The sequence below is a fragment of the Camelus bactrianus genome, chromosome 16 (assembly GCF_048773025.1).
Source record: "Camelus bactrianus isolate YW-2024 breed Bactrian camel chromosome 16, ASM4877302v1, whole genome shotgun sequence".
Lineage (NCBI taxonomy): Eukaryota > Metazoa > Chordata > Mammalia > Artiodactyla > Camelidae > Camelus > Camelus bactrianus.
The window spans coordinates 34016427-34481188 of NC_133554.1; the positions used below are offsets into that span (position 1 = coordinate 34016427).

Genomic DNA, 464762 nt, shown 5'->3' on the forward strand with positions numbered 1-464762 from the left:
ACCCACCTAGAAATGTAGACACAGAGAATAAAATGTGTAATGAGGAGTCCGAGCCCATTTTTTTTGATATTTGACTGCTGACACCTTTGAAACCATCCCCTCTCCCTCTTGCCCTTGGGCCCCGCACCTGGACAAGCTGATGAGAAAGCCTGATTCCCTCCTTTGGCGTCCACGGGAAATTCGAACCGTGGAAACCCCTTTCTGCACAAATACTTATTCAGCCTCACTCCCTCACCACAGTGAAAACACAAGCCAGTCTCCTTTCCTTGCTCTCTCAGGCCATTTGGACCTGCTTGAGGTGGGGGGGGGGCGCCCCACTCCTCTAGAGACCTCAGTTATGTAAATAATGAGCCTTCTCATACCCTCTTGGTGTGTGTTTGACATCATCAGTCGTGACCTTGAACCAAACGTTGGATGGGGTCCATCTGCCTCTATGGGTGACCATAACAACATACAAACTGTAGGTTCTGCTGTAGGGTCAGGGAGGCTCCCTGGAGGAGGGGTACCTGGATAAGTGAGAAGAAAGGGACTAGCAAGAGGGAGCCTTGGGAAAGAAAGCAGAACAGTTGGAGCCTAGTTTGCAGTGCAGTTTCCCAGTTGCAACATGACAACGTCTGTAAAGTTACCCTCCATTTATCCTGTGCTTGCTGTGTTCACACCAGCCTTCCTCTGTGCCCCCTTCCCCCCCACGCTCTCCCAGAGCCCCACCCGGACCACACCACTTCCTCACTTACTTCTCACGGGAAGGGCAGCGTGTAGATGGAGAGATAGCGATGGAGTGGAATTGTGGTTCCGTGGGAGTGAATGCAGGCTCTCTTCTGCCCTCTCACCTTGGGCAAATTACTTTCCTCCTCCAGGCCTCAATTTCACCCTCTATGAAATGAAAGTTCTGAAAGAAATCCCTTATTATTCCTCATCAGGCAGCCCTCATATCCCAAGGCTCCTAATATTTGTTGAACTAAGTGGACCCAATCTCAGCTATTGAATTAAGACTCAAGTCTCTATCTCAGACTTGAATTGAAAATGCAAATTACTGGGAGGGAGGGAGGAGCAGTGAAGCGTGAATGGGTTTATCAGATTTCCTTTCTCCTGTGACCCAGATATGGGGGCGGGGCAGGCACCAGGTCCAGAAAACTTCTCTGGCTCAGAATCTGTCAGTCTCAAACATTCATTGACAACTGAACACATGTTGGCACAGAGCTGAGAACCCCCAGGGGTTCAAAGATGGATAAGAGCATCTTCAGGGGGCCAGAGTTTCATCCTGGCCTTCCATTCTCAAAGCTCTCAAATTTAAACAGGCTAAACCCACACTGAGTTATATTTTCGGGCTGGTGATTGTGGAACAATGAGGGATGTTAGAAAGAACATTTTAGCTACACCATGATGTTGGCGTTGCCAGGAGGGACTACGCTGGGGGGCAGGAAGAGGCTGCTGTAATAATTTGGGCAATGGGTGGAGTGGGCTGAGTGGGGGCAGGGGCAGAGGGAGGGAGGGAGGGAGAAGGACCCAGGGCGCGGATTTGACTTGGACTTCAGGTATGGATGTGGTGGGGTGCGTGGCGTGTGGGAGAGGGGAAGACTGGAGGGGTTCCAGGGATAAATGGGCAGTGACCCCCACGGAGGGGCCTGATGAGAGGACCCCAAACATCAGGAAACTTCCCTGCTGGCCAACCCCTTTGTTTTTCTACTTCCTCTGACCTTCTCCATAGGGTCCCCTCACTGCCCTCCATGGCCTGGCCTTGGGGCACATGCCCTGCCGTCAGGGCACATGCCTTGCCCTCCTGGCTGGGAGATTAGGACTCTGGTGGGCTCTAGAGCAGTCCCTACCTCATGCCAAGATGGTCCCTTCAAGTTTGGGAGGCCATGGGGGCCCACCTGGTAGCCCCAGCCAAGCTGAGTCATCAGCCCTCACCAGCCATTTCTTGGGGAGCCGCCTTCTTATTGGCAGGGTTCTGTGCTCAGGTGGGAAATCAGGACAGGTGGGGGACTTCATCCACCTCCCCCCCACACTCCTACTGACTTCCTAGAGATTCTGCTGGGGGTGGAGGGCCATGTGTGGTTGTCCGTGAAGTGCTCCTAGGTATGTGTTGATTGGGACACATGTCTGTGCACCTGGTCCCTTACGCCTTCACACGTGTTTGACTAGGTGACTATGTGTCTCTGAGTGTTTTATGTAAAACTGAATTCAGAAAGGGAGCTAATGTTTACTGAGCACCTACTGTGTGTCCAACTCTTTATGTGTATTTTCTAATAACCTTATAAGATGGAGATGTCACTTACTTTACAACTGAGAATACTGAGATGCCCCGGGTGGAAGAGGCTTGAGTACCTCCACCAGGAACCCCACTACCCTGGCCCCACCCCACCCACAGTCATCGTGGGTAACTTCTATTCTTCCAGGACACTACAGCTTAGACAGAACATCCTCGGAGTGCAGTCACCTGTCTGCTCTCCCCAGAGTAGGGATTCTACCCTCCGGTTACCTTGGTCCCTTCTATTTCTTCAGCCTAGCTTCAGCCCCCTCATCTCATTGAAACCTTACCTCCTTGGGCACCAGCTTCCTCTGATGGGCAAACCCAGCCGTAGTCTTTGATTCTTTGCCACTGACCTCTCTGCAGTGGCAGCAGTGACCCTGCTGACTGCCCTCTGTATTTAAACTCCTCTGTGACCTCTCTTGACCCTCCTTCCTGACTGTCCCTGCCCAGCACCCTCATTCCCTTGCGAGACTCCTCAGCCCACCCTGGGCTTCTGTTTATGGTTCTCATCCCTCTGCCTCCTGGGATCACCCTTGGTACATTAGCATTCTCCTCCATGCTGATGACTCCCACCCAAGCACCTCCTCCAGGCTCCAGCCTTGATGTTCAACACCAGCTGGCCACTTGCAGGGTCCTCAGATTCAGAGTGTCTAGAACAGGTTCAGCATCTCCCCCTTGTCCCCACCACCTGCTCCCTTGTCCCCATGCCTCGCCCCCAGCAGGATTCCATGACACACCAGAGCCAGTCTATGCCACTTGATCTTTGCATATGCTGGTCCCTCTGCCTGCATTGCCCTATACCCCCTTGTCCACTTGGAAAATATCCACTTGTTCTTCAAAATCTTCCATGAGTTTTCACTTTCTTCCCTCACCCCTGCCCCCTGCACCTCTTTGTACACACACACACCCACACACAGAGATGTAATCACTACTGTGTCTCCCAGGACTTGGCACTGACTTAGAGCCTGAGCTTCAGTGTGATTATAGATTATAGACTGACAGGGCTATGACATTGGATAAGTCTCTTCGCCTCTCTTAGTCTCAGTTTCCTCACTATAAATTGGATGTAAAAATACCAGACTCACAGGTTTGTTGAAAAATAGCAGAATTGGGATCCAGAAATCACTCACCAAGAGCTAGCTGGGCTGACTGTTGATTACATCTGTATTTCCAGCACCCACAATGGTCCCTCACACACAGTAGGTCTTCAACCACTGTTGTCTGGCTGGATTCAGGTGGCCACATACTCTTTATGGCCCTAAAAAAGGGAACCCAGTAGAGGTGACTGAGAGGCCAGTTTTGTCTCATAAATATCCTCTTGCTTCCATCCCCTCCCCCACCACAGGATCCTGTTGGGACAAACGTCTTGGCTCAGTGGGTTGAAAAGGAAAGTCAGAATTCTGAGGCATGAATCGCTGTGCCCACTGACTCACTTCCTCCTCCCCGCCCTCCGGACGGGGCAGTCCAGAGCCCTGAGTAACACAGGTTGTTGCCTCCTCCCAGTTCTCATCCCTCATCAGCGGGTACCCCTGACCCTACTCCTTTGCTTCAGACCTCACCCCAAGTGGCTGGCTGTGGCAAGAAGGGCAGTGAGGCCAGTTATTGCTGATTTGAAATCTGCTTGCAAGTTTCAGCGAGCTAAAGAGTAGATTACAGGGCAGACTGAGTGGGGAGGCACAAGCCGGTTCTCAGGACCCAGTCTGATGTACAAGGCAGAGCACCCTGCGGGAGTTTGATCTGGGAGGCAGCAGAAGTTCCTCCTCTTCCTCATGGCTCTCTCCTTCCCTGCCGGGATCACAGAAACTCTCACCATTGGGCAACCTGCGTGTGGCTTAAGGCCCGTCTCCTGAAGTTTCCTATTAAAATGCAGGGATCCTTACCTGGCAGGATAGCATGGGAACTCTCTGGCAGGGATAAGGCAGGATGTTACAGCATCACCCACAGAACCCAGGGCCCTGGGGTATAAATGACTCAGGCAGCCAGGAAGGTGGGGGGAGGGAGGAAAGGGTGGTGGGGGAAGAGCTGGGACAAAGAATGATTTAGTAGGGGTGGGCAGGGTGGGGGCAGGGCAGGCAGGGGTTCCAGACAGGCCCTGGTGCTGCCCTCTCTGGTTAACTGTTAGCATGAGGAGGACAATGATAGAGATTTTACTTTCCTGTAAAAGAATCCCCCAGGGTCTCAGCCTTTTCTCCCTGGGGGACCCCTTCCTCACCTTGTCCTGGACTTCAGGGACTCATCTGAGGGGAGAAGTCGGATGGGGCTTGGGGGATGCAAAGGCCACTTCGTCAAAGGCGGAACTGTTCTGGGTGGCGCCCCTGACAGGTGTAGCTCTGGGGTGGGGTGAGAGCCCAGCCCACCATGGGAACTCAGGGGTCGGTGGTGGGGAGAGGACAGCCAGAATCGTGGGGAGGGGCACACGAGGGCACTGAGATGCAGTAGGGAGGGCAGTGGGCAGCAATCGCAAGCACAGCTGGCTGTGAAGGATACATACGCTCGGAAAGCACTAGGGCCTGGAGTTTGGGCTTCAGCTTGCTGGAACTGAAGGGAACTGATGAGAGTAACTCACGCCTGGGAGTAAGCTGATGATGGCTTTTGTGGATTCAGAAGCTTCCTTTGGTTGGGAATCAAGGAGACCCATTAGGGGCTGATGTGGGGACAGAAATGAGAAGGGATGAGGGGCTGCCTTACTGGGAGATGTAGGTGGACTTGAGAGGTATTTGGGCGATAACTGTGGGTAGGCTGTGGGCTGCAGGGGACACGGGAGGGGTCAGCAGCAAGGACAGCCAGTGAGTCTGTGGGACCTCTAAGGCTTTCTAGATGGAGGCAGAGGTCTGGCTGGCAATCTCCCAGAGGGCTGGGGATAGACAAGGAGGCCAGAGCCCAGGAGGTGCACCCCAAACCCACTGGCAGAGGGAAATTCTTAGAGGCCTCTCCCCAGGAGCACCAGCCTGGGCTTTGGCTTTGATCAGGCTGTGGTCAGCCTGGGCCCATAGCAAGCTCACCCAAGATATCCCCTGGGGCTCCAACTCCCACAGGCCTCTCACGCCTACACCCCAAGCTCCAGCCCCTCAGCTCTGCCCTTCCTTCTAGCCCCCTTGTTGTTCTAGCTCTTTAGTTCCCAGTTGTAACCCCAGGGGCCCCCACCTCATTCATTCCGTGCCCACCTTCCTCTCTGCACCCACAGACACCCTAGGAAGACCTCAGAGCACTGCAACCCACATTTGCTCTGGCCCTACCTCCGGGAGTGGGGTCTCCCACCCCAATGCTGTCAGCCTCTAACCTACCTCTGGTCAGTTCTGAGCCCGAGCTTATTTGCAAAGGGGTGATGATCATGTCCAACTCTAGGGACCGTTGGGAGGTTAACTGAGATCACACATGAGGCACCTGACATCAGGCCACACACCATGCCTTTCCCTTCTCTTCTCCTAGAGAGTTGTCACCTGGCCCCAGGAAGCCCTCATCCTTTTCTCTGATCTGACCTCACTCAAAACACTACCTTGGATGCCTTGCAGAACCCAACCCAAAGCCCATGTCTGGGGGCCTGATGTCCTCCATGACTGTCCTACTTATTTCTGTCCTTGCCTTCCACACTCCCATCCCCCTTCACGTAGTCCCAGCTGCCATGCAGATCTTCGTCCCCTAAATGTCTGCTCACCCCCTTCTTGAGACCTTTGCCTGCAAGCAGGGCTCCAGCTTCCTCCTGTCCATTGACAGTCCCCGTTCCTTCATGGCCAGCTGAAACCCATCATCTTCCCAGGCCCCCTGGGTCTCAGTGGATGCTGTCTGCTCCAGCATAACCCTGTTTCTCCATCTGATAGAGCATTTGTCCCACTTGGCCAGATGTCATTTATTAGCTTGAGCAAAGTTGCTTAAACTCTCTGTGCCTCAGTTTCTATCTCTCTAAAATTAAGTTAAAAATTGTACCCTAACCATAGAGTCATTGTGGAGAGTGAAAGAGAATTGCACAGGCTCTGTCACATAGTAGTAGGTCAATAAGTGTTATTTTTTATTGAGATGGGGATGGAGGTGGAGGTGGAGTTGGCAGTGCCTATTTCTCCCCCAACAGCTCAGTCCTCCAGGAAAAGTAAGCTCAGGCCTGCTTTTTCTCCACCGTGCCAAAAGCTCCTTCCACAGTGCACTGCTCGGAGTGGAGGCCAATGATGTGCATCGAATTGAACTGGTCCATTGAGAAACTCACAAGGCTCCCTGTGGGTCCCCTTCAGCCCCATTCACTATGGGATGTGGACATGCCTATGTCAGGGAAATGGACCCCTGAGAGCTAGTGGAGGTATCTGCACCTGGGCAACCCCATCATAGCACTTCCATCACAAAGGAGCCCAGGGGGCCTTTCCCAAGGCTCAGACTGAGACCCCAACACAGGGATGGGGAGACAGGGTAAAGGGGGCATCCTGGAAGACTTCCTGGAGGAGGAAAATGGGGAGCGCTAGGCTGAGAAAAGGGAAAATATCTTTTATTGGAAGTATCATTGTACCAGGCCCCTTATGTACATTATGTCCTTTATTTTTTATAACAAGCCTATGAGGTTAGTCCCATTATCCCCTTTTCCAGAAGAGGAAACAAAGGCCCAGACTGGCAGTGACATGCCCCAGATCATGTAGCTGGTGGAGGGAGCAGGATTCTCATCTGGGTCTGTTGGGTTTTGAGGGAGGGCCCATCGGAGAGACAGCTGAAACTGAGGATGGTAGGAGATTTCCAGTCCCAGGTCAGCTGCCCACTCAGCCAGGGAGGCTGTGGGCGGGGCGGAAACAGCCAGCAGAAGTCAGTGGCACAGGACAAACAAGGGTGCCAGGAAATGAACTTGACCTGGGGCTCTTCCTTCCGGCCAGTCCTGTGCCCCTGGCCACCTGCCGCCTCCCATTCTCGGCGCTTCTTCCAAGGGAACAGTGAAAGCTGGGTCAGAGCCCAGGGGATGGCCCTTGAAACCTAGGAGGAGCCCTGCTAGGCCTAAGCTCTACTGTCCCCAGGCAGACAGGTAGGGCAGGGTCCCAGGGGTCTTGTTCTGTTTGCCTCAGTTGGAGCTCAGATTGGAGCCCGGCACAGAGAAGGAACTCAGTAAATATGTGTTAAATGGGGGCCGAGCAGACAACACGGTGTCAAAACTGCCTGTGGGAGGCAGAGAGACCTGGTTCTGACATGGTTTCTGCCCCACTTTGTGACCCCGGGTGAGTCACAGGGCCTCCCATCCATCAGATCAGGTTGTTATTTTGGAATGTACCTCACATTCCAGGAAGCTTGAGGCCCTTTCAGCTCCGACAGTGCAGTTCCATTAAGTCTTTTACTCATTTGCTAAGTTGTTATTTCAGCAAAATATGTAGTAGAGCTCAATAAATATATTTTGGTACCAGTGAAGTAGCGGGCAGTGTGGTGGTGATAAGCGAAGGTTGATGGGAGGACAGTGACTTGTTATGAGCAAGGACTCTAGGGTCAGATGGTCTGGGGTCAGATTCTCCCTCCATCACTTGCTAACTGTGTAACCTTGGGCAATTTACTGAACCATGTTGAACTTTGATTCCCTCATCTGTAAAATGGGGATAATAGGAGTATATACATCACAGGGTTAGTGTAAGAATTGAATGAATAAAGTGCTGCAAATAAAGTGCTTAGGAAAATAGTGCATAGCAAGTGCTCAATAACGTTAGCTCTTATCATTCCTTAGAGGATGAGTGAATTTCAGCAGGAAAAGATGGGAGTACGAACGTGGTAGCGGTTGGGGAAAGTGTTGGAGCAGCATATACTAAGGCATGGAGGCAGAAATACCTGGTGCAAGTCTAAGGAACAGCAAGAGGCCAGTCCTGATAAACTGGGAAAAGGCAAATTGGGGGAAGATGGTGAGAGGCCTTGGCCAGGCTAAGATACTTGGACCTGGATTGTGTAGGTCGGTATTTCCCAATTGGTGTTTCCTGAAGTACCGGAGTTCCACGAGATGCTACTGGATGCTTTGTAAATACACATGGTGGCATCAGGGAGGACTGGATAGCCACGTGCAGAAGAATGAGGTTGGATCCCTACCTCAGATCACACGCAAAAATTTACTCAAAATGGATCAAAGACATAAATATAAGAGCTAAATGTATAAAACTCTTGGAAGAAAACATGGGGGTAAATCTTTGTGGTCTTGCATTTGGCAATGGATTCTTAGATATAACACCAAAACCACAAATAACAGAAGAAAAAATAGATAAATTGAATGCTCTGGTCTGGAAGTTTTTGTGCCCCCCTCCCCACTCCAATTCATCTGTTGAAATCCTAATCCCCAAGGTAGTGGTTTTAGGAGGTGGGGCCTTTGGGAGGTTATAAGGCCTTGAGGGCAAAGCCCTCATGACTGAGATTAGAGTCCTTATAAAGGGGCCAGCAGAGCTGCCTAACCCCTTCTGTCATGTGAGCCTGCAACAAGAAGTCTGTGACCCAGAGGAGGGCCCTCACTCCACCATGCTGACACTCTGACCTTGGACTCCCCAGTCTCTAGACCTGTGAGACCTGCATTTGTTGTTTAGAAGCTTCCTAGTCTGCAGTATCTTGCTCTAGCAGCCCAAATGGATTGAGACACTGAACTTAATCAAAATTGTGCTTCCAAGGACATCTTCCAGAAAGCAAAACGTGGGGGGAGGATATAGCAAAGAGTGGTAGAGCACATGCTTAGCAAGTACGAGGTCCTGGGTTCAATCCCCAGTACCTCCACTTAAAAACAAACAAACAAATAAACCTAATCACCCCCTGGGGAAAAAATTAATTAAAAAAAGGATAGTAAAAAAGATAACCCATAGGATGATATTTGTAAATCATATATCTGATAAGGGATTTGTGTCTGGGATATACAAATAACACTTACAACTCAATAATAAAAAGACAAGTAAGCCAGTTTAAAAATGGGCAAAGGGTCCGGATAGACATTCCTCCAAAGAAGATACACAAACAGCCAACAAGCACATGAAAAATGCTCAGCATCACTAATCATTAGGAAGTGCAAATCGAGCCACAATGAGATGCCACTTTGCACCCTCAAGGATGAAAAAAACCAAGAAGGCCTCAGGTAAGTGTTGGCAAAGATGTGGAGAAATTGGAGCCCTCAAACACTGCTGTGGGAATGTAAAAAGATGCACTTGCTTTGAAAAATAATCTGGAATGTCCTCAAATAGTTAAGCATAGAGTTACCATTTGACCCAGCAATTCCACTCCTAAAATTCAAGAGAAATGAAAACATATGTTACCAGAGAAATTTGTACATGAATATTTACAGTCGCATTATTCATCATAGCCCCAAAGTAAAAACAACCCAAATGTCCATCAACTGATGAATGAATAAACAAAAGTTTATCCACATGATGGACTATTATTTGGCCATAAAAAAGAATGAAGTACTGACACACATTACAATATGGGTGACCCATGAAAATATGTTGCTGAGTGAAAGAAGCCAGTCACAAAAGGCTGCATATAGTGTAATTCCATTTATATGAAACGCCCAGAACAAGGCAAATGTAGAGAAAATAGATTCTTAGTTGCCCAGGGTTGAGAGGGAGGAATGAGGTGGGCAGATTGAAAAGTATGGTGTTTCTGTTTGGGGTGATGAACATGTTCTAATATTGATGGTAGTGATGGCCGCACAACTCTGTAACAATACTAAAAACCATTGAATTGAGCAGGGGGAAGGTAGAGCTCATGCTTAGCATGCACAAGGTCCTGGGTTCAGTCCCCAGTACCCCCTCTAAAAATAAATAAACCTAATTACTTCCCCCTGCCAACAAAATAAAAAAATAAATTAAAAATAATAAAAAACCACTGAATTGTACTTTAAGTGAATCAGTTGTATATGTGAATTATATCTCAATAAAGCTGTAAAAAAAAAAAACATACACACAAGGTGGGGGGAGTATGACTGTCATCAAAGTCATCTGGGAAATGCTGGGTTAAGGAGGGGATTGTTTGCTTTGGGACTTCTGGGCCAACATGTGCTGGCAATGGGTTAGAGGATGCAGTATTTCCCAAAACTGGGACTGTAGTTTGATCATTGAACCATCTTCAAAGGAGCCTCTCTTAACCTCTCACAAAACACTTTTCACAGAACACAATTTGGCAAGTTTGGCTGGAAGCAATGGGGAGCCATTAAAGGTTAAAGTGAGAGCGGCACTGAGCAGGAGGACGGGCTGGGCTGGGGAGAATAGAAGCCGGGAGGACAGCCTAGTGGCTTGGTGCCAGCAAGGTGGTTAAAAGCATTTGAATAGACATTTCTCCAAAGAAGATCTACAAATGGCCAATAAGCACTTAAAAAGATGCTCAACATCATTAGTCATCAGGGAAATGCAAATCAAAACCACAATGAGATACCACTTCACACACACTAGGTATGCAGGCAGAGGTGGCAGGGGCCTGAACTCGACCTTTGGGGGTACCACCCTGCTTCCTCCCTCCCTAGCTCCTGGAAAGGGTGCTTCTCCCCTTTCTGGGCTCACTAACCCAAGCCCTAGGAATTCCCTACCTCCCTGACCCAGACAGGAACCCCAACCATCCTGGCGCTTCCGGAGATGATGCTGGGGGCTCTAAATCCATCCCAGCTGTGTTTATGTCCCTCTTCCTGGAAGTGGGATGGGCACCAGCCTGGCAAGGCTGGAAGTGGGTGGGGACGAGTCTCTGGGGACCCACGAGAACCCAGTGGGGAGGGCAACAGTGGGTGGGAGGAAGTTGATTAGCGCCAGGCAGGTCGGAACAGGGGTCTGTCTGGTCCCAAAGTACATTACTTCTTGGGCAACCTTCCTTTCTCCAGACCATGAGAAGCACACCTGAGCTTGGGGAACTTGGCCTTTGAGTCTTGAAAGTCTTAGTCATCATGGTTAACCTTTACTGAGTACTTACTACACACTTTATCCGGGCTAAGCGTCCTGCCTGCATTACCTTATCTGATCCTTTAAATAACCCTGTGAAGTAGGCCCTATTCCAACCCCCATTTCACAGATGAGGAAACTATGCCCTGGAGGCCTGCAGTAACTTGCCCAATATTACATGACAAGACAGAGGACCAAGGGAGTCTCATGGAATGGGGGTAGATACTGAGTTAGACCAAGGGAGGGAGGTTGCACCCCTGACTGCCTCCTTCCCAGCCCTGACTCCCGCCTTCCTGCTCCATCGCCTATCCCGAGGCCCTAGGATGGGGCAGGGGGCACCCGGAGACTACTTCAGCCATCCCCCGCAGCAGGCGGCTGGTGGTTACCTCCAATTCCCAGCTGCCTGATGTGGGAACTGTCACAAGACTTCCTTCAAACGACATCCTTGTTGTCATGATCTGAGGCCACGGGAGAGGGGGAAGTGGAGGGCTGCGTGTTCCCCTCCAGGCTCCCCCTAGGGCAGGGAAGAGGACCCTCAAGCAGTTTGGAGGCACCCACCCAGGGCTGAGCCCTTCCAGACTGGGTGACAGCAGGCAGACAACTTTCCAGGACGGGGCACTGTAGAGCAGGGTGAGGACCACAATGAACTTTCCAAAGGCCAGGGTTCATTTCCACCCCAATATCAAGTAAAAGGGTCTCTGAAGGAGAGAAGCTAGATTTCAGAAAGAACATCCATCAACAAGATGGGGTCACGGGGCTACACTAGACCCTGGCCAGCCTAGAGGCAGAAGGATGGCTGGAGTAGCCCATCATAATGGATGAAGAAGGTGGTGTTCTCTGTGGGCAGACCTGGTTGGGGGCCCAGCAGGCTCCACCCCAAGGTATTGGGTGCTGCTCCCAGCTCGGAGGCAGAAGATGGACACTAAGGATGCCTTCTTCTGCAAGCCTTCTGGGGCTACAGGAGTCAGCTGAATGAGGAGGGGCAGGCACAATTCACTCCCCAAATATTTACAGACAGTGTTCCTAGCACTGGGCTCAGAGCCAAGGCCCTTGGGTCAAACCCTGGCTGCGTCCATTACTCTTGTCTCAGCCGGGCAAGCAGGCCCTGGACACAGGGAGGGGAAGCCGGAGGAGGCAGGAGCCTGGCTCACCCCCTGCAAGGGGGATGGGAGATGCAGAAGAACAGTAGCCTGCCTGCTGGAACTCCCACAGCCCACCCGCTCGCCCTGCGGGAATCTGGCTGCATCCCAAAGGCTGCTCTCAGAGGAGAGGTTGGGAAACTGGGGGCAGGGAGGGGGGCCTCCCAGGCTCCCAGAATGGCGGCAGGAGCAGTGTCTTTTGTCTCCCTAGCTCAGATTATTTGGACCCCTAAGAGTGGGGGCTCCCCCAGGGCCAGGCTGGGTCAGACAAGCTGCTGCCTGCCTTACATCCTGGGCAGGAGGCCTGTCCCTGGAAGGCAGAGCCAACAGGAAAAAATAATCAAGGAGCTTGACAGGGGTAGGGGCGCTGCCTTAGGCCTGTCGGCCTGACAAGCAGCCACCTCCCAGAGCACACTGCCCCATCACGGGGCCAGCCCTTAGACACACGCTCAGAACTACCCTCAGTTTCCTGTGGGGAGGCAGGGGCGGTCCCCCAGAAAGTTAAGATAAATTTCTGGGCAGTCCCCTGTGCAACTCCCTCCCTCTGGGCCAGGACAATGAGCAGCCCTGCCCCACTCCCAGGGCTTCTGCCCAGGTGCCTTCTGGAAACTTCTCCCTTGCCCCCTCCACTGCTTCCATCACACAACTTCTGCCCCTCATCCTGTCTTCCTCTGTCTCTGTCCCCTCTCTCCTCATCTCTCTTCTCTCTGCACAGACAGGCAGGGACAAGAATCTAGGTGCCGCCCACCCGAAAGAGGTTTGGTGGGAGGAGGGGCCAGGTCAGGAGAAGTGGTTGTGGCTCCACATGGCATGCTGAGGGCCTGTCTAGCCCCTCCGTGCCCTGGGAGGTTTGGGGCAGCCACATAGGAACTAAGCATCTCTTTTACCCTTGGTGTAGTTTAAGTACCTAAATTTGAACTTCAGCCAAGCCTTTCCAACCATGTAAACACCTGTGCCCCTACCCCCAAGGCCACCCTTTCCCTGAGATCACCCCTGAGAATGGGGGTGGGCAGAGTTGCCCCACCTGCCTCCTGGGGAGCCCCATTCTGCTCTAGGCGAGTGTGGGGAGGGGCTGTCTGCCTAAGAGACTCCAGGCCCAAGGGTTCCCGTAAAGGATGGGTCCTCTGCTGAGTCACAGCCTCTCCTCCCCTAGACCTGGCATTCCCTGGCTGGGACTGGTCTGGAGGTGGGCTGGTCCTTCCATACTTTTGGGGGGGTTCCCAGCCAGGGCAGCAAAAGGTAGGTCTGGCCTAGAATCAGGGTACAGTAGGACACGTGGTTATCTTAGGAGATCTGAGCCTCTCTTCTTCTCCCCTAATCTCTGGAAGGTCCTCCTGCCTCTTCTGGGCTCCCTCTCCCAGGAAGTCTCCCAGGTGTAACTCTGGTTGACTCAGAAAGTGCTGTGGGCACCCACCCTGTGCAAAGCCCGCGTTGGCAGCTTGGAGGAGCCCCAGAGGAGCCCTTGCCCCTGCTGTTCAGATGTCAGTTAGTGTTTGGTGCAGAGACGGGCAGAGCAGGGACCCCACGGGGTGGGAGGCTAGTGTGCCTATGTTCTGGGAGGGTGAGGGGATGGGGATGAGGATGGGGGCAGCCTGTCTAATGAGGGCATCTGGGAAGGCCTGCTGGAGGAGGTGGCATTTGGAGACAGGATTTGATGAGAAGGTTCTATCTCTCTTGGGGGCTGTGTCCACCACGATACTCCCTCACTCCCACACCAGCCTGGAGCCTCCTTAACCACCAGGAGCAAAGTGGGCTCCTTGCCCTCGGCCAACTCACAGGGCGCGGCCTCTCCTCCACCCCCATGGCTTCCCGGCTGTGCACCTCAGGTCTGGACTGGATCCTCTTGGAGCCTCAGCAGTGCGATAGAAATAGTTCAACACTGCCTCCCGCTGTCCCCCTGCTGATCAACGGGGGTCATGCTAGTGACAGGTCTGTGAGAGGGGAGGCCCTGCACCTCCGTGCAAACACACCAGACCCACGGGAAGCGGCACCTGCAGACTTCAGGGGATCGGGGTTTCCAAATTGTGAGAGGCAACTAAGATATTACAGCAAACATCCTTCTCCCCAGGTGCCCTGGGGGGAGCTGAAGCCCAATGTTCTTCAGTCTCAACTCCCCTGGAGCTGCCCCGATTTGTAGGGCAACAGGTCACCTGCTCCTCAGGGCCCCTGACTGTCCCCTCGGGGCCTTTGGCCTGCATTTAACCCCTGTTTCTTTGAGGGTGGGGGTACTTCCATCCAAGGACTGGCCTGGACCGGGCAGGTGTCAGGGTGGGTTGGGAAGGGGGCCTCCTTTAATCTCCTGGATGTCAGTGAGGTGAATCTCCATGGTCTCCTCCAGCCGTCTTGGCCTTTGACCACTGACATCCTCCACAGTGTCTGTGTCATGTCTGGTGGGAAGGGTCTGACCTGCAGTCCCTCACCAGTGCAGGGAGGGGCTTGGGGCAAGTCAGCTGAGCGGGATAGGCCTAAACCACATCCAATCTCTACTGCCTCGTTCACATGAAACCCAAGGGTCAGTCACCTGGGGAACTCGAGTTTCCACTCACTCTTCCCCTCTTGCATTAAAAATCCTACAGGAACAGCATGAGCCCCCCACCCCGAGGGTGCTGGGACTCCAGTCTCCCTCTAATTTCCAGCTTTTGCTGAGTTCTCTATTTCATCTCTGCCTCTTACCTGTGAGCTGTTGGCTCTGCACTTTGTCAGCCCAGGTATGGAATGCAGCCCCCCTCTCCCTTAATTCCTCCTTGAATACTAGTCACCCAAGGCGGTGAGGGTGGGGGATCATTCCTGAGGGGTGGGGGTGGTGGAGGAGGGAGAGGAGTGATGATCTTCAGATGCCACTGGTCTTCAAGCACCACTGCTGCCCTCCCCTCCCACAGGTGTGTCTTCATCTCACCCTGGTTGCCCACCATCCTGTTGTTTTGGTTCTCAGTCTCTCTCTCTGTCTCTCTGTCCCCTGCTGCCCTGGCCCCACCCACATCTCCCTCCTCAAGAACTCTCTCCTGAAACCCAGAGTGCTCCAGGCTATTAGCTGGGGCCACGGGGCTCTGCCTTTCCTGCCCAGAGAGAGCCCAGCGAGTTATTTCCCAGGCAGAGTCTCCTCTCAGGGGAACTCTGCTGCCGGCTTTTATAATAGCAACTGTGGTTTTGTTTTCCTCCCACTCCACACAGACAGGCAAACTGAGCCCCAGAATAGAAAGCAACTTGCCCAGGGCCTTCCAGAACGAGGAACAAAGCAGGAGTAAGAACCTAGGACTTTTAATGGACTGTCTAAGAGCTGTGTGACTCTGAGCAAGTCCACGGGTCTCTCTGGGCCACCACTTAATTTTGTTGTGATGTGAATGTTTTACTGAAGTGTTACATGCAGACAGAAAAGAGCATGGGTTTTCAAAAAATGAACACAAGTGTGTAACCAAACTGCAGGTCAAAAAATTGAGTATTTCCAGCACCCCTCAAAGCCCCTTGTGTCTCCTCCTAATCTCTCCTTTCCCCAAAGGTAACCACCACCCTGATTTCTACCACCACAGACTAGTTTTGCCTGTTTTTGAACTTTCTATCAATGGCACGGCACGGTATGTGTTCTTCTGTGCCTGGCTTGTTTTTTTGTTTTTGTTTTTTTTGGCTCAGTGTTAAGCTTGTGAGATTCTCCATGTTGTTTCTTCCAGTTGCAGTTTGTTCCTTTGCATTGCTGGATATACACCATCATATGAACGTACCACCCTCTCCTTGTCTGTTCTACTGCTGATGGATGGATATCCAGTTTTTTAAATTTGTGGCTGTTGACAATAGTGCTGTGGTGAACACTCTTGTACCTGACTTTGGGGACATAATAGAAGCTTTTCTGTTGGATACATGCCCAGGTGGGAAGTTGTTAGGTCACAGGGGTTGAATCTATTCAGCTTTAATTGATGCTGCCGTAAAGCTTTCCAAAGTGATCAGCTGGGTGCAGGAGTGCTACATCTTCTCATCCCTGCCAATATTTAATAGTTTGATCTTGTTCATTTTAGCTAATTATGGTGTTTGCACTTCCTTGGTGACTGATGACATTGAACATCTTCCCAGATGTTTACAGGCCATTTGGAAGCCTTATTTGTAAAGTGCCTGTTCAAGCATCTTGCCCATTTTCAGTTGGGTTGTCCACTTATTCCTATTGATATGTAAGAGTTCTTTATATATTCTGGATACAAGCCCTTTGCATTGCAGATATCTTCTCCAACTCTGTAGCTTGCCTTTTCACTTTCTTATTGGTGACTTTTGATAAACAGAACGTCTTAATTTTTAATGGAGAATAATTTATCAAATTTTTTTACTTTATAGTTAGTACTTTTTGTGCCTTGGTTAAGAAATCTCTGCCTGTCCCAAAGGTATGAAGATATTCCATGTTTTCTTCCAGTTGTCTTACCTTTTATATTTAGGTCTAAACTTATCCTGAATTAATTTTTGGTATGGTTGAAAAAGGGATCAAGATATCTTTTTTTTTCTAGATAATAACTAGACTTACTGTGGTGACCATTTTGCAATGTAGATTTATTGTGTTGTACAGCTGAAACTATTATAATGTTATATGTCAATTATGCCTTAATTGAAAAAATATGCTTTTCTTCCATATCACTATCCAATCAACCCAGCACCATTTTGAAAAGACCATTCTTTCCCCAGCATAGCATATCAGTATTATCTATGTCAAAAATCATGTGGCCATACTTATATTGACCTGTTTTGGGGCTCTGTGTTTTGTTCCACTGGTCTATCCTTGCACTAATACCACACTGTCTTAATATCTGGTGCTGGAATTCCTTTGCTTTGCTCTTCTTGAAGAGTGTCATGGCATTTCTTGGTCTTTTGCATTCTACACAAATTTTAGAATTAACTTATCAATTTATACATACAAACTCACACACATACACATTCCTGCTAGGAGTCTAATTGGGATTGCATTGACTCTATAGGTTGATTTGTGGAGGATGAAAACTTTTACAATATCTTCTATCCATGAACATGGTATATTCCTCTGTTAATTTAGATATTTTAAAGTATTTCTCAATAATGTTTTATGGTTTTCTGTGTATTGACTGACCTTGCACTATTTTGGTTAGATTTATTTCTAGGTAGGTATTTGATAATTTTATGGTGTATAAATGGTGTTTTTTTAAAAAAATTCCTTTCCCTAATTGTGCATCAGTAATATATTGAAGAATATTTGGTTTCTTATACTGCTCTTCTATCCAGTAACCTTGCTAAATTCACTTCTTTATCCTAATAGTTTGTATCTTTTTTTTTTTTTTAATTTTCTCTGTGTATGTCATGGTAAAATATTGGTAGTTTTATTTCTTCCTTTATAATTCCTATAAATTCTTTTCTTTGCTGCTCACTGGTCTGCCACCTCATAACTTTTATTTCTTGCCTCATTGCCCTGTCTGAAACTTGCAACTGTAGTGCTAGTCAGAAATGGTGCTAGTGAACTTCTTGTCTGTTTCTGGTCTCAATAGAAAAGCTTTCAGCATTTCACCATTGAGCTTGAAGTTGGCTGTGTGTGTGTGTTTGAAGATACTCTTCAATGGCACTGTTTTTTGGACACATTTTTCTGACAAGAAAATGGCTGGAGGGGTGGGGAACACTTGTGGAGGGGAGCCCCTAGGAGTGGCCTGCTCCTCACCCAAAAAACAAAATGGGGTTGCACCTCCATGATGCAAAGGGGGAACATCTCCATGATGATGCCTCTCTATGTCTTCCACCAAAACTTTAGTTTAGTCTAAGGGAGCTGGATGTTTCCCTTAGGCTCTGGAACATGAGACCACCAGTCCATTCTTCTCATTTCTCAGGGAAACTGAGGCTTAGAGTAGGATATTGACAAGCCTCAGATTAGTAAGTTAATGGCAGAGTCTGAATTAGAACTCGAGGTTCATGGAGCCCAGTCCCCCTTCAGCCACTGCTCTCTGGTCAAGAGTTGGGAGGTGGCCAGAAGGCAGAGGGATGTGTGTGTAAGTGTTTTAGGAAAAGGAAAACTTTGTCCAAATAGCCACAGATGCTGGGTAAATAAGGTGGGCAGGCAGCCCCTCCTTTAGCAAGAGAGGAAGGAGACCTGGGACTGTTGGGGGTGGAAGGCAGGTGGAGGAGCTGGCCCTCACTTCTGGTCCTGTGCATTTGGGAAGGAGGTTTTGGGGGAACTCTCTCTCCAGGGGAAATCTGGGCCATCAGCCTGGGAGAGCCTTAAAGTCCAAAGATTCAGACTCCAGGAGTTTAGCACTCTAAGTTCGGGGGTGGGAGGAGCCCATGGCCCGAGAAGGCAAGTCCTGGACCCAAGACACACAAGGGTGTGGTGCTGAGTTGGGGCCAGATGATAGGTAGAGTTCTTGAATGCCTTGAACAGGGACAAAGGCCCTAGAGAGACCCCTGGCCTGGTCCCCCCACTTTCTACCACAAACTCCAGGGTGACATAGAGGAGAGGACTGAGAGAAGGGAAAGAAAATGGAGGGAAAGGAAGAACAGAACAGACCAGAAAAGGATGAGGAGCTAGATATGGGGTCCAAGACGCAAGGGCCTTGGTGGCACAAGGAGGGGACCTGAGCCCTGGGCAAGGGGTGAGGCATGGGAGGAGAAACAGGAGCAGACAGACACAGGATGTGGAAGTCAAGCAGCATTCTCCTCTTCTGGCCACCCCTCCCCTGCCCACAGGGAATGTTTGGAATGTGATGAGCTGATAAGATCTGGACTCCCACTCCACCTGGCACTGAGGACTGGGGGTAGGGTGCTTTGCTACCCCCACTTTTGACAGGGGATTTTCTTGGGGATAGGGAGGTTTTCTGTGGACATAATTCTAATGGAGGAACTGCATGGAAGGTGTGAGGGAGGGTGCTCCACATGCAGGGCATCGGGCCAGATGCTTTCCAGCTGAGCTCCACCGTGAGTCAGAAGGCACGGGGTTGGGTTAAGGGAGGGGGTTGCCAGTTGCCAGGGAAGCTGGGGCAGGAAGAGAGGGGAGAGAGAAGTGAAGCAGAACAGTGGCTGGCACTCCTCCAGAGGACAGGGCTCCATGGCTGCTGACTGAGGAAGCCATCTGGGGCCCCTGTCCAAAGACTGTGTGGCCCAAGTAGGCACTACCCCACCCCTGCTGGATCTGGAGTTCTGGTGCGTAAGAATCAGAATGGGACGCCTTGGTCCTCATTGAGGTTGGTCAGGGGGTCCTTCGATTCGACTCAAGGCCTTGGAAAATGGACATTCTCAGGTGTGTTCTCAGGATTCAAGCTTACCTCTGCCCACCCTGCCTTCCTGAGGATCCAAGGAGCCTCCCTTGGAAGACCTCAAAGCCTTTACAAAGCTGCATTCTCTCCAATGATCCACACTAGGTGAGACCTACTACGTGTTAGGCACTGTGCGGGGTCCTGGGGCTTGGACAGTGAACAAGTTGAGGTCTCTGCACTTCTGAGGCTGTTCCTCAGGTGGGGGTGGGGTAAAGCACCCAGACGCATGCTTCCAGCACACAGGAGACCAGTGCTCTGGAGGTGACACTGGCCCTGGGAGCGCAGAGCAGGGGGCTGGGCTAGGAGCCAACTTGAGGAAGGCAGAAGGCTTACAGTGACCTCAGGTTACCCAGGACCTGGGTCTGCTCCCAGGGCCCACTTTCTGCTCTCTGGATAGGCATTTCTGAGGAAATTGGCCAGAAAAGAGCAGTGGAAGGGAGGAAGAGGAGGAGGGGATGGGGCTGGTGGTTTGAGGTTGGGCCTGGTGGGAGGAGGAACAGAAATGGAGAAAACCTCAGCCCCAGGGACCGCTGTGCGGCTACACCTGAGACCCACTGCGGGCTACCTGATCCCGGGGTGGGAGGCGGTCCAAACCCCGCTCAGGGCTCTCTGCCCGTTGGCTTTCGCTGCAGAACAGAGGGCAAGGGGCACCATCCCATGCGGCTGCAGTAGGAACCGACCTGGGCAGCAGCCCTGACCCACAGACACCTGGCTGCCGCTGTGGACCCTCCTCCAAGCATCAGAGGGGCTGCTGAGCAGAGAGGAGTCATGCTAGAACAGAAACCTTGTCTTGGCCGCTTTTGTTTCCTCCTTACACCTAGCACAATGCCTGCTGGCACATACGAAGAGTCCAAAGTGCTTGGGGAATAAAAACCATGAATGAATAAATGATGGATGAATAAGCAAATACATCAACCAGTCTGAGTTCCCGGCAGCCAGAGTCCTGGTCGGTGAGCAATGGGCAGGCCTGCCACCTGGTGGCGGTTGCGCTAACTGCGGCCGGCGCTCAGGGCCGAGCGTGCCCTTCTCCAGACCGCAGAACTCTGGGCTGTAACCACTAAGACGGACCCAAGGGCCACCTTGACCCTTCTCCTGCCTCCAGACCACATCACCTTATTTTCCAGCACACTCGGGAAAATTCCTCTTAATTTTTAAAACCTCCAAAGAAAGAGCTTTCTTCCTCACTCTTGCTCCTTGGAAAATCCTACTGATGGACTGACCTTCGTGTTTTCCTCCTATTCCCTCTCCTCAAGGCCGAAAAAGGATGAGAGGATGAGAAGGCTCTCACCCCCTCACCCAGACAGGATGGTCAGCCAGAGGAGGGGCCGGGCCCTGGGCGGGCAGGAATCCTGTCTGTCTGTCTGCCTGTCTCTCCCTTGCTTCTGGATGCATTCAGTTGGTCAGTTTGTGCCAGGATGGGTTGATCTCTCCTGCCTCTTCAATTGTGTGGAAAACTTGGCTTCTCCCTCCTCAGAGGAGGACAGGCAGACACCAGGCTGCTCTGGGGGTGTCTGGCAGCCCCAGTGGGCGCCCAGGGCCCAGAGCCGCACTGCCATTCACCTCCCAGAACAGGACGCCGTGGGGACCCACGAGGGCCTGCGATGAGCTGGGCAGCTCTGAAACGGGGAAATGCCAGGCTTGGGGACAGGAGGCATCGCTGTGCAGCTGTGGGCAGGTCATGGCCCCTCTCTGGGCCTCAGCTTTCCCATCTGTATATTTTGGGGTGCCTCTGCCTCTCCACACCCAGCTGACGTCCGTAGTGCTTCTTCCCTCCTTCCGTCAGCGCAGTTTCCATAGCTGCCTCCACCCTCTCCATTCCTTGTCCTGCTCTCTGCCCTCAGGGTCAGCTGCAGAAAAAGGTGACTTCTCAGATGCCCCCTTCTTTCTGTCCTTGTCAAGAAGCATCCCACTGTGGTGAAATCACGGGTTGCTTGCCCCTGACATCCACTCTTCCCTTTCTCCTTTGTCACAGACCCCACTTTTATTGGGGGCAGCCGAGACCTCTGGAGCCCCCAGAGGGAAAGCCCAAGAAAAAGCACAAACTCGTCCCCAAGCCATGGGTACCCGGCTGCACCCAGGCCGCTCCCCCACTCCAGCCCCCTAAGCTGAGCTCCTTTGCCCACAAGGCAATTTGAAGGGCCCTCGAAGGATGCTCTGGAGAGAACACCAAGGTCCTTCCCAGGGTGCTGTTTCCAGTGCTCCCCAAACTGCCAGCCCCTAGGGTGCCAGAGCGCTGCTCGGTTCAGGCACGTGGGCCCTGCAGCAGCTGTGCTGGGGCTCAGAGGCACGTAGTCTCTTACTTAAATGCTTCTGCCTAACCAGGAGCTCAAACCTAGGCCATGGGGCTGGACGAGGGCGGGTGCCTTGACTGTCATCTTCTCTCTGCCTCCTTCCTATCATAAAACAAAATCTCCCATGCTTTTTCTATACCTGCCCCTCCCCAGTTTTCTGGGCAAGCAACTAATCCTCTCCAAGTGCCCATCTTCCTGGGGACCAGTGCTGCTGATTGACACGCCATGGGCAGGGACCAGGAGGGCCGAGCCTCTAGGGGAAGCCAACTAAAGGCAAGAGAGGCAGGGGCTGACCAGAGAGGAATAGTGCAGGTAAGCTGCTTTGCAAACTTAAAGGGCTTCTGATCAGCTAAGGAAGTCCTATTTATGGTAAATATCTGCTCGGCACTCCTTCTTCCAAAGGGCTAGTCACTGTGTCAACAGGGGAATGATGGGCGTCCCAGTGGCTGGGCAGGAGGAGCTCCAGGGAAAGAAGGAAGGCTGGGTTCTGGTCCACAGATAGCTTTGAACTTGAAGAGGGTGAGGAGGCACTGACCATGGAATGGGGTAAGAGAGTGGGAAGCAGGGTGGAGGAAGGGCCATGGGGGCTGGGCTGAGAAGCGAGGCTGGTCAGAACAGCAAGTAGGTACAGGTCTCATGGGCATGAAGGTGGGACAGAAGTTATCCCCCCAAGCATTCATCCCTGTAGCTCAGGAAGCTACAGGCCACAAGCTAAATCCCGCCTGCTGCCTGATTATGTAAATACAATGTTATTTCCGTTCGTCTGCGGCTGCTTTCTTGTTGTAACAGAGACCATGGGGCCAGCAAAGACTGAAATATTTCCTAGCTGGCCTTTTACAAAGTTTGCCAACATCTGCTGTAGCTGGTCCACCGATCGTTCATTTAACAACTGATGTGCCAACCCTGTGATAAACTCTGGCTGGAGTCCCAGCGATAAGGGACCTTATCCTGCCCTCTGGGCACTTAGAGTCTAGAGGGAGAGACTGGTAAGTAGAAAGATCACCTGTCTAATGGCAGAGGTTTTAACACCGGGAGCCCAACTGCTATCAAGTACAATAGTGGACACACGAGGTAGGGAAGAGAAAAGCATAGAGGGCCTAGGAGCCCAGAGGCAGGGCTCTTAGCTAGGGGACGGGGCTGTGTATCATGGAGGGCTTCTTGGAGGCAAGCTTGGTCTTGGAGTGGAGGGAGTTAGCACCTGAAAAAGGACAGATTCTGGAAGTGTGGTGCTCCCAGAGGACCCCTAGGGAATGCGAGGCTCTCAGCAGGGCTGGAGCACAGGCAGAGCCGGCAGGGCTGACGTGCTGCTGGTGCGGGCTTGAAGGTGGAGGTGAAGCACTGAAGGGCTTTGGACTAGAACGTCCAGAGGAGGGGCAGGCTGAGGGAGGCCTGGTGCAGGACACCTGCTGCATCCTCAGAGGAGGGATGCTGAGGCCTGGGCGGGGCAGCGGGTGGGATGGGGGGCAGGGGAATTAAGAGGTATTTGGGGGCAGGACCAATAAAACTTGGGGAATGCCTGACCGTGGCAGATGAGAGCGTAGTACACTAGTGATTGATGGTGCCGTTGCTGAGAAGGGGAGCAGTGAAGGAGATTGTGTAGGGATGAAGACAGCAAGTTCAATTTCTAACAGATAGTGTTTGAGCTGTCATTTGGGACATCCAAGTTAGAGTGTCCAGAAGATGGTAGAATGCCCAGCTCTAGACTCGGGGGAAGGTCTGTGCCAGAGCTGCAGATTTAGCCATAGGAGTGGAAGAGACTGTGCAAGGCACGTGTGAACTGAGAGCTGAGAGCAGGATCCCGGGGTATTACTGAGCATCTACTATGCGCCTGGCTGAGTGCAAGGCACTGGGGATGGAGCAGGAATCAGATGTGGTCTCTGTCCTTGAGAAAGTCACTGTCCAGTTGGTAAGAGAGACATATTGATAGATCCCTTCAATGTAATATGGTGGTAAAATGGATGCATGTTTGTTTGGCTCCAGGGATCTGGCCAAAAACAACTGAGCAGTAAGCGCTTTGGCTCCCTTCTGACCAGGTAGTGGACAGCCGAGGATGCTTCTGCCTGCACGGCATCTATTCCCTCTTCTGGTAAGAGCCCCTCAGTTTCCCTTTAGGGAACAACTTCTCCACTCCCACAACCTGTGTTTAAGGAGACTGGCTCCCTCCAGCCTCGCTCCCATTTGGATGAGTGCATCCAGGCTTGGCAACTCCCTTTGGACACGGAACAAGTGGTTCAGGGCACCTACTAAAACTCAGTCCCAGGATTCGCCTGGGGACGTGCTCTCCTGGCTAGGACTGCTCGATGAGAGTGATGTAAGTCCAAGCTTGGGAGGTGGGGGGAGGAGGGGACCACAGAAAGTAGACAGACAGACAGAGTGGACCTGGGGACATCATTTGAGCTCTGTGAAATGGGTTCTGCCTGGACCCTAGCTTTCAGAAGGCAGCGAATCCCCTCACCTATGGGTGACCAATTTTTTAGAAGGCCAACCTGGGGCACAGTCATACCAGACAAAAAAAATAAGGGCGTAAAAATATCATATATGATATAGACATGCTTTATGACTTTAACATTAAAATATGAAAAGATTTCTTTGCAATTATATGTTAATTCTCTGTTATTTACTTTTCTGTTCCATGAATGCTGTTAAACAAAACAACAACAGGACTAGTTAAAAGAGGAGATTAGTACTGATTGATAGTAGGACCCATTAAACAAATAATCAGTATGATAAAACTTTAACGATATTTTTATAACATCTCCTTTTGTCCTCATGAAGTTTTACAAATTTATTTTAACTCTTTAAAACACTTTCTTGGATACTAACATTTCATGGGCTTGTTACTGTGTATTCTTAAGATACATACACATAAGGCTTTGAAAAAGGAGAACATAAATATAATAGGACAGACTAAACAGATATTACCCATACTTAATTTTAAAAAGAGCACTGACATGTTTCTTCCTGTCCAGGGCATGGTGGGGTGATTTGACTCTGTTTTCTATTCCAGTAATACTCTTTGAACTGCCTGTGGTCTTTATTTAGGACAGCCTTCTCTTCTTTTGTGAGGTAGTGCGACTCCAGACAGTCAAATGTAAAATTCACTTGGACATACAGCTCTGCCTTTATTAAGCCCACAGTATACTGACTCCTTGTGTCAGTCCAGTGCGGTGACATGGAAGTAAATACCCTCTCAACAAAAAGATGTGAGCATGGAATACGCGGGATTTTACTTACTGGCAGCCGCAGGTTGTAGACTTGCGAAAGTGAGTTTATAGTGCTTGAGAAATGTTCATCTACTTTTGTCTACTGGCTTGTTTTCACAGACCAGCTGTTCATCAGTTGGGTCTTTTGCTTCTAGGAATTCATCATCTAGACCATTCGTATGTAAATTAGCCACCATTTAAAAATACTCAGATGTCATCAGAAGTTTAACTTCCTGCGCAGGGAAAACAGTTCAAAGCACAGAAGTAATTTGAACTTGCAGAATCAAAGTTGGATTCTGCAGTGGTTAATTTTATGTGTTAACTGGATTGGGTCACAGGGTACCCAGATATTTGGTTAAACATTATTCTGAATGTGTCTGGGAGGGTGTGTCTGAATGAGATGGGTAGATTGAGTACATTGAATTGGTAGATTGCCCTTGGCAATGTGGGGGCTCTCATCCAGTCCTTGGAAGGCCTGACTTTCAGACTGGGACTGGATGTACCATCTGTTCTCCTGGCTCTCAGGTCCCAGGACTCAGATTGGAGCTATACCATCAACTCCCCTGGGTCTTCAGCTTGCTGACTTCACATACTGGGACTTCTCAGTCGCCTTAACCACGTGAGCCAAGTCCTTATAATGAATGAATGAATCATTCAATCAATCTACCTATCTATCTCTATATACCTCTCTAATATCCTATTGTTTCTGTTTCTCTGGAGACTCCAGACTAATACAGATTTCAAATAAGTTCAAGTTTTAGTAAAGAAATAGAGAAAGTCTTGAAGCAGTCTTATTTCCAAAGTATGAAGTGGGTTTTTTTTTCTATAACCTTTTTTTTTTTTTTTCACAACCTTCACATGAATGAACAACTCAGAGGCAGTTGGTTCATCCTTTTCTAGGCTCCTTATGGTCTCTCCAAAGGCTGTCAAGCCGTTTTCGGGAAATCACGTATAAATTTGTTTGTAATCCCTTTTTCCATTCTCAGCTTTATTGTGCTTGCAAATTAGGGAAGTACATTCTTTTTATCTCACCCTTTAAATATGTGATTTTACAGCAGGTCATCATTCTAACATCTCTGCCGTGGACGGTGACACTGATAGCTGTCCCAGGCCCATGTCTAAAGAAGCCACCTCCTTTATATAAGGTCAATAAACTCATTAAGTGCTTCTGCACATTTGGAGGAAACTGAAAAGTGACTGAAAACATTCATTATGAAAACCTTAATATGACAGATAAATAAATCACACCCTTCTTAGCAGCACTGTGCATAAGATGTGCGGACCACTTAGCAGGTAAGGTCCTTTCTATTTTGTGGTTTATAGACTGAATGGAATTTGCTAAAGTTTGCCCTGTCCGCTGGATAGCCAAGACAGATGAGCAAGATTAGTTTGTATTTGTATAAGATATCAACAATCTTTTGTTGTGTGTTTTTTGTGGATTTGTTAGAATCAACATAGAAATCAAGATGACCATTTGAAACTCTGTTTTTTGAACCAAAGTACCTAAGATCTAGGGGAGGGACATCTTTTTGTTACCATGTTACCATGATTGATTCGGACTTAATCGGCGTGATAGTGGTGAGATCTGACAAAATCAGGTCTCCACTATCAGAGGCCAAGACATGTGTTATCAAAACTTGCCCTTTTGCACTCCCGCAGGACATTTTAGTTGCACCCTCTGAATCAGGAAATGTGACTTCACTCAGTTCCACAGAGCTACCCAGGGAACAACATTTCTCAACGACAGTGCCTGCTCATTTGTGTGGAATGCCCGAGCCACTATTTGTGACCGAGAACTGCTGTCTTCGGGGAGATGAAAAACTTCTGATTCATTTGGAATTCCTTGCCTGTCTCATCCCGAATGTGTGAGATTCTGTACATGTGAGTCTCCGTACATGTTTCCCAGCCCTTCCTTCATTGTGGGCTTCTTCAAGCCCAAATTCTTTTCTGCATATGGCACAGTTTTGGTTATTTACCTCCCCAGTCCAGCTGTATGTGTCTTTCCATCTGTCCTTAAAATAACACAGTCCATTTACCCGGTTTTCCCTGGTGACGTCATTGGTATTGTATTGTCATCATTCTCATGTTCACTATCCGAACTCTTAAAATACACGGTCACAATATTCACACTGTTAAAAATTAGGCTAGTACTATCTCAATCCGCAGGCCAAGTCAGAGCGGACTGTTAGGGTCACTGAAGGTACACACTTGAGTGCTGTTACTCAGAGCGATGCAGTAACCATGACCCGTTAGCGTGAACCGCAAATCCCAGTTGGCAACACAACATCAGGTAGATTTACACCCACTTTTTCTTTTTTTGGTTAGATTTACACCTATGTGTTTCTTTCTTTTTTCTTTTTTTTTTTAGCAATTATAAATGGTGCTGTATTTTAAATTTCAGATTTCATGTCTTCATTGCCTTCTTCTGTAAAAGAAGATTCATGTCTTCTTCCATAAAAGAATGATTTTTTTTGATATGTTCTTCTTATATCTTGTGACCTTGCTGAACTGACTCATTAGTTCTAGGAGGGTTTTTTTTTTGTAGATTCCTTGGGATTTTCTTTGGAGTACATCATGTCATCTCAAATAGGAATAACTTTATTTCTTCCTTTCTGATCTGTATTTATTTATTTATTATTGAAGTACAGTTAGCTGATTTACAATATTGTGTTAGAATTATATCTCAATAAAGCTGTTATTAAGGGAAAAACAATATTGTGTGAGTTTCTGGTGTAAAGTGATTCAGTTATATATATATATTTTCAGATTATTTTCCATTATACGTTATTATAAGATATGGAATATTGCTCCCTGTGTTATACAGTAATCCTTGTTGTTTATCTACTTTATATATAGTAGATATATCTGTTAATCCCATACTGCTAATTTATCCCTCCCCACCACCCACCTTTCCCCTTTGGTAACCATAAGTTTGTTTTCTATGCCTATGAGTCTGTTTTGTAAATAGATTCATTTGGATTATTTTCTAGATTCCACATATAAGTGATAACATATAATATGTGTCTTTCTCTGTCTGACTTACTTCACTTAGTATGATATTCTCCTGATCCATCCATATTGTTGCAAATGGCAGTGTTTCATTCCTTTTTTATGGCTGAGTCATATTCCATTGTATATATATGTATATGTATATTATGTGTGTGTATATATATATAAAACATCTTCTTTATCCATTAATCTGTTGATAGACACTTAGGTTGCTTCCATGTCTTGGCTGTTGTAAATAGTGCTTCAATGAACATTGGGGGTGCATCTATCTTTTTGAATTAGAGTTTTCATCTTTTCTGGATATATGCCAATGAGTGGGATTGCTAGATCATATGGTAGCTCTATTTTTAGTTTTTTAAGGACCCTCCATATTGTTCTCCATAATGGTTGCACCAATTTACATTCCCACCAACAGTGTAGGATGGTTCCTTTTTCTCTGCACCCTCTCCAGCACTGATTATTTGTAGATTTTTAATGATGGCCATTCTGACTGCTATGAGGTGATACCTCACTGTAGTTTTGATTTGCATTTCTTTAATAACTAATGATGTTGAGCATCTTTTCATGTGCCTATTGGCCATCTATATGTCTTCTTTGGACAAAAGTCTATTTAGGTCTTCTGCTCATTTTTTGTTTGGGTTCTTTTTTTGTTTTTATTGAGTTAAATGAGCTGTTTGTATATTTTGGAAATTAAGCCCTTGTCAATTGCATCATTTGCAAATATGTTCTCCCAGTCTGTAGGTTGTCTTTTCATTTTTTGATGGTTTCCTTTGTTGTGCAAAAGTTTATGTGTTTACTTAGGTTCCATTTGTTTATTTTTCTTTTATTTCTATCATCTTAGAAGACTGCCCTAGGAGAACATTGCTAAGATTTATGTCAGAGAATGTTTTGCTTATGTTTTCTTCTAGGAAGTTTATAATGTCTTGTCTTGTGTTTACATCTTTAAGCCATTTTGAGTTTATTTTTGTGTGTGGTGTGAGGGAGTGTTCCAACTTCATTGATGTACATGTGGCTGTCCAGCTTTCCCAGCAGCACTTCCCGAAGAGACTGTCTTTTCTCCATTGTATATTCTTGCCTCCTTTGTTGAAGATTAATCGGCTGTAGGAATGTGGGTTGATTTCTGGGCTCTCTATTCCATTCCAGTGAGCCATATGTCTCTTTCTGTGCCAATACTATGCTGTTTTGATTACTGTAGCCCTGTAGTATTGTCTGAAGTCTGAGAGGGTTGTTCCTCCAGCTTCATTCTTTTTCTTCAGTATTGCTTCGGCAATTCTCGGTCTTTAGTGATCCCATATAAATGTTAGGATTATTTGCTCTAGTTCTGTGAAAAATGTCATGGGTAATTTGATAGGGATGGCATTAAATTTGTAGATTGCTTTGGGTAGTATGGCCAATTTAACAATACTCTTCCAATCCAAGAGCATGGGATATTTCCATTTCTTTAAATCATCTTTAATTTCCTTTATCAATGTTTTATAGTTCTCAGTGTATGTGTCTTTCACCTCCTTGATCAGGTTTATTCCTAAGTATTTTATTTTTATGTAATTTTAAAAGGGATTTTTTTTTAAACTTTCCTTCTGATATGAAACAGATTTCTGTATGTTCATCTTGTATCCTACTATCTTGCTGGATTCATTTATCAGCTCCTGTAGTTTTTGTATGGAGTCTTTAGGGTTTTCTATATGGAGTATCACATAATCTGCATATAGTGACAATTTTACCTTTCCTCTTCCAATTTGGATCCCTTTTATTTCTTTTCCTTGTCTAATTGCTATGGCTAGGACTTCTAATTCTATGTTAAATAAATCATGGTGGCTTTTATCTTTTCTTCTGTTGATGTGGTATATCACATTGATTGATTTGCATATGTTGAACCATTCTTGCAACTCTGGAATGAATCCAACTTGATCATGGTGTATGAAATGTATTGTCGGATTCTGATCTGTATATTTTAAGTAGGTTTATTATTTTATTTTTATTTATTTATTTTAATGGAGGTATTGGCAATTGAACACAGGACCTCATGCATAGTAATCACCTACTCTACCACTTGAGCTATACTCTCCTCCCCTGTATTTATTTTCAATTCCTTTTCTTGCCTTACTGAGCTGGCTAGAACTTCCAGCATTATGTTGAGTAGCATTGATGGAGTGCACATCCTTGCTTTGTTCATCTTAGGGATAAGGGATTCAGTCTTTTACCATTAAGTATGATGTTAGATTTTTTTTTTTTTTTTTGTAGATGTTCTTTAGCAAGTTTACCTTTGCTCCTAGTGTGCTAATAGTTTTCATTAGGAATGGGTATTGAATTTTGTCAAATGCTTTGTTTCTGCTTTAATTGATATGCTCATGTGATTTTTCTTCTTTAGCCTATAAATATGGTAGATTACATTGACTGATTTTAAAATATTAAATCATCCATTCGTCCCTGGAATAAGTACCATTTTTTCATGGTGTATAATTCTTTTTATATAATGCTGAATAATTTGATAAAGATTTTGTATCTACATTCATTAAAGAGTCATTTTAAAAATTTTTTTTTAATTTATGGCTTATCCTTTCACTGTTTATAAGCACCCCCCCCCCTTTTTAGATGACTAGTAACATCTAATACAGATTTCTCTCCACCTTGCTTTTTTTTTTTTTTTTTGTACTTAATTATGTATCTTGAAGACTGAGCTTCAAAAACAAATCAGGGATGACATCATGGCAAATGGTAGAGTTAGATGCTCCAAGAATCAGCCCTTCCACTGAAGCAACCATTAAGCTGCCAATTGACAGAATCAACTTTTTTGGAACTCTGGAATCTAATGAAAAAATTACAGCTACCAGAGGAGTGCATATAGAAGAAAGGAGCTGCTAAAGGTTGGCATTTAAGATCAAGTCGAAAAAACTAAAATGAAATAAAAAGAGAGGGGTGGGTATAGCTCAATAGTAGAGCACATGCTTAGCATGCATGAGGTCCTGGGTTCAATCCTCAGTAAATCCATTAAAAAACAAAGGCCAAATCACTAACTGATCACTGAGATATTAAAGCAGAAGCTTCAGTGACCACACATGATGAGGAATATAGTCTTTGCAAAGAAACAAAAATACCGTATGATATAACTTATATGTGGGATCTAAAAAAAAAAAAAACAACAAATAAACGTGTTTGCAAAACAGGAACAGACTCTCAGGCATAGAGAACAAACTTGTGGTTACCAGGGGGAAGGGGATAAACTGGGAGTTAGAAATTTGCATATACCTACTGATATATATAGAATAGATAAATAACAAGTTCATGCTGTATAGTGCAGGGAACTATATTGTAGTAACTTATGGTGAAAAAGAATATGAAAATGAATGTATGTATGTTCATGTATGACTTTGTGCTGTACACCAGAAATTGACACAATGTAAACTGACTATGCTTCAATTAAAAAATACACACACACACACACACACACACACACACACACACACACAAATAGAAATTATAAAACAAAACCAAATAGAAAATCTGGAGCAGAGAAATACAATACCTGAAATGAAAAAATGACTAGAGATTTCAACAGTAGATTTGAGCAAGTAGAAGTGTCAGTGAATGAAAGAAAATCAATTGAAATTACCCAGCCTGAAGGACAGAAAGAAAAAAATGAAGAAAAATGAACAGAGCCCAAGACCTGAGGGACACCATCAAGCACACCAACATATGCATTATGGAAGTCCCAGAAGGAGAAGGGGACAGAAAGACTATTTAAAGAAACAACATCCAAAAATGTCCTAAATTTGATGAAAGACATGAATCTACACATCCAAGAAGCTCAAAGAATTCCAAGTAGGATAAGCTTGAAAAGATCCAAACTGAGACACATTCTAACAAAAACAAGTCAGATTCTGTCACTCCTCTGCTCAGAATTTTACAATGGCCTATCATCTCACTTAGAGTAAAATCTGAAGTCCTTACAATATCTTGTGAGATCCTTCATAATCCCACTGTCTCTGCCATACCACCTCTCTGACTCCATCTTCTGGCGCTCTCCCTCACTCTTTCCAGCCACACCGGCCTCTTTGCTGTTGTTAAGCCCATTAGTAATTCAAACTCATTTACTCAAAAAATAAGAATAAACAAACTCAATTACTAATGAATACGTGTTTAAGTCTCCAACTATAATAATGGATTTGTCTATTTCTCCTTACAGTTCAATTGTCTTTTGCCCCATGCATTTTGACACTCTTCTTGGGTGCATATACATTAAGGATTGTGATGTCTTCTTGGAGCAGTAACCCTTTTGTCATTATATAATGCTCCTCTGTATCCCTGATAATTGTTCTTGTTCTGAAGTCTGCTTTGTCTGAAATTAATATAGGTACGCCAGCTTTCTTTTGATTAGGGTTGGCGTGGTATATCTTTCTCCATCCTTTTATTTTTAATCTATTTTACCTTTATATTTAAAGTAGGTTTCTTGTAAACAACATATAGTTAGGTTTTGTTTTGTTTTTTATCTACTCTGTCAGTCCTTATCTTTTATTGGTGTATTTATACTATTCATGGTTAAACGATTATGGCTATAGTTGGATTACTATCTACTGTATTTGTGGCTGTTTTCTATTTATTGCATTTGTTCTCTGTTTCTTTCTTCCTTTTTCTTTAAAATCAGTCTCCTCTTTTTTCTACCAGCTCTGGCTTTAATTAAACATTTTATATGATTCTATTTTCTCTTCTCTCTTAGCATACCAATTATACCTCTTTAAAAAAAAATGTTAGTGGTTGTCCTAGAGTTTGTGATGTACATTTAAAGTGATATAAGTCCATTTTCAAATGACAATACTCTGTTTCACAGCTAGTATAGGTACCTTAACAGAGTATTCTCTAATCCTCCCTCTTGTCCCTTGTAGCTTTGCTGTAATTCGTTTCACTTATCCATAAGCTATAATCACCCAATACATTGTTGCTATTAGTATATGAACAGTTTTTAAGTCACTAGAAATAATAAAAATAAAATATTTTATTTTACCTTCCTTTATTCCTTCTCTGATGTTCTTCCTTTCTTTATATAGAACTGAGTTTTTTTATATATATCATTTTCCTCTCTGAAGAATTTCTTTCACATTTCTTCCCAAGGCAAGTCTACTGGCAACAAATTCCCTCAATTTTTGTTTCAGGAAGTTTTTATTTATTTATGTTCAATTTTGAAGGATAATTTCACAGGATACAAAATTCTGTGTTGTTGTTTCTTTCAACACTTTAAAAAGATTTCACGCCACTCTGATTTTGCTTGCATGGGTTTCTGAGAAGTCTGATGTAACTCTTATATTTGTTCCTCTATAAATAAGATGGTTTTCCTACCTCTGGCTTCATTTAAGATTCTCTCCTTTCCTGCCCCAAACCCCGCAGTTTGAATAAACTCCATCCTCCAGCTCTCCAGTCTCAAGAGAGTTCCCTCCACGACCTCCTTGCTGCCTCCCTCTGACCTCGTGGGGACCCCCCCAGCCTAGATTCTCTTCCAATTTCTGCCAATCACTCCACTCTCCACTTCTTTCCTTGCCTGACTTAAATTCCCCTGGAAACCACCTGAGCAACCCTTGCTAATGTTCCGTGCCTGCCAGACAATCTCCACCCTGGTCAACACAACCATCTGCCCACAGCTGGTGCTGAGCCCAGCGGGAAAGCACCCACTACCTGGGACCCCCATCATGCCTCCTGGGGTCACTGCACCCCTGGACATTCTTCCATACCCCCTGGTTAGTCCTCTCCCTGGTCACCATGGAAGCAGCTACACTTTAGACTTACATTTCTCCAATGTCCTCAAACCTCTGGGAGGTCCCACCACCTTGCCCTCTTCTCAGCTATTAACTTTATGCCTACTTTGCATACACACCCAGGCAGGAACCCCCAAATGTCTTGAATAATTCTGTTTACTCTGAAATGTTTCAAACATCCAGACAAGTACAGAAAATGTACATAACAAACACCTGTGTGTCTAGTACCCAGCTCTATCAAATTACCCTCTGATTCCAAACCTGCCAGCATGCCTGTCCGACTTGCAGAGGTGAAGAGTCAGATTGCCTGGGTTCAGACTGTGAATCCAGCATTTATTTAGCTTCTCTGTGCCTCAGTTTCCCCCTCTGTCAAAAGGTAGAAATGAGAGTGCCCACCTCATAGGGCAGTGGGGGGTAGTGAATGAACTCATATGTGTAGAATGTTTCAAACAGTGCTTGGCACCAGTGCTCAGTGAAAGCCAGCTCTTGTCAGTTCATCTTCTCTCTTGACTCAACGGAAGAGAGAATCTGCTGTCAGGCTAACCCCTTGGGCAGGCATCCAGATCCTTCCCCTCCCACCTACTAAGGGATGGCACTCTTGATTAACTCCTTTCTCCTGGCTGCTATAATTGACATCTAAACAGTCTTGCTCCGATATAAAACACACACACGCCCCTCCCCGTGTGCCAAATGCCCTCCAGCTACCGCTCTCCTCACTCCCTCCTTTTTTCACAGCCAAACTTCACTTGCTCTCTGCGATTCCTCCCTCCCTCCCACTCGCCCCTTGGCTGGCTGTAAACAGCCTTCCCCTCCCCTGAACCCACTCCTCCCTCCCAATATCACCAAATGCTTCCTTGAGGTGTCATCCTGTATACGCATCTCAGTCCTCATCCTGGTTAACCACACATTCACAGCAGGATTCGACCTTGCTGACCACTCCCTCCTCTTTGAAACACTCCCAGCCCCGCTCCGATGCAGGGCCACCTCCCTCTGTATTGCCTCATACCTCTCTAGCTCCTCTCTCACAGGTGTTGCCCTGGGACCCTCTGCCCTCTGTCCTCTCCTCCACCCCTCCCCCGTCCTGGACCACTGGACCCATGCCCATGGCTTCACTTACCACAAAATGCCAAAGACCCCCAATTTACATCTCCAACCCCAGTTTCTTTTCCCAGTTTCTTTACTGATTCTTCAGATCCATGTAGCCAACTGCCTGCTGGACAGCTCCTCCTAAATGTCTCAAAGACACTCAAACTAAACATGATAAAAATGGAGCTGATGGCACCACCACTCTGGAGAACTACTTGGCAGTATCTTCTAAAGCAGAATGCATACCCACTCCGTGGCCCACAATCCCACTCCTCATGCCTAAGAGCAGCATGTACATATATGCACCAAAGGATATGTACAAGAATGCTCACAGCAACACTGTTGACGATGGCCCCAAACCAGAAACTACCTAAATGCCCATCAACAGTAGAACAGATAATTAAATGGGAGTACATTCATATGTTAGAATACCCACTTACAGTACCAAAAATGAACGATCTACAAATACCCAGCAATATGGATAAATCTCACAAACATAATGTTGAGCAAAAGAAGCCAGAAATAAAGGAGTACACACTGTACTCTTCCATTTACATACAAAACTGACCTGTGGTGCTAGGAGTTAAGACATGTTTGCCCAAGGGGAGTAGTAGCTGAAGGCATCATCTCTCAACCTGGTACTCAACCTGGGTGCTAGTTACATGGCTGTGTTTGGTTTGTGCGAATTCATTGATTGTGATTTGTACACTTTTCTGCATAAATTTTATACTCCAGTGAAAAGTTAAAAAAAAAACCAAAAAACAGGACATATCTTCTTCTCCATCAAGCACCCCTTCTCCCTGGTGTTCTCTTTTTCTCAGAGAATGGTCTCAACTTTCTCAGTCAGAAGTTGGGAGTTATTCCCTGCTCTTTCCCTCTCCTTGTCGTTCTCACCCAGGCATTCTCACTGTGCCTTCTAACCATCTCTCAAATCTATCCAATCCTCTCCACCCCCTACTGCCTCTTTCTTAACCCAGATCCAATTCCCCTCTCTCCTGGGCTTCTCCTAGCCTCCACTTGTCTTTCTGGTTCATCCCCACATTGCAGCCAGAGGGACCCTTCTGGAATGAAAATCCATTATCTCACTCCTGGTTAAAATTTTCAGTGGTTTTCCATAGCCTCTAAAGAAAGCCTATTCTGCTGCTCTGGGGATCCAGGGACCCTGTGTTCTGGGGCTCTGACTCCATTCCAGCTTTATTTACCACCCCCCATGCTATGCCCCCAGGCAGTCCCAGTAGCCTTTGCACAAGCTTTTCCCTTGGCTGGGAACCCTCTCCATCTGCTCATTCCTGCTTTCCTGGCCAAGTCCCATACATCCTTCAGTTTTCAGTTCAAATATCCTCTTACCTTCATAAAGGGTTTGGGGCCCCCTGGGCTGTCACAGCAGCATGTGCTACCCGCATCCCAGCACATACCACACTCACGTTAGTGAAAATAGCCACTCAGGTATGCACTTCCCCGCTAAACCTTGGGCTCCATGGGGGAGGCCATTGGCCTGCCTTGTTCACTACTCCATCCCCAGAAACTAGTACAGTAGAAGCTCAGGATAGATTTGTGGGATGGATTAAGGGCTCCTGAAAGATATCCAGACTGCTAAGTGCTGGAGGCCTGGGGTGCATCTCCAAGGGATTTGGGGAGAAGGTAGAGGGGAGATCCCCATTAACAGACAAGAGTCTTAGGATTTAAAATCATAGAACATCAGAGCTTGAAGGGATCTCAGAGGCCATCTAATAATCCACTTTTTGACTTACAAATGAGAAAACTAAGGGAAGGAGCCACTGGCTGGACAAGGATGGGTCGGAGGAGGGAGATGCGGCAGCTGTAATGTAAGGCAAGGTGATGATAAAAAGTGAATATTTAGTGTTGATAGGGCTCCTAAAATAAGTAAAGAGAGCATTCCTTAAAGATATGATGGTGGGCCCTGCATGTGGCCCACTTCCCAGTCTCCAGTGGAGCTGGACGCACCTCTTAGAGTGACCACTAGATGGCGCCAGGTCACCAGGCAACGGAAAGACCAGGGGCGGGCCGGCTCACTCAGTGGTTCCACTACCCCTTTCCTGAGTTCCTCCCCTCAGACTTGGCACTCTTTGAGCCCAGTTGCTGTGGCTGTGTTCAGATGGCATGATACTTAGGCTCCCAGCAACAGCTTGCTTCAACAGGGTATTTGTTCTCCTGCCGGAGAGAGGGTGGGTAATGGACTCCAACCTGGGCATTGGCCAGCACTGCTCCTTGTCCCTCCTGTCAGCCTCCCAGAGGTGCGTGACTGACTGCCCTGCATCACCCTTCCACCAGGGGCAGGATTCTAGCCAGGTGGACACCTGCTCATCTTGTTGGCTCAGGAGAGATGCAGTGGGTGGCACTTGTCCCACTGCATCCTCCAGCAACCTTGCCATCCTGAGCTGGCAGGTGCCCGCCCAGCGTCTGGTGGCTCCAGTCCTGCTGGCCCAACGGGCCCCTTTGGGGCCACATGGCCTCATCTGGGAAGCTGCTCCTGCTCTTACCTTGGAGTGGGACGGCTTGCTGTCAGTGCCTGCTTCATGCTGCCCCTTTTCCTAAGCCTGCAAGCATACCCAGCCAAGATGATTCAGCCCCTCTTCAGTATTAAGGGGTCTCGGTTATTCATTCAACAAACATCTATGGAGCACTGCGGTTGTGTGTGCCAAGGCCTGCCCTAAGTATCTGGAAGGTAGTAGTGCATTGGACAGATACAGTCCCTGGTGTCCCGGAGCACAGAGGGCAATGATGGAGCACAGAGGGCCAGATGTCAACCTCACATTACCAAACAATTGTTTAATTGCTCACCTAAGTCCCCAACGTTGCAGTGTTAACCCATTCTAGAACTCTTAGAATTTCAAAGCAGGATGTAGCCTAGAAATTATTCTAAAGTAACCTACTACCACCACCACCACCACCCTTTCATGAATCCAGAATTCTCGACTCCCAGTCTAGTGCTCCTTCACTTTACTCAGGAGCCGCAGTGAGGAGCCAAAGGATTGTGGCTTCTGTGAGGACCACGTGAGCAAAGTGCAGACTCCTTGCCGTCTCTGAATTTCTCCCTCTCCGTTGATGAATGAATGAACGAACCTCCGAGAAGGGCCTTGCCCCACGCTGGGGGGAGCTGAGTGCTCCAAAGCAGGCTCTGCCAGCCTCCCAGCTTTGGTCCTGGGAGGGGGAGTCGGCCTGCCCAGTGCCCTTCCTGCCCCCAAGGCCGCGGGCTCTCTAGGCGCCCTCTTGGCAACAGAACAGAGGGCCTCCAGAGCGGGTGGTAACTCGCCCCGCCACGGGCTCCGAGAGGCGGGCGATAGGCGCTGGGGGGACGCGGAGATAGACCGACAGATAGCGCTCCCCTTGCCCGCCCCCCGCCCCCACCTTTCCCACGCCTCCGCCTCCTCGGAGCCACTCGGACCTGGCGGGCACTCTGGCCTCTCGGCCCGCGGACTGTGGCCCTCTGTCTCCACCAACTGCAGCTCTCAAAGCCCTTGGAAACCTGGCAGACTGCCCGGGCGGTCTGATTTTGGAAAATGCTACAGAGGCCCCTGCACGCTTTTCTCCCGGAGTCTGCGAAGAAGACCCTTCTAGGGGCTCAGCGAGACTCGGGGAGGCTGCAGAGTCCAGGGCTGACCAGAAGGTGGCGCTGGCACTGCGTGTCCCACGGGACGCCTTAGCCCGGCCTGGCAGGGGAAGGGGACAGGAAGATTGACAGGGAGACCTGTATGAAGGTTGCATTTGGCTAGGAACTGGTATTTGGAGGAGATTCCCCTCTCTTCAAAGAGAGGCGGAGGGCAGAATTGGGGGTGGAATGGAGAAATGGACTACACGCTGGGAACAACTTGGATGACCTAGAGGCCTGGCCTTGTGGGTCAGACAGGACTAGGAGCTGAGGGTTCCCAGGGAGCAGAGCCTCTTCTTCAGGGCCTCCTTGGGGGGACGTTCCCAACTACTGGAGATTGGAAAGGTGCTGTATACAACTACACATTAACTTATAGACCCTCCATCCCACAGCCCTCTACTCACACTGCTTATCCCCCACCATATACACTGATCCACTTTCTCACATGCACGTTCCTGCACTCACATACATCTCTGTAAGTATGTGAACTCTGCACGTACTGTGGAACATGTGAAATCCTCACGTCACACACCTCAAGTAAACCCATCCCCTACACTTGGTCTCTAAAAATGCCCACCTTCCACCAGTGCTGTCCCAAATGCACAGAATCTGCCCCCAAACTTACTGAAGCACACAGAGAGCCAGCCTGTGTCCCACTCATCTTCATGGGGACCCCAGGTCCCCTGCTCCTTCCAGCAAGCCTAGGTGATCTCTGAAACAGCATACACATAGTTTTGGAGATAACCTTAATATCACCACACACAGGCTATACACCTCCACCCTTTCCATAAGTCCCTTGTCCACACATACCTGCCCCCTCCCCAGTCTCTCTCCGACAGGAGCCTCCTTGGGCCCAAGGATGACCTTCATAGGCTCAAGGCACTTTTGCCTGATGGGCCCCTTCCTCCATTAAAAACATGCTTTATTTACTTTTTAAAAATTGAAGTATAGTCAGTTACAATGTGTCGATTTCTGGTGTGCAGTATAATGTAAAAACATACTTTAAAATTACATTTTATGACTACATTGCTGTGAAGACAATATATTAATATATAGTCAAACATTCTCTTCAACCTAAATTTTTTTCCTTTCTTCTGATTTTAAAAGAAATCAGAACTTTTTATGAGCCCTGGGTCCTTCTCAATTTGCTTTGACTGCCTGTCATTTGCTCAACGCATGTGCATGACACCCACCTTGGACCACCTCCCTCCACAAACACCCAATGGGCAAGTTCCCCTCCTTCTATGTCGCACCTGGGCCCACCTTCCACTCCCAGTCAGGGAGACCGACAGACTGACGGATCCTGGGGCTCTGCAGAGCCACTGGGGGTTTAATCTGGGCTGGGGGAGGGATCCACCGAAGAAGGAACAGAGGTGTGTGTGTGTGTGTGTGTGTGTGTGTGTGTGTGTGTGTGTGTGTGTGTGTGTTGGGTAACAGCAAAGAATGGGGGGGGGGGGGAGGAAGAGAGAGAGAACAAAATAGCAATAGCATGTTTTGCCTGGAAGGCAAGACTTGCAGCCAATCAGAACGCTGGGGCCTCCCTCTGCGACTCACTATTGAGTCTATAACCGGCTGGCCGGGCGGAGCTGGCAGCATTTGACTGTGGCTTGGGACGCGACGAGAGGCGCGCCGCCACCGCCCGAAGAAGACCCGCGATGGTCTAAGCGCCCCTCGGCCTCCCCTCCCCAGAGGCGCTGCCAGGCCCTCCCCTCTGCCCTCCGGACATACACCCCCGCCGCGTTTCCTCTGCCTCCCCGGCGCTCCTGACCGCTCCGGCGTTCCGGCCGAGTCCAGACCGGGGGTGGCGCGGCGCCCGCCAGGATGAGTGGCTCCTTCGATCGCAAGCTCAGCAGCATCCTTACGGATATCTCCAGCTCGCTCAGCTGCCATGCGGGTTCTAAAGACTCGCCCACCTTGCCTGAGTCTTCCGTCACTGACCTAGGCTACTACAGCGCTCCCCAGCACGACTACTACTCAGGCCAGCCCTACGGCCAGACCGTGAACCCCTACACCTACCACCACCAGTTCAATCTCAACGGGCTTGCAAGCACCGGGGCTTACTCGCCCAAGTCGGAATATACCTACGGAGCCTCCTACCGGCAATACGGAGCCTACCGGGAGCAGCCGCTGCCCGCCCAGGACCCAGGTGAGGACCACAGGGTCGCAGGAGGGTGGGAGACACTGGAAGGTGCTGAGCGAAAGAAAGCTGAAAATCTAGGAACGCGTGGTAGGTTAGGAATGTACTGTCCGAAGTTAGGGAAGGTGGGCTAGATGACCCCCCAGAGGGGTCAGAAGACCTTCCAGTCCGGAGACTGCGCGCCTTTGGGGCGTGGTGCACGGGGGGCGACGCGGTCCCAGGTGAGGCTCGGGGTGAGCGAGGCGAGGACGGAGGTTGGCCATGGTCAGAGAACCTCCTGATCCAGGTGCTTTCCGGGCACTTCAGCAGGCGGTCCTCTATCGGGCTGCAGAGGACTTGCGGGTAGGCAGCGGGCACTGGAAGCTCCGCGACCCTGCTTTGAATCTGGACTGGGGAGAGGGAGGATGGTGATGGGGCACACGGAGAGAGACCTCCCAGAATTACGGGAACACGGAGGGAAGCAACAACGGAGTGGAGAAACTGAAAAAGAGAAAATTGGAGGCAGCAAAACAGAAATATGGAGAGACAAAGTGGGAGAAAGGACAGAGGAAAAGACGAAGGAAGGAAGGAGGAAAGGAAGGGATTCCATACTGTGCTTGCAGTACAGAATCTAAAAACTATTCTAAAATAAAAAGTTAAAAAGACAAAGAAGAAAGGGGGAAAGAAAAGGAAAGGGCGAGAGAGACGATCGACTGCGAGGTGCGGGTGAGGGGGAGGCCAGCAGGCGGGTGGCGGGGAGCTGTGGGGCCGAGGGGCGAGCGGGAAGCGCGGAGAGCAGAGCGGCGGCCGTGCGCGCCAGGGGTCGCTGGGCCCAGACCTCGCTCCGGGGATGCGGAGCGGGGAGCCGGGAGCGCCGCGTCGTGGGCGGCCGCGGGTCCGGCTTTGCGACCGCGGCTCCCTCCCCAGGCGCCGGCGGCGCGGAGTGCGCAGCCGGGAAGTCCCGGGGCCAGTCAGTGCGCCGGAGGGTGGGGCGTCCCTTGGAGCCCTGGAGGGCACCGGGGTCGCGGGCTGAGGCTGAGCCACCCACCGCCCGTTGCGTTGCCCGCAGTGTCCGTGAAGGAGGAGCCGGAAGCCGAGGTGCGCATGGTGAACGGGAAGCCCAAGAAGGTCCGAAAGCCGCGCACGATCTACTCCAGCTACCAGCTGGCCGCCCTGCAGCGCCGCTTCCAGAAGGCCCAGTATTTGGCGCTGCCCGAGCGCGCCGAGCTGGCCGCGCAGCTGGGCCTCACGCAGACGCAGGTCAGTAGTAGGCGGTCGAAGGCCGCGGGGGTTCAGTGGGGCCGCGCGGGACTCTGGGGCTCCCCAGGCGTCACTGAGCCTGCATGGCCTCTTAAATTCCCGGCAGGCCCTTGAAACCTTTGTGTGTGGGTGGAGGGACCCCCAGATCTCAACCTCTGTTGAAAGTTTGTGAATTAGCACGTGTACAGGCATGTGAGACTGTGTAGGTCTGTCACAAAGAGATGTCCTCCCCCCACCCCAGAATTCCCACCTCCCACAGCCCCCCAATAGTGTGGATCGCTCACTTGATAGGAGTCTGCCTGTGTCTGCCCCCAAGGCTAGTCATGTGTGTGTACATACACGTGTATCTGCATGTATATTTGCACACAGACTAATGGATCTGTGTACCTGTGGGAATGCCCACTTAAGGAGTGAGATCTTTCAAGGGTCATTGTGTTTATAGGGTGGAGGGGCCTAGACACTTGACTGTGCAGGAGGACAGTGAGTGCACGTCCAAAACTGTGTGCTTGTATCAAAACACCACATTCCTGCTCAGCCCCCAAATGCTCCACCTCTTTATGTGGCCGGAGCCAAGAACAGAGGTTCCCCTCTAAGGGGAATAGGGACTCGGAGGTGTGGGCACCCCCTCCTCAGCCTTCCCCTAGAGCCCCCAGCAGCTGTCACTGCTCAAGGGAGGAGTGTCGGTCACCTGGCTCCCTACAGGTGTTGACAGGCGGGCCTGGGTTGCGGCTGCGTGGGGCCCAGTCCGCCGGGAATCTGGGTCACCCGGTGAGGAGCTGATTCATTGTTTGTACCAGTCATGGGGTGGGGAGCGGCAGGGAGAGGGGGAGATACCCCAAGGGAAATTTGGGGAGTCATGGCTCACCTGCTCCGGAGTCCCCAGGTCACCCCCATTAGCCAGCCCTGGAGGGCTCTTCCCTGCCTGAATGTGTGACTGAGGGTACTCATGTTTGTGGGGTGTTTATCTGGGTGTATCTGTATAGTCTGGTGTCTGTGTGAAGCTGTGAGTGGGTACGTTCCTGCACATGGAGATGCTTACGTGGGTGTGTATTTGTCTCCATGTATCTGATTTCCTTTTTAAAAAAAATTTTTTTGAAGGGGGAGGTAATTAGGTTTACTTACTTATTTATTTTTTTAAATGGAGGTACTGGGGATTGAACCCAGGACCTCGTGCATGCTAGTCATGTACTCTGCCACTGAGTTATACCGTCCCCCCTATCTAGTTTCTAATATGAACAAAATGCCACAAACTGCCCATCTCCCACCTGGGCTGCCTTTTACTCAGTGCTTTCTGTATTTCAGTAATATGGCTAGCTGTTCTGAGTACTTTATCTACCTGAACTTATTTGAGCATCATAATGACCCCAAGAGGTAGGTAATTATGCTGCCATGATTTCCATTTTGCAGATGAGAAAGGCAAGAACCAGAAAGATCAAGTAACTTGCCCAAGGTCACGCACTTGGTAGGTGGCAGAGCAGAATTTGGACCTGAGTAGTCAAAAGTTCCCAGCTGCAGTTCTATCCCAGATAGAAAATAGATGCTGGCCTGGGAGTCAGGATGCCTGGGTTTGGCCGGGGTCTTGTGTGACAGTAGGTGCCTGCCTTGTCCTCTCTAGGCTGGGTTCCTCCGTGGGTTTTCACTTAGCATTTTGCGAAGCTAACTAGCTCCCCCTTTTTTTCCCTGGGGCAGGTGAAAATCTGGTTCCAGAACCGCCGCTCCAAATTCAAGAAGCTCTATAAGAATGGCGAGGTGCCCCTGGAGCACAGCCCCAACAACAGTGATTCTATGGCCTGCAACTCACCACCGTCACCTGCCCTCTGGGACACCTCTTCCCATTCCACTCCGGCTCCTGCCCGCAGCCAGCTGCCCCCGCCGCTCCCGTACAGTGCCTCCCCCAGCTACCTGGACGACCCCACCAACTCCTGGTACCACGCACAGAACCTGAGTGGACCCCACTTACAGCAGCAACCGCCTCAGCCAGCCACCCTGCACCATGCTTCCCCCGGGCCCCCGCCCAACCCTGGGGCTGTGTACTGAGCACCCACCTGGCCTGAACCTCTCACGAAGGAACCCCTGGACCAGGCAGGAGGTGCCTCCGTCCGAGCCGCCGACACTCAGGAATCATCGAGGAGCACAGGGGAAAGGGCCCCCCTTTCCCCCTTCCCTTGCCCCTTCCTACAGGGACCCAAGAGCTTCCAGATGAAATTTTCATGGACCAAGGATGCCCCCTGAACCTCCTCCCTGCTGCCTAGACACTGGGGTGCCCCTCCAGATGCTGGGGCATTCCACTCCAGCGGGGACAGCTGTTTCCCTTCTGCTCCAAGAGCCTGGATTGGCTTTAAGTGGCTCATGACCTTCCAGAATCTAAAACTTAGTACTCGTCCCCCAGACTGGAGACCTTGGGGACTAGGGAGACTGTGGAGTGTTCGCAGGTCAGGCCTTGGCTGGGGCACCAGGCACTGTGGATCCCAGGACCTGCTGGGCCTAAGCTCCTCTTCCTAAGCCACCTGTGGCCGCCCCTTTCCTGAGCATCCCCTTTGCCAAAGACATTGGACCTCGAGGATGGGACTCAGGGTGGGGACCTCCACCAGCCCCGCTCTGCACTTCTAGCCCTCATTTCAGATTTGAGGGTTAAACCAAAGAAAAGCCCCCAAGTGAGGGAAGCTTTTAATATGTGTGGCGTTAGAGAGAAGAACTCAAGGAGCACCTCCCCTCCCCTGCTCTGGTCGGAGAGGAGGGGTGGGTCCCAGACATCCTTCCCTGGGACCCATTTCTTCTTCCATGTACAGGACTTTGCACAACTTTGGTTTCAAAAGCTGTTGAAAAATAGGAAGACAAAGGGCATTGTTAACAGATAGGACCAATCTCCCCTGTTCCGGGGCGCCCCGGCTCGCCCCGCCCCCACCCCACCTCTTCCCACCTCTTCCTCTCCTCCAGTAAGTTGTCAGTTTTGGCGCCAAACCCCAAATCTCCAAGGAGACACACCAGGCAAGACAAACCCCAAAACACCCCCTTTCCGGTGGCCTTGCAAACAGATTGTTCCCGCTGAGATGGAGAATGGCTGGTGAGGTGCCCCGAGAGGGTTATAACTTCGTGCCTTTAGGGGTGAGGGGGTGGCTGTCTGAAGGGTTGGTGGCACTGCCTCTTCCTGACCCAGATGTCCCCCCAGAGCTACTTTCTTCCACCCCTGATGTGGTCAAGCATTGAAGAAAAGGAGAGGTCGAAGACTGTAGCTATATATATAGTATGTATTTTTTTAAGAGCGACAGAGAGAAGCAGCCTCCTCCCTACTGCGGTTTCCTATTTATGTGGCCCTTTCCTCCTGGATGTACCTGCCTGTGCGTCGTGAACTGAGAGAAACAGGGATGTGGGCTCCTGCTGGATTTGGGTTTGATGGGAGGTACAGGCGCGAGGAGAGAAATGTGGTGGATCTCAAAGAGTCCCACCCCCAGGGGGACAGGAACGAAGCCAACTCCCACCCCCTCCCAGCCTTCCCATTTCTGCTTTCTTATTGGACCCATCTTTATATATAACATTAATAAAAAAGAAGAAAATAACCACTGGGCTCTTTGAACTGGAGGCTAGAGGCAGACAGCTCTGGGGGGAGGGCAGGGAGTTGGGGGAGGTGTTTGGTAGGGAGGGCCTCTGAGCCTCCAGGGGCTCCTGGGAGAGTCAGAGACTTGGGGACCTACTGCTGGGGCTCTGGGCTCAGGGTTGGACTGGGCCTGGCCCCAGGTGGCAGGTGCTCCTGACCCCATGGCTGTCTCCATGGTCTGGGGAGTAGGACGCTCCCAGCCCTTGGCCTCCCTGACTCCACTTGGCTTGGCAGCTTGGCGTTCCCTGCCAGCCAGCTGCCCGCCGCCACTGCCGCCGCCGCTGGGTCACCTCAAGGCTGCTCTTTGATCTTGGGCTCACACGCAGACATGCTTGCGCACGCGTGTAAACCCCTTGCCTCCACACCCAGGCACTCCTTGGCCCCTCACCCTCCTGTCTATCCTTTTCAGCTTGGAGTGAGGGTGAGGCCTCAGGCAGGGGGAGCATCGCTGCTCCCACAGCTGGCAGGGACCCCAGGCATTGGGATCCAGATTGGACCATGGAAGCAAACAGACGGGAGGGCCCTGTGTTGACCTTCTCAGAGAGGGCTTGGACCCTGACTCAGAGCCTTCTTACTGCTGCCGCTGACTGCCTGGGCCAGCAGTGCTGCCAGCCTCCTCTCCTAGCTGCCCAGCTCCACGGCTCTGGAGACAGAAAGCTGGAGGTGGCAGGATGAATGGGGGTGTGTGAGCAAATATCTCAGCGCAGTTGGGAGACAGCATGAATGCATGCACATGCTTGGGAAGCCACCTCTCTCTCTTAGAGACACACATGAACCAAGACACACATATCTCCATCATCACACACGCACACGGACTCCCACCTAGGGCAAGCGTGCTGTCATCGGCAGCCACACACACAGACACAAATGCACACCTGAAACATGTTAGCATCACACAAACACACAAACCATGCACCCCAAGAGATACACAGATGCACACACGCATCGCTCAGGTCACCCCAGCACATCACACACACATATACACACAGAGGTTGAGACAGCTCCCCATAATGGAAAAAGTCTAGAATGGAGGATCAGCAACTCCACCCAGCAGCCAAGGTGACCCAGCTCAGCCTGGAACCTCCCATTCAGAACCTTAGTTTCCTCATCTGTCAAATGGGGACAGTGGTCCCCACCCTTTCAGCTTCTGGAGCGACTGTGAGGCACAAAGCAGAGTAAGGATGAGAAGGCAGAAGATAGAAGGGCCTTGTGGAACCACAGTCACGGCTCGTGGCCGACGGGTCCTCCGGGCAGGGCTCCAGAATGGTGGGGAACCCACACCCCTCACCTCACCCATCTCCCTCTCAGAAAATAGGCCTGCCCTCCCCCCACGCCCGAGGGAGGCGGAAGGGAGGAGGGCCTCCAGCCCACGGACGCCAGCCGGGCTGGCAAGGGTTAAGTGGCAGCTGCCAGGCGGGGCGAACTGAGTAGTTTGGGTTGAGGGCTGCGTGCCGGCAGGAGCAGCGAGGCGGCAGCCGGGCAGACTTGCTGGAGACACTGCATTTTATTAGGGCTGGGCTGCCAGCAAAGGGAGGGAGAGGGGAAAAAAGAGCAGAAAGAGAGAGGAAGGAAGGAGGGAGGCTGGGCGGGCAGGCTGGCGGGCGGGCTGCAGCGGGATGAAAGGATGTTGTAAGCTCCCTAATTCCTCCCTGCGCATCCCTGCTCTGTCAGGCTGGATTAACTGCCCGGGTGACCTCCCTCAGGGTCAGCCCCACCCCTGACCTCCCCTTCCTCCTCTCCTCACCTCCAGGCCAGGCGTCACCCTCTTCACCAGTGCTAGGGGGCTAAGGGGGCCACGAGGACAGGGGCTTGGGTGGGGGACCTGGCAGAGCACCTGGGTGGGGCAGCTGAGCCCATTTTCTGCCAGGTGCTCCTTGACTACACCTATTGCCTCGTGACAACCTCAGGGGAAGAAGTGGGGATGAGGGAACCCCAGTCTGCCCTGAGGATCACTGTTCTCCAAACCTTAGTAACAGCTGGATTTGCTACCCACCTACTCCGTGCCAGACACTTTGCGTGTGATCCTCACAATGGCCTGGGAGGTGGGTGGTATAGTGCCCATTTTTCAGATGGAGAAACTGAGGCTCAGAGAAGCCCAGTCTCTGTCCAGGTCACATAACTAATACGTGACAGCGCTGGAATCTGAACCCAGGTCTGTCTGGAGAATGGGAGCTCCTAATGGGCTTTTCTGAGACTTAATTTACTAAGACACCCAGGGGAGAGGGTCAAAGAGCTGGGCAGCTCTGCCCACCCCAACCCTCCTGCCCTCCTCCCTGGGTTCTTCCCTGGGAGGAGAAGTGGAGGGGGGAGGGTCCGGGCTTCTTCCCCAGGGCTGATCCTGGGAAAAGCTTATGCTGTGGTCAGGAATGTGCATGCTGGAGTCAGCTGACCTGGAGTGAATCTGGCCTCTACCACTTTCCTGACTGTGTGATCCTGGGCAAGTCACTTAACCTTTCTAAGCCTCAGTTTTCTCACCTGTAACAAGAATAATGCTATGTGCCTAGCAGGTCATTGTTGAGAGGAATAAATGGATAATGTGTGAAAACGTTTCACAAGGTACCCAGCACATGGTGAGTACTGCTCAGTTAATCAAAGTTGCTGTTGACAGGGGACACGGGGGTCGCTGCCCACCTCGCCTCTTACTCACCCCCCTCCCACGCCTCTGATTCAGGCCCCTGGCTGTGCTTGCCTCATTGCTTGATCCGCCCAGCTCTAGGAGTACTCCAAAAAGGAGTAAGTCAACCAATATTTATTGAGCACCTACTATATTCCAGGCACTGTTCTAGGAACTGGTACCATGAATGACTGACGCCTGGGGAAGGGAGGCACAGACCTGGACTAGGAGCTCCAAGGCCAGAAGCAGGGCCCACCCTGGAGATGCCCCCAGCCAGGCAAACCTGACGCAGTCAGGAGACTAGGTGAGTTGTCAGAGGAAAGGGCGGGGGCAGTTGGTGGTGGGTGGGAAGGAAACCTGGAAAGGCTTCATGGGGGAGGTGGCATTTGAATTATGCCTTGAGAAAAGGATAGCAGCATGACAGGCAGCGAGGGGGGTCTGGGAACGTACTCCCTGGAGACCCCACCTGCCAAATAACTCCCCTCCCAGGACTCGTGGGCTGCAGAGGAAGGAGGCTTGTAGGGGAGCCTGAGAGCAGGACCCTCTCAGGTCCTCATGTGTTGGCTAGAGCTGATGCTGAAGGGTGGGGAGGCACGGACCCAGAGGGTCTCTAAACTTTTCCCCGGAGGCTGGGCTCAGGGAAGAGTCAACGTCTGGCAGTTCCCTGCCCCTCAGATGTTCAGGGAGCCACTCTGACACCGAGAGCTTGGAGATAGGGAGCTCCTTGCCCCTCTTCTGCGAGGAGACAGCCCCTGCCCTTCTCCCTTGTGGAAGTGGATAAGGATGGTCTCTACTCCTCCCCCTGAAGCCCCTCCCTTTAAGGTGGTCCCAGGCACTAGGGGATCTTAGAGACCTCACCCCAATTCAGTCTCCGCACACCATCCACCTCAGCAACGCACCGTCACTACCACTTATTCCCCAGCCCAGCAGAGCCCCCACCACTCCGAGGGAAGGGGGACTTCGGCTGAGACAAGACCCTTGATGAGCAACCTCCCAGCCCCTAGGTGAGGGCTCTGGTTGGCTAAGTCAGGCTGAGTTGCATCAACTAAGCCCGGAGGGGATGGAAGAGAGGGGCAGGGGGAGAACAGAGGAGGGAGAAGGGGGAGCCCTCAGCCAGCACCTTGGCCTCTGTTTTTCCAGCTTTAATTGCAGTGTTAATCACCTTAATAAGCTGTTTACCAACCACCCAGCAGCCTGAGACTGGGAGACTTAGAAGCCAAAAAGTGCTTGGAGATGAGTTTCCTCGGCCCCAGGGAATGGGGGGTGGGAGGACAGTGTAGCTGGGGGCCCTGGTGGGGCTTGTGGCAGAGGGGACAGGTAGGGGGCTGGCGGAGAAGGCCAGGGCCAGGGAGTCAGAAAGGCTAGCCTCCAGCTCTTGGCAGCAGCCCAGTCCCCCTCCCCTGGAAGCCCTGGAGTCAGTTCCTCAGGGAAACCTTCCTGGACCTTCAGCCTTGGTCCCCAGCCCCTGCCTTTCTCCTTTGTCACTCAGCTGTGCTGGTCACTGCTAAGTGAGTGACTCTTTCCGGGCCCCCAGTCCTGGCTCTGTGGAGGCAGGACTTGTGTCTCACCTTCATTGTCTCATCCCCAGCTCATGGAACGGGGCATGGACCATGTGGAGTATTTTGTTCACCCTGAAGAGGTTTCTGGGCTGCAAAGCAAGGGGTCTGGGGAAGTCTTTTATACCTGGGTCTTGGGGGCAGAGCTGGGCAGGGTTTGAACTGGGATATCAAGCATGAGGGTAGGGGCTTGGGTGTGTCCACCCCCGTGCGCGTGCGCACGTTGCTCAGGCTGGAGAGCAGGATGCTCAGGGGACAGCAACTGCCCAGGTAAATAAGGGAAGTGGTAGAGAGCTCTTGGGACCTCTCACACAATCCCTCCCACTCCCATCAGATGAGGGACTGTGGGGCTGGGGGCAGGGAATGATAACTGTCCCCCTCTCTCGGCTGTTGGAGGTTAACTGAGATCATGAGAGGAATGCCCAGCACCCAATCGCTGCTTCTGAGCAAGTGCAGTAGCTAACAGTGACTGCACCCTTGCTGGACATCATCTCATCTAATCGTCAGGAAGCGGCTCCAGAGACTGTGTGACTTGCCCAAGGTCACCGAGCAAATGAGAGGCAGTGAATTTAGGAGACTTCCTGGTGGAGGAGAGAATGTGGAATTGGCCTGGTGAGCCCTAGAGTGGGCTGTCTGAGAGAAGGAGAGATTTAGGGTCCCAGGGAAGCTAGGATGGGCACCCCAGAAGGAGGCAAAGCTGAGGAGGGGGCTGGGAGGAGGGTGGGGCCTCAGGAGTCAAATTCTTGGATTGTCTCCTGGAGCGAATCTGAGCAGGCCTGGAGGTGTCTGCTGAGTAAGCGGGGACCAGAGACTCCGCACCTTGGAGAATTATCTGGGGCGGTGCAGGGTTGTGGGAGGGTGTCCCCGCACTCCTGGTAGCTCATCTCACACCTGGCAAACAGCAGTAGGAGCGCGCCTTTCCTTGCACGCTGAGGGCATCCAGACACATCATGCAATGCGTGTGGCATTGTCCCACGCCCAACCCTGGGGCCAGTCAGGCCTGCCCTGAGCTCAGGAATCACCAGTAGGGGAGGGGGTGACATGCCCTCAGTTAAGGGAGGGTAAGGGGGAAACCGAGGGAAGCAGGAGACCAGAGGGAGCAGGAGGCTAGCTGGTAAGGAAGGGAAGCAGGAGATAATTGCTGCCAAGGGCAGACTCAGATCCTCCGAAGGCCTAGGCAGTGAGGATGCTAACTGAGCACCTACTGTGCACCAAGTCCTGTGCCAGAAGCCTTCACAGGCACTGTCTCATCTACTGCTCTCAACTCTCTGGCAAGAGCAGTGCCATTATTTTCCCATTTCACAGGTGGGATAACTGAGGCTCAAGAGGTTCAATAGCTTCCCTTAAAGTCCTCCAGTGAATCTGAAGCAGAGTCCAGCCTTCTGGATCCCTGGCCTGTAGGCCTCTCACCACCCACTGGCCTCTAAGACTGAAATAGAGAGAAGGCAGGGAGGGGGCCAGGCTCAGCCTTCCCCGTTGTTCCCAGACCTGTCCTGTGCCCTTAGAGACACCAGGCCATCATAGATTAGGACACACATGTGCAAACATCCAGGCAAACTTACTGCATATCCTCAGGTAGGTATTTGTCCTGTCTGAAGCTCAATTTTCCTCATCTAGAAAATGGAGCTAACCATATGTATCTTTCAGGAATGCTGAGGGAATTCAATGAAATAACACATATAAAGAGCTTAACACAAAGCTTGGTACAGTGACAGGAGCACAACAAACTAATCTGTCAGTTTTAGATAAAACCAGCCTGTGTGCAGTTAGGATGCTCCTCAGTTGACCTAGGGAGCTCTAGGTACCCTCAATGGGCCCAGCGTTGACCCTTCCTCCTTATGAAGGGAGGGCTCATATAGAATTCCCCCCTCTACTGGGAAAGTGCTTTCTTGATTCCAACCTAAGGCTGCCTTGCTTCAGATGTAACGGAAGGATGGCCACCCAGGACAGAGCCATGCACTGGGTCTTAGCACCAGCAGAAAGGAAGAGGGCAGGGTTTAATATAGGCATACCTTGTTGTTGTTGTTGTTGTTGTTGTATTTTGTTTAATTGAAGTATAGTTGATTTATAATGTGTTAGTTTCTGATGTACAGCATTTCAATTCAGTTATACATATATATTCTCTATCACTTATAGGTTATTACAAGAAATTTTATATAGTTCCCTGTGCTAAACATTAAGACCTTGTTGTTTTTCTATCTTATGTATAGTAGTTAGTATCTGCAAATCCCAGACTCCTTATTTATCACCGCCCCTGACTTGCCCCTGCTGGTAACCATAAGTTTGTTTTCTGTAACTGTGAGTCTCTTTCTATTTTGTAAACAAGTTCATTTGCGCCATTTTTTAAAGATTCCATGTAAGTGATTTCATACGATATTTGTCTTACTCTGTCTGACTTACTTCACTTAGTATGATCATCTCTAAGCCCATCCATGTTGCTGCAAATGGCATTATTTCCTTATTTTTTATGGCTGAATGGTATTCCATTGTGTGTATATGTATATATACATATATATACCACATCTTCTTTATCCAATCATCTGTCGATAGACATTTAGGTTGCTTCCATGTCTTGGCTATTGTAAATAGTGCTGCTATGAACATTGGGGTGCACGTATCCTTTCAAATTAGAATTTTCCCAAGGTATATGCCCAGGAGTGGGATTTCTTGATCATAGGATAAGCCTATTTTCAAGTTTTTAAGGAATCTCCATACTGTTTTCCGTAATGGTTGCACCAAACTACATTCCCACCAACAGTGTAGGAGGGTTCCCTCTTCTCCACACCCTCTCCAGCATTTGTTATTTGTGGTCTTTTTAATGATGACTATTCTGACTGGTGTGAGGTGATACCTCATTGTAGTTTTGATTTGCATTTCTCTGATAATTAGCAATATTAGCATCTTTTCATGTGTCAATTGGTCATCTGTGTGTCTTCATTGGAGAAATGTTTGTTTAGGTCTTCTGCCCATTTTTTGATTGGGGTTGTTTTTTTGTGTGTGTGATTGAGTTGTATGAGCTGTTTGTATATTCTGGAAGTTAAGCCCTTATCAGCTGCATTGTTTATAAATACTTCCTCCCAGTCTGTATGTTGTCTTTTCGTTTTATTTATGATTTCCTTTGCAGGCATACCTTGTTTATTGTGCTTCACTTTACTGCTCTTCACAGATACTGCCTTTTTCACAAATTGAAGGTTTGTTACAATCCCTGGTTGAGCAAGTCTATTGGTGCCATTTTTCCAATGGCATTATTTTTTCTTTAAGGTATGTACATTGTTTTTTTAGACTGAGTATTATTGCACACTTAATAGACCAAAATGTAGTGTAAACAACTACAGTACAGTGTAAACAACTTTCCTATGCACTGGGAAACCAAAAAATTTGTGTGACTCACTTTATTGCAATATTCATTTTTAGTGTAGTAATCTGGAACTGAACCCACAATATCTCTGAGGTATGCCTGTATCTTTCCGTTACTAACCAGGTCAAGAGCTGCTTCTCCACATCTATATACTCAGAGTATTTTATTATTTTGTGTTTCCATTATAACAAGAGTATTTTTCCTTATTTATTGCTAGACTAGAGAACAGCACCCTATGTTTATCTTGTATCCAGCCACTATACCAAAATTTTCTAACTGCCCCTGCCTCCAGGGTCTCTTGACGGTAAAAATTAATTTTTTTTCTCTGCTTTTTTTTTTTTTTTTTTGTGGGGGATCTAGAGGGAGAGCTTCTGGAGTTACAGCGGAGATGATCTTTCATGAATAAAGAATTCAGGGGCCTCATCTGCCTCTGCACTAACTCTGACCCAGGCAGGTACTGGATAGTTTCACCTCTTCAGGCACTTTCCCACCTGGGGTGCCCAGAGGGCTATCCTGGAAGCACAGTCAGAAGTCCTCACTGTTTAGCCAGTGTCCTGCATAACTTCCTCCCATTTTCACAAAGCAGCTTCTCTCTAGCCCACCATTCACACTGGTGGGTGTTTGGGGGAGTCAGGGCTCTGCTCCCAGGTGGAGACTGACAGAGGAACAGGGATGGACAAGACCCCCTCATGGACAGAGAAGGTTTTCCTTGCTTTGTCAGAGATAATACTAACAACAAATCCTTACTGAATCCTTACTGCATTATCGTGCCTTTTGTGTTTTAACTCATTTAGTTCTCACCACTCTAAGAAGCACATGCTATTATTACCTTCATTTTCCAGATGAGGAAGGTAGGGTACAGAGAGGTTCAGAAACTTGCCTAATTTATATAATAAACCAATCTTACCTCAAGAAGGAGGAGGGGGAGGAGGAGGTAACTTTCCCAGGGTCTTAGAGTTGGACTTGAACTCAGGTATCTGGCTCTTTTCTTTATTACTTTGTGTTCCTGGGGATGACTATACTCTGCACCACTATGTGGTAAATTGTGGGTCAGAAGAGAATTTGGGTTGATGCCGGAACCAAGGCAAAGGAATAGGACACCATATCCCCTGGAATACCTGGTGTATTTCACAATATACCAAGGGTGCACTCTCCCTGTCTCCATGACCTTCTGAGATTTCATTTTGATCAGTATCCCCACTACACAGGTGAGGAATAAAGACCCAGAAAGGTAAAGTGACTTGCCCAAGGCCTCTCAGATGTGTGTCTGCATTCCAGAGACTCCATAAAATCTCTCTGGATGAGGAGACACGTTTTATTTTCTGAGGGGCTGGGGGAATAACTCTTATTGTTTAGATGGAGCTGCCAAGGGGCTGGGAGTGGGAGGGAGCCAAAGCCAGGGATGAGTCCCAGGGCAGACTCAGGCTTTGGAGAGGGAGGTAGGAGGACCTGAGGACGTCAGGAGGGATGGAAGTAGCCTGCATTGGTGGATCTAGCTGATCCCCCTGGGCTTGGGGAATGTGACAGGAGCCCAGCAGAGGCATGTCAGCAGCCTCCCGCAGTCTGGCTTCCCCCAGGATCTGTTGGAGCAAAGAATTCCCGGTGGCTCCAGGGCTGGGAGGAGGAGTTTGCAGCAGGCCCCAGCTTGCAGGGACAGAGAAAGCAGCTCCTGGGTCCAACTTGAGAAAAATTGTCTAGTGGCTCTGTAGCAGGCATGGTGGGCAGTGGGGGCAGGGACCTGGGCAAGGGTCCCATGTCCCCACCCACTCTTAGTCCTCTGCCCAACCCCACACACTGAGGCCCTCCACCCCCAAAGAGTGGGCGCACCAGGCTTGGGGAAGGGATGATCAGGCAGAGGAAGGAACCACTGAGAGGGGAGCCCCCCCAGTCCAAGAAGGGAGGCCAGTGCCCTGCTCTCTGGCAACCTCCAGTCTGAGGAAGGAGTACAAATCCTGACAGGTCAGGCAAAACAGGACAGAGAAGATGACCACCCGGATTCCTGAGCCGAGTGGGGAGAGAATGATGCCCCCGTGGTCTGAGTGGGATCATCTGGATGCCCTGCTCCTGGCCTGACGATTTGGCTTGTTTGTTACTCTTCAGCTTGAAGTGAGGCGGGTGAGAGAGTAGGGGCTATAGGCCAGAGTGGAGTTCCTCAGGCTGGCCAAAGGCTCTTCCTTCCATCTGACTCCCAGTTCAACTGAACTCTGAAAGGGTATGGTTCAGATGAAGCTGAGGGGAATGTATTCCACATATATTCCACGGAGAGTGGCACCCTCCCCTGGAAATGAAGTAATCTCTCCATTTTGGGGCCAGAGAGGCTGAAGGCCTGGCACAGTGAGGAGCTGAATCAGAAAACTTGACGTTTAAAGGAAGCTTGAGGCCAACTTCTTTCATTCCTAGGCTGGCCAGACATGTCCCCCAGGACGCCAACGGGGCTGAGCATCTTAAAGACATCAAACTCTGGGGTTGAAAAGAGCTGCAGAAAGCATCCAATCTGATGGAGGAAGCAAAGCCCTGTACTCGGGGAGCCCCAAGTCTGATAGGAGAGACAGACTGCTTTACAATGTCCCAAACTGGAGTGGGAAGTGGTGGTGGATACACATCAATCCCTTACACACCACGCGTGCACACATGCGCACACGGAGAATTTAGGAAGAGAAATTATCTGAGCTTCAGAGAGGATGTGTAACTTGCCTACGGTCAAAGCAAGAAGTAATAGAGCAGAGCTATCCTGACCACCTTGTGATTCCAGGCCCCCTCCTCTCTCCCTGGTGTTGGAATTGCTGTCAGGGTGGTGGAGAAGAAGGATCACTGGAGACATCCAAGAGGACAGCCTTTGGGTTCCTGTGCCAGGGCTGGAGTCTATGGCCACATCTGGAAGTTGGGGGATGTGCCAAGAAGGGCTGGGACAGGAGCTCTTGCTAGAGCTCAGGAAAGGAAGCAGGCAAGGCTTCAGAGAACAAAGAAAATAAATTCATAATAAAATTATCAGGTTCTATGTCCTTTCAGCCTCCCTCCCCAACTGCTTACCAGGGAAATATTCCCAGAAAATAGGAGATGGACCACCAGGAAAAGGGGGTGGGAATGAGAAGGGGTGGGAGAAGAGAGAGAGAGATAGGGACCTGCCCTGCCCTCCTCCCCGCTGCCCATCCCACCCTGTCCTGCACACAGGGAAGACGGTCTGTATTTCTGGGGATGTTCCAGTCCTGGAGCATTTCCTTCTTGGTTCATCCCTCTGTGGCGTGCTTCTCTGTGAGTACACAACCTGTGAGTGTATTTCTCTGTATATGTCTATGTACTTTCATGGAAGGCTTCCTACACCCGTGCCCACGTGTCTCCGTGTGCGGCTCTGCCCACTTGATGTACGCTGGTTTGTGTGTCTGCCTGTCTGTGCGTGCACCTTCTTTTTGGCAACGCGTGTGCACTTATGATGTCCCTGTGCCTGGGTCCTTGCATCTGCCTGTCTCTGTGCATTTGTCTGAGGCCTTTGTATTTTGAGATCTGGGGTAGAAGAACCTTTAATCCACCCCCACCCCAACCAATCTAAGCTGGCCAGGAAAGGCGGAAGGGGAGGCATGAGGAGGCAGTCCCTTTTCTCTATTTTTTCATCTTGGAAGGGAAGAGACAGTAGTCGCCCAGAGACTCACTGACAGAATTTCTCCCTGGCTGCCCCAGGTCCAGCAGCAATGCTACCCAGAGAAAGGAGTCAGGGCAAGGGCTGGAGAGGGGACGGACTAGAGCTGAAGGGCCCCTCCTCTTCACTCCTTCTTGGAAGGGAGACGCCAGGAGACAGACGGAAGAGAAGGGAAGATATGAAAAAGAAATACTTTGGGGTCAGTGAAGTTTTCTTTCCCAGCACCATTGTTAAAACATTACTCACCTCTTGGAATAGGCTCTATTTGCATAGACCCTTAAAAACCAGGTACTTTGAGGACAGGATTTAGAGGAGACTTTGCAGAGGCCTGAAGCCCATCCCCACATGCTGGTCTCAGCCCCTGCCTCCTCCCTTTCGCCGCCAGTGCCCTCTCAGCACCATCACCCCCTCCACCTCTGCCCAGGCCAAATGAGCCCTGGCAAGGAAAGGGTTATCTCAGGTGAACTGGGGGTGGGAAGCACCTGCAGGATGCTTTTCTGAAGGAAGAGGCTTCAGTGGCCCTGAGGTCAGAAAGCTGAGAGGAGATCTGCCACCACTACAAGGGAAAGAGTTGAGGTTGGGTGCCAGGCAGGACTAGAAAGCTGATCAGGGGAGGAGAGAGAGTGGGTGGATCATCACCTCCTTGGAAGCAGGAAGTCAACGTGTGTCTTCTCTGGCCTTTCTCCTCTCTACCCACATCCCTTATAAATTCTGGGGAAGTTCTTGATCTCTCGAAGGCCCTGTCTACCCAGGCCTCAGCTACCCCGGGTAGCATTCCATCAACTCTGGATACAATCCCAGAGGCAAGTTCAGGCATCCAGACTCAAGTGAGGTTTGGAGCTGAGTAATCAGCTGCTAGGGCTATGCAGACATTTTGTCGGGGAACAACCAGCTCCCCGCCCCCACCTTGTAGGGCAGATTTGGGGGTGGGGGAGGAGCAGACTGTCACTCTGTCTTCCCCGCCCCCTCCCACCACCACATGCTCCTTCTTCCCACCTGCAAGTAATTTGGCCAATGGGAGGGCAGTTCAGATGGCAGTGTGGAATCCCTCCAGATCTGTGTGTGCTTGGCGGGGAGGGGGCTAACGCCTCTCCCCCAAGACCCCATGCGCCCTTTCCCTCTTCACAGCGGTAAATTACTTGTAATTATCTCACATTGAAAGACTTTAGGAGCTGCTCCTAAAATTGCTTTAATTGAATTAATTGAATCTCATTTTCTTGGGGGAGTGATGGGGGGACGTGTCTTAAAACAGCACGTGGGGAGAGGGAAGGACAGCCCCAAGTCAGCTTTCCTGTGGCTGAGACCCAGCGGGTGAGAGGTCCCTGACGCTGCCTGTGCCCTGCTCTCAAAGGTGGTGACCAGTGATGCGTGGAGTTTAGTCTCCAGCCCCTTTTTCTCCTCCCTACCCTGAGGAGGCAGAAGGGCCAGAGGCAAGAGGTGAATAGATGGCAGTGGCAGTATGAACTCACCCTCGCTGTGACCCCACCTCTCTGACAATCACAGCTGCTATGAACGCCATTTATTAAGTGCTTACTATGTTCCAGGCACCATGTCAAGCATGTTACGAGCACTGTCTCATTTCATCATCACAACCACACTGGGAAGCAGGTCCTCTTAGTATTCCCATCTTAGTGGGGAGAAAAAGGAGGTTCAGAGAGAGGTTAAGCAACTTTCCAAAAGTCACACAGGCGAGCTGGACTATGGAGGCCACCGGTTCTTAACCATGTGGTAGTGTCCCCGCTCCCTTATCAACCCAGTTTTCCCAGAGAGATATCCTCATAGGAAGAAACCACAGGTTTTCCTCCTACAGCTCAGCTGGGTTGTGGGGAGGGGACAGGGCATCTCTTCTGCGGGAAGTCCAGTCCCATCGGCACTCAGGAGCCCTGGGAAACTGGACCAGCTCCCAAGTGGGAAAGGATTCCCTTTTCCCCTGGAAAGGGAGGATGGGTGGATGGAGGCAGAGAATCAGCTCCGCTGGCCTCTGGCTGGGAGGGTAATTACACTCTTCTGCTACTTAACTTTACAACCTGGGCTGTTGTTTTAACGATGCGACTCGTGTTGGGCTGTCCAATTAATCTCGCCTTTGGAGGCTTTCCGAGATGGGGCGGTAGATCTTATCTCAGGTCTGTGGAAAGAAGAGTGTGCAACCTGCAGTGGGAGGGAACAGCTGCCCTGAGGACCTATGGCCTCAGAGAAGACCCAGAGGAGGAATCTGGGGCCAGGGCCCCTGAGATCCCACGGAGATGGAGCAGGGGAAGTGGGGTGGCTGGGGCAGAAGAAACTGATGGGAAGAGGAAGATCTTTCTTCTCTTGGCATCCTCATTCCTCACCTCCTGGATCTTGACTTTGACCCACCCCATGGCATTTGTCATCCCCAGGAGAACCTCCCACAAGTGTTTTGGGGAGTGGGGGTGGCTAGTAGCACAGAACAGGGCCTAGGAGGGACTGACTGCAGGGCTCCAGAGGTGGGCGCTTCCACTAACTGTTATAAGCCCTGTCCCCTACATAAGACTCCAATCAGAGCTTCTCGGGCTAGCCAGGGTTGGTGCAGGTGCCTGAGCAGGGCTCTTCAGACTGAGATAGCCCCCAGTTTGCTTGGGAACAGGTTTAGGTAGTAAGAGGGAAGCTTGACTTGGGAGTCTTTTGCCTGGAATTAGAGGCCCCACCCCCAAGGCCTCGGGCCAGGCTGGGGTGGATTCCCTGAATTATTTGCTGCCCCTGGCCTCAGTCCCCCTGCCACTGGGTGTGTGTGTGTGTGTGTATGTGCGAGCTAGACTGTGCCCCTCACTGCCCTCTGTACTTCCCCTCACCAGGCACTTACCATACAAGTGGCTGGTCATCTTCTGGCTCCCTGTTAGCTCACAGGGTCTGCCTAGGTCACCTTGATATCCCCAGGATCTAACACAGAGCAGAGGCTCTACAAATGTTTGTTGGATGGAAAAAAAGTCCAGCTCCTTCTTGGGTCTTCCTTCTCCTCCCCCACCCACTCCCTCCTTCCACTAGGTGAGCTGGGGCCATTCCACCCCAAGGAGCACACTTCTCCCAGGGGAGACCCTCACTGGCTCAGTGGGCATGTCCTCTCCCCAGGTGAGCGCTGAAGGTGGGCACAGGGGGCTGTGAAGTGCCAGCTCCCTCCGGAACTGGGCCGGGAGAGAATGTGCTGTGAGGATCACTCACACTTTGGTCATTACCAGTATCAGCATCTTCCGGTTTCACACGGGAGTGTTTGAACATGTGGACGTTATTAGAACATTCCAGAGCTAGAACCAGATAGCTAGTTAGTGGCAGAAGCAACACTAGGATCCAGTGGCTCTAGTTCAGTGCTGGAAGAGTCAGATGGGGGAGAAGAGAAAGCCAAGCAGTCACTCCCAGCCTGGGAAGTCACGAAACCGAACATACCTCACAGCCAGGGCCCAGCTTTCTGTTCAAACTTTAATCCCTGGTAGCTCATGATATGGGGGGATGGTAAGGGCTTGGGGGGCTGCCAGTCGGATTGGTTATAAATATGAGCAGTTGCTTTGGACAGACAGCTGTGAGGAGGGGAATTGCTGGACCCACCCCCACCTATTTGGGGTGTCTCTATGTACACTTATCCACAGAGCCTGTTTGTCCCCATTCTCCCCAAGGTGCTACCCTACTGATGCACCCTCCCCTCCCCTCCCTCACAGTGTGGGCATGTGGATTTGTTACATATTAGGAATGGGTTTAGATTCAATACTCATTGAACTAGATGGATAATTGGATCCATTTTCTATTCAAAGTGGATAGACATGGGACAAGAGGGCTCTTTTAGGAAGAAAGCAAAAATTACCCATAGATCCACAAAACTCCACATTTTCAGTATCCCATTTACCTCCTAGGATGGTGAGTAAGTGTATCAGTTACAGGGGTAATGGGCTGACCTCCAGGAAAAATCAGTGGGTAGGTCTTGATGGTGGTCAACTTGAAGACTCTGGACATGTCCATTGCAATTCTGCGTTCACTCACCAGTGGGGTTGGGCAAGGCCCAAGGCACACAAAGAGAAAAACCCTCAGTGTTTTCTGCTGGCTTGACCCCAGCCTGTCGTGGGACTGCAGTCCTCTCAAGGAAGGGGTGGCTAGACTAGGGATGCTGGAAACAGTCTGGACTCCAGCCAATAATTCTGTCTCCAGAGCCTTTGACCCGCTGGAGGGAAGGTGTCTAGTCCTTGGTCTAGGATTGGGGGTGGGGCAAAGTTTAAGGCTGTTTGGGTTAAGAGGCATGGAGGAGAGAACTCCACCCAGTACTTTTTCTTCTCAAGCTCCTCATCCTCCTGAGGGAACCCATCTGGAACTGGTTTCCTCAGGCCCAGAAGGGGTACAGTTGGGCTGGGTCCTGCCTGGGCTTTGCAGGACGGCTGGGGACCTGACCTGTCCTTTCCTGGACTCACATCATCTGAGGTGGAGCCAGGACATCTGGGGAATGATGCTGATACCAGCCTCCAAAGCTGTTGCCGTAGCCACCGGTGGGCAGGGCCCCTGCCTTGGGTAGATCCCAGAGGGATGGAAGGGGTGGGGAGCAGGGAGACAGGGAGGGGGACCTCCCAGAGAAGTCCCCTTCCTGTCCCCCTGAGTTCTGCTTCAGGAGCTTCTTGTACTTGGAGCGTTTGTTCTGAAACCAGATCTTTACCTATGGGGAGGAAAAGGGGACAGAATGGAAGGTCAGGAGGAGTGTTTGTGTGGAAGGGTATGACTCAGGGAAAGGGATCCAGCAGGAGGAAGTTGTCCCGGGAAAAGGGCAGAGGTTGGGAACACCTGCTCCAGTCCTCCATAGCCCCTAAGTTCCTACCTCTGATTTAGTATCCAGTTCTCTGGGTACCTCCTCTATCCACTGAATCAACCCTCTACCTACCCACCTTACACCTTTTAACACATTCCCCCAATTTACTGGGGGCCAGCTATGAACACCCACCCTGAGAACTGTGAAAATAGGGCTAGGGGACTCATCAGTCATTCACACCTGGGAGTGAGTTTCCAGAGAACACACACGAGGAAGGTTAGCGGGCAGAAAGGATGGGACTGGCCCCACCTGTGTCTGGGTGAGGCCGAGCTGCGCAGCCAGCTGGGCCCTCTCGGGCAGCGCCAGGTACTGCGTGTGCTGGAAACGCTGGTTCAGGTGCTGCAGCTGTAGACTCGAGTAGATGGTCCTCGGCTTGCGGAGCTTCTTGATCGGGGCCTGTGGGCGCCGCTCCGAGGGCTCCGGGGACAGCGGCGGCTTCTCCGATTCTGGGGGCAGCACGAGACGGTGTGTGCACCGTTGAGAGGGGAGGACGCGCCAGCTCAAGGGCTCTTTTGCATCTCGTTTGCATTTTGGCCAAGGGTTAGCAAAAACTCAGGCGCGGGGCTCAGCCCTTCACTATCTTCCGCTCCACCCTCCTCCTTTCAAGCCCCGCGTCCACTGTGAGCAGTTCTTGCCCTCGGGGCGCTCCCACTCTTAACGGTCCTGTGACCCTGGGAGGACAGCAAAGGCCAGAGCGAGGGTAGGGGCGGTGCCCGCGGCGGGGGGCCAGAGTTCAGCCCCGTGCGGTGGCGCCAGCTTGGGGCGGGGCGGGGCAGAAGGGCTGGGACGAGGGCTGGGCTGAGAGGCCTGTAGAGGATGGGGGAAGGGCGTTCCACGCGAAGGGAACTCCAAAGCACAGTTCAGAGGCCCGAGACAGTGTCTGCGTGGCAGCCTCCTTGCTGCCAGTAGTGAGGTGTTCGGAGGGGCCCGGCTGAGTGGGCCTTGAACGCCAGGATGAGCACCCCTCCCAGTATCAGTGGGTGGAAAGTGCCCCAGGGTTTGCCATCGCCTCCCCTATTGTAAGGGCCCCCCTCTCCTGAGGCACACCTTCCAAGACCCGCTGGCTAGAGAAGTCGGCTTCCTGGGGCCCTAGAAGCCCGGTGGGGGCAGGGCAGCCTCCTCCTCCGCCCGGCCGCACTCACAGAGGAGTTCCCAGCTGGCAGGGAAGGTGACCCGGGTTCGGGGATTGCGCAGCGCCGGCCCTCCGGGCGGCTCCTGGATCGCGCGGCGATGCCGCTGCGGGGATCTGGCTACCTCCTGCGTCCGGGCCCAGCCTCTCGAGGAATCTCAGCGGGGGAACGGCCCGGCCGTAGGATGGGGGAGGGAGAGGGGTTCCCTCTTCCGATCCTAGCGGCCCCAACCTGCGCCACTCAGCGGAGACACCTTGGGACTATTCCGTGCAGATGTCAGGGCTGGGGTAGACAGAGCGATCGAGATGCCAGTGGGCTTCGGGCAAGATTCGTCTCATTCCTCGCGGGCCTGCCAGCCGACCTCAGCTGACTGAACGCTCGGCTCGGGTGCCTAGATGCGGTGGGGGTCCGCCTGCGTCCCCCACTCCACCCCCAACCCCGCCTTCTTCCATGGGTCGGGCTCACCCCTCAAGTCAGGTTCTCCGCCCTCCGCCGACCGCACTGACCCGTAGCATTCACCTCCCCCGCATCCCTCACCCGTGGCCCCGGGCCCTGCGGGCTTCTCTGATCCACCCCTGCCGACCCCCACCTCAGCCAATTCCCAGAAAAACTGTTGGGTTTCCGCTGCCGCCCGCGCCTGTCGGGCCTCCCCTGCTTCGACCCTACTGCTCGCCGCCCCGGGCCGCCGCCGAGCAACTACCCGCGCCTTTCTGGCTGCGTGGACTGAGCAAGTCGCAGAGAGCCAGGGAGCCTGCCCTGGCTACTGAACTCTCAAAGCCCTCCGCGCCCTAACTCTCCCAGCGGACCCCTTTCTAAGTTGCTTTCCCGACAGCTGCTTTTCTCCACACCAGTTGCAGCAAGTCATGACTGGATCTGCCCAGGTCGCGATTCTAGAGCCGAAGGGCGTCCCTTGAGGCGGCTCCACGCCTGCCTGCTCATCTGGGTGGTAGCACGCAGCTCACTTGGAGCCAAACCTCTCCCTGAGGCCGGGGTGGACATAGAGTGGGGGCAAAAGGAAGACCCCTGAGCCCTCTCTCACATCCCATCATTTAATGTAGAGTGAGCCAAACCCATTAGTTTCAGCAGAAAATTGCTACAGTCTAGTCTAAGGACGTGTAGTTTTCGCTGGATCGGGGAAAATTCTGTAAAGGAAAGAAACCCTCCACTATCTGATCCTTAGACCAAGAAAAGGAAAGGCAAGAGTGTATAAGACAGGACTGAAAATACCAATCCCAATTGCAGCAATTCTCTTGGATAACCTTGTCCTTAAGAGAATAAGGAATACCACTCCACTAAACAGATACACAGGCACACACTAATGTATCACATTAGCATATATTGAAGAGAAGAGGCCAAGGGATTCGTTTTTTAGAAACTAGATCATTTGTAGTTCTCCTCCCCTCCCCCTAACTGCTCCTCCTCCAGCAACAGACCCAGCAGGGGAAAGAGGCAGCCCCAGTTCTGGCACAAAAGGCAGTTAACTTTTGGGGGCTTTGAGGAAGTTCCCTAAACTCCTATTCTCTGGCCCCAGGCAGTGCAAGTCAACTTGCAAGGGCCTACCCTGGAAAACAGGCTATATTCTCGACCTATGCATACCTTTTCTTTGGACCTCAGTTTGCTCATCTGTACATCAAGAAAGTTGAGCTCCCAGAACTCTAGGGTCACTTCTGGCTCTGACGTTTATGAACTCATATGTCTCAGCAGAGCAACAAGGGAAAAGAGGCGGACATCTTGTCCTGGGCTGACTCCAGCTAAGTTGTCCAGTGAATGTGCATCCTTGGAGGAAATTGTGCCAAAAACAATTGTCGGGGCAATTAGCTGGGGGCTGGGAGTGCAGGGGAATTGAGGTCTAAGCTCAAGCCAGTATAGATGGGTCTATGTATAGTGTTGCATGGGTACTGTTCCTTCAAGGCCCAGGTCCAGGAAGGCACAGCTCCCTGGCTTCTTTGAGGCCTTCCAGTGAGTGCTTTCTCAGGAGCTCAGAGTTGCTCCAGGCAGTGGAACTGGGCCCTAACCTACCCCAAAGGTAAGGGGTGGAGATGACAGGAATGGCCAGTTCCTTTGGCTGGAAGGCTGAGATCCACAATGAGAGAATGCCTGACCCACCTGTGGCTACATTCTTAGAACAATGGGTAGTAGGGTTTTAGCCCCAGTTTCTACCAGGTCAGTTTTCCGATTTGGTCTGACACATCCGACCCGCTGATGAGAAGGGGAGGTGCCCCCGAATAAACCCCCACATCTGCCCTCCGCTGTGACCTAATTTCTAGTTATCAGGCTTTTTGGCTTGAGCACTGCTTTCTGAGACAAGAACACGGAGAGGGGAGACATGGAGAAGGGAAGGAGTGCACGATGGAACGAATCCTCTGGAAGGGGCTAGGCACCTACACCCACATCTGGATTGTTTCAGTTTTCCGTTACAAGTTGGTACACAACTCCTGCTGCTCCAGGGGGTTGGGTAGGGAGCCCTGCCGCCCGGCTTCACACAACTGCAAATCGAAACCAGGTCGGTCTTGAAAGGAGACTTAGATCAACTCGCCCCCGCCCCTCCTTCCCCTCTCCCGCCCCATCCCTTCGCCCTCCCCCCACCCCCAGATCCCGTGGAATCTGAGTAAGGTCTGAATCTCGCCAGCTGCGCCCAACCAGGGGAGGGCGAAGTTTAGGGGCTCACTGGATCAGGACCCCAGAGCTGGGAAGAACCGCTGCGGCCCGACTTACCTGCCTCCCGCTCTTGCTGAGACGGCAGAGACTGCGCCGCGGGTAGCTGGTAGGGCAGGTAGGAGTCTCCGGGGGTCGCTGGCCCGGTGTAGGGATAGGGCAGGAGGTGGCCATATGGCCTGGAATAGGGCAAATCGGGGGCGGCTGCGGTTGTGGGGGACAGGCCGAGCTGGTAGGCAGCCACTACCGATGGGACGGGGGCGATGTCCGGGAAGACGACTTTGGAGGCGTCTGGGCCAGAGAGGGGGCAGGGCAAAGAGGTCATTGCGGCCGGAGCCGAGGCCGAAGGGCCTAGGCCATGGCCCCGCACGGAGTCTGCTCTCTCAGCCAACTCTCTTTTCCGAGCCTCGGGCGTTGGGGCCGGATGAGCCCCCCAACCCAGCCTCCCCCACACTTATCCGGGAGAAAGTGTCTTTCTGAGCCTCTTCTAGCAGAGAGCGCGCGCCTGGGAAAGGGGTTCCGGGGGGTGCCCCCCATGGCTTTTCCCCTCCCCCCTAAATCCATGCCCCCCCAATTCGTTCTTGGGTTCGGTTCCCGGGACCCGACGGGGGTCCCCGCCCACTTGGACGCCGCGGATTGGTTACCATACGCGGTGACCTCACGGAGGCCTGCGGCCGGGGCCCGCCCCCTCAGGGCAGCCTGGGGTAGGGAAATTCAGAACTGGGAGATGGGAGGAGAGCGGTGCGCACGCTCCAGGCCCATCCATCTCGGGTTCCGCTTCTTGAGGGGTGCCGGGGTTGCAAGGAGATTAGGGCAATCTGGCCGAAAAGCGAGGGAGTTGACGTGGCCTCGATGCCCCAGTGGCAAGGGGAGAAGCGCGGTGGCGGAGGCGCTGCGGCTGCAGGGACGCAGGGAACCTGCAGGCGCGCTCTCCGATTCTCAGGGATCCGCCCCGCGGCTGTGATCCCGCCGCCACGGACTTTCAGTCCGTGAGTCGAGACCAGCCCGGCAGCTTATTCAGCGCACCGGAATGCGTCGCAGGCAGTTTGTTGGTAAACAGACGCCAGGGCAAAGGAGGTACCGCCCGGAGCCCAGCCTGCCCCGCACGCGCGCGGCGCGCACGCCCCAGCGGGGCGTCCTCGGCCTGGCATGCGGCGACCGCAGCGACTGCACCTCACCGCCCCCCGTCCTGGCTTCCGCTTCCGGCAGGGGCCCGGGTTTGGTTGCGACACCACAGCTTCTGCAGGCCCCCGAGGCCTCCGGAGGGATCCGGCGTCTGGGCTTCTGCCCGTGCGGCGCCCCGCCTTTCCTGGCGCCGCATGAGGCTGAAGCCCAGCACGAAGCCGGACAAAATCCGGGGGTGGGAGGCAAGTCCAATATGATGGCTCCTCGGAGGGCGCAGGAAATACAGCAAGCCAGGCTCAGTGGCCACACCTTCCAGTCTTTGTGCAGGGCCTGCTTCTAAACATTAGTACCCAAGACCTTGATGCACAGGTATATATATACCACATATACCACTCTTTATGGCGACAGGTACACAAATACATAGAGACTCCATTCAAATACAGCATATACCAACACACAGGTGTCTACACCGATGATCACATTAACATCCTTCCATGAACAGAGGTTCATTTATGGATCTACAAATACAGAATATGGGCTGTGATGTACACACATTTAGACACCCAAAGATGAATAGAAATACCCCTGAATAAAAGCACTAGAGTTGTCTCTTACACAGGCCCGCAACTATACAAGTCAAATTGTCAGCGTATACTCTTGAAAATACAGAAAACCCAAGCATATAAACATTTGTGTACTTGTACCCACCCTATGAGAGACACCAGTCCACACATATCTAAGCTGCTTTATATTAGGGGAGGGACAAACCTACAAGTTCTTACAGATTCCCTAGCATGTCCATATACACACCTTCTCTCACTTGAGTGTGTGGACAATTCATGTTTGTATACACATGTGTTCTCATTATCAGGGTGCAGAGTGAAGGCAGCAGTCTTAAAATGGGAGGGGGTGAGTAGGAGAGGACAAAGATCAGAGAAAGAGGGAAGCTTAGAAGAGTAAGAGAAGGCACTAGGGGGTGGCCAGGAGAGACAGAAAGTTTGATTGGAGTGTGCAGTCAGGTGCCCTGAAGGGAGGAAGAGCAAGTTGGCTTCAAATTGGACTCCCTCATAGAGATGAATTTTTCCAAGAAAACACTCCTCTGGCACCTGGCTCTGAGTTCTCCAGCCTGAAGCCTTGGAGCTTCAGTAGAAGGGGCTTTGCGGGGGACCCCCCTCCTCTGAATAGTTGGAAACCCACTCCCCTGTCATCCAACAGGATATGCACTGTTTGCTTAGTTGAGAAATGCTGTTTCCACATGGGACCACCTTTCCCCCTTTCTTACCCAACTCCAGCCATGCCACCACCTCCTTAGCTGGAGCTAAGAACTTTCAAGGACATATCCTTCCAGACCTTCCTCCCTGTCACACAACAGTACTGTGGTGGGTTCCAAGGACGACATCTCTGCATGCACCAAAGGAAGAGGATGCCCTTCGGGGTGGAGTGGGCTGTCAGGGAAGGTTTCACAAAGGAGGTGCTTTTGAGGTGGAACTTCCTCCCAAGGCCAAGTACCCAGAATCCTTTCCAAGCTAGACCTAGCAAGAAAGGGCAGGGGTGGCTTTACCAGCAGACCCCTGTAACTGTTGACTTTGGGCATCCTCCAAAGGCAGGAGACCCATAGTGAGAGCCTCTTCTAAGTTCTCATGGGGTCCCCGCTGACCTCATGCAGGATCCTCACCTCCATGCAGCAGAAGGAAACATCCTGCAGCCCTTTAGACTTCATGAAACACTCATAACATCCAAGCCCTCTGATCTTTGCTGAAAACCTATGAAGTAGGTACTGTTATTATCCCCAGTTTACAAACAAGGAAACCTCTCCCTCCATCGTCACCTCCCTCTTCAGGGCTCTCTCTCTCCCCACATCCTGGAGAGTGTAGAGCTGGGGCACCTTGCTGGGAAACTTCATGGTCTCCTCAGATGCAGACTCCCCAGGGAGGGTTCGCCTCTGACAGTTGCCACATCTCACCAACCTCGGAGCCTGGGGAGAGAGGAAAGGTGGAAGGGATAGGCATGGGGTTTAGGAAGGGCTGTAAACCTATGTTTGATCAGAAGTGGGAGACTGCTGGCCTGAGAAGTCTGAGGCCTGGGTTCCCATCCCAGCTCAGCCGTGAACTGGCTGGCTGTGATAACCTGAATCAGCCATTTCCAGTCTCTGAGACTCATTTTATCTAGCAAAATGAGGGAGCTACGCTTAAGACCTCCAAGCTGTTGTCATTTAATTTAGAACGACTTAAAAAAAAATCCCCAAAAGTAATAAAACCAAAATGGAGGAGGAGGAGGAGTTGGAGGAGGGGAGGAAGTAAGGTAAGTAGGCAAAATCAAGGGACTCTCTCCTGTCATTACCAATACGACAGCCTTCTGCTTGTCACAAAAGCCAGAGTGACTCTCCCAGTTCTTTCTCACTCAGGTCCTCTCCCTTAGCGGAAGGGGCCCACTTGGAGAACACATGTCAGGGCCTGGGAGCCGCCAGCGGGGTCCCAAGTTGGGGACACGGAGTCGCCAAGGTCTCGGGAATCAACCGTGGCGCGGTGAGTGGACATGAAAGATCCGCGCGGTGCACGGCGGTTTGCACGCTCTTTGCAGTTGCCTTGCTAACACAGTCCCACCGGATCCCGTAAGGATGCTTGGCGCAGAATCAGCGCCCTCAGAGGTGGGAAGTATGCTTCACTCGAAGACACCCGGAGTTCGGACTCTCCCTTGAAATCGGGAACTCCCTCCGAACGAGTGCCCCTTCCCGACTCCAGACACGTGGTGGGTACAGGGCTCACTGCACAGTCCCTGGGCTCGTAGGGGGCGGACAGCGCGCTCCTAAGCAAAGGAGGGTGGGCGTCTGCGACGGAAGCCGGGCGCTGGGGTCTGCAACCAGCTGCAGGCTCTCCACACAGCACCTCTATGGTTCTGCCCTGGGGAGCAGTTTTCACCGTGACCCCGGTCCAAGGTCCTTGGCGGCCATTGCGGGATTATCCGCTCCGTTTCTCTTCTATCCCACCCACGGTTCCTAAACGAAATTTTAGTTTAGTTTCATCTGCTCTCTGTGGAATTTAAGTCCGATTTGGCAGGGCTTTCGTAGTAACTCGGTTTGGGGAAACTTTGTAAATTATTCTGTTTGGTGGAGGTGGGGGGAGGTGAAGAATCCTCACTCCTTTGGGCCGGGAGAGCCGTGGTAAAAGCCCCCCACCTTCGGCGAGGCCGGGGAAGGGGCAGTCTGTAGAGGTCCACGTGCTCTGCCACACGCACACTGGGATTTGACTTTTCCTGAAATGTGGATGGATTATTGCTGCTTTTCTTCTTTGTGATGAAGCAGTGAATGGGCGATGGCGCAGGTGGCGCGGCGGGCTGGTTCCTGAGGTCACTGCCAGCCCCGCCGCGCTCCGGATGAGCTCACCTCCACGCTCCCACAGAGAGCTTTCGCTGTGACTGGCGTTCCCGCCTCATATTCCAGATCACCTGGGAGAAGTTCCCGGGGCGGGGAAGGGGGAGACCTTGAGGTCAGCACCTCCTCGAGATCTGGGCACTGCTCGGCAGGCGGGCTCCCCACGAGGTTCTCCGGTGTGCTCGGTGCTCAGCCACTCTCCCCGCGTCTTTGCTTTATTTCCAAAGTTCACCTCTAGTCTGGGAAAAGTCTTCTATTTGGGCTTGACTGGGACGTTTAAAGTACACACATATATGAGGTCACCAAACACTTTAAAAACAAAACAAAACTACGAACCACTCTTGGACCAAGTAATCCCCACCCCATCGCCCCCTAAAAAGAAAACAGTTAATAAAAAAATTGGGGCGGATTTGAATATGCCTTGGAGGCCCCGCCCTGCGCAGTGAAGGAGCCACGCGGCTGGCCTTGGTCCCGGCCCCGCGCGGGAGCTGGAAACCGGCCGGGTAGGGGGCGCGGGAGTTCTGGACTGGCTTTCCAGCGCTGGACCCGGTGGGCGGACAGACCGCAGGACGGCGCGCCGGGTGCCCTCGGGGAGCACCGAGAGCCGGCAGGAGGCCGAGAGGACAACCCGGCTGCAACGAATTCGCGCGCTCCGAACGAAGGCAGCTCGGCCGGGTGCTCCAAACCTTTCCGGACCCTAGCCCAGAACCTCGGGCGTTCCGCCGACATCTCCATCTCCCGGCCCTGGGGGGAAGCCGCTGGTAGAACGTAGCTGGAGTGGGAATGGCCGTCCAGGGAGCACAAACGGGAAGAAGCGGGTGTGCGCACCAGCACACACAGACACACACTCCTATAACCCAACAGCCGCGTTACACACTCCGTGGGCTACCACGCCACACCCTCAGCACACACACACAACCACACAGGTACACGCACGTTACTGTGTGGTTACTGGTTTCATTTTCTGACTCCCGGACCAGCCCCTTTTGAGATCCTGAATGTTTTTCTTTCACAAGAAAACGGTAGTTCTAGTCCCTGCATCCTAGTCTGGGCCGCGGGGTCGGGGAGAAGGAGAATAGCTTTACCTCTGCTAGGCCGGGCCTGGGAAAATGAGGGGAATGTTGCCTTGGGGAGGCTAGCGGGACCAACACGCGGGCGCACTCCCAAATGGGAGAAATAATCACAAGTACAACCTGCACCCCTCCTGCAACCAAACCCGGCAGCCTTTCCCCATGTGTACCACCGCGTGGGGCTCCGGGGCATCAGGTCTGGAGTAGGGGGAGGGTGGACAAGGAGGGAGAGTGAGAGACAGCTCAGTCCCTCCCCTGCTCTTCCCTTCTCTTCCAAACCCTCCCCCACCAGGCTCAGCTAAGGGGGGCTGGGGGCGCAAAGGCGAGAGGAGGGGCCCTTGAGCGCTTGAGTCTGTTTAAAGAGAGGGAGGTGGCTCGTGCAGCTCCTCCTACCCATCTACCCTCCGTCCTCAATCACCCCCATTAATTACCACTGGAAAAGGATCAAACACAAGAAGTTCATCAACTGCTGCCTGGAAAAGGCTGGAAGACACGGAAGTGGGCAGAGATGGGGGAAGGTTTGTACTTACGGGATGGGGTGGGGGCTGCGCCTCCGAGGGGAGCTGAACTGAGCTGAGTTACCCTTTCAGTCTTCTCAGACCAGTTTGCCCCTCCCCTCCCCTGAAGACCCTTCTCAGCTTGTGCACCCAACCCGCAGCAGTTCTGGCTCTACCTAGGGTGAGGGGCGGCTCCCAAACTCTGGGGGAAACAAGCCCTCCCCAGCCCAAATTCTGGATGTGGAAAGTGCCCCAGAACTAATGGGGAGGGGGAAACTCAGTCCCATCTCCTAACCACCAGCCAACCTAATAGGGGACTGGCTGCCTCAGTCGCTATGCACAGGAGAGAGGTGGGGGAAGGGAGGGTAGTGGTTCCTTGGCTGTGGGATGCACAGGGGGATCCAGGTGGAGGCACTGTTCCTTAAAATACATCTAAGGAACCCTCTGGAACCTTTGGAGGATAAGATGAACTTCAGGTAATCTGAGGCCTTGTGTCTTGTGTAATGCAATAGTGATAATAATTGCTAACACTTATTAAGTGTTTTCTGTGTTCCAGGCACTGTGCTAAGCCTTTCCATGCATCATTTCATTTATCACATAAATTCTATGAGGTAAGTATTCATATTACCCCCACTTTACAGATGAGGAAATGGAAGCACAAAAAGTTTGAGTAACTTGTCCACAAGTTAGAATTGGAACCCAGGTCAGCTTGTCCTCTTAACTACCAAGGGGTTGTCTTACCTGAAGAAACACCACTCAGCAAGGGCAAGAGGAAGGGCTGAGGAAGAGGGGACCCCAGGAGATGAATGCACCAAGGTGGTCAGAGAAATAATACCGATAATGGCCAATATTTATTGTGGGCTTATATGCTATGTTTCACATGCATTTGCTCCTTGAAATCTTCAAGTAACCCTTCAAGGGAGTTCTATTATTATCCCCCATTTTACAGATGAGGAGACTGAGACACAGAAAAGGTGTGAGTAGGGTCTACACACACTTGGTTGGAAGGCAAGGAAGTGGGGAAATTGAGACTGAGCCAGGAGATTCCATACTGTGGAAGACCTCCAATGCCAACCAGGAACTTAGAATGGGGCTGTGGGAAGTGGGGACAACCAGGATGTGATCTGAAGGGCTTCCTTGTAGCAGCTTGTGTTCAAAGTAGGCTGAGAAGGGAAGAGTCAGGTGGCAGAGAGCCCAGTTAGGAGGCTGTTGCAAATAAGTTATGTGTGAAGTGAGAGGGAAAGGACCCAGTGGGTAGGTGGCAGAGGTGATGGGAAGGAGGGGAAGTGTGAGAAGGGTGGCTCTAAGACAAACTTTACTGGGCCTAGTGACTGTACTGGAAGACGAGAGAGGCAAGAATGACTGTAAATTTCCAGGCCTGGGCAACCAGAGGAGCCTGGGGAAGAAGCCATGTGTTTGGCTTTTTCAAAGATTCAGGCATTTGATGGGTGGATAGACCATGGACCAAGATTCTTGGTTCGGGTGCTCCAACAGGCAGCCAGTCACTCTGGTTTCCCTTCATGCCCCTGCACAGGTGTATTTCCCCGGGCCCTGCCAGGGTGCGCGGGTAAAACTTACATATATGCAGATGTATGCAAATGAGAATAACCCAGCCTGGGCCCTGAGCCAAGAGCCAGAGGAGGCCGAGGGCCGCCCTAGCCCTGACTCACCATCTGACATGCCGCCTGGAATGCCACCTCCCCAGCTGGGCTTCCTCCAACTTGGGGAACTTGCTCCTGGAATCACCCTAAGCTCAGGCCCAGAAAATCACAAGCCAAGAAGATTGGAGGTGCTGAGGTTGGGGACTTCCTAAATCAGAGTAAGGCTTTATTCTGAGCCCTCCTTGCCAAATGGCAGTGGGAGGGGAGAAAGAGGACCAACACCTGAGTAATATGACCTTCACACACAGGAGTCCCTAAAGCAGTTTCACATCTATAACTGCTCTGGGGCCTCATAGTAACTTGTGAAGTAGGTGGTTTATTAGCCCCATTTTACAGATGAAGACACTGAGGCCATGGTGTGAAGTGCTTTGCCAGGGAAAACCTGGCTAGTGTGTACAGAGCTGGATTTCCAATCCAGGCCTCTGACTCAGTGCTCTTTGTGCTGCTCTGTGGTTTGGTGCTGAGGGAAAGGGAAGTTAATTCTGGAGTCTGAGGCTTCAGTTTGGGGAACTGCTGACCCTTAGGTATCCAGACAGTCATGGGAAAGACACCTCTAAATCCTCTTGGTCCTCAAGAACTTCTCGTTAACAAACTAACTCCTTAGTAAGTTCTTGTCTCTAGACCTGAGGTCACACCCCTCCTATCCAGCTGGACCACGCACCCTCCTTCCAGGTCCTTCAAAATTTGCTGCAATCCAGTACCCTCTTTTAAGCACTTAGTAGGCACAGTTCTGGATAGGGTGCTGTGGGAGGTCAGCCTAGGTCCCATCCAATAGTGAATTTTTCAATTTCTGTGTATTAAACCTGTGGAAAAAAAATACAAAGGAGAGTGAATTAAAATAAAATACACACATGCACACAGAGTTAAGGACTATTTATAAACTAGGTACCCAGGCAAGAAGTAAGACTCTGCCAGCTCCCCAGGAACCCCACTGAGCGGTCCTTCTGGGCTGTAATCCTTTCCGCCACCTAGGTATTCCAGATTTTATGTTAATCACTTCCCTGCTTTTCCTTAGTTTCATCACGTGTATCTACTTACTTTCACCTGTTTATGAACTTACATGAATGGAATCGTATTGTACATACAATTTTTGCTTCCCTCCCTTGACGGTTCACAGATTCTAAGATATCCTCCTGACTCCCCCATACTGTAGCCACCCCTCTGGGGGCACTGTCCCTCTCAGATGCTCTCGGATGGGTTTGCTGCTTGAGGGCAGGGATGGGGTCTTTCACCGCAGGGAACACAGTATCCAGCACAGGGCTGGTCATGAGATAAATGCTTGGGATCCAGGCACTGAATGAATAGGTGAGGGTGAGTGAAATGGTGCACCTCTGTTTACACTTTTGAGAAATCCTGGGGCAGGGATGATATAGGAAGCCATAGGGTGACATTTAGGAGGCAGGTTCCTGCCAAAGTGTCCCTCGTCCCTCCCTGCATTCCCGCTGCTCCTCAGAGGTGAGAGGCTATAACAGCAGCATCTCCCTAGATCCTGGCCCTTTCCATGGCGCAGCCAGGAGAGCAAACCAGTTTGGGAGCCAGGCAAATCTGAGTTCTAATCCTATCTCCACACCTTATTGACTTGGGCAAATGCTACTTCCCTGTGCCTCAGTTTCTTCACCTGTACAATGGACATAATAATAAGCCCACCCTCACAGTGTTGTGAAGTAAATTACTCTGGTGCATAATAGTTGTTTCATATAAGTTACCTCCTCTTCCTCTTTCTGTTGGTTCCTTTAGCTCACTCACAGGAGATGTGCTTGTCCCCATCACTTAATCTCCCCAGAGGGTACCAGAGCCAACCTGATTATAAAGCTTTTGTTCCTAGAGGACTTGGTGATGGCTGGAGGCATCACTCCCAGGACAGAAAGCTCCTGCAGAGCAGAGACCCTGTCTTCCTCAGCTCCTTGTCCTCATGGAATCTGGTACTGTGTCCTGCGCATCTAGGTGCTTAGGACAATCTTCATTCTCCAGCGAATCCTGGAGCCACCCTCAGCTCCTCCTAAGTACAGGGACACGTGTGAGGGTCTGCCCCTCAGTGGCATGTGGAATACTTTCCCACCGAGGGTCTCAGCTAATCCTCACCACCTGGTCAAGTGGGGCAAGTCTTCCTGTCCCCATTTCACAGATGAAGAAATCGATGCTCTGAATAGCACAGGGCCTTGCCCAGCATTGCACAACCTGTATATGGAAGAGCTGGGATTGAAACCCTTGCCTCCTGACATTGAGGTTCTCTGGATTTTTCCAGAGCAGAGTAGACAGAAGTCAAGCCTTAGAGAGAATTAAGGCAACCAGCCTTATGGAAAGCAGGCAGTGTGACGTGAGAATTGTCTGCAAAAGTGTGGAGGGCTTCGGACTGATTCTGTGTGATTTTTGAGGCCAGCAAGTTGGAGGAATGTATATTTAGGTTTAATATAAGGAAGACACTTTTAATCATTAGAGTTTTCCAAAGGAGGCACATTCTCCACTGTCTTAGGCACCAATTCCTTTTGCCTGTATGGAGTGATTATTTCACATCCTCTGTTGGAATCAGGCACTCTGGAGGGACAGGTTCATCTCTTTGAGCTTTGCCTCTTCCAACTTGCATGTGTACAGTCCGTCCTCAGTAAGTATTTGAGAGTCCTGTGGTTGGAGGCATTGGGGAGAAGTTGGAGGGTGCTCTAAGGTGTGGCTGAGAGCCTGGGCTCCGGAATAGATGGCAGTAGGTTTGAATCCAGTTCTGCTGCTTGGAGAGATGGCTTAGAATTTCTGAGCCTCATTTCTCTCAACTGTAAAATGGGGTTAATAATATCTACCATTAAAACTGTAAGGAGCAAGTGACATCCTGTAAAGTGACTAGCAGAGTGCAGAGCACATGGAAAGCTAATAATGCAGGGTTTTGATGATGTGTATACTTGAGGGGCTGCATCACAGGCTAGAGAAATGGGGCAGGTGCCCACTTATGTCCCTCTGATTCTGACAGCATATGATTCTGTCCTAGAAGCATCAGGAAAGGAGCTGAGTAGAAACCAGGAAGCAAATTGACTTAACGGAAGAAACTGGGTTCAAAATAAAAAGAACCCCCATTTGAAGTCCCCAGGAACTGTCCCATGGGCTTTTCTTACCTTGCACTGCCTGCCTGCTCCTCTTCTTAGGCAAGCCCCCCCCACCCCCCAGGCCTCAGGTTGGGACCTGATTCCTAGAGAATCTGGGCATCGTTATCCCTGGAAAAGGTACCAAGAGTCCCCAAACCACCCAAACCACCCTGGAAGCCTATTCTCAGCCAAGAACCGCGTCCCGAAGTTCTGATTTCGTTGCCACCTGCCCTAACCACAAGCTCTTCACTGGCCCAAGCCTCTAAACAAGCTTGATGATGTGGCCACCTCCTGGAGGGTGGTGGTGACTCCTGCATGCTGGGAACCCCGGGCGAGGTGGGGGCCTCAGCAGCCTCTGGAGTAGCCCTCGGCCTCCAGCACTTAGAGCTGGAAGGCGCCTCAGAGGTCCCCAGAACCAGTGGGTGTCAAATTCTGGGATCAAGAAGGTCTGGACTGGACCTGGAAATCTTCATATTATTAAAAATAATCTCCCTCCCCCATTGCCCACCATGAGAAGCTGATTTGGCCCAACTCCCTTGCCCTCATGTTACACACAGAGAGGCTGAGCACAAGCGGGGACGTGACTGGCCCAAGATGACATCCTAGAGCTGGATGAAAGCCTGGCCCTCTGGACCCCAGTCCAGGGTGTTTTCCAACCCAGCTGCCTGTCAAAGCTCACTCCCCCAGAGAAGGGGAGGGGAAGATCACGCAGAAGTCTGTCCTGAGTCTATCCCACATGCTGCCTTCAGTGATTGTATCAATTACACAATCCTAATTGGAAATGGCCACCAAAATAAATGAGATTGAAGAGTCTTGGACATGCTGGGGGCCTCCCCAAGGCCAAGGCATGGGAGCAAGGATCACGCAGGCAAGTAGTTGGAAATAGCCATTACACTGGTGGAAAATTTTGGTCTGATTTACAATAACCTCTCTATTCACCAGCCCCCAGCACAGCACTTGGCACACAGGGCTGAATGGCGGCGTGTTGAATAAATGGATGATGCTTAATGCTGATTGGACTCAATCATCTCCAAGGCTACATGCCCCTCCCCTTAGTGGCAAGGGGTGTGGAGGCTCAGCAAAGCCTGGAGAATGAAAACAGTTGGGGCTCAGAACAGAGGATGGCCAGGGAGGTGCAGCCGAGAGGAGGGAGGGGGTTAAGCTGGCAGCAGTGAGTCAGACGCTCCCATTCCCACCCAAGGGGCCACCCCCCATAGAGTCTCAGCCCTAGAGGGTCCATGACCAGGATGGGTCTCCATGATGGTGTCTGCAATGTGGGGATGTTGCCTTTGTGACTGTCGGCATGTGACTAGTGTGTAACCGAGACTGCGTGTGTGTGACTCTTTGTGGCTTGGGCGTGGCTCAACGCATTGTGTGGGAGCTGTGTGGTTGTGGGCCACATGTGACCGTAGTGCGGCTGTGTTTGTGAGACTCTGTGTGTAGAAATGGGCATTGCCTGTGCAATGTTGCATGTGCCTCTCGGAGACTGGTTCTGGGAGCGCACGCGGCTGCGGGGCTGGATATGCGTCTCTGGGAGGAGACAGCTGTCGTGGACGTATGCGACTGTGTGGGGCTTTGTGATGTTGTGAGTGTGCCTCCCAGTCTGGCTGTGTGATTGTGCACGTCTATGCAATCGATCGCCTGGTGGGTTACGTGCCCTCAACAGTGTGTCACTGTGTGTCCCTCAGGGACTCAGTTGTGTCACTCACTGCGTGACTGTGACTCTGTGAAACAGCATGCCCCTCAAACCACCTTCCTTGGGTGGCTTTGATGTGGTTGAGTTTCTAGGGGCCATAAGGAAGCCTGCCTCACTCTTGAGGACTTCAAAAGATGGCTTCCTTTCTGCCCAGCTGGGGAAAAACCCATTTCCCCCTCACCCTTACCCTCTCCTCCCGCCTGGAGGAGAAGCCTGTTTGTTTTCCTATTTTTACTGCTTAGGATGAGTTCATGGCCGCAAACTGACTCACCACTCTTTCCAAGAGACTTGGGGAAGGAAATAGGGGTTGCTTGGTTGGGGCCTCTGCCCACTAGCTTGGGGATTTTCAGAGCAGGCCAAGGAGGACATCTGGGTTCATTGTGGGCTGTGTGAGCACCTCAAGCCATTCACCATCCCCAAGTCTGGAAGGTCAAGGAGTCTTCTTTAGTGGTCATGGTCTTGTCCCCAGACTCCTACCCCAAATGAGAGACCTCTTTCTTTATCTGAAAGTTCTGCCCTCCCTTTGACAAGGTCAACTGAAGAGTAAGTCGGCGCTTTGGAGAGGCCTGTGACATCTCCCCTGTCCCTGTCACTGCAGGTGATCCATGCCTGGTCCAGTTCTAGCAGCAGCAAGTATGTCTCTGCTCAGCAACATTGTTTGGGCGCCCCCTATGGGCAGAGGCTGCCCAGGCTGAAAGAGGCGGAGCCAGAGGCCTGCACAGTTTGATGGGAGAGACACAGTTGCTGTCCAGGGAGCCCCCAGTCTTTTGTGAGAAATCAGAACCCCCCCAATACACAGGATTAAAACTGTTACTCATTGGGCTAAGAGGAGAGTCCTGTTATCAGTTTGAGGCAGAATTAGAGAGGTCTTCTGAAAGGGGCTGCGGGGACTTGGTGCAGGCTGGGAGGGAGAGCGCATCCTGGAGGCTGGACAACTGGGAGGACCTGGGAACAAACACAGGAGTTGAGGAGAGGTGGGAAGACTGGAGGGGCATAATCCTCATGCGAGGTGATGAGGGAGGGCTTGGACTGGACCCTGTCCACGTGGCAGAGGAGCTCTGTCTAAAGAGAGAATCTGTGGATAGGAAGTCCCCTCTGGTGTCTACCTGGAGTCCCTCCAGCTGTCTACCTGGAGTCCCTCCAGCTGTAGCCAGCATACAGCCACCCAAGTCTGGTTGCCCAGGAGGGAGCTCTGAGGCTGGGCCCTTGCCCCTTTCCCCTGCCGTAGCCCAGGGAGCCAGCACCCTAACCATAGCCCCAGCCATCTTGCCCAGCCTGCAGGCCGTCCTGCTCCGACAGCCCTGAAGGTGCCCCTGTCAGGATCTTCCCAGCCAGTGGCTGAAGCCATGCAAACTTACCTCCATTCCTTCCCTCCAGGTCTGCTGCCTTGGAGGCTCCTTCTAGCTTCTGTGACTGGCTAACTCATCAGAACCTATCCCTCTACTATCTGACCCTGGCCTGAAACTCCCCCACTTCAAATTTAGGGGTGTTTGGGCCACCCTCTTGGAGAAATTGAGAAGAGTTTCAGACTCGGGATTCAGGAGATTGGGCTTTGGGGGACTCACGGCACAAGGCATTTAGCCTCAGTTTCTCCATCTGCAAAATGGGGCTAGTGGCACCTACCCTGCCGGGTTCCCAGGGTGGGTGGGGAAGGCACCAGTGAGCTCATGGGCGTGAAGGCCCTGGTGAGCCGTAAATAGTCCAATGCTCGTGGGAGGGAGGGAGGGAAGATGTGTTATTCCAGCTGGGCCTGGCTGCCTGCATGGAGGGCATGGCCTGTGGGGAGCTGGGGACTCTGAGTATCTATTGCCAAGTACTGGAAACTAGAGAATTCAAGACCAGAACTCTAGTGAGAGCTGGGGCTAGGGAAGGCTCAGCAGAGGCCATATCAAGGGCAAGTGCTAAGGTGACAGCAGTAGGGACTGTGATATGACAGCTTTGGGCAAGTCCCTTGAACAAGTGACTCTGGAGAAACTGCTTTGGGAAGACGGGTGAGAAACCTGAGGTCACCAGTGACATCACTCTCAAGCCTCCCTGACATCCCTGCCTCTGCAAGGAGGGGGCCAAGATGCCATCTTCTCTGCCCCTCTGTCCCTAAGAAGCTCTGGGGACAGGAGGCTGAGTACATTAGCTAGCAGGGACTCAAGGGATTAGCTGTGGCTTTTTATGATAAGGGAAATTCTGGAGCCGCAACCAGTTTTTCAGGAGGGTCTTGCTGTATCTTTCTCTAGTCTGTCAGAGAGATGTTTCAGAACTTCCTCTTCCAAAAGCAAACCAGGACCTTGCCCCATGTACCCTCGCCTCCTCAGGCCATCTGCCTACTCTCTGTACGGACTCACCTCGGTCTTCCCTCTCCCAGCCTTTGAACGGGCTGTGCACCCCCACCCCCAAAAATGTCCTCCCCCAGAACACACCCTCCTCAGCCTCAGATCAAGTCCTGCCCCTGCCAATTTCTAGCCAGGTGACCCGGGTCAAGTCACCAAACCACTTTGAACCACAGTCTTCTCACCTGTAAAATGGGCTAAGTAGCAGGATTGTGGAGGAGACAGAGAATGGTCCCAGCAGGAGTGGTTCGAAGGGACTTCCTAGAGAAGGAGGCCTTGCAGGACAAGCAGACAGAGCGGGCAAGAAAGACGGTGTAAACAGAGGGCATAGGAGAAGAATGACCCTGTTGTGCTCACTGGGGATACAGGAGAAAAGAGAGTGTGGGAAATCTTGGGAGTGAAGACTGAATCAAGGTCAGGCCAGAAGCTGGAAATCCTTAAGAGCCAAGTAGAGGACCTTAGATCAGACATAGTAGGAAATAGGGAGCCGCAGCAGAGGGTCCTCAATCAAGAGAGTCAGGCTGGAAGGGAAGGGGTGGGCTTCCCATTTATTAAGCATCAACTGTATTCCAGATTTTTGCTAGATATTTATTATCTGTTTTCCTTCTTAATCACCAAGCAACCTGGTGAAATATACATTATCTCCATTTTATAGATGGTGAAACTGAGACTTGGGAGAAGTCACTTCCCCAAGGTCATAGGATTAAGAAAGAAGTAAGACAACTGAAATCTGCCTAACTCCAGAGTTCATGCACTTGCCAGCTAAACCCAGTTTCCCCCAAAGAGGATGGGGGTCAGAAGTGGGCAGGATCCTTCTTCCCCTCCCCGCCCCCACCAAGGCTTTGGTGGCATTTGTTTCAGAGGCTGGGAGCATTTCGGGGCCAGTGGAGATGAACCTGCCTCAGCAGGTTGGTTAGAACCTGGAAGCTGCTTATGGGATGCAGACAACATGGGGCCTTTGGTCTCTGGTCACCACATAGAGAGGAGTCTGAAGGGCCTGGCGTGAGTGAGAGGGAGCAGTTGGAGGTGACTCTGGGCTTCTGAGTCTGCCTGCCCGGGAGGAGCGGGAGGTTGTTGACAGAACTGGGAAAGCCAGGACAAGTTCAGGAAGGATGAGGAGTCCGGTTTGGAACCCGCTGAGCCTGACGCATTGGGCCGAGCAGAGACAGCTCCAGCTTTGGAAACCCAGGCTCAGAGCTCAGTGGAGAGGCCTGACCTTGGGGATTTTACAAGCACTCTTTTCTATCCCCTCCAGACTGGGGATGCCCAGGGAATGGGGACTGTGGTGCATTCTTCCTTGGTCTCCCCGCTGGCACTCAGAGTCGGGTCTGGGGGGCAATCTAGGAAGGTGGTAACTGGCAACCCCCACCCCTTACCATGTCCCCTCCTTCCTCCCCTTTTTCCCTCAGCCTGTTGAGGCCTGGGAACCAAAGGACAGGCCTCCTCCCCTACAGTCCTACACATCCATGGTCCTTACTTGGACCGACCCCACCAGCACTTGGGTTATTTCAGTGTGTGTCTCTCCCCAGGTCATTCATTTTATTCAACAGATATCTCTTGAGCACCTACTATGCCAGGACTTGTGCTGGGCCTTAAGGACACAGTCATCCTCAGAGAGCTTACATTCTAGTGGGGGAGACAGACAATAACCAAGGCATTAGAGAAACTCATTTCAGCTAATGATCATGCTATGAGGAAGAATAAAGCTGAGTTGTGGAGACAGAGGGGACAGGGCTGCCACGAGATATGGGAACATAATTTTAGATCGGGTCATCCGGGAAGGCCTTTAGGAAGAGGTCTCTTGAGCTCTGAATGACAAAAATAAGGAAAGATGTAGGGAAGAGCATTATAGTTGGAAGGACCAGTGCAAAGGCCCTGAGGCCGGGGTGGGAGGTAAAACTGAGGCAGGTGTTTCTGTGGGAGAAACGGCAAGAAGTCTCGTCAGCCTGGAGTGGAGTGAATGAGGGGAAAGGCAAAGATGGGACTCAAGAGGTGGGAAGGGTCCAGGTGGTGTAGGGCCTTGTAGAGTTTCCATATTGATTTGAATGAGATGAGAGGCCCTTGGAGGGTTTGAGGCAGAAGAAGGATATGCTCTGGTTGACATTTATAAAGATCCATGTGGCTGAGGGGGCGAGTGCTGAGATCACTCAGGGCCACTTCTCTCCCTTCCCTTCTAGAATCTCGATGCCCTGTCGCACCCAGACTCCTCTGCACATCTGGACACAGGTTCTAGGGTAATTTCCAGTGGTGCTGCCTTTATTTACTCCCTCATAATGATAAAGTTTCTGGGAGAGATTTGGGGAGACCCCAAGGGAGTGGCTACTGTGGAAGTAACGCCTTGTTTGCCCCTTGGGGTCTCTCTGTCCTCAGCCTGGTGCAGGGGTGCCTCTGTGTCAGGGGCTCTGTGAAGAGGATGGCTCCTGACCAGGGCCCTCACCGACACCTAGAAAGAAATCTCAGGTCTGGAGAAACTGAGTGGCGAGAGATGGAAGGGACATGGTAGGACAAGTGACCCAGCAGGTGACCTTTGTCCTCTGCTATCCCCTCAAATCCTGCTGGAGGCCCTGGCTGCCCAACCAGGGTTGGGGGTGGCCTCTTTCTGGGTTGAGCCTGCGGAATCTGGCGGCCTCCTGGGGCTGACCCTGGGACTGGACACTCAGCAGCATTGGGAAGGGACTGAGTCAGATCCGGAGAGCAGCACAGGGCGGCCCGGCTGAGGTCACGGTCTGGTGGCTGGAGGTGGCTTCCCAACCCGAGTCCTCCACCCCCAGCTGGTGTTTGTCCAGAGGGCCCTCCAACGTGTGCCAAGCGCCTTCTCAGCCTCAGGGTTAGCACTCCTGGGACACAAGATGCTCAGAGCCAAGACGAGGCCATGGCTGGGCTCCAATCTCTGCCTCACCATGGGTTGAAATTGACAGAGGCACGACCCTGCCCTAAGAAGCCCCTAGACTGAGGGGATACCAAAACCCACTTAAAGAACACAGAGATGGAGATTCCCAAGGAAGCGCTCCAACTGGATCAAGATGAGTGGAGGATGGTAAAGGGTTGCGGAGAGAAGCGCTGTGCGCTCGGAGCCTAGGCAGGCACCTTCCTGATGTGAGGGTGACAATGCCCGGTGCCCACATGGGTCAGCTCACTCCCGGTTCCTTCATCCAGAAGCTTGGCCCCTGACACCCTCATACCCACAGTACACCTGGCAGGGAGTTGTGCAAGGGTGAGGGAGCAAGGCGGCAGGCTGGCTGGGGAAGGGAGATTCCTGTCTCCCTCTGACTCCCCGAGGCCTGCCCTCCTGCAGCCTGGCCTGTGTGTGCAGCAAGCGCCCTCCTCCGCTGTTGTCGGCTGTCAGGCCTTCTGTCAGAGCTTGTTTGGCCTGAGGGTTCTCACCCCTGCGCCTCCTCCCCCTCACCTTCCTGCCCAAGAACAGCGGCCAGAGGCCTGAGGCAGCAGGAAAGCCAGGGGCTAGAGCTGGGCCAGGGCACGGCTGAGTCTCCAAGACGCTCTGTCAAGTGTCCCTGGACAGAGCCTCTCACTGGGAGGTTTCCAGCCTGATTTGGGCATCAGTGAGCCCCCAGCAGGTGAGGCAGGACTTAGCCCCAGACTTGGAGACATAGCAAGGTGGAATCTAGATTTAAGACCCTGAAAATCGGGAGAGTCCTGAGGACAGATGTGGATGAGTGGTTTTATAACAGTCCCGGCCACCTCCATGTGGCACTGCCTGCCTTGGGAGGGAGTGAGCTGCCCATCAGGGAGGCATTCAAGTAGAGGCTACAAAAGTTAATCATCCTCTCACTGAATGTTCACTGAGCACCTTCTGTAGGTGGCCCAATCCAGGGAGGAAGTGGGGAGGTGGGGGTTGAATCACATGGTAGTTTAAAGTCCCTTCCAGCTCAGAGATCTGAGACAGTGTCAATCTGGGCAGGGTTCTCAGAGGAGGCGGCAGACAAAAAAGAAATGGCTTCTAAGAGGGGCTGGCCTGAGGCTCTGGAGCCTGCGCAAGCCTGAGGCAAGCTGCTGCTAGACACTAGTCCCCGCCCCAGGGGGTGTAGGGGCTTAGGTCCTGGGGGTGCAGGGCGGGAAGGGGAGCCAGACAGCTTCTTAGAAAGTGGCAGGCAGGTGAGTGGGGCTCCCCAGTGATAATTAAGGAACAAAGGTGCCGAGGAGCAGGGAGCCTGCGCAGGCCTCTGGGGCAGGCAGGCTAATGGCAGCCTGGAGGAGAGGTAATAACAAGCGGAGAACCGAGCAGACAGCCCGGCGTCGCTACGCCCACAAGCCGCCCCCTCGCCCTCCTGCGCCAGAACAATAACTGAGCACCCAGCTGGGGGTGAAAACATATGGATAATACACAGGCGAGCGAGCTGTTCTGGGCAGGCGCTGCAATGAGGTGGCTGCGGGGTTGTGGCTCTGCAGGAAGAGAGGGCCTGGGGGAGGCAGAGGGTGGCCGGCGAGGTCAGGATGGGGGCAGGTATGGGAGTAGAGATGGTGGACATTGGCCTGGGGTGGGTGCCTGGGAGGAGATGCTCAAAGGGAGCCGTGTCCTCCACAGCTGTGTTCTGGTGATGCTTCTCTCCAGATGCTGGAGGTGGCCACCGAGGCAAGAGTGCTGGGCTCAGAGACAGGAAACCTGGGCTCTGGTTCTGTTTTGGATAGTGCTGTGACCCTCGGCACTGTTCTGGGATCCTGGGCTTCCTCACCTGTTGAAATGGAAGCAGTATGTACCACGCATGGTGGTAGAACAGTTCAGTGGGCTGGTGTGCCAGAAAGCCCCCGGCTCGTGCAGACCTTCAATATAGGTATCCCCAGACTGGATGGATATCAGACTCTCACCTGGAGCCACACACCAGGTTAGTCCTCTGCCCAAGTCTGTGTGAACAAAATTCACTCACAGAGCCTCACACAGTATTTGGACGTCCCTGATCCTTCCCCTCTCCCCCGACACCTGTGTGTCACACCTGTGGCAGCAGAATCCCTGAACTCTTCTTTTAATACACTCCAACAGGGGCATCCCCAAATAAAGCCCACAAAGCCACTTCAACACCAAGCCACTCTGCAGTGTGCATTCCTGCTCACCGTACAGAGCACTCATGATAACCAGTGTTAACTAGTAGAGACTCATGGTTGCCCAAGTGTGCGTGCACACCCACGTCTACTCCTGCACTTGCCTGAATCTTTGGAAACAGGGCTGAGAGACTGTCTAGGTCAGCCCCTGATTTAAGGCTAGACACCATTCAACACTCTCACAACAGACAGTTGTCTAGTCATGGGAGATTTCTGCTCACACACACATCACATACGTGTGTTCACATGCACACACACCCATTGCTGCGTTTGGCTAGTGCAGTAATTGGTCTCCTCCCCTCCACATCCCTCCTTATTCCAATCTGGTCTGGCATAGTGCTGTCCGACTCATCTTCCCAAGACTCAGCTTTCTCATGTCTCCCCATTGCTAAGACACCCTACCTGGCTCCCCATTGCCCTCTAAGATAAAGTCCAAGTGCTTTCACGCTACCATCCTCCCTCTTGTTCTTTAGTGGCTTCCCCAACTTCATAGGGCCCCAGTAATCTTAGAGGACATCAGAACTGTCCTCCGATCTAGTCCGTGAATCCCTTTCATAAGCTGTTGTCAAGCCTTCCTTCCTTTGAGGTTCCGGTGATGAAAACTCACTACCTTCAGAGCTAGCCCACTTCATTTCATTACAGACAAGCTGTGGTTATTTGCCTTAATCTAGTGAAGGCAATCCAGCCTGATTCAACTTCTGCTGCCTCCTGGAAATCTTCTGTAACCTCTTGCTCTGTGGTTCTCCCTCGAGCATTCCCTGCTTTCATGCTGGCTATTGTTTCATGCTTTCTCTTCTTTGCCAGGAGACTCGGAGCCTCTTGGGGACAGGGTGCTTGAAATATCACGGATGCTCAGTAATTGGGCAACCGCCCACATGCACATACATGTCCAGCTCAGCATGTGCCCAACGTGTGTGCAGGCCTGTCCCCCGGCATTCTGGGTACACACAGCACAGAAACTGCTGGTTCTAACACATGTGGGCATCAGAGATCATTTCCCACTGGCCTGAGACTCCAGATTCCCCAGTTCCATTCCATCTCCCGCCAGGGGAGTTGGCACAGTGGAAAGAGGGATCAAAGATCTCTTCTCTGCTCTCCTGGAGCCCCCAGATGGCCACAGCACCAATTAGATTTAAATTTTTTTTCTTTTCCATTATAGTTTATTGTAGGATATTGAGTATAGTTCCCTGTGCTATACAGTAGGACCTTGTTGTTTATCAATTTTACACATAGTAGTTTGTATCTGCTAATCCTAAACTCCTAATTTATCCCTCCCCACTCCCTTTCTCCTTTGGTAACCATAAGTTTGTTTTCTATATATGTGAGTCTCTTTCTATTTTGTAAATAAGTTCATTTGTGTCATATTTTGGATTTTACATATAAGTGCTATCATATGGTATTTGTCTTTTTCTTTCTTACTTCACTTAGTATGATAATATCTAGGTCCATTTATGTTGCTGCAAATGGAATTATTTCATTCCTTTTTATGGCTGAGTAGTATTCCATTGTGTATATATACCACATCATCTTTATCCATTCATCTGCCGATGGACGTTTAGATTATTTCTATGCATTGGCTGTTATAAATAGTGCGCCTATGAACATTCGGATGCATTATTCTTTTGAATTAGAATTTTCTCAGATATATGCTCAGGAGTGGGATGGATCATATGGTAAGTCTTTTTTTAGTTTTTTAAGGAATCTTCATACTGTTTTCCATAGTGAATACACCAATTTACATTCCCACCAACAGTGTAGGAGGGTTCCTTTTTCTCCACACCCTCTCCAGCATTTGTTATTTGTAGACTATTCAACTATGGCCATTGTGACTGGTGTGAGGACAGTACCAACTAGTTTTGTGGTGTAATTGCAGCCACGTTCCCACTCTCTGACCCCCTCCCTGTGCTTATTTCCCACAGCATGCATCCCCTTCTACAGGCCATATCACTTGCTTATTTCTTTTAATTACTTTGTTTCCCTTTTCTGGAAAGTGAGCTCTTTAAGGGCAGGAATTTGGGACTGTTCTCTTCATTTCTGTATCCCCAGTGCCTAGACTAGCACACCTGGCACCTGGGACACAGAAGTCATCATCTATTGAATGAATGAAGGTAATAGATTTCTTTTCCATCACCACCTCTGGACAGTGAGTTCTCGGGGAAATAGTCCACGCCTGGGTCTGTCTGCTTGGTACCCAGTGCGGTGCGGGATGCAAGAGAAGCTCAAGTCCATGTCTGTTGGTTGAATGAGCAGGATCATCAGCAGAGTGTCTGTCCATCCCTGACATATCCGGAGCCACCTGCTGGCACAGCAGGGGCAGGATGTGCGAGAGGACAGAGGCTGAGAGGAGGAAATCTGGTCCCCTCTCTGGCGGGTCTGCACACACCCAGCCCCCTGCCAGCCTTGCTGGCTGACCATGCTGCAGTCTCAGGATGTGGACATGGGGGTAGGGGTCCTGGCAGGCTCCTCAGGGGTTCCTGGGGAAGCAGGAGGAGCACCTGGCCATGGCTCAGAGGTCCTGGAGATAGGGTGGATCTTCTGGGCTTTGTGCTCTTCTCATGGATCATGGGGTCTGCCCCTTTGTCACTTTCTAATGGGACACCTTTGGGCCTCACTCAGTCTCTCTGCCCTCAGTTTTTCCAGCTGAAAAATAATAATAGTACTCCCTCATAAGCTGAGCCACTAGTATAGAGTAAGCACTGAAATGTTATCTGTCATTGTTGTGAGAATGCTGATGACAATTATCATGATCATGACAAAAATAAATAGGGTGAAACAAAGGACCCAGCCTTTCACTTGCTAGTTCTGGGGCTTGTCTCAGACTCCTCTTCTGGCCTTTGGGTTAAAGAAAGCAGATCCCAGGCAGCTGCGCCTTAGGGGAGCTAAAGGCTGGATGGGGACTCAGGAACCCAGAGAGGCGATGGCTGGGCCAGTGGGAGGCAAGGCCCATGGAGGCCAGGCTCTTGGGTCCACAGGAGGAAGGGGAAGTGAGGCGAGACGGAGCCACTCTAGTTCCCTTGCTGCTTTGCATTGTGGACCAGCAGAGGTGGGGTGGGCAGGGTACAGAAGATGGCAGCATTGGAAAGTTCTTCCACGGGGCCCGCTACCATACTGGGGACTTGTGATGTGTTCTCGGAGCTGTGGGCTCCGTGGGCTCTGGGCAGAGAACATCCTTGTCCTGGAAGTCCCAGGGAGAGTGAGAGAGCACCCTGGGCAAAGAGTCAGAAGACCCAAACTCCCACCCAGGCTCTGTCTCTCACTCCCCATGCGGCAAGTCACTCCCTCTCTCTGAGCCTCAGTTTCCTCCTCTGTCAAATGGGAGGATTGGACTGGATGTCCTCTAATGCCTCCCTGATGGACAAGCTGTGGTTCTCCAGGGAAAGTGAGGGGAAGCACTTCAGTAGGTGCTCCATCAGTGTTGGGGCTCCAACATGTTGGAAGGCATCCTCTGAGGAGAGAAGGCAGGGCTACCCTCATCTCCCACCTGCCCCCCCAACTTCTGCCAACAGGGGAGCCAGAGACTATGATGAGGGTATCAATAGGCCTCCTCAACTGGCCCTTGCCTCTTCCCAGCCTCCACCCTACCCCTCACTCTGGCTACCTCCTGACACCCTGTCTCCCCCTTTCCCTCCCTCATCCATAGCTACAGGGCAGCTGCCGGGGGGTGGGGGACAATAGGGCTTTCCAGCCACCTGCCCACAGACAGGCCTTGGCTCTCTGCGTCCTACTCAGGTGGTTTAGACCTGGGCACAGACCAAGCAGTCTCAGCTAGGTGTCCCTAGAACGTTTAGTTTCTGCAGGGTCCAGACTTGAGACATATCAAAGCATCCATGGTCCTAGCACTGAGGGCCAGAACTGAGCTCTGGTCCCCTTTCCATCAAGGCCCCTGCCTCCTCCCAGAGCCCCCCCTCATCCCTGCCCGCAAGAAGGTCCTGATCCAGGGGGAGGCAGCCTACAAACCTCACATGATGGTGTAAGAACTACCTTAACAGATGCCTTCCAGACAGAGTGGGGCATCTGCAAAGGCACCCATCTGCCTGCTGAGACCAGGGGAGGGCACGTGCGGGCTGAGACTAGAAGTATGGCATTTGCCCATCAGACAATGGCAAAGGAAGAGAGGTCATCTCAGGCCCGGGGCACGCGCAGTGTGTTCTGGGAACCCCCCTGTCCAGGGCTGCAGGAAGTCATCCAGCGGATGGGACTGGAAGAGCAAGCAGAAGCCAGGCCATGGAGGCCTCTGTGGATCACGTGGAGGAGTCCAGCAGAAAATGGGTAGCAATGAAACGGACCACCCCTAAAATGTACAGGGCCCAGGACAAGAGTACTAACGGAGACCCACAAATCGAGATACCAACCTGCTAAATAAAATATGTTCTTCTTGCCTTCCTTGATAATAAGCCTTCATAGTAATAAAACTTAAATTTGTATAAAGCCATGGGTTTTATATGGCTGAATATTAATGTGACTAAAATATTCTAATATAACAATTAATATTAAAAGGCAAAATACAAATTATAGCTAATGGACATCAAAGCAGTAAATTAGAATTATTGAAGTGAATCTAATGTTTAGTTTAAGATTTTGTAAATTTAATTAAAAATATGAGATTTTTTATAAAATACAGTGCTTTGTAATTCCAAGATTCATTGCCCATCAAATTGCCAATATAAAGATTCACTATCAAATTTCATGTATGGTACATCTAGACCTCCATTTATACAAATCGAGTTGTATGAATTATTTAGTACAGTAAAATGTTTCTCACCTGCAATGTGCATCTATTTTGAATGCTATGCTAATTTGTGTGTACTTCAGGAACTCAAAGAGAAGCAAGAGCATGGGTGCTTGGAAATTTTATTATTTAAGAATCCAGGGGAAGAGTATAGCTCAGTGGTCAAGTATGTGCTTAGTATGCATGAAGTCCTGGGTTCAATAAATAAATAAATAATAAATAAAACCTTAGTTACCTCCCCCCACCAAAAAAGACTCCATGGCATTATTCTTGAATGTTTTTTTAAAGTAACCTATTGCATGTATGCTATCTGCAAGGAAGGATTTAAAAAGTATACCCATTTATTTTTTATTTCACCCACCCACTTTGCACAATGTTCGTTGGTGTCACTGACTGAGGTGTACTCTGACAGCATACAGACACCGCTGCTTTTAGTTTCAAGAACTTAGAGCGAGAGGATCCTGATGTGATCAATTGTTAATCGCAAGAGCAGATGTGGAGAGTTATCGGCGGGCCATGCAGCACTCGGTACTAGATCCAAGGCACTTTAACAAATGTAGCACCCGTGCTGTATTTGCGTTTTGACGTGTCTGGAGCAGGGGGCCTTCTTGCTGGCTCCAAGGGCGGTCCCGCATTGAAGGCTGTTGAGCAGGGAAGTGATATGGTTAGAGTCTCACGTTAGCAAGACCACCGTGGAAGCTCTGGGGAATGGATTAGAGGGAAATGAGGAGTCTGGGGGACTCTCAGAGGGAGCTGTTGAAGCAATATCTGGGTGAGAAACAGCCTGGACAGAGAAGTGGGTATGGGTAGAGAACAGTGAAGAGACATTAAGAGAGATTTAGGAAACAAAAATTTTTTTTCTCCTTTTCTCCATGGTCTCTAGAACCTTCTTTCCAAGGTGGGGTACAGGGACACCGACAAATAATTATGCAGCTAAAGTAAGAGAAATTCAGAATCAAGGGCAAAAGGTGACTACAATGGAAGCAGCCCTGGGCCATCTGATGTACTCCAGCAGTTAGCAAGTGACGAACGAGAAGCCAAGGCTAGCAGACCCTCCCCACAGAGGGCAGTGCCTGTAAGTGCAAAGAGAAGGCTCACAGTTAGACTTCAGGCAGGACTGCTCGGACGGGTGCTAGGTGGAGCACAGGCTGGGGCCAGGGAGGAGCATCCAGCCCCAGAAGCCATCTCCAGGCAGGGCCTGCTTGGTTGGGGCTGAGTGCCTGGAGGCATCAGGCTGGTCAAGATGACCTCACAGGGAACCATTCCAACTCCAGGCTCTCTGCCCTGATCCCAAGGGCTAGAACTCCACCCGCGTCCTCCACACTCCGCCATGTCTCCACCTGGCAGGCCTCGCAGATGGTTATCTCTGCTCCCCGCAGCCCGCGCCTCCACCCGCCCGCCTGTCCGTCTGCCAACAGCCCCACTCCTGGCCTTTCATCTCGTGCCACAGCAGCCGGGCTGATGCTGCAACCCCCGCCCCCCGGGCTGTCCAGCTCCACAGCTTCCTCCAGGCTTGGGGCCCACAGGGCCGGAGACCTGGGTTTCCCCAGGGCTTTAGCTTCTTGCTTCAGACTCTGCCCAGGAGGGCCTGGGGGACCCGCTCCTCCCTACCTTGCAAACATGGGCACACACCTGAGACAGACCCCACTGTCCTTTCCTCCCCGGGCAACCTCCCCTCCACCAGTCCTCACCCCCTGGAACCCTCCTGTCTCCAGAGCCCTTCTCCTGCCCTGTCCTCTCTGACTTGAAGGCCTGGGCAGCCAGGAGGAGGCTGTAAGACCGTGGGAGAAGGCCTGACGATGGGAGGAACAGATGTTAGCCGCCATTTTCTTCACCCAAATTTCCTTCTTTGCCTGAGTTTGGCGGAGGCAGGCACAGTGCTGAGGCAGGGAGATGGATGAGCTGACCAGTGGCCAGTCAGGCTGATCAGCTCCTCAGGTGGGTGGGTTGCCACCACAGGCATCAGCTCCTTTCCAGCCCCAAGCCCCCGCCCAGGGCCTTGGGAGAAAGTGTTGAGTGAGGCCGACTGGCACAGGTGGGACACGGTAAGTCCTCCGTGATACTGGTGAGTGGCAGCAGCCTGCCAGGAGGCTGGGAGGGAAGCAGACGATGCTTTGATGGGGGCAGGTAGGCTGAGGTAATAGTTCCCAGTTGACCTCTAGGGCTTGCTGTGGACCGAGGTCTGGATGAGCCTGGAAAGGCTGGGATACAGCCTCCTCCTCTGGCTGGGGTGAGTTGAGGCCAAGACACATCTTGGCCATTCCCCTGCCTCCAGCAGAAAAGAACAGAAGCCACGTCCAGCAGAGGGAAGGCAGAGGTTTATCCACAAGCCCCCACCCCTATTCAGCCTTGAGCACCCTCTGGGGACAGACCGGTGGGCCTGGCCTGAGCTCTGTGGGCCACAGTCACTCAGGAGCCAGGCCAGGATGTGTGGGTGCCTCCTGCACAGGCTGGGGGGGGGGGCCCTGAGGTCAGACATTGGGTCTTCTACCTTCCTATCTGCTCCACCACAGTGTGGAGGGCACTGCCCACTGTCACTTAACATCCAGGCGACATTCCTGAAGACCTGGTTCCCCTCTGCCTCGTTACCTAGTACCTCCTGTATTCTGAGAGCTGTACAAGAAACAGCAGGGTGTGGGGAGCTCTGTCATCACCCATGACTGTTTGCTGGTCAAGAGGAGGGAGACATAGGCGTTGAGTGGATAGTGAGAGAAAGGGATGCTGGGAGCTCCTTAAAGCCACCTGGAAGCAGCCTGGCTCAAGCAGAGCTTCGAGGAATGGGCAGGAATTGGGGAGGACAGCATTCCCTGCAGCAGGGGAGAGGGTGGGCAAGAACCACTGTCATCTGGTCACTCAGAAGATGAGGGCGAGCAGCGTGCTGACTGCCAGAGCTCAAGACCCACTCTCTGGTGAAAAGGGGTAGGAAGAAGGTGTCTACATAGAATGGGGCATGAGGAATTACCCCTGGGATGGGAGGACCTGGAAGGAAGGGGTGAAGGGAGATCCTTATTATACGTTGAATTTCTAATGCTGTTGTGGAATTTTTAAAAATATAATAAATGGTGAAATGGGAATAAAGTGTTGGGTTTAGTTAATAGAAATGTTTGATTCTTGGCTGGGACAAAGTTACCCTGGTAATAGGTTGTTAACAACAGGGGAAACTGAGTGTATGGCAACTTTCTGTTTAATCTTTTCAACTTTACTATACATCTAAAATTATTCTCTGGGGGAGGGTATAGCTCAGTGGTAGAGTGTGTACCTTGCATGCATGAGGTCCCGGGTTCAATCCCCAGTAGCTCTACTAAGCAAATAAATAAACCTAATTGCCTGACCCCCTCAAAAAAAAATTCTTGAAAAAGAACAAATTAGAGTGTGTGCTTAGCATGCACGAGGTCCTGGGTTCAATCCCCAGTACCTCCATTTAAAAACAAAAACAAAAAATATAAAATAATAATAGAATTATTCTCAAACAAAAAAGAAATAGGTGTTAAAAATATAATAAAGACCAAAAAGAAAGACAAATGCCTTACTCAGACAAAGAGCTGACACTAAGAAAGTCCATCTGGTCATTCTGCCACACCAGTGGCCGACATGGGCCTGATTGGGAGGCTGGGGGTGGGGGCCGGCGACCGAACTGTAGGAGAGGTCTGGGGGTATTTCACTGAGCACTTCTCGTTGGGGAGGCTCTGAGCGCTTGATCAGTGGGCATCAGGAAGGCTTGTCTTGATGAGTCAAAGAACTCCCAGATTAATGGCAAGCCAGACAGATAATCAGGCAATCCAGCATGGTGTGATGGGTTATGGTGGCAAAATGCGGGAGCTATGGAGCATGAAACCCACACATGAGGGAGGTAACATCTCATGCCTGAAGGATAAGCGGGAGACAGACGGACAGAGTGGAGGAGAGCTTCCTAAACAGGAGACCTGCATGCAGCTCCTTCTGGCATGGGCGAGGGGTGGACGGGGATGGCAGCTCAGGGTCACAGCCAGAATGTGGAGTCCAGTATGGAGTCCAGACTCCTTACTCATTGTGTCCCTGGGCAAGTCACTTAAACTCTTGGGGCCTCAGTTTCCTCATCCATAAAATGGAGATTATCATTCTATCTGCCCTGCCTGCCTCCCGCAGTTGTTGTAAGCATCACATAAGACACTCACTGTGGAAAGGCCCGGCATGGAGCACAATCACTCTGGAAAAATGAACACTGAGTCCACAGTGAGTGGAAGGGTAGGTTCTGCCTCTCCACCCAGTCCCAAAATCAGTTCTAGCCACGCTCAGCCTTGGATGCTGACCTTGGAGGGGCTCCTCCTCTGTCCACGGCAGGACCCTCCCCAAGAGCCAGTGTCCTCCCCACCACTGCTGAGGGCAGGTGCCAGGCCCTTCCTGGGCCCCCAGGAGATAGCCAGAGTCCCCCACGGTGGGTGGGGGCGGGCATCGGGGGCCTGGGAGAGTGGGCTGCCAGGGCTGGGAAGATGCTGAGGGGAGATGGAGGTATCTGTGAGGGCCCAAGCCCAGGGGGGAAAAAATTCTTGCTGGAGCTGTATAATTAAAATCCTATTAAGCGGCGCCTGGCAGTCTCCCATCAACCCCCACCGAGGCTCCACGCTGAACCCTCACAGCAGCTGCGGCACCCTGCTCTCCGGGCACCGGCTCGGCCTGGCTCTGCTTGGGGAGAGCTGGGGGCCAGGATGCGGCTGGCCTTGGGCAGAGCCAGGGTGGGCCAGGATGGGCACCAGGGAGGGGGAGTGCGGTCAGGGCTCTGGGCCAGGCCTGCCTCTGGGCCCCTGCATCCTTTCCATCCTTCCTGCTGCCCTGTGAGGACTCAGCGACCTCCCTCCACCCCTCAGCCCCTCTGCCCAGGACTGAGGCACCACCTTCCTGGCTCCCCACCCTCTCCCCTCCTCTTCTCTCCTGGGCTCTCTGCTGTCCTTTGGGCAGCTCCTTGGAGCCCTGCACTGTCCTCCCTCAGCTCCCATCCTCCTCGGCTCCAGATTCTCATCCCCCTGCACTCTCCCCTCCTCCTAAGCCTTCCCCACTCTGAGGCAATACCCCTTTCTGCTGCCCTCCTTGGTTCCAGGCTCCTTTCCCCCTGCACCCTCCACCGGGCAGTCTGCTGAGACTTCCTACCCAGATTCTATTCACCCTTTCCTCTGTGCCCCAGCCCTTCAGTATTCACTTTGTCTACACTCTGCTGTCTTTCCCTGGAACTATATGCTGAGTACATTGGTGTCTTACCTCCCCCATCAGATTGATCACTGTCTCCCCCGTCACTCTGGAGGGCTCCCTGCGAGCAGAATGCAAAGCCTGTGAATAGGATAAGCTCGGGGATTGATTGTTCTCCCCTCACAAGGGGCTCCATCCAGACAGCCATGGTGTCCAGTCAAAGAGACAGAGTGCTGGGCAAGAAAAGAGGAGCTCGGACCTAGGGGTTCCCTACGCATCCCCTCTGAGTGGCCTAGAGAAGCTCCATAAGCAGGGCCAGCACAATGGGGTGGGAGTATGGGATGTAGAGGCTCACTGGGCCTGGCCTCATCCCCTGAAGAACGCATCCCAGTATCTTTCCGGACCCACACCCGCAGTTTCAGAACCTGCCCCTTAGCTTTCCCCCTTGGGCCACCAATGGGGGTGAAGGCTCTAATTCCTTGAGATGGAGGGGGAGCCTGAAGTAACTCAGTCCCCCAGCCCTCCCCCAGGGGCCAGCCCTCGGTGACCAAGGTGGGTAGGAGCGGCATGAGTGGAGGCAGGCCGCCTGGAATGCCAGCTGCTGGAGGTGGTCTGGCCCTGTGTGCCCCTCTCCCTGTTTCCTGGACTCCCTCCTGGATCACAGGGCTGGGGACATTCTGAGTGGTCCCCTGTTACCACACTAGGCTGATCTCACCAGGCTTCCTCTGATTCTCCAAGACCTCTTGGGCAGCGGATTTCACCTTCAGAACCCCTCACAGATCCCAAAGGAATGTCAGGACGATGCTGCCCTTTCACGTTTTCCAACTAGATTCTGCATCTTCCACAGGCAGGTCTCTGGCTCATTGTAACTGGAAAACTGAACTACTTAGGGGAAAGATGAAACCAGAAATCAAAGCAAAGGCAGCTCAACAGAAAAACAGACATTGTTAGATACTCCTGCAGATTTATGCAAATAGGTATGCAAACGAATGAAAGAAGGGTGGGGTAGTTTGTGGGACCAAAGGAGTTTCTGAACATAGATTTTAATGTAATGTTCAAACTGGAAGGGTCATTGGAGATGGTCTGGTGAAACAGGCCCAGGGCTCTAGTGAAGGCCTGGAGCACATAGGTTGACATCAGAACCAGGGCCAGAGCTCTGTCCACCAGACCAAATGGAAGAAGCTAGGCCTTCTAGGGGGAAGTCTCCAAACTCCCGCAGGGTGGGGACAGCCAAGAGAGTTGTGACAGCCCAGAACACATGAGACTCAGCCTCTGCCATATTTACACCTGAGCCAGCCAACCAGTCCCAGAGAAACCAGTCCCTGCCTTGAAGGTCTTATATTCTAGAAGGGTGGTGGGCAGTAATATAAGACACAGAAGCCATGTTCCAGGGAAAACTTGAGCTTCTGCTGATGAGGGCTGAGGAGGGAGAGGATTTCCCCAGGGGAGGGGACACAGACTCTGGAACTGAGCATATTGGCTGAGAGCGGGCCCATGCCAGACCCCACCCTTGATTTACCCTCAACAAGTCTGCTTAACTCTGCCTCCCAGATTGTCCTTCTATGCAGGATTTGACAACGTGGAATCTTTTACCTCTGTAAAGGCCACTGTTCAGGTCCTAGCCCTTCATTTGAAAACAGAAGGGACTGAGCTCAGAGAAGCTATGACACCCCCACTGAGGCACACAGAGCCAGGAGCCCTGACCTCTCTCCTCCCCAAGTCACTGCATCCAGTCCTCACCGTTAACAAGGAGTCACCAAGCCAAAGGACCCTGAAGAGACACATCCTGGGCTGGAAAGTCCTGTCAGGGAGACGGGTGAGGACACACGGGAGGAGGGGAGCCAGGCTGTTCGATTCTGGTTCCTTCTGCTTCCTGATTATGCCTCTTCCCACAGCTGCCCCACGAGACCGCAGCTGAGACCCTTGCAGCTGCAGGTGCAAAGGCTCAGCAAGGGGCAGCCACACACCTGGTCCAAAGCTGCAGTGACGTCACTTCTAGTTTTCCCAGACGTGGGATCTTCCCATGATGACAGACAAAGCCCATGCGCCTTTCACTGCATGGTGAGGACAGTGTGGAGGGGGACGCCTGTGGAGTGGATGCCAGAGGCATCCCCCCACCCTCACCCCAGAGAATAACCCAGGGTACCAGACAGGGCAGAGTGCCGCCTCCTATGTTAGGCACTTATCTCAGAGGCTCTCATCCCCAAAAGTACAAAGTTCTCCCTGAAATCTGCCCTCCATCTCTCTTGCTGCAGTTTAAACCCCTGAGCATTCATGGAGTCATTAGCACTGAAAAACTCAGCTACTGAGCAGATATGTGTTTATCTTCTGCCAGAGGCCCACCATGCTGGCTGTCCAAAGGAGCCATGAAAGAAATGTACCATGAATCCCAGCACTGGAGAAGGTGACAGCTTTGTGAGCAATGCTTTTTCCCCTTACGGCCCCCATACTTCTCATCCACTCCCCACTCCTGGCCTTCACTTTTCCCTCAGGAGCCCTGCTCTCATTTACTGTATCCTCCATGGTCTGCTCCACACTGTGCAGTTCCAGTTAGACAAATCACTCCCCTCTCTGGACCTCAGTCTCCCTGTCTGTCAAAAGGATGGCCTTGTCCTCCTCTGTTGGGGGGAGTCTCAAAGATCTCGCAGCCCACTAGGCCCCAGTTGGCTGAGTCAAACAGGCTCAAGGAGCTGGCCGCACTCCCAGACCACGGAGGGAGCCTCTGCCTTCCCCAGGAGGGCTGAAATGCAGGCTTCCTCTCTCATCCCTGAGGGCAGGGCCATCCCAGCTGACAGCATCAGCGCAGTGCCCTCCGAAGTCCTGCCAGTGTCAGCACCCTCCCTGATCCCACCCCACCTCATCCCACCCAGCCCCACCCAGCCCAGCTCCATTCAGGGTGACAGCATCGCCAACCTCTTCCCATAGTGGGGGGTGGGGGGGCCTCTGGCAAGCTGATGAGCAGGAAGGTGGGGGGTCCCTCCACTCCCCAGGTCCTATTACCTAAAGTGCCACCGCCCTGACTCTATAATAATTGGAGGGCTCATTTGCATTTTGCATCTGTGAGCTTTCAGAGAGGCTCCCTGCCCACCTCATCCCAGGGGCTCCACAGCTGTCAGCTCAAACCCACAGCTGGCTTCATGGGAAGGAGAGAAGGGCTAGGGAAAGGCAGGAAGTGGGAGCTAGAATGGGCACTGGGCCCTGGGCTTCTCCAAGGAAGGGGAGTCTTGGCTGGGTCCCCAGACCTTGTGCCAGTCCTGACTCAGGGGCTAGGGTGGGGATAGAGGTGGGTGACGTCCTCCACCTCCTTAGTCTCAGTTTCCTCATCTGTAAACTGGGGCTAATGACACTTAACAAGCGAGGGGGGTGGGGGGCATGTAATTAGCTCCTGCTGGCTCTGGGCTTTGAAGTGGGATGAAGGAGGGGGCCGGCTGGGCGGGGTGCATGCAGGACAGAGCTGGAGGCCTGAGTGCTCTGGTCTGCAGGGTGGGGGAAAGTGCAAATCCCAGGGCCCTTCTCCCATCTGGGGGAAATCAAAAAGCTGAGATCACACACCTAAGGGAGGCCCTTGAGGGCATGGGGTAGAGAGCAGATCAGAGAGGCCTCAGTGTGCACCAAGAATGCCCCAGTCACCTAAGAAATGTGGGTGGCCCATCATCTGCTAAAGGTGAGGAGAGGGGACACAGGATCCAGACCAGGGCCTCTCACACTGTGCTTCTTTGGTTTCATGAGCCACGGTGGCCTGGCACATCCCAGGCACAGAAGGCATGTGTCCACAGGCAAAGGCAATGGCCCTGAGCTCACGGGCTCATGGGAAACTCACGAGGAGGTGAGAGGGTAGGGATGGTGGGAGGGAAGGAGGTTATGGGGACTGAGCCCAGGGAGGTGAGGACAGGAGGGAGGGAGCAACCACCTCCCACGCCCTCAGCCTTTCCGCTCGCCCCACGACGTCAGGGCTGAGTCACTGGGAGAGGCCGCTGTCCAGCAGGGGTGGGAGGACCCTGGGGACCAAGTCTGGACACTATCCCAGGCCAGGCAGTGCGTGGGGCACCTTTGGCCGGGTTGGCGCACACCAAGGATGCAGGCTCCAGCCAACCATCCACAGTCCAGCCACCCACGCCTGGTGGGCAGAGCCTTGACTGGGCCTGGGAGGCCCCAGAGGACCATCTGGGAGGATCAAGAAGTCATCTTGGGCATCCCCCTGCCTCTGGACACATCAATAATGAAACCATCCAAGATTCACCAAAATATATTGCGAAGTCCTTCTTGATGTCAAACCATGAGTCTTCTTGCTACAAGCTACACCCACTGCACCTTCATCAGGGGTAAAGACCAGGTAGTCACTTTTCTTCCTGGGACTCCTCTCTGCCCCACTGTGCTTTCTGTCTCCAGCTCCTTTTATGTTTCCAATAGGTGGTACCTGGAAGTAGGTGGGTTTAACCAATGGATGGAGCATGTGTGCTCCCCCTTTCTACTGTGCAAAGCCTCAGACCCGAGGATTAACAACCCAATGATTTGTTTGGTGGAGCCTTAGAGCCACAAAATACAAGTGCTATTTTGGTCTCCTGAATAGAAAGAAGAACTGTTCATTTGTTCCACAAATGTTATTGATACCTACTAGGTACTGGGCATAGTTCTAGGCATGGGGCTACAGCAGGGAGGGAAACAGGCAGGGGCCCTGCCCTGGAAGGCCCAGCTCGAGCCTGATCAGGAGTGCGGTGAGAGGGCCAGAGCCCATCAGAGGGATGTGGGGGCTGTTTCTAGAAGAGTCCTCAGAGGGGAAGGAGGATTTGGGCTGTCCAGGGAAACTCTGGGTAGAGACTCCACCCACCATAAATCCTGGAGACCCATAAATCCCAGAGGCTCCCTCAGACTGGGACACCGCTTTGTCGCTGGCACCCGTGGCCCTGCCTGAGCCTGGGACTTGCCGGCTGGGACATCTGGAAGAACTGATGTGGTGGGTCACTCACTCATCATCTTGGGGAGGGTGGCAGGTGAGATTTATGGGATGCCGGCTGTGTGGCTTTATAAACCTCCTTGAAATGGAGGATTTTTCTGTTTTCTGTGTTGACGGTCCTCAGATGTCCAAGCAAGAAGAAGCTTTCCCAGGTACCTGGGAGCCTGCCCAGAAGCTGAGACTTGGGGATCTGACCTTCAAAGCACTTTCAAAACGGAGTCCCTGAGAAAGTGGAAGCACCTTGTCCCTGGAGGACTGAGGGGTCCAGGCCTGGGCTGTCCTCTTGTGCTCTCAAGGTCAGCTGAGAGAAGAGCCAGGAAATTCTGACCTGCTGGGGACTCCTGGGATCCCCCCACCTGCATGGTCACCTCCACCCACCTCGGCATCTTGCCTTTCTGGCCCGCTGGCTCTGCATAGCTCTGTCACTATTTCTCTCTTCTCTGTAGCTCTGTGACCTCCTGGGTTCCTGTGAACTGTAGGGGGAAGAAAATCCTGGGAAGGATATTATTAGCTCAACTGAATTAAGTCCAATCAAAATTGGGACATGGAAATGTGGATGGTAGACTAGACAAAATATTGTATCGATGCAAATTAATGAAACTGATAGCTGTAGTGTGGTTAAGGAAGAGACTACCCCTGTTCTTAGGAAACACATGCTGAAATATTTAGAGATAAAGGGCCACAATGTATTAACTTACCCTCCAATTGTTCAGGGAAAAATACATACAGTTATAGAGAGAAATAAAGAATGATAAAGCAAATCGGATCAAATATTAACAATAGGTTGATCTGAGTGAAATGTATAAGGGCACACTCTTTGTACTAGTTTTACTTGTGAAACTTTTTCTAAATTTGAAATTATTTCTAATGACAGAGCTAAAAAGAATGGCTCTCCAGGCTCTAGCTCTCCCTTATCCCCGCATCCTCCCATAGACCCTGGGCGGGGGCCGGGGGGGCAGGTTCCCTGTGTTTCATGTACTCATTCCTAGAACATAGAAGACACTCAGGAGTAAATATGGCTGATATGCTAGATGTGCTCCTGTCTTTCTGTTTTTGCATCTGTGCCAACATCTGCATTCATTCATTCATTCATTCATTCATTCACTTACGAGTAAGCACCCCTCATCATGCAGCGCACATCCTCTTGGTTTCCCTAGACATACTGCGGAGACAAGAGGACCCGCTTAACAGAGCCCATCTTGGTGAGTCCTTGTGGTTCTGAGTAGGTCTCGGGCCTATACCTCGATGCCCCTGACCTGGACGTTGACCTCCTTGGGGCTGTCACTGTCCTCCGGGCCTCTCTGTGGGATAAGGGATGGGCGGTATTGGATGGAGTTGTTTAGAGCCTGGGCCCTGCCCATGGGGCCTTGGTGGCTACTTCCTGCCTGCTTCCCTCAATCTGCTGTCTTCTCCCTTCCTCCCTTGGAGGGTGTAGATGCTCCCAGACTCAAGGGAATGATTGGCCCTGGTGGGTACAGCCCAGCTGTGGGCCAAGGGTCCAGCCCAGAAGGGCCTGCTGCCTCTTTCCTTCTAGTTACCCCTGGGCCTGGCCATGGCACCCTCCATCCTTGGGCTCCTGAAGTGACATCACCGGGCAACCACACCCCCCCAACACACACCCCACAGCACCACCTCACCATCTCACCATCTCTACTCCCTCACATCAAAGGCCCAGGCAGCAGCGTCCCCCTCCTCCCGGCCCTGGGGGAAATCAGAGTCGGGGTGTGTAAGTGCTAGGCCTTCCAAATAAATAAATAAATACTGGAGCATGCTGGGCCTCCTGCCCCTCACTGCTGCCCAGCGCCCTGGGCTGGGACCCAGGCACAGGGCCAGCCCCTGACGAGGTCTTGGGGACCGCCTGGAGCCGGAGGTGTGTATGAAGAGTTTCGTGTGGGCTGAGGCCCAGCTTATCCTCAGCAGCATCAAAAAGACTGTGTGTTGTGGGGGGTGTAGGGGGCGGGTGGAGAAGCTGGGTGGGGAGGGAGGGTCCCTCAGCAAATGCCCCCCAGGGCCCCCCCCATCTCTCACCACCCCACCCATCCTACCTCAAGCACAAGCCACCCCTTCTTCAACATCGTTGACTCCAAAGCCAGCCTGCCTCTTCTAGCAAGCAGAGGTTGCATCCCTCAACAAGAAGAGGAAGAAAACACAAGTGGTTTTAAATGTTATCAGACAGGAACCCCTTACAGGCCAGGGTCCTGCTGGTTCCCATAGCAGGGGGCAGTGGGTGGGCTGCATCAAGCATCTGAGGCCTGGAGAAGGAGGAGGAGGAGGAGGCAGCAGCAGCTATAGGGTGCTAAAGGCTGAAAGGAGGGGGAGCCCCTGTACCCCGGGCCAAGGAAGCGGCTTTCCATCCCGGTGGGCTGGTGGACATGCCAGGAGGGAGGCACGGGTGCTGGACTCTCAGTCCGTCACTCCTGGCTTGTCAGCTGTGTGATTTTGGGCCAGTCACTTAGCATCTCTGAGTCTCAATTTTTTTTTTTTTGAGTCTTAATTTTATCACCTGTAAAATGGCCTCTCCCACAGGGGAGCAGAAAGGATCACTGAAGATGACCCAGAGGAGGAGCTATAAACTGTAAAGTGCAGTCACCCCCTGTGATTTGTCTCCACTGCTAAAAGGGAAGCACCTTGATCAGGGGTTGGGGGATCCCTGTGTGTCTTTGACTCCCCCCCAGGGCCTGGCACAGAGTAGGCACCAAAAACATGTCTGAATAATTGAGTTTTTACAAAATGAATGAACAATTTCTAGACTTGACTTCAGCTCCTTTTAAGGTTTTGGTCACGTTCCCATCTTTTCGGCTCAGGAGCCTTTGGAGAGTCTGATAAAAGCAGTGAACCCTCCCCCCAGACAAAAATGCATGCACACTTGAATACAATTTCTGGGATTCACACCCCAGGCCCTGGCTTGAGGTGGGGAGGGTGACTCCTCCACCGTCAACAGTGACCTGTGAAGCAGGTCTTCATATCAGAGCTGTATGCAGGTGACCTCTGAGCCACCAACAGCCCTGCACCTGCAGGCATTATTGTTCCCTTTTATAGATAAAGAAACCGAGGCCCAGAGACACAGAGTGACTTGGAGGAATCAACAGCCAGGATGTATGGATAAATAACAAGTTTATACTGTATAGCACAGGGAACTATATTCAATATCTTGTAACCTATAATGAAAAAGAATATGAAAATGAATACATGTATGTGTATGTAGGAATGAACTATTATGCTATTACACCAGAAATTGACACAATATTGTAAACTGACTATACTTCAATAAAAAACAAACAAAAACCCAGCAAGGATGTACTGGACCCAGGATTTATTCAGCATCTCTGACTCCAAAAGGCTTCAAGGCCTGGACTCTTCCCAGGTTTTGCTCCCTGAAAGTGAAGTTTCTGTCTCTGGCTTTTGAGCCCCTAACTGGGGCCGAACAGAAGACAGCACAACTCTTTTCTGGAGGGGGTGGCGAATGCGTGGCCCAACGGGCTGGGGCAGACAGAGGCAGGCTGACAAATAAAGAGGGCAAATTGGAATGTGAGAACATTCTCTTAAGCTCCGGCACCAAACATGGGACAGGAGGCAGAGAGCAGAGGGCAGGGCACAGGGGTGGGCAGTTTGGGAAAGGAAAGGAGCACAGGGAAGCTCTGAGAACACAGAGAAGATGACCCTCTGGGAAAGCTCCTAGGGTAGGGTGGGCACAGGTTAGACACCCTGAGTGGGTGGGAGAAGGCTGGTGTCGGGGAGCTTGTCAATATGAGCAACTACTCAAACGGCAACCACGTACGTGTGAAGGGCTCACTACGTGCCCGGTGCTGTGCTAAGCGATGTAAGCACTTTGGCTTCATCCCCCAAGTCTCTGAAGTAAGAAAGAATTCTTGCTGGCCCTAATTTCTGGATAAAGAAAACAAGCCACTTGCCCAAAGTCACCCAGCTAGGAAATGGTAGCACTAAGCACAGAGTAGGTGTGCAATAAATATTTGTGGAATAAATGGATGGATGGTAAGATGGATGGATGGATGGATGGAAGGATGGATGAGTAAACATAGGTCTGTCTGATCCCCAAATGCAGCTCTTAACTTCTCCCTAATCCTGGGAGGCAGTGAGGAGGAGGTGACCAAAAGAAGAGGCACCCTGGCTGTTTTCTTTACCCTATCTCACTCTGAATAAAGTCCAGAGTCACTCCCCCGGTCCACAAGGCCCTGTGTGATCTGATTCCAGACTCATCTCCAGCCACCCTCCCCTCCATTCACTCCGCTCCAGCCACAGTGGGCTCTCTGCTCTTCTCTCCACATGCCGAGCTCTCCCTAACTCAGGGCCCAGCATTCACTGTTCCCTCTGCCCAAGATGTCTTCCCTCAGCAGTCCACTCGGCTCTCTTCTCAGATGTCACCTCCTCAAAGAGGCCTGCTGATCTCCAGATCTAAACTATCACCTGGTCACTCCTTATCCCTTTACCCATTTAAATTTTTCTCCTAAACAGGAGAGGTCTCCTAGCCAACAAACATCTTATCTGTCATGTGTCTGTCTCCCTCAACCCCAGGCAGGAATATAAACTCTGTGAAAACAGGGGCTTTGTTTTGTTTACAGCTGTATCCTCAACACCTAAGCTGGTACCTCATGCAGTCAACATCAATAAATATTTGCCGAATAAGTAAATGAATGGCTCTGATCAGCCCTGATGAGAAGGGCAGGACCTGCTCATGGGCACTGCTGGGCTAAATCCATTGTCCCTCCTCCAAAAAGCCCCCCTGAGTGTATCCATTTTTCAGCAAAAAACCAAAACCCCATGTTGAGATCTTTTGGCTGCATCTGATGGGACACGGTGCCTCCCGTCTGCCCTCTGGCTTCCCACCCTGGTCTCCCCTCCTTGTTATCTTTCCAGGTGAAAGGAAGGGGGAGAAGGCTGGGTGCTGGGGTGCCCGCCTGGCCAGCCTACAGCGAAGTGCCCCAGCCAGGAGGCGGGAGGCGGTGCCCTGGGCTTAAGGCATGAATGGGGCAGGAGGTGTGTGAAAGACAGCCAGCGCTCCTGCCCAACGTACAAAGGGGACCAGAGCAGGTGTGAGGGAGGCCTGGGGCTGGCTGAGAGGAGAAACTGGATCTGGAGCTGGAGATCAGTTTCACTTGCAGCGATGCAGATTTCCATTAGTTTTCTGTGGCTGTCACTCATGCCTTGGGGACAAAGCTCAGGCTGGAGGTGAAGGAGAGGCAGCAGCCCAGGGGTGGGGGCTCTTTTCTCCCCAAGTCAGTCTCCCGCAGCGTCTCTACTTCCCCTGAGGCAGGTGCACAAGGCCAACGGGAGCTTAGGGAAGATGGGCAACACTGTCGTTTTATAGAGGGGACCAAAGAAGCCTCCAGGGTGCAGTGACTCACCCAGGTCACATAGCTACTAGCCCAGCCGGGACCTGAATCCAGGAGTCCTGGCTTTGAGGTCACCTCTTGGGAACTGATTTATATATACAACCTGTTCTGTCTCCTGGGGGCCCATCCATGTGAGTGGGGCTGGGAAATCTCCATGGGGCAGCTAAGGCTGGGCTGGGTCTGGATGGCACATGGAGGGGGCCGGCCTAGTGCGAGGGCCAGACAGGGTGTTCCCCAGACAGGGGTGCCACAGGCAGACAAGTTGGGCAGGCAGGGCTGGGCTTACCCGAGCAGAGGCCCCAGCTCCAAAGAGCACTATCCCGTAGAGGGGACGCCTTTCTCTGGCAGAACTGCCCAAGGCCATCCTGAACCCCACCCTTGCAACAGCTGCACTGCCCCAGGCTATGGAGGGACCTAGGAAGGGGCCAGGGGAGGTCTGGGTTGGGGCAGGGAGAGAGACGGAGGAGGAGGAGGAGGACAAAGCCAGCCTGTGTGGCACCTGGGACATTCCCGGTCTCTGTCCTGTCCCTCCCTGATCCTGCTCTTGGATGGGTGGGAACAATGCCTCCATTGATGTCCATACCCCCAGGGATAACATCTCTGCGTCCCCTGGGACAGGAGCCAAGCAGGTGAGCCTGGTGGGGGCTGGGAGCCTGCACTACAGCAAGAGAGGCAGGACCGCAAGGATGGGGCAAGGGGTCCAGGAGACAGAGGTTTCCCTTGGAGACTCACTCCTTCTGGGGCCAGAACACAGGGAGATGGTGGTGGCCACAGTAGGAGGGACTGGGGTCAGACTTCTGGGTAGGGCAGGGGACTCACTTCCCAATTTGGATGGAGCCCTTCTCTGCTCTGCAAGGGAGCACAGGAGTGTCAAGGATCCAGCCCCTGATCACAGGATCTGCTGGTGTGGGATGAAGACTAACCTTTCGTTTAGGAGAGATGCAACAGAGGAAGGGAGTGGAGGAAGGAGAGTGGCCCCAACCTTGGTTTTATCCAGAAAGTAACAAGTCACCCTTGAAATGTCTTTTCATGTCAGAAACAGAAATGGCTCATCAGCTTGCTGGGGAACTACTGGATTTCCAATCAACAATAATAATAAATAAAATAAGAAGCTGCCATTTGCTATCATTTTAAGAATAAAGTCAATACCGTGGACCCCCCCCCCCCCCATGGAGCACCCATCTGAGCTGGGCGGTCCTGGGCTGGGAGAAAGGACTCCTGCTGGGCCATGAGGGGAAAGGGCAGCCTGGGAGCTGGCCCGGCCCCACTCAGTCTGGGTGACCCAGCATGAGGGTCACCTTCCCTGGGCTCACTAACTCAGCTTGGAAGTGGGGCCAGAAGCCACAGCGGCCTGACCTCAGGAGGTTCAGGGGGTTTGTTTACGGCTGCCTCCCCGACAGGAGTACGAGGCCCTGCAGCCCAGAGTCCTGGCCTAGAACAGTGCCTAGCACATGCTAAGCTTAGGAGCTCAGGAACTGCTGAATTAATTACGAACAGGGTATGGGTGAAAGTTTTTTAAATTAGAGGTTCTGTCAACATGATTAACAATCCAACAACATGAAGGAAGGCGCGGGTCCTGCCCTCGAGAAGACTGCAGGTCATTGAGCACCAGGATGACAAGAAGGCAGTTCAGGGAAGAGTGGAGCCTCCCAGGTGAGGCCCCAGGGACGGCATTAAGGATGGGGAGGCACTGAGATGTCCTCAAAGGATGAGAAAGTTTTGACAAACAGGGATGGGAAGATAGAAGGTCCTCAAAGCAGAAGGCTGAGGATTCATTCACCCACTGACTCATTCAGATGGTTGGTTGACTTTTGCTGAGCCCCTACTGAGCACTGGGGACACAAACATGAAAAGATGTGGCCCTGCCCTCAAGGAAACCATCACAGCAATTCAATCACTGCCTTGGTTGAGGGCACCAGCCAGAGTCTTCATCAAGTAGGCAGTTTCTCAGTCTAGACTGGAAGTAGTCGTTATTTCCAAGTGAGTTGGCCAGCAAGGAGAGAGGAGGGCACTGATGGTGGAGAAAAGCCCTCTGTAAAAGGGAGTAAGAGCCTGGGGCCCACCTGCAGAGGGCAGATAGTGGAGTTTGGTTGTTATTCTGCAGGTAATGGGGAGCCATGGAAGCAAGGCAAGTCCACACTTTCAGCAATATCCTTTAGAAACAGCCCTGGCTGCAGCAAAGGGGCCACACTAGAGGTAGGGAGGCTGGGAGGGGAGGGATATGAAGTCCACATGGGTGTGGTGGGGTCAGGTCAAGCAGGGAGGAGGGATGAGCTGGAGGTGGCAGGGAAGGAGACAGGAGAAATGGGTGAAGCAATTGGCTTGAGGGAGAAGACCACGAGCTCCAGGATCTCAGAGGGCAGAACTGAGGTGGAAGACCTCACAGCGCTCCAAGCAGGAAGGACAGCTTGGAGGGGACTTAAGGGAGCCCCCATCCAGTGCAGAACTCCTTCCCTCAACAGCTGCCCACAGAACTTCAGTCATTAGCCTGTCCTGTGGTGGAACAGCTCCAGCAGCTGGGGAGGGGGCATCTGTGGGTCCTGTTTAAATACAAAGTGGGTCGATGGAGGGATAGATGAATGGGTGCAGAACACACATGCATTGAGGCAGAGGGTTAAAAGAGCAGGTCTCTGGATCCCCTACACCTAGCTTCATAGCTCCAGCCCTAATCCTCTTCCTTAAGCCCTGATCTTTCCTATCCTCTCCTCCAGGAAGCCTGCACTTACTTCCCCACCCATGGAGCTTTACCCTCCATCTCCCCTGTTTCCCCAGCTCAGACCAGTTGGGTTAGATGTCTCTCTAGGTCTGTAGCCTAGGAACTGCAGGGGCGGGGACACAGCTGGGGTTCACATCCCCTGGTGTCCACAGGAACCTGTCTCCAGGGGAACCCCAGATAGGAATGGCGGCAGGGAAATAAGCAGACCTGCTCCTCCCCAGCCCCCACCGCAGGCGTCAGCGCACGCTGCAGGCACCCCTGAGCATCCACCGCCTTGACGGGCTCCCTTCCCTCGTCCCCAGCCTCAGAGTCCCTCCTCTGGAGGGCACGCCACCTGCTTGAAGCTGGGGCCTCAGGTACAGGCGTCCTCACACTTTACAAAGCTGTAAAAGGGGCTAATGACCCCCTCCACCAGCCCCCAACTGACAGAAGGGGTAGAGGAATGCAGGCCAGGGCTCGGCAGCTTCCACATGAAAGTGTCTAGAAACTTGTGAGGAATTTTTATCCTGCTGGGGATGGAGGTGGGATGGGAGGAATGTCACCTGGAAACCTTCCACCCTTTCCTCCCCTCTCAGGAATCTTCAGCCTTGAAAGATTAGGAGATCTAAGCCCACCCCCCGAAAAATCAACCATGTCCTTTTAATAGACTTGCCCACATTTCCTGGCCCCTCTTTTTAAATAGTCCTCTCTTGATTTTCCAGCTCATAATAATAGCAATAGCATTTACTGTTGCAGCAGGCACTATTGCAAACTCTGCAAACTCTTTCCAACTTAATCCTCTCATTAGCCCTATGAGCCTGGTATTCTTATTTCCTCACTTTATAGATGCCAACACTGAGGCTCAGAGAAGTTAAGGAATTTGTCCAAGGTCCCACAGCATGCAAATAGCAGGATGTGAGCCTGCACCCTTCTCCCCTCTCCAAACACAAGTCATTTCCTTCTGACCCTGGATGGGGCTGGAACCCCAGTGGGTGAAAAGGGAGAGCAAGGGGCAACTGGATTCACAACTTATCTGAATTCCTCCTGCAACTCTGGGACCCTGGCTGGGAGAGATGGCCTTTTCTCAGGGGCAGAGCCTCAGGCCAATCCTTCTTAGGCAGCTGGGAGGAGGTCAGAAGGCAGGCAAGAGAGGGTATGCTCTTCCAGTCCACACGGACCCCAGTTAGGGGAGACGAGTGTCACACATCCAGCCATGTATCACCAAAGGCAATGGTATAGAGCCTAAGAGAGGATTCTGGATTCAAATCACCTTCACTGCTTTCAGCTGTGTGATCTTGAGCTCATTACTGCCTCTTCTGAGCCTTTGTTTCTTCATCTGTAAAACAGAGAGAGTGACAGGACCTATCTCATCAGGCTGTTATGAGGATTAAACATGCCACCTGCTAAAGCACTCAGCCCAGTGCCTAAAATGTAGCAGGCTCTCGGTAAAGGCCGGCCAGCAGGAAAGCTGTGGTACCAACAAGAAGTGGGAAGCGGTCTGCGCTGGGGGTATTCTCTGCCCTGCCTCCTGGGAGGGACCTAGTCAACACTGCAGTCCCTTCGTGGGCAAACCAGGGTTCGGGGGGAGTTGGGGTAGGAGGGGGTGCAGAACGCACCTGCGGAGTATGGACCCCTAACACCCTGAAGCCAGAAAAGAGCCAGACCCACCGGCACGCAGGCTTCTGCCTCGGTGGGACTCTGGGCAAGTGGCTGCACCTGCTGGTGCCATGGTCTCCCTCCGCAAGGTGAGGATGTTGCCGCCTGCCTGAAGGCTAGCCCTCGGGGTTTATTTTCTCTCTTCTCTCTAGATTCCTGCTATGATGCCTGCCTCTCGAAGTCAGCCCTGTCTCCTTAGTGGGGAGGGAGGATGTCTGCAGATTCCATACCTTTCGCCTCCCCTAGGAGAAGAGGAAACGTTCGTTTGCTTCCAGCTGTTTGCAGGTGATGAGCCTTGGGGGAGATCAGCGGAGGCCCCTCCCTTAGGGCTTCAGCCTTCAAGTGGCTGAAAGTGGCCTCCAGCCTGGAGCAGAGGGCTACGCAGCTGGGAGAGGGGTCGAGAGACAGGAGGCTTTCTCAGAGGGCCCACAGGCTCATTTGCCCCTCGGAGTCTGACTCCCCAGACACTGGGCCCAGGGGCTGGTGGAGGAAGGAAATGCAGCCAGACCAGACTCCCTTCCTCCGTCCTGCCCCCTGGGTCTGTCCAATCCTCTGTTCTCAAATGTCACCTCCCTCCAGCTGCCCACCTTGCTGTCTGGAATGGCCACGCCTCCTAAACATCTTGGAAAATAGCCTCTCCCTCTCCTCCCCCACTTCTGCTTTCTCTTGCCCATCCTCCTCCTCCAGGAACTTTCCAGACCAGAAGAGGAGAGGACTGTTGTCTTCATCGCTCCCCTGTAGAAATCCACCCCTCTCACCTGCTGCTTCCTCACCAACGATGCTGAGTCATGACCTGAGGGTGGACTCGGTGACTCGCTGAATTATGGACCCTATGAGAGCAGGGTTTAGGGTCACAAAAGCTGCAGTGAAGCAGGCAAGACAGCAGGGCTGGGCTGGGCTCCCTGTCCCCCTGTGCCTCCGTCCCGTCACTGCGGAGCAGTACGTGAGACCATAAGTGAAAAGTTTTCTAACAGTGCCCGGTGCCATTATTATGGCGACAATTATCATAATCCCAATATCTTGGGAACACAACAGCTCAGGGTTTTAGAATTAGGATCACAGGTACAGAGCCTTAACTCAGAAGGAGCCTTGGAGGTCATGTAGGACAATTCACTTTCTCACCTTCTGGGTCCCCTCCTCCAGCCTACCCTTTCTGAAAGCATCAGACCTGAGTTCCCAAGAGCAAGGACTCCTCTGTGACAGTTGCTGACTGTGGTACCTACCTGTGGGCATTTGATGACAGGGATGACCCAGGTGGATGAGTAAGCCTCTTCCTGTTCCACTCCCTCTCCCAAAAGTTCCATCCCTGGCCCCGAGGAAGTGTTTGAATCAGGAGAGTCACCCCTAACCCCATGCTGAGCCTGTCAGCTGGGGCCCAGTCCCTGTAGAGGCCTCAGCCCGTCCCCACTGCCCAAAGCCCTGATCTCTAGGGCCTTAGGGCTGGGCAGGATGGGCAAGGATAAAACAGGACATTGCCTCTTTCAGGTCTAGCACATGATGGGGGCTGGAGGTCAAGGCCTGTGGGTGTCTGGCTCCTCCCATCTACATCCTTGTTCAACCTGGTGGGCATCCAGCAAGAATCGGGCTTGGGAAAGACTCCTTGGCAGTCTGAGACATATGCGGCATATGCAGAAGCCAGTCTGGGCTCTGAGGGGGTGAGGACATGGAGGTGGGAGGTCCTGGGGGTTGGGGGAGAGGGGGCAGGAGAGACACCCTCAGAGGGCTTCTGGTGGAGCTCTTAGCCGGGATGAGGATGGAGTCCTGTTAGTATTTGGCTGCTAATGCAGAGTGTGGTGTCCAGGAGGCCTCTAGTCCTTGCCCCCTGGAAAGAGTGTGTCTAGTGGGTCCCAGGCCTGGGGGTCAGGGAGGTTCCTTGAACCTGGTCAGCTCTCAGGACACAGTGGCCCAACCCTAACCAGTCAGGTCACTCTGGGCAGTCACCACCCCTTGCTGGGCTCCCTCGTTCTTTCCCCACAGCATCCCTGCCCTGTGCCAGCTGACAAGAGCACGGGACATGCCACGGGGTGAGTGAGCTGGCCCGGGTGGGTGGGTGGGTTCAGCAGCCCCTCGGGCCAGGGGAGGAGGTAAGAGAGGACTGGCAGAGCTGCCCCCCTCACTGCCCCAGTCTGTGCCCCAAAGCCCACTCGTAGCTCTCATCCCATTTGCCAGATCAAAGCCCTCTCTGTTGTGGGCCTTTGAGAGTCTCTGGGCTCAGGAGGAGGGGTTGGGGCCCTGAAGGGGTGTCAGAGAGGACTGGATGGAACTCTACCTGACAGCCCCCCTCCTCTGTGGAAACACCTGGCCTGGTCCCTCTGCCCTCCTCCCCACTTGGCTTCAGTCTTCTTTCCCTCCTTTCCAGGACTGCTCCTCAACCGCCTCTTCGGGGAACCCTCACAGATTCCCCTTCCCTCTGGCCAGGCCAGCCCTCCATCTTGCCCCAAGTGTGTATGTGTCAGGTGCCCTTAACAGGCACCTGGAACAGTGGGCTTTGCCCCCATCCCTGATTGCCCGCTAAGGACCTTCAGGAAGTAAAGCAGAAACATGCAGCTCTGCCAGGCGTGGAGCAAATGGGCACGTCCCTGGGCACCAGGCCTGGCAAACAACCTTCCACTGTTGCTGCTGGAAGCACAGGAAACAACAAGCCAAGTTCCCAGCACCTGGTGCCCGGAGCCTAGGGACCAGCCTCCGGGTGCCCGGAGCCTTCAGGAAAAAGAACAGGAAGGGGCCAAAGGGAGCACGCTCCCTAGAGGTAACAGGCATGTCTGTCCCCTTCCATCTGGGGCTGCACCAGGCTCTGACACCAATCTGCCTTCCTAGGAGACATGCCACCCACCAGTTAGTCAAACAGTGCTCTCCTCAAGCCACTTCTCAGGCTGCAGCCCCTAGGCAGGACCTGTTCATCTTACAGAGACCCTCCTTCTTTCTGGCACCTCTCTCTCTTTCCTCTGACCTTCCCCCAAGAGGCCAAGACACCCTTTCCCTTTTCCAGTGCTGCTCCCTTCACTCCTTCCTAGCCCTGCTCCACATTCCCCTCCTCCAAGAAGTCCACCGTGGTTCCCCACCATCCTCCTCCACCGCAGCTGGATTTCCAGCACAAGCACACCTGTGCACAAATCAACCCGCACAGTGAAGAGCAGGGAGGTGCGGAGTTATTCTTATTATTTATTATTCTCAGATGTTTGCGGGGCTTTACAGTTTTTATAACACTTTCCTCTACATTGACTCAAGTCATCTTTAAGATTACTAAGAGAGGGGGTAGGGTACAGCTCAAGTGATAGAGCGTATGCTTAGCATGCACAAGGTCCCGCATTGAATCCCCAGTACCTCCTCTAAAAGTAAATAAATAAATAAGCCTGATTATCTCTCTCCCCCTCCAAAAAAAAAAGCTTTTAAAAATTAAAAAAAAAAAAAAAGATTACTAAGAGAGGTAGGCAGGAGGGTTAAGTATCTACATTTTTATAGAGGACACTGAGGCCCAGAGAAAGGAGGAGCTTTGTCCAGGATCACCAAGCCTATTAAAGGTTAACCCAGATGTCCTGACCTTCCGTGACTCCAGGACGCCCCGACTATCAGTGCTTGTTAGTCTGGGAGGGCCTCCTGGAGGAAGTGTGCGCGTGCGCTGCCGGAGGAGGGGAAGCAGAGACCAGGTGGAGGAGCGTCGCGGGCCGTAGCCGGCTAGGCGGCGTGGGAACAGGCTGGGCCGGAGCGCGGGGACGGGGCGCCGCGCTTACCGCAAGGTTCCGCCCCTCGGCGGGGCGCAGACAAAGGGGTCGCTGTGCCCGGTCGCCCCCTCCCCTTGCTCGGCGCCCCGCGCCCGCCCCCTCTCCCCAAAGCTGCTTTCAATTTAAACGCCTCCAACCAGCGGGCGCTGCCCCGGGGGGCGCGACCGCAGCGCTGAGCGCCCCTGTAATTTCCGCGGGGAGCTGACCGGCTCAAACACGGCCCCGCGGTGCCCCGACCGCAGGCCCCGAGACCGGAGACGGCGCCCAGACGGCCTTGCCCGGGTCGTGGGAGCGCTGCTGGGGCGGCCTTCTCTGCGCGCCCAGCCCGGCCCCGCTGCCTCCTCCAGGAAGCCTGCGTTCCTTCCCCAGCCACTGCTGCCTCCCGGGCCCTCGCACCTCCACAAGCCCAGCTCCCTTTTGGGAAGGGAAGGAGGCCGAGTCAGGAGTGTCCATTCTCTTTGTATATTGTGTCTCCCCCATCAGACTAGAGGCTCCCTGAGGGCAGGGGTCGGTTCTCTTCAGACTAGGGGCCTGTGAGGAGAGGTATTTTGTCAGTGCTTCCCCCATCAAACTGGGGAGATCTTGGATGGCAGAGGCTGGGGTCTCCCTAAAAGACAGGGAGCCAGTGAAAGAATGTTTGTAAAGCATGGAAGCCTGGTGCCCAGACCTAGAGTAAGTTTTTTTTAACTGTTAGCTAGTACTACTGCTGATTACATAATAGTTTCCCCAAAGATGAGGCTCTGGAGGAAGCAGGCATGTCCCACCTTTTTCTTCTCTTTCCCTAGTCCTCTAGTGCTTACCCCAAAACAGGAAGGAGAGGACACTTTCTCATGCTGCTCCCTCCCTACCGGCCTTCTTGCAAAGTGGGTCTGAGGGAGTCTGAGTGACTTGAGCTGTAACTCCTACTTGCTTACTAAGGAAGTGGGAGGGAGGGTCCTGACCCCAGGCTAGAGAGGAGGAGACGCCAGCCTCCTGGCCTCCAGAGAAGACCCTAGCATGGACTGTCTCAAAAGGAGTGGGGGGGGGGGGTGAGGGCCGTGGATATGGTGAATCTATCTTAGCACAGATGAGGCAGAAAGGGCAGCTGGACACCACAAAGAACTTTCTAGGTCCTGGCAAGGTCTCCGGGGACTTCTCCAGGTTGGGCCCTGAGTTGGGAGAGTGGATATGCCTGCCAGAGCTCCCTCCTGCCCTGAACTGCTTATCCTGTTTCCTGCTCCCCTCTGCCTACAAGTTATGCCCACCCGCCATCCCTCCCAAGGACTCTGGAGGGGCCATTCTGAGTTAATACATATGGATGAGTGTCTAAAGTGCTTGCTGTCCCTGGATCTCTGCTACTCTCAGTACATGGAGCATCATTGGAATTTTCCAGATCATGGTGTGTGTGTGTGTTTGTGTGTGTGTGTGTGTGTGTGTGTGTGTTAAACTGTGGGAAGGGAACACAGCTGGGGGCCCTGCTTGTCCTGAGTACTCTGCTCCACCTTGTCCCCTCCCTCATGTCCCAAACACCCCTCTCTTTCCAGCCTGGCTTTTGTGGTGAAGCTAATCAGAAGTAATTATGGGGGAAGGAGGGATCCTGAGAGGGACCCCACAGAGACCACCTCATCCGCCCTGGCCCAGCCCTGGTGGCCCCGGTCCCCGGAGCCTGGGCCCAGCTCAGCTCAGCTGGTGAGGGTAAAGCCCTCACCCCTGCCCCCAAGCCCTGCAGCCACAGGTAGGCTCACACGTGTGGGTTTGCCTCAGTCGCCCCCTAGCTGTTCAGTCCTCATTCATTCATCGCACATTGATGGAGCACCTTCTTTGAGCCAGGGCCCCTTCTGGGAACTGGAAGTAGACGGGTCCCCTGCCCTCATGGAACAGCTTCTGGGGCTTGGGTCAGTGTAGACATTTCAGAGGGAAAGACAGAAGGCCCCCTCCAGGATCACAGGCCACTTCAGGGAGGCCCTCCCTGGCCACCACCTTGCTGATGCTGGTGGGGGCAGGGGGCATCAGAGCACACCAGCTCCAGATGCCAGTGAGGACTTCCTGACTCCTGCACTCCTTACCTGGCAGGGTGCCCAGTCCCGCCTCCCACCTGGTATTGACAGGTGTGAGGCCAACCCTGCTCTATCTCCCTGTCCTGGCCACCTGCCCTCCTCTGGCAGCCTCCTCCATCCACTTCTGTTCTCCCTGCTTCTTTGCTTGGGGTCCCGCAGCAGTGCGGAGACCCTCAGTTGACACCTCTCAGTCACCCCCTTGGCATTAAAGACCCCAAGCAGGAGAGTCTTAGAGACCATGGAGAACAGCTCTCTCCTCTCACGCACTAGGAAACTGAGGCCAGGATGGGTGGGGAGAGTGCAAGCAGTCAGGGCAGCAGAACCAAATCCTTGTCTTTTGATTCTCGGTCCAGTGCTCTTTCTGTGGAGTCCTCCCTGACCAGCACCTGAGGGCAGTTTGGGTCTGCTCCTTACTGGGCCTGGGCAACCAAGGAGCAAACAGGGGTCTGCACCATCCTGCCTTCCAGCCCTCCCCCTGTAGCCTGGGCCCAGGGACTGGGTGGTGGGGTGGGAAGGACCAGAGAGGGACTCAGTTGAGGGTCTCTAATTTGCTCCTGCCCCTTGATGTCCAGAAGAAAACAGGCTTCCTGTGCCCAAGAGATTTCCAAGCACAAGCGGAGGTCAGTGCCCCCCCCCCCCAGCCCCGGAGGTGCCAAGGTGGTAATTAGGCTTGGGGGTGGGTCCTGGAAGGATGGGGGTGGGGCGGCCATTATCCCCGGGAGCTGAGCTGGGCAGAGGAGCTGTGTGGTCTGGGCAAATGGGTGGTTTGTAGGTGGTCTGGGGAATGAATGACTGAGTGTTTGGGAGGGAAGCTGGTGGGGAGGGAGCAGAGAGAGGGGAGGGAGCAGGCAGATTGGAGAGCGAAGCTGGGCAGTCTCTCCCTGGACTCACTGGGCTAGGCCCCTGCCAGAGTTCTGAGGCATCACCAAGGAGAAGACCACGAGGCACCTGGGCCGGGGGTCTCAGGGACGTTTGTGCTAGGCCTGCAACAGTGCAACACCTGGGCCATCACAGGAGGTGGGCAAGCTCTCTGTTGGGATCAGGGGCTCCGGGAGCCACCATCTCCCCACCTGCTTCCTCAGCTGCAGGAAAGGTGAGGGGAGAAGGTGGGCAGACATTGTTCAGTGCAGGGTCCATGCTGTGGGATGCTGGCCTGCTGCCCCTCTGTCCTCACTCCCAGCCCGTCTAATCCCATTCACTCTAGGGAAAAATTCCTTCTTGGGCTAAGGACATTTTGATTAAATCCCTGCCTCTGTGGAGCTGTGGATCCACAAGATGACCTCTTCCTCTGACGCTCAGGATGCCCGCTCCACTGCTTCTCCATGTCAGGCTGCACAAGATAAACTGTATCAGTGACCTCATTCCCCTGAGCCTTGGTTTCCCTACCTGGGAAATGGGAATAATGCAGTATTTAACGATGAGGATGAAATAAGCCAGCCCAGGTCCTAAAATGGCAGTTGCGGCAATGACTAATGCCCCACAAGATGTCCCTTGTGTCTGGAGGCTAAGTCTCCTCCTGGGAATGGGTACCTGGAACCCAGGACCTGGCTGTGACCCCTGGCATAGGGACCAGGACCAGGGCAGGCAGGCAGAGAGGTGAGCAGGTCACGGGGAGGGGGTGGGATTACTGGACTGTCCAGTGGCATCTGCCCAGGCCTGGGGCACATTCCTCCTCCCCCGCTCTCCCCACCTGCCAGCTGCCACCTGTGCTGCTGGCACCACCACTCACATGGCCTCTGCAGCAAGAGAGAGTGCAGTGAGACTACCAGACACAGCTGCTCTGGGGGAGGAATGAACTGAGAGAGCAACCCAATCTGGACAGCCTGCTGGGCACCTTAGCTGCTGGTCCTCATGAAGGGGCCAAGTGTCTATATCCTGATTTCATCCTGTGACCCTCAGCACCCTGGGAGACCCTCACTACAGGAGCGGGACTTCCACCCTCACACTGGGGTCCCCCTGAGGCAGGAGTTGGGCCCTCACCATCAGACCAAAGGATTCATGAAGGGGAGCTTACCCAAAGAACCTGGCCCAAGGGGACCAGGCTGGGATTTGATGGGTCAGCCTGGCACCTTCATGGGTTCAACGGCCTGCCCCTACTCTTTGTTCAGATCTAAAATTTTCCACTGATAGGAAAGTCTCCAGGGAAGCAGGAGAGAACCAGAAAACCTGGGAAATTGTCTGCTGCCTTGTGATCTGAAAATGGCTGAGGTGGGGGAGGGGCAACGTGTGGAGAGAGAGCCTTTTGATTGGGATCCTTCCCAAATCAATCTCCACCCTCATCCCTACCCTCTTCAAAGCCAAGCAGGCTAACCCTGAATCTCCCTCTGTGCTCTGCTCACTGCTCTCCCACTCCCCCACCAGAGCAGGAGCCAGAGCAGGAAGGGACTGCATGGCATTTAGTGATGGGGGTGTGACCAAGAAAGAAGGCACCTTTATCCCCCAGGCCTGCAGTCAGGCCAGCATGGCAGCCTGCAGGGGGTGGTGGCTGGGACCGTTGGAGGAGGGGATGGCAAAGAAGGCCCAGATTTGGAGCTGATGACACCCATGGGTGCTGATGCCAGTACCCACTCTCCCAGTAGGAAAGAGAGCCCCTTCCCCACCACTGCCCCCCTCAGTCCAAAATGGATCATCTGGGGTTGGGGGAATAAGGGGGCGGGAAGCTGGGCCAAATGGAGCGTTGCTTCCTAGGGCCTGGGAGGATTCTGCGGCATATTGAGAAGTGTTGGTTGGGAGTATTTAGACAGAGGACAGAGATCTGGAGAGAGGCAACGACTAGAAGCCCATCTTGCTCACCCCTCGCTTCTATGCCAAACTCACTGACCACCTCTCAGAGAATGTCTCCTGTTTTAAGGTCTAATTCCATGCGCATTCAATACAGCAGTCTCCACATCCTCACCCTCAAAATAAAAATACTCATCAAAGGCCTGTTGTGCTCCAGACCTACTGTGTGCTGAAGGGTGGTTGGTGTTCTAAGCACGAATGAGCAACACTCCCTTTCCACACCTGCTCATGGTCTAGGGAATGCGACACACAAGACAGATTCCAGTTCAAGACAGAATGAAATACAAGCTTGGCAGAGACGCCAAGAAATCTGGGTGTGCAGACAGGGAAATTCGTCCTGACAAAAGATCAAAGATAACCTCCCCAAGCATCGAAAGGGTAATGCAAAAAGTAACTCAGCTCCAATACCCTGAAGTGCCTCTTCTGCCTAGAAGCCCTCTCTGAGTCCCCGATCTAAATCTGTCCCACCCCCATTATAACTTCTCTTTGAGTTCCTAAAGACACCCTGAACTTATCACAGTTTGTAAGGATATATTTATTTATGGGATTATATGATTAATCCTTCTCCCTCACAGCACCGTAAGTGCCAGGAACAAGCTTGTCTGTGAGCCAAGGTGGTGGGCCATGAACGCATGCAGCAGGACTAGGATGAAACAAGCCACTGGATGTGGCTGGAGTTGAAGGAGGTGAAGTACATAGTGGCAGCCCAGGCTGGCAGGGAAGATGGCACCAGATCAGGGTAGGCTGTAAATGCCAGGCAGTGTTGGGACTTTATCCTGCTGGCAATGGGGAGCCATCAAAGGTTTTTGAGCATGAGAGTGGCATGTTCCAACCTGTGTTCTGAGATCCCAGGATCCCTAGTGCAGTGCGGAGGAGGGATGGGGGGTTGGGGTGTGCTCCCCTGGAGCCAGGGGAACCAGCCCTTGTTGAAATAGTCCCAGGGACTGGTTTAAAGAGGCCTCAGTTGAATCTGGAGCAATCAAAGGGGAAAGAAAAGCAGGCATCTTCGAACCACTAATGCTACAGAAAGGATGGGGCTTGGTGACCAATTGGATGGTGAAGGGAGTGGACACTAAGGATGACTTCCAAATTCTAGTTATATTGTCTTGGAGGTGATGATGCCTTCAAGCTGGATAAGGCATACCCAAGGCACCGGTTTTTAAGAGAGCTGAGTTATATTTGGACATGTAGGTCAGACGTGTAGTCCTTCCTGGTGTCTCCTCTCCAATTCTCCTACCATAACCATCACCAAAGTTCTCTTGCCCCTTTGGTTTCCTAGCTTCAGAGCAGTTTCCCCCAGGGTGGTGGCATAGACACCATGGGGGAGTCAGGGGTGGGTGGGGGTTGGAGCTGGGCACTGGTCCTCCTGTCTCCCTGCCCCTACTTGGCCTTGCCTCCTGACTGGACCTCTGATGTCCTGTGCCTCTTGGAGCTCCCACCCCTCCTAGGTGAGAGGGAAACTCCCCAGAGAGGCTGGATAAGCTGGGGGAGAGATCTGTGAGGACAGATCTGAACTTTTGAGGCAGGCTTTGCTCCTAGAGCTCTGCCCTCCTCACTCCTGCCCACCAGATACTCCTGTGCACACCTAGATTCTTGGAATTCTTAGCAGAAGAGAGAGGTCTGGGAGACACAAGGTTGGTGGGGAGGCACTGGGTCCAACAACATGTAGAGTCTAGAGAGGGAATGTCGTCCCTGAACAAAAAACTCAAGGTCGAATGCTGGGCCCTCTCTGGAGGGCATGGAACACAGACCCCAGACCCTGGAAGCAAGAGCCCAGACCTCAGGGCATCACAGAATGCCCCACGGGGAGTCCTGGGCACAGAGTAAATACGAACAGAGATGCATCTCCATCACCCAGCAGATGTAGACAACAGGAAGAGAAAGCTGTCAAGGCTGAAAAGGATCTCATCCGGTACCCAGATCTCAGAGCTTTCCCTAGAATCCTCTCTAGGTGTTCTCAGGTGTTCTCATGAAATGGGTGGGAGGGAAAGGGGACTTCACCCCCTACTCCAACCAGAAACTCTCCACTTTGATTTATATACAAGGCATCTGCCCTGAGACTCTGCTCAGGGAAGAAATGTAGCTTGCCACTAAAACAGATACAAATAAATAACTCCATATTTTGGATTATTGACCCTGTAATTCTACACACTGGAGAAACTCAGACTTAGAGCCCACTTTCCCTGAGTCTAACAGCTGAGCTGACCCTCTTGGCTCTTCCAATGTAATTACTGCCATGAATACATGGATTCTGGACTCTCCGCCCAGTGCTCTAGAGCTTCAGGGACTTTCCAGGCGAGGGCACATCAGCATGGGAGGTTAGTCTGCCTTTGTAGGAGAGGGGGTTATCATCTGTTACTGGGAGACCAGTCTCTTAGCCTGTCAGCCCTAGAACCAAAGGGGCCTGAGGCCAGAGGGGAGCAGGGGGGATCCTCGCCAGCGCCCAGAGGCCGAGGCCGCCCACTCACTAGCCAGCACGCCCAGCCTCTGCTCCAACCTCCGCCCCGGTCTCCCGCCCCTCTGCCCCTCGAGGTTGGCGACCACCCAGCAGCTGGCGGCAGCGAGGGGGTGCGGCCAAGAAAGGGTTAATCTGCAGTGCCTTTCATCAGCAGCTTGGCGGGCTCCCAAGGCCCACAGGCTGGGTACCTGGGCGCCTACCTCCGTCGGTGGGGCGGAGACGTGACCACAGGGCAGCCCTGCCGTCTGCATTCCTCCCGCGTGAGTGCGTGAGTGACAGCCGCCGCCGCCGCGCCTGAGCCCCTCGCGGGCCCGCCCCGCCCCGCCCCGCCCGCCTGCCCGCCGCGAGGAGCAGAGGTGGGGGCGGGCCGCCGGGGAGGGGAGGGGAGGGGAGGGAAGGGGAGAGGAGGGCCCGGCCCCCCCTCCCCCTCGCCTCTTCTCTTCTCCTCTTGCGGTGGCCCGTGCTCTGGAGGGAGTCCCGCGTTAGGGGAGAGACCAGGAAAACCCTGCTGGGGACACAGAGGAGCAGCAGGGCGCAGCCTCTGCCGTGAGGTCAGGATGGAGAGATGACCTGGGCTTCCTGCAGGAGGGGTCAGGACAGGATAGCACAGCCAGATCTAGATGGGGTCCTTGGAATTTCTGCCTCTGTTCCCTGTATCCTGCTCATGCTCCAGCTCCCCACATAAATTTCAACCCTCCCATTACAAAGTGGTGGCACCCTCCATCCTCAATTCCTCTTCCCTGAACTCAGAGCTCTTGCCTTTGATCTCCCCTGGGGCCTGTTGGTGGAAACAGGAATTTGCCTTTGGCTTGAAACAAACTCAAGCAGGGTGTAAACAGGCAAACACCCCACCTTCAGGCTTCCCCAAGATGGAGACCAAGCATCAGGACAGTGAGGAGAGTCCTTGGCTCTGACAGGGGGGTAGAAATGCACTCCCTCCACTACTAGGCCTGGGGGTTCTCCATGAAGGCCAGCAGGACTGGAAAGGGGCTTCATAGAGGGGTCCTCATCTTAAAGAAGAGCCTGTCCTCAAATGCAGCTCAGGCCCTGGCCCACTCCACAGACTAGTATACAAGGCACCCCTCCTGGGAGAGGAAATCCCCCCAGGGGCAGCTTGTCCACCCAGGCCCTCTTAGGGCTTAGGGCTGCCCCAACAAGGAAGCTGGGCAACCTGGCCCTAAACTACGCAGCTTTCCAAATGCCTCAGTAGCCCCTGCATCATCAGACCCAGGAAACCAGCAGAGAATCCTCCTAGAATTGTCCACATCCCCCTTCAAATTAGCACTTCAGGCTCAGTTTGAAGTGCAAACTCAGCTCTTGCTTCCAGCCTCTCCCTGTTTGGGTTCCAAGAGCCCTGGGCTTGTGTGCAGAGGAGAGGGATCTAGAGGTGGAGGGGGGAAGAGGCACGGAGGAGAACTGGGTCAGGGCAGGAGCAGGTGGGACCAGCCCCCGGCAGCCCTCCTCCCAAGGACAGCGGAAGCACTGCTTTGCCCCCTGGTCTCCCTCCCTCCTCAAGTACTCTCAGCCATCTCCTTCACATCTTGGCGTCTCCAGGTTCCATGTCTGGGATGCCAGTTGCTGCTGTGAGAGCAGGTAGAAGTTTGGTCTGATATCTAGATTTTCAGAAGCCCTCTCTGCCTTTGGAATCCTGCCAGCGTGACCCTTCCCGCCAAACCCGTTCTGGTTCTGTCCCCCGTCATGCAATTAGTGTCTGGGGAGTGGGGCTGAAGCAACTTTCAGCAGAGGAGCAGGTGACTCCAACTCCCCAACTTGGGGCAGAGGTCTATTCCTGACCTTCATCTTTGCCTGAACAGGAGATGGGCTGAGGGGGCGGGGTGGGGGTGCAGATATCCACGAGAACTTGCTTTGCTCTATCTCCACTCAGCCCTGGGGCCAATGACTCCATCTCAGTTCTCCCACCTCTGAAATGGGATAATAACTCCAGGAACCACACACAGCGGTGTTCTGACGGTTCCTCTATTAATTAGAGACGGGTGCTGGGTGGTCGGTGCCCTTGGAGAGCAGGCCAGCTTGGCTGCTGTGATCACACCCCCAGCCCATGATCCTCAAGATGAACAACCAAGCTACCTACCCCCTGCTCCGCTGCCCCCCCCCAAGTCAGGATATCCTTCCAACACTCCAGGCACTACCTTGAAAAGAAGGCTGAGGAGCCCACAAATAATAATAAGGTGTCAGGCTAAAATCAAGTAAGGACAAAATAAAATCAAATAAGAAATCAGGCAGCAGATCTCAGAAGAACTGGTTTCTTTTCCATCCCTCTGCCTGGTCTCCAGGGCTTGAGCTTAGGTAGGGTGACTAGCTGTCCCAGGCTGTCCAGGATTGCTCTGGCTTTAGCACTGAAAAACTGCATCCCTGGATACCTCTTCATCTGGGGAAAACTGGGATAGTTGGTCAACCCTTCTCAGGGGGCTTTGAAGGTTGGAGAGATCACAGATGGCTGATTCCCTTCACTCCCCCTGGTTTTCTTTAGGTATCTACGTGGCATCGGAAAAATGCTGGAGGCCTTAGAAGCTTCCACTGCCAACCCCCAAACCCAATGACATCACAATGGAAAGCAGCCCTCCCTGATGCTGGCAGCTAGGACCCCTTTCCCCAGTTATCCCTCTTCCAGGAGAATTCTCATCCAAGGACTGAAGTCCTAGACCCCTGCCCTCTTCACACACTCCAGGCAACAGCAGAGCCCTGGCCCTCCCGGGCAACTGGGGAGAACCTCTCAGGAGACAAGCCCCAGGTTGCCATCTGGTGGTAATTCCCCAGGGAAGAGATTTGCCCAGGTGACCTCTAGGTCAGGCTCCTTTAAATAGCCCCAAATTGCCTTTGACACAGGCAACCTGGGGTCACTGCTGGGGGAGGAAGACCCAAGACTTTGAAGGCCACACCCCCACCATGGTACTACCTTGAAGCCACTTCTGGGGGTGAGCCTTCCAGCTGCACAATAGCCATCCACAGGCATTCCTGAGGGGTAGCTGTGGCTGCGGCCTCTGGGAGGGGCAGGGAAGGGGTGAAGGAAGTGGGGGCAGGCCCTCCCTATATACGCCCAGATGTTTTCTTTTAGGAAACACCAGACCCTGCCTCCCTGGCCACTACCCCTCCCCCCACCCCAAACACGAGTTTCTGTTGATCTCAGAGCATAACCATCACTGCGCAAGATGAGAAACCAAAGTCCAAGGGCTTAGGGGCTGCAGCTCCCCAAGCCCCACCCAGCTGTGGATCTAAACACACACACACACACACACACACACACACACACACAGCAGAGACATGGGGCATACAGGTGCCTGGGCCCTGTTTGGAGCATGGCATCCCCCATGGAAGCAGGTTAAGGGAGTGGGCAAACAGCCTGGCCTTGGGCCTCTCACTCAGAGCCAGGCCCCCCAGGCTGGCCAGGGAGCTGTCAAATCCCCCACTACAGAGACAAATGGAGCCGTCAGAGAAAATAGCTTCTAATGGGGAGCAGGAGCCAGGCTGGGCTGGGGTGGGGGGAAGGACTCTGCTGGCCAGATGTGAATTCTTCACTAATCACACCAAATTGGCCCAATTTGTTCACTGACACGGACACGTGGGGGGACTGGCTTCATCTTTCTCCCACAGAGCCGGCTCCCTCCCTCCCGCATGGAAGCGCTTTTGCTCTAGAGATGGGGCTGGCCAGCTGACAGCAGGCTGGGGGGAAGGGGATGAGTCCAAATTTACACACACCCCTCCCAGGAGTTGGCGTGGGCCGCCCCCCCTCCATCTCTGCCAGGCCACTGGGCCCTGGGTGCTGAGGGCCACAGAGTTTAGGGATCATGGGGAAGGGGGCAAGGAAGAGAAGGGGGTGAAGCCATCTGCTCCCTTGGAAGTGGGTGGCATGGGCAGGAACTAGGGAACTGGGAATATTCTTTGGAAGAGCAGGGAAGGGGGTCTTGGGAAAGGCTAGGGGATCATTTCAGACAAGATGATGTCATTTCTTGGAGGCAGTGGAGTTTACCAGATCCCATTAGGGCCACAAACTCTGAGCCAGCTGGTGAGGGGAGCCGAAGAGAGCCCTTGCTCCCTCTCTTCAACTCTGAGGAAAACTGACCCCTTAAATGCTCATGTCAAATAACACATACTGAGGTAGGACCAGCAGGAGGGCTGCCAGTGAGATTTGAGAGGAACTTTCTCACCTTCCACTTCACTTGGGGTTTCTTTCTCCAATGCAGGTCAGAAAGTGATAATGACATGGGCATCTACTGGGGTTTGGGGGTTCCAGGAGGTAGGATAGGAGGGCTGATGGGGGGATCAGCCAGGCAGGAGCATAAATGGAGGTCCTGGCCTCAGGAACTCTCTTCTCTGTCCTGCACCAGGAAAAGGAGCTCATGCACATGGATTTGGGTGCCGTAGCCCACCATCCAAAGTCCACCCTCCCCCTAAAACCTTTCCTAGGTCACCTTTCACCCCATATCCCAAACCTTCCCAAGGCCCAATTCTGTTGAAATCATCAGTGCTACTCCCTTGGGGGGAATTCCACTCCCAGGAAACCAGCGGGGGGTGGGGCCCGCCCTGAGGGGCAGATGAGCTGCCTGGTTCTCTGAAGGCAGGGAGGTCACCTGGTGTGATAACCTGTGGGACCAGGTGTGGCCTGCTCCAGGAGGGAAGAGCAGGACGGAGTTGGAAGCAGGAGGCTTAGGAGATAGACAAAGATGACAGAGGCAGCCAAACCCTGTTAGCGAAATCAGGGGGCATCCTGGGGAGAAAGGGCAGAGGGGAGAGCAAGAAGAGGGATGAACAGAGTCCATCCAGCTCCAGCAACAAATAAATTTTTATTTTTTTAGTCATTCCTATTCCTTCCTGCCTCACCTGCCTCCCTCATTGTCCCTGGCTAAGCAGAGCGCCTCCTTCTGGCAGGATTGTAGACCTGGCTTCCAGAGAGCTGAGCCCAAACAGGAAAGGAGGAATGCAGGAAAGTCCCTTGGTTTCTTTCATAAAAACACCTCCACTTTCTGTTTTCTCACACGGTTCCCAGTTGACTTATCTTCCCTAACAAGAGCTCTTCCTCCCGCCCAAAGACTCATACTGACCCAGGTATGAATTCTAGTTCTGCCACTTACTTGCTCTGTGACCATGATCTATTATTACATAACTTTGAGCTATTATGTAACATCTTGGAGCCTCAGGTTTCTCATCTGCTAAGTGGGAAGCCTACACAGAGGATGCTGTGAGGACTACCACAGATCACAGAGGCCTCTGGCCTAGTGGTACACGGAACCGCTGAGTCGGTATCCTTGAATCAATGAATAGATGGATGGATGGACGAATGAATGGACTTGAAGGACTCTGTTTTGATTTTTTGCCTGACTTCCTTACAGATTCTTGGGCACCATCTAGATTTCCAACAGAGAGGGACTTAACCCCTCCATGTCTCAGTGTCCTCATCAGTAAAATGGGCAATAATTGAGACCACCTGCCTCATGGGGTTATTGTGAGGCTTGGATGAGTGAGTTCACGTAAAAATCTTCAAGTAGTGCCTAGTACTTTATGAGTTCAGGCAATGGTGGTGGTGTACCACTGCAGGCCACATTGTGTCTCCCCCAACATAGAGCAGGGCCTGCCCTCTGGCCCACACCACCACTTCAAATGGCTAAGGAACGAGATGCCCCCTTCCCTTTATTTTATTGGCCACCCCCAGGCCCAGCCCTCCCACCTTGGAGATTAGAAAATCCTTTCCTCAGCTAACTCCTTCTCTCAGAAATACTTACCCCAGGACTGGAGAAACTCCAGAACAAGTTCCACTTCCTCCAGCCCTCCTGACCCCACCCAGGACCCAGATTGGGCCACCTGCCTTCCCCTCCCACCCTGTCTCCAGGACTGATCCTTCCTGTGTCCCTGCCCTGCTCTCAAGCAGTGACTCCCTCTCCGCCCTTCTCCCCGTCGCCCCTCTGGCTGGCACCTGGGCCTCCCTCTCCCGGGTGGTAGCTGTGTGCAGACTGAGTCTGCAGCAGGTCTTGGGAGGAGCAGCGGGTGCCAGGACCAGCCCGGACTGGTGGCTCAGGCCTCCTCTTGCTGAAACCTGCCACCTCCCAGCCCCTGTGGACACAACACTCATCCCCTTCCGCCGCCACCAGGAAGCCAGCTCCAAACATCTTAACCTGGAAACCAACACTCCCTACCTACCAGATCCTGACCTGGGAGGGCTCTGCCCGCTTGTCATCTTGGGTGGGGCCCCTGGCCTTTGCCTGGGCTCTGGCCCTCTCTTGGCTGACCTGTCCCCATTCTGAAGTGGGCCCTGTCCCAAATGGCAGAGAGGAAACTCGGTGGCCATGGACAAACAGTATTTCTCAAAGTTCCCTATGGGGTATCTGTAAGAGCAGGGTCTGTCAGTGGGTGGGAAGGCTGTTCGGAGCAACTCACTCATAAATACTTTCATTTCAGGCTTGTTTTATCTTTAATAGACATGTACATATGTTCAGGCACATTTTACTTCATGTTATGTCCAAGTTTTCTTTAATATAAAAAGCATGCTCTAAAATGTACAGTTGAATTATTTTTTTTCTCCAAAAATCTTTAGGTCAAATAGACATATCAGAAAGATGTATAATGTCCGGGGAGTCACTCAGTACACCCCACGTGGCACTGGGCACATTGGTGCCTCTGTGGGGGAAATCAGGGAGGCCACGCAGATCGGGAGTGAGATGCGCAAACAGGCAGGCAAGGAATGTTGCAGGAAGTTCTGGCACCTGTTCCTCGGGGCTGACCAGGACATTATTTTTCCCTTCCCTTGCTTATCTGACCTTATCTGAGCCCAAGTTCTCCAGTCCTAACTCCCAAATGTGCCCCGTTTATCTCAGATTCTTCTGCAATGGGGTTTCCCTCAAGGCTCACCATTCCCCATTCTAGCCAAGCCAAACGTGGCTCTGATCCAGAGAAGAGCCCTTGGTGGTTCCATTTCTGGAGAGCAGCAAAACAGAGCCTTCCACCCCAGAGCCACCCCAACACCGTCCCACCCCACACAGCAGCGTTCTTCATCTTCCATGACTCTACACCTCCGTTTCCTCATCTGCAAACCAATCAGGATCTTCCCACAGCAAGAATCTTAACCTCCTTATAGAAACTGTAGGCTTCATAGAAAACTACTCTCTTTCCTTCAAAACAAATATTCTTCCATTCATTCCACACTTATTGAGCAACTTCTATATGCCCTGATCCATGCAAGATACCCGGCCTACACTAAAGTATGGTCCTTCTGCCCACACAACACTCGACTGTGGGGATTAGAATTATGTTGGAAGCCTGCCTTTCTTTTTTCATCACATACTTAACAAATCTCAAAGTACCAGAGCCTCCAGCGTTCCTGTCCCTGCCCCTGTGCTGGACGCTGGAGAGCCCTGGGATTCAGCCCTCAGGCTTCAGTGGAGACAGCCTAGTTCGTATCCTGTCTCTGCACTCATTACTGAACCTCTCCAGACTTCAGTTTCCCCATGGAAATGGACTTAAAAATGGTACTTCCCTAAAGACTCCTCTCTCCCCATCCTGCTTCCTGCCCTCTCTTCTCCCGCACACTGGCCTTCTTGCTGCCTGGTGTACCAGGTGCCAAAGCCAAGCAAACACCCACCTCGGGGCCATTAAACTTGCTGTTCCCCTTGCCTCCACTGCTGGGCTCCCAATATTCAAATGGCTGTTCCTCCACCCCATTCCCCCGTCTCCTGCACATCTCTGCTCAAATAGCACCACCTCTGGGAAGCCCATCCCATCACTCTCTGTGCCTTTATGCTGCTCCAGATTTCTTCAGAGCACTTACCTGACATAATATATCTATTTTCTCATTTGTTTGTTTTCTCTATCCTTCACTAGAATGTAAGCTCCAGGAGGGCGGAACTTTTGTCTAACTTCTTTTTTTTTTAATTCACTGCATCCCCAGCCCCAGTATCCAGAATAATGCCTGGCACATAGTAGATGCTCAGTAAATGTTTCCTTGACCGAATCTTGAATAAATGAATAGAGATGGTGGGGAACTAAACAAGACAAGGGCCTGTAAAGTGCTGCCCAGTCCCTGGACAGGGAAAGCGACAATAAATGGAAACTGTTATTATTAAACACACACCAATGGCCTGATTGAAAAAGACTGGAATTTCATGAGGAGAAAAACAAAATTACGTATCTTATTTCATGCAGTAAACATTTCTGTCGCCATTTCTGTCATCCATCTTGATTAGAAGATGCTTTACCCCATTTGCTTCCCAAATTCAGCCCCCTCAGCAATCGCTAATTCTTCATTTTCTTTAAGCACCCGTCATCCAACCTCTGAGTAAGTGATCTGGAAAAATCAGTGAGATGTCACCTCTATAGCCACCTGGGCCTGAAGGGACCCCTCCCCCAATGCTGTAAGTGGCCACAGAGCTGAGACAGCGATGACCATAACCAGCGGGACCATTTCTCTTCCTCACAGGAGCCCTGAATAAAGAGAGGGGCATGAAAGAGGCGTCCCTGAGGGGTCTCGGTCCCCTCACTGGGAGTCCTGCCCCTAACCTGGAGTCTTGTCAACCTAGAGCTCTGGGGAGAACCATGCCATGCCCCCTCCCTACCCTCCAGGCTGAGAAGCCCTCAATTCCCAACCCCCAGCCCCACAGGTGGCCTTTCCTGGCCTTGGCCAGTGAGGACAAAAGGAAAAACACCTGCTCCCAGTGTCCGGTACGACCTGTGAGGCAAAGGGGTCACCTGCGGTGCCCCCACCTGCAGTGGGACTGGCGTGGTGTCAAGCTGGAAGGCACAGGCCATGACCAGCTTGAAGGGAGAGACAGGTCCCTGCCCTTCGTGGCTACACCATAAGATCACCAAACACTGACTGGGTCAAGCTCATCTACCACTCTAACACAGCACGTGGGGTTAATAGCCCTATTTATGGCTGGGCCAACAGCCTGGAGAGGTCAGGTGGCTTTGCCAAAGGCCAGAACCAAACCGGGATCTCTGTGACTCTGGCAGGACTGTGTGCCCCTTCCATCACGGGTGGCCCAAGCGTGGTCTACCAGGAGAGAGGTGTGGCCCTCGGGGCAGACTTCCCAGAGGAGGAGAGGCTCAGGGCTGGGAAGAGGGTGTGGGGAAGTGGGGGCATCTGGAGACAGAGAGGCAGGAGGCCAGGGTCCTGCGGCCTGAGCAGTGCGATCCAGGGATTCAAGGGCGGGGCAAGCTCAACCGGGAGGCACCCCACCCCCACCCCCGCCCGCCGCCGCTGGCCCCGCGACCTGCCCGGCACACGGTTCCGGGCCACCCCCAAACTGGCGGGACTGAGGGAGGACATGGCAGGGCCCCAAAGCCTGGATGTTAAGGGTGAGCTTCCTCCTCCAGCCCTCCCGGGCAGCTCAGGGCCCGGGGCGAGGGGCGAGGCGCGGTCCAGGTCCAGAGGCGCAGGGCCAGCCTCTGGCCGGGTCTAAGGAGACATCCGCCCGCAGTAGAAATTGGGATGGAGCCAAACCCGAGGGGTCGCTTGGTGCCCAAGACTGCAGGGTTGGGGCGGCCTCGGCCCTGAGCCGACGCGGGAGGACGGGGGGGGGGGGGGGGGGGGCGGGCGGGGCAGGGGGTGCGGGTTGGAGGCCCGCAGGGCTGGGGCCCGGCTGCCTAATGGTTTTCCGAGGAGGCTCCTGGCGGATTAGAGGTCCGCTCAGAGCAGGGCGGGGCGGCGGGAAAGACAGCCCAGAGCCGCCAGGCTGCTCTGGGGAGGGGGACCTGAGTTTCAGAGTAGGATAGGGCCAGGGCTCAACACGTGCCGAGTCGGGCCAGGAGTCGGGGTGGCTTTTCCTGCTAACCCGGTGGCTGTGCAGACAGAGGCTGGGGCTGCTGGCTCTAGGCGCTGAGGCGGGATGCAGATCCGGTGAAGGTGCTGGGGGCAGGGGGTATCAAGGAGCTTGTCTTAAAACTGTGATTGCCCAACACCTTACAAAAGACAGAAATACCCACTGCAGAGTAGTGCAGTGGGGTCAGGGCAGGGGACTAAAATATCCCAGTGTCCTGCTAGAGAGGACTTTTCCATGGGTTGAGCCTGGGTGGGCTCCTAAGTGGATCGGGGTGCCTCCTCAGCAAGGCCCCGTCACCGCTGGCAGAACTCCCTCCCCCCACATTAAGCCTTCTCCCTTCATTAGCCCCCCTCCCCCTCATCAATCCCCCCCTCACTTGGCGCCTTCTGCTTTGGCCCCTTCTGCCTTGGCCCAACCCTGCCAGTCCCGGCAGAGACCCATCCAAGGAGGCTGACACCTCCTCCAGCCAGGCCCAGGCCTGCCGGTTTCCCTCTCCCTCACTGGAACTGGCCCCAGGCAGGAGGAGCTTTCTCCTGAGAGGACCCCAATTCTTTTCAGGGAGGTGACCCAGAAGAGGGGCTGGGCCTTGAGTATAGGCTGGATGACTTCAAAGGGCGGTGGGTGGGGTTGGCGCCTGGTCACAGGTGCCACTCAGGGTGGGCCAACCTGCCCAACCAGGTCAGGGCTTGCACTGCACCCCGCCCTCCGCCCAGAACATCACGACACCGACCTGACAGCCACTCCACCCATCAGAGACTCCCCCAGGGCCTAAGGAGGAAGACCTGAGATGCAGGATCCAGGATTCGAGGCACAGAGGGCCTGGCAGGTCATCCCATCCGTCCTCCCACCCCTGCACCCTGAGCCTTCACTCATTCACCCACATGCACACCCAGAGAGCTCTCTGGCCACAGAGGGTCACAGATGGGATCCAGAGCCTCGATAGCTACACCTAGCTTTGTCCAAAAGTTCTTCCTGCTGTCTCTGTACCCTTCTGGAATTCTTAGGAAATGAGCAGAGAGTAGGCCAGTCCCCAGTCTGGCACCAGCTCCTTTGGATTATGGAACCCTTGGACCTGAGAGAGGGGCCCTAGGACCCTCTCTCTCCATGGAACCATATGTCCCACAACCATACTATATGTCAGATGAACATCTGCATGTGCCTACACGTAGCACCAGGTACTCAGGACCATGCTAGGCACTAGGGCTTAAAAAAAACTGAGGTTTTTTCTTTCCTGTAGAAAGCTAACAGCCTTAGACTGCTGAGCTGTAAAATGGGAATGATAATAGTATATATCACGTAAGGTTGTTGTAAGGATGAAATGAAATACCATGTAAAGTTCTTAGCATAGAGTAGGTGCTCAGTAAATGCCAAGCATAATTGTTATGAGTATTAATAGTAAACTCTAGTGGGGGGATCACAAGTGGAGAGCCACATATGCTAAGGATCAGACTGGACCTTTGCAGATTGAGTGGGTCCTGGCCTTGTGTGAATCAGCATTTGCCCCTGCACCTGCAGCTCACTCCAGAGTAACCCCCAGGATGCAGACCAACCCATCCATCTACCAAAAGCCCCCAGGCAGAGGCAGGAATGGTTAGTGCGGGCACTTGGCTCATGGCTGCATATGGTGAAGCCTCTTGGAGGGAGAAAAGGGTGCCAAGAGAAAGAGTTTCAGCCAGTCAAGTTCCAGGAAGTCCTCAGGGAGGAGAGAGCTCCTAGGGGCAGTGGAAATAAGCAGAGGGAAGTGACGCTGTGTATCCTGGGCCAGAGATAGGACAAGGGACAAAAGTGATTAGGAGAGGAGGATGCTGGGCTGATGCTGGGGGAGTACAATGGAAGGTAAGAGGATGGAGAGGTGAGAGCAGCAAACAGAGGAGTGGGGAGGGCACCTCATTATGGCTCTTTCCAGGCCCTGCACCAGCAGGTACAAGCTGGGTACCAGTGAGCCATGTCAGAATCAGGTGCTGTGACTCTGGCTTCTCAGCTGGCCCATGCCTCTGCAAGTTGTAGTTATCTCCATGCATTCAATTCGGCAGATCGGCAGGCAGGTAGGTGTTATTTACTGGGCACTGACTGCCAGGCCCTGAGCATAGGCAGTAACTGAGATAGCCAGGGTCCTTGAACCTGAGAGGTCTATAATCTGGAGGGAGTAGTGACCCCCTCAGTCCAAGAAGCCCTTCTACAGACAGCTGTCAGGGCGGTAAGGAGGAGGGGGCACTAGTTGGAGAAGGTAGTGTGGCGGGGCAGAGGAGGGCCAATCTGAGAAACTACCCCAACCAGGAGGAAGGAAAGGAGGGGTGGCCCGGCCAAATGGAATGGGATCTGAAAGGCCAGAGCAGAGGAGAGGAGGGGACTGGTGGTGGGAGGGATGCTGCCGGCACTCATTCCCGGCTGCAGTGGGAGGGGATGGCTCTCGACCCTACTGGCCCTGGACTCAAGCTACCTCCGACCTCCCTCTGTCAGGCAGCAAGAGCCGGATCTGCCACATTCCTCAGAGGCCAGGGTTGCCATTCTGCTGGGCTTGGATGCACCCCCAGGGGCAGGCTGGTCTCAGGGCTGGAAAAACTGGTCTTCCTGCCCCCTCTCCACATACACACCAGCCTGGAGTTCTAGGATTCTAGGAGAGGGTGTCAAAGAGAGAGTGTCACGGGAACTGTAGGTTCCCTACATTCCACACTTAAGGAACTGGGAGGGGAGTCGGGAGGAGAGAAGGCAGAGGAAGCACATGAGAAGAGGAAGTAGGATTGGGGCAAATGAGCCAGGAGCTTCTCTGGCCAGTGAGGAAAATGGTGGGGGCATTTTTTTAAGACTTTTTTGTGGGGTTTTTGGTGGGGAGAAAGGGGACGTAATTAGGTTTTTAAATTTTATTTATTTATTTTTAATGGAGGTACTGGGGAATGAACCAGGACCTCATATATGCTAGACACATGCTCTACCACTGAGCTATACCCTTCCCTCTCTCTCCCTCACCTCCTGCTTTGGGGCATTTTTAATAGGCTTCAGAAGCAGGATGCTGTGAGGATCAGATCCTTTTCCCTTTCCCAGTCTCACAGGAAGATGATTATAAGCAGAAAAGTTTGAAGACAGACATCAAGAACTTCCCCAATGGCTGCATTAGATGGCTCCAAGAGAGGAGTGAAGTATTCTCTAAGGAGAAAAAGAGAGAATGGCTTTCAGCCTGGGATGAACCAGGAAGTATAGCCTCTGGATGTGCTGACTGCCCCTCAGCAACCCCTCCTTCCTTACCATGGGGTGGGGGTGAGCAGCTGTCCCACTGTCCTCAAGGATCCTCCTGCTTCCTGGGCCCCTAGGCCATGTTAGGCCCAAGAAAATCTCCAGCACCTCTATAAGAATATCTTTTGCAGCAAGAGATATTTAGTGGAGACCCAAAGAAGGAAACTGGTGACCGAAATAAGTCCCAAAATTGGCCCCTGGGGACATGCCAAGCCCAGCCTTCTTCTCAGAACATTCTTACTTGGTTACCTGGGTCCTTCTCCCCTCTCTCTCTGAGCTGTGAGCTCCCCCCATTCTTTCCCTGGGCCTGCTGTCATGCTGGTGCAGAGTAGTCCCAGCAAGTGTCGGATGGGCTTTAAGGGACCAAGCCTAAGCCTCCGATGTTTCCATGGATCCACAGAACTTCTTCCTTACAAACAAAACCTGGCCTCTCTTTAGGGTCATTTCCCAGCTCAGGGAGATAAGCACTGAGATTTTGTTTCTTAAAACATAGGCCACAAATCACCCATCTGCCTTAGAATCAGGGGAGCACTTGTTGAAAATGTTCCCACAGTCTCCCCATTGAAATTCCCTGGACCCAGGAACCTGCATTTTATACTACTTTCCCCTTCAACGTCCCCATCCCAAGCACATCAATGATTCTAAGAAGTTTAAGAATTTCTGCAAAGGACCAGCCCAATGAGCAGTTCCTAGAGCGTGGGGTTTGGGAGACTCAGACCAGATGGGCTGTAGCCCTCAAACCTTCTGTAGCCCCAGGGAGAACAGTGTGACTGGAGGGGAAACTTCCCCATGACAAGTGACCTGAGTAAAAAAGACCCTTCCCCAACGTGTCCCTTCATTCGACATTCACTTAGTAATTTTTATTGTGAGCCAATTAAGGGCCGGGCACTGTGCTCTAGGCTGGTCATTTCAGAAAAGGTCCTGTTCACCTGCCTGAGGAGCAAAGGACGGGTGAGGGCTGGTGTTGAGGCTGGAGTATGGACACGATGACCTCTTAAGGTTCCCTGGCGACCCAGAGGCACCCCTGCCCAGCCTTCCCTCCGTGGCTCTGAGGTCAAGCCAGGCTTCTCTCTGCCTCATCACAGTATTGCAAACAATGTGTTACAGCTTGGTGTTACAGCTCAGTTGTGACAGCAACCTCGATCCGGGCGAGAGACCAAGCAGCACTCCAAGAGTTGGAGAACTCAGGTTTATGAGGCCAGCAGTCCCAGAAGAATTAACACTCCAAGCTCTGGACCTTCTCTGTAGGGTTACATAGACCTTTATAGGCTGCCAGTTTTACACCTTGCAACATCATATGCAAATAAAGTATAACAGAAGTTGACCAACCAGGAACAAGCTTTGTAGAAATAGCCCAATCAGGAGTGAGAGAAATAACCAATCAGGAGTGAGCTCATGCAAATGAAGTACTACAAATGGACCAATCAGAAGTTAGCAAAGTGGACCAATCAGAAGTGAGAGTAGTAACCAATCAGGAGTGAAGGAAATAACCAATCAGAAGTGAGCTCAGGGAATCAATAGAATTTTAAGGGTAAGTAAGCCGTTTCATAGGTGAAAAAGTGAGACAGATTTCCCGGCCAGGGAACCAGATGGTGCCGGCACGAGATTAGTGGCCCTGCTTAGGGGTCCTGCCAGTCTTTTTCATGGGGCTTCCCGCCTCAACAGCACCGCCCAGACCAGGCAAGAGTGAAATTTCCTGAAGGTGCTGGGTTTCCTGGACAGGAAGGGACCTCTAGCCCTATGGTCTGATTTCCTGCTGTGATGCTCCTGAGGAAGTGTTACTCAGGTGGACTTCATTGATGGCTTCGTGCATTCATTCCCTCACTCATTTATTCACAGGGCCCATCCTCTGTTCTGGACTGGGACTCAAACATGGATCAGACATACTCTGTGCTGTCAAGAGATGCTCACAGCCTCCAGGAAAAGTCACATGTGACATAGACCCTTGCAATCCAGGGTGTTCAGGCATTCGATCATTCACTCACTCATGTACCACACATGTACCAAGGGTCCTTGACCTGACCCTCTCCAACCACCCGCGCAGTTGCCGGCAGTAGAATAATGCCAGGAGCGAGGGCTTTGCAGTCAGTCTGCAGTTTTGAATCCAGCTTTCTGGCTCCCAGTGAACAGCACCCGGGGCTTTGTTCTGTGCACCTGGGACTTCCCCCTGGCTTGTTAGAGCACCAGGAACGACATCAATTATGGGTAATTGAGGTAATAGTACATCAGTGAGTGAGTTTCTAATCATCAATTTCTCCTGTTGCAGCTTCTCCAATCAAAGCACTTACATTGTGTGTGGGCTTGGTCTCCCGGACACACACACAATGCATGTATCAGGCTGGATCTCAGTACCTGGCTGTACAGTAAGAGTCTGCTGTATGAATGAGTGTTCAGTGCAGAGACTGAGAGTAAAATCAGCAAGAGTCTCCCGAAGGAGTTGGGTGTTGTCCCGAATGTTCTGCCTTTGATTAGATCTCTTGGCTGGTTTGGGGCTGAGAACCCATAGCCCTGTGGATCAGGTTAACACACGTACAGATAATGCTGACTCCTCTGACCCTCTTAGTTCTAAGGACGCAGGTATTCTGAGTTGCCAGGTGAGTGTGGAGACAGATAAACATATACAGGAGGACCCCACAGTCTTCCAGCTGGACCAGAATGGTGGAGTCGGCTACCCCTCCCCGCCCACCTCACAACTGTGGAAACCACGGTCTCCACTTGCCTCCCAAGAAAAGCCTTTGTGTGTATCTGGGAAGTGCTTTGAAATGTCTAGCCTTGAAAGGACTTCTGTGGACTTCCCAGACATTAAGACCTGGGAGGCAGGAAGGTACCTCCTGAGCCCACCGCCCCAGCTCTCAGTAAACATGCCAGTGCTGATTATCCAGACCTTCCTTGGTCTTTCTCCTCTTTTCTGCAACAAGCTTCCAACAAGGAAAGGAGAGGAAGTCTCCCCTACCCAACAGTGCACACACACACCACTGTATAGGGAGACCAGGGCCTTCCCAGACCACCCAGCCGGCTGAGGGCCACCCTGCAGAGGAAGACCTTTCCCAGGGGAGGAGAGGAGGGACCAGCTCAGTCCACCCACCAGGATTTGGGTCAGACTTGAGGAAGTCCTTCCTGAACAGGCAGACCCTGCCCCCAGGATCAGATCAGATTACCAGGAAGGGGAGAGGATGTCTTCCTCTAGTGATGGTGATGCAAGTGCAGCTCGCCCTGCTCTGGCAGCACCTCTCAGAAGGCCTGATGCGCATGCCCACTGGAGCAGCTGTTCTACAGAAGCATGTTCCCACCAACACGAAGGTACTCGGACAGGCATCCTTGCTCAGCAGTACCTGAGATGAGACTGCCCGGATGCCCCCTGGTAAGAGAGGTTAACCAGGTTAGATTTTGTACACACAGTGGGTGCTCTGCAGTCTTAGACAGGAGATGGCTCTGTGTATGCAGATAGGAACGATGGAAGAAGAAATCAAGGCACTGTTTGCTCTATTACTATTTGTTAGTAAAGTCTCATTTATGTTGGAAAAAAACATTTTTTTTGAATGCTTAGAAAGAAAGGTCTGGTGGGACAGCACTGTTAACCACTGTCACCCGATGGGGGGCCAGCTTACGCAGCACGTGGTAGTCTATAGACTTCGTATTATTTCTAGGAATTCTGTATTATAGGCATTAGCACTTTTGTAATTTCTTAAATGACACAATTTTTTTAGTGAGCATAACTTAGGGGGTAGAGGGTAGGAGACAGGGCAGGTACCCCAAGGAGAGGCACTCCCATCTTGGCTCCAATGAATATTTACAGAGCACTTGCTCCAGCACAGGCAAGGGGTTATGGAAAAAGATTTTGGTCTTTGCCCCAGGACTCTGGTCCCTGTGCAATGTAGCAGGCTCAGCCTCAGAGCCTTGGAGGGAGACTGACCAGGGTCTTCACGGGGTGTGTGGGCTGGGTAGGGGCTTCATAGAGTATCAGGAATCCATAGTAGGGGAGGAGGGTAGAGCTCAGTGGTAGAGTGCATGCTTAGCATGCACAAGGTCCTGGGTTCAATGCCCAGTACCTCCAAAAAAGTTTGAGTGGAAGAACCCATAGTAAAGACACCCCCCACCTCCCCACCACACACACACACAAAGATACTCAAACCCGAAGCCTCTCAACTCAGCAAACTGGGGCCCGCTCATGCTGCCACCCTCATATCAGGTTGTACACTCTCAGTCCCTCCCGCTGTGTTGCTGTCACCCCCTCAAGCCCTGCCCAGACAATGCAGGGTGTGGTTGGAAGGGAGCAGGAGGTCCACTGCGGGGGAGGGGGAGAGGGGGAGGGAAGGAAGAGGGAGGAGGAGGAAGCCCCCTCTGTAGGGCAACTCCCTGCACATCAGGCCTCCCTCCGGGCTCCCCTCCCTCCACTCCCTCCCATGACTGTGAGGCAAGACCTCCCTCTCCATCCCTTCCTCCCCCACCCAGCTCCAGGGCAGCGTCTGTGCGGGACCCTCAGAGACAGGGAGAGAGCAGAGACCCCGATACTGAGCATGGGAGGGGAACGAAGGTCCCCCACCAGCACTGTCCTTAGCTGTTCCAGATGCCCCTGTAGGAGATTTTCTGGCACACGTGTGAACGGGAAATCTAAAATGTAAGGGAAGAATAGAGAAGGGCCTTGCGTGAGGTCCTGCAGTAAGACCACAGCAAAGGCTGGACTGGAAACCCTGCAGGGGTCCTCTCTCTTCTCCCACTCTCACTCTCTGTGGCACCGGGAGACCAGAACAAGTCAGAGTATCTGCTTCCCACACACGGGCATTGGAGGTACCCCAGTTCTGCAGGCTCATTCTTGTCTTCCCAAGGCTTTGTCAGGATTCCTTACTCTGCCTTTGGACCTGGGGCAAGCCACTTGGCCTCCCCGCGCCTCGGTTTTCCCATGTGTAAAATGGGAGTTGGCAATACTAATAACTAGGATCAAAGAGATGTTTATGAAAATATTTAGTATTAGTGGCTGCTTCTCTTTTCTAAATGAAGGCGGCCCCTCTTGGGGGGGGGGAGGGAGGAGGGTTGTAGTGAAGGTGAGTACCTGCCAGGTGTGAAGGCCTTTCGGGGGAGGGACAAACCACAGCTGTTGGGCAGCACCCAGAGGCCTGTGTGGGAACTGCATGCCTTCGCCCGCTGGCTCAGGCGGCGGAAAGGAGGTGGGGGAGTCGGATGTGAGGCCAGCTGCCCAGCCCCACCCCCAGTGGGCAGCTCTCCGGTCCTCAGCAGGCCTCGGGGGGCGGGGCAGGCAGAGGAGATGCAGAGTGAGAGAGGAGATTGGGGCTTCCACCTACAGAGAGCTCTGCTGCTCAGAGGGACTTTGGGACAGGGACTGCCAGAGTGGGGACCCCAGGGCAGTGGCAGGATGGGGAGGAGGTGCTGGGAGGGAGCCAGGTCCCCCGGAGAGGTGGAGAGGAAAAGGGCAGGGGCCAAGGACAAGGGTAGACGACAGTGTCCATGGAGGAGGGAGGCTGAGAGCTGGAGACAGGATGGCTGTTCAAGAGGAGGGTGAACCAAGATGCTGGGTGGAGGCCATTTTGGCCAGCCCCCTGCCTCCAAGCCCCTCCCAAAAGGGGTGAGTTGTTGTAGGCAATGGCATTTTTTTTCCCCTGCGAAAATCCACCTGAAGCAGAGTTCTCAGCTTCCACCCGTCCCTGTTCCCCCACCCCAGGGTCGGCCTCCCCAAGTCTAGCCCTTCTTGGGACATTTCTTCTGGAGCGTGACCTCAGATGTCCCCCTCCCTTCTGCCTGGGCTGGGGGGAGGGAAACCGCTGCTTTAGTCATGCCAGATAATCACCTCTGGTCACTCACTGTCTGGCCTCTTCCTCCAAGTAACTCCAAGTATCTCTTAGACATTATCTCACCCTGCAGGCTTGGAGGGGGGCGGTGGGTCGGGACGGGGAGAAAAGAGGAGGCAGCATTTAAGAAGGAGAAACTGAGGGCAGAAAAGACCAACATGCCCACCTACCCTGCTCCCCCGAGTAGGCTGGGAAGGGGACGCCATGTCATGCTCTGAGGAGGGGTAGTGGGCAGACAGCAGAAAGAACCCTCAGGAGGGCTGGGTAGACGAGCACTTGAAAGGGGCTTTGGAGGAATCACCAGGGCCCAGTGAGCACCAGACTGTGTCAAGAGCTTTGCAGGAACCACCTCATCCTTTCTCCCAATGAGAGAGACACTCTAATGCTTATCCTCATTTTACAGATGGGGAAATAGGTAACCCCTAGACCAAGACCACTCAGGAAGCAAGGGGGATGCTAGGATTAGGCCCACAGGATCTGACTCCGGAGGCAGCCTCCTGGTGAAACAGTAGAGCGATCAGTCTGGAGGCAGGAGCACGCCTCAGGTGACTTCCTGTGAGTCCTCCTGAAGGGCACATAGAGTGACTTCTAGGTGTTGTCCATTAAGGTGACAGGTACAGCTTTCCCAATCATCGCTGAAGGTTCCCAGCCTCAGCTGACAATACTGCTGGCCCTTCTCTCCCCAGCGTTTTCACAGCACCTGAGAACCTTGCCTGGGAGAGGAAAATGAGCCAGAAGAGGAACAAGTGTATTTCTTGTCCTGTGTATTTATGAACCTCCAGTCTTTTTTAGCGCTAACTCTTGAGCCTCCTTTCCTCTCCTGGCCACAACCTGCCCGCCACCCCCTCATTGACCAGCAATGGCAATTTTGGAGGTGGCCCTCCAAAACCTGTAGCAGGGGATTTACGCCTTGTCCTGCTCCACTGCAGACCCGGATCTGGCACATTCAATGTCATGGACTCTATGACCCAGGAGGTTCTTCCCGGGATCTGACCTGAATCCTTTCCTAACTGTGTGGCGGAGGCTGTACACGGGGTAGAGATGCACAGTCCATGCCTTCAACTGGAGGTGGAAGAAACAGTCCACAGATATTCCTGGACACAGGACTTCGTGGGGCCCTGGAGATCCTATGGCCACATGGCCCATCCCAGCCAGGATGGGAAGGTAGGTACCCTGTGCCCAGCCTAGCCTGGACCCACCTGTCCCTCATTACAATAGCAAATGGGAGGCAGTAAAAGACTTGACTTATCTGATGGGAGCCCACTCAGGCCCCCTCCCCCGGAAAAGCCTCATTACCAGAGCCTCATCCCCTGGCTCTGAGGGGCCTGTTTACTCTATCATAAGAACAACAGGACTCAGCAGGACTTCAAAGGGAGTCTCCCAGTGGTGCTCCAAGGGAAGGAGAGCACGCAGGTTGAGAACAGAGAGAGCCAAGGGGGTGGAGAGAGTGGAAGGTTCAGAGCCTTGGGTTCTGCTCTGGGTGACGTGAGACCCTCTGGAAGCAGAAACAGGGCACTGAGGCAGCGCTGGCCCTGCCTGGCCTCAGAGAACCCCCAGTTAACAGGGGAAATACAGCCCTGCTAGGAGACTCTAGTCTGATGGAAGAGACAGCTCTCTCCTCTGTCAGAAGCACACACACGCCAGGACACGTAGTCTTGAATGTGGACACGGACTCTCCTGCACACGTGGGCCGCAGACATCAGGCTGCAGGTTGAGGAAAGCCCCTCTGCTGACCCTGCCATCCCAACGTAAACGCACAGCAGAGTCTGAGGACCTACTGTATGACTGGTGGCCTCGACTCCCACCCCCGTCTGATGCTATTTCCATCCCCTCCACATCCTCCCTCAGCCCCTCTACCCACCCTGGTCTGGTGAGAAGTCTTCCCTGAACCTTCCTGCTGCAACTCCAGCTTTCTACCGTGAAACCCTGCCTCTGGGCAGAGCTTCCAGGAAGTAGAGGGAAGTGAGTTAGGAGGCCTCCTCCCCTCCTACGACAATCAGGATGTGCTCCGTGTGGGTCACACCTGGGAGGATGAGGTGGGAGCTGGCAGGCGCCGTCTCCTGCTTCACAGCCCACATACCCACCCAGGGGCCTCCTAAAGAAGCCCTCAAACCCCCGCACCTTCGGGGGGTTTCTCTTCCAACCTGCCCCCTCCACCCCTAGCCTCATTAAGGAAGGCGGTTAACCTCAAACAACAGGCAAATTAAAGTCCTGAAGCCGATCAAATAGGAGGTGCCCAGAGGGTAAATTGAAGGCAGCCTGCCCAGGCCTCGGAATTATCCTGTTCCCATTCCCAACTCCTGGGCCCACCTTTTCACCCAGGTTCAGAAAAGACAGAAAGTTGAAATGAGGGGCTCGGGAGGGACAGAGCATGGAATCTCTGGGATGGGGAACAGACAGTCCTGGGAAAGATTCCCAGCACAGACATCACACCTGCTTCAGTGTCTCTGCCTCTCTGGGAACAGCACCTTCCCCTCGAGCCGGGTCATTTCGGACAGCGGAACTTGGGATACAAACAGCCATGACAGCTCACAGCAGAGGTGCTCTGGACAAGCCAGAGTGACAAAGAAGCCAATCAGGATGCAATGGTGGTGCCCACACGAAAACTACGGGCTACAAACTGGGACTGGATTGAAGCACGTAAAATTTACTTGCACACAGCATGGAGGATTCACCTGGGACAATTTCCCATCGACAGTATGGAAGGTGACTTTACAGTCATAGTTCATAGCTCTCTATTCTAGTGAGTGTGAAAAAAATCTAACTGGGGCACCAAGCCATGATTTCACAGATGTTACTGCTCGAAAGTATTTATTTACTTATTCTATTTAACAAACACAGCACTTGCAACGCGCCAGGCCCTCTTCCAACCACTTTACAAACACGAAGTCATTTTGTTGCGGAAAAATGTGTTACATCCTGGTGTTATAACTCAGTGGTGACAGCAACCTGGATCCAAACGAAAGACCAAACACCACTCAGAGTTGGAGAACTCAGGTTTATTACACCAGTGGGCCCAAAGGAGTCAACACTCCGAGCTGTGGATCCTGGCTGTAGGTTTAGATAGGGCTTTATAGGCTGCCAGTTTTACACTTTGCAACATCATATGCAAATAAAGTGTAACAGAAGTTGACCAACCAGGAACAAGCTTTGTAGAAATAGACGAATCAGGAGTGAGAGAAATAACCAATCAGGAGTGAGGCAAATGGGCCAATCAGGAGTCAGAGAACTAACCAATCAGGAGTGAGTTCATGCAAATGAAGTACTTCAAATGGACCAATCAGAAGTTAGGGAAGTGGACCAATCAGAAGTGAGAGTAATAACCAATCAGGAATGAAGGAAATAACCAATCAGAAGTGAGCTCAGGGAACCAATAGAATTTTAGGGGTAAGTAAGCTGTTTCAGAGGCAAAAAGTGAGATAGAGCCTCTGGGCCAGGGAACCAGATGGTGCTGGCACCAGAGTAGTGGCCCTGCTTGGGAGTCCTGCCAGTCTTTTTATGGGGCTTCCCACCTCATTTTAATCCACACAAGAACGCCATAAGTACTATTATTATCCCCATTTCACAGATGAGGAAACAGATGCACAGAGAAGTCAAGGGAATTGCCCAAATCACACAGCTAATGAGGAGCTAAGTTTAAAATTGGGTTGATATTGAATCAGTTGACTTGAAAAGTCTCAGTGCAAAAATCAGGCCCGTAATGTTTCCACAGCTTAAGTGTGAGAAGCATTGACTTCAAGGAACATAATTGGAATTTGATGTCCAATTACTTACTTACCTGTTTAATTGTTTGTGAAGATTAATTTAAAAATAAAAGAATGCTTTTATTCATATCCCCAGTCATATTCCAACCCTCCACCCATTTCCCTTCCTTTCCTCTGCCCACCTTCAGCTGACAAGAAAAGACCCTGTGCAAGTGATTCAGTTTTGCTGGGCCTCAAGCTGGAGTTCACTCCTTCATCTTGTCTCACTGCACCCCCCCACCCGTCACCAATTCCATCTCCATCCCTGTCCTGACTTCTGTCCTCACAGCCCAAGGAACTGAATCCTGGCATTAGGTCATTAGCGGAAACTGCAGAATTCACCTCCTTAACTCTGCTTATGAATTCAAGTAATTATTGACTGCCTACTATGTGTGAAGCAGGCACTGTACTCAGAACTAGAAAAAGAATATATGGGTGGGAGAGAGAGGGAGGAGGGGAGAAGGACTAGATTATTCTTCGACTGATTCCCACTGAGAGAGCCCCCTTTTCTGCAGCTGAGGTCCTGTCCAGCCCTCCTCACCCGACCACCCCCCACCCACTATCAGGAATGGCCATGTGCCTCTCTCTCAGGGACACCTCTCCAGCCAGGGTCACCTAGGAGACCGGCCCTTGACAATAGCCCCATTCCTGGCTCCAGGTGGGGGTGGGTTGGCTGTGTTCCCACGAGACAAGAGGGGACAGGCCAGGGGGCCATGAAGCTCTGGGGAGGATGCCCCAGCCTCTGGAAGAACAAATACGGATTAGGGAACACACCGGGATGATGCCAGAGCCTCTCCAGACACTTTCATCTCCCTGCCTGGGGTCTCCACCAACCCATCTGCCAAGCCGCCTCTGCCTGCAGGCTTCTCCTCAACCTCCCACCCCAGAGTGGGTTTCAGTTGCATCCCACCTACCCTCATCATTCCATCGCCCTCTATCCCCCCACCCCATACCCGGTACCCCACCTCTCCTTAGCCTACCCGTCCCTCCTTCTCAGCCCAGCTACCCCTGCCCTCTGGCTGGAAGCCAGCCCCAACTCCTCCCCACCAACACCTGAAGACCTTCTCTCACCCCACAGCCTGGACGAGGAGGCAGCCCCTTCATGCATCTTCCATGCTCTGGCAGCCACGTCTAAGCATTAGGAAGGCTATTTCAGATCACTTCAGACTTTTCCATTCTGCCCTCCTCCTCAGTCTGACTCACATATACATACCTTCTGTCCACCAGGCACCTACCGCTGTAGGAAAGACGGGCAGGGGCTTCGGGCAGCTTGCAGGGCACCTGGAGGCCTGTGCCCATGGCAGGTCACAGGCTCAGTTCCTCACTCAAGGCTGCATCTCTCATTCCTCAGAGAGACTGGTGGGTGGGGGTGGGGTGAGGTGGTGAGAAAAGGAGAAGGAAGGGACCAGAGCTGATGCAAAACGCAGTGCTTAATGGATGTCATGCACTGCTCTCTGCCCTAAGTGCCTTAGGCTTATTAACTCACTTAATCCTCCTAGCAAGCCTACAAAGTGGGCATTATTACCATTTCCTTTTTGCCAATGGAAAAAAACAGGCACAGAGAGGTTAAGTAAATTGCCCAAAGTCACACAGCTAGTTTTTAGGGCAGGATTTGGATCCAGGACATCTGGTTCTCTGCTTTTCCTGTGCATCTTTCCTGTTTGAATGTCCTTCACCCACAAAATCAAGCTGAGGCTTCTCACTGAGGTACTCAAAGCCCTTCCTAAGCTCCAAGCACCCTCTGCAGCATTTCCTCCATGGATACCTTCCTTGACAGATTGAATTCCAGCCTCTGCCAGAACCCCAGCTGTGTGACCTTGGGTGACTCACTCTACTGTCTTGGGTCTCAACTCCTCATCCCTAAAATGGGAGCTAATGATACCGATTCTCAGGCAGATTTGATGAGATCACTGGGTAAGGTACCCACTGGGTGCCTAGCACCAGTAGGAGCTCAGTACAAAGCAGGAAGGAAGAAGGTGGAGGGGGAGTTCTGAGACGGTAAGCTGAGGTGTCTGGGTGATTGAGTGGGCATGAAGAGGAGGGGTCTTGGGGCCAGGAGCCAGGGTGGGAAGGGAGCTGTCACTCACAGAAAAAAATGTGCTCTGGAGTGGCCTGGCCAGTCACCAGCAGGGGGCCTCACTGGCACTCAGCCCCCAGGGTAAGATGGCACCAGAGCCCATCTCCCACCCACACACAGAGGGCAGCCCTGTGGGGCCAGACCCAGACCCCAGGCCTCCCACCAGCCCCTACAAGCCCCAGAGCCAGGATGTAGCCCACAGGATGCTGGCTAGGGCCACCATGCCCTGTCTCTGGAGGGAAAAGGGCAGCTACTATGCAGAACTTCCCCAGAAGGGGTCATTTAGTGCTGAGACTGCCACCATCCCAGCACTGAGGGGCTCACGGCTGTGGTGGGATGGGAAGGAGTCTGCACTCAGCAGATGTGAGCCCATCGCTCCTCAATGGCCCTGGCCCCCTGGTCTAAACCAGACGCACATCCTACCCACAAGGGCCCCCATGCTTTCCTGCTTTCCTGGCTCTGGGGACTGAACCAAATTATTTCCCGAATGTGATAAATAATAAGAAAGTGGGAAGAAGGGGGCCTCAGGTCCCAGAACCTGGCACACTTCCTGAACGGGAGGGGCTCTCCTCCTCTGTTTCCTCACCTGCAAAACGGGGGATACAACCCCACTCCTGCCTGCATCTCAGGCCTGCCAGAAGTTCACAATGAGATCAGGTGTGTGAATGTGCAAACTGTAAAGTGATCACAGACTCAGGCAGTTCCTATTTGAGATGTGTTGCGTCAATCAATTGCAGATACAGCTGTTTGAGCAATTGCTACACAAGCTGGTTTGGTTCAGAGGTTGCGCTCAACACCCAGCAAAGGGAGCGGCCCACACTCAGACTGTCCAGAACCTTGATCCTCTACCAAAGAGGAAATGGGCTGATCTACCACCAGGACTTAATTCTAGAGCTGTCTATCCTTGGTCATACACATCCCCTTTCTTGAAATTGGAACCAGTCAGATGGGAACACTTTTCTCTGCTCCCAGAGCTTCTCAGCTGATGAGGGAAGACCAGTCTTAGGTCTCAGGACCACCCCCACACACACCTGATCCTGGAGATAAAGCCTGGGGCATAAGAGCAGGGCTCAGGGAGGCACAGCAGGTCCACGTGGGGGTCCGGATGGTTCCAGAGGGGAGTGGCTGGAACCTGCTTTCCACCTGCCTACTCACCTCTGGGTTTCTCTGAGCCTGGTTTTGAGGCTGCAGCCAAGCAGGCTACCTGGGAGTGTGTGGGTCCCAGACATCCCCCCAGGGGCTCCTGTCCTTCTGAGCTCCCCAATAGCAACTCCCTGCAGGGACGACCTGAGGTCTCTTCTCACTAACATCCACCCCCTTGCCTCCCTACGCTGGACCTGCTGGACCAGACAGTGTCAGGGAGATGCCTGGCCACAGGTTTCCGGGATCTGAGGAGGGAGGGAGGGAGTAGCACCAGGGGGAGTGAGCCAGCTGTTGAGAAGGCAGGGAATCCAGGCTGGCCCACCCCACCCCCTCCTCTCCTAGGAGGGGCAGGAAGAGAGGCCCTTTACAACCCTCTGGGCTTCTGGAAGGGGTCTCCCAAAATTTTAGTGGGAGACAGTCAGAAAAGAGAACTAAGCAGAGACTCTCACCAGGGCTTGGCTCCAGGGTCCTGGATTGGCCCCCATGCTCCAAATAAACACCAAAGGCCTCAAACATCCAGAGTTGCAGAATGAAGACTCAGCATCTCTGCATCCCAGTGGCCTTCAGGAGGCTGCCCAGGGCCTCACAGCTCAATTTCATCTGTCCCCTCTGTCCCCTCTGTCCCTCTGTCCCCCTGTCCCCTCCAGGTCTGATGTCCTCACTCTCCCATTTCTTCCTCCCCCCCCACCCTCCCTTCCTTTATTCTTCCTACTTCCATCTTCCCTTCTTGTCTTTTTCTCCTTTCATTTATTCAAAGAATTGAGTGGCTGCTGAGGATTTTGTGGTTCTGTTTAACTGGGAATTGTGTCCTTATTTCTGCGTGGATCCAGCTCTCTGGGTATCCGGAGAGTCTCATCTCTCTTACCAAACTGAGGCCAAACTCCAGGCCAGGGTTGCTCCTCCTCCCTCAGACTGGGGCTCCCTAGAGCCAATGCTTCAGTGTCCCCCTCAGACGGCCACCCCCAGGGACCCATCCCTCCCTGCAGCAAAGTTGTGCTGCAACAAGTCTGTCTGGGGTGAGCACGCCCACCTCAGCCCAAATCTCCAGTTTCTAAAGGCAAAAACCTCCCTCACTCCCCCAGGCTTCTCTTCAGCCAGGAACCTCAGACTGGAGGCTCTGCCAAGTTGGCAGAGCTGGGGAAACAGGCCAGAGTTGTCGGGGTGGAGGAGAAGGTGAGACCCAGGCAGTCAGATGTTAGACACAGGAAGAGAAGCCCCACAGGCGAGGAGCTGAGAGGCCCGGAGAGGCAGGGGCCTGTGAGGCCAGGGATCCGCCTCCCTGCCGGGCACAGTCACCTGTGTGACCCAGACGCTGACGCTGAAAAATCACTCTCGTTCCCACGCCAGGCCTCGGGAACGTGAGGGGAGTAGAGGCCAGGAGGCACTTCCTCTCCACTCCTTCTCTGACCTAGGCCTCAGAGAGGCCTTCCTTCCAGAACCAACCACCCCACCTGGGCTCTGAGGACCCCTTCCTGTCAGCAAAGGGAGAAAAGAGTGTCCCCAGGGTGCCTCTGGAATTGGGGAGTGGTCCTGGCACTCGATCCCCAAAAGGTAGCTGGAGCAGGGAGGGAAGAAAGAAGGAGAAAGGGCAGGAGGGCAGAGAAGGGAGGGAGGGAGGAGGTAATGCTGCTGACCCTAAAGGTGGGGACAAAAACCTGAGTGCTCTGGCCTGCCCCACCGCCGACCGCATCAGCACACGCATGCGCACATGCGCACACTCACCCCCTACACCCCGTCTGCTCCCTCCTGCTCTCGCTCACATTGATATATAAACGTGGGTGCATATATCCTCTCAAGTCAGAGACCCAAGTCAGTTCACATGCACACAATCACGCATGCTCAGGGCTCACACCCACACAACTACCCTCGCTCACTCACACTCAGAAACGCTCTCAAGGACTGCGGCACTCTCAAAGCACAGCCTCTCACACACTTACCGATGTAGTCACAGCCCCTCGGGCCCCAGGCACACTGCGCGTGCACCACACCCATAGTCACTCATTCTCATGTACACACTCTCACGGGCCCACACAGAATCACACACTCCCTCACAACTGGGCACATGTACACACTCACACATCCTTGGGCTACCAGGACAAGCCCTCTCTGTGCCAGGTCTGGCCAATTCAGAGGGGGTGCTCCCCCAGCCCATCAGGCTCCAGGTCCCCTGAGCGTCCAGCAGGCAGGGCCTTTCCTGGAGCCTGTCCAGAAATGCCCAATACTGAGGTCTCTTCCCCTTGACTCATGAGCTTGCATCCACACAGTGGGTCCCACCTTTGCCTAGAACCCAGAACTGGCCAGAACTACCCAGGCCTGAGGGACCTGAGGCCTCAGGCAGCCCCCACTGTCTGGAGCCTGGACTCCCAAGGGCCCTGAGCCCCCAGCCCAGCCAGCTTGCCTTCCCTTTGAGGAGGGGCCCTGGAGAGGGGACCTGGGCATCCCTGTGCCTTTGTGCCCTCATCTGTAAAAAAAGACGCGGTCGTGTCATTCCATGCCCGTGTCAGGGGTCATGAGGCTCCCACATGACCAGGAAAGGGCATCGTCAGCTGGAAAACATCATGTCCAACCTAGGGGTTAGTCATGTCCTTCTTAGAATCATTGCTCTTCACGGCATCCTTGGGATACAGGTCCAGGGAGGCCCTGGGGCCAGTCCAGAACTGCAGCTTCAGGGGAGGGCGCACACTCGGCCCTCTCAGTCCTGAGGGTCCACCCACATCCAGACCACTCACTGCCAAGTCTTGCTCTTCAAGGCCAGCCTCTCCAAGAGGGCCTGGATCAACAGCACCAGGTGCCCTGGAGGGTAGGAGGGAGTGGAGTGCTAGACTCTTCTCTGCTGGAGATGAAACATTTACGCCTGACTAGCAGAGCTAGTACAGGCAGGGCTCAAGGTACAGTCTAAGCCCCAGTGCCTTAGGGGGTGGGTTGGGATTTGTAGGGTTCCTGATCCCCTATTTCCCTCTTCAGGCCATGGAGAAGCTCCTGACAAGACCTCCCTTCTCTCTGAAAAGAGAATAGATAGGGCACCACCTGTCGTAGGGCCACAGAGCGGACCTGCTGGGTGGGAGGTCAGCCTGGCATGAAAAACAGATCTGGAAAAGGCCTGAAAGAAGTCCAGGGAGGGGCAAGAGGCATGGAGGCTGGAGGCTGTGCTGGGAGCCCAGAGGGCACCAACCAGGGAGGAGGCAGACAGCCTGGAGCTGACCCAGCTTGCTGCCCTGAGGGTCTGCATCAGGACCAGTCTCCACCAGGGAGCAGGATAGGGCCTGAGCCACAGGTTCTGGATGGGAAAGGCACAGATGAGGGTAGCCTTCAATGTGGGGAAGGGGTGCAAATCACATTAAAAGGAAGGGAGAAAGAAACGGAGATGGAGACAGAGCTTGGTAGCGATGGAGAGAAGATATGGCAATGAAGACAAAGAAGTCAAGTCTCCAGTCAGAGTGAGAACACACAGGAGACTGAAAAGGGGAGGACGTGAGAGAGAGTGTGTATCCATGGTAACTGCAGACCAGGGAGGCCAGGGGACCAGAACTGGTCCCTGATCTAGACAGAAGTTCAGAGACCCAGAGGTCCAGAGAATCAAGAACAGATGGAAAGAGATGGAGAAAGACAGAGAAAGTAGAGAGATAAAGGCAAGACAGAATGCCAGAGCCAGACTAAGAGCAGGGAAGGGAGTGAGGGTGAGAGGCAGCCTGAGAGAGGCTCTAATTATGGGCGGGCGGGCAGAAGCAGAGGGCAGCCTGTTTGAAGTCTGTGGTGAGAAGCATCAAAGGGAGAGGAGGGAGACCAGCAGGCAAGGGGAGACACAGGAGGGGCCGCCCTCTGCTCAGGCCCACCTGGACCTCCCAGTCTCCACCTCCACCCTGCCCCAGCCCCCAGCTCCCTTCCATCCAGCTGCTCAGCACTGGCCAGAAGTCAGAGCCACCTGGTCATTGGCCTGGGGCTCAGGCTCCAGCTAATCCCTGCCACCTTCTCAGCATCGCCAGGGGTGGGGCAGGCTTCTGGCCCTAGGGACTGCCTGGCTTGGGGAGGGGGCGGGCTTCCCTTGTGGTTCCTGCAGCTACTTGCTCTGGGTCTCCCAGAAAATATGTCTTGGCATTCCCAGCCCCGACTTTTGGGATCCTGCGGGGTGCCGAACCACTCCAGCTTCAGCATCCCAGCACCAGTCCCCATGATTTGCCTTTCCTTGGATCTGCAAAGCTCTAGCTGTCAAGATTCCCAGCTCCCACCAAGGCAGTTTTGGCCTCTTTTGGCTGCAAGAGGGTGCCCTGAGGTGACCTCTAGGCACCCCCACGTCTCAGGTTAGCAAGTCATCTGTGCTGGAACTACCATAGGTCACCTTCTCCAAAGAATGTGTCTTTCTGCCCTCCCTCTTCTGCCCATTCCAGAGTTCTACAGCCACCTAAGCCAGAAAGTCCTTCTGGTGGTCTCACTCAAATCCTCCATGCTGTCTCTTATTTCAGATAAGAGGCCAGTGGGCCTCTACAACAGCAGCCCTAGGAACACGTGCTAGAGCCCATTTCCTTGTTCTTGAAGGGGGGCCTTCTAGGGGGCTCTAGGGCCCCCCCCCTCTAGGGGGCCTCACCTACATCCTTCTGGTGTGTCCTTCAAACTGCTGCTGTTTGGACCAGTTCTTTCCAGCTGACCAGCTGGACCAGCCTGCAGGGAGAGGGTGATAGTCTCAGAAATGAGAGGTGGCATGAGGCAGAGAAGCCAGGCTGACTTGAATAACCTCCTAGGTGGGTGATTCTGGGCACGTTCTTTCATCTGTCTGAGTCTCAGTTTCCTCATCTGTAAAATGGGAGAAATACTTCCTACCTTGAAAGGATACTGTGAGAATTAATGTGATGACATATGTAAAATGCATGAGGCTCCTATAATTATCATGGAAGTGGGGCCATCCAGAGTCCCCGGGGGAAGATTTTTCCCAGGAGAAGGACAAAAGAGAAAACTCTTGAAGCCAAGAATAGGCCTGGTACCTGGGAAGGGACAGAGAAATGACTCTACAGCCAACCACACCCATCCCCCCACCACGCACACCCCCTCCTGGCATCTAGCTTCCACATGTCTTATTACAACTTCCGTTTGCCTCCTCTCATTTGAGAAAGCAGGTCAGTGTCCACCTTCTGTTGTCAGGGCAGCATTGCCGCTATCAAGTTCTTGTCAGCGTCACACCACCTGGCAGTTGCCAAGCTAATCTCTGTGATCCTGGGCTCCTCCAGTGCTGACTGAACCTCAGGGAAACCTGGAGGAACAGCCCTAGACACTCAAGAAGTCCAGCCACTGTCCTCACAATCAAGGTAGTTGTAAGAAACTCATTCCTTATGTAGAGCTTGTCTTTTAAAGGCCCTTCCAGGCTCCCAAATCCCTACCACAAATTCACTCATACACCTATCCACCCACTTTCCCATCTCTACCCTTCCATACATTCATCTATCCATCTGTTCATCTTTCCTTCCATCTATCCATCCTTCTGTGCATCCATACATTCACATACTCTTCCTTCCATCTATCCTCCACCCATCATCCATCCATTCAACAATTCACTCAGATATTCATTTATCTAACCACCCACCCACATGTCCATCCTAACACTACCCACTTACCCATCCACACATCTCACCTGTCACTCCTCCATCCATCCATTCACCCACACATGCATTCCCCACCAACTCACCTATGCATTCACCCTCTTCTATATATTTATCCACCCACTCACCACTATATATCCATCTTTGTATATTGATCATCTTTTATGTTGAAGGCACTGAGCCAGATTCCTAACCCCCCTGGCCTTTCCCCGTCATTAGGAAATCCCAGCATCCATCTTGGCATGCTTGGCAGCTTCCCTCCCATGGAAGGGATGGGGCTGGCTCCACCGAAGACCAAATAAAAAGGGCAAATAAAAAGACTAAATCTGCAGCAAGAGAGGACTAAACCTATAGAATAATAGTTTGATAGAAAAGAAGGATATGGAGACGTCTTTAAGAACAAAGTAGATCCCAATGCTTTTGGCAGGAAGAAGGAAGGAGCTTCCATAAATACCCGCAAAAGCACGGGATGGATGCAAGGACTGTCCACGCGATGGGGCCATGATTGCTTCAGGATGGGGTGTGACTCAGGGCAGGGCCAGCTCATCTCACGCAGCTCCCACTGGCGGGTCTCCATCCCAGTTTCCCAAGACAGCAGACTCTTTGGGGGCGGCAGGGACAGGGTACTGAGGAGGCAGAGGCCCAGCCACGGGAATTCTGAGGGATCCAAAGCATCTCTCTTGACACTCACAGAGCAAGACTCCAGGCTCCATCCTGGCTGTCCTGCTCACCAGTTGTGTGATTTCAAGTAAATCCTTTCACTTCTCAGAGCCTCAATCTAAACACCTCTGAAATGGGAAACGTGGGACTCTACCCGCCCTATCTGTTAAGAAAATCCTTGAGAGTAAACATGAAAGAACTTTCAAAGTCATTTCTGGTCTTGCACAATACAGAGAAAGTGCTAAACTCAAAGCCTCAAAGTCAGGGGGCACGACCAACATATTGTTGTATTGTCGCTCCCTCTGTTGGAGAAGCCGCAGGTGGCTCTCCAGAGACACAAGACCCAGTGTCAGTCCCAAGTGTCCTCCATGGAGCCCCTTTGACCCCATGCTGAAACAGAGTTTTGCCTCACCAGGGTGGGCTGAGCCCCGACCAGAGAAGGCGCCCTCTCGCCTCCAGCGCTCACTGGCAGGACCGTGCCCTCCCCCAGGAATGCACAGGGAAGGACTGGGAGGTCGGCGCTGCAGCCCGCTGTGGGGGAGGGGTGCAGGGGCCAGGAATGAGAGATGCAGAGACCTGGGGTGCCGGCAGCGATGCGGGCCGGCCCGGCACGTGCCGAGTGACCGAGGAGAGACCTGGCCTCACCAGCAGGGGAAGGTGGGGACCCCAGGACCCTCTCCTCCACAGGCTGCACCTCCGCTTCCACCGTGGTGTTGGGGCAGGGGCCACACACACACACACACACCCTCGGGCTGGAGAGGCTGCGGTGAGGGCACTGTCCTGGGCTCAGAGGTGTCCGTGCCAACCGGGTGGGCTGGCACGCGGTGGGGAGAGGGCGGTGCGGGCGGCTAATCCCCCCAGCGTCTCCCAGACGCCCACAGAGCCCAGGGTGAGCTCTTTGTCTGAGTGCAGAGACGACAGAGGGGCGGCGGGCAGGCGGGCAGGCTCCTCTTTCTCTCCCCAGCCTCCCGCCCCGCCCCAGGGCAGGTAGAAGCCTGCCGTCTGTGGGGATGGTCGGAGGGAGTGGGGGTGAGAGGATTAGGAGAGAGACAGGCGCTTACAACTTGTAGGGTTCCCTCCCTCAGGCCTGGAGGGCCTGTGGCTTTGGGGTAGGGGTCCCCAGGAGGGCAGGGGGGCATGACCCTCAGCAGGAGCAGGCCTTGTTTGCAGAGAGGGGGGCTGGTAGCACTGCTGTGCATTCATATACCTCGTCACACCCAGAATGACAACACACACACACACACACACACACACACAGAGCCCGAGTCCCAAACTCTGCATCCACACGTGTGTTTACAACCAGTCTCACTCACAGAGCCCAACTTCAGGGGCATAATTAACTCCACAGGATCATAGCTGGGCAGTTTAAACAACTCCAGTCCCTCATCTGCCATCATCCTCAGACACTGCCCCCCAGAAACATCACGATGGGGTCACGTGCTTTCACCTACAGCGGAGCAATGCCATAGCCACTGGTGGCTCATGTCACACTCTCACGCCACCAGAACCCAGCAACACAGTCACCCACACCACACAGGTCCTAGCCCACTGGCCCACGACACACAGCACTCAGGGGGTGCCCAACGCCCAAAAGCCTACAGCACAGAATCAACCACGGGCGCCTTCCGCGAACCCGCACCCACCACCTAGCACCACTTGGCACCTCGTGATTGCCTCTCTGTGCACCTTGAAGAGAATGGAAAGGTCACCCCCTTCCTGCCCCTGGAACTTGGCCCCCTGCCCACCCCTCCTGCTTAAGAACAGGCCCCCAGTGGGGAGGGTATAGCTCAGTGGCAGAGTGCATGCTTAGCATGCACGTGAGGTCCTGGGTTCAATCTAGTACCTCCATTAAAATAAATAAATAAACAAGCAAATAAATAAATAAAAACCTAATTACCCCCCCCCAAAAAAAGAACCAGCCCCAGACTCCCAGGCCAGGACTAAGCCCCACACCACAGATGCGCTGGGCCTAGGCTGGGTCTGGGCTACAGGAGGCAGACAGCTGATGTTCCCCCAGGCCGGCCTTCCAAGGCCTGTAGGAGCCTTCAAATCTACAGACACATCTGAACTGAGCTGCACTGACACTTTCCCCCCAGCCCCAGAGATGAGCAGGGTCACATCAGTCCCTTCTTCCCCCCTCCTCCCCAACCCTGCTGCCTGCCTGAAGCCTGTCAGCTCTGCAGCCCACGAGCCCAGCTTTGGCAAGCTGGGTCCCTGTGTGGCCAGCGCCTCCAAGGATGAAAGACCTCTGGCTCCTCCAGAAACCAGGGCTAAATATACCCCTCGCCAGCTTTCTTGTGCCTAACTGGAACCAGCTGGGCAAGACCCACCCTTCCGCCTGCAGGACTGGCCGCGGCCGGCAGACGGTGGACAGGCAGATCAGCAGGCCACTGCCCGGAGCCGCGCCTGACAGAGCGCTGGGATCCAGGGAGTGAGCCCAGAAGTAGATGAAGAAGAAAGCCATGTCTCTCAGCACCCCTCTCTCCAACCCCCACCAAAAAGACAAAATGCTCCCTGAAAGCAGGCCATGTGAAAGTGAGCCTGGCACAGGAGAAATGGGCTAATTCCAAGCCTCAGTTTTTCTATCTGTAAAATAGGGATAAAATAGCACTGCCCTCCAATAGTGTTGTTGTACATAGTAAATGAATTAATACAGGTAAAGTGCTGGGATAGTATCTGGCACCCAGTAAGTGCTCAATAAATGCTGATCATTATAATAAACATTCTGGTACCCCACTGAGACGACCTTGTCCTGAAGGTGTGGGCTGCACAACCTTGGACACACACGATGCAGGGCCTCAAATCAGCAGGGCTGCAGGGAGGGAACAGAGGGATGGGCCCAGAGCGGGGCAGATCAGTGAGGGGCCCAGGGAGGGGTCAGTGAGCCAAGACACGCCCCCAGGGGCCCTGCCCCAGGCCTGGCCATGGTCCCGGCTCCCCTCCCCCTGCCAGGACTCCGCCCCGGGCTGTGGTCTGTGCTGTGGCTGCAGCTCCCACGCTGCGGCCCAGTTTAGCGGCTCCAGCCCGCGGCCCCAGGACAGCCCACTCTCCGGCCCAGTCCAGAGGCCTGAAATAGGAAGGAAGAAGGGCCTAAAAATAGCCCTAATTACAGAGGGGCCCAAGGGGGTGGGGGGCGGCGGCTCCTCTCTGGCTCCTGGGCACTGCCACAGCCGGCCCAGGATCCTGCTCCGGCCCTGGGGAAGGGACCCCACCCTGGGCCTCCTGTCCCCAGCCCACAGCAGGCCTCCCAGTGGGACAGTGAGTGAGGGAGTGGGGCAGGGGGATGGGCTAGTAGGGAAGCTTAGGCCAAGATAGGGCCAACATGGCCCCCTCCCCTGACTACAGGGCTGTGACAGCCCACCCGCCCTGCTCCCCATACATGAGGATCACTGAGCACCTCCTGGACTGATAGCTGCCACGGAAGTCACTGCCCTCACTCAGCCTGCCTTCCCCTAGTACTGGCTCCTGCCTCCTCCAGGAAGCCTGCCTTGAATACCTTCACCTGGCTCTGGCTCTGTACCAGTAGAAGCTCCCAGAAAGGTACACTTCTGCCTCCCCCTTTCAACAGGCTTCTGGGGCAGGGTTGTGTTTCCCGTCATCCTGGGGGCTCTCAGAGGGCAGAGAGGGGCTGCCTCTTCTACATTTCAGCCTCATGAGAAGAGAGAGAGCACGAAGATACATAAAGAGATGAAAGGGAAAAGGAGAAACTGGTTAGTGTAACGATGCTTCAATTCTGAGAAGACGCGGAGGCTAAGATAATCTTGTGGGCACTTCCCTGGGTAAAGGATCGTTTTGTGTCAGGTTTGGAAGAAACAAACCAAGAGGCACAAAGGGACGGTAGGGCCTCAGCACAGGAGAAAGCACTCAAGGGCCCCACTTGCTCTGGGGACCCTCACATCATCCTGTTCCCGCCTGCCCCGGACAGCCCAGGAACCCCAAGTTTTGGGAACCTGCAAAGCTGGGGTTCACGTTCCCTCCCACTACACATTTGCTGTCCCACCCTGGACGAGGGAATTCATTCCCTGGGTTTCACTCTCTTTGTGTGAACAGTGCACACAGGACCTCACGGGTTTGAGGTGAATATGTGCTGTGATGTCTGCAAATGCCCTTTGCCCCTTTGTGAGGTGTTACCCTGAGGGGTATTAGAGCTTCTCCAGGGAGTAGGAGCTCCTGGCCCCCACCCTGACCCTGCCCATATTTTGCTGCATCTGTTTTGCTCCATGTTTAAAGTCCCAGGAAGGCGTTGGGCGGGGTGTGTGTGTTGTGAAGGGTTAAGGGTAGTTAATCACCCTGGGCCGGTGGAGGAGGGTGGAGGCGGGTACCCCCAGGAAGGATAGGACACGGTGCGCTAGCGCCATCTGGTGGCTACAAATAGCAATGTCAGTTACTGGGTGAAGAGGAGAGGGAGGAAAGACTGGACAGCAGGCAAGTGAGTGTAAAAGGAAAGGAGGGAGACAGAGACAAGCAAAAGGGAGAGAAAGGGAGGAGGGAGTGGGATGGAAGGAGAGAATGGGCTGAGGTCCCGCAGCAAGAGGGGGGACGCTGAGAACTGGGGCTTTCAAATGTTGCCTCGGGCCCAAGCAGCCCAGAACAACAGCCGAAGAACATTTGTAGCCTCTCAGAGGCTCCCAGAAGCCATAGGGGACCCCTCCTCCCCCACCCATCCCACCGCAGCACAGGGGTTTGAGTCATGAGGCCTGAAGGTCAGCAGGCTGAGATCCAGCAGGTCAAACCAGGTATCACTCCTCGGGGACCCCTAGTCCTAAGGCCCAACCTCATCAGCTTTCAACCATTTGGCCCCCAGACACGAGGGATGGGGTGAAATGGTCCCCATGAGCCTTCGCCAGCAACCTGGTCCTTGGAAAAGGTTAGCCACAGCAACCCCAGAGATGCATGAGAAGGCAAACACACTTCTGTACATGTCGCCCACGTGCGAGAGCCCAGCACACACCCTCCAGGCCCCGTGGACACCCATGACACGCACCTGTGTTATGCAGATGGCTTGGGCCAGGCTGAGTGCTTGGGGGCCCCCACCTCACCCTCTTCCCTGCTTCCTCTCAGGGGCGGGAGGCAGAGGATGAACTTGTTTACCACTTCTGCTCCCGGGCAGTGGTGATGAGCTCAGACTAGCCCATTGCCCTCCACGGGCAGGGCCAGGCCTGAGTCATGGGGGTCAGATGACTGCAGAGGCTAAATGGGTCCCATCCTGCAGCCCCCAGGAGCTGCTGGAAGCCCCACCCTTCCCCTGATGGTGGGCCACCCTCCCAAAGCAGTCAGGCACTCCCAGGCAAACAGGACATAGTGAAGGTCCCGAGGTTCAGGCCACCACCAGCCCTCCCCAGACCGGAGGAGAACGGGGCACATGGCCCCTTCCATCTCTGCCCAGCCAAGCCCAGTCCCCTGAGCACTCATCCAGGAGCAGTGCCTGCCTGCCCTCTGGGGCGTTCTCCTTCAGGCCAACGCCCTCCCAGAATGCCAAGTGCTCCTTCAATCAAGTCCCCAGACACATCTCGGAAATAAAAGAAATGCTGACAAAATGGCTGTGCTGGAGATTGTGTTACTTCTCCCTGGGCCTCAGGCCGCTGCACTGTGGCATGAGGAGGGGGACTCAAGTTGTCCAGGGCGCTTCCCAACTGACCTCTGTCTTGGCCTGAGGTACATGTTCCTGGGGCTGCAGCTGACGAAAGCTACAAGAAAACCCTCAGCTCTGTCCCCTGACAGACCTGCAGGCCTTGGGATTATCTGTTGATCAGAAGAACCCCACACCCTGACCCCTTGGACAGCAGAGTAACCAAGGTCAGCTCCAGTCACCTAGCATCCACCTTTGTGATGTTTTTTGTTTTGTTTTGGGAGGAGGAAGATAATTAGGTTTTTGGTTTTTTTTCAATGGAGGTACTGGGGATTGAATCCAGGACTTCGTGCAGGCTAGGCATGTGGTCTACCACTGAGTGATACCCTCCCCCACTTTGTGATGTATTTTTGTCTTGTAAAATCCTTCCTACTACTGTAGGACATTTGATTTCCATTGAAAATAAATTTTCCTAATGGATTTGAATGACTCCTCATTTTTCAGAGTTCCACCAAAACTACAGTTTCCATGGAACCCTCTCTCTCAAATGTTCTAGCTCTCAGGGGGTGCGCTCCTCCATTGATCCAGAACATTTCCCCAGTGGTGCACATGGCCTTCCACTGCTGCTGGGGTTTGGACGTGTTTGGCCTCATCTTCCCAAGCACCACGGGCCCCTTTGGTCAAAACTGGAGCCTTTCACTCTTAGCGTCCCTCACTCCCCAGCACTACAGCATCACTTCCCCACACTCCACTCCAAAGGTGTGGCACAGACTTGGACACACAGGCAGGTTCGGCCCAGGTTTTGTCACTAGACTTACTGGGTGACCTTAGAAAGGCCAGACCCCTACCACGCACATCGCTGTCCCCACCTGTACAAAGAAGGAATTGGAAAAGATGACCCCAGAGGGCCCTCTGAACCCTGAACTCTAGGTTTTTGTAACTCACCAACAGAGGCCTCTGTTTTTGTTGCAAAACTGACTGAGATCCCAGGAAAGAATAAGTGTGAGGCTCCCTCCCCCGGTCCCCCAACCCCAAGCTGGCACTGACTCTTTCCCATTGCTCCTCTGGCACTGCCCACTTCCTCCCGGCCACCCCCTGGCTGCACTGATCCCCACACTCCACCCACCGCCACCCTGCCTTTGGCAGCCTCCAGCTTCAAGCCCTGACAGTGCCCTTCCCCCCACCCCCGTCTGCTCCTCTGATCTCCAGCCCTGGCAGCCCCTCTCCCCAGTTTGGCACGGCATCTTTCAGCCTGCTGTCTGCCAAGCCTGGGCATCGCCCACTTTCCATGCCTGGGCACCAGGGTTTGGCTTTTACCTCCCCAAACCTTCAAGCCTCAACACTTTCCTCGCCCACCCACCCCCTGGGCGCCAGAGACTTGCTGACTTCTGCCAGAGTCAGCGTGGTCATCCGCCTGCCTCAGGGCCAAGCTACGCCTCCAGCAACCCTGACTGGCCCGGCCACTGTCACCCCTTTTGGTCCTCAGTCTCTCCCAGGGTGATGACCCCATTTACTCTTTGGTAAGAGAGGAAGACAGTTTCACTGTATCATCAGCAGCAATATCAAAGAGCGTCAGTGCTCCCTCATGAGTCCCAGGCGGCCGGGGCCTGGGACCAGAGTGGGACGTTCCTAGGTGGACCACCAGCTGATCATGGGTTTCAGGGCCCTCTGGTCAGGACTCTTAACAGGAAAACTGAAAGCAGACCCTGTGCTTGTGGACCCAAAACCCTGGTGGGACCTCCCCTACCCCAGGTCAGCCCAGTTTCTGCCCCCCCCAACCCCCCTTCACTTCAGGACTTGCTCTGCATTTCATACTGTTGACTCTTCCCTCCTTTTTTTAAAAAATTTTTTTAATTTACTTATTTATATTATTTTGGGGGGAGGGAGGTAATTAGGTTTATTTATGTATTTATGTTTAGAGGAGGTACTGGGGATCGAACCCAGGACCTGGTACATGCTAAGCATGCGCTCTACCTCTGAGCTATACTCACCCCACCTTCTCTCCTTCTTAAAACCCCTCTCCCTGTGGCTTTTCTTTTCTTAATTTTTAAAATTATAATTTTTTATTTCTGAGGGGGAAGGTAGTTCAGTTTATTTATTTATGTATTTATTCACTTATTTTTAATGAAGATATTGGGGATTGAACCCAGTACCTCTTGCATGTTAAACATGTGCTCTACTGCTGAGCCATATCCCCACCTCCTCCCCGTGGCTTTTCATATGTCTCTTCTAATCTTCCTTTTTCCAAAATGTATTGATTATATCAGGCACATTAAAATGTGTAGCTAATATTACAGCAAACTTGAATGCTCACTACCTAGTTTGAGAATGGAATTATTACAGAGAAAATGGAAGCGATCTGTGTCTTCTCCCCAACCCCTCTCCTCCTCCCCCGTATACTTTCTACACACTACATGTGTCTATATCCGTTTATAATATGGATATATGTTTTTCATGTTTTTAAATTCTACATAAGTGGAATCATGCTCGAGGTATCTTGCTGCAACTTGCTTTTTTTGCTCAACATCCTGTGAGTTTTATCCATGTTGATACACACATTTTAACACATTCATTTTCACTGCCATGTATTATTCCACTGCCACAATTGATCTATCCATTTTCCTGTTAATAGACATTTAGATGGCTGCTTATCTTGTTTTAAATTGTTAAAGTAACACGTACACATATTCTCATCATAAAATATTCAAATCATATAGGATACTGAACAGATGATAGAAACCTCCCTTTACCATCTCAAAGTTACCACTGCCAACCACCTGTGTGTATTCTGCCAGCCTCTTTTTTAGGCATTAACATATACACGTTTGTTCATCAATCAGCCCTTTGCATCCTTGGGTTCCAAATTTGTGAATTCAACCAACTGTGGATTGAAAATATTCAGAAAAAAAAAAAAACTCCAAAAAATTCCAAAAAGCAAATCTTTAATTTGTTGCAGGGCAGCAACTATTTACATACCATTTACATTGTATTTAAACTATTTATACAGTATTTACATTGCATTAGGTATTAAAAGTAATCTAGAGATGATTTAAAGTATACAGAAGGATGTGTGTAAGCTATACGCAAATACTATGCCATTTTATATAAGGAATTTGAGCATCTTTGGACTTTGGTATCCAAGGCGGGGGGGTCCTAGAACAATCGAGGATGGATAGCGAGGAACGACTGTATACATATGTATCTTTTATAAGCATCTCTTGTCTTGATGTCTGACCCTCTCCTCTCTCTTGATGCATCCATCCTTCTAGTTTCTTCTTTTCACCCCACCCTCTTGTCCATCACCTGCCTTTTAAATATTGAGGCTGCTCAGATCTCAAGCTTTAGCCCTTTTATTCTCAATTTCCCTCTGTTGTCTTCATCTCCCCTGGATTTACCAACTCAGAACTGACCTCCTTAAAGCTCCATGACCTTGTCCCCCGAGCTCTGACCACCTCCTGGCATCCTCTCTTGGACCATCACAGACATCAAACTGTCAGATCCGTTCCTCCAAACGGTTACTCACCAGCAGCTCCCCACCCTCCCAGAGACTGCTCTCCTTCCTCTTCATCATCCCAATGCCTTCCTCACTCCCTCCCTCCAGACCTCACACCTGCTGACCCTTTGCAAAAGACACTGATACAGCCCTCTTCTCTCCAGCCCCAGGCCCACTATGTCTCCTCTAGACTACCACAATTACTTCCTGAAAATCTTCCCTGTCGCCAGTTCCTCCCCACTTCCAGCCCCTCCTGGGAACCCACGAAGTGGGGTGGGAAATACAATCCCATATAATTCCTTTGTTCTAAAACCTCCAGTGCCTCCCCAGTATCTGCTGTATAAAACCCACACTCCCCAGCCGGGCATTCAAGTCCTCATCTCTTTGTTCCCCAGTCCCCAGGCAGCCCGTACAGGGTCTCACTGAACTCAGCATTCCTCTGAGAGCACAGGTGTTCCAGACTGCGGTCCAGGAGACCCCAGGACGGGGTCAATCCTGAGTCTCACGCCCAGCCCCAGCCAGCCAAGTTACCCATCCCGGGCATGCAGCCTCCGGAGTCCTCCCTGACTTGAGAAACACACTGTTCTGCAGACAGTGGGGTCTGGAGGCTCCACTCCGTAGACAAAGGACAGTGCATTATAATTATATCTTCAATTAGCTGTTCACTTTTCTGCCACACTCACTAACCAGGATCCAGGAAGAAAACACCGACTGGAATCACGAGCTTCGCCTCTCCCACTAATGGGGTCAGATTGGCGGTCTTTATTGTACAGAGGCTCTGAGACACAAGCACTCAGGAGAGACTTCACTGCCACACGGGAGGCAAGGGCCGGGCCAGAGCCCACATCCCCCACCAGCGTGGCTCTACATACCTGCCTCAGCACTCAGGCCTAAAGCTTCTGAACCCTAACTTTCAGGGTGGGCACACTGAGTCTTGTCTAAGAGACCTGGCCACAGGGAGCTCCTAGTCTGACAGGAGAGACCCAGTTCCTGCCCTTAGGAAACCTTCAACCTGACGACAAAATATCAGGGAACGCCAAAAATCACTTTCCTTAATCTGGCTTTCCTGTAAAATCGAGATGAGTGTTATAGTTTAATTACATTATTAGCAATAATAATTGCTACCATTTACTAAGGCCTACAATGTACAACGCGCCAGCTGCTGTATGAAGTTCTCTTCTGCAGTATCTCTCTTAAACAAAGTTTACTTCTATTGTTTCTTTGGAGTGGGGGAATTGGGTTTATTTGTTTTTTTATTTTTTAATGGAGCTACTGGGGATTGAACCCAGAACCTTGTGCATGCTAAGCATGCACTCTCCCACGGAGCTATACCCTCCTCCCAACCTTTGCTTCTACTCTTAACTTAAATCCTTCTTGTGGACAAATAACCCCCACTGTGCACATTTGTCTTTCCTTGTAGAACCTAATTGCACAAATGACATGGATAGGTCAGGGCCAGGGCCCTGGGGAGAAAGGTGATGCAGAAGGAGGTTGAGAAGTTCCCAGGGCCCTGGGCCTGGGCCAGGATACACCTTTGCTGATAAGGGCAGGGACTCGGACTGTTTCAAATCATTCTCAGGACTCTGAGAGCTTCTGAAACTGGGCTATCTATACCTTCAGGCCCTCCCAGTGATACTTGGGATATAATTGAGAGGCTAGAAATGCCAAAAGCAACGCAGGCTTGGGCCAAATTGTCTGCCATGCCTGTGGGCAGAGATAACACAGCCTCTGGGCACAGAGGGCTAAGGCTGTTTGCTCCATCTGCACTCTGCATGTAGAGACCCACTTTTCCAAACCCAATGTCTTCTGTCTAGGACAAGTGTCTTAAGTGTATCCACACTGTAAATGTGGGTAAAGGGGGCCAGGATTCTTCTCTCCCTGATGCCCCAGCTGTGGCACACTGTTACAATGCTTGTCTGTTTCTTTCATCTGTGTTCTGGGGCAACTCCCATGTTGCAAGGTGCTCAGCAAATCCAGAATCAATAAATGAATGCATGAATGTAACCCCAAAGAACCGAGGTAGCGTTAAGTCACTGCAGCTGAAAGGGTTCAAGAACAGGGTGCAAAGACTTTTGCCCCAGTTACCGGCTCCGGGCTACTTTTACCCGCCCCCCTCCTTTGGAAGGACCGCGCTGCCCACCCCAGGAGGCTCTCCCCTCGGGCGGCCCAGCCACTCCTAAACATCCTGTCTCTCTAACCAAAGGGCAGGCTGTGAGACCGGGACCCAGCTCTTGCCCCGCCTGGATCTGCCAACTCCCGAGTTTTAGGAGGGGGATCGGGCTTCGGAAGAAACCTCCACATGGGGGCGCTGGAAGGGCGCGGGAAAGACTGAAGCAGGGCCCCTGCGGCATCATGTGGGGTGGGGGGACCCAGAGGGTCAGCCCCTTAGCCAGTTCCCTTCCTTGCTCCGGCCCGGATCACGTTTGCATTCTCAGTCGAGGGGAAAGAGCACGCGGTAGGGGAGGCTTTACAGGCTCCCGACTCCGCCACTTTGCAGCTGGGCGGCCTCGTCCGAGGCACTCTGCCTGCCCAGCCGGCCGGTGAAGTGGGGCCACTCATCCCACCTCCTTTGGACGCAGTCGGCGCTCTGGAAACGTCAGCTTCCTGCCCGCATCCCGCCCTCGGCTCGTGTTTCCTTCTCGGCTCTCCTCCCTCCTGCGCCCTTTCTCCTCTCGGCTCCGCAATCTTAGCCAAACCGCAGCCTTTAGCAATCTTGCGCGCCCACCCGGCGCCCGGGCAGCCCCGCCTCGGCCGCGACCCAGCCCGTGGCCCCGCGCCGCCCGCTCCCGCCCACCTCGTCCCTGCTCGGCTGCGGCGCCCCGACCCCCCGCCGGGGCCGCGAAGACGGGGCGAGGCGGGGCGCGCCGGCCAGGGCCGTGCCCGGGTGACCGAGGGCACTGGGAGGGGCGGCGGGCTCGGATGCCGGGGGCCGCGAGCGCCAGCCCGACCGCAACCCGAGGGCAAGGCTGCAAATAGCCGCGGTTTCCAGCCCGTGCCCGGCCTCCCTCCCGGCCTTCCGGACCTTTGGGATTTTCCCTCCCTTCTTCCCGCCGCCTTCTCCTCTGCCCCGTGGCCCCTGCCCCCTCCCCCCTCCCCGCTGTGCACCCACCACACCCAGTCCCGCGCAGCCGGCCCAGGGGATTAGCGCTGAGGTCCAGGGTTCCAGAAGTCGAATGATCACAAAAATTAAGTTAGGATTAATTGAGCACATACTAGGTCCCAGGCACTGTGCTGAGCTCTGTTAAGGATGAGCATTTATGAAACATTTACCACCACCAGATGAGGGGTGGCTCCGACTTGCAGATGGAGAAACTTGAGGCTCAGAGAATACTCCTTGGGTCCTAAGGTCATCAGGTTTGGTCTTGCAGAATGGAAAGCTATCTTTTCTGTCCAGAGACCCATGCTGTTACTCGGCTTCCAGCACTGTGCGGCTTGCCCTTGTGGGCTAAGGCCCCAGGGGAAGTTGGGAAGCAGCTGACTGTGGACCCTGGATGCCAGTCGGCCACCAATTCCCAGTGTAACCTAGAGCAAACCCTACCTGCTGGAGTGTGAAACCCAGTGTCTCTACATCTGAAGGGGCCATTAATCCCTGTAATTTTAACAACAGTGGAAAACCCCAAAAGGAATGTGAGCTATTAAGTGCCCTGCTTTCAGGAAAGTTCAGCTGTGTAGAGGCAGACCCACAGACCAGGGTTGGCTGTGTCAGAAAGGGCTGACCTGGGCAACCTGCATTTTAGCAAATGCAGGGATTCTGAAACCATCAGGCTGGATTCACCAAAGAGGTTCCTGGAAGGGGGTGGAGGTTGTATGTCCTCCCCCAAACCTCCAACTGCCCTTAGTCATCTCTGTCTTCACTGGCCTGGACTCAGTGATTGCAAATTTCTTAAGGACCCCCTGTGCGCCCAGCACACACGTCACAACCCCACTCTCAGTGCTCTCGTGGCATAATACTGCAGATTGACAGAGCTCTCCTCAGCCCAGCTGATCCCTCTGGGAGAAAGGGAGCCAGGTGAGAAGAGTGAGGGCTGGGTTTCACCTCCACTAGGCCATCGGCAGCCTCCTCTGTGCAGAACATAACCTGCACAAACTCTCACCACAGCCCATGCAGCGCTGCAAGAGATTTGAGTGGGAGATACTGGGAAAACCCAGGCAAGGGGCCAAATCATTCTTGCTGGAGTCAGGAATAGAGACAGAAAAACTCTTCTGAGGGGGTGACCATTAAGTGGACCTCCAAGGATGGTTTACCAGGTGGAAAAGGAAGTCCAGGCAGAGGCAACAGCCAAGGACAAAGCATGGGGCAGGAATCTTGTCCTGTCTGGGAGCAGGTGGTGAAACTGTCTGGGGGCAGGAAATGGCTTCTGGGCAGCCTGGGAAGGGGACACCGCCTTCTTTCACTCCTACCTCTTTGCTGGCACATAGCAAACCGAACCAAGCTTATCTGCCAACCAGAGGTCTCCTTTCCTAGAGGCTGAGATGCTGTAGGACAGAGACGGTGTCTTATTCATCTTCTGTGGCCCAGCGCCTCACCCAGTGTCAATAATAGTGACAGTAATGATCGTTAATGGGAATTAAATATTTACCATCAGGCACTGTGCTGAGTGTGCCACATGCATTATCTCATTTCATCCTCAAACAACTTTGGAAAGGAGGGCTATCAATAATCCCATTTTACAGATGAGGTTCTAAGGTTTAGAAAGATTAAGTAAAGGGCCTAAGTTCATACAGCTGTTTAGGGGCGGAGCTCGGAATGGACTTCAGGTCTCTCTGACCATGGGGCCCTTGTTCTACACTGATACGTGGACAGACAGATGGACAGATGGATGGGTGGGAGACAGAGAAGAACTAAGTGGAGAAGGGCCCTGAGTGCCATGCTAGGGAGCTTGAACTTCATGCCAAGGGCAATGGGGAGACATTGGGAGGTTCTAAGCAGGGAGAGACAGGGTCAGGGTTGGGCTTTTAAAATAACACTTTGACAGCAGTGGGAAGATAGTTTAGAGCTGATGATGCTTGAGCAAGAGGCCATTTTTCTGGCAAATACCAATTTCTGCTTGTGAGGACCCTCCTTTCTTTAAGTATTGCCTTACCTCTTCGGGCAAGACATGTGCTTCTGTGCACACATGGGGACTCCTGATGGAGCGGAATGCCGAGGAAGGGGTTCAGGGACGGGAAGGGGAGGCAAGTGGTAGAGTACTAAGTTCTGGGGAGAGGCCTGTCTTACGGGTTTGGGGGGAAGCCAGGCAGTCCCCCTGCCCCATTTCTAAGATGACAGGGCCCCACCGGGGCCTCCAGTCAGGAAGCCTGAAGCTCCGGTCCCCGCATACCTGCCCCATTGTGCACCTGCCTCTGGAGGGAACGCAGCCAAAGGCGAGGCGGTGTCGCAACAGAGAGTTAAGCCCTGAGATCAATGGAGGCGGTGGCAGTGGAAGAGGTCTTGTCCCTTCTCTGGGCAGCTGTGATATCATTGGCTTTTCCAGCCAGGGAGGAGGGGAGTCCCGGAAACGGCCCCCAGGCTCAGATAAGCTGAAGGAGCAGAGTAGCCAGAAGGACTGAGAACAGGTGGAGTTTCTCCCACCTACCGAGGAGCCAGAGAGAGAGGACCAGCCTCCTCAAGGCGGTCTTCAGGCTGTGAGGGGCTCACCATGCAGCTCTGCCTCACCCTGCTCCTCCTGGCGGGGCTGTCTGCGTGTACTGTGGCAGGGGACAAGGAACTGGCACTCGACGCTGAAGCGAGGTCCTGGGTAGCCGTGACCCTGGAGGTAGGTAGCACTGAGGAGAGGCTGGGGGTGTTCCATGGAAGATCCCCTTTATGGTTGCCAGGAGAGCAGGTTGTACACTGCAAAGCAGGGTGTCTGCCTCCCCTCTCTCTCTGTAGGTTCAAGGCCACGGCTCCTGGCCTGACAGAACTCCGAAGGGGCACATGCATGTGAAGCAACAGCGTGTGTGTGTGTGCGCACACGTGCACACTTATGCTTTACTTAACATTTATTATATACTATGTTTCTGGCACTGTCCTAAGTGCTCCATAAATATTAACCCATTTAATCCTCATATCAACCTTGTGGGGAAGGTACCATTTCTATCCCCATTTCACAGATAAGGAAACTGAGGCACAGAAAGGTCAAGCAGTTTGTCCAAGGTTATGCAGCTTCAAAAGCACAACTGTACACCTTGCCCAAGGTCTGAGTCTATGTACCTGTGCATCAGAAGACATTTTCTAGAATTTCCTTTCAAGGGGTCAACTTGGGGTGGGATCACTGTTTTATCTCACATATAGAAACTCTTATTTCCTGACAAGTACTGGTTTGATTGTCAGTTTCTAAAAGGACCCAAGTGCTGTCACTCGGAAGAAATCTGAAAGTTAGAGACACAGCATCTGGGCCCCACCCCATTTGGTCAAGGAGACAAAGGTCTGACCTCAGGGAGTTCCCAGACAGGGGAGAAAGGACACACACCAGAGACGAACAGGCCTGGTGCTAAGGGAAGGTTTCTGGGAGGGCAGACAGAACGGGGTTGGGCCGGGCTCCTCCCAGTCCTGGTTTGGTGAGGACACTGGGGCCACAGGAAGAGAAGAAGAGCCATCGAATAAACAGCCATTGGTGGTGGGTTTCCTTCATGGTTAGTCTGGATGTGGAAGTGTGTGTAGGTGAGAAGATGCAGGAGAGAGAGACCCAGGTTCAAGTCTCAGCCTCTCCACTGACTCTGCCATCTTGGGGAAGTCATTGCTGTTCTCCGGACATCAGTTTCCTCACCTGTAAAATGGGGGGAGGGGGAAGATGTCCCCGAAGGGTTTTTTTCCCCTAGTTTTGACATGCTTTATGGAGTCTGTGCCAAACCTCAGGGGACCTGGCCCAGGCCCAGGGAAGCCAAGCTGGGTGATGGGGGGCTCCCTACACAGCCATGTGGGAAACATCCTCACCAACTTCAACTAGCGCTGCTGGGCTTTCTTTTCCCCCTGCAAGCACCTCACCCTGCAGCTGGATCTCATGCTTCTTTTCCGTTCACTCTCATTTAACATCTCTCTGCTTCCTGAGACCCAGGCTTGGGATATAGGAACCATTAATCTAAGTGAGGTGACAGAAGGAGTGGTGGCTCTGTCAGGGATGATCTGACCACCTCCCTAGCTCTCAGGGCTCCCCGCCTGCAGTGAGCCCTGGAGCTGGGGATTTGGGTTCAACAGATAAGGAGGGCTTCTGGTGAGGGCAGTGGAGCAGGGGTCCTTTTTTTTTTTTTTTTAATGGAGGTACTAGGGATTGAACCCAGGACCTCATGCATGCTAAGCATGCGCTCTACCACTGAGCTATACCCACCCCCTACAAGGGGTCCTTTCTGAGTGAAAGATGCTTCCTAATGGCCCCCAGGAATCTGGTGGGTGGGAGAAAGGTGAGTCTTATTTAATTCATAAAAAGCCATTCTCTCCAGCTTGCATTTGAAGACTGCCTTTTACCAAGGCAAAGTGGTTTTCATAAGCTTTTCAGAAATGGGTCCAAATCTCCAAAGACACTTTTCTGGTTCCTGGCCAGGCTAGGCGACTCCAGCCCCAGACAGCCGCCCCAGCCATTGACGTCCTGGGGAGGAGACAGATTGGAAGTGACTGAATTAGTCCAAGGCTTAGAAAACAATCCACTCCTGACCCCAAAAGTTGGGACAAGACAAACTGTGAGAGGTGAAGCGGTTTCCACTGAACCCCAGCCAGGCCCCTGCTGGTCCCAGGAGCTCCAGCGCTGCCTCATGGGAACTGGAAATGGAAGAGCAAACCCCTGATCCAATCCCAGCTCCCAGCCTCCTGGCAGGTGGCTTGCATTACTCTAAGGCTCTGTGCACCTCTCAGCCTTCCTAGAAAAGGAGACCCCATCCTCTCCCCTATTCCAGATTGTCAGAGAAAGGGCCCTTCATTCAGTGTCCTGTCTCCCAAAAACGCTCAGCTTCTGCATGTACCCAGCACTGTGGCAGGTACTAGGGATACAGAGATGTGAAGATGGTCTAATGAATGTCACCCACTGTTACTCTCTCCACTAGTGAGCATCTCTCCCTCTCAGCAGAGCTGAGCAGACCCTTCATCAGGGGCTCTAGTGAAGGCCAGAGAAGGAGAGGACTTTGGCAAAGGTCACACAGGCTAATAGAAGAATGAGAACTTCAATCCATCACAGACACAGAAAACAAACTTATGGTTACCAGTGGGGGAATGTGGGTGGGAAGGCATAAATTGGGAGTTCGGGATTTGCAGATACTAACTACTATATATAAAATAAACAAGGTCCTACTGTATAGCACAGGGAACTATATTCAATAGCTTGTAGTAACCTACAATGAAAAAGAATATGAAAAGGAATATATGCACATTTATGTATGACTAAAACATTATGCTGTACACTAGAATTGACACATCATAAACTGATTATACAATTAAAAAAACAAATAAATAAATAAGTAAAATTAATTAATTTAAAAAATAACTTAAATCCATGGTCCTCGGTCCAGAACTTTCACCCCCTCAGCTCAAGGATGGAAATGTCTTTGCCTGGGGTAGTGGCCTTCACATGCCATGACCCTCATGGAGGCCCAGGTTCTAGGGCAGGATAAATCAGGACCTGGGGGGAGTGTGGGGGAAGAGAGGAGAGCAGGAGTTAGAGTGGGCGTTGTACTGGGTGCCCACCTTGAGTTCACCAGCTGCCCTCTCCTTGTCTATGTTGAAGACATTTCCCAAGATGGAGCAGAACCCCTGCTCTGGGGTCAGATTCTCTGAGTCTGGGTCCTGGCTCTAGCATCTCCTGTGGGACCTGGGACAAGTTGCTTAACCTCCACCAGTCTGTTCCCCAATCTGTAAAACAGCGATAAATCATAGTCCCTACTTCATATGGCGGTTGGGAAGAGGAACTGAGACTATGACTGCCATGTTTAAGCCTCTGAGCCAGGTGACCCGGGTTCTGCCTTCACCTCTTACATCCTCACTGGCAATCTCTCTGTGCCTCAGTGTTTTCATCTGTGAAATGGTGAAGTAAGATAGTACTTACTTCATGTGGTTTTGGTGAAAATTAAGTGAATTAATATATAAAAGTCCTTAGAACAGTTCCAGGAACATAGTAGGCAAAAGGTTAGCTATCAGTTATTAAGTATTGTGTAAAATATGCTAAAAAGCTCGGTGCCATCACAGAGCAAGTGTTACTGAGGTTGTCACTGCTCACGCTGTCTCCTCGCTAACCTCCCCCAAGTCTAACTAACCCTCTGCTTCTTCAGGAGAATGCTGTCCCCAGCATTCAGCTCCAGCCCCGGGAGGTGAAGAGGGGCAAAGCCAGCCAGTTCTTTGGGCTGATGGGGAAGCACGTGGGAGGTGAGTGACAAAAAGTGGGCGGGTGCCCAGCGAGGAGGGCTTCTGAGTGGGTTCCAACACATCAAGCAGAGCTTAACGCCCTGGACCCAGCATCCCTCACTCCAGTCCAGTAGGGGTCGCTTGCGCGATGGTGGTATAGAGTGTCCATATCAATTACCATCCGAACCAGGACACTTTGGAGATTGTTAATTATGCCAGGCAACAGTGCAAACCAGGGCTATCTCCAGCATCTGGGGAGTGTGGTGGGGACAAACGCTTTGCACTCTACTGGTACCCTTGCCTTCAATACTATGGATGACCATGGAGAGAGGTGGAGCTGGAGATCAGCCACTAGGTGTGAGTAAAGCTACAGGCAAAGCTTTCTAGTCGATTCTGTTTGGCTCAGATAGAGTTGGTAAAATGAACCTGTGTTCTCTGAGGGCACGCTTAACGCGGGATTCATGTCCTGGGGGGACAAGGAGAAAACAGTCTGAACAGAGAGCAGTTTTCTTTTTCTTATTGTCAATATTGTATATGTTTTTAAGTGGTGTTGGTGAGGATATGAAAAAAAACCTGGCACTTTTCTATACTGCCTTATTTGGAAGATGTGTTGGCAATATCCATCAAGGTTGGAAATGTGCATACATTTTGACCAATAGTCTCATTTTGGTCGTATAGGGAGTCTAGCAAATAGAAATACTGTTGATACATGAATCCTGAGGTATTTGGACCAGGGCATTCATTGTCAACATGTTTGTAGTAGCAAGAATTTGGAAATAACATAAAAACCACTAATGGGGGAAATGGTCAAAATCTATTAGGCACGTCCATAGCCTTTGTGGCCGCTAAAATGGAGGAGGCAGATCTCGGGAAAGATATAGAAATAGCCCCAAGATACTGGTTCAGTGGAAAAAGCAAGTTCTATAACAATATGTAGGATGGGAACCTACGTGTCGTTTTAAAAAAAACCTACATACTTACACACATACATATGAAAACATAGGGGGAGTTCGAGAAGGATAAATATCAAACTGTCAACGGTGTTTATACCTAAGATAGGAAGTGGAGGTGAGGAAGAGTTAAGAGGGACTTGAATTTTTACTACACTGACCTCTACATTACTTGATTCTTTTTATAGCAGGAGTGTATTCAAAGACTGCTTTTGTAATTTTAAAAAATACATTAAAAAAAGAAAACCTACTTGTAACCAAACACTTTTAGCCTGAGTTTCCTCTCTACATGTAGTTTGGGATGGGCCATTTCAGAATTCTCTTCCAAATCCAACAACCCATGGGGAAGCAGGGCGTGAGGGTATAAGAGAAATATTTATTGAGCACCTACTATGCTCACATGTGATGAGATCTCACAGTATCCTCTTTATCACCAGCAGGGGAACTAAGGTTCACAGAGGTTAAATATTTCCCGAAGGATGCCCAGCTAGTGCCAGGCACCAGTGACTTCAAAGTACATGCACTTCCCACTACACGTGGCCTCCTACCAAGTGTGTGTCTTATGTGGCCCAGCTACATGACTGGAGTTCCACTGAAGAACCACCAAAGGCCCGGGACCCCGAAAAGCCATGAGCCCTTGCCACCTCACTGTGCCCCCAGGGAAGCAGTGCAGCCCTCATTCCTTCTCTCTCTTTCCCCAGGAATACCTCCCATCCAGCCAGAGAGAGCAGGTAAGTTTTGTCCAGACTTTTTCTCCCTACACTCCCTGGGGAGGATTGAGTTGTCCAGGGAGGTGAGGGGATGCTCTGGCCAGAGCACATGTCAGGCCAGCATGTGGAGGGTGGGGTCAGCATGGTCCAGCTGCAGGCTGGGGCTGGGCTTCCTGCTTGTTTCCTTAGAGGGATGCTCTCTGCCTGCCCAGGGAACAGCCGCGGGGACAAGTAGACAGGGATGAATCTAGTTCTGCCAAAGCTTCAAAATTACCTTGGGTCTAAGCCTGGAGTTGGAAAAACAATTCAATCCATTCCCCATCCTGCACCTGGAAGGATCTTAAAAATGAAAATCTGAGCAGCTTAAAACCCTTTGGGTGAAAAGGGAAAAACAAAATCAAAAGAAAACAAACCAATCTTTACCCATAAACCTTCAGTGCTCTCAGGAGCAAACCTCATGCCCTAACGACTCAGCACACCCTCCCGGCTGTCCTCACTGCCTAGACTCCCGGCTCCACCTCCCCTTCCCTGAGCGCCTGCCCTGCCCAGAGCTTGCCTCCATGGCCTGGGCACCGTGCCTCCTCTGCACACTGCCCTGCACTGTTCTGCTGGGTCACACGGCTGGTGTCCCCAGAGTAGAACACTCTCCTCTCCCATGGGCAGGGAGAAATCTGCCATCTCCTGTGTCCCCATGACACCCAGCAGTTTCTATGAGGCACCCAAGAGGTGTCTGTGGAAGGAAGGGCATAAGGGAGAGAGCACGGAGGGGAAAGAGGAAGGAATCTGTGAATGAATCAGTGCATGAATGAACCAGTCCACAGTCTTTCCTCAGCTACTCAGGCTGATTGAGAAATGACTCCATTAGTGAGGTCCCAGCTCTGGCCTGTATTTCTTGGTTCCCAAGAAAGCCTTCCTCTGCTGCACCCTCTCTTCTTTATCTCCTCTCTCCATCACCAGGGTATCTGCGAGGACCAGTGGTCCAGGGCCTCCTGGGCAGGGGAGGGCCATCTACAGAAGGTAAGTGAGAGCTTTTGCTGGATCGCAAGGGCATCCTGAGGAAGGACCAGGTATTTTGCTGCCAGTCTCTGGGGTAGGGGCCAGGCAGCTGGACAGACAGAACAGGCTTCCCACAAGCTGCAAGGAAGGGGCCCCATGGAAGAGAGCAGTCAAGGTGCTGGGAGGTGGTCCCTTTGATGATCCAGGCCTGAAGCAGCTGTAACCCTGAAGCTGTACCCTCTCCACTCCCCACCCACCACCAACAGCACACTCTGCTCCCTGCTCTGAGGGCCTGCTGAAGCCACAGAGAACGGTGTGGAGGTTTTTAGACCCTGGAACATCCCCCTTATTCCCTCACTAATCATTGTTAGAAAACCTGAAGATATTTCCTGTCTTCAACAATTGTAAATAAGTGCAAATCACCCTGGGAGGGATAACACCCTAAGTGGTTATCAGCTAACGCCTTCTGGCAGGGGCCACAAAGTCACACAGTGAACTGATAACAGAGCCAGAACTAAATGCTGTGTCTCCTCGTCCAGGGCATATCCCATGTCCCCAGGAGGGCCTTTGGCATTCTGAGTACTGGGTTACCACTCCCCTTCTTTAGAGAGGATAACTGAGGATTGGCTCGTCCACACTCTGGAGGCATTTATGATGGAAAAATGGAAGATGTGGCAGGTGAACCTGTAATCTGATCGCCTAGCTAACTGCAGCCAGAGAAACCTGGGCTAGGGAAACGGAGGGCCTCCAGGGGTGGCGGAGCCAGGCAAGCCTCCCCTAACCCTCGCCCATGTACAGCACTCTCCCCAGGCAGAGAGGATGAGGACCACGGGTCAGAGTGAGAGCCCCCACGACACGCTTCCCAGACGATGAACTCCCCTTTCTCCCTACCTGGACGTTATAACCAACCAACTGGCCAGGCCAGCTCTCTTCTCCATGTCTCCTGTGCTCAACGCCGGCATGTCCCTCCCACCAGGCCCTCACTGAACTCACTGGGGCTCCTCCCAGGACTCTTGGTCTCAATCGGCGGTCATGCATAAATTCCCTGTTGTCACCACTGTGAGCAAATGACCCTGCCCACCTCCACCCCCAGCACTCAGCTCACCTCTCACTGCATAGCAGGACTGAGCCTCCCCACTCCTGTCTCCCGTGCCCAGGGCCACATCAGGGGCTCAATAAACCAATGAGTAGTGAATGGTTTCTTCTCTGGTCCAGGGCAGAGGGCGGGGATGGCCTGGGCTCTGCACCCTGCCCGGCGGCCTGGCACGTCAGCAGGCCGGGAGGCCTTTTCCAGAGTTGTAAAGGGAAATCCCAAACAGCCGTGGTTCTACCCGAAGGTGGGAAGACAGGCTTGGGACATTGGTAAGGGCGACACCCCCTCCCTACCTACCGTCATAACCTCAAGGACCCAAATCCATGTGTCTTTGGACTTGGAGAAGAACTGGATTCCAGGGCCCTCGTTAATGCTCGTGTATGAGGTAGCCCTCCAACTAACTGCTGTGCTTTTGAGACACAGGCAGCTAGTCACTCTCTGAGCACTGGGAAGAGCTTTAGAGAAATGAAATAGTTCCCGCCTCAGGGAGCCCCCAGTCTGATGGGGAGACCACTGTCCTGCCCCAGTGGTTCATAGACAGGTGGAACACAGAGGACCCCAGGATGCTTAGAAAGAGCCAGAATGAAATCCTGGGGGGCAAACCTAGGTAATAAGCCTAGAGATGAACAAAGGAGTGAGCTGGGAGCTGTGCGGGTTCCACAGTGAAGGACGGTTCGTTAGTTCACTAGGCTGCATCACATTTTGCATCTCTGTGTCCCTCTGTCCAAAAAGAAGGAAATGGTTTAGGAGTTTGAGGGGGCACCAGACTCTTTAGGGGGTGGGGTGGTTAGGCTGTTTAAAAGGAGGGGAAGAAGGCATGGGTGGAAAGAGCAGGCCCCTCATCTGGGTGCTAGAGAAAGGTTTGGTGACAGCAAAGGCCCTGAGGCCAGTGTGTCAGCACAACCAGTAAGGTTCTTCTAGTCAACGTGTAGTGAAAGAATCTCTATCCTAAGGCTCACTCTTCGTCGTGAGCTCTGAATAAACCTGTCCTCATCCTTACACCATACCATGTCCGCTGAGAAATATGGGAGTGGGCGGCGGTGCAAGCCACCGCCTGACACTGCAGAAGCCCCCAGGGTACCCTCACCCCTTCCACTGCTAACCTCCCCCACCAGGCACTGGTGCCTTGGCCATCTCAACACCCAGTGCTGTGGTCCCAGGCGGTCGGTCACTGTAACAAGCCAACCTGAAGGAGTGACAAAGAGGACTGAAGATTTTATTCCTGTGTCTGAAATTTGGGACATTTAAGAAAAACAAGTTACTGGATATTTAGTAAGTTTCCTCTCTGTGCTGGTACTTTTTTGGGCACTTAGACAGGACTGTAAGTATCAGAGATGGAATTTGTCCTAGAAGACCTACCGACTGTAGAGAGCAAGGGAGAGGTGGTCACTCTGCAAAGGCCAGCCCCTGCTCTCCAACGATCCTTTTTAGACCCATCATGTTCACACAAGCTGCTTTCTGCACATGCCATTCTCCTCCCATTCTAGTGAATTCTTACTCAGAGGTCAATTTCTCTGTAAAGCTCTCCCAAACTGAGAATTACCCACTCACTCTCTCCACTGAGTTCCCAAAGTGCCTGCACCTTCCTCCACCACAGCACGAATATGTGATGTTAAAATTAATAGTTTTATCTCCTCAACAACAGGGTTACTCAAGTATACAGACCACTTCTCATTTATCTTTACCCCAGTGCCAACGATAGTGTTCAGCACATAAGAGGTCCTTGGAGAGGATTCACACTTCCTGTCCTCAGGGAGTCTGTCTCTAGAGCCACGAGGGAGCCAAACATAATACAAGTAACTGAAATAAACAGCAGTGACTGCTCAGTGAACACATATCCGGTAGTTCTCAAACTCAACATGTCCAAATGCTGAACTCTTGACCTACAGCCCCAAAGCTACTCATGGTGGTCAGCTCTTGTCTACAAGTGGCACCTCCAGGTACCCTGCTGTGGGCTGGAAACCTGGGAGCCACCCTCTACTCCTCGCTTCCCCCATCTAAACATGTTTCCTAGTTGTTGGTTCTTCCAGATCTGTCTAGAATTCATCTTGCCACCTTCACTACCACTGGTAACACAAGGCATCATCTTCCCTTGCCTGTAGGGCAGCAGCCTCCTGAAAGACTTCCTTGCTTCCCATCTTACTGCCAGACCCACCCCCCTCCATTCTCCGCCCAGAGCATGACCGTCCACTACTGGCCACAGTTCAGTTTCCTAGATAAACCTGATATTCTCGTCCTTGGCCTCCAAGGCCCTGTGCTCTCTGATCCTTCCCCCCTCAGCCTCCTTACTGGCACCAGGCAGAATTTCTTAGACTACCTTCTTGCCTGCTTTGAGGTCTATGCTCTGGCTCTCCCCTATATGAACATAGCCCTAGTCCCTCCACACACCCCTGCCTTGGCTAACTCCTCATCTTTCAGGTCCCAGGATAAAGAAAGAAAGGCTCTTTTTCAGCCAGGGCTTCCTTGATAATCAAGTTCAACGAGTTCCCTCCAGTTACGCTCACACAACACCTTGTCCTTCACCCTTCTTAGCATGGATCACAACTAGAAATCCTCTGTATTTAGTATCGATGTCCTCCAGGAGATTTAAGTTCTACATTTTTGTGTACAAATGAAATGTCTGTAATGTATCTGGCATTCTGCAAGACAGTTTACCTCCACAAGTACCCTCCTCACTCTGCAGACACCCTCACTCTACACCAGAAATGGAAGGATTTGAGCCAAGGGTCCTTCACTCCAAATACACTCAACTCCTACGCCTACTTGGTCTATGCTGTAAATGTACGGGCAAATCTCAGGCAGAGTTATAAGTCTTCACAAGGAATTCCTTTCTAGCCAGGCCACTTCAATAGGTAAGAAACTTCCAAATGTCTGCCTCTCAACATATTGGTCTCTCAAAGGATCCTTCTAGATCTAATCATTTAAGGAAATGTTACATTCCATCTCCCTCTTGGAAAACCCCAAGAGGGAGGCTTTGAGAAGCTCTGAATTCAAGAAACACACTGTAATATAACTCCGTATTCTCCAAGTTTGAGTACAGTACCCTTTTAGCCCGTTAATTCTTTGTGTTTAACAGGACACACTTTGGGGAAGGCTGAAGTGGAGGCATTCCCGAGGAAAAACAGGAAAAGGGACAGACTAATCCCGTTGTGCACTGAGGCTATGTGCAGGGGAACGAAGAAAGCTAGGGAGGCCATCAGCTTATGGAGACTCAAAAGCCAAGATAAACATGAACTTCATCAATCCAATGAGCAATGGGAAGCCTTGTGAATTCTGGAGCAGGAAAGGGATGAGCCACGTCTTGATAGGCTATTCTTCACTTCTCCTGATCCACTTCCATAAGGAGGTGGCCAAGAATTCCAAGGCCATGGAGGGACCTCAGAGGCAATATGACTGAGAGTGGAGAAATACTGAAAGACCAACCAGGGTTAAACTGGCTCTGCAGACGCCATTGCATGGAATTCGAACACTGCCCCTGGTGTTACACAAGGTGGTCCTCCTCTGGACACATCTGGTTTCCAATCACAGGCATCAGTTTAACAAAACCTACAAGGCCAAACTGGATTCTAGCCATTTAATTTCAAAAATCCTTTTTCATATACCCATTTCGGTGTGTCATACCATCCCCAAATAATGGTTTATAATTTCTCCTGGTTCTCCAGGTTGGCAGGACTCAGCAGGATGTTTCTTTAGCTTTGTGTGGTCGGCAGGGGTCACTCATGAGGCTGCATCCAGCTGGGAGTATGGGGTCTGGAGTTGCGGTGCTACCGGCTGCAGCACGTTGGTTCTCCTGTACATGGTCTTACTCCATCCAACACTACTCAGTTTAGCTCAAGCTCCTGGTTTGGAAATGTCAGCTGGCTTCCAAGACCAAAAGTGGAAGCTGCCAGAATACCACTTCTGTCACATTTGATTAGTTAAAGCAAGTAAAAAGTCCAGCCCACATGGAGCAGCACACACATCCAGAGATGGGAGAAATTATTGGTCACCACCTCTGGAAGTGATCTACCGTACCTTTTTTTCTTTTTCTGTGAGATAGGAGTACAGGTTTCTAAAAACTTTGGGACCAACTAAATATGAGGTGAGTGGTTTCCAGAAATAAATACCCAGCAGAAAAAGACAGGCTTCTTGGAATGGACATGATTTGCCAAGGATAAAGGTGTTTGTATCACACACAGCACATCTGGGAAAAGCAATGGAGCCAAAGTTGTGCAACAGCACAGGTTATTTTCTCCACTCCTGGGCACAAGTACACAAACCCTCAAACCCCCACATGGTGCCAGTGTGTCCTGCATCTACAGGGATTGCACAAGGCAGAAGAGACAAACTGATCTTTCAGCACAAGGGACGTTTTTCACCACTAGGCAGTCTTTTTTTCCCTTCTTAGTGACACTCATTGGCATTCTGTTGAAGATACCACAAAGGAAGTGGGCAATTATCCTGCCCCCATCAGCAGGAAAACAGTCTGGAAGAGGCAGTCATACAAGTTTGTAGTAGAAAGTGCTAGGGCAGAACCGGTGGCCGTCCAATTCTGTCATTCCATGATCCCCAGTGAATAGCAAAAGGTGGTTTCTAGAATTCCCAGCACACACCGTGTTATTGAGTGAAGTTTTTACCTTATTCTCTAAACATGCAAAATCCCGCATAGCACTGTGTGTGTATGTGTACCTGGGAGGCCACGGGAAGGAAGGGCACTAACGAGCCAGTGAACCAGGCCTTCTCCCTCGGCAGTCACTGTACCTCACTTAATGGGACCTGTTACTTGAACCTGCAAAGGTCTAGCTCAGGGCCGTGGGGTGGGGTGGGAGTGAAGGCAGGTAGAAGGCAGGATTCTGCCTTTTCACTGGAGCTTTCTCAAACCAGGGTTTCCTTTACCTCCCCACACCCCCCAATCCAGAAACGGACTTCAAAGGCTCAATTTCCTGAACTGTAGACAAATGTGTGCCTATCTGCATTATGTACATTAAAAAAAAAAAAAAGACCCAATGCTTTGATTAGATTCTCAAAAGTTCAGAAGGAAAGAAAAAAGGGTAAGGCTCCCTGCTGAGAGTCATGCTGCTTCATCTTAGCACCTGTCATAACAGCTCTGCTCCTTAAATGTCATTTGGCTTATCGACTGCTCTTCGATGGAGGAAAAAGGCAGACATGTTTATGCCTACCCTTGAAAACTTACTAATATACATCCAAAAAGCTGCTTTTCATTTGTTTCACGTTCCAGGAGGAATGTGTGCTGTAAGCAAGATGCAGTCTTTTTTCTACACTGGCTTCACATGAACTCCATTAAGGCCATTCCTAACCCTAGCCAGGCAATCTGCCCAGAACTGCAGGGACAAACCAAAGCTGAGGACAAGTCAAAAGCATCATGTTGCCATGTAAAGGGCACACCATATTCTTAAAAATTACTTAATATGACTCACTAGCCCCCTTGTGAGAAATGGGAACAGGCACAGAGACATCAGATGACTCACGACAGCGCTGTCAGAAGCCTGGGATCTGGAATCAGAGAAGCAAGGCTCTCATTCTGTTTCTATAACCCAGCAGCAAGACCTCTGAGCCTCAAATTTTCTCGTGTGGAAAAGGGATATAATACCCGCCTTACAGTGGTGCTGCGGTCAGGACTGAAGGAAACCACGTCAGTTAAGGGACGGTGCTTACTAGACAGTTTATTCCTAAATCAGAAGCAGAGCCAGAATGAGGCACATCGTTTGCTTCCTGGTTTAGGTCTCTGGCCTCCAAATGTTTGCCTATCTGACCAACTAAAATCAATTCTTCTGTCTGCAAGTTTCACCAGTTTTGTTATTTTTCTGGTGATGGAAGCCACTAGGAGCATGGGGGCCTGTGGCTGAAGCAAGGAAATCTAACTAGAAGGGATCAGATGGTTTAACCATTAAGGAATCAAAAAGCCGAGAAGTGAAATGGTAGATGGGAGGGTGTGGGTTCTCAAGCCGGACAGAGCAAAATGAGATTTGTCTTTGTCACTTACTATGTCACCTGTGTTCCCGGTTTTCTCCTGCAAAACCTGTGTGGATTTCTACTGCACTGGGTTAGCATGGGGGTCAAATGAGGCAGTGTGATAGTACCCAGCACAATGGGAAGCACCTGGGAAGCAACCAACACGTGCTAGAGCGCTCTTCCTCCAGAAACACAGGAGGGGCTTCTACTTGGAGGGTTTCGGGAGCTAGATCCAGGAATAACTCCAGACTTTCGATCTTCTTATGAGGGAGCCTCAGCAGCTGAGCTTCTTTTGTGCAAGTAAAAGGGAGTCAGAGGGGGCAGTTTTACTCACAGTAACCATGGAAGTGAACAGTCTATTCCCATACCTGTAAGGATTTAAACCAGAGAATTCTTCTATGTGAGGAAAGGGCGGTGGTAATCAGCAAAGGCTTAGGATCCAGACTGTGCACAAACTTCAAGTGCTCTGACCTCTCAGCATTCCATTCTCATGATCCATACTGCCTACTTCAAATTTTTCAAAATGTGAGAGAGAGCAAAATTTCCCTTTGATGCAATATCTAGAACATGGAGATTTGGGTGCACATCTCTGAGTGTCAGAACAGTCTTTTTATAACCTTAAGCTTCTGTCCATCCCATCTCCCACTCCTGGTAAGTGACACACAGGACCTAACCTTGCCAAGGAGGACCCTTGTCTCCAAGTTTACCTGCCAGGAGGGATTCTCACTGCTACCGGCCACAGTGGGCGAAACCACCCTAATACAACTTCCACCCTTCTCCTTTCTACTGTACAGATAAATGCCCAGCCTCCTTTTTCCTGCACTGGATAAATGCTACAAGAAAATGCAGCTGCTTTCAGAAACCATCTCTACCCAAGAGACAATGATTAGAGGTGACACTGCTCGCTCCTGGCAAACAAGCCTGGAGATTAAGAAGGGATACACCTATTTCCACCTCCCACAACTATCGCTTGTACCCCATCTACCCTAACTTCCTGCTGGCTCTTCTGCCCTCGAAATCAAGAAAAGGAACTAAACAGAAGAATGAATAATACTGACTAGTCGCTCCTATGCATGCCTATTAGCTGGAACCAGAGGGCGGCAGAGAATTTATCCCACCAAGTAGACAAGTTCAGAGTAAGCACTCCCTCTACAGATAGCCTGCAACACAAAGGAGAAAAAACCTTCCCCCAGCCACAAACCGCATCCCTCAACAGGCAGTTTACTGCTAGGAAAATAAATCCCGAGTGCATTTACTATTCGCAGCAAGTCAGTGGCACCCGTTCCATCTGTAAATGAGAGCTCCTGGGTGAAACAGACGTGAGCAGAGAACATGCTTTATTGAGGAGTAGATACAGGACAGCACATTCTACCACATGTGGGGAAGGGTTAGCTTCTGTAAAAGGCCTTTACCCCTTAAGAAAAACCCCAGTGAAGTTGCTTTTGGATAAATTTTAACAGTGACACTGAAACTGGCAGGGAGCTGCCACTGAACATGCTTAAAATTAGCTCCCCCCAACCCACAGTGAATATAAGTAGTGTACAGAGATGACAAGAGAAAGGCACAAATGACCAGAGTGGGGACTGTGGTGAGGGCTCCACATGAAGACAGTGGTGATGTAGGAGACCAAGTCGGGAAGGGTGACATGTCATACATCAAAAGCTGCCCCAAGATAGCAGGTTATAATGGGCTGGAGAGAAATTAGAGGGATCATCTCTTCCTTCACTTAAACAACACCAAAAATAGGAGACCAGAGAATGGGGGGGATGGTGGTAAATCCCAAAAGAGGAAATGGAGGAGGAGTTCTTGGAAGGGCGTGAGCACTTTAGTCCTAGAGGGAGGGTGAGGCACTGTTGAAAAGAGAAGCAAACCTTGGCAGGGGTGGACACTCTGCTTTGCTGAGTCATGGGCTGAGATACGGAAGTCATTTTCAATCGCTTCTCCGAGGATGTTCAGACAAAAGCAGTGCAACTTATGTGGAAGTGTAGGTGTGCTATCTCACACTGGTACTGGTGGAAAGGTTTCTGTGGTGTAATTAACCAGTTAACATGCAGCATGAAAGGGAGAACTGGAAATTATTTTGGCACCTGCAAACGTAAAAAAGGGCAGGGAGTAAAGAGAAGAAAACATTTACGACTGGGCACTTTATCTGGTGAGGCAAAAAGTAGTATCCATTCCTTTCCACCAAGACGCTGCCCGCTGCCCACTGCCCACAGGTGAACTCAAAGTACAGAATCACCACCGCTCAATTCTTTTCTCCATCTCATTCAGATAATGTGCTGTTACCAAGACAAATCCCTGGGAGAGTCTTCAAAAGTATTTGGCTCTGGTCAGCCCGATACTGATCAAAAACAGGTCTTTTGATAAAAATGGAGGAAAAAATTTACAGTGAGATGAAGTCCAAAGGGAAGCACACACACTCAGAAGTGTTTGTTACCTCTCCCCTGCCCCTCCAAAAACACATGTAAGGAATAAATGGAAAGGTCCTGGTGGTGGCAACCGTTATTTGGTGGTCTGGTGACCAGGCGGCAAGAAGCAATATTACAAAGTTTAGAAGACACAACACAACCTCATGGGGCCAGAGGACATGAGGAGAGAACCAGTGACTGGACAGGTACAGTACCAAAACAGAACACCTTGGGTCAGTGCTACGAGGGATCTGCACTCAAGTCTAACAGCGATCCCATCCAGGCAACCTCACTGAGGCCGAAAGAACAGTTCCTCAGAACCAGCGTCTGCAGTGTACATGAAGGTCGGAGCCAGGACAGTCCTGAGGGGGATGGCCTTCCCAAAGGATACTGTACTTGCCAATCACAAGAGCAACAGAAATGACAGACAGATCCCTAGGGTACGGATTCCTACTGCTGGGGTTCGCTGGCTCAGAGTAACAGGTCACTTTAAGTGCCCTTGGGAGGGGTCCATTTTAAACAGCTTGGATCCATGGTTTTATTGGAGTTGGATCTTTTGGCCTCTTTGGCTATCCACTCATCAATCAGGTCCTGAGGGAGAACAATGGGAAAAATTATTATATAAATTCAACCGAAGTATCTTTATATGTGGGTTCCTAAATGACTGTAGGCAAAGAAGAAATCAACAAAGGTTTCATAATACACTAAGGTGTGAAACAGGTGTTAAAAAAACTGTCTTTTGATTTACATAATGCTTTCCTACCTAATCCGTTTCTTCCTACGAGGCTCTCAGTCAGACCAGAAAACCATTATTCATCTTCCCCTATTATATGTTATGAGTCAACTTAAAATTTAAAACATTTCAAGTCGGCATGAGTTGAGATGGCATTTGTGAAAAGAATTTAAAACCGCTCCCGCAAGCCCTGGAGTTTACGAAGATACCCCTGCACAGATGGGCGGTCTCCTCCGATCTAAGAAAATCACCCAGAATCAGCACAGAAGGACAGCTGTGCAACATAAAGCCGCTTAGCTGGCGCTGCGTACCCTTCTGTCGTCCGAATGTAAGACAGGAGCTGACCAAAGCTTCTGATAAGGATAAGGCAGGAGACAAGCCTAACGAGACCATGGAAAAGGTACAGGTGGTCAGGCTCCTTTAAGGGAAGGTTACCGTTAAGGTGTGGAGGCCCCACAGGATATTCAGCAACGAGCAAGAGGCTGACAGAAACTTTACCTGTCTCTTCAAAACGAGGTGTTTTCCTTTCCAGTACTTGAGCATCTGAAGGGCTTGCAGAGTGCTGACAATGTCCACGGGATTCACAGCTGTCTCCTGGCTAATTTCTGAAACAGAAGAGCTACTGAGAACTTGGCCAAAATGCAGACCCCCACCACCCCCTACCAAGGCCCCCTTTCCCTTGAAGGAAATCTAGAGGACTCCAAATGTTTGGAATCTTCACTACTCAATCCAACCTGTTCAGAAAAAGTTTACAAAGCAATCACTTGACTGGTTCAAACAGCTACAGAAGACAGCAAAAACCTACTTTGGCCCCTACAGAAATCAGGTCAAAGACAGACCAAACTAAATTCTTCCACCCTTGCATAAATATACAGGGATGTTAGAAGTCCCTGTGTGTGCCAAAAGACTTGAAGTTTTTCTTCTTTCTTGACTTTTGTTGAGAATTAAAGTGTTAGCAACCTGAGACTTGAGAAACCAAATCATATAACCAGTCCCAAGGGCCAACTGCTCTGGAATCCTTAGGTACCTTTAGTGAGGGGCCCATATTCAGCGGGCCACTCTCACATTCGGAGGAAACACAGAATGGGGCATTATCTTTGCAGGTTACAAAGCATGAACAGGGCCAAGAGGAGTCAGAATATTCAGCAAACATCTTGGGTAACAACCATTCTCTAAGAGTCAAAAACCAACCTTTGATAGAAATCTCTTTGCCTTGGAAATTATGCAGGTAACGAAGAAGCACTTCTTTCCAGTAACTGCGATAGCTTATGAGCCCTAGATCTGAGAGTGGACGTTCTGGGGAGCCAACTTTTTCTTCCACTTTGGAAAGCAAGTAACCTGCCAGGGAAACAGAGACACTGTATCTCATCTTATGAGCAAAGAACAATGTACCAACATAGAAAAAGATTTAAGCAGTAGAATCTGCTTTGCACTATCAGTTAGGGTCCAGTCATTTAATGCAACACTATGTGGCTACTGTCTAGTAGGCTGCCTTTGTGTAAACAAAAGGGGGAGAATGCATACCTGCATTTACTTATAATAGACATTAAAAACTCTGGAAGGCTTCACAAGGAACTTTTCAATGGTTACCTGTTACTCTGTGTTAAGAACAGGGTAGATGGGAACAGAGATGGGAAGCCATTTCACTATACAGCTTTTAATCTTTTTCAAAATTTTGAACTTTTAAGAATGGATTATTTCAGTACCACCTATGAAATATTTGAGGGGGTGGGGGAGGTGACATGACCTAAACCTTACAAAGTCTCTAGTTTTAACATCTAAACATTAACTTTCAACACAATGGGATGCAGTCAGCAAAATTCATATTCTGGGAAATGCTACTGGATAACCAACCTGCTTTCTTCAACAAACATATAGCAAAGAAAAAGAAAAAGGAAAAAAAAAAAAAAAAAAAAAAAAAGAGCGATGGAGCAGGAACTTTTAGATTAAAACTGATTTACAAGCTTCATCTATCAATCCCAGTATCAGTTCTATCTGGATTTGAGTAAAAATAGTTTGAAAAAAAAAAAAGAACAAAATCACAAAATCAGGAAAATCTGAAACTATAATTTATATTAAGGATTTTTTTTAGGTAATGGACTTTGTTCTTTTAGAGACAGTAAAATAATTGAGGGTGGGAGTATAGGTAAACAAGATTGGCTATAAAATGGTAATCATCACAAGGGGTTGATTATACTATTATGCTACTTTTGTGTACGTCTGAAAGTTTCCACAAAGTTCAATTTATAAAAGAGGTATTACCTATCCAAAGATATACAATGCCCTCCACCCCTCAGCGGATTATGCCATTTACTGATTCATCTCTTCCCAGGTGGCTTAAATAGAAAGGTTTGGAAAGCTAATTCTAAGAACTCTAATTCTGATGAAACTATGTCATATTATAATGAACGTGAAATAAAATACAGTTGAACCTCATTATTTACAGAAGTTATGTTATACAAAGTCACAGAGAACACTGGATTAGCGAACACTGAACTATTGCTTCTAGGGAAAATAGAGGGTCAGATTCCTGTGAGCCTCTCACACTTTCTTCACCCATCAATACATAACCACGTTTTATGTGTTTAAAAACACCTATTTAATATACATTGTTGTGGGTTTTTAAAAATTTTTTAAATATATATATATATTCGTTTTCATATTCTTTTTCATTAAAGGTTATTACAACATATTGAATATAGTTCCATGTGCTATATAGAACACATTTTTTTATCTATTTTTTACATATAGTGGTTAACATTTGCAAGTCTCAAACTCCCAAATGTATCCCTTCCCACTCCTCTTTCCCCCAGTAACCGTAATATTGTTCACCATGTCTGTGAGTCTGTTTCCACACTGTTGTTGATTCATTAACACTGAATTGACAGCCAACAGCACAATAACCTACGCCTGAATGACAGCTGGCCAAAACACCTATTTCCTCTGTAAGGCACATCATAGCCTTCGTCGACAGCACTTTAGCTCAACGCTTAGGGGCCATTTAAAATAGCAACAAAAAGCACAAAAATAAGAACATGGCACTAACAGACTGAAGAGGATACCTGCTTAAACAAAGAGGGCCAAAACAAGGAGTCTTGCTTAACCTCATCTGGGAATGTGTAGTGACCTTTTTTTACTGCCTTGCTCACGTTCGTTGATTTGGGGGTTGCAGATAAACTTTAGTTAAGGAGGTAAATCCCCAAATACAGATTCCAAGATTAATGAGACCCAAAGCCTCTATCAGGTATCCGGATCGCCTCCAGACAATTCCTTACAAGACTAAAATTCCTAACACCCAGGAACAAATTCGAAGCCTTACACATCTATGTGCTGTTCATAAATCTTAAACTGGGATAACCCTGAAGAGCTTACTTCACTATCCTCCATATCTCCCACTGTTAGGTACCAACTCAGGGTCCTGTATTCATTCGCATGTTCAACTGATGATCAGGCCAAGTGACAATCAGGTTTTCTCCACTTACTCATTCACTTAATACCAGTGTACTCCCACTACATGCCAGGAACTGCAGAGATCGTAGGACAAAAAGACAAATGACAATATTCACGTGGTCCCTGCTTGTGGAGCTTATGACTCTGCTGTTTCACTTACTGAAATCAATGAGCATCTTGCCATAGCCCTGTCTCATGTACTGAGGCATGGTAAGGATACAGGACACATTGTAGTTGAGGAATGAATTCTTTTCCTAAAATCAAGAGCAAACAGATAAGCAGGTCATGAGAATACGGAACCAAAGGTGTCAGCAGTCCCACACATACAAAATAAGGATTCTTATAAAATATATGCCAACTAGGCCTGGGAAGTGGCTGTCAGGCTCACAGTTGTTTCACCCACACCCTTTACGATGGCCAAAGCCGTGAATCCCAGGGTTTCCCTAGCTCTGGGACCTCCAGTCTCATTTGAAGAGGGTTGACTCTGTTTCTTTAGTCACAGAACAAGGCAAGAAGGTTTAGAATGCTGAGTCAGCCTAGGGCACCCATCTCTAAAAACAGTATTTCGAAAACGGGCTGCCGACTGGAGAAGAGAGGAATCCAAAAAGTAAGCCCCCATTCTGCAAGGGGGTGAAAACTCAGTTAAATCACATATCATACAATTTCATTTACGTGAAATATCCACAACAGGCAAACTTCTAGAGACAGTAGGAATGGGACGGATTGAGTGGAAATGGGGAATGACTACTTATGGGTATGGGGTTTCTTATTGGGGTTAACAAAAATTGATTGTGGCAACTGTACAGTGGTTGCACAACTCTGTGACTCAACTAAAAACCACTAAATGAGTGAATTGTATGGCATGTGAATTATACTTCTAAACAGTTGTTATAGTAAAAAAAAATCATATGCAAAATCTGGCCTTGAGTCTTTGAAGGCACAGTAGCATTATGACTGAAGGAGTCCAGCTTAAAAAACAGGCAAAAGGAATATATTCCTGGTTTGAAGCTAGTAACATAGAGAAGAGCAAAGCCAGGAGAGCTGGCCTGACGACAAGACATGGGACTGTGGGTTAGCAGGCAGGGCCCTGGCCAGTAATTAATAGACAGCTTCAACCCACAAGTCCAGAATGAGTAAACCAGCTTTTAATAAAGAACTGCACATTTTCATTAAATAATCTTTGATATGTGGCTTTCTCCCCTCAACCCCCTACTGCCCTTTAAAGGAAGGGCTGTCACCACTGCCCAGGGAACTGCCTCTTTCTGTCAGTGATTTGAGTCCCCATGTGCCAACATCAATCACCCTGCTCTGGTCATCAGCTTCTTAATCTCCACATCCTGCTGACCTTGGAAAAATATCCAATCAGGTGACAACCAGTGTTGTCTGCTTCAGTCATAACATAGAACAGGAAGGGTTCCACATCATAATATAATGTCTTGTGGTCCAGAAAAAGCTTGGCCAACAGGCACAGGTTTTGGCAGTAGATCTGGAAGCAGAGAAACAGAGTTTAAGCGTGGGTCAGTGATTCTTAAACTTCTCAGATAAAGGCCTAAAGAGCATACCATTATTGTTAATGAGGCAGAAATGGTATATTTTGGCCAATAGAAGAGTTCTATCTTCTTTACAAGGTGAGACAGATATAAAACAAATTGCTTCTGAAACCTGTGAATGTACAACACTCCCACCCCTTTTTCTGATGTCACCACTTTACCTTGTTTTTCTTGCCATCCACTTCAAACACAGAGATTGAACCTTTGCGATATATCTCATCGCCGGGTGGGTGTTTCCACACACACTTGGCCTGCAAGAGAATGGAATCCACATCAGGGAAACAAATCTTCCCTGTAGGACCGCTGCTCAAAGGCGAAAATGAATCATGGGTCGAATCTGGTTAGCTGAGATGGACAGCTCAATGTACAGAAAAACAGATTTTTTTTTCCCCAGTGAACCAAATAAAGGCTTCTAAAGTCACTGCAATGTATTTATGGTATTTTCATAGCAGTTTGGAACAAGTTTTCTGGATTATATTCTGGCACTGTTCCAACTCAAGAGATTAAAATCATCTACTATGTAAAAGCAAGACAAATAAAAAATACCCTTAGCTTATTATACAATGTCTTGTGCCAACAGGAAATTCTTAAGCAGCTTATTTCCAGCAGCTTAGAGTTGCTAAGTAAAGGTACTCTCACCTTTACCAATAACTTCTCGTTACCACCTAAACCATTACGGTCTTCTTTTTTTCAGATTAGAAAAAAAGGCCCAGTGATAAAAACCATGCCCTTTCTCCAAGGGTTTCCTTTGTTATACTATAAAGAAATAGGAGCAAGGCCTTCTGTGGCTTAGGAAAAAAAAAAGGCAAGGCAGCCTGGTTTAGTAGCAGGAAGCTGGGTGGGGGGAACTTGGCCACAAGGGGGCACAAGTCACCCCTTTTCTCACCCTCAACTGCCAATGGATTTAATGCAGCCGGGAACTCCTTGCTGTAAATACGTGACTTCCTGAAAGGTTTCGTGTAAATACGTTTTAAAGTATCACTTTAAAAGTATGTTTATAGAGCATTTTCTATTAAATTTTATTGTGACTCTTTTTGGTCAACTCAAGGATCATGCCTCAATTTGTGTTTTTTTTTTTTCACTGAAGTTTACAATTTTTTTAATTGAAGTTTACAATGTGTCAATTTCTGGTGTACAGCATGTTTCAGTCATACAAACACAAACATATACTCCTTTTCATATTTTTTTTTATTATAGATTACTACAAGACATTAAATACAGTTCCCTGTCTACACAGTATAAATTTATCTATTTTATATATAGTAGTTAGTATCTGCAAATCTTGAACTCCCAATTTAGCCCTTCCCATCCCCTTTCCCCTCTGGTAACCATAAGTTTGTTTTGTATCTTTGAGTCTGTTTCCGTTTCGTAAATAAGTTCATTTGCGTCTCTTTTTTAGATTCCACATATAAGTGATATCACATGGTGTATTTCTTTCTCTTTCTGGCTTACTTCACTTAGAATTGGTGATCTCCAGATCCATCCAGGTTGCTGTAAATGGCATTATTTTACTCTTTATGTCATGCCCCAATTTGTCACACTTAAATCCAAATATTCACTAATTGGGACTGCTTCAAGAAAGCTTCACCTATAGTTAGTTTGTTCGTATCTCCACCCCTCTACTCATGCTGGCTCTTTCCAACAATAAGCAAACTAACAACTATTATTTGTTTAGAAACAGAAGCCAAACTGTTGACCAAATGGCCAAAGAAAGCCCATTTCTGTGAGTATGCCTAAAGCAACAGGAATCTCAAGAGGTATGCATTAACAGGTTTTTATTTCCTGAAATTCAATTTTTGTAACTCACAGAACAATTGTAGAGAGCCTCAAATATTCATAATGTTTGTTTACTTGATCCACAGATTAATCTAGACCTTTGTTTTCTCTCCCTACTAGTACTATTTCTTATCTTTTGGCTACTTTGTTGGTTAGTGCCAATAAATAAACAAAAACAAAAATGAAGAAAAAGGGCATAAATGGTAAGCAGGTCACATCAATAAAAATACCAGTCTTTCACAAAGCAAACTGTATTTTAGTTTACCTCCACGATCAGGGAGACCAGTCCCCACCCGTCACCCACCCCCCCTCCAGCATTCCTCCCCATCTAGTCTAGTGTGAGTGTCGTGTGGAGTCTAGAGGACTTAGTTCACAGTGGCAGTCTGGGCCACAGCATTACAGACCACATATTCGAGTCAGGAAGACAAAAGAGCAGTTATCACCAAACTGGGGAGAAGAGTATTATGAGAGAAATCATAGGACTGTGATGTAGATACTCAGCGTGTGGAAATCTGGGAAATAAAGACGGAAGGGGAAGCAAAAAGAGACCCAAAAAGGCCTCAGAGCCACAACTACACTGTGACTATGGGAACAAGAAAAAAGAAAGCTTTCCTTGTCTGACAGACTTGTCCCCCGACAAGACTTCCCCATCCCTGCTCCATGGCAGAAATTTTCTTTAAGACCTCATTCCACAACCAGGGAAAGAAAAATGGCTTAAAGCTGCAAAATACCTAGTAAGCGTATCTAGTAAACAATAAAATCAGGTTCAAATCTTTATTCCTATTTTAACAGGAAGACTGCTCAGAAACCAAAAGCATCAAGCAACTCAAGGAAAAGGCTGACCCAAGGACCCATTCTGTTAATTTCATAATCTGTCTCCCCTAAATAAGTGTTCACTCAACACACATTTATTGCTATGTATAGAAAGGTGAGTCATCCTGTCCCAGCTCTGTCTAATGAATTCTAGCTAATGAAGACCATTTATTTTCATCTGGCTTGAGACACAGAGAAACTGCAGGCAAAGGTAACCCATATCCCAAGGAAGAACTAGAGAAGAGCAGGCACCAAGAAAGAAAGACAGGGAGATAAGTATGACAGGATGTGGTTAAGGGCCACCCAGCACCAGCCTTGCCACAGGCTATGTAAACCCGCCCTTCAACTTTCTATGCCTTCATCCCACTTCTGTGGATCACTGAGAGATACTTACATACATGTCAGAATCTTGAGATCCTGTAGCTTATCGTGACCATGCTCATGGATCCCAGACAACTTACCATGTGCCGGCGGAGTATTGTTTGGCTCTTCATATATTTTAAACAGAATTCACACATGTAGAGACGCCCCAGTCGTGCATATTCTTCAGGATAGGGAGAATGGTACCAAGTATCAAGCTCATAGCGACCAAAAGCAATTGTCTTAATCATGTTGCTCCCCTCTGTGATTTGACCTTGCAGCCTTAACTTTTCCTATTGTAGAGAATAAGTCAAATCAAAGGACGATTAGAATTGATCATCTTTGTTGCTGTAAGCTGTGTGCAGGCCAACATACTAGGCTATGGGGGGAAAAAAATCAGGTTTGGCTTTTAACTCATGAGAAACTTACATTGAAGAGGTCTTACAGGGGCATGAGTAACCAGGAAGGCTCATAGAAAACGTACTGTGTACGCTGCCTAGAGCACAGATCTCAACAAGAGAGTGGCTTTTCTCTGCTCCCTACCATACTCTGGGCCTCCTCTCTTGAACATCACAACAAATCCTTGGTAAAATTTTATTTTTTATCAGCCTGAACCAAACTGAATGATAAAAGGCGATCTACCACAAATACAAACTCCCTACACCTTTACAAAACATTCTAAAACTAAACAAAAGATCCTCTAGAATGTGCTTTATGTATCTGTAGGAGCCTTTATAAAGCTGTGTGGATTGTTGTAACATACACCCAGCAAGGTCACCCTCAAATCGGGTCCTTAAAAAAATATTTCTCGGGGTGGGTATAACTTAAGTGGTAGAGAGCATGCTTAGCTTGCCTGAGGTTCTGGGTTAATCCCCAGAACCGCCTCTAAGAATAAACCTAGTTACATACCCCTACCAAAAAAAAAAAAAAAAAAATTCTGAAACATGTATGATGCTTTAATTCTGGAAACTTAAAGTAGAAAATATTTTTGGATACCTGTCCCCACTCAGTAGCAATGAGCTGACTTTGGAAATAATTCTGAAGCATAACCAGGTGGAGAGTTGTGAAAAGCTGGCCTATGAAATGCTCTCTGTTCCAGGATAAGACAGAGAAAACCCGCAGTAGCAGCCTAGCCCAGCCATGGGCAGCTATCAATCCCCACTCTCTATAAAACTTTCAACAAGTCTATTTGAGAATTTTCAAATAAAGTATTGATATAATTTTTCTTTTTACAAAGGAAGGTAAGATTCACTTTACAAACTAAGTTTCCCTGAACACATTATATTCACTAAATCAGAGGTACACTCAATCACAATTTTCTTAAAACGAAGCAGCAGAAAATTCTGCGTAGTGTGTAGTGTAGCAAAACTAAATACTAACTAACTGTAAATAAAAAACAGAAGGGAAAACCATCTTAATGTACATAGATAAAGCTTGGCTGTGTCAAACAATAATTCTAAAATATCTGACAACAACCTTTTCCATTATTCCCCACGGTTCCTTTTATAGCTGTAATGAAGGACTGAGACAACCCTGCAGAGGGGAGTTTCTGTTTAGGTTAAGAGAACAGAGAGGCGTATCTTCCAGTCCAGATGTTCTCGGAATTGTGAATTTCCCAGCTGAGTCTTAGGGGCACCAACTGTTTTATCCAGCTAACCACCTCCACCAAACAGGTCCTTCCAGGAGTTGAGATGGGGAGAGAAAACTTTAAGGGATCAGGGAAGGGAGGAGAGGTAATTAATTTTAAATATGAATGGGATGGAAGACAGTTTCAAAGGAGGATAGCTGGGGGGAGGGGAAAGAGCCAAGCAGCAAGGTACATTTAATCCCCATCAAACTAACTGCTTAATCATTTTCTTGGCAGTTCCAAGTGCCCCTCACAAGTGGTCCTCAGCTTGGAGGTTTTAATACTCACCAAATCCTCTGAAGCCCGAGCTTGTGCTCTCCGGAAAAGATCCAAGTCATACTCGCTAGTCAGGTTTTCCAAGAGAGGTTCCCGAGTATTCCCATAGGTCTGCCTGTGTTCCTAGGAAAATAACCAGAGCGTCATACTCTCTGCTTCTAAGAACTTAATCTATTTCATTTCAATGGATGCCAACTAGAGGGCCAAGAATAACCATAAGCTATTATTTAGTGCCTACTATTTGCCAGGTATTATTAGGCACTAGGATTGAGCACAATACATATTATTTATCAGACAAGATAATTCCAGAAGACACCCACTACCCACCCTAGTGAATCTGGAAAGAAAATGCTCTCACAACCTCTCCAAAAGGGAGTTTCATTCTTCAGAACTCTATGCCTCAATTTCTTCCTTGTGACAGGACAAATGAATAAAATATACAAACCCAAAGGCACTACCAATTCCTAGAATCCTGAGATCTACTAAAAACACACTTAAAAACACAACCTAATAAAACCCAGAATCCCTAAGCCTTTGAGTCTAAGATTTTGTACTGAAAGTAAAATCTGCAGGTAGGAAGGGGAAGTTGGACTAAGCAGTCTTTTGTAAACTCTTTCGCTTGAATTCCTGCACCTGCCATTATACACAGTCTGTCAAAGGCACTGTAATGCTCCCCCTTTAAAACTCCAGCCCCAAGTGCACAGGAAAAAAAGGCTAGCCTCTTTGAGAAATGTTTAACTAAATATTAAGCAAGAACAAAAGAGGGAATAATCATAGAAAATTAGAAGTGTAAAAATAATTCAGTTTTAAGTATCAGATCTTACCATGGCAGTCACTACACTAGTGTCCTTTCACAGAAAAGAAATTCTACAGGGGAAACGTCCCTTTTAAACCTTTGATTCTAGCCCTTCCCCCTGCATCCTAGGCTCCACCTCCTACCCAGAGAATAGAAGATAATGGTTGTTAAGAGAAGTGGATGGCTCATCCCAGAATGAACACTGTAGACTTCACATACGTATTAGCATATGAAGAAACCATTCACCAGCACCTTTATCCGCACTAAAACTTCTTCTGGTTAATCTGGGCCCAGCTGATGAATATCTTCTTTGAGCTTGAGCTCATTCATTAGACTTGGGCTCTAAGTATTATTTCCTCCAGCTTCACGAAACTTTTTTTTTTTAAAGCTTTAAAAAATCCTATTCAGCGTTTTTACCAGGAAGGTTCAGTCTAAATCACCTAGCCTGAAATACTGGGGAGCAGTTGTTTGTAAGGTAAATTTCAGGAGTTTTTACTTCAGACATTCTTTCTACCTGTATGGTTCTGGGAAAATTACCTCTCTAAATCTCAGTTTCCTATCTATAAAATAGTTGAAATGCCATCCATTTTTGTTACAAAAATTATGTAAGCAACATGACCAGAGCGGCTACCGAGCACATAAGCACTCAATATAATAGTATTATCTTATTATTACCCTCTACCTGATTTGTAGATAAAAACACTAAACAAGACAGAGCAGAAGTATACATGCTTCAACCCTACAGCACACTTCTAGAGCCCCCCACCCCCACCCTCAACCCAACAAGTCTGCAGTAGGTGTTTGGCTACAAACACCCCACAACCTCCAAACGTCTCACACTGGTCCATCTCCATTTATTTATAAGTTTATCATTTTTAAGACAGTGATGACTACCACAAAAGCAAATACATAAGTTTGTCACAGTCTTACTGAAAACATGCTGTCTTAAGTATTCACGAACCATACTTTTAATAATCTATTCTAATGACTAAATAAGCAAAGATTCCAACTCCATGAAAAATAAAAATATGTACCAGAAAAAGATGCCAAAATGTTAACAGTGGTTTATCTCTTGGAGGGTGATTTCTATTGGAATTTTTCTTCTCTATATTTTTGGTATTTTCAATAGTAAATACTTATGAATATAATTTATAATAAATCTTTACTTAAAAATTAAATTTCATGCAAATTTTTTAAAATTCTATTTATTTATTTTAATTTTTTCTTGGAGGGGGGAGGTAAATTATGCAAAAATTTTTTTAAAGAATTTTTAATGAAACAAGGAAATCAGTTCATGATATGTAAATTAAAACACAGAATTAAAAGCTGTACTTGACTATTTTTCCTTACATGGACATCTCCAATATCATGATATTTTTTCAAGCAGGTAAATTTAACCCTTTAAACCTAAAGTGAGGTTTAAAAATTTGAGGACTGAATTTTTTTTCCATCTAAATTCTAACAGTTTTTTGTTTTTCAAGACTCTCCCAGTTCCATTCTTAATGGGGAATTATATGTAGTGAATTCTAACTGCCAGAGGGGAGTCTATTTACTTACAGAGGATACTGAATGGCAAATGTGAAAAGCAGAAACTTAGTGACTAAAAGGAATCAAATGATAGCAAGAGTTCATGCTAATTAAATATTTAACTTTTTCTCACCATATATTTCTCTTTCTGTTCTTTGCTCAGCCCAGAATTTCTCTTCTTCCTGAGTTCAGCAACCTTTTCCTTATATCGCAACTGCCTCTCTGTTGGTGCCTAAAAAGAAAAAGGAAGAAAATTGAGAAGCTATCTTGAAAACTCATTATGTAATTAACTTTTCTAAAGGAAAGTAAGACACACTAAAAAGGAGGGGAGATGGGGGCAGGGAATGCCAGATGTGCTACAGCCACCCTGTGAATACTATGGTAATTTAAAAAATTCCACATGGGGTTCCCTCATCACCTAGACCACAACCTTGTCAGTTAATATGCATTCAGAAAATGTATTTATTTTAATATTAATCTAAACAGAATATAAGTTAAGGATGGAAGCAACAGGAATAAAATAAAGATCAGTTCAGTTCAATAAGCATTTACTGAATGTTTACTGTTTTCCAAGTACTGATACAAAAATGAATAAAAAATTTTGAAGTGAGTAAGAACAGAACCAAAGACAGACAACAAAGAAAAGTGTAGCTACCACTTACAGAGTGCTTATTACCAGCCAAGCACTGGGGACAGGTATTTTACATGCATAATTTAGCTGACCACCCTGCCAGGTAGGTATTATTCATTCCTTTTCATTAACAAGGAAATAAAGTTTAGGGAGGTTAGCTGACCTGCCCAAGACCACACAGCTAGAGTAAGAGAATCGCAGTATTCAAATCCAGATCTGTTTGGCTCCAAAGTCAAACTTCTCCCTCATCACCGTGCCTCCTCTGCTATCCACTTATAATCTAACCACAAAAACAGACATCCATATGATGAGCTATGTATATATAATATTTGACAAATTCTAAACTAACATTCTGAGAACATTACAAACAGGAATACATGAGGAAGAAATTCATTAATGGTAGAAGATTTAGGAAGAATTCCTACAACAGCTGAGAGTTACACAAGGCCTTGAAAGATAAACACAATCTGTTCTTCGTATAGCTATAGAGTTGTAGGCAGAAAAACAGCAAGAGAAAAGACCAAAGGTATTCAGACGGGGACAAGGAATTAAGTGTAATTAACTGGCATGAATGTTTAGAGAGGCAGAAAGATTAGGGCAAAGCAGCATCTTGGAATCCAAGGGAAAAGAGAAGTAGATGAAAAATGACATAATCAAGTGTTAAATGCTAAGGAAAAGTCACTGGTGACGTTGGAAACACGCCAGCTGAGTGGAGGGGCTTGAATGTAAATTACAATGTGTTCAAAAGTGGATGCAAGATGAAGAAATAGAGCAGCAAGTATAAACTTTCAAATAATCAAGATTACCTATTATCTATTATTATTATTATTATTGTAGATAGCATGATTCCTTCATTTATGAGTTAGAAGTTTTGTTTCTTGAAAATTTCCTATTTGGAAAACAAGTATGATTTCTAGGTTTAAGACTGAAGACCAGTTATTCAGTCAGACCATACCACACGATATAAGAGGCATGGATATACCTAAAGACCATTATGGGGCAGAGGGGATCCAAGAGACTTGGCTCTCAAACTATGATCGGCCAGAGCTTTAACAAGGCCCGTACCTGGTGCCTGGTTGCATGCCTGTTGTTGTCATCTTGCCTGTGGGACAGCATCCTTTCTTCTATCTGCTTATCCCGGCTCTGTGCTCTCACCTGCAACCATCAACAATGTCAATAAATCCACCTGCTTCTAAGACTATGTTTACTTAAGGCATAAGAACACAACAGTAATCCCTTGGATTTACATTGTATTTTCACTTTCAAAGGGTCTTCACATTTATTGTCACAATCTCTATAAGAAATAGATACGGCAAGCTTCACATTCTGTTTTCCTACCCATTAACTGAGAATCAGAAGTGAAATAATTACAGCTAAATGGTGGTCAAGATAAGATTTTAAGTCTGATGACTCTGAGCCTCTGTACTCTTTCCACTATACAATGGTTAAGAAACAGTGTGAGGAAGTGCAAAAACAGAGTAAAGAAGTACAAAGAAAAGGTTAGATACTTGGGGTCAGGTCAAGTCTACAGGTAAACTTAACTGCAGTTATGACCTTGGACAAATCACGTTAGCTCTCCGAGTCTCAGTTTCATCTTCTGGGAAGTGAGGACTCATATCCAACTCCCTCTCTAACAACAACACTAAAACGCAACATGGTCAGAACAGAGTGACTGACCCACAATAGGCTCTGCCTCAAATCTCCCCTATGGCAATAAACAGCAACTATTTTTAAACAACTGATCAAGTCAAAAACCTGAGAATCCTTGATTCTCCTCTTTCTCACACCTCACATCAAATTCGCCAGCTAGTCTATCACGCCACTCCCCTCCAAAACATATCCTAAATCCATCCAATTCTTACTATCTCCACTGATACAACACTAGTCCAGGCCATCATCTACGGCCTGAACTTCAGAGCAGCCTTCCAGCTAGTCCACCCTGTGGCAACTCTTGCCCCCTCCAGTCCATTCTCCACATACTAGCAAGCTGTGATTTTAAAAAGTATTTATTAAATTATACCATGCCTCTGAATGCTTCACTGCCATCAGAACAACAGGTCCTTTATGATCTGGATTCTGCTTCTTCCTTTTCCATTACATTCCAGCCACACCGGCCTACTTTCCGTCCTTCAAACCCAACCATTTATGCCCACCTCACAGCCGGTGTGCCTGCTCACCCTTCTACTGAGGATCCATGACTCAGATAAGATGTCTTTCTTAACAACCCGAGCAATAGCAGTGCCGCACCATCACCCGCAAAACGGTCACTCTCTCTTGAGTCTTTTTGTTCCTCACAGCATTTATCACTAAACAAAATTCTTACTTATTAAATTTACATATTCATTTTTGCCTCTCCCCATGAGAAAGTAGCTCACTGAATGCAATCTTTTGTCTCATTCAGAGAGAATCCTTAGATACCTGGAACAGTGTTCAGCACATGCAGTCACAGAATTCTACGATTAAACAAAAATGGTGACATCACTAATTGCAATCATTTACTGGGAAACTCAGAGTAATTCTGTATATGCAAGTAACTGAAAAATCTTGGAGCTTTTAATGTGAGGAATTAGTTTAATCTTTCCATTTAGGATTCTAAATGACATAAAAATGTGTATCTTTCGGAAATTTTCTTGATCCTCCAAGCACATGATCCAGTAGTAAAGATGGATTATGCTGAGCCTGATTCCACTTGTAAAGAAGAGAGCACAAAAGAGGAAAAACTCAGGAAATGCATTCCTTTTTTCAGAATTTTCTTCCTCAAACTGAAAAAATTTTTTCTTCTTTGAAAATAAATGCTTAAGGTAACATGTTCATACTGCTGCAAGCCAACAATTTAAAAAGTTGTACCTTATATGTAAAAGACTTTCATGTAAAAGCATCCACAGTATCAGATTGTTATATTTAGAGACAAGTGGTAAAGGACAACCCTCAAAAAACAGAGGTCACAGTTATTTTCAGAGAAAGAATCACCTACTACTTTGTCAGATTCTGATGCAGATGTTGGAAGAACTGTTCCTGCTTTGATCTGGTCTCACACTAATGGGAAGATAATGGGATGACCTACCACTTTTATACAGAGCAGAAGAAACTGCCTTGCTCATGCAAGAGATTTGGAATGAGAGAAGTAAGAGTAAGTGTCCTCAACCTTAAAGCCCACATAGGCATTGGAAGGATACTACTTTGCTGGAAGACTACACACAACACATAAAGAAATTTTCCACCCTATAGTCTACTTGTAAATAAGAGAACAAATTTCTGAAACGGGAGAATTAATGTTAGTTGTGGAATCCAATTTTTCTTAGGAGGAAACTGGAACTGACAGGAATAAACCTGTTACCCTGGCCTTGTTAGCAAAGTAACAACCACAGAAACAACAATTAATACTTCAGTTTAACCACTTGGATAACCTGTCCAAATACTACCCAAGCAATCCATTTTATGAATAACAATTTCAACTCTTGCTTCCCCATAATGAGTATTTTGGTTCCTCCTTGGTTGCAACAACCCATACAGAAACATACAAAATAGGATCTTAGATTTCACTTCTAAATCCATTATTTCAAAATGCCAAAAATTATTTAGAACTGTATTTTTCAAGAATGTGAAGTAAGAATTAGCCAAGAGTCAGTGTGATTGAGAGTAACAAAAAGGAAAAGTATTCCATTGAAATAGCCAGAGAAAGAGAAAAAGAATTATGAAAAACTTTTTAAAAGCCAAGTGTCTTTAAAGATTTATAAGAAGGGAATCTAATGCATAAACATTGAAGCCACATATTTACGTAAGTTATTCGTTACTGGAAAAGGTCCCTAGCAATCTTTGAAGATAACTTTCAATGGAAAATATCAATGCACTTAGAGGGTGAAGTTCTAAATATTCCATAGATAATCTCTTTATGAATTTCTCTTAACTCAATATATACAATAATCTTTTATTTGACCGTTTAATTTATTTTTAAAAACAGTTGTTTCTTATCATGTTTCCTCCAAGTAAGAAGAAAAAGGACCTTGCCCATTCTGTTCACACCGTGTCCCCACTGTTTAGCAAAGTGCCTGGCAAATGGTAAGCACTCAATAAGTATATGTTGATAAGTGAGAATACAATTACCTTGCACTCATCAGCAGAGAGGTTATGATAGAGCGGGCATCCTGAGATGGAGAAATGTCTCTCGTGCTTTCCTGTAAGGTGTCCTGTTACAGGAGGACAAAACTTAATCTCAAGATGAAAGACAGTAATACTTCCCCCTAAAATAGATCTTTTTTTTGCTGTATCATTTTTACCAAGTATATGATCACAGGTAATCACATCACATCAAAGATAAGCACTGTTAGGGTCATACTGCACCCACAAGAAACTCTCTTCTCTCACCAGGTTGGATTTGGCAATCTCTGAACATACTCGCATATCTTCAATACAAATGTAGTCCCTTCTTCCCTAACGATGTATTTCTCAAATTCCAAAATGTCATAAACCCATAAGTTTATTTAAAAAACACAAAATTATAAGCAAGAACATTTTCTTTTGGTGGAATTTATCTTTCCTATATTAAATTGATCAAGTCATATGTACAATAAGCGTACTTTCCTTTCTATTACCCATTATCCAATCTGAATTGAACTTTTTCCAATAATCAAAAGAAACTTATGAAAAATGGAGAAGGAAATGGACTTTTCTATCATATAAGGAAACATACTTTGATAATTTGGGGCCAAACTGAATACATTCTTTTTTTTTTTTTTTCTTTTTTGGAGGAGTGGCCGATTTTGTTTAAAGATTGTTCTTCTATAATCAAACTTCTATTTTATTATCTATTTATAAAACAGATAATCAAATTTTTAAACAGGCAGTTCTCACAAGGCCCTCTTAAGAGAGGAAAATGTTAGGAGTAACAACACAGAAAGCTCATTTTATCTAAAGGGGTATCTCTTCATTTTTCTATTTTTCATGTGGTTTGTGAAAATACGCAGGGAACCAAAAATCCTTTTTATAGGTCTCTTCAGTCAAAAGATTTTATAAAACACTAAGATCAAGAGGGATGGTGAGACAATGCTGATGAGATAAAAAGATAAATTAGCAAAGCTAAATTGCAAATCTACAAAAATCTTTTTCTTTCATGGAAAAAGAAACATTTGATTTGGGATAAAGGGGACTTTAAAAGGGATTTAAAAATTATACAAGATTTATCACGTAAGCTTTAAAACAGTCCAAGTATTGGAAGAGAGGGGAATTAATATATGATACGCAGGACGCAATTTCTCCAGGATTCTATTATTAAAAATGTAATCTTAGAGATACACATATTTATCTTAGACACAAAAAACTACCCTCACTGATCAAACACTATGTACCAAATGTAAAGTGTCACTGTTATAGCAAAACTTTCAGATATTATGTACCTATAACTTCAGAGCAAATTATTCAAGTTACATCTTATTTTATAATACGTAAACTAAAACAAATCTAATGTGTCTAAATTTAAAGTTTAAAAATGATAGTTGTTCTGTTGAGCTAGCAATTCGACTGCTATGAATTTATCCAACCAATTTTCTAGAAAGACACAAAAACACATACATATAAGGCTATTCATTACAGTATTGTTCAGAGTAGCTACAAATGAGAAACAATCTAAATGTCAATAAATAGGGGGCAATTTAAGTAATTTCTGAACTATCAATATAATGGAATTCTCTATATCCTTTAAACAGATGGACCTCTGAGTGCTAATAATGGTAAGATATCTAAGATGTCAAACCAACAATTGTATATTTTCTTTTTTATAAGTAACAACAAAAAAGAAATATATGTACATACACATGTCTTCTTATATAAGTATAGGAACTTACTAGAAGCATTCATAACAACTACCAATAGTAGTTTTATATCTGGGGCATGGTTTGGGGGATATGAGTGAAGGAGAACTTTTATTTAGCACTCAAGACCTCCTATAGGGTTTCAATTTTTCACAAGCACATAAGACTTTCATACCAAAATTACCAAAAAAAAAAAAAAAAAAAGATTGTTCCGCATAAGACAAAGAGTAGAACGGGATCAAGAATAATTTTGGAACCTTAGGTTCATTCATACTTTTCAAACTATGCCAGAACATTAAAACCAAAAGTCAAAAAAAACTTTCCTGTGATGCAACAGATTTCTATTTACCCTCTGGTCTACCACATTAAGGGTGCCAAGACCTGGGCATAAACAGCAAATAATCAGGCCCCAACTGTAACCTCATCTCCTCCTCCCCATTCTGGTCTATCTGCCCCTGGGCCTATTGGCCTCTAAGTACTATTCCTCAAACTGGTTAAACATGCAACACAGTACATAAAAGTAACAACTGAAGGATGCAGGGATAGTGACTAGCAGAGCTGAGGAAAGCTCCTTCTCTTGCCTGTGGCAAGGAGATCACCTTACCCTCTTCAAGTATATTAGCTCTCTCTTATCCTAAATGTCTATGTGATATTGTCTATTCTTTGTTTTTCATTATTTATCCCAAGGAAATTGATTTAGGCCTAAAACAAGTATCTTGAGTAACAACTGGTATGGCGTTGGGGGGAACGTTTGCTTTATTTATGCATTTTGATGGGTTGAAATTACCTGAGAAACCGCTCCTAAACTCAGTAAAGGATCCAAATAAATAAAATACTAGGGAAAATGTATTGGTGTTCTGCAAAGCAGCAATGTACTCTATTCTACCTTTTTTCTGAAACTGGTGGCCACATTCAAAGGCTAAATTTCTAGATAGAAAGGCCCTTTATATTCCAATCAGCACCTTCCAACTTCAGACAAACATGCACCCAACATGTGTACCTAAGCTCATTTAAGGCACACAATAAGGTTTAAATCATTACAAGAATCCCTCAGTAAGTGGGAAAAGTTAGCCATTAAAAAAATGAATAAACATAAATGAATGAAACATTCATTTATCTGAGAATACTTATCTAGTTTATACTTATCAAACACAAAGCCGCAAGATCTAAAACCACTGAAGTCGCAAAAGGCCAGGGTCTCATCTGTACTCTTAAGGTTGTCTCTTGACCAAAAAAAAAAAAAAAAACAAACTGTTTTTCTTATTTCCTTAATAGCTATGGCCATACAACCACTATTCACCACCAGCTTATGCTGTTAGTCCTCAGTAAGCTTGGCCGATGCTCCATACAATGAGATATTTAGAGATAACTGGTCTTCTGTTTTATTTTTGCTGGAAAAATGAGAGAATTTTTCACCAGGTAACCCTTCTCAATAAACTGAATGGTGCTTCAGAGCTGATTTCCTTGTAACCAAATATGCCATGGACAATAGACCAAGAAGCAGAAATGCTTTTTATTCAAGCAGGCAATTCATTGATATTCTGAGCAGTGATCACTGAAGAGCCTAAGAAGCCAGGTCGCAACAGAACACTAAACGTTTCTGGGTGATCTTAATTCCAGAGGGAGAGAGAACCATGGAACATGGGGTGTCATGAAGCTGGGGCACACTTACCCAGAGAGTTACAGCCTGGTGTAGGACACTTCATGTTGAAATTATAGCTCTCATGGAAGCGACGGCGCTTGGGGCGGTGAGAGAGATCACTGCCTGAGTCCTTCAGGGACACATCCTTGGCAATGCTCTCATCGTGAGACACATTGGGGCTGGAGATGTCTATATCCGACTCAGAAGAAGGGGCATTTCCAGTTGGCGTTCGAGGTGGAGACTCATCGTGATCGGCTGTATTTTTAGTTTCTAAAGTAAACAAAATTGGTGGAACTCATGAATAGGGTTTATTTTCTTATAAGGTTTATTATATTCAGAAGAGTTTATGGGCTACTCAAGATCCTCTTCCTATAATTTAACCAGTAAATTTTAGCCAGTTATCTGCCACAAAGCTAAATGGAAAATGAAGAGAAACTAATAACATCATTCCTCTTGTGCCAAGTTTAAATTCTGACTAAAATTAAATTTGGGGTTAATGAATACATTTCACTTATTTATGTTTCTCCTAAGCCCCAAATCATGGGTAATCCACAATGGTTGGAAATAAATTTTTAAAACACATTATCATCCCGCTCTCCTTGCAGGAAATACACAAGATGGAAGACAAGTGAAAATGGTTCTTTCTGGATGACACTGAACAGACCTGGTGTAAGAGTGTGAATGGACTTGACTAATTCTAAATCGGTGATGGCAAACCAAATGCCCACCAGGGCTGAGCAAGGCCAGAGAGCTGACTGTCCCTGTCAGAGGATAACTACTATTCAGCGCCAGCCAATTATTATTGTGGGTGAATGGCTGCCTAATGTTCCTAGAGCTTTCCATTTCTTAAAAGAAACTAGTAACTCAGATTTTTATATGAAATCTCTATTTTCAAGTATTGGTAACAAAACTTCTTTTAAAAAGTAAATACTGTGCAAGCAAACCAACTGGCCATGTTGGCAAGCTAGAAGCTCACCAGTCTACAGCCTTCACTCTAAGGCCTCTGCTTTGGGCTGGTGAATCACAACCTCAGTAGCTTACCACTCGGTGTTACTGACGGTCATTCCACCTCAGAAATTCAGAGACAAATGGACTAATAATAAGCATGGTTGTAAGAAAATCTGGTATGAGCTTTCTGCATCTGTGGGGAAGAGGATTCCGGGCCCTTCTGCCTACTGCAAGTCTGATCTAATATACTCTAGCTACTGTGGACCTCAAGAAAACTAAACTACCAAACTGCCCTCAGCAAGACCTAAGAAAGGAATCAGACAGACATCATTCACCGAGCTGAACTTTATCCGTATGAGGCATCTATCTGCAGTGGCTCCAAGTCTCCCTTAGGAGGAAACTGACTAGACCTCTCTATAATGGGTCCAAGTCATACCATACCCACTCACCTCTATCTGAAAAGTCAACCACTTGCTCAGTTTCTGAGCCAGATGAGCGAGTCTGCCGAAGGGGATATTTTTTCGGAGTCACGGGGGCAGGCTGCTGCTGACTACGGGTCACTCTCCTGGTAGAATAAGCAGGCTCCTCCGTGCCAAAAGACTGCAAATTCCGAACGGGGCTGGAATCTGATCCCGATTTTTAGAATAATAAAACAATTAAAGAAAAAAGAAGGAAATCTGTTTTATTTCTCATCAGTGTGATTTATTAGCATATAGGCCCTCCTCTTAGTATTTCACAAAATCCAACAAATCCTTAAAACATCCATTTTACTGAGTTGAATATAAGCAATATAGCATAGAATTAATAATTTAGGCCCTGGAATCAAGACTGAATGTGATTCAATTCCACTTCATCGTACTAACCAGCTATGGCATCTTGGGCAAGTTAATCTCTCCAAGCCTGTTTTCTGATCTATAAAGAAGGGAAAATACTAGTAGCACATTCCTTATACGTTTGTTGTGAGAAATAAATGAGATAATTCATATAATACACTTAATGTGATTCCCTAGATCCTTAAGTCTAGTGCTTCATAAGTATTAGCTACATTCTCTTTCTTCCCTTACTCTAACCCACCAGAAAAGATATTCTACTATTAAACATACAACAAGATACAAATACTTCCTTTGTTTAAGGATGTCTTTTTTCCTCCCTGATTACCCTCTCTGATACCCTGATGCAAAATATTAGATTCATAAACGGTAAGGAAAGAATACAACCTTTAAAATTCTTTTGGATGGAGAAATCTATTCTGAAGCACCTAGCAGCCTTTTTTACAATTCTAATCTGATGACACTTAAAAAAGGAATAAAAGAAATTCAAAGCTAAAATTAAAGCATATTTTAAACAACACAAAATAACCTAATGTGTAAATCTTATAGCTTCTTCACAGAAGAAAACTGAAATTTTCAAACTCTTGTGTAAAAGTTAGCACACAGCTAGGTTTTCAGTTTGTGTATCTCCAGGGGGCTCCATTTACAATGTAGTCTACATTTTGCTTTAGAGAAGGTCACTTACACAGAGCACATTGTGAATGGTTTCCCAGGAGCCGTGCAACTCAGTGGTCATGAAGGAAGTCTAGAGATCATGTAATTCCTAGTTGTTTTCAATATTTACAACCTTCAGGTGTCCAAGGCATGGTTAATTACACGTTCTAAGAATACAATGCCTGTTCCTTTGCATATACTGTACCCTCTGCCTGTAACAACACTTTGCCATGTTTCAACTTGTAAATTCCTACTAGATCCTTTAAGGTTTCCACAATACTCTACGCAAGCTTCTCAGAGCCCTTACCACAGTGCACTATCATATCAGTTCACATCTTGCACTGCACGGCGAGCTCCTTGGGGGCAGGAACTATGATTTCTCTATCATGGTATTCCAGGACACAGCACAGTACCTGAATTACAGTAGCCATTTATCAATATTCCCATTGTGCAACAAAATGAAAAACTTAAAAGTGGAGAAATCAAGGAACAATATCTATACTTCAGCCGAAATGTTAAATTCAAAAATAAAGTTAGGAACAGTTGCTGAGAGAGAATGTTTCCACTTTCTTGCTTAAAAAAAAAAAGTGTTTTTCTCTCATTTTGCAACATGTTCATAACAGCAGTAAGTAAATCCGCACTATTTAAGTGCTCAAAGTGTATTCTATTTTTCTCCCTTAACTTATTATCATCCATTGATCATCGGCTTTCTGTATTAATTACAACTTTCTTTCTTCCCCAGGGAATCCCAGAGTAGAGCCAGAAGGGTCAGGAGTACCCTCCAAATCTTAGCTCAGATGGTTAACTGCACTACAATTGATAGCTGGGTCAACTATTTATATTTATTAACTGTCTATCTGACTATATTACAGAATTAAACATGTTTTTACAAGTATTGGGCCTTCTCCAATAAGTTCAAGAGACTATTTTAAGTCCCTACACCATTCTAACAAAAAGTAAAAAGATAATATTCTCATTTTACTGACAGGGAGACTGTAATCTATAAAAAATTAAATGACTCAAGACAGACATCTGTCACACATTGATTATACCAGACACAGTTCTTTTGGGTCTACAAATTGGACAGCACCCCAAACAGAACCATGGTTAAAGACCTGATACTTCTGCAGTCATTTACTCTACATTTTACCAGTCTGTCAACAACATCAAATCAAGGGACCAGTTTCCACAATGACTAGCACAATAATGTGATGATCAGTCAGCTGTGAGGTGCAGTCAGGAAGGATACTGCCTTTTACCTTGGGAACTCTGGCTTAGCCGGGCTGAGGAGCGGGTGACTCGGGCAGATCGCCGGGATGTGCCATCACTCTCTGAACTGTCTGTGTGCTCAAGATCTGTAGAGAAATCGGAATCTTCGGTTCCATCTGAACTACTGCCTGCATTCCTCTGTAACACCATAGATCCAGACATTAGCACAGAAACATTTACTTTAATTAACACTGGAAATAAAATGAACTATGATGCTGAAAACACCAAGTTCAAACGTAAGAAAGGATTCCACAGCCAACTTCCCTTTATTTAGAGCGTTTAAATGGAACAACCTACAAATAATGTACCTTTATTAAGTAAATGAAGAAAGAGAATTAATTCTTATTTATTATCATTAATTCTGAAACAAGACTATTTGAAGGTCAGTAAGTACCACAAATGGGGAAGTATTCTACTCAAAATAGTCTGGTTGACATAACCATGCACTTATAGAAAATCCAAGGTAATGAGAAAAGTGTTAGTGCTGGACCCCACTTAACTTCAGAGTAGTTTTTGTTCAAAGTCTCCATGAACAGCTATTACGTTTTTAAAAATCACACACTAATTCAAAATACTATGGTCCACAACTCTGATCCCAAAAGAACTTAAGAAGGAAAAGAGTAAAATTCCTCTTTCTTATGTTATCTACCTTTGACATTTCTCCACATGAACGCCAAAAGTACATTAAAAAGAGGGGAGGTTATATAGTTCAGTGGTAGAGGGCATGCTTAGCATGCACGAGGTCCTGGGTTCAATCCCCAGTACTTCTATTAAAAGAAAAGGGGGGCAGGGCAGGGCAGCTTGCAAACGAAGACTCGTAAGTATGCAAAACAGATTTTAAAAAATCACCTTCAATTATTAGCCTCCTGAGGTATGAGTAGCCATAAAAATAACTTTCATCAATTGAGCATTAACACTATACCCTTTACTAAACCACAAAGAGAAATGTATTTGTTTAAAAAAAAAATCCAAAACTTCAAACTACAAGTCCCCTACTCTTTATTCAAAACCCTTAGGACCAGTTGTGTTTAGAATTCATAATTTCTTAGATTTTTTGGAAAGGGAATACTTTGTATATATCCCGCAAATAACACTCTTTCTTCAGCAAAATATATGTCATACTAAAGGAGACACACAATAACTTTAAGTATCCTCAGGACAGTTTAGGACTGGGTTTGCTACCAAATAAGTTACTAAAAAACATACATTTTCCAGAGTTCTCTGTATTTGGGAATTGCAGTACGGGGACTGTGGACCTATTCCAAGGCACCAGTACTATTCCTGATTCTGGTGAGCCTTCATGTAAATACCGCCTACCAATAGGTCATTTTATACGACATTAAAAAGTGTAAACATTTGAAAGCCTCTGTGAAGAGAAAGATTTCTGCAGAAACGAGCAAGAATATCACCCAGCTTTTCAAATATTTCAAGGGTAATTTGTCTAGATAATGAGTGGAGGCCCCAGAGAGAGTCACAGAGAATTGACAGGATGAAATGGGATCTTAAAGGTGCTCTAGTCCAATTACGCAACTATCTGAATCCCTGATCATCTCTGACCATCCCCTCCTGGCTTGACCCTGGAACTCAGCCCTTCTTTCTGGCTTTCACCAATCTACTTGCCATCTTACTCCAGAGCAGGTTTAACCGCTCTCTCACTTCCCTCTCATTAAGCTTTGTATATGTACTGCCAAGTAGAGAACTTACTAGATTCTTGTACAGTTATTTATGTCTGTTCTCATTAGACTCAGATTTCCTTAAGCTAGGGATCATGTCTAATTAATTTCAGAATCCCCAGCAACCAGCATGTAGCAAGCAGTCAATAAACATTTGTTTAACTGAATTAGATTTGTTCTGTAGTCCTGGCTCTGCCATTGCTTAATTCAGGGCACTCCATTTGGCCTGTCCGTTAAGCTGAGAAGAGGACTATAGGTGTCTCTAGGTGATATCATTAAGTCCTATCTAATTCTAAAAAGTTTCTAATTTTTACAAACTGCATTTTCGAGGCGCTGACCAACTAAGCTAGTAAAGGAAAAATAACAGCTTGGATGCAACAAGCCAGAGTAGGATCCCTCGGGAGTGGGCGCTGGTTCTCCATCACCCAGTCTTCTGCTTTGTTGTGTCCCCCTCCGGGAAAGGAAGGGTGCTCCAAAACCCCGCCTCTTCTCCTATCAGCATCACCAGACGGTAGGGCGGGGATTCGTGCCACCCAATCGCAGCCCCGCTAAACCGCGCCCCCACAGGACAGACTTCCAAGCCTAGCCAATCAAGAGAAGAGGGATCGTTCTCTACAGCCAGTCGGCGAGCGGTAGGGCCGGGCCCAGACACCGCCCCCACACGCGGGGAGGTGACCGTTGAGCCCAAATGGGCGGTGTCACCAGCCAATCAATATGCTCCCAGACGTTTCAGCGGCCAATTAACGAGAAGAACGCCTCCGAGCCAGGCAAGCAGAGGGCGGGAATAGTTGCAAGCATAGGCCGAGGCCAGGGTCGGGCCCACATTTTTCTGTTGGGTATGGACAGAGGAGAGGGTTGCTGAGCTAGGTTTGGGGGAGCGAGAAGTTGGAACCCGACCACTATGAGGCGTGGCCAACTGCGTCACGTTGCTCAATCGACTGTCGTTAGAAACCCGCCATCCCTCCTGTGCCGTTCCTCTCACCTTCCTTCGCGGCATTGCCGGCGGCTGCGGCCCGACGGTTCCGATTCGGGCAGCGGCGGCAGCAGCAGTAGGAACGGTGGCTCCGGCGGGCTCCGTGGCGGCCTCTGTAGCAGTCCCAATCCTGCGGACGATCCCAAGTGCCTCCTGCTTCACAGCGTCTAGAGCCTTCTGCGCAGGCGCCGCGGGCTGAGGCGCTTTTTCCTCCACTTCCGGCTGGGGCTCGCGTCACCTGACGTTATGGGCCAGAGAGGGTGCTGGGAGGTTCCCTCCTCTGATGAGGGCAGTGAACGCCATTTTGGAGTTGGGCAGAAAGCGGCATCGATGGTGAAAACTGGAGCCAGCCATTTTTAGTTAGGGAGTGGGTAGCCATTTGTAGAAGTGGGTAGCCATTCCTGTTTGGGGCAGAAGCCTGACAGTTGAAGTCAATGGTTCTCATCTTTACCTTGGGCAGAATTTCCCTTACAGGTCGTTTTAATTTCTGAAGTCTAGGCAGGAAAGCCCCAGAATCCATCAGGTTGCTGGGGTTTAACCCGTTCGTTGCCTAATTGGCGAAAGGACGTTTCCGTTTATCATATAAACTCAAAGTTGATAAGGGATATTTTGCAGAAGAAACCATATTTTAAGAGCCATCCTGTGTCTCAAAGTGTTAGGAAGAGGGGCTTGTAAAAGGAACGAAAGGGTAGCGTCCATCATCAGAAAGTTTCTTGTCTGGTAGAGGAGACACTGTCCTTGCCCTTAGCAAACAGCAAGTAAATTAATCCGTTCACTCGCGGAAGGAGGCAGAACCATCCTCCAGAAGCTGTAGCTCCAAAGAATTACCAATTTAGCTCTGTGGTGAGCACCCACCTCCTTCACCCGTCTTGTATGGGTTTGAGAGGGTTGAGTGGCCTGGGGGTGGGTGGGTGTGTGTGTGTGTGTGTGTGTGTGTGTGTGTGTGTGTTACCCGTTAGCTCAAGTGACTTCTGGAAATCTGTTTGAGCCAGGAGTTAGGAGGAAGAGGAAGGAATATTTTTAGTAAAGTTGGAGCTCAGAAAGTCACTAATGTTTAAATAATAGTAATAGGGCCTGCTTTTAGAGGGCCTAGAATGGAGAAGTTGGTCGAAGATACAAGGTTGGAAGAGGAGTAATAAGAAAAGGCTGGAAAGTGGAGAGCAGGCATTGAGGATTTAACGTTGCTGGAAGAAAAAGCCTTGAGAGGACCAAGGCTTGGCTCACAGCAACTGTGTGGAATCCAGGCAAGCTTAGTCATTAAGTTAGGATCCTGAACCCCAGTTTCACCTGAGCCTAGCTAAGATGGAGATTTCCCCCAGGAGCGGATCTAAAAAACAAAGCAGCAGAAGGTAAACATCTGATTGATTTGCTAAATAGTGAACTCTGAAGAGTTGAAGTTCCAGACCCTTAGCTAGCAGTCCCCTTGGAGGATATCCTGGGCTGGTATTAACACAAGCAGCTTTTAATGTTTAGTATAAATACCTTTGAATAACCTACTTAGGTTGAATTGCATGTAAGAACTTACTTGGAAAGGGCTCATGTTTCCTCTGCTTTTGTATCCCCTCATCGCTTAAGCATTTAACTTCACACTATTACTGTTATTTTGCACTTACTGGTGTGTTCCTAAGGTTACTCCTGGAAGTTCTGGTTCCCCGACTAGTGGTAAGGAGCTCAGATGTTAAAGAATGTATCTCACTTCTTTGATACCAAACTTAATAGTGCCCAGACCATGCTCTACCCACAGTAAATCCTTGCTGGTCAATCAGAGTATATTTACCATTGCACAGTCTCTGAATGTATAGCACTCAAAGATGATGAACTATCCCTCCCTGGAAATTAGTATTTTAGAATAAAATCTTATCCTGACTTAGCCATTCATCATACAGATACCAGCATTACAAACGTTCAACATTAGTTGTTCTCTTATATTGAATTTTCAAACATTGCAGCTAACACTAAAAGACTTTACAGTTTCCTTTAGACAGCAGAAAGATGAAAAAAACTAACACCAACAGGATAGGAATGTGCTAGTAAGGAAAGTGTGTATTTTAGATGAAAGTAGAACAGCTAGGTATATTTAGAATGGGGAAGGGAAAATCCTAAAAGCTTCTTTCTTTCTTTTCTTTTTTTGATCCGAGCATACTCTTTACTTTGAGTGTCATTTTCATCATGACACAATTAGCTCTCGAAGCAGAAACTGATGTTGGTTTCAAAGCCTTTGACCAGTTGCCCCCTGCCCATCCTCATCTGCCAGACTTCACATAGGCAGCTCCACTTTCCTGCCTTTACACTTTTGCACAGGCTTTTCTTCCTGCCTTGATGCATCTTCCAACCTTCTTTGAAATTTACGTTCTTCGGAAGGTCTTTCCTGATTTAGTCTCTCTAAGGTAGTGGAGCACAGTGATATGTTACTTTGCACTTACTGCTTTTTATATACTTTGCCTTATACAATTTGGTAGATGTTCTGTTTCTCTCTCTCCTTCCAAAACAGGTAATAGGACCATAACTCCTATTTATTTTATTCATCAGCTCTTCTAGTGTCCAGTACAGGGCTTCGATGTCAGTTCTGGATTTGAATTTCAGCTCTGCTACTTTCTGTCTGCATTGCTCTTGGATAAGTTTTAAAATTTATCTGTGCCTCAGTCTTCTCATTTGTGAAATAGAGATACTAATAGCCATTTCACAGGGTTGTTATAAGGATTAAAGGAGATGATTGTTGTAAAATGCTTAGCACAGTTCCTGACAGAGTAAGTGCTCAATAAATGGCTGCTGTCACTGATATTGATAACTCCAGTCACCCTAGTCATGGCTATAACATCTGAATGTTTGGGAATATAACTTTACATGGTCTCAATGGTTGTTTCCTTTTGTCTATTGAGCCTCACTTCAGCTCAAGAGACACAGAATAATGACCCAAGCATTATATATCGGGCATTGAATCACAGCAATATGGACAAAACATCGTGTTTCCCCAGGCCAGTAAGCTTGTTCCAAAACACTAGAATATATAGAAAGATGAGCAAGGTTCAGGAGTGGTACAGAGGAGGAAGTGGAGTGTTTTATCTGCAGGGTTTAGGAAAGGATTCATAGAGAAGGTGAAATAAGAGTGGAAATCCATCGAACGAGGAAGTTTGTCAGTGGACGAGGAGAAGAGGGGCTGGCCATGCAATGGGAACAAACAGCATTGCAAAAGTGCAGAGGTGTGGAGCAGCATCGTATGGGGGTGACTAACCTCATGATGGAGTTGGGGTGGTTGACAAAAGAAGAGGCAGAAATGGTTTTCGGAACCAGTTCATGCAGAGCCTTGAATGCCCTGCTGAGGAGCCTGGGCTGGAAGTGAAGTGGGGAATCTCAGAAGGACTTTAGGCAGAGGAGTCCCACAATTAGACTTGCAATTTGGAGATCTCGTTCTGGAAGCAGTGAGGGGGCCTGATCAGAGTGGCAGAGAAACCACTTAGAATGCTGCCATAAAACTAACCTTACCCAGAGATGAGGAGGAACCCAACAGGGCAGGAGTAGTGGGGGTCACGTATCGTGTATATTCTTGCGAATCTTCTTTCTCATATATTTGTTATCTTGTCTCTGCAGTTGCATTTGAAACTCCCTAAAAGATCTCTCAGTTTCCTTTAAAGTGCTCCTCTTGCCAGCAAAATGATAGATACCATATTTCAAATATAAAGCATAGTTGTTCGTTGTTTGCTTCAAAGGCCTGGGAGTTCCTAGAGGTTGGGAGCCTTACCTGGCTGGCCACACTGTCTCCAGCTTCTCCCTTGCTGCCTGGCATCCCAAAGGGCTTGGTAAACAGGGCTTGCACTGCCGGGTGTTGGCTCAGTTAGGAAAGACTTGCACAGAACCAGCCATCCTCTAAGCTTCTTTTTTGACCAGGAGAGGTTAGGAACTGCAGTTTCCTCTGTGGGCAGATAACTGTCCACGAGGTCAAGGTGGGGAAGCATGCCTTGACCTTTTAAAGACAATGCTAGTGTAGCCAGGTCAGTCTCATAACTTCTAAGTAAAAGTATTGGCCTAGTCTCTATTCCCTTGGGAGACTCTCAGAGGTTGCTGATGGGACCATAATTTGTATTAAAATCTTTTCATTTACAGCTGCCTTAAAAATAGAATCAGCATGGTCACTAGTGGTCCCTCCTTCCTTACTCTTGCTGGAGATGGCCTGGAACTTCTTTTACCTTCTGGGCCATTGGTTAATTCAGCTCTTGGATCACCTTCACCACCACCCACCCCCAGCCCCACCCTGGGGGAAGGTATTGGACAGATCCCAGCAGGCTCAGGCACAGCTCCCCGCCTCTGCAGCTGGGGTTATAAATAACCACCAAAACTAAACAGTCAAATAACCACATTTTGAAAACTGCTAAAATTAAGAAAAAAAAATCACTCTAATCCTGATTCAGTAGCAGCTCTTCTCCCACTCCTGCCCTTCATCTCCCCCTTTCTTCCACTTATCTACCTCCCTTCCCTGATCCCAGCTCCCGAAGGAAGTCAGTCTGAGCACAAAGCCCTCCTAAGATGAAGATGTCCTTTTCCTTATTTGACAGGCCAAAGCCCTCCAGGGCTGTAGTTATAGTTACGCAATGTTGTTATGGCAGCAGAGGCCTCAGGGCAGCACATGTTCCTGGGTGGTAATTGGGTTTGCTTTAACAAACTGTCTCTCCCTGGGTTCTCCATGCTGAAATTCACTTATCAAGAAGACCAGGAAATTGCCATTGGGGATGGGGCTTCATTTTTTTTTATTCCAACAAAACCAGATTCCTCTTTGTTCCCCAGGATGGAGTGTACTCAGTGATCATGGGTTAAGACTTTTTAGACTGCAGGCATTTTCATTTATTCATTCAACAAATATTTATTGAGCATCTGATAAGTGCCAGGCATGGGGCTAGGAGTGAGTGCACATTGTGAATAAACAGACACGATGCTTTCCTCCTAGAGCTTACGATGTAGGATGAGTGTGTATAGGAAGGGGCAGGCGGGGTATGACGTTTCCCTGCACCAACCCCCCCCTTTCAAAAATTATTAACCCAGTATAATAATACTAAATAAATGTGTGAAAACGTAAAAGACATCCTTCATCTCAATGCTGCCATAGAGCTATTTTTACTTTTTGCATATTGCCTTCCAGTTTTTCTCTACATGCATACGTCTTATTTATTATATGTGCACATTTTGTATAAATGCACTCATTGTTTACGTGAAATTTCATATTTTTTTATACATTCTCAATATTTCCCATGCTTCTCTATAGTTTTCTTAATTGTAATTGTAATCGCTGTGTGACACTGCATTGTGGCTCAGTGACATACTCTCATTTCCCTTTTTGGGATGATTGAGGGTCCTTTATGTCAGATAATGCTGCAGTGAATATCTGCCTGCATCTATAGCTCTCCTGTTTTTATTTCTCCCTCTTATATATTGCTTCATTTCTTTCCCCAAAGGCCTGCCCAGATTTACAGTGTCACCATCCTTGTGTGAGGATGCCAGTTTTAGGACGTTCCCAGAACTGAGTGTTACCACTTAATAAAATCTTACAATTTTTGTGAAAATGAAAACTGCACCTCATATGTGCTTTTGATTTTATTTCTAGTTAGGATATACTTCAGTTTTCCATGTTTATTTACTAGTTCTGTTTCCTCTTCTGTGAAATCCTATCCATAACTCATTTCTCCACTGAGGTCTTGGTGATTTTCTTTTGAGTTTGCATGAAAGATAGAGAGATGGGTAGATAGATAGACAGACAGACGGATGCTTCGTCTGAACCACATTCAGTTATGACAGTATTATTTGCCATAACATTTGCTTCATAATGATTCCTCTGGTAGTTTCTCCTCCTTCTCTTGCTCTGGCTTCCCTATTACCTCTAGTGGTAAACTCTTTGTCAAGTACGCATGCTACTGAGAAAGAGAATGAGGCTGTGAACAGAATGTGTAGAGGACATGGATGAAAGCAGTGAGGAGGAAGGTTGTGTCATAGCAAGAATTGAGGGGCCACTTTAAAAGCTGTAGTCTCTCTTGCCCACTATACAAACTTTGAAGCTGGTTCTGCAGACATTATTTTCCTGGTGACCCAGGAGAAACTGAGTCCTAGAAAAAAATTTTCATAAACCATTCGACTTCGGGAGGATGAAAAATAACCTGGCGTTCTGCCATGTATAAACCAAGGGTCATTTCATTTGTTGGGAGATGGCTTCCCAGGAATGGGGGCTAGGAATGGGTCTCTCAGAGTCATTTACATGTGCTTACCCAATCTCCCTTGTGACTAATTTTACCCAAATGTGAATCAACTGGCCAGGGTAAGGGAGGCGAGCTACAACTAGGAAAATCATTTCTCTATTTAAGGTAAATCAGTACTTGTGCAAACTCACAATGTTGGAGTTCTTAGTCTTGCTCTAACCAACTGAGGTTACTGACCCCAACCCAATCTCAGGGGCTAAGGATAACTTTCTTACTCGTCTGGAAATACTTGAGATTGAGTGGGGCATTTGGCCATTTTCATACCTGCCTAGCCTTGCCAGTAGATGTCAGTACACCAGACCACATTCTCCAAAGATTCGCCTGGAAGGAAAGAGAGGGCCTCAGGAAGGCCAGGTCCAACCTTCATGACCTTCTTCTCCCATGGCTCCATGAATAACTCTGGAAAACTATCAAGGATGTGTATATACATGGTTCCAGACAGTATAAAGGCCTGAACTCAGAACTTCAAATTCTGGGCAGAGTCAGAGTTCTTATCCAGAGGCCTTCCCCAGCTTGGGTGGGGTGCATAGCTGCTGTAGGAAGGATGGCAGGATGAGCAGACCATTTAAATGGGGGCTACACATGATAGAGTTATCAAGGAACAAGAGCCATGGTCTTGGGGATGTTCCAGATGTCACTGTGAAGCTGATACCTCAGGCAAAGCACTCCACCCACCCTCCACCCCTGCCCCTCTGTCCATACTGACAGGGGCCAGCCCTCTCCTGAGGGCTGCCAGGCTGGGGCTGGCTCCTCAGTTTGGGGCTTCCCCAGGGCCAGCCAGACGTAGCCACACCATGCCAGGAAACTGGGAGAGTTCCTAGAGCAGTTCAGACCATCATTACTGTTCTCCTTCAAGATAAGTATAAGCAGCACTAATAATGTGGGAAAACAAGCTCTTCTGTAAAGACTGGTTCCGTGTGCTTCAGTAGGATAAAGACTGAAATTCTTACCTGGCCTGCAGTGTCCCTCATGGTCTTCCCTCTAGTTAATTCTCCAGGCCATCCACAACCTCATTCTCTGTGCTGCAGCCTCACTGGCCTTTCTGCAATTCTCCAGAGTGCTCTGTTTCCTTCCACCTCAGGACCTTTGCACATACTCTTTACTCTGCCTGGAATGGTCTTTCCCCATACTCTTCTTCACCTATTTCCACTAATCCTTCAGATCTCAGGTCAAATGTCATTTCCTCAGAGAACTATTTCCCAAAGCTTCCCGACTAGACCAGGTCCCTCATTTCTATACTGTTATAGCACGCTGGTGTTTTCGTCATAGCATTTGTCTCAGTTTGTAATTATACATTTATTTGTGTGACTATTTGGATTCTTTAGATTCTACCCACCCCAACACCTACCCCAGACTGTAGGTTCTGAGGGAGCAGTGTCCATTTTACTCACCATTGCATTCTCAGCACCTAGCACAGTGCAGAGTGCTTAATAGGCAGGAACTATTGGATGTGTGAAAGAACGGCAATGGACCAACAAAAGAAGCTGGAAAACATGGTGTTAGTCTTGTACACACATTCATATAGCATTTATATTTGAAATATAGTGCCTAATTCTGGTCACTCAGTTCCTAAGGCAGATAGATCAGAATCCAAAGAAAGTTATCTAAATTGGTCAAGGACAAAGTGGAGGTTACCATATGAGGCAAAATTTAAAAGATTGTTGGAAAGTTGGAGGCTAAGGATATGATCCAGGCGTATGAAAATATAAAGAGGGTAGAGCAGATCTTTTACCCAGTCCCAAAAGTCAGTGCAAAGGAAAATCTTTTGAAAACTAGACTGTGGACTCCCCAGAGAAGAGACCATATGTTATTTACCTCTATATCCCCAGCACGCAGCATTATGCCTGGCACGTAGTAGGAATTCAAGAAAGGTATGTTGAACTATTTTGTTGTTGAAGCTTAAAATAGGTAGACTTGGGTCTGGGGATAAGGTAGTGTGCAGTTGTTCACTTGGCAAATCCCAGAAGCAGAAAAAGAAAAGTATGAATAGCATCGAGATGGGTTCCTTTACATGTGTGGACAATAGCTATACAATAGACTGTTTCAGGGACACTAGGGCTATTCAAGGCCCATCCCTTGACCTTTCGAGATCATCCTTATGAAGGGCAATTACCATGCACTCTCACAAAATGCATCTTCTCTCCACCAGCGGGGACCAAACTCTAAACTATATAAAGCACTGGTCTCCCCCTGTATCACATCATCTCCAGCGCCCTCCAGACCCTTGGGCACATGCCCTATTGGTTCCCTGGGCATATTCTACTCTGGTTTTCACCAGAAAAGGGGAAAATCCCAGAAGGTGGTGCCCTGCAATCAGAAGTAAAAGTGGCTGCATCTCTCAGGGCAACCAGAGCCTGAGCCTGGTATTCCTGAGCCCACAGCAGGGAGGCCATTAGCCTGGGTCCCAAGAATCCCTGCAACCAGCATCCCTGGCATTCAGCCTTCCATCCCTGGCACTTAACCCCCGGCCCTTGAAGCAGGGACATTTCAAATAGTTTTTCTTGGAGTCATGGAGGGTTCAAAAGAATTCTTGTACATTAAGAAAATAAATCCTCCAAAAACAGCTATTGAGCTGCTCAACCTCAGTTGTTCCTTCCTTCTCCCAGCAGCGCAGGGCTTAAAGTAAAGGCTGACGATTTGCTTGTATGTCCACTAGCCTCATTCCAGCCAGCCCTGGGTCTCATCCTACATGACACCAGAGTCCTGGGCCCCAGAAGTGGTAAGGGCTATATCTTGTCTCAAACATGGGCCTGAAGGCACAGGCATCAGGAAAATACTTTGACTCTTGTCAATGGTGTGCTGATGTGTCATGGAAACTAGTCCCGGGGGCTTCCCCTCTCTGGCTTCCCCCCTCCCCTTCCAGCAGCCTATAAATCACTGGGTATTAAATACTGTCTTGAGGACCCTTCCTTCCCCACCCCTACTTTGGGGCTCCCTGCCAGGCAGAAGGCTACAAGCTGAGCAGGGAGAAGAGAAGAGAATGGGCAGCAGACAGGGGTGTCCATCATTTATCAACCCAACTCAGCAGTCAGTGGCTCTTTCCAGCAGCGCTCTGGCAGGCAGTGCAGCCAGTGTTTTCTGCCAGTGGAGAACACAGTCCGGCAAAGTTCCCCTTATTTGGCTGCCCCACCTCAGAGGTGGGGAGTTGAGGGGTGAGTCCTTTGCTTTTTTTGCTTTTGGTGGTTTCAGAATTGAAACACACTTTGGTCCTGGATAGATTCTTACCCCCTTCCCACCCTGTTCTGCTAAGTCTCCCCTAGGGCCGCCTCTTGTAGCTTCTCTTCTGACCCCATGAAGAGCTTTCTCACTTTAATTGGCACATTACAGAAGTTTCTTAAGAGTTCCAGAGCTCTGGCAGGCTTTCTTAAAGGGCGGCACCACCCCTCTACCTCCTTTCATCGTCTCTGGTTTCTCCTTAATGGAAATCCCCCAGCTTCCCCATCTCCCTGTCCTCCCCCAAGGTAGGAAGCTTGGAGAAAGGAAATGGATTTGGTCCTAGCCTAGTCCACTGAAGAAGAGATGTACTTTTGCCAAGGAAAAGTTCCAAAAAATGTTCAACTTCCATACCAGGGACAGCTGGAACCTGCCAGACTCACCTCCATAATTCCTGAGCACTGCTTCCCTGCGATATATACAAAGAGTTCTAGAGTAGTTTAGGGCTCGGAGAGGGACAGGGAGGCAGGGGAGTAGGTCATGGAATGACTGGGTCTGGTCTGTAATCTGAACTCTGATTAGACGTGGACCTCTAGGTCTGCATCCCTCTGACCTAGTCCACTGAACCCCTCAGTCTTTGAAAAATGTACCCATCACCTCTAGCTATATAACCTTCAACACGTTTCCCAAGCTCTCTGAGCCTCGGTTTCCTCACCAGTGAACTGGGGATACGTATACCTACTGTATAGGATGTAATAACTATGACTGAGGGTTAACAAGATTATGTGTGCAAATAGCTTAGCCTAAAGGAAGCTCCCAGAAAGTAGAAATTTTCTTCTATGCTTGTAGCAGGGGTATATGGCCTGTAGCATCCTGATTATATTACTTCCTTCCTGGGGTCCTCATATTACTGTCTGTATAAGTGGCACAGGCTTCTTGGGCACTCTGAGAAATGCAGACCCATCCCTGGTTCAGAGATCCCAGGATTTCTTATCTACCTTGGGAAGAATTCAGAACTGGGTGTATAGGCCGAAAAATTGACAGAGTTGATATTTAAACCCTGGCTTGACATTCTGGGCAAACAGGAGGTCAAAGACTTGAATGGAGCTTCCAGGTGGGACTTCCAGGGAAGGTACCAACTTGTGTGATATTATCAGAGTGACATGGAAGAAGCAAGACCAAGCTGCTTCCTACCCTAGCAGGATACATGCTACTTTGTAGACTACTAGGCCTTTGCCCAAGTTGAATGGAAACAGGGGTCACAGAGGCCACTGGTGGAATGTAGTGGAACATTCCAGGCCCTCCTGCTATACAACAGCACAATTCCTCCAAGCTTCGAGCCATCAGGGACTTCCAGGAAGAACTGGGTGCAAAGTCCTCACCCTCCACCGTGCACAGCAAGAAACCACCTGCCCTGAAAGGAGCATTGCTCCAAGTGTCACCAAGTTACTAAGTGGGAGGATTGTCCGTTTAGCCCTTTAAGACTTTTCCATTAGGTAGACTTGGCTGCCAAGGCCATTTTGTTGACCTAGAGCCATGTTGTGGAATAGATGTGTTAGGTACAGGATATCCACAGGAAAAACCAGAAATAGGCACCTAATGCAGTCAGGGCTGACGAAAGGATGGGTTGTAATCAGGCTTCATTTTCTCAGTCAGCAGAAGATTTACAGTGAAGCTAATGAAACTTAAGAGTCAGAGCCCCTCACTTGCAGAGAATCCTTCAAGTCCTTGTACCAAACTCTATAATTGTTTTACTATTTAACTTAAAGAGGAACCCCCAAATGGTATAAGCATGAGGCCTCACAAAACCTGGAGCCTTCCCTACTTTCAGTCTGTGGGGCTTTTAGCCTCCACTTTCAGGAGTGATCAGAAATATCAGTTGGAAAAACAAATACTTAAATAACCACCATTGCGTCAACATTGCTGGATACGGTGCCTTGCGCTAGTTGCTGACAAGAAATACCAGAGCAGATGGGTCCCTTTGCTCAGAACTGGGGAGAAAGGACAAGTACATATAATGTGGTTCGGGAGGAATTATGAAGCTGCACATTAGCTGATACATGGGCTAAAAACGGGACACCTAAGTCCTGAGGGAATCATTTTAGTGTCTCACAGGCTCAGTTGAGGAACACTTGAAAGCAGTGAGGTCTCTCTGGAAGCTGAAGCAGATGATGATGAAGATGATACAATTGTGTGATGAGGAGGGGACATCATATACCAAAGGCACAGAAGATAAAACTGAGGGAGCATCTGTGGCGATATTTTGCAGTTACCTATTACAAAAGCCCTTTAGAGATAAGATTCTTGGCTCTGAAGATAAGTTCTGAGCCTATGCCCTAGGTCAGAAGGAAATCAAACTACAGACCAATTTTCACATCACGGGTCCCATCTGTTATAGTATCTTTGAATTGGATTTCATGGTACTTGATGCCTGATTTGGTGTGTGGTGTGAAGGGAAGGGAGAAGGATGGGATGTGCAATCAGATGGACAATGTTTCAAGTGTTGTAGCTTATTTGCCCCAGGGGTCATTGCATTGTTGAGGCCAACGTGGAGGAGGTAAATAGGAACAATAGTGGAGAGGAGAGAAGTCTAAAGGAGGTGAAATGAATAGGCCTTTTGGTTTATACAGAGTCTTCTGGGAACATACGCAACCAGCATCTCCTCTCCAGGGACTTGGATCTCTTAGGGAAAGTAATTTGGGGGGGATGCAAACTCTTCCCACTGAGGTGCTGCTCTAGAAACCACATGATCCCTCAAGGTATCTATAACCACACGACACAGCAGAACTAAAGTTTATGTTAATTTTTTTTTGGTGAAGCACCATCCACATGCTGATCACAGCACTCTAGGTGTAGTAATTAGAGTGAGGACCAAGAGGAGAGAGTGCCAAGACGGTGGAGCAGTGTGACTCATAGCTAGCTGGTGGTCTCCCACAAATACACCAAGCATTACATCTACAGACCCACTGAACTGCACAGAACACCTACTGAACTTTGGTAGAGTGTCTCTCACTTCAAAATACAAGAGGATTCCTCAAAAAAAAAATGGATAAATAGCAAGTTTATACTGTACAGCACAGGGTACTATATTCAATATCTTGTAGTAAGCTATAATGAAAAAGAATATGAAAAGGAATATATGTGTGTGTATGTATGACTGAACTACTATGCTGTATATCAGAAATTGATGCAACATTGTAAACTGGCTATATTTCAATTTAAAAAAGAGAGAGCGAGCGAGCTAGAATGAGGACCAAGACATGCCTGCTCTCCTTAGGAACCTTACAAATTTTAGTGAGGAGGATACTTTTTATTTAAAACGAAGAATGCCATCCTGGGTATTTCATAGGCCAAAGAACCAAATCTTAAGTCTTTCACAGTGACCTTTTAAGGGTATCATGGGGGTAGGTATTTTTTTTCATGAGATGTTCCCTTAAAAGATTAACAGGGTATGACACACATCATAAATCTCATCCATAAACATGTCTAAGTCCTTTTTTTAACAGTTTGTTTGAGGCATAAACTATATACTGTAAAAGTCACTTATATGTATATTATATGTATATAATTCTATGATTTTTAGTAAGTTTATAGAGTAGTGCAACCATCACCACATGCTCGTTTTAGATCATTTACATCACCCCAAAAAGTTGCATTGTGCCTGTTTGCAGATATAATCCCTGCTTCTACTCCCAGCCCTAGGCAACCACTGATCTGCTTTTTTTCCCTATAAGTTTGCCCTTTCTGGATATTTTATATAAATGGAATCATACAACATGTAGTCTTTTGCATGTGGCTTCTTTCAGTTAGTGTACGGTTTTTAAGGTCAGTTAGCATACAGTTTTTAAGGTCCATCCATGTTGTAGCATGTAACAGTAGTTTATTCCCTTTTATTGCTGAATAGTATTCCATGTAAATCCTTTTGGAAGTTATTCATGTTTTGAGGCAACGCTGAACAGTATGCAGGAGCCCTGGTCTCCTGCCCTGCCTCTGATTTGCCAAGTGGCCTCTGGCACATCCTTCCCTTGTCTGGGCATCCACTTCTCCATTTGTGAAACGAGGAGATTGGATCATATACAGTGCCTATTGTCTCTTCCAATTCTTAAAAAAAAAATCTACCTTGTATTTTTCATGGAGTGTCACTAGGTCTGGTATTCCAAATTTTGATGTCTCTGATCCCACATTTACCCTTTACCTGTTTTATAACATCCAGTGTATCTTTTATTGTTAAGGATGAGGAATCTTCAGCTTAAAAAGGCTGCAGTTTAGCAAGAAAATTTGATTCCCACCAAGAGGAAAAGAAGAGTTAAGGAGTGAATGTCACCCAGCCTGAAAGAAGGAAAATGAACAGTGAGATAACTAAGCAGAGGATGGAAAGTGGTGGGTCACAGCAAGGGACAAAGTGTGTCAGACAAGTACCAAGGTCAAAATCCAGGCCACGGTTACCTCGGGAGTAACAGGGAAGGGCTATAAGGAGGGGGAGGCCACCAGAGTGAGAGAGATGTTGACGCCTAGGACCCCTCCCTACTCTGTTCCCATAACCTCATTCATTCCCTCCACACTCATTCCCAGCCCCTCTCAGGCTGCTCTGCTCCTCCTTCAGTTCTGACCCCATTTCCTCAGGATCTCGTTCCCTGAGGAGCTGGGCCTGACATTTCAGACAGAGGCTGAGGGAAGGAGGTAGGTCAGAAAGAGACACTGTGTGTCTGCGTCATTTTATTTTCCATTTTTATTATTTTGGAACCTGGGGGCCAAAGACGTAAGCACTTAGACATTTACCAGGAAGTTCAGAGACAGTCCCCCAGGTACCAAAGACTATCAAGACTTCTCTATTCTCTGCTGAATGGTGGCTACTGAGTATCAGATTTTGGAGGGTAAAAACAGTCATTTGGAATTTCCATTCCTGTTGGATATTGTGGCCTAAAATATTGTGCAAAAGGTGAGGGTCAAGGTGCCCTGGGAGTAGGGCTGGACGGTGCCTTCAGAACTGGAAAGCTTCTCTTGGCTATGACAACACCAGCCTCCTCTTAATTCAGTAGCCAGCAGATAAGGCCTGAATCTGATCTTCCAGAATTCCCCAAAACCTCTCGTCAGACTTCTGCAGTTCTTAAGACCCTATGCCTTACAGGGACTGCTTGGGGAGGGGCTGCACCTCTGATTCAACACCAGTAGGAAAAATAACTCCAGTTCCTTGAGTCCTCACTTACTTGTGACAGCTGTGGACACCCTAAGAGCAGGCTGGGATCTAGGGACTGAGCATTTGCTGTTGGAGGCAAGTAATTCTCCTATAGATGAAAAACAATTTATTGAGATACTTGGTGTACATAATCTCCACTTTTGATGCTTTTGAGTGCCTACCTCTGACGTCCCTGAAAGCAGGGGCCAGGTCATGTCTTGATTGGAATAGCATCTAGCCCAGTGCCACTTCTGCTTACAGGCTTCAAGGCCTGCTGGGCTGTGAACTCCAGCGAAGGAATCATGTTTCTGAACATCATTGTCATTCCTTATTGCCTAGCTCTGTGTCTGGCACATAGGGGTCATTTCAACAAATTTGTGAGAAGTGAATTAGTGATAAAGATGGCAGGGGGACAGTAACCAAGGTTTCCATGCAAGCTAGAAGATGCTCTGTATGGCAAGACATCTCCCCTTAGCAGCATACAGCCTCCCCAAAGCCATGGCTTTTTTAATTGGAGGAAATAGACACGGGTTGATCTTCAGATGAGGTCTTTATCCTTTGATCATGCCCACGCCAGGAGAAGCTATCAGTGATAGAGAAGGGAATAAGAGACAGCTGGTTGGGTGTGATACCTGGGTGAAGAGAGGACAGAGATCGCCTATGCATGCCTGCCTTCACATTCCTCCAGCTGGGTCAGCTTAGTGTCTTTTGCCAGCTTATCAAGAAGGACCATGACTTTCTGGACTCAGAAGATCCAATTCTTCAGCTGTGCTACCTCCATCAACTCTTCTTCCACTGTCCAGGCTCTCAATTTCCGGTACTTTGGCTTTAGAACAAAATTTAAACCCCGTGTCCTTCTTGAGACTACCCACATTACCCTTCTCTCCAAGGGAAGAATGTGCATCTGTCCAATAACATGACATTTTCTCTTTAGAACATCTCTGTGAGGTTCATGGAGCTGAGTTGATTCCTTTTTCATGTTTTCCTGTAGAGTGTCCTGTTAAAGGAGAGAAAAATTTAATCTCAAGAGTTAAGCTTGGTTATTTTTCTCTAAAATAAACTTTTTTTTTTGCAATATCATTTTTATCAAGTACATGTCTGATCACAGATTGAATCCATCAAAGGTAAGTGCTGTTAGCATCATAACTTGCACCCACAACAAACTCTCTTCTCTCACAGGTTGGATCTGGCAATCTTTGAACATACTTGCATATGTTCAGTACAAATGTAGTCCCGTCTTTCCTAACGATGTATTTCTCAATTCCAAAATGTCATAAACCCATACATTTATTAAAAAGGCACAAAATTACAAGCAGGAATATTTTCTTTTGGTGGAATTTAACTTTCCTACACTAAATTGATCAAGTCTCATGCACGATAAGTGTACTTTCCTTTCTATTATGCAATCTGAATTGAACGTCTTTCAATAATCAAAAGAAACTTATGAAAAATGAAGAAGGAAGTGGACTTTTCTATCATGTAAGGAAATATGCTTTGATAATTTTGGACCAGATTAAATATATTCTTTTTATGGGGGTGGGTGGCTGGTTTTGTTTAAAGATTTAGGCTTCTTCTATAGTCAAACTTTTATTTTATTATTTATTTAGGAAGCCATTTGCTCAAAGTATTTCAAGATTCCTCATTCCAGGGCTTTTACCTCTAACACACACCGTATGGCTCAACCAGTAAAAATCACTCATCATCTCCAAAGATTGCCTGAGAATCTACATGTTGAGGGTCCTAAAATGGAAAAAGCTGTCAGGCAAGAACAGGTTTCAAGAAACCAACCAGCCCACACTTTGGCTCTCAGGCAGGCTAATGGTCTAGAAATTAAGTGTTTGTTGGGGAAGTACCTGAATCTGGAGTCAAAAGACCTAAGATGTTAGTCCTGGGTTTGCCATTTACTAAGTGAACAATCTTGGGCAAGTCATCTAGCCTCTGTGACATAGCCTTCTGTAAAATAAGGACGATAATATCTGCATTTTCTACCTATTGTACATGTAATATTCTACCTATTATATGCCTATAGTGAAAATTAAATTAGATGATGTATGTGAAAGCTATAAAGTACTAGAAAAGTGTTAATTTTAACATCTCAGTCAAATTTGCATCTCTGGAGGCTCTGTATGTAAAATACAAATAGCAATCCTGTATTCATAAGAAAGTTTCACATGGGGAGAGGGTATAGTGCAAGTGGTAAATAAATAAATAAGTAAACCTAATTAAATCCTCCTTCAAAAAATAAATAAATAAAAAAGAAGAAGGTTTTTACAAGAATAGAGATTAGGAGCTCATCTCTGGAGTCAGGCTGCCTGCATAACCTTGGGCAGTAAGTAATCTTACTCTTTTCTGAAGCCTCAGTGAAGAGGAGGTAATACCCATCCCATAGGTGTGGTCATGAGATGTATGCACAGTGCTTAACATGTACCTGGAACGGAGAATGGAACTCACTGAATGTTAGCAGCTACCATTACTGATTTTATTAATGAAGATGTGAAGCAGGGTGGTCCAATAAGATCTGATAGAGATCTGAGCTAGGAATCAAAAGGACTCAACTTTGGGGGCCTCAGTTACGCTACTTGCACTGCAATGAGAGTCCATAGTTTTTTCTTTCCAGATTGTCATGCAGATTAAAAAAAAAAAGTATGTGAAGACTTTCAACTAATTGTAATTAAGAAGCATTATAAATTGCAAGTTTAAAAAAATACTGAGTTAATTTTATAAAGACTGAATATTTATCAGTTCATCAGTTTGTGTTCATTCCCATATGCCTTTGTTAAAGTTGTCCTCTCCATGGAAAAAGAGAACAGCATCTCTGCTTCAGTAAAAAAGATTTCAAATGTCAGATCTTGAAGTAAATGCTTCAAAACTGCAACAGTACAATCTTTGCAAAGAAAACCTTTCTTCAGGATGTTCCATTGCCTCAATTTGTTCTCTGTATGTAGGCTGATCTTAATATTCATCCAACTCTTGTATTTCCAATTTGGGTATTATCTGCTTTCATAATATTTAATCCCAAGAATGACCTCTCCTTGCCTTGTAGCATGCTCCCAGATTACCTCCTTTTCTCTGATTAGTTAGTATGGCTTCAGGGAATACCTTCATTTTAACATTAAACTGGGCAAAAACAGAAATAGAAAGATAAATCTGTAGCACGATCAAAAATAGATATCATAGCTAAATATAAATCTGGAGGGAATTATCTAATTATTTGGATAGTCCCTTATCACAGACAATCCAGGGTTGATTGCCTTTCACTTTTTCCATATATAGAACAAAATAGTTAATGAATACCCAGAGTAATAATTTTTCTTTTGAAGAATAATAATTCTAATAGTAACTTAAATGCTCTTTTCTTTTCCGGATGTCTTCATATATATATATATTATAGCATGTGATTTTTCGCAGCCGCATGCATTCTCTGTGGGAACCATCCAGTCTCATTTTGACTTGTAGGTCAGAAATCATTGAACTGGGAAGACCAGGATTTGCTAATGGAGTCACACTGCAAATTTGGTCAATTTTCTCAGTCACTTTGTTCTCCCACTCTGCTGCGCTAGACTTGGAATGGACGACTCTGAAGGGAAATTCCCTGCTCCTTTTCAGTCTCAATTTAATTTACAGGCTAGCAGCTGGGTTTTTTTTGTTTTTGTTTTTTTTTCAGATTGGACCAACACCAAGTGGGGACTTGGAAACGTGAAGAGAGACAAATGTGGTGTCACATGAGGCACAGTAGCCATTAAGTGCGCGGATATAATGCAAATTGCATGCAAATATATGCAAACTTTATATTAATTTGTAGAATCTTGCTTTGGAGCTTGTAAAAGTAGTGTTTTTAGGTTAAACCAAAACTAATGCGTTTTGAAGTTACTGCTTTCTCGGTACTTACCAGGACTCAATTGCTGAAAGTTTGACACCTCCCTAATCCCCTCATAAGGATTTCACTAGTGCTTGATTCCATCTTACACCCGGCCCCGCCCCCGCCCCCGCCCCCGCCCTCGCCCCCGCCCCCGCGCTGCCTGACGTCACGTGACACCGTATTTGCATACTACCTGGGACTGGGTGTGACGCTCCCCTTTTCTGCGTCTTCTCATTGGCATCGCCAGAGAACCAGCCCCCTTCCGTACAGACCAATCAGCGGACCCTCGGACATAGGGCAGCAGGAGGGGGTGGAATCGGGGTGGGGTCTTGGGGTGGATCGCTAGGCATATCGACCAATCATCCTTTGGAAAGGGAAGCTCAAGTCAAGGGTTGGTTGGGAGGAGGGGTCTGGGGATTCGTAGGCCAATGAGAGCTCTGGGCTGAGGGGGCCGGTCTCCGCCCCGTAGGGCAGATAAGCAGCCGCAGCGGGGGTTGGGGGGCCGTGTGGGGCTCGCTGTGGGGCCGAGGCAGCGGGGCAGCAGCCGGGCAGTCGGGCGGGCGGGTGATGGCGGGGGCCGCAGCAGGCGGCAGAGGCGGAGGTGCCTGGGGGCCGGGGCGCGGAGGGACTGGGGGGCTCCGGCGGGGCTGCTCTCCCCCAGCTCCCGCCGGCTCCCCCCGGGCTGGGCTGCAGCCGCTCAGGGCCACCGTCCCCTTCCAGCTGCAGCAACCGCACCAGCGCCGGGACGGGGGTGGCCGCGCAGGTGAGCCGGGCCTGGAGCGGGTGCCGGGGAGGGAGCCGTTGGGGGAGGGGGGAACGCGTGATTGGGGGGAGGGATATAGGGAGAAGTGTGAGGGGGAAGTGGATGGGGTGAAGGAAGAGAAAGGGGGTCGCGCAAAGTCTGCGAGGACGGAGCGAGCGAGAGCCAGGAGCGGTGAACGCGGGGTGCATCGACGGGACAGAGTGTGCAGGGGAGTCCGGGCTGGGAGGTGAGGGGAGGGACCTGGCAGATGGAGGCTGGCTTTGGGGGCGTAACCGAAAAGTGGGTAGAGGTGTCGTATGGAGGTGAGTGGAGGATGCAAGGGTGGCAGCGAGGTGTGAGGAAGGAGTGAGTGGCGCGTGACGGGGGCGCCTTATGCAGGGCTGGCCCTGGAGCGAGGGACCGGTGGGCGCTGGACGTCTGCACGCGGAGGGGGAGGGGCATGGAGGAGAGTCCCGTGGAGCCATGTGTTACTTCTCCAACTTGAGTTTGGCCCCAGCATCCCGCTCTGTAGCCCTGACGTTCCTTTCCCCATCACTTCACCGTACGCTTCCCTTTATGCCACCTCCTGGAGCTGATTTCATCTGAATCGTTGGAGTAAGTTCGTTTAACGGCTTTTACTACTGTACAAACGCTCCGCTTCTATTCCCTACAATCCTCTTGATGTGGCTCAGAAGTTGTATATCCCCAGATCATTGACCTGCTTAATATGGCTGTCTCATTCCAACCATCGTGCGTGCGTGCGTGCGTGTGTGTGTGTGTGTGTGTGTGTGTGTGTAGGACCTGGGCAGTTTGCCCCTTGCCTTTCCCCCCTCCCCCCACCAAGGCTGTTTTGTTAGTCAACGTGGCAGTGGGGTGAGGGCTACAATCAAATATAGTGTGGCAAATACCCCACTTTATGAATAGCACCAAAAAGGTGTCTTAATAGCAGCTTGATGTGGTGGGTGTAGGGAAACCAGGGAGGAGCTGCTTAACCTTGTAATGGGTCCCCTACAAATACCGGCAGTTAAGAATGGGAGAAGGAACCTACTTGCATGAGGAGGTTGGCAATAAGTTGAAAATGAGGCTTGTATTTGATTCACACCAGATGTGAAAAGATCATTGCACACTTCTAAAGCCTCAGGGTCCACCAAATGTACAAAAGTCTTGGTCCCTGCCATCTGATGATTAATGACATTCTCTAAACCAGGGTTTCTTGACCTTTTTGTGATTGCCAAGCTTAGTTGCTGCACATCCCTCTCCTAAAAGTTTAGCTGTTACCTTGCCTTCCTAGGTAGAAATGCAATTAAGAGAGTCTCTGAAGTAAAAATTCCAAGTCTGTCTGGACTTCATTGTAAATGTTAGTATTGCACCTTTTAGTGCAGGAACAGTCAAATTTGGTAGCAAGATGGTAACCATCTAGTAAACAGATACCTAGAATCTGTCGGTGTAGAGCAAGGTAATGCCCAGACAAACTTATGCCTATCATGAGCTATAAAGCAAACCACAAGACTACAAACCTGTTGGTTTTGTTTGGGCTTCCTTGGAGTCCAGGGAAATTAGTAGAACAGTAAACGCCAGAACCTGAGTCACTTTTAGTAGAAATCAACAGAAAGCCTGCCTGTGTAGTAGCTGGAAATCTATTAGCAATCATATTTTAAGAGCAGGTATTTTGTGTCTACTATAAAACTAATATTAAAAAGATGAACACTGGTGGATGCTGTGGAAAGACGAGTATAGTTTTGGATTACTGGGTTCTTCACATGGCCTGTTCCTTTTTTAGGGCCAGGGGCCCTAAGATACTGGTAAAAACCTAGGAAGTTAGAACTCTGTATAATATGTTGACTGCTCTAGGGCAGATTGGTGGCCTGTTTATGGACTGGGCTGATGGATTGTTTCTCTACCTATTAGTATCCCAGAGGCACTAATAAGGCACTTACCTGATCTGTAGTGGGATTATTTGTAGGTTTTCAGTGAGGCAAGAGAGAGGAAAGAAAGGAGGAGGAAAGAGTGGCCTTAGCCTGTGGACTTCTTTGTGGCCAGACATTAAGGGCATGTCCCTGGCCTTTGGTTTGGGAGCACATCAGGTCTTCTACATGTTAACTTTTACCCTTTTGTGTGTCCAGATGGTTTCCATTCTTCGGTCTTAAGAAGTGGCAGAAGTGGTTTCCTCTGGGCCCGTAGGGTATATGTGATAGAAGAAAATGCCTTGCAGTCATAAACCCTTAAGAGAATGGCTTTGGATGCTAGCGTGCCTGGGTTTCAAATCCAGGTTCTACCTTTCACTGGCTGTGTGGTCTGGAGGAAGTTAACTTCTGTGCCTCAATTTCCTCATCTGTAAAATGTGAATAATAATATCTACGTCATACGAATCAAATGAGTTAATAGCTATAAAGTGCTTAGAACAGTACCTGGCAAACAGAAAGTGCTATGAAGTGTTTGCTGCTCTTGTATTATTATTCTCTCCACCCAGCCAAGGTGAGAGCACTGTTGGCCAGAGCCCATTGCCTTTTCAGGCTTCAAAGAGCAAACCCATATTGGTCTGAAACCAGTACTGCAGGTTTCAGAATTTCAGGGCCTCCCCTTTGCACTTTTATTTGCTCATCTTTTAAAAGGAGCTTTCTAAACAGGGCTCTGAAACCCAACTGTTTAAAAAAGCATGTGAGCTGGGACTGGGTTTCAGGAACAATTAAGTGTCATCACTGTTTCTGTTTCCCATCTCAAAGTGATGCAGTGCTCAGGGCTGTGCAGTTATCTCTCACCGCACACCCTGTTGTGTTCTTGACAAGATATATTAGATGTTGTTTTTTAAAAAATGGGGGAGGGTGATGGTCTAAAGAGCAGGATTTACTTCTGTGGCTATTCCTCCATAAGGGATGTCTTCCTAAACTGAGGACCAGCTTCATTTTTATGAGCCTCAGCTAGGGGTGTAGAAGGCAAAAGACAGTGGAGAGAAAAAGGAAGGTTAACTCTAAGAAGCGAAGAACCATGAACTGGTAATAGAAATCCAGGGTAAATTTCTCACTGCAATTCCCCCTTTAATTGAATTCTCATTTGTGTCTCATGTCAGCTGGAGGCTGCTAACTTTTATGTTCTTCCAGGACCTCTGATGAGGGACAAAATGGGGCCAGGAGGCGAAGTGTTCTGGGTTCCAGTCTTACCTATCCTGTTTAGTGTCTTTGTCTCCGTGTCCCTAGAATGAAGATAATGTTCGGTTCAGCTTTGCAAATTCTTCTCTAGTGGACCAGCCCCACTGGCCAGCTGGGTGCTAGGGGAGTACCTCCTCTACTCACCAGGCCCTTCTTAAACTAGGGGTTGGTAATTACAGCCTGCAAAACAAATCCAGGCCTCTGCCTGTTATTGTAAATAAAGTTTTATTGGAACACAGCCATGCTCCTTCACTTAGGTATTGTCTGGTTGCTTTTGCACTACAGTGACAGAGTTGAGTAGTTGCGATAGAGATACTGTAGCCCACAAAGGCTGGAATATTTACTACATGGCACTTTAGAGAAAAAGTTGGCCTAGCCTTGTCTTCAACAATGTTCCTGACCGGTATTCCTGTATAAAGATGAGTTTCAAATGTGTGTAGTATACACCTCAGAAAGTCCTCAGGGGCCAAAGAAAACTAACAAGCCTGTATCCCTACTCATATTTTAGGGGAAAAGAAAGGGGTGGGGGTCATAAGTTTCCAGTTAGTTCTCAATCTTTATGGAAGATCAACACGTGTGAATCCAGGCTGCCCACCCCCACCCTTGTCAGGTGACTTGCATTTGGTAGATATGAACTAATTTGGATTTACATAAAAGCTTAACTGTTAGGCAAATTTGCATCCCCTCCCCTCTTACCCTCCTTCCAAACCTAACAACCCGCAACTGCAGTGAACACATTTCAAAATCAGATGGAAATTATTTTAGGCTTATCTCTTGTTTTGAATTTTTCTCATTACCTTTTATTTTCCTGAACAGATCAGTGAGATCATGGCTGCCTTAAAAGAATGACTTCCCCACAGGGACATAGGAAAGGTTTTTCAAATGTCGATTAGGATAGCCTTCAGGATGGTCGTTTCAATGAATGTAAGGCAGCATCATTATTTGCAGTGCTTTGAAAACTTAGTCCTTGGGGGATGGATGTGTAGACAGGTGTGGAACCGCATAAAGGAGGTTGCTTATTAGAGACACTAAGAGAAAGCCCTCATTAAACCATGGTCCTGGATTTTGGTGCCCAAAACAGCCTGGAGATTGGAATAGAATGCCACTTTTCTATGCCAAGGAGCCATCTTGCTATAATGAAACTTGGGGTACAGTTAAATCCTTTAAGAGCTATAGTTGTTCTTCAAAAATCTGTGATTGAGGCAGTGTCTAACTTACTTCTGATAGCTTTGCTAACACCAGGCACATGGTCAGCAAAATGCATTACTGAAGTATCTGACTTTTAAATATTATCACCAGTGATGGCATCCTTGAAATTGAGGGCCACAGTGCCTGACTTCTTTATCCTTTGGTACCCAAAGATCCATGCGTTCTTCACTATTTTGGACAGCAAAGGATATGGGAAGCTGTCCACTTCCATAACATTGAGCAGAGATGTTTTAAACTATTTGAGGTCAGTGGAGGGGGCCTGAGAAGAGCAGTGGGGTGTGGTGGTAAGAGGACATCATTCTCTCCGGTTCCAGATATAGATAGATCAAGAAAATTTGAGGCAAGAATGCAAAATTTTCATAGTTATGGTGGCAATATGAGTGTTGCCGAAGTGGCTGGTGGACTTAAATAGCCAGAAAACACTTCACCTGCATGTTCTGCTAGTTTCTACTGAATGGTGTGATGGGTACCAGGCCACCTATTCCTTGATCTTCATGGAACTGTTAGAAATCAAGCATCCTCCTCCAGATTCTTAAATTCTCATGTAGCGCCTTTGTGCCAAAGGATCAGGCTTTAAGGTGTGACCTATTTTGGGGGCAGGTGTGGTTTTTGAGTTCTTATTGACACTATCATATATAGCAAGTGCTATATGACACTAGTGCAAATGCTGTACTAGACTTACCTGGGCGTACGTACACCTAATCCACAGGCAGCTCAGAAGGGAAAGCCCTGTTTCCTTCCCAGTTCCCAGCAAGTTAGTTTAGTGAGACTGGACTGTTTCTTCATGGATTGGTAAGTTAGACCCCCCTCTGAGATGGACAGAAGAGGAAACAGGGAAGAGTAGAAACAAAAGATGAGTGGGGCATCTGGTCAACTCTCCACCTCTGCCTAAGTGGAGGCTTCACAGAGGGCTCCATTATTTGGTTTGCAGGGTTATGAATTAACCAAACATTAGCCAGATCTATTCACATTGTTAGGTCCAAAGCAAGTCCTGATCTCAGAGAGAGAAGAGTTTTGGATTATTCTTGAAGTTATGAATGATCTGTGCTCCAGTTCCTCTCCAGTTGTGTGGAGCTGTGAAGGGCCAGTTGTTCTTGGGAACAGCTGTACAGTGGGAGGCTCTGGACAGCTGGCTGCTCTCACTCGCTCCCCACTGAACCTCCTGGTTTTGAAAACTCTTTCTGGCACTTGGCCTTCTCCTGCACACTTTTCCTCGGGGTCACTACAAAGCTGAATGCCCAACTTGAAGTCATTTAAATGTTTATCCTTAGGCTCGAATAAGCCTCAGTTGACTTTTACTGTGTGGGAGCAGCACAGCCAATCAAGGGTGGCTTTAATGAACTTAAAAGAATGCTATCAAAGTATTTCATAATAGGAAAACTTTTAACTCCAGCCCCTGGGGAACCTGGAATTGAAGTCTGGGCTGTGCACAGACACTTACCCTGCCCTGCCCTACCCATGAGCCTCAGACAGCTGACACTGGGGGTGGCAGAGCGCCTTGGGCTCAGCTCTGCCTGCACTTTATAAAAGGGGTGGAGGTTGGGGGAGGCCTGGGAAGACTCCCCCGAGGGCTTCAGTTGATCTGAGCAGTAGTAATAGGCTTCAAGGTGGGGGAGTTTCTCCCAGAAGCTGCCTGAGTGTGGCTTCTTAGAGTTGGGCAGTATTTGTCAGGCAGCGTGGGAAGTTTGGGGTGCTTCTTCTCTGACCCCGTTCTCCCTGTCTTGCAAATGGTTGGTGGCTCTTCGGGGCAACTACATTAACGAGCATAGGTCTAGTCTGCCACCAGCTCTGCTACCTGGATCCCTCATCATCTGATCCTAACTGAAAACATGCAGGAGAGCACTGAGGTCTAACCTCCTTAAGAGGCAAAGGTTCGAATTAAACATACAACTCCAAAAGCAAATTACTAACATGTGCACCAATGAATAAAATATAAATTCAAGCTGGAGGAGGTAAAGAATGAAGGAATATTCAATGTTAGGTAGGGTTAATTAGAGAATTACTGGGGTGTCTTGAATAGGCTTTTTTTTTTTTTAAATTGACCAGTCTATTCTCCCTAAGGTTAAATTAAATTTTTACTCTCTCCTCTCCCTTCCCTTTTGAAAGTGGCTTTGGTGTGTCCTTGTTTGGTCAGCTGTGTTCCTTAACTTTCTCAAATCTCTTTAGTCCCTTCTGCCCCATGCTGGAAATTGTGTGCCTGCCTTTTTAAAAGGTAGGCACCTCATGTTTCAAGTTCAAGTGCAATGGAACTCACCCTGCAGCTTGAACAGATTTGAGTGTTTTTGCAGAGGGAGGGCCAGGGCAGATGGGGAGTGTTGTGCTCAATAAATACTTGTTGGATGGAGTTGCTGGAAAGGCAGCAGGGGTGGGGAGAAGTAAGCCACGCTTCCCCAGGCTCACTTGAAATGGTTTTTCCCACTTCTGGTCCCCACACACGGTGCCCCCTTTAAAATACCTCTCTTACAAGGCACCCCCACCCTTCCCCCTGCAAGTGTTAGTGTTCTGTCTCTTCAAATCCCTGGTCTCCCATTCATCCTGGTCATTGGGCTGGAAGCCCAGCTGGTGGCAGAGACGTGGCATTTCCATGGATGTCTTTGCTAGGCCTGTAGGTTCTCTTCCCTGCACACTTGAAGCCAGAGGGTGAGCTTGGGCAGTTAGTTACCAGGTTGATCCATGGAAACAGCCAATGTTTAGGATTTTGTTATGATTTTGTAAAAAAGCCAGATGACCTGGCTTTAGGCTGAGACATGGATATGGGTGAGAGGCCAAGGAGACTGAGAGGAATGCTGGAAGTCCTTTCACTCCAGGTAGATTTGCACCAAATTCCTAGAAGTGCAATAATATTTAGCAGAGGAAAGCAGAAAAACAAAATCTGAACCAGCGACTTTTCTGGGCTAGGGAGCGGAATTATCTGTTGGCCCTAGGGTGGCTTCGAAGGTATGACCAGGCTGGAATCTCCCCCTCCCAAGCCAGGCACCATCCTTTACGTGAAGCACTGCTGTATCTGCTTCTCTTTTTACCACCAAATGGGGGAAATGCTGGAGATTCTCACTATCATTCCCCAAGCCCTCATCCTCATCCGTGGAGTCTGCCTCTAACCACCGGCTTCGTGACTTAGTCAAAATGATTTTGTAAACCAGCCTAGCTGGGGATAACTTGGAACAGAGTAGAAATGTGATTGGGAGGAAAGAAAGGCAGCTTCTCTTCCTCCTCCCGCTCTGTCCCCACCCACCACACCGCATTCCCTTTAAGAGTGCTTTGTGTTCTGCGCGTGCTTGATCGCCCACACGGCTTTGAGAACCGCCGCTGATAACACTTGCGCTCCCTGCCGCACACCTGCGAGCTGGCTGACAACCTGACGCCTGGCCCCTGTTTGGGGTTTGTCTTTGTCACTCGTGCCCATCAGATATGACACACAAACTGGAGTTGAGGGTGAAGTGGATCGCATTGGGCATGACAGAGGGGCTGCAACCAGGGAGTTTTCACAATAGTCCGTTGTCTGGATGGCTAGGTTGGGGAGAGAAGGCCAGTGAGAGGCATGGCCACATGGCCCGTGCACATCTTAACGCACCTGGACTCTTTCTCATTAGAACCATAATCCTGGGTAGTTTTGTGTTCACAGGAGACTAAAGCAGCTGCTTCTGTGGAAAGAAAGGGTCTGTGAATCCCAACTCAGGAAGGCCCCAAAACTCATCTGCGTTTCTCAGGGAAGCTGAGAGTGTCAACAGTGTTAGTTTTGACAGTGTGTTCCGCGTGTTTAGCTTTTTGTTGCTCCTAGTCAGTACCCTCGAGGTTTCTCATTCATCCTCGCAACAGTCCTGTACATGCAGGTGGCTTTTGCTTGTCTTTGCACATAAGGAAACTGAGGGTCCGTAAGGAAGTGGCTTGCCCAAGCCTGTGTGACTAATAAAGCCCTTTTTGCCCCTGATCCAGGGCTCTGCACGGTGAATTTCCTCCCAGGCTGGCATCCTCTGCAGTCTGCCCAGCGTACGCCCAGCCTGTTTCCCTTCTGCTTTTATACCTGTGTTCCAGGAGTGAAAATTCATTTGTTTAATTGACCAAAAGAGAGTTAAAAAGGAAAATGGGCTGCAAAGAAGTCCTTCAGTGCCCCTTAAGTAACTATCCACTTGGTGTGGCTGACTGGTTGGTGATGCTTATTATATTATATGTGTAATGTGGTGACTGACAGCTTTTGAGTTTTCCAGCTGGTTTGAGGTATGCAATTTCCATGTGGGAAGAACCCTCCCTGGTGGTCTAGTGGTTAGGATTCGGTGCTCTCTCTCCATGTGGAAAGAGAGGCTAACCAGGGACAGGTAGGGCCCAGGAGGTAGGTGGGGTTTTCCTGCCTCTGTGGGGTCACAGTCCTGATTACTGAGCTTGGGCTGATAGGAAAGGGTGTCTTTCTTATATGGAACCCCCCAAAAGCACCCAGTAATGAATGTGGGTGGTACATTTCTATGGTGGGGGTAGGTGCAGGTGGCATTGTGTCACAGATGACAACTTAGCTTCCATGTCAGGAACCCCTGGCTTCCCGACCCTCTACCGTGCTCTACCTGAGGATGTCTTCCTTGCAGGGACTTGAACTCAGGTGAAAACTCCATCTAGGGACTTGGTATCATGGAGAATTACCAGGCCTGCTTCGTAGAGAGGGATGTAAGCAGCTTTTACCTCCTCAGCTCTCTTGCAAAACCAGATTTCATATAGAATTCTTGAATGTTCTAGTAACCATATGCTTATGTGGAACCATCAAGTCCCATTATAAAAATGATTCTATATAATAAAGCTATTTCCATGGTTCATATAAATACTTTTGTTGTTGTCTTTTGTGGTTTTTCTTGTTTAAAGAAAATGAAAAGTGTAACCAACTATCTTATGTAACAAGTACTTTTTTCTGGTCCCTGTCCATGTGATAGTTCATCTCTAAACGAGAACACCTGAGTGCTTGCTGTATGCATTGGAAGCAGGGAGCGGGCAGCGGGGCTGTGGAACCATCACCCAATAACACATCCCCTTTGCTTTCTCTTCACCTTGAACCTCCCACCCTTCTGTCCCTCCTGGTTGTTTTCAGACAGACCACCACACAGAACCCAAAAAAGGACAGTACATGTATGTATCTGAATGTGAGCATGTACGTATGTGTGCGTCTTGAGTATGAACATGCGGATGCCAGGTGTGAGTGTGGGAGAGTGTGTGTATGAGTGCTTATGTGAGAAAAGGCGCATGTGAAAGGAAGTGAATGATAAACCCCCTGGGGCAAATGTTTAACGATAGGCGAGCCTGGGTCAAAGCGATAATGGGTGTTCTGTGTACTATTCTTGTTCTTGCATCTGTATATCTGAAATTATTTACAAATAAAAAGTTTAAAAAATGACTATATGCGAGACCAATTTGACTGTACCGGGAGTTCTTTAGAATGGAAGTTTTCTTCTGTCATCCTTATAGGATCTCTTATTGTCCCCATTTAACAGTCAGAACAACTGAAGCCCAGAGAAGTTGTGACTCGTCTTGAGTTCGTGTAGCACAGTGAGGTGGAGGCAGGCTTTGGGCACAGGTCTTGACCATTCTGTGGGAGACTGGAGCTTGTCCCTGCTACTCGAGCTGGACAAGGTTGGCATCATGTTCTGAGAACCAGTGGGTGCCGCTGCCGTGTGTCTAAGCCCAGACTGCGCCCCGCAGTGACCCAGCAGAGGGGTCGGCAGGGCAGCAGGAGGCTGCTGGCCCCCGCTGAGCACATTCGGGATGTTCAGGTACCTTCTAGGGAAAAGTGCTTCCTTATTCTGAGAAACGCTCTCACTCTGCTGTTCACTAAACTCTTGATTTCTTGAAATACATGAAATCGGAAGGCTCTCTTGTGCCAAGCCATGGAGTAATACAATTTGTATTTTTATAGCAGAGATCCGAGGGGCAGAGGAGTTGAGTTTTCTATTGAAAGCGATGCCAGTTTATGGGCCGGGCCAGACAGCTTTCTCGCTGTGAACCAGTCGGTGTGTTGTGCCCACTGCCTTGTGAATGTACAGGAGACTGAGGGAGGGCATGGGGCACGTCTCACCGAGAGGGCAGGAGTGACAACTTCATACACAAAGTGGGGGTTTCACTCTTAGTCCACAAAAGCCTTCCACTAACCGCAGGGCCCCAGGAGGGGTGCATCTGGTAATCACTACTGGACAGATTTAGAGGTTCCAACACTACTGTTTGTTCCCAGCCCCCTTTTCTCTCACACCAAACCATGTGCTATACATCTGTCTGCTCCTTGAAGGCACTTAAATTATTCCTGACATTGTTACTACTGACACTTACCCCCAGCTTCCAGACCTGGGGTAAATGAGTGAGTCTTACTTTACTTCTTAACATAGAAAAGACAAGTTTTTGAAAATCTTTAATTTTAGTATGTGTCCTTTATCTAAACTGTCTCCCCCAGCCGCCCCAGGGTGTGAGACTGTGGTTAAGTTGGCATCAAAGGATTTTTTTCATGGACTCCAGCCAGTTACATGAAATCAACCCAAGAGCATTTACTGTGTTATCATGCCAGTTTATATACTTTGATTGTTTGTCCTTAGGCAGTTATGAAGTTATAGAGGCTGTCCCCACTATTCTCTTGTCTCTGTCCTACCCTAAAATCATCTGCAGATGGATGGCATTCGGAATCAGGACAAGACACAGGAGGATGAGAAAAGGCTGCCCCCGAATTCCTGTTGGGTTGCCTGCAGCTTAGAGGTCTGCATTGGAGCTGCTGTGTAAATGGCCAGAGCCGTCTGCTCAGAGGGGACTGTGACCACTGAGCCTTTCCCTTCCAGTTCTTAGAGGCCTGGATAGGACGTCTTGGTAATTAACAAACCAGGCTGTTTCCTGGAATCAAATTCTCCTTTTGCTTCAGGAAGAGAATTTTTCTTTCTCTGATTTACAAAAGAAGGTGATACTGCTGTTAAGCAGCTCTTGATTTAAGAGTTGAGAGAAAGCCCATCATATGTGGGGAAGATGGTGTAACTTACCTTCCAGTGATATGTGTTGCAGTGTCCTCCTCTGCCGCTGGAAGCGCACGTGGAAAGGTGACCTGACAAGCATTCTTCTGCTATGAAGTCATCAGTGGTCTCAGTCATACACTGAGGGTAGGAAAAATCTTCCCAAGGTCATACCTTTCAAGACTCTTCCTGGAGGGGCCATTTAATCTTGCTTTTCAGACAAGGTTTACCCTGGAGGCACTATATAACCTTTGAGCCTCCCTTAGGAGACCTGGGCAACCAGCAAGACCAGGGCTTCAGAGCAGGGGCTGCCCTGGAATGTTGCTCAGCACACTTTGGGGTTTTTCCACCAGGCACAGCCTGGGAATTCGCCTAGGATTTTAAATCAGGCTGGATCAGTTCCAGACTGTCAGAGGCCAGGCAGGGAATCACTAGGTGGGACGTAGTGGTCTTTGGAGTATTTCCTTTTTGAAGCTGGAGACACATAGTAGAACCTGAGTAAGGAGACAGAGCTAACCAGAGAAGACTTTCTACAAAGGGGACAAAATGGTCCACGCAGGTTTTCAAGGCTTTGAGGATTGGGCAGAGTAACCCTAATACGATTTTAGACCCTGAAGGCAAAGCAAGTTCTGTGACTTAATGGCCTTGACGAATTTAACTGAGCAATTGCTCTTTAGAAGCCCCCTCCCTGCCCACCAGCCCGAGCAAAATGACCCAGAGCAGAGGTCCGGACAGACCTACTGAGGTGTAGCAAGTGAGCAAACCTGCCCTCTGAGCTTCAGTCCCGCCCAGCTTACCCAGGCATGTGGCCAGCCCCAGGTACACTGAGCACTGTTTATACTCTCCTGCTTGGAGGAGGAGGTGAGAGAGATGATCTGGGGCCCATAGCACGGCTGTCTGATCAGCCTAGGTAAGGCACATCTCCCTTTGATTTTGTACCTTTTTCCCCCTTTAACTTATTTTGCCCCAGCTAACAGCATGAGCTCTGGGGCCTTCAATTTAGCTGAGTTGGTCAGTAACCGTCTCTTCCTTACCCTTTAACAGTTGGGGAATTCTAAAACTAGAGGAGGCTCAAACTCTTCTGGTACAAACCCCTGCCTTCTGTCAGGTGGGTATGGAGAACTCTGGGGGCATGAAATGATCTCTCCCTGGAGCTTTTTGGGGACGGACTCTACAGTCTCCCTCGTTCAATTCTGAGTTGAGGAAAAGAAGTCTTTTTCTGCCTGTCATTTTTGTACTCACACAGAAGAGGAGATTTCACCTTCCTCCTGGAATCTAGCTGCCTTCCCTTTAGCTATTTTCACCCATCCTCCCTGGGATCTCACTGGTTTCCCCATTCCTGGTGAAGAGCAAGAATGGCAAATAGCTAACTTGGCTGGGCATCTCTGAGGTTCTGTCCGACTCCAACTGTGTTTCTGGACCTGTAGAAACCGCTTAATTCTGCCCGCAGTCTGGGTCTTACTCCTTAGGTGACATGCCACTTAATTTAAAGTCTCCTTTCCTTAGTATCTTTATTCTAACGCGTACTGGTTTACATCTGCCAATTCCTTGCCTCCTGTGAAGCCTCATTCACTGTTTCATTTCTTCTCGCCTACCTTCTCTGTCCCCAAATTAGAAGACCAGAGCAGTGACCTAACTGAATTTGACTTCAGCCTGCCAAGATTGAACTGCTAAGTGGTTTAGATCCTTGTTAAGGAGTGAATTTAATTTCTGTCTTCTCAAATTAAGCCAGTTTTTTTTTCCCCCTCACAGCTTTATTTTGGAAAAATTGTAGAGCTGCAGAAAGGTTATAAGCACAGTGCACACCCATTTACCTTTCACCTTAAACTCATTGATAACTTTTTGCCACAGTTGTCTAAACTCTCTTTTCTCTTTGTGTATATTATGTATGTGTGTCTGAGCCTCCACAGATGCTTTTTTGGTGAACTGTTTGAAAATAAGTTGCAAATATCATATTTCTCCAGTTAACTTCAGTGACATCTGAGAATAAGAACAATCTTCTACATAATCACAATGTCATTATCACATCTTAAGGAAACTATAATTCCATATTATCCAATATCCAGTTCATTTTCAGATTTCCCCTTTGATGGCTCTTTTGTTTGTATTATTGAACCAGGATCCAGTTTGGTTACATTTTTGAAAAAATCTCTCTATTTAAAATTCCCCTCCCACCTCTGTTTTTTTGTTTGTTTTTAGGTTTTTGGTATTTTAATGACTGACTTTTTGAAAGTGTGGACCAGTTGCCTTCTCGCTGTGCCACATTCTGGATTTTTCTGACTGTTCCCTCATGATGGCATTTAACTTGTTCCTCTGTCCTCTCCATTTCCTGCAGGTGGGAAGTTAGGTCTGGGGCCCAAATCGATTCAGGTAAAACATTTTTGGCAAGAGCATTTCATGGAGGAAGTTATGTACTTCGTGTTTATCACTTTTGGATGCAGGGGCAGGGGATGTCAGGATGACCATTCCTAGTGATGCTAAATTTGATCACTTGACCACTAAATTTCCCATTGTAAAGTACATTATTCTCTTGTAAGTGGTTTACAGGGAGGTACTTTGGAATTAAAAAAAAATTTTTTTTTACTCTGAACTCTACCTACTCATCCCTGCCTCCCTCCCAACCCCTGGAAACCACTGATACTTTAACTTTCTCCATAGTTTTGCCTTTTCCAGAATGTCATATAGTTGGACTCATACAGTTTATGGCCTTTTCAGACTGGCTTCTTTTACTTCACAATATATGTTTAAGTTTCCTCTATATCTTTTTGTGGCTTCATAGGTAATTTCTGTATCATATAGAACTCCTTAATCATAACAATTAGGGGCAAATGAGAAAAAAATTACCAGTTGTAAAAAACCCTCAAGAATAAAGTAAAAAATATTAATATCATAAAAGACAAGAAAAAAATTTTAATTTATTTTTTATTATTATTTGGGTGGTGGAGGGGAGGTATTTAGGCTTATTTGTTTTTTTAATAGAGGTACTGGGGATTGAACCCATGACCTTGTGCATTCTAAGCACAGTGCTCTACCACTTAGCTATACCCTCCCCTTGATACTTTGGCATTATTTAAATACTCTGTTCCCCACAATGTTTTGCTCAGAACTGTTGATATCCATTGATGACTCTTCCTGATTGAGCTGTTATTTTGGGAGTTGCATAAAGTTGGTTCTAAATTAACACTGATGGACGTGAATATTGCTGTGAGCTATTCTAAAGAGGAGTAAAAATTTTTCTTTTGGGTTTTGGAGTCGTTGAGGGGAAGGGGACAAAATGAGGCCATCAAATTCTGTCGAAGTCCAGATATTTTGTTTGTTTTGAGCTGATAGTAAACTGAGTATCAGCTGCTTACACATATGTTGCTGTCTGGTAGTTTTTCTTGAGGTCAGGGAGAAGGCAGGCTGGATGAAGCTAAAAATAAGTCATGGTTTGTTCACAAAGCAGAAATTATTTTGACTATTTGAACATTATCTGTAATTCTATTCTTATTTCGTTTTCTTTCTCTTACTTGCTTCTTACTTTCCTCATGGGAAAAGGGATTGCTCCTTTTAATTTTTTTACTTTTTACTTTTTCTGGCACTTTTTTTTTGAAGTTTAATATTACAAAATTTATTTTAAAAATTATTAAAGTCACAGATGTACAATGTAGTGTTTCACAAGTTTTAAAGGGTATACTCCATTTATAATTATTATAAAGTATTTGCTATATTCCCCATGTTGTACAGTATATCTTTGTAGTTTATTTTGTACCTGATTATACTTCTTTTTTTTATTGAGTTATAGTCAGTTTATAATGTGTCAATTTCTGGTGTACAGCACAGTTTTTCAGTCATACATGAATATACATATTTGCATTTTCATATTCTGTTTCACCATGAGCTACTACAAGATCTTGAGTATCTTTCCCTGTGCTATACATTATAAACTTGTTTATCTATGGGATCGCTCCTTTTAAAATTGTCTTCTTCCTCCTGCTGCCTGTCCTACATGCTCAGTGGGTAAAACAGTGTTCCTGAGACCCAGGTGTGAGTGAGCTGGCTCCTAGCAAGGGAAAGGAATAGAACTCTTCCAGTCCATGCGGGGGTTCCTGAACCCGGTGGCCGGGATTGTGACGGTTGAGTCTGACAATGAAACACAAGGGTGGGAAATGTCCTTTGAAAAGTCATCTGTGGGGGCAGAAGGCCTGAGTCTCAAGTTGCTCTGTGGCACTGGAGAAACCAATTCACCTCTCTACATGAGGGTGTTCACAGGCCCCACCTGGAACACATTGGAAGCTCTGCCCCCTCTTAATGTAGGAGACTCCCTGAGAGTGTGTGGGGCACACACATTCAGAACAAAAATCAGGGCAGAGTTGTCCTCTCATAGGATTTACTGTAGATGAACCTTCCCAGTCTCTGGTGCTTCCTCCACTTCATTTACGTTTAAAGAGCTGACTGGACATAACGATTTCTTCTCTGCTTGATAAGGATCAGATTGTTGTCTGAAGTGAAGATAGTGAAGGGCCTATTCCTGTCCTTGGAGTTTATAGCCATCCAGAAATCCATCCCCAAATAACCAGGGGGTGAGGATTGCTTTTAGGGGGAGAAGACTAGGCTATGGCTGCTTCTGCTGTTCTTGCAAAGGCCAGATAGATCCCGAAGGAAAGCATGCTCCAATCAGTAACTGCTCATATTTTGTCTTGTCCTATGAATGTTGAAATCCTTCAGAACTCCTCTTCAGAGAATTCAGATAAAAGGTGAAAAGTTCACACCACTTCCTTTTCTTCTAACTGCAGCTTCTTGGGGATTGAACAAATGTCTAAGTCACTGCTGTCTACCCTACACACACACACACAAACACATACACACACACAAACACATACACACACACACTTTAGGGTCACCTTTTTCCCTCCTTGCTGACACAAAGAGTTAGCGTCTTCCTGATTTTTTTGCCCATGGTGACATATCCAAATGGGTTTCTCCTGGCCCTTCTCTCCATCTGCTGATGGATGTGGTCTGCATCCTGGGGAGTCAGACACACAGCTGGAAATGCTTTCACTTGAGCTACACACTGAAATATGGAGTTAGTAATTAACTGAGGTCCTGGCTGAGAAGTTTAACGTGTGTACAAATAGCACTCTTTTTCTCTTTAGGTGAGCCTTGGTGGTAAGAGAAGTGTGCTGTTACTCTTTTTTTCTAGTTTAATCTAATTTTCTTTAGTTTCTTCTCTTTGTTATGGTTGAAATGAGCTACTGCTTGGTGTTGAAAGAAGTGTTTAAAGTCCCAGGTTTAATCTTCCCAGCCGGGATGGATGGGGTCTCCTTGGGCTTTCCAGCGAAGGCTTCTAACTTTTGTACAGTCATATTGGGGATTTCGGTTTGACCACAACTTCCCTCCAAAACCCACATGTCCCTGAGTTAAGCAGTTAAGCGGTGCCGGACCATAAGCAGCTAAGACGACCGCCTGTACCGTTTAATCCCAACACACGTACTGAAATGGAAAAGTAATCCCTGTGAAGCTGCAAGGAGGAACTTCCCCCACTTACTGCAAATCTGGTATTGGGGAAATGTTTAGAAATTCTGAATCTCTGTTTTACTTTGCTCCTGTCCAGATTAGCATCCTCCCTACTGCCCGTCCCCCATAAAAGTGCTGCATCACAGCCAGGAGACGGGACAGGACAGGACCTGCTCCCTCAGTGTCCAATCATCTGCCCTGCCTCAGCCTCCTGGGCAGCCCTGCCCCTGCCTGCTTCTCCTTCTGAGGGCAAGATCAGTGACTGAAAAAAGCATATGGTTAGAAAAACATGTGTAATAAGACCTCATTTTATTAAAAATATATATGCAAACATGTGCACAGAAAGGATGTGCATAGTGGTGATTTCTGAGTAGGGGCACGTGTAGTTTTTATTTTTCAGTTTTTGCTAATCTGCATTTTTGAAATTTCCTCTAACATGTACAGCTTCTGTTATAATGAGAGTTAGTTTGTCTTCAAGAGGGGAGGTGAGAAGATTAGTGCTCATAATGGTTCAAAGCCTGATGACATGAGAAAGTGACTAATAACTTATTTGTTGAACCTGCTAGTTGCTTAGTTTTGCCATGTGTGAAGTCTCGTTGGCTGGCTCTCTTTTCTTCCTTTTGGAGGCCTGGTTGGATATTTTGGGATCCCTAGACCTCATGCTAATAGAGACTGGTGGGTGGAAAGAAGCCTTGTCTTGTTTCTCAGATTTCTCTCCCCTGCATTGCCCTGAAGATAGTAAAATAAGCGAAGTAGCCCCTCTAGATGCCCAGCCAGGACGCTCTGGTCAAGGGCTGGACCCCACTTGTAAGCTGCTGAGTCTTCACCCGCTGGTCCATCTCCCGCCAAGTTGAGAAGGGCAGCTCAGTTCCTCACTTCCTGTGTCGTCTGCTGCCTTCCTTCTTCCCCTGACCCCTCCTTCTAAGAGCTGTCGCCCTCCTCCTTGGGGTTCCTGGGGTGGAGGTTTGCTGGTGTGGTGAGGCCTGAGGTGATCTCCAGCCAGGGATATGAGGGAAAAGCAGAGACAAACTGGTGGTCCTTCTGAAGAGGCTTCGGCTGTGGGAACCCCCAGAGCTTTTGCTGGAGCCTAGCACCGGGCTTGTGTCAGCCATCCCCACCACAACCTGGTCAACAGCTTCCTGTCTGACGTCCCCTGTATCCCCAGTGTTACTGGAGGGCTGGCTCGAGGTGGGCGCTCATGATTTGCCGCTGAAGGAATCAGCCTACTGTGATGTGCCAGGCCCCTTGGCCACCCTGGGTTGTGTCTTGTCAGCCCTATTTTGTGTGCTTCTCGCCCTGTTCCCTGTCCCCTAACATGCAAACGCTTGACCGCTGGTCCTCTGCACTCAGAGCCCCCTCTCTCTGAAGCCATGCAAATGCAGCAGTTGGGAGGTAGGGCCAAGTGGCTCTGGAAGATAGCGCCTAAAGCTTCTTATCTCCGGTGTGCGCTGCTTTGTTTTGTTTTTTCCATTTGCCGTTGCCCAAGAACCAAAGCATCCGCTGCTGCTGGGCTGCATGGTGACATGGCCTGGCCCGGTGCCAGGGTGCTTCGCCAGGTGGCCGGACTGTGGAGGCTGCTGCTTGCGATGGGCCGATAATACCCCACAGCACTGTAAACAGGACACTCCACCCTCCTGCAGCCACCCAGCCGGTGCCCAGGCAGCCCGCCGCTTTGTCACAGCCTGTCATGACAGGGGCGTCTCCTCTCACACAGGACGGCCAGTTGTCCCGTTTCCCTCCGTCTGTTTCCCAAATCTGAGAGAGGTACTTTCCAGAAATGAAACCAGTTCATCTTCCAACCACAAGCAGCCGTTGTGACTTCTCAACACTTCTCCTTTAACCATAATCACACAGTTGCAGGGCAGAACCCCCATACCCAGATCTTTCCGGTGTGCACACGGCGGGGGGTAAGCGCAGGACCCCCTATCTCAACTACACTCACATGTGAGATTTCTAAGAACGTTGCAGGGAGGTCTCAGTGCCTGGCACAACTCGAGTGCTGACCGCAGCTGCAGATGCCCGCACCTACCAGTGACTTTATTATCCCTGCACCATTTACTCCGAGTGCTGTCTGTGCTGGATTAGACCATCACTAGGAAAGAAAGGGGCTCTGGCACTAAGCTGTGTGCCTTCCCAGGGGACTGTGGTGGCTGGAACTCACCCTGCACGTCTCCTCTTCCTAGGCTCCCTCACCCCCACCTTCTATCCTAAAAGATTGTGGCGGGGGAAGTGGTTAACTGACAGTAATTTGGTTTAACATAATTTACCTAATGAAGACATAAGAGTGTTTTTGCATCTCATCTTCTGTTCTGTACAGCGTCCCTAAGAGGGGACTTGGGCTGGGACTGAGCTCCTGCTGGCCAGATGGGAGAGCAGGCCCAGTGAGGGCACAGTGTGGAGTAGTCACACTGCATTGAGGGCAGACCCATGGTCAGAACTGAATCTCTCACATCTGAGCCCCTGCCAGATACCCGGGGACCACACTGCTCTGGCCTGCGGCCCCTTGGAGGATGACACAAGACATGTCAGTGTCTGATTTGGGCTTTGGTCGCGTTTTGAGGGGGAAACTGACACCTTGGTTTTGCCCTTAATCGGTTGTGGTGCCCAAGTTAGCAGGTGCTCACCAGACCATTTGGGATGTGGTTTTTAAAATAAGTGGTAGATTTGTTTTCCTGTAAAACCTAATCTTTTTTTTTTTAAGTGCCCCCCTCCCTTATTTCCTGGGCGTGAAGGAAACAGAGCATGTTAGTCTCCTCAAAGGGACTAAGAATGTAGGGGTTTGGGAGGGGAGATGGGGCCTTGCTGAGGGCTTTGAGACAGACGGTGATTCTGTCACCTTGTGTCTGGTGAGGCGCGGGCCAGCCCCCTCACTACAATGTGGTTGCCGTAGAAATAAGGCTGAGGCCCAGCTGTCTCATTTAGGGAAAAGAAACTGAAGCAAGTCCTCCAGTTGGACTTAGATGCAGTGATATCCTTGCCAGCCTAGCACAGAGCGGGGGCTTGGTCAGAGGCTGTTGGTTCTGTATTGAGGTGCTTGGTTTCTCCCCAGACACCCTCCTTTCTTTTGTGTGTGTGTGTGTGTGTTAATTTTTTGTATATGTTGGAGCAAGTCAGAATCGATGAAGCCCTCAGAGTCCTGGAGAATAACTGTGGTCAGAGGTGGCCAGAGAGCACGTAGTGTTCACCAAAATGGGTGGTTGGAGTCTTACACCAAATTCCAGGATCCTGGGTCCTCCCTAGCCCTGGAAGAGAGTGCCATCTCTGCTTACTGCCCTTGAGACTGGACTCCTCCAACAGGATGGGACATGAAGGGTATCAATGGGAACGATGTAAAAGGGGTGTGGCTTCAATTGTCCTGAGGGGCTACTAGATTCTTCTCCCCTTGGTTTCAAAGACTTCTCCAGAAAACAGACCCACCGCCAAACAAAAAATCACTGTGGTCACCTGGCCTGCCTTCCATACTCCTCCCTCCCCACCCCCCACCACCCCAAAGGAGCTAAAGGGCAGTCCTTCATCCTGGTTATAGGCGGGCATCCCTGCACCCTCAAGGGGCATTCCTGATGCAGAAGGGCTGTGAGCCCTGTGAACTGATTCAGGAGGAAGGAGGCTTGGATTTAGATGTAGGACTGCTGCTGACTTACTGCACAGCCAAGTCCAATCTGAGACTGGACTTCTCTGTCCCTTGGTTTCCTTATCAGTCTTTCCTGAGCCCCTTTTAGGGCTATCAGGAGAGCAAAGGAGTATACACACACAAGGACTTTGTAGGGAGGGGGCAGAACTTGAAAGTATTATGTAAACTGAAGAGAGTACATAGGGTCTCAGGATGGAAAAATATCTAAAGATTTTTGCAGCAATTTCTGCCGAGGAGCTGAAAGAGGTGGCTCTGAGAAATCTTTCTCCCTGCCACTTCTTTCTCAGCCCGAGTCACAGCCCTCTTCCTTTCGACAGCGATGAAGCAGCTAAGAGCCACTATCTGGTAATAGAAACCCAGGATACATTTCTCACTGCAATTCCCCCTTAAATTAAGTTCTCATCTGTGTCTCATGTCAGTCGGAGTTTGCTTACTTTTATGTTCTTCCAGGACCTCTGATGAGGGACAAAACAGGGCCAGGAGGCGAATTGTGCTGGGTTCCAGTCTTACCTGTCCTGTTCAGTGGCTTTGTCTCCATGTCCCTAGAATGAAGATAATGGTATTCTGGTCTTTACGCCAGTCTCTTACTCATCTGCTTCCCATCTGCCTGTTATCTCCTCTGTCATGGAATCTTGTACACTTGCTTTCCGGGGCCCCTGCCTCAATGGTGGGCTCTTAGAGACAGTTTGGGAGAAACACAGGACAGCATTTTGGCATTTGGCCAGGCTGCCGCATGGGTCAGAAGTTCCCAGAAATATCTGGATTGCCACCTTTTGATCTTAAACCCAGGGCAGGACAGTGAGTGGTTGAAATGCCAGTGTAGGGCGATATGAAGTTGGAGCTTGAACCCAGCATGCCTGTCACTGCTTACTGGGTGACAGGTGCAAGGAGGGCAGCAAGGAGGTTGGGCCTTGCTGGGCCTCAGAGAGAGGAAAAGGGACCGGCCACTCAGGAGGCTTTACCCACAGGGAGCCAGGTGAGCATGGATGTGCGGGGCAGACAAACTTATAAACCAGGTTTAATTAGAGCAGGCTCACCTTGTAGTCACAGGTTTTTGATTTTATGCAAGTACTTAGGTGCCTGCACAGCTCCAGCGCTATGCTCTATGCGCTGTGGGGTACAGAGATAAATTAGACACAGCCCTTGGCTACAGGCTGTTTGTTATCTGGGAGTTACAAATGCTTGTAATCTGAGAGAAAGGCTGGGAAGTACTAAAAGAGTACAAAGTCTGGGGAAAATCAGAAAGTCCTGAGATACTCTCCAGGGGATCCAGGAGGCTCTGTGGAGGTGGAGATGGTTAGGCCGGCCCTGATGGGTGGATCAGAGTTCAGCCCTAGGCACGTGTGCAAAACCTCAGAAGGGGGAAGGCCTGAGAGGAGGGTGGGAAATGATGCGTAGTGTAGTTTGTCCAGGACAAAGAGATCTTGAAGAGGAGCGAAGTGTAAAGGAAAGGTTAAGTGGGACCAGAACATGAGGCCTTTGAGTACCATCTTTGAAAGAGAGCCTTTGAAGAGTTTTAAGGGTGTTAAGATTTAAAAGGATGTATTGTAGGTCAACATATATTGATTTGGAAAGGTGTTTATGATATAAGGTGAAAACTCATTGCAAAATGGTATGTACCGTATGATCCCACTTTTTAAATTTTAAAGCATACACATGCACACACGCAGAAGACGAGGCCCACCAGGATATCTCGCAGTATTACCGATGATTATCTCTGGGTGTTGAGATTTAAAGTTTCTTTTTGCTGTTGTTTTTGTATTTCTTGACTTTTCCACAATTCACACTTACTACTTTTGTAATTATGTCATTTTTAATTTGTATTATGTGAGCACATATTATGTGATGGCTGAGGGAAATGACTTACAGATATGTTAGGAACTAGATAAAAACCAAGACTAAAAGTTGTCCATGCAGTAAAATTTATGATACCAAACTGTGAGGGGAGAACCTCTCAAATGTCCAATAATATGGGAGTGGATAAGCAAACTCCTGTGTATCAACCTGGTGGAATATTATGTAGTCTGTAAAAATGACACATGTAGATTGTTGACACTTGGAAATGGGTAGAACAAAGCAGAACATCATGTACATTTCATGTTGATTACAATTATGTCAAAATTGTGTGTAAAAATTTAAATGAATTTGGAGAATGTAAGTCCATATTGTTGGCGTTTCTTTTTTGTTAATCATGGTAAATACACATAACGTAAAACTGACCATTTAACCATTTTAAGTTTATGATTCAGTGGCATTAAGTATATTGTCACGATGCTTTGTAGCCATCACCACCATCCATTTCCAGAACATTTTCCTCATCCCAAGAGGAAAGTCTGTGTCCATTAAATAGTAACTCCCCATTCCCTTCTCCCCCTAAGCTCCTAGTAACCTCTGCTCTACTTCTTGTCCCTATGAATTTGGCTATTCCAGGTACTTCATGTAAGTGGAATCATACAATATTTGTTCTTTTGTGTCAGTTTTATTTCACATAATGTTTTGAAGTTTCATCCATGTTGTAGCATGTATCAGAATTTCATTCCTTTTTGGGACTAATACTCCATTGTATGTATAGACCACATTTTCTTTATCCGTTTCATTCATCTATCGATGAACACTTGGATTGTTTCTACCTCTTGGCTATTGTGAATAGTGCTGCTGTGAACGTGGGTGTACGAATAATCCCTTTTCGAGACCCTCCTTTCACTTCTTTTGTACATATACCTAGAAGCGGAATTGCTGGATTGTATGGTCATTCTATATTTAACTTTTTGAGGAACTGCCAACCTGTTAGTGTCTTTTTAATATAAAGCTCTTCAAGTTTATTTATATCTACCGTCCTCAGTTCCTTTTGCTGTGCTTAATGCACCATGAATTATCAAGAGATTAGTACAGATGTGAAGGCGTTTTGCTGTGTTTAAAGGAACAAGCCTTATAGAGCTTAAGATAGTAGAGTGTTTTGAACGTGGCCGTGGAAAACATGGTCAACGCAGACGATTGAAACTTACAGATGATTCCAGAACCCTTACATTTTATCAGGGGTTTCAACTTTTACCTTCTCCCAGAAAGCTTTAACCAAAATAAAGACAAAATGAGTGGATTTATAATTGCTTTATTTTTGTCAGAGACAGAACCAAAGACTTGGGTGTTTTCCTCCATCTTGAATAGCTGAAATTAGTTCCATCATTCTTTCTGTCTCAGTCACCTTGGTTCCCTAAAGTTAACCTGTCTTGGAGGAAGTTTAAAGAGTCCTTCAGTTAGTTGGGTTGAATTTATGCAGTGCAGTGAATTTGTGTTCTGCTGGACAGAGGAAGAAGGGCAAGAGATAAAAGATGGAGGAAAAGTTGGTTTTTGTCCACTTCAAGTGACCTCTTTAATGATGGGAAACAGTCCTAGTCTCAGGAAACTTAATTCAGAGACCTAGGAGTTCACAGTTGGTCATCCATTAGGAACAAGACAAAGAGGACGTGTAAAGTCACTCTTGTCCAAAGTAAAATGGTGTAAATTGTTTCCCGTGACAAAGACCAGCTGGTTAAGTCACGGAAGCTTTCATCAGAGTGTATGTGCTTTCATGGGCTGCTTCCGATTCTTTTAGGAGAGAGGTAGATAGAAGTGAAGACGTGGCAGTCCGGCAAGACTTCTACGAGAGAAGGTTGGTTACCACATCTCCTTCCTCTGTGCTGATGTCCAGGTGTGCGGGCTGTGCTCTCTTCCAGCCAGCGTCCCATGTTCCGTGGCCCCAGAAAAGCCAGTGTGTAGGCCTCAGCCACCCCAGGTCCGACGTACATTCTCCCTGGACACCATCCTCAGCTCCTACCTTCTGGGCCAGTGGCCACGAGATGCTGATGGGACCTTCACCTGCTGTACCAATGACAAGGCCACCCAGGTAATGAAGCTCTCCGCTAATGGGATCAGGGGTAAGGCTGGGGCAGTGGGCTGGCTGAGGAGGCCTTTGGTCTACTCACCAACTCGCAGTCATGGACATGACTTTTCCGGGTTTTGGCTGTCCATACTCACCATGTAACTTTTCATCATCTCACGTTTACCAGCTTGGTTCTCTTTGTAAACTTCCCTGAAAATGAGTTTGCATTCCACCTGGGTTTGTCAGTTTGCCTTCAAGTAATATGTGTGGGTAAGCAAGAGTTGACTTTAGAATTTATTCTAGGTTTTAAAAATGAGATTTACCTTGCTAAAATTAAATGGGCCAACATTCAGTGGAGTTTGTATTGCCCCAGACAACTGGAAGAGGTGGCCAGAAAGTGTGTTGAGTCAGGATAGAGCCCACTGGAGCAATAGAGTGGAAGGTTCTAGATAATGGAGCATTGATCCCTGGTCAGCAGCCCAGTCAGGGATTTCAGTGAACCCGTCTGAGCCCCCTGGTGCCCAGGCTCCCTCTTTCAGTATTTTTCTTCACAGCAGTCTTTTCATTAAGAATCCTAAAGTTGCACAGAATCTCCGCAGATCATCCAGGCCATTGGTCAGTTTTGGAATGAGGTAGTGCTAGCCTGAGCAAGAAGTCATCTCCTATGTGAAATTATACAAAGATATTTCTTACTCTGATTCAGGACTTCAACATTAGTAGCAGTTAAGTTTTTAAGAGTCAAATCTTCTCCCTTTTGATGTAGTTTAAACCCGTTCCTGTTCAACCTCAGAACAAATGAGTTGTTCTCAGGAAAGAGGAAACAGGGTGGGGAGAACACGGGCTCAGAGGCAGGCCTGCATCCTGGAGGATGCTGGGCCCTGCACTCTTCCTTTGCACGCCGCTGGAGCAAGCCCGCCCCGCCTGATGGGAGGGGGCCGGCCAAATAGGAATGGGTTTTGTGCGCTCACTTCCCCCACCTTCCTGTGCTGAGCACATCGCATCGGTCCCTTTCTTTTATTTATTTTAAAAATGAGATCCCTTTTCGAATGTTATTAGTGAATGTTTGAGTGCCCAGTACTGTTCTTGGCATGTTGGAGTGAAGAACCAGGAAATGAGAACAAGATTTGGCCTTGGTGAGTCTGGATGCCAGTTCTGTGAAGGCCAGCAAGCGGAGAGCCAAGGGATAAGATGGGGCCAAACGTCCGGCCCAGTTTCCAGGAGGGGAATTCTCAGAAGAATACACCACCTTGGACCAGCAGGAGTTTGCTGCAGTTAAAGCTGACAGCACTCTAGATCTATGAGCAGATGGTGAAGGGAGAGCAGAGTCCAGGGAGCAGAGTAGGCCTGCTTCCTGGGAGCCATGGACACTGTTGTTCCCTGTATCCTCTGCAAAGGGCAAGTAGGATAGGTTATGTTTCTCCCTCCCAGGCCTGGAGCACATACCCCTTTCTCTTTGGAAAGGAATATTTAGTTCAAATAATGTATCTAGTCACAGAGGGCTTCCTGGAGGAGTAGGACTTGAGGTTGCTTTGAGTGTGTAAGCTCATGATTGCACCCTCCTTTGTCAGACAGCTGGCTTCCATGCAGCCCACCTAGCCCCGTCTCTGTCATTTCCTGCTCCCAGCCTTCTAGGAAGCCTCCATCCCACTCCTCAGATAGCATTCTTTGTCAACTCAAGGCAGAGTTGGCCTCAGATGTTCCCTGGCCGGATTTAGAGGCACGGGCTCTAGGCTGTGTGTTTTTGCTCAGGCTCCAGCTGCAGGCCAGATCTTTTATATAACAAGTCTGGGCTTCTTGCCACAGCAAGACAGAGGTCAGCGATGCGCCTCTGTGGGTCTGGCAAGGCCGAGCTGTGCAGCTTTCCTCTTTTCCCTGGGATGGGCTCCAGCCCTCGAGGAACTCTTAGCAACCTGTCAATATTGTGGCCGCAGTCAGGAGGTGGGAGCATTCTGATCAACGTAGGCATCCAAACCCAAGTATGTACCCTGCCCATCTTTCATTCCTGGCCTCCTGGGAATTTTCTGCTTCTAGGTTTTGGGCTTCATTCAAATTCCTGCTTGAGCACCCTGGCCGGGCACAAGCAACCTTCTTCAGCACTGGGATTACGCCAGGAGGACCTGAGGCTCTCCTGACATTTCCCTAAGTAATTGGTGCTCCTTCCCTACTGAGCATGGCCACATCACCCAGAAAGGACTGGAGATGAGGGAGAGGTTTTACTGGGGAGATACCAAGAAGTGTGGAGAAGGTTAGAGGGAAGGTAGGGAGGTGGGATCTACCAGAGTCCTTGAAAGCTTTTAAGTTGCTAAAAATAGATGATGCCGGCACCTTTCCCTAATTCCTTTGAGCTTGAGGGAGCTGTTCTCATCCCTACCTTCCCTTTTGCGCTTTCTCTTCTAGCCACACCAGTGTAGTCAGTCTGTCCACCACATCTGGCAGGCCCTCACTCCCACTCTCTTAATTGTGCCCCCAGCCCCCAACCCCCACCCCAAGCCAGCACCAGAGTGTGTCTGGGGGCCTCATCAGCCCTGGCACTCCTGGGGACAGGACTTGCACTGAGGATGGCCACCAGAGTTATGATGTAGGCTGAGCAGCTCAGCTCCCCTCTCCGAACCCTGTAGAGCCAGCCAGAGCCTGGCAAGTTCATGTCAGAACATCTGCCTTTCAGACAGCCAGGCATGCTGCCTCCTTAAGACTTCTCACAAGGCAGAAGATGGAGGTTGAAGCTCTACATTCTTAAATATAGCAGGTTGCCAGCAGTCCCAGTATTCCCTCCCTGGGCTTAGCTGTGTCTCAAGCTCTTAGGTGGGCACAGAGGAGAGCACAGGTATTTCCTAGGCAACTGAAGCAGTCTGACGTGGAGAGCTGGCTCACCCAAATATTTGAGGCAGGTGAGGAAGAGAGGTGGATGGATCTTACTTGGGAAATAGGTTTTTCTGAGGGGGGTGTGTGTGAATGTGGTAACTGGGGAAGGGGTTCCTTGGAGCTGCTGCGTGTTCTGAGCCAGGATGCACAATGGGAGAGGGATGACCAGGTCTCCCAGGGGTCAGCTGGGTGGAGGTGAGGAAGGGTGTGGGTGCAGCGGGAGCTGGATGCCAAGGGGTCGGTCAGGGAGGACCAGGAGGGCTCTTGCGTGGAGTCTGCATCATCTAGGGGTTTCTTTGTGGGTCGGAGGACTTTGTCAGGACTGTATGGGTCAGTCGGAATGTGCTTTACCTTCTCTGGACTGCCTTCCCCCAAGGTCAGCTAGTCAGTCAGCTGGCCATCAAGTGCTTTGGGCTGGCCCCTCCTGGTGCTGGGCCTGGGCCTGGGCCAGGGCGGGTGATGGCAGCACACACAAGGGTGCGGTCACCCCCACCCCCCTTCTTGCTGGGAGTCTTCTCGCACTCTGCTGGAGGGAGGAAGTGGTCTCACCACATCTGGAATGACTGTTGGAGCCAAGATCCCCCGCTCATGTTCTCATCCTGCAGACAGATGGGACCCTGTGTACTGGCTCTGCCTGGGCCCCCAATCTGCTCATCTCTACCCCGGGTCCTCTATGTGCCCCAGGTGAGGTGGGGATGCTTTTATGATTGACTGTCTTTTGCTAGCTTACTCTTCAGAAAAAAAATTAGTTTAAATTCTTGACAAACCTTAGGGAGTACCCTGAAGGCCAGAGGCAGAGGTGGCATGGTTTTTTTGGGAAGATTTCCCTTTCTGTGACTTTCCCTGCCTGTACACCATCCTCCTCCTTTTCCCAGTCCAGTGTCTCCACATTTGGTGATGACACACGACTCAGTCTGCCCACCTTTCTTTGTAGGCATGGGGGCCTGGGCTCAGTGCCTATTTTCCAAATGGGTGAGCAGGGCTAGTTGTTCAGTATATGGTTTGACAACAGCACAGACTATTTAAAAATGGGTCCGTGATGGGAAATCTGAGGGTTGCACAGTCACCGTAGGGCCAGAGATGGTGGCCTTGGCCACCTGCAGCCAGAGTCCTCGGCGCTGGCCGGCAGACCACCCTCAGAGCCTTTCCTGCCTCTTTGTCTGGCTGGGTCCCAAGGGGCTGATTCCCTGATGAATTTCAGTTCAACACGTAGTTATTGGCCATCTGCACTAGGCCAGGCACCATGCTGCTCTGCATGTCTGTGTAGGTACACTGGGTTATGTTCCCAGGGCCCAGCCAAGGTCACTGGAGACAGCATGGACCAGGACTCTTCCCACCTCAGAATCCGGATAGAAACATAGTTGGGTGGAGGGAGTGGGGCAGAGAAGCAGGTTCCAGTTTGGAGGGGTTTTGGCTCTATCTCACCCCTGCCTTCTTCTATCAGGCTGCTCTTTGGAAAGCAGTCCTCTGCCCCCACCCAGTTATCCCACATGTTGCTCTGGGATTTCAGAATCCCAGGCAAAGCTTCCTTGGTCTAACCTACATCCAGTTTTGTATAATCCCAGCATCATCTGCTTAGTTGGCCGACACCACTCATGGCTAGTAAGTAGCCCTGCTTCTCCCTCAGCTACTCCCCCTGGTCCAGGGTGTTAAAATAAATCTGTTCCAGTATGTGGGTCCCTTTGACAAACATGACTGGCCCACAGAGCTCAAGCTTTATCCTGCTTCCAGGGGACCTTCTGGAACGACTACTTACGGTGCTGTCATGTGGCATGGCTTGACCTCTGTTATGCCATGAAGAATCACTCTTTGAAGAGTGGCCTTTCTTAGCTGTAACTTTTCTGTGCTCCAAGTAGACCTTGGTCCAGACCTCCAGGAGGAGGGACCTGCTACCCAGGGGCACTGGAAGTAAGGGGCAGTGCATGGTCCCCACCCTTGATGCTCCCAGTTCAGCTGGAGGGGCTAGAGCCCACACATGTGCACGTGCCTGCCTGAAGGATGCTCAAGGCCAGCATGGAAACAGGTGCAGACACAGGATAACCTACTGTATTAGGTTCCTGAGGCTGATACAACAAATTACCTCAAACTTAGTGGCTTAAAACAACAGAAATTTTTTCTGTCATAGTTCTGGAGGCCAGAAGTCTGAATTCCATTTCACTGGGCCAAGATCAAGGTGTTGGCAGGGCTGTCATCTCTCTGGAGGCTCTCTGGGAGACCCATTCCTTACAGCTTCCAGCTTCTCGTGGCTGCCAGCATTCCTTGGCTTGTGGCCACATCACCCCAATCTCCGCCTCTGTGGTCACACAGCCTTATCTTCTGTGAGTGTCTAATCTGTCCCTCTCTCATAAGGACACTTGTAATGACATTTAGGGTCTATCAGGATAATCCAGGATAATCTTCCCATCTCAAGATCCTTAACTTAATCTCATCTGCAAAAACTTTACCACATAAGGTAACATTGACAGGGTCCAGGGACTAGGACCTGATTTCTTTAGGGGGCCATTTTCAATCTATCACACCTACTGAGCTCTGCTCCTACTACTCTGCCTCTTGCTCACTCTGGCCCAGCAGCACTGGCCTCCTTATCCTCAGACACACCAGACTTGCTCCTGCCTCAGGGCCTTTGCACTTGCTATTCCTTCCATCTGGGTCACTCTTATTTCCAGTATCACCATGGCTCACTCTTCATCACCTTTGTGTTTTTATCAGAAGTTACCTTTTCTCTGAGGACTTCCCTGACATTCAAAATCATGTTCCCTGGTCCAGCATTCCTGTTCCCCTTTATGGCTGTATTTTTCTCTTAGTGCTTACCACTCTTTAAACTGTGTCTCCATTAGAATGTAAACTCCAAAGGGGATGAAGATTTTTGCCATTTTTATGCACTACTGTGTCCCCGCCACCTGAACAGTGCCTGACACCTAGCTTGCACTCAGTAACTCTCTGCTGAGCGCATAAATGATATATATATATCCTGAATCCCTCTGAACAGAGATGCAGAGTGAAGCAGCAGGCTGCCAGAGGTGGACTGGTTAGGAAGGGCTCCCTGATGGGAAGGGTGGGAAAAGCTGGTGGGGCAAGCCATCTTGGATGAGGAGACCAGGCTTTGAGGCCAAGGGATAAGGAAAGAAAAAGGAGAGGGCGCTAGATTTACCTGTAAGACTGAGAGCCAAGGATGGAGAGCCCAGGGGATGGGGGGAAAAATGGTGATGTCTGTGGCCAGGGCCAGGTGTTGAGGCACGGCCTTAGTAGCACAGTTTACAGAGTAGGCAGTAGCTGCTAGGAGGTGCCACCGAGCAGACTGAGGTGAGGTAAGTTGGCCTGAGAGAGGAGATGATTCTCGCTGCCATAAACTGTCACATCCTTCTAACCTCCAGCGCTAGCCTCCATTTCTCCTTCTGCTCCCTCACATATCTCAGAAGAAAGAAGGCAGTTGAAGAGTTTGCAAGAGATGTCAGTTGAAGCGGTGGCAGCTTGAATGTGGCTACTTCCCCCTAGCCACCTGTGAGTGTGGGGTCTTTCCAGAGGAGGGGAAGCGGGCATCAAGACCTTCGCCTTTATCATCCCTCCTCTGCAGCCTCTGCCACCTTTCCAGGGACAACAAGCTTGTGTGGGACTCAGAGCTTTGATGAGCAGACCCTAGAAATCTACAGGTTTGGCTTTGGAGCCCTGGGAGGAGAGGAGCGTTTGTGCATCTGCTGGGCTGGGGGAGCGATGGGAGAGGTAAACTTTCTCCTCTCTCTTCAGTAGCTGCAGCAGCCTTCTCGAAGGCTCGGTCTGCCAACACCCTGGTTTAGAGAGATGTGGACATTAGGAAGTAGACCAACTGCGTGGTTCCAAGGACTGTTAGAGCCAGCTCCACCTCGAGGGCTTTGAGGTGGGGGCCTGAGGATGTGTTGTCCGCCTTTTTCCTAAAGAAAGAATAGTAGGGGACACATCACTGGAGGGTCTCCCTTGGGGTGCTGGCCCTAGGGAAGAGGCCATTGTCTCACCCTGGCTGGTTGCACAGCCCAGTAGAAGGTCCTGATGGGTGGGCAGCTGGGAGAAGGAAGAGGCAGGGAGGCTCGGCCCCCGTAGCCTCTCTGCACAGCAGCTGTCACACAGGGCAGCCTGCTCCCACAGCCCCACTTGGACTGCCCCCACCACACTCTTCTTAACAGCTGTTGGGTGGTGAGTTGTTGGGCTTTTTCCCTCCTCTCCTCCCCCTTTTCTGTTTGCAACAACCTCTCGGGGGAGGTCAGCAGATTTGTTGGAGGAGATGGTTCCCAGGCCCTCATGGTTTTGGCAGCTTGTGCAGGGAAGTTAGAGGGGAACTGGTTCCACTGGAGCCTTCCCCCTTGGGCCCCTCCCTTGGAATGGAAGTAGGGAAGGTTGTTGGGGGAGCGGAATCTTGTCCTCCTCTGCCTCATGCCTAGAGCCAACAGCTTCCTCCGTCCAGTGGGGGCTCAGGAAGTGGGTCTACAACTCCCCCTGCCTCCATCTTGGATCGTTTGTCTTCTGTGCAGCAAGGGAGGGAGGTTGGCTGACCGAGAGGCTTATTCTCACAAGGGGTCAGAGCAGGGCCCAGGAGAAAGAGCTGCGATAAAGCCAAGAGGGGTCAGGAGTCAAGGCTGAGTTTAGAATTCTGGCTCCCTCCTTTCTGAAAATGTCCCCTCTCTATATTCAGGGGGACTTCAGGAGGCCCCCACACTTACATACAGAGGAAAATGGTGGAACAAGCTTGAGACACTGCCCCACACAGAAGCCTCCTGCTGTGGGGCAGGATGGAGAGCGGGGATCTCTGTGGAGCTTTTTCCTGTTTTATCAGTTAATGATTCCCGAAGGGAGTCCCGTCTGGTAACTTGCTTTTGTTAGGCTCCCAGGAACCTGGGCCTGTGCTGGGCATTTAGATGAGGAGAGAATCGAGGATGCAGCTGGTTCCCTGAGCCTGTGTTCTTTTGGAGCCAGTTGGTATAGGGAGGGACAATGACACTACTAATCCTCACTACTGGGGAGAAGCACTTGGAATAGCTGGGGCTGCAATCCGTGTGTGAAAGTCGGAAGAGAGGAAAGAACAGGTCGGCCTGATTGGCTCATCAGGGAAAGTTCCCTGGAGGGTGTGGATTAGGACGGAGGCAGTGCAGGTAGAGAAGCCTGAAAGAATAAAGGATGCTGGCAGGGTCCGGGCAGTTGATGAGCAGGTGAGAGAAGACATCAGAGAGCCGCCACCTCTGTTCAGGAAATGGTGCGTCTGCTTCCCCACGGCCTTCCCGAGAAGCTTCTCTGTCTCACGGGGTTTCTCTCTCTGCAGACCCCCCTGTCCTGGCAAGAGCTTGAAGGCGAGCGGGCCAGCTCCGGTACACACAAGCGCTCAGCGTCCTGGGGCAGCACAGACCACCGAAAAGAGGTAACTGCCCCCTTTGACTCACTGGCCAGGGTAGCTGCCTCTTGTCTGCCCCCAGCACCATGGATGCGTCTACTCCAAAGTGGACTCATATCTCCAGTCTACCCGCCTCGATCTAGCCTCTTCCTAATGACATGGCACCTTCGTAGCTGCCTCCCAGCCTCCTGGTGCTCTGTCCTTAGGAGCCCAGACCCTCCTGCAGGCAGGGTTCAACTAGCGACTGCTGGTGCCCTCCAGCAGCCAAGCACAGGGTGGGAGCGGCCATTGTTCTCATGTCACTTTGAGGTTGGATCCAGATAAGCGGTTCAGAGACTGGAGAAGGACAGAGAGTGAGTTTCTGGGAATTGGAAGCCCCCAACCTCACTTACTACTTAAGTATTCATCCAGTCTTATTTTTTTGGGTGGTGGTGGTGGGGTAAGTAGGTTAATTTATTTATTTAAAAAATTTTTCTTTAAATGGAAGTACTGGGGATTGAACCCAGGACCTCGTGCACGCTCAGCACGTATTCTACCACTGAGCTATACCCTCCCCCCGCATCCAACCTTATTTTTAAAAGAAAAGAAAATAGTGATGTGTTCCCAAACACTTTTTTCCCAGCCCTCCCTCCCTCTCACGAGGGCTCCAGTGGTTGGGGGTGAGTAGAGAAAGCCATAGACTGGATTCCAGGGCTCCCAACCCTTCTTTGCCTGGCATGCTGTGTGGCAGCCCAGGGGAGGGCCAGCTCTCTGGGAGTTACCCTTTACAGGGGAGTAGCTCCTGCCCTCTTGGTTGCAAGAACAGAGAGAGAATGTGAAATAGTTAATGCTAGTGGTACATACAAAGTGTTTAAAATTTGTGATGATCAGAGTGAGCAAGTTATTTACACTAAGGGCATGTAGGTCCAGAATTCCAAATGTGACAGGGAGAACATTCACAATTGTTGATGATAATCCCTAATTGTTTCAGGATGTGAAGTTGGGACCAAATCTGATGTTCCTTCTCGAGAGGCTGCTCCCTGCCCACTGCCGTCTACTTTAAAATGGGGGGAAATCCTTCCATCCTTCCTGGTCCCAGGGCCTTTGAGATAGCTGTGAATGTGTTTTGAGGAGTGAACTCAAACACATCATTTCCCATTTCTATTAATAGAGGAGTAGTCCATGCCTTTGGAATCTGTGAAAGACAGAAATGATTTCAGTGTTGCGTATTTTTAATTTTTTGGAACCTGAGCCATCTGTGGACTACATGGTGATTCCAAAAAAAATCAAATCATCTAGCTAATATGGTATCCAGCTTGCCTGATGAACCTGTCATCACAGTTTTGAACACCACTGAGGCATTTTGAGGTGGAAGATGAACTTCCATCTAACTTTTATTTCTCATTTTTAAAATTTGTTTTGTTTTTTGTGGGGAGATAATTAGGTTTATTTATTTATTTATTTATTTATTTATTTATTTATTTATTTATTTATTTATTTATTTAATTTATTATTTTCTTTTATTTTATTTAATGAAGGTGCTGGGGATTGAACCCAGGACCTTGTGCATGCTAAGCATGCTCTCTACCACTAAGTTATTCCCTCCCCTACATCTTCCTTTTATGTATGGGCTTCTGGCTACGCCTGGGAGAGGAGACCCAGTGTCCTTCCTTTGCTTCACCCACCTGTCCTCTTCCCCTCTCCTGGCCACCAGATTACCAAGTTGAAGCAGCAGCTGCAGAGGACAAAGCTGAACCGCAGTGGGAAAGAGAAGGAGCGGGGCTCCCCAGTGCAAGGGGACCATGCTGTGCGGGGAGCACTGAGGGTACGTTTTCTCCCCCAGCCTTCTCCCCTTTGTCATCCTCCAGGGCGTGTCCTCTGAGCCCTACCACACTGCATGCCCAGTGGCCACGTGGTTCCAGGTGAAGTTTTAGTGCAAACTTGGACTTGCTGAGTGACATTGGGAAGGGCTCCTTGCTGTTCTGAAGTTCTCTCTCCTCCATCCCCACCCTCTGTATAATTCAGGCAGTGGTGCAGACTCTAAAAGCACACTGTAGGCCTCTCAAAGGTCTACCATATGGAGAAAACCCCATGAACGGACCTATTGCAATCGGTAACTGTCCCCAAATTCTCCTTTACTCACGTGGTTCTGCTGGGTAGACGTGACTGCTACCCACCTACTTCCTCCTGACCCCGTCAGAACTGGTAACTGTAGGGGAACTTGGGGGGTTCAGTGATGGCTTCATTTGCCTCCTCTTCAGGCATCCCCGCCCAGCTTCCCCTCAGGGTCCCCTGTCCTGCGACTTAGCCCCTGCCTGCACCGGAGCCTGGAAGGGCTCAACCAAGAGCTGGAGGAGGTGTTTGTGAAGGAGCAGGGTGAAGAGGAGCTGCTGCGGGTGAGTGGGGGCTGCACCCTGCATGCATGGACCGGCAGCATCCTGCTGAGTCTGGACACAGGGAGGTGGGACTCTGGCTGCCTGGGGGCTCATGGGCTGTGCAGACATCAACAGAGCAGCATGCGACCAGCACCCTGTGGGAGGAACACAACTTCAAACGGACTGAACCACAAGAACAGCAGAGATGGGGGCCTAGTTGGGGAAGGCTTTGCGGTGGTGAGAAGATGCAGAGGCCTGCAGAGAGGAGGGCTCCAGCTGGGAGGAAGGGACTGGCATCACGCTTCAGCCAGAGCACCAGCTCAGCCGTCCCAGTGTACTTGTCACTGTCACTGTCACCCAGCTGAGCCTGTGTCACCACTTCCTTTCCCATCTCTACCTGGTGACACTCGTTCACCCTTCACGCCCAGTTGCCTGTGTGCGGCCTTCTCCCCGACCCCACTCTCAGGCGGAATTATTCGTTCCCCTTTCTGCAGTCTCAGGCACATTGCCGTACTGACACAGGACAATCGGGGAATGCCATTTGGGCAGTATTAATATAATTCTAATGGACACACTCCTCAGTTTATGATTTACTTGCTAGTTGATTTTTGATATGTGTATATGTAGGATTTTACATGCGCACACAGGTTGGTGAGCTGTGGATACAAGTACCACTGAATGTTAAAAAGGAGAGGGGTGTGTTTAATACAGAATAAGAGTCTGCATGCCCATCCTGCAGGAGCCTGTAGCCGCTGCAGTGTCCTGGTGGTTTGCCCCCTCTCATGCCCCTATGTGTCACTCACCTTTGTGTTCCCAAAGCCTGACACACAGGAGGTCCCTGCACTTGTGGGGCCTAGAGCCTGGTGGGGGTGACACATTGATGAAACCATAAAATTAATATGTCATAAAGTCAAAAGAACGAAGTGCTCCAGGAGAAACAGGAGGAGGTGTCTCCAAGATTGAGGGTCGTGGGGGAAATCAGTGACGTGAGGAAATGGTGTCCTGCTGTCACTGTGTGTTGTGAATAGAGGACCCTGAGGGTCACCACAGCCCTGCCGGCCTGAAGAGACAGGCTTGAGAGCTGAGACCCACATTCTTCCCCGGCAGATCCTTGAGATCCCAGACGGGCACCGCGCCCCAGCTCCCCCCCAGAGCAGCAGCTGTGATCACCCCCTCCTCCTCCTGGAGCCTGGAAACCTTGCCAGCTCTCCCTCCATGCCCCTGGCATCCCCCCAGCCTTCTGGCCAGACCAGCCATGAGGAGCAGCGGGGCACAGCTGAGGAACTGGCATCCATCCCCACCGACAAAGGTAAGCTGGGAGACTGAGGCACAGGGCCGTCTCCGGGCCCTTCTCTACCTCGCATCAGTTTCTGGCTGGGCATTTTTACTTACTAACCAACTAGAATATCTTTATGAGTCATCTTTATTCTATACATTATTCTAGTCCTTGATATAGATTCTGATTTATAATTTATAGAGTTTCTGCACTTAGAGTTTTATTTAATCCTCGCCATAATACAGAGAAGCAATCCCTCCCATCCCATTCTTTGGCTGTGGTTTAGCATGCCATAGTGTGGAGCCCATGTACCTGTTCAGGGGTCCACTGTCCCCATTACCAGCAGTACATTTCAAGGGGATTATATCTATCAATAAAAGAATGTGGTCCCTTGCCCAGGGTCACAGTCTGACCCAGATCAAAACCCAAACTTTCTGACTCCAAACCTTCACTTTTGACTGTGCCCTGGAATAGACAGTCCCTTCTCCCAGTAATAATGATCCTTAGATTCTAATGCACTGTTGCCTGTGTCACCTAACTTGATCCCCATGGCAACCCCACGAGGTAGGCTGGTCAAGGGCATGATCTAACAATACAGAGGTAAACAGAGCTTAGAATAATAAAGAGTAAATGTGAGATAAATAACAGATAAAGTCAATATTTGCAGCCTAGGCAAAGTACATTCACTGTGTGGAAAGCGAGAGGAATTTTATCCCACAAGTGGGGCTGAGTAAAGATTGCTTCTCTGAGTCAGTACAAGAGCTCTTCCTGGAAGAAGGGATAGACTTTCAAGGCTGTGGAAAGGAAGAAGCTGTGGTATGTTGGCAGGCAGGGCGGTGCCTGTTGGAAGGAGGCAGAGACACAGACGTTAGGATTCCTTTAACTCTGAGACTAGGAGTTTCAATCTTAAACTACGATTGAAACTGGGAAGATTGATTTTTTCCATCAGTTCAACTGTATTTTTTATCCTGAATGACAAGATCTGTATTTTTGAAAGCTACCTCAAAGATGTCTTCAGGTAAAGTGCAGACAAACAACCCAGATTAGCTTAACCGCTGCCCAGCACATCGCGTCCCCCGGTCTCACCCCTTTACACAAAGGCCTGAGCTGGGCAAGGCAGAGACCTTCCTTCAGCTCCGCTGGACTCAGCCTTGCTCTGTTTGCAGCTTCCTCTCCAGGCCACCCAACTTTCCTTGAAGATGGCAGTCCATCTCCAGTCCTTGCCTTTGCCGCCTCCCCTCGGCCCAATCACAGCTATGTCTTCAAACGGGAGCCCCCAGAAGGCTGTGAGAGAGTGCGTGTGTTTGAAGAGGCCACGTGAGTACCTCAGACGGACGGGGCATGCGACAGAGGGATAGGGATGCGGGCTGAGCCCTGTGTCGTCCCATCCAATGGGCCCCTCCGCAGTCTTGGACTCTCTCTTCCTGGAGATGTTGTCACCTGTAGATTATCGGTATTGCAGTCTTTCCATGATCAAACTTGTTGACATTACCTCCTCTGAGCACCTAAATCTCTGCTTATCATTATCTCCATAGAAACCTGCTCTCTGCCCACATGCCAGCCACAAACGCAGCAGCAGCTGGAAAGGAAAGAGATCTGAAACCTAAACCCTTTGTTTCTTCTATTTTTTCCAACCCCAGGGAAGGTGTGAGAATTTGCTAGACCATAATCAGAGAGAGAGAACATACCAGTGATTCTCTTCAGGCAGAGCTTAGGAGGGTCTCATGCCCACCGGAGTGGCCGGGGGAGCCTGAACAGCTTTCTCACTGCTTCTGAGACAGATCTCCTCACCCTGCAGCTGTAGTGGTTCAAATGTCATGAACTCCCAGACAGAAATTTCCAGTACTTGCAAGTAGGGACTATGGAATATTCCCAAACCAGTCTGGACAATTCAGAAGTCATTGTGAAGTTGATTTCTTTACTACAGTTGCCTCCCATTAGCAGGGAGAATTAAGAGCCAAAACTTTCCAAGTGCCCCACAGTCCCCTGAGCAGGAGCTGAGAATAGAGCACATTGGGTTCCCCCCACTAACTTCTTATTCGTTGGGGCAGATTCACAGTGGAAGCTGTGGTTTTGGTGGCAGTCAGAAGGTTTAGTTACGGAGTGTGAGTGGGGTTCTAGTTGGACAGGGTTTGGGGCCTTGCTGGCTCCACCTGTGTCTCAGGTAAGGGAGAGGACAACCCATGGTAGTAGCAGGAGGTACATCCATAGCCCAGAGAGGGACTTAGGAGAAAACCATGGGCGCTAGGGTGTTGCTCCCATCAGTGTTGCCTGGCAACTCTCCAGGAACCCTTGGTCCTCTGGGTGGTGTGGAGGGAAGAGGCCAGATCTGGTACCTTAAGCAGACTCTGGGCTCTTGTACCATCCCTAGTCCACATTATGGTTGAGTAATTACAACCTGGAATTGCTTGAAATTAGGCTGTTGCTTGTCTTGATTCTTTTGTAGACTCATCAGGCCAGAAGAGGTTTCAAGTCATCTCATCTAGCTTCCTGCCCCTATGTTAACCCTTTAAGAGAGGTGCTGAGCCATCAGTTACTTTCTGAGATATCCTAGGGTAGGAATTCTCAGCTCCTTGGGGTCTCTTCATTGTACGAACTTTCCTCCTGAGAAGTTCACGTGCTAAGTGGTTCTTCTGCCACATTTTCCCCTTACTGGCTGCCAATCCTGGAAGAGAGCCTGGATATGCCAGGGAGGGAATCAAGCCATTCAGGGTCATGCTGGTTGCCCTCATGTCCTTCGAGCGTTACTTGGTCTCCTCAGGGTCACCTTCCCCACACGTGCATGCACACACTGAGAGTGCTCCCTCTTCTGGCCATTCCCCACCCCTTCCTAAAGGCGGATGCTTTCAAGCCCTTCTCAGTCAGGGGCCACCTTGCCACTGCGGAGCCCTCTGGGACCCAGGCTACCAAGTACACCCACACATGGGCCCTCACCTTCCTCCCCCTCTTCTACGTCTCATGCTGTGCCAGGCTCAGCCCTCCTCTGCATGCCTCGCGCTTCTTCCTGGGTTTGGAATGATTAGAATTCTACAATTAAAATGCAATCGATTTATCAAGCTGTACACAAAGAGCATTCTTCTCTACGTACATCTGACCGTCTTCCTGCACGTGTGTCTTCTCACCCGCAATCCTCACAAGCAGCAGCTTCTCAGGACCGTTTCACCCCAAAGCACAGCCAGACAGTCTTCTTCCTTTTTTTTATCACAAGGATTCCTTACTCTAGAACACTCTGACCTGACCTCCTTTAATCCTTCCATTTTCCCTACATGATTGGAAAGGCAGGGATTCTTTCCACATTAAAGGTGAGGCAGGTCAGGCCAAGACCACATTGTGAGTTAGCACCCAGATCTCCTGATAAGGTCTAGCTGCTGTCCTTTCCTCTCACCAAGGGTTTTGAAAATCACACCTTTCAAATCTGCTCAAGAATTAGATTCTTGAGGCCAGTAGATTTCATTGGGGGACAGTTTCCCCCCAAGGGACATTTGGCAATGTCAGAAGACATCTTTGGTTTTCGCAACTTGAGAGGGTTTGTGCTACTGGCGTACAGTGGGTGGGGGTCAGGGATGCTGTTAAACATCCTACGTTGGACGGGATAGCCCCTGTGAGATAACCAAGAATTATCGAGCCCAAAATGCCAGTGGTGCTAAGGCTGAGACTCCCTGCTTTAAGCTATGCAACGTCTAAGAAAGTCACTTTTGCCTGGATCTCTGCTGTCAGGCAGGTGGTCTACCCCGCAAACACTGTTCACTGATAAAATCTCTCAAATTAAAAGATCTCTCAGTCTCCTCTTCTAGAATCACGTCAGGAAGTTCTTCTTCCTGTCTAGCTTTAATTCCTCCTGTTTCTAGCGAAAGTAGATTTCCTGTTGTTTAGCCATATTTCTGAAACATGGAGAGCTGAGGGGCCTAAACACTGGTTGTTGCTCAGCAGCCTGTCAGTTTTTGGTCAAGCGATCAGCTTGTTTGAACAGAGACCCAGCTGCCCTGCCCCCCTGACGCGGTGACACCTCTCGTTCCTCCTCACTAGCTGTTTCTCTCTGTGTGTATGTGCGTGTGCACATGTGTATGTCTCTGTTTCTCTCTCCATCCTCCAGGTCCCCAGGTCCTGACCGGGCCTTCCTGACTTCCTGTCCTGACAAGAACAAAGTCCATTTCAACCCGACCGGCTCGGCCTTCTGCCCCGTCAGCTTGATGAAGCCCCTCTTCCCCAGCATGGGCTTCATCTTCCGTAACTGCCCCTCAAGTCCGGGGTCCCCGCTCCCCCCGGCCAGCCCCAGGCCGCCGCCTCGGAAGGACCCAGAGGCCTCCAAGGCCTCCTCACTGCCATTCGAGCCCTGGCAGCGCACCCCGCCGTCAGAAGAGCCCGTGCTTTTCCAGAGCTCCCTGGTGGTCTGAGGGCCCCACCCCCACCACTTCACCACGGAGACCAGTGCCTTGGTGGCAGGCCCCTCCCTAGCTCCCCTGAGGTGGGGGATGAAGGAGCCCTTCCCTCTCGGCCTTCGAGCACTTTCATTTATTGTGTCAAAGCCCTGGGTCCTCTTTCTCATGGACACTGGCCCCTCCAAATGTGAGGGGACCCGCCTTCTCCACTAGCAGCTGGGCAGCTCACAAGCCACCCCTGTGTTCTTGCCACCTCCCTCACTTGGTGGAAAACTTACCCGGAAGGTCTGGGGTCCCCCACCCCTGGGTGTGAATCCAGAGGACTGGGTACAGGGCCCTTGGGTTTATCATGGAGCAAGCTGGCCGTGATTGAAGGAGAGGGGACACCGCAGATTGCCTTCCCTCTCCTCCGCATTCACAGAAGAAGAGACCCCCAACCCTCTCAGCCCCAGTCCCCGTGCCTCCCTCTCACTGGAGGAGCTGACCAAAGCAGCCCTGAAGGGCCATAACACTTGACCAATCCAGCTGCTGGCAGAGGGGGAACCAAGCGTTTTCCCAAGTGGCATTCTCATCTCGCTTTCACCCTAAGATTGTCTTAAGCAGCAACCCAGGCTGCCCAGCCCCAGGTGGGTAGTGGGGGAGAGGGAGAGCTGCCATTCCTCCAGGTGACAAATGGCAGCTTCTCACCCTCCACTTGCCCCAGGACTGGGTTGGATTAGAAAAATGCCTATTTTTCTTGTATCAGTGTAGAAACTCTATTTTCTCCCAAAGACACTATTTTTGCAGCTGTTTGAAGTTTGTATATTTTCCGTACTGCAGAGCTTACACAAAACTGAAGAAGAATGTTAATGTTCAAGTTTTATTATCCTGTGTTTAGAAGTTGTTTTTTTGGCAGATCTTGGTGTTAATAGGCCAAATAAATAAGTATTCCCAGCAGCTTCAGGTTCTGTTACATATTTTGTGGAGGGAGGGCCCAAGCTAGAGATTGAAGGGCTCACATTAGTCACTTCATCCTTGTCTTCAAGAGGAGCCTATACTTAACACCTAAGGTGGATGTGGGTGGATACAGAGGCTCTGTCCTCAGGCCACCACCAGGCTTGTATTCTTTACATGGGCATATAAACAGGATCCAGAGAAATGCTGTCCAGAGTGAAGAGTGTGGTGCAGGTGGGGTGAAGCAGTTGGTGGGGAAGTCATCCATTCTTAGGTGAGTCTGGAAAAGCGCCCTAGGGAGAGTAGTTTTCAGTGGGGAAATGAGGGTGACCAAGGGGAGACAGTTTGACATTGTGGGTGCTCCTTGCACCAACCAGCAAGGGGAAATAAGACTAGGGAATGGCATTCAGGTTGAATCTCTTGGCACAGTTTTAAGGAAGCTTTAGCTCCTTTTGAGTATTCCTTGCATATTAGTAGCCACAACACAGAGGGGAGAAGAAACTTCCTGTCCTTTTGTATCCTCTCAGCTTTACAGTGCCACACCAGTTAAGAGCTCTTAGGTTTTTGGGTAAATGAGAATAGCCATCCCAACATTCTGATGGTACTTTGCAATTTACAAAGCATTTTCACAAAAGAGGAGTTATCACCATTGTACGGGTGAATAGTGGACTACCCCAAGGGCAGTCATAATAACTACAACTGTATCTCATAAAATCTCAAACTCCTAAACCAGGCTCTCCCAACAGCCATTCATTGGTTAGGTAAGCACCAGATACACTGTAAAATGCTTTATATAAAATAACACAAATATCACAACAACCCAATGTGATAAATCCCACTGTACTAATGAGTGAAAGAAAAATATGGAATAACTACCAAAAAAACAGATACAAAGTTGGGGAGCTCGGATTGGGAACGAGATCATTTGAATCCAGTGCCCATGCTTCTAACTACAGTGCCCTCCTGCTTGTTATTCTATTTCCATTCATTTCAGATGAGGAAACTTGACTCAGAGGTCAAGTGAATTGTTTGAAGTCTCAGCGGGTAAAGAGGCAGAGCTGGGACTGGAAACCCAGCTCGGTGCCCTGGAATCTTGGGCTAATACAGTAGAGTAAGCCACTGGGCAAGGGAGCAGATGTGTGGGGGTCCCCCTCCCTAACTAATACAAAGAAGATAGGGGTTTGAGGCCAGACCCTATCTTCTACTTCTTACCCCTCCCCTGAAAGATGTTTGGCCTACCCCCAAAGTCTTAGTGAGTCAGGCCCAGAGCGATGGGTGTGGTGCTGCCCCGAGTTTCCTTCCCTTGCCTGAGGCTGTGCCAAAGGGGCAGGCTGCTAGAAGGGGAGAAGGAGCCTCTACCCAGATAGCTGCCCAGAGTCCAAGGATTAAGGTAGGGCGTGAGTGGTAGTGGAAAGCCCTGGGGTCAGTCTGGCCCTGTTTTTAGCGTCAGCAAGTGGAAGCCCAACACTTGGATCAGGGAGGAGTCCAACAAGGAGCTCATTAATGCCGGAGGGTTTGCTCCATTGTTGGTGAGCTGTAAGACCCTGCAGAAAAGACAATTCGGCAAGCTTCCATTTCCACCTCCAGGATGTGAGGAAATAAGATCAGAGCTGAGAAAGAGTAATGACTAATAAACACCTTAAACTTGCACGGCACAATTTACAGTTTACAAAACACTTTCACAAACCTCAGCTTATCTGATCCTCAGAAGAGTCAAGAGGCGACAAGATGGCTATTATTAATTATCCCTAAAGACTACCCACAGACTAGGAAAACTGTGGCCCAGAATTTAGGTGACAAGGGTAGGTTATCCTGCCTTTAAGTGACAGAGCTGAGAGAAGATCCCTGCCGCCCTTGGAAGGCTAGAGATATGCCGAGGAGGAGGACGGCTCCCCTAAACCAGGCCTTGAACTCTCTTCGGGTTGAGGGGGTAGAGTCGGGAACGCTGCGCAGCAGCTAGGGGGCGCTGGCGTTCCATTGAGAGTTTTCAGGCGTTAGGACCCAGCAGAGAAACCCGACAGCCGACCGGGAAAAAGACTATTCGATTTGCCCAGCCGGCGTACTCCTCCTTCCCGCCCACCTGTCTGTCCGAGTACGGCGCAGCCAATTGGCCACCTCCACATCCTCAAACGTCATCATTCCACGCCCGCGTATCTCCTAGGCCATCCCGCCTCGCTCAGGGTCGCAGTTGTCTTCGGAGTTGCCTGATCGGAAAGTCTCGACGGCAAGGCGTTACCTTCGGGGCTCCTAGCTCCCCTGGCCATCAGGGATGAAGGCAAGGCCCCGGGGCGGGTCTTCTTTCCTTGGAAGTGGGTACTCAGTTCTGAAGCGTTTCCCCCTCGGCGGCCCTGAGCTGGCAGTTCTGGCGGTGGCTGCTGGGCCCTGCGGTGCGCCGGTCGCATGCAGCTCCTATGAGGCCCCTGTCGCCAGTCGGCGATGTCCGGCTGGACCTGTCGCCGCCGCCGCCGCTGCCGGCTGTGAGCGGGTCTCCGGTCGTGTCGTCCGGGCGTCTCATGGCCGCTAGCAGCTCTCTGGTGCCTGACCGGCTGCGCCTGCCGCTCTGCTTCCTCGGCGTCTTTGTCTGCTATTTCTACTATGGGATCCTGCAGGAAAAGATGTGAGCGGATCTCCGGGGTCGAAATGCAGACACCTCCCGCACCCCAATCCCGCCTTGTCTCCGGGTTCGCGGTCCTCCCGCCCCTGGCCCCGGTGTTCCCCCTTGCGCCTCGCCCTCCCAGCACCCCGACACCTTTGCAGCCGCGGCTGAACCTCCCCAGATTTCCAAAACGTGAAAGCTAGTCTCTGGATTCTCGTGACCTGGTTATTTTTCTTCCCTTAATTGCTTTTTTTTTTTTTTTTTTTTTTTCCTTTCTCTTGTTGGTCCTAAGGGGCTGAGTTTTGCAGGCTGAGGTTTCCATGACCTGTGCCGGCCCCTCTTTGGAACTCCCAGATGCCTGCTGACAGTTGATTCTTTTGCCCTCGGCCCTGCTGATGTAGCCTAGATCCTTTCTTTTGCTGCGTGGGATACCTTGTTTCACCAACTAATTTTCCACGTTTCCTCTAGCTCCATCCTTTACGGATATACTTTCCCTAGGCTATGGCATCAGCGGCCTGCGATGTCTAGCTGATCCAATAAAATCAGCTCCTGTTGTAAATGAACCCAGTGATCCTTACCAAACTCTCCCTACATCTAGAGAAGCAAGATAATTTCAAGGCTTTCAGTGGCTCTGGATTACTAGATGATACGGAGGGAAATGAACTAATTCCTTCCCATTTTCTCATACATTTCATTCTTAGAACAAGAGGAAAGTATGGGGAGGGAGCCAAGCAGGAGACGTTCACTTTTGCCTTAACTTTGGTCTTCATCCAGTGTGTGATCAATGCTGTGTTTGCCAAGATCTGTGAGTACCTAGATAGTAATCTGTTGTGTCCTCTGCCCCTGCTTTTGTATCCTAGGCATTAGGCAGTGATCTAACCTTCAGGTCTAACTCTGAAGACCCCCAACCGTTTTAGCGCTTACAACAGCCTCTGTTCAATCTATAAAACTAATGGCTTTGGAAAAGGGTGAAATCCTATTTCCTTAAATTAGGTCAACTTCTTAGTCAGAAGGGTGCAAAGAATGGATCTTCTGTGTTCCAGATCCTCATGAGAATACTTCAGACTTTTTTCTTTGTCCTTCTGATTTTCCTTTATGTGTCAGTGTCGAGCATGTTTTGAGTTTTCTCTCTTTTTACCCTGGGGGCTAGCAGCAGGCCTGACTAGTCCCTTGAACTGAATGAGCAGCCCCCTACTCCAGCTCTGCATGTGGTCTGGGGTAGGCTTAGGTGGGATTGGAGAATTAGAGAATCTTGAGAGATTTTCCCAGTCTAAGAGGACAGAAATAGTTTGTGCTTCTCCTGTAATTTGACAGACAAGTTCCCTTCATGTGGCTTCGACTTTTGCTCAGTGGTCCGTCCTTGGCCCACCAGGATGTATGTTTCTTTTGTCTTCTCCCAGTGATCCAGTTTTTTGACACTGCCAGGGTGGATCGTACTCGGAGCTGGCTCTATGCTGCCTGTTCTGTCTCCTATTTGGGTGCCATGGTCTCCAGCAACTCAGCACTACAGTTTGTCAACTACCCAACCCAGGTGACACCTTAGAGTGGGATGAGGGTTGGCTCAGAAATTGTTTGAAAAGGATGAAGGAATCTCCCTTGGGTCTGTGACTTCAATAAAAAGAGAATGTGTCTGAGAAATTAAGAGTACGAAGAACCGTAGATCTGAGGTTTGGTGGTGGTGGGTTGGATGTGATAGGGCTGCTTTCTCTGGTGCAGGCCCCGCACTTACTCATCTTAACACAGCACCTAGCACAGTACCTGGCACATCACAGATGCTCACAAATTATTTACTGAATTTAATTTCAGGTCCTTGGTAAATCCTGCAAGCCAATCCCAGGTAAGCAGAAGAAAATGGTCCTCATCTTCCATCCTCACTCTTCCTACAGTAAACTCTCTCCTCCTCTGCTGGAGCTTTCTATTCCTCTGGACTTTGTCATCCCACTATAGCTATCTCTAGGGACTTCATTCCATCCCTTCCCCTTGCCCATCCTGTCAGCCGAATCACTTCCTGTGGTGTTGGGTGTGCGTAAGGTTGCATTCCTCATTGTGAGCTAGAGGCTGACCTAAGCTTCACATGGTGAGACATTTTGGTGTCCCATGTGTTTACATTGTCGTTAGATACCCTAAATCCCATGTGATGGTCAGTTTCTTTTTCTCAACCTCTCACTCCTCCCCACTGCCGCACCCTTGCCCTGTTCCTTCCCGGTCCCTTAACCTTTGTTCTCTACCTTTTCCCTGCCTTACACTATTTGTTCAACTTTGTTGCTCTATCTAGGTGCCAGCCTTGCCCTCTCCTTTGATCCTTTCTAGGCTTTCTCTCTCAGACATTCTTTTTTCCCATAGTCTTTGGCTCCTAGGAGGAGAGTGTTGGGCTCATCACTGCCTATGGGTGCCTGAATTTTCCATTCTCTTTCTTTCCTGTAGTCATGCTCCTTGGAGTGACCCTTTTGAGGAAGAAGTACCCAATGGCCAAGTACCTGTGTGTGTTGCTAATTGTGGCCGGAGTGGCCCTTTTCATGTACAAACCCAAGAAAGTAGTTGGGACAGAAGAACACACAGTTGGCCATGGAGAGCTGCTCCTGGTACGTGATCCTGGTGGGAAAGGAAGCCTTTTCCAGTGATCTTAACAAAGGAATCTCCCCACCTACTCAGGCAGAAGGCCAGTTCGATGTCTTGAAACAGGCTGTGATGTCTCTTGCCTCCCATTTCTGGTCTTTGTCTCTTACTGCATGGCCCCTGGCTCTGCTCAGGTGGTAGTGAGGAGCCTAAAATATTTCACTACTGTTTAGATCTCCTCCTGGGGAAGGGATGACTGTAAGGCCTGTGTCTAAATGCTGGTATGAGGTCCCAGAGACCTGAGAGCAAAAAGTCTTTCAGTGTGGCTTTCCAAGAAACCTGGAAGCCAGAGTTAAAAATAGTACTATAGTAGCTATTGCTTACTATGGAGTAGGCATTGTTCCAAGTGTTCTACATATTAATTCATCAATTTTTACAACAATAACAGTAATAGATAGCATTATCTCCATTTTACAGATAAAGAAACTGAGGCAAAGAAAAGTTAAATCACTTGCCTATGGTCGCATGGCTGTTAATTGGCAGAGTTAGTGGCTAACATAGCCCAGTATTCTAATCCAGGCAATGTGACCACAGAATCCAGTCTCGGGAGCACTGTGCTCCGAGCCAGGAGGCTAGCGTACTGGGACTAGGTTTCCTCTCTCCAGCTTCAGTGGAAGAATGTGTGTCATTATGTTGGGAAGTGGTAGGCTTCCTGCCCTACTCTGATTACATTACATCTGTGTGGCTCAGATAACCTGTCATTCCAGTGCCTGGGGGGAGGAGGGCAGCTGGCATGGTCTCTCCCCACCCTCTGCCTGTGACTGAATGGCAGCATTTTGTTCTGAGGACTCTGTCTTAGGCAGCAGCTTTCTGGGGCATCTCAGAAAGGTGAGTCCTGCATCCCATGTTAGGGAGGGGTCCGGTAGCCTTCTCACTGCAGGCCGCACTCTTTTTCAGCTCTTATCTCTCACCCTGGATGGACTGACAGGCGTTTCCCAGGACCACATGCGGGCTCACTACCAAACAGGCTCCAACCACATGATGTTGAACATCAACCTTTGGTCGACCTTGATGCTGGGAGCTGGTGAGGAGCAGTTCTGCCGTTCTCCCCATGCATCAGCAGAGGGCAGACTGCCTGCATCTGCTTAATCTCTAGCTCCCCTGCCAGATGCTAACTTTGCCCAGGCCGAAGGTCAGCCTCACTTCTCAGATGCCCTTATGTCCAAACCCCTGAGAAGCCTCCTTAGAGAAACCTTCACCAGCAGGCTCTGCTTGCTACTCGTTACTGGCACGTCAGGGGCAGACCTGTACCACAAGACGACACAGTAGTAAAACACTGGGGTGCCCTGGGAACTTGTCTTCTTCTGAGGGGGATGAGACACTGGTATGGGGTGAATACTGAATATAGTTCAAACATGAATGAGTTTGCTTTTAAATCAGTGCTTCCTAACTTTTTTCAAATCTGGGCACACATAGGAAGCATTTTTCATACAGAACACTGGGGTTAACAGAGGGGGCTGCTGCTGGCTAGAATCGACCGGGTTTGCGGGTACCTTGAGCTAGGGGTGTGTGGATCAGTATCGTCACAACTTCTGAGGATCGCTGCTTTCAATCTCTTTGCCAGAAGTAATTCAACTTCCAGGCCTTTCTCGGAAGAGTCTAGCTTCTCTAATCAGAAAAACAGAAGGGAGATGCCTGATGAGATGATACAAACTATTCCATACATCTTCCCATGCCCCACGCTCCTTCAGAGTGCTTTAGCGGACCATAGGCAGGTGTACTCATGCGAGTGTGGGCACACAAGATGCACCATTCATCTTTTAACATTTCTTCCTAGGAATCCTATTCACTGGGGAGCTCTGGGAGTTCTTGAGCTTTGCCGAAAGGTACCCTACCGTCATCTATAACATCCTGCTCTTTGGCCTGACCAGTGCCCTGGGCCAGGTGAGTGCCTTGAGTACCAAGACAGACTGATCTGGCTGGGAGAAGAGGGGTGGCAAGGTTAGCCCTGATGTCCTGCTAACAGACTTTAGACATCTTAGCAGGTACCCAAGAACCAGCCTGACCTTGTCTTTCGCTGTCTTCCTCTAGAGCTTCATCTTCATGACAGTTGTGTATTTTGGTCCCCTGACCTGCTCCATCATCACCACAACTCGAAAGTTCTTCACCATTTTGGCCTCTGTGATCCTCTTCGCCAACCCTATCAGCCCCATGCAGTGGGTGGGCACTGTGCTCGTGTTCTTGGGTAAGTTCCATCCAGAGCAGACATCTCTGGGCCACACAAAGGGACAGTGACAGAGCTTTATCCCCCCCCCCTAAAATTTACTTGTATATTTATGAAATTTAGTTATTTTAGAGAAAACATCTTTACAATTCAAGTTTTGTTTTGTTTTGTTTTTTACTGTATTCACTATATATGCAACCATCGCTACAGTCAATTTTAGAACATTTTTGAGGGGAGGAGGTAATTAGATTTCTTTATTCTTTGATGGAGCTACTGGGGATTGAACGCAGGACCGCGTGCATGGTAGGCACGTGCTCTACCACTGAGCTACACCCTCCCCCTAGAGAAAACATTTTTAAAAGAAAAGGAAGCATTACCTCTAATCCCGTCTTCCTGAGGAGCGTTTCACCGTAGTGATTTCCTTCCAGTCATTCTGCTTTCCCCAGATACTGAGCAGGGTAAAATTATTATACTTATTCCCCATCAATTTATGCTGCTGTGGATGAACTGAGAGAACTAGCTTAGAAGTTTGACTCTTAAGTTTCTTTCAGTCTTGGCTGTAGTTTATGTACATACGTAATTACCAGCATCTTGGTGATTTTGTTTATTTGATGCCAATCTCTTTTCTTGGAGGAGGTTTTATAAAATCAATGTTTAGAAACTAGTTACATTTATTTTGGAGAACCAAGGCTAACCACCTCCCCCTGCCACATCTTTTGTAGGTTTCATTTCTCTCTGGGAAGTTAAGCCCTTTTTCTCTCTTTCCATAGGTCTAGGTCTCGATGCCAAGTTTGGGAAAGGAGCCAAGAAGACATCCCACTAGGAAGAGGGACTACCTCCACTCCAAGGATATTTAAGTTATTATCGTGAACAGTGACATCTCTTGGGAACATGGACACGCTAGAGATACAGGACTAGGTTTCAGTCTGGGGTTTTTGTTTGTTTGTTTTTTGTTTTTTAAAGGAAACAGAATCCCATATTCTAAAAAAATGCATTTGGATTTTGATAAGACAGAGTTGGCAGCTTCTGTTCTTGATGACCTGGAGCACAGCCTGGGGCAAATAAAGAGAAAAAGGGAGAAGGAAGAGGCGGGGCTTGGTGCTCACTGCCCAGGCTGCTCCCCCGTGTGTGTGGTTAACCTGGCCGGGTGGCCAGTTCCCCCAGGAGCCTAAGCATAGGGAGGAACTTTTACAGATTGTATAGTTGTGCTTGTGGCCTCTGTTCCTGCAGACAAAGGTCTAAATATGCCCGGACAGGTAGCTGTCTGGTAGAGCCAGAGAATGTAAAAATCAGTTTATCTCTTAAAGCTCTGGTGGGCAGATACTTCTTTTAAAAACTACAGATACTTTCTGTCCTCAAGAAACTTCTCTTGAGGTTGGGATAAAATGAGCCCAGAGCCTCAGAGTCTGCTGCATCTCACATTTCTCCGCTGCCTTCCCTTCAGCCAAAGCTCAACCAAGACCAGAGCAGAGACCCAGTGTGTAGGCCATGAACAGCTTTGGAAGGTCTGATTCCCTTCCTCCATCTCCACGTCTGTCCTGTGTCCTACCAGTCCCCTCCTGGGGCAGCTGGGTTAATCCTTCCTATTCCCCTGCCCCTTTCAGCTGCTAAAACATTGCAGACCGCCGCCATCCTGGCTGTGCCAAGGTGTCACCATGCCAGCTTCTGCCTGTTGAAAGGGATGCTGCTGGCGGAAGGCACAGTGGCTGAGTCCTGGCAGACAGTCGCTGTCGAGTTTTCTGGGTGGCAACGGGGGGAGAAGGCGGAGCATGGAGCTGAGCCACCTGCCCACTGCTGCCTTCAGAGCTGGAAATCACAATCCTCTATGGACCAAACTTTACACATGAAAGTGCATTTCCACCAGCTGCAACTTTCACTCCATCTGTTCAGCAGCCCCAGCCCCTTGGCTCTCCAGATGGGAGCCCAGCCTCCTTCCTGCGCGGCTGCCCTCCCACCCCCCGCCCATCCTTTCAAGCCCTGCCTCACTCGCACTCATCTCAGTCCCTAGGGGCCCGGGTGTCCCTGCAGCTCTGCCCCCGAAGGCCCCCCTCATTTTGAACTCCTCCTTGAGAGAAGAGGTTTGAACTACATCTGGCTGAACTTCCTTCCTTTCTCCACCTCTTTTCCCTCTCTGTTTTTCTCCTCCTGAAGGTTGTATCAGTTAGTCCTTCCCTACTGGACTGATAGTTCTTCCAAACTGTCTTCTGGGGATTGGTTAGGTGGTCAGAGCGTGTTACTGGGACCGGGGGTCCACAAGCAGTCCTCACCTGGACCAGTTGTTTTAACAAGAGACATTTCCCTGGCCAGTCCTCTCCCCCTCTCCCCTCTACCATTCCCAACGCGGAATCTCAGGCGTGCCTCATACTAATCCAGTGCAAGAAGGATTTCCAACAGCTCAGCATGGCTCTCACCTGACACCAGAGCAGGCCTGTCCTATCCTTGCTGAGCCAGGAGCCCCATTTCTGGTATATTCACCCAGTCCCTTGTCCGTTCATCAAACACTTCCTTCTGTGTGCCACATCCTGTGAACACACTGGGAGTTTAGAATGGAGTAGGACCACCACTCACTCTCTCGGGGCTTCATAATCTAATAGGGAGATGGGGAGATAAATCATTGCATCTCAGAAATGCAGGGCTAACTACGAAGGAAGGTGTCTGGGCAAGGCGAGGCTTGAGCTGGGGAGTGTGGGGAGATGAAAGGAAGAGGAAATGGAGCTTTGGCTCCAGTGCCAAGTGGGAAGTGGGGTTTAAAACCGCCTGGCTTCTCCCTGTGCTCCTGCCTCTAATCAGTTCAAGTGAGAGCACAGGGGCAGGTGAGCGGCTCTGCAGTGAGGTGTCGTTCAGCTCAATTGGAAGATATTTTAAAACGTTGTGTAAGCTGCCAGCCCGTGCGGGGTGGCGTGCTTACCGACAGGATCACAGGAACTGAGAGAGCCAAGTTAGACTGAAGTCGGTAACACGCCGCTAGGTTATAATGGTACCGATAAACGTGAAATACCAGACAAGTTCAAGCAGAAGTCTTGTTGATCACTAACCCTGGGCGGCCTCAGGTTTCTCGCGATCAAAGGACTTTCATCTGCAGTTAATTCTCAGTTATGTGTGGAGGAGAGGGAACCAAGCACGGTGTTTTTAGTTTGGGGTGTATCATACTTAACATCTATTTTGGTCAGACTGTCAGGTTCAACTCCTGAGCTGTTTGTGCTCAGGCTCATGGTAAAAGTGGTTTTTCCCATTCCTGTACACCTCTTAGCCCAGGGCAAGGGGAGTGATGTACAAATGTGATCTGGGGTAAAACCATACGAAAAGCTGCTCTGGAATTAACCATTATAAGGAAGAAAAGTTATATGTCATTTTTCAAAGGATTTAAAGGGGCAGGAATTAAACATTCACTGTGGCTAGATCATCTTTCAAGTGAGTTACTTGGGATTGGGTGATGTGTTTTCTCCCAGCCCAGTGAGACCCTTGTGAAGAGGACTGAGTGGGCATCTGCACCTTTTAGAAACGGAAAAACAAGTTAGGGGAGGTGGGACAAGCTGCAGTAGGCCCCTGGGCATGTCCCTGAGAGATTAACTAGAACTCACGGTTCTCCGAGATCTGGTTGCATCTTGGACCTGTGCCCTCAGAGGGGGAGAAGCCAAGCTCCTCAGGAGGCCCATTGCGTCTCCCGTCTGGTCCCACTTGTCAGTGGAACAGTTTGCACACTTTATGAGTGGTGCCGGTCACTTTCCTCAGATGTCCTGGCAGAGAAATTGTCCTGGGTCTCTGCAGGATCGTTCAGCCCTTCCTGCTGGAAACATACCAGCTGTCTTTAGGAACAGCATCTCATATTTACTGAGCGCCTCCTTTCCCAAAGCTCTTTAGTTCATGACATTTTATCATTACAACACTCCTGGGGAGAGCTGAGGCCAGAAACAAGTGTCCCCATATTTGGACTAGGAAGCCTGAAATCCACCTAAGCGCATCAGCTGAAGGTCACATGACTTCGTGGGAGGGCAGGGCCCAAGGTGAGTGACACCACATGTCACAGGTCAGCAAGCTAAGCCAGTGAATCCCAGCCTTTTGGATTTCACGATCCATTAGAATTTCCAAATAATTTGGGGGCTGACGTAGATACGCTGGCTTTTTATTTTTTAAAGTAAGGACATTTTAAAAAAATCTAATATTATGGCTTACAAAAGGAGATTTTAACTCCCAAAATTTTAGGAGAAGCTATCCACCTCAAAATAAAGAATCCTTTCAATGAAATGGTAGTTGGAAATCATACCACTATATAGGTCATAAAAAACTGATTAATTGCAGAAAATGTTCAACATAAAATGTTATCCTGTGGTAATACATTGCAGGTATATCATTACGATTGTTTGCCTGAAACCACTTGGTCAATCTGGGGCCTGCATTCCCTAAAGCAATCTGCTGGAGCTGAATGTCACATAAGCATGCTGACAAAGATGGCAGCAACATGCAATGAGGTTTGACACCATTTAGAACATCCTGAGAGAGTCTGAAAACAACATCCGCCTGACCTGGGCCGCTTCTGCCTTCCCTCTGCAGGGCCAGGAGGGGAGCAGGCTGTGGGGGCCAGAAGGCTTTCCATTAAGGGCTGTGGGAGGGAGACTCCACACCTCTGCTCCAAGGTCTGCTCCTGGGGTGTTCAGCCCTGGCTTTGGTCACCCAGCTCAGAGCGCCCAGAAACTGTTCCAGGAGATTTCCCCCTACTGGTGAAAGCTCATTTCTGACAGGCGCAGTCAGACTAGGAGCCAGGGGGCTATGCGGGCCATGGCAGGAAGGCTGGAAAGCAGAACAAAGGTCTTGGACTGAGGAGTGGTTTCATTCAGAGTCATCCACTCAGCTCAGGCACAAGTCCACGAAGGCCGGTGGGTTTTCTGTCCAAAGATGCTTGACTCCTATCATTTCTGGGAGAGGCGGAGGAAGGAAGCGGTTCAGGGCATTCTCCAAGGGGAGGGACAGGATAGTTCCTCCTGCCCACTTGTGTGTTTTGCCATGGTGTGTGGGTGGCCAGAGCTAGCAGAAGCATCAGGTTTCAGCTTAGGGGCTGGCTAGACACCATTTCCTCCTACTCAAGACCCTGGAACTGCACATTCAGACCAGAACCCTAGAGCGAACACTCAGAACTCCTGCAATATTATGTAAAAGTGTGTGTGTGTGTGTGTGTAACACAAGTGTTCACACGTATGTCAAGCTAGTAGGTTTATTTTTCTGTAAAAAGGGTCCAGGGATCTCTTTAGAGTCTCATAGGGGTCCATATACAGGATCACGATAGTCATGGGCTCATTTAATTAAAAGTGATTTCCCAAATAGAGCTGTTGTGTGACTAGGAACCTCTGAAAATATGATCATTTCCACTTATGTTTAGATAGAGAGATGACACTGAATTTGCAGAGAAACCCAAGAGGAGTAACACATCCAATTTCATTCCTAGTTGTCTCCTGGCCTCTCTAACACACTTTATCTAGGGTTGTCAGATTTAGCAAATAAAAATACAAGATGCCCAGCTAAATTGGAATTTCAGATAAACAGCACATACTTTTTTAGTATAAGTATGTCCCATGCAATATTTGAGACATAATTATACCAAACAATTAGTTCTTGTTTATCTGAAATTCAGGTTTAGCTGGTGTTCTGTATTTATCCGGCAGCACTGTTTGTGGAATTAGTCATTGTCACCCATTCTCATGGGCTCCTCTTTTCCTTGGAAAGGAAGGCACTCTCAGATACATCACCACTTGCAATTCTGTGCACAAGTTTTCCAGGTACTTTTGTTCAGGGCCAAACATTTTATAATTTCCCTTTCGGCCAAGCAGAGATGCAAGCCCAGACTTAGTCAGCAGGGGGCACCATTTTCTTAAAATAGATCCCCAGTGATGGTTCCAGGGGTAGAAAGGGGAAGGGAAACATTGAAGTTTGTACTTGCTGCTTCTGTCTTACTTCTGGAACGTCCCACTTCTCCCCACCCTACCACCCCGCCAGAATTCTCTCTGGGAAACAAGAATCTGATCCTGTGACTTCATTCCTTCAATCACTTCCAAGGTCCCATCGTCACTTTCTTAATTCGCTGTAAAAAAATCCTTCAGGATCCCACTGGAGTCTGTGTTCCCTTCTTCAGTCCCTGCCACTTCCACCCTACCTGACCCCACCCTCCTTGCCCTTCTGGCACTCCCTGTTCGCCACGAACTGTTTGCAGCTTCTCACTCCACTACTTACTGTCATGCCTTTGCTCCTGTAGTTCCCTTTGCTTGGAATTCCATCTTCCATCCGATGCTTCTAGCGACTCCATTTATTCAGTAAATTTCACAAGTATGCACTCAGCTGTGGGCTGGGGATGCTTGGAGGAGGCAGCTGCCAAAAGCCTTTCCCTGATGCATCTCACGGTGGGGGCAGGGAAGAAACAATAAACAAGTAATCAAATCAACAAGGTACTTGAACTCAGTTCAAGGGATAACTCTGATCTGACTCCCTTGAGCAGAATTGATCGTTCCCTCCTTTGGGTCCTCTGATGGCTTTTCACTGTAAAGATCCCAAATTCTAACACCTGCACAATCGTCGTAGAGAATATGGGGGAACTAAACGAGCAAGTTAAACTCAACAGGGAGAGGGGTGAGATTGGGGGTGTATGTAGCCTATGACAAACCAAGAGGGCATGTCCCATCTACAGGGGACAGAGACTTTTCACCTCCTTTGGACTGCTGCCAGATCTGTTAATTCAAAAAAAGATGGAAATATTGATTTTTACGTGAACCCTGTCAATTTTAAAAATTCTTTACCAGCTAAGTTAAACATGTCTACAGGTCCGATTTGGCTCATAGTCACCGGTTTGCCACCTACCATATTGCAGCACTATATCACTGTCTTGTATCTGATTAGTATTTATACTTTCTCCCTGAAGACTGTCCTTGCGTCTTTAGCCCCTATAACACAGCAACTGGCACAGGGTAGGTGCCAGTCAAACATCAATAAATGTTTGTGGAAGGGTGGAAAGAAGGGAGGGAGAAGGATACAGCCTGGGAACAACAGTTTGTTGATGGAAGTTATTACTACTGCTTTGGGCGTGGGACAGATGGAACAAGAAAGCTCAAAACAATTTATTGCTGAGTGTACGTGTGCCCGTGAGTGTGAGTTCCCATGTTAGCAGGTGTGACAGCTGGAAAATGTGTCTAAGAACCATCGGCTCCTTTCTCAGTGAGCTCCCAAGCCATTCCTCCTCATTCTTGGTGGATGAGGGGGTGGAGAAGAATGCAGGGCTCAGGGTGGACTTCTGGCTTCCTTCCAGAACCTGGAGTCACTGGCACAGAGATCAGAAAGAGCTTATATAGGCTTTTGGCACCAACTGATACATCCTCGGGGGAAGGTGTCTGGCAGCTGCTGCCACCTACTGCCTACCCGCTAGAGTGCCCCCTGCATAGCAAGCAGTTGTGGGGGTCAAAGTAAAAGACTTTCTCTTCTCACTTGTCCAAAGTGAGATAATCAAAATGATCCTTCACCCTGCACTGGGGGACTCAAAACTCACAAGTTAAAGAGAAGAGTGGGGATGGCTTAGACTCTCCTCTCTATCACAGCCCCCCAGAGACAGAGCAGGAGACTGACCACTGGAGCAGTCTGCTGACTTCTGTTAATGGTATGCTGTCCTATTTATCAAGAGAGGATGCTACATCGCACCCACACGGAGCACCCCATATGAATTCTTGCTGCCCCAATGGATAAGGACGTATCTTTGGAAAATAGACGTCTGAGGCTCAGAAAGTATATTGTGTCTAATTTCCAAGGAGAAGAACTAGATCAATCAGGAGTCAGAACTTCCATCTTGGTCCTGAAATCTTTTCAGGCTTGGAAAATGTGATTCATGAATCAAAGAGGGTGGAGGGTGCCACGGCAGCCTGAACTACATTGGAGTGACTCTTTAAGCTGGACTATGGAAATTTCTGTCCCATGATTGTCTCTCTGGTGAGAGGTATCTTGAAAGCCAAAGATGCTGCCAGCCTCCAGCGTGCCTCTTCCTTCCTCCCAGTGCTCAGTCATCCAGAAGCTTTGAAGCAAGACTTTCCAGGAAGCAATCTCTCCTGCAGGCAGTGCTGACTCAGCCCAGACCTCAAGTGCCCAGTGTGGTCCCTGTCCAAGAGCAGCCAGCAGAGGCAGAGGCTCACAGGGGGCTGTGATCCTGGGCTGTGTGTGTGCTGCTGGGAAGGGGAAATTGGGGTGTGAGACAGTGGGGCATGGACCCTGAATTGTTTAGGTTTTTGCTAAGAGAACAGGGCTCAAATAGTTGCTTGAGTTCTTCCGGTCCCAGCATTCTTTGACAAAACCTATCTTTCCTACATTTCCAGAGGCAGGGATGGTGGTAAATTCGGTAACTTGAATCTGGGAGTGAGACTATTCCTTGACTTGGTCCCAGCTCTCACTTCTAATCTGCTGCGGCAGGCGTGACCATCTCTCTGGGGCCTCCACCTGACTCTCCAACATCCTCTTTTCCCAAATTACCCAACCCGGATTAAAGGGAAATTCATGCTCCCTCTCTCCTCTTTACATTCTCTACAAACTGCCTGTGATTCTTCCCGTCTCTGCTGCTTCCTGCTGCCTTGCTGCCCTCCTCCCTCCCTCCAGTCCATGTCATTTTCCTTTCTCCATACTCCTCCCTTCTCTCTCTCCCTCTCTCCCTCTCTCTCTCCCCCTCCTGTTCTGACAGTGAAATCTTTCCCTGGCACAGGCCCCCAACTTGCTTGCCAGCCCTGCTGGGTTACTCTCCTCATTTCTGTAGCTTCTGTCCAATTATCTCTCTGGCCAAGCTCATTGGGAGCCCTCTCCTCTGGCCATACTGCCTTGTTCCTTCCTGCTGCTAGCAATGCTATCACCCACGATTTCATTTCCATTTGGGGATGGGGATAGAAAGCTGGTTTGAATCAACTGGGAGGTGTTTGGCAATCCATTCTGTGTTATGCTCTGAGGGCCCCAGCAGAGTTAAGAGAATCTTAAGGAAGAGACACCATTTCCTAAACCATTAAGGGCTGCACGATCTAGTTGTAATGAATGTGGGATCAAAAAGCTTTTTAGAGTCAGCCAGTCCTTAAGAACAAGGGCCCAGTGACTGGGAGGACTGGAAGCCTTGCCACAGAAAACAAAGCTGTGACTCAAGGCATCACGTAGATGCTTTCTGGCTCATCCACGTTCCTGAGTTTAATGTCTTTGGCTTGGGAATTAACTTTGAGACTCTTCCAACATAGATAAAAATAGAGCTCATAAATGCCATCACAGGCACTTTCCGATAAGGTGGCCTTTTTAGGGAAGACTGGGCTCCCAGCGGATGGTGTGAGTCAAGGAGCCTCTCAGGCGGATGTTCACGGTTCTCACAGGCTGCTGACCAGCCTGTGGCCAAGCAGTGAATGCAGGAAGAGGAAGCTGCTGGTGGCTTCTGTGCCTGGAACTACAGGATCCAAGTTCCTGAAAGGAATGTTTGTTTCACGAATTCATTCACTTATTCAACACACGAACATTTATCTGAATACCTATTACATGCTAGGAATGCTGCTCTGTGCTGGAAACACAGTAGAGAGAAAAAAAAGGAACTCCCTTCCCCCAGGGATCTTACCATCCTAGTGAGGGACACAAAGAGGGAGTCAGGCAACCATGATACAGGGGGATAATGCGATGGCAGGAGAAACATGGGAAGACCTAACTCAGGGTTTGGGAATGTGCACAGCTTCCTGTAGGAACAGATGGATAAACTGAACCCCGGAGAATCAGCAGAGAATTAACCAGAGGGAGGTGGGGGAAGGAGAGGGAAAGATGGGGAGAAGACTGTTCTGGGAAGAGGTAACAGTATATGAAAAAAGAGAGAACTTGGTTTACTCAGGGAATTGAATGTGGCTCTTCATATGACAGGAAATGTTATTGCAAGGTGCAACGGGAAGTGTAAAAGATGCCCGGGGACAAAGGCACGGGTCACTGGTAAAGAGCCTTTCACCCCTATTAAGGAGTATGGTTTTCATATTGAGGGCAATGAAGGATGGAGTGCAAAGAAATGATTCAATCAGATTGACATTTTAGAAATCTTACTCTGGAGGCAGAGCAGAGAATGAGCTGGAAGGGGGAAGATCAGTGGCTGGGAGGCCGGGGGGCAGGCTGCTGTGATCTAGGGAAGGATCGGGGAAGTGTCAGTGAAGGTAGAAGGAAGAAGGCAGAATTGGGAGATAGCTACAGCATGGAATTGGCTTGAGAAGTCAAGGATACTTTTCAGTTCTCAGGCTTGAGCTGCTTAGTGAGCTAAGAGAATACTAGAGGAGAAGTAAGTTTTACATCTGCTCGGTATTACATGCCTGTGGTCCATCCAACTGAAGATACCAGGTTGATAGTTGGATGTGGAAGTCAGGAGCTCAAGAGAAAGGCCTGGCTCAAGATATATTTGGAATATTCTTTCGCAGATGGATGGCAGTGGAGCTGTGAGAGTAAAGGAACCATCTCAAGGCAAGTGAGGACAGCGTGAAGAGCAGAGGAACTGAACACAATCCAAGGAGAGCCAATATTCAAAGGATGGCCAAAGGAAGAGCCTGTAAAGGAGACTGAGGAGTGCCAGCAGTAATGAATGGTCTTCTGTTGTTGACCTCCAGCATTCATTTCCCCCTTCTGCCAAGAGGGCCCTGACTTTTGTTTCGGGAATTCACTCCTTTCCCGTTGTCAGTCCTGTGGTTTGGGTCACAGGGGAGAGATACTGGCTGGTTCTACCTAACCCTTCTGACCCACCTCCCACAGCCCTCACACTTGCTCTCTGTACTCCAGCCACACTGATTTTCCTTGAGCTTCTCAAAAACTCCATGCTCTCTCTGGCCTTAGGATCTTTATCTATCTGGCCGGCTTTCCTTTCCTCATTCCCCTTCTCCATACTCTTTACCTAACCTTCCTTTCACGCTTCCAAACTTCTTTAACATTCCAGACAAGTCCAGGGCTTTCTGTGATACATCCATTCATTCAGTATGTACTAAGCAACTTCTGTCCATGTATCAGCACTGTGCTGAATGCTGGAACATTATGGAGAGCAAAATAGACAGGTTGGAGCCAACAACTGATTAGGAGAGGCTAATAATACACAAGTAAACACACAGAACAATTACAAATTATTGTTAGTGTTGTAAAGGACGTAAACAGAGTACCATGATACCAAGAATGTCCTTATTTTGGATAAGGTGAGTGGTCAGAGGAGGTTCTCTGAGGATGTGAAAATTAAACTGAGACCTGAAATAGGAGGCAGAACCAGCCATGTGAAGAGCTAGAGGGGAAGTGTTCCAGGTGGGGGAATAGTAACCACAAACGCCTGTGAAGGGAAAGAGTGTGATGGGTCCTAGGAATTGATAGATGGCCAGTGTGGCTGAAATGAAGATGAGAAAAAAAAAAAAGTGACATGAGACATAGTTGAATGTGAGACTCTTCAAGGCAGAGGACAGAGTTTGGATTTTATTCTTGGTACAGTGGAAGCTATTCAAAGGTTTTAAGCAAGGGTGCAGCATGATCTGACTTAAGTTTTCATTAGATAGCCCTGGTTGCTGAGTGAAGACCGAATTGAGGGACAAGTGAAGAGTTAGACCAATTAGGACCGTCTCGGTGTGGTTCAGGCAAAAGGAGCTGTTGGCTAGAACTTGAATGGAACTGGAGAGATGGAGAGAAGGGGAAGGATTCAAGGGACATTTTGAAACTAGAATTTATGGGCATTCCTGATGGATTAGATGTGAGGTATCCAGGGGAAGACGACCCAAGGATGATGCCTAATTTCTGGTCTGAATGAGTGGAAGGAGAACCAGGCGGGCTTGGCTTGGACTGCCCCAGCCCCCTTTGCTGCTCTCCCCTTCCTTGGAGTCCCTGGGGCAGATCTTCAGAAGCCCAGAGCTTGAGAAGCAAGCACAGTTCAAAAACCACTGGTTTTGAAATTTAAAAATTCTAAGCTGAAAACTTTCTGTGAATAGGGATGATATTTCTATTTCTTCTTTCTAATTCTTTTGCCTTATCCTTTTCCCTACCTTTTTAGAGCTCTGTACCCAGCGAGCGTTCAGTAAGTGCTAGTTGACTATTCATTTGTGCACAGACCTTCCATAATTGCATTTTAGATTAAATTCTTTTTTAAAAGTAGGATTCTAATGTAGAATAAACTTTCAATTGCAATCAATTCACCTTCATAAAGCAGGGCCATGGCAAGGATAATCTAAAATTGTAAAATCCAAAGTAATTTCTGTTTGAGTTGAGGCAGAGGAAACAAATGTGGTTTTTGCTAAACAAATTATCTACATTTTGTAAATGTTATTTTAGGGCAAATACTAACAGGTAGTGGATCAAGTCCATTTAGAATAGAACCAAGAAACCACTGAAAATAATTCATAACAGTGAATATAATCCATATTTTGGTAATATATTCTTGTTGAAAGCAAATATTGACCCTCTAAAACTTATTTTGAAACAATGACTTCAAGTAATTCTTAGACCTGTCTTAAAGATGAATGAGATGGAGCTGTGTGGCCAGTCCAAGAAAAAAAATCAAACACAAGCTGGACTCAAACTTGCTGTTTTTCCTTTCCCTCTTTCCTATGCTTCTCTTCTGTCTGGTACTCCACTCGTCAAACATCATCTTTCCCAGCCATTTCTCCAGGTGAAAAGCTCAGAATTTCAAGATCTATAAGCACATTGATCAAATCCTCATATATGTACACCATTCCAAGCCTTTTGTTTCATAAAAAAGGGAAGTGAAGTAACAGAATGTCTTTCATATGCACTTTAAAAATTTATGTATTTATATCAAATTATAGTTGATTTACAATGTTGTGTTAGTTTCAGTTGTACAGCAAAGTGATTCAGCTATACATATATATATATATATGTTTTTTTTAGATTATTTTCCATTATAGGTTATTACAAGATATTGAATATAGTTCCCTGTGTTATACAGTAGGGCTTATTGTTTATCTTTTAAAAAATTCTTTGTGGTATTTTAATAACTTGAATCCTTATTTTCTATTTTAAAAAATTTTATTTTTTTATTGAAGTGTAGTTGATTTACAATGTTAGTTTCAGTTGATTTACAATGATAGTTTCAGGTATCAGCAAAGCGATTTGGTTATACATATAAATACATTTTTTTCAGATTCAAGAAACTGAATATAGTTCCCTGTGCTATACAGTAAGTCTTTGTTGTCTTTTTTTAACTTTTTTTTATTGAGTTACAGTCATTTTATAATGTTGTGTCAAATTCAGTAGGTCTTTGTCGTTTATCTATTTTATATATAGTAGTGTGTATACGTTAATCCCAGACTCCTAATTTATCCTTCCCCCTCATCTCCTTCCCCTTTGGTAACCATAGTTTGTTTTCTATGTCTGTGAGCCTATTGCAGTTTGTAAATAAGTTCATTTGTATCATTTCTTTTTAGGTTCCACATGTAAGTGATATCATATGATATTTGTCTTTCTCTCTATGACTTACTTCACTTGATAATAATCTCTAGGTTCATCTGTAATGCTGCAAATGGCATTATTTCATTCTTTTTTATGGCCGAGTAACATTCCATTATATATATATAATTCATTTGTCAATGGACATTTAGGTTGCTTCCATGTCTTGTATGCCAAGCACTTTTGAACAAATATGTCATTAAATGCTGCTTATTACTCTATGGTGAATGCCCCTTTTCACAATGGAAGTGTTTGCCATCCAGCATCTGATCTGCTTCCTGATTGGGATGAGTATTCTGCTGCAGATAGTGCCAGTGAGAGGAGTGCCGACCGTCACATGGTGGACACCATGGCAGTGAGACCTTTATTCATTGCCCCTGCCCCTTACACCACCCCTGCCTCCCATGATGGTCAGGGCCCAGGATGTAGTCTAGGATTGGTCAACAGGGTGCTGCTGCTTGGACTTTGGGTTTCCAGCATGAAGCACAAAGATGGGTGGAAGGTTAGATGTCCTTTGCATTGGCAGCAGCAGGGACCATGCATCTACTGGTAGTACTTCAAAGCGGTGCCCAGCAATTAGGCTTCCCAGCCAGAAGGTCCTGCTAAAGAAGATTGTCATTCTTCCTTCATTAGCTCTTGGTTTCTGCTGAATTTCCAAGTCTGATTCTTCAACTCCTGTCAATTCTAGGAACCAGAAATATTTCTTCAGTAAATTCCAGTTTGGGCTGATATAGCCAGCTTTGGGGCAGTTCTTGCAAACAGAAATCTGACCGATCTGTGGGGAAACAGACTCTGAGATCAGAGAGCTTGTTCAGGGACTCTGGCTAGCAAGTGTCAGTCTTCTGGCTGAGAAATCTGTGCTGTTGCCTTGATTCCATGCTTCTTGAAGAATTCTAAAGAAAGGCATAGAGCAAAGGAGCAAGGATGGCACACAGATTAGAGCAGGGCTTGAAGAGCAGCAGGAATATGAACACTTACCCCCAAATCCAAGTTCAGAAACACATCCACAAATAAGTGGAGTCTACTCTCCTCTATGTAGAGGGACTGTGCTATGTTCAAATACTATTTCAATTAATCCTCACAGTAATATGCTATGGTGGGCATTATTTTCTCCATTGCTTGTATGGAAAAACTGAGCCTGGGTGCGGTTGGCCCACGTTTATACTGTAGTTAAATGTTAGTGCTGGGTTTGAACTTGAGTCTCCAGACAAGGAGGCTGGAGCTCATTCATTAAGCCACAGCTGCTTCACTACGAAATTTAATCAGTCAATAAATATTCTTCACTGCCAATTTTCTATTAACCCCATCGCAGCCCTAGCATAACCTGAGCAGCATGTTCTTGTTGGCATGCTTCCTTGTGTATGGTCTTACACCTGTGTCCCAGGCTGTGTCATCTCTCCCCGTTCCTCTAGACAGGACTGTGCCCCTACTAAGGACCTTCCTTCTTGCATATCCATCTCCCATCCATATATCCATCATCTGTTTATTCCTGCCTGCCTCTACCTCCCCTACTCTTTCAAGGGAAACTATGCCTTTGCCCATCGGACTATAACATGGAGCTGAAGATCCTCGTTGGCAGAATAAATACCAGACGTCCAGGGGCCTTTTGGGACAGATTCCTTGCCCAGACCTGGCTCATGATGGCCAATGAACACTTAGTCATTTGTATTTTGGATTAAGAAAATGAGTTCTGAATGTTTCCTACCATCACAAAGAGCAGTGAATTGAATTGGTGCCATTGTAAGCTTGACTGTTGTTGCATAGATAAAAGCCTCATTAATTCTCTCATGAGGGGAGGGAAGAATTTTATTTTGAGGACAGAAGAATGAGGGGGGCTTCTTGCTTATTGTGATTAAAACAACAAAGCAGTAAATGGAGGAAATAATTAAATAACTGCACTTTTCCCCCCAAACCTCGTCAAGAGGCTGGGTGAGTTTTTAATTAGTGCTGCATTTTCAATAAATCCATATCTGTACATGGTGCTGATTCTTTCCTGGATAAGGGAAGGATAATAATGAGAATCCTATTTTTCAGGCCCACACTAAAGGGATGCCTAGTATATTTAATCATGCTGTAGAAATCCTGGCAGCTTTCGCTGAGCCTAGCCTCTGCTCTAATTACATTTCTAGATTTTAGTAAATTGAAAGGGAAAATGTAGGAACAAAATAATTAAAACCAAAGAGGAAGTGCATATTAAAAAGGAGAAGCTGTTTAAAATTCTTCCACACAGTGCTTCCAAGGACATCTACAGTCATTTAATCAGATCCACATCAAATCAAAGTCCTTTGTACAGAGGCTGGTGGGATCACATCTCAGGTGGGCGGTATGGTCCCCACAGTAGACCAGGCTATCTATCACACCAGGCTACAGATGGGGATAGAACTCTTATATCCTTCCAGATCTCTGGAGAGTCAGGGCCAGCATGGAGGAGCCGCTGGCACAGATTCAGTAGCTCCAAGGAGTCACTTCCTAGGTCGCAGTCAGAATCTGACTAAACTGTAATGATTAGTCCCGATTGTGAGGTTCCTAAAGTGTGTTGTTCATGCCTCTAATTTCCTCCTTCTGTTCCCCTTCCCCACCTCCATGCTCCTTCCTCCTAAGGGTACCCCTTTTCTTTCTTCCCTGCTATCCTGTGAAATCTGAAGTCAAGAGAATGGGAACTGAACAGCCTCAGTGACACTAACAATCAGTGACTTGTAACTGGTTACTGGGTTACCTGTGGGGCACTCTGAATTTCCCCAAGGACAAAAACCTTGCTGGCTGTAGCTAAAGGAATGAATGTTTGTTGATGATTTGAGTGAAATCTAATTGGAAAGTTTCAAGCATCAGCCCAATAGGTGACAAAAACACTTTTTGTTTCAAGTGGGGCAGGCACAGGAGCCACGATGCTGTTGAGTTTAGGATCTCCATTTCTTGATCATTTTGGCTGAAATATCGGCTGGGTAAGCTTTAGGAGCTTGGAGTGTTTTGTCTGTGATTCCTAGGACATTTAACGCTGTGAGATTATAGGGTCTGCATGTGTATTTGAAAGTGGAAGGCAGCCTGACACTGTCATAGCCTCCCCTATGGCTTTGCTCATGGGCTTCCAGACTTCCCTGCTGAACAGACTCACCAGCCACCTGGCGCCAGGACGCATGTGGCAGGAGACAGTGAGCACTGTCTCCTGGAGACAGTCCCACAGAAGCAGAGCTTCCGGTAGCTGTCCCCAAGGCAGGGTCCATACTTTGTCACCCCATGATCCACAGGTTCATCTGGTTGCCCTTTTGGATGCAACGCCTCCTCTCGGATTTGTGTGCGTGTCTACGTAACGATACAATCTCAGTGTGGAAAAGAGACAATGCCTGCTCGGGATTATTTTGCTTGGTTCAGTAAGAATCATTTTTTTTTTAAAGTCTAAGCCAAAGGAAAGAATTGTAGCAATAACAAATGTCCCATCACTGACGTTATTACTCCTATGTGGAGATGGCTTTTTTCTCCCAAGACGAAGATGCTCTGAGACATTTTTCTTTTACTCAACTCAGGAACCAGTGATAGCCCTTGGAAGCTAGGATGTGAGGCTGACTGGGAACCAGGTGTCCAAAACAAATTGTCGCTGAATCAGCTTCCTTTCAATTAAGCCGCCCATATCCTCGCCTTCCCTCAGGATGGTCCGTCTTGTCTTGTTTGTTTCCAAATGTTAAATTTTAAAAGTTTCTTAAGAGTCTCTAACATTATCGTAAGACGCCCAAGATATTTTACTGACAGAGTGGGTTAGAAAAATAAGGTAATATATATAAAAGTTGTTAGTAATCCATATACTGCTTGCAAATTTAAGTTGCTGTTGTTAAATGCCTTTATTGTTACGCCCACCAAGACTCCCCCAGCCCCTTGGCGTGTCTCTATTTGGTCCTCGCACCTCAACGCAGCCTATCGCGCCCTACACGCGACCCCCTCCGAGTTCCCGCCTCTTTCCTCTCAGGCCCCTCCTTCCACCCAAATCTCCGGGCCCAGGCTAGACGCCGGGACGCATGCGCACTAGGGGAGGTAGGCGGAGTCTTGAGGAAGAGGGAGGAGGGGCAGGAGAAACCAGAGAGGGGAGGGGAGGGGAGTAGAGGGGGGCGGAGGCCGCGCGGGGTGGAGCCCGACGGGTACGCGCTGGCTGCGTCGGCGTGCTGACGCCATGACGCCCCGGCCGGTGTGTTTCGGTGTGTGTGTGTATGTGTGAGTGTGCGCGCTCCGAGTGTGTGTGTGTATTTGTGTATCGGCGGTCCCGCAGGTCCCGGATGTTGCGGACAGTATGAGGCGAGCGCAGGGGGACGGGGACCAGCAGCTGTCGCCGCCGCTCTCAGGTGAGTGGGGGGAGGAGAGTCGAGGGAGAGGGTTGTCCTGTCGGAGTGGGGGAGCGTCTCCCTTAGAGGTGACTGACCCCCCCCAGTCCTCCCCTCCTCCCCTCCGCGCCACACATATACTCTTCTCTGCCCCATTTCCCACATCCCGGGTTACGTGGCCTGCGAATGCCAGAGCCTAATCAACCGTTCCTTCTCCTAATCCGAAGCATTCAGGAGACACAAACGCGCCCCCTGCCTTCCGCACCCCCATAATTTTCCCAGCCCCATCCCCCTTGCCAAATAGTGAGCTGTCGCCTGCGGCGAGATGGGTGACTGCGCATGCGCGAGTGTGAACGCGCTAGGGGTGCTTGTTCGCTGCCCTCGGGGCGCATGCGCATCGCTATGTTGCAGGGACCTGCGGGATAAAGAGCCCCTTGACCACGCGCCCTCCTTCTTCCTAGGCAGTAAGCTAGACTTGCTGCCATGTAGTGAGCCTGGTTCTCCTTCCCCAAAGGGAGAATTTAAGTTTTTGAGTGCGTTATTGACAAAGCACTGTTCGCATCTGATGTTGTCCTAGAGACTCCTAGGCTACAGACGCCTCCCAGAGCTTACATGCCCCATGCTGACCCTTCTTTTGAAACTGTCACTGCAACTTCTTGTTCTAGCATTACTTTTTTTTTTCCTCGAGTACTCCCACCGTCATGCTGTATCTTTAATGCAAACCTCCCTGATATAGGAGTAGGTGCCCCAACCCATTCAGTTATTCTGGCAGGGGATTTTGGTAGCCTTTCTAAAGAGAACTGGGGTCATAAAAAAGAAAGTAAGGGGAGTTTCCTATTAGTAAAATTATTAATGATCCTCACAGGACTAGCTAAGGTAAAGATAAAGAGCAAAGAGTATAAGACTTAGAGTAGTAACTGTAAATCAAGACATCAGAGTTCTCTCATCTCCAGCCCTCCTACTTTGTGACCTATTTGCCTCTTTTTTTTTTTTTTTTGTAAAAAGAACTTCCTTAGCACTTCTGTTTTAGCTGTACATTATATGCTCAGCACATGAAAACAGAAGCAGTCTGAAACTATTGGTGGACAGTAACTTACCCAGTGGAAGTTTTAATTTTAAGTAACAAGAGTGATGTTTGTTTCACATTTGCAAAGAGCAATTTTAAAAGAGGAACTTAAGGTACAGTGGTATTTCACTAATCTACAACCTGGGTTTTCAGTTGGCAGATTATATGTGGTCCCTTAGTTTGCTCCTGTGTTGCCACTCTTTTGGATACTTGCTGCTGCTTCTGCCATCAGAAAAGGGTGCAGAAATGATAAACTCTTACAAGCAAAAGGTTTGCTGAATAGCATTGAAATGAATAGCTGAATTGTTGGGGGTAGAGGCACATTTTCTGTTTTTCAGTTATGTTTGCCAACCTTGTCTCCTATCTGGATAATTAGGGATGGGAAACATTATTAGTAAGCCTTATTTTCTCTTCCCTTTCCTTTGTATTCTTTCTTTGATATTCTTCTCTCAATTTTTTTTTTTTTTTGGTCTCATTCTTAACTCTAGGACCTTATGTTCTTAGGCCTTAAAGTATATATATTTTTCACTTCCCCATTTTACTCTGGTCTTTGCATGGTTCAGCTGTCTTTTGTGCTGTTTTATGTTGCCATGGTTACAGTTGGAGCCAAGAGATGACACAGAGGAAGCACAGGAATTTGGAGGGCATATATCTTCTTGTATCTTGGAAAAGAGCTGGAGACTCATCTTTTTTTTCTTTTTTCCCTGTGTGAAGACTGAGTATAAGTTATTGTGACAACCCGACACTTAGGGTGGGAGTGATTGATGTCCATTTGGTACTCTGGGACCTCTCCTTGTAGAGGTCTTCAGAGTAGTTGCTTTGGTGCTTGGAGATGTTTAATGTTGCCTGTATCCACACTCCCATCAGGTTCTGATAAAACCTTGAAGTAAAACTATGGAGGTAATAAATGTCCGTTTCTCTTCTCAGTAGGCTTCTGTCATCTCAGATGCTTTTGTTTTTATCTGGAAACTTCATCTGGTTGAATTTACTGGTTTTATTTAAAATTTTTATGGTATGAAGGCATGAGATGCTTTTGGGATTAAGATAAGTATTCATTAAATAATTCGAGTTGATGTAGAGCCATGTTTAAAAAATAACTCTGGGTAACGCATGTACATACATATGAAATAAAATTAAAAAGTTACACAGAAAGGGAAAAATTTTTCTAATACTGTCCTCCTTTCGTCCATCTAGTTACCTCCCTCAAAGGAAACTATTGTTACCTGTATCTTGTTTACCTTTCCAGAGATAGTGCTTCAACAAGCATATACACTATGCTTTGGTATTTTTGTTTTTATTTGTTGTTTATACAAATGGTAAGATACTATATCTGTTATTCTGCACTTTGCTTTTTTCACTTAATATATCTTGGCTATCATTCCATATAGTATGTAGAGTACCTCTCCCTTTTTGAAAGATGGCAGGTATTCCACTGTATAGATGTGCTATCTTTCAACCAGCTCCTATTATTGGATATTTAGGTTGTTTCCAGTGCTACAATTAATTCCTTCTTTGTACTTTTTATGCACATGGGTGTCTGTTGGATAAATTCCTAGTGGAAGGATATATGCATTTTTTTGATATATGCATTTTTAATGTTGTTAGATACTGCTAAATTGCTTTCCTTGGAGGTTGTACTAATTTACATTCTTGCCAGCAGTGTATGAGTCTTCCTATTTCTTCACCAACATTGTATTATCAGATTTTTAAAATCTTTGTGCATTCTTTTATCTAAGATTTTAAAGTTCATTTTGTAGCTTATAAAGCTTCATTACACCCAGGGGTTATGGATAAATACTGTCACTGATTTTCAGATGAAGGTGGTGGTGGAAGATATTGTAGTACTGAAGAATAATATCATGAGAATAAAGTCGTATGCCTAGATAACTCGGCAAATCCATTAGCAGTGCTAGGAAGACATGTAAAACCTATTTTCTAATTTTTTCAACTCTTGATACTAATTTCTCTGTATGAAATTCTGTAAGCCCATAAGTGATGTTTGATGATATCCTTTTGATAGCTGTGACTCAGAATTGTTTATACAAGTGAACTGCCATTCTGTTGAGGAATTGAAAAGCTAATCCAGTTAGTTAAGGTGCTTACTGAGTGCCTGCACAGAATATTGCTACTGGTACTTTAAAAAAAAGTCTGCTAGTTGCAAAATGGATACTTCACTATAAGCTGTGAGAAAGTTGAAAAGAATTAAAAGATGTCTGTGCTGGAAGGAGCTTACAGTTTTGTTGGAAAACCAAGTCTATTGAATATATGAAATAATAAGAGAACAAATAGTAAACAGAATAAGAACAGTAATATACTGTGTTCTATGCTGAGAGGACTTTGTAAAGAGATGAATAATGTTAGAGGAGAGTTCATCTTGGAGGCCTTCCTGGAGGAAGTGCCTTTTGAGCCCTCCCACCCCCTTTTCTTAGAACTGTTTAAGTGAAAAATTTTAAACATACAGAAAAATTGAAAGAATAGTGCAGTTATCACCTTTATACCAGTTATCCCCTAGATTCAACAGTTGTTTTGCTATATTTGCTTTATATGTGTGTTTGTATATAATATATGTTTATGTTGTAGACATCATGACACCTTAATACTTTAATACTTTAAATATTTTAGATGCATCTTCTTTGTTTTAATTTTTTTATTTCAGTTTAGTTAATTTGGGGGTGTTCTAGCCCAGGTGTACTTAAATTTCCTTTTAGTTGCATCTTCCATGAGGTAGATGCATCTTCTTAAAATAAAGACATTGTTTTACTTAATTATTCTTACAATGCATTATCATAGCTAAGGCAATTAACAATACTTTACTAACCCTAATATCCAGTTCGGATTTTCCTAGTTGTCTCTAGGATAACACTTGTTAGCTATTGGTTTTGTTTGTTTTTTTTTTTTTTTCCCCTCCGAACGTGTCTCTTTAGTCTCTTTTTAAATCTAGAACACTTTATTTAGGAGCCACATGATAATTGCCTTTTTGAAGAGACCAGGCCATTTGTCTTGTAGAATATGCCACTTCTGGAATTTCTAACTGTTTCCTCACAGTTTCATTTAATTTGTTCCATATCCCTGTATTTCCTACAAACTGGCAGTGAAGTCTAAAGGCTTGGTTAGATTCAGGTTAAACATTTTTGGTAATAATACTTCATAGGTTATGCTCTGTATTCCAGGTCGCATCACAATAAGAGAAACGTAATGTCATAATGTAATGATGATGAGTTTGTTTGATCATTTGTTCAAAATGATAAATATCAGATCTCTCCACTTTAAAGACGTTTTTCCCTTTTGTAATTTGCAAGTAATCTGTAGAGTGGCTTGTTAAACTTCTCCAGCAGCCTTTCACCTGATGACCATCCTTGTGTGGATGGTTATTTCTTTGGTTATTACAAAATGGTAATTTTCTAATTCTGCTTTTTTTTTTTTTTACATTGATTAGCCTTTAATCTTCTGTTAAGGTTTTCCTCATCAATCAGGAATAAATTATAATTTCTTCCCAAAAGTTAAGGTAAATTCTTAATTTTCCCTTCAGTAATTTTTCTGAATAAGGATATGTAATAAACACCTCTAATGATAGGAAATGAATTGTTTCTTTTTCTTGCTCTCTTTGTTTTAGTAGCATTATAAAATCATGGATTTTAATTTAGTCTGTTTTTGGGTTGGTTTTTTTTTGCTAACAGTTACGGACCTTTTTGTTGATGCTCAAAATGTCCTATATTTGACCTGTGGGAGCCCTTTAAGCTTGGTGTATGAGTGCTTCTGGTACAAGAAGTCCCTGGATCACTTTGTATTTTTCTTGTCCCAGATGTCCCCTCATGTCTGTACCTTTATATATATCACATTTTCTTCCCTTTTAATAAATTATGTTGTTCATCTCCCTGCAGAGCTTCTGGAACCAAATTCTAAAAACTAAAGATGCCTTTCTTTGAACACAGTGCACCTAGTGTTTGACATTTCTGTGCCATTGCTGGATTCTGGATCTTAGATCTCACAGATTCCTTACCTTGAATACTCTTTGTGAAATACAGGTAGTATTTCTGAAGAGAGCATTGCTTCCCACACCCCCACCATGTCCAACCCCACACATCCCCGACGTCCAACCCCACACCCTTAGTGTAAGGTTAATTATAGAAGAGACTGGGGGATTTCTTCTCTCATGAGCAACCTTGCTTTTTTTCTGAGATGAAAGGTACAGAAAATAAAACTTAGAGACTGATAATTTGTATATATTATCTTGGAGATGTGAGGTTTTGATTGTTATGTAAAAACGTCTTTGTGTATATACGCACAAGGATGTGTTTGTCTTTCCTCCCTTTTCCTCATTTACACAAATTTCTCCAACAGATTTGGAGTGTTACATAAGATTATGCTGTAATAACATGTTTTTTTCATTATCACTAGATTTTCATCACAAAAAAGAGACAAATTGTTCTTAATTAGGGAAAAATTTCAGACAGGCCATGAACTCTGATATCTAGCTGTCTTAACACAGGGTCTCGAACAGTGCTGAATCTTGTGGATTTCTGTCATGTACTGTAGACTCAAAAATGTCGGTACATCCACAGTGTTTTTTGAAAATCCGTCACACTAATGAAGGTTAATATAAATGAAAGATACAGTGCAACTGCATTCTAAAGCTGTTTTAGGGACTGGACTAATTCCTACCTTAGCAGAAAATGTTTTCTAGGACTCTTACCATTGAGTGGTATTTTGAGTAATTTACTGATTTCAGGTTACTCAAAGCCTGACGGTAACAGTATTCTGATATTCATCTGAAATTCACTTTACTTTTTACCATCTTGTCAATATTTACATCCAGATTTTTATAAAAGTTATTCTCAACCTGATTTCATAACAATGCTGACTCCATATTAAATTCTGGTTGTGTATTCAGGGAAGCACACCTGTTTCTTGTGTTTGTTTTTAGTCACAGTGAATCACTCTGAAAGGCTATGCTGACACATTTGCTACTAAGATCCAGTAGCTTCTTTTACTTTTGTTTTTGACAAGCCCCCATTATAGGAAAAAAGATTCTAAAGTTTAGCTTTTTTAGGAAACACTGGGGCCTTCATTCTTACAACTATGGTCATGTTTTAATAGAACTGGCAGGAGTCATCTAGTTGCTCTGTGTGGCAGAGTTGGTCATGCTGCTTTGGGAGAGCTGGATGCAGACCTCAGAGTAAGAAACATTCAGACAGTAACTCTTACTTGACCGTGAAGACCTTTATTCCTCTCTTTATTCCAAAAGCATTTAATTGAATTTCTCAATGTTTTTCAAAATCAAAAAGATTCAAATCGGAGGTAAAAAAGAACATGAAAAATTTAACACAGATGGTGTCACAATCTTGGAAGGGGGTCATGCTCCAGGCATGGCAGAACCCAAGAAGGTGGAATACCCACTCTGGGCCCAGCTTAAACCTGCTGGCGTCCGCAACCTATTGACCATAGCCAGGGCTACACCTGTCAAACACCCCAGAAGTGGGAGCCTGAGCAGGTAAAAGGCAGACATGACCCTGATTTGGCCTCGGCCTGTCTGCTGGCCTTCAGTGCCACCCCACCTTTGGGCAAGGCAGGCTTAGCTAAGGGAGGCTAGGGGTCATAAGGCTGTGCAGCATGAGGCTGAGACCCCGGGCCACTTTGACAAGTGAGTTGCATGGCTTGGCCTGCAGGAACTAGAAGAACTTCTGGCACACCTGGGCCATGGTGGAGCCCGTGTGGTCTGAGTGATGGGGTCACTGTAAGACCTTTATTCTTTTTTTTTTTAAATTGAGTTATAGTCAGTTTACAATGTTGTGTCAATTTCTGGTGTACAGCACAATTCCTCAGTCACACATATATTCACTTTTTCACCATGAGCTACTATAAGATACTGAATCTTTTTCCTTGTGCCATACAGTATAAACTTGTTCATCTGTTTTATATATACCAGTCAGTATCTGCAGATCTCGAACTCCCAGTTTATCCCTTCCCACCCTCCTCCCCCCTGGCAGTCACAAGTCTGTATTCTATGTCTGTGAGTCTGTTTCTGTTTTATATGTAAGTTCACTTGTCTTTTTTTTTAGATTCCACATATGAGTGATATCATATGGTATTTTTCTTTCTCTTTCTGGCTTACTTCACTTAGAATGACATTCTCCAGGGACATCCATGTTGCTGGAAATGGCATTATTTTTATCATTTTTGTGGCTGAGTAGTATTCCATTGTATAAATATACCACAACTTCTTTATCCAGTCATCTGTCGATGGACATTTAGGTAAGACCTTTATTCTTGACTGTTGCTTTCTAAGAAGGTGTTGGCATAAATCTTCCTGCTGTGGCACCAGCAATGTCAAAGAAGGTCTTGCAATAGTTCTCTGAAAGCCTCTAATTCCTCCTATCAATCTACTTATTTGTAGGGGGAATAAAAGATATATATATGTAATCATTCATCTCCTTAATTTGATTTACATAATCTTTTTCTTGACATTTAGAAATAGGTAATTCTGTTTCTATGATTTTGACTACTTTAGATACCTCATTGAATGGAATCATGTAGTATTTATCCTTTTGTATCTGGCTTATTTCACTTAACATAATGTCCATGAGGTTCATCCAGATTGTAGCATGTCAGAATTTCTTTCCTTTCCAAGGCTGAATAATGCTCCATTGTATGTATATACAACATTTTGTTTATCAATTCATCCACTGATGGACACTTGGGTTACTTCCACATTTTGGCTATTGTGAATAATGCTGCTATGACCATGGGTAGACCATGGGTAGACAAATATCTATTTGAGACCCTGCTTTCAGTTTTTTGGGGTATATACCCAGAAGTGGAATTGCTGAATTATATGGTAATTCTATTTTTTTGAGGAACCTCCATACTGTTTAACATAGTAGCTGCACCAACAGTGAACAAAGGTTCCAGTTTTTCTACATCCTTACCAACATATGTTATTTACTGTTTTTTTTTTCAATAGTAGCCATCCTAATGGGTGTGTTTAAATTTGTTTTTTAACTTTGTCTTTTATTGAAACTAAGTTTTAAACTTTGACAGAGTAAGATTTATTATGTTTTTCCTTTATGGTGTATATTTTTTTTTGAGGTAGTAGTTACATCCTGAATTTTCTTCTACAAGTTTTACAGTTATGCTTTCCACGTTTAGGTCTCTAATCCACCTAGAATTTATTTGACGTTTGGTGTTAAGTAGGGATCTAATTTTTTTCATAAGTATAACCTCAAAGTAGGGATTGAATTTTCTTTCCATAAGGTTAGCTGGGTATCCCACCATCATTTATTGAAAAGTTAAGTCTGCCCCTTCCTACTTTATATTACCACTTACATGTTTGTAAATATATGAGGGTTTGTATCTGTATTCTCTATATTCTGTACCATCACTCTGTTTGCACATCTTGTGCTGGTACTGCACTGCCGTAATTATCATAGCTTTATAATAATTGTTCATACCTGGTAGGGCAGGTCTCACTACCTTGTTCTTTTTCAGTTCATCATCCTCCCTGAAAAACCCTGTCAGATTGGTATATTTTAATGAAGCCATTTGCTATCTAAATTATATTTACGTGATATATAATGGCCTTCTCCAAAAGTGAGTTAGAAAAAATCCAGCCTCCCTTATCTTAGCAGCTGGTCATTAGGTTTGTCTCTTGTTCTGAATAAGCCCACAGTTTCCATTCAGTTCTTAGTTTTGTTGGAGCGATACTTATTTTTATATAGGGATATGGTATTCAAATGGAAGAGAACCTTGTTGTATTTTGGTGTCTCAGATAAGGACATCAAATAAAATACTTTTGGTAATGGCATTGAGGTTTTATGGTGTCAAGGATTTCTGATCATAAGGAAAAGAAGCCTATTTAGAATAGCTCATATAAAAGATTTATATGTCATAGAATCTAAGGAAAAGCTGGACAACCAGGCTTCAGAAAGGGCTGGCACCAAAATAGTTCCAAGGGCTCCAGCAGTTAGAGTTAATAATGCACTCTAGTGTTCCACCTTCAGCGGACCTCAGTATCCATGAAGGTTAATTCAGATTCCTGAGCAATATCTGATTTGGTCAGTCTAAGGCTTGGTTTCCCCCGGACAAGATGTCTGCCCCAGTTTCAACTCTGGTTGAGGTTAGCAGAGGGAGGGTTTGGTACAAACCGCAATTGTGGGGGTGGCTGGAGCCAGAGGCAGATTCTCTTAAGCAGTGGTTCTCAAACTTTTTGGTCTCAGGACTGTTTACACTCTTAAAAAAATTACTGATCTTTTTTTTGTGTGGTGTATGTCTATCGATAGTTACCAAATTAGAAATTAAAACAGAAAACATTTTAAAAAATATTAGTTACTCTAAAAAAGATCTCATGTTAACATAAATAATATATTTATATGAAAAATAACTTTTCAGAAAATTAGTGAGAGGAGTGGCATTTTTTACGTTTTTGCAAATCTCTTAGGCATCCAGCTTAATAGAAGACAGCTAGATTCTCATATCTGCTTCCAAATTCAATCTGATGTGATAGATTTTTTTTTTTAACTTTTTATTTTGAAATAATTACAGATTCACAGGCAGTTGTAAAGACAGGTCAGAGAGATCTCGTGTACCCTTCACCCAGTTTCCCCCAGTGGTAAAATCTTACATAATTATAGAACAATATCAAAATGCAGAATTTAACATGGATGAAATGTGTACATACTCCTGTGTCCTTTTGGTGTGATAGATTGTTTTGATTGAAATGTATGAAGAAAATATGGCCTCTGTGGTCATGTAATTAGAAAAAGGAGTATTTTCAGACAATTGTGCATATTATTCTCTCATACTACACCAAAATTTGACAATTAGTAGTTTATAAGTTAGGTTGCAGTGTGGAATCTGAAATCATATTGATGTCACTGTTACATTAAAATCCTTCTGTCTTTCTTGTCCTTTAAATAGACCTTTTACCAATACATGATTTTATGTTATACATTGGTTGTTTGGGCAATGTTGGTTCATTCTTCCAAATGACACATTTCATAATGCACTATCAAAATAACCACATTAAGTTATTATCACCATCCTTATCAGAAAAATCTGTAAGTATTGGGAATCAAACAGCTACAAGATTTCCAAAATTTTAGTTTTTTATTAAAACCTCGGATTTTATCATTGGCAACAAACACTGTCACTTACTTTTCTTGAAGTGAGAGAAATCACTTCATTTTCAAGAAAATGTCTGCTGAATATTCATGTCTGAATAACCACAGTTTGCCCTTTGTTCCAAGTAAAAGTAGGATTCCATGAAAAAAGCAGTTAGTTTAGCTCGCAACTCAAATAGTCACAAGTGCTTTTCCTGCAGACAGCCATTGTAGTTGAGTGTCCTGTAGAAGTGCTTTTTACATACTTCCCATTTCATCACACAGAATACTTAAAAGACCTGTATGAGGGTTCAGATTTAATGAAATTAATAATTTTTATTGCTTCATCAAAAACATTAAGTGAAGTTGACTTAAAAAAAAATCGCCAGTACATAGTGGTGAAAGACGTGTAGCTCTAGCACAGTTTGATGCTTTTACCTTGATTTATGCTAAGGCAGCAACAGTTATACCTATTACTGATTTTGTACCACCAGTGCAAATGTCAACACAGCAAAAGAGGCAAACAATATCTTACTGTTATGAAAATAGTTTCAACTTAGACTCATTCAAAGGGACCTCCAGGGATCTGTGAACTACATTTTGGGAACCACAACCTTATAAGAGGATGTAGGTAGGGAAACAAAGGTCTGTTACTTGAGGTACGACAAGTGTTTCATGATGGAACTTTACTGGATTGCTGGTACCATTACTTAATATCACTTAACATGATGTAGATATGAATGGGATACTTAAAAGATCATAGAAAGTTTCAGATTTCTTGTTGAACAGAAGTATTTTCTTAGTATTGTTTTCAAACAACAGGATTTAAGGTATTCAGATTTTCAACGAGGTAGTCTTTCAAATATGTCATAATCTTAGGGGAACCCATTTTAAGATAGCTTATGGAATTTATGTCATCATAGTAGCACATGCAGCTTAACTTTTTTCTCCAAGCAGTTGAATTCATTAAAAAATCTGAGCTCCAAAAATTGTATTTGGGAAGGTCTTACCTTTTCAGAAAAGGCATAGAAGGGAAAGTTAAGGCTGGAAATCTGCTATTTCGGCTTTCATCTTTTGGTCATTAAAGAGTCTTGTTGAAGAGAATAGTGCCCCCAGCCCCCAATTTAAATATGTTTTATGACAGAGAAGGAAGTAGTGGTGTTAACCAACTTCATTTCAAGAAGTATCTATTGAGTGACTATAAACAAAAGGTTTTGTAAAAGTTGAGGAGGGGTATGTTCTGAAATGAGTGCGGAATTACACCAGTATTATATATTTTGGTGTTTAAAAGGGGAAGAGATCATTCAACTGGGAAAGTTAGAGTTGAGGGACTTTCTGTGAAGGTTACATTTGAGCTGGGTTTTGAAGAGTAGGTATTTTATAAAGACTGGAATTTTGATAGGCAGAAGTAGGAAGGAAAATCAGACAGAAAGAATGTCATGAGCAAAAATGTGGAGGTGGGGAAGTGCAGAGTTAGTATAGGGTGTGTACTGGAAATAATGAATAGTGTAGTGTAGTGTAGCTGATGCAGAAGACAAATGGGATAATGGGAGATAAGGCAGGAAAGTAAATTGGCCCAGAACAGGTCTTATACGAAGGCCAGGCAGGGTTTAATGTGTTAGGTGATGCAGAGACTTTGAAAGATTTGGACTGAAAAAATAACATCAGAGTGTGCTTTCAGAAAATTTATTTGACCTCATTCACTTATTAATTCATTCATCAACTGTTTTTTAAATAGTTGCTCTGTGCCACTTACGCATGAGGAATGCTGTATATAATGATGAGCCAAACAGAAAATCCCTATTCTCATGGAATTTACATTCTAGGAGAGGAGCTTCAATGAATAAGTGAAATATAGTTACAAGTTACTGTAAATATTATGAAGGAAAGGAATAAGTTACTATTGGGGGATAATGGGGAGCTTAAATTTAATTGGGGGAGTCTGGGAAGGCCTTGCTGAGAGTTAAATACTAATTAGGTGCCTACTTTGTGCCAGATGATATTCTAGGCGCTAGGGATATAGTTAACAAACAAAACCAGCAAAAATCCCTGCTTTCTTGAAGTGCATATTCAGGCAGTAAACAGGATAAATAAAATATATGGTATGGTAGAAAGTGATAAGTCCCAAGGAGAAAAACAAAGCTGGAGAAAGAGATACTGAGTGTTGGGGTGGAGGTGGGTGTTGCAATTTTAGATAGAATGGCCAGGGAATGTCTCACTAAATCACTACAAGGGTAGTATTTGAGTAAATATCTGTAGAAGTAGAAGGTGAAGGCATAAACCAGAACTCCAGACAGAGAGAGTAACAAGGGCAAAAGCTAGGAGGAATGTATGTGCCTGGCATGTTCAAGGAACCAGCAAGGAGGCCAAGGTGATTGGAGTTAGGTGAGCAAGGGAGAAAGTAGTAGAAATAAGCTCAGAGAGGTTCATAGGAGTCCAGGACCTTAGCCGCATGTTAGAATCACCTGGGGAGCTGGTAAAACAACGGACGCCTGGGCTGCATTTGTACCACTTAAATAAGAATCTTTGCAGGTGGGCCTCCGTGGCACAGGTGATGGAGAGAGGTAGATTATTTGAGAAGTATGTTAAAGAATCTAATTATAGATTGAATATGGGGGTTTAGGGAGAAGAAAGTGTCAGGGATGACTCCTAGATTTCTGGCTCAAGCAATTGGATGGGTAGAGGTGCCACCTACTGAGATGGGAATGGGAGATAGAAATGGGAGGAGTAAGTGTGGGATTGGGAGGGAAGATCAAATCAGAAGTTCAATTTTAGACATGTTAAATTTGAGGTATGCGTGAGGCTAAGTATAAATATGTTAAGGAGGCAGGTATATGAGTGGAGCTTGAAGTAAAGTTAGAACTTGAGATAATAAATTTGTATATTATCTGCTTATTGATGGTCTTAGAAGTATCTAAATGACATCATATAGGATACATTTGTTGGAGAAAGAACTGAAAGTCTGGGAACTGGTTAGTCTGTTCCAGTAATCTGAACAAGAATTGGTGCTAGTGTGAACTGGGATAGTGGCACTGGGACTAGGGAAAAAAGATAGGTTGAGATTTGAGGACCTGTGCAGATGAACAGTAGATAAGGAATGAAAGATAGCTTTGAGATGTGAAGCCTAGGTGAATGATCAGTCTGTTAGCAGAAATAAATTGGTCAGGAGGAGCTGGTTTGGGGAAAAGATAGTGTTTGGCTTTGTATGTATTGACATTTAGGAGAGGCTGCCTTGCAGGCAGGCAGTTAAATCTATTGCATTGGGTTTTGGAAGAGCAGGTGAGGTTTGAAACGTAGATCTAGGTTTTATTCATATAAAATTGATTCACCATGGGAGTGGAAAAATTTATGAAAATAACAACATTCAAAGTTGTTTGTTTGTTTTTTTTGGCAGGTGGGTGGGGAGATAATTAGGTTGATTTGTTTGTTTTTTAATTGGCAGAACTGGGAATTGAACCCAGCAAAGCATGCACTCTACCACTGAGCTATACCCTCCCCCAGCATCCAAAGTCTTTATCATGACCTGTTAGGCTCTCTGTGATGTGGTACCTGCCTATTTCTTGTACAGTGTTTTCCTTTGTGCACTATATTCGAGCTGCACTGGCTTTTCTTACGTACCTAGCTAGATCCTCCTTCAGGGCTTTTGCACTTTTTTTTCGTGTTTTCTCATCTTGAGTCTTCCCTTCCTCTTGGTAGAGGGAATAGAAGTTCAGAGAGAAAAACTCAGAAATTCACATCTGGGAAGTAAAGAGAATTCCAAGAGACCCTTACTAAGGTATGAGACCGTGGATCAGCATCTGAAGTAGAACGGCCATGGGAGCCATTGAAGTTGAAATCCTGTTAACAAAAAGATACAGTAGCATCTTGATCTTCATTTACTCAAATCTGTTGACCAGAGATAATAAATCAGTGGATTTCCCCTCTGCCTTGTTGGTTTGATGATGGGATGGTGGTGGTGGTCATGGTCGTTAATCTTTAGAATATAACTTGACTTGATGATGACTTGACTCATTTTTGCCATTCTGTCACCGCTTATGGAAATGTCCTACGAATAAGTGAAAATTTCCTTCAGTGAAAGTTATTGGTAAATTATTTCAGAAACTTCTGGCGTGAAGAAACAACATGACAACAACAGGGAAGTTGTACTTCTCTTCATGAGCTAGTGTGTCACTTCTTAAGTGATAAAGAGTGTATTATTTCAAATCTACACTAATTTTTCAGAAAAAATATTTGGTTTTTCTGATTATTAAATCATGGAGAAATGGAAAAATAGAAAAAACTTAAAGTTTTTCATGTCATTAAAAATAATCTTTTAAAGTAACTACATAGAACTATTGTATGGGTGTGTATTTTATTTGGCGAATTCTCTACTAATGAACTGCCTTTTTCTGTTTTTTCTTATACATTATGCTGTGATAAATATCTTTATACATAAATCTTTATACACTGATCAGATTGATTCCTTAGGATATAGAATTGCTGTCTTAAAGGGTATGCAATGTTCCATTTCTCCTAATTATTCTTTTAGTATCTTTATAGTTGAAAAGATATTTAAACAACATTAAAGGATATTTTAATAAAGAAAAAATCAATTTTATTCTTCTATCAGCCATTTTCCTCTTCTCATCTAAGTATTTTTGTTTTTGTTTTTAAAGTACCTATTCCTAGGTCTCACTGGACCTACCAAAAGAGAGTTTGAGGGGTAGGGAAAAACATATGCAGAGAACAATTACAATTCTGGGCATCCTATATTAATTACTAGGTAAGGAATTCTGAGTAACATTTATTAACTGCCAAGAAAGTGACAATAAGTATGATGGGAATTCAGAGTAGACTAGGGTGATTAGGAAACGCTTCAAGGCAAGGTGGAACTTGACCTGGATCCAGAAGAGTAGTATTCAAATAGGAGGTAGGAGAACGTCTATGGCCTTCAGAATGGTATGAACACATTTGAAGAAGGCACATGATCTGTGTGTATGAGCTGACAAATAGGTTAGAGTATGCGGCAAGACTAATTGGAAAGGAGAGTTCTTGTTGTGGTATAGTGGAGAGGCTTGTTATGGGAGTTAAGTTATGTTCCAGAGGACTGATTTTATTTTTGGTACATCTTAAGTTGTGCAGTAGGGAACTATAAGGTAAAGCAAATTTGTGGCCCAGTTTAAGCAAACAATACATTAAAGTCTCTTTTTTGTTGGAAATACAGGTTATTTATTGATATAAGTTAATTATTTAATAATGAACTTCCTGTAGATCTTAAAAGTTCTCATAAGAAAAAAAATTTTTTTAGTAACTGTGCATGATGATGGTTGTTAACTAAACTTATTGTGGTAATTATTTCACAATATATATGTATATCAACTCCTTGTGTTGTATGTCAGTTATATCTCAATGAAAATATTAAAAAATGAATTTCCTAACCCTTAGATATTCATTTTATTATATAAGTTAACTTATAAAAGCTGACATGTTGCAGCTTTTTTGGATCTCAGTTTCTTCTGTAAAATCAAAGGGTTTAGACAGGGTGGTTGCTGAAGTCCTTCCTGGCACTTGAGATTGTTACATAACCTTTCAAGATACCTTGATTTTATGAAATAAATTGGCCTGTGGTTAGTCTGATACCCACCTCTAGCTTCTTAGGCACCCCCGTATCTGTGGGAGCAAAAATCTCCAATTGGATGATTCATTGCTTCCCAGGTCTAGATTGATTCACTTTTGGAAACTCATTTGTACTCACCTTTTATTTCTAAATGACATTTAGAAATTTTCATTTGAAAGAATTTTGTGGCTAAGATTGAGCCTCACGAGGATACTGTGAGGTTGAGAGGAACTAGTACATAATAATAGTCAGTTTTAAATTATCCTCATATAAATTATCTGTAGGAATTCATCTCATGCTGGCTTCCTTCTTTTATTTTGAATTCACTCCCATGATGTCTTTTAATATATAGCCAGACTGTGTAAATATATGTTATTATTAGTTCAGCCCAGATATAATTTTGGATATAAATCTATAGGAAAAATTACATAATACATTCCAAAGTAAAATGTTTTCACCTCCTTTAGTATGGATAATTGAGAAATGACTAGTATTTTTTTAAACTCAGATTTTCTCTTTAAAGTACGCAATCATGTTCAAAGCTAATCTGTGGTATACTTGAAGTATCTCCCTCCTAGTATCACATTCTTTTCACCTAAAGTATACTACCTTTGACCAGTGTTACCTTTAGAGGGAACCAAGGTTGTAAGGTGACTGACTAGCTCTTATGACAGGCCTTCTCAGGATGCTGTTAACTTGTTGGGGTCTTCACTGTTTAGAGTCCATTCCTCAGTTTCGCCACTAAAGTTGTTTCTTTAGTGCACCAGAGTTGATTGGTCTCAGAGAAAAGTGGTTAGCCAAACTCATACTGGGCTGACAGATGAAAATCAGAATGCCATTTTACTAAGATACATTGAGGGACAATCTTTTCCATGACCTAGAAAACATGTACCTACTCAGTCCATTCCCCTCCTAGTGTCAGTATTATTAAAGAAATAATAGTAATGGCTAATGTTTACTGAGCACTTGCTATGTGTCAGGCTCTGCTCTAAGCATTATACATTTATTTAACTCATTTAATCTTCACAATAACCTATGAGAAAGGCATCCTTATCTGTATTTTACAGGTGAGGAGTCTGCGGCACAGAGTTTTTTTTAATAACTTGGCTGAGACAACTAGTAATTATTGTGTTGTACTAAGTAAAAGATCACTTGGTAAGCATGAATCTTAACAAAGGAAAGTAAAAGTATTTGAGGCCATTTTATCTGGATCATGATCTGTTCATTCATTCGTTTTTCAAACATTTGTTAAGCACCTACTATTTGCTAGGCATTTCCTAGACACTAGGCTTACCAAGGTGAATATAACACAGTTAAGTGCCCTCCTGGGACTCTCAGTCTAGTGGGAAAGACAAATAATTATAACAGCAAGAGATCTACACATTGAGAATGAAGAGGAAGGAAGTATTTAATTCTACTTGACGAGATTAGAGTAGATGAAGGAAACATGCAAAGATGCCATGGCATAAAAACAGCTTACTCTGCAGCAATGAAACAAGAAAGTATTGCAATTAAGATAATATTGCAGTATACTAATGTCCTGAGCGAATTAAGCTGGTGGTTGTCCTGAGTGAATTAAGCTGGTCCCGGGGATGAAGAGAGACAAGTTTGGGTTGTATTTCTGAGGTAAAATTGATATGATGGTTGACTAAATTGGGAGTGGATGGGAAGTGGAGGTGGGGTAACTGAGGGAGAATGAGAAGTTAAGGCTAACTCCTAAGTTTCTAGTTTGAATATTTGGATGAATGGTAGGATCACTGGAAGACAATTAGGTTTTTGGAGAAAGATCGACTTCCATTTTGGACTTGCTCCATTTTAGATGCCAACGTCCATAGCAGGAAGTTGGTTTGCAGTTCAGAGGAGATAGGCAGCCAGCCATGTATATGGTAACTGAAGCCATGTAAATTAATGAAATGGGAGTGACTGTAGTGATTTGGATTGGCTAGTAGGCAGGAGCAAAAAGAGAGGGGCCAGTATTCCTCTGTTTTCAGTAAATCCTTGTTTAAATTTTGGGGTTTTTGTTCTTTTGTTTTTTTGTTTTGCCTGCTTTTGACTTGTTAGAAATCTTGTCTTTTGAAATTAAGTGCTTTAGTAACTTACTTGTGGTAATTAGGCTTTCATTTATTTATCTTTACTGGAGGCACTGGGGATTGAACCCAGGACCTTGTGCATGCTAGGTACACTACCACTGAGCTATACCCTTCCTCCAATCCAGTCTGTTTTCTACCAGTAAATTATGATGATTTTTCACTATAGGTATCTATGGTATTAAAATTTTTTCTTAAATTTCTTTTTAATGTTTTCATCTCTTTCAAGTAAGGTAGGAATTGAAGTAAAGGTTGTAATTTTATTCTAGAATAAAGAATGAGGATAACAGTATTTTTATTGCCAACTATAATATAAAGATATTTTGAATTAGCTCATTAACTTTGTTGAAGTCTAAGTTTATAGACATGAGATATTTATAGGAGTGATTGGGTTAATTATAAATTATGTGGAAGTCTTAAAGACATTGGACATCAGTTTTGGGTACTTTGTTATTCAGCAATAGAAAACCAAGAAATTTCCTCCACTGGACTGTGCCTGACTTCTGTGCCTTGTATAGAGTGCATGCTCATTAAAAGCACATACAATGGGAAAAAACCCAAACTACTCCTTACCTTTGGAAGTATTCACATTGCATGATCTGATTGGATAAACTTTTCTGTCAAGAATGGGCAGTAACCGATAAATACTCACTTTGGTTATCAGAATGTCTGCAGCCAGTTATAACCCATTGTTTTCTTTTATGTCATAGTAGTTTGCCATTTCGCATAGCAACCCAACTAAATAATGCTTTAGTTCTTGAAAGTATGTGCAAGCTCGGTGTTAAATTGAGTGTCTTTGGATTTGATATTTGGATTAATTTCAAGTAGTCATTTACTTTTCTCTGCTTGATCCATTGCCGCTTAACTACCAATCTCAAGTCCAAAAAACAGATTCTAGTGTGTCTTGGAAACAGAAGACTGTATTGAAGGGCATGATTGTTTCATCTCAGTCTGAGACCCATCTCTTTGATTTTGTGATTGTAACCTTTGTTATTTCTGAGATAATAATTTTTATTTGAAAACTGTTAACCTAAAAATTTTATCTGCTCATCTGCGGATTGTAGTCTGGTAGACAGGACATTGAACTCCATTAGATAGAATGTGCCAGCACCTAGTTTTTCTTCAGCTGCAAGCAGTCTTAAAGGGCTTGCAGGTAAGGGTTTTTTAATTAGTGGTAGAATTGGGGGACTTCCCACATGATTTTTTGGTATCATGGGCAGGACCCTTGTCAAGTAACCATTATATTTAACTTTGTGTCCCATTTAGTTCAGCTCCCCCTCCCTTTCCCAGTTGATGCCTTGTTGGATACCTGGACTATCTGCTCTGAGCCCAATGTCTGGAGTTGGGCCCTACTGATAATTTTAGTTTGGTCAGAGAAGTTCTTATTTTGAGAGATGCTTCTGGCCCTTAGAATAGGACTTGCTGTGTTTGGTTAGTTTTACGTGTAGGTGTATGTAAGGTTGGCCTTGATTTGAGTGCTTCCTGTTGCTTAAAATTGTAAGGCTTTTTATTTTTTAGTGATTCCCCTGATAATAGAAGAAACTGGGGGCAATTTTCTTAAGCGATTTATTGTTCCATGTGGAGAGGAAAGAATGTGTTGGGAATAATCTCATAGGGGATGTACCTAAATTATATTTTCCTACTTTTCTTGTAAAATTAGAGGGAGCTTCTGCTGAAAACAAACATACTGATGTAGATGTACCTCATTCCCCTGGTTCTAATGTTTAAAAAAACATTTTTTTCCACATTTCAGTGTAAGACCAAAGTAATCTCCACCCCTCCCTCATCCCTGCCACAATGTGATGGCATACTAACACTGAAGATGTAATAAATATTTATAATAGCAAATTATAGAAAAATAAAATGAGAGCTTTGGTATAGGTTTATTTTGTTTTTAGAAACCCATATGTTCCCCTCTCCATGCACATCCCACCCATGTACACACATATGCATGCTCTTGAAGTTGCCTGATGTTTACATGGTCCTCTACAAATACTTCCTACTAAACTAAGATGACCGTTTTCAAAGTGGATGACACATATTAATTTAATTAAGTTACTTATTGAGTATCTACTCCATGCTAGACATTATGCCAATTATTTTTTTTAATAAAAACACTTTAAAAATACACCAAGAGTTGCTTCCTATGGGCTCTGTAAACACCTTTTTTAATCAACTCTGAGATCATGCACTATCCCATTTAATTTGGGGATAAACAGCTGATCCCTATTAAAGGGTCCTTTGCCAGTGACAAAGATAAGAAACTTGATTTTTCAATATGCTGATAACCATCTCTGGGTGAAAGTGGCCAGATTATATGTGGAGGAATTTAGCCGTACGTGCTGTTAAATCTACATCCTGATCTAGGGCAGAACTGAGTTTCCTTGGGATTCATAGACTCTTCAGTACAAGTTGCTCACTTACTCTCACCTACTCTTTATGCGCTCTTGTACTCAGAGGTATGGGAGAATAGAGCAGTCAGTCACCTGGTGAGTATATATTGGAACAACATTTTGTTGAGTAATTTTTGGCATTATCTGTCAAAATAAACAATGGGTAGGCTCTTGGGCTTGCTTGCACTAGCATGCAGATACACCTGTTTGCTACATTATCTGCAGTAGCAGAAACCCAGAAACCACACATCAGGGTACAGTGGAATTCTTTGCAACCCTTAGAAAGAATATATGTGTGCCTCCAGGGAATATGAGAGAGAGAGAGAGAGAGAGAGAGAGAGTGTGTGTGTGTGTGTGTGTGTGTGTGTGTGTGTGAGTGTTTGCTAGTACATACATTTTTGTGTGTTTTTTGTTTGTTTGTTTTGCTTGTTTCTGAGGATACAAAAGAAAACAGCAGTGATTGTGGGGGCAGGAGGGTACAGTTCAGTGGTAGAGTGCATGCTCTACCGACAATAATAATGATTATTAAATAAATAAATAAATAAATAAACCTAATCTCTCCTCCCCCCTAAAAAGGAGAAGAAAACAGGAATTGTCTTTAGGCTTAGGAAGAGGGATTTGGGTGTCTGGAAGGTAATGTTTACTTTTCAGTTATAGCTTCCTGTAACTTTTGAATTATTTATGCTGAATATGTATTGCTTTTAGTTTTAAAAAGCATATACGAAGAAAGGCAGATATAATTTTAAAAGTTTTTCCAAAGGGGCATAAACTTTAGCTCTACAAGGGACCTTAGAGATCCTTGGACAGTTTCCCTCAATTTAAAGATGAGAAGACTTAGATTTGAGAAAGTATCTGCAAAGTCTACACTGGAATTCAGGTCCTGAGGACAGCAAAAGCTTATGAATATATTGACTTGTTCTGTTCTTATTCTAACAATTTATTTAACTGTTGTTCATCCTCATTCTGAAGAATTGATTTTAGAAGACCCAATAAAATGTTGACCTTTGTAAGACAGTTCTTAATGTAAGACAGTTCACCTCCGGCAGTAAAAGTGAAATGGTAGTGTTAACTCTTACCCACATTTTGTAACTTTGGAGACTCAGTTCTTTAAAAGTGAATCTATTTGTGAGTTCTGTAAGTTTTTAATATTTGAAATGAGTTTGTGTCTAGAATCCAAAGCTTCCTTTTTTGATTTGAATGCTAGCTGACTCTTCTAGATTTTTAAAACTGATTGTACTGAGTTTTTATTCCATCTAGTTTCCAGGGATGAATAGATGGAGAAATACTTTTTGTTACTTATAAATGGCTTGCTGTTTAAAGACCAAGTATACTGTAAAAGATGATAGGAAAATTGTTTGAAGGAGGAAAATTTATATATTGAGGAGGAACTTTCAGTTGTTGAAAATATGAGCAGTTCTTTATAAGGTGAATCTTTTCCTGGCTCTTCAAGGCCAGAAATATTTTCTCTTAATTGAAACCAAGCAAAGAAATTGGTAGTAGTGAGGCTGGTTGTTTAACATGGGACTGGATGTCCACACTGCATTCAATGAGTAGTTTTTATGGTTGATTGACTTTAGGGCTCAAGAATGAAAACACATTTATTAATGCTAGGAGTAGTTGTTGGACTTAGGGCAAAAACCTATCTTTGCTATGATTCTACTATTTGTATAAGTGGGGAAACTCTTCCAAAATTTAAATAATCCAAAGGCCTTTCTCAAAATGGGCACTCTATTTGATAATATTTTTTTCTTTTTTCTCTTTTTAAAAAAATGTTTTTTTTGGCAGGTGGAGATAATTAGGTTTGTTTGTTTGTTTGTTTTAATGGATTTACTGGGGATTGAATCCAGGACCTTGTACATGCTAAGCATGCACTGTACCACTGAGCTGTATCTCCCCCCTGCCACCATGTGATAGTAAGTAGATTTGGCTGATAAGATGACTCTTCCAAGGACAGGGTTTTCAGGAAATAGAGTAAAGGAGCCTTTTTACATCTTGAGAATCAGAGTCAAATTATGGCTGTGCTGTTTTAATCAGTTAAGATTTGGTTTAATTGAAAGGAAGAAAAGGTTATAGAGGGCCAGGAACAAATAGAGTTGCAAATTTGTCTTTGTAACCCCACATCCTTCGGGAGGAATCCCGTTTCTATAGCTACTTTAATTCTGGTGTGAAGGTATCCTGAGCAATGGAATCGTAGCCTGACAGTTGACTTAATTTGAGCAGCTGCATTAGGTAAGACTGGAAAGCTAGATTGGGGGATGTCAATGTGGCATGTGTTTTCTGGTTTGTTTCCAACATCCTTTATGAAAATGAATGGAATTTGGTTGGTCCAGTTGCACTCTACATAATGGGTAACTATAGTGCTTCGTCAAGGTCTTTTTTGCATTCTAAATCATTAGTGAACTCAACGTCCGTGATTATCGTTTGACTGTTTTCACCAGTACATTATCTTCCATTTACCCGCAATGAAATTCTTGAGCCCACCATATACTTTTTCCAACATAACTATAAGGAGGTACTGTAATAGTCTGGATTCTGGTTTTAGCCCTGCTCCTGTCTGCCTATGTGTAATATATCACATTGGGCAAGCCATTAAGTTGCTTTGGGGTTCAATTTCCTTATCTGTAAAACAAAATCATTTTACTGGGTGTTCATTAAGTCCTTTTATATGTCTAGAACATTTTGCTAATGCCTTTATTCACTGGGTGTTTATGAAGCACTTTCTGTGTGCTAGGCACAACATAGGATGCTCTGGGTATAAGTCCTTTGCTGTCAAAGAGTATTCAGGCTAACATCAAAGAACTCCCTTCACTTTACTCAGATCACCTCAGTCTTTTACTCCTGAAGAATTAAGTAGTATTAGCAAATTTTCTTGCTTTTTACTATCACTCTATAAGGCATTTGTTACCACTTTTGGTTTATTTACATCTCCATCTCCAAAGTGCTCTTATGTCTACCTTTTATTTTTCTATTTGTAAGTCAATTTCCCATCTCAGAAAACGGATTAGCTCCCCGGTCCCATTATGATCACTTGTTTTCTTTAATTGATAGAAAATAAACTGTGTACCAGAGAGTAAGGCTTAGTGGTCAGAAAAACTAGTGATTTCTTTCAGGCAAATAAAAAATACAGAGTCTGCAGGCTTGATACTATAATTTTTAAAAAGAGAAGCCTAAATGGATACAATAAGAAAAATTTCAAAGATTAAGGATGGCTTTGTTAAAAATTTTTATACCCAAAAGAAAAAGAAAGTTTATTAATAGAGTTTCTGTTGGATGCAAAGACCAGGGGACTGCTTCTGACTTTGAACTGGGCATTATCTCAGCAGAGCCCCCACTGTCTAGGTTCTGGTTTTCAGATTTGCAAGACCAGAATGTCAATACTATACGTGCATTCAGAAGGTGATCAGTCTATATAAACTAGAGACAGTGTAGAAGATTAATTCACACAAAACAAATTCATGGAAGGGATAGGAATGGGCCTGCTACTTTTGACTGTGATCATAGAAGGCCTTTTTCTAAAGAGGTGACTTTTGAGCTAAAATGTAAAGAAGAAGAAGCAAGCAAAGTGAATATCTACAAGAAGGGTCTTCCAGGCTGAGGGAAGACAGTACAAAGGTCCTGAGATGGATACAGGCTTTGGGTCATTTACAGAAAGGTCAGTGTGTTTGCAGTGAGGTTAGTGATGTGGGAGAGGAGTAGGTGATGAATTTGGCATAATGAACCAGCTTTTATAGGACCGTATAGAGTCAGATAAGAGACTGAATTTTATTTCTAAGTGTGGTTAAATGGAAGAGTGACATAATCTGATTTACTTTTTTAAAGTTCATTTTGGCTGCTATGTGGTGAATAAATTGTGCTACAGAGGAAGCTGGGTGAGATCAATTAGAAACCAGTTAACACTGGTTCAGGTGAGAGAAAACTGCACAGAAATGGATAAAATTAGAAATGGATAAATATGGAATATATTAGGAAGCAGGACAGCTGACAGGACTTGCTGATAGATAGGATATGAAAAGAGAAGGTTTTGGCTTGAGCAGCTGGGTAGAAGATGGTGCCATTTAGTATTTTAGTCATGTTAGACATCTCGAATATAATTAAGGAATGATAGAAATTGTGCTTTTTAATTCTATAAGCTTGTGGCAAAAGGAGAAAGGGAGAGATTTCCTGAGGAAAGACACTGGTTTCTTGTGAACTCAGACCAGAAAATTACTCTGGCATGTCAAAACAGTAGACGTTTTATTTTAATAAATTACTGATGATGAGGTGTTAAAATATGGAAAGTCACTTAAAAAGTATTAGGACATATGATTTGTTCCTAGGGTCCAGTGTTGAAAGTAGGAGTGAGTTTATCAACAGTTTGCCCAGATCTCATTAATAATGGTGCTCAGATTTTGTTAGAACAGTAGAGCATACTTTTCAATAGAGTTGCCACTTGAAAATGAAATCAAATTGAAAACTAGGGTATACAGATATATCCTCAGATATTTTTCCAGTTCCTCGATGTTGAATAGAAGACCATATCTGATCTAAGAATCACTTAGTCGCAGGAATTAAAGTATTGGATTAGAAGTTGAAACACTTGAGTTCTGAACCCAGCCCCCTTAATAGTCCTGTGACCATGATAGATTGTAACCTCTGAGCTTCTGTTTTCCTTATTTGTAAAATACTTGCCCTGCATGCCTCACAGAGCTGTTAAAAATCCCAAATAAGATCATGAATGTCAAAGCACTTTGAAGACTTTGAAGAATTGAATACTGGAATGGTTATATAGCTGAAAGCATTTACCACAAAAGGACCTTACAAGTCCTTTTAAAGAAGACAAGGAAAACCGGGGTGGGAGTGCTCCAGTTGTATCTCCACTGTGAAACTTGAGGTTATGGCTTCCATTAGGCTATATACTCAACTCTACAGAACTTTTCTAAGTGCCTTATAATTTAAAAATTTTTTTTCAGTTTTATTAGGTAGAATTGTTACAATTTGACTGCACATATACAATATATTGCATGTAAATACATATATACAATATACTGCACATATTTCTATAATTTACATATATGTATGGTTCATTGTTACTAAGAACGTTTAGAGCTTTAGCTTTTTATGAACTTCCATAGTTATCAAAGGAATAAAGCCAACCACAAAATAGGAATTAATTCAGAAAGATACATATACCCTACCATTAACAGCAACATTATTTATAATTGCCAAGATATGGAAGCATCCTAAGTGCACATCAGTAGATGAATGGATAAAGAAGATGCAGTGTATGTAATGGAATACAACTCATCCATAAGAAAGAAAGATATTTTGCCATTTGCGGCCCTTCATTTACTTTTTTTTTTTTTTCACTTCAAAAACCAGGATATTATAACTGGCGTAAACATTTCCATTGCATCAAAAGCCTAGAAATAAACTTAACCAAGTAGGTTACCTATACTCTGAAAACTGTAAAACACTGATGAAGAAAATCAAAGATGATACAAAGAAATGGAAAGATATCTTGTGCTCTTGGATTGGAAGAATCAACATTGTCAAAGTGGCTGTACTACCCAAAGCAATCTACAGATCCAGTGCAACCCCTGTCAAAATACTCACGATATTTTTCACAGAACTAGAACAAACAATTCCGAAATTTGTATGGAACCATAAAAGACCCCGAACTACCAAAGCAATCTTTTGTAGGTCTTTTTTTTTTTCTCTCCTCTTTCTTTTTGTTCTCTTTTCTTAATGGTTTGATGACTAGAGAAGTTCCTTTAACATTTGTTGTAAAGCTGGTTTGGTGATGCTGAATTCTTTTAGCTTTTATCTGTAAAGCTTTTGATTTCTCCTTCAAATCTGAGTAAGAGACTTGCTGTATAGAGTATTCTTGGTTGTAAGTTTTTCTTTTTCATCATTTTAAGTATCTATCACAGTGACCTTATAATTCTTAACCAAAGCCACTTGTAAAACAGAGGACCCCAGATAAATGTAAATGCCATAAGGATAAGAAAATGTACAAGTAAGTTTGGCTTTGTGCTCTTATTTGGTAGTTAGAACTTTATTCCTAGCCATAATGCCAAAATGAAAAGCAGCAAAATATGGTTAGTATTTTTTACTTTAAAGTTTTTTTCCTTTTATTTGATCTTTGGGCCTTGGAGTGAGATTTTGTTTGGCTTACTTGGAGTATCTTTCCCTTAAGAAAGGAAAAGTGTAAACATGCCAGAGGCTTGCTAGCAGTTGTCAGCAAGAAAATGGGAGGGAAAAAACAGGTTGGGGTTGGAAAATGTAAAGCAAGAGGGAGGAAAAACAGATTTGAAAGAGGAGAAAAAGCGTTTAAATTGTTTCCAAGTCTCAAGTTTTTTGGACTTGAGTTCCAAAAAAGAACCCTGTCTTTGAGTTAGGTACTATAATTTGAGGTGATTGAAGAGGTCCTTGGAGGGGAATGAGTAAAATTAGGGAAAGATGGAGGACAAGTTTTCGGGAGGTTAGAAGGTGGATGGTGGTGCAGAAAGAGAAGGTGCTCTGTGGAAACATGGTTCCTTTCGAGGATTTATAGTCTCCCTGAAGATAAGCTGGGTTACAAGAATTATTTTTATTTAAAATGTGCTTTCTTACTGAAGTATACAAAGTCTGTCTCTTTACTCCTTCTGCTTAAGTAACCCCTGTGCTAAGCACCCATCAACTGGGGAAAATATTTCACCAAGAGCTAGATTTTTTGTTACTGAGAAGATCTGGACTGATTTCATTGGCTTTTTTTGGTTTAATTCAGGCTACATTATTGTATTTAAAATGTTGCTCTTATGTCTTTTCGAGCTTTTCTAGTGTACTTTTCCCTCTGAATTCAGGTTTTTGACAATTTAAAAAAAAGAAAGAAAGAAAGAAAGCCAAACAAAAAGTAGAGATTGTGACACTTTTAGCTGAAGTCCTCTCCATTCACTTTCTCAGTTCTTTTTCCCACCTCCGCTCCCCAGAGACACCCTACTGCTGTGAATTTAGTGTGCATCCAGTGCAGAGTGTGAGTATGGATATATTAAATAAATTCTATGGCAGTCACTTTTTTCATTCATTTTCATTTTTCAGGATCTGTCCATTTGGATACACATAGATCTAGGTCCGTCATTTTAGCTGTTTTATTTTTTATTTCTCTGTATAAATATTTCAGTCTTCCCAAATTCCTTTGATGGATATTTACATTGTTCCCCTTTTTTTTGCCATTACAGACAAAACTTCAGTGACCAGCCACCTTACAGATATCCCTTATAGTTTACTCCTCCTCCTTCTTATTCCTTGTTTTTGCTTTGGTGGTTTGATTTTGTCCTAAATATCTTATTTGAATTCTCCCATTTGGTTCACTACTTTGGTATTCACAATCATCATTTGAGGGAGAGGGAGGGCTGAGGAAAACCTTGCATAACTTGGAACGCCAGTTTTCTTTTACTAAGGTCAGAGGCTCTGAAATTTTCTTTTCTAGTGGATTCTTTTTTGGGCTCTGATAAATTTGGCAACCTTTGTGTTTAGTATTTTATATTTTTATTGTCTCATATTCAATAGCTGTTTTTTATAAACGTCAGTAACTACTCACCTTTTTCCTTTCTTCCTTATAAGTTATCTTCTATTACTTTTTTCAGGGAGAGGGGAAGGGAGATAATTTGGTTTTTTGTTTGTTTGTTTGTTTATATGGAGGTACTGGGGATTGAACCCAGGACCTTGTGCATGCTAAACATGTGTTCTGCCACTGAGCTATACCCTCCCCCTTTTATTACTTTTTAACTCCTAGAATACTTCCTCCCATTAAATGTAAGATTAGTATTTAGTGACCAATCCAGTTCATGCAGTTCTTGTATTACCTTATAAATTCAGCATGATCCAAACAGCTGATATTTATAAAAGAATTTCTTGCAGCATTTTTAGCCAAATTAAACATTTTAAAAGTATAGGCCTTTACCTTAGATTAGAATTATTGCACATAAATTTTGTTCAAGGACCATATGTTTCAATGACCAATGGTTTTCATTTATGATTTTTTTTCTGGAATCTTTAATCCACTATACTTTAGTCATTATTGTGAGGTTGAGTGTATTTTTAAGTTTTATGTTCCAGGGATATTTTTTTTCCCCTTTAAAGGTGGATCCTATTCAGAGCTTTGAGCACTTGGAATGCTGAAGTGTTAAAAAGGAAAACTGTTACTCTTCTCTAATAATACACCCACCTGCTGAAGTGTCTGAGTAGAACGTCCTTTCTTGAGTGTATCAACTATCTTTAAGAATTTATGTTCTAAGTATTTTTAAAAACAATTGATAAGACCTTAAAATGGAAATCTTGGTAATAAATATAACTGTAGAATATCATATGCTTGTATATTTTCTCTCAGATTTGTTTGTCTTAGGTTATAGTTCAGATCACAAGTTATTGTGGTTGGCAAGTAACCAGACTTTGGATATAGGCTTATTCTGGCTTTAACGTAGGTGAATTGTCCACCAAAAGTATAAGCTCTATCTGTTTGCTCAGAAGTACCTGTCAGATCACCTGGTAGGCAGGTTTGTTCAGTGAATTATCTTCCTTGCGTTGTAATCACTAAGTTTGAATGGAGTTCATTACCTGCTCTTTATCACATCAAGCCCATGTTTTATGCTGTGGAGAAATGTTCCTATTTTAAATCTTCCTTTAGAATAAAATTATGTTCTTATATAGAACACTAATACCATGGAGTTTTGTTTTCCCTTCCACTCTGGAAACTCTGCTATAAAAAATGTTAATTCCTAAGTCAAAAATAATTTTTTCTTCTAACTGTAGTTACCTTCTTGGGATATTTCATCTGGATTTGTACCAGAAGACTTTATTGTTTCTGTGGGAGTCAGAGTATAATATAAAGAACTTTCTTAAAATTATATTTTGTTTGCATAATTCTTTATTTAAAACACCCATTTACCTGACTTTAAAGTAAAACATGCTTATTCTTAAAAACTTTAAAATAATGATAAGTATAGCTAAAGGAAGCAGTCAGTCAGTCTCCCTGCTGCATCTTGTCGGGTCATTCTCCCAGTGGTCATGGCATACTCGCATGAGCACTACAGGAGAGTTCTTGTCTCTCTGGAATGTCTCTCTGGGCTCTCCCAGCATTGTCATCATTAAAACAGGCACTGCACATTTGTTAGGGGGAAAGATAATTTATTTTGTACCAATTTTTATAAGTCTTACCTGTGACTCATTACTAATAAGAGCATAAATCTGAAACTTGTTAGTAAACAAACTTTGTTAATAAATTTGATGTCAGAGAAGGGAAACCTTGTGTTTTTCAATTGTGTAGAATTATTGTCTAATCTTTCAAGGACAGAAATCCAAAAGGAGATTAATTCAATCATTTATTAAATAGGTATTTATTTCTGGCCTTCCGTGTGGCAGACACTGTCTGGGTCTAGCAACAAAACAGACAAGAATCTGCCTGCTTATATTTCAAATAAAGTATGGTCGATGACTTTATGTACTATAGAAAAAAATGAAGTAATGAAGGAGGAATAGGTTTGTGGCTATGGCGGGAGAGGATGACATGTTTAAGGGTGTCAGGAAAGGCCTCACAGAGATGATGACTGTTAGGGAGAGCCCAGCAGCAGGAGGGAGTGCGCCAAGAGAGTATCCGGGGGAGAGTTACCCCGGTAGGGAAAAGGGTGAGTGCGAGCCCTGAGGCAGGAATGAGCCTGTTCTGCCTGAGGAACAACAGCAAAGAAGGGCAGTGTGGCTGGCACATGGTGAGCTCAGGAGAACCTAATTGGAGATGAGAGCGAGAGAGGTAATGAGGTCCAGATTGTTCAGGGCCTTTTCAGTTATTGTAAGGACTTTGGCTTTTACTCTGAGTGAGATGGAAAATCATTGGAGGTTCCATCAGAGGCTATGATTAAACTAAAAAGGTAATACCCCAAAATACTTGTATTTTGGCTTTGCTTTTTCAGGAGCTTTTGTTTGCTTCTAATAGTAATTTGAGTATTAACAAATGGTTCCTGGTGAATAGTCATACATAGATTTAAACATTTGTGTCAGCACTGAAAACTTCCCGGAAATACACATCTTAGGTATTGCATTTAAATTCAGAGAAAGGAAGTATAATAAGAAAGCCTATCTATAGGTATTTATTCCTGGGTGGCTCTGCTTTATTACTGAGTTCTCATCCTGAATTGTCTTGGAAGAAAAACCAGCAGTGCATTCTGTGCAGGACACTGTATTCTTCCTTAGGCGCTGGAGGAGATACATACATACACATACACACATCCTCTGTTGGGTTATTTCACTGGATATTATATGCATTTTATTGTGGTATTATTTTAATGCATTTTTATTATGAAATATAACCTATAGAAAGATACACAAAACATACCTATATAGTTTAAAGATTAATTATAAAAAGCAAGTACTTTGATAACCACCACTGAGACCTAGAAATGTATCATTGCCAGCACCCAGAAACAGCATGCTGTGTTGGCTGTCTCTTCTAGATCTTGACCCACACTGTAGCTCAGAGGTATCACTAATCTGACATTTCTGATCATTGTTTCCTTTCCTTTGTGGTTTTACCACCTAGGATTCATTGCACACTAATATAACTAACTTTTGTCTTTTTTTGTATTTTATATACATTAAATGGAATGATACTGTATGTGTTCTTTTATGTCTTCTTTCAGAACCTAACCATATGTTTGTAAAGTTCATCTGTGTTAATAGGACTGTAGTTTAATTTTGTTGCCATGTAGCATCCTATCATGAGTATACCACAGTTTGTGCATCCATTCTACTGTCGATGATGTTTTTGGCTGTTAGGAGCAGTGCTGCTCTGAATGTTCTCGTTTATGTGCTAATGGATGTGGGCAGGAGTTTCCCTGGGCCATATTTGGGGGTGAAATTGCTGGATCTTTACCTTCATTAGATGATAAACTGTTTTCCAAAGTGGCTGTACTAATTTGTCCTCCTACCGACAGTATGAAAGTGTCCCTGTTCCTCCCAGTCCTTATCAGTATTGTCAGACTCTTTAAATTTTGCCAATCCACTAGGTCTACAAGTGTTCATTCTAACAAATTAACCGAGATACCAAAACCTTAAACACAGTTGCTGTTCAGTAAATATTTGTTAAATGAATTCAACCTGACTCTTGTCACTCTAAGTCTTCTGATCAAGACTTTGTCCTGTTTTAGAGTCGGTGGTTGTAGTACAGTTTTTGGCGAGGGCTCATTCCATTACTGATAGTAACTAGACTTGGTTAACCAAAATAAGAGAACCAGTGTACCAGTTAAAGATAGCATTTACAATTTCAGGAAAAGCTTAACTCATTTTTCCACAGAGGGGAAGATAGCACCAGTTTTCTGCCTAGGTTATGCTCCTAGAAGCTATGCAACCACTCCTGTCCCTTTTCTGTTTTGAGTCGCTTTGTAGGTTACGGTAGATTATTTAGGGTGGTGGTGGTAGCTAAAATATCTCACCAGTTTTCAACAGCAATCTCAGTGCAGCAGCTGTTTATTAAAACCATAGGATACATGGCTTTGTTTAAATGTGTCTTGCTTTGGTGTAACTGATCCACAGAGCACTTTTTATAAAGGGTATTTTACATAAAATTTTTATAGTAATTCTTTCAACATTTTGTGAATTAGCTGGCAAAAGTGATCACTCCCCTCTTGTAAATGTTGATACAGGGCAGGCCACTTATTTCATTTTTGCTGTACTCATAGGTCAGTTAATTAGAGGAATTAGCTTGAATTTTTCTGACTTTAATTTCTAAATACAGTCTTTTTGAGAGATGACTAAAAAATAGAGCACCCAGAACTAGACATGAGATATAAGAATGGTAATTTTGACTAGTAAATCCTAGTAAATGTATCACCTGCTTTAGTAAGATTTTCCCTTTTTCAGAAATGGCCAAAGTAAGTAACGATTTGTATGAGATTCAGAATCTAGTTAAGTCTGATTCACCATCTCTATTTCCAACAGAGATTTCCTGTTAGACAAGACAAATTAGAGTCTTCCTACTGACTTGGTGAGTTTTTACATAGTTTTATTTTAAACATAGTTTAAGATCATAAGGACGGAAGTGGAATGAAATGCATAGAAATATTTACCATGACTTTAAAAAATGCACATCTTGAGTGCAATCTACTGTTCCGTTTCAGTGCAAATAGTATGTAAAGTTAGAAGTCTTATAAGGTAAGCATATAAGTTGTTTTTTCAAATTTTTTTAAAGTAATGAGCATTACAGTCAGTGTTAAAGAAACATTCTTCATAAATGATTTCAAAACAGGTTTTATTCTAAATATTCTGTCCTGGAGCAGACCATAATTATTTATTCAGATCTTCTCTGGTGGCTACTGTACATAGGATAAGGCTTTCCACTAATGAAGGAGAGGAGAAAAGTTGTTGAGATTTAAATTTTAAGCAGTGGTTGTTAATGCATGATCTGGAGACCTTAGATTAGAGTAAGATTATTTTTCTCCCTAGAAATCAGGGAAATCAAAATTATAGTTTATTGAAGGAGATGCCTTAAAGCAACTCCTGGGCTTCATTTTACTTTATATAAAAGAAGTTTGATTCTGAGTAGATTACCTTTGTGTATGTACCTTGAGCTCATCTGTCTATGGGTAACTTAGGTAAATCTTTCTATCATTCTGTCTAGCATCTTAGAAGTTTTGCTTTGTGGTATGAGATTCTTGCCTCAAATGCTTATGTATGTTTTTACACAGTTTTATTGGGTAAAACAGGTGTTATTGCATTTTAATCTTTTATATCCTGACACAAATCATGAGGAGCCAGGAAGTTGTGTTAAGACAGACATTCTTGGCTAACTTTCCCCTGTTTTGTCTGCCTGTGTGGTTTTACTTTTTCCTTGCGTCATGAATTTTGGAATGAACACTTAAAACTAAGAACTTCCGGCCCATCCTTTGTTCCATTTAGTATAGTTGGAACCTTAATATTAACATAGAAATTAGCTTATTTTTAATAATTTTAAAAGAAGGGAGAATTTATTTTCTGCAGGTGGTTTCTAGGTAAGGAATATGGGTCCATGTAAACAGTCATCAGATTTCTCTACACCATACCTAAAGGAGAAGATTAAAGCATACATGTGCCTTGATCTCTCTTTCATAGTTAGCGGGAAGTCTAGGTGTCTCTCAAAAGGTGTCTCCAGAGAACACTGAATTCTACGTGCTGCTAGATAGTACATGGTAGTTAATGCCGAAGAGAATTGGCTACCCTTGTTGTGGGCCAAATCCCCTGGAGGAGGTGGGTCTTTTCAGCTTCTAAGTTAATGAACTTATTCCAACTTGTATACCCTAAGGCCAATTTAAAATTTCTTCTTTGATACATTTTCTGGCCCTTTCTGTAGCCAGATTGTATAAACAAGAAATATTTTTACATGATTTGACTAAAGCATCGATGACCAAAGAGAACTGTGTGCTGAGTTTGGCTCCTGTAAAGGCCAGAGGACCCTGTGGGGTTATGCAACTTCTCCCTATTTGTTTCATGAAATGACTCTTCTGTTTTTGAATTCCTTGCAAATTGGACATGCTTAAATTGTATTATGGCCAAGCTTTTCATCTGTTTACTGTTCAGATTTTATAAGATTCTTCATAGTTGTAGTTGAGGGGAGAAGGTGAAAAACTATAACCTCTCAAATCTCAAAACAGCTTTGGGAATATAATTATATAATAAATAGGATCTTCGTAGCCATAAGGTTTTTTCCCCTCTTCCTCCTCCTCTTCCTTCTTCTTTTTTAAAATTCTGTTCCAGCTCTTGTTTTAGAATAAATTTTCTCACCCTAGAGGAGAAATCTTTGATAACATGTGGGATGTGCTAAAATCTTCATCTTTCCTAAGTTTGCTCTTTGTGGCCCTAGAGATTTTTGCTCAAGCCATTCAGTGGAGTCAACACATTATTATAATTTGTGAAAAGAGAGAAGTTGCTGATTTTTTGGTTCTGCCTATCTAACTTCATTTCTGAAGGTGTTTTCCTTTGGAACTGAGATCCACTTTGAAGTGAAATAGCCCCTTTATAATCAGGTTTGTTTGCTGATTTGGATTCATGTCGTTCCATTTGAGACTTCCCCCAATGATGGATTTTGAAAGTGATGTGTGGAGAAGCTTAACCTGATGAACCCTATCTGCCTTTTTTTTTTTTTAAAGCGGTTGGAGGAGTTTGGTTGTTTCTTTGTTTGGTTGATTTATTTTTTTCCTAGCAGGGGATTAGTAATTAACAACAGCAGCCCATCACCTGATGAAAATAACCCAGACCTTGTGAGAGCTGTGCTTGTTGCAGCCATGGTTTATTCTGCAGGATCTTTCATCCAAGTGGAGACAGGAATTTTTTCCTTCGATGTTATGTCATTTGTGCCTAAATTGAGAAGCAAAACAAAAGCTCAATAAGTCTTTTTAAGGTCTAAGGAGATTTAGTCCTTCAAGGCTGTTGAGTGACACCTACCCTTTTCCAGGACAGACTACGTTTGGAGCAGAGTGTGTTCTTCCTGGATATATTTTGGGGGTAGAGAATTATGCTAATATGTCCATATCAACAACTCTTACATAATGGCTAGTTTTTAGGGGGAGGGAATGATGCCCTAGCCCTTAACTTAAATTGGCATGGAGTTTTTCTGCTCTTTGGTATTTTGTTGTTGTTAATTAGAAAAGTTCCATCCAGAATGAGAACTATTCCATATTTTAACCTTTGAGCTGGCTGCTAAGGTCTCCCTGGGGACAAGGACACTTTGAAGTTATTTATAACCTATAGAGAAGGGCAGTAAGGCTGTCAACAGCCAGCACACGCTGAGTTTTGGGAGTCAGTGGGAGCATTCTGTTGTTTATTCCTCTACTTTCCACAACTTGAGATTCTTTCATGTGCCTTCTTGTTCATCTGCATTTTGACTTTGGCTTACTAGCCAGCCTATTTCTATAAAACTCTGTTATAACACTTAGATTGAGGAGGAGGAAAAAATAGCCTTTTTATGTACAAAAGCGTATCTAATCCTTACAATCATTTCAGAGTCTGTGCTGCCTAAGAAATCTGTAAACTGGGAAAATCTTAAAGGTACTGATGTGCATATGTAATACTGTACTTGTTTCTGAGTTTTCCTTTTATGTAGTAGTTTCTTCTAAGTTTTCCTTACATACAACAGTAGTAGGAACAATTGAACTCTTAATTAGATAAACATTCAGCTATGGCAGAAAATTTGTTCTACATCTTCGCTTGGTATAGAAAAAACTTGGTTATGTGTCTAGACATGTTTTAAAGGTATGTCTGTCTCTCTGTCTCTATATCTGTATCTGTACACATGTTTACATGTGTATCTATTTAATGTTAATTATCTTTTCTCTACGTGTCAATTTTAAGGGAATCAAACCTTGTGTCAAATATGAAAATTATAGGTCAAATCTAAGTAAATGCTAAGGATCTGCCTCATTTTTATCAATGTATGAGAATTTTATTATATAGCATTCGACTTGAAATAACTTAGAGGTCTAGCCTCTCTAATGGTACTTCCAGGATGTGCTTGTATTACTGTTGTCTTGTGGGTTCAGGAACTTCCCATTTAGCCCTGTAGGTTTCTCTTTTCTCCCAGCTTTTCTTGGATTTTTTTTTTCTTTAAATCAAAAAAGGAATGTAGTTTTGGAATGTATTAAATGAGTTCTTTAAAATTGGAGATGAACTGATAGTTCTCTTTTTAAAATATTTTATTGTTTTGAAAATATGCCTGAATTTCCTATAGCTGTTATTCATTCAGCAACTCCCAAACTTTAACCTTTTAACTGGAGCTCATTAAAGGAAAAATACGATCCCCAAAGACAGTGAGTCTGGTTAGTCAACAGCAATTTCATTGAACAAATATTTACTGAGTGCCTATTATGATGCCATTTTAGGCACAGGGGGATGCTGTTTTCCCATTGTGCTTAACTTCTAGTGGGGAAGACAGTAGACAAGTGAAAATATAAAAACAAGATAATTTCACTAGTGGTGATAAAAAAGAAATTAAAATAGAGTAATGAGATAAAAGAGTCAGGCTAAAAGTGGAGACTACTTCAGATCAGGTGGTCAGGGAGGACCTCTCTGAGGAAATTACACTTGATAGGACACCTAAATGACAAGAAGGAGCCAGCTATGAAAATATCTGAGAGAAAAAGGAGCTTTCCAGGCTGAGGAAAGAGCCTGATGTGTTTAACAGATAGAATTAAAGGCTGAGTGACTAACACGTGGTGATTGAGCAGGGTGTTAGATGAGGTCAGTGAGGTGCACTGAGGCTTTCTTTGGCAGTCATGACAAAAGTTGATTTTATTTGGATAGCAGTAGAAGCCACTGAAGAATTCCTGTCTGGCTTCTCATAGGGGTCTGATTTATAAGCCATCTCATAACTTAGAAAAATTAATTGTGAAGGCTGCTAATTCCTTTTAAAATATTTTAACTTATTATTTGAAAAGGTAATATATTCATGTGGTTCAAAATTCAGTAAGTACAAAAGGGAACACAATGGAAATTCTCTTTCCCACCCAAGTACCCGGTTTCCTTCCTTGGAAGTAACCAGTGTCCCTAGAGTCTTGTGTAACTTTACAGAGATATTTTAGACATGCACATATACATAGAAATAAATATTTTTGCCTCTTCCACTTTCCTTTTTTATAGATTCTTATTATTGTCTGTACCATAATTTACTCTGTTGATGGACTTTTAGGTTATTTCCATTGTTTTTTCCTGATTACAAATAGTGCCACAGTGAAAACCTCTTATATTTGTCATATTAAATGTATCCATAGGGTAAATTTCTAGACGTGGAATTGTTGGCTCAAAGGGTGTATGCATTTCTTATTCATTCTGATATGCATTTCCCTTCATGGAGTTTATAACAATTTATACTCTAATCAGAAATGTTCTCCTTACCCTAGGTAAGTGTTATCAAACATTTTAATCTTTGCCAATTCACTGGATGAATTAATATGTGGTTTAATTTGCATTTGTCTTATTATGAATGAGAGTTGAACTTGTTTTCACATATTTAAGAACAATTACTACTTCTATGTCTGTAAACCATTGACTGTCCTTTGCCTATTTTTCTGTTTGGCTGTTGATTTTGTTCTTCTTAATCTTTAGATTCACTCAATTCTAAATTCCTCTGTTAAAGAATTTTTAAAAAAAAATAACAGTGTTACATGTCAGTTATATCTCAATTTTTTAAAAAAGCAGTCATCTTTAGCTTGTAAATTTTACCAAACATGAACCTGACAAGGGACATGAGATACCCCAATCTTTCCTTTGCTCATTGAGGTTGCTCTTGATTGCCCTTAGTTTCATTTTCAGAAGTGTCTCTAAATTAAAAAAAAAAAAAATACACTTAGTGTTTTGTTAGACTGGAACTGCAAAAAATTTACCCATAACAAATATTCAAAAGTCATTCAAACCTAGCAACAGAGGAAGTCAGTATGACCTGTAATAATCTGTCCTTGGGATAATGAGAAATAAGTTGTTACCTCTTGGGCTGTATATGATTAAGGACACTGTAACAGGAGAAATACAAACGCTCTTTTGAAGTCACGGAAGTTTCTCAGAAGTGGATATACCTAAGTCTTTCTATAGGTTTTTTTTTTTTTTTTTTTTTTTTTTTGTCTTTTGTCAACAGCCTTTTTGGCATCTCCTGTTTTGGAAAATGCAGACGTCTCTCAGGTTTAAAATAGTTACAACATTGGGATTTTTCCTTACTTGGAAACTGTACAAGGCTTTAAACCAAGAGAAAAAAATGTTATAGGCTTTTAAAAAGTCCCTAGCAAACCATTCTTTGGCAAGAAGCCATGTTCCCAGCCATAGCTCGTATATGTGTGTGTACTATGTTAAACCACATAAATTGCCTATTTTCGACTGTCTTTGGCCTACAAGACAATTTCATGGTTCAATGTGATATGTCCACAGTTTTATCCTGTAATTTAAAGACTTGATGGATATAAGGCTGACTTGTTGATATCATATATGTGATATGACTGTGTCAGTTGTTGATTTTTTATTTTAATTCTCTGTATGAACAGATTAGATTAAAGATGGAGGAATGCTTATAAGGAATAAAAGAAAGATTAAAGAAATGCACAAGCTGTCTATATGACCCTTTCCAGAGAGTGTTCTAGCCTGTCTGCATATACAGCAGTTTAAAATATCGGGACATTTCTCTCTATTATACAGGGAATTCATCTTCTATCCTGAAAGTATCTTGATTATGTAAGAGGTTAGTTCAAATTACTGATTTATGTTTTCAGAATGAAAGAAGTAATAACCAGTCTTTCTCCCCTTGTAGAATGAAGATATACTTGATAACTGGATGAAAAATTCACTTTTACCAGAGCTGATACTTGAGAGTGCCAGGCTAGGAGTTTTGGGCTTTGTGTGTAACTCATCCAAAAGAACAAATGAATGATTTTCATTACATTTGCAAATCTAATACATTTAGCACTTGAATGCAACTGGATAAATGTTTCAGTCATCAAAGTATTTTTGCTGAATGCCCTGTTCTAGGCAGCCTGTGCTAGGTGGTAAGGGAGTACAAGGAAGAATAGTTGAAGCTCCTTAAAGTCTACTGGAGTCAATGGAAGTGTTCCTAAGTGTAAAATAAGGTAGAAAAGAAGTACATTCTGTAGCTTCAATTGGAAGCATTATCTTTGCATCATGGCAGTATTAGTACATTCTCTTTCTTACTTCTGTCTATTTTCCAAAGTTTAATATTCTACTTAGAAATCATATTGATGGACTTGAATCTCTTGTCAGAAATGATTAACAGCTTCATGGTCCCATAGTATCTACTGTGAAGCTTTCTGTTAGAGATTACTATTAGTTGATAACTGATACTACTATCTTCGCTGGAAATTGAGCAGTATTACAGTTGACATATACTTTGAAGTATATTTCTTGGTGTGACTCAGAGGAGATATAGCCTCACAGGTCAGGGTTTAAAAGAGTGACTAGGGAAATAAATGGTGGTATGTAACAGATATGTTCAGCCTCACAGTTGTCAGCAGACTGGGAAGTTTGCTAAGCTTTGGAAAATAAATTTCTCATTAGAGAATTTGGATGATCTTGTTTGAAGCCAGGAACAGTATATTTTGGTGCTACTTGTCTCCTACAAAGTTCTCAAGTCATGACCCTAAAATAGACCTCTTCTTTTCTGAAATTGTTTTTCTGCTGGGCATCTGTGGCATTTCGCATGAAGTGCTGGAGAGTTCATGTAACACCAGGCTACCTTGCTGATGAACACTTTGCCCATGGTGCCTGCTATGAGTGAAATTAATTAGACTTGTGCTATCCTACTCAATTTCCCTCTCAGCAGGTTGTGTGGTTAGAGCTCCTCAGAGTCTAAAGCTGATTCTCCAGTTCTACTGGCTGCTGGGTTGGACATTTTTAAAAAATTGAAAGGTGGGTGATACTATTAAAAAAAAAAAAAAAAGACTTGGCTACAAAATAAGTAAGAAGCAAAAAAGATAGGGGAGAATGACTAAGACCAAAGTTATATCTTAGGCCTAGAGAATTCTTAAATTGTTAATTGTGGGGTAAATTTGAAGTATTTTTTTAAACTTCAAAATAAACTCAAATTAGTATTTTAAGATCGATCAGTGTAGAGCTGAGCCTGCACCTCACACCTGCAGAGTCAAGTTTTATGCTCCTAACTAACATGCAAAATTTACATCTTCATTGCCAACCTGCCCAAAAGGAAGTTTTAATTAGGAATTTTGAAATTTCATTCTGGCGCCTCCTGGCAGTAATGGTAACTGGGATTTGTAAAACTGCCTAAGCTACATTTACTCACTACTAGACAAATAAACAGTTCTGTGAGAATGTGTTTTCCATCAAATGCAAGCCCACCTCAGTCACAGGGCTCTTTTCTTGATATTATCGTGGAATCCTGAATTGCACAAACCAGGGAGGCCTAAATGCTGTTACAGTGCTTAGTTTGCTAGCTTAAGTGAAATAGCACATCATATTTATAAGATTGTTAACTTCATCTGTGATTGCACGGGATGCTTTAATTATAAATGCATGTAGGGTAATGTTTAAAACCAATGGGGGCTCTGGTAATACCCATGGTATTACTCTGTGAGGGTGCAACTATATCCTTAATCTTCCTCCATGCTTATGACTTAAGTGGCCAGTGAATGTGTGAGTTGAGTGATTTTTGTTGTTGTTTTTATTTATTTTTACCTCTTTCTACAAAGGATTTGAGGCACTTCCCAGAAATACTTAACATATCAAAAAGTAAAATAAACAATTGAGGGAATTAAAACAGTGAATAACAATGTTAAGAAAATAATAAAACCATAATAGAATGATCATATGAGTCTGTATAGAATATTTGCATATAGAATGAGTATATGAGCCTATAGTTTCAAGAGTTGGGTCACAGATTTGCCTCCAAGTAGCCAAGCAGAGAGGGCAACATGATCAATTACAAGATTCATATTGTCTGTCCATAGCTGAAAGCAAACCAGGTGTTCAGGAAAGAATTTCTCCCTTGTATACTATAAACCAGACAATGTGTGATAGAATGGAATAAGTACATCCTTACACTTTTCCTACAATTAGTAAAATATATTTTAAAAATAAAGTAGAACAGTACAAAGGATAGTATACACTAACATAGTTGTCATTTCAAACTAATAGATATTTATATTGTCATACTGGCTTCAGGTCATCCTAATTTTAAAACAAATATGAGGTCAACTTGAAATGTCTCATGTTCTTTTCCCAGCTTTATTCTTTCTTGCTCTCCGGTCATGAATCTGATACATAGCTTGTCAGTGATTTTTTTCACTTAGTACTCTATGCATTTATCTGTAAATAATATATAAACCTTAAATTTACGTAAATGATGTACTGCACATGACATTCCAAAACTTTTTTTTCATTAGCATTGTGTTTGATCTCATCTCCTTGGTGCTGTAGATCTAGTTCATTAATTTTAAATCCTGAAATGTTTTTCATTATATGGAAATAACCCAATTTAGTTACCTATTTCCCTCCTAATGGCATTTTTTGTTTGTAACAATGCCACATTGAACGACCTTGCCTGTGTCTGCTTGTGCCCATGTAGTTTTTCTAGGGCAATGGTTTCAAAATGTTCCAGGACCAGCACATCAGAGTCACCTGGGAACTTGTTAGAAATGCAAATTTGGGGGCCCATTCCAAACCTCTGAATCAAAAACTCTGGGGCCCCAGCAGTCTGTTTAACAGGTGATCCTGCTGCACCTGAAGTTTGAGAACTGCTGTTCTAGTGCATGTGTAGTTACAAGTAGGATTACTGAGTCTTGCGTATACATATGTTCAACTTTATTAGATGTGGCAAACTCCTATCCAAAATATACTTACTAACTTACAGTCTTACCAGCAGTATATGGAGTTCCTACATCCACATAATGGTATGGTTGATTTTTTTTCTTGCTCGTCTCGCAGGTGTAAAATGTTTTAGAGCTATTTTATTTCCTTATTTATGACTAATATTTTTATAGGGTAGTTCACCTTTTTCTTATTTATTTTATAGAAACAATTTATATGTCAATTCATGTATTAATAAAATTATCTCTGCCATACATTGCATGCTTTTTTTTTTTTTCAGTTTGTTTCTTACTTTGTTCATGGTACTTAAAAGTTGTAACCAAATTCACCAATATTTTGAATGGCTTTTATGCTTAGAAAGGCCTTGGAGGGGAGAATTTTGAGTTGGATTTGATTTGCTACTGGGACACCCTGTTGAGATGTATAGCAGTTATTTGAAAATGGTCTGAGGCTTATGAGAGAAGTCAAAGTTAGAGATTTGGGGAACGTGTATAGCAGCAGAAATTTGATGCTATTGTGGATAAAATTACCGCAAAAGAGAATGTAGATTGAGAAAATGATTGAAGATTAAACCATGGGAACAACAATGAAAGAAGAGAATCCAGTAAAAGAGATTGAGGAATGATCAGAAAACAGAGAAAGCAAGGCGAAGAATCTGGAAAATCAGATACTGACGAAGTGTAAATGGGGAGAGATCTTTAATGCTACATCTAAGAAAGGGGTAAGTGTTGCCCTTCCAGAGAGCAGCTACCAGTGGGTTGAGGAATAGAAGACTACTCTTAATAATAAGTTTGCACTGAAGTGTAGGAGAAGATGAGACAGTAGTTGGAAAGGTAACAAGGTCATTTGCCTTTCGGAGTGAAGTATTTGTACCCCAAGGAAAGAAGCCAGTGGTGAAGTCGTATGTGATATTCACCATGCTGTCTCCTCTTTAGGAAGCCTTTTCATGGATTTACTTTAAGTACCCTTTGAGTAAATTCACTTGGTAAGATAATATTAACTAGTATTATGCAGATTAAAATAGGGTGATATTGTGAGGAGGAAACAGCTTTAGGTTAGGTTATCCACTCTGAGGTGAACATTGAATACTGAGGAGCCATTTGAATGATAAGAGTAGAGCATTCCATGCTGGAGACAGTTTCCAGTCTCTGGAAGGTCAAATGGAAGTAGCAGGATAGTATACCATTAATCTAATAAAATCCTCTTGCTTCTTGGGTCAACCAGGGTGAAGAGAGAACAGAAGTCTTTGTCCCCTGACTTTGGAAATCTTGTTTAACCTTCAAACTGGCGATGTCAAGGGTTCCAAGTCCTCCACCTCCGGCAGAAATGTCGAGTGGCCCTGTAGCTGAGAGTTGGTGCTACACACAGGTAGGTGTATCCTGGGAGGATTTTGGTAGATGAAAGGAATCAGATTTCTTTTCTACACTGGGTTTCCTTCTTTCTCTGGGATATGCTTGACAAAGAGATAAAGTACTAGTCAGCTTTCCATTCCTTGGGTATCCACAAAGAATCTGAGTGCCCTCGGCTGCTGTTTTTCACTAGAGGTTGAAAGGGGGGAGTCTTTGAAACTAGATCCACCTACATCCCCCTTGTTGGAAGTGTGTTCCTCTGCTGGGAAACTCCAGGGGAAACCAAGTCTGAGATTTCCAACCCTAGGCTGTGGCATCAACATCTAAATCATCAAACATTACTCTGAACAGAGATTCATTTTAGGTATGGCTTAGTCATCTGCTTTGCCAACCTTGTCCATGTTTTCTCACTTTTCATCCAGTGTTGCTCAGAAGTTGAGAAAAGTTATAAAATCAGTTGGTCACTGTGAGATTTCTTAAAATGTGGATGAAGGACAGAAAAGGCTGGGCCTTCATGCTGGCCAAGTAGTGCTGTCTCCCTGTGAGATCATGCAGAGAGAGGGAGGGATTTTCTGAACTCCAGCCTGTTTTCCAGGTTCCCCACTTCCTATTTAATTGCTTCCTGGTTTTCTATCAACAGATCAAGGTAGTGAAATTCTCCTACATGTGGACCATCAATAACTTTAGCTTTTGCCGGGAGGAAATGGGTGAAGTCATTAAAAGTTCAACCTTTTCGTCAGGAGCCAATGATAAACTGAAATGGTGAGGAAGAAAACATCTAGCTCTAAACATTTTTCTGAAAGTTGCCTGTTGTTCTTGGTTTCCCAGGAGACTGACTAGAATGTAAGCTCATTGATGGCAGGGACTTTGTTTTGTTCTTAATGTACTCCTCAGTGTCTGATACGTAATAGATAAACTTACTGCATATTTGTTGAATTTGATGAGTATATCAGGGATCAGCAAACTCAAATGGCTGTAGGGTAATGTAAACAAGTGAAGAGGGCCAGTGTTGTAAATAATACCCACACCTGGTGTGAGTGTTGACCACTTGGCAAAATGGAACTAGTGAGCATCCTTCTAAAAGATGTGGTGTCTGCTCAGCTCCAGCTGACTTTAGCTATGTGTAAATAAATGCTAACCATTGCCAGATTTTCTCATTTTTCAAGAAAAGCAAGAAATCTAGATTTTAATGTAAAAATCTCTTGACTTTTAGGTTATCTGTTTTTAAACAATGAAGGAGATTTATTTACTTATGTAACTGGAGCGCCCAGGGTGTGGCTAGGTTTGGAGAGAATTTGATCCAGTAGTCCAGTGGTTAGATTGAGGACCCCATCTGTCTGTGCTCTGCTCGGCTTTCCACACTGTTTGACATCTCAAGTCTAGCTTCTCTTGTGATTGAAGAATGACTGTCAATAGCAATGGGCATAACCCACTACCATCCAACAAAAGTGTCTGAACTTTCTTTGAACTAATTGTGTGGCCAAGAGTATGTCATACATGCCCTGATTGGTTTAGGTATAGGTTCCCTCAGTTGATCCCTGTGGCAAGGGGAATAGGATCTGGTAGTAGGTGTCAACCCCATCCAAACCATGTGATCTCCTGAGGAGAGCAGGCAGTTAAGAATACAACCATGTGCTCACTGCAAAGACCAGAATGTGTGTCTGTGAACCACTGTTTTTGACCTTTGATGACCCACTGAAGAGTTTAGCAATTCTCCAGTCATTTAGTATTTCTTGGCCACGTACATTAAGCAGTGTACCACTAGGTTCTGAGAGGAGGCTTATTCTTAGGCATTGTTTTTAAATCCATATCTTCAGCACAACATACAGTGAGGTATGTGGCATATGCACTTCCTAAAGAAGCACTGAATTGGGCCACCTGTTTGAGAGAGGTGCCGTAACACTGTCAAGGCCTAAGGATACATACAGCCTATGTATTATATGTGGTAGAAGCAGTGTCTGAATCACATGCAGTTCAGCTAATGACATTTACAACTTAACTCAGTTGAACCTATTCTGTCTGAATTTTGTTTTGATCCATTGGTAACAGATTGGCATCTCTGCCTCTATTTAGAAGTCTAGCTTGGAACTCTACCCTGTGTAATGGGGGTTTACTTTTGTCTCTGCTTCCTCCATACTGCCTCCTTTATTTTAATCTTAGTATATTATTGCCAGATTGATAACATATCTATAAAAGATTATTTACTGTTCACATATTTCTCTAGAACTCTTTTTCTCTCCCCAAGTGGTATTGAAAGGCTCATTGACTTTTTTTTCCTTCTGCTACAGTCCTAGCAAAATAAGGGGCTGCCTTTCCTGAGACTGAGGATTAGAGTAGACTGAGTCTAGGCTGAATGGTAAAGTATTTTAGGGGGAAAAAGAGTGATTTGGGAGATTATGAGGAAAGAGGCAGAGATACAAGGGATGTGTTGTCAGATTCTAGGATAACCCTTTTTGTTGTTTACTCTTTAAAAGGTGCCTCGGTTTGCTCTAGAACTGTGATTTCCAGAGTAGTCATTTACTGAATCAGAATCTCCTGGTATGGGGCCTGGGTTTTTGTTTTTCGTAAACATCTCCCTCTCTTGATGCTGATGTTCTAGTTCCCACCTGTCACTTCTCAAGCCTACAAACATGGATGCTTTCGACATTTTTTCCCCTGTTTTGGGTAGGTGTTTGCGGGTAAACCCAAAAGGGCTAGATGAAGAAAGCAAAGATTACCTGTCACTTTACCTGTTACTGGTCAGCTGTCCAAAGAGTGAAGTTCGAGCAAAGTTCAAATTCTCTATCCTGAATGCCAAGGGAGAAGAAACCAAAGCTATGGGTAAATGCTATCTTTGTTTGACTCTATTTTCACATCTAGCAACTTTATACATTGACACGTTGTAAATTTGATCTGGTTTTTTGAGTAACCCTAAATATAACTGTTTTTTTTTAACCCCAGAGAGTCAACGGGCATATAGGTTTGTGCAAGGCAAAGACTGGGGATTCAAGAAATTCATCCGTAGAGATTTTCTCTTAGACGAGGCCAACGGGCTTCTCCCTGATGACAAGCTTACCCTCTTCTGTGAGGTGAGTCCTTTTACCCTGCTGTGCAAGTGGCAGTTCCTAGACCTGATGGTATCCGTAGACTTAATTGTTTGGTATCAAGGACAGAGAGTGAGAAAGATCCCCAAGTGGAGTGCTGCTGCATGAATGTTATTTATGTGCCTGATTGAAAACTGTCTCATGATTTCAGGGTTGTTGGACATCTCAGCTTTCCACTTGTTGCTCTTAAAAGCAAAGATTGTGCATTGTCCTGGTTATGTGTGATGTTTTAGTTGTTTTGATCAGGCTTCTGGCTTTTTCATTGCAGAAATCTTTTCAGAAAGCATTTAGAAGGACTGTTACTTTAAGCTGAGGAGACTGGTCAGCAGCTAGATATGTATTTTTGTTCCTTAAGCTTTCTGGCTCCTCCTTGAGTTTGAAGTCCATGTGTGTTTGATAGATCACTTTCCTTTTCTGCTCTTTGAACTGGATGACTGTTACTAGGCGTTGAGTGTCTCCAGTTTGTCTTGCTGGAGTAATTGTGAAATAGGAGGGTGAGAAACATTTTTTCTAGACCGAAGGTTATGTAAAGCTCTCTAATTCATTGCTAGCTAAGAGAGTTATCTGTCAGGAGAGTCCTTCTCTCCCCAGTGAGAGGCTCCCTAAAGAGCCTTTTTCAGGTTTATAGGAGAAGCCTTGCAGTAAAATTCCCAAACTGAGAGTGAGTTAGAAAGTAGTTTCTTTAGTAAGTATATACTAATTAGTCATTTCATGCTGTTATCAGTACACTTATAACTACTCATAAGCTCACATTGTAAGAAATGAGTAAAACCTCCAGTCAGCCAGGATGTTGGTGTTCCTATACATTGCGTGGTCAAGGAGCCACTTCCTGAGCAGCATGACTTGATGAGAATGACTGCTGTGCTTTCATGGGGAGGGTGCAGGCAAGTTCCCCAACTGCCAGTGTCCTCTGTCAAATAATAGGGGTGCATCGTGAGTTAACAAGTTAACTCAATAACAGTTCCAAAGGCATGTCACCATCTAGACAGCAGGGAAGCTGCCCCTTAGGAATCTTGCCCTTTTGTGGAAGAGGCCTGGCAAGCAGTAGCTGGCTTCTTTTCCAAGTCACAGCTCGTTGAACATTTCCACAGGATAGTTGCTGGTGATTCGGAAACTTGGGAGGTCTAGTTTTATTAAACTATCACACTGAATACATAACATATAGTTTGCATAATAGCTACCTTCTCTCTTTTTTAATTGCTAAGTAAAAGAAGGAAATACTAGGGTGATAATGTCTATAAAATACATAAAAGGTTGCAGTTGTTTTTTTATCTAATGGACTTGGAATTTGAATTCTACATAAATCCAAGTAGATACAGATCACACTCAGTTGCTCAAGTGAAGAAATGAAAACAGGTGGTTTTGTGTGAGGTTAGATGTTATATAAACAAGCCATCAGTTTAATATTCACCCTTCTTAGAGATCCTATATTTCAGAAAAAATTTTTAAATAGAATTCTAGTTTCTGTTGGAAACGAAAGCCAGTCTTTGAACTATTCTCTAAAGGAGGCGAAATCGCCTCTAAATAATGCATTTGATGGTTTAGGCAATACCGTAGACTTTTTGCAGCATTTTCAGGTCTGCACTGGGTCCAGACTTTTCTTATATGCTTCCCCCCACCTCCAAATCCATTCCATCTGCCCCAACCCTTGTGTTGACATTCTTGATTTGGAAACCAATTGGCCTGCCCTCACTTGGCAACCTCTTATCCTGTGGTTAAGTCCGAGGCACTGTCTCCCTTCGCTTCCCCATATGAAATTCTCTTAGGAGAAATCCTGTGGTTAAGTTTAGAAATGCCTTAGTGACTTAGAAGGGAAGTGAGATGACACTTTGGAAATGAGGAGATGTTGAACAGGGAAACGTCTGCTGGGTTCTGCTGATGCCATCGGTTTCTTACCATCGGACCAGGTGTGCCATCTGTTCCTCTCACACTTCTCTGTTGGCCACAGGTGCTGAGTGTTGCTTCTCATTCTTGGGCTTGTGCCTAGTGAGACTCGTTTCTGTTCCAAGACTCTCTGTGGACTTAGTAGCATTCAGCATCGCAAGACAGTTGCGTGGGGGGGGGGGGTGTTGGATATGTGGGTTTTTAAAATGTCTGCAGCTCTTCTAAGTTCTTAGCACTTTTCAAAACTAGAGCATTCTTTAGTGCAAATTCTATCCCTTTGACCTTTGATCCCTCCTATCCGACGGGCTATTTATAAACAAGTTTATTTTGTTTATATTTGTATTTGATTCATTACTGGTTTAGTTAGCATTTTCTTATAATTTAGAGGCTTTTATGAAGTTGATATCCACATACAAGTTTAGGTTATGAGTACTCCACTGTTCTATTCCTTACTCAGCCTTCAGCTTGGGCACTTCTGTCCTGTCCTGATGTAATAAGTACAGTTGTTTTGTAGGTTTGGGGTGTTTTTGTTTTGCTGTTCCCAGAGGCCACAAGAGGGAATCCTAAGGTAAAGAACTGAGACTTACACATTTGTGCGTTAGGGCTTTATTTAAGTGGTATGTTTAGATCACAAACTCTGACAAATGCCAAATGGGTGGTCTTGTTAATACACCATTTTCAATTCTCAGTGATCTTTTTGTCTGCTAGGAAATGTGGCGAGTCCTCCAGGTTGATATTCCTTAGTTAACATATTTGGAGGCACTTTCAAAGCATTCCCTGAATTGTCTCTTAGCACAATCCTTTGAGCTAGGTTGGTTCTCTTCTCTTCATTTCACGTTACGGGGGAGAGAAGCAGTGCCTAGAGAGGTCAGGTAATTTTCCCTAACATTGTGCAGCAGATTAGTGTCAGGGCCATGCCAGCTCTCCGTTTTCCATCTCTAGTCTGCTGTGCTACCCTGAGTGGAGCTGAATGCCATTCACCCAAGGAAGCATGGGCTCTACCAAGTTTTCTTAACAGAGAGTTTACTTCGGTAATGAAACAGAGGCTCATGAAAGCTTTATACTTCTCACGTTCTCTTTAATAATTTGGACCACAGAAAATCTGCTTGAAATGTTTCAGCTTCTATTGATCTTCTCTCCGTTTATTTATATTGAAAACAAGTAGCAGTTAGCAGTGAAGATGTGTGCATTTCACCTTCAACGCATATGCCTCTGACAGGTAGTAGATTCCAGTGCCTCTTTGTAATGCTGCCCTTAAAGTTCAAATATGAAATACCAAATATGAACTACCTAGACACTAGTTAACTCTTAAAACATCTCTTTCCTTATCAAACATGGAATATCCCTTCATAGCCTGGGAATATATGTATTTTTGCCAAATTTTAAATATGTGTGTCTGTTAATTTTTTATCACTTTATTAATGGATTATTTGGATATCTTAGTTGAACTGTATGAAAATGCTAATGTTTGATTGTTCCTGACCTACAGAAAGGGTGGTTTAATATGTAACATCATTATAGGTTATAAAACACGATAATGTAGTAAACCTACCACCTAGCCCAGCATCACCAGTAACTTTGAACTGACCTGTATATGCTTGTCCCCTATCCCTTAGAGCTAATGTCTCCTTACTCAGGATGATAATAAATAGCTTTTTTGAATTGTTTGTTATCATTCCCTTATTTATTATCTGTGTGACTGAACAGTATATTGTTTAGGTTTGCTTGTTTTTGAGCTTTATGAAAATGGTGTGAAAATGAATGTAGTCATCCAGGACATGCTGTTTTCACCTTATGTTTCTAAAATTTATATTATGGATGTAACTATAGTTCACTGAATTTTAGTGCTGTGTGATGATGGTCTGTTGTATATTTACACAACAGGTTTTTGTTTTTGTTTTTTTAATTACTGAAGTACAGTCAGTTACAATGTGTCAATTTCTGGTGTACAGCACAGTGTCCCAGTCATGCATATACATACATATATTCAACAACAGTTGATCAGTTTATTCATTCCCTTGCTGATGGACGTTTAGATTGTTGCTAGTCTCTTGATTAGAAATAGTGCTGCTGCCATAGACAATCTGTATACAGTCTGTTTATCTTTTCTTGATTGTTTTAATTATATAGAATTTACAAATATATTTCCATTGGTCTTACCTTGACTTTTTATGTTTAGACAAAATATACAAGAAATGGCACAATCTTTTATGAAATTTTATGTCTTTTATGAAATTTTTTAAGAAAAGGAATTGAGTTTAAAAGTGAGGCCGTTTTACAACTTGAAATTTAGAGGGTTGTACTGCCTTCCTGAGACATTTTCATGCAGTCATTTCCAAGACGACATAAATGTCACAGTCACATCATCTTCACAGCTGCAATTCTGAATGAGTCTCTATAGTCAACTTGATAGGCATTAAAAAAATCTTTAGTTTTTCTCAAAATGGTATCGTCTTAGCATCATCATTTGCAGAGGAAAACAATCCCTTTCTAAGTTAAAAGTTTGGGCTCTGAAGACTCATTTGTGAATGCCATTTAAAATTTATTTTTAATTAAGCGTATTTAATGGTGGTAAGAGGTGCCAGACATTCAGAGCAGGCATCCATATATCTGCAGAACAAGCCTGGCTCAGACAGTAAAGGTACATTCTCCTTCCCGCTGTGTTCCTGTCTGTGCCTAGAGAGAGGAATTGCCCCAGTGAGAAGAGTCACAGTCTTTGGGCCTCACTTATTACCAAGTGCACATATAACTAGCACAGGGTTCACTAGTAACAACTGTTTGAATTTTAGCTTAGCTCTCGCCAGTTCATTTTACCTCATTTAGTTAATTGTCATCAAGTGTTAATGACTTTGGGCTCCTGTCAACCTGGTTTAATTCAAGCTTAGGAACCCAGTGCCAAAAGCTTTCTCCATTCCCTTCATTGGCCATCCCAAGAGGTTCCTGCCTTTCCCTATGAGGATGTTGGGTTTAATTGGTCTTTTCCTTGGTTGTTGTTTTTTTTTTTTTTTTAAATCTGCAATATTTTGAAGCTACAGCTGGAAATAGGCACCTTCTACTTTCGATATTAATATTATATCAAAGAAGTGAGGGTGTTAATATAAGAAAGTGACTGAACCAAATTAGAGATCTACACAGGACAGTCTCTGTGGGGTGGTTTGTGTTGGGTCCTGAGCTATTAAAATAATGTTATACTCTGGCTCTGATAAATGTGCTACTGATGCTAAGCACATTGATAATTGATTAACTTGGCTGCTTCATTGCTCAAGACCGTAACAGCTAGTTTTAAACAAATGAATAAACTTCTTGACCTGATAGTAAATATCTGACTCCTACGCAGAAGAGGCTGCAGGTCATTTGGATGGGGCTTTAACTTTCCCTCTGGGTTTATGACTGCATTTAAGGGATGACTTGCATCTTGAAGGTTAAAAGAGATTTGGGTCATTTAGGATGTTCCTAAGCTATCTTCTTCATCTAACTCATGGGAACAGCAAGAATAGGGAGCTGATTCTCAAGGTTTGTGAATTCTGCTTTGATTTTAATGCTTCAACCTAATATGATGTAGGAGAGGAAACAGCAAGGGTTGTTAAGCAGAAGACTGATCTGTTGGGTCTTTTCTTCAGTCTGGTGACTTACATTTATTTTATAATGTTGTATGGTTTATAAACGCTTTTATTTCATATCCTAGCATATTCATCTCAGTTTCACTAACCCACCCAAAAGTTACCTGGGTTTTTATCTAGATCAAACAGTTAATTCAACCAGCTAAAACATGCTGCTGCTTGAAGCCAAGTGGCAAGTTGAATTCCACTCTAAACCCTTTGTAATCATTCTGTTCCAAAGCTGTAATAAGTACATGTCTAGCTGGAGCCAGTCGTCTTGTATGTCATTGTCACAAATGACTGAGTAAGGATGTAAGTGTGTGAGATACCCACCCAGTAACCACTAGCCAAGATCTTCCAAGCCCAGTCCTGTTCATTAAACTAGCACTTGTGAGGACGTGCCAAATATTCACCAGGACCTATAGAAGCTGCATTTTATTCTTATGTTCCAGACTTAACTGAAATAAGTGAAGTGCTTTTAGCCTTATTAGATTCTTTTCTCTAGAGAGTTTAATTTAAGTGGTAGTTTCTATAGGAGTTCTTTGTAAATAACTTTTTGCTTAAGGCATATTCATAAGGTGAATACTTGAGGCTTAATATTTGTTTCTGTCTGTTTTTTCCCTCTGGTGGTTTGGCCTAGGTTTTCAGGGCAGAGGAGGCAGAGCTTATTAGAAGTTTGGAGGAGAAGGAGATTTGTGGGGCGCTCTCCTCATTGTCCTGAGATGGTGTAGAATAAGTGTGATTGTGATAATTTGGAAATTACTTGATCCGGAGGATAAAGCCTTGATTTGTGGAGGTGGTTTCAAGAGAATATGACTAACATCAGTATCTGAATGTATTGTAACAACAAGGTAAAAGTCATCTCTCCTCCTGCTGGGAAGAAAAATCCTGGTAACAAGAGCTTTGGATTGTGTTTTCTTGTCTTTCACAGGTGAGTGTGGTGCAAGATTCCGTCAACATTTCTGGCCAGAACACCATGAATATGGTGAAGGTTCCTGAGTGCCGGTTGGCAGATGAGTTAGGAGGACTGTGGGAGAATTCCCGGTTCACAGACTGTTGTTTGTGTGTTGCTGGCCAGGAATTCCAGGCTCACAAAGCCATCTTAGCAGGTTGGTATTTATTCCTGGGGAGCTTTAGTTTTGGTTAAACAAGGAAAAACAGTGGGTGCATAATCACCTTTTGAATTAACTTCAGCTTTTTGAACTAGTACAGAAAAACTACAACTAAACATTTTTATATTGTAGTGATATTAGTTATCATAACCAAAAATTCTACACTCCATAAAAGTGGTACTTCTGTTTTTTCTGTCTATAGTGGACTTAGACCACCACTTTCAAGGAGTGGATGATGACATGTATTTAATGCCTTTGCACCTAGAGATCAGAATTTAAAACCCTGATTAAGAGCAGGTTAACAGCCCCTAGACAGGGACTTAGAATGTAATGGAGAGGATTCCGGACTCAGGACTAAACCATCACGTAGCCAGGTCCCCAGCGCTGGAGGTCTTAGCCCTCTTTTCCATACAAATGTATTAGAAGATTGAAAATGTTGCCAGTAACATGGAAGATCACACCTTGTTCTAGTAATAGGCCCTTAGTCTTTAAGACCAGAGAGGTTGACACACAGGAGGAAGTGATAAGGCAGGACTAAGAGCCTTACCTCATGTGAAAGCATAGCATTCAGCCACACTCTTCTATTCAGGCCATGAGACGTAAGGGGAAACTGCATGAACCTTCAGGCAACAATACATTCCTTACCAAGACCCTCAGCTCCTTCATTCTAAAGTACTTACCTGGCAAAACCTCAGTCTGGCTCAGCCTAACCACCTTCCCGTTCCCTGTCTCATGTAGGTGTCACTGAGTATTGCTTAAGGAAGTCATTAACTCTTAGGTTAGTGTCTCCACGCCCAGCGAGGCCCTCAGCGCTGCTGAGAACTCTTTCTGCAGACATAGTCAGCTCCCTTTCTTTTTCTCAATAATAGATACTTCAAACCTTTGCCACTGTCCACCTCCCAAAAATGGCCCTGCTACTCTTCCACGAGAAAACCGAGGCCCTTCTTCAGCACCTGCCTCTCACCTCGCCTGCTTCTCCCCGCATTCTAGCGGAGGAGTTCTTCCTCGTGTCCAGATCAGACTGTGCTTTCTGCTTCTGTTTCACATCTCACGCTGCCTTCTCAGAAGTCTTACTCTGCCCATTACACCCTTGTCATCTCTCTTTCTCCTGTTGCCTGTTTACCCTCGGCCTGCAAGCTTTTCCCCCTGGTTATTGTCTCTTTTTTTTTCAGAACTAAATTTCTTGATTTGGCATATTCTCCCTCTCTATAACCTTTCCTCCCGCTTATCCTCAGTTTGCCTTCATGCTACAGAAGCAGTTTTCCAAAGTTATATGACCTGCTGGTTCCTAAATTTGAGGGACTCTTTAGATCATACGTTATTTGACTCCTTTCTTCTGGTCCTCTGGCTGCTTCTAGTGTGTGGCCTCCCTCTTCTTCTCCCATCCCTTTAAACACTGGTGTTCCCTGAGGGTCGCCTCTGTTCTCTTTTCACTCTGCTTATTATCCTAGGTGATTTTATTTATTTTCATAACATCAGCTTCTATCTGTGCACTGAACCCTCTAAGCATATTGCTACTTTAGACCCTTCCCTCTTTGTTAAAAACACCAGCCTTTTATTTTTATTTATTTTTTATTGACTTGTAGATACTGTACGATACTGTGTAAGTTGCAGGCATACAATATGCACCAGCCCTTTAGTCTTCAGCTTCTGTAATGTATTTATATAGTACCTTATAGTCTATAACCCTTCTGAGGGAAGAACAATGAGAATTGATATCCTTTTGGAATAGATGAAAATATTGAGGCTCAGAAGGTTAAGTGATTTACCCAAGATTATGTGGTTAGAAGATGGCAGATCTAAAATTAGTCTTTTCTTACATCAACTAGGTCAAAGTTCCAGTTACCTGTTGGCTCAAACTCCTACTATGTGTTCCATCTGTTCTCCCTCTCAGGTAGAGATTGGTAGTCTCAACTTTTACCAAAACCCCTGATTTGTTGGGCAGCATGATAAAATTTTAGTTCATAGCCATGTTATTAATTTCATGGTTGAAATTAAGTTTACTTATTTTTCATAGTGTTCGTTAGACTAGAATGGGCATGGCTTAGAAAAACGTCCTTTCATTAGTCCCACCCCAGGGAAAAAAGTTAAGAGATGTTAAATACTAAGGAACGAGAATTTGTCAGGTAGCATTGAGCTTTGAAGGGCCACAGATGATTAGGATATCTCACTGTGTTTCACCTCCTGGGGACGTTATCATCTCTGTTGATAATATGGGGCTTGGAGGAACGGAGAGCCTGCCGTAAACAACCCTGCACTTCATCTAGTTTAGTGGATGCCACTGAGCCCTGTTCTTGACCTCCTTGCTGTGTGGTCCCTGGAAGTGGAGAGAGTAGGTGTCATTGTTCTAGGCAAAAATGCGAATATTAGGACACCCTTCATAGACCATGAAGGACCTTTCATTCGAGCCCCCAGATCTACCCAGAGGATACCATTGTCATCTGACATAGGTACTTTGAGTAATTTTCTTGAAAGATGAATGCTTGGATTGGAACTAATATGAAATTATTTTGAAAGGAGTGATTTCTTTTTTCCCCCATATGTATTATAATTATTCACTTATCAGTAAATATAAAAAGAAAGGAATTTTCCAATTCTGGTATAATTTGATATAAAACACCATTTCTGTAGCAATGGGCCAGGAAAGAAAATGATCTCTTCTTCATAACAGAACCAAGAGATTTTGGTGTGATAACCCTGTCTGTCCTGTTTCCTTTTCACTTTGTAGCTCGTTCCCCAGTTTTTAGTGCCATGTTTGAACATGAAATGGAAGAGAGCAAAAAGGTATGTTAACAGAATGGAGATGTGTCTTTTTAGCTAAGTGACTGGAATCAGATGATTTCCCAATTTGGCAGCAAATTTATTTTCCTGACCATTTTTTTTCTTTATTGTACTATTAAAATGGAGTATAGTTCTCTGACAGACACTTCCTGAGAGCAGAGAGAAGTGGTCTGGAAGCCACCATTCTAGGTAAAGCAGACTCACTATTCTAGGCAGATCATCCATACAGTCTTGGGTGAGGATATTAGACATGTTTCTACTCAGGAAAAGAATGGTGAAAAATCAAAGTTATAGTTGTCTTGCTGTTGTACTAAAGAAAACAAAGGTGGTATGTAGGATGGGAGAAAAGGCTATTATAATCAAATAGGGCAAAGAGAAATTTTCCATTCATATTAGGTTTAAAATGATACAGGCTCCTCTTCACTAGAGCTTAAAATCACAAAAATCATTTAGGGATTTTGTTCTTTGGCATGTTTCTCATTTTTAATTTTTCTGGCATAGAATCGGGTTGAAATCAATGATGTGGAGCCTGAAGTTTTTAAGGAAATGATGTGCTTCATTTATACGGGGAAGGCTCCGAACCTCGACAAAATGGCTGATGATTTGCTGGCAGCTGCCGACAAGGTGAGATAAGAACAGAAAAATAACTACGAAACTATGGGGTTTTGTGACCTCTTGAGTTTCACGACAGGGTTTCTATGTTGCTTTGTGGGTAAGATGAACGTGTATCTTAGTTTGGCCAGAACAGTCCTGGTTAACACTTGTGTTCCAACACAGTTATTAATAGCACTCTTTGCATTTTCAAAAGTGTCCTGCTTTGAATGGTAAATTATATGGTCACCCTAAATATGAAAAAGAAGGGTAAGTTTGATGTTTACCTCTCTTCTCTTCACCATCTCAAATTTAACCACAGTTACATTAAAGATTTAGATAATACTAACATTTGGATTTATAATTTATAATTTGGCTTTATAATTTACAGAATGTTCTTGAGTTCATTAACTTTTTAAACTTTGTCAATAAGAGAATGACTTTTACCGAGTGTCCTGGTTATTAGCATTTTCAACTTTTACCTAAGAAGTTATTGAAATATGCCACATTCAAAATTGTAAGATGGTGACTAGCTCTCTGGGAAAGAGAGGTGCTGCTGCACTAAGTGTATACTTTGACTGAGACACTTTTCAACTTGAGAAATGTTAAAGCGTGAAAATAAAAATGTGGGTCTTAGACTCAAGGAAAAATGGTGATTACCTAAAACAACAGGCCAGGGATTCCCAAAATAAGGTTGAGGGGAAAAGGTTAATGAAACACTGAGTTTAGCCAAGTCAAATTGGGGTTTTTGTGTTGCTCTTTCACAGCAGGATTTCTCAGAACCATTAGTGTATCGGTGTGCACTGAGTTTCCTAAAAGAGAATGTGATAGACCAATTTCTCCTGTTTAAGTAACCCTGGAATCACTATTCTCAGGGATCACCTCCAGGGATTAGTGTTCCCCAAAACACACTTTAGGAAACTGACTTTCATTATGTGGATACACCAGAAGAGGTCAGTGACCTGTTCCTCCAAGGCCCTGTGATCTGAGGAGACACAGCTTGGGGGTGGGGAGGGTGAAAGGATTGCTATTTACGCCGTGGAATCTTTCTCATATTGGGGAGCAGTTGAGGCAAGGGGGTTAAAGGGCTTAAACCCAGTCAGCAATAGACCCTGTGAGGAAGAGGGTTCTCTGCTGGAGGTGCCTCCTCTTCCTGCCGTGAGGCTGCAGCCCCCATCTGCGGGTCAAAGCTGGCTCTGAACTAAGGGCACCAGAGCCTTCCTGAGATTCGCCCCCAGGAGTAGTCTCCTTCCTCCTCCCTTTGCACCCCTGAGGACGGGGAAAGTATCTGTGTTTACAGTGGAGGTTTTATCTTTATTGATCAGCTTTTTGGAGTGTTTGTAGAGGATGAGGCACATAAACCCAGTCAGTGCTACAGGTGAAAAGGATTGAATGATAGCTGTATCCTTTTTATCACCTTTCAGGACTTTATTAGTACAGTGAAGCAAAGCGAACATCCTACACGCTTCCAGTCTAGCTCAGTTCTGACAGAGTAAAGTTGGTTTCAGTGGAGACAGTAAGAAAAATCTCACTGTGAATTCCGAGGAAGTAGAAGACACAGCCCAATGCTTGCTTTTTATAAACATGAGTTTATAATGATTCTGCCTCATCCCGCTGTCTGATTTTCAGTGAAGCAGTCACTTGTAATTATGCATACCAAGCATTTATCCGCCTCGTCTTCTAGCTCCCATAAGGATGAGTAGTACCATAAGGTCCAGTTTTTAGACAGAAATAGAAAGGCTCAGAGTTGGGTCGTCTCAGAGCCAGGGCTAAACACTGCTCCTCAGAGAACCAGCTGAGAACCTACTGTACGTACACAGCATGGGGACCAGCCTGAACTGACATTCCAGGGATGGTATTTTTCAGTACAATGTCTTAACTTACTTTTTAAAAGATGTAGCATGTGAATCACAATAGTGCTTTAAATTTATGAATGAGAAGTAACTGAAGGGCGCATTATCAAATTCCATTCAGAATTTCCCGTTAGTCTTTGCTCTAAGCTTATTTGAAACATTTTTACCTTTACACCTTTTGGTGAGCTTCAGGAAAACAGAACAAGAAATTTTTCGTGGAAGGATCTAAACATCTAGAATTCACCCAAGAGGCTAAAACAGCTTCTTCTGAGCTTTTCCAGTCTCCTGGGGACATGCATAATTAGACCAAAAACAAAACAAAACACGTTGCCCAGGCCTGGGAGACACAGTTTCAACCTCTGGGGTAAGTACTGCCATTAGGCAGGTTTTTCAGAAGCATAATTAAGAAAAAAAACTTTCTCCCCAAGGGAGAAAAATGGCTACTTTTGTCTAATTATGCAGTAGGGATCGGAGCTATTCGCAGTAAAAGTCCTTTTAAAAGAATGAATTGAGAAAAGATAAGATGAATATTCTGTGCAGTGCTGGATAAAGACTGAACATTTACTCAACCTTTTCCAGCCTTTTAAAACAAAAACGGCAGCCTACTTTCTTGCTTGTCTACTGTCATTCCTGTTTTCCATGGAAACTATTTTCCAGTTACTCAAATGTAAAAAAATTAAAGCTGCACTGAAACCAATAAAACTCTTTTTCTGCTGCAGGAGATCGCGGTGCCAGCAGATATGCCTCCTCACCCAGAATTCATAAAAATAAAATTGTCCTGGTTTGAGTGTCATGATTCAGCCTGGAGGAGAATTGTGTCACTGAGTTCTGAGGCTCCCAGGATGGTACCTATACGGAGACTGTGGGCACCCTCAGAGCAGACCCTTCTCCTGTGAACTAATTATGACATTTTATTTTGAGCCTTCTTTTATCCCTTCTTCCTCCTTATCCCTAAAAAGTTCCTTAGTAAGTTCATAATATATCTGAGAGCAAGTAGTACAGTTGCGTCAAAACAAATCAGCTAGATCCAGTGTGCCCAGTATTAACCTGGACCTTTGTTTCCAGAGCATATAGAACCCTTTACTTGGAAAATAGGAAGTTTTTAGACTGAAACTGGATCCAGGGTCTCTGTTGCTTTGTTCTTTTACTCTAAGAATCCTAACCTCACGCCAATAAAATCAGTCTCTATTTATCCTTTTCTGTTGAAAAGGAGGCCTTTGGTTGACCCTCATTCAGGAACAACTAGTGGCAGAGATGCTGGTAAAAGTCGCCACGGGGCTCCCTTTTACAGCCTGATGGGCAGTTGGAATACCCTGCCGGGCTGGTGACACTAGACAATGCTTAAGTAGAAAGGACTGTGCTTCACCCTAGTCTGGCTCTAAATAAAAGGACTGCAGAAGTTTAGAATGTGATGTCCCTGTTGACTTGAAGCAGAGTGATGCCTCACTGTAAGGGTAGGTAGTGACGGTTTAAGAAAACACTTCCATCATAGTCAGGGTAGGTAAAACTTGAAGATGTGGATCTGTTCTGTAATTGCTATTTTTCTAATAGACTTTAGCACTTGAATGGCAGCTCTGCAGGTTATTTTAGGTGTCTTCATGTCGGCCTTCAGAGTATGGTTATGTTTTGTAATTGCAGCCGTAGCCTTTTCATGGTCTGTGCAGTTTTGTTCCAGTATCCAGTTACGTGACGGTGCAGCTGAAGAAAACAGCTTCAGTAGCAGTCAGCCCAGAGCCATTCCTGCGCTGACGACAGCAGTGCTTGTGTTTTACAGTATGCCTTGGAGCGTTTAAAGGTCATGTGTGAGGATGCCCTCTGCAGTAACCTCTCCGTGGAGAATGCCGCAGAAATTCTCATCCTGGCTGACCTCCACAGCGCAGATCAGTTGAAAACTCAGGCAGTGGATTTCATCAACTAGTGAGTTGGCATCTTCAAAGTTCTTTCAGTATTGTTGGGAGAGCTAGAAAAATAAATGAGAAAGACTTTGAATTAGTGAGTAAAACAGGCAAGCAGCTTCATTAACCTTTTAGAAATAAGTAGAGAGTTAATCATTTTTTCCCTTCGGCTTGACAATCTGGAAAATGGTTTTCCTTAACATCAGTCTAATCTGGTTGGTGGGTGAGGTGTTCTACTACCTTGTAGGGTTGGAATTGATGAAAATGATAACTTGCTGGCCTGAAAAAGCTGTGTACCCTAAGATGATAGCACCTTTACTTCACAGTCACTGGCTTAAAAAAAAGACATGTAGATGTCTGGGGAACAGAAGTATGATTGTTATGAGTTAATAAAATTGTCCAACAGCCGATTGCAGAATGGAGCAAAGAGAAGGCATAATAAGTCAGTCAATGAGGTCATTAAATACTGTTTTGAGAGAGAAATGTTCATTCCAGTAGATCTGTTCCTTCATCCTGATTGACAAGTGACCTGGCCATATCACTTTCTGAAATAATTCTCAGTGGGATGTGTTCTACTCCTTTGCCTGTTGGGGAGTGAAAGTTGGAAAAAGCCCCAGGAGGAGAGCAGGCCTTATGAAGCCCTCACAACAGCACTTCTGGGGTGAGACGGGTCTAAGAGGTTGCTTGGTAGATGAGTGAACATTATTCAACACCGAAAATGCCCTGAAACAGGAAACAGTGTCCTCTAAGTCCGTTTGTGAGATTGTTTCGAAGAAGTTACCAGTTGAGGCAAAATGTTTCTTTTTATTTGGGGGGGAGGTAATTAGGTGTTTTTTTGTTTATTTGGTTTAGTGGAGGTACTGGGGATTGAACCCAGGACCTTGTGCATGCTAGGCACGCACTCTACCACTGAGCTATATCCTCCCCCCCCCCACCAGGCATAATGTTCCTTGTAGTGAGTGTTCACTCAGTGCTGGACGCCTGCTTGGTGCTTTTTAGATGTTAACCATTCAGTGAGGTGTGGTTATTATCCTCTTTTTTGATAATCAAGCAGGCCCCAGGCTATGATCTGCTTTGTGGTTATGGGACTAGTAAATGGCAAAGCCGGACGGCAGCTCAGAGCTGTCTGACCCAGAGAACCCCTCTCTCTCTTCAGTGGTGTCACCAGTGCGTACGTATAAAGAGCACGGATGATGTACATGAGCCTGAGGAACATGTCATGTTTTGTATTTGAGACTGTAGTGGCTCAGAGTCCTGGTTTGCAGAGTTACGACAGCCATAACTTGGTCACCTGTCTGCACACTGTCCAACAAACAAATTCTCATGCGTATCAAGGGTTCTGTCTGAGTGTTTCTTGCACTGACACCCGTTACAGCAGACTCTGGGAAATGAGGCTGTTTAGTCCATCCTTCACTCCGCCTTTGGTAACCCGTCTCTCCACATTTCTCCCAGTCATGCTTCAGATGTCTTGGAGACCTCGGGGTGGAAGTCGATGGTGGTGTCGCACCCCCACTTGGTGGCGGAGGCATACCGCTCTCTGGCCTCGGCACAGTGCCCGTTTCTGGGACCCCCGCGCAAGCGCCTGAAGCAGTCCTAAGGTCCTGCCTGTTTTAAGACTCCGTTCGTTTTCCAGAAGCAGCAGCCACCGTTGCTGCACTGACCTGACCACCAGGTAGACAGCGCAATCTGTGGAGCTTTTACTCTGTTGTGGGGGGAAAAGACTGCATTGTAGCCCCAGACTTTTAAAACAGCACTAAATAAACTTGGGGGAAATGGGGGTGGGGGAAGGGAAGGGGCCGGGACTCGGGGCTGTTCAACCTAATGAAAACCCTGTTGCTGCGTCACTGTGTTCCTCTGGCCTGGCGGAGTTTGATACTGTGGGGATTCAGCTTAGGCGCTGGCCTTGAGGACATCCCCGCGGTGGTACTTTGGAGAAACCTGTCTGCATCTGACTGAGCAGAACAAATCATCAGGTGCCTGGAGCAAAAAGAAAATTTAAAAAGGACATTTAGTTTTAAGAGAAGGGAAAAGGAAAGAAGAAAGGATTTTTGCAGAATTTCTCAAAAATCAATTTGTGGATTCCAGTACCAGTAGTATTTATGTTGAGAGAAATTTTAGTCCATCCAGCTGTGCTAAAACTTGGATATTTGCGAAAACTCCTCACCACCATGCAAGTATCAGAAGAGCTCTCTTGTTAGCACTTATTGTTTGCAAGAACAGCATATGTCCTGTTATCCTTTTATGAAAAATGACAAGCGGAGGTGAAAGGGGAAGGAGGTTATTTGATCCAGAAGATGAATATTCTGATGTGGTCGCTTTTGCAAAAAAATCTTTATTGGTGTTGAAAACTGGAAAAAATAATTCATCAGAATTCATACTGTCTTGACAAGAACTATGATTCTCTGTTTTTAGATATTGTGGAAAATGTTTTTTGGCATTTTTCTCTGATTTTATTTCTTCTCCCCCCTCCTTTTCTAAAAAAAAAACAAAACAAAACACACACACACACACACACACAAAACAAAAACAGCAAAAAGAAGAGAAAAGGAAATTTTATTATTAATGCTGTATGAAAAAACTCCCAGCCCAGATTGCTCAGCTGTCCGTACCTGACTTGCCACCTGCATAGGAGCCAGTCCTGTTCCTTCCAATTTGCCCCCTTCCTGCAGGGGAGAACTTCCAAATGTTAATTTTTTTTCTTTTTGAAAATATAAATAATTACTATTTTGTACTGTGTGGTATCTCTGGTCTTTTGTTTCACTCACCTGTCTTGTCTTTTGGGTCTGAGTTCTTAAGGGATTTTGAAGGCCTCGTTTGATCCTTGATCTGGCAGAGATTATGCTCGAAATGTCTAGGCAGTAGGGATTTATTGCATCTCCCTAATCTCGAGTTTCCTTTGTGAGCTACCAGCGATCGCCAGTCCCTTGTCCTTCTTGAGGCTCTCACAGCCCACATCCTAATGAGGGGTCAGGCTCCTGATGCCAACACAGGTAATGGAAGTGGGCTTTGCTGCACCCTACGTGTTTTAAGACCTAACTCCTGATCTCCCTTCTCCTTAGCTAAATATAAAAATATCAAGGGGACATGAATGTGGAGATTCAATAAAGGGAAATTATTCTCTCTGACTGGTTCTATCACTGACTGGATGTGTTTTTAGAAGAATTAATGTCTGAATTCCCAGTGAGCTCGAAGAATGCTCCGGGGCTTCTCTGCCTTTCCTATAGCAGTGTGGGACAGGACCGTGGGGTACCCTGGCCATGAGGCCAAGGTGTGTGTTATTTGACACCTTAGATGGATACTCAAAGTATTTCACCTTCTATTTCCCTTCAGTGACTTTAGCCTTTGCCAGTTTTCCAGTTTTCATTTATCTTGCCATCCCTAGAATGGAGTAGATATGACCCATTATCAATATAATCAAAGACAGGGTTTCCTCATGAGAAGCCACTCCATTGCACTTCTCAGTTTCCTCCTAAGTGTCACCTATGTCAGCAAGTGCCCAGTTCTCCGAGTTCTGGCTGCTGTCCCGGGCCTCCTGAGTCCTCACTTTGCATATAAGCACGGGGACCAGGACGTACACAGGGTCTCCTCTGCCCGTATTGTCTCTTAGGTAACTGCATTGATTCTGCACGTCTGGGTTTTCGGCAAACCTTCATACGCAGTATCTCATTTGAACTTGCCAACACCTTGATGAGTTTGGTAGGACAAGTGATAGGTAGCTAGCGTCTTCCCATCTGATAGATGAGAGAAGTTGAAACTCAGAGGGACATGCATCAGGTCACACAACTTGAGCGACAGTTCTTCCAACGTGATACCCTGGAAAGATTATTTAAGTAACTGGAAAAAGTTCCATTTCTGAAGTGTCTAGGTAAGAAAAGGTAAAACTTTCTTCCTGTGGAAATAGCAAGAGCAAAGCTCTGGAAAGGTGCCTCTGCTGGACTGTTCTTCAGAGGGTGCAGGAGGACAAACCAGGCTTCAGGTTTGCTTTTCCTCATTCACAGAAAGCTGTGGGTCCAAGGAATTTATATCCTCAGGAGGGTAGCACTTCTGGCACCAAGCTTCTGACAAGATGAAGGTCTCTTGGAATTTTCCTCTACTTAAGAGATTTCCAACGTGGGCTTTCCTATGGGTACAAAGCTGTTAGGATTCCAGGTACAGGTGAAGCTGTTCGATGCTTCTCCTGTCATTACTATATTCTTTCTGGATGTGTTTGTTTTTGTCTAAATGATACATTTGAAGCCATCTGGTTATGACAACATCAGAGCCCCAGCATACTGTTCATAAACCTCCCACTGCCACCACCCCCTCCCTCAGCTCCCCCACATCTGAAATTTAATTCAAGTTAACCCCACAATCTGGGGCATGTGCTGTCACTGCAGAGATGTCCGTGCCAGTGGAACAGTTGGAGATTTCAATTCCACAAGGATATGGCTTATTTATCAAAACAATATTTCAGGCAAGTAGTTTCACAGAACCTTTGGAGTTGCAGTTTCAGGTCCAAATAGCATATCTGGCATCATTCCCCAGCTCCCCTCCTTCCGTATTGTCAGCCCCCCTGTATCTGGCCATCCCTGGAGAAATTTTCCCATTCCTTATGTAGAGTGAACCTCTTCTGTGTTGTTATTAGGCCTCTAAACACCTTTATGGGGTTTAACCATTTAAGTAAGAGATGCCTCTCTTTTCCTTATCACTGCTAAATCTGCTGGCCTTTTAGATCTTTGAAGAGAATCCTCTTTTTTTTTCTTCTTAGATTCCAGCCAGGGACATCAAGATTATTTCTTAGGCCCAAAGATTTCTGGCTTGACCACCACTCCACATTCATTTTTTAAATCTGTTGTGGATTCTCCATATTGTGTGAGCCTGTGCAGATGAAAGGAAACAGCTTGTGTGTTTATGAGCAGAACAACAAATGGGGGCAGGCGGCGGAGGACGTTGAACTGCACTTTGAAACTGACTTGCTTTGTTCTGGCTCTTCAACTCTTACAAAAGAACAGCAACTAAATCCCCGCAACATGACCGTATTGGATCCTTCAGTTTATCTTTGTTAAAGACAAATTCTTGGCTGGAGCCCAACCATATTTTCCACAACTAATTATCTTTTTAATCAGCCTGAGCCCCATGTGTTTCCTTTATCTCTTGACTTTCCACTGAACTCTGGCCTACATCATTTAGATTCATTTCTAATGGCTTGCTTGCTAATCCAATATTCAGGTGAGTATCGTCACACTGTTCTTTATGTATGTTGATGCACAAATGTGGATGTGTTTCCCCCCCGTTTTAATTTCAGAGGTTGACTGCGCCACATTGGGGCCTTTGACCCCATAGGTGGACGCCTTATGGAGACAGTGAGCAAGGAAGCAAGTGCAGGATGATCAGTATTTGGGATAATGAGCTGGGAGAACCAGAAGCTTTGACCTCCGGATGAGGGTGGCAACTTGAATGTTGTTGACTGATGGGATCTTTATACCGCTGAGCTATTAGCAAGATGATCACTCCCCCTCTGTAAATCCTGTCATGCTGGAGTGGAAGGTGGCATCTGGAATGGTTCTGATTCCTGCCGCTCGAGGAAAAAGAATTTTCGACTTGGGGGAATTCAGTACAAGCAACACAAATGATTAAGGAGTTGAAGGGGATCAACTCTAGGGGAAAAAACATTTTGCAGATAAAATATGCATAACTCAGGTAGGGGAATGTCGCACCAGGACCTGTAGTTTACAGATCTCACAGGAGTTCTGAATGCTGGCCGCCTTGTCTTGTGCAGCTCCTGTTCACCTCAACTGTACAGCTTGGGAAGGTGATAATGTATCATCCTCAAGGTCACTCAACCTGGCTCTGAGCCAAGAAGCAACAGCAGGCAAAGGAATAGCTTTGGGGCTTAGGCTGGAGGACCAGAGAGAAAGCGAAAATCGAAGAGTTTGCCTGACAGTGAAATGGACACCCTGGCTCAAAGCACTGAGCTGAAAAGGGGCGAGCGTTAGCCCGATTAAGACCCTAGCATGCGAGCTCTTGATAAACTGAAGGGGAAAAAGGGACCCCCACATAGTTCATGGTTTCATGTCTCAGGGAATAGGCATCCAGAGAAGAGAGATGACTGATCCAGGTCACGGAGATTAAAACTCAGGCCACCGATTGGGCAAACGATGCCTGAGCACCTAGAAGGTGGCAGACGCTGTGCTAGGTCAGGACTGAGGCGGCAAGTAGTATTTCCACTCTCCTACCCTGGTCTCACAGATGAGGCCGGGGAGTGGCCCACAGAAACAAAGCCGAGAGCTCACAGCAATGAAGGCTGAAAAGTAGTAAGGAGGTCAGTGGCCGGTTACCTTAGAGCAGTTTCTGTCAAAGAGTGGAGGCCAAAGCCAAACTGATGAGAAAGTAAGCAAACATAGCTTGAGTGTAAGCTCCTCTTTCCGCAAGTCTGGCGAGCAGAGAGGAAGGGACTCTCTCCCACCCACTCTTAAGAATTTATGTCTCAGTTTAGTCAACATATTTATTTTTGTCTAGAAGTAATGGTGTACAGGTTGTTCCATAAAACCAGACACTTTAGTAATTGATATTTGTAGTAAGTCATGTTTGTATAATAATTGTACCTTCAAATTGAGAAAGAAAGCAATCACCTTCAACCCTTACACAATTTTGAGAATGATTTCCTAAAGACAGACACACATTTCTGCACTTTAACCTATCCCTCTTCCAAGTAAAAAAAAGTTTGCTTCACATCTACTGTAGATGCTTGAAATGTTTTTGTGGGCAGTGGTTTCGTTCAGGGATGTGCTACGAAAGGTATAGCGGTCAGTTCCTCAAAATGTAAGTCCTGATGGGGAGCATTTACCAGTTTACATGGTGTAGATACTCCTATGATGGCCCATGCCAAACCTGAAGATGACATTAACTGGGTGCAGAGCTGGAAGGGGATTTGCAGCTCACCATTGTCTAGTACTTCTGTCGTACAGATACAGAAGATGGGTGTAACCTCAAGCCACAGGCAGTAGTAAAGCATAACTAGAAAGAGATGAATTTTGAGTATTTATTACCATTGCTGTTAATTGTACACTGGTACAATTTAATTTTTAATTGGCCACTTAACAACCAGCTCTCAAAATTCCTGGAAATTTAACGATTGGCTCTGTAGAGCCAGTGAGAACCGGCCCCAGCACACCACAGGTGTGGTTTCACATTTGTCCTCCAACATCTGTGAGCTTCATTATTTCCTGTTATCTGGCAGCACTTTAAAATGCACCCACTACTTTTAATGGTGAAATGAAGTGCTGCCTTTTTGGAAGTTTATAGGTAGATTGACATTGATACATGAACCGGTAGTCATACATTTTAATCTCTCTGGGTAAATAAACATTTTTATTTCTATCTCTTACTAGTGTTGGAAGTGTTTCTTTTCATTGAAACACTAATGAAAAATAGGCATATCCTCTGACACATTATCCCATGTAATCTTTAGTCATTCCAGAGAACATGGTCTCCACAGTGTATCCTTCATGCCCCCATTACCTCTGAGCAAAAGCTAAAGGAAAGGGCATTTGAGCATGATCAACATGAACATAACAATGTGTGATCCCCAGGGTCTCCTACACCCACCGATATTTAAGAACCTTGCCTTGGTTTGGCCTTTTAAGAATGAATTTTTAGAGCTCTTTCTGTTTTCTTTACTGAAAATTCATTTATACATTCCATATATGTTGTGCCAGGAACTGTGCTAGTATCTAGGGATAAACAGTGAGTAAAACGAACTGCCCCCCTGCCCTCATTGGACCTCACAGTCTAATGGGGAGAGAGTGTCTTAATCTCACAAATACACGATGTCAAGCCATGCTGAGTGCTCTGAGGAAAGGTGTAGGGCACTGTGAGAGCCTGGAGTGGGGAATTCATCTCATCTGGGGGATCTAGAAAGGCTTCCCAAAGAAAGCAGCTTTTGAAGTGATTGCTGAAGGTTGAAGAGCTGTCAGCTTGGTAAAGTTGGAGAGGCACGTTCCACACAGAAGAAATCACATACGTGAGGCCCAGAGTCAGGAGGGCACATGGTGTGTTCCAGGAGCCCAGAGAAGGCAGGGTGGCTGGAGTGTGGAGAAGTGTGAGAGCAAGTTAGGGGCCAGATCTGGCAGGACCTGCACAGGTCACGTGTAGAACTGGGGTACTTATACTAAGAACAGTGGGGAAATCATGGAAGAGTTTTATTAAGCAGGTGGGGGTGACAAGATTTTCATTTTAATAAAATCTTTAGCTAAAGTGCAGGAAAGTTACTGTTGAGAGTGGGGATGGAGGAAGACAAGAGATAACAGAACTTGAAGTAGAGAGGTGACAGGGCTAGAGAAGAGATCAACTGGGGAGATTTAGGGGGCAAGGTGGCAAAACTTGATGATAGATTGGATAGAGTAAGGACAAAGAGGTGACTAGGATGGATTCACCAAAATAGAGACTAATAGGAAGATAAACGGAGAAATCAGATCATTAAGTTCATTTTGTTTGTAGATTATGAGATGCCTTGAGAAGTCCAAATGGAGGTGTCATGTGGGCTGTTGAATTTATGAGTCTAGAATTCAGAGGAGAGGTCGGAACTGAAGAGAAGTTCTGGGATATACTGGTTTATAGGTGTAATTGGGAAGCTCTGTGGTGTGCTGGATCGCCCAGGAGGAGTATAGAGTGAGGAGAGAAGGGGACCCAGGACTAAACCTTAAGGAACTCTTCCATTGTAGGGCCGGTAAAGGAGGATAAGCCACAAAGGAGGAGGGGAAGTGACTCCAGATAGGTAGGAAGACGACATATGTCAGAGAGCCAGTACAAGTTGTTAAAAAGTGTCCGACGCTGTAGAACAAGAGACAGAATAAAAATGCCCATTGGAACTAGCAACATGGCGTCATTAGCGACCTTAGCCAGGGCCATTTTCAGTGAAGGGACCCCAGTAGGGGCGAAGTGAGGAGTGGGTGGGACATGAGGAATGAGAGGACAGGCGGGTCTTGGAGGTATGGCTGTGAAGGGAAGGGAAAGTTCAGGCAGTGACTGGAGGAGGGAAATGAGTGGAGGGAGGAGTTTAATTTTTTCCTATAGAATAGAAGAGACATGAGCCTGTTTAAAGTGGATGGGCAGGATCAAGTAGAAAGGAAGCACTTAAAAGTCCCAAGGTCCATGGAGAAAGGTATAGCTCAGTGGTAGAGTTCCTGCCTGGCATGTGCAAGGTCCTGGGTTCAGTCCTCAGTGCCTCTATTTAAATAAACAGATGAACAGATAAACCTAATTCCCCCTGCCAAAAAATAAGATAATTTTTTTTTTTAATTAAAAAATAAAGGACCAGCAGAATGCTGTGAGGTTCTGAGACAGCAGGGAGGAGAAGCAGTGGGTGGGCATCGGGAGGAAGGGGTGGGGCGCCCTCTCTGGGTGTGAAGAGAGTCCTGCAGAAAGTGAATTCACCTCTAGTGGGAAGTTGAGCAAGCTTGCATCTGGTGATTTGTATGTTTTTCAGTGTTAACTAGGAAATAAGGTCAATGGCCAAGAATTCATGGGTAAGGGTTGGGGGTTGGCCGAGTGGTGGGAGCGAGATGCTGGGGAGGAGTTAGTGAGAGTGCAGGCAGCACTGAGGGTCCACCCAAGGGTGGTGTTTGGACAACATCTGGAGTCCAGGAGCCTGGCTGTGACCTCCCTCCACCACTCATGATCCTGCCCAAAGCACCTGCTGTGTAAGCCTTAGTTTTCTCATCTGTAAAATGGGTATATTTCAGGGTTCTCGTGGGAAATTAATGAGTAAATACATATCAAGTCCTTAATGAGTAAATACATATCAAGTCCTTAACACAGTGACTGCTATGTGTGGGCTCCAGAAAGGTAAACTGCTGCTGCTGTTACTGCCGTGGACTTCTTTTTGGTCCTAACCTAAGCCACGTGTAGCCTTTTGAGTCCATTTCTTTTTATGATTTCTTGGGTTGGAATGTAAATCTGCGACAAGACCCTGAAATAGACACCTTTGGGAGTGTGGGGGATCTCCTGAAGCAGAATTACCTGTGGGGAGAGAAACCCGTGTGGACTGGCCAGCCCGGTGTCCGGCGAGCTCGGAGACTCTCACCTGCTGTAATGTGTGGAGGAGTCTCAGAACAGAGTCAGCTTTTGCCAGATCTTTCAGTCACCTGGAATAGCTCTTCTGTTCTTCATTTATCATCATCACTGTCATCGTGGTTACAAGCTCCGAAAGCTAAGAGTGCTTGACATTCGGCATTAGAGAGAAAGGTAAGAGACCGGGCAGAAGCACTTCGGCTTGTAGGTGTGAAAATAGGGCTTGGGGAGAAGATGTAAGTAACTTTGGGATCCTGAAACCCTGTTTCTTGGGCAATTGCGGCCTCCCAAGTGGCCAGGGAGAGAGGGATGATGCGTACCTGCTAAGCCAAGCCCATCTTTTCTACGTGGTTTTCCTTCTTTGGCTTCTTTCCTTTATTTCCTTCCTTTTCTGCTCCCAGTCCTTCCCTCCTCCCGGAGCATGGAAGCTTCCATTATTTCTCCCCTGTTTTCCTAGACATTTCTCTCCCCTGTCTCCAGTACCGCTCACCAGAGTGACATCTTGAGCCTGATCCTGCCACATAAAAAAATAAAAAATAAAAAAACCCTGCCTACAACGAGCCCTCCAGTGCTGATCTCCGCTGAGATGTGGCAGATGGCAGAGCCTGACTGAGCAGCAGCAGGCCCCCTCCTATCCCAGACCTGGGAGCTGCTGGGACTGGTAAATGGGGCATTTATATACCTTTCCACACTCTTGTATCCTCCACCTACCCCCGATCTCCCCAAACAGCATCATTCTCATTTATTGCAGATGCCGCCCGGCAGGATTTTAACTGCCTCTTGACCTGTGTCCTCCCTTCTCCTCCTCCTCCCTGTCCCTGCGAAAGGCTCCCATGATAGAGTTCAGAGTTCATCTGTGAGTCAACAAGATTTACTGCCAGGCCCTGTGTGTAGTCCATGCCCTTGACCCTTCTCAAAATGTAGAAGAAATTGTCCCACAAGGCCCAGTCCTCAGGGATTCACCCTCAGAGGCACAGTCCGAGATGGGCATATTTCACACACCCATTTCCCAGGGGGACCAGCAAGGGACCACAGGCCATCGAGGCGGATGAGAAATTGATCTGCTGGATGGAGGTGATAAAGACAGGTGAGGTGGGGATGGGGCGCAGCAGGGCAGGAGGGGCCCCTGCAGGCTGCCTCAGCCTGGGGAGTACACTTGGCTGACTGCCTGGGGTGTTTAGCTCTGCTCTAAATAAAGGCCCTTTGGCCACTTGCTTTCCCTGAGCTTTGTGTTCTGTTTACCAGTAGAGGTCTCGGCGGGTGGGGAACAGAGGGTGGTGCCACAGGGGCTTCTGGAGTGCAAAAGTGGGATTCTGGGAGCAGTAGGAATGCAACCAAGGACTCTGTTTCTTGACCAGAATCAAACATAGATTCTTTTGTGTGGATCATCTTTTGTCGACATGACAGACTTCTGAACTTCCCTATGTTTTTTTCTGCCCGTTCTTCCTGCAGCAGGGAATGAGAGTGCCCACGGCCATTCTTCTCACCCCCAGGCTTGGCCAGGATCAGAGAGGGCAATAGTGTGGGGCTGTACTCAGAGCAGCTCCCCTTGAGTACTGCCTCTGTACCAGAGTTCCATTGGCTTTACACGTTCCAATTCAACAGCCCTCTGATGGGTAAAGATCACCCCCATTTTACAGATGGGGAAACTGAGACACAAAGATGTTCCATACCTTGCCTAAAGTCTACAATTAGGAACAGACAGAGCAAGGACTTGAATCCAGGCAACCTGGCTGCAGAATCCGTGCTCTCAACTTCTGTGCTCCACGGCCGCCCCCGCAAAAAAAGAGAAACCAGCCCTCTCCCCCTGCTCATGAATCCTAGCGGGTCGGGGAGGGCCAGGCGCCAGCTACATGGCAATAGCCTTACATGGACACAATGCCCCCACTGCCAGAGTGAGCTGTTCCCGCAGTGACCGTGTGAGCAGATGGGGAGGAACTGCCATCTAGGCCAGGAGGGGTGGAGACTAGAACAAGATCACATGGCAAATAAGACTCAAACTCAACTCTCTCCAAACGCATCACAGCTGGGAGATGGCCTTGCTCTGACCCCAAGGAGGAGAGCCCAGGCTCCCTATGACTTAGCAGGCTATCTGTCCCCAGGTAGGATCACCCCGCAAGTCATGAAGGGGATCTGGAGCAAGGAAGACTGGTGCAAGTAAAGAACATGTACTGGGTTAGGAGCTAGAAGACCCAGGCTTTTCCTGTAATGCTCAGTGCCTCTCACTTTGCCCTTGGAGCTAACCCGGTTCTCTGAAGACCATTCTAGAGAAGACAACACACAGTATTGGGGCAGGTGGGAAGAGGAGTGTGCCCAAACCCACATGCTGCCCTCCCCCTCTGCTGCCCTCCCACTTCCTGCCCACCGTCTCCTCCAGCCAGGAGGACCTGGGCAGGCTGGAGTGACAACGGTGTAGCAGCTTGTCCCCCTGTTGTTGCTTCCTCTCCCAAGCTGGCAGAGCGAAGGCTGAGATTACGCCTCAGCGCACCATCCAATGAGGCCCATCAGGGATGGTCCCCCCTGGGGAGAGTTTGGTGTGCAGGCCACCAGGGTTCAGATGTAACCGCCAAGGAAGGACCACCTGCCTCTGAGGAGCCTCCGGGCCAGCTGGACAGGGACACATAGCCCCTGCCCTCATGAGTGTCCGATCTGATGGGGAACAACAGCTCCTGCATCCAAGTCTCTAGTTAGTCTGGGGGGACATCCGCTTGATAGCCCCCAAGTTGGTGGTTACAGAGCACTCCAGACTCAATCTGAGTCAGAGATTGGAGTAGGCTGTTTTGAGAGGACTGTGGATGCTGGGAGATAACAGAGGAAGCGAGGTGGAGTGTGGAGTGGAGGCCGGATGCTGGAAGAGAGGAAGGGGCTGGGAAGGTGGGAGCCAAAAGTTCTGAGTATGGGGTGAGGGGGTGGGGGGGGGGTGGAGTTCATCAGAGCGAACTACAGCGCCCCTCAGCTTCAGCTTTGGAAGGACAACCTTTGGGGTGTGGAGTGGTGTGGCCTCATGGCTCTTACTTTTCCCCCTTGAGTTCATTCTTCTTGGAGTTTCTTGCTTCAGTTCTAGCCACTGACATCATGCTGACCCCAACAGAACATTTCCTTTGAGGCTATGGCTCAAGTGTGAACTGAAACCTCTTCCCTTGATGATCTGGCCCTGTAGAGACCAGCTGGGACTTTGAGAGGCTTTATTAAACAATATTTGCTGGATGAATAAGTACTAAGGGAGAACAGAAGGGTATTAACATCTTATGTCCATGAGGCTTAGAAATAGCCCAGCTCACCGGGTCTAGGCTTCCGAGTCTGCCCTGCCCAGGCCTGGAGGCTCCAGCCTGGCCTGGGCTACTTCCTTCTGCTTTCATGGGGACCAGCCAGCGGGGGGGGGGGGGGGGGGGGGCAGGGGAGGCTGCGTACTAGACCCCAAGAAACCACATGGTCCCTGTGCGGTCCACCTAAGTCACTCCCTTTCATCTCCTTCCCCAGGTAGTGAGACCTCGAGTTCACAGGGGCAGAGCTTTTTCTTGGTGGAGCCAGAGGTACCCCTATTTCTTAAGCCAGGCCAGTTCAGGCGGGATCAGAACCAGGAATCAGAGTGTCCACGGCAGGCCCAGGGTCTTGGGGGGCTCAGGTCTGAGCTCAGACAGTCTGTTAGTCTCAGTGTAAGCACAAACCCAACACTGACAGCTTCATGTTCAAGAGCCTGGGACTCTGCTCCCAAGTGCCTGGTTTGCCTCGCTCCCCTGCTTGGCAATGGACCAAGCCAGAAACACGGGCCATACGGCTGCTCCGCACAGCCTGAGCCCACCCTGGTAGGAGGAGCGCCTTACAACCCCAGGGTCCCAGAGTGACGAAAGGGCAGCCCCTACTCTGCCCTGTCAAAGATCCCCCTCCCGTCGCAGGCCCCCTTCTGCCTTGGACTTCCAAAGCTGTGTTGTTGCAGGTAATTAAAGGGTTTTAATTAAATTAGGATCCCATCTGGCTGGGATCAGTCAGGCCCTTAACGAGGATTGTGTGTCACCAACATCAGAACGTGGATGGGGACTCAGACGTGTGGGGGCTCAATTGGGGAATTGCAGGCCTTTCAGACAGGGGTAGTGAATGCTTCTGAGCCTCTCAGGGGCCCCCTGCACTGCAGCAGCAACTTGTTCTGCCTCCCAAATGGCGCCTCAGTGCCAGAGAGGGGGCAGAGGACCAGCGCTTTCCCAAGTACCTTCTTGCCCGTGAGTCTGTGTAACCTCTCTGACGTGCGGCAACATATGTGAGCATTTCCTCATTTCTACAGGTGAGGAAACTGAGGTCAACAGAACTGAAGTACTCAACCACATCGACCGAATCAAGTGGAGCTAGACATCACTGCTAGAAACGGAGACCCAATGAGATAGAAATTTGATAGAAGTAAGAAAGAAATTCGATTTTTCTCTCACATAAAAAGTGAAGGTAGGAGCCTAGGACTGGGGTGATATTTCTATTCCACAAATTTTTCAGGGGCCAGGATTTCTTCCAGTTCATTGCTCTGCAGCTTCTAGGGTATGGCTCTTATCCCTCATGGTCTAAGATGGCTGCTAGAGCTCCAGCAATCATATACACATTCCAGGCAGCAGGACAGAGGATGGAACAAAGAAGAAGGGGCACACGTGTACATCAACGATCTTAAGACTTTCGGAAGTTGCCAAAGAACTCCTTGGCTTATATGTCACTGGCTAGATTTTAAGTCACATGGCCACATCTAGGTGCAAGAGAAGCAAAAAAAAATTTTTTTTTTTCAGGCAGTCATGTGCTCAGCTAAAAATTGAGAATTCCATTACTATGGAGAAAGGGGAAATGGATTATTAGTGGTCTCTGCCACATGAATTAAGGGACAGAACCAGGGAGGAAACGAGGTCTCCTACCTCCAGGCTGGGGCACTTCCACCTACCCACACCAGGAGCAAGCCTGACGTGAACAGAAACACACATCCAGAAACAAGGAGGAGGGAGTAACATTTAATTTTCCCAACAATGCTCCAAGGCAGGTAATAGATCCCCAGTTTTTCATGTAAGGAAACTCTGGGAGATTATGTCATTTGTCCAAGGCTAATAAGTTATAGACCCAGAACTGGGATCCAGATGTATCTTCCTGCAACACTCACGTTGCTAGTTTTTTTGGTAGCTTCTGTGGCTCAAAAGGTGCTAATGTGCCCCTTAGGATCATCTAGCCAGGTGGCTCAGAGATGATGAACTGGAAGGATTTGAACTAGACACGTTAGCTTGGATTGTTACCAGTTCAGCCTTGAGCTTGGCAGGCCAACAGAAAATGGGGTCTCCTGTGGAACCAGAGCCCAGCCCCCAACCTCTGAGTGCCTGTTCTACTCTGGCGTTTGTGCCTTGGGGACAGCTTACCAGCTGCCACTCCAGGACTTTGGTATAATGGGCAGGTGCTGCCTGCCCTCGCCCGATCTTGCCTCTGCCTAGTGGGGCCAGTAGCTCCTCTCCTTGCCTGTCACCCAGCCCCTGGTTCTTCTGGCAGGACTGTCTTCAGAAGTGACGTTTCTCTCTCCCACGCCCAGCTATGACATTGGATCACTTCCCAACATGGAGCAACTGGTTCATTGTGTCTCCCACAACCCCTTATCCATACCCACTCAATAATCCAGCACCCTAGTCGCTTCACACATGACCTTCAGCTGCCTCCATCCCCCACCACACCCTTCCACCAGCTTCCCTCCCCACCTACCACCTCGAGCATCTCTGAGCAATGGGCCTTGCCACGGAAGTCTGCCACATGCAAGGTCACTAGCATTTCTGCCAAGGATGGGAAAGGGGGTGACTCAGTTCCTGCTTGCTCATCTCGGGGAAGTAGAGTGAGAGGGGAGGGAGGAGAGAGGAGGGAGGAGGAACCCAGGCACCCATTTGCTTTGACTTGAGGTCCATCAAGGGGAAGATGTCATCAGTGCCAGTTGACCTAATATGTATTTCCTCTTGCTAGCATCAGAGGCTGCTGGGAAGACTTACCCCCCCATAGAGATGGGAATGCTGAGGCCCAGATGGGAATGCTTGCCTAGATGTACACAAGACGGAGGACAGAGGCGACCTCCAGGTGTTCCAATGCTTAGAAATAACAAGCTTCCCCCTCTCCATCCATTTTGTATTTCTTGCCCTCAGAGAGACCCCAATCTGATAAAGAAGGCACAGAACCTGGCCCCAGGGCCTCCTGTCCCCAAAGAGCCCCTAGTCTGGTAGGCATGCCGCAGAGGCGCCACTGTAACAGAGGAGACAAGGACCCTGTCCTGGGCCAGCTCCCCAGCCTGGTTGAGCAGGCAGGGGAGCAGGGCCTCAGGACCAGAAGCTAGATCTGAAGGGTGATGATGCTGGGGAACGCCAAAGGTTTGGGGGTGAGGGTGGGACCTAGAGGTTCCCTCTGGGAGAGGAGATAGGCTTGTTCCCGAGCAATGTGCTCTCCTGTGAGTTTCCAGTGGCAAGAGTGGGGGTCCAAGCACTTGGCAGTGACTGGGGGTCCATCTCCCAGGGGGATGCTCCAAGCATTACTCATCAAGGGGGCAGAGGTTGGCACCTCCATAGCTAGAAGCTTTGATGGAGCCCTTACCTTTGTGGGACTAAGCGGACGAGGAAGTATCTGGTGATGGCAAGACTAATAGGGCGCAAAGGGCTATTATAATAGGGCTATTCTAAAAGAATTATGATTCGGGAGGAAATATGTTGGCACAATCCTAACTGAGAAGTACCGCCGCGTTACTGGGGAAGGTGAAAAAGGAGGGATGAGGCGGCAGAGTGTGCGTGAGGGTGAAATGAAGTTATTAAAATGAACCCACCCCCTGTGCAGGCAGAACTGTGTGCCAGGCAGGCCAGCCTTCCAGCTGTCGGCAGCATCTGGCTCTCCGCAGGAGGAGCAGCGGAGCCAGAGGGGGTGGGTCAGAGTGCCCCCTCATCCCGCTGACAGTTCAGCCAGGCCAGGGCCAGACAGAGGAGGGGCCTGGGGCGCGCTCAGCGCTCCCTCCCTCCCTCCCTTTCTCCGGCGCCCGCCCTGCCCGCAGGGCTGTGGGAGCCACTCACAGTCACAGTCGGGGTCCAGGGTGTTTCCACAGGTGGACCATGCACCAGATTCCAGCAAGCCCACGCCCTCCATGGCAGGGCCCAAGCCCTGTCCTCAGGGTGGGAACGGAGACGGTGGCATGGAGGAGTTAGGGAGTGTCTCAAGACTGCTCCGGAGACCCAGCCCGGCCCCTGGACGCACACTGCAGGGCAGAGGCTGGAATAGGAGTGTGGGCTCGGGTCACTCACCCTCCTGGGTCACTTGGTACAACGTGGGACTACAGCAAGGTGGTCTCTTAGGCCCTGTGCAGCTCTGCTCTGCAGTGGGAGGGTACCAATCTGCGCTGAGTGCTGGTGGGCAGGGGAGATGGGCTGGGGGTGGTGAGAGCACCTTACCTCACGCCCCGACTCCCCTCACTCTGGCTCCTCAGCCAAAAGGGACTCCAGGGGCCTGTGTGCTGCCCTCCCAAGAATACAGATCCTGAATGGCCCCCTCGAGCAGGTACTGTGATCTTGGTAGTGGGAGCCCAGCCTTCCCCTCACGGAGCCCCGAAGGGCCCAGCTCAGGCCCAGGTGAGGTGCCCCCCTCCCCATGGGCAGCCAGGCAGCCAGGCAGCCACTCTGAAGCCCTTCTACTGGCTAGGGCAGGGCAGGGCAGGGCAGGACAATGGCTGCTTTCAAGCCCGCTTCTGTCGCCACTCCACCCTGGCCTGTTCCTTCCCTAGCATGTCACCACACCAGAAACCCAGTGCTCATGGTTCTCTGAAGGGACCCTTCCCAGGCGACTGCCACAGGAGAAGCAGCTGGGAATCACAGCTGAGGAGAGCATCAGAGGGGTCGTGTCATCCTAGGAAGCCGGAGCCAGGAAGGAACTCAGAGGACATCTGCGCGGTCCTCGAAGTGCGATCTCTGGGCAGGGAGCATTGGCATCTCCCTGGGCACACTTGTTAGAAAAGCAAACTCTTAGACCCCACCCCAGACCTACTGAATTAGCAACTATAGGGTGGGACCCAGAAATCTGGGTTTTAACAGCCCTCTTGGTGATTCAGGGGCCCACTCACATTTCAGAACCTCTGGGCTGGACAAGCTCCTCATTTTATAGAGAAGAAATGAAAAGAGAACCAGAGAGGGGAATGGACTTGCCCAAGGCCACAGAGCAAACTACTGACAGAGAGCTGACACCCCACTGGGCCCACCTAGATGGCGGATCCAGGAAGGCAACAAGGAACACCCCGATGTGGCCATCCTGCCTGTTGGCTCTTCCTTCCCAGCTGCTTTGCAGATGCCACCCCCAGCCCCACCAGCACAGCACTGGCCCAGCTTTCGTGGCTGGAAGGGGGGTGGAGAGGGAAGCCTTGGAGCCATCATTGAGCATCAGCCCCAGCAGCTGTTGGAGCCCTGCGACTCTGGCCTCCAGGTATTGTCTTTCTGCCTGCTGGACCACAGGGGCACCTGTGGCCCTTTCCCCCACCTCCAACCTACCTCCCAGACCACTCAGAGTCCAACGCCCTGGGAAAGCTTTATTCCCTGCTCCAAGAACAAGATTCTGCACACAGAAGTCGACAATCAGGTGATTTCACAAAACCTCCCCCCTCCCCCCACCCACAGACAGACACTACAGAACAGGTCCGGCGCACCCTCCGCAGTCTGGCCTCACCCTGCCCAGAGCTGCTGATGGCCCCGCCGGTCACGAGGGAGGCATCTATCCGGCCGCGCCCCAGTCTGATGGGCAAGGCTGGCTATGGAAGGATCACGCGCTGAACAAGGAAGCTCCCAGAGGATCTAGTGAGGGATGGGGCAGAGGAGGGCCACGTGGCTCACGGGTGGGCTTCCGCCTGTGGCCTTGGTGCTGGGAGATCCACCATCACCCTCTGTCTCAGCTTAAGGACTGGTGTCCCTTCAGCATGAGGGTTGGGGTGGGGAGCAATGGCAGAAGAAGAAAGTTTGGAAAAGGGTGGCCTGGCTTGGGCAGATGGTCTATCTGTCAAGATATCAGACTCTAAGGATCACCACTTCGGCCTCAAGCCCAGCTCAGTCCACCGTCCAGGATGAAAGGCTTAGGGCTGCCCTCTGGGTGGGGCTGGAGAGTTCCTCCTGCCCCCCACCCCCACCCCATGCTGGCTCCCGGGATGCCCAGTGTCAGCCATCCTTCAGCGCCTACTTGGTGTCCACACTGATGAAATAACCCTCTCCTTGTTGCTGTTCTTTCTCAGGATGGCAGGGAGGGAGCCAAGGTTTTAGGCTCCTCTCAATGACTTTATTGGTCTGCCTGCCCCACGGGCCTCCTGCACCCAGCATCTTCCTGTCCCTCAGTCAGCCTGTGAGGCTGCCCGGAGAACCCACTCCATGGCTGGTGCTCCTGTGTGCTGGTCACTCTGCAACATCAGGTTGGGGCCAGCTGCTGGGACCCTTTCCCTACCACTTGAGATTTGGCCCTGGCCCCACTTGGCACCTCCTCTCCACCCACCCCTGCTCCCCGCCCGAGGCTTCTTCCTTTCCCTGCCCAGTACCCAGACAGATGGCTTCATGTGTGGGCAGGCCTGTCCTTCCAGTCCTGGCCCAGCCTCTGTGGCCTGCCCGGGGTCACCCAGAGGGGTAGTAGGGAGTATCACTGTGGTAGTTGTAATCCGGGCACACCTTCTGGACCAGCCTATAGTCCGTACTGTAGAAGGCGATGTAGACGCAGACGACTTTGAAGGGCTGGGAGCAGCTCCAGGTGGCTGAGCTCTGAGCGTGGTCTCGGGAGCAGGTCTTGGCGGGGTCGTGGGTGCAGAGCGAGATCCGGCGGCCCCGTTCCACCTTCTCCCACTCCATTCGGCAGTTGAAGATTTTGGAGGCCTTGGCTTCAATGAAGATCTGCTGCTCCTGGTGGAACTCTACAGCTTTACCGGGGGGCACGAGGCTGATGGAGATGTTGCCCTGGCCCGTGGCATTGTGTTGGAAGTGGACGCTGAAGGTCCCGTTGCCGTGGTCCACGATCTTCCCTGTGACGAGCAGGTTCAGGGCAACCGTCTTGATGTTGGAGTAGAAGTCACCCCAGCCAAAGATTTTCTTCACCTTGGCTGAAGGTGAGGGACTGTGGCTCGGGCGACTGGGGGGCTGTCCAAGGACCCCCCATGCCTCGCCAGGTGGAGCCAGCAGCCCTAGGAGAGTAGAGTTGGCCATGGGGCGGGACTTAGGTGAGATGTGGCCCCGCTTCCGAGGCATCCGGGGCCGGGGCTGGCTCTCGTGGTCATCGTGCTCAGGGTCCTCCGAGCCAGGGGGGCCATCATCCTGGCCACAGATGACCTATGGAGGGAGTTGGGGGGAAGAGTGAGTGCTCTGGTTCCCCAGAAGACCCAGGAATTCTGGTCCACTGCTCCTCGCTGCCAGCATCATTTTTCTGCCCTCTTCCACTCTGACCTGGGGCCTCTGCATGTTGCCCACTTACGCTGGGGGCTGGGTTTGCACTCTGGCTTGTGTCGTGATTCCATCTCATGTTCTGACATGGAGGTCACCCCTACCTCCTCTCCCCACTGCCCTGCCTCTGGCCATTATTCAAAGTCTGGAAGGATGGCAGAGAATTCTGTCCAGTGGATCACAGCAGCAGAGGTACAAGGCCCCTACTCCTGGGGAGTCCCCAGTCTGATTAGGGGAGGCCTAGCTCCTGATCTTGGGGGAGCCCTCATCTGATGGCAGAAGCATGTCCCTGTGCTGACAGACCAGCCCCCACCCCCGTCATGGGAGAGCTGGAATCCCTGCCTCTGTGAAATTCCCAGGCTGATGAGGGAGGCATAGTCTCTGCCCTCAAAGAGCCCCATGACAGATAGGGGAGCTCCATCTCTGTGCTGGACACAGGTGCAGCCCCTGCCTTTTGGGACTTCCTAGTCTGTTGGATGAGACACCATCCCCACCCTGGAATGGTTTCTATCCTCAGAGAGAACTAACAGACAATGGAAAAGAAAACAGAACCCACTGAAATTCTCTCTCAAGTACAAATGCAGTTTAGATTTTGGTAGGAGGACTAGAGGGGAGACCTGGGGTGAGCCCCACACCCAGGAAGGCCAAACACTCCTCCAGGGACCGCTGATGATAACATGCTAGGACATTACTTACACTAGGAGGCAGGAGTTCTTATTATTCCCATTTCACAGATGGGGACACTAGACTCAAAGGTTACATCACTATAAGGCTAAGTCACATGGGGTCATCCTTCCCATCCCACTGAACTCCCAGACTCATGGACCAGATGGGTCCTTCTCTAGGGGTTTTCTCCAATCCCCAAGCCCACCCAGAATCTCCAGTAAAGCTCCGCAGAGGCTCGTCTGGCCTCTGCTGCATCAACTCTAGTGACAGGCAACACCTGGGTAGGCTTCCTGGAGGCGCTGTGGGGAGCGCCCGCTGGGCAGCCTGACCAGCTCAAACATAGGACAGCTCAGGAGGGCATCAGGGAACGGACCAGGTTTCCTGAGGACAGCCACCTGGTGTGGGTTTGCTCAGCTTTTGAAAAGAGTACTTGCCCTATGTGTCTTGTTATCAGCACCAGGGGCACCACCTCTCAGCTGGGCAGCATCTGGATTTGCTGGCCACCCTAGGGTGAGGATGCAGGATGCTGGAGACTGGGGTCTGAAGGGCTCCAAAGAAGTTTGCCCCAAGATGATGTCCCCTGTTCTGACCCTGGCCATGCCCAAGGTTGTGTGTGGTGGCCCTGCGGGTCAGGACCCAAGGGTAGGGTAGAGGGACAGCAGGAGCGGAGGCTCTGGGAGGTGGGCTCAAGGCGGCAGACCTGTGTGTACTTGGCCCCGGGGGTCACAGCTAAATGGCTGGAGGTTGGGGAGAAGGGCTCCAGCTGGGGCTGTGACAAGGGGAAGGCTCTCCACACAGTGGCAAAGGGGGATTATTGTTTTGAGGAAAGGGGCAGATACAGATGTGAGGCTGAGGCTTCTTCACGACAGGATTGGGAGGTGGCAGTTGGCGGGCGCTGGGTCGAGGGCGGGGGGAGCTGAACCCTGGGCTGGGGTCGGGGTGGATTCCCTGCGTCCTGGGCCGCCGGGAAGGCACGAGCGAGCCCACGGGGAGCGGGCTCTGGGCGCTCCGCTCAGCTGCCGCGGGCGCCCGGGGCGGGAGCCGCCTGCCCAGGTCCTGTGGGGCTCGGGCTGCGCGCAGCCGGGAGAGGAGAGGAAAACAACAGGCGGGGAGGGAGGAAGCGGGAGGGAAGGCGGGAGCGAGGGACGCGGGGGCCGCCCCCCGCCTGGACCCGCTCGTGCTCTGGGGGACCCAGAGCCCGGGGCCCTCCGGATCCCCGAGGTCAGGGAAGAAAAGCCCACGCCCTCTGCCCCGGCAGGTCATCAGCTCCACAACTACCCAGCCCCGCGGCCCAAGGCCGGGAAAGGGGTCGAGTAACCCTTGGCGACAGGCTTCGGGTATTTTCCCTCGTGCCCGTCGCACCTCCCGCCACCAGCAGCCGAGTGGGTGGGCCAGCCCAGCACCCTCTCCCCGCCCCAATTAACCCTTTCTGTACAGTCTCTGGTCTCGGACCCGCCCTCTCCCCTAGCCACCAGGCTTCCCCTCCATCCCTGGGATGTTGAGGGGAAGGGAGAAAGTTTCTGTCCTCGGAAGCTTCCCGCGCTCTCCCCCAATCCTCTGGGCCCCCGCCCCTCCGCGCAGCTCCCCGCGGACCACTCACCAGATAGAGGCTGCCCTGTACTAGGAACACGAAGCAGCAGCGAGTCAGTTGCATCTTCCTTCTTTGCTCTCGTGCCCCTTTCTCTCCTCTTTTCCCTTCGGGGTCCCAGGCCTTTCCTCACCCCTGCTCTTTCAGGCGCGCCGTCCCATGCTCCAGTGCCCGGCCACCCGCGGCCCTTGGCTCTGCCAGCCGCCCAGGACCGACCCCGCCCCCTTAGGTCCAGCTGTGCAGCCGCCGCCGCCCCCCTCCCCTGGTCCAGTTGCGCCCGGCGCTGCCCCCTCTCGAGGTCCCAGATGTGCGCCCCTAGCGCCTCGAAGGGCCCCAGCTGCGCGATGGCTCAGCCGCTCCAGATATGCACCTTCGGTTCCAGTGTCGCCGCTGTCTCCCAGATGTGTTGGGGACCCGCGCGCGCGCTCGTCCTTGTGCCAATTCCCCAGACCAGACGGCCCCTCCCGCCCCGTCGCGGCGCGCCCCCTGGCGGACGCCCCTGGCCGCGCCGAGCCCCGCCGCCGCTCCCGGCGCAGCGCCCCGCCAGACTGGAGCGCTCCTGGCGCCCAGGCGGCTCCGGCTTCCTCGTCCCTCCCACCGGCGGCGGCGGCGGCGGCGGCAGCGGCGGCGGCAGGTACTGTGAGCCCAGCCGGTACCTCCGGAGTTAACTCCTCCCCTGCCGGCCCGCAGCCCGGGGACTTAGGACAAAACGGGCAGGACGCGGGGGCGGAGTAACTCTTGGCGAGGAAGGGAGAGGGTGGTGGCCCGGGGATAGGGAACCCTACTTTTTCCACCCCTCTTGGAGGGCGTCTGTCCCCGGTAGCGGGCATTGGGGATATCAGTCTGCTGCCCTGCCCTGAACCCCAAGAGACTTGGTATTTGGAAAGATCATTTTTTCCAAACCCATTCCAAGAGCCAGAAAAGGACGTCTTCCTTATTGCAGCCTCTCCCCACACCCCAAAGTCCACTTCCTCTCTGCAAGACTTGCTTCTGTGCTGAGGGAAGTTCTTCTAAGTGTCTAGCTTGTACTCCTTTTGTTATCATGTCAGTTTCCTCTTCTACTTTACTCAGAGGGGCTGGGATAGCCCTCCTCCCTTCCCCCCCAGTACTTCTCAGTCCAGTTGCTGTGACAGCAAACTTTTGACTGGAGCCCTGGGCTGAAAAGTCTTCTAGAGGCCAGGCCGGATTCTGGGGCTGGGGTTGGGGATAAGCCTCGTGAGAAGCTGGGGAATGAGGTGGGAAAGGCCTCCCTGGAGGCTGACCCTCTCTGTTCTTCACTATTGCCCTCCCTGTGATTCAGGGAGTCACAGGCTGGGACATGGGGCTCCTCTGCCAGCAGGGTCTCTGGCTCGCTCTGGTCTCTGCAAACCTCCAGGGCAAGAAGAAAGAAAAAGACCCTCATCTGAGGTTCTCAAAGGTGGGGCCCATCCCCCACACCCCATATCTCCATGTTTTCTTCCTGGAATTGCAGGGCCTCTTTAGTCCCTAGAAAAAAAAATCAAAGGTCAGATCCTAGCACCCCCTCAGAGGCTGTGAGATTGAGGAGGTACCCCAGCATTTGCAGTGGTCCCAGCCTGGGCTGGGCCCAGGGGGCACGATGGGTGGGCCCTCTGCTCTGGCCCTCGAGGCACCAGCTTGGTCTCTGGCTGCAGCCCCCAGCACGCACCCAGCCTCCTCCCCCACCATCTGCCAGGCGGGTGCGCGGGGAATGCAGATGAATCTTAATATCAGCCTGGGCCAAGTGCGATGAGGGAGACAGATTCTGCAGAACCCAGACAGCATCACAGAGCCCCCTGCCTTCCCCAGGCACCTGGGTGGTACAGGATGCAGCAGCCCTTCCTTGGTGGTGGTGGTGGCGGCGGGGTGCCTGTCGAGTCAAATACCCCCGCCCCCCACTAAGCCAGGAGAGGAAGGAACAGATAAATCCTGGCCTGGCCTCTGAACCTCTGGTCCAGCTGAGAGGAGGAGGCTGTTGGCCGGAGCGTGGGCAGCTGTTTCCGGTGCTCGGCTAGGCAGAGGCATAGCTGGGCCCACTCCTTGGTCATCTCCAGAAGGTCCTGTGCCCAGGAGAGCAGGGTGACCCAGCAGAAAGAGCACAGGTTTTCAGGCCAGACAGTCCTGGATTCCACTCCAGGCTTGGCTGTGTGACCTTGGGCAGGTTGCTTTAGTTCTCTGATGCCCTTTTCCTGGTCTGTTGCTACAGGGACTAAATGAGACAGAATGTGCAAACAAAGCACAGGCACAAGGGCTGGTGGGCAGGTAAGGCATGCAATAAAGGGAAGCTTGCTTTTCTCATTCCCACACATTTGCTCTGGCTGCGCCTCCTGCCAGGCTTGCCCTCATTGCCCTCTCGGCCCTTCCTGGCTCTCACTTCCTTCAAGTTTCCCCTCCGCATTCATCCATCAACCACTGGCCAAGCCTGTCCTCGGGGCCAGGCACCAGGCCAGGGGCTGGGATACAGAGATGAATGGGACACCATCCCTGCCCTCAAGGATTTCACTGGCTAGTGCAGAACTGAGACATGAAAACCAATGATTACAACTCAGTGTGGTGAGTGGCATCACAGATCCCTCTACCAGGTACTATGGATGCACCAAGGACCATGGAGGCAGGAGCAGAGAGGGATGGCTTCCTGGAGGAGGTGATGCCCGAGTTGTAAAGACTGAAGGGTCAAAGGTCTGGAGGCTAGAACTGGGAGCAGTCTGCTGTTACTGGAGATCAGAGGAGAGGGGAGGAAGTTGGAGCCAGAAGCGGGGACCAGCTGATAGAAGGTCTTCAGTGCGGGTCAATGGGTTAGGACCTTGAAGATTCTCTGAAAGGTTTTAAGGAGGCTGGTGATTATAGTCAGATTTGCATTTTAGAAAGCTTTTGGAGAATTCACTTGAAAGAGGAAAGACGAGAGGGAGGGAACCAGTTAGGGGATAACTGCAGTGGTCTGGAGTGAGGAGGGGGAGACTGAAAACATCTTTAGGAGGCAAATCAGGATTTAGTTGTTGCTGAAAGAAGGGAGGAAGGGAGAAAGGGAGTCAAGTGTGATAGCCAAGTTTCTGGCTTGGGCCATAGGCAGGATGCTCGCTGTGATGGGTGCTATAGGTGGCGGGGGGAAGAGAGTGGGCTCCAGGGAGAGAGTGGTGGGGGTCAGCTTTGGTCGCTCAAATCTGTGTGCTGTTAACCAACCAAGAGCAGAAGAAAGTCTCGTCTGGGGTACTGGAGGTGTGGATATACAAAAAAGAGTAAGGGGCTTGGATGGAGGAGCCCTGGGCACCCTGGCATTTAAGAGGTGGCCAGAGGAAAAGCAGCCCCAAAGGATTCCAGATAGGAACCAGTAGACAGGGGCAAGGAGGGTGGGTGGGCTGGTCCTGGAAGCAGCAGGAGCAATGGAGCTCTTACTCCTGTGTGCACCCAGCAGAGGTTACTGTACAATGCAGACACTAGGGTCCCGCCCCAGGGTCGGCAGATGGGAGCCCAGCGCCATGTATTTTTGCACTATCCCAGGTAACTCTGATGTTTGTGGTCTCTGGACTTCCCTTTGATAAACTGGTGTGTGGGGAGTGTCAGGAAAGAAGGAATGAACAGCAGCTCAAAGGAGCAGAGCAGCCTGGCCAAGTGGTGACGTAAAAGTGACCACTGGGTTTGGCAAAGATTCTTTGTGCAACTGTACCCAACCTTGGTCCTTCCAGCTGCTCCCAGGATGGGAAGAGAGACCACAGACTCAGTAAACTCTGTGCACAGCTGTGCTGGAGGTAACCCCAGGTGTGTCTGCCCTTCAGGCTCTCCTTTCTGTATCCCCACCCCCCTACTGGACTAGACCCTGCGCGCGGCAGATGCTCAATGAAGGGGGAGAACTCAATGCTGTAGCCCCACCCCTCAGCCCCCAGACTCCTTGGTGCCCACGCGCACCCTGGATGTGGGTTGGCTGGCTGTTTGCTTGGCACCTCTGATGCTTTCACCTGCCTCAGTCTCATATTTGGAAGAACCCTATCTGTCTCCATCCCCTCCTCCCTGCCTCCCCAGTGCTGCAGGAAAGAAAACAACACAGGGGTGCCTAGGTTCCTATTTGACTGAATAGGAAATGGGGTTCCGGCTGGTCTGAAAGGCAGAGAGCAGGTGCCCTTGAGCCAGGTGGGGTGGAGAGGTCGGGGGAGAGGCAGGAATAGATCATCATTGCTAGTAATCTCTCATGTTTACCTGGGCATTTGCCATTTTTAAATGTTATGGTAGAATGCTATGTATCTGGGACTAGGGGAGCCCAGAGGGAAACCCTAATTCTAAAGAGGGGTCCAAGGACGAATCCCGGAGAAGTTAGCCTTGTGATGTATGGATCAGCCCAGGTGGGAGGGGAAGGAAAGAACCTTCCAGGCAGAGGAAGCAACTCATGCAAAGGCCAGAGATGAAAGCAAGCCTGGGAATGGGGTTCTGATGAGAACAAGATGAAAGACTCATTTGTTCCACAAATAGTTATCAGATGTCTACTTTTATGTCGGGTCCCTGTCTGGGTGTGGGGGTACAGCTGGTGAACGAGGGATGGCAGTCCTTATTCTCGTGGAGAACTGGGGCTCTGGGAAAGATGGGATTAAATGGCTAAGCATATGCAAACACAAAATCTTGAGATGTTGGCAGGTGGTATGAAGGAAGAAGAAGAGCCAGTTCTGAGTGAGAGAGAAACTAAAGAGAAGTCCTGGGTTACCTGGAAGGGGTCAGGGAGAGCTCTGAGAGATGTGACGGTTTAGCTGGGGTCTGAAGGCTGAAGGCCTTGGTCAGCCATGGCGCTGGGGGAGGGGCCTTCCAGGCAGAGGGAGCAGCCATGCTAAGACCCAGACACTTTGAAGGAACTGCAGGCAGGGAGGGTAGTGGTGGGGCAGGGGACGTAGAGAGCCGGAAAGATAGCCCAGGGCTTTATGGGTCTAGTTTTATGGGTCTAGGTTTGGGGCTTCATCCTGTGATTAAGACTTTTTTTTTGTACAATTTTATTTATTTATTTATGGGGGGGAGTAGGTTTGTTTGTTTGTTTATTAATGGAAGTACTGGGGATTGAACCCAGGACATTGTGCATTCTAAGCATGCACTCTACCACTGAGCTATACCCTCCCCCTGATTAAGATGTTTTTATTTTTGTTTTTTATTGCAAGTTTTTAATTTACAAGTTTTGAATAGGGGGCAGATTTGCACTTTAGGACAATTACTAGGAAGACCACTCGAGTGGCAGGAGATTTAAGAGAGTGGGTAAAACGGGAGGCTGGGAAGTGATGGTGGCCTGAATTAAGGCAGAAACCCTAGGGATGGGAAGGAGGGGATGGCCTCAAAAGATGTTCAAGGGGTGGAATGGAAAGGAGTTAGACTCTAGGACTGGGTTGAAGCATCAAAGATGACCCCCAGCATTCCAGTCTGGGGGACAGAGGACAGGGGGCAGTTTGGCAGGCAGAGATGCAGCACCCGGTCCTGGACAGGTTTAGTTAGGTGTCTCACGTGCTCAGGTGCAGTGAGAGCTGGGGGCAGAGTAGGGGTCAGATGGAGACAGGACTGGGAAGTGTGGGAGGCTCAGGGGTTACCAGAGGTGACAGTATGAGGAGCTTGCAAAGGACAGAGCACAGCGAGAGTGCAAAATGGGGCTGCCACGGCTGGTCATGTAGGGAGGAGTGACAGAAGAGAGAGGGGAATAGGGCAGGGGACGGAGTCCCACTCAAGTCCCACACCATGCCTGCCTCCTGCCTCAGGCTTTGAGGACTCATTTTGTCAACATCCCTGCCTCTCAAAGGACTCTCCAGCCAGAAGGGACCTCACTCTTGCTGTAAAGGCTCCCATACGTGCTCTTGCAAAGTGGAAAAGGGGAGGACGTGGAGCCCAGGAGCCCTGGGTTCGGGGGCTGGCTCTGAGGTCTGCTGTCTGGGAGATCTTGGGGGAACCTCTTGTCTTCTTTGGGGCTCAGCTGCCTGTCTATAAAGAGGGACCACACTGCCCCTCCATGGGGTGAGGACTGGGTGAGTGTGAGGACATCTGGCTCTCCTCTGGACACATAGTACACCTTGGACTTTTGTCTGCATTGAGCTGGTGGGAAATGCTTTGTGAACAGCGAAGCACTTGAACAAAAGAAGACTGGCCAAGCTTCTTCCTGCTACCTGTCAGTATCTTCCCAGGTGAGAGGCGAAGGGGAGAAAACAGGGCCTGAGCTGGACCGCTAGACTGCAGGGCACCTGGCAGGGAGCCTGCAGCTGGCACCAGCTTATCTGTCTTCCACCTGTCGGCTGGACCCAGGTCGCCGTGGTCCACGCCGACTCCCGCTGGGGCGATGGAGACGGCGCGGGCGTGTCGTGAGGGACGCGAGTGGGGTCAGCGCGCCGCCTGCTGGGCACTTGCGGCGCCGCCGGTGGGCGCGTCGCCCCGCGAGGAAGGCGAGGCCACCCCCGCCCCCGGTGCCCCCTCTCTGCTGGCCAGTGCCTGGCGCCAAGGCGCTTGATGAAGACGCCCTGAGACAACGAAAGGCGTGTGCCGTTCAGAGGCGGTGTTGCACCATCGAGCTCTGGAGCCAGATCGCCTGGGTCCCAATCTGGGATTTGCCACCGTGTCTTGGGCAAATGACTTCACCTCTTTGTGCCTGCCCCCCCCCCCCCCCCCACCACCACCATGGGTATAATAACAGTATCCAAGTACAGGCTTGTTGAGAAAATCGTCTGTCACATAGTAGGTGCTCGGTAAATGCCACCTATTGTTATATTCACATTCAGCTATTCATTCAACCAGATTTTCACACGTCGCCTTTGGGGCCAGGAGTTTGCAGGGAGGCAGCTCTGTGTGGAAACCCCCTCAACTGAGAGGGGGAGAGGGGTCGTGCCACCTGGGGCATGGAAACGGAGCCTCAGACGCTTTATTTGTGAAAGGGTCTGTATAACGTCTGTAGTGAGAAATTCCCGCTACCTCTTCTCAGAAGGGACGCCTGGAGGACGTAGAGGCCCGGCGAGCCGGGGTTCCCACGCTCACCTGCACCCTGGCCCTCGGGTTTGCCTCCACTCCCGGCCGCACTCTCCCGAATTCAGGGGCGTGCGGCCCTCCGGACCCCCGAGGGACACTGAGTCCCAAGCATCCAGTGGCAGCCACCCCGAGGGTCGAGGCTTCCATCCCGCAGGGTACCCCCACCTCCCAGTAAAGGCTGGCTGGGCTGACGGCCTGGCTGAGCCTTCCATTTCCAAGCCGGTGGTGACGCCTGGCGGCGGAGGGAAGGACAACCGCGACCTCCACTGGAGGAACTCCTCTCTCTTCCCAGTCCTGCACTGTTGGGATGGGTGAGGGCAGAGAGCAGCATGGAGAGCAGACACCGTCAGGGGAATCCGGGAGGTTGGAGGGCTTCCCAGAGCCGCACTGACTTGGACTTCTGTTGAGGGGATGGAATCAAGACCTTCCAATTCCAGATTTGATCTGAAATGGGACCCTGGGAAGGAGGGGCCCTGAGAAAGGGGCAAGGTTGGGGTGGTAGCCAGATGAGACCCCAGAGAGTTCAGGAGGAGGACTTCCTTAGTTTTTTCTCCCTCTACCCCATTTGGGGTCGTCATTTTTCCCCTCTAGTGCCCCAGACCCCCAGTATTTCAATGTACGTCGGGAGAATGAGCCTCCGAATGGCCACAGCCTGAAAGGGGCTGCAATCCCAGTGATGCCCAGGAGGGGTCTGCTGCAGCCATGGAGGCCTAACGGACCAGCAGAAGACATGGAGAGGCAGCAGGAAGGTTGCCGCTGGAGACGCTTTTCTGACTGGTGTTCTGCCCTGGACCACCATAGCTGTCACACTCATGCAGACTCAGCACTGGCCTGCCCTGCCCCGACCCTTGCAGGCCTGGTGGGGAGGATGTGTGTAGGGGGTCTGACCTGAGCCCAAAGGCATAACCTACTCACTCCTGATCACCAGACCCGAAGTCAACCAACTATAAACACAGGATTCAACAGACTCCACCAACTCAAGGTATGCAAATTCATACTCAACACATCCTGACCCACAGATCCAAGGCCTCCTGTGTTCCACACTCCTTGAAGGGCTCCACTATCCACCTCATTAGAATCTTGGTGCCAGTCTTGCCTCCAGTCTCTTTTCCCGAGGTCCAGTGGCATGTCCTCCATCCTACTGCAGGCTTTGGGACTCCATCATTGCTCACCGGGACCACGGCAGCCAGGACTAGTCTCTCCCAGCCATTCCTTACCCACCCACACAGCCAGAGGGAGACTGATGTCTAAGATGCAAACTAGATGGTGTCCCTCTCCTTTTCAAATGCTTGGAAGGCTTCCCACAGCCCCAAACTAGCCAAGGCATCTTGTTTACACTCACTAAATGGTACCCAAATTTTCTCATTTAATTGTACAACAAAACTGAGGCTTCAGGAGGTAAGGTGACTGCCCCAAGGGTTCACAGCTGGTGCTTTTCAGAGTTAGGATTTGGATGCAGGTGGCTCGGGTTGCAGAGTGCACGCTTTTGCCCACCACACCAGCGTGTCCTCAAGTGAGGTATTTGTTGTGTTGGCTGGGAGATTCCTTAAAAAAAAAAAAAGTCCAGATGAACAAGTTTAATTGTCATAGAAATATGTTTCTTTTTAAGGCTTTTCTTCTATTTTCTTTTATTTTTAGCAAGGGATACTGGTTTCCCATTTATGGAAGTGATACAAAGTGTCCCTTTAAGATGAATTCATTTTATAGAGGAAAAAAGTAGCTAACTGAAAGAAAAGAACTAAGTCAAGGATAGCCCAGGTGGACTGTGGAGCTAGGAGGTGAGAGCTGGCACACTCACTGCAACACTGGGCTTCTCAGGAGAGAGGGCAGACTCTGCGGCCCCCTTGCAGGTCCTCTGGCTCTGCTTACCTTCCCAGCCTGCCCCTTTCATTCTCTTCCCTACCTGCATCCCTTTTCTGGGGCTTCTGAATCATCTGCAGCTCCCTAAACACACCAGGCTTTGTCGTGCCTCAGTGCCTTTGCACATGCTATTCCTGCCTCCCTGCCCACCTTCCACCTTGGCTGTCTGGCGAACACCTGTTCACCATTAGACACTTCACCAGCTCAGCCATCACTTCCTTCCTGAAGCTTTTCTGAAATGGAGTTGCTGTCTCTCCCACCATTGTACCCCCAGAGTCACTTGTCCTCACGTTGTTCTCCCCCCCTTTCTCCCCAGACCGTGAACTCCTAGAAGCCAGGGACAGTCTTCTTTGGTCCAGCACCTGACACTCAGGAGGAGCTCAATAAATGTGCGTGCAATTGAATGAATGAATTTCATGGGAGGCCAGGTGGGGAAAAAGTTGATTCCAGCTGGAAAGAATGGATTACAGCCTTTAAGAAGATGGTGTGTGTGGGCTTTTGAGCTGGATGTTGATGACAGCATGGAGAACCACAGAGAACAGTCTCTCAGGAGAAGATTTAAGGATCTATTTTCTGTCACAGGGGAATGTCAATTTAGGGAGAAAGTTGGTTTATTTAATAAAAGATGCTGCCATATCAGTGATCCATCTGGAAGAAAATAAAGTCAAATCCTCCACTCCTACCTGACACCACCTGCATGATAGATCCCCAATGGATTAAAGTTTTAGAGTGAAAAATAAGAGCTAAAAATATTAGAAGAAAATTCAGAAGAATAATTATTGAAACTTGTGGGGGCAGGAAACCCAGAAGCCATACAAAAGAAAGATTCGGTTATGGAAAAAAAGATTTCTGAGTGATGTAAGTTCCCATAAATAAAATAAAATAGCCAACAACAACAGACTGCAAAAAATTGTTGTAGCATGTGTAACAGACAAATGGTTGGTATCCTTACTATGAAAAAAATTTGTAAGCCAGTAAGAAAAAAGGTAAAAAATAAAGAATGGGCAGAAGTATGAACAAGCGGTTGACAGAACATGGATGTGAGAAGAGACTCAGCCTAAGCAGACGTCAGGGAAACATAATTTAAAACAACAATGAGATATGTATTTTTTTAATTAGTAGACTTTATTTTTTCAGAACAATTTTAGACTTACAGAAAAAAATTGAGCAGCAAGTTCCCATAGACCACCTCCTACCCCATACAGTTTCCCCTATTATTAACAACTTGCATTAGTATGGTACATTTGTTACAATTAAAGAAACAATATTGATATATGATTATTTGGGGGGGAAGTGATTAGGTTTATTTATTTATTTACTCAATGGAGGTGCTGGGAATTGAACCCAGGACCTCCTGCATGCTAAGCACACACTGTACCACTGAGATATACCCTCCCCCTGACATACTATTATTAACTAAAGTCCACAGTTTATTCAAATTTTCAAGTTTTTACCTAATATCCTTTTTCTGATCCAGGATCCCATCCAAGATGCTTCATTGCATTTAGTCTTTTTGGCTGTGACCTTTCCTCAAACTTTTCTTGTTTTTTTTAAAATCCCTTTTTAATGGAAGAAAAGCCTTAAAAAGAAACATATTTCTATGACAATTAAACTTGTTCATCTGGACTATTTTTTTTAAAATAGTGACTGGGGAATCCTCAGGCATGCTAAGCACACACTCTACCACTGAGCTATACCCACCCCTCTAAACTCTTCTTGTTTTTGATGACTTGACAGTTGGAGGAATACTGGTCAGATTTTTTGTAAATGCCCCTCTACTGGCATTTGTCTGATCTTTTTCTCATTGACTGGGGCTGTGAATTTCAGGGAGGATGACCACAGTGGTAAAGTGCCATTCTCATCACACATGCCAAGGGTACCTACTGTCAACATGACTTGTGACAGCTGATGTTGACCTTGATCGCCTGACTCAAGCCGTGTTTGTCAAGCTTTTTCCCTGTAAAATTATCCCCTACTCCCTAGCCTGCCTCTTTCCATACCAGACTGTTTAGAAGGAAGTGGTTCTGTGCAGCCTGCAGTTAAGGCGTGGGGGATTATATGCCCCTTCTTTTAAGATGAAGTAGCTGCATCATTTTCTTGGAATTCTTCTGCACTGGAGATCTCTCTCTTCTCCCCCATTTATTAATATATTCAATAATTTATTTCAATCCATATGTCCTCATGGATATTTATTCTATATTTTGGGTTATCAGCCAATACTACTTTATTAATGTTGCTCCTCTAATTGCTGTGCTGTATTTTTTACCCTCTGGGTTGGAAAAATTAAAAGATTGATTAACAGCCAGGGCTGTGGCGGTGGCTGTGGGGTGCTGGCTGCCCAGAGTGTGAACTGCTGCCCCTTTGGAACTGGGGATGCATTTTCTGACATGGAAGCCTGGAAGGAAAAAGAACAAGGGCAGAGCAATTTATGTAGTCTGAGCCCATTTTTATATAAGAAGAAGGAATCTCTGTCTCTGTCTCTGTCTCTGTCTCTGTCTCTGTCTCTGTCTCTCTCTCTCTCTGTCTCCAGGCAGTTATACTGGCCCACCTTCAATCCATTCTCCACCCAGTGAACACCTAAGGGGTCCCTGTGCCACCCCTTCCTATGCTCAGTTTCGGTGCCTTTAGAATAACGTTCAAACGCTTCACAGTGGCCTACAGCGCCCTCTACTGGACATAAACTCAACTGTTTCTCCTCAGAGAGCCCTTCCCTGGCAGCTTGGTCCCTGCCTCACATCCCATCACTCTCATCCCATCACCCCACCATTCCCCCCACCCCAAAGAATTCATCACTTTCTGAACTATTCTTATTTACTCCCTATTGCCTCTCCTCCCTTTACTGGAAGGTAAGCCCCATAAGGGCGGCTGCCATCGTGGCCTTATTTTCCCCAGCAACCCAGGCTCAGCACAGGGCCCAATACGTAGTAGGTTGCAATTCTTCCTACCTGTTGGGTGGACAACCTTAGAGAAATAAGGATAAACAACACTCCTTCAGCTCATTAGTGATCTCGGGGGTGTGGGGCTGCAAAGGGAGAGAGGAGATTATCAACTTTTTCTTTAGATACCTCTGGTTTGTTTAGCTGTTACAAAGAACATGTAGTACTGTGGTTTGTAATTAAAAAGAAAATCCAATAAAGATAATAAAAAAAAAAGAAAAGAAAGAAATTAAAGTTTTCATTTCCTGGGGGAAAAATAATGAGAGAAAAGCAGGCGGATTTATGTCGGAAATTGGTTGTCGGGGAGCACGGGTAGTCTCTTGAGGCGGGGGGGGTGAGGGGGCTGAAGAAGACTACAGGGTATGGCGGCAGAGGAGGGGGTTGGTGGGGAGACAGGAAGGTTCTAGAATTGTTATAAGAGGGTTCTGGGTAGAAGGGGTGGGAGGCAGAGGTGGTGCTGGGAGACCAGCTTGGAGTGGCCTGGAAGTAGGTTGATTTGGGGCAGCTGGTGAGGCGCATTGTTGGGGTGACTGGGGAAATCCCCGGCCATTCCATGGCACCCCCACTGGGACTTAGCCAGCCCCATGGCCCCAGCCCCCTGGGGGCCAGTCATCTCCCCTCTCTTGGCTTCAGTTTTCCCAGCAACAAAACAGGGACTGAAGCAGGAGCCTCCAAGGTTCTCCCAGCTCGGATGATCACCTCAATGGGCGCTGACTCCTGGGACACTAGGGACCTTGTATTGGTCTTGAGTCCCTCCCACAGCCCCTATCCCCCAACCATTGCAGAGCTGTGAACAGACGGCCTCCGCCTCTGGCCAACAGAGGGCGCTGCGGCGGCGCCGCACTTGGCCAGGCTCAGCGCGGTCCTGAGCCGTTTGCTGACGCTGAGGTCCTGAACGTGCCCCGCTGTCCACTGCTTCCCGGTCCACAGGATCCTTCTCTCTACAGCCCTGGTCACGCCAGAGTGTCCACAGGATTCAAGTGTCCGGTTCTCCAAGCCTGGGCTGAAGAGGGCAGGCTGGATGGAAGCCTGAAGAGATTCAAGAAATCATTTCTTCCATGCCCTTGCCTCTAATCTCTGCCACCCCTCTCTCTCCCTGTAGCCTCCCCCAAACCCAGAGCTGGCTGGGCCCCAGCCTAGCTTTTCCCTCCTGGGATCCTGGCCATCTGGGCCACCCTTGCCATCCTCTCTGGAGCTAACGGGGCACATGGGTGGGACCAGGTCCTCAGCAGGATATCCAAGGACACTGGCTGCTTGTTGGCCAAGCCCCCAACAGGCCAGGGAAAGAGGTTCCCACTGGTTCTGGGAGCCGGCTGTATGATTTGGAAGAATCCAGTTGCCACAGGGGAATCCCATGTGTCCTTGCCTCCCTGGTTCTCTGTTGCTCCCAGGGCTCTCCGCAACAGAACTGGGGGCCCCCATTAGGCTGTTGCATCAGAGTATGTAGTGGGCGGTGGTGTGAGTGAGGCCTGGCCTTCAGAGCTGTAGGGAAGCACATTCCGGGGCAAACTTTCCAGGACCCTTGTCCTGGCACTCACTATAGGACATTTGGGGTAGATAGAGAGTGTCTCTCCAGCCAGGTGCTCTGGGCTGGGAAGCTGAGTGGAGATGTGGGGAGGGGCCAAATGACCATCACCCTGGGTCAGTGTGGAGAAAGACCTCACCCGGGCCATCACCCTGTCTCCCCCACCTCAGGTGGAATCTTGTTCTCAGAGTGGTAGCTATGAGCCTCCGTCGGCCGGTGCCCCACGCTGTCATCAGTTGCTGAGTCCAGAGGGAGCACAGGCTTATGTGCTATAGGACACAGTAAGGGTTGTGGACATATGCAAATAAGCTGTATCAGGAAGTCCTGGGCTGGACATTTGATCAGTCTGTCCAGAACTGTCACATCCTGACCTGCAGTTAAGACTCTGCCCAATCCAGATTCAAATCTAGATTCTGATACTTGCTCACTGTGTGACCTTGGCAAGGAAGCCCCTACATGTTCTGAGCCTCACTTTTCCCACCTGTAAAGTGGAATAACAGTAGCTCCAAAAACACAAGACTATTGTAAGTATTACACGATAGAGTATGCAGTAAGAACTATAATACTGAACACTGAGTAGTGCAGGGAACTCTTCTAAGCATGTTACGTGAGCTAAGTCATTTAACCCTCACTATAAACAAATGAGGTCTGTCCTATTATTATCCCCATTTTGTAGATAGAGATAACTCTTGCTATAAAGGAACTTCTAGTGCAGTGGGGAGACTGAGAAGTGAGCAAAAACCTTTTGAGCAAAATTAGTCTGTACTGTTCAATAAAATGAGAATTTGGGCCATAAATGTTCAAGCTCTAACTGAGTCCTCATAATCCCCTGCAGTGCGTCCATTTTACAGACAAGGAAACTGAGGCCCCAAGAAGCTGTAACACTCACCCAAAGGCACACAGTAGAAAGGGTGGGAGCCACATTGTCTGAATCTGGTGTCTATGCTCTTCCCCTCAAAATAAACACAAAATATAATGTAAACCCAAGCATTCACCATGTAATTTGAGTTTTCAAAAAAGTCCCCTGTCCCTCGTTTCAAATGGTGGGTTGCAGCCCCCAAGCCCATAAACATCCCCTACACAGATCTTTAGGGCCAACCCCGTCTCTTCAACCCACTGTTCTGCCTCTGGATGTGCAGAGTGAGGAGTGAGCTTACTTCTGCCTGGTAGAAGTAATCCTAGAGATGGATTCACCCAGTAGGTGACATTCCAAGTGGGACTTTGAAGGATGTATAGGAGTGTGCTCAGTGGACAGGGAACGAAGCTCGTCCAGGAAGAGGGAACAGCACAGCACAGCAGAGCAAAGATGTGAATGTTTATGGTGGAGGGAAGCAGGGAGGTGTTCTTGGTGGGGAACAGGGTGAATAAAGTCTGAAGACAGGGTCACCCAAGGAAGCCATGTTTGGAGACCAATAAGGGCAGGAGGCCTGGGTTGCGGGAAACAGAGATAATGCAGACAATGCAGACAATGCAGTCTGGAGCCATATTTTGGAGGAGATGAAACTCTGAATAAAGGACTGCTACTCTGACTGTGGTATCCCAGGGACCCACTGGTGGTAAAGCCACTAAAAACAGCCACCTTACCAGAGCTGCCTCCTCCCAGCCAATTACACAGGAGTGCCCATCTAGGGGTCTAGGTGAGATCTGTTGCTTAGAGCACTTCACTGGCTGCCAGCTTTGGCACACAGACTGTGTGCAACCCCCAGGCCCCTATGTGGAGCTGTGGGGTCACACGTGTAGACAAATGTATATAAATGTGAGTTTTGAGTCTGTGTGAAAACAGAAATGTGAGCATCTGTGCAGTTGCCCATATGAGTACATACTCGGTGCATCTTCCATGGGGCACAGGTGAGAGTGCAGAGGGCTGGGACACAGGACTCTGGGTTTCTGCATGCAGATGGAGGCTGGTATACCCTTGTGCCTGTGTACAAGTGCAGGTGTGCATGTGTGTGTGTAGGAGTGACTGTTCCTTAGGAGACACCTGGGTCAAGGGGAGATGGAGAGAAGCAGGTCCCTAGAAAAGGCTCAGCATCCTGAATGATCTGAATTCCCGGGTTGCTTAGAAATGGCCAACCCGGAGGCACATGCAAATCAGATGTAAGTGATACGCAAATAAGCCGACTTCTTCCTGGTCTGGGCTGGGGCCCCAGGAATCCTCAGGGGCAGTTGAAAGTGGGGCTTTGGGGGTGCTGGGAGCAGAACTCCTTATCACTTTGGTCCCTCTGAGCTCGTGGATTAAGGCTTAGAACCCCATGAGACACCATGGCCAGAGAGGCTTCCAGACGGCCCCTGGCCTGACTGCCAGCTATGGGTGCAGCAAGGAAGGAGAAGGGTGAGAGGTGCTGGGGAGCTAGGTGGGAGCTCCAAAGCCCGCCGCGGAGAATGGATGTCACAGTGACAGCTGGCCCAGCCTGCATTCACTGGTCAGGCGCAGTTGTTCAGGCGCCAAGGCGAGAGATCAAGGGCAGACAGGAGGCCTGGCAGTGGGTGGGCAGGGCCCCTGGGGCTTTCCTCAGCACTCAGAGCGCAGACTGATGGAGCTGGGGGAGGCTCACGCAGCCCTCGACGCCTCCCTGAGTTCAGGGGGCTCAAGGTCCAGGGAGGGCGTGCAGATCACCCAGCGTGACCTCATGGGACAGACGCTGAGCCCAGGCTCCCCACTCCCCTGGGAATCTGCTTCCCCGGCTCATGCCACGTGCACACACCTGCACCTCACACCTTTGCAGACCCTCCGTCAGCCTCTGGGTGGAGCACACTCCCCAGCACTGAGGGACCACGCCCCCAGCACATCCATCTCCCAGGCCTGAACACAGGTACCAGGACATCTGCCCACAGAGGCGCGTGCAGTCTCCCACCCAGCCCTTACACCCAAGCACATGTCCGCAGACAGGCTGGGGCAGGGGGATGCGCGGGGACTTCCTCACCCCAGTGAGCTTCCCAACACATGGCATTCACTGTTGGGCATGCTGCCAGCTCGGTTTCCCCGATCCAGTTTCAGATTCACACGCAGTTGGGGGTCCAACTGCCGCCAGAGGAGGGGGGTTTGGTGTTTGCCTGACTCCTAGGTCATTTCTCTGTGTGATAGGTCCCTTCCCTGAGGGAGGGGCTGACTCCTCCCTTCCACTTGGCTCCTGAAGGCGAAGGCTGTGTCTTCCCCATCAGACTGCCCGCCCTGCTCAGAGCCGGCACTGGGGTCTGCATAATCCTATCAGTGTGGGGTCAGTGGGCAGTCAGATTTGCCCCATGACTAAGCCGAAGGTCAAAGGTCAAATCTCATGAGTGCCAGAAGGGAAAATCCAGCCTGACCAGGACGAAGTCCTGACATCCCTGCAAAAGAGCAGGAGGCATCCTCAGATGCTACCTTGGCCACAGGTCCCTCCTGCTGGAGCCTTGGAAAGCAGTGACACAGGGCCCGACCAGGGGCTCATCCCCCTTCCCTCCAGAAAAATCTGTCTCAGTGTCAGCCTCAAATCCCTCATTCTCTATGGCATTTCCTCTCATCTAGCTGCCTGGGGCTCTCACATGCAGTCTCCTGACCTTACAGTTTTCCAAGCTGTATTGCCCTTGTTGGAATAAAAAAATAAAGTGAGGTCCGAGGGGCTGTGGTACCATCCCAGGCCATCACCTTGTGAGTAAACAGGCTAATAGAAGGGAAGGGGCTTGCCTAAGACCCACGGGAATTGAGGACAGAGGCTGGGGGCTGTGTCTCCCAGCTCTTGTTCCTAGACCCTCCTTGTTCTAGCAGCCTCTCCTGGATCTTCTTCCAAACCTGGTCCTGCCCTCAGGCCCCTCCTGAGGATGAGCGTGGACCGTTGGCTTCTGCCCAGCGCCCGTCTGGACCCAATCAGCCATCTTCCCTGACGTCAGCAGCTGAGTGAGCTTACAGCTGGGGGAGAGCAGGCAGGTCAGGTTGGAGCTGACAGAGGACAGAGGGCAGCAGGGGCAGAGCCCCAGCGGAGACTCTCCATGGGGAGCCAATCCTCCCATGGCCCAGTCACACCCTGAGAGGTGCTGCAGAGACAGAGCGGGTGGCCCTGCCACCCTGGGAACAGTGGGCTCAGTTCAGGAAATGGTGGGCGGCTGGAGAGTATTTCAGGATGACATGACCCGCTCCCTCTGTTCCTGGCCCCGAGGGAGGTGTGGGGAGCGGGCAGGCGCCTGGCTGCCGGACCACAGCACCGGCACCAGCAGGAAACAGGCTATCTCTTAGGGAGCCTCCAGACTCATGGAGAAAGCATTGCTCCCAGCTTAGGCATCTCCAGTGTGAGGGGGAGACACAGCCCCTGCCCTCAGGGAGCTCAGGTCCAGAGCAGACAGCCCGTCCTGCTTTCCTTTAATAATTCAGAAGCCACCACTCCCAGTGCGGTTTGTTTAGCGTCTGTTTTCCCCCACCGGCTAGGATCTCCTCGAGATCCTGATTTAGTTTGTTCACGGCTGTCTCTTGCCCCCAGCAGATGTGTTGAGATGTGTTGGATTGAACAGGGCGGGGTGAGTTGTAGTCCAGCTCAGGGAAACCCAGTTCTTCTCTTCTGCGGGTCCAGTCAGTCGCCAGGAGCTACTGATTTTCTTCCAAAAAGCAAAGGCTTGGCCCCTGCCTGGGCTCCCTGCTTCTCCCCGGGACAATCCTTCCAATCTCTTCTCACTGCAGCCAGAGTGGTCCTTCCAAACCCACATCTGAACAGTCACTTCTTAACTTCAAACCCTCCATGGCTCCCCATTGCCCCAGGAGAATGTCCCAACTCCTTGTCTGGCATTCAGAGCCTTTCACACCTGGTCTCACAGGGCTTCCCTACCTCATCCCAGCCTCAAACGTTCTCTCCAATAGCCCCAAGCTTCTCTTCTCCCTCTGCCTGCCCAGGGATTAAGGAGGCCTGCTCTGCGCTCCTGTAACTTGCGTCTCTCTGATCATTTGTCAGGACGGCAAGGTCTTGGGTGCAGGGCCTGGTGCCTGCTCACTTTTGAGTCTCTGTTCGGCCACCAGGACACAGACTTAGAGAGATGGACAAATGGCCACTCTCTAACACCCCAGCCCTCCCCATGCTGCCTCTTACCCATCTGTCCAGAACCCCTAATAGCCCCACTCTGAGTGCCTTCCTATCACCTTCATAGTCTGGGAGGGTCTCGTATGCTAATTGCTTACGTGTTCAGTGTCTGCCTCAGCTACCAGCATGGTTACCAGTCTGCCTGGAGCGTGCTGGCACTGCTGTTGTCCGAGCAGTCACACACAGCCCTGGTGGAGCAGTTCCTGGGTGCTGGTACCAGTCTAGGCACTTCGCATAAACTGAACTCTTTCTTTCTCTGAGCCCCAGGAGGGCAGCTCTGACATTCACTGCCGTCTCACAAACAGGTTAACAGAGACCTCGGTGACTTGTCTAGGGCCGCATTATTATGGGCGGGGGGCTGCGATGGGAGCCCAGGCTTCACCTGCTGCACCCTGCTTCCTCCAGAGCAAGGCAACACCCTCAGGACAGGTTCCAGAGCCTCCTCCAACACTGCCTCTATCGCTTCTCCTGCTCTTCCTGGACCTATTTCTTGCTTCTCGCTTGGAGGCTGCAGGGAACTGGAGATTGGTGGTGGTGGTGGGGTGGCAGTCAGCAGCTGCTGTAGCAGGTGGACAGCAGTCACCGAGTCAGAGAGTGGGAGCAAGGTCAGACGACAGAAAGAACTTCCAGACCTTGACTCCTTAGGGAAGAGACCTGTGTCTTGTTGCTATGAAAATGAATGAACCTGCCCCCAGGGAGCAGGGAACGACTTCCCTTGTCCAGCCAGAAGAGTCGGCTGGGGTGGTTGAGGGGCGGGGACACCTGGCTGGAGGCAGAGGAATGGCAGAGATGAGTGGATAGGAGACTCCTTGGAGCCCTGCTGGGAGAGAAAGGGTTAAGCCCAGCCCCGGGCCAGCCTGCTCACTCAGGCCTCCGACCTGTGTATGCTTTAGCGCAGGGAGCCAGCTCTGTTTGTCTGAGGTGTCCCCCTTTCGCCCTCCTTCCCAGGGCTATTGGCAGGCCCGCTGTCCCGCAGGCCGACCAGCTGTGCAGCTGTCTGGGCTTTGTCTGGGGCGATGAGGCATGGGAACATCTGGGGCTGGATGTGTGGAGCTGCGAGCAGTGAGGCGGGGCCCCTGAGACTGCCATGGTCACACAGAGGGGCTCCCACAGCCTGGGGACACATGGTTGTGCCCTCAGCAGGCTGTGGACTCTGCGCCCGGGCAGGAGGGTCCACACAGGTGCTTCACAGGCAGAGGGAGTGTGCTGGCTCCGAGCCGAGCACCCTGGAGGAGCACTGCTGGGAGCTTTTGCTTTGAGAGAGGATGAGAACTGGGGACAGGGAGGCTGCTTTCAGAGGCTCTCTCCTGTTCTTTCTCTTTCCTCTGCTGGGGTGTGACATCCCAGACACGCCATGCCCTGGGCCTTCACCAACTGGCCAGACTATTTTGGGGCCCAGGTCTTTGCTCTTACAATGCCCTGTTCTCTGCCCCTGGCTCATATTCTAGATGTAATTGATGACTTGGTTAATGTCTGTGTCCCTTGTTTAATGTTCGTATCCCTGACTTGTCTCTAAGATCTTTGAAATCCCCTCTCTGCTGATTGAGTGTTGCGTTCATAGTGCAAAACTCCACATCTGGCTCTTAGTGTGGGGGCTCAGTTTAGAGAGGGAGACGAGCCTCTCAGGAGGCGTCCATGGCAAGACATCACTGCGTCCTTCCCCTGCTCTCAGAAGTTCATGCTTGTGGCTCCCCATTGCCTCCTCAGCCTGCCTGCTGGTCTCAGCCCTCCCTCTTCTGATTTCTGGTCTCATCTCTCCATCTAAAGCCCTGTGGCCAACAGCCACACTGTTTCCCAAATTCACCTCCATCAGGCTGTCGCTTAACCAGAGCGGGCCTTTCCCCCACCCACTGCCAATTTTGGTAGCCTTCAACATCCCACCAGGGCCAGCTCAGAGCATGTCTTCCCCAGCAGCTTTTCTGAACTCTTCTAATGGTTTAAAGTGACTTCTTTATGGGACTAACCTCACCCTTGAGGACAAGGTCCAAGCAACCAGTTCTCAGCCTCACCTCTTCCCCCCAGCATGCCTTGGGTACACTTGCAGCCCTTTGCTGTTGGAAGCAGAAGAAAGAAGAGTCTGCATCAGCTTTGACCAGGCCATCAGCACTCTCACTGCCACAGACCAGAGACGGCAGAGCTCTGTAGACCAAGAGCAGTCGTGTTTCAAAGACCCCCCCCCCCAGTGGATGGCCTGGCAGAAGCAGGGCTAGGGGGACACCTCCTCTTGTGCATGGACAGAACCTATGGCTTGCTTGTAGCCAATAGAAAATGACAAAGGTGAAGGGGATTTGCAGATATAGTTAGGTTCCAAGTAGTTGTTTATGAGTTATCAAAAGGGAGCTGATTCTGGATGGACCAGCTTCATCAGATGAGAGCTCTTAAAAGGGAGACTGAGACCTTCCCTGACATCAGAGAGAGCCTCTTTTTGGCCTTGAAGAAGTAGCCTGCACTCTAGGGAGAGCAGGAAGTGCAGGCAGCCTCAGGGAGCTGAGAGCAGCCTCCAGCTGTCAGCCAACAAGAAAATTGGAACCTCAGTCCTGCAGCCTCAGGACCTGAATTTTGCCAACAACCATGAGAGCCCAGAAAAAGTGAAACTCAGGAAAGGATGCACCCCAACCAACACCTGGACTGCAGCCCACGAGACCCAAGCAGAGTATCCAGTTAGGCTGGACCCGGACTCTAAGCTGGGCTATAAACCATGAGCGAATAAACATGTGTTGTTTTAAGCTACTGAACTTGTGGTAATTTGTTACACTCTGCAACTAGTCTAGGTGGGCTTGGGAACAACGAGCCTCAGGAAGAATGCTGAGGGGAGGGGTAGGGATGCGAGAGAACCCTGCAGAAGAGGAGGCTCCGTTGGGGCCTTCGCGTCCTCTCTGCTGCTGGGTTTCCCCTGCCGGCCCCCAACACCTTCACCTCCAGACCTGGCCTGGCTGCACTGGGTGCTTGGCCCAGTGAGTCTACATAGACCCAACTGGTCTCAGTGGGGAACCTGGCGGAGTATGCTGTTTGGAGGGTCCTAATCTCTGGGTTCCCTTGAATTCAGAGCAAAGTTGGGTTAAGGCTAATTCTACCCCTAAATATACCCCACAACCCTAACACCAACTGGAAGGCCCCAAATTACCATAGAGGCAGGTGAAACACGGATCCTCCCCCCTTACCCCCCTACCAAGTCCCCGGCGCCCGCGTGTGGCCCAGACAGTCCCCCGAGCAGACAGCTGCTGCTCCCTTGGCCTTGCTCCTGTTGTTGGGAGCAGGCAGGCTTGGGGGGAAGAGTTCACAGCTTCCATGGAGGGTCAGCAGCTGGGGCTCCAGATGTGGGGGAGCCCCGAGCCTGGGGATAGTGTTACACCCAAGTGGCTAGTCTACTTTCCCAGGGGGCTGGGGATGTCGGGGGGTGTCTGGGATTTGAGAATCTGGGAGGGACTACTTCCTAATCCAGTCTCCCCCCCAGCTCTGCTCCCAGGCCCCCTCCTGGGTGTGGGTAACTTGGAATCAGCTAAAAGCAGGGCTTAGCGAGTGGACCTGGGTCCCCAACCAATAGATGTACAAACCACCACCCGTTTTGGGCTCTTCCTGCCCCCAAAGAGAACCTGACCCAGATGTCCCCAGACCTTGCCGGAAGCCTCCAGCCAGAGCAGCTGTGAGAGGAGCCTGAGCCTCTGTCCAAGCCCTTCCTTTTGTCCACAGTGAATGCACCAGGATTTGGTTTCTCCACTCACACCCCCTCCCCACCTGCTGGCCCAGGGCTCCCATCCATCCTGTCTCAGGCTGGGCCTCTTCAGGATGCAGACAAAGAAGCCATCTCAGGTTCCCTTGTTGGGGCGCCTGCCCTTTGATCTGCCCCCTCCTCCTGCCCCAGGGATCCTGAGGTGCCCCGGAGAAAGCTCCATCCAGGGACAGCACCCAGAGATAAGATCTGGGATGGGAGGGAGCCCAGGGAGGGACTTTAAAGGGATGTTGACAGCTGCCCCCTCCCAAGTGCACCTCTGCCTGCTTACCTGGTCTCGACTCCCCAGCCACTCTTTTGGGTGAAAGATGCCCACCACATAGAGCAACGCCTCTCAAAATGGAATTCTGGACCAATCTCAGCCACAACATCACCTGGGGCTCAAAGGCCCAGCCCCACATAATCTGAATCTCCAGCGGGGGAGCGTGGAGGTGGAGGTGCTGAGCATCTGCCCTTTCAGAAAGTTGCCAGGGTGACACAACAACACCACACCAACTCCCACCCCCAGAATCTTTGGGGGCACAAGAAGGTATTTACCGTGAGACACCTGCCCCCCAGCCCCCAGCCTCCAGCACCACACAGGGTACTGTGTAGGAGCTCTAGACTCCTGGAGACCTTCAGGACTAAGCCTGTCACATAGCAGGGGCTCCCCTCAGTCTTCTGGAGGGAAGAGGCCCTTCTGGGCCCAGGAGAACCCAGGTCTGCCTCCCTTTCTGCTCCTCCCCGGGGCTTCGAGCCTCAGGCAGGATCCCTTGGCTTGGGCCCCATGCAAACCCTCCTCTTCCCCTTTAATCTTTCTTGCCAGGCCCTCTGAGCAGGCAGGGTTGCAAGAAAGTCAGAGTTTGAGCTCAGACAGATCTGGGTCAGTCAGAGCCAGAATCAGCCGTCGCTGCACCACATGCCTGGGGTGACTCCCCAGGCCCCCGAGGTCTCCTCTCCTCAGCTCCTCCCTGGGTCCCACCCCTCTTCCATCTGCTCTGCTCAAGCCATGTGACTTTCTGTCCCCCTGAGTTCACGTTCTCTGCTGGCATGAGCCCCCAAATCCTGCCTGCCGTCCCCCCTCCAGCAAGGAGACGTGCGTGGAGAGGGAGATCATCCAGAAGTCATAATACACAGCAAGAGTTAAAGCTGGAAGAGACTTTAAAATCCTTTGGCTTCTGCCCAGGATGGAGTGACAAGATTTGTCTTTGCCCTCCCTCTCAAAACAACACAAAACAACCAGACAGACTATGTGAAACAAGATTACCAAGGCACTGGACATAAGGCAATGAAGGTAGCCATCCCTGAGAGATAGGACACAATGAGTCAGGCCCCAAGATGCCCCAGCTCCTGCCTGGAGAGGGCTTTCAGGCCGTGCACGGGGAGAGAGATGGAGGCAGAGCCAGAGGGTCTCCTGGAAAGGAGGAGTGGCGGTGACAGCCCGGGGAGAGCAAGGCATCTAGAGTTAGCAGGAGAGAGTACCTGAGAGGAGACATCTGCTCCGAGGCCACCCCCAGATCTACAGAGGAGACGCCTGGAGGATTAGAGTACCGATCAGCACATGGGAGTGAAAACACTACCCACGGCCAGGAAAGACGATCCAAGAGGATTAGAGAACAGTGTCCATTTGGGAATAGTGCCTGTTCCCACCAGCCAGACTGCACAAACTCAATTCACGCAGACTACCCGGGAAGGTCTTACTTCAGTGATGGGGAGTGATTAGCCCTAGACGGAGTACTGCGCTAGCCTTGCTTTTGCATGAAGAACAAAGTTGGAGAGCTAACACTGCCTGATTTCAAGACTTACTGTCGAGCTGTAGTAATCAAGACAATATGGTATTATTTAAAGATAGACAAATAGATCAGTGGAACAGAACAGAGTCCAGAAATAACCCACACTTCTATATATGGCCAACTGAATCTTGACAAAGGTACAGAAGCAATTCAGTGGGAAAAGGGTAGTCTTTTCAACAAATGATGAGGGGAGGGTATAGCTCAGGGGAGGGCATAGCTCAGTGGTAGAGCCTGTGCTTAGCATGTATGAGGTCCTGGGTTCAATCCACAGTACCTCCATTAAATAAATAAATAAACTTAATTACTCCCCCCCAAATAAATAAATGAATAAACAAACAAACAAACAAACAAACAAATGATGCTGGAACAATTGTATATCCATATGCCAAAACAACCCTCTAAAACCAAAACACAAAAATCTTTGACCATATAGCACATCATATACAAAAATAAACTCAAACTTTGTCAAAGACCTAAATGGAAAACTTAAAATTATAAAATTTCTTGAAGAAAACATAACAGAAAAGATTTTAACTTTATTATTAACATATTAATTATTAACAAAATATTGTTGATTTTACAACCTTGGGTTAGGCAAAGATTTCTTAGATATGGCACCAAAATCAGGACCAGAACAGGCTGACAAGTTGAACTTCATCAAAATAAAAATCTTCTCTTCAGAAGTCACTGTTAAGAAAATGGGGAAAAAAAGCCACAGACTAGGAAAAAAATATTTGCAAAACACATTTCTGAACAAAGATTTGTATCCAAAAAAAACAAAGAACTCTTAAAACTTGACAATAAGAAAACAAACCAACCTGTTTTAAAAAGGGGCAAATGATTGGTCAGACATGTCCTCCCCAAAATACACAGATGGCAAATAAGCATATGAAAACATACTCAGCATCATTTACCATTAGGGAGTTGCAAATTAAATTCTAGAATGGCTAAAATATTAAAAACTGACAATACCAACTGCTGACAAGGATATGGAACAACAGAAACTCTCACTCATTGCTGGTGGGAATGCAAAGCAGTACAGCCAATTTGGAAGACAGCTTGGCAGTTTCATGTGAAGCTAAATTTATGACCCAGCACTCACACTCCTAAGTACTTACCCAACTGATTTGAACTCTTTATGTCCACACAAAGACCTACACGCAAATGTTTTTATCAGCTTTCTTTATAATTGCCAACACCTGGAAGGGATCAAGATGTTTCAATGGATTAATGGATAAGCAAACTGTGTACATCCACAGGGGAATATTATTTGGTGATGAAAGAAAAGACATGGATGAATTTTAAGTGCATATTTTTACGTAAAAAAAATTCAGGCTGAAAAGGCTACATATAGTATGATTCCAATTATATGATTCTGGAAAAGAAAAACCTATAGCAATAGGGGTTTTTTTGTTGTTGTTTTTTAACAAAAATCAATGTTTGGGAACTATATTCAATTTCTTGTTATAAGCCGTAATGGAAAAGAATCTGAAAAAAAATATATATATATATGTGTGTATAACTGGATGGCTCTGCTGTACACCTGTAACTAACATTGTAAATAGATTACACTTCGGTAAAAAATAAGAATTTAAAAAATTAAAATAAAACCTTCAAAAATGATCAATGTTTTCAAGGAGTTTGTAGGGAGGAAGGAGAGGTTGAACAGGTGAAGCACAGGGGATTTTGTTTTAGGATGATGATGGTGTAATTGTGGACATATGACACTATGCATTTGTCAAAACCCATGGAACTTTACAGCACAAAGAGAAAGCCATAATGCATGCAAATTTAGAAAATCATTTAGGAAGTTGAGAAATGTCAGGAAAGAATGAAGAATGTGACAAAATATTACAAATGGTATGAAACAACCTCACTAAATGAGATGGGAAGAAAAAGCACTGGGAACTTTGGGAGTGAGTCCCATCTATAAGACTGAAGTCAGAAGGAACTTTACATTAGCACTGGACTCTAGTTGATAGTTATTTCTTGGAGGGGTACAGGTTCACAATTCTGATACCGGTATGTGTGTATACTGGAATTGAACAACTAAGTAAATGGATAGTGGATTGTAAGAGCCAGGTTTCTCACTGTGTAGTAGTGTAGGTAAGCAAGGAGAGGAGGCTAGAATGATAGAATGATTTGTGGATTAGAATTGGAGACATTAGTATAAATTCATGTTTAGCTTAATATAAAATGGGCAAAAGATTAAAAGAGACTTTTTGTTAAGGAAGATACATGGGTGGCAAATAAGTACATGAAAAGTTGCTCAAAGATTAGTCATTAGGGAAATGCAGATTAAAACTACAATGAGGTATCACCTCACACCAGTCAGAATGGCCATCATTCAAAAGTCCACAAATGATAAATGCTGGAGAGGCTGTGGAGAAAAGGGAACCCTCCTACACTGCTGGTAGGAGTGCAGTTTGGTACAGCCACTGTGGAAAACAGTGTGGAGATTCCTCAAAACACTAGGAATAGACTTACCATATGACCCAGTGATCCCACTCCTGGGCATATATCCAGAAGGAACCTTACTTCAAAAAGACACCTGCACCCCAATGTTCATAGCAGCTCTATTTACAGTAGACAAGACATGGAAACAGCCTAAATGTCCATCGACAGATGACTGGATAAAGAAGAAGTGGTATATTTATACAATGGAATACTATTCAGCCACAAAAATGACAACATAATGCCATTTGCAGCAACATGGATGTCCCAGGAGAATGTCATTCTAAGTGAAGTAAACCAGAAAGAAAAAAAAAATACCATATGATATTGCTCATATGTGGAATCTAAAAAAAAAAAGAAGAAGAAGACAAATGAACTTCAATGTAAAACAGAAACAGACTCATAGACATAGAATACAAACTTGTGGTTGCCGGGGGGAGGGAGGTAGGAAGGGACAGACTGGGAGTGTGAGATTTGTAGATACTGACAGGCATATGTAGAATAGATAAACAAGATTATACTGTATAGCACAGGGAAATATATACAAGATCTTGTGGTAGCTCACAGTGAAAAAAAAATGTGACAATGAATATATGTATGTTCATGTATAACTGAAAAATTGTTCTCTACACTGGAAATTGACACAACATTGTAAACTGACTATAACTCAATAAAATAAAATTTTTCTTAAATAAATTAATTTAAAAAATAAAGAGCATAAGGAAACTTTTAGGGGTGTTGGATATATTTCCTATCCTGACTATAGTGAGAGTTTCACACTTGTATACATATGTCAAAACTATCAAGTTGCACACTTTAAACAATTGCAGCTTATTATATGTCAATTATACCTCAATAAAGAAAACAATTGAAAGAAAACTGTAAAAAATTCTTCAGTTGAAATTTATAATTTATTTAAACATTTTAGTTTTAACTAAGTAATATATGCATATGGTTTAAAAATTAAACTAAAGGGATTAAAGTGAAAAAGGACTCTCCCTGTCCCCATCTGGGGTCCTACTCTCCAGGGAAAATTTTAATCATTTTTATTTTTCGATATTCTGGTGATTGTCTTCTTATCTCTAGTGTTTATACTGTTATTTTAAATATTTTAAATATTTCTTCCTTGCCGTATTAACATTACACATTATTAATTGGTCGCCTTTTAGGATTGATAAGGATTTGACTCTCAACCTCCCAATTCCTCCTCTCCTCCCAAATGTAGTTACACTCTGCTGTCCTCAGATCCTTCACTCCTCAATCCTGCAACATTGAACATAACACATCAAGAACTCTATTACTTGCTCAGCCCACCGTGATTCTCCACTTTGGAAGTGTGGACATTGGTCCCCATCTCTCTTCTCTTGCTTCCACCTCTCAGCCACTGTGAACTACACTTTTGATATCAAGTTATTAACATTTATTTTCTAGGCTGTAACGACAGACAAGTCTTTCATGATTTGCCTAAAAGTTGATCCTTGTTTACAAGAACAAAAAGAAACAAACAAAAGCAACTAAAAAGCAGCATTTGACTATGTAAATATTGTTCACTGCAGACCTGAGTGGTGCGCTATGATATGTGACTGTGACAACCAACCCTCATCATTTTATGGATAGAGGGACTGAGATCAGAGAGATTCAGTGTCTTGTTGAAAGTCACACAGCCTGTGAGCAGTCATTTGGGACAACACTTTTAGTCTCCTGGAGCCTGACTTCTAAACCCTCAGTTACTCTAGAGGGAAGGAGACCTGAACTAGTAGATGCCATTTGGTTTGCAGTTAGAAATTGAGGTGAGATGGAGTCAATGATAGCCAAGATTCTAAGCCAGTGTGGGCAGAAGTGTCATCAATTAAGAAAAGAGCACTAGTAGGCAATTTGAATAGGCCTATAACTATTAAAGAAACTATACCAATTTTCTACAGTCTTTCAGAAGATAAAAATTGAGGGAGTACTCTCTAATTCATTCTATGAGACTATCATTACCCAAATACCAAAACCAACCAAAGATACCACAAGAAAAAAAGAACTACAGACCAATATGAACACAGATGCAAAAATCCTCAACAAAATATTAGCAAATCAAGGGGGGATAGTATAGCTTGAGTGGTAGAGTACATACTTAGTATGCACAAGGTCCTGGGTTGAATCCCCAGTACCTCCTCTAAAAATAAATAAATAAACCTAACTACCTGCCCCACCCCCAAAATATTAGTAAACCAAATCCAACAGTGTATAAGAAGAATTTTTATCCCATGAACAAGTGGGATTTATCTCAGATATGCAAAGCTGGTTCTACATTTGAAAATCAATGAATGTAATCCACCACATCAACAGGCTAAAGAAGAAAAATCACATGATCTTATCAATAAGTACAGAAAAAAGCATTTTACAAAAATTCAACTTCCATTCATGATAAAAAAAAAAAAAAGCTATCAGTAAATTAGGAGTAGAGGGAACTTCCTCAACTTGATAAAGAATATCTACAAAAAATCTATAGCTAATGTTGCACTTAATGGTGAGAAACTCAACTTTCCTGCTAAGATCAGGAACAAGACAAGGATGTCCCTCCCACCTCTGCTTTTCAGCATTGTGCTGGAAGTCCTAGCTAATGCAGGAAGATAAGAGAAGGAAATAAAAGGAATCGAGAAGGAAGAAATCAAACTGTCTTTGTTCACAGATAATATGATCATCCATACAGAAAATTTTAACTAATCAACAAAAAACTCCTAGAACTAATAAATAATCATAGCAAGGTAGCAGGATATAAGTTTAATATACAAAAAGCAATTGCTTTCCTACATACCAATAATGAACAAGTAGAATTTGAAATTAAAAACACATCATTTACATTAGCATCCCCTCCCAATGAAATACTTACATATAAATCTAACAAAATAAGTACAAGGTCTATATGAAGAAAACTACAAAACTCTGATGAAAGATATCAAAGAATAACTAAATAAATAGAGAAATATTCCATGTTCATGGATAGGAAGACTCCATTTTGTCAAGATCTCAATTCTTCCCAAGACGATCTATAGATTCAAAGCAATCCTCATCAAAGTATCAGCTAGTTATTTTAAGGCTATCCACAAACTAATTCTAAAATTTATATGGAGAGGCAAAAGGCCCAGAAGAGCCAACTTAATACTGAAAGGAGGAAAAACAAAGTCAGAAGACTTGACTTCAAGACTTAATATAAAACTACAGTAATTAAAACACTGTGGTATTGGTAAAAGATAGACAAATAGATGAAGGAACAGAAGAAACAGCCCAGAAATAGAGCCGTATAAATACAGTCAACTGATCTTTAACACAGGAGTAAAAGCAATACAGTGGGGAAAAGATAATCTTTTCCACAAATGGCACTGGAACAACCAAACATCCATATGCAAAAAGCTGAATCTAGATAGACTTTACACTCTTTATAAAAATTAACTCAAAATGGATCATAAACTTAAATGTAAAACACAAAACTATAAAACTAGACCATAACATAAGAAAAACCTAAACGTTGGGTATGGCAATGACTTTTTAGATACAATACCAAAGGCACAATCTGAGAAAGAAATCATCGGTCAGCTGGATTTCATTAACATTAGAAACTTCTGCTCTGTGATAATGTCAAGAGAATCAGAAGACAAGCCACTGACTGGGAGGAAATTTTTGCAAAAGACACATCTAATAAAGGACTGTTATCTAAAATATATAAAGAACTCTTAAAACTCCACAGTAAGAAAACACATAACCTGATTAAAAAATGAACAAAAGACCTGAAACAGACACCTCACCAAAGAAGACATACAGATGGCAAGTAAGCTTTGGAAAAGATGTTCAACATCATGTCATTAGGGAATTGCAAATTAAAACAAAAATGAGATACCACTACACACTTTAGAATGGCCAAAATCCAAATCACTGATATACCAAATGCTGGGCAAGGATGTGGAGCAACAGGGACTTTCATTCATTGCTGGCAGGAATGCAAAATGGTACAGCTAACTTGGAAGACAGTTTAGCAGTTTCTCACAAAACTAAACATGCTCTTACCATACGATCCAGCAATTGCACTCCTTGGTATTTACCCAAACTAACTGAAAACTTACATCCACACAAAAACCGGCACGTGGATGTTTACAGCAGCTTTACACCTAACTGTCAAAAACTTGGAAACAACCAAGATGTCCTTCAGTAGGTGAATAGATAAATAAACTGTAGTCCATCCAGACAGTGGAATATTATTCAGCACTGAAAAAGAAATGAGCTTTCAAGCCATGAAAAGACAAGGAGGAAACTTAAATGCATGTCACTAAGTGAAAGAAGACAATCTGAAAAGGCTATATACTGTATGATCCCAACTATATGACATTCTGGAAAAGTCAAAACTGTAGAGACAGTAAAAGGATCAGTGATTGCCTGAGGTTGGGAGAGGGACAGGTCAACAGGAGGGGTAATTAGAAGATTTTTAAGGCAATGAAATGATTCTGTACAATTCTATAACGGTGGATATATGTCATTATACACTTGTCCAAACCCATAGAATGTACAACACTAAACTCTATTGTAAATATGGACTTTGGTGATGACGAAGTCTCAGTGTGGGTTCATCTGTTGTAACAAATGTATCACTATAGATGGTAGAGGGAGATGCGTGTTGGGGTGAAAGAGGGTATGTGGGAAGTACTCTCTTGTTACATGTCACCCACTTCTGTGGTGAACCGAAAACTGCTTTATTAAACACACACACACACACACACACACACACACACACACACACATAACAGTGCTGAGGGAGTAACTTTTGTTACTGTTGCTTTGTTTTTGGAGGGGTGGTGCAGATAAAGTATGGATTCTTGTTGCATTGTGAGTTGGTTGACTTCAAGGTGTTGCTAGTACTTACAGGCCACCAGAAAACTGAGGAAATCAGGACATTGGTGATGCTGAGGTAATAGACCCAGAAGCCATTTCGAGTGGGGATGTGACGGTGGTGTGAGCCAAGAAGACAGCATGGCCTAGAGAGAGTAAAAGAAGGGGACCCGGAAGCTTTGGCCCTGGGGCAGTGGGCAGAGAAGCTGGTGGAGAGGCAGCCGTGTCTTGGCCACTCAGGGAGGACAGTTTTAGGGGAGACCAGGGCCTCTTCAGAGCACAGGTGCAGGGAGCTGGCAGGGAGGGTGAGGCTTGGGAGCACCCATTGGATCTGGCAAGGACGGAGGCCAGCTTGGGGACAGGAGGGAGGTGGGGAGGTGTCGGACTACAGGGTTGGTTGAGAGTGGGGGAGGGGGGCTTCTTTTTCCCAGAATCTGCAGTTTGACAGGGAAGGTGAGAAGACAGAGGCTTGAGAAGGTGGCAGGGCTCAGAGAAGGTGTTTATAGGATGAGGAGATTGCGGGAGCGTTTATGGACTGAGGGGACAGCCTTGGAGAGAACCCAGAGCACAGGTGGAGGAGTAAGGAGCTTTTTTGTGGCTGGTGTCCCTGCATTGAAGAAAAGGTATTACACCAACTCTTAAAAACATTTTTTTGGAGAACACCCATAATTCCACCTTTCAGCTCGGTCAACGACTCCGTTTTCGCCTGAGGTGAAGAAGTGTGTACTGGCAGAAAGAGGAGGGTAACCCAAGGAGGTCGGGTCCCAGGACCTCGGCCTTCCCAGGGGCGGTAGACCAGGGGGCCCTGTGGGGGCCGGGCTGGGCGCTGGAGACTCGCAACAGCCACGAGGGCGTTTATCATCGAATCCGTCAGAAATAAATAAAAACACCGTCGTGACCCCCGCTTCCCCACCCCTGCTTAGGGCACCGCTGACCCCCGCGCGTGGAGGGGGCGGGGAGGGCCTTGCCGCTGCGCGTGGGAGAGGCCGGGTGGTAATTGAATCCAGGGGCCTCGAGACGGAGGCCAATGGCTTTTCCCGAACTAATTAGAAGGATTTCATTTTTTTTTTTTTTAAACCCAGGAAACAAATCCATATGGTCTGCCATTCATTTCTCAGGCTCTTTACCCTCCTGAAGTCGTAAATGTCGTGGGCTTTTTAGCACTGGAGGATTGGGAACGGAGGACGGCCCCCAGGCTTAGGTTTCTCCGGCTGCAGCAGCCGGGTCCAGGATGGGGGCCCCAGCGCCGGGGTCCTGCCCTCCCTCCCCCCAGCCGCTCAGCCACCTCGATCCCTGGGCCAGTCCGGGCAGGCGCCTCCACCCCACCCACGCAAGGCCGCCCGGTCTGGTCTCCCCTGGACCTTTCCTCTCGCCAAAAAAATCCCCCACCCAGCCTTCCTTCCTACCCTGCCCCTACATGTCGCCCTCCCTCTGCTTCCCCCAAGGCCCCTGCACCGACGCCCACTGCTCTTTGTCTCTCTGCGGTCCTCCAAGAGTGACCTGTTTCCACCATCAGACTGGGAGCTGACCAGAGTCAAGAAACATGCCTTTTCCATCAGTCTGGGAGCTTCTTAAGGGTTGCTGCAAGCAACTTTTATCTGCTCTAAATAGCAGAAGGAACTGAGGTTAGATCTAAGGCAGGCAGAAGAGAGAGTGCAGAGCTTTGCTGTTTATACAGGGATGGCTCAGGGTGCCTGTAAGACAAGGATCAGGAGCCAGACCCCAGCGTCACTCTCCGCAGGCACCACTGGCTGGCTCGCTGCATGTCAGGGAGCCTCAGGTCCTCCTCCCACAGAACCAGGTCAGAGAGGGAAGCTGGAGACCAGGAGTTTGCTGAAAAATCAAGAAAGAAGCCCTTCTGGCCATTGTCCAGTGACCTTGCTCAGAGCCTTCTAAGCTAGGAGGTGACTTTGGAAGACATGGGAGTGCGTGGGTTGGGAGGAAGGAGTCTGCTTTCTGCTTCTGAGTCTTCCAGAACTTGCTGGCTTCGGGAGTTTGTTTGCAGAGAATATCTTGCCTTTTGAGATCTGCCCCCCAAGAGGGGACTGTGAGAAGAGTCCAGGGTATTGAAGGCCCAAGGTCTCAGATGGGTTCCCATCTGCTGTGCATCCGTGGTGTGACCTTGCGAGTCACTCTACCTCTATGAGCCTCAATTTCCTCATCTGTACAATGGGGTGATTATACTAATAGCTGTTCATCAGGCACAGTGTTGGATGTCAAGGTAAGAGCCAGTCCCTAGTTCTCCAGGAGCTTATAGTTCAGGTGAAATGAAGAAAGGACTTAACTAAAAATCTGATGGGGGGGGGTTGGAGGGGAGAGCAGCCAAGAAGGCAGACAGGTGTCTGATGGATTCATCTCCAGCCCTGTGTCAGCTGCAGCCAAACTCAGAGATTATCCCTTACTTTACATCCCCCCAACCCCACAGCCTTCCCCTCGCCCCTGTGAGGATGCCCAGACTGTCTGTCTTGCAGATTGATGTCTGTGGGTGGCTTCTCCTTCTAGACAGCCTGGATCGGGGACAGGTGTGAGCTGCTGGCCTGGCTGGAGCCAAAGGGACAGCCATGAATGGCTTTTGCCAAAGCTTGTCAAGCTGGATTAAGTCACAGGGCTGGTCCCCATTAATGCGCTTCTGTCTCCACTTTCCTGCTCTCTTTGTCGTGTCTGAGTACAGCCTGCTACTAGGTTCTCTTTCAATGGCATCCTCGCTGGACTGGGTGAAGGCTCCGTGTGGAGGTGCTCTTAGCAGGTTGGAGGGAGATGGGCTGAACGTGTTGCACGAGGAGGAACACAATCAGCACTCCATGGGCGTTTGAGCACCTGCTGTGCACAGGTGCTAGGGAGGAGGGCAAAGCCCTCAGCGGGGATGGGGAGGGTTACAGCGATAAAACAGCTTATAATTTAATAAAAGATAAAGTAAGGGCCCCAAATGGAGTAGGGTCCTTTCTCTGCAGTGCAGAGGAGATAGTCTGGAGGCCATGTGAAGGGGAGATCTGGGAGGACTTCCAGGAGGAGCTGGGAGAGGGATGTGGCTACAGGTAGGGTTGGGAAGACGGCCCCTAAGGCAGCCGGTGCAACAGTATAAGCCCCAAATGGGAAGCATGGATGGGACTCAGGGAATACAAGTCACCCAGTCTGGCTGCAAGGTGGGGGACAGGCTGGAAGGGCAGAGTGGGTTCCTGTGGGGGTCTTTAATGCCGGGATGGGGATGACAATGATTTAGATATCCACTGTGACCCAGGGTTGTGCCAGGTCTAGCTTCGTTTCAGGGACCCACCTCGGGTTCCTGTGGGGCTACCCAGTGGGATCCAGCAGAGCTCAGTGTAGGGAGGGATGGGAGTATATTGAAAGAGTGGACTTTCCTGAATCCCAGACTGAAGACTCAGGCCCTGAGACTCTCTGTGGAGGGTCAGAGAGGTGGGCGGTTGGGGATGGGCAGAGGGGTCCAGGCAGGGAGCCCTCTCTCCCAGGTTGGGACCCAGCCTGGTCTTATGACCCCTCCACCAAGCCTGGCCTGTGTGGCTCTGTGCCAGGCTCCCCCATGGCGCCAGGCTTCTGCAGCCTGGGTGGGGAGCTGGGAGCAGAGGGGAGGGGGTACCAGTGGCGCATCAGTGTTAAGACACCAGGCTCTGAACTGGGATCCCCTTTCTTACCCATGTGGGTTCCAGCTGTCCCTGCCGCTCTCTGCAGGAGGGGGCAGGGGCTTCTGAAAGGGGAAGGAGCCTTTGGAAATACCTGAATGGGGTCAGCTTATCTTCAGCTTCCATCCCCCATCTAAATTCTGGTCCCCACTCCAGGCTCCCTGCCTTACCAGACCAGCTCTTCACCCCCGCTCTTCATCCCCACTTCATTCCCAGCACAACCACCTCTACCCTCAGCCCTTTGGCAGAAGGTGCTGCCTGGCCTGGGGGGAGAACAGGAGAAGAGGGCAGAGGGAGCGGGGTGGATGTAGCTCCCAGGCTGGCTCAGCCACTTCCTATCAGGTTGCCTTGGGCAAATCTCTGGGTTTCAGTTGTCTCATCTATAAAGTGGGTACAGTAATACCTCTCTGGCAGGACTAACGAGACCATCATGTGAAATTACACCTGTGAAAGTGCTTTATCAACTTTAAAAGTTGGACAAAGGTCATCCGTTATCATTAAGCACTGTCTCCAGTTCACAGGCAGCTGTGCTGCTCAGTTCAGCCACGTTGGTGGCGCCGGTCAGCCCCCAGTCCCTTACGACCTCCAAGGCCTCTCCACCTCCACTAGATTTGAAGCCCAGAGTCCAGAGAATCGGGCTGTGGCTCCCAGTAACAGCCTCACCCCTACCCCTTCCTCTGCCCCTCTCCTCACTGCAGCCTTAAGGGCAGGTCCCCCAGGCTGGACTGTGGCTGCCACTTTGTCCTCAGTGGAAGCTCTTCATTGATGAAGGGCTGCCAGGCATTCAGAGGGTCAATTCCCTTTGGTCAGCCTGAGACAGCCTCAAGGCCAGACAGCCAAGCAGACTTTCCCCTGCCAAGGGAGACATCGCCATGTTCCCAGGTGGGGGAGCCAAGCCCCTGTCCCAGGCACCTGAGCTCCCTCCCCTGTCCCTTGGCTGGCCAGGTACTGCAATCTGGCCTAGACCTAAGCCTTCCCTCCCCAGCTCCCACCCCTCACCAGAATAACGCCTCTGGGTTTGCCCTGGTCCAGGGTTTCTGGCAGCCTCCCTGGAGAGGTGTGAGGCAGGCCCCAGCCTGACAGGCATGTGGCACTCTCTGGGCACGTGCCCAGCCCTTGTGTTACCCCAGGAAGAGGTGGGGCTTGGTGCCCAGGAAGAACTGCCAAGGTGGTTTCTGCATGAACTTAATATGATTCTGGCAGTTTCTTCAGCCCAGGAAGGGAGGGAGGGAGTGAGGCGCTCACTCACAGGGCCTAACGGCTGCTTAGCAAAGTCTCAGAGGTGGCATTTTGACAGAGCTAGCTTGTGTTTCTCCTGGCAGAATTCCCTCCCATTTAGAATTTTTAGAAAATTTCCTGCTTTGTTTTAACCGAACTTTGAACTCCTTGAGAACCAGGCACTGGTTCTTGCTAATTGATCCTGCATCAGTGGTGATGAGATGGATGTGAGGGGGACGGAGGAATGGCTGGGGCTAGAGGGCAAGACGATGGCCAACAAGAGGGGCAGGACCCTGAGGACCAAAGCTCACCCTCTTCCCTGGCCTGGATCCTCAAGGACACACAGAAGAGCTGAGCTGGTGGAACGAGGCTGCAGGGTCCAAGATGAGAGGGTTGGCTCAAGGCAGCCTGGCTATAAACCTTATAGCTCCCTGACCAAGGAGATCACATCCTCCCTCCCTCTCTCCCCCCAGCGAAGTCCGTCCTTGTCCCAGGGCAAACCCTCTCACAGCCAAGCTCCTAGGAGAGTCATACAGGGACGTGTCCACTGTTTCACCTGCCACGCTATCCTCCGACCACTGCCATCTGTCTCTTGCCTTTTCTCTCAATCCAATCCAGGGGCTCTTCCCAGCCTCCCCTTCTCAGGCCTCCCTGCAGCACCTACATTGGGAATCACCTGTTGTTCCTCCTAGAAATTTGCTACTTTCTTAGGCTCCCTTGATGTCACAAGATCCAGGCCTTCCAATTCACTGGCCCTTCGTGATCATCTCTGCCTCCTCGGTCTCCTTGGTCACCGAAGCAGGACCATCCTAAGGGCTCTCTCTCCCAGGGACCTCATCCAATAGCTGGCAGATGATTTTTAAATGTTCCGTTGTAGCCCTGGAATTTCCCAGCTTCTGACTTGTAAAAAAACAAATGCCACCTGCCTTTTTCCTCTGAATGTCCCCACAGACTTCCCAAACTCAATATGGAAACCTTTTTTTAACCCTAACTTTATTGAGATGTAATTGACATATAACACTGTAGAAGTTTAAGGTGTATAGCATAATGATTTGATTGACATACATCATGAAATGTTTACCACAATAAGTTTAGTGAACATCCTTCATCTCATATAGTTACAAAATTTAAGAAATAGAAAAACAATTTTTTTCCTTGTGATGAGAACTCTTAGGATTTACTCTCAACAACTTTCATATATAACGCACAGCCATGTTAATTATATTTATCATGTTGTATGTCTCCTTTTCTATGAGTTTGTTTGAAGTTTAATTGACCTACAACACTATGTTAGTTTCTGGTGCACAACATAACGATTTGGTATTTCTATACATTGCAAAATTAGTGCCAGGGTAAGTCTTGTTACCATCTGTCACCCAACAAAGATATTACTTTATTATTGAGTATATTCCCCATCTTGTACATTTCATACTTGTGACTTACTTATTTTGTAACTGGAAGTTTGTAACTCTTCATCTCCATTACCTGTTTCTTTCCTCCCCTCACTCCTTCGCCTCTGGCAACCACCTGCTTGTTCTCTGTATCTATGACTCTGTTTCTATTTCAACATGGAAATCTGGATCTTCCATGAAAGCCTGCTCCTCCTCCTGGGCTCCGTCACTGTGAACAGCACCATAGTCCCCTCAGCTGCCAAAGCTAGAGCGTGGGAGTCAGGTACTCCCTAATATTTCCTGAATTGCTTCCCTCTTTTCTTCCCCACTGCTAGTTCCCGTGCCTGAAGCATCAACCTCCCAGTTGGTCTTCCTGCCACTCCTTCCAGAACACTCCTGCTCAGACAACCTCTGTAGTTCTCTGTTTGATCCAAATTCCTCAGCCTAGCATTCAAGTCCCTGCTAGACCTGCCTCGATTTTCACCTTGTTCCTGCTATTATCTCTGAAGGTTAAAGTCAGCTTCTCCCCACTCCGCATTCTTGTGCTTTGGCTCCAGCTGTTTCCTCCGCCGGAAGTATTCTCCCCACCTGTATTCCATCATCAAAATCCAAATCCTGTCCATCCTTTAAGGCTCAAATTAAGGCCTCCCCTCCAGGACCCTCCCCGGGTTCCTGCAGCTTTGAGAACTTGCTCGGTCTTTGGAACCCAGTGGCTGCAGGATGCCATAGTACCATGATGTCCCTGCTGTTTCATGGGGATTCTTACTAGAAAGACAAACTTGGTCTGGGGGTGGAGTCCCGCTCAGGTTGCCTGGTGAGGAGGAACGAGCCCAAGTGTTGATCTAGGATGGGGACTTACATTTGTTTTTTGGAGGGTCCCCTTTTGGTGACTGTACCTCAGTTTCCCCTGCTCAGTCCCAAAGTTTCTGGCGGGGCAACAACCTTGCCAAGTGGATGGAGCATGTGACCTAATCAGCGATCACCATTTGCCAAATGGGCCAATCAGGACCAAGGACACCTGGAGACTTTTGCAGGATGGAGACTGAGTCTCTCTTCCACAGGCTTGAACCTGAAGCCATGCAGCCAACATATCACTACAAGGGAAGAGTCTATGTGAGGGAATGGAGGCGAGAGACGGAGGGGGAGAAACTGGGTGCCGGGATTTTGCTTGAGTCTCTGAATCAAGCTGTGCCTAGAGCCAGCCCAACCCCTGGACCTTTCACTTCTGACGGACAGTAACTTCCTGTAAACCACTCTGGGCTGGGTTTTCTCCCTCTTACAACATGAAAAATCTGAACTGGTACACAAGGTGAGGAAAGGGGAGCTCCCAGGTGGCTGGCTTCTGGGCTCTCGGCGTGATCTTCCAGGAGGTCACAGCATGATCGCCTGCGGCATCAAGGTCGACAAATGGAGGCCTGCCGTGCTGCTGGCCCACACATCCAATGCGGATCGCTGGCATCCCAAGGTGCGTAGGAGTAGAATGAGAACCATCTGGATTGTTGACTAAAGCCTTGGGCCCCGGGATGGGGTGGGCCTCTGGAATGTGGACGCTGAGCCCAGGCCCAAGCCAGACAGTGCTGAGGGCATCTTAGGAGGGCATCAGGCTCCTAGATGACACAGAGGGACCCCCTAGATTTAATAAGTCATTAGAAAATGGGAAGGGTATTTGTGCATTCCCAGACTTTTCCAAAGGGAACAGTCCCCACCCGGGGAGGAGACCCAATCCCACCCTTCCCAGGAGCCCTTTGGGAATGTTGCTGGAAACAGCTGGAGCAGGGGTTGCGGGAAGGGAGCAAAGGGATTGGGAAGTGTTTGGATGCTGTAGGAAGAGGGCAGGACTGAGTGCCCTGGGAGTGATGGAGGGGTGAGTGTTGGAACACTCTTTGGTGTTATTCCACTTAGAGCCTTAGGGAAATGATCCTGACCTCACCTCTGAGACGATTGGAGGGCTGGAATAGGTAGAATTGGGGTGTGGAGAATAGGGCCACTCAGGGTCTGCCTGGAGAGCGAATCTGGGTGCCCATCTCAATGAGGGTGTTGCATCAAAGATCCCCAAGGATGTGTGTTGAGAACTGGGGGTCTCGGAGCTGGAGAGTGATCTGGAGCCCAGGTGGGGCCCAGGGGAGCCTGGTGTAGGTGGGAGGGATCAGCATGAGGGCAAGGGTATTGGGGAAGACAGGGAGCTGGAAGCTGAAGGAGCTCCCCCTGGCCTCAGCTCTTCTGAATCCAGATGCCTGGGGGCTCAATCTTATCCCCTGGCCTCCTGCCTACCAGCTGCCACAAAGCTGGGGGAAATCTGCTTTGTATTATCAGAGGAGCTGCCTTCCCCAGGCATCTGGTCAGCAAAACCCACAGCCCAGAGCACCGTGGGAAGTGCCTTCTGACCCCAGCTTGGGCTCAGTCCCTTCTTCCCCTGAAGCTGTGGGTTACAGGCTCAGTGGCCCCCATCACACCCCTCCCCAGGGATGAAGTGGCCTTTCCTATTGTTCCAAGTCTCATTTTAGCTTCGTTGTACCAGATGAAAGAGGCGAGGGAGGCACTGGGGGAAGAGACGGGGCCCTGATGGGCAGACAAAGATGAAAGGTCTCATCCTCTAACTTAGGCAATGAAAGAGACAAAGAGAAGCTCCCTGGCCTGAGGGGAGAGGAGAGAGGCCTTGGGGGTGGAGAGCTAGAGATCTCAAGCCCCAGGAGACTGATGACACAGGAAGAAACAAGGGAGCATCTCTCTGCCCTCTGAACCAGGGCTCAGAATGAGTGTCGGCCCTGGCAGGTATGACTCTAGAGGTAGTGGCCAGACGTGGCAACTGCTAGCCAAATGCAGCTATTGAGCACTGAAAATGGGGCTGATCCAGACTGGGATGTGCTGGATTTTGAAAACTTAGTAGAAAAAAATAATAATAATTTAGAAATATTGATTATACTTTGAAAAGATATGCTGGATTTAGAGGGCTAAATAAAATATATGATTATGCTCATCTCACCTATTTCTTTTTACTTTTGTAATATGGCTACTAAAAACTTGAAAATCACATATGTCACTCATATTATATTTCTATCGGGCAGTGCTGCTTTCAAGCACATTCATTCATTTATTCAACAACTTTTTATTGAGAGCTAGCTACGTGCCAGGCAAAGGGCTGAGGATTAGACGGTGAGCGAAACCAGACCCTGTCTCTGGTTTCCTGGAGTTTACAGTAATCAAATAATCACTCAGACGGGTGCTTAATTGCTAAGAGAGATAAGTGGTCTAAAGAGAAGGAGTTGAACTTGATGTTCTCTGAACCTGGAATCAAGAAACCTGACTGGTGTCCAGAGTACAGCGAGGGCTTCCCCAAAGAAGCACTGAACTGGGAGGTAACTTGAGAAAGAAGGGGAGTTTTATAGCAGGGACAGAATGTGCAAAGGCCCTGTGGCTAGAAGGAACATTGAAGCTTGAAGAATTGTGAGGAGGCTGGCTGGGGGAAGCACAGAGAGTGAGGAAGAGGACAGCTGGAAGCAGGCAGTGAGTCTGGAGGAGTTGGCAGGGCCTCACACAGCCTCCAAGGCCACGTGAAAGATGGGAAGCCCATGAAGCATGTTTGCCCTTGCAGGGAAATTAGAGGAGGGATGGCGATTAGGCTGAAGGAGGGCAGAGGGGGCTTCTTCACAATGTGGTGGTGTGCGGTGCGAATCTCTGTACAATGTTTGTAAGGCTCTCTGCCTTGCTACCCCCAGAGCCCTAGGCCAGTGTCAGTCACCTCTAGGCCCCCTACTCAATCCTGCGTGCTAGGAGCTTTCTCCATGCTGTCTTCTCACCATCTCTATGGCCCCTCCTTTACTTTGGACCACCAGTGACGCCCACCTCCTGGCCTACCTCTCCTGCCCTACCCTCACCCTCCACACTGCAGCCAGAGCTGGGCCTTCCTGAGATGGAAATCTGTCTACGGCACCCCCTGCTTAAACCCCCTCGGTGGCTCCCCAGTGTTCTGAGATGCAGTCCAGATGCTCCAGCGTGTCTCTCTGCAAGCCCTTCCCCATCTGGCCCCACTGACCTCCCGCTCACTCTCTCAGCTCCAGGCGCAGGAGCCTCCCCAGGCCCCGGAGCCTCCCCAGGCCCCATGTGCTCTGTTCTCTCTCTTCAGGGCCTTTGCTGAGCTGATTCCTCTGCCAGGAACTCTCTCCTCCCCCAGCTTGCTGACTCCACTTGCTGACTTCAGCTTCAGTGTCTCTTTCCTGGCAAACCTTCCCTAACCCCTGGTAGGGGTGGGTCTGGGCTGGGACCCCCCTCCCCCCCACTCAGCATGGCCACACACACCACACAGGGGCTGTCTGCTGTCTCCCCCTCAAGGCAGACGGTGGGGGGTTGTGTCTCCTTATTCCCAGACAGCATCCGGCTCTCCCACCCAATTAGAGGCACTTCACCCATCAGAATGGGGGCTCTTCTAGGAAAGGAATTGTGCCTCCCTCATCAAATTAGAGGTATCCTCAAGACTGGGACTGTTAGATGGGAGGCTCCCTCAAGACAGACTGTCTCCTCCATCACACTGGGGGTACCCAAGTACCAGGATCACTTCTCACACCTACTCGGAATCACTGGCCCTCTTCCTGCCCCCCACCTTCCTCACAACCCTCACAGTCTGGGGGTGGGAGATAGAAGACAGCCTCCCTCCATCTCACTCCTAACTCTTGGCTGTGGCCCGGGTGGCCCCTCCCAGGATCCCAAGATCAGGAAGTCTTGTTTGCTGTTCTTTCTGGGAAAGCAAGCCTTCCGTGGCATTCCCTAGCAACCACAAGCCAGCCCCACCAGAAGCCCTGGCCAAGAGACCAGCAGAAGCTGAGCAGCTCTGCCCGACCAGCTTGGGAGCCCTGCACAGGCCCGGGGCCTGGAACCCTGCAGCTCCTGGACCAGGCAGGGCTCAAAGCAAGGCAGGAACCGGGGTTGGGACCTGCCTGGGAGAGCCACAAGGGAGGGGCCTGCCCAGCTCCAAGCAGGGCCAGCCAGGCTCCTGCCAGGCCATCTGGAGCCAGACCTTGTGTGTGTGCATGTGGGGAGGGGGGAATGTCTCCCAGGCCATGTGGGTGGCTGGGAGCTGTGGGGTTGTGACCTGGCCCTCCTAGCAAGCCTCTGGCTCTCCTGTGGTCAGTTTCACTTCTGACATCTGGTCAAGTTCACAGCTGGCCAGCTTCCTGCATGGCTATTTTCACTTTCCCTCTCCAAGATCTGGGGGCAAGGGCCCCCATTCCTTCCCTCTCCCACTTCAATTAACTCCATGGTGACACATGTGAATTTGCTGGATTTCTGTGAAACTTCCCCCATTATGAGGGGGGAAATAAGACAGGAACTCACTGCGTTGGAAATTATACCCAGGTCCCTGCACATACACAACAACCCCCCACCGACTCAAACCATGTGTATTTCCAGAAAATCTCTTTGCGCTATTTTTCTTTCTTTGCTATTTAATGCTCATTGTTTATGTTTTATGTGTAGGTTTCAGGAGGGCCCAAGAAATGATTACACAGGATGCAAGGGGCAGGTGACAGGGAAGGTGACATGGAGTCTGGAGCTCACAGCCCCCAGCTGAGGTGGGGGGCAAAAGGGTTCCATCTCAGCCCAAAGGGAGACAGGAGGGGCCCCAGAACCAAACACATGCTAAAACATACTTGCAACCCCCAACCCTCTCCCCAGCTGCTGGGAAGGAAAATAAATACCTCAGACTCTGTCCCACTCCCCAGGTGCACAGGTGAGGGGCCAGCAGGTGAGTTTCCTCCTCCCATCACAGATCCAGGTCAAAGAAATGCCATCTACGTACAATGTTCCCAGTCCCTTACGCAGGGCTGGGAGGACCCTGGGCTGGGGAGGGGGTGGCTATCCGTGCACACCCTGCTCAGGGCTCGTTCATGCTAAATAGAGGGGGTGGGGCACACTCATTCCAATATCAAGCAAAACACAACAGGCCAGGAGGGACCTCATGGCCCCTTTCTGGCACCAAGCTAGGGGAAAAACAGTCTTTCGGAGGGTCCTCTAAACTTGAGAGAGACCCTCTATGGGGTCTAACTCAGCTCCTTCTTGCTGCGTTCCCACGCTGGTCTACTTTTCCTCAGTGCGGCCTCCGGGCCGGCCCAGCCCCTGCTCGAAGGGAAGGGGTGGAGGGGGAGCATTCCTCCACAAACAGGCCCTTGGAAGACAGGCGCCAGCTCAAGCCTCAGCCGTCCTTGGCCCGCCAAACCCGGGGGCGAGGGAGGACTGCTAGCAGAGTTCAATTCCCTTCGATGCTTCTCTGGCAGCGGCCCCGGGCAGGATCCGGTCCTAGCCCAAGAGAAAGAACTCTTGGAGAAAAGCAAAATTTCTCATCGTGTGTGTGTGTGTGTGTGTGTGAGAGAGAATCCGTGTGTTGCAGGTGGGGGAGTTAGTTAGTCCCTGACCCCTAGGGCTGACTCTTGGGGAAGATGCAGCCTGGGTTGGCTCTGGGACTGTGCTAGGATGGAGGGTACCTACGGACTGGGCCACATCATGGATGCCACCCTGACCTGCCTAAGGGGACAGAGGGAAGTGGCACCCCTTTCCACAAACCCCAAACCTGCCTGGGTCTTGAGGGATCAATGGACCAGACCTTGCGTGAATCACTCCCTCTCCACAGGGGCTGGATAGGCCTGGAGATGGTGAAGGGGAGACTGGGTTTGGCTTCGAGACACTTCCCAGAGGGTCACCTGGCCCCCTTCTCCTAGCCCTCAAACAAAGCTGAAGCCTAGGCCCCTCATTCAGAGAGGGGAGGCCAGCCCACATTTGGCTCCCTGATTGCTGGGTGGCTTTGGGCAAGTCATTGCCTCTCTCTGGGCCTCACTGACCTGTACAAAAAGCAAGGGGTGTGAACTACATTTCAAAACCTCCTGCTAGCTCTGACAAACCCCTGATCCTCTGCATCTCAGGCCACAGGGGAGGGGAGAGAGGGGCTGAGGGAGATTCAGGCCACAATGATGCTCCCCTGTTCTCCAAGTTCACAGTGTAGAGTCCATGGCTCTGGTTCCCCAGTCTCTCCCTCTGAGTCTCTGGGGCCTTGTCATGCCCCCAACACCATCCCTGGTGTCAGACCCCCAGATATGATAACCTGCTAAGGTGGGAGGGGCTGGCCCCCTTCGAAGTGTGGGGGGAAGGGAGCAGGACGCCTGGGATGGTGATGGGTCAGGGCAGGGTGGGAGAGGCAGCAGGGGCACTTCTGGCGCTGGAGAGGGAGCGTGATCAGAAGCAATGGGGCCACACAGGAGCAGCGACGGGGCTGTGGTCCGGATGCCCGGGCTCCGAGGCCCTGCCCAGAAGAGCATAGCTCTGCCGCCAGCCCGTGGGGGTGGCTGGAGCATCAGTCATTGGAATGTGGGGGCAGGGCAGGGGCTCCCGGGCTGGCTCACACCGGGGATGTGGCCGTGGACTCGCTGCACAGGCTCTCCACAATGTCAGCTCGCTGGATACGGCGCAAGGCAGCCAGGAGGGTGTCAAGCGTGGCGCTGTCCTGGGTGGCCCAGCTAGCCAGCAGGGCGCGGACCGGGCAGGCCTCACGGGTGAAGGAGTCTATGTGTTCAGGCTGGTAGCCCAGCTCGCCCGCCAGGTGCCGCCAGGTGTCCCCCGCAGAGCCATTGAGCAGCTTCTCCACCTCCTCCCGCTTGGCCAGTGGCAGGCTGCTGTAGAGTCCTCCATCACCCTTGAGGGCTGCCAAGAACCCAGGAGGGGTCAGGTGCTACCCATTGGACCCCCTTTCCCCCACAGCGGGCATGGGGGCCCGGAGTTAGACCCAAAAAGGGCCGAGGCATTTCTCTTCCCAATCTGGGGAAGCCCTGAGGGTCTAGAAGCAGAGGAATGCCCGAGGTGAGGTCCTGGATGGGGGGCAGGGCTGGTGGAGGCACCGGGGGATGCTGACTCATGTCCTTTCCTTACCCGTGGCTCCAGCACCATCCCCGCCACCTAACCCACCGCCCATCCACCACCCCACCACCCCCACCACCAACACCAGCAATTAATCAAGGCTGAGGACACAGGACTTCTGGTTCCAGACTCAGCTACAGCAAGGGTCCTGGAGCTGGGCTATGGGCCACTAATTAGGGTACGTAATTAACTGCTTGTTCCCCAGAAGTCCTGGGCAGGAGGCTAATTGCAGCCACTTTGGGGAGTAATTAGCCCTAGGGGGACAATTAGCTTGATGAGTCTAGATGCTCCAATTTGTCAGAGCTTCCATTTCCCCGCCATCCCACTAGAAAGAACTCTCCTTACCCATTTGCTCACCCTGCTTCTCCCATCCTTCTACACAGAGGCGCCGGCGGCCAGCCACCCCCTCACCACCCACCACAGTCCTCCCTACCTCGGGCCCCCTGCCCAGCCTCACTGCTCACCCTGGCCTGCAGCCGTCTGCGTGTGGGGCTGCTGGTCATGCAGGCTCTGGCTGTCCACGGAGATGCCGCTGTCGCTGTGGAGTTTTTCTCCCTCGGGTGGGGGCGTCTGGTTCACAGGCCGGCTGTTGGCTCCTTGCTTGTTCTGCTTGCAGCTGTTCCACCTGGAGCCAGAGGACAGACCCCGTCTCAGGGGCTGAGGGGCTGCACCGGCCACGCGGCTCCTCTGTTATCTGGCATGTGGGGGCCAGGGGCGTGGTAGGTCCCCAACTGTGACCCCCCCCCACTTCCTGCACAATTCCTGAGGCTCTTCTTCCTCTCCACACCTGCCCCCAGCCCCCACCGGAAGTGCCGGGTGGGCAGAGTGGCACCCGGGGCTTGGTGTACCTGGCAAGTGTTCAATAAATGTCTGGAGGATGAATGATGCAAAAATAAATGACTTCCCAGGAATTCCACTTTTCCCAACCTACCCTGCTAAAGTACTCCCACATGTGTGCAGGGATATGTCCAAGGATTTCCTCTGCTATTATAAGCAATAAGAAAAAATTGAAAACAAACCAAAGGTCCATCAATAGCAGACTGGTTAAATAAATTATGATCCATCCATATTATTGAATGAGCGGTTACAAATGATCATATAAGCTATATGTTCTGAGGAAAGCTTTCCCAAGGGAGATTAAGTGAAAAAGTGATTTGGAGAATATGCATAGTGTGATCCCACTGATGCTCTTAAAAAAAACAAAACAACCCAACCTGCGTGTGTACGAATAACTACAAAAAGTTTTAACACATGTGTTTATAAATGCACAGAAAATGGCTGGAAGGGATCCGTTCCAAACAGATTCCAATGAGGCGAGGGGTAGGATTTGGGAAGATAAAAGAGGACTTTAGTACTTTTTGCTTTACAGGACATTGGTCTTGTTTGCATTTTCCCAAACAAGCATGTTATTACTTTGATGATTTTTTTTTTAAAGAATGGAAAATGCACTTAAACATTTAAAACACTTTCCAGGAGTTCTCCACATCCTGGACTTCTGGATCTGGGTGCCATAACATCCCACATGTGACACAGGAAGGAAGAGATGCATGTACTCCCACAGGTGACTGTGAATAAATGGGGTTCAGGGAACAAGTACACAGGCAGCTGGTAAAGACAGCTCCGTGTGCATTTGGGGGCTGGGGAGTCAGGGAGGGAGCAGCATGGGAGTAGAGAGGTGCTGGCACCAGGATGGGGTGCTGGCACCCCTTCCCTACCTCCTGCTGACCTGCCACACCCTGGAGAGGGGAAGCTGATGGTAAGTGAGGATGAGCTTGGTTTGGAGGAGTGTGTGCCTTTTCAGCTCATGGTCACAGCAAAGCCCTCCTTGAGGGCAAAGCTCTGGCTCCCTGTCTCCCTTCCCCCCTCTCACCTCTTGAAGGCGATGTAGGCCACGAGGCCCACAACCACAGCAGCCAGGATGGAGCAATAGACCGGGATGAGGTTGTCGGTGGTACCTCGGGTCACCACAGGCTGGGAGCTGCCCATCACTGTAGTCACCACATCGGACACCGTGCTGGTTACAAGCTCTTGGTCTGGAGGTACCTCAGGCTCTTGGGTGCTGGGGTCTGTGCTGAATGAGCCCTCCGGGGGTGTGGCCCGTGTGATCCAACGGCCAGGGATCTCTGGGAGAAAGGGCTACAGGAGTGAGGACCCTGTCCCCCCCGAGCCCCTCCCCTGTATTCTGACCCCCAGGGCTTCTTCCCCAGCCCCCGCCCCACCCCAGGGGCTTTCACGCCCAGTTGCTACACACAGGGGTGAGCGCTGGGATTGTGCATATGATGTCATGATAGTGGAGAAGCAAAGGCCTAAGAATCAGGAGACCTGGGTCCCCTTCAGCTCTGTCACTGACTTGCTATGTGACTCTGGACCAGTCCCTTCAGCTCTCAGGACCTCAATTTCCCCATCTATAGAATGGGGATATTAAAAGAGATGTTCTTTAAGCTCCTTTCCATCTTGGGTGGCAGTTGCAGTCCTAGAATTCTACTCTGCCTACACCGGGTACCCAGAAGCCCGGCATGGAGGTAAACACACAAAGAAGAGAGTGGGCCCCCAAGAAGCCTCCAGCTGGAGTCAGCCTGGGGAAGTGTAATCTCTCTGGCCCCAGGTTGCCCCGGCGGCCCCCGTCACCCCTGTCCTAAGGAAGGATGAGGGTAATTAGGTCTGGCAGAGAGATAACTTCCCCCGCAGCACCTCCCCAAAAGCTGGCACTAAGCCTCCTTTCCGTTCTCTAATGTCCTAGCTCTAGGCTCAGCCAGGGTGGCTTGCCTCCCTCTAGCCAGTCCTTACAGAAAGGCTAGCCTCTATTTCCTGCCCTATGTGGTCCCCACAACATCTCATCTTGCTACCCAGAGAGGACAGTGTCAGACAGCCCAAACCCAGCATGAGAAGGAAGAGGACTGCTGCTGGAGAGAGGGCCCACAGAGCGGGTGCCGGCGCTGCCTCAGGGGAGGGAGACTGCCTTGCCACCCACCTAGGTTCTCTCATGCCAGCTGGGCATTGCCAGCCTCCCTGGCAGGGGATCCAGCACCCCCTGGCATGAGTGGCTGAGATTTTCCATTCTGCCACCCAGTCAGGGGCAGCACTCAAAGTTGTGGGCTCTGGACAGCCTGGGGGTACCTGTCTAGGCAAAGTTGCCTACATTATCTGTCCTCGCTTCCCACGTCTGGGGCAGGGAGGGAAAGCAGACAGGACACGCCAATGGGGTGAACGGTGGGCACTTTGCTCCCCAGCTCTGCCCCACCCAGCCCCCAGCTTGCCCACCCAAGTTGGAGCCAAACCTGCCCACAGGTCTCCTAGGCCTCCTTGGCTCAGGGTGAAGTTGCTTCAAAGGTCCCCATTTTCAGCACCTTCTGAGGAGTAAGTTCCCCAGATGTGAATCTGGAATCCATCTGGCTGGCACTGAGGAGGGGGCTGCCGTCTGCTGCCCCTATCCCACCCTCCCCCATCTCAGTTCTGAGAGGGAGGGGTTGGAAGAGGTGGGGCAGGAAGTGGAGGAGACACAGCCCTCCCTTCTGGCAGCCCCAGACAAGGCGTGGACCGGGGAGGGTCTTCTCTTGCTCACTTAGGGACAGGGCCAGCCAGAGGGGTAGCCTGAGCTCCGAGGCTGAGGGTACAGCTCTGTTTAATTCACCCAAACCCAGAGGCTGAAGGTACGAGGAATGGGGGGACATGTCAGTGAATCAAGCATCACAGAGAGAAGTGGGGAAGAGCTGAGAGAGGCAGGTAGGACAGACCAGGCTGAAGACAGTGCCTTCCAAGGTGCCTCCCCCTCATCTCTCCAATCCCCCCTGATGGGGGCGGGATGAGATCCAGATGTGGCCGTGTCCACTAGCATTCCAACCCACTAAGCCCTCGGCAGGTCCTGACAGCCGTTTCCGGAATGGTAGCTGTCAGACTTGGGGTGGAAAGAGGGTACTCGCCCTAAACCCAAATTTCATTTGGCGGTGGGGGGATGGGTTCCACCCCCAGGGTGAGTAAGTCACCATGTTAACACTTGAAATGCATATGCAAGAAAGTACAATGCTCTGGAGGGGAGAGGGCAACCAAACCAGGAATCAAATTCCATTTCCAGAAATGTTCCCTCTGCCCTGGAGCTGACATTTACCCCTTCAGAGGCTAGAGTGGAGAGGGGAAGAGGGGCAGGGATAAACACACCCTTTCAAGGTGGCTCAGAAAGTGGAGTGGTAACTGGAAGGAATCTGTGAGTGCCCCAAAAGGCAGAGTCCAGCCCTCCCGCAGCCACCACCTTCCTTCGCTCTAACTGCGCCCCTGACTGAGTTCCCCCACCAGCTGGTACGGACTTGCCGCCGGAACTGTGCTGCCCGCCTGCCTGCCGCAGGCTGCTGAAACTCCCTCCCTGCTCTGCTCTGCGCCTGACGCTACTTGACTGTCTCCCTGCCCAGGGCAATCACCACTGGAACCACCGTGTTCTGTGCCCCACTCCTCCTCCCTCCCTGACCCCACACCCCAATGCAGGAAGCTTTACATGCATACCTGGCCTCAGCCCAGCTTAACAGCCTTCTCTGCCCTGAGCTCCCTGTGCCAGAGATCACTGGATGTGGAAGGAAGGCATGGGTGTATAGGAGACGCGTCAGACTGGAGGCTCCCTATGGCAGGGGATCTATCTTTCCCATTGGACTGGGGCTGACTGAAGGCAGACGCTGTGTTGCCTCCACCAGAATGGGGCATCTCCTGGGAACTAAGTGCTGGGACCATGCCTCCCTCCTCAGACTGGGGCAAAGGCTGTCTCTGTCCCGTCAAACTCAGGCTCCCTGAAGAAGGCACCCTGAGGTGCTAGGTCCCAAGGGGAAAACAGCTAAATGGGTGTCTAGCCATAGGACGATGGACATAGTAAAGGCACTGTCAGTCCCTCTCCCGAGATGGATGTCACCAACCAGAGACCCAAACCATTCTGCCCTGGCATCCATAGTGCTTCCTCCTCTCATCCCAGAAACTGCTCCACCTGGCTTATGCAGCCCAGGACCTGAAGGCCCTCCATGTGCCCCCTGCCTCACCCCCAGGCTTCCGAGTCCCAGGCCTGCTGCTCCCTTTCTTTCTCGGTCCCCAAGCTCCTGTCCCCATGGCCTCCTTAGTGTCCCCTGGGCCTGACTTCATCCTTGACTCAACTGTAGCTGATCCCTTCCCCACAAGTCAGAGTGAGCCAGCCCCCTTGCCTAACCCACTGCAACCCTGAGAACTGCATGACGGTGAGGAAACTGAGATCCAGAGCCGGAAGTGACCTCCTTCCTTGACATTATTCAACTAGTAAGTGACAGGGCAGACTCCATCCCAGGTCCCAGAGCCATGAGTCACTATGGGTCTCAGAGCCAAAGAGTCCCAACTCCTAAGGGTCCTCAAGCCCCTTCTCCAATTCTGAGAGTCTGCCTCAAGGATCAAGTATGTCTTATTTGTGCTCTGGACACCTCGGGGCTGCTCATCTGCCACGCATCCAAACCCCAGCCAGCAGCCACAGATTAATAAAGCCCTGGAAAATGAGTGAGAATGTCATAGCCGCGGCCTGGGAGGATGAGGATGGCTTTCCAAACACTTGGCCTTAAGAGGAAAGTAGTGAATGGGGTCCTTTGGTGGGAAGGATCGGGAGGGTGCCTGCTGGCCAAAGGCCTCAGGGCTACTCCGCAGGCATGACCCGGCCCTGCCTTTCCCGACCTCTGAGCCGCCCCCCAGGCGCGCTCACCCTCGCACTCGGCGTCGGCCCAGCGCGTGCACTCGCGCAGCTGGCGCTCGGTGTCCTCGCACACCGTGCAGGGCAGGCACGGGTCCACGTGGTTGGCCTCGTCGGAGTAGGTGCCGTCGGGGCACTCCTCGCACACCGTGTTCTGCTTGTCCTGGCAGGAGAACACGAGCCCCGAGCCCGCCTCGCACACGCGGCACGCCTCGCAGCGGCCGGTCGTCTCGTCCTGGTAGTAGCCGTAGGCGCAGCGGCACACGGCATCGTCGGCCTCCACGCACGGCGCCGACATGCTCTGCAGCCCCACGCACTCGGTGCACGGCTTACACGGCTCGGTAGCGCTCACCACGTCCGAAAAGGTCACGCCTGAGGGCAGATGGACCGGAGAGCCCCGAGGTTAGTCGCCTACTCTTGGGGCACTTGGGACGCCGGGGCTGGAGACCCTCCCTCTCCATCCTGGGCCAGGGAGCTGACCCCCTTATTCCGCCCCGCCCCTTCATTGACTCCCACCCTCTTCTTTGGGTCCCTGATCGCGGATGTGTGAAAGCTCATGGCAGCCGACTAGGAAGGAGGAAGCTCTGGCCGGGAGGTTTCACGGAGTAACCAGGTAAATTTCTTGGTAAATTCTCTTAGAGCGTTCCCAGCATGATTAAGGAATAATCATGGGCTGAACGTGGTTCCCACCCAGCCCTCCGCGCAGGCCAGAGTTGAGCTGTGAACCAGCTCAGCCATGGCCAGCCTTCACCAGGGAACTCCCGCCTTGGAAGCTGCCCTTCCATTCCTCTCCACACACTTGGGGGTGCAGGTGTGGCCTGCATGGGCGTGGCTAGGGTTAGACAACAGAATCTCCCACCCATGGCGCTACCCAACGCTGCTGAAGGGTTTGGCTCTTGAGGGCAGGTGTGAGACACCTGGCAAGAAAGTTCAGGTACAGCAGGAGGGACTGCAGCTAGAAGGGAAGAAGGACTTGTGTATCTAGTCCACTGCCCTTTCAAATGGCACAAAGGAAAAATTTCCAAGCTCTCTTGACTCATGCTCTCAATTAAGGGATGTGACTCCCAGAATAAGGGGATGGATGCTATGGGATGCTATGGGATGCCAGGAGCCTCTCCTTGTGCAAAGAGGTGAAGGCTCAGGGCCAGATCTTCCTCACCCCTTCCAGCCCAGGGTGGAGAACTCTATGCCAAACTGAATCCAAAAGAATGTATCCTTGCTCCAAGGGCAGGAAGAGGGATTTAGAACCTGAGAACAGGAGGAGGATTGCTCAGACTATGGAAGCAGAGGTAGAGAGATTAGGATCCCATTGGAGGGAATTCAAGGCTTGCCCTGGGGTCCTATCTTAACCTTCTTCTAAAGGCTTCAAGAGATGAGATGGAGCACGAGATGGAGGGTCATTATCTTGGGGGTGGGGGTAGGGCTAGAGGAGCAAAGAAGGAAAAAGCAGAGAAGTGAAGGGGGCAGCGACTAGGGAGTGGAGGGCAGGGGAAGAAAAGACAGAGATGGGCCTGGAGGGAGACTTCAGTTTCAAATCAGTTCTGGCAGAGCTCTGTGTTTCTCTTCCCAAGCAGATCAGGCAGGTCTGGAGTCTAAACCTGCTTCCATCACTTTATTAGCTGTGTGACCCTGGGTGTTTTACTTGACTTCTCTGAGTTTTTTTTTTTTTTTCTTTCTCCGTAAAACAGGGACTAATATTTCCACTTACAGGGTTGCGGTGAGGAATAAGTGAAATTCCACCATGAAGTCCTTGACACACAGCAGGGATCCTGTAAAGGGTGGGCTCCCTGGGGTAGGCAATGATAAATTCAAAGAAATTCAGTAGCAGGGATATAGTCAGACAACAGAAAGGACTTCCAAACACAGACAGCCAAGGCAGGAGGCCCAGTTTATGCAAGAGGTTCCAGTCTGGTTGGCATGTGGCAGGGGATGGGTCTAGTCACACAGAAGGGGAAGGGGAGGGCCCTGACCATGGGAAAATACAGAAAACTAGCAGAAAACTCCTGGGAGAAGGTTTTACGGGGTGAAAAAAATGTGGTCTTTTTTGGCAGAGAATGAAGGCAGGAGCTTAATGGGTTTCCTTGTGGAAATGTTTTGAGGATAGAGGGAAAGTCCGCTGGGGTCTCCATCCCATAAAGTTGACTTGTAAAGGCAGCCTATTAACACAGCTGGGGTGTAGGGGGTGTGAGGGGGAATGGGGTGGTGGGGAGGGAGGGGAGCAGAGGGAGGAAATGGGAGGGAGGATTCTGAGCAGGTCTCTGCTCCTGTCTCCCGTCCCTTTCCCAGGAGATGCCCTCTCTCAGGCTCTTCTATCCCACCCCTTGTTTTGACAGAAGGGAGTGGGGTCCCATCCTGGGACAGGGTCCAGGGAGAAGAGGCTCTGAGCAGCAGTTTAGGAAATGATAGAGGCAAATGTGGAAAGTTCCAGGGTAGCTGATTGTTGGCTAACCCTGCCCTGGGATGGACACCCTGTTAGGCCAGGGCCAGGGGAGGTGGTCAGATGACAAGGTAACTAAGGCATTACAGGATGTACCTTACAGCCCCACCTGGCTCTAGGCATCCATCTACTGGGGAATGGAGTTACAAGATCCACAAGCACAGAGATAGGAAAACAGTGTGTTTGAGACACCAAGAAGTTGGGGCTGCCTGAAGGATAAATATGCTGTGTGCACGCATGCATCCAATGGGAAGACAGGCTGGTGGGTGGGTTCAGGGTTCCTATACCCTTGTTTTCAGCCTGATTAAAGAATAATCTGAGTATAATTCCCACTGGCCCTCCAGGTGGGCATTGAGTGCCAGGTCTACTTTCTAGGCAGGATCTGACTATCAACCGTGAGGAAAGGTTTCCAGGCAGAGTTGGGAAAAGGACACTGAGCCCACAGCCTGAAGGCAACTGAGGCCAGGGGCATCCAGCAGAGACTCCTGAGTCAAGCATACAGAATTGCAGACCCCAGACCCACCATCTTTCTGCCTCCCTCATCCAGCAGCCCTGGAAGATGGGGCTGTCTCCCCTCCTCAAGGAAATCCCAGGTAGGATTGGCCACAGCGCACCATCCCCTGCATAACCCCCAAGTAAGAACATCCTCATTGTCGTCGCGCTCCCACTCCCATCCCCACTGCCTGGGAAAGCTCTGTTTCCTTGGTCAGAGCTGGAGAACAGTTGGCCTGCGGGGAGGGGAAGCCACACCCTCCCAGGATCCCCCAAGGTCAGTCTCCAGGGCAGCTAGGATTTGATCCTCTTCCCCTCCCCCCAAACACACTGAGGGTAAGTGGCAGCCATTGATTTTGCAGTGCAGATGATATTTTTAGCTGGTCTCAGCATCAGCGACTCCTCCCACCTGGCCACACTCTTCTACCGGGCCTCTATGCTTGGGGGCTGGGAAAGGGCACCCCCTGGGGATCCCCCATCAGATTCCCCCTCCTCCCTCTGCAAACTTCCCTCATCCCTCTCTGCCTCCTATACTGGGTAAGACCCACTTCTGGTGCCCATGCAGTGGGGGGCAGGAGACCCTGCCAGGATGCAGAGCACTTGTAAGGCCTCTACTGGGCATGCCTTCCAGCCCCCTTAACCTCCCTTCCATTCAGTTCCCCTCCCCTCCACTGGACACCCTATACTCACTGTCCAGGCAGGGCTCACACACGGTCTGGTTGGCTCCACAAGGCTGGGCCACGCCCTCGCCCAGGTTGCAGGCTTTGCAGCACTCGCCGCTGTGGGTGTACAGGTCCGTGGGGCATGACTCTTTGGCACCTCCAAGGGACACCTGGGTTGGGGAAGACCAGAAGATCAGACTGGCAAGAGAAAGAGGAGGGGGGTGGATTCCAGAGAGCAAACACTCCTTCCTAAAGCCTTCTATTGGAACCATCTGGGCCAGGATGAGCTCACCAGGGAGGCATTTGGCACATGAAAACTGGTGAGGAAAAAAGGCAGTTGGGGGACAGTGCGCCCCTGCAGGCTGCTAGGGGTGTGAGGCCAGAGCCTCGAATGCTGGCTTTCTGCAGAGGTCATCTTGGGGTTATAGCAACTCTACACCATGTGGGGAAGGCGACCTGAGGCCCAGCAGAGGGCCTTTGGACTGTCATCAGGAACCCGTGGGCAGGTTGCAGCTTGCACAGGGCTCCCAGCCAAGGGGGCTGAAATCTAGTCCAAATGCCACTTGCTAAGCTGCACACCTGCATGGGATGCATCTACTCAGAGGAGAATCTTTTTCTAAGAAAGGCTAGCCGGGCTCTGCTCCTGGTCCTTAATTCTACCATTCCACATATTAAGCTTCAAATGGGAGGTGTCTGTCCCCAAGAACAGAATACAGAAGCTTGGGGCCTTGGGTTCAAATCCTGGCCCTACCCTAGGAGTTCTGACCCACTTTGCTTTCCCTCTCTGAGTCTTCATCTCTCTGAATAGATAGAGATGGAGACAGCTCAGGGTCAAAGCAAAAGACCAGCCAATCATCCAGAGTCTGGCATCAAGCGGGGAGAGAAGGATGCCTGTTATCAATGATGAGAAAGTGGCTGTTCTCACCACCCAGCAGCCCTGCTCCACCAGGGTTTGATTTCCAGCCACCAGCCCTCCCCTCTCCCTGCCCCCCATGCAGCCAGTGGGAACAGCACTGGAAGCAGGAGAAAGGGGAGTCAGATTCCTGCCGCCAAGGCATCTTTGCTCATGGATGGAATGATTTAGCACCAGATTCCCTAGAGGGAGGGGCTGCTGGCAGCTTGCTTTATATTTCTGCTCCTTAAAAAAAAAAAAAAAAAAACTTAATGTCTAATAAAACTCCAAAGCCTGTTTCCCTGGCTCCAGACCATGCAGCTCCCATTTGATGCTCAGGAAGTAGGGGTTCTTGGGTCACGGGACTAGAGGGAAGCTGTAAAGGTCATTTGGGGCATTCCTCTGCTTCCACATTGGCAAGACAAGACCATGGCCAAAAATGCTTCTTTCCCTACAGTCCTTTAAAATATCCTGAGGTCTCATTAGGGTTTGATGGAGGCAGGAGGATGGACAGGTTGGATAATTGTAGGAGGCAGCCTATGGTCCTCCTAGACTGGTGAGGAGGCTGCAGGTAGCATAGGCGGGGATCCTTGGATGTTGCCACCAGTCTCCTTCCAGGTGGCAGGAACACAGTGCTGGGAACACCTGCAGACCAGAAGCTTGGCATTGGGGGGATAGTCCCAGATGCAGGCTTTCCCCCAGCAGGCGAGCAAGATTCCAGAAGGGTCTGTTCAGATTTCTTTTCATCCTTTAGGGTTCTGCTTAAATGTCAATTCATCAGGTAAGTGGTCCTGTTGCCCCCACCCTCCCAGCTCAGGCAGAGCTGCCCTGTCACATGTCCTCTTGTTTCACTATCCTTATCTGGGCTGACACTCTACAGAGTTCCCCACTAGACTGTCAGCTCCCTGAGGGCAGGGACTGTGGTTGCCTCAGTGCTGCCATGGCTGGTACCTAGTGCATATTAGGAACCCAATGTGTATATTTATGAAATTTAAGAACATGAAAATACGATGTGGCCTCAATTAACTAGAACCCCAGGGATTGATTTTCTGCATAGCTGAGTTTCCCAAAAGTCAAGGATTCATAGCTCGGCTCACCTAGTGTTTTTCACTTTAACCATGCACCTTCTTGTACCTCCCTGTCTCTGGAACATACCTTCACAATTTCCCCCATGACTCAGGGGCTCAATATTTACACCAGTGATTTTTCTGGGCTGCAATGAAGCGAAACCCTGTGTTCTTTATCCCAAGTGACCACACGTTTGTCTGAGTTCTCCTGTCAGTTTTTCTTAGAATTTTTCTCTCTTCCCTTCCTGTCAAGAGATCAGTTGTCAATTCTTGCTGCTGCCAGCCTCACCTGAGCAGCACCTCCCCCATTCTAATTTATTAGGCCTAATGGAATCTTTAGAAACTGTGTAACTAGCCCTGGTAGAGAGATGTATCAAGGGAGTGTCAGCAGCACCAGAACCAGCTGGGAGCCAGCTCTCAGAGCAGAAGTGTGAGCTATACTGCCTTCCTCCTCAGTTGCCTTCATCACTCTGAATCCTGGCTCATGCTTAGAGCTGAGTGACCTGGGGCAAGTTTTAAATTGCTCTCTGCCTCAGTTTCTTCATTATTAGGTAATCATGACAGTACCTGCTTCAGAGGGGCGCTGTGAGCATTGAATAAATGAATAGGGTGTTTATTTACTTTGGGATTCCTCTTTTCTGTTCTCCAAGTTCTTTCTTGCATCCTTTGTGGCTTTTGGCTGTGCTCCAGTTACTTGGAACTGGGCTCCAGATAGCTGAGGGGGTCTGTCTGTGACAGTGGTGGATGGAGCAGCATTCTCGCACATTCTCGTGCAAGCCCCTCTTCTCAGAGCCTGCTCTCTCAGTTGCTGCCTGTGGTCCTCTCTTCTCCTAAGTCTTGCATTTGGAGTTGAGGCCACATAATTAGTAACCATGTGTTTCCTGTGCTTGTTTTGTTTTCTATTTCAAAACATTCCAGATCTGCTACTTAATAGTATGCTACTTTGGATAAATTCTCAGTCTCTCTAAGCCTCAGTTTTCCCACCTAGAACATTGGGTTGGTGATATCTACTGTCCAGGGTTGCTGTGAAAGTTCAATGAAGTAATTCCTGCAGATCTGTCTGGTGCATAGTAGGAGTTCAATAAGTGTTAGTTATCAAATAAGTATCTTGTCTGGCAGAGAGGGGGGAGTGGTAATGGGAGGAGAGTTTAGCCATCCCCAAAGAGCGGAAGCCATCTCAGAGTAGGGGGGAGGATAGAAATGAAAAAAAACCTACCCACAAGAAGAGTCTAAAGAGGGTATGGGGACCAAAGCAGGATGGGGAACTGCTCTCCCTAAATTTTAACTAATTTAGCAACTATTTACTGAGCATTGAACTAAGAGTTTCCAATGAGACATGGTCCCTAACTTCTGCGGGGGGTTCCAGTCCCATGAGGGAGAGGAATTATCACCCCAAACAGCTGCTCCAGAAACTGAAGAGGAAAGACTTGAGAGGTGGCCTTCATCCCCTCTTTGGCAGATGTGGAAACTGAGGCCCACAGAGGTCATTCTGCTAAGTGGCCTGATGCACCGCTCTGGCCACACCCTCTATTGGTCCAAAGTGGGGCAATCTTGAGAAGCAGAGAGGAATGACTAGGATTCAGGCTAATTGCTCCAAAATGATCAATTTACCAAAGTGATGGACACATTTGCCTGAAATTTACATTTATTACACTTGCTCATTCCATGTTTGATGGGATGATTTCATTCCACTTTTGAGAATGTTTGCAAATCTTTTTTTCCCATTTCCAAGTTTTCAAGAAACTAAGGTAGAAACACCTTTAGGTGAATTGACTTTTAAGAATTTAATTTTTTTAATTGGGCAAAATAGAAGACACACCAACATAGTTGAAAGAATTTGAAACTATATGAAGTCTTCAGTGTGATGAGTCCTAACAATTCACAACAGCTTCAGCCAGGGGTTCCTTAGTTGAAAGGAGTCACTGGCCACCATCATGGGTTGGAGAGTTTTCAAATATGTGAAGGGTCTTTTGAGATCCACGCAAACCCTGGGGCACTGGCTCATGCCCTCCACCCCTTTAGATAGGGGTGGAGTTTGGAATCTGAGACAAGAGCTAATTACTGAGAAGGGTGCTGTAGGAAGACTTTGAAATGGGGCCGGGCTCTGAGTAGGCGGTGGGGTGGGGAAGGGGCTCAGTTACAAATTTGTGGTGCCAAGGGCACGGGACAGGTGTAATTTCCAGGTCTAGTGGTGGTTCAGGGCCAAGTGACCTTCTGTGATCTAGAAGTTTGGACGGGGAGTGTGGGGAGTGTGCCTGGCATAAGGAGGAAAGAGTAAACTCCAAGCCAAGCATCCTGGCTTCCAACAAGGGCGCCACCACATTCTAACTGAGGGAGCCTGGCTTCGTGCCTGTAGCTCCGGGAGGTTCAGCTCCCTCAACAGTCAAATGGGAATAACTAGATTGCTGGGACTTTAAAAGGATTAAGTAACACGAGAAATTACCCAAGGCAGTTCGTGGCACATAGTAGGCATTCAACCCATTTTATTATTCCCGCCTCCCCACCCTGCACCCCCAGGGAAGAATCTAGGCGCGTGAACGGGACCAAGCTGGTACAGCGGGATGGGGACCCCTTTCCCTCCCAGAGTCGCCTCCCCCACCCGACCGCTCCCGTCCTCGCATTTGCTACCCTCGCTGCATCCCTATTAGGCGCATTAGCCAGCCCGGCGGCTCCGGTTACAGACGTCTGAATGACAAAGTGCCTCCATTACCGGCGTGGCCCGCCAGCCGACCCGCCGGGACGCGCTCTGGTTTCAGCACTCTCTCGCCGCGGCCCAGGAAGAGACTCGGACTGCCGCGGTGCGCACAGTCAGCCCTTAGACGGCAGCCCCGCGGCGAGGCGGAGGCCAGAACCGCGGGGGCTGCAGGCGGCAGATTCTGCGTGGGGTCCACCGTTCTCAGCCCCAGGCCCTCCACGCCCAGCTCCCCTCCTTCCTCGCCTTTTCTCTCGTGGAGGGGGGGACACTCTCTCTAGCCCAGATCCGGAGCACACGCCCTCGCCCCTCCGGGATCCGCACTACTGGCCGCCCCAGTCCCGCCTCCCCGCCCCCCACCTTCCCGGCGGAGAAGCACTCTAACCCGCGGCGTTAGTCAGCAAACGTGCCCGCAGTCATTCTCAAATCCCCGGACGAAGCCACAGGTACTGACAGCCCAGGGAAGCGGGGCTGAGCTTCGGGGATGGGGCCAGAACCCGGAGGGTGGTTTCTGCCCATCCCAGTCCCCAGTTTCCGCCCGCCCGACTCTAGGGATGGTGTTCAGCCACCCGCTGCCGAGACACGCAGCTCTTATTCTGAGCTGGGACGCCGGGCTGCCCCTTAAGAGGTACGGGGAGTACAGAGCTGGGAATCAGGTGAAGGACTGTCTAACTTGGATTAAGTCTAGCTAGGCTCAACTTGGTTGTGGGATCCTGACAAATTGGTTTAAACTCTCAGAGCCTCAGTCTCCTTGTCTGTAAAACGGGGATTTGAGGACGCTCAGATGCTCAGATGAGAGATGACGATGACAGGGAGAGTGAGGACACCTCCACTGCCAAACCTTCCAGGCACTCTGTTCATGGCCAGACACCAGGTCACATCTCTTTAATATCTTGTCATAACTACCGGCCAGACATCAATGCTTACGAGGACCTGCAGTCCTTTGCCTAGACAGAATCCGTGGCGTCCGAGCGCCTCCGTTTCACTGGGTGCCCAGAGTCTTTCACTGAAAGCTGAGCGGGCCGCCGACGGAATTCCCACCCGCCTGGGCGCGGAAACGGAGAGAACCGCAGGCTGGGCGCTCAGGTCGTTTAACTTAATGCGGGGTCAGGGTGGCGGGGCAGCGCGCGGCCGGTGTTGCGCCCACATCTGCGGAGGCTCAGCCCTCGAGCCGCAGCGCCCCCTGCGGGCCGCCTTTGTCTGCGCGACCACGGGCTGTGCACTGCCGGGACCTTCCCTGCCTCGCGCGTCCCGCCCCTCTGCACCCCGAGAAGTGGCGGCGGCCAGAACCCGTCCGACGACGCCCGCTCCGTCCCATTCGGTCCGCGGCTCTTCTTCAGACCGCAAGAATAAATGTGTAGGAGCCCGCCGGTCGTAGGAGAACCTGGGGAGCGGGTTCGCCTCAGCGAAGTGGGCACTCCCTCCCCAGCCTCGGACCCCAAGCCGCAATTCCCCGACCCTCCGAGGCCGCGACAAAAAGCGCGCGACAAGCCCGGGAAGCGTCTGTGCCTCTGCTCTCTTCTGGTCCCACTGTCCCTCAGCAAGCAGGTGGGGTGCCGACCACTTTAGGGTCGCTCTCCCCTCTCCATCCTCTTTCATTTTACTTTTATCTCTCTATCACCCTCGCCTTTTCTGCCTTCCCTAACCCACTTCTCCCTTCAAGAGAGCCCCTCTCCAAGAACCTCTCCCTCCCACGCTCCTCCCCCCCATTGTCTGGCTGGTCCTCATTGTCCCATGCCCGGTCCTCTCTACCTCAAGTCCCTCCAGTCTCCTCCTTCATTGTTCCATCTCCTGGTCTCCGGTTCCCTGAACAAGCCACGCTTGCCCCTCGCATCTCTAGTTCCCGTCCGATTCCTTCTCCTTTTCTAGCCTGGGTTCGGTCCCACGACCCTCCAGAGATCAAGATGCTCAAGGGGAAAGTCGCCTCGAGATCCCAGCACTCAAGCGCCCTCTTCCGAAGAACCCAGGCATCCGAGAACCCCAAGACCCCTCCTGAGAGACCCCTCCCAGCTCCTCCACACACACCCTCCGCGGTACCCTAGGGCCCGCATCCCTGCGCTCCTCTTATCTGCATCTTTACCCTGGATTTCAGGGTCGCCTCTTCGCTCTGAGAACCTTAGACGCTCCTCTGTGAATACTGGCAACGGAGCACCTCTCCCGCCATCCACCCCCTGTATCTGGGACCCCAAAGCTCTTATCTGTTCTCCCCCCGGGAAACCTGAACTCATCGGGGTTCCAGTCCTAGGAAAGGGAGCGGTCTCCCCTTCAGCTAGCACTCACCCCCAGGAGCAGCAGCAAAAGCAGGCGCGGCCCGTCCATGGCGCAGCCGGCGGCACCTGCCCCCATCGCCCGCCTCCCGCGGCAGCGCTCGGCTTCCAGTTCAGTCCGCTCCGCGGATGGATAGTGCTGCGCTGCGCTGCGCTCCAGCGCCCGCCCCCCAGAGTTGGCCGAAGCTCGGCTCCCTCTGGCTGCGGGCGGGAGGGGTTGGGAGAAGCCAGTGCGGCGGCCCCGCCTCCTCCCCGCCCAGCCCGCCCATCCCCGGAACCGCGCCCGCCCGCCTGGCCACCTCCGGGAGGGGGGAGAAGGGAAGGGAGGGCGTGCGGGGAGCCGCGCCCCAGTGTCCCGCTACCTCTTCTCCGCATCCCGGCCCTCACAGACTCTACCCTACCCCGCCCCGGTACCTGGCCCGCGCTACTGCGCATCTGTCCCGGATGCTGTGGGCTAGGGGCCTGGGGCTCCCTTGGGCTGCGGCCCCTCGCAGGGTTCACTGTCTTATCCATCTTCCCTTCTTCCCTGGTGCCCTGCTCCCTACGCAGCCATTATCAGCAATAAAGCCCACTGCCCGCTCTGCCTTTCATCTCCTGGTCTGTACCCCATTCCTCCCTCTGCCCCTTGCCAGTGCGGGAGTCTCTGCGCAGGGACCTAGGGGAAGGGGAGGCAGGCAGCAGAGGGGACATTCAACGTGGAGTCCATCCCGACATCATCTGAATTCTCAAAAGGTGGGTTTGAAAGGGTCACAGGTATGCACACACACACAGAGGAATACACACACTCACATATACACGTGTATATATGTGCTCATGCACTCACAGCATCCTCATGCAGGCCTGTAGACCTGCACATTCTACACTTGTGTGTGCACCTCCACACTCATGCCCACATGCACACTCATGGCCCACGTGGTGGTAGCATTCAAACACACGTACTCACCTACTCATTCACACTTGTTTATGTGTACAGTCACCTCCACACAAGCCCTCACTTGTATAGTCTCTCACATAAGTGCCCACACATTCATGAACACACCCCCCATGCACAAAAGCATAGGTGTATCCTCAACAGTTTGCCTTCATTGGATTGTGTTTCCATTAGCTGATGAGCTCCCTGCAGGCAGGGACTGCGGTTTCTTATCTGAATGCCTGGTACACAGGAGGGGTTCAGTAAAGGTCTGTAGATGGGAATAAACGGAAAATTGGTTGGATGGACTCACATCCACATACCCATCCATGTTATGGTAGGCATCCCCAGGACCACCTTCACCATGCCCCAGGAACTCTAGCAGGTCTAAATCATAGGCCCTGGCAATCCAGGGAGTGTGCCATCGGTCTTTTGTTGGGAAGCACTCCCACCCCAACCTGCATGAGCCCCCCACCCCAACCTGTCCCTGGTTCCCAGACACGAAGGCCCTGGAGCACAGAGCTGTGGAGGACAAGCCCATCCCATCACCCTGATCTTGGCCAGGTGTGGACCTCAGTTTAGACTTTGAAAAAAAAATAATAGTACCCTTCCACATTATAGGAAGAAGGGGGAGATGAAGAGCACTTATGAAGAGGGCCATGCTGGTAGGTGATTTTCCAGATCAGCTGAAGCTAATTCATTCATTCATGAGGGGAGAAAATCTACACTGTGAATTTCTTTCCTATATAACCAACAAAGTCCAGGGATCATCCCCCAGAAAAGACAGGTAGACCTTGTGGCCTTCAGCATGAACGTTGCTGAGCCACCATCTCCATGGCTGGGCGTAAGAGGCCAGGCAGCTAGCCCCTCTTTGGAAATCCTTGAGGACTCCCTCCTTCCAGACAGGGATCACCTCTAAGCTGTCTCCTCCTGCTGCTTTTATAGCCCTGCCTTTCCTCTCAGCTGAATTCATGGAAGGCAGGAAGGGGCAACATTAGTACTAACAGCAGCACTGCACTGCTTACTACCAAGGTATCAACAGTATGGCATTAATTTAAATCCTCCTGTTATTAATTTATGATCCCGGTTACTATTATTGCCAAGGTTATCCATCTCAACACGATTTAATATGACCCACACCACCATGGCTGGGCCTGGGTTATTAATAATTTCCATGGTCTTGATCATTTAAGCCTTACTTGAACAATTACAAACAGCAATTGTTACTATTATTAGCAGTATTTCTATGATTAAGCCTGAGCACAAGACCACGATGGAGTGCTGAGTGCCGGCGGTGGGGAGTGGCTGTGAAGTGTGTAGAGAGAAGAGTGCTGAACTGAGAGTCAGACAGGCCTGGCCACAAATGCCTGCAGATCCCCCACCCCACCCTGCATCAATTACTTCTGTGTGGTCTTAGGATATGTCATCTGCCTCAGCCTCAGTTTCCTCATCTATAAAATGGGAACATTTTTTAAAACGTCCTTTCTTGAATGGCATATAAGGTAACAGAGTGTTCCTCAGCTCTGTAGCCATTCAACATGTATTTATTGAGCACCTAGTATAGGCCACATGCTGTTCTAGGAACTGAGGATACAGCAGTGAACAAAAGCAGCTGCCCTCGTGCAGCTGATGTTCTAGTGTGTTAGTGATTTGATATGAAAGATTATTTTATAATATGACCCCTTGGCTTGACCATTAGAGAGATGGCATGGCCATGATCAGGATGTTCCTCTGCTGGGACCGCCACCATCAGCACAATCTCCACCACTGTCCCCATCACAGCCATCTACACCGAAACCAGCACCACTGTGACCACCATCACTGCAACACCAGCATCACTGCCAAAACCACTGCAGCTACCACTGCCATCACTACCGTGACTGCCACCACCATCATCCCCACCATTACCATTGTCACCACAGCTGCCAGGGCCGTGACCACCACCACCACTTGCCTTTTGACATCCGCACCACCACGAGCAGCAGGGATCCCTGCTAATGAGTGCTGAATACTTGGGTCCCTCCCCTTTCCTTGGAACAATATTGGAGGCCCTATGGAGCCACTGCCTGCCTGAGCCTAATGCCCTAATTATCATGACTCCTGGCTCCAAACATGAACATCCTTCAAAAATTTCTCCTTGACCCAGGTCCCTTTCCCGTAATCCTCAGCCCCTGAAGCTACAGCTGTGGGTGGGGCATGGAGAAGGGCTCGAAGGAGCTGACCAGCAAGTGGGATCAGGCAGCACCAACAGGGCAGCAGTATTCAGGGGAGGGGCCCCCAGAACCATCATGGCACTAGCAGTGGTGGGTCAGATTGCAACTTTAGGAGTTGATGCAGGAGGGGTTTGCCCCTCCCCTCTTCATCTCATCGTCCCTCCATCACCCTGTCCCTCCAGGAAGGCAAATTCCTAACACATACTCCCCGTCCACCCTTTTCATTGAGATCCAGGCCCCCTGCTGAACACAGCCCACAGCTCCGTGTTTCTGTCCCCAGCAGTCACTGGGGAACCAGCCTGCAGCCCCAACTTACTTCCAAGCAGAAATGGGAGTGCGGACAATGAGAACTCATATTTATTAAGCTGTCCTGTGGGCCGAGAGAGCCACACAATGATCTCCCTTGATTCCCCACTGCAATCTCGGGAAGGAGGTGCTGGGTTCACCATATAAAGATGAAGAGATTCAGGCTCGAAAAGGTTAAGCCACTTGCCCAAGGACCTCCAGAAGGAAGCAACAGTGTGTCGTAAGTGGCCACTGCCTAGCAGGAGGCCCTCACAGCCACACATCTCAGCACTTAACCCCCATGTCCCAGCCACTCCTACCCTCCAGGCTTCACTCCAGTGAATTGAGGAGTTAGAACCTGCATCTCAGAGGGGCTGCACTCGGCCCTTTGATGCTACCCTCAGATGTCCCCTCCTGACACACATTCACAGAATCTGGGCTTTGGCCAGGCTAGGATGGGCTGAGGCAAGTCAGGGAATGATCTCTGTCTTTAGATTGAAGGCATAGTTTCCAAGCTCTTTTAGTGAGCACTCACTCTTCCTGCTGTGGGGGAATCACCTCCCCTAATCCCCAGTGCCAGTGTCCAACCAGAGAAGGGGTGAAGGGAGATGGGCGAGGAGAGAACAATTTCTGAGGGAGGAGGGGGAAAAGAAGGTGCCGGGCCTCCCCCAGCTGCATCCCATCTGCCTGGGCAGGCAGCCAGGCAAGGTAAGTGAAACCCACTGCCCTCCATTAGGAGCTAGCTCAGTGGCTTTGAAGCGTGATGCAGTGATTACTTCTGAGATGACTTCTTCTGGGTTGCAAGGGGGACCCGACCAATGAGGAAGCAGGGTAGGGTCTGGGAACTGGTTTGGGGTCAGCCCAGTTGGATTCTGGGGCTGTGTTAATAGTGGGTGAGAGGAATTGGTCAATTTTGGAGTCCAGTTAGATTAACTGGAGCATCAAAGCGGGTCAGGTCCACAGTGCCCTCCCCCACCGTCTGTCCAGCCCCAGAGGCTGGTGCTCCCTTCCTGCCTCCACCCTGTCCTGCCAGGGGCTCCTTCTGACCCACACTAGTCAGCTTCTCTCACCTCTGAGCCCTTCCGTGGGTCATACCTCTGTGAGAGCTGTCTTCTCTCTTCCTTCACTATAACTGTAGAGTTGGTCAGTCTCCCCTCTTCCCATCTGCAGTCTTTTCCTTCAAAGGCCACCCTTTGTCCCACACGTCCCGTTCTACATCCACACTTGTTGTCAAGGAATCGCACCTGATCAATTTGCTCAAACATTGATAGGAACTTAATCTCCCCAGACTTTGTGTATTGGAGAAGAGGTGCCCAGAGAGGGCAATGCTATACCCAAGTCCTTGAATGGAGAGAGTTCCAGGCCTTGTGGTAAGGGCACAGGGGAGAGAGTCAGGGCAGCCGTCTTTCTTACTGACTCTGGGGGCCACCCCCCTCTCCAGCCTCTGCCTTCATTTCCATGGCACGTGTTCCCCTCAAGTAGCCTTCCTCTAAGAAATTCCTCCTGACCCTCCACTTGGATCCTTCCCAGCCCTGAAAGTCTGCAGAGCTGCCCTGCAGTTCTGAAGGGCTCAGTCATCTCTCACTTTTTATCCTGCATCGAAGGACAGTCAAGACATTTTAACGAAAGCCTGAGTAGGGCTACACCATGTTGGAGCAGCCTGAAGATGAGAGGATGAGTCATCAGAAGCCCCTACAGTTCATTTGTCTTGTGCCCTTGGGTCAGTCCCTTCCCCTGCTCTGAGCCTTGGTTTCCTTACCTGTGAAATAGGCATAAGATGCCAGTCTCATAAGTTACTGTGATGAATCAAAGAGGTCTGGAGTGGTGTCACGGGAGCTGGGCAGATGTCAATTACTCTTATTCTATTTGCTGCCGCTGCTGGTGGCTTCTGCACTGCAGGCTGGAGACCGGATAAGGGGTGAGATGACATTTCAGCACTGAGGACCCAGCTCAGGCGGCCTTCCTGCTATAGATAAGAGCCAGCACTGTGACAGGCCTCAGGCTCCAGCACAATTCCCACGGGAATCGCTGGGGGCGGAGACATCCCAGGCCCAAGCTTATCTTCATTCTGGTGTGGCTGGGAAGTGGGGTCAAGTGTGATTGTCTGGGTTGGTTTCCAGCAGAGGAGGGTAAAGGGCATAGAGACACAGTCTGTTCAGTCTTCCAGTCAAGGGAAGAACTCCCCCTCCGCAAAGTGGTGGTGGAGGGTATAGCTCAGTGGTAGAGCCAGTGCTTAGCATGTATGAGGTCCTGGGTTCAATCCCCAGCACCTCCATTAAATAAATAAATAAACCTAACTGCCCCCTGCAAAAAAAAAAAAAAAAAAACAAACAAACAAAGAGACCATCAAGAGGAGAGGGGGAGGAGTGGAAGGAGGAGGCCCCCTTTACAATCCCATCCATCCCAAGGTGGGGTCTGCTGGGCAAGGGGTCCCCTGAGACAGGGCTAAACAGTTAAGAACAGAAGGCCTGGGCCGCCAGCCCTTCCTGGACCAGCTCTCTCAGTCCATCCACTCCACCTGCTGACTGACCGGCCACTTCCGAGGAAACTCCAGTCTAAAGGACGTGGAAAAAGTCCTCACCCTGGAAGTCCTGCAACTCTGAGTTGGGAGACAGGGTCTCTAGGCTGCAGTCTCCTCTCCCATGGGAGCACAGAGGTGGGTCTGAAACATGGAGAGGGACTCAATGCCACCATCCTCTCCTTTACCCTCAGGGGTTGGGGAGCAGGGAGATGGCCCAGAGCCTGGGGGATCTCCTAGTCTAAAGGCTCCCCCAGTCAAACAGGAGTGTGCCTGGGGCAGGAGCACAGAGAGTTCCCAGTTACATGCTCTAGGCCAGGACTCGGATTTCAGAAGTGGAAGCTACCTCCCGCCCCGAGGCCATCTGCAGTTGGGGAAACTGAGACCCAGAGAAGTACACAAAATGCTCCAAGTCACTCAGTGTGGTGGCTGCAAAGGAAGGAACTGTGGAGTGGTTGAGCAGTTTCAGCACCATGCTGTGGAGAACGCCAGCCTAGGCTGGGCAGAAAGGAGACCGCAGTCTCCCCTCAGCGCTGTCCCCACCCCTTGTGCGACCTGGGACCACTCACTGGGCCTCTCCAGGTCTGTTTCCTGCCTGTGATGTGAGGAAAGCCATCCTTCCCAGGCTGCCCCGGCTCCCGCTCCCTGCAGAGTCTGAGGCCAGGTTCTTGTGCTGCCCCAACCGGGCCCAGCCCACAGGGTACCCCGGGGAGGGGGAGGCAGGTGCGAGTGGGCCCCCCCACCCAGGAGCCAGTGGAGGAAAGTGCTGAGTCGGCACTCGGAGCCCCAGCCACCTCAGCTCCTGTTCCATTATTCATCCCGGTAAGAGGCTCTCCCTCCTCCTTCCAACCCAGACCCAGTCTCAAGAAATGCCTCCCCCCACTCAAAATCCCCCTCTCACCCCCCCTCAGCTGGAAACTCTTAAGCAAAAAGGTCGTCAAGATGATTAAATGCGAACAGATTTTCAGCTCTTTTTCCACTTTAATTAAAAATGGGCTCTCCGTTCAGAGGAAGCTGGAGACGAAGCAGCAGCTCCCCGAAGGCCGCTGGGCTGCAGAGTGCGGGGAACACACTCAGAGGTGTCTGAGGGTTGGCCTGCGGTGGCCTGGGCGCAGGGGCTGGCCTGGGGCTGCCCAGAGGCCCTGTCTGTAAAGGGCAGCGGGAGCCAGGGCCTTGGGCACTGGGGGCAGAGTGAGAACAGAGGCAGGTGGCGGGGGGCAGGTCTGCACCTGGGGGCAGGTCTGCACCTGGGGGCAGGGGCGGGGTGGGGAGCAGAAGGAGGGCCCTTTCCACAGACCCTCACTGGGAGTCCCCAATCTGGGGGCGGGAACAGGTCATTAGCTTCAAAAAGGGCTGGGGTTTGACATAAAGAATTTAAGATGGAAAATGACCAATGGATAAGTAACTTCTAGAACAACCTAGTAGCGAACACAGGAGTGGCCAAGTGTACCGGTGACGAGAGACTGGAGACAACAGAACTAGGGGTGTGTGTGGGAGGGCAGCCGGGCAGCCTCAGCAGGTTTCCTGATGCAGGACTTCAGATCCCAACCCAACAGCTGGGTGGGCAGCAGGGGGAAAGTCTCTAAGAAGCTGGGGTGAGACAGGGACACAGCGCATTCTATTATAAAGATGGCGAGGTGGGGAGCGGGGAGAAGCCATCAGGAGGACAAAGGCTCTACCCTTCTCTCTCCCTCCCTCCCCCTATCTGGGATCAGGAGCCAGGAGAGAAGGGAGGAGTGGCAGGGGAAGGGATTTGGTTGAGACACCTGAGAACATCCGCAGGGGGAGGAGGGAAGGGCGGGGGAGCTGGCACAGGCTGCAGGAACAACAGGAGCCCACGGCCCTTGGTCACCGATCCGATCCCATTTCCGGTCTGGCCCCAGTCCTTGGCAAGCCCTGAGCAGAGCTTCCCTCCAAGAGTGTAAGAGAGGACGGTTGCATTTGAAGTTCCTCTCCATGTTCCGGACCGCCTCTGCACTCCAGTGGGAGAGAACGCTGCAGGAGAGAGAGGGGCCTCCCACCACTTCCTCTACCTGTGCTGGGTGGTCCCACCTGCCCTCCACTTGGGGGCGAGGAGTTGGCCCTTATCCCGGGAAGAAAAGTGATCCCTTCCTGGTGAACCACCCTGGTGTCAGTGGGCAGCCCAGAGCCCAGTGCCCAGCCCCCAGGCAAGGAAGCAGTTGCCAGCGTCTCCAGGGGAGGGATCACAGGACCCTTTAGAGTCCATCCCCATCTCTTCCCTCTCCCACACTTAACCACCAGCTCCCCCTCCACCACGGTGAACTCCACGTAAGTTAGGAGAGCATGAGGAAGGGGAACCACCAACTCAGCAAGGCTCCCAGGGGAGGTCACATGTGGGCTGGGCCTTGACAGAGGGGAGGACCTTGCCAGAGCAGGGAGGGGAGGCCATTCTGAGCAGAGGGGCTGTCTGAGTGAGGGTGCAAATGCATGGAAGGGGGGGGGCGGTGTGTGTGAAAATGCTGAGTCATCAGTTTGGGGACAGCACAAGGGACGGGGGAGCGAGTGGATTGAGATGGAGCTGGCCTCGCACGTTGGGGGCACCCTGGATGCCCCCCATTCTTGTGGATCACCCTCTCTGCTTGAAATGCCCGTCCTGCCCTGGGGGCAGCCAGCAGGATCCCAGGCAAAACCTCCTGTTCCTCTGAGAATCTCTCCCCATCCACCCTCTCCTTCCAGACTCGGTGGCTGGAGTCTGGCTGTCCCGGGGTGTCTCTGGTTGCCATTACCCTTGTCCGCAGGCCTCTCTCTCCCTGGCTGCTTTGCTAGAATGTACGTGCATGGCCAAACCTCGGGCGCAGCCTCCCCCATTCTCCTGCAGTTCCGTGGGCCACAGTACAGAGTGCAACCCAGACAAGCCGCCTGGCACCTGCTGCTTCAGGAAAGAAGTTTGGCCAGGAGAGGAGAGGGGGGCTGGCCTGATGCAAGATGAATGGGATACCTGACCTCAGATCCCCCCGAGTCTGAGTCCCCGCTTCTCAGAAACAGATATTCACCCAAGCAGCCCCCGGGCCTTTGGCCTTACCTCCTTCATTCTACTTTTAGAAAAACCAGGGACTCCGCGGCAGGGAGTAGCCTATTTTGACAGAGTCCAAGTGGAGCAGCGTGGGGAGGGGTAACCGAAGGGGCGGGAAGCGTGTCTCTGTTGGCGGGCACTGCCTTGCCCGGAACTCACTTTTCTTCCCCAGTGTTAATTATCAAAATTAACTGAACACTATAAATAACTCAACTCGGAGACTTGAAGAGCCTCACTTCTAATTAATTCATTTTCAATCAAGACACTTCTGCGCCCCCCTACCCTAGAATCTGAGGGATGGGAACCTCATTGTGTGGCTTTTCAAACATCGAATCCCTTGCTCCTGAGATGTGAAAGCTCAAAGAGAAAAGAGAGAGAGAGGAAAGAAAAACACTCAGCTTCCTTGGAAGGGGGCAGCCTATAAATAACCCCATATTGGTGCATTTGATGGACGACATTCATGTCTAGATAGGCTTTTGTCGAGATGAGGAAACATGGAGGGTGGGGGTGGGGTGCAGAGACTTCCATCTGCCACCTCCTTTACTGGGCAATAAATTTAAAGCAAGACTGTGAGCACCGTCCAAGGCCTCTGTGTTGGCTAGAGCTGGGGAGACTGATCGATAGAGAAGGAGGAGGAGGAGGGATGGGGAAAGGGGAAAATAGAGAGAAAGAAACGACAGGGAAAATGCAAGCCCTAGGATGAGTGCCGGGAATGGGGGGAAGAGAAGGGGTGAGGAGGAAAAAAGAGGGAAAAAGGAGGGAGAAGAAAGATGAGAAAAGAGAAGGGTCGAAGGGAAAAGAGTGACAGGGAGGAGGGGCGGGTGGGACGGACATTTCCATCCCCACCTTGTAGTGTGACCCTTGCCAGAGACCCGGGGAGCCGCTCCAGGGCTGTCCTGCCTTGTGTCCAGCTGCCTCACGCCAACATCCCCCAGTGTCTCCCCTCCCAGGCTGCGGGCATCCTTTCCTTCGAGAAGTCATGTGGCCTCTGTGCCCCACCCAAGTGCCCTGGCAGCCCCCAGCAGCAGGCCATGGCGCTGGCTCCCTGCCAGGAGGAAGGGACCCAGGCCAAGAGCAAGCCAGCCTCCCGGGGGCTCTGCTCCTTGCCTTCCTGAACAAAGTGCCCTGCTGGATGTTGGCCTGGCCGATGGGAGCATGAGACAGAGATGGAGAGAGACAGGAAGGAGGAAGGAGGCAGAAGCAGAGGCACAGAGAGAAGGACCAAGTCCAAGAAGAGATGAGAGAGAGAAGAGAGAGGCAGAGGCCTAGAGACAGACAGAGACAGAGGGAGAGAGAGGGCTCAGGTTCTGGGGGCCTAGGTCCCTTGGGGTCCAGATCACAGGGCCAGCTGGAGCTGAGGCCTGGGAGGCCAGTGCTGGGTGGGCTCTGTCAAGTGCCGTGACCTTGGGCAGATGATTGCCTCCTCTTTCCACACCTGCAAAATCATGGTAACGTCAGCCCTTTCCTCCTCCTGGGGTGGTTGTGAAGATGACACGAAGTTAAATCGTCACCAAACTTTTAACCAGGGGTCTGGCCTGATATGGGAGCTCAATTCTAGACGGCGGTCGTGATTACTAGCAGTACTAGTAGTGGCAGTGCTAGTCTTAGTAGTAGGGCTGGGTTTCCTTCCTCATCACACCCTCCGGCTGTGAGCACCCCCAGGTGGACACACAGTCTTCTCCCGCAGCAGGTGGACCATGGCCCCAGCCTCCCAGCTCGCCAGACTGCAGCTCCAGCTCGGCTCTCCCCTCACCGGCCCTGTCCCGGCCCCAGTGTGGGGGCTTCAGTGGTCGAGTCTCTTCGGGTGGGCTGAGAATCCCTCTGAGGGTAGGGGGTGCAGCCTAGGTTCCCTTCTGCTCCTGAGTGCCCCTCCCTGGCCCTGCATGGCCACAGGGCCTGGGGCTTAGGGCAGGTTGTTGACCTCTGGAACCCATGGCCACGGGGGCTGACTCCAGCCAGCCTCTGCTTCCTCCCCACTCCACCCCCCACCTCCAGCTGCCTCCCGTTGGATACAGTCCACCTGGTCTTCCTCCTTCAGCTTCCATCACGTCAACTCTAGCTGAGATTAAGGCCTGGACCAGGTGGGGAGAGTGGCCCTTCCCAGCCACATCCTGTCCCCAGGCCTCTCCTTCCAGCAGGCTGGGGAGGGGGCTGCTGGGAGCCAGCCCCCTGGCAATCTGATCTCCATTAGCCCTTTCTCTGGTTCTCATTACTGCAGCCCAGGCAGCTTCGGAAACGTGTAATTTCCCCGGCGACTTTTCTCTCCTTCCTCTGCCTTTTGAGGTCCCTCTCCCGCCCCCAGACCTCCTTGGAGGCCCCTCCTTCAGTGGACCAGCAAAGGGGGAATAGATTCACCCGACATTTATGGGGGTGCCTATGATGTGACCCTCAACCTCAGCCCAACTCGGGATCTCAGGGAGCAGAACTCGGCCTTTCCTCCTAAATTAAAAAATAAATGCCCCCTCACCCCTTCCTGCCCCTTGGGTCCCCTGACCCTCCCCTCCCCTACTCACCGCATACACCCCAGAGCCTGAGGCAGGGCTGCTGGCAGCTCCACTGAGTCTCTACAGAAGGTCTCTGTTGGGCTCCACACAAGGGAGGCAGGCAAGAGTGAATGAGCTGCCTGAATGGTCAAACAAGTGAACGAAGACATGGCAGCAGGGGAGGGGAAAGAACTCAGCCAGGAAAAAACCCAAAGCCCATGAGACTTATCGCCCCTCTCTATTTCTCCAGCCTCATCACCCCGCTGTGTCCCCATTTAGAACTGCCTCACTCCCTCCTCCTCATTTACAACTCAGCGCAGGAATCGCCTCTTCCTAGAAGCCCTCCATTTTGTCCCAGCCTATGTGACCCATGGGGACCTCAGGCACCCTGCGCGTTCCAGACCCCCATCACCATCACACAGTGGCGCGGTCGGTGGTGGCCTTCGCTCTCCGTCTGGATGCTGAGCCTCTCGGGGAGGAGAGCGAGTGTGTCTGTTAACCATCTGGTGGCCTCCTTGCCCAGCACAGGCCTGTGCAGCAAGTACTCAGTAACTGTGGGTAAATGAACGTGTGGATAAAAGAATGAATGAAGGAGATGAACCAACAGCAGCCTGAACAGCCACTGGCGGAGGACCGGGGGCATCAAAGAAGGCGATGCCCTTCATGTAGTCGTTAAACGCTCCCACTAGGACGCAAGGGGCAGCCCGGGGAGAGGAGTAAGGAGGACAAAGTGGAATTGCAACTCTGTCTAAATTCAGTATGCCATGCGTCCGAGAACCAGAAGGGAGCCATTGTGTTTTTTTCCTTTTAAAAAAGCCTCCTTTAATGTCAGAATATTATGTTTACAATTCACAAGTGACTTTTTAAGGACATTCTGATGCCGTTAGGGGCAGGGAAGAAGCCCAAATCAACAGGAGAGACTGTGGCAGGAACTTCCCCATCACCCCCTTCTTAGGTCTCAGGCTCCTCACTGTTTCCAGCCCCTCCTCCAGAACTGGACATTGGCCTGGCCAAGCCCCGATTGCCTGGAGGAGGGAGAGAGAAACCTGTTTGCAAGGGAGGGCAGCTGCAGAGCCAAACCACCTTGATTAAGTGTCTAAATGGACAGGCCTGGGCAGTGCCCAGATGGAGTATGGCAGACGTTGTCCCTGCCCTCTGGGGCTTCCAGGGTGATCCAGACACACAGATGGGGATGGGCATGGATGGGCAGCCAGGGGTGAAAATAAAACAGAATGTAAAATCAGACTCTGTGTGTCGACACATAAATATAAAGTGACCTTCTCTGTTCTCTCTACCTGGTGAACTCCTATTCACCCATCAAAGCCCAATTCATTTATCCAGTCATTCATGTATTCATTTGTCATGGACATCTGTTGCTCAGCACCACTTGCCCTTATTAGCTTATGGGAAACCTCCTCTTCCCAACTCTTCTGTCGGGGAGAAGCTTACTTTCACACTACCTTCACCCCTCCTCCCACTCTGGGAATTGTCCTGTGATCAAAGCCTGGTGAATTAGTGTATACAATACCCCTAACCACGTGATTGGTTTAAGGATGTGTGTATCACTAAATCCACCCACTGAAAGTCAGCCCTGGGCTTTCTTTGGGACCACAAGGAAAGAAGTGCTTGCTTTGTGCTAGGATGCCAAGCTAGAATACTGTGAGCCTTCTTACCATCCTTTGGGGACAGTCTGACTGAGGATAAAACCAACACAAGAAGAAAGCAGAGCCAAGAGGTGCTCACTGGTGACAATCAGCGCCCGCACCTAGCTTCACCTAGATATTGACCCTCACACTGTACCCTACTCTGGGAAATTTCAGTTATGTTAAGCCATATTCCACCGGCTGAGCTGGATGGAGGAATCCAAAGATGACTAGGGCACAGCCCCTGACTTCTAGAAGCTCAGAGTCCAAATGCTGCCCCTCTGTGCTACCTGGCCAACTTCCAAAATGGGCCCCCTTCTCCTCTCTGCTTCCCAGCAGTATGTCCACATTATTCATTCAACAAACATTCATTGGCTACCTACTACCCAGCAGGCGCTGTGGTTCCTCGATTGTCCTAGTGTTGTAGACTAAGTCTGCGCCTGTCTCTGCCTCTGCCTTTTAGACTGGGAGCGCTCTGATGTTGGGCACCATTTTGGTGACTCCCCAGTGCCTGACACCTGCCCTTGCTCCTGTTTGTTGAATGAATGAACGAGGGCATGCCTCTCTGTGTTAGGGGAGGCAGTGGACAGCCAAGGAGAAGATGATGTAGAGCAGAAGGTCCTGAAGGGTTCTAGATCCAGCTAGGGCTCTGACAGAAAAGCCAGCCCACAGCTCTGATCCATCCAGCAAGCCTTCCTGCAGAAGCAGCCCACACACTTGCCCCACAGGCACCCCCTTTTCTCTTCCCGTCTCTCCTTCACCCTCCATTCTTTGTCCTTTTCCTCATCTGTTTCTCCAGCTCTCCCATCTTCCCACTGGGTCAGTCCTCCTGGTCCATGTCTGCAGCTGGGTAAATTTCTGTAAACAATTAAGTCTGTAATAAATTCAATTGTATTACATCCTTATTAGAAGTTTATAGCATTTGGGAAGAGGGACTCGGGCGGCTAAGAGGCTGATATCCTCTCTGACGGCTGAGTGCCTGGAAGTGGAGTGCTCCCATTTTCAAATTAACTTGAGCTTCACATATTTCATTATCTCTGCACATTTCCCCCTGTCAAATCATCCTGAGCCTCTCCCTTTCCTTCCTCTCTGCCTAAGAGAGTTTCTCCCCCTTTACCTTCTTCTAGTCCCAGGAGGTATTCTTACAGCAGAAAGGATGCAGGTTACACAACGAGAAGAACTTCCAGTCGATAGTGCACTAAAAGAATCTCTAGATAGAAGGAGAGGAAGGGAGGAAGGTGTAAGTGTCTCCATCCATGGAGAACTGTGGTCACAGGTGAGAGAAAGGAAGGCCTGCTCTCTCAACCCCAAACCTGGGGACCTGAGACCCCCAGAGCAGCTGACATGATTGGAGGACCCAAGACTGGATGGGAAGTGGGGAAAAACAGCTGCACACATCTGGAAGATGCTTGCCCAGCTCCATTAGCCCAGGCACCAGCCGGACCGTGTTTGATGTTTGATCTTGCCCTCAGCTCAGGGAGGAAGCCAATGAAATGTCAGGGACCACTCATGGAGCCACCCCCTGCTACCAGCCTGGCTTCCCTCCCCAGATCCCCTGACAGCCCACGCCAACTTCCAAGGCATAAATGAAATGCCAGAAAACCAAACACTGACGCTCCTGGACCCCCATCCTCACAACAGTGGAGCCAGAGCCAATTCCCCATGGGTGGGGGTGGGGTGCTGGGGCTCCGACCAACTTGCACCCCTCCCCATGCCTCTCTTGTCTGTCCCAGGCCCTAGGAGAGAGGCTGAGTGCCAGACCACAGTCACGCCTCATTTTGGTTCTTTTTGCAGAGGGCAGGTAATTGATGGAGATTTTTTTAGGGAGGTGGGAGTGAATCTTGACAACTTATTTGGAAAAAGAAGTGTTTGTGGATAGCTAGGTAAAACAGCAAACTGCTATTAAGTAGGACTAGAATGAATAGGAGGGAATGCAAAGCTAATGTGCATTTATTGAGTGCCTACTACATGCCTACATACAGAAGTGAATAAAATGGTCCACAGGGGAGGTAGATATAAAAGCAGACGTAAATAGGGTGACAAGGACAGTTATGGCACCAGGAAGTAGCTGGAGGCATTAATTCACCAGGGGAAGAAGCAGAGGGCTTCACGGAGTCAATGACACTTAAGCTGGGCTGAGAAGGGTGAATAGGAGCAAGCAAGGCAGAGATGAAAAGGAAGAGACTTCTGGGTGGTTGGCGGGGAGACTAAGGTAAGCCGTGGACAGCAGCAAAGCATGTGAGAGTGCAGGGGGTGGTGTGGGTGAAGGCAGTGCTGGAAAAAGCTCATATCTAATAACCTTCACATCTATACAGCACTGGACATTTTGAAAGGTGCTTTTCAAAGTCACAATCTCATCTAACCTTTTCCACAACCTGTGGGAGGCAGGTTTGAGGGGGTGAGGAGGGCAGTTGCAGATGGGGTCCAAGTCAGGACAAGGGTAAATTAGTTATCTGTTGCTGTACCACAAATTTACGCTAAAACTTAGGGGCCTAAAATAATTTCAGCCAATTATTCAGCCATATAGTTTTTGAGGATTAGGAGTTTGAGAGCAACTTAGCTGAGCAGTTCTGGCTAGCGGTCTCTTGAGAAGTCACAGTCAGGTGTCACTGCAGTCATCTGAAGGCTTGGCTGGAGCTGGAGGGTCCACTTCCAGGATGGCTACTCGCCTGGTGTGCCGGCTGTTGGCTGGGGGCCTCAGCCCCTCGGCACATGGCCTCTCCATGACTGCTTGAGTGTCCTTACAACATGGCAGCTGGTTTCCCCCAAGCAAGTGATCTAGGAAAGAATAAGGATGAAACCACGTTTTTTGTGACCTGACCTCAGAAGTCACACACTGTCATTTCTGCAGTATTCTGTTGCTTACACCCCTTGACCCTATTCTGTGTGGGAGGGGAACTCCGAACATGAAAACCAGGAGGTGAGGTTCGTGGGGATGACAGTGGAGGCTGGCTACTGTGTGGGATCTGATCACCTCTATTTCACGGATGGAGAGAACTGAGGCTTGCCAGAGTTGCTCCAGTCCCCCAAAGCAGAGGCTTGAACCCAGATTTTTTTCCCCTCTGTGAGCCCAGCAACTTTCCACCCCCCACCCCCCCAGGCTCCTTGGGGAAGAAACCACTGGTGGTAAAGCCTAGATCTGCATGCCCCCAGCTGGGCAGAGGGGAGGGGCAGCAATCAGGCCTCCCAGGCCTGCGAAATAAATATAATCACATGTTTGCCTCAGCAGAAAAAAAGCAGTGGGGGAGGGAGAGGGCTCTCTTCATCTAAACATGCTTCTGCCCTGACGGGCTGTGTTTTCCATTTAAAACCACACTCGAGATGGCTGGGAAAATATGCTTGATCCTAGCAGATTTTTCAGAAATTCAACCTGTTGGGCTCCTTGCCCCTTTCCTGGTGCCCCCAAGAGTGGGCTTATCCCACCCCCAACAGCCTTAGTGCCTCACTCACAGGGTGGTCTCAGATCCCTGTCTCACCCTATCTGAGCCCCCAGGAGCTGGGGCAGCTGCCAAGTCTCTCCTGGTGTTGGAGCAACATCAGTCTTCATGTGATGTCAGTAGACCTCGGGGAAGAGATTCTTAGGCCAAGGAGACCTCTGCTTTCAAGAGGATCCGAGGACCGGGGCTGGGCCTCCGCCATTAGACTGAGGCTCCCAGTAAGTGGTAGCGCCCAGAATGGGGCCATGCCTCCTTCCTCAGTTGACAGTGGGTAGGGGTTTGACAGGCAATGGCTGACACTAGAGCAGGATAGGGAGGTGACTGGTGGGGAAGGGTCCTCCCTCCCTTCTGCTGCTTGCTTCCCATGCCCTCTCCCCAGCTTTCCTACTGCCAGTTAGTTAGCAGGGCTGGGCTTGGGGAAATAAAATGAGGAGGACCAGAGAGTGGCCAAGGTGACAGGTCTCAGGATGGCACTGCAGCTTCCACCCAGCTCCCCTTTGTGGGCACGCCCCATGCTTGTGTCTGGACATTGGCCCCTCCCCCAGATCTCCAGCTAGATGGGTTTCACAGAATCAGCAGCTGCAGAGTTGGAAGAGACCCTTGGGCTCACTATGCAAATGGAGGAACTGGGGCTCAGAGAAGGAACAAAACCCGCCTCTTGGTGCGGACACAGGGTGGAGCCAGCAGCAGCCACCATCAGGATCAAAGGTCACCAGCTTCCTCCAGAAGCCCAACCCTCCTGAGGGGAAAGAGGAGAAGAGAGGAAGAAGCACAGGGAGCATCAGAAATCTCAGGGGATCCTCTTGGTTAGGGGTGGCGGGGGCGTTGGGGCTCAGGTCTGTGGTGGAAGCTTGCGTTGGGATCCCTGGGGTTTGGGGCAGGCAGGAGCAGCAGGAGGAACCTGGTCCCTCAGCTTCAGATAAAACCAACCCTCCAGGCCTCAGTTTTTCCATCCAGAAAATGGGGATTTGTTTCTCCCATCTGGCCCCACTGCTACTTGTAGATAAGAGCTGTTCCTTGCTGGCCCTGTCCTCTAAGCATCGAAGACATGAACTTGGCTTCCCCTCTCCTGACCCCTGACCTCCAGTTTCCACTGTAGTGGCGTCTGGGGACCAGAAATAAATCCTGAGGGAGGATTAGGGTCACTCAGGTCACTTGAGAGCTCAGATTGCAGCAGAGTGGCTGGATACTAGGTTAGAAGGACTTCCTGGCCTAGCAGACAGTGGCCCTGCAAGGCATGGCTACCCCGGCCACCCCCTAGCTGGGAGGGCCCCTAGCTGGGAGGGAGATCCTCTCTCCCAAGACAGCCTCCTTCTTTTTTTCCGTTTTTTTTTAAATTGAAGTACAGTTAGTTTACAATGTTGTGTTAATTTCTGGTGTACAGCATAGTGATTCAGTTATACATATATGTTCCTTTTCATAATAGGCTATTACAAGGTATTGAATATAGTTCCCTGTGCTATACAGTAGGACCTTGTTGTTTATCTAATTTATATATAGTAGTTTGTATCTGCAAATCCTGAACTCCCAACTTACCCCTCCCCATCTCCTTTCCCCTCAGTAACCGTAAGTCTGTTTTCTATGTCTGTGAGCCTGTTTCTGTTTTGTAAATAAGTTCATTTGTGTCATTTTTTTTAGGTTCCACATATAAGTGATATCATGTGATATTTGTCTTTCTCTGCTGACTTACTTCACTTAGTCTGACCGTCTCCAGGTCCACCTATGTTGCTGCAAATGGCATTACTTTATTCTTTTTTATGACTGAGTAGTATTCCATGGGATATGTGTACCATATTTTCTTTATCCAATCATCTGTCGATGGACAGATTTCTTCCATGACAGGTTGCTTCCATGTCTTGAAAACAGTCTTTTTCTGCCCCTCCTCCCTGGGGACAGAGAAGGGGTGTGGTGGCGTGGAGGGGACTAGACTCCTGGACACTGCTGGGATGCCCCTCCCCACCAGCTCCATGAACCCACAAGCCACACCTGTCCCATTACAAAGCCACAGAGAACCTAGGCAGGGAGGGACCACCCTCTGGTGACTGCCCTCCCACCACAGCTCTGGCCCTAGGCTTCCTGCTTGGCAGAGGTAGTGGGGCAAGATGAGGTGGGGCCAGATGAGGTGGGGTGAGAGAAGGTCTGTGAAGAGGATGGAAAGCCCATGGAGGGGCACCTGTCCAATTGTGAGGGAAAGACATGGAAACGAAAAACATTTCTACAAAATAGAAAAGGAGGAGGAGAAGGAGTAGGAGAGGAAGAGGAAGAAAAAGAAGAGGAGGGAGAGGAAGAAGAAGGAGAAGGCAGAGGAAGAGGAGGAGGAAGAAGGAGAAGAGGAAGAAGAAAAAAGGAAAAGCTGGTGGCAAGCCCTGCCTTTTGAGTCCTTCATTCAATCCTCAGATGCTGGAACAGACCCAGACACCCCTGGAAAACAGCAGACAGTGCAGAGAAGGCTTGGGGGACAGGACTCTGTGATGGGGACAGATTTTTAAGCAAGTAATGTGAGAATTTGTCAGGTAGTCTTAAGAGTTTGAAAACAGTAAAGTAAATTGATGTGATAGAAAGTGCTGGGGGGGCTGCTACAGATGGAGTAGGCACGGGGGGCCTCTCTGAGGAGGTGACATTTGTGCTGACACTTGAAGGCCAAGAAGGAGTCAGCCACAAGGGAAAGCATTCTGGGCAAAAGGAGCAGCCAGTGCAATGGCCCAGAAATGGGCATGAGCTTGGTAGACACTGAGCAGGAGCAAGACAACCAGAGTGAATGGGGTGAGACTGGCCAGTGGTGGGGTGAGGGAGGTAGCCAGGGGCCAGATCATGTAGGGCCTTGTAAGGTAAGGCAAGGAGGTTGATTTTTCTGCTAAATGTGATAGAAAACCACTAGAGGGTTTCGATCTGATTTATGTGTTTGAAAGATCCGGCAGCTGTGTGGAGAATGGATTCTTGGTGCCAGCGTGGAGGCTGCCAGGAAAGGCCGGACCCGGGCCGTGGCAGTGTCGGGCTAACAGCCGCTGGAGGCAGTGGAGACAGAGCCCGATTCTGAGCTTGGTTTAGAATTAGAGCCAGAAGGCCCTGCTGACCACTGGATGTGGCTGAGGGTCAAAGGGAGGAGTGGAGATGGCGCTTGGGCTTTTGGCCAGAGCAGCTAAGAGGCTGGTGGTGCCTCACTGTGGACTGTATTCTCCATTCATCTCCTTCTGTCGCCGGCCTGGGCCTCCCTCTGCAGAGGCTGCAGGACAGTTGTTCATTCATGGATTCCTGCAGGAGGTATTTCTGGAGCTCAAGCCGGGCCCCCTCCAGCCCCTAGCCCTGCTCTGACTGGACCCTGCCCAGCTTCTGACAGCCGGGCCGGACCGCTGCCCTCCCCTCCAGCCTGGTGGGTCTGGCCTCATACGCTGCTGCCCAGATGTGGCGTAGAGACATCGGGGGCCTTCCAGGGCTTGAAAATCTCTCTTTGTAGTGAGATGCTCTGGAGGAGGATAGGGGAACACAGTGGGTGTTCCTGTCCAGGGAATGGAGGCCCTGCCAACCCCTGTACAAAGGGAGTGTCCCTGATAGACACTTGTCATTGTGGAGGGTAATGAATGGCAGACAACACTCCTAGGCCCTGGGCGCCTGGACCAAGACAGTGTCAGGGGAAGGTCCCCAAGAGTGCCTCTGCCTGGGGATGACAGTTTTCTACTACAGGTCCTGAGCTGCGGAGACTCAGACGGCTAAGATCACAGCAGTTCTTCAAGCGAAGCCTCAGGTTGCCTTTGTCTCGCTCTGGGCACCTTAGGATGAAGCTTTGGAGCACTATGCTGCGTACCTCTGCTCCGAGACGCCAGCCTCATCTCTCAGTTCCCTTCCAGCCCAGTCCTCACTTGCCCAAGCCTTTCTTCTGCCCTCAATGTTCTTCCTGTTTTCCAACTACCTCCTACCCCGTCGACCACTAGAAAACCACTCCTCACCACTCACACCTGCCTGGATATCCCCGTGCTTCTCCCTGAGACCCAGCCCAGGCCCTGGCTAAGATGCCCCTCTGTGGCTGGGGTGGGGTCAGAAGCATCTCCGGGCAGCTCTGGGCCTGGCGTCCCCGCCCCCACCTCGGAGCCCCAGTCTGTCAGCAGTGATGGATGCCGGGTAGCAGTCCCTTGGAACAGATCCTGGATCTAAAAGCCTCATGCAGCCATCCTGGATGGGAGGTGGGGGAGGGACACGGGGGTCCCCCAGAGCCCGGCTCCCTGCCATGAATCAGGCGGCCTGCAGAGCCAATTAGCGCAGAGAAGAGCCCAGCGATGAATCATGAGCCCATTAGTCCTGCCAGCTCGCCCCTCCCCCCAACCCAAATGGGGTCCTGGCGGTGGGGGTGGGGTGGGTGTCTTTCCTCCTTCCAGCCGGCCTCTTCCTCCCCAGAGCCCCTCCCTCTCAGCTGCTGAGAAGACCCCTGTACCCGGGAAACACGTCATGGCAGAGGGTATTGGACGCTCCCAGACGGGACACCCTCTACACACCCCCTACTGCCAGCCAGACTGCTTCAACTTGAGAAGAGCCCCAGTGAGTGACCTGTTAGCCTGGCTCTTTCCCCCTTTCCTCCATCCTCCAGGAACTGAGGGCTAGACCTGGGTTGTCAGGTTGTCGGAAAGATGAGGCTTCCAACCCAAGTCAGCCCCAGTGATCCAAACTTGCCCCTCCTCTGAGGGAGGAGGGAGATGAAGGTCACAGAAGGTTAGGGGCTTGTCAGTGACCCAGCTCAGGCAGCGGACATCCACACCCTGCCAGCCCAGCCCGTGCCTCACCACCTCTCCTGAGCCGGTGGGGGTCTTTGTGTCGATGTCAGTCACAGCAGGCTGATGCCTCAAAGCTGGACTCTGGTGACTGGTCAGTGGTTGGCATCAAGTCCATGCCGGGCAGCGGCAGAGGAGGAAGGGAGTGAAGGAAGGGTCCTCTGTCTGGACACTCTTGGGTGGGATCAGATTTGGAGAAGGTGTGGTTGCAGTGAGGGAGTCCGAGAAGGCGGAGGGAGACACAGCCACAGCTCTGGATGCCATGTGCCAGGTGTTGGCCGGTGACTTGACCTGATTTCTCCTGCTATTACTTTCTCTGTTTTACAGATGAGATGACTAAGGTTTGGAGAGGTTAAGGGACTTGTCCAAGGTCCCAGAGCAAGAACATGGGAACTGGATTTGAACCCCAGTCTGTGACTTCGGTGCTTGAGCAGATGCCTTCTGAGCCACATCTGGGACTCTGATTCTGTCTGGAACTGAGCTTCATTTATGCCGCTGCCTAGTTGACATCACTGACCAGCTGTCCGGTAGGGGCCTCTAACTCAACGTGCTGAACTCTGAGCTCATTAGCCACCCTCCCCAGCCCGCTCCTCCCTCCTGCAGAAGGTACCTTCCATCATTGGCTGCTCAAGCCAGCAACGTGGGGATCCTCCCCCCTCCCTTTCTTCCTCCACATCCAACCAGGCATGAGAGTATGGAATCTGGTCCATCCCATCTGTGAAATGGGCCCATCACTGGGCGCCTCCTCCCCAGCTTTGCGGCAGTGATGTAGCTCAGACTCTGGGCCTTTCTCACCAGCACAATTCTCAGACTCTCCCAAGACTCTCCAAATGGACCTCCAGCCTCCCCTCAACTCAATTCCTTCCTCCATGTGGCTGTCAGAATGCATGTCTCCAAGTACAATCTAACCCTTCACTTCCATCTTTAAAAATGTTGGCTCCCTGTCACTTTTAAGATAAAACATTAAGAAGTAAGCCTAGCAGACCTTTCTAAACCCTCCTCTGACCACCTCCCTCTCTCATCCAGTGAGCTACTGGCCACGTGGGATTGCGCGCCTTGCCCAGGATGTGCCAAGGTTTTCGTTCCCCTTGGCCTTGGCTCCAACTGTACTTCTGCCCAGAAAGCCCCCTTCCCCATCTCCACCTGGCAAACTTGTACTTCTCCTTCCAAAACGATTGAATGTCATCTTGATGCAGCTTCCCCTGCCCCGCCCCGCAGGATGAACGGCTCCCTCCTCTGTGCTCCCACAGCACTTTGCTCAAACTGCTGGCCCAGCACTTCCACACCAGCAGAGCCCTTAGCAGGTGGCTGCCTGTCCTTGCCTGGGGGGGGGGGGGCAGTGGGCTGCTCGGCTCTGCCTCCCTGATAGGGTCTGGCACAGCAGAGATGTTTAATAAAGGCATGAGAGACTAGCGGATGGCCCTCCTCTCACCTCTTTCTCTAGTCTCCAACTTCCTGTTCTTCTGGCCTTGCTCCCAAGATGGTTTCCACCTGGAAACCATCCAGTGAAAGGAGTCTTGCTGGAAGGTGATCTGAGGAGTTGGCCGTGGTCTGTGTGACCCCTGGAACTCAAGTTACCTGATCTGGACCAGAAGACACAAGATTGTAGTCAGAGAATCTGGGTTCTGAACCAAACTGCTGCAAGACTTGAACATGTCACTTCTCTTCTACAGGCCTCAGTTTTCTTTTTGTGTTTTTTTTAAATTAATTTAATTTTAATTGTGGTAACATTGATTTATAACATTATAATAACATTATATAAGCTTCATGAGTACAGAAGTGTATTTCTGCTTCTGTATACCCAACACCATGCTCATCACTAAAAATTTATTTTCCATCCATCACCACACACGTGATGTCCTTTACTGATTTCACCCTCCCCCTACCCCCACTTCCATTCCAGCATCCCATACTTTGCATCTACATGCTTGTTTTTGTTTGATTTGGTTTGTTCATGTATTTTGGTTTTGTTTATTTGTTTGTTTCTTAGTTTTATATTTCACTTATGAGTGAAATCATACCATATTTGTCTTTCCCCATTTGACTTATTTCACTTAGCGTAATACCCTAACGTCCACCCATGTTGCTGCAAATGGCAAGGTGTTACCTTTTTTACAGCTCAGTAGTATTCCTGTGTGTGTGTGCGTGTGTGTGTGTGTGTGTATACCACATCTTTTTGAGATATAGCTGCTTTGTAACATTGTATTAGTTTCAGGTATACAACATAGTGATTCAATATTTTTGTAGTTCATACTCCATTTAAAGTAATTATAAAATATTGGTTATATTCCCTGTGCTGTACATTATATCCTTGTATCTTACTTACTCTATACCTAGTAGTTTATACCTCTTAATCTCCTCCCCCTACTTTGCTCCTCCCCCCAGCCCTCTCCCCACTGGTAACCACTAGTTTGTTCTCTATATCTGTGAGTCTGTTTCTGTTTTGTTGTATTCATTTGTTTTATTTTCTAGATTCTACATGTAAGTGAAAATATACAGTATTTGCCTTTCTCTGTCTGACTTACTTCACTAAGTATAATACCCTCCAGGTCCATCTATGTTGTTGCAAATGGAAAATTTTTTATTCTTTTTTATGGCTGAGTAGTATTTCACATTTTATATATATTTTACATCTTCTTTATCCATGCATCTTTTAATGGAAACTGGTTGCTTCCGTATCTTAGCTATTGTAAATAATACTACTATGAACATTGGGGTACAGGTATCTCTTCAGACGAGTGTTTTTGTATTCTTTGGATAAATACCCAGAAGTGGGATAGCTAGATCATATGGTAGTTCTATTCTTTTTTTTTTTTTTTCTCTTTTTTGAGGAAACTCCATGCTGTTTCCCATAGTGGCTGCACCAGTTTGCACTCCCACCAGCAGCGTATGAGGGTTCCCTTTTCTCTGAATCCTTGTCAACACTTGTTATTTCTTGCCTCAGTGATTTTATGTTAAGTGAGGGTATGAGTAGAGGGCAGATGACATTTCTAAAGTCCCTTCCAGCTCTGATGTTGTATGAATTTTTTGCTTTATGATTCCATGGCCTGCGGAGGATCCTGGATAATTGGCATGGTGTGTGAACAAGAAGCAAGAGCTGTATCTTGGGGGTGGACTGTCCAGGGCAGACAAGCAGTGGTCCTGGGAGATGGCTCCCAAGACAAAGAGGGATCGGTTGGAGAGAAGGGCAGGTGGACACACGCTAAGAGGATGGCTCTAGCTCTTTGGATTCAGTTAATTGTGAAAATCAATGGTCTGGCCAGAGGCAGGAGCCAGAGAAAAGCCTGGGGGTTGGAGACTCCCAGAGAATGAATGGATGGGGTGTGGCATCCTTTTTGCATCTGTCTCCCAGAGCTGACCCACTGGTTACTATAGACAAAGTCCAAGGGGGCTGGTGTTCAGGGGAGGAGCAACGCAAGGGGAAAGCCCGCTATTAGAATCTGGAGGAGAAGGACGGGGAGAATTGGG

At 48.6% G+C, this 464762-nt stretch overlaps 9 protein-coding genes, 2 long non-coding RNA genes and 2 other non-coding genes across 19 annotated transcripts; 7 read left to right on the forward strand and 6 right to left on the reverse strand.

Annotated features, from left to right (window-relative positions):
* The first annotated feature begins 23231 nt into the window (after nucleotides 1–23231).
* Nucleotides 23232–27866, forward strand: LOC141573525 (uncharacterized). The gene is made up of 3 exons (XR_012499309.1): nucleotides 23232–23851; nucleotides 26024–26261; nucleotides 26628–27866. It is a non-coding gene; the product is annotated as an uncharacterized LOC141573525 (long non-coding RNA).
* A 12126-nt stretch (nucleotides 27867–39992) lies between these two features.
* Nucleotides 39993–45347, forward strand: DLX3 (distal-less homeobox 3). The gene is made up of 3 exons (XM_010949184.3): nucleotides 39993–40563; nucleotides 41603–41793; nucleotides 43483–45347. The coding sequence occupies exons 1-3, from the start codon at nucleotides 40239–40241 to the stop codon at nucleotides 43828–43830; spliced, it is 864 nt and encodes a 287-aa protein (XP_010947486.1). The 5' UTR covers nucleotides 39993–40238; the 3' UTR covers nucleotides 43831–45347.
* Nucleotides 45348–60285: 14938 nt separating this feature from the next.
* Nucleotides 60286–66309, reverse strand: DLX4 (distal-less homeobox 4). Its single transcript, XM_010949199.3, has 3 exons — nucleotides 65194–66309; nucleotides 61598–61794; nucleotides 60286–61198 (listed from the first exon to the last, which is right to left on the reverse strand). The coding sequence occupies exons 1-3, from the start codon at nucleotides 65456–65458 to the stop codon at nucleotides 60956–60958; spliced, it is 705 nt and encodes a 234-aa protein (XP_010947501.2). The 5' UTR covers nucleotides 65459–66309; the 3' UTR covers nucleotides 60286–60955.
* Nucleotides 66310–167066: 100757 nt separating this feature from the next.
* On the forward strand, nucleotides 167067–174971 carry TAC4 (tachykinin precursor 4). Its single transcript, XM_045512281.2, has 5 exons — nucleotides 167067–167375; nucleotides 170854–170947; nucleotides 172578–172607; nucleotides 173544–173603; nucleotides 174381–174971. The coding sequence occupies exons 1-5, from the start codon at nucleotides 167259–167261 to the stop codon at nucleotides 174422–174424; spliced, it is 345 nt and encodes a 114-aa protein (XP_045368237.2). The 5' UTR covers nucleotides 167067–167258; the 3' UTR covers nucleotides 174425–174971.
* Nucleotides 174972–183041: 8070 nt separating this feature from the next.
* On the reverse strand, nucleotides 183042–210569 carry KAT7 (lysine acetyltransferase 7). 2 transcript variants are annotated; one of them, XM_010949221.3, is made up of 15 exons: nucleotides 210380–210569; nucleotides 207715–207862; nucleotides 205421–205597; nucleotides 204054–204293; nucleotides 200679–200761; nucleotides 197640–197729; nucleotides 196077–196175; nucleotides 193633–193743; nucleotides 191819–192010; nucleotides 188930–189019; nucleotides 188564–188704; nucleotides 187379–187472; nucleotides 184960–185106; nucleotides 184267–184373; nucleotides 183042–183626 (listed from the first exon to the last, which is right to left on the reverse strand). In XM_010949221.3, exons 1-15 carry the CDS (start codon nucleotides 210392–210394, stop codon nucleotides 183525–183527), a joined length of 1836 nt encoding a protein of 611 aa, XP_010947523.1. In that variant the 5' UTR covers nucleotides 210395–210569; the 3' UTR covers nucleotides 183042–183524. The 2 variants fall into 2 exon arrangements, with proteins under 2 accessions (XP_010947523.1, XP_010947531.1); XM_010949229.3 differs by lacking the exon at nucleotides 197640–197729.
* Nucleotides 210570–229280: 18711 nt separating this feature from the next.
* FAM117A (family with sequence similarity 117 member A) lies at nucleotides 229281–271002 on the forward strand. Its single transcript, XM_074343024.1, has 8 exons — nucleotides 229281–229560; nucleotides 253694–253863; nucleotides 261989–262084; nucleotides 263751–263861; nucleotides 264298–264432; nucleotides 265519–265720; nucleotides 266854–267004; nucleotides 269781–271002. Exons 1-8 carry the CDS (start codon nucleotides 229365–229367, stop codon nucleotides 270079–270081), a joined length of 1362 nt encoding a protein of 453 aa, XP_074199125.1. The 5' UTR covers nucleotides 229281–229364; the 3' UTR covers nucleotides 270082–271002.
* A 2372-nt stretch (nucleotides 271003–273374) lies between these two features.
* Nucleotides 273375–279460, forward strand: SLC35B1 (solute carrier family 35 member B1). Of its 2 annotated transcripts, XM_010949241.3 has the most exons (9): nucleotides 273376–273616; nucleotides 274297–274400; nucleotides 274996–275126; nucleotides 275402–275432; nucleotides 276020–276177; nucleotides 277109–277235; nucleotides 277989–278095; nucleotides 278243–278396; nucleotides 279146–279460. In XM_010949241.3, exons 1-9 carry the CDS (start codon nucleotides 273411–273413, stop codon nucleotides 279196–279198), a joined length of 1071 nt encoding a protein of 356 aa, XP_010947543.1. In that variant the 5' UTR covers nucleotides 273376–273410; the 3' UTR covers nucleotides 279199–279460. The 2 variants fall into 2 exon arrangements, with proteins under 2 accessions (XP_045368193.1, XP_010947543.1); XM_045512237.2 differs by lacking the exon at nucleotides 274297–274400 and having other exon boundaries at nucleotides 273375–273616; nucleotides 275021–275126.
* Nucleotides 278641–278709, reverse strand: TRNAG-ACC (transfer RNA glycine (anticodon ACC)). Its single transcript has one exon. It is a non-coding gene; the product is annotated as a tRNA-Gly (tRNA).
* Nucleotides 279461–295946: 16486 nt separating the features above from the next.
* Nucleotides 295947–358307, forward strand: SPOP (speckle type BTB/POZ protein). Of its 4 annotated transcripts, XM_010949259.3 has the most exons (11): nucleotides 295950–296140; nucleotides 328303–328348; nucleotides 338875–339018; nucleotides 339640–339761; nucleotides 341668–341819; nucleotides 341940–342067; nucleotides 348497–348674; nucleotides 351406–351461; nucleotides 351960–352082; nucleotides 355677–355819; nucleotides 357250–358307. In XM_010949259.3, exons 3-11 carry the CDS (start codon nucleotides 338941–338943, stop codon nucleotides 357392–357394), a joined length of 1125 nt encoding a protein of 374 aa, XP_010947561.1. In that variant the 5' UTR covers nucleotides 295950–296140; nucleotides 328303–328348; nucleotides 338875–338940; the 3' UTR covers nucleotides 357395–358307. The 4 variants fall into 4 exon arrangements, with proteins under 4 accessions (XP_074199127.1, XP_010947561.1, XP_010947569.1 ...); XM_010949267.3 differs by lacking the exon at nucleotides 328303–328348; XM_074343026.1 differs by lacking the exons at nucleotides 328303–328348; nucleotides 355677–355819 and having other exon boundaries at nucleotides 295947–296140.
* Nucleotides 358308–374427: 16120 nt separating this feature from the next.
* NXPH3 (neurexophilin 3) lies at nucleotides 374428–379020 on the reverse strand. 2 transcript variants are annotated; one of them, XM_074343027.1, is made up of 2 exons: nucleotides 378896–379020; nucleotides 374428–376160 (listed from the first exon to the last, which is right to left on the reverse strand). In XM_074343027.1, exon 2 carries the CDS (start codon nucleotides 376077–376079, stop codon nucleotides 375456–375458), a length of 624 nt encoding a protein of 207 aa, XP_074199128.1. In that variant the 5' UTR covers nucleotides 376080–376160; nucleotides 378896–379020; the 3' UTR covers nucleotides 374428–375455. The 2 variants fall into 2 exon arrangements, with proteins under 2 accessions (XP_074199128.1, XP_010947585.2); XM_010949283.3 differs by lacking the exon at nucleotides 378896–379020 and adding an exon at nucleotides 378538–378885 and having other exon boundaries at nucleotides 374439–376160.
* A 34-nt stretch (nucleotides 379021–379054) lies between these two features.
* Nucleotides 379055–390888, forward strand: LOC123615086 (uncharacterized). The gene is made up of 3 exons (XR_012499511.1): nucleotides 379055–384659; nucleotides 386083–386473; nucleotides 387668–390888. It is a non-coding gene; the product is annotated as an uncharacterized LOC123615086 (long non-coding RNA).
* Nucleotides 383542–383614, reverse strand: TRNAS-AGA (transfer RNA serine (anticodon AGA)). Its single transcript has one exon. It is a non-coding gene; the product is annotated as a tRNA-Ser (tRNA).
* Nucleotides 390889–415506: 24618 nt separating the features above from the next.
* NGFR (nerve growth factor receptor) lies at nucleotides 415507–440228 on the reverse strand. The gene is made up of 6 exons (XM_010949295.3): nucleotides 440025–440228; nucleotides 433122–433263; nucleotides 429515–429874; nucleotides 425690–425942; nucleotides 424284–424444; nucleotides 415507–423606 (listed from the first exon to the last, which is right to left on the reverse strand). The coding sequence occupies exons 1-6, from the start codon at nucleotides 440088–440090 to the stop codon at nucleotides 423305–423307; spliced, it is 1284 nt and encodes a 427-aa protein (XP_010947597.1). The 5' UTR covers nucleotides 440091–440228; the 3' UTR covers nucleotides 415507–423304.
* Nucleotides 440229–464762: the final 24534 nt, after the last annotated feature.

Coding starts and splice junctions, on each gene's coding strand:
- DLX3 (XM_010949184.3), top strand. CDS start 40,239: ATGAGTGGCTCCTTCGATCGCAAGCTCAGCAGCATCCTTACGGATATC. Junction 40,564..41,602: donor GCTGCCCGCCCAGGACCCAG/GTGAGGACCACA, acceptor CGTTGCCCGCAG/TGTCCGTGAAGGAGGAGCCG. Junction 41,794..43,482: donor TGGGCCTCACGCAGACGCAG/GTCAGTAGTAGG, acceptor TCCCTGGGGCAG/GTGAAAATCTGGTTCCAGAA.
- DLX4 (XM_010949199.3), bottom strand. CDS start 65,458: ATGACCTCTTTGCCCTGCCCCCTCTCTGGCCCAGACGCCTCCAAAGTC. Junction 61,795..65,193: donor TCAGCAAGAGCGGGAGGCAG/GTAAGTCGGGCC, acceptor TGCTGCCCCCAG/AATCGGAGAAGCCGCCGCTG. Junction 61,199..61,597: donor TCGGCCTCACCCAGACACAG/GTGGGGCCAGTC, acceptor TCCTCCCCATAG/GTAAAGATCTGGTTTCAGAA.
- TAC4 (XM_045512281.2), top strand. CDS start 167,259: ATGCAGCTCTGCCTCACCCTGCTCCTCCTGGCGGGGCTGTCTGCGTGT. Junction 167,376..170,853: donor GGGTAGCCGTGACCCTGGAG/GTAGGTAGCACT, acceptor CTGCTTCTTCAG/GAGAATGCTGTCCCCAGCAT. Junction 173,604..174,380: donor GGGAGGGCCATCTACAGAAG/GTAAGTGAGAGC, acceptor GCCCATGTACAG/CACTCTCCCCAGGCAGAGAG.
- KAT7 (XM_010949221.3), bottom strand. Junction 185,107..187,378: donor CAAGATGCTCATTGATTTCA/GTAAGTGAAACA, acceptor TTTCCCTGGCAG/GTTACTTGCTTTCCAAAGTG. Junction 183,627..184,266: donor ACCTCGTTTTGAAGAGACAG/GTAAAGTTTCTG, acceptor GTTCTCCCTCAG/GACCTGATTGATGAGTGGAT.
- FAM117A (XM_074343024.1), top strand. CDS start 229,365: ATGGCGGGGGCCGCAGCAGGCGGCAGAGGCGGAGGTGCCTGGGGGCCG. Junction 229,561..253,693: donor GGACGGGGGTGGCCGCGCAG/GTGAGCCGGGCC, acceptor GCTCTCTTCCAG/CCAGCGTCCCATGTTCCGTG. Junction 253,864..261,988: donor CCAATGACAAGGCCACCCAG/GTAATGAAGCTC, acceptor CTCTCTCTGCAG/ACCCCCCTGTCCTGGCAAGA.
- SLC35B1 (XM_010949241.3), top strand. CDS start 273,411: ATGAGGCCCCTGTCGCCAGTCGGCGATGTCCGGCTGGACCTGTCGCCG. Junction 275,433..276,019: donor ATCCTGCAAGCCAATCCCAG/GTAAGCAGAAGA, acceptor TCTTTCCTGTAG/TCATGCTCCTTGGAGTGACC. Junction 276,178..277,108: donor GCCATGGAGAGCTGCTCCTG/GTACGTGATCCT, acceptor ACTCTTTTTCAG/CTCTTATCTCTCACCCTGGA.
- SPOP (XM_010949259.3), top strand. CDS start 338,941: ATGTCAAGGGTTCCAAGTCCTCCACCTCCGGCAGAAATGTCGAGTGGC. Junction 339,019..339,639: donor AGAGTTGGTGCTACACACAG/GTAGGTGTATCC, acceptor TTCTATCAACAG/ATCAAGGTAGTGAAATTCTC. Junction 348,675..351,405: donor TCACAAAGCCATCTTAGCAG/GTTGGTATTTAT, acceptor TTCACTTTGTAG/CTCGTTCCCCAGTTTTTAGT.
- NXPH3 (XM_010949283.3), bottom strand. CDS start 378,591: ATGCAACTGACTCGCTGCTGCTTCGTGTTCCTAGTACAGGGCAGCCTC. Junction 376,161..378,537: donor TACAGGGCAGCCTCTATCTG/GTGAGTGGTCCG, acceptor CTCCCTCCATAG/GTCATCTGTGGCCAGGATGA.
- NGFR (XM_010949295.3), bottom strand. CDS start 440,090: ATGGGGGCAGGTGCCGCCGGCTGCGCCATGGACGGGCCGCGCCTGCTT. Junction 433,264..440,024: donor TTTTGCTGCTGCTCCTGGGG/GTGAGTGCTAGC, acceptor TCCCCAACCCAG/GTGTCCCTTGGAGGTGCCAA. Junction 423,607..424,283: donor GCAGACGGCTGCAGGCCAGG/GTGAGCAGTGAG, acceptor GGTTCTTGGCAG/CCCTCAAGGGTGATGGAGGA.